The sequence below is a fragment of the Monodelphis domestica genome, chromosome 1, assembly GCF_027887165.1.
Source record: "Monodelphis domestica isolate mMonDom1 chromosome 1, mMonDom1.pri, whole genome shotgun sequence".
Classification (NCBI taxonomy): Eukaryota; Metazoa; Chordata; class Mammalia; order Didelphimorphia; family Didelphidae; genus Monodelphis; species Monodelphis domestica.
In genome coordinates, this window is record NC_077227.1 from 574,374,899 (window position 1) to 574,890,300 (window position 515,402).

The window sequence follows — 515,402 nt, forward strand, 5'->3', positions numbered from 1 at the left end:
ACACGGGAAGGGAAAGGAAAGAAAATTCCTATAAAAGGAGAGGAAGAGAGTTTTTACTTAAACCTTACTCTCAGGGAAATCAACTCTGAGAGGGAAGAACATCCAGATCCATTGGGATCTTGAATTCTATCTTACCCAACAAGGGAAGGGAGAAGGGAAAACTGAGGGGGTATTGGGGGGAGGGAACACTAAAAAGGGAGGGAAGAAGGGGGGGGGGAACAAAAAGGGAGGGACTAGAAAGGGAAAGATATCAAGGGAGGGGACAAGGGGGACTGATTTAAAGTAAATCACTGGACTAAAAGGTAGAGCTGAAGAGGAAAGGTTAGAATTAGGAAAGGATATCAAAATGCCAGGGAGTCCACAAGTGACAGTCATAACTTTGAACATGAATGGTATGAACTCACCCATAAAACTTAGATGAATAGTAGAATGGATTAGAATCCAAAACCTTACCATATGTTGTCTTCAAGAAACACACACAAGGCGGGTAGACACCCACAAAGTCAGAATTAAAGGATGGAGTAAGACCTTCTGGGCCTCAATTGACAGAAAGATGGCAGGAGTGGTAATCATGATATCTGATAAAGCCAAAGCAAAAATAGACCTGATCAAAAGGGATAGGGAAGGTAATTATATTTTGTTAAAAGGGACTTTAGATAATGATGAAATATCACTAATCAACATGTATGCACCAAATAGTATAGCACCCAAATTTCTAATGGAGAAACTAGGAGAATTGAAGGAAGAAATAGACAGTAAAACCATATTAGTGGGAGACTTAAACCAACCATTATCAAATTTAGATAAATCAAATAAAAAAATAAATAAAAAAGAGGTAAAAGAAGTGAATGAAATCTTAGAAAAATTAGAATTAATAGACATATGAAGAAAAATAAGTAGGGATAAAAAGGAATACACCTTCCCCATGGCACATTCACAATGATTGACCATACATTAGGTCACAGAAACATGGCACACAAATGCAGAAAAGCAGAAATAATAAATGCAACCTTTTTAGATCATAAGGCAATAAAAATAATGATCAGTAATGAAACATGGAAAACCAAATCAAAAACTAATTGTAAATTAAAGAATATGATATTCCAAAATCGTTTAGTTAGAGAATAAATCATAGAAACAATCAATAATTTCATCGAGGAAAATGACAATGGCGAGACATCCTTTCAAACCTTTTGGGATGCAGCCAAAGTGGTAATCAGAGGTAAATTCATATCCCTGAGTGCATATATTAACAAACTAGGGAGAGCAGAGATCAATCAATTGGAAATGCAAATAAAAAAAAAACTCAAAAGCGATCAAATTAAAAAACCACAGCAGAAAACCAAACTAGAAATCCTAAAAATTAAGGGAGAAATTAATAAAATTGAAAGTGATAGAACTATTGATTTAATAAATAAGACAAGAAGCTGGTACTTTGAAAAAACAAACAAAATAGACAAAGTACTGGTCAATCTAATTAAAAAAAGGAAGGAAGAAAAGCAAATTAACAGCATCAAAGATGAAAAGGGGGACATCACCTCAGATGAAGAGGAAATTAAGGCAATCATTAAAATTTACTTTGCCCAATTATATGGCAATAAATACACCAATTTAGGTAATCTGGATGAATATATACAAAAATACAAACTGCCTAGACTAACAGAAGAAGAAATAGAATTCTTAAATAATCCCATATCAGAAAATGAAATCCAACAAGCCATCAAAGAACTTCCTAAGAAAAAATCCCCAGGGCCTGATGGATTCACAAGTGAATTCTATCAAAATTCAGAGAACAGTTAATCCCAATACTATAGAAACTATTTGACATAATAAGCAAAGAGGGAGTTCTCCCAAATTCCTTTGATGACACAAACATGGTACTGATTCCAAAACCAGGCAGGTCAAAAACAGAGAAAGAAAACTAGAGACCAATCTCCCTAATGAATATAGATGCAAAAATCTTAAATAGGATACTAGCAAAAAGACTCCAGCAAGTGATCAGAAGGGTCATCCACCATGATCAAGTAGGATTTATACCAGGGATGCAGGGCTGGTTCAATATTAGGAAAACCATCCACATAATTGACCACATCAACAAGCAAACCAACAAGAACCACATGATTATCTCAATAGATGCAGAAAAAGCCTTTGATAAAATACAACACCCATTCCTATTAAAAACACTAGAAAGCATAGGAATAGAAGGGTCGTTCCTAAAAATAATAAAGAATATATATCTAAAACCATCAGCTAATATCATCTGCAATGTGGATAAACTAGATGCATTCCCAATAAGATCAGGAGTGAAACAAGGATGCCCATTATCACCTCTACTATTTGACATTGTACTAGAAACACTAGCAGTAGCAATTAGAGAAGAAAAAGAAATTGAAGGCATCAAAATAGGCAAGGAGGAGACCAAGTTATCACTCTTTGCAGATGGCATGATAGTCTATTTAAAGAATCCTAGAGAATCAACCAAAAAGCTAATTGAAATAATCAACAACTTTAGCAAAGTTGCAGGATACAAAATAAACCCACATAAGTCAGCAGCATTTCTATATATTTCCAACACAGCTCAGGAGCAAGAAGTAGAAAGAGAAATCCCATTCAAAATTACCTTAGACAAAATAAAATACCTAGGAATCTATCTCCCGAGTCAAACACAGGAACTATATGAACACAACTACAAAACACTCTCCACACAACTAAAACTAGACTTGAGCAATTGGGAAAACATTAACTCCTCATGGATAGGATGAGCCAATATAATAAAAATGACCATCCTCCCCAAACTTATTTATCTATTTAGTGTCATACCCATTGAACTCCCAAAAAATTTCTTTACTGATTTAGAAAAAACCATAACAAAGTTCATTTGGAATAACAAAAGATCAAGGATATCCAGGGAAATAATGAAAAAAAAAACACAAATGATGGGGGCCTTGCAGTCCCAGACCTTAAACTATATTACAAAGCAGCAGTCACTGGCTAAGAGACAGAAAGGAGGCTCAGTGGAATAGACTGGGAGCAAGCAACCTCAGCAAGACAGTATACGATAAACCCAAAGATCCCAGCTTTTGGGACAAAAATCCACTATTCGATAAGAACTGCTGGGAAAATTGGAAGACAGTGTGGGAGAGATTAGGAATAGATCAACACCTCGCACCCTACACCAAGATAAATTCAAAATGGGTAAATGACTTAAACATAAAGAAGGAAACCATAAGTAAATTGGGTAAACACAGAATAGTATACATGTCAGACCTTTGGGGGGAGAAAGACTTTAAAACCAAGGAAGACATAGAAAGAATCACAAAATGTAAAATAAATAATTTCAACTACATCAAATTAAAAAGCTTTTGTACAAACAAAATCAATGTAACCAAAATCAGAAGGGAAACAAAAATTGGGAAAAAATCTTCATAGAAACCTCTGACAAAGGTTTAATTACTCAAATTTATAAAGAGCTAAATCAATTGTACAAAAAATCAAGCCATTCTCCAATTGATAAATGGGCAAGGGACATGGATAGGCAGTTCTCAGATAAAGAAATCAAAACTATTAAGAAGCACATGAAGAAGTGTTCTAAATCTCTTATAATCAGAGAGATACAAATCAAAACAACTCTGAGGTATCACCTCACACCTAGCAGATTGGCTAACATGATAGCAAAGGAAAGTAATGAATGCTGGAGGGGATGTGGCAAAGTAGGGACATTAATTCATTGCTGGTGGAGTTGTGAACTGATCCAACCATTCTGGAGGGCAATTTGGAACTATGCCCAAAGGGTGACAAAAGAATGTCTACCCTCTGATCCAGCCATAGCACTACTGGGTCTGTACCCCAAAGAGATAATGGAGAAAAAGACTTGTACAAGAATATTCATAGCTGCGCTCTTTGTGGTGGCCAAAAATTGGAAACGAGGGGATGCCCATCAATTGGGGAATGGCTGAATAAATTGTGGTATATGTTGGTGATGGAATACTATTGTGCTTAAAGGAATAATAAAGTGAAGGAATTCCATGGAGACTGGAACAACCTCCAGGAAGTGATGCAGAGCGAGAGGAGCAGAACCAGGAGAACATTGTACACAGAGACTAATACACTGTGGTATAATCGAATGTAATGGACTTCTCCATTAGTGGCAGTGTAATGTCCCTGAACAATCTGCAGGGATCTAGGAGAAAAAACACTATCCTCAAGCAGAGGATAAACTGTGGGAGTAGAAACACGAAGGAAAAGCAACTGCCTGACTACAGCGGTTGAGGGAACATGACAGAGGAAAGACTCTAAACAAACACTCTAATGCAAATATCAACAACATGGCAATGGGTTCAAATCAAGAACACATGTGATACCCAGTGGAATAACGCATCGGCTATGGGGAATGGGGGGGCGGAAAAGAAAATGATCTTTGTCTTTAATGAATAATGCTTGGAAATTATCAAATAAAATATTATAAAATTAAAAAAAATAAGAACACAGATAAGGGTTAAGATATTTTTTATTTGGGGAGGGGAATAGACGGGATAGCAAATAGACAGATATATCAAATATTAGAGATAATAGACATAAGATAAGTAATATATTCAAAGCAATGCAAATTGTCAAGTTGACAAATTTGCGAAAACCCAAAAGGGGAATTGTAACAGAGGAAAGCAGATTTATCACGCTGAAAGACCAACTCAAGCGGGGAAAGGGCAGGAAGGACAGAGAATTCCAGAGAAGGAACAAAGGAAGTGAGAAGATTCAAGAAGTTAACTCACTTCTTTTTGGGGAGCCCTCCAGAGAGGTTGTCTGAGAGAACTTCTGAGTCTTGATCATCCTTCTGTGAATCCAGACCCCCTGAATCAAGTGGAAGACAACAAGAGTGGATAGGACTTTGCTATAAAGCTATCCATCCCAGGAAGATTTCCTCTCTATCCCTCTAAAGTAATTCTTGAACTTCATATCATAACTAGGACAGTATAAGTCAGGACAGCTCTCGTAATTAACCCCAGAGGGTGAGGCAGGCAAAGCCTGACCCTACAGGATTTGGGGAGAAGGGGTTCAATTGTTAATCTTAGGGACTTCCTATTTCCCACTTTCCCATTACCTTATCCCACAGTCTCACTTACCCTACCTTTTGTTTGTTCCTCAAGCATAAATAGCTATTTCTATAGATCAAGTGCCTACTTATAATATTTAGGGAGAGGGACCTGAAGCTTTGGGGAGAAGAACTATACTTCCTCCCCAAGGAAGAAGAAGCACTTCAGTTATGGATTTTATTTCAACCCAGTCTCTGAAGAAATTATAGTCCATGAATCTGAAGTCAGCCTGTTTGGGTTTTACTAGGGAAAGAGAGGAGAGAAACAATCTATCTCCTCTCTGCACCTTTTAGCTCCATTTCATCTCTACCATACTCTATTCCTGAATTAAGTGGTGGGGGATTCCATTTCTCCCCCTCCATTCCAATACATACACACACACACATATCAATAAATTGTGGCAATATCAATGATGTATAAAAATTGTATTCCATTTTTATTAGGTTACTACCTTTTTTATAACTCTTCCCTCTGTCTTAGAATAGATATTACATATCTGTTTTTAGCCCTTATCACTCTTCTGCCTTGGAACCAACATGAAATGGAAAGAAAGAAAGAAAGAAAGAAAGAAAGAAAGAAAGAAAGAAAGAAAGAAAGAAAGAAAGAAAGAAAGAAAGAAAGAAAGAAAGAAAGAAAGAAAGAAAGAAAGAAAGAAAGAAAGAAAGAAAGAAAGAAAGAAAGAAAGAAAGAAAGAAAGAAAGAAAGAAAGAAAGAAAGAAAGAAAGAAAGAAAGAAAGAAAGAAAGAAAGAAAGAAAGAAAGAAAGAAAGAAAGAAAGAAAGAAAGAAAGAAAGAAAGAAAGAAAGAAAGGGAAGGAACAAAGGAAGGAAAGAACAAAGGAAGGAGGAGCAATGTAGAGTCAGAGATTCTTTCTTTGAATGCTAATTTTGCCACTTATTATATGAACTTGAAAAAGTTATTACCTACTAAACTCAATTACTCTCTGAAATAATATATTTTATTACTCATATTCACACATTCTGTCTTTTGTAAGGGAGAATTATAATAATTGTAATACATTGTAAGAGAGAAAACATGGCATAATGGGAAAAAAAAAAACATTAGCTCTCATATCTCAGCTATCTCATGACCTGAGGTTGGTAAGTCATTTTTCATCTTTGGTTCTTAATTTCTTCCCCTATAAAATGAAGGGACTGGAGTAAATAATCTCTAAGTTCTCTTCCAACTCTAGAGCTACATACAATCTTATGTGCCATCAATAAGCCACAACCCTATTTCCTTCTTGGAATGTTCTCAATCCTAAAATTGAATATTAGACTCCAGATCCCAATCCCCTGCCTTCCAATTTTGGAACCACAAATCATAATCAACTTGTTTCTGTCATTGTTCCTAAACAATGTGTGTCTATCAACCACACCATAATCCTATTCATTATCCCATAACTTTCCTGACAAAAATGCTTCTCCCAGGCCATCGCCACATTGTGTTGCTTTCCCTATAAAATGAAAGGTCCTTGAGGGAAGGAACTCCTTCTGTTTTTGTTTTTGTAGCCCCAACATTAGGGCTGTAGCTCAGCCCTAAGCACACTGCTTAGCATATAGTTAATGCTTAATAATTTTTTTTTTACTCCTTCACTCATCCATCCATCCATCCATTTATTCACACTTGGGTTTCTTCTAGCTCTAAATTTGTTACCATGATTGACTGATGTGTACACAGATAGCAAGTGGCAGAGCTAATATTTAAGATCTAAATCTTGAATTCATTCCAATGCAGCACAGTTTTTTATTTGTTTGTGTGTTTTTTGTTTTTGCCCTATCTCTTGACATTGGGGATCATGTTTTATGCTAATGGGTATCCCACCACCTTATATCTTTTCTGGCATAATACTAGGCACATAAAAGGCAAAGAGTAAATATTGACCAATTATTAAATGAATGAATGAATTTCTCTAAAGCAGTTTTGAAGTCATTTGTATAGTTTCATAACCTATATAAAATTCTCTTCATTTTTACAAAATTAGACTCCTTTAGGTTTCAAAAATGTGCTATCTACTTTAATATTTGGAAAGTAAGGGTACTTCACTATGTCCACAGTTATATGAAATATTAATACAGAGAGAGCTTTTTAGAAATTTTAAGGCACCAAACAACATCAGCTGCTATTATTGTTATCCATCATTTATTAACTTTTACATGTTCCCTCTCTTTTTTTTACTTGAAAAATCTAGGACCACCCCCAAAGTCCAGGTCCTGTGAATTCAATTACCACTTTCATAGTTCTGCTGAGTGTGAGGTGACGGGTTAATGAGCCCACAATCATAACCAAGGCTGATTCCCATAGGATAATGTGAGCTATGGTGGTCATGAAGAGGTCAGTTTGAGAAATGAGGGTAGAAAAGAAAAAAAGAGAAAAAAATGAAGTGAAGCTTCAGAACCAAAAGAATTAAGGCAAATCAAAGCCAGGTACAAACTGAATCAATTGGATTTGCAGTGAAAGGCTTGGCATTGAATCAAGGCTCAGCCATTTGCTCTCTGTGTGACTTTGGGCTAGTCCCTTAAACGTTTTGTACATTCTATAAAATAAGAGACATGGACTATGTGATCCCTGAAGTCTCTTCTTGAGTTCTAAATCCAATCCTATTCTGTTTTCTACCTGCACTACTTTGGGCAAGACTTAAATCTTTTTAAGTTTTCTTGGCTATAACACGGGATTAATGATATTAACCTTGCCATCTTGAGGCTCAAATGAGATGCTATAAGTAAAGATGTAAATCTCAAATTGTAGAAGAGTAGGTAGTTCATTTGAATCCTCAGATCAGCAAAGATTCCGATTATAAGATCCCCATAAAACCCAAAGACCTACAGCAATTGCTGATGTAGTCTCTTCGGTTTACTCATTTTGTATGTTGCTACCTTAATAGTAGTTTCACAGAGTTGATTTGAAAATAATAATAATATTTTTGCCACTGGTCCTTCACCATCAAGCAATCCTTTCAAAACAAAATTTACAAAATGGTGTTGCTTTGACTTTCAATGCTGCATTTACAAAAGGATTGCCCCTTCAGAATAAGAAAAGTAAACTATATCTAGCAAGAAGCAGATGACACTGAGTGAGATAGAATTGAGTGTTCTATTTCCTGAATGAGCATTCAGCTTATACCCCACCTTACTCTCAAGGCAAAAACATTCAGTTAACACCTCCAATTGAGAATGGGATATGAAAGGCTAGTTTGTTACCTTTTGTTGACTGGAGACTCCAGGACAAGCTTGAGGAGACTGATAAATGACAGAAAGGGCAATAAACTCATCTGCTCCCCTTACCTCACCTGAACCTTGTTAAAACACATATTTTAGATTGTTAATCAAGGCTCAGTTGGGGGGGGGTGCAGGACAGCTGACAGTGATGGGGATATAGGAGGAGCCTTGCATTAGGAACTTGCATATATTATCTGTTTGCTGCCTAGTCAGTAGACACTTTTTAGCCCATCATCAAAGTACCCCTTTCATAAAAGAAATAAACAATTGCTTTTTTACTGATATCTTCTGACTCCAAGTTTTGTTTATTTAAGTGAGTGAGACACTTGTGCTCATTTTATATCACACAACATGGAGATCATATTGCTATTCTGTCACCTGTTACCATTAATGCTAAAGGCGCCAAATCAGTGCTGATTAAAACTACTGGAAAAGAGAAAACAAGAATGACTGTGATGCTTGCAATCACAGATGACAGGTGAAAATGAACTCCTTACATAATTTTAAGACATAAAACATTACCTAAGGAAAAGTTGCCATCAGGAATGATCTTTCTTGTGCAGGAAAAGGGATGGATGAATGAAGAACTTGTGTTAGTAGATTGGTTGAATGTGGTCTGGGGTAGGTGTCTTGGTGTGCTCATACTCACCTGTTCAAAGGTCTCCTGACTGAAAATGTGAAGAAGAGAATTTATGAAATATGTACAAACCTAAATAATTGTTATTCCTGGAGGAATCACATCACAATTACAAGTGTTAGATGTAATAATTAATAAGCCATTAAAAGATCATTTGAGGAAAGAATATAATGAGTAGATGTTGGCTGGAAACCATGAATTTACTCCATTGGGAAAAATAAAGAAACTCTACATCACTGTATTAGGGAACTGGATCAAAACCATTTAGGACAAAATTTCCACTGAGTCCATTGTGCTTGGATTTAAAAACCAGTATGGCTGGTAGTGAAGAGGTTGTTTTGTGGGAAGAAGAGAGTGATGGTGATGATTCAAATGTTGTTTCCACTTTGGGAGATGAGGAAATAGAAGAGGAAGGAGAACATGATTAAATATTGGAAGGTAGTTTCCAGATAAGTCCTATAGATTACTTGAGATGTATAATGGGAAGAAACTCCTTCTCATTGAATTAATCTTTGACTCCAACCTTCTTGGTTGTTGTTATGGTTGTTGTGGTGGTGGTGGTTGTTGTTGTTTGGCACAGCAGGGGTGGGGAGTCAACATAAACTGAAGTCCTGAGTTAAACTTTAAATAAATCTGGTCTCTAAGCAACAAGTCTGGTTTCTCAGTCATGCAGAGCTAGGTTCAACAATGCAATAAAGTTTTCCCACATAGGGGCTATTATTATCTCCATTTACTGATGAGAAAACTGAGGTTGAGAAAGGTTAAATAATTTCCCCAGTGTCACACAACTAGTAAGTGTCTGAGACAGAATTCAAATTCAAGTCTTCCTGACTCCCAAACATAATCCAGTATTCTTCTTTGTGACTAGATTGGTGGGTCAGGAACAATAAGAAGACTCATAGAATTACATCCTCCAAAGCAGTATTTTGACTAACTTGTCTCATCTTAGCTGTAGCATCTATTTGTGCTGGGATACAGAAAAGAAGGGAAGGGAGATAGTAGAAGATGGCCATGTTTCCTCTCCTTTCCCTGCATGTTAAATAAACACAGTTGTGTTTGAACTGGCTCCCGCATCTCTGAGTTAGGGATTTGGGATTTGTCTGGCCTTGGCTTTATACTTCATCATTTTTTTCCCTTCTTGCCCCAGCAGGAGCAGAAACATACCTCCTGAAAAGAGAGCATTAGTGTCAATAGGTAAGAGCTTATAAACTTAGAACTGATGGAGGCAAAATCAGGGTTTTAATAAGAAAACAACATGAATGGAATAGAAGCCCAGAATGTAGCTCTCCCTGCTCTAATAATATACTCCAACCTGAGACACTGTCAATATCAACTGAATAATAAATAGACATTTTTTCTAACTACTCTTCTTTGTAGGATCCCATTTCCAAAAGCATGGTGAATGGATCATTAACTGACCAGCCATCATAAATTTGATATATTGATTTCCTGCCTTGCCTAAAGTTGTAGGAAATAGAAGAGATAAAGTAATTGCTCTTTATCCTGGGTTCCCACCCACTTCCTTGCCCACCTCCCTTCCCTCTGTTTCAAATAATATTTATTCACTTGTTATACTAATGAATTGATGAAAAGTTGAAAGATTTGGGAAAAATCTAAGGATGGGGAGCAACTGGAGACAAGTTTAGGCACACCTGACCAACAATACAAAGCGTGGGGACCTCCTAACACAAAACAGAGAAGTAGGTCATAAACAGAATTCAGAAAGTTCAGTCTGAGGTACCCTTCCTAAAGGTTACACACATAGGCAAAATGTTTTAGAATAGTTTTTTTTTAATACTGGAACCATATTCACACCCCAATCAAGGATGAAAAATTCTGATAGATTTCTAGATCATTCATCATTCTATATAATTTTCATATTATTCCAAATCATCCCCAGTGATACAAGTATGTGATCTATTGGCCCTTTTCCAGATTCTAATAGAGTAATGTGGAAACATGAGCCCTCAAAGAGTTATTAAAACATCCAGGTTCTTGCTAATATCAGAAAACCTTGGCCAAGCAAGCTACCAAGTACATGGATTAGTCTTTTAGTGGGATTTAAACAGCAATGGGATTGGGTATTAGGGGACTAGAACGAGGGAAGATAATTTACCAATCAGTACATAAAGAATGGTCCAATGTGATTAACTCATAAAAATTGGGTCTTTCGATACTGGGGAAAAGCAACATCCAGTAGGTGATATACTGCTGCTTTCAGAGATTGGATAGAACAATTTAGTCCCCTTTTTCCTGGAGGATTGATTTGGAAAATTCCTCATCATCACTGGATGGTTTTTTGTTTGGTTTTATTTTTTGATGTTCTGTATCAGACCTCATATTCTTTGGGAATATTTTCAGTATTTATATGTTATCTTCCCAAAATGGGAATTGGAAAGGAATTGAGATGATCTGTTTGTTGCTGCTCCCAGAATGTCAGAGTTGAGAGGAAGAGACCGCAGTCCTTAATTGAAAGCATGAAGGAATATTTCTAGCCAGTCTTATGCTGGTATATGTTTAATAACCACCCTGATCTATAGCCCAATTCATCAATGTAAATTCTCAAGTTGATATTTTCACTCCCTCAAGATCTTATTACCAGCTCTTAATTTCTAAATCTAATGACCTTTTCTCAATTTTGATTCTTCCTGACCTCATTTCAGCATTTGGAATTGTTGGCTACTTTATCCTACTTGATACTCTCTCTTCACTACATAAGTATATATAAAATATATAAATACAAAATAATTTTGGTCCAGGATAGGGGTTAGGGAGGTATTAACCATTAAGGGATCAAGAAAACATCACAGTAATGATGGACTTAAATTCTGTAGTATTTCTCTCTCTTGGTCCTATTCCTACCTGTCTCATCACTCCTCAATCTCCTTTTCTGGCTCTTCATGGAAGCTTCATGTCTGTTAACTACTGAGAGTTCCAAGAGTCTATCCAAATTCTCTTCTCTTTTCTCTCTACTCTTTCACTTGGACCAATTATCCTGTGAGTTCCATTGTCATGCAGATTATTCCCAGATCCAAAACCCTAGCTTCTCAGTCTTATATCAGCAAACGCCTATTAGTCATTTCAAATTAAATGTATTATAGGTTATTGTTGTTGTTGTTATTCAGTTGGTTTTTTTTCAGTAATGCCCAATTCTTTGTGATTCCATTTAGGGTTTTCTTGGCAAAGATACTGGTTTGTTTTGCCATTTTCTTCTATAGTTCATTTTACAGATGAAAGAACTAAGGCAAATAAAGTTAAGTGTCTTGCCCAGGGTCAAATATTTGTTAAGTCTCTGAAGTCATATTTAAACATAGGTCTTTCTGACTCCAGCCTGGTACTCTATCTACTGTGACTGGTTCTTCAAACTTAAGAAAGCCAAAGTAAAAATAATCTTCCCCCTCCAAAATCCACTACTTTTATGGACTTCCCTATTACTATTAAAAGCACCACTATTTTTCCAGTCTACCAAATTTGTAACATTCATATTACTCTTAATTCCTCATTCTCTTTCCATATATCTAATCAAATACCAAACTTAATAACTTCTTTTTATACATCTCACATATCTCATTTTCTTCACTCACAAAGTCACTACTCTGTTTCTCACCTGGACTATTATAATAGCCTTCTAACTTGTCTCCTAATTAAAGTGTCTCCTCCTCCAATCCTTTCTCCATGTAGCTGCCAAAATTATTTTCCTGAAATTTAGGTTTGACATCCTCCTTACTCATTAAACCACATTGTTACCCTAGTCATTCTAGAATCAAATATAAATTCCTTTGTTTACCATATAAAGTCATAATCTGAGTCTTTCCTATATTTTCAGTGTTCTTGCCATATTCGTTCTCACTCTGAATTCTATGGTCTAGACAGCCATACTGACCTACTATTTTCGAAAACATTGTTCTGTCCACCATCTCTGTGACATTCCCTATGTCCTAGATATTCTCCTTTAATATCTTCACCTCTTAGAATACCTGGTTTACTTCAAGATTTCAAGACAGTTGCTACCTACTACAAAAGGTATTTCCTGGTTGACCTAGCAGCTAGTTCTTCCATATCTGAAAATAATTTCCATCTTCTCTGAATGTATGTTGTATGTAACTATTTGTTTATAGGCATATACATGTACTGGTAGCATGTAAGTTCTTTGAGGCCAGAGATCATTTATTCCTTTTTGTTGTATCCCCTCCACTTAGATAGCATGTAGTGATCACTTAATAAATGACTGTTCATTGAATGATTGTGACTTCCTCCTCTATCAAAAAGTCTGAAACTATATAAAAAAAAGTTACAAAATTGTGTATACCTCTTGATCCAGTGATACCAATCTTGGGTTTATTTCCTAAGGTAATCAGGGAAAGAGGAAAATAATATATTTGTTCAAAAATATACGTAACACCTCTTTGTGGTGGCAAATAACTGGAAACAGAAGGAATTGGAGAATGGCTAAACACGTTTTGGCATATAATTGTGATGGAATACTACTGCCCATAAGAAATGATGAGCAGGTTAAGTGATACTGCAGTGCTAAAAACATTAACAATTGATATTAGAGAGAATATTCCAAAATGAGTCTCATTTAATATAAATTAGTTCTTGCAATAGGGATATTTGCTGAAAAGATAAATCAAGAACAGAAGCACAAATTCATCCTCTTGAACCAGACATGCTCTCATTTTAGTCCCTGAGGAAATTGGGCTTAAACTAAAGCAGTCACTACAATGCATTCAATTCACCGTCACTTCCAAATATGATGGATGAAACTTATAACCCATATTTAATCATCAAAACCATGGGCCACTGGTAGTATTAAAGTTATTAATACACCAACTATTAAGAGCTCACATTTGAATCACATATAATTCCTACTCAAGACCTTAACCCAGGTCAACTTTGACTACTAGAAGTGGATAATCAGATAGTTCTGCCAATAGAACTCATAATCTATATATTAATCTCAGCAGAAGATGTCCTATATTCATGAACATTCCTTCATTAGGCATAAAAGCAGACACAATTCCAAGCCAACTATACCAAGTCACCTTGACATCAATTTGACCAGGCATGTTTTACAAGACAATGCTCAGAAATCTGCAGATATAACCATAGCTTCATATTTATCGTACTAGAAATAACTACACAGAAATGCTTTAAAAAACGGTCTTCTACAATGCAGTCACTTTTGAGTCAGTTAACATAATACTTTAAAGTATGAATGAGAAATCCTAACTCCTCAAAAACAAAATGCCACAACTAGATACTTCCATATGATTCTTAAGCATTATATTAATAAATATCTCCCTATTCTGTACTTACTGACTTAAAATAATAAATCAAAACACAATTTCAATTGTTCTCAAAAAGAACACATAAAACCCCTAAAAACAACACTACCTTAAGAAAAAAATGAACAAAAATGTATTTGCCCCATTCATCACACCTACAATTATAGGTATTACAGCTTCTCCATTATCATTTTACTTCTGTATCTCATCCTAACATCCCCTAAAGATGACTGCCAAACCAAATTCAAATACTACAAATGTGACTAAAGAGCTTAATTACTAAACAGATTGTGGCAATACACAACAAACAAGGTCAAACCTGAGCTATAAAATGAATATCTCTGGTTCTCTTCATCATCTCTACTAAGATATTCCTCCCATATTACTTCACACCAACTACCCAACTAACTATAAACATTGGAACAGCTATCCTACTATGAGCAGCAACAATCATTATAGGATTCTGAAATAAACCAAAATTATCTTTAGCACACTTCCTACCTCAAGGCACTCCCACCCCTCTAATCCCAATACTTACTATTTTTTAAACAATTAGCCTATTCATCCAACCTCTAGCAGTCACAGTATAACTTATAGCCAATATCACCACAGAACACCTACTTCTTCAACTAATCAGCTCTGCAACTCCAACTCTTTCTCCAATCAGTCTAATCATTTCCACCATTACATTAGCTATCTTATTCCTCCAGAAAATTCTTGAACTAGTCATAGCCATAACTCAAGCTTGTTTTTACACTAAGCCTCTTCTTACATGATAACTCTTAATGATCCACTAAACCCATGCCTGTCGTGTAGTCAACTCCAGCCCATGACCACTAACAGGAGCACTTTCAGCACTACTTTTAAACTCTGGTCTTATTAGATGATTCTATTTTAAATCCTCACTTATCCTAACTACTAGATTCATCTCAATACTCCTGACAATGTACCAGTGAGGATGACTTCACACGAGAAGGGACATTCTAAGGACACTACACTCCAGTAGACCAAAAAGATCTACCATATGGAATAATCCTGTTTATTCCTTCAGAAGCATTCTTCTTTTTCGGCTTCTTCTGAGCATTTTATCACTGTAGCCTAGCACCTACACCCGCATTAGGAGGATGTTGATAACAAAAAGACAAAGTCATTCCCATCCTTGTAAGATCTAAAATCATGACTTTGTGGTCACTTCATTGCTGGTTTGTACCTTGGTAGCTCCTCAGTGTTGTGATGCCAGATAAGTCTTGGCTGTCCACAAAGTCTGAAATGGATTCCAGTTCTCTGACCACCAGTAACTTTCCTGATCTTTTGAAATCAAAATATCACAGGCTAATCTATTCAAATGAAGCAAGATAGGAAATAAAAATAAGGGACTCTTTTTGGCTATTTAATGCCTTTTGGATGAACTACAACTACTTCCAGATCACCAGTCATTCAAAACCATTTCTTTACCCCTTAGTGAATCAACATGCTCTCCAATGTTCTCAGGCACTTCCAGAACTAGACTGAGGCTGCAATAGCCAATACCTACTACATAAACCTCAGAAGGACATGTGGTTGTCAAAAGGAGAAAAAGACAACAAATTAAGGTGTTCTTTAATCTATCTTAAAAGAAAAGGAGAATCAAAGAAGCATGGGGCCTTTGCTTGGGGTAGACAGAATAATGATCACTAACAAGAGACAGAGGATAGTAAAGCTTCTGTTTTCTCTGTAAAAAAAGAATGGTCATCTTATACTGCATTGGAAATGGCAGAATAAAAATTACCAACCAGGAATTGATACCCAAAATAAACAAGGAACTAGTAAGAGAGAACCTGGATATATTCCATATGGTAGACTTTTTTGAACTACTGGAATGTGGTGTCCTTAGAATGTTCTTTCTTGTATGATATCTTGTCCTCATTGGTATATTATCAGACACATTGAGATGAATCCAATAGTTAGGAGAAGCAAAGAATTAAAATAGAATCATATAATAAAACTTGAGGTCTCTGGACTAGATGAATTACATTCATCAGACTATCTTAAGGGTGTTTTGGGAGAGCCTAGAAGTGGTGAACCCTCAACAATCAGGACCCCAGAGCCTCAGGATGTGTGAGCTGGAGTGTCAGGCCAAATGCAGAGTGAAGAAACAGAATTTATCATGAAGTAAGCCAGAGTATCATCATGGAAAATAGGAAGGGTACCATAAGTAAGACTGGAGAAGGGCAAAAATCTCAGTTTAAAAAAAAAAGAGGATAGGAGGATCAAACAACATACAAATTATAAACTAATGATCTTAACCCTGATACCTAGGAAATCTAAAGAAGGTCAGAAAAAAATGGAAAATATCTAGAAAGGGAAATGGTAGTAATGTGGAATTAGTATGGCATCATCAAAAAAAGATAATGCTATACTAATTTCATTTTATGGACAGGATTCCTAAACTAGTAGGATTCCTAAACTAGTAGATGAAGGGGATATAGGTGATATACAAATTTTATCTGAATTTTAAAAATAAAGTTTTGATATAGTATCTCCTGTTTCTGTGGAAAAGATAGGTTAGATGAGAATCTAGTTGGATGACCTAACTTGAGAAGTTGTTGTCAGTATGTCAGTAGCCCTTCTGTGGAGTAGCCCAGAGATACTTAATTGGCACTGGGCTACTTAATTTTTTTTCAGTAACTTGGATAAAGAGACAGATGATATGCTCCTCAAATTATTGATGACCCAAAGCTGGGAGGGACAACTGCTACATTGGGTGGAAGAACAAGATTCAAAAGATGGAGATGGCATGGGCATGCAGTGGTCATTTTGAAAAAATTCTGAGACTTTTTCTGGACTCAGTATGAGCCAGCAATGTAATGTGGTAGGTTTTTTTAAAAAGCTAATGTGATCTTAGCCTGTAGTTAAAAGATGTAGAGCACCCAGGAATATGGAGGTGATAGTCCCTCTATATTCTAAACAACTCAAATTTAAATCTGGAGACCTATGTAATACAGATTTAAAAAGACATTGAGACCCTATTGAGATTGTCCAGAGGATAACTAGAATGTAGAGGACCTTGGGTCTATGTCATATGAAGATTATTTGAAGAATTTGGGATTATTTAGTGACAGAAAAAATATTTTAAATAGGGGGAAATAATATATATGTCCAAGTATGAGAAGGATTATGAGAAAGAAAGATTAGGCTTGTTCTGTTTATCCTCAGAAAGCAGAAATAGGTTTAATGGGTAGAAGTTACCAAAAGGAAAATTTATGCTTTATATTAGGGGAAAAGTTCTTTTAATTAGAGCTATCCAAAAGTAAAAAAAAAAAAGCTAACCTCAGATATTTGCAAATAGAAGCTGCCTGTCCACTTTATTGAGTATGTTATAGGGCAATGATGGCAAATCTTTTAGAGGGGCGGGTGATGTAATAAATGTCCTCAGGCTCATGTGGAGAGTGGGAGGGGAGCAGCTCAGTCTCCAGTCCTTCTGGATTTCTAGTAATGAACTCTGAAGACCTCTATGTTGGGGCAATGGCACTCATGCCCACAGAGAGGACTCTAAGTGCCCCCTCTGGCATGTGTGCCATAGGGTCAGCACCATGATTGTATTGAATATTCTTTTTTTATGGGTTGAATAAGATGACTGTTGAGGTTCCTTCATACTTTCAAATTCTATGATTCTTTAAAAGTGGCAATGATAAGGTCTTATGCTTTATTAATTGAGAGAATAATATAAAATACCAGGAACAAGAGAGAGAGAGAGAGAGAGAGAGAGAGAGAGAGAGAGAGAGAGAGAGAGAGAGAGAGAGAGAGAGAGAGAGAAATTACTTATTTCTTGACATGGAATCAAAACCAATGTTCAGTGGCATTGCTCTGGTGTTTTAAATACATCATCTAATTTTCATCCTCACAATATCTGGTATAGTAATTAGTAAAAGTACTACTTTCCATTTTAATTGATGAGAACCTTTGGGCTCTGAGAGGTGAAGTGATTGACCTAAGGTCACATAGCCATTATTAAGTGGAGGAACATAGATAGGAACCTGGATCTTCTTACTGTTCATCTCTTATTCTTTTCAAGAAAAGGGTCAACAGATAGTATGTTCATCATGGAATGAAAATGTTACAAAAATAATCATTTTATCCCCTAAGAAGAAAGACAAGTCAAATGAGAATAGACCAACCCTTAAAGTGTGACAAAATGAAGTAAAAACAAAAAAAAATAGAAAGTCCTAAAGGAATTCAAGAGTCACCTTGCAAAGGATTCTAAAGTCAATAAGAGATTTTACAAATCCATCTAAAGTAAGGCACCAAAAGGAAAACTTGGCAATGGGAAGGACATAGTTCACAAAGTGAAATCAAGAATTAAAATGAGAGAGCAGAGAGCCTAAATTGATACTTTGCCTTGGTCTTTCCCAAGAGAAATGTTAAGGAAACTCCCATTTCCAAGGTGTTATTAAAAGGAACAGCTTAGAGTGTCTTGGTCCAATACTAGTAAAAGAAAGGATATTTTAGGCTTGATTAATAAATGTTAAGAAAAACTATGTAGATAATAGGGCCACTATGGTTATTAAATAACTTGATCAGATATTTGAACAAAACTTGTAATTACATATAAGTTCTCTCTGGTTTCTTCTCCTTTCTCTCTGTTCCTTCTCTTTATCCTTCACCAGTACTTCATCTTCCAATACCCTTCATAAGATTATTTCCCAGGGAATCATCCCCATCCCTCTTCTTTCTACAGATGTTCTCTCTTGCCAATTATCATTCACTCCCAAGGGCTTCAGCTAGCTATTAATTCTTTGTATATGGTTCTCAAATCTAGATCTCTAGTTCTGACATTTTTTGAGCTCTGCAACCATGTCCTAGTTGTCTATCTGGATGCTCCACCAGTACCTCTAACTTCACATTTTAAAAGTAAGATCATTATCCCTCCCCTCTCAACTAATATTTCTTATAAGTAGACTATTATTTGTCTGTGGTACCACCAGTTATATCATGTTCCTAAACTAGTATTGCTTGTCACTGTTATAACCCTTCACAATCTGATTCCATCCTACCTTCCAAGGCATATTGCATATTATTCTCCTTCTACAGTCTATATCCAGCCAAATTAAAACTCTTACTGTTCTTGTACACAACTTTCCATCTCCTTAGCCTGTGCCTTTTCATAGGCTGTCTCCTTGCTTCTACAGTCTCTCCCTTTGGTTTAATGATTCCTCCAAGAACCTACAATTAAGGAGAATGCCTGTAGAACTCAGCCATATCTTCATTTTTCATCAGACTGTACTCCTGACTTCTCTATCAAAACATTTTGCAGGGTACCCCTTCCCCCACATTTCAATTTCTTAGTCTGTGTTGTCCTCCCCCAATGTAAGCTCCTTAAGGGCAGAGACTTTCCTTTTTGCTTATATTTGTATTTCCAGCATGTAATAGAGTGTTTACTCTATATAAGTGCTTAATAAATGCTTGTGGACTTACTGACTGCCTAACTGACTGGAACATACTGCCTTTTCATCTCTACCTCACAGAATTCTTGGCTTCCTTCAAGGATCAGTTCTTCCTATCTGGACTCCTCTGATGGACAAAGACTACCTTCTCAGAAATTACTCAACAAATAAGATCTTTTAGGCTAGGGACACTTTCAATTTTGTTTTTGTATCTCTAGGTTTAGCTTGGTTCCTGGCACATGGCAGATGCTTGTTGAGATGAATTGAATTTATCGGGTTGTGTCACTTTTACAGATAGCTGTGGTTTGATGGAAAGTACACTGGATATGGAATCAGAGGACTTCCAGTTCTGCCATCAATTAGCTTTGAAAACTTGGATAAATCATTTAAGTTTCTTGAGTCTCCATTTCCTTTCTTATACAACAAGAATTTGACTCTATGATCTCTAAGATCCCTCTCAGCATTAAATCCTATTCTACTATCATATTCCTTGGAATGGCAATGGAATGAGTGAAGGCATGCTGATGAAAGAGATACATTTGCCATTCAAATCCTTTGCCAGCTGGCACTCCACATGAAATGAGCCTTTATGAGCAAGTCACCATTCAATAGATTTATTGAGAAAGAAGTAAAGGCCTCATTGCCAGCTTGCATTAAAAGGGAATAAAAATCATATTGCAAATAAATGTCTTGCTGACTACTAAAGTACCCAGTGTAGCAAAAGTATTACATCATTGGGGACAAGCAGTGGAAAGGAACTGACACACTGATCAAGATGAAGGTGGCTACATATTGTTTGGAGGTCCAGATATTTTCTGGATGCACAAATGAATGAACTGCTCAGGAACATATCAATGATATGATGATGATAATGACAATGTTGAAAAACAGCTGTGGAAAATGATGTCCAATGCATTGTCTTATTGATTCCCATACAACTTTGTGAAATAAATAGCATGAGTATTATCTCCATTTTACAGCTGAGAAAACTGATTAATAGAAAACTTGAATAACTTGACAAAGGTCACACAGCTAGTCAGAACCATAGTTAGGAATGTTGCACTTGTGGCAAAAATGGTTCAAGAGTTGAGTTGAAACCACACTGAGGATGATACAATGTAGGGATGGGGATGGGAGCAGAGCAAAAATCCAGAGATGGTCTGACCACAGATATAGTCATGTTGGAAGGCCCACCCATTCACCCCCATAGACTTTGAAAGTAGAGATTGGAGAAAAATACTTGAGCACCAGGATTTGAGGGGTAGAAGCTGGAGGTATCTTGTACCCCACAGCATGAAGGGTTGGCAGGGGATCATAAAGTGAGACATGGGGATCAAAGGTGTCATGGGAAACAGTGCCCTTCAAAATACTGACATCCCTAGAGAAAGGTCTATTTGTCAATGCTTAGTTATGATTCTGTAGCTAATAAGAAGCAAAGACAGTTCTGCCCTCTCATCAAGCACCGTTTTCCATAATATACTATCTATTGTTGTGAAACCTAATGATTCTGAGAAAGCTTCTTAGGAACCCTACATTTCTTTTATTGAAGGACTTCAGGACCCTATGATATGGATTTTGAGATTCAAACCACATAGCCTGAACTGGAATGTTTAAGCCAAAGGCATATTTTAAAAAAAAAAATAGAAATGAGGACATTTCTGCCATCTTTGTAAAAATCTAAACTGTAACACCAAGAATGAAAGTTCTCAGAAATGCTTTTAGAGGTGTAAGATGGAGCACTAAAGGAAGAAAATCTCATAATTCTGATCATTGTATACTGGTTGTCAAGACCCTTATGAAATTTTAACAAAAAAAAAAGACCCTTGTAAAGATTCTTCATGAAGACTTCCCTGACTACTATGGCTCAACAGTAATATCTTCTTTGACTCCCTGAAGTATTTACTGTCTTGTTGTACCTATTTGTCCTTAACAATCAGAGAAATATAGAATCTCACAGTTGGGAAATCCAGCTCCTAATCTAAGAAGAAATTTTCTCTAAAGTTGGTCAAACAACTGACCACCTCCCAATGATAGGGAAACTTTTAGATGTCTGTAATTATTACAACACTTTTCTTTTTTCTTAAGAAACAGGAATAGGAAACAAACTAGATTTATAATTTTATTAATATAAGGAACTCATGGATAAGGAAATTACTTTTACCAATGCAGGTGAGCACCTTCTCCATAACTTGGTCAAAGACATTTGCCTAGAGCACTGATTGGTTAAGTGATTTGGTCACTTGACCAGTAATTATCAGAAAAGTAGGACTCAAATGTAATCCTTCCTGGGACCAAGGACAGCTCTTTATTCCTATTTCACATAACTTCAAGGACAATTTACTAAATTTCTCTGGGTCTGACTTCTGTCCTCATTGTTTCTAATTCACTTTTTGACATAAAGCAGAATATATCTAATCATTCTTTCATTCTACAAACATTTCACAATTTGAGGTTGTTGCTACTATTGTTGAGTTGTGTACAATTCTTCATGATCTCATTTTGTTTTTTCTTGGCATGGATACTGGAATGGTTGCCATTTGCTTTTCCAAGCCACTTTACTGTTGATTAACTGAGACAAACAGGGTTAAGTGACGACTAGTGTCTTGCAGTTAGGAAGTGTCTGAGGCCAGATTTGAACTCACGAAAATGAGCTCTATCCCCTGTGCCACATAGCTGCCTGATAGTAAGAGGACCAGGGTTCGAATCCCAGATATCTATTATCTTTGTTGTGATAGGTAAGTTAATAACCTCCTTGAGGACCATGTCTCTGAGGTCACACTCAGCTCTCTTTCTATAGTTTTATGAGTAGATGGTCCTTGTGCTCCCTTACAACTTTATGCAATTTCATTCCTTATCCCTTTTAATCAGATCTATTTCTACTTTAGCTTTGTTATAATGCTTGCTACTCCTGCTTTTTTTTACTTTAGATGATGCAAATAAATTCTGCTCCGGCCTTTTAATGTGAATCTGCATCTCATTCTGCCTCAAATGTGTTTCTTGGAAACAACATATAGTAGGATTCTGGTTTTTAATCCAATCTGCTATCAGCTCCTGTTTTATGGGTGTGTTTATCCCATTCACATTCAGAGTTATGAATGCTAACTGTGTATTGCCCTCCTTCATATTATCCCTTTTAGGTCCTGCTCTATCCCTTTTCTCTCTGTTCCTCCTCACCAGTGTTTTTCTTTTTTTCACCCCCCCACACTCAGTACTTCCCCCTACAATTACCTCCCTCTTCCCTTGTCTTATTCTCCTACTTCTTTGAAGGGTAAAATAGACTTCTATAACCTACTGAATATATGTGTTTTCCCTCTCTGAGACAGTTGCAATGAGAGTAAAATTTAAGCATTGCTCATCACTACCCTTATCCTCCCCTCTCTATAATGATTTTTCATGCCCCTTTGTATTATATAATTTAACTCATTCTATCTCTCCCTTCCCTTTTACCTCAGTGCAACCCTCTCTTTCAACTCTTGATTGATTTTTTAACATTTCATTCATATAAATACAAATCATTAGTTTCCTTGATATTCTTAATCTTTTGTTCTTCCAAAAGAACTTTGTTATTGTTTTTTCTAATTCTATAAAAAAAAAGTTTCTTAGTAGTTTGATAGGTATGGCACAGAATAAGCAAATTAATTTGGGTAGGATTGTCATTTTTATTATATTAGCTTGTCCTACCCATGAGCAACTAATTAGAAATGCTGATGATTTATGTGGGTATATTTTGTATTCTGCAACTAAAGTTGTTTCCACTAGCTTTTTAGTTGATTTTCTAGGATTTCCTAAGTAGACTATCATATCATCTGCAAAGAGTGATAGTTTAGTCTCCTCATTGTCTACTTTAATCCCTTCAATTTCTTTTTCTTTTCTAATTGCTACTACTAGCATTTCTAGTACAATGTTAAATAGTAAAGGTGATAATGGGCACCTTTGTGCCACTCCTGATCTTATTGGGAAGGCTTCTAGTTTATCCCAATTGCAGATGATGCTCACTGATGGTTTATTCATTATTTTTAGGAAAGGCCCATCTATTCCCATACTTTCTAGTGTTTTCAATAGGAATGAGTGTTGTATTTTGTCAAAAGTTTTTCTGCATCCATTGAGATAATCATGTGATTTCTGTTGGTTTGGTTATTGATATGGTCAATTATGTGGATGGTTTTCCCAATATTGAACCATCCTTGTATTCCTGGTATCGATTCCACCTAGTTATAGTGAATAATCCTTGTGATATCTTGCTGGAGTCCTTTTGCTAGTATTCTATTTAAGATTTTTGCTTCTATATTCACTTAGGAGATTGGTCTGTAGTTTTCTTTTTCTGTTTTTGGTATGCCTGGCTTTGGAATCAATACCATATTTGTGTCATAAAAAGAATTTGGAAAGACTCCTTCTTTGCTTATTTTGTGAAATAGTTTGTATAGTATTTGGAGTTAGTTGTTCTTTAAATGGTTGATAGAATCCATTTGTGAATCTATCTGGCCCTGGGGATTTTTTCTTAGGGAGTTCTTTGATGGTTTGTTAAAATTCTTTTTCTAATATTGGATTAAGTATTCTACTTCCTCTTTTGTTAATCTAGGTAGTTTATATTTTTGTAAATATTCACCCATTTCACTTAGATTGTCATATTTATTGCCATGCAGTTGAGCAAAATAATTCTTAATAATTGCCTTGATTTCCTCTTTATTAGAAGTGAGGTTGCCCTTTTAATCTTTGATACTGTTAATTTGATTTTCTTCTCTTTTATTAGATTAACCAGTACTTTTTTATTTTTTTTTAAGTACCAGCTGCTAGTCTTATTTATTAGTTCAATAGTTCTTCTACTTTCAATTTTATTAATTTCTCCTTTGATTTTTAGGATTTCTAATTTGATTTTTATCTGGTGTGGAAAGGAAACAAATACAAGTTCTGGACTTTCTGCCACTGTGTTGGAACAAGCAACAGCGGGATTATTAGAGAGAGTAGAAATTGTCAAGTCTGACAGTTGGTGTGGGAAGGGGAAACTGGGAGTGGCAGTGGGTCTTGTGACTAGAGCACTTCCTTCCTGGCATGGGAAGTAGGAGGGGCTTTGGCTGGTTTTTCTTCCCAGTCTGGATAGAGGTGCCTCTACTTTCTTCAGCCCAAAGAGACGGGCCCAACCAGTTCTGAAAGTCAGAAAGTTCTTGTTGTTTGCTGTCTACTGCTATGATTTTGAAATTAAGAAAACTAGCACAGAGACAGTGTAGACAGGAATAAGAGAAACCTTCCATCAGCCTGTGAGGCCTGGCCTCAGGTCCAAAGCTGAGAAAGAGTGCAAGCTTATTTAGGGATATCCCTCTTCCCTTTTCCCTGATACCTCTCCAATCTGAACTGGTTATTAAAATTTATCTTATTTGAATATCTCAGTCAGAGAAGTGGACTATCTTTTCTCGGGCATAGAGGGAGCTGAACCTCAGTTCAGTCATCCAATTACAAATATTCCTTATCAGACCCCTGCTGGGTGACCAAATTCTGGGGAAAGGCTTGTCCCTCAGGAGGGTCCATGTTTACCTGCTCTGGGGCAACTTCGGCAGCAATCCAGCGAGAAGACATCCCCGCAGGCTATTATAAGTGGCTCATTTCTTGGACACCCCATTTTGTTCAAAATATAACCTCTCAATAGGGGGCATCTCTCTCCTTTGCCTCACCGGCAGCCATATTCCCTCTCACCCTTAAACTCCTCTATTCCTTGCTACAAACCTTTCTTTATCCCCTGTTTTTTCAATCCCCCCATCTTCCTTATAAATATTACATTGGGGATTTTAAATTTGTTCTTTCTGGTTTTTTAAGTTGCATGCCCTATTCAATAATTTCTTCCCTCTCTGATTTGTTGATATATGCACTTAGGGATATAAATTTCCCCCTAAGTACTGCTTTCACTGCATCCCATAGATTTTTATATGTTCTTTCTTCATTGTCATACTCTTCAATGAAATCAGTAATTGTTTCTTTGATTTCTTCTTTGACCCACCAGTTTTGAAGAATTAGATTATTTAATTTCCAATTAATTTTAAATTTGCCTTTCCATAAACCCTTATTGATTATGATTTTTATTGCATTGTGGTCTGGAAAATTACATTTATTATTTCTGTTTTCCAACATTTGTTTACAATGTTTTTATGCCCTAGTACTTGGTCAATCTTTGTATATATACCATGTGCTGCCAAAAAAGAAACTATATTCCTTTTTATCCTTATTCATTTTTCTCCAAATATCTATTAGCTCTAATTTTTCTAAACATTTCATTCACTTCCCTTACTTCTTTCTTATTTATCTTTTTGTTTTATTTATCTAGTTCTGATAGGGGAAGATTGAGGTCCACCACTACTATGGTTTTACTATTTTTTTTCCTCTTTAAGCTCATTTAATTTCTCCTCTAGAAATCTGAATACTATCCCATTTGGTACATATATATTAAGTACTGATATTTCTTCATTATTTTTGCTGTCTTTCATCAAGATGTAATTACCTTCCTTATCTCTTTTAATGAGATCTATTTTTGCATTAGCTTTGTCTGAGATCATAATTGCTACTTCTGTCTTCTTTGTCTCAGTTAAAGCTCAGTAAATTCTACTCCACCCTCTTACCTTTATCCTGTATATGTCTACCTTCCTCAAGTGTGTTTCTTGTAGACAACATATGGTAGGGTTCTTGTTTTTAATCCATTCTACTATCCACTTCCTTTTTATGTGTGAGTTCATCCCATTTACATTCACAGTTATGATTATTGTCTGTTTATTACCCTCCATTTTTACTTCTTCCTTTGATTCTACCTTTTCTCTAATCCCTCTTACCCTCCCCTACTACTTTTTGCTATTAGTCAATCTCCCCGTTTCCCCTCCCCAACTCCTCCCTTCTTATTTTTCCCCTCTTACTACAGTGCCTTTTAAATGACCTCCCAACCTCTCCCTCACTTTTATTGCTCTCCTACCCACCAGCATGTGTATAAACCTTCTACTTCTGTGTAGGGCATGATACAATTCTCTGCCCCAGTGGATCTGACTGTTCTTCACTCTCTGAGCCAATTCCAATAAGCATAAGATTTAAGTATTACCTGTCACCAACCTCTTCCTCCATTCAATTGTATTGATCTTCTCCCCCCTCCCACTGTGCTCTTCTTTATGAAATATATATTTACCCTGTTTTATATCTTTTCCCATTTCTCTTAGTATTATCCTCTTTTTTACTCCTAATTTTTTATATTTTTTTATATATCCTATACGATTTATCACTGTAACCTCTAGGTATACTTCTTCTAGCTACCTTGATGCTAATAACAATTTTTAAGAGTTACCAATATCATCTTTTCATATAGAAATACAAATAATTTGAACTTATTGGGTCACTTATTTTTTTTCTTTTCTTAATTACCTTTTGGTGGTAACTCTCTTGAATTCTGCATTTGGGCATCAAATTTTCTATTTAAGTCCAGTCTTTTCTTTAGGAATGCTTGGAAATCTTCTATTTTATTAAATGACCATACTTGCCCCTGTAGGAATATAGTTAATTTTGCTGGGTAGTTAATTCTTGGTTTTATACCCATTTCCCCTGCTTTCTAGAATATTATATTCCATGCCTTTTAGTCCTTCAGTGTAGATGCAGCTAGGTCCTGTGTGATCCTTACTGTGACTCCATGATATATTGTTTCTTTTTAGCAACTTTTAATATATTTTTCTTGATTTGGAAGTTCTTGAACTTAACTATAACATTCCTGGGCATTGTCAGTTGGGGATCAAATGCAGGAGGTGATCTGTGGATTCTTTTGATTTCTACTTTACCCTCTTGTTCAAGAATATCAGGGAAGTTTTCTTGGATAATTTCCTATAGAGCGATGTCCAGGCTTTTCCTTTGGTCACGAATTTCTGGTAGACCAATAATTCTTAAATTGTCTCTCCTAGATCTATTTTCCAGGTCCATCGTTTTATCTATGAGGTGTTTTGTATTTTCCTCAATTTTTTCATTCTTTCGATTTTGTTTTATAGATTATTGCTGCCTTGTGATGTTATTTATTTCTAATTGTTCAATTCTAATTTTTAAAGACTGAATTTCATTTTTTGAACCTTCTGTTCTTTTGTATCTATTTTTCTTTATAGTCATTGTTTTTATATTTTACTTTTTTGCCTCATTTTTAAAATGGTCAGTTTTAGCTTTTAGATGTTTTTTCCTGTTACTAGATGACCCATTTTGCTTTTTAAGTTCTTTCCCCAATTTTCTTCAACCTCTCTTAATTGTTTTTTTAAATGTGTTTTGAGTTCCTCCAAAGCCTGGGTCCCATTCACTGAAGTTCCTGAGTTTTTGTTGGTGTTCCCTGGTCCTTCTCTGTTCCATTTGTTTTTTGTTCATTGCCTGGATAAAAGCTGTTGCTTATAATTTCTTTTTTCTTTTTCTGTTGTTTACTCATATTTTTTTCTTCCCACCCCCTCTTACCGACACCCTACCATTGGCTGCATTCTTGTTCCTCTGTTTATTTGTTGGATATTTGTATTTGGGCTATTCTGTCCTGAAGGGGCTTCTTCTCTGCTCCACTGATTAACTGGATTAGACTTATGGAGCTGACCTATTGTATTTATGTTCCCTGAGGCCAGATCTTCTGCAATTGCCAGCAGAAGCTGAAGGTAAGGTGAAGGTAAATGTGTGGAAGCTGAAGGTAGTTACCCGTGTCCTCCTCTCTATTCCTTTCTGCCAGCCCACCTCCCTGCCAGCTGCCAGATCAGAGCCCCGAACTTCCCGTGGTGGTATCAATGTATTTTGTTGTGGTTGCATCCTTCACCCTGGGATGCCAGTCAGCCAGATTCTTATCTCAGCTCAGTAGGTGGGATAGGGGGTGTTGGATCATTCCCTTATACCTAAGAATTCCACTTTATCTGCATAACTTTCAGTTTGTATCAAGTAGGAGAGACCAGTGGCTCTATCCCACTGCCAAGCCTGGTTCTCTGTCCACTTTGTACTTTTTCTCCTCTGGTTTTCTGTCAGTTCTGTGAGACTGGGCTCCTCTTCCCTATGGAGGCTTCTTCCCTGTACTATTGATAACCTGGATTAAGCTAGCTGAGCTGATCTGCAGAGCTGAATATGCCCAGAGGCAGAGGCCCAAGAAAGAGGTATGGTGGCTAAAGGCTGTCACCAGCCTGCCCTCTTCTCCACTTGTTTACTCCAGCTGCCTCCTTGCCAACTGTGGTCAGAGCCCTGAGTTTGTGTAGTTGTGGTAGCAAAGCATTCCATCCCAGCTGGAGCCCTAGCCCTGAGATCCCACCAACCATCCAAGTCTCAGGCAGTAGGTGGGGAAGCACCCTTGGACCTTTCTTCTTTCTTTTCCTTAAATCTGAGAAGTCACCCTTCTCTGAATATTTTTAAGCTGAATAGAGTAGGAAGATCCCTCAAGTTTGTCTTCTTGTTGGATTTGGTTTTCTGTCCCCCTTAAAGCTCTTTTTTTTTTGGTGTGGAATGGTTTTCACAGAGGAATCAACATTTGCTGCTTCTAAGTCACCACCTTGACTCCACCCCCTCAAAACTATGCATACATACCAAATCATACATACATATCATTCCATATCATCACATTTGTATATATATATCAAATCCTCATATATATCATATTATCTTAATCAGCTTATTTATCTATCTTCTTTCTGAGTAAATCCTTTCTATCTTTATTGCTAAGAGTAATTTTTGAGAATTAACAGAAATTCTCTTTCCATATAAATATTTTGACCATAATAAGCCCCTTAAATGTTCTCTTTCTTATTTACCTTTTTGGGCTTCCCTTATGTCTCATGTTTGGACTTCAAATTTTTTGTTTAGGTCTGACTTATTTCTCAAGAATGCTTGGAAATTTTATATCTTATTGAATGTCCATTTTTCCCCTGAAAGAATACACTTAGTTTTGCTGGATAGGTTACTCTGGGTTGTAAATGCAAATATTTTGCCTTCTTGAATATAATATTCCATGCCTTTTGATCTTTTAATATAGAAGCCAATAGGTCCTGTGTGATCCTGATTGTAGCTCCATGGTATTTGGATGGTTTCTTTCTGGCTGTTTGAAATATTTTTTACTTGGCTTGGTGGACCTTGAGTTTAGCTATTACATTCCTGAAAGTTGTTGTTTGAAGATTTCTTGCTGGAGGTGATCTGTGAATTCTTTCCATTTCAATTTTATTTACTTGTTTGAGGAGCTCTGAGCAGCTATCATGGATAGTTTCTGGTAATGTGATAACCAAGGTTTTTCTCTTGATCATGGCTTTCAGACAGTCCTATAATTCTCAAATTGTCTCTCCTAGATCTATTTTCTAATTCAGTTGGTTTTTCAATAAGATATTTCACATTTTCCACTGTTTTTTCATTCCTTTTATTCTGCTTTATTGTTTCTTGATTTCTCTCTTGATTTTTAAGGCCTAATTTTCCTCTGTCAATTTTTGGTTCTTTTTTGATTGGTCCTTTTCTTCTTGCATCACTTTCATTTTTCCTTGCATCACTTTGCTTTCTTTGCATCACTTTCATTTCTCTTCCCCACTTTTCCTTTGCCTCTCTTAACTAGCTTTATAAGTCTTTTTTTAGCTCTTCCAGATCCATATTTTTCTTTGGACTTTGCATGTGTTTCCTTTGCTTTCACTGTCCCCTTCCATGTCTGTACCTTGCTCTTTGTCTCCATAAAAATTCTTTAGAGTAGGTGCTTTTTTGTTGTTGGCTCATTTTCCTATATAATTATAGATAGGCTCTGTTTCCTGGGAAGTTGGAGTACCCTCTTAAATTTCAGTCCTTCCTTGATACTATTTTTAGCTTATTTTGGGGGATCTTACCAATTTCATTTCTTAGAGGTTGATGCGATGGTTTGAAGGATGAGAACTCTGAGAGCCCCTCCTCATGCTCATTCAATTGACACTTGAGATGTTGATGGTTTAAGGACTTGCCTCAGGCTTGGGTATAATTTTTTTTGGTCTCACTGTGTACTTGATCCAATCAGACACACCCTAGATTGCCCTGTCCTGGAGCTCTGCCCTTAGTTTTGGGCAACAAGATGGGGATCACCCCTGTGAACTGTGTCCTCACCCCAAAGTGTAAACTATGTCCTCATCTGAAGCCCAGACTGGGATTCCTGGATTTGCTTTGCGCCCACAAGGATCATCCCACTTCAGTCCAGACTGTTTTGGGCTGTGACTCTGGACTTCTCCACAGCTTTGAAATTTCAAAGGATGTGGGTTGACTTGTTTTCCCAGGCAGGATCTCAAGATCTAAATATTGGCTTGGGTTTAGGTCCTGAACCTATGATAGCAGATGTGGGGTTGGTGTGTGTGGCTTGCTCTTGGCTTGCTCTTTCCTCCCTGTTACAGCCTCTTGCTGGCTCTGCTCTCTTCTCACCACAGTACCCTAGATATTCTCTGCCTACCTTTTGGGTTTTTAATTTCTTGAAAGTTGTTTCACTCTGTCTCCTTGTTGGTTCTTTCACACCTATATTCATTTTGTGGCAGTATTTTAATCTTAGTCAGAGAGGATTCTTGTGGTGACTTGGAGCAGCTCTGATTCACTCCACCATTTTCCCATTACAACTTTAGATCTATGATCATGTAGGTCCAAGGCTTACTATCTCAAGTTCATTCAACTAGTCATTCTATAAAAATATTTCAAATTCTCTCAAAATCATGGCTGATTCGAGGTTCCTTCCAGTTTATTAATATCATGCCTAAATAAGGCACTCAGAAATATTTACAATATTACAGATGTCACTGACCAGGCAGAGAGCAATGGGACTGACTAAAGGAAGAAATGCCTTGAACTTTTTAAGTATATATATCATCTTATAAAGTTGTCTTTAGTTTCCATTCCAATAAAAATCCAGATCATTTAGTAATTAGTAGTTGATGCATTATCTCTTCTAATAAGTCTTTAGAAAACAATCATTTCCCCTCCTCATCTGAAGGGTTTCATTCCACAAAGAATAGGTAGTCAAGATTTAGGTAGTTATTAATTATAATAATAGCAAGCATTCATGTAGTACTTTACAAGTATTTTATTTTATACTCACAATGATCTTAGGAGATTGGTGATAATCTAATTCATTTAAGAGATAAGGAAACTGAGACATGCAGGTTAAATTATTTTCCCAGGATCCTTCAGCAACTAAATGTCTGAGGCAATTTCGAATTCATATCTTTCTTTTTCAAGGTCCAGTGCTCTATGCACTACCTGACTAGTGCATACATTTCTGTGTCCTTCTTATGAGTATGGATATCTGCAGAAGTTTGTATCTTATCAACAAAGCTAGTAAGTACTAAAAGTGAGGGGTTGAATTTCTGTTCCTTGAACTTCTAACTAGTCCAAATACACCTTTATCTCATTAGATTGTAAGCTGCTTTAGATCTAAGCCTGTTTAATATTTGTCTTTGTATTCCTATAACATAGTATAGTGGTACGCACTAAAGAGTAGGCATTAAATAAATATTTGCTGATTTGTTGTTGGAGAAAAAAACATAAAACTTGTCTTCCTGTTTTTAAAATATAGGTCGCCCTTGGGGAAATATCATAAGCAGTTTTTTAAGATATTAGGGTGGTTGAGTCCTCTTTTAGGGACCTAGACAACATGAAAAGCCTTTGTCACCCTACTAGAAGCCATAAATGGCCTTCTCATTCAGAAGAGAATCAACTTCTCTATGTCCTTTCCCTTTGTTTTATTAATAACATACAGCACCAGAAGGAAGGGAGAGGGAGAGAAAAAAACATATGGTTTAATCATCATCTAATCTCTGAGAAAAGCAGAAGTAGGATTGGTCCTTAATGAATTGAAACAATGTCAAGTAATGAGATCAATGTCCAACTGCAGGAAAGACACAAAGACAAAAGAAGAAATAATATTCAACTGGGGAGAACTATTGCTAGCTTGGTACACCATAGGCAACTCAGGCTCTTCCTTGGAGAGACAACCCCATAAGCCCAATTGAAATAATTTATGAATAACAGTGAGAATGAACAGACTTCCCTATATGTAATAATAGTAATAGTTCTAGCTGACATATCTCTAAGACTTTTTTGAGGCTTATAAAGCATTTTATATCCATTTCACTTTATTCACCCAGGAAGGCAAATATTATAGATAGACATAATCCTAAACAGGAAAGGATCACATGGATAAGCAGGTAAGGTGATTAACAATATGACCATCTGAAGATAACTCTCCCTCCAAAAGCTCCCCCACTTGTTAGTTATTGGACCTTCATGTTACCAAATATCCTGTTTTCAAATACATGTGCTATAAAGAATCAAGTATTAGCTGCAGTATCGTGGCATTTCAGAGTGTGACATATACTACTATAAGCAAAGTTCACTTCATTTGCTGACTATAATTGTTATCTGATTAGAAAATATTCAATTTGGAGTCAAAAGGCCAATCTGATTCTACCCTTTCCCAGGGAGTATATTAAAGGGACTATAGCATTTAGAACTTAAAGATTATCTAAGTCAATTCTTTCATTTTATAGATGAGGGAATTGAGGACCAGAGAAAGTAAGGTCCCTGATTCAAGATTCACAGTGAATTAATGGAAGAACTAGAACTAGAGTCAGTCCTTCTGGTTCTTAGTCTGGTACTAAGCTATTCAAGGCATCATTATATGATTGCATAGCACTAGCAGAGCTTTAGAAAGAAAAAGTCATGCCAGATTAACCACATTTCCCTTTTTTGACAGGATTAGTAAACTAGTAGAAGAATGGAAAGAATTTACTTGAATTTGAATAAAAAAACTCTCTCATACTATTATAATAAGTAGGAATGAATATTCTAAAAAAGTTTCATGGAACCATTGATATTTTTTTACTTCCACTTCTCAAAAGAAAAAAGGAGTGTATTCCTTCTCCTCCCACTGGGAAATTCAGGAAACATAATTATTTCTCTATCTATCTATCTATCTATCTATCTATCTATCTATCTATATCTCTCTGTCTGTCTGTCTGTCTAAATCTCTCCCTCTCTTTAAAATTCTAGTTTAAAAAAATCACCCTAGGATTCTCTCACACTTTCCAACAATTTTCAGACAACATTGCATATATTCTGGCAATTCTTCCTTTCTCATATCTCCCTCACAAGAAAATGTATTTTGCCTTTGAGGACTTTAGGTCTCTGATAGGTAATCATGAGCCTTATCTTGCCCAGAGTCAGATCTTTATATCACTTTCTGGCTATTTCCAGAATATATATTCTGCCTAGAATATATATTCTACCTAAATTTCTAGCTCTCCTTTATCAATTGTCTTTTCCCCTTTACAAGATAAACCTTTTGAAAAACATTAACTGTCTTATTTGCTTGTGTGTGTGTATTATCACACACATATGTGTTTATATGTACACACACATATATATATATGTATCTAGCAAGTACCTAGAACATAGTAAGGGCCTAATAATTGCTTTATCTTTCATTATCATTTATTTAGTCAACCTTACAGTTCTGAAGGCTTCATCTAGGTGCCCTATTATTCTGGACAGAAATTCAGATATTTGACCTGGCTGAATTCTATTTTATTTCCAGCTAGTCACTGGCATTCTCCACTTTCCATTATTCAACTAAAGATTAAGATATTGATATTTAATACAAAAAGTTGTAACCAATCAGAAATTTGATATTAAAAATCAGGAAATAAGAAAGACCTAAAGGAATACTAAAAATTAATATATAACTATCTGATAGCAATAAGATCCAGACAAAGATATTGGGAAGAAGAAGAAGAGTTAAAACTTCTAACATCTTTTTTTCAGTTCTTAGAATCAGCTACAACTAGCAGGCCTAGGATCCCCAAACTGGAATTTAGTCACCAAAAAGAACTCACATCCTTTATCCCTAGTCCCAGAACTGATGCTACAATTTGCATGTAGGGACCCAGTGATCATTGTGCCACCACTACTGTTCTGGCTCTAATACACTCTCATATAAGATCTATCTCTCTTGCTCTCACCCAGCCCCAAAGACCCTACTTTGGCTCACAGGGAGAAGAGAATACTCTAGCCTCTCTGGGTTTTCAGAAAACTACCCCCAAAATTTCTCCTTGGTCCTGAACTCTTGAACATTTTCATTAATCATTTATATTAAGACACAGATAAAGATGTGTTATTATGGGATTGTATAAGGGAAAGATGAGCCTATCAGTCATTTTGCAAGATCATTTTACAACAAGAAGTCTTTGCTTACTACAGATGACAAAAAGCATGGACAAATAGCTAGCACAGTGAATGAGAGCAGAGATTCAAAAAGGTTCTTGACAAACCAAAGCATTGGACTGAATCTAAGTTGTAATTAATTAGGGATAAAGCTAAAGTATTGACACTGGATTCCAACAAAGCCCAGTGTTACAAATCCAATGTGATGAAGTTTGGGGTAGATAGCAGGCTGAAAAAGTTCTGAGAGTTAAAGCAGATTGCAAGCTCAATAATAGTTAGAAATCTGCTGTGACAGTCAAAATGACAATATAATCTTGGCCTATGCTAAGAGGGTACAGCTTCCTGAAATATGAAAGTGATCATCTAGTCCTACTCAACAATGCTCTTCAGAATTTGTTCCAGATATTTGCTCAAATATGGGCATGACCATTTCAGGACATTAATCAATTAGAAATTGACAAAAAGAGAGTAACAAGAATAGTGAAGGTCTGAGTCCATGCAATATGAGTACTGGTTCGAAAAACAGGATGTATTTTGCCTGGAAAAGAGAAGTTTAGGGAATAATAGCTAACATTTTGTAGAGTACACTGTGTCCCAGGTACTGTGCATTATAATTAAAATCTCATTTAGTCCTCATAATAATGCTGGCTTATAGGTGCTATTATAACCCACATTTTACAAATAAAGAGACTAAACAGAAGTTGTGATTTGTCCAAGGCATGCAGTTAATATGTGTCTGAGGCTGGATTTGAACCCATCTTCCCAAATCCAGGTCCCACATTCTTTCCACTGCACCACCTAGCATAGGAACTGCCATAAAGTATTTTAATGTATGTCATATGGAGGAGAGGGAGTTAGATTCAGCTTGTTCTGTTTGGCCCCATAATGTAGCTATATTCAGAAGCAATGAGTGACAGTTATAAAGATGGAAATTTCAATTTGATGTCAGGGAAAGCTTTTTAATAATTAGTGCTATTCAATAGTTCAAAGGTCTTCCTAAAGTGCTAGTGGATTTTCTTTCAAGGGAGACTTTTTCAAACAGAGTATGGGTAACTATCTGTCAAGTATGTTATAGGAGATATACCTTTTTTCAATGGTTTGGATGAAATTGTCACTAAGATCTCTTCCAACCCATGAATGATGTGATTCTATAATCCTTCTATACTGTAACATGTTGTCTATAGCATCTTTGGTGAACTTGTTTAGTAGATAACTATATTTCAGTGGGTTTAGCTCTAAGAAATGCATTCCTTGCAAGGCTGGTAAACTCTTGGGAAAACTGTCAGTATAAATAGCCATATCAATAACAAAACTAACAGAAATCACATAATTATCTCAATAAATTCAGAAAAAGCCTGACGTAATACAATACCCATTTCTATTAAAAATACTAGAAATCATAGGAATAAATGGGCCTTTTCTTAAAATGATAAGTAGTATCTATCTAAGGTTATCAACAAGTATCATCTGCAATGGAGATGTGATAAACCCTATTATGACCACTATTGTTTAATATTGTACTAGACATGCTAGCTTTAGAAGTAAGAGAAAAAAAAGAAATTGAAGGAGCTAAAGGAGGCATGCTGGTATACTTGAAGAATCAACTAAAAAACTAACTGAAATAATAACTTTAGTAAAGTTGCAGGATACAAAAATAAATTTTGCATAAATCATCAGCATTTCTATATTAACCAGCAAAGTCCAGCAGTAAAAGATAGAAAGAGAAATTCTCCATAAAATAACTTTAAACAGGGGCAGCTGGGTAGCTCAGTGGATTGAGAGTCAGGCCTAGAGATGGGAGGTCCTAGTTTCAAATCTGGCCTAAGACACTTCCCAGCTGTGTGACCCTGGGCAAGTCACTTGACCCCCATTGCCTAGCCCTTACCACTCTTCTGCCTTGAAGCCAATACACAGTATTGACTCCAAGAAGGAAGGTAAGGGTTTAAAAAAAAAAACTTTAAACAATATAAAATACTTGAGAATCTACTTGCCAAGATAAACACAGGGATTATATGCACATGGTTACAAAGTACTTTTCACATAAATTACGTGAGTCAATTAGAAAAACATTAATTGTTCATGGGTAGGCTGAGCTAATATGGTAAAAATGATAATTCTACCTAAATTAATTTAGTGTCATACCAATAAAACTACCAAACATTATTTTATATAACTAGGAGAAATAATAAAATTCATTTCATAGAACAAATGATAGAGAATAGAGAATATCAAGAGAATTAATGGGGAAAAAAGGAATGATGGTGGCCAAACAGTACCAGATCCCAGAAAGTACTATAAAGCAGTCATTGTCAAAACATTCTGGTAATAGGCTAAAAAATAAATTGATGGATCAAGGAAATGGATTAGTAGTAAAAGACCTTAGCAATCTATTGTTTGATAAACCTAAAGATCCTAGCTTTTAGGATAAGAATTCACTATTTAACAAAAACTACTGGGAAAACTAAAAAACAGTATGGCAGAAACTAGGTATAGATCAATATCTCATACCCTATATGAAGACAGGGTCAAAATGGGTATATGATTTAGACATTAAGTGTGATACCATAAGTAAATTAGGGAACATAAAATAGTTTACCTGCAAATGTATGGAGGAGGGAAGAATTGATGACCAAACAAGAGATAGAAGACATTATAAGTTGTAAAATGAATAATTTTAATGACATTAAACTAAAAAGGTTTTGTTCAAACAAAACTAAAGTAACCAGGATTAAAAGGGAAACATCAAACTGGAAAAAAATGTATAACTAATTTCTCTAAAAAAGGTCTTATTTCTCAACTATATAAAGAACTAGGTCAAATTTATCAGAATATAAACCATTCGAAAATTGAAACGCTAATACTTTGCTGGTGGAGTTGTTAATTGATCCAAGAATTCTGGAAGGCAATTTGGAATTGTGCACAAAGGGCTTTAAAAGACTGCATGCCCTTTGATTCAGCTGTACCACTGCTGACTTTGTACCCCAAATAGATAATAAAGAAAAATGTTTGTACAAAAATATTTAGTCCCACTTTCTATAGTGGCAAAAAATTGGAAAATGAGGAGTGTCCTTTAATTGAGGAATAATTGAACAAATTGTGGTATCTGATGGTGATAGAATACTATTGTGCTGAAAGGAATAATGAACTGGAGGAATTCCATGTGAACTGGAAAGACCTCCAGGAATTGGCATAGAGTGAAATGAGAAGAGCCAGGAGAAACTATACACAGAAACTGATACATTGTGGCCCAATGTAAATGTAAAGGACTTCTCTACTAGCAGCAATGCAATGATCCCAGGACAACCCAGAGGAATCTAGGAGAAAGAACACTATCCATATTCAGAGGAAGAACTATGAGAATAGAATTGCAGAAGATAAGCATATGACTCATCACATGATATGATGGGAATATGATTGGTGTTTGGCTTTAAAAGGTCACTCTATTGCAAATATGAATAATATGGTTTTGAACAATGATACCCATGTAACCCAGTGGAATTGTTTTTCACCCTGGGATGGGGGGAGGGAAAAGGGATGGGAAAAACATGGATCATGTAACCATGAAAAAATATTATAAATATGTTTTTTAAAAATACAAGCCATTCCCCAACTGACAAATGATCAAACGTTATGAACAAGCAGTTTTCAGATGAAGAAATCAAAGCTATTAATAATCGTATGGAAAAATGTCCAAAATCACTCTTCATTAGAGAAATATAAATTAAAACAATTCTGAGGTACCACCTCACACCTATCAGATTGACCAATATGACAGTAAAGTGATAAATGTTAAAGGAGATGTGGCAAAATTGGGACACTAATGTATTGTTGGTAGAATTGTAAAATTATCCAACCATTCTGGAGGGTAATTTGTAACTATACCCAAAGGACATATAAAATTATATAAACTAGAAAATTGTGCATACCTTGTGATCCAGTAATACCACTACTAGATCTCTATTCCAAAGAAATAAAGGGGGAGAGGACCTACTTGTACAAAAATATTTATAGCAATCCTTTCTGTGGTAGCAAAGAATTGGAAATTAAGGAGATATTTATCAATTGGGGAATGGCTAAACAAACTGTAGTGGATGATGATGGTGGAATTCTATTATGCTGTAAGAAATGATGAACAAGATGATTTCAGAAAAACCTGGAAATACCTAAATGAACTGATGCAGAGTGAGATAAACAGCACCAGGAGAACATTGTACACAGTGATAGCAATACTGCTGAATGATTATCTATGAAAAACATAGCTACTTTCAGCAATATAATGATCCAGGACAATTCTGAAGGACTTGTGGTGAAGAATACTCCAGAGAAAGAAGAGTTGGAGTCAGAATAAAGATCAAAACATTATTTTTCATTTTAGTTTATGTTTTTATTTTAGGATTTTTATTTTATATGATTATACTCTTACAAAAATGAACAACATGGAAAGCAATAGTACATATATAACCCAGATCAAATTGCTTACCATCTCTGAGAAGGGGGAGAGAAGGAAGGGAAGGAGACAATTTGGATTATATAGCTTCAGAAAACTTATTTGGAAAATTGTCATTACACAGAATTGGTAAAATAAAATATCTTTATAAATAAAAGAACTGCATTCCTAATGAAAGCATATGATTTTTCACTTGTCTATTTGGGTGTATGTTTTGGAGTTTGGGTTTTATAAGATTATTCACTTACAAAAGTGAATAATATGAAAATATGTTTTGCCTAATAATACATGTACAACCTAGATTGAATTGTTGCCATCTCTTGTAGGGGAGGGGAAAAGAGGGGGAGAGACAATGTGGATCATATAACTTTGGAAAATAAAGTTTTTAAAAAAGTTTGCATTCCTGAGATCATTAATTCCTCTTGCTTTTCTTACTTCTCTGAAAAATCCACTACGCTCTTGAAATCCAGCAAGATCTGCTTCACGAGTATCTGTGGTTACAAAGCAAGTGAGGTTGTGTGGCAACCATGGTAGAATAATACTTATTCTGGTGGTATTATCATCCCTGGCCCTCAATGCTTTTTTAGAATTTGTTTTTGATTATTAGGCCTGGGGGGGGAGGTCTTCCTTTTCAATGTTCCATGGATGTTTTAAACTTGCATTTTCTTCTTTTTTTTAATGTTTCCTGGGATTTTGATTATAAAATTCCAGATCGATGTATATTTACTCTCATACATTTCTGTTAGTCAATTCAACATACAATTATTACCTCACATATTTACTTAATTAATCAAATTAAATAAATTAATATTATATTAATAGATTAAATAATTAATAAATCACACAATTCTATTTGTCCTTCTTACATGCAAAAACCTATACTCAATTATTTCTTTCCTGACACAATCATTACCAATATTATAAAGGCAGAGTAATTATCTGTGATGTAGGAGAGTCTAACAAGGGCATTAGCCAACCTTCCAAGGGGCTGCTTAAAGACATCAGTGAAAGAAAGGGAGAAACTAGATCTGCAGGTCTGGTGAGTTTTAGAGAGACAGCATAGTTGAAGTGGAAAGATCCCTGGGTTTAGAGTTGGTTGAATTATGAGTTTGAGTTCTGGCTCGAATTGCTTAACCTCTTTGAGTCTTAGTTTTCTCTTCACTAAAATGAGAATAATACTTATACTACCTATGTTGTAGGGTTTTGTGAAGAAAGCACTTTAAAATTCCTAATATGTTATATCATGTTATTTCTTGAAAACACTGAAGAATCACATTATAAGAAATATTAAGGATGGAAATTTAACAAAAGGGGGAGAGAGAACAGAGATTATTTTTACCCCAAGAAAGTGCTGCTGAGGTTATCAATAGCGATGACCCCATGTTGTATACTTTCTCATCTTTACAGAATGATTTATACATGTATCAAGAGTATTATTAATAAAACAGGAGATAAGAGTAGGCAGACTCAAATAAATATTTTCTATGGCAGACTGAATCATTACAATCAGACAATTGGCTGAAAGGGGAAGAAAATATAAGATTCCACTGTGTTATTGTTTGTTGACAAAACAAGAAGCTTTTATACACTAGAAGAAAATGCAATCTTAAAAAGTTCCCTCAAATCTTCTTTTGATTATATTTGTAAAGATCACATCATTAGACTCTTAAAAATGCAACCACAGAGGCAAAGCTGCTCTAACCATCCTCGGATTATTATCAACCAATGAAGTGCAAAAACTAGAGCTGTGTGTATGTTAAATATAATAACTGCCATTTTCAATAATGTCCTGTATGAAATCCCCAGAGAGATATGATTTCATATAAATGGTGAAGTTTCCTTCTTGTTTCCATGAATAGATGATTTGATACTAATTTTATCCTGACCCCAAACATTATAGGACATGTTAAATGAGATCTATGATCATGCAAAAGAAAATAATCTAACTAATACAAGGGTAGAGAAGTGAAATGGAAGAAAAATACTTTTTTGTCCAGAATGACAAATACATGAAGTCAATCCATTGAATTTGTATATCAATACAGATATCTAGGACAGACACTATAATTATACTTAGACCTACACATAACTGAATTGGAGGAAGAGATTGAACTAGATACCCTTCTGGAAAATACATAATATTTTTAATCATTTCAAGTTGCTCTGTGACAAAAAAATATACTATGTTCTCTCATTAATGCAGTGTTCAGTTGTTTGGGGATTTGGGGGGAAGAGTTGGGGGTTCTGCATCTTGGAACATCATGATCTCTGAAGAATCAAAGTTGATGGATAGCCAAATGTATAAATTCATGGTGAATCTAAGGAGATTGCTGTGCATTTCCAACTCTGACATCTACACAAGAAGGGGTGTAAGGAATCTACTCCAGAAAATGTGTGATTAGGAAAGGAGGTAATTGAACATTCAGTGAAAGTAAAGAATAATATGTATTAACCAAAATATAAAAAAGATCTAGGGGCCAGTCCTCTGACACATTGTGCTGACTCTTTGTAGAATATTTATTAGAGAGTAATAATAGCAAGCATTTATACAGAGCTTTAAGGTTTGTAGTGTGCCTTATGCATATTAGTTCATCTTATCCTCCCAAGCTCTATGGGATGAAGGTGTGTTGTCATCCCAGAAGTGAAGCCCACAGTAACCCAGCGATTGAGAGTCTGGAGTTGAATTTGAATTTAGGTCTTCCTGACTCCAGGTCCATACTTTTACCCACTGCACTTCTTAACTGAAAAGAGAAAGAAAGAATATCAGAAAGAATTGGAGAAAAATGAAGGCTGCATAGGTTGTGACTTGTATCTGTAGAAGGAACTTACATGTTGGTAAGATCACAGATTCATTGAAGTATTCAATTTGATAAACATTTACTAAATTCCTTCTATGTCCAAAGCACTCACTGTTCTTAGTATTAGGGATACAAAAACAAAACAAATTAATCCAAACCAATCCTTGTCCTCCAGGAGCTTCTCTATTCTACTTGGAGATGCAAAATGTAATGAGTCTATGAAAGTAAATATGAAATAATTTTAAGAGGGAGAGATAGGATTAAAAACTAGAAGGAGCAAGAAGGCTTGTCTGAGCCTCCTAGTGCCCTTCTAGAGAGTATCCAAGTCTCACACAATAGATTGTGCTGATCCACTTGACATCCAACGTCTAGGCACTGATAGCTAACTCTTAGTCACCAGGTCAGTGGCAGCTACATTTCTGACACTATCTGAGCCTTCGTTTCTCTCTAGTCTTGAGTGGATGTATATTGAGTCTGATTCTCTCCCTCTTCAGGCCATTCAGCTCACCCTTTTAAAGTTTGTCCTAATTTCTATTCTCTATCCATTGTAGGCAGGTTCAGCTGAGGGCTCTTGAGTTAATGTCAGTCACTTGTTAAGTAATTGAATTGGCTAGCTGCTGAAGCCAAAGACCTCAGTTCAAACTCTATTAGAGACCTTTCCCTTACAATCTCATTGATCTCTCTCAGATTTAATACTCTAAGTCCTTTTGTTTGCCCGTGGCCATATTCTTTTCCCTGGCCTATTATTATTTGGACACTAAAGAAAGCATTCAGAAAATGTACAATTCTGGTTGGTGCTAGAGATGAAATCCAATTTTCAGCTTTTCTTTTAAAAAATATTTTTTCAATTAAACGTTTTTTTCTCATTCCCACACCTACCCCAAGCGGAAAAAAAGAACCCTTTTGAAAATAAAACTTTCATAACAAACATGCAGTCAAGGGACTAAGTTGCCTAGTGGGTAGAGCATTGGACCTGGAGACTAGAAGATTTGAGTTCACATTAAGCTTCAAACACTTGTTTGCTGTTGTAAGCTACTTAACCTCTGTTTGCCTCAGCTTCTTCATCTATAAAATGGAGGAATATTATAGCACCTACCTCCCAGTGTTATTGTAAGGATAAAATGAGTTAATGTTTGTACAGTGTTTTACAAATCTTATAGCATTATATAAATTCTGTTTTATTAGTAGTACTTTATTGATTATGTCAAATAGACAGATAATCTCATTCTTCACATTTTTCACTTATATCTGTCAGGAGTTGGGTAATATTGTTCATCATTGATCCTCTAGAATCATGGTAGACCATTGAATTAATCAGAGTTCTTAAAAAATGTTTGTTTTTTATAATATTATTATAATGTGAATTGTTCTCCTGGTTCAGTTTGTTCAATTCTGCATTAGTTCATCTAAGTCTTTCCAGGTTTCTCTGAAATTATCCCTTTTACAATTTCTTGTAGCACAATGATATTCCACTATAGTTATATGACATAATTTGTTCAACCATTCCTGAATCTATGGGCACACCCTTTGTTTCCAGGGAAGTTACTGCTGGTATATATTATATCCTATATTGGGGGCACATGAAGAATGTGAAGAAGGCTCAGACTCAATCCTGTGTCAGGATTCATTGCCCTATTGGGATATCTCTAGCTCTTTACTTAACCTAGAATTCAATCTCCTTGCTCCTGTTTCAGTCATTGAAATTCCTCTTCCAATGACCTCTCTGTTGGTGTTTTCCTTTTCTGATAAGTCTCTTCAACTTCCACATTGACTCACTTCTGAATCATTCTGAATCTCTCCAAATCAGATTCACACTTTTCCTACATATCTGGGGGTTAATGTTGCACCATCACAATGTTTACTAACATCAGTACTTGGAGAAAACTCTCAAAACTATTTTTAAAGATTATATACAAATGGTAGTTATGAACCTAAAATAGTTATCCCCTCAGGGATCCAACCTGGATATTACCTCAAGAGTGCTATGTAGATACTAACAGAACTTTAGAGCTGGAAGAGATCAAAGTTATCTCAATTTTAGCACATTTTATTTTACCACTGAGAAGGATGTTATAGTTTATCTTATTCAAACCTCTTAATTGACAGAGGAGGAAACTGAAACTCAGGGAGGGCAAATGGACTGCTCAAAGTCATATACATGACTAGTAATTGGTATCCAGTCTTTCTGATGTCCAAACTGATTTTCTTTCTGCCATTCCCTGTAGTCATCAACTCATCACCTGGTGACCAACTCTCCATTAGGAACTATTCTTTCCTAACCTAGGTTGGTCCTTGGACAATAGATAGGACCATACCAAAAGTCTTAGTAATGTTAAAATAAAATAAAATTATATTAAAATATCATATTGAAATATTTTATTTTCGGTAAATGTTACAATTTTATTTCAAAAAGGAAAAAGGTTCGGTGTTCTACTGATACCTTTTGCTTTTGAATCTGTTGAACTATATTTTAAGACTAAAAAGTTACCAGAAATAACTAATGGAAAAAAGGAAATAAAACTATTCTAATCACTTTGTGTCACTATTTTTCTCTATTCTTGGCTTTTTTTCAGGTGATATATCTTCTCTTATGCTCAACCCACATACTCTAAGTAGTTAGTCAACCATGGTCTTTGCAGTATTGTAGAGTTAGGTTGGCCAGGGGAGGGATCTATCACTCTGGTAGCCCAAGTCTATAAAAGGGAAAACTCACCTAGGTGAGAGAAACAGCTGTTTATTTTTAGCTAGTCACAAATTGTCCAGAAATACCTAGTTTTCCTTTTGGCTAATTTGTTGCTGGTCATACATAGCCATAGTAGACCCTTTTAGTCACTTTAGCAGATGCCTCTCCAATAATAAAAAAAAAATTCAGTTTACTGATGTTCATCCCTACACTGAAGATCATCTCTCCATCATGTGATAGATACCCTTTTATTGGCAAGCTTTGGTGGCTCTCCCAATTCTCTCTTATTTGTATTGTTCATTCCCATTGTTCTAGAATAGCTCAAATATGAGGCAGCTTAATGATACACAGAAAATGGGGGATGAGGCCATCATTTTGAAGCCAGCCCTTGGCTGGCTTATCAAGTCATAACAGTGAAAGTGTAATTATTCAAGCATGGAGATGATGATTGTAAGTCCTTGAAAGTTGTCAGATAACAAATTCCCAGTCCCAGGCTAACTAAGCCTATAAGATGAAAATGGGATATTTATGCATTTGCAAGGAGATTGGGGGGAAGGGAAAGTTTAATGTGGCTGTATTCAAAAGGACCATAGGTATGGATAGAATCAAACAGCAAAGCTAGGATTTGAACTCAAGCCTTTTAACTAGAAAATTGGTATTTAGTCCACCACTCCAAACTATATGCCCCTAATTTTATAGGTAAGGAAAATGATATCATAATTGATGTTCCTTTGTTGTAGACACTATTTATATGACATTACTCTATGAAATATCCTGTTGTTTAAATGTCCACTTAGGATCATAAGATTTATAGTTGTAAGAGACTTTAGCTTATATTTCTCATTTGAAAATAAGAAACCTATGACTAAGAAAAGTTAGGTGACTAGCCCAAGGTCTTTCCTATAGGTGGTGGTGATAGTGGTAGTAGTGGTAGTGGTAATAGTAGTAGTGGTAGTAGTGGTAGTGGTAGTAGTAGTAGTAGTAGTAGTAGTAGTAGTAGTAGTAGTAGTAAGTAAGTAAGTAAGTAAGTAAGTAAGTAAGTAGGAGAAGAAATAGGAGTAGGGGTAGTAGTAATAGAACTAGGACTTGAAATTTTGGTATGCTATTTCATTATCATTCTTTCACATAATTATTGTTTCTATGATTTGGTCTTTGACATTCATTATTTAGGATTTCATTTTTAAGCCTGATTTAGGCAAGTGTTTTTTGTTTGTGATCCCTGACCCAAAACCCATTTTAATTAAATTATAACCTAAAGAGAATGTAACTATTTCTGCATTTGGACATTCATTATCAATATCTATGTACCATAATGATGCTCAATATTTGTACAAGTCCAATATGGTGCTGAAAAATATGTATATCCTTTGCAGTCCCATTTAGAAGATGCTACAATTTTTTTAGTTCTAGTTTCTCCAGGAATCAGTTCAATTCTATATTTTCCATTTTATTTTATCTTTCTGCTAGACTTATCCAAAACTAAGAGAAGAACACTGAAGTCTTCTGTCACTATTGAGTTACTATCTATGTCTACTTGTTGCTCAGTTAACTTTTCCTTTATAAATTTGGAGGCTAAGGCATTTGGAACATATAGATTTAATACTGATATTAATTATGTACAGATCCTTTCAGCATAATGCAGTTTCCTAGAATATACCACACGTTTACCTTGTTTTATGTTTGTTTTTGCCCTGTCAGATATTATGATTACAATTCTTGTTTGTATAATTGCTTCCTTGATGCAGTTTTTTAAAAATTTCCATCCCATTTTATTGTGTATAAATTTATTTTTTAAACATTTTTCATAAGCAACAGATTATATGCCTTTGTTTCTTATTTAATATCTTTCTTTTCATTTTATTGGATTATTTAATCAAACTGAAAAAGTATTTGAACATAATTATAAAAAACTTTTTATACAAATAAAGTCAGATTTAAATAATTGGAGAAATATTAATCGTTCATGGGTGGGCAGAATGAATATAATTAAAATGAGAGTCCTACACAAACTAATCTATTTATTCAATGTCATCCCAATTAAAATTTCAATTTAATATATTATACATATAATATATAATTAATAAAATTTCAATAAAAGAATTTTATTGAACTAGAAAAAAATAATTTTAAAAATTCATTTGGGAAAACAAAAGGTCAAGAATATAAAAGAAATTAATGGAAAGAATATAAAGAATGGAGCTTTAGTAAACCATTTAAATTTAAAGTTATAAGTCAGGATAATATTTTGCTCCATTTGTCTCTAATTACTGGGCTTTTCCAAATTATTATTTTTCCATCTTATGCTGTAAATAAGATAATCTATTTTTTCATTTTAGTTAATCTTTTTTAAGATGGCCCTATTTCCCTCATTCCTAATTTCCCCTTCCTATTGTTATTCTTTTTTCTTTTGGCTTTTGTTTATCAACTTCTTGTCTTTACAGCTTATATGTAGTATTTTTTTTAATTCTATTCCTTTTTTCCCTGTCAAGTAGATTTCCCCCTTCTTCTCTTCCCTTTCAATTTGTCCTATTCATTGGTTTTTTATTTCATTTCTAGTTATATTTCCAGAAAGCATTTCTTTCCATCACTCTTCAAAATATTCCCTTTCTTTCTACTCTAGACCTTCATTCTATGGCTTATGCATTCTCTGCATCCCTGATGGAATCAAGTCCCTGATGCTATCCAATCTGGGTTTTCCATTCTAAGCACTGCCTTTCTGTCACTGCCTTAAACAACTTGCTCCTTAGTATTCCCTTTTCCATTATGCTTTAGACTCAGAATATGACAGTTACAGCAGGCATTTGAGAATATATTGTCCCGTGACAGGATGGCCCCAATTATGTAACCCACTGCTGATCTATCACCTCCCCCTAGACACCTTCCTTCTCCATTTGCCTCAAAATCTCCTCACGAAATTTATCCCCTTCCTTCCCAGGCCCTCGTTGCCTGCAAGAACTCCAATTCCCCGCAACCTAGACAGAACAAGTAGTTTCTTTAAGTACCAAATGTCTGCAGAAAACATCTAGCACAAAGACCCCATTCCTTCACAGAACATCTTTCTTCATCCACAGGAGGATTCATCAATGGAATCCCATTCCACCATCAAAACAAGGTTTCCTCCTTTCCCAGCCTTTCTAATTACTCACTCACCTCCTTGACCATTACTGTGAAAGTTTTCTTCTTATTGAAAGACCACAAGTCACTTTCCCCTCATTGCTAGCCCTCAAACTTTCCAGAGCACATTACAGCACATTACATTCCCCTATCTTCTCATCTTCCCCTCTTTTTCCCTGTACCCTCCCATCTTATATTTTAGACCCAGAAAAAATTATTCATTTCCCTATAAGCAGGGTTCTGTCCATAATACCCCAGATTCACTTCTTCATCATTATCTCCATCTGATTTCTGCCTTGACCTGTATGTGCTTGAGTACATTTAGAAAAAAAGTATTTTATTTGTTGTCACTGTTAAATTTATGGTTGGACCAAATAGATATAATTGGTCAACAGGGATTTAATTTCTAAATTCCAAAAATGAATTATTAAAGTAAAATGGAATTTATGGTAGTTTATTTTTATAATAGAGGGAAGATATTAAGGAAGAGAGAAAAGGAAAGAGAGGGAGGGAGGGAGAGAGAGGGGGGGAAGAGAAAGAGGGAGAGAGAGAAAGAGAGAGAGAGAGAGAGAGAGAGAGAGAGAGAGAGAGAGAGAGAGAGAGAGAGAGAGAGAGAGAGAGAGAGAGAGGGAAGACCAGGGGAAAGCAGTCTCAAGACAATGGGCCTTTTCCAGAGGCTTACACCTCCAGAAAGGGCAAGGAAGGAAGGCAGCCTTTACACTCACCATGATGTCAGTTCAATCAGCAGATTATTTTATCAGCCTCATTACCAACAGGCTCCACTCCAAGTGTGTCTCTTTCAAACTCCAAGTTTCCCTTCACTCCAAGTCTGAGTGTCTGTCCTATGTGTGTCTCTGTTTCCACTTTTAAAAACCTTTTTCTCTTGTGTCACTTCCCCTAAATTTTACATCTACCAATCACAGCTGACGCTCCACTCCAGGACTGCCCACTCTTTCACACATGGGTCACAGACCTCCCACTCAATGTATGAAATGGGTGTTCACACCTTTTTGTGGTTAAAATCCAAAATGGGTAGATCTCCATACTCAACTTTAAGTACTGTGTTTACACTTTGGGGACTGAAATCTAAAAATAGACAAGGGATTACAACTTAATCTTCACAATCAAGGAAGAGCTAAGTACCTTCATTGTTACAATCAGGAGAGAACCAAATCCATTTTTCACAATCCCCCCTGATGATCATTAGGAGACTAGTCTCCCCATTGATCATTTAACATAATCATCTTGTACCCCTAAAAACTTCTAACTCCAGATGTATACAATATTTCACTTTCTAAGAGAAAATTCAAATAGTTAGAGATAAGAGGGAAATAGAAAAGAGAGAAAACAAAACCAATGTTTTGCTAGGCACATTGACAAAAAGCCAAATTAGGGGGTAGTCCCCTTTGGCATAAAAGTGTACATTTACAATAAATGTTCAATCCCCTTCTGTTCAATTGATTGTACCCAAAAGTTCATTCTGGATCTTCTTGATGCAGTGTATGTTTCTGCAAGCATCTTTCTTCAAAGAGTCCATTCTCTGGATTCAAGGAGTTAGCAAAGTTCTTTTTCTGAAATTCTTCTTAAACAAAATTTTAAATATTGGGTTTTTTTAATAAAAATACAATACAATCCCCCCTGAAGAGGATGTTCACCAACACCCAGATCAACTCAAAGTGGTTGATTTATGGGTGTATGAGTCAATTATCAAAAGAAAAATCCAAATAGATCAAAGAAAAATAAAAAGAAGAAAAAATTAAGCTTTTGAGAGAAATAAAATCATAATCAAAATAAAAATATCCAAAACTATGTATATAAAATTTCTGAATTAAAAAAGAATAAATTCATAATGGATCCTTATATTAGGGTCCAATTAAAGTAAATTTCTGTCCTACAAATCTGTAGGGGAAAATGCAGTAATGATTTATTTACCCATAATAAGCTAAGGTTATAGGAAGTTGCCATACTATAAGAGAGAGAAAAAACAAGATTAGATTTTTGTGTAAAAAGGGAAGTGTCATTCCCTGGTCTGATCATTTCATCATTTCTCAGGAATAGGGGAGCCATAATAGCCAATTGTTAGATACTTTCATAGAAAGTATTTTACAAGGAATGTGGTTCAAAGAGTCCTGTGTCTTAACATATGCCAACTGCCTCAACCTTGAGTCTCACACTAGGTTCAAGTCCTTTCATATTGGCGTAGAATTTCATCAGTCCCATATGGATTAGTTTCCTTTTGATGTGTGCTCTTTTGGTATTTTTCAGGTTAAATCTACTTTTATGGCACCTTGTAGATAAAGTCTGTGCTCCTTTTTTCCCCCATTTCCTAGAATCAGACACAATCATTAATCACAATTCCATAACATTTATCAATAAATGTCAGGTTTCCAGTCTAAAGCTTTTAGGGTATGCATTTTTATGCAAAGCAAATGGATATCTTAGCTTGTGGCAAAAATAAAAAATAGTTAAAAGAAAATCTTTTCAATACAATCACATGAGCTTCAAATGCAAAAAAAATGAGAGAAAGAAAAAGAGGACAAATAAAAAACAAAATAAAATACTGTATGGTACAAATAAAGTTCAATAAAATAGTACAGTTCCATCAATGGGGAAGTCTTATCATAATAGATAGTTAAATACTATCAATATAGTCAATTATTCATTATCAAAAGAGGGTATTCATTTTACATGACTACAATGAATCCATGAGTCCCTCTCCCCAATTTTAATAGCTGTCAGTGTAGTTAATAGGACTTGGAATGGTCCATCATAAGCAGGTTCAATCTACCCAATATGTTTTAAATTTTTTATATACACACTATCACCAGGGTTTAAATTATGAAGTGAGACTATGGGGCCTGCTTGAAGAGCAGCTCCAGAGTCATGGAGTTCTCACAGTTTTGTTTGTAATTATCTAATGTATGTAGCAATGGTTGTATCCCCTCCTAACAATGAGGTATAGGCAGGGGTATATGGTTGTGCCTGAATAGGTGGATGTTCAAATAGCATCTCTCTCTCTCTCTCTCTCTCTCTCTCTCTCTCTCTCTCTCTCTCTCTCTCTCTCTCTCTCTCTCTCTCTCTCTCTCTCTCTCTCTCTCCCCTTCCCTTAATTCCTTCATTTATATTAATTAAAATCTCCATAAATCCCCAAGTGACTTGGGTATTTTCATATTTGGAATTTCCCATGGTGACCACTTATTTAGATTTTAAGTCAAAACACTAAAAATTATCCTTACAGTTTTGGCATTTACAGTTTATAACCTTGGATTACCACTCGAGTTCCATTACCTTTTGGAATATAATTGTTCTGATCCTTCCTGCCTTTCTGGATGGATATAGAATAGTCTTATGTTTTTCAAACTGCTTTTCCTTTATATACGTCTTTCTCTTGTTTGCCTGCAAAACTTTTTGCTCAATGGATTTGTTAAATTTAATCACTATACTTTTTGGAACTTTTAGCTCTTTTTTTTGAGGCAGGGAGCCTATCTACAAAATATTTCAATTGGAATTTTGTTTTGTATATTTAGAAATATGAGTCAATTTTCTTGTATTATTTCTTGAATTATGGTGCTCAGGTTTGTATATATATATATATATTTATAATAAAGGGTTCTTAATTTACAATTTACATTTACAATAAAGGGTTCTTAATTTTTTTAATAATATATATATATATATATATTGTCCTGCCCCATTCCCTCTTTCCCTCAGTGTCTGGTCTGGCAGTAAAAATATCAGCCATATTGATTGTAGCCTCAGCAAATTTCTGCCATTTAGAGTTTGTATCTCTGAGGTGACAGAAAAGGTGAAAGTTAGAAAACAGAATTTTGTTCTAATTAAAGGCTCAGACATATGTCCTATCCTATTTCTTCTCTTCTAGCACAGAAATCTACCAAAGCACTGGCTATTGTAGCCTCAGCAAATTTCTGTAATTTGTAATTTGGTTGGTCATGGCACTGGAAAGAGGGAGGTCAAGTTGAGGGTGTGGGGTTGTGGTTTATTGTAAATTCATAAGTCAGACTGCCTAGTGAAAGACTGCCTTGCTACAGGAATGTGATGAGCAATTGGTGGAAGGGATCATGAGTTAATATTAGTTAGAAATTAATCATATAATTTTGGCCTTCTTTTGGGTTCTTGGTATCCTAAACCATGAAGACAAATAAAACTGCTTTATCTTTGGTGCATAATTTCTCTTTTGGAGAAGTTTGAGAATTTCTAAGGATGAGAGAAAATGTCTAATTATCCCTCTTGTTGATCACGTCTTTTACAGCTATCTTATGACTTCTGGTTGCATTTACAATAAAGGGTTCTTAATTTTTTTAATAAGTTCCTTTGACAGTCTGATGAGGCCTAGACATCCTTCCTCAGAATGATGTTTTTAAATACATAAAATAAATCACAAATATTATCAAAGAAACCTGTTATATTGAAATCTACTTATCAAAATATTTTTAAAATCCATAAGTAATTTAAAAGTATAGGTTAGCCTTTCAATTGGGGAATGGCTGAACAAATTGTGGTATATGTTGGTGATGGAATACTATTGTGCTCAAAGAAATAATAAACTGGAAGAATTCCATGTGAACTGGAATCACCTCTAGGAACTGATTCAGAGTGAGAGGAGCAGAACCAAGAGAACTTTATACACAGAAACTGATGCACTGTGCTACAATCGAATGTAATGGACTTCTCCATTAGGGGCAATGCAGTTATCCTGAACAACCCGGAGGGATATATAAGAAAGAACACTATCCACATGCAGAGGAAAATCTTTGGGAGTAGAAACACCGAAGAAAGACAACTGCTTGATCACATGGGTTGAGGGGGAAATGACTGGGGATGTAGACTCCAAATGTACATCCTAGTGCAAACATCAACAACATGGAAATATGTTCTGATCAAGGTCACATGTAATACACAGTGGAATTGCATGTCAGCTATGGGAAGGGTGGGGGAGGGAAGGGGGGAAAGAATATGACTCTTGAAAGCAAGGAATAATGTTCTAAATTGACTAAATGAAATTTTTTAAAAGTACAGGTTATTATAAAAAGAAGTGATTTTTTTCTGTATTCAGATTCATTGTTTAAATTTTTTAGTTGCAAAGCAAATCCTTTGAACTGGTGTTTAATATTAACTTTTTAAGTCATTCAAAAAAATGTGAGGCATGCCTTGAAACACTTTTCTGGCATATAAGTATCTAAATAAACCCAAGTTAAAATAAGCTGCATTTTTGTGCCACTGAAATCCACAACCTATATGTTGAAACTACATTCAATATTCACTTCGATGTTTTTATATTATTAATCAGATAAAATACAGAACTTCTTCCAGGGAACAATGCTAAGATAATAAGACTATCCCTGAGCAACTACAAGGACAAAGGATACTATTCTGGCAATGGATCATGTTCACAGCAAGTATTTTCTTATGCCTTTTACCAAAACATTGAGACCTCTAAGCTTCAGTTAAAACCTGTGGGGGGTTTTATATCCCCCAGATTAAGAACCCCTGATTTATGATGTGAATATATATTGATGTATTTCAGTTCCTTCAATGTTGACTTGTTGGCCTTTGGATGCATCGCTTATGCTTAAAGTATTTACAGTTAAGTTCATGTTCACACACAGTCTAAAAATTGTTTCTTGGCATCCATGTGCCTTTTCTACTCTTTGGTAGACTCTCAGTAAATGAGGAGAAGGTCACAGAACACTGAAGGCTATTTTACAATTTTCTTTGCTTCATGGGTTGCCATGGCCAAAGAATTTATTACTTAGTGCTCATCCTCCTGACTATTCATATTTGGCGAGGCTGTTACTTCTAAAGTTACAAATAATTTGTTGCCCTTTCACACTCCAAGTCTTTTTTTAGAGTGATAGAAGCTGATAGAGCTCATATTCTCCTGGCAAAGACCTTCAGGAATATAGGGCGAATGTAACAAGAGAATAAAGGTTACAAGTAGAATTTTGTGAGTTTTGGAGTAAAGTACTTCATAAAGCCTTGACTACTCAAGTGGGAATCCTAAAAATAATAGTAACGATTCGCCAAATCCTGTTCTACTGAGAGAATCCTTGCTCCATGTAGCCAGTTCGCTTTTTTTTTTAACCCTTACCTTCTGTCTTAGAACTAATACAAATATTGATTTCAAGACATGGGCTAAGCAATTAGGGTTTAGTGACTTGCCTAGGTCACACAGGTAGGTGATGTCTGAGGCCACATTTGAACCCAGGACCTCCAATCTCCAGGCTTATCTCTTTCAACCAAGCCAGCTAGTTACCTCTCACTGGTTTGCTTTTTAAAATTTCATTTCATTTTATTGTTATGCAAAACACACTTCCATATTGGTCATTGTTACAAGAACAAACTCATACATAATCAAAACTCCAAAATAAAACCATAAGTACACTGATGTGAAAGACGACCCTGGCAGTTCTTTCTCTGGAGGCTGGTTTGCTTTTAACAAATGATTTTTCTCTTTTTCTAGAGATTATGCATACCAGTAGCTTTCCACTGATTCAGGCTAAGAAGAATGATTATTTCTTGTGTGATCTTCCATGATAGCTATTTCTCTGAATGAACTGAGGCTCATTCACTCAGTTTATTTATGCTATAAAAGTATGATGAGAAGCTCCTGGTCTGCAATATTCTTCTCCTTTTTTTAGGCAGCTGGGGCAAGGTGACCAAAGGAGCTCAAAAAATAGCTCTATTCATATTGATAGATGGAATTCTGTGCTGGTTACACTGACACCAGGCAGATAGAATTCTGGAACACACATACAAAGACCTTTTAGGAAAACCTTCTGAAGGGCTTAGAAATTTTGGTTTTGTTTTTTGGTGATTTGGGGGATTTTTTGCATGCTATAAAGCTCATTCACCATCACGTAACTCACCTGGAGGGAGGAAAGGCCCAAGACAGACATTCCCCAGAATTGAATAGAAATAGTTTCCTTTCAGTCAGTGCCAATGTTTCAAAAAGAAAAAATCTGTTTTCCCAGCTTCCCTTTCAGGATCATTTTCAATCAGTTTGTTGATCATGCTTTGCTCTTTCTGTAGTTATAATTGTGAAATAGAAATAGAAAAGGCATCTGGCAACAGGATACAAGGCTGGCTCTTCCTTCAAGAAGGAAGTATGGGGGCTGCTATGTGGCTCAGTATAGAGAGCCAGTCCTAGAGACCCAGTTCCTGGTTTTTCCTTCAGACACTTCCTACATGTGTGACCCTGGACAAGTCACTTAACCCCCATTGCCCATCCCTTACCATTCTTCTGCCATAGAACCAATACATATTATTGATTTTAAGATGGAAGGTAAGGGTTTTTTTTTAAAGAATGGTTTATCTGTTCTTGAGGATTTCAATAGTAATAATATTTATGTATAGCTCTAAGATTTGCAAAACACTTTATATTTTATTGTCTTATTTGAACCTTACAACCCGTATAGGAGGACAGGGCTATATTTATCAATATTTTATAGATGAGGAAACTGAGGAAGACAGAGGTTAAATATGTAAATTATCTTCATAATTTATCTTGATTTGCTCAAATTGCCCTACTATGTGGATGATGAAGATGTATATGATTGACTCTATTTACTTGGGACTCAGAACAGTGTGATAATTAAAATGTTTTGGGAGCAAGGGAAATATATAACAATTATGACCGCTGAAATATGTTTTCTACTGTGTCTTGGTTTTATATAAGTATAAGATGGTCGCCAGGGAATATATTCCCAATTTATGAATATGCCCAAGCCAACTGGGTTTTATAGAGAAATTTAATTTATAATACACTGATTAATCAATAGAAAAAGAGAGAAAGTAAGAAAGGAATAAGAATGAATAAATCAGTCAGTTGGTTTTATCACTCACCCAAGATCTCTCTAGGTAAGGCTTCTCATGCCAACCTCAGGCTCCACCTTCAAGAGAGCCTCCTTTCAAGAAATGTTTCCAGAGAATTCTCCTCCTTCAGAGCCCGCCTTCTCTCCTGGTCCTCCCACAGAGCAACCTCCTCAGTCCTCCTTCAGAGCCACCTCGCTCAGAGCAAAACCTCCTCCTTCTCCCCCAGTCCTCAGACCCTGCTATCTTTAAGGAAACCATCTAAGTTCCCTCCCCTCAGTTCTCACATCTACCAATCACTGTCCATGTCTTCCCTGTGCCAATGGTGGCTCTAGCTTAACCCAGGACCGACCAGAGGTCTGCCCCTTTGCACATGTCTGTTGAAGGTCATATTCTCAAATAATTAAATCTTGATCCTTGCTGCAGCTCTTCGTAAATCCTTTTACTCTGAGTAGGGTGGAGATTGTAGTTTCAAGACCTGGTTCTGTCATTCCAAGTATCTCTATTGTATCAATTCTAAAATCAATCATGACTCAAAGAACTTCCTGTTCTATGCTTAAGCATAGGTCAAAGCCCTTTCCATTGTTTAGCAAAAGGTTTCTGTCCTAAAGTAGTCTTAGGTAGGGAGGAGAAGAATCCTCCCATGCCAAGGGGGTTCACATTCCAATAGAGTTCTTACTATCAGTAGGAAATTTTTTCCAGTATGAGATTTCCCAATGTTGAAATTTCCAACATTCATAAGTCTAAGAAATTTTAAGGTTTACAACAGTTTGGAGAAACTGGCTATCTTTAGCACCCAGAGTAATTTAAAGAACTGTCTTTAAAAGTGACAGCCTGGCTGAGGTAATCATGGAAACCAGATTTCAGTTCTAGGACAGTAGATTGGCACAGGTTCCCAGCAGCCTCTGGCTTCTTCCAGACTAGTTCTCATGGGTTCTCTTGGATGGGATAACCAAACTCCTTGTGCTTTGCATAAATTTGTCTCATCCCAGACTTGGTATCTCTGATCCCAGACCCTTTATCTCTAAAAGAGTTTTTTTTTTTAAACTGCTTAACTATTATCACTTGGCCTCAACTATGGGGCACCTGGCCCTAAGAATGAGTCATTATATTGTTGAAACCTTCATACTCTTATTTTTCTGTCTTATGTCAATTAAAAATGCCTAATAGTCGTCCACCTTGCACCCAGGAGTTCATCATACACACACACACACACACACACACACACACACACACACACACACACACACACACACCTCACACCTCCCTCAATTGGCACCTTCTAGCCGCTTTACCCACCTCCCTTCTTTAGAAGATTAATTTATTCCTTGCAGTATTTGAGCTGAGGTTCTCTAATAATAGGCAGGGAACTCAACATGAACATACATATATATCCTTGCTTAATAAAGATTATGTTGATTTTAAAGGCAGTATATTTCAGTTATCTTCCTGTTCTGTGAAAGTGGGATGAATGTCTTCATAGAGTTAATGCTTCAGTTTACTCTAGTAAGTGTCCAAGACGGGATTTAAACTTAGGTCTTCCTGGCCCTACATGCAGTACACTATCCACTATGCCAGTAAGATGCCACATGGGAGCTTCTTACTTGACATAGGCTATGCCACCCTTCTATAATAGACATTAAATATTACTACTTTCCTATAATATACAATCCAACCAACCTGATCTTCTTTTGATTTCTCATTTATGTAACTCTCCTATTTGTGCCTTTTCAATGGCTTTTTCCTGAGCCCACAATTAATTTCTTCCTACTTTATGCCTTGTAGCATCTCTTCTTTTCTAGAGCAGCCTAGATTTTATATTCTTCATAAAGTTTTTCTTAATCCCTCCCATAACTAGTAATGCCTTCCTCTCAAACTACCTTGCATTTAACTATTTTGTCTACATTTATATTTATTAACTTCATAGTTGTGCTTTAAATTTTTTATATTTTCATTTTTAATTATATTTTTAATCAGTCAAAAATCTTCCTTCTCTCCCAAAACCCTCCCCAATACAGAATGAGTAAAAAAGTAAAAAAGCAAAATTCTTCTTACAATTAGAGTAAAGCAAAAGAGATTTCCAAATCGTCCTTCTCTAAATGTGTGTGTGTGTGTGTGTGTGTGTGTGTGTGTCTCATTTTGTGCTCTAAGTCCTTCAACTTTCTATCAGGAGGTAGGTTCATGCTTCATCATTAGTCTTCTAGAATCATAATTGGTCGCTATATTTATCAGTTACTAATTCTTTCAAAGTTGTTTGTCTTCACTATACTATTGTCTGTATAAATTGTTCTCCTAATCCTGTTCACTTCACTCTGCATCAGTTTGTGTCTTCCTAAGTTTTTCTTATAATATTTCCTTTCATTTCTTCTAACACAATAATATTTCAGCATATCCTATAGCCATTCCACAATTTATGAGCATTCTTTCGTATTCTCCTACTTTACTAGCAGAAGAACAGCTATAAACATTTTTGTAAATCCTTAATGTTTGTTTTACTTGGGGAGAAGTAATGGAATCACAGGTCTCCTCATCAGTTCAGCATAGACCTTGGTAGTATGTATTCATATCTGTCCCCAACACAGTACCCTGGCATGGGTTTTGGGGTTCCTAGATAAAGATCCTGGGACCCCTTTTTGTTTCATTTTACATCCACCCCCTAGATACAAGTATTCTTTGAGTGAGATGCTCTGCACTAACAAGCATTCTCAGTGTCTGCAGATCTCTCTTGTCTCTCTATGCTAACCAGGGCTATGAAAAGAATACATAGACTTTTTCTTGGATTTTTCTGACCAGGTTTTGGTCTCTTGGGTTTTATAGATTTCATAGATCTCTTTAATGGAATTTTTTGTTTGGTTTTGGCAGAGGGTAGGTAGGTAGGTGGGAGGGAGGATTCCTTCTAAATGGTTTCCTGCTATTCCTCTCTTTATCTCTCTCTCCATATATACATATGTATATATATATATATACATATATATATATATATAATCCTCCTCTCTGTTTTTATGTGTAGTTATTGTCTCCCTCATTACAATTTAAATTCATTGCGAGTAAAAGTTGGGTTTTTTCCTCCCAAATTTATGTCCTCAGATCCTAGTATTGTGCCTGCATATAGCAGAGGCTTAATAAATAACCATTGGTTGATTCATTGTTTAATTTGCTTTGGTCAAAAGGAATTTATCCCTTGGCAACTGAACCTTTGTTAATAAGCATCTCCACACTTGGGTTGTCCAGCTGTCAGAGGAGAGACATTCTGTTGTCCTTGACTGAAAATCAAAGTCATTTTAACTGAGTGGGACCTGCCAGAGCTTGTGCTCTACTATCACAGCTTCTGAACACCCAGGATCACTTCTGTGTGATGAGGCATCAGCAACAAACTTTAGTGAAGAGCAAAGCCGCTCTAATGAAGTGTGAAGAAAGGGAGATCGTTTCTGACTGGGTGAATTAGGGGAAGGCTTCCTTAGAAAAGTGCTCAGCCTAGAAGAATAGGTTGAATGATAAGTAAGAAAGCCTTTCAATTGTAGAGAATAGAATTTTTAAGTCTGGGAGGTGGGAAAGGTCTGCATATGTACAGGGAAGAAGAGCAGTTAGGGGCTAGAAAATGGTGGTTAAGTGTGTTGGCTAGAACACAGCTTAACTGGAGGAGAACAGTATGAAATAATGTTAAGCTGTATTAAAACTTGAAATTATTAGCAATGAAGTTTGCTAATAATAATAATAACTCTTATTTATGGAGGCAGTGAGACATAATGAATAGAGACCTAGCTTTGGCAGCAGGAAGACCTGAGTTCAAGTCCTTTCTCTGATAGGTACCCCCAGCTTTGTATCTTAGCAAATTATTTAACCTTTCTTATCCTCTGCTTTTCAACTAGAGAATGAAGGGGTTGTACTAGATGGTACTCCCAATTCTAGATCCATGACTCCTTACCCTGAGTTCAAATCCCACCTCTGATACACACCTGGGATGTATGACCCTAGGCAAATCACCTAACCTCTTAAGGTCCTGAGTAACTCTCTAAAACTATAAGCTGCACAGCCAATTATATTACAGCTACCTGTATTTTCAAAGTTTTCTTCCTGGGGTTTTCCTACTCCTTGAGAACACAGATAGGCCCTTTCCTTCCAAAACTTTTTTGAATTACATAAGACTTTTTAAAAACTCTTACCTTCTGTTTTTGAATCAATAATAAGTCCTGGCTCTACGGAAGAAGAAAAGTAAGGGCTAGGCAATGGTGGCTAAGTGACTTGCACAGATGGGAAGTGTCTGAGGTCAGATTTGAACCCAGAATCTTCCATCTCTAGGTGTGGGTCTCTAACCACTAGACCTGGATACTATTGGGCAGCTAGGTGGTGGCTAGGTGACTAGGTAGTATAACAAATAGAGTATTGGACCTTGAGTGAGGAATCTGAGCTCAAATCTGGCTTCAGACAGTTATTAGCTTTGTGACCCTGGGCTTGTCACTTAACCCTATTTGTCTCAGTTCCTCTTCTATAAAATGAGCTGGAGAAAGAATTTTATTGAAAGGTTTTATTGAGTAGGGGGTATGAGATAGTCATACTAATGCTTGAGGAAAATTAATTTGCCACTTGGGTGGAAAATGGATTAGAAGGGGGAGTGGACTTGGGTAAGAAACCCAAATAAGAGGCTAAAACAACCATCCAAGCAAGAGGTCATAAGAGCATGAACTAGGGTGGTGGTTATGTGACTAAAGAAAATGAGACATATGCAAAAAATATTGATAGAAACAAGATTTGTAGTCACTCAATAAACAGTGTATTGAATTTAATGGGAATATTGCAGTCTCTCCTATATAAAACTACTGCTCCATCCGGCTGTCATACTGCCTGAAATTTCACCCTAAGAGATTAATTATATTAGTGTGATAAATGTTCTCTTTTAGAATGCAAACATAGCTGGGAGAGCTAATGCATTCAACTTTGATCAGTCAAAATATATGTTTTCTAAATTAAATTAACTTTTTTAAGATCCGTATTCCTCTGTGACCATGAGAACAGGGAACCGAGACACAGGCCGTTTAGAAGGAAGAAAGGAACAATAATTTTAGAGCATGGTGCTTTGTACTAGATGGCTTGCCAAGGGTAGAATGCATTTGAGAGCATGAAAATAATAGGCATCTAGAGGGAAGGAGATCTGGACAGCAGGAGCGAGGTAAAAGGTGCCAAGAAAGGAAGTAGTCAGCAATCAAAAACAAACTTTTCTGAATTCAACATTTACCCAGCAGCATTTTTAGCTCACTTGGGCTATAAATGAACCATCCTTTAGTTTAGGCAATTGCCTACATATCCCAGCTCTGCCACTTAGCTATGGAACATTGGGCAAATCATTTAGGTTCTCCACAACTCAGTTTCCTTCTTTGTAAAAGGAGATGTTGGGCAGTTTGCTCAATGTCTAACATTGCCATGTGAGGTCTTACTTCCCCTTTGTTTGTGTTTACTTTTTAGGGAAAAGGGGAAAAAAATGACTCAACAAGGTTACTTCATATATATGGGAGTTATCTGAGCCTGCAAGAGGTCTCTTTCTCATCATCGAAATTTCCCCAGTGAAAATTTGGTTGTTGAACCCTAGTTAAAGCCAGGAATAAAGTCTCTGAAAAGACTAGAGAACTCTCAAGAGTCCACTCTCCCAAAGATACCCAAAACATTACTGGCCTGGTGCAAGTATGATTAAGTCTTTATTTCTCCATCTCTATAATGCTAATAACAATCATATGCTATTTTTACTAATATTTTATTAGAAACAAAATCTCTAGAGACCACAGAAATTCACATAAGTGCTACTAAGATATAGAAATATCCAACACCAAAGACATCTCATAGTTATTGGAACACAGCACCTGAATAATGCATGTCATATTCTGTCTCTATAGAATCTCAATTCCAAGTCTAAACCCTCTACAATCCTTACAGTCAATCAGCAAACGTTCATTAAGGCCCTGATATGGATTCAGCATTGTGAAAAGTACTGGAAATACAAAGAAAGGCAAGAGAGAGCATCTGCCCTTAAGGAGCTCACAATCTAATGGGATTATATACATGAAAATTAAAATACATAAAAATAAAATGATGACGATGGAATACTATTATGCTATAAGGAATGTTGAACAGGGTGATTTCAGAAAGAGCTGGAATAACCTACATGAACTGATGCAGAGCAAAATAAGCAGAACCAGGAGAACATTATACTTAGTAACAGCAATATGGTGGGACAATCAGCTGTGAAAGATTTAGCTACTCTCAGCAATAAAATGATTCAGAACAATTTTGAAGGACTCATGACAAAAAATGCTATCCACCTCCAGAGAAAGAACTATTAGAGTCAGAATGAATATCAAAGCATACTACTTTTCACTTTAGTTTGTTTGTGTTTTTATTTGGGGGCTTTGGTTTTATATGAGTATTCTCTCACAACAATGAAAAATATAGAAATATGAAATACATGATAATACATGTATATCCCAGATCAAATTACTTGCCATCTCCAGAAGAGGGAGGGAAGAGAGAGAAGCAGAGAATGTGGATCTTATAACTTCAGAAAACATAAGAGGAAAATTGTTCTTACATGCAATTGGAAAAAAATTAAATATCTTTAAAATTAAAAGACTTATTCTATTTGGTCCCAAAGGGTAGAACTAGGAGCAATGGGATGAAGTTGCAAAAAGGAAAATTTTGACTCAATGTCAGGCAAAACTTGCTAAGCATAAGAGCTATTAAAAATAAGATAGGCTACCTCAGGAACTGTAGGTTCCACTTTTTTGGCAGTCTCCAAGCAGAGGACCTCTTGTGGGGACTTTCTTTCATACATAGATTAAATTAAATCATAACTGAGGTCCCTTCCAAATTACTATGGGTAAATTATTTAAACTCAATCTTTCTTTCTGTAAGATAAGGATACTTGTACTAATCTATTTCATAGGGCTATAAAGAAAGTGTTTGATCAACTTTTAAGTGGTATAGGGGAGGCAGCTCAGTGGATTGAGGGCCCAGAGATGGGAAGCCTTAGGTTCAAATCTGGCCTTAGACATTTCCTAGCTGAGTGACCCTGGGCAAGTCACTTAACACCCATTGTCTAGCCCTTATCACTCTTCTGCCTTGGAACCAATACTTAATATTGATTCTAAGACAGAGGGGTAAGGGTTTAAAAAAAGTTATATAGGAATTCAACCTGCTGTCATTTTGGTAAACAAAAACACATACAAAAAAACCAACTAGGCAGCAATGATAACTCTAAGTTTCTATACTTTGAACATCATTAATTTATAGTATAATCATGGTTTCAATGATTTTCTCCAAAAAATGTTTAATAGTCTAAAAATAAACAATATAGACCCTGGATGTTTTCTAGGATTAGAGATTAACATGAAAGAAACAGATGAAGTTCGAGAGGAGAGAGATGCTAGAGGCCAAGAGAATTTTAGATCAAAATGGATGGAGAGGGAAAAAAAGAAGAAAATGGGAAACCAGAATGGAATAGAGAAAATGAAGAGAATAAGCAATTATTAAGCATCTATTATGTTCCAGACACCATGAATTGCTTTACAAATATTATCCTATTTGATTCTCACAAAACCCCAGTACTAGCTCCTTTTTTTCCATATGAAGAAACTCAGGCAAAGAGAATTAGACTGACTTTTCCAGGGTTAAACAACTAATAAGTGTTTGGGACCAGATTTGAGCTTAGGTTTTTGTGATTCCATTTCCAGTGTTCTATTTACTGTACCACCCACCTGTCTCTATAAGGAGTCATAATGAGTGTGAAGAGCAGGTTAGTTGATGTGAAAAAGCGGGAAAAGTGATAGGTTAGGAAGTTGTGGTCAACAGGATGTAGCTCCAAGTTCAAGAGAGTAGATCTGAAACAGTTCCAAGAGATATTAAACAACTCAATTACCAGAGTATTTATCATGACAGTGAAATGAACTGCTAATTTCCAAATGTATTCCATTTGTACCACCTTAGGAATATATTCCCTTTTCTGTTTTCTTATTAAGTACGTGCTTTCTTTGTGATAGAAATTTTGGGTGGATTTTATTAGAATTCATGTTCCCTGAGTAAGTAAATCATCTGGATGTTTGTTACTTGTTTTTTTGAGCAACAGTTTTCCCCAAAAAAGCAAAGTACATTTAACTCATAAATTGGATAAATGTGTTCCTGTTTTCAAGGCCACATTGTGTATATGCATAAAATATTTATTGATATCATCTCCTGAGGAGCACTAGTGCATTTGTCTTTTGGAAATGTGGGGAAGAGATTTAATTAAGTACTTAACAATATCCTTTACAACGTGTAATATGCTAGGTGCTATGTGTAATATGCTAAGGCTATGGGAATAAAACTCTGAGTCCTTGCCTTCAAGAAGCTTACATTCCATTGAAAATGCCAACATGTATGTATATGAGTAAACACAAAATGAGTGCAAATTTAGGGGAAAAGGCATTAGTAGTTGTGAGGATTAGAAGAGTCCCTGTGGAGAAAGTAGCACTTGTACTGTGTTAAATAAAATCAAGGATTTTAAAAAGACAAAGATAAATAGGAAAAGGAATTCCTGGTAGGGGAGGCAATCTTGCAAAGCTATGGTACTAGGATTGATGATTCTCTCAACCAAAGAAATTGGAAGAGAAGTCTGGTAACAACAATGACGTCATCCTAAGTGTGTAGCCATTGATGCTGACTGGTAAAAATGGAATTAGGATCAAAGTTTTGGAAGATGAAGTTGCAGCATGACAAGGATTATGATAGATTAGTGATTACAATAGATGTTGAAGTTATCAAGAACATGGGGTAGAAAAGAACATGTAAATCATAAAATAGTCTCTAGAGGTCAAAGAAAACTCATAGGTTCAATCCCACCAAAAACATGAATACTTCCATATTCCAAAAAACTCTGCAAAGGATAAAGGTTTTAGAGCTTCACACTGAGCTTCCATGCCTGATGGAAATACAATGTGAAGATTAAATTTAACTCTCCCTGATTTTGAAAATGAAATTAACTTTCACCTGATTGTGAAAGTGAAATTAACTCCCCTGCCCATTTTTAGATTTAATCACCAAAAGTGTAAATACCCTACTTAAAAGTCGAGTGGGGAGATCTGCCCATTTTTAGATTTAATCACCAAAGGTGTAAACACTCCATTCACACTTGAGTGGTAGAGGTCTGTGACCTATATGTGCAATAGTGAGTGATGAATCAGAACTAAACTGAGTGGCACTGGGCAGTCCTGAAGCAAAGCTTCAACTGTGATTGGTAGATGAAAAATTAGGGAAAGGCACAGGAAGTGATGCAAAAGAAACTGTCTTTAAAAGGGAGTTACAACTTCCTGAGTGAGTTTTTACTTGGAGTTCTGAGTTTGAGTTGAGAATGAAGAAGAATCTGTTCACTGGACGTGAGATCCTGTTCCTAGTGAGACTATTCTTAAATCTCTTCCTTTTGGACTGACACATGATGAATGAAAAGGTTGACTCCTTTCCTGGATATTTTCTGAAGAAACTAGCCTCAGGAGAGACCTACCTCTTGAGAGAGTTTTCCCCAGGTCCTTGGCTTTGCCACAGCAGACTGAAACTGACTCTCCCTGTCCAGGTTGACCCAGTGGCTGGGAGTAAATTACTTAAAGCTTAGGCTAGATATCTTACCCTATCCTCTCTTTTTATTTTCTTACTTTACTCTTTCTATATTTTGTAAATAAACTGAAATAAATCTCTTTGAAATTAATATAAATTCCTGGCAACACTATTCTTAAATAATCCAGCCCAACCTTTTTATATATTTAACCCTTTTTCCCCTTACAACAACCACCTCCAAATCCTAAGTAGGTTTGTGATTATCCACTTTCAGAAGGGCTTTGTAAAGATGAATTTAGAGTTGTGACTTTAAATCTAGATTTAAATGATCTCCAAATAAAATTCCCAAGTCAGTCTGGAAATTTATGATAATTTAATTAATATACAGGGAAGGAATTTAAGGAGAAGAGAGTGGGAGACAAAAAGAGTTAATTTAAACTGCTCTGGCTCAGGCTGAGCCAGGAAGGAGTTAAAGGCCTTGGCCAAAGAGGCCTCCCTGAGCCTAAGGGAAAAGGAAGTCAGTCTTATCACTCACCACGAGACTGTCTCAAGAAAGCTGTCTGATTGAGCTCCTCCAGGCTGAGTTCCAGGATCAAACTGGTGCCCTGGCTGCTCACAGAAAGCGATCAGTCAGATACAACTTTCCGGGGAAAGAGATTTTGAGAGACGAAAAAATCCCCAATATATAGACCTTTCACCCTTGTGTCTCCACCTCTAAATTTTCACATCTACCAATCACATCAAAGGCTTTCTCTAGGGCTGCCCATACTTTTATTTCTCACCTTCTTTGATTAGTTTATATCTTTTGATCTACTTCACACTTCTTTGTTAAGTTCACCTTTTGTTAGTTACTTGACCTTTTTGTGATTAATTTAACCTTTATAGTTACTTAACAGCTTTTTTGTATTAAGGTCTAAAAATAGACTTAGCTTAAAGTTCTAGCTTCACTATAAGGTGAGAACTAAGTACCTTCATTGTTCAATTAGGAGATTACAACTTTATCTTCCCCTAAAGTATATCTAAGTAGGGTGGAGTTATGTAAAGTACTACAAGACATTCCTGATTCTGTTAAAGAGAGTGTCTTCAATGTTAAAATCAGGAGGTAGCTAAATCAAATCTTCTAAAATACAGTCTGAGTAGGGTGGAGTAGTTTTAAAATTCACAGCTTTCATTGTGGTACAATTGAACATAATGGACTTCTCTATTAGTGTCAATACAATGTCCCTGAACATTCTGCAGGGTCCTAGAAGAAAAAACACTAGCCACAAGCAGAGGACAAATTAAGGGAGTAAAAACACTGAAGAAAAGCAATTGCTTGACTACAGGGATTGAGGGGGCATGACTGAGGAGAGACACCCTAATGCAAATACCAACAACATGAAAATGGGTTTGAATCAAGGACACATATGATACCCAGTGGAATTGTGCGTCAGCTATGGGAGGGGTGGGGCTAGGGGGGGAGGAAAAAAATTATCTTTGTTTCCAATGAATAATGTGTAAAAATGACCAAATAAAATAATGTTTTTAAAAAAATTCACAGCTTTGAGGAAGAAAGGTATCCCTTTGTGCCAGAGATTATCTACAAGTCTATTCCTTTGTATCATTCCTCTGTACCTGAGATACTGGCTTTATTTATTTTTTCATGATTTTTTATTTTCATTTTTAAATATTTTCCATGTTTACCTGATTCATTTTATTTCCCTTCCCCCTCCCAGAACAAATAAGCAATTCCACTGGGTTATATAAATGTTATCACTTGATACCTATTTCCATATTATTCATTTTTGCTATAGAGCGATATTTAAAAGCCTAAACACCAAATCACATACATATATAGAGAGTATGTATATATATATATATATGTGATAAGTGACATCATATGTTTTCGTTTTGCATTTCTACTCCCATAGTTCTTTCTCTCAATGTGGGTAACATTATTTCCTATAAGTCCTTCAGGAGTATCCTGGCTTGTAACACTGCTGCTAGTAGCAAAGTCTATTACATTGAATTGTTCCACAATGTTTTACTTTCTGTGTAGAATTTTCTTCTGGTTCTACTCATTTCACTCTGTACCCATTCATTGAGGTTCTCCAAGTTCATGTAGAAATCTTCCAGAGCATCATTCCTTACAGCACAATAGTTAGTATTCCATCACCATCAGATACCACAATTTGTTCAGTCATTCTCCAATCAAGGGACACCCCTTCATTTTCCAATTTTTGCCACCACAAAAAGAGTACAGGTATGAATATTTATGTATAAGTATTTTTCTTACTATCTCTTTGGAGTACAAAGCTAGTAGTAGTTTTTCCGGATCAAAGAGTATGCATTCTTGTAAAGCCCTTTGCACATAATTTCAAATTGCCTTCCAGAACAGCTGGATTAATGCACAACTCCACCAGCAATGCATTAGTGTCTTGATTTTGCCACAACCCCTCCAACATTTATTATTTTCCTTTACTTTTGAATTGGCCAATATGCTAGGTATGAGGTGGTACCTCAGCATTGTTTTGATTTGCATTTTTCTAATTGTAGGAGATTTAGAACACTTTTTCATGTGTTTATTGATAGTTTTAATTTCTTTATCTGAAAATTTCCTATTTATATTCTTTGACCATTTTTCAATTGAGGAATGGCTTGATTTTTTGTACAATTGACTTAATTCCTTATAAATTTGAGAAATTAGACCTTTGTCAAAGGTCTTTGTTATAAAAATGTTTTCCCAATTTGCTGTTCCCCTTCTAATTTTGGTTGCATTGATTTTGTTTGTACAGAAACTTTTTGATTTAATATAATAAAAATTATTCATTTTACATTTTGTAGTGTTCTCTGTCTCTGGCTTTAAATGAGGTAATACAAAGAATGTGGAGTCTTGTCTAAAACATAAAGATTCAAAAGGTATCATAAAGTATAAGTATTTGGAGCTTCTGTGTTCAGCTCCTTTTTTAATCCCCAGTATTACATAAGCCTGCTTTTCTTCTTATTTTAGAGAAACCCAACCCCAGCTTTCACTTCCAACTCCATTGTTTTCAGAGGGAAATAGAGATAGGCTCCAACTTTAATGGGCCAGAAAAACATGAGGATGATATCCACCATAATAGAATGATTGTAAGATCATCAATCTTGTAAATCTTGAAATTTCTCAGACTTGTGAATGTTAAAAAATTCCCCATTGGGACTATTCCCCATTTTAAACAGTGAAGCTACTTAGATCTAAAATGTAAGAACTCTACTTAGATCAGAAATGTGAAGACTTCTACTCCACCTGTACTTAAGCCTGCTTTAGGGGAGAAAACTCCTTGCTAAACAATGAAAAATACTTAAACCCATACTTAAGCCATGCCTGTTTTTAGAACTAATACAAAGGGGTGCTAAGTATCTATAAAGGTCAGGCAACTTGTGAACTTACAAGGAACAAAGAGGTGAGAACTTACTCAGAGATTTTAGTCTACTCAGGTGTGGATTACTCAAAAGTTTAGTCTACTCAGGTGTGAATTCAGAATGAGCTGTCCTTTGGAAAATGTCTACTGTGATTGGTAGATGGAAGAACTTAGGGGAGGTTACATAGGAGAAAATGCCCTTTAAAAGGAAACAAAAAACTCTCTCTAGAAACAGTCAGCTGGGAAAGACTGCCTTGAAGGATCTCTCTTGAGACTCTCTCGGGGACATTCTGAAACATTCAGATTGAGGATTGAGCTGGTGAAGTCAGCTGAGATGGAGCTGGCCTGGTGTCACTAGAATTCTTGCTTGGACAGATCTTGTGGTGAGTGATTAAGGACTGACTAATCTTTTCTCTTAGGGCTTAGGCCTGGGTTGGCCAGGACTGGCCAGGGCCGGCTTATCCCTTTCTCATTATTCCCTCTTTTTCTCTCTTTCTTTAATTCCTCATTGTATTATTAATTAAATTCTCTATAAAATCCAGTTGACTTGGGTATATTCATAATTGGGAATATTTCCCTGGCAACCACCTTATATATTGATTTAAAAATAAGACACTGTAGTGAAAACATATTTCCTCGGTCACAACTTACTCATCCACTCTTATATCTACTACAATTTAAGTCTTCCACTATTTTAATCAATCACTACAGTTTATGACCTCAACTCTTTTAAATATTACAGTTTATGGCTCCCACTCTTTTAATTATTACAATCTAGAGACAAAAGGGAGATTAAAGGACATCTAATATTATCCCCTTGCTTTAGAGATGTGGAAAACAAGGCCCAGTGAAGCAAAATGACTTACAAAGCATCACAACATAACATCAAGAAATAAGTAAATATCAGAGATGGTATAAAATGCTAAAGACCAAGACAATATTGGAGGGATGCAGGGATGAAGAATAGGTCAGCTCAGAGGCCACTGCAATAAAAGATGAACCTTGGATGAAATAATTGATCAGACCATGGTAAAATTGAGAGCAACCTAGGAAACCTACAATACAGTCTGGAGGAGCACAAAGCATGCTAGAGTAGAGTATGCTGGATAATGGATTCCTAGTGTCCTGCTATGTATCTCAGTTTTCCTGTTGCTACTGCTCTCTCTGAGTTGTATCCTGTCAGCTCAAGGGAATCAAATCATGGAATCTCAAAAAGGGGGATTTAGAGGCAAGAAAATCATGATATCAGGGTTGAAGTAGATTCCAGATGACAGTGAGTCTAAACTAAACAGGATAGTAATGGTCAAGAGACAGAAAGGAGGATCAGTGGAATAGACTTGGGGTAAGTGACCTCAGCAAAATAGTCTATGATAAGCCCAAAGATCCCAGCTTTGGGGACAAAAATTCACTATATGATAAAAAAAAACTGCTAGGAAAATTGGAAGATAGTATGGGAGAGTTTGCCTTTGTACCAACATCTCACACCCTACACCATGATAAAATCAGCATGGTTGCATGATTTGAATATAAAGAAGGAAACTATAAGTAAATTAGGTGAACCCTTTATTGTAAAGATTAAATTGTAATCCCCTGATAGTAACAATAAAGGAAGAGGTAAGTATCTTCATTGTTACAATCAGGAGATAGCTAAATCCAGCCTTCACAATACTATTCTGTGTTCACCTAATTTACTTATAGTTTCCTTCTTTATATTCAAGTCATTCACCCATTCTGAGTTTGTTGGTATAAGGTGTGAGATGTTGATACAAACCAAAACTCTCCCATACTACCTTCCAATTTTCCCAGCAGTTTTTATTTAATCTTCACAATAAAGGAAGAGCTAAGTATCGTCATTGTTACAATCAGGAGATAGCTAAATCCAATCTTCACAATATACATGTCAGATCTTTGGGAAAAGAAATATTTTAAGACCAAGAAAGAGTTAGAAAAAAATCACAAAATGTAAAATCAATAATTTTGATTAAATTAAAAAGGTTTTATGCAACAAAACCAATGCAACCAAAATTAGAAGGGAAGCAACATATGGGGGGGGGGGGATCTTCATAACAAAAACCTCTGACAGAGATCTAATTACTCAAATTTATAAAGAACTAAATCAATTGTACAAAAAATCAAGCCATTCTCTAATTGATAAATGGGCAAGGGACATGAATAGGCAATTTTCAGATAAAGAAATCAAAACTACTAATAAGCACAAGAAAAAGTGTTCTAAATCTCTGATAATCAGAGAGATGCAAATCAAAACAACTCTGAGGTATCACCTCACACCTAACAGATTGGCTAACATGACAGCAAAGGAAAGTAATGAATGTTGGAGGGGATGTGGCAAATTTGGGACATTAATGCATTGCTAGTGGAGTTGTGAATTGATCCAACCATTCTGGAGGGCAATTTGGAACTATGCCCAAAGGGCATTAAATTACTATCTGCCTTTTGATCCAACCATAGCACTGCTGGGTCTGGGCCCCAAAGAGATAATAAGGGGGAAGATGTACAAGAATATTCATAGCTACACTCTTTGTGGTGGCAAAAAATTGGAAAATGAGGGGATGCCCTCCAACTGGGGAGACTGAATAAATTATGGTAAATGTTGGTGATAGAATACTATTGTGCTCAAAGGAATAATGAACTGAAGGAATTCCATGTAAAGTGGAATGACCTTCAGGAATTGATACAGAGTGAGAGGAGCAGAACCAGGAGAACATTATACACAGAGACTGATACATTGTGGTACAATTGAATGTAATGGATTTCTCCATTAGTGGTAATGCAGTGATCCTGAACAACTCAGAGGGACATTCAACTCAGAATTCAGAGGAAAAACTGTGGGAGCAGAAACACAGAAGGAAAAACAACTGCTTGATTATATGGATTGAGGGGGATATGATGGAGATGTAGACTCCAAATGATCATCCTAGTGCGAACATCAACAACATGAAAATAGGTTTTGACCAAGGACACACGTAAAACCCAGTTTTCAAAAAAAAAATAGCAACCACTACTACAAAAAAATAAATAAATAAACTAAACAGGAACCACCTCTACAACCTCCATGACTAGCAATCAATCATCCAGCTAATTCTTGAAGCCATCTAGTGGAATTGGAATAGCGGCTCCAATGTCATTCCACTTTGAGACAACTTCAGAAGTTGTCTCTTCTGTAACTTCCTCCAATTTTTTCTCATTATGACTTCTTGAGTTAGCCAAATAAGTGAAAGGAGTAATCAATTTAGAGTTAGAAGCTATGAATTTAAATCCTGGTTCTGCCTTTTACATGACAGTGGTACAGACTAGGATTATCTTGGCGGATATCTCAAATGATAATGGTATACAAAAATTAATCACAGTCCTATAATATTTTATCAATAAATGGCAGGTTCCCATAGTTTAAACCTTTTAGGTATATATTGATATTATAGCAAGAATATATATATTCACTTATATTACTGCAGGAAAAAAATATTAATATTAATTATGTGTACCTTCAGTACAAAAATGAGAAAAAATAAAATATTCTAATCAAAATAAAGAAAAGAAATAATAAAAATAAGGAAAAAATCAGTAATTCAATGTGTTCTCAAAAAAAAAAAAACCAGCATCCACTTGTCTAAGGATTATTATCTCCAATGCATGCGATAGGTTTTAGTCAATCAGTCTCAGCAGAAGATGCTTTCTTCACATGTGAGCAGTGAATCCAAGAGTCCTTTTTTCCAATCTTTATGGATGTTGGAGTAGTTAACAATATTTGGAATGGTCCTTCCCACGGAGGCTGAGTTGCTCCAGTACGCTTGAAATTCTTAATATAAACTTTATCTCCTGGATTCAGGTCATGCAGAAAAAAGTCTAGTGGTCCATCTTGTACTGCAGCTCCGGATTCATGAAGTTCACGTAGTTTGTGCTGTAACTCCTGTATATAGGAAGCAATAGTAATATCTCCCCCTAATAGTGAGGTATATGCCGGGGAGAAAGGCTTAGCCTGTATAGGTGGATGTCCAAAAGCATCTCAAATGGTGAAATATGTAAGTCTCCTCTAGGCCTGCTTCTAAGATAAAATAGGGCCAAAGAGAGATTTTCAGGCCATTTTAAATGGGTCTCAGTGCATAATTTGCCAATCATAGTTTTAAGTTCTTTGTTCATCCTCTCCACTTGGCCTGAGTTCTGGGGGTGATATGGAACATGGAATTTTGGAGTTATCCCCAAGCAAGAATATATTTGGTTTAAGACAGAATCAGTAAAATGACTCCCCCTATCGGAATCAATACATGCCGGCAGGCCAAAACGAGGAATAATTTCCTTTAAAAGTATCTTTGCAACAAAATCCGCCGTGGCTTGGGTCGCAGGAAATGCTTCTGGCCATCTGGTTAGTTGATCTACAATTACTAGATAAAATTTATAATGTCCAGCCTTTGGCATCGTTATGAAATCTATCTGTAGATGTTCAAAAGGTGTGTAAGCCAGAGGACATCCCCCAAAGGCTTTTCCATGAAATGCATGTTGGTTATATGCCTGGCAGGTAGAGCAGGCTGAACACACTTAAGAGGCTATGGTAGTTCTACCAGGGGCTATCCATACTCTCTTAACAGAGTCCATGATGCCCTGGGTGCCAAAATGACCATTTTTATGAATAGATTGGCAAATTTGGTTATAGAAACTTCTAGGGAGCAGGGGTTTTCCTTCAGATGACACTCACACTCCATTAATCTGTTTTGCTTTGAATTTTTGTTTCCATTTTTCCACTTCCTTTTCATTATAGGAAAGTGGTAAATTTAAATCATTAGTAGTTGTTAATGTTAAAATTAATTCAGGCCCTTCTATGGCTGCTAGCTTTGCAGCGGCATCTGCTCGATCATTTCCTCTAGAGACAGAGTCAGTGCCACCTGTATGGGCAGAACAATGAACTACAGCTAGGGCTTCAGGAAGCTGGAGAGCAGGAAGAACTTCATTAATAATTTCTGCATTAGCTATAGATTTTCCAGCTGAGGTTAAGAATCCTCTCTGGAGCCATAACATTCCGACTGAGTGACAAATGCCAAAAGCATATCTAGAATCCGTATGAATTGTTGCCTTTTTATCCTTGGCAATTATACAAGCTTGCTTCAGAGCTATGAGTTCTGCTCCTTGAGCGCTAATGTTAGAAGGTAGTGAAGCTGACCATTCAGTGGCAAATTCTGAGACTACGGCAGCTCCAATGTAATGTATGCCATCCCTCATAAAAGAGGAACCATCGGTAAATAAAATCAGATTTGTATTGTCTAAGGGAGTGTCCAAGAGATTATCTTGAGGCTTTTCTGCCATGGACACTAATGTTTCACAATTGTGTAATGGTTCTCCTGAAGTTGGTAAATCTGGAAGCAAGGTGGCAGGGTTAAGAGTAGTACAACATTTTAAAGTAATGTTTTCACTATTTAATAAGGTTATTTCATATCTTGTAATTCTCTGATCTGAGAATGCCTGTGTTCTATGTTTTATCAATAATGCTTCTATCTCATGTGGGCACATTATTGTTAATGGACATCCCAATCCTAAATCAACAGTTTTTGTTACTAGTAAGGCTGTAGCAGCTACTCCTCGAAGACATGGTGGTACTCCTGCTGCTTCTGGGTCCAATTTAGCAGAATAATAAGCAATTGGGCGCTGAGAAGGTCCCAAAGTCTGAGTTAACATGTCAGAAGCTATACCTCTTCACTCATGCACATACAAAGTAAATGGCTTGTTATAATCTGGGATGCCTAGAGCAGGGGCAGACATGATAGCCTTTTTTATATCTGATAGAGCTGACAAGTGTTCAGGCTCTAATTTGAGGGGTTCAGGAACCGAATCCTTTGTTAATGCTATAAGGGGTTTAGTAATTTCCCCATAGCAAGGAATCCATTGTCTGCAAAACCCTGTTGCTCCTAAAATTGCTCTCAACTGTTTCTTAGTAGTAGAAGCACTTAAATTTTGAATATTCTCAATTTGTTTTGGAGAAATATAATGAGCACCCGCAGACAGGATGAATCCCAAATATTCTACTTTAGGGAGACACCACTGAACTTTATCCTTCAAGATTTTATGTTCTCTTTTGTACAATTTCAAAAGAAGGTGTTTGCTATCTTCTTGACATGTTTTTGCGTCTGTTGAATCCAAGAGTAGATCATCTACATATTTGATTAATTTACTATTTTTAAATATTATATTGTCTGTGTCTTGGCTCAAAATTTGCTCAAATAAACTCGGAATTTCCACATAACCCTGTGGCAGCCAACTCCATGAATATTGTGAGCCCTTCCAGGTAAAAGCAAAAATATGCCTGGAGTTCTCATATATAGGTATGGAAAAGAAAGCTGAACACAAGTCTACTACTGTAAAGTATGTAGCTGTGCTAGGAATAGAGGAAATAATAGTATTTATGTTAGAAACTACAGAGTGTCTCCTTATAACGTGATTATTCACTGCCCTCAGATCCTGTACGAATCTATAGAGGTGCTTGCCATTGGGCCCTCTTTTTGGTTTTTTAACTGGCAGGATGGGCGTGTTGTATTCAGATTTGCAAGGGGATTATTATTCCCTGTTCTATTAATGAGTTAATAATTGGTGTAATACCCTCAATTGCCTCATTTGAGAGGAGATACTGAGGGATGGAAGGAGGTGGGCTAGATTTAATTTTTATCTGCACAGGAACAGCAGATTTAAGTAAGCCTACATCGGAAGAAGATGTGGCCCAAAGAGATTCCGGTATATTCTTAGGTATTTCAAAAGTGGAAGGCTCTTTTGCCTCCTGGTTTTCCGAGAGAAGTACAGGGAGTAAATTTAAAGATTCCTCTGGTACTTCCAATGATAAAGATCCATCTGGTGAACAAGTTATTGTGACTCTGAGTTTGCATAGAAGGTCTCTCCCCAGCAAATTTAAGGGGGAGTCAGGCATTAAAAGAAAGGAATGTTGTACCTCTAGGGGTCCTACAGACACCATTCTAGGGGCAAGTTTTTCAACTCTTTTGGGTATTCCTGATACCCCCACTACACTTTGTGAATCAACGGAATAACAATTTAAATCTGGTACATTCTTCAATACAGACCTGGTAGCTCCAGTGTCTAATAGACAATCATAATAAGTGTTACCCACCTTTAAGGTAACATGGGGTTCATTAGTATGGGGAGGGCAGTGGATAGGGACAACGGGTAGTAGGACATCAGGGTCTGGAAAATAAAAGGTTGTTTCCTCTGATTCCTGTGCCCCAGCCCCCCCCCAGATGCCATCATTGTGTTTGGGATATTCCTTGGGCACCCCCCTGAAGGGCACCTCGACTATTTTTTGGACGAGATCCATTTCTTATATTTTGTTGTTGGGTATTATCATTTTCTTCATTTGGAGCATTGTCATTATTTTCCCAATTCCTATTTCTATAATTTTGGTTTCTAAAGTTCTTATTTCTATGTTCATTATAGTTATTTCCATAATCATCATTATAATTTCTAGAATTTCTAAAATTCTGGTTTCTATCACCATTATCATCATTATAGTTGCTCTGGTTTCTATGATCATTATCATTATTTCTATAGTTATTTCTAAAGCTATTATTAAACTGCGTATTCCTTCCAAACATCTTAAGAAAGGTTCTACATTCAATCATTTTGTGGCCCTTCTTCTCACAGAAGTGGCAAGTTATTGATTTATTTGTGAATTCCCACAAAGGGGCTATAGTCTCTCCCTTATTTTTTAATTGTCTCTTTAACATTTCAATTTCTTTCTTTAAATCTTCCACTGATGTATCATCTTCCTCAGGTCTTTTTACATGACCTTTATAAACATAGGTTGCTACTCTCCTTAGTTCATCGAGGTCCATAGAGTCCCAATTAGGACAGCTAGTTCTAAAGTAGTCTTTTACCACTGAACAACAATTCTTAACAAATTGCCTACGTATTTGTCTAATGTCTCTTTCTCTGGATAAATCAAGGTCCATATATGTATTCCCTACATCAATAAGTCTGTCCATAAACTGGGAGGGTGTTTCATCAATATGTTGTCGGGATTTTTCAAATTTTGACCATTTTTCAGGTCTATCAGAGCAAGCTCTCATGGCTGTCAATAATGCTTCTCTGGCCTGGTTTAGTTTTGTGTAATCTAGTTCAACATTGGGGTTCCAATGTGGATCTTCAGTTGGCCAATAATGTCCTCTTCTACCTCATTTTTTATTAGCCAGAGAGACAATTTTATTTTTCTCTCTCTTTGTTAATAATTCTTCTAATATATTCTCAACATCCAACCAAGTGGGGTCAAAAGTTCTGAATATGTTCTCTAATTTTTTTATAATTAATATTGGTTCGTCCTCAAATGATGGCATATCTTCCTTCAATTTTTTTAAATCCTCAGGGGTAAAAGGTGTATGATGTCTTACAGATACCAAGTTTCCATTTTTATTAAAAGCGGGTACTTCCCTTAAAGGAAATAAGCTATCTAAGTTATTTGGTACTCCTGTTTCTAGGCTTCTTGCTCCATTTTCAATTGGGTAAGTCTGAGAAATAGAAGAGTTGGGCACATTAAAAGGAAGGGTTTGTTGTCCCATAGTGCCAAAAAATCAGGGGTACGGTGTGAATTTAGGTTGGAATGTGAACTTAAAGTAGATTGTGTAGGATGAGAAGGAGGAGCCAAGGAAGACGTGTGAAAGGATACAGAGGTGTTTAGATTGGAGGAATCAGTAAAGTGATTAAGATCAGAAGTATGGGTGGGGTGTGAACTTAGAGTTGATTGTGTTGGGTCGGGAGTGTGAGTGGGGTGTGTACTCAGAGTGGGTTGATTAGAATTAGAGTTTTCTGAGGCCAAGGGGGCAGGGGGAGAGGTAGGTTGGTTAGAAGCAGGGGGTTCTAAGGTTGAGTTGGCAGGAGCTGTGTCCAGAGTTCTGATAATGTTCTTAATTCTCTTTTAATGCTTCTCATAAAAGCTACAATCTCTCCCTGACCTTCCTCTATAAGCTCAAGCCGAGTATTTAATTCTGCATATTGTTGAGTAGTAGAAGGAACACTCGGTTGGTTTGACTGGGAAGTGGGTTTTGTAAAGAAATACCATATTATAGCTATAACAATCAAAATCCCAAGGGGGAGTACTGTGTTGATTATATTTTGCCATAAATCCCATGGTATGAGAAATTTTAGAGAGAAAAAGAATGCAAATTTTACAAGGTTGGTCATGGAGCTGAATAGCCAGTTGTTAAGTATGTTGTGAACTGGCTGTAACCACATATTTCTAAAGTAAACACGTGGGGAGAAGGACAAGGCCAGAACTTTCCCCAGGTTTGTCTTAATCTTAATTTAGGCAGTTGTTCCCTAAAGGAAAGGATTTAGAAAAAGTTCTCCTAGCCAGGACTTTAGGGCCCTGTTGCTAAGATCTAAAACAGCTTAAATTTAAGGAGAATCAAAAAGGTATTTTACTCACCCGTTCTTGCAGCTGTAATTTTGAAGCCAAGTTAAAACAGAAAACAAAACTGACTGATAGGCCAGTAATAAAGCAAAGAAATAAAGGAAAGAAATTTCACAGAAGTCTTTTGAGGGTTTTATCACCAACTTCATGTTGCCATAAACTGTGAGATTTAAAATAGTGAAGCCCATAAACTGTAGTGAGTTAAAATGGTGGAAGATATAAATTGTGATAGATATAAGAGAGGGTGAGTAAATTTGACCACAGAAAATATGTTTCACTATAGTATCTTGGTTTTAAATCAAATATAAGGTGGTCGCCAGGGAAATATTCCCAATTATTCAAATACCCAAGTCAACTGGGTTTTATAGAGATTTTTAATTAATAATATGAGGAATTAGAAAAAGAGAGAAAGAGTAGGAAAGGAATAATTATGAAGGGCCTCAAGCCAATATGGCCTAGACCTGAGTCTTAAGAGAGAGAATTGGTCAGTCAGTCTTTTAACACTCACCACAAGGTCTGCCTAAACAAGGATTCTAGTGACACCAGGCCAGCTCCATCTCAGCTGACTTCACCAGAGAGCCTTCCAGCCAGAGACTGTTCCAAAAGGCCTCTCTCCAGAGCCTCCAGAGGGACAGAGTCCCCTTAGAGGAGCTCCAGCAAGACCGCCTTAGAGATTGTCCTCCAAGAGCTTCCCTTCTCCAGAGCCTCTCTCAAGAGATTCTTCCCAAGCGATCCTCATCAGAGATCCTCCAAAGGGATATATTCTCAAGAGATTCTGCTTTTTCTTATATAGGGGTTTTTCTCCCATGTCACCTCCCCTAAGTCCCTACATCTACCAATCACTGTAGATGCTTTCCAAAGGACTGCCCATCTAAATTCCTGCTAAATCGACCAATCTCCTCAGTAAGTCTGAATCAGAAAAAATGCTGCTGTGTCAACCAATCTCCTCAGTAAATCTGAACCAGACAAAACACAGCTAAGTCAATTAATCTCATCAAGAGAAAACTTGCCCGACCCTTTTAGGTACCTAGCATCCCATTGTATCAATTCTAAAACAGGCCTGGCTCAAAGAACTCCTTGCTTTATTATAAGCATGGGTCCAAGTACTTTCATTGTTTAGCAAGGAGTTTTCTCTCCTAAAGCAGTCTTAAGTATGGGTAGAGTAGGGGTCCTCCCATAGCAAGGAGTTTTCTCCCCTAAAGCAGTCTTAAGTACGAGTGGAGTAGAGGTCCTCCCATTTCTGATCCTGGCGAGTTCTCACATCAAAATGGGGAATGTTTCTCAGTAGAGAATTTGTTCCAATTAAGAATTCCCCGATGGGGAAATTTTTAACATTCACAAGTCTGAGAGATTTCAAGATTTACACAACCCAAACTGGCTCTTGACCTCTTTGTCTTAAGTCAATAAGAAGATAGGGTATTATTTTACAATAAATCAACCAGAAAGGGAGAATAATATATAAATTGGTTATCTTGTGGCACAAAACAAAAGAATTACCCCAGTGGTCTCATTAATATCCAGAAGATCTCTTCTAGGCTGCACATGAAAACATTCTATTCTGATCAAGTGACTCCAATGGCTGAACAGAAAAGCAATCCTCACAAATCAGATTCTTAATGCTTGGCTAGGAATTTACTCAAAAATGTTATTCAGAATAAAAAAATGGGAATATTTATTATTGGAGGCTAAACCCTCTATTCTTTCAACTAAACGTGTTCTAGCTCAATCTCAACCCTATATACTTGTATTACCAAGAAATCAATTTTCTAAAGCCACATTGTTTATTTAACATATCAAAGGTGTACTGGAAAAGTTTCATTGTGCTACATTGTCACTCCACTCCACCCTGTCCCTGAACCTCCTTCTTCATCCAAAGGTCATAGAAAGAGAATGGCAGAGGTAGTACAGCTTTCAGAGCTCAAGCTCAGAGTTCTCATTAATTCAGTGAAAGCAAGAGAGAAATTGGGAAAATCCAAGAGGTTAATTTGATCCATGGTCTCATAACTAGTCACTGAGGGCTTTAGAAACCACCAATCAATCTCCTAATTCAGACTCCTCTTTGTGCTCCCTAATCTCCTTCTAGCTAGTCTCCAGGCCAGGGAAGCCCTGCACTGCCATGCTCTGACTCCTAGGTAAGCTTATGCTCAGGGTCTGTCTTGCCTCCTTGATGAATGTATTTTGCTTCTTCCCTTCCCCCAAAATGCTCACCTCTAGGGTCTATTTATTCCATCACACCTTTGGCTCCAGACAATAACAACAACCACTGCCAGCATGGTCCCTACCTACCTATATTATTAATTTGAAGAGAAAATGGCAAAAATCTTTAGTGTTTCTCTCTACTCCTTGCCCAAAGATGATTGGCATAAAGTAACTCCCACTGACAACAACAACAGCAACAACAACAGGAAGATGGAAAAATAATTGGGTCCGCCATTGTCCAAATCTCATTTCAAGCCTCCTATTGTCAATTTTCTCACTCCAATATAAGAATACTTTTAGATAAAAGAGGGACAGGTAGTGATAAAAATACAAAATCTTTGTCATCAGGGACTCTCAGTCCTGACATTTACAGTCAGTCAGTATGTCTGTTTCTCTCTCTCTCTCTCTCTCTCTCTCTCTCTCTCTCTCTCTCTCTCTCTCTCTTTCTGTCTGTCTCTCTCTCCCTCTTTCTCCTTTCTCTTTACCTTCAAATTATTATCACCCAGGGTTCTGACATAAAATAATACAGATTAGTAAATATGTAAAGCATGGCATGGATACAAATTATGCTTACTAGCATCATAGGGAGTCACTTAACTCTAAAATTCTATTTCATAACTTATAAAATGAGGAAGTTGGACTATATTATTGGGACCATTGTTCTATCTCATTAATATATTTTGAGATCTTAAATGTATCATCCCAGCTTTGTATCATCTGCTAATTTGATAAGAATGCCATCTGTACCTCCTTCCAAACTGTGGATAAAAAAAATTTAATTTGAACCAGACCAAGAACAGATCTCATCCTGACCAGACCTGTATCAGTTAGCATAGCTCTAAAACTTCCATTTCTCTAAGAGTCTGGGGGCATTCCTATCCTCAGGGGAATGCATTAAGTAGTTCTATTTAGATCATATTAAGAACTCATGAACTGAAGATTCTAAGATAGTCCATAAGGTCACTCAGCTACATTTTCATTTTCTCTCATCATCCTTCTCTTTCAATCAATCAATAAGCATTTACTAAGTAAATGGGGTGTTCAGAGGCAACTAAAACTTATTATAAAGACTTGATGAGACCCTTTTCATGGCTGCCCATCCACCTTTAATGACTACTTTTACCTTTACTAGTCAAATATCTCACCTGTGGTGCCAAAAATCTGTAGCATGTGTAGTGATCATACTCCAGAAAAACTTCTCAGCAGGTGGATTAAACCAGGTTCAAGGTAAAACTTGGGTCATAAACCCATCAATGAGTTAGGGGTGTCTACCCCAAGCAGGAAGGCTTCCCTTGGTGGAATGAGCAGATGGGAACAATTTGCTACCATTCCATTTTTATTTCACATTGTTTCCTTTTACCTACATATATCTATTTTTCATACATATCCTTCTTGCATCCAAAGTGGACTACTTCCCTCATGACCATCTATTCCTTGCCTCTGAATATTTTCACATGCTATCCCCATGCCTTTACCCCTCTCTGCTTTCTTTTTCAGAATCCTTATTTTCTTTTTAAACTCAGGTCAGGTTTGACTTGCTCCATGAAGTCTTGCCAGATTCCCTTCCACAACCACCTCTCTAGTTAGTAGTGCCTTTTCCCATTTATACTTGCCTTGTAATTACTTATCTTTTGTGCATTTTATGTCCCCCTAGGAGACCATAAACTCGTTGAGTGCAAAGATGAGTTTTCTTCCTATTGTTGCTGTTGTCATATCCCTGTGGTCTGGTATAGTGCCACTGAAATAGTAGCTTTCTTCTCTAAGGGACAGAAAACACCAAGAAACTATCTCCCAAAGCAGCCCATTCTACTTTGGGATAGCTTTAATTGTGGGAAGGTTTTAAATTTTATTTATCCGAATTACATATTTATGCAATTTCAATTGAATATTGTCCAGGAATGGATGCTAATTGAATATTCATGCTAAATAAGAATGTATTAATTTGTCATTTAGTTAAGAAAGACTTTAGGAAATAGGTGGGAATGAGTTCTGAGCTGGGTCACATAGTGTGGGACAAATTGAGATGAATGTGAACATTTTCCATCCCCATGAAACTGCAGAGGTACTAGGGGTACTTTGAGGCCAATATTCCCAAGAGTCTACAAGACTTAAAGCTCATGATGGGAATGTCAATAACTCTATGGTAAAAACTAAAAGGTCACCTACTTCATCAACTCTCATTACAAAGTTATTATCTAGGCAGTAGCTTATCTGTAAATAATGACAACCACCCAAGTCACACAAATGCCTCCAAGGAAGAATGATATTTTCATTAAGTTATTCCATACAGTCTATTTTTCTTCTTCTTCTTGGGGGGGGAGTTTTCTTTCCAAGACTGTGTTATGAGAGGGTGAGGGAAGTTGCTTATGTTCAGAATGACTAGTAATGGGAAAATAACTCATTCTTCTATAGCCTTTTTAACATAACACCTAAAATATCTAAATGAAGGACTAATTTTTATATCATTATAGCCATTTTTTCCTATTGACAAACCTCACATTATTACAAAAATGAGGTCCTGACCCCTTAGTGAATGGCAGATTAATAAAGATTTAGCAAGGAACGCTGAGTAAAACATTACTCATTTTGATCTAATTAAAGAGATTAAATTATGAATTAAGTGATTATAATTTAAAATTTAGAAAACATTTATTAAGGATCCACTACATATTAAGTACTATGCTTGCTGCCACCACTTAGCATACTGACTCTCATAGGAGGGCCTTAATAAATGCCTATTGACTAACTGGTAGGATAAAGACAAAAACAAAATAGTCCTTGCCCTTAAGGAACTTTTACTCCATCAAAGGAAAACAAGATGCACACAATAAATTTAAACAAAACAAGAGTCATAACTCCCTTACGTGTTTCTTCTGCGACTAAATATTCCCATTTCTTTCAACCAATATTTATATAAATTGATCTTGACTCTAGCTTTTCAATGACTCTCCTAAAATATGTTGCCCAGAACCAAACACAGTACTTCAGATGTGATTAAACAAGAGAAAATTGCAGTGGGTCTATCATCTGCTATTAATTCAGCATAATTAGGTATTTTTGCCTATCCTATCTAATCAAGAGTTAATGAAATCCTAAAGTTAGGTAATGACCATGTAAATGGAATGGATGATATGGATAAAAGAGATATTGGACAGAAAGCATCTGCCCAAACAAGATAGAATCTGCCCAAACAAGACTTGTCAATCCATTGGACATGGAGGGTGAAGATGTTAAAGATAAGGATGATTCTGTAATTGTAAGCAAAGGTGACTGGAAGTATTATCAAGTTCTTAATAGGAATAAGGAAGTTTAAAGGAGAAGTAAAATTTGGAGAAGGGACAGAAATAAAGACTGAGTTCTGCTTTGAACATATTGAGTTTAAAATGACAGTGAAGAGGGACTGCTGAGTCATATGACCAATAAATTGGAAGAGTAGGCATCTTCTTGGATCCTCCCAAACTCTCAGACTTCTCCAAAATAAGAATTATTCACCAGATAAAGCAATTTCAGCTGTCTCTGTAGTCTAGGACACCAAGAACCCAAATAAGGTAAAAACTTGACAAACTAACACAATAATATCTAACATCTAAATCCCTTCCTCAGCACCTCATCTCCCATAAATAAATATCAGGGTTGCAAAAGCTGACACACTCCACCTGTAGGAGAATTCAACTCCACATCCATTCTTCCATCCTCCCATTAGTAGTCAGACAATACTCTATACCACACATAACTCAGCAGAGAAAAGAAGGAATTCGGGATGGGCATGTGTGTGTGATTATGTAACATTCCACTAAACCTGAAACAGTCCAGCACAGAATTCACATGAGGGGGAGAGACCACAAGATTGCTTACCATCTCTTGGAGGTTAGGAGGGAAGGGAATAAGGGAGATAACTTGGATCTTATAAATTCAGAAAGTGTATGTTGAAAATTATTATTACCTTTAATCAGGAAAATAAAATATATAAACAAAAGAGTGTCTTCAAAAATGCACTGTGCTAAAACTAAAGATAGACCAGCTAGGTGGCACAGTGAATAAATCATCAGGCCTAGATTCAGGAAAATCTGAGTTCAAATCTGGCCTCAAACACTAACTAGTGTGACCCTGAGCAAGTCCCTTAATCCTATTTACCTCAGTTCCCTCATCTGTAAAATGAGCTGGAGAACAAAATGACAGACTATTCCAATATTTTTGTCAAGAAAACCTCAAATGGGTTCATGAATAGTTGAATAAAACTTAAAAACAACTTTTAAAAAAAGAATAGTCTATATATTAGAAAAATACCTTTGAACTTTTCTCTGAATTTCAGATGATAGGACTAAACTGTATTATATATTAATAAAAGATTGAAAAGGCAAACAAGGGGGTTCTTTAGCCTGGAATTCAAGGTTTTCTTACTACTTCTCTATACATACTTTATAGTATAGCCAAACTGACATAGATTTCTCTTGAACATAGCCCATGAATTCCCACAGCTATGTATTATCTCATGCCATTCCCTCTTCTTAAAGAACCCTTCCATACCATCACTTTCTGTTAAAATCCTATCCATACTCCCATGTATTGCCTTCTTCTTCAAGATTTCCCTGATTCTTGATTTGCATTTCTCTAATCTGGAAGGATTAAGAACACTTTTTTGTTCTTATTGATAGCTTTGATTTTTTTCTGAAAATTGCCTATTCATGTCCCTTGCCCATTTATCAATTGGGGAATGGCTTGATATTTTGTATAATTGACTTAGCTCCTTATAAATTTGAGAAATTAGACCTTTGTTTTTATTTTTGTCATAAAGACTTTTATAACAAATGTTGGAGAGGTTGTGGCAAAATTGAAACACTAATACATTGCTGTTGAAGTTGCAAATTGATCCAACCATTCTGGAAGGCAATTTGGAACTAGGCACAAAGGGTTTTAAGACTGTCTTCCCTTTGATCCAGCCATACCACTGCTGAGTTTGCTCTCCAAAGACATAATAAGGAAAAAACTGGAAAATGAGGGGGTGTCCATCAGTTGAACAAATTGTGGTATCTGATGGTGATGGGATATTTTTGTGCTAAAAGGAATAATGAACTGAAGGAATTCCACGTGAACTGGAAAGGCGTCCAGGAATTGATGCAGAGCAAAAGGAGCAGATCCAGGAGAACATTATACACAGAGACTGATACACTGTGGCACAATTGAATGTAATGGACTTCTTAGAAAGGCAGAAGAAAAACATATGATTGATCACATAGTTCGATGTGTATGTGATTGGGGATGTTGACTTTGAATGATCACTCTACTATGAATACTAATGATATGGAAATAAATTTTGAACAATGATACATGTAAAACCCAGTGGAATTGCTTGTCAGCTCCAAGAGGGAGAGGGAGGAGGAGAGGGAAAGAACATGAATCATGTAGCCATGGAAAAATATTCTGAATTAATTGATCAATTAAAAAATTTTAAATTAAAAAATATTTCCCTTATTCTTCATGTATGGAAGTAGACTTGTTAGGTCCCTCGGCATTTTCTCATATGTTTATTTTTCATATGTTTAGTATGTTTTGCCTCTTACTATTTTTATTTGTATGCTTGATTTGTCTCTCCTAACAGCCTGCAAATTCAGACAGAAAAAGGACTATGCTATCTTTCTAATACCTACCACAGGGTCTATCATAACCCATTGATAAAAGCACAAACCTCAAAAAAAATTCACTGACAACTATACAATTATCTCTAGATGTTGAAAAAGCCTTTGATAAAATATATCATTAGAGAACATAGGAATTAATGAAGCTTTCCTTAAAATGAAAAGTAGTATATATCTAAAACTATCAACAAGCATTGTCTGTAACAGAGATAAGCTAAATGCCTTCCAATAAAATCAGGGTGAAGAAAGGATGCCTATTATTACCACTATTATTCAATATTGTGCTAGAAATGATAGCTAAAACAAAAAGAGAAGAAAAAGGAATTGAAGGAATTAAGGCAATGAAGAAACAAAACTATCACTCTTTGCAGAAGATATGATAATATACTAAGAGAATTCTAAAAATTCACCTAAAAACTAGTTGAAAAAATTAACAACTTAGCAAAGTTGCATATCATAAAATAAATCCTCATAAATCATCAGTATTTCTTTATATTGCCAACAAAGTGCAGCAACAAGAGATAGAAAAAAAATTCTATTTAAAGTACTCTATAAATAACATAAAATACTTGGGTATTGTGGAGGAGAGAAATTATAAGGCATGCAAAAGGACAAGAAGCAAGACAAGTAGCTGGAGATTGATCAGCTGTCAAGCAAAGGAAGATTCCATTTGAAATGTGACTGGGAAACAGTAGAAGGCAAGAGCCAACTGCTGACTGGATTTCTAGGCTTCTTGGCTGATGGTGGTGACTTTGAAGGAAGAAGCTAGGTTTATCTCTGGGACTTGGGAAGTTGGAGGTGGCCTGGCTGATTTGAAGGCAGAAGAAGGACAATAGTTCATCTCTCTGACTTGCTCTGTTTCATGGTAGCGATTGAATTGCCATTTCTCTCAATGTTCTCCAACCTAAGACTCACTGTAGATAATAGGGAAACCTCCAACCCTCTTACCTTCATCCTCCATCTTTTCCTGTTTTCCCCAATAAACCCTTACTTGAGATAAAGAAGATAAAGAGTATTTCCTCTGAAAACATCATGGCTCACTCTGAGAGATTTAGAAGGAGGCTGAAGAAGGGGGAAGGGGAAACTGAAGGGAAGAAGAGGGGAGGAAGGGAGATTAGAAGAGGGAGGAAGGGAGGTTTAGAGGAAGGAGGGTGAGACAAAAGAAATGAGCTGCCTGATCTATTAGTTGTCAAGTATCCATCAAATATACCCCCTCCAATATTACCTATTACAGTATCTATGTGCCAAGACAAACCCAGGAATTATATGAACACAATTACAAAATATTTCTCACAAAAATAAAGTCATATCTAAAAAATTGGAAAAATATTGATTGTTCATGGATGGATCAAGCCAAAATAATAAAAATGACAATCCTACCTAATCTACTGATTCAGTGCCATACCAATCAAATTGCCCAAAAATTGGAACTAAAAAAATAATAACAAAATTCATCTGGTAAAACAAAAAGTCAAGAATATCAAGGGAATCATGTGAAAGATGGTGGCCTAAGAGCACAAGATACATGGAAGAAATTTACTTTTCCCCATTTCTGGGTTCACACAGCCACCTGCATACCTGGTGTGAACCTGAACATGACCAGAGGCAAGGATTGTGTGAAGGAAATCATAGAGTGAATTGGGTTGTGAAGATAGAATAGCAGCCTGAAAAAGGCAGCAATAGAGTCAAGAGATCATGAAACAGGGGGTAGGGCAATGTCCCCTGCACTTCCCCATCGACTGCCCCCCTGGGTGGCCCAGGCAAAATAAAAAGACACAGTTGGCTCTCAGGATATGATGCGTGAAAGTTAGTGGGCAGAAAAAAAGTTTGACAAACTGAGGCAAGAGTGGATTTCTCCCTCTTTTCTCCTATGTGTGTTGCTGCCTGGACTTCCCTGTGAGCATGGCTAGGGGACCCTAAGGGCAGCCATAGAATGGCAAGCTAAATAGAGCAATAAGGAAAGTAACCTTTCATAACTTTCCCTCTTGCAAAGTTCACAAACTTTATTACAAAACTGTAATCATTAAAACATTCTGGTACTGGTTAAGAAATAGAGTGATAGATCAGTGGAGTAGATTAACTACACAATATATGGTAGCAAATGATATTAGTTATTTAGTGTATGATAAACCTAAATATCCAAGCTTTGGGGACAAGAAATCAGTATTTAACAAAAACTGGGAAACAATGTGACAGAGATTGCCCATAGACCAACATTTCACACTCTATACCAAGGTAAGATCAAAATGGATAAATGATTAAGACATAAAGGGTAAAACCATTAACAAATTGGAGGAGCATAGAATAGTCTACCTGTCAAATCAAAGAATAAGAGCATTTATGACAAAAAAGGATATAGAAAGCTTTATAGGATATAAAATGGAAAACACTGATATTAAACTTAAAAAAAATTTACACAGACAAAACCAATGCAACCAAGATTATAGAAGATAGAAGACACCTGGGGATAATTTTACAGCAAATATCTCTAATAAATACCTTATTTCTCAAATATGTAGAGAACTGAACCAAATTTACAAGAACACAAATCATTCCCCAGTTGATAAATGGTCAAAGGATATGAATAGGCAGTTTTCAGATGGTTATATATATAACCACATTAAAAAATTCTATTTGATTAGAGAAATACAAATTGAAACATCTCTGAGGTACCATCTCACACCTATCAGATTGGCTAATATGATAGAAAAATAAATAATAAATGCTGGAGAGGTTGTGGAAAAATTGGGACACTAATGCACTGCTGCTGGAGTTGTGAACTGATCCAATCATTCTGAAGAGAAATTTGGAACTACATCTAAAGACTTTAAACCTATGCATATCTTTTGATACAATAATAGATCTGATACTAGGTCTGAAACCCAAAAGTATTTTAAAAGAGAAAAGGACCTATTTGTACAAATATATAGCAGTTCTTTTTGAGTTGGAAAAGAATTGGAAAGTGAGAGGATATAGAAATGGCTAAACAAGTAGTATTATAATTATAATAAAATATTATAATGATATAAAAAATGATGTGAAGAATGATTTAAGAAAAACCTGGAAAGACCTACATGAACTGATACAAAGTGAAATGAGCAGAGCCAAGAGAACATTGTATACAGTAACTGTAATATTATATGGTTAACATTTATGAATACCTTATCTCTTCTTAGCAATACAGTGATCCAAGGACTCATGATGAAAAACGCCATCCACCTTCAAAGAAAGAACTGATGGAGACAGACTGCACACCAAGACATATTGTATTTCACTTCATTTCTTGTTTTCTTTTGCCTTAGTTCTCTTTCACAAAATGACTAATATGGAAAGATGTTTTTTACTATTACACATATAAAATCTTTATCATAGTGTTTGCTGTCTCATGAAGAGGGGAGAGAAGGAAGGTGAGAATTTGACTCAAACTTTTTTTTAAAAGGTTAAAAATTGTTTTTTTTGTAGTTAAGAAAAAATAAAAGAATAAACACTTATTATAAACTTTAAAAATTCATTGTTGAATGTAGAAGTATTGTCACTGAGCAAGAAATCAACTTTGTGAGTGAAATGAAACTTTAAAAGAGAAACTACATCTAGTTGGTAGCATAATCATGTATATTGAATTTATTTTATGAGAGCCTTTACTACAATTGAATACATATCCCTTCTTCCCAAACCTCCTTAATTATAAGCAGACAGCTAAGTGCAAACTGTGTTAGATAAAATATGACTCAGATAGTTTCATATTTATGCTGCTCTTAATCTAATGAAGAGGCCTTCATTGATCAAGGACTCTGGGTCTAGCCATCAGTAATTACCGGCTAAGTTCTCCCAGAGGCCCTATAAAAGACCATTCTTAGACTGAAGTACATTTGTGATAAACTAGGACCTGAATGACTTTGGGTAATGAAAGTAGATGTTATTTTCTTTCTAGGTAATGTATTTTAATTTGATTCTTTCAAAATGAGAAAGACATTGAGAGGTCATAAATTTTTTAGTGATGGTGATAATGTGGGCACATCAAGTGGAAGAACATGAAAATATCAGAGGTCCAAGAATAAGTTCCCCACATAGTTAGCAAGTCTGCTGGACTTGGGACCATATTCTCAAAACCATGATCATTTCTTCTCTGGAAAAAACGAAGGGATCAGTCATGTACTAGATTTCTATTGTTCTGAAAGTCATTCTTAGAGAAGGTAGTTTAACATCCAACTCAGATGAATTAGATCCCAGGAGCCAAAGGACTTTGTGGATGTGATTTCTAAGCTACTTCCTGTGATTTTAGAGAAGTCATAGAGGATGGTAGAAATTCCATTTGAACTGGAGCCCTGAAAAATTGTCCAAATAAAAGAAAAATTCCCTGTAGTTTGTATTACCAGAAAGAGAGAGTTGGTGGATCACTTGAACTTGGAATTTCTGTGCTACAGTAGACTGAGCTAATCTCATGTCAGCAAAAAAAAATGGTCATTAATATGGTGAGCTCTTGGGAGTAGTTGGGAGTAGGGGAGCACCCAGGTTGCCTAATGTAAAAAATAGATTTGAACCCCAGACTTCAATCCCCAGAAGTCCTTGCTAGCTCCCAGAATTCTCTCTAATCTCCCTGAGTGCGAGATCACAAATTATTTAAAGGAGCTCTCTGCCTACTGGGCTCTCTTCCTACTCCCACTTCCAAGCAGATGCATCTCTCATGATGTAAATGAAATTGAATGGACCTCTCGGCCCACCTAGGCACATGCTTTCTTACTTGTACTTTCTTAAATTCTTAATCTTAATAAACCTCATAAAATATAATACTTCTAGCAGAAAAACTAATTTTTTCCTGCACACTAAGAAGGGGAGAATCAGGACAGGTTAGGGAAAAAAAGTAGTCCAAAATGCTAATCAAGGTGAGACTGGGTCTATGAGTAGCTTCCCCTTGTACTTACTGGACTGGCAATCAGGACGACTCATCTTCTGTATTATCTGTATGACCCTGGATAAGTCTTAACTCTGTTTGCCTTAGTTTCTTCATCTATAAAATGAACTGGAAAAGGAAATAGCAAACCACTCAAGTATCTCCCCCAAAATATCTCACAAATAGTTGGACATAACTGAAACAACTAAACAACAGATGTTTTTAAAATGGTGAAAATGGTGAATTCTTCAAACTATAGATTGGTAAATTTTATGTGAAACCCCAGGAAAATTTTAATTTGCACTGTTAAGGTGATGCTAGTGAATGTAGAAAGATTATGTATTAATATACCTAACAAGCAAAATATATGTTATATTAGTTTATTATTCATGTAATTGGAGGCAACATGATACAGTGGAAAGAATCCTATCTTTGAGGCCAGTAGACCATATCTGATAATGTCAACTTCTATGACTTTCTGTAGAGTCAACTTGAGTAACTTTGTTGTGCCTCGGTCTTCTCATCAGAAGAAAATGATGGGGTTGTACTAAATAAATGACTTCTGAGGTTCCTTACAATTTGAGAACTATGTTACTAATCATGAGTTTGATTTTCTATTTTAATAAAAAAAATCTGTGAATATGCAAAAAATAGCACTATATACATTATCTTATTTGATTCGCACAATTATATTGTGAGGGAAATACTATTATAATCACCCCTCCCAATTTCACAGGGTCTTTCACTAGATGAAAATGTGGGGAGCAGGTTGCTTTGGTTAATGATCAAAATAGATTCAGAACTAGAAGGAACATTATAAGTTATTTAGTCTCTTTCATTTTATAGATAAGGAAATTGAGTCCCAAAGAGCTTAAATGGTTTGGTCAAATTCATACAAATAATATTTTTCTATGTAATTCTATTTTATGATACTAGTACATTTATAAATGTTTATATTGTAAGCCTATATTGTGTTATGCATTTGGAGATGTTATTCTGAAGCATTCAGAGGCTTAACCAGACTGCCAAAGGAATCCATGCCACAGAAAAAAGATTTTAAAATTCCAGGTCTTTCTTTCCTGTGTACCATGCTTCTGCTGGGGGAAATGAGAAAGTCCTAGAGAAAATGAAGTTAGAATTGATTGACATTTTCATTTGTAGTAGAAATTAATAAGTAAAGGTTTAGCCAGATGACAGTGGGATTGAATGCCAATAAGAGCATTATTGATATCTTAATCATCAGGTGGTGAATCAGGCAAGATTCAAAAACCAAGTGTCAGTAAGGACCAGTATGTTTGGCACATTTGACTCTTTGACTCAAAGAAGACCAGCCTGGCTGCTAACCAGGTGTCAAGGGAACAAAGAGACTACTGCTCCATAAATAGAACTTCAAGTCTGGGGCAAGAACTTCAGTTGCACCTGGTAATGAGGATAGGCAAATTAATGTTAGCAAAGAGAAAGGGATTTTATCTGTAAGGGTCTGAAGAGCCTTTAAAAAATAAAAACATAGACTAATGGTCTACATTAAGGTCTGACACATTTTCTCCAGTAGTTATTTGGCAAATGTTGTTCTTGCTACCCTGGGTATCTCATGATTTATAGTAGCAAAAATTACACTGTCCGAGATGAATGGACTACTCTCAGAAACAGAGATGTTTAAACATGTTTCTTCTGCATCATTGATACCCCAAAACATCATTTGCCATATGGTTACATAAACTACCATTTACCTGAACCTCATTAAAGCAAAATAACCAGAAGCAAGAATGCAGAAATCTAGGTTCATTGTCTTTCTTTACAGCCTTACTTAGCTATACAATGGTTTTCCCCAAACCAGACAAAGGAAGTTGTGCTTCAGAGAAAAAAATTTTAAGTATTTAGGAATATAGTGATGGAGAAGGATAATTCAGGGATAAGAAGTAGCATGAATAGAAGCATTCATTAATTTATATTTAATAGTTTCAGTCATGTTCAACTCTTTGTGACTTCATTTGAGATTTTCTTGACAAACATAATGGGATAGTTTACCCTTTCCTTCTCCAGCTCATTTTACAAATGAAGAACCTGGGGCAAACAAGGTTAAATGACTGTCCCAGTGTCACACAACTAGTAAAAGTCTGAGGTCAGATTTGAACTCAAGCCTTCATGACTTTAGGCTTGATGACAATATTACCTAAATTAATGAATGGAATTAATGAATCCAGGACCCTTTCATTCATCCACATGACAAACTCATTTGTCTAGCATACAGTGGACATTTAATATTGTCAATACAAAAAAAATTAGAATATATTTCTGGTATTCAAGGAGATTATTTTATTTATGATTTTATTTAATAAACCCCCTCAGGGAATGGAATGGGTAAGACAGAAGTATAGGCAAAGAAGTATACTACAAGATCAGAGTGATGGGGCCAAAGACAAAATCCAGAGTTCTCTAGGAAAATTAGAAGAATAAGAGAGAATTTTCACTGGGAAAGACCAAGGAATGTTACATGGAGAACATGGCCCCTGATCTAAGTCTTAAAGGAAGAGAAGGATGGAAATGGGGAGGAAATGCACTTCAAATTTGGTGGGGGGCCTGCATTAACTTCTCTAGAAGGGAATAGCACACACAATTACTTGAAAGAAGAAAATGGTATATCAAGTTCATAGAAAATCTAGCAATCTAGTCTAGCTGAAGCATAGTATTAATGTACAATTAGGCTGAATAAATATGTTGGAGGCAGGTTATGATGGGTCCTATGTGTCAGGATAAGTGGTTTGTATTTTATTCTAGAGACAATAGAGAGCATCTAACAATTTTTGAGCAAGAGAGAGATATGAGTGGCATCATATATAGAGATAAAGCCTGGACTTTAGAGTCATGAAAATATGGGTCTGAATTAGTCCTTTAGTTTTAATTAGCTGTGACACTATGGACAAGTAACTTCATCTAAGGCCTTTAGTTTATTCCTCTACAACAAACTAAAGACAATATTATTTGTGGCATCTAACAGTGCTATTGTGAGGATCAAATGAAATAATGTATTTAAGTCATTTGGGTATCTCAAAGAATAATATAGATATCAATTGTTATTTTACTATTGTTATTATGGCCAGACTTAGAGCTTAGAAAATTTATTTTAATAATTGAGCAAGTATAATTAAACAGGGAAGTAGTAATGGGAAGAACAGCAAAGAAATAGTATAATGGTCCTGGGAAGAGGTAATTACAGTATTGAATTAGGGTGATAGTAACATGAATAAAAGGGGATGTCCATATGAAAGAGCCTATGGCAGTAGAATCAACAAGACTTGGAATATGATTTAAATCAATCAATAAGCATTTGTTAAGTATTAAGTAAAGGAAAAGGAAGAGTAAAGGATGATGTCAATGCTTCACATTGAGATGACTAGGAAAGTGGTGATACCATTAATAAGGATAAGAAACATGACAAGAGGGAAATATTTGGGGTTGAGAGAAAAGAATGATGAGTTCAGTTTGAGAATGGTTGAATTTGAGGAACTAGAGAGGCAATATGAGAAAAGAATTCAAGGGAGATGTAATGCTATATGTATATATATATATATGACAAATATATATAGCTATAGATAGATAGATTTGTATTTTTGCATATGATTAAACCCAAGAACCTAGAAAAAATTATCCAAAGAGAATGAGAAAATAAAGAGGATCTCAGCTGAGAGTTTAAAGGAAATAGTGTGGAACAAGTGCTTGTCCTGATGTCAGATGGCCTGTGTTAAAATCCCAGCTAGATTTTTTACTAACTGTGACCTTCAAAATATCACTTAACCTTACTGGAAACATGTCTGACAGCAGCATCTTAGAGTAGAAAGAACACTGGATTTGTAGTCAGAAGACCTGGGTTCAAATTCTAATTCTGCTACTTATTTCCTTCCCATTAGGAGGCAAGTAAATTAACATCTCTGGTCTTCGTTGTTCTTATCTGTAAAATTACAGAGTGTTGGTTTACATGACTTCCAAGCCTTTCAAGCTCTAAATTTATGATATTTCCTAAATCAAAGGATATTATCAAGAGAAATCTGCCCATCTCAATATCCTGCACACTTTCTAGAGAAATGTGTTCTTTCTAGCACTGAAAGACTTTTGCTTTGGGATGGCGAAATAAACCTCTTGGCTATCCCTTCTGCTTTGTTTCTTCCCTCAAGTGCTGATAACCAAAAAGTCATTCTAAAAGAGATATTTCTAGGCTTGGCAGCAAACCCATGAGTTTGAGAAATTAGTAGCTACTGTATCGAGGTGCTGGCTTTGAAATGACTTCTCAGAGATGACTACAACCAACAGGATGAGTGTTAGTTATGCCATGGCTTACAAAAATTTTTGGACTTTGACTAAGTTCTTTCTTTAGCCATTTAGTCATTTATTTATTTGTTTGTTCATTCATTTGTTTTAAAACTGGATGTCCCCATCTCACCCAGACAAGAAGTACAGTAGCCACTCTTGGGCCCAATATAGGTTTTGAACATCTTTTTAACTTGTACCAGTTTATCCCTCCTTAGGCTGATGTCCCCTCAGAGTCTCACCATATTAGTGGCAGCCTTGGTACAGATACCCAATTAGTTTGAATTCTACCTTGTCTCAGAACTCCAAAATTCAAGCAACCCACCAAAGTGCAGCTAGAGGATTCAATGGATAGTGTATCAACCTAAAGTCAGGAAGACTCATCTTCCTGAGTTCAAATCTTACCTCAGACACTTACTGGCTGTGTGACCCTGGACAATTAATTTAATCCTTTTTGCTTCAGTTTCCTCATCTATAAAGTGAGCTAGAGAAGGAAATGGGAAACCACTCCAGTATCTTTGCCATGAAAATCCCAAATATAATCACTAAGAGTCAGGAAGAACTGAAAAACAACTAAACAACAGCACTAATCTCAGCCTCCCTTAGTAGAAGAGATCATTAATGTATGTTGCCATACTTGATCAATCTGAAACTTTAAGAGATTTTCACAGGACTTCAAGATGGAAGACATAATCAACTGGAGTGTGAGAACTTGATTATTTTCGTCAGAGGTCAGGATGTCTTGTGATTTAAACCAATCTGCATGAGTCATGGAGCTTAGGCTCCTTTGTTGTAAAGGGCACATCAACCCCTTGGACCTTAAAACTTTTACTAAGATTGAGGGTACGTGAGAGAGAAAATTAATTCTAGAACAAGATCCTAGAAGAAGTAAGAAGGGAGAGGATCAAAATAGAATAGTTATTATCAAGGAATAAGGATGCTTACACCTTTGAGGGAGGAGAGAATAGGAGGCAGACTATACTCTAGAATAGTGATTAATGAATCATTTAAGTGGTAGACTATATGTTGAGAATGGATTTGAAGGCAGGAGATATTCTAGGGGAAGAGAATGAGGTCAAGTGATTGGAGATTGAGATCAAGAACAGATATAATAAAAGCTGACATTTATACAACATAAGTATTTTACAATGTGTGTATAAAATCTCATTCTTCATACCTAATCTCCTAAACTGGCCACTATCAGTATTATTATTCCCATTTTATAGATAAAGAAACAAAAGCTCAGAAAGCTAAAAATTAATTTAGAGAGTCACAAGGCTAGTAAATGCTGATAGTGGTATTCAACTTAGGTTGGTCTTACTAAAAGTCCTTCACTTTTTTAAAGGATGGTGAGAACTTTATTTGTTATAATAATTTTTTTCAAGATTACATGTCAATTTGATTTCTTAACATTTGTTTTCTGATATTTTTCAATCCATGCTCTCTCTCGCTCTCTCTCTCTCTCTCTCTCTCTCTCTCTCTCTCTCTCTCTCTCTCTCTCTCTCTCTCTCTCTTTCTCTCTCCCTCCCTCACACTCCTCCCCACTCACCCCAAAAAGACAGGTAATATGACAGAAAGTGTGCATATATTATCATATAATACATATTTCCATGTTCATCATATTGTAAAAGAATACACATATTGCTTACACTGGAGAAAATTTCATGGAGAAAATTAAGTAAAGGATGAAATGCTTCAATTTGCGTTTGAATTCCATCTATTCCTTTTATGTTGTTGGATATCCTTTTTTAGTCATGAGTATCTTTGAGTTGACCTGAATCCTTGCTTTGTTGATAATAGTTGTCATTCACAGTTGATTTGTTATTGTATGCAATGTTTTACTTGTTCAGCTCATTTCACTTTGTATCAGTTCATATAAGTCTTTACAGGGTTTTTATGATCATCTTGTTTATCATTTCTTATGGTGCAACAGTATTCCATTGAAAGCACATACCACAACTTATTCAGCCATTTCCCAGTTTATGGACATCCTTTCAGTTTCTAATTCTTTACCAGCATAAAAAGAGCTGCAATCGATATTTTTGCATAGATATGTTCTTTTCCCCTACCTTTAATCTCTTTAGGATATAGATATAGTAGTGGTATTGCTGATTAGAGTATGAACAACTTTATGTACCTTTGGTCATGGCTCCAGATTACTCTCCAGAATTATTATATCAGTTCACAAAAGTCCACCAAAGTCATTTGCTTTTACTGAGTAAGAGAATAGTAGAAATGGAAAAATAAAAGCCAATGTTTGCAAAGCATAATTTTGAAATTTGTGACTTGAGGCAAAATAATTTCAAGATATCTAAGGTCCAAGGTGAAAAAATTTCAATACATAGTTTTAGTGGAATGAAGTGATTAAGGAGCTATGAAGTCAGGGTTACAAGGACCTGAATTCCTGAGTATGCTAGCAGGGGATGGAGTGGAAGTCAGATTTTAAAGGCATTGAAAATGAACTTGAGGCAAATATGAGTAACAAGGAAGAGAAGAAATGTGTCAAAATGAGGTTTTATGAACTTGGAGGGCAGAAAGATGTCATATTGCAGTTCCAACTTACACCTGGCTTATCTTGGAATGGATTATTCCTGCACACACCCCCAACACAAACATAGTCATTGCTCAGTACCTTCTGGACAGCTGCCACTTATCCAATTGGTTCTCAATATAGAACAGCTGCTATTTCCCTTGCCCCTAAGATGCCCCTTTCCCATCTGAGAAGCTCTAGCTCCACTTTGTTTAGTCCTGTTCTGATGGAAGTTATCTGCCCTCTATAATCCTGATTCATTTACTGCAACCTTTTCATAAAACCAATTCAGAAGGGTAGGCAAGAAATGCCTTTACAAAAAAAAAAAAGAAGTGGAGAAATATGCTCGTTTGTTCATAAAGGAAAGTACTCACCTGAGAGGCTTGTACAGCTAAATGAAAGCTTTCTTTGTTAAATAAAAACAAGAGAGGTAGTAATGAGCTTCCATTTATGGAACATCTAGCTCTAAGGAATTCATAGGGCTTTACAAACACCAGCTGCAAAATTGACATCATCTATTGACACCTTCCCATCTCTCCTGGCAAGCAAGAAAAGATTTGCTATCATTGAACTGAACATCACTGAAAAGGTACACCCTATTGTGTGGCAGCACCAGCATTGGCCTGAATATAGGGACAGCTGGAACTGACTAAATCTTATTGTTTCCTTGTTTGATTATCATTACTAACATCTCTGTCTTGTCTCCACCTCCACAAACTCTCAATGAATGTCATTTAACCTCCAGCTGTACTTCTCATTTATAAAATATTAAATGACTGGTCCCTAAGGACCACTCCCAAAGACAAAGAGAAAATGCTAACCCTTGGAGCTACTGCCAGAAGAAGCCAATCAAAATTTAAGGCATGATTGTTTTTATTGTTATTATAATTATCCATAGGTATTGCCATGGAGACCAGAACATAGGTTGTTACCATAACAACCTATTTCACCACCATCAGGACCAATGAATCAAGCTTAAATGACTCTAAGAAGGAAAAGTTGCTAGTGAAAATTAGAGTTTAAAAACTGATCTAGCCCAGCCTTCTTCCAAGTCCTAACCAAGTGTCCTCCAAATTTTTAAGAATGCACAAGCCCAAATCAGATTTCAGGCATAATACATTAAGCTTGGAGAATGAAATTTTGAAACTCAGGATCTTGGAGGTGGTGCAGTTTCAAGAGTTTCAGGTCTGAGGCACAAAAATGGCAATATGTATCTGTAGTAGAATAAAATACTTGAGAAAGCCAAGTTCTCGAGGTTATACCTGACACAGTTACAAGTTGTGAGGTAGGAACATTTGAGACACCTAGTTGGAAACTAATACTTTATGATTTGTCCTGAATAAATTCTTGGTTCTTTGTGGAAAAAAACCCCAAGATCCTAAAATGGGTTCATTCTCTCACTCTTTCCCAAACACCCAGAGAAATCCCATGGAGCCCCTAATGTTCATGGAAATGGAGAGTATAACCAGTGGTCACTTGTTTCTAATTTCATCTCCTACTCCTCTCTACCAGAAACTCCTCTCCCAAAGAAAGGCACTCTCCCACATACCATGCTCAAGACCCAAATCCTCCATGTAACTTTCTTCAGCCATTCAAGCTTAGAATTATGTTTTTCTCTAAGCTCTTGGTAGTACTTTTCTAGTTACCACCTAGTAAAACTCTCATATCTCTATCTTCATACTAGTTGGAAAAAGCATCACCCACTGAATTCCCAAACCTACCTTTTTTCTTGGGTAAAATCTTACAGATTAGGCTCCAACTCTCACATGCACAGTGATCTGATTCTCAAAACAAAGTCACCAGATTCTCAAAGAATTATAGGATTCTGAGTTCAATTGGATTTCAGAGGTCAACTAGATTACACTAGGTCAACTAGATTAAAATAGGGATATATTTTACAACAGAATGGTGAAAATACTCCCCAAGAGATTAAAATGTAATTGGGAAATATTTAACAAAATAAATAAAAATACAATAGAATCTAAATTACCTTAATAATGTGATTTTCTAAGCCAATATTTAGTCTGCAGGGATTCTTGTATATGGTTTAGAAGCATCTACTTGTACTTGAGTTTGACACTATAGTTTTACAATATTCCCAACAAGTGGTCATTCAGCTATTCAACATCCTCATCTCAAAGCAGCTCATTCCATTTTGAGACAACAGAAAGTATTGTCAAATTTTGTTATACATAAACTAAATTTTGTCTCTCTGATCTTTCATAGGATACTAGAATTAGAAGCTAAAATGGCTTCTATTTAGAAGATGGTGTTGAAGGGCATCTACTCCAATCTTCATATTTTACAGATGACAAAAATGGAGCCCAGAGAGGTTGAGACTTTCTCATTATCACATCAATAATAGAAACCAAGATTCACATGCAGGTCCTGGGATTCCATGTTTCATATTCTTTCCAATATACCAATTACACTCTGGGGCTAAGCAGACAAGTCTAATTCCCCTTGCATGTAAGTATCTTTTAGATGCTCAAGGATCATTTTTCTATACTCCCTTAATTAGTTTTTCTCTTCTTTTCTCCAGATAAAACAAACCCATTTCCTTCAACTGTTCTCTCTCTGAATTTTCTGAGATCCAAGAGAAGCAATATCTTAAGCTAACTTTACACCAGCCACTGAAGAATTGTTAGAATTAAGGTGAATTTTTTACTTAGGGGAAAAATTGGTCTGACAAAGGTTCAAACAAAAATGGAGAGTGTTGGTATGCAATAGTAACACTAGGCTATGTCATCTACATCTGTGTCCATGATATAGATAGAAAGATAGATAGATAGACAGATAGACAGACAGACCGATAGATAGATAGATAGATAGATAGATAGATAGATAGATAGATAGATAGATAGATAGATAGATAGATAGACAGACAGATAGACAGATAGATAGAGCTGGAGCTAAAAGAAACTTAAAGAGAATTGTTACAGATGAGGAATATAAAGATAAAAAGAGAAGTCATATCTTTAATGTCATAGATACTTTAGACAATCAGCATAGAATTAGAAGAATTAGGCAGCATGAAATGTGCTCACAAACATGGATAAAAATGTATTAGTGGTCAAGAGAGGATGAGATTTGATTAATAAGTTGAAATCAATGTAGAAAAAGCAAAGGTAAGATGTGGAGCCCGGACTTAAGGTGGCACTGGGAGAACTACCATTTTTTAGTATAGCTTAATGATATATTCAGATATAACCACTTTGGGGTACATAATTAATTGATTTAATCAATCAAACACTTGTTAAGCTCCTAATATGTGCCAGTATACCAAAATGGGAAAAATACAGCCCTTGTCCCTGAGGAATTTACAATCTAATGTGGGGAGACAACTTGCAAACAAATATTTCCTAAGCAAGCTATATATATACAGGATAAATAGAAGATAAATAACAGGGAAAAGCATCCAAATTAAAAGGAGTTGGGGAAGGTTTCCTGTATAAGGTGGGATTTTAGTTGGGACTTAAAAGAAGTCAGGGATGTCAGTAGTCAAAATAGAGGAAGGAGAATATTCAAAGCAAAGGGGACTGCCAGAGAAAATACCAGGAGCTGAGAGATGGAGTGTCCTGTTTGTGAAACAGTCTTTAAGAAAACAATGTCATTGAATCAAAGTGTATATATCAGGGAATAAGGTATAAGATTGGAAAGGTAGGAGAAAGCTGAGTTATGAAGGACCTTGAATGCTAAACAACATTTTGCATTTGCTGCTGGAGGCAATAAGAATTCACTGGAGTTCATTGAGGAGGGGAGTGATATGATTGGACCTGCATTTTAGGAAAATCACTTTTGTGGCTAAATGGAGGGAGGGTGGGATTAGAGAAAGACTCAGGGAGATAGCTCCATGAACAGACTATTGCAATAATCAAGGCATGGGGTGATGAGGACCTACACTAGAGTGGTGGCACTGTAAGAGAAAAGGAGGCTTATTTGAGAGATGACTTAAATTTCTTCCTATTTTCTAGTTATTTTATTAATTGCATGATAGCATGCTGTAGTGGTGAAAGGGGACAATTTATTTAAAGTATAAATGTAGAACAAAATCAAGAAATCACATTAACAATATAACCCATGATCTAATGTCCAAAGCTATGAGTTTACAAAAACAAAGTTCAGTCTTGTAGACATTCACCAGTCATAAATTTTTTGTTTATTTTTACTCCAAGCCAATTTCCTTGTGTTCAGGATTCCACAAACATAGGTAAAAGATTTCTAACACCTATGAAAATATTCAAGATAATGCATATCAAGGGCAACAGAGATATTATTTCACTCCATGGAAAAAATAGAAAACATAATAGACTTACAGTAGTCCATAAATAATTAATGCTATTATCATTCCCTCTCCATTGAATCCCATCATTCCCATAGGCTCTTATTTAGTCTTTTAAATTGATAGCATCTTCATATGGTTTAGACGCTCCTCAGGAGGGAAAAAACCTGGAAGAATATTCATATCTGTATAATTCTTGGTAAAAAGAAAGAAAAAGTTCAATTTTTTTTTTGCTCTTCCATGTAATAGCTCAGTTCCTTGCTACTTCTCTAGCCATGGAATTATACAGGTGATTCTTTTCTCCCCAGAATACTGGCACTCACTATCCTGATATTCCCTTTCCTTTCAAGAAGGCTGGGCCCGAGAACTCTCAAACCTAAGGTTAGTAGAGAACCAACTTCAATCAAGATTGGTGTAACATTGGAACTCCCCTTTCTTTCCTGAGAAAAATGTGGTCCAAGAAGTCTCAGTACTCTACCGCTGACCCTGGCTGTTGTCATCTCCAGGATCAAAATGTTGTTATCTCTATAGTTGAGGGGTAGAGAGTGAAGAGATGAAATAGATACCAAGGTAAAGGAACCTCCCAGAGAGCAAAGAAGTTGTTAGGTCTCTGAAATGTGCTCAATTTTCTCTGGTTGTCTTCAAAAAGGTCTCAATTCTGCAGCTGACCTGCCCCATCTTTTTTCTATAGTATCAACAGAGAAGGTTGGCTTTGACTTGAAGCATTTGAACCAATTTCATCTCCAACTAACCCATCATAACCCAAGCCAATCATTGTATTCCCAATTGATAGGATATAAAAAGATATCCTCATCCCAATGAAACATGGTTATAGTTTCACTTTTTGCTGTTGCAAAGAACTGTAAACAAAGTCAGTGTCCTTCAGTTATGGAAAAGCTGAACAAATTATGAAATAGAATCAATAGAGTGTATTGGTTCCAAGGCAGAAGGGTGATAAGGGCTGGACAATGGGGGCTGAGTGACTTGCCCAGGTTCACACAGCTAGAAAGTGTTTGAGGCCACATTTGAATCCAGAACCTCTCATCTATGGGCCTGGCTCTCAGTTCACTGAGCTACATAGCTGCCCCCAAAATTATGCAATATGAATTGAATGAAGTAGTATTACCCTGTAAGATGCTGTAAATATAGTTTAGAGAAAACTGATAAACTTATACAAACTGATGCAGATTGAAATGAGCTAACCCTGAATGATTTACAAAATAAAAAACAAGGAAACAAACATTTATTAAGCGTCTACTAGATGCCAAGCACTCTAAAAAACATTATCTCATTTGACATTCACACAATCTTATGAAGTAGGTACTATTTTTATCTGCATTTTGTGGTTGAGGAAACTAAACAAGACAGATTTTTCAGTGATTTGCTCAGTGTCACAGAGCTATTAATTTTCTGAGGCTGAATTTGAATTCAAGTCTCCCTGACTCCAGGTCCAGCACTATGTCCACTGAACCCCATAGAAAACTCTTGTGCAACACAGTGACAAATCACAGCTTCAGAAGATGGATAAAATATACTTCCTATCTTGTAAGTGAAAGGTGATGAACTAGAGACCAACTTATTGCTTCATTTCATTTGACTATTCTTATTAATAATAAAGACGAACTTGCTCCCATGTGGAGGTAGAACATAGAGGATGAGTTAATGAGTAGTGAAAGAAATTAATAAACGAACATTAGTAAAAACATCTTTTAAAGCACACAAAAGAAAATAAAAACTTTCAGAAGACAAAAACAAGGCAATTTTACCACTGTGTTGAATTTAATATGGACTTGTTTAAAGCAAACTACATATATATACACAAAAGACATTTCTTACTAATTATTAATATTTTCTTTCATACTGTATTAGATATATTTCTCCATGCCTGTATTGTATACCAGTAGAATATAAAATCCATTGAGGACTACAACTTTGTTTTTTGTCCTGTATCTCTGGAATCTAGCAAAGTACCTTGAACAGAGTACAGATATAAAATTTTGATTTTAGTGAATTAAGTGACTTGCTCATAGAGCTGTAAATATCAAAGATAGGAATCAAATAGTATTCAGTGAACCTTTGTGCACTGTTCCCCTCACTGATCCATCCCTTCTCCACCATCACCACAAAGACAAGATTGGGACTTGTCCGTGGTGCTGACCACCACTACCATTTGAGGAATAGATAACAGAGCTGAGAAAGAACCAAAAGCAGGAAGAAGTGTGAGGAAGGGGAAAACAAGATTAAAATCAGTATTCATAAGAAGTGAGTACTTGTGAGAGACAAAGGCCAAAATTTCAAGCTGCAATATTTCTGAACCCCTTAGGCTGTGTGTGTATTTATTTATTCCCAGTTGTATACATGTGTATTTATGCCCAGCTGTGTAATTGGTTTATCCTTTTTTGAAACGCAATCCATTTGAAATTTATTAATTCATATTTTTGGCCTTGTGGGGTAATAATTTAGCCATTTGCAAAGTTAATTCACACATATTTTTAAACTGATTAGTAATTTGATAGCCTAGACTGGATCTTGTAAGAACAAGGTTGCTTAAAGTTTAGCATTGCTTGATCAGATTGTACAAGGGCCCAACTTTGAAAGTACTTTCTATCCTTTGTACTTCTAGAATGAGAGAGAAATTCTTTGCAATATGTTCAATTTTATTTCAATATCATTTCCCCTTGGTTCTTCTGTCTTATAGCTATAAATTTATATACTCCTTTTGCCACAGAGTATCCTTGGGCAGCTAGGTGGCAGAGTGGATAGAGTGCTGTGTCTGGAGTCAGGAGGACCTGCATTCAAATCCATTATCAGACACTTAGCTAGCTGTGTGACCCTGGGCAAGTCACTTTAGCCTGTTTGCCTCAATTTCCTCATATACAAAATGAGCTGGAAAAGGAAATGACAAAACATTCAGTATCTTTGCCAAGCAAGCCTCATATAGGGTAATGAAGAGTTGGTCATGACTGAACTGAACAACAATGTCTTGAACAATGGTATATTATGTCAGAAATCAGTCAACACCTCCATTATACATGATCAAAGCCCCTTCAGGCAGATGGTTCATGAAGTCACATTTATCTTTCCCTGCATCTGTCTTCAGTGTTGCTACATAGCAACTATTAAGTTCATGCCTCCTGGGGTCTTTTCCTCTGTGACCCATCTTACCTTGTTACTATTTTAGTGGAAACAAATGAATGAGTAGACCTGTATGTTGACTCATCTAATTAGCATTCATTATAGGATTGCAAACAATGAATCATAAGCTTTGGAGGCAAGTAGAGCTCAGGTCCAAGGTTTCCTTTTAAAGGATAGATTTCCACTAGAGCTTTCTCTCCTGAGTCATTTTCTCCACTCACACTTCATGATTGCAAAAGTTTACTACTACCAGGCTTCCCACATCTTCACCTCTGCTCCCTTCAGGTCCTCAACTTGTCTCCTCAGACCAAGATCTCTCTAGTTTTAAGAAGATAATTTGTTAATTTAATTTTTTAAAAATCTTATTAAAGTGCTAATGGGAAAAGGCTGTAGGATATTTTCAGGGCTCTCTCCAGATCCTATTCCCTGAATGTGTCTTAAAAAAACACCTTCCAGAAATAATAAATTATTTGGTACATGAAATTTTAAAAATGTGTGTTCTGTTTCAACATATTAAACTACTGAAGCACCAAATTATAAATCAGTAAAGAAGGAGATTTTATATAAAAAGCTTAGGAATCAAGTGAACAGTACTATCTACTATGCCATTTAACTATCTATACTTAATTGGGGGTGGATGAGCTGTGGGGTGTTTCACTCTTCAAGAATCTGTGATTTCATTGATGTGGGTACTTCTACCAATTCAGCACAATCAATCAATGACCACCTATTAAGTACCTTCTATGTGCCAGTGTGGCACATGTGGACATTGATTGATTGTGCTGAATTGGTAGTAATGTGAATACAATGGCAAAAAAAGTATGTGGTCACTCCCCTCAAGAGCTTATATTCCATCAGGGAACTTCTTCACATCTTAGTAGATAGTATTTCTGTGTGATTCTGAGCAAATCACTTTACTGTCTGCTTCAGTTTCCTCATTTGTAAAATGAGGATAATAATGACACCTACCTCACCAGACTGTTGTAAGGATTGAATGGCATCATGTATAAAGCATTTTGTAAATCTTAAAGTGCTATAGAAATGCTAGCTATTGCATTACAATAATGAGTTCCATGGCTTATAGAAAAAAATCATCACATGGATGCCAATCTTTTGATGAACTTTTTTTATAAAGAGGGGCAATATGATCCAGTAGAAAAAGCATTGGCTATAGATTCAGAGGTTCTAGGTTCATATCACGGCTTCTACTTCCTAACTACTTGACAACTGGCAAATCTTTAAACCTCCCTGGGCATCTGTTTACTCATCTGCAAAAAGGAATTGGACTTGATGACCTTTCCAGCTTTCAAACTCTAAATCTGTGGTCCTACTGCCCAGGTTGTGATGAAGAACTGGAAGATGTCAGTGAGGAAATCCACATTTCAAAATGATAAATATATATAGGCAATTCACATGTATCATATGAATGGTAATGAAGATGGCACACAAGATAAAAGTTTCTATGTCTCACACAACCTACTCTCATGTCACCCAAAAAAAAGCAGAATTATGCTAAGATCAACAAAAATATTAGTGCTGTTTTTAGATAGGATAGAGAAATTGATATACAAAAAATATTGGTTTGGTTAATAATAAGCCTTACCATGAAATAACAATCTGAAAAATCACCTTGGAGAACCAAACTATTCCATGAGAATCACTAGTTTACTAAATGAAATACTTGCTCTCAGAACTATAACTAGGGTAGGACATCTAGAGATTTATCCCATTTGCCAAAATCTTGAGGGGACCTCAAAGAAGTACTGTTTTATCTACACTGTATTCCAGAAACTGCTACCTTGTCTTTCTCAATCCACAAGTCTTTGGCTCCTCCCTTACCCTTCCCATCATGGAAAGTGGGGTAGAAGATGGGACCTGAAGAAGTTTAGGAAGTAGTGTCACTGGCAATAGAATAAGAGGGAAGAAAAAAGTGGTAACATATTGTGTCCTCTGTGTGGCAGCATCAGCCCCAGCCTCTGATGGGGTTCAGTGGAGAGATGTATAATTAAGAAAGAAAAGGCTTCTGGAAGTGATAAACTCCACTGAAGATACCTCAGGACCTTAAGACCAGAGAGTACTGGGAATAGTAGTATCCTATACACCACTGACTCAACTTCAAACCTATCCCCTGCAGCTATCATCTAGGAAAACAAACCCTTCAGAGAAGAGACATGACAATTTCCTCTACAAATGCTTCAGCTAGTAAAGGTCTAGAAAAGAAAGTTTTCAATACCAAAGTCGTTGATGCTATAATATGGTTCAACATTAGAAACAAATATGGTGTCATCAGTGGAGATGACAATTCAAAAAATGTATTATCTGTTTTGTCTATGTACCCCAACCTTTTCATCTGACAGACCACAAATTTCCTGTGTGAATTCCCTTATTAGATATTAATCTTCTTGAGAAAAGGCATTTCTCCTCTTTTCTAATTGTTAGTATTTTACAAACAGTAAGCATTTAAATGTTCTTTCATTCATTGATATGCATATATGTATACCTGTTTACACATACATAAAAAAGGAAGAGGAGGAGTCTGCAGCCTGGTTTAAATTGAGTGAGAAAAAGATGATTGACCAGATTTTATTTAGAAAATTGTATGGTGCTTTCAATGATCTTGAATTACTCTCTAAAATAAAATCCCAGCTATTTAACAAAATATTATTTGAAAAATGCTCTCTGGCTACAAATTTAAATATATCCCAAGAATTGAAATTTCAGGTGACTCAAAGGTCAATGGAGAATCCTTTCTAGGTGAGTGTAAATAGAGTGCAACATATTACCAATGGTGAATGATGACTCCTTGAGTTTAAGAGTCACTTGTAGGAAATGGCATAAAGATACTATGAATGGGATTGTATGATTAAAAAAAGAGGTTGTCTGATCAGATAGCTAGAGACTTAACAGATGGACAGCCTGTGTATTGCTATATCACCATGGAATATCAAAAAGCATAAAGCAAGGTCTCAAAAAGGTTGGAGAGCTCTTCTCTGATGGATTTATGGAGGACACAGACAAGAACTATATGGGATGATAAAATATGTGTATATTATCATCTGTAACCATAGATGAGCTCAGTCACCATGATAATGATTAAATGGATCACAATTGGAACTAGAAAGAACTTCAAAAGTCATTTACTCCAAGTTTTCATCTTCTGTCTGGAATTTCTGGTGTAGGGAACTCCTAGTAAGGAAACTCCTTCCACCAATCAGATCAACAACTGTCCTATAGTTTTAAGTTTTTAAAGCTTTGCCTGGGATTAAGTGGCTTGTCTAAAGCACATTACCAAGATGTGTCAGATGTGTTAGAGGGTTGGTTTGGGTATTATGGAGAAAGAGTTTATGATATATGATCAGAAAGTAGAAGGAGAGTGAGGTGGATTCCCCCCTCCCCTTTCAGTCTTCTTCAAATATGTCTCCTCACTAATCCTGCCTTTACTTCCCTCTAATAACTGATCTTAGAGATGAAACTCTTCCCTTGGGGAAAGAGAGAGAAATCAGCTCTCTCTCTTCCACTGTAACTATTTCCTTTACTCACAAAGAAATCAGTTCAGGATAAATGACAAAACTTTATTCTAACAATAATGGTCAGGGGTAAAACAGACATATGTCTAAAGGGTTAAGGTCTAGAGGAAAGTGGATAAAGGAAGTCCCTGTCTGTCTACAATCTCCCTTTCCCTCCCTCCAAAGTTGAAAGACTCAGGCTTGATAGCCTGGCCTCTGAGGAGTTCAGGTTTGTGACCCCTGGTCTTTGTCACAGCAGAACCAATGTCCAGACCCAGGGTGTCACAGGAGTTGTGTAAAATCTTGTTAGGCTGTTTCTTATTCTTCTCAAGTTTCAGACACACTTCTTGGTATCTTTGGGGGGAAATGGTGATTAATTTCAATGAGGGAATTTGTATAGCTCAGAATGTAGTCTCTGATCAGACCTTCACCTTTGCTGTCTCAAGATAGAGAGAGACCAACTGCCTTCTCCCTGGAATCTCTCTTCCCTCCAGATTCCAAGCCTTCTCAATCATCCCCTGCTGTAGATGGAAACCTTTGCATTTCTTCCAGGCTCAGTCATTCAAAGTCTCTGGATTATTCCTCTATCATCACACAGAGGCAGTACATGTACCTAGGTTTTTCTCAGTCTGAGGCAGGCTCTCTACCCACTATATAATACTGCCTCTCAATAATCTTCCATAACAACAACAAAAAAACTCTCAAGGAGCCAAGTGAAGGGAATCCAAAAATTCCTGGTCTGCTTTATCCTTGACTTAGACAAAAAGTTTCCAAGATTGATCATGATTTGAAAACTTTATGAGTTGGCTTAATTTCTATGAATGAAATCACAGTCAAACTACATTGAATTCAGATCTCTCTTTAGTGCAAAGAAACTTAGTGAATCCTTGTCTCAGCCTTCATTATGAAAGCATTCAGAGATGTCCACCACAAAAGTGTTGAGTTGAGGGGTAAATCTATTTAATCTAAGTAGGTGAATAGAATGTGTCTAGACCTAAATAATACATTACATGTAGATAAATCACTGGGACCATAATGGAATCTTAATAAGCCTATTGAAGCTCTTCAACAGGAATTCAAAAGTCAGAATATGAAAATGTTAACCAAAAGGTGTGACTTTCCGTTACATGTAGTTATACCTAAGAACCAAATGCCAGTTCTTCAATGAACTCATGTAGGTAATAGTAAACACACCTATTTATTCAAACCAAAAGCAAATAGAAACCAGAGAAAATAGACATATGAAAATAAACACCATACAATACACAGAGTGAGTGAGCTCTCCTATTCTCCTTCTGGGAGTGAGATTATCTCACCTCAAACAGGACAGACAACTCTAGATTTCATCCAAGGGAAATTCCTCAGAGTCTCTAGTTTGTAAGTTGAGATAGGGACAAGCTCAAGGCATCAGCTCCTCTACATGCCAGCTTCTTCCCAATTCTCTCTCCCTTAATGAAACTGAAGAGAGTTCATAACAGCAGGGAATACTTTCTGAGACATTTACCTCAAAAACTTCAGCACTGGACCCTCTGGTGACAATGTTTTTTGACATGTGATGTTTGGAAGCTAAGTGTGTGGGATAATGGAGAAAGTGTAGGACTAGATAGCACTTGCTATATGTATGATCTTGGGAAAATCTCTTATTCTCTCTCATCTTCTGCAGCTATGGAATGAAGATTAAAAACACCATCTAGCCTAGAGACAAGAGGTCCTAGATTCAAATCTGGCCTCAGACACTTCCCAGCTGTGTGACCCTGGGCAAGTCACTTGACCCCCATTGCCTAGTCCTTACCACTCTTCTGCCTTAGAAGCAATACACAGTACTGACTCCAAGATGGAAGGTAAGGGTTTAAAAAATAAATAAATAACACTATCTACCTCATAGGATTGTTGTGAGAACCAAATGAAATAATATATTTAAGGCACTTTGAAAACTTTAATGTGCTATATAAATGCAAGAGCAAAAGATATGGGTGTTGTTTGGCCTAAGCATGTTATATGTGTCTGCATAGGTTGTTCTAAATATGGCTCACAGGGAAGAAAGAATAGCTTTTGCTAACATCTCCTTCTACAAGGGAGACTTTGATTCCTGGAAGGAGGGGAAGAAGGAGGCTGAAGTCAGAGACTGGCCACTGTACTCTCCTCAGAGAGAGGGTATCAGGCTGGAATTATATCTATCTGCCCTTTTAAATACTGTTAATCTAGAGGAAACAAATTTTAGGTGCAAAATTAACTTCTGGTCACTATTACTTAATAGGGAAGGAGTAACCAAGGCTTGATTCACTTCCCTCCAAATGCCAGCTACACCATAACATATATAGCAAATAGTAAATAAACCTATTTTTTCCAAGCTGATAGAAAACAGAGGTCAGAGAAAGTATACTTATGAGAATATATACCAGACAATCCACAGAGTGAATGAACTCTCCCATCAGGAGAAAGCTTATCATACCTCATCCAAGAGAGAGTCTCGGGCCCCTTCAAAGAGAAAATTCTCAGAAATCTTTAGTGTATCTAGCTGAGAATAGAGACATGATCAAGGTATCAACTCCTCTATATATAAGCTTCTTCCCAAAGTCTTTCTCTCCTTTCATGAATTTGAAAAGAGTCTAGAACTATGTGCTTTCTCTCTTGAAGCCAGCATCAGATTAGGATCTTTCTTCTCTCAGACTCTTGCCAATCCATCCCCTCCCACAGGTGCAGAGCACTCAGTAATCCAACTCCACCAATAAGGAGAATCCTCAGCAGATGGGCTTTGAGCCATCATGTTGTGGTAGTTATTATTGTTTTAAACTGTGTTTTGCTGAAATTCTCAATGAGCTCACTAACATGTGAGTATGAATGCTAACCCAGGTGTCTCCAGCATCACTGCTATTGCAGGTGGTGTGTGTTCTTACTATCTGCATAGTAGTATTGACAAAACTGCTCATCTGCACATGGCATATTCCCTTACTTTCTGCAAGCTGCCAAATGAGCTAAGCTGGAGGATGTACTATAGATTTTGTCCATCAGTTTGTGCTATCAATGGGACAAATTCCAAGGTTATTCAGGGAGAATCAATGAGATTTTCCCAGTAGTTACAGTTTCCCCCAACACTCACTAATGGTCCTCAGACTACAGGAATAAAGCCTCATCCTTCCCACAGCCTTCAGCTCTCCCAAGTTCCTTGACACCAAGGCAAACTTTATATAGATCTGGAGGTATGAAGTGGGACTAATTAGATTGCTGTAGCAGCAAAATGACAGTAAATAAAAAGGCCAGCAAGTGGCTACGTGCCTCACCAGCAACATCAAAAGAATCAAATGGAATGGTACACTGAGATTTTTTTTCAAGGAAAGCCTACAAACTGATCAGAAGGCAGGGTCAAGGGCAAGCACCTGCCTCCAAATCTTGCTACCAGATTTCCTAGCTTCCTTCTTGATTTCATTCCCATCTTGAACTCAAATCCTGCTACTTTACCCTACCTTTATATTGCCAGACCCATGGCACTCTGGCCCTGGTGTGCTATGGGGGGGTGGCATTTTCTTCCCTGCCTCCATCATGCCTGAGGACATTTTTCACCTGCCCTGTCCCTCTTCCTGGCAGTCCAATGTGAGCACTTCTTCCCTTCCTTGTCTGGGGTAATGCAGGGGGCTCACAGGTGGCTTTAGGGTGCAGTTTTGGCTTGTGATCTCTAAAAGGTTCTCCATCACTGCCCTAAGGAATGTAGTACCTGGAGTCTCATAGCTACAAGAGAATAGGCTGGACAATTGGGGAATTTAAGAGAATATCTCAGAGGGAATCCAGACAAAAGACAGGTTACTTACTGTTATCATATAGATGGGAATTAATTTATAAACTCAAACCAATCTTTAAACATACTTTTAGAAAGTGAATCATGGAAACATGGAAAAATATTTAATTATTTTTAAAAATATACTTTCATAAACATAATATTATTTATTTATTTGCCAGTTGGTTATATTAAGATTACCAGGTATCTCCCTCCCTTTCTTCCCCACACAAGAAAAGACAGATTTAATATTTCAAAAAATCCAAACTTTGTTAGTTTAGTCACTAAATCCTGCCCCAACAAAGCAACTCCAATCCCTTTAAACCTCAGAACATAGTTTCATGAGTTGCAATGGCCAAAAATACTTATCATCTGATGATTTACACCTTCTGGATATAAGCCTGTCCATACTTAACTGAGCTGGTCTTTGGACCTTGGATGGTGTCCCAAGGCCTATTGCCAGGCTTGCATTCAAGACCTTTCCAGCTTGGCTAGACAAACAAGAGCTTGCTTTCCACTGACTCAGGCTTAGAGGACTCAGCATCAATTCCTTATCAGAATGAAGCCTCAGAAGAATTTCAGTAGAGGATCTTTCAACATGAGAACCAGTAAATGTGTAATGCTAAAACTGCTAAGTAAATGGGCTCATCAGGGAAGAATATAGAGAACTTGTTTCAACATGAGAGAACTCAATAAGTAGAATGCCACCAAAAAAAACCAACAACCTAATTATAACTTCTTTGTTCCAGTTTCCATTAGAACTCTTTGTCTATCATTCTTTATATCTCTGTTAGTTGTAAAACTCTCTATTTAAACTTTCTATTTAAAGGAGGAAGAAGTGATAAAATCAATGTGGCAGATATCAGTGGACAAACACTGGTCCTGGAGTCAGGAAGAGCTAAATTCAAATCCATCCTTGTACATTTACTGCCTGTGTGAACCTAGGCAAGTAACTTAATCTCTGCCTCAGTTTCTTCAATTTAAAAATAGGTCTAATAATAGCACCTGGTTCTCAGGGTAGTTATGACAATAAAGCTGAGATAACATTTATAAAGCATTTAGCACAAGGCCTGACACTTAGTCATCTCTATATAAATATTAGATATTATAATGATTAAATAGCTGTTGCAAGTGTTTGGAATGGATAATGCATAGCACAACTGACACAAAGTAAGAGCTTAATATATATTTGCTCATTTATTATAATTTTATATGTAAAATATTTAACTAGGCAAACTAAAAAGGGCCTAAATCTTTGACAATTAGAATGTAAGCTCCTTGTGAATAGAAATGGTTTCATTCTTTGTTTTTGTACCCTAAGTGCCTAGCACAGTTCCTGGAATATGTATTAAGTGTTTACAAAATGTTTGTTGATTCATTGATTTAAATAATAGTTTTAAGTTTATTGGGAATCCTTTATCTTCATTACATTAAATATATTTCTTTTTCTATTCCAATTAACCTTTAGAGAAGTGTTTCTTTACTAATTTTCAATCCTGCCCTTTATACAGCCCATTTTTAATATCCTTCCTTCAACAGCCTCTCCCAGTCTCTATTCCTGAACTCCCTAAAATGGAGTTGAATTCTAAAGTGATTTATCTTAAAATATGTAGGTCAGGGGTTTTTGTCTGGGGGCCCTCAGACCCTCCCCCCATAAGGAGCCCATGGATAGATTTCAGGGAGTCCATGAACTTGTGTTGGAAGAAAAATACGTCTTTATTTTCACTAACCTCTAATTAAAACCTAGTGTTTCTTTACATTGTTTTAAAAGATTATTCTGAGAAAGGGTCTATATCCTTCATCAACCTGCCAAAAGAGTCCAGGACATAACAACAGTTAAGAATTTCACTTAGATTCTCTTCATTCTAACTATTCAGGCATTTTGCATAAACCAAATCAATCTATCAACTAGCTTTTATCATGCACCTACTCTTTAAATGCTTATTCCTTCCCGTATTATATGCTAGATACTCTGCTAGGTATTATAAAATCTAAACAACTTCAATAAATATCTGCCATGATATGAATTTATCACATATCCCCTTCCTTTATCTCCAAGCTGAGATCTTTCATTTCACAGCAGCAAAGACCAGGATGTGTCTGCTCCTATTCACTGCCAGTTAGATTTTCTGTCTTGTAATTCCTGGGGCAGTTTTTTTTTTTAATATTGCTCTGACATTTATCATGATAGTCTTTCTTCCTTGGAATACATTCAACATGTATTCTGTAGTCTTTTAACTTTCAAGACTGCCTTTAATATTTACTTTTGGCATTTTGTGAAATCCTATGCTTGAGTCATCTTTAGGATTTTCTCAGGGCAGCAAAAGCCTCTTTCACTGGTGATGGAGAGATCTCAGGTTGCCATTCATTTATTCATAAAGATAAAGACTTTGTATCTTACCACAAATGCCCTCAATTTTGCAGTGCCATCTGTTTGAATATTTCAAGGGATCCGTGACCCGGTTAATATCAATGTGGGCAATCTCTCCACCAGAACCAATTGTCTTCTCATTCTGTTCAGTTTTTGTCTAGGTTTTCCCATTAATCTTCCATGATCTAGCCAAGCTGCCTGAGACCTTCCAGTCTCCTTCCTTACACAGCTATGCTAATTAACCAATACAATGACAGTGAAAGCATAGACTTGTAGCCCTCTGGGACTTACAGCTATGTAAGGAAGGAAGGAGTATTAGGGAACAGGGAGAAAGAGTACTTTCTGCTTAAATTAGAGCTTTGTTGTTTATATTACATTCTATTCTAATTTCCTTTTGTCTTAGAATCACATGATCATATTCTTTCTGGTCATCAGGAGTTGCAAAAGAAATGGGAGCTTGGGGACAATGGTTTTGATTAGATAATTCTTTTAATATTTGCCTGATATTAGTATGACAATCCAGTCATTTATCCACTTCCCTTGCCCTCACTAAATGACTAGCCCATCTCTTCTTCTAGTCTTACATTTCTTAGATGTCTCTCTTGCAGTCCCTTACATATGGCAGACATTAATAAAGGTTTGTTTCATTTGTTGCTCAATGTCATGTAAGGGGTCTCTCCAGAGGACCTCCATACCACCACAAAGCTGTGCAGCCAAGAGTGCCTCACTTATTAGAAGAGACCTTTAGACTTGCTATTCCAATATGTTCATAGAATTCTAGATGGGGAGCTAGAAGGAAGCCAATAAGCCATCAAGTTCAACCCCCATAAGAGAACTGAAGCTGAGAGATGAAATGATTTGCCCAGGATCACACAGATTATAAGTAAGTGAGATAGATTTTGAACGTGTCTTCTCAGTACCCCTATCCACTACTCCATGATGGTTGCTTGACTTTATACAGTCATGGATTTTCATTAGTCAAGATTTGAAAAGGAAAGTTGTCCAAAAAATGAGCATAAACTAATAAGACATGACAAAATCCAACAAGAGGAGATGAAAGAAAGACCCAAGGAGAGAAACTAAAGGAGAGAAAAAGAAAACAAAGCTGAAACTATCTCACAACTACTTTTAACTCCTTTGTTGTTATTCATGTTTCAATTGTGCCTGACTTTTCATGACTCCACTTGGGATATCTTGGCAAAGATACTGAAATGGTTTGCCATTCCCTTCTCCAGCTCATCTTACAGTTGAGGAAACTGAGGAAAACAGGGTTAAAATTAATTATCCAGGGTCTTATATCTACTAAGTGTCTGAGATCAGACTTGATCTCTAGAAGATGAATCTTCCTGACTCCAGGCCTGGCACTCTATCCATTGCACCACTTATCAGCTCTACTTTTTACTCCTGCTATGACTAAAAGGAGGTTAGTTCCTTAGCATCCAGCATGCTAGTATAAAACTTTCAGTCATCAATATGGTGGCAATTTGCAGATCCTGAAACTTCTCCAGTTTAGTACTGAGAGTCTAAAACCTCCTCTAAGGAGTCAGACTTCAGTTTCTGGCCCCTAGGCAAGTTATTACACCAGTTTTGTCCCCTTCCTTACACAGCTGTGGTAATAAACCAATATAATGACAGTGGAGGCACATAGACTTGTACCACTATGGGACTACAGACATGTAGAGAAGGAAGTAGTTTTAGACAATGGAAGAAGAGAGTACTTTCTGCTTCAATTAGAGCTTTGTTGTTTACATTACATTCTATTTTAATTAAACTTCCTTTTGCCTTTGACTCTGGTGATTAAATTCTCTCTGGTCATCAGGAGGCTTAAAGGAAATGGGAGCTCATGACCTATAGTTTTGATTAGATAATAAACCCAAAAGGATACTAAGAATATAAAGGGGGATAAATAATTAGCACACTGTCAAGCAAATAGTAGGTGCTTAATAAATGCTTGTTTACTAAGTGATAATAATTAAGTTTCTCTATATTTTTACCATATTTACATTTGAATATACATATTATTCCTTATATATATTGAATAAACTACAAAAATTTCATTCTCTTCTAGATTTCCTTCCCAGAATTTCCTAATTAATTTCAAGATTCCTTTTACCCCACTTCTATAAATGAAATAGTAAAGTGGTGACAAGCCAATGAATTCTCATATTTATCAACTGTTCAAGCTGGAAAGGACCTCCAAGGTCATTTAATCTGAATGAAAACAGTAATTCCTTCTTACAATATTCCCTGAAAGAAGTAAGTAAATGAGCATTTATATAGGAAGCAAGTTTGTTTATTAATTTTTTAGTAAATAAGTCTACTCTGTGTCAGGCATGGAGCTAAATGTTTTACAAATATTATCTCATTTTATCCTCATAGCAACCCTGGGAAGTGGGAGCTATTATTATCCCATTTTACAGTGGAGGAAACTAAGGCAACATACAGACTCACACAGCTAGTGTCTGACATTTTAAACTCTGGTCTTCCTGACTCCGTGCCCAGTACTCTATCTAGCTGTTGAAGTCATCCAACTTCCATTTTTTAATGTAGTATTTTAAGTCTGCCAAGTGTTTCATATCAAGAGAGAATAGTTCCTTCCAATGGCCATGAAAGCAGCTGAAGCAAGTGCTATGGAACTGTTAGAGCTTCATCAGACATAGAAAATGACTGGAATTTAATGACACTAGAAGAGAGAGTAAGGTTGACAACTTTGTCCAACTCTGCCTCACTTAAATCCAATTCACAAGCAAGTCAAGACATCACTTTCCTGATGTCCCTGGTCCTCTTTGAAAATGAAGGACAAACGACAACATGGGTAGTGTAAGGGGTAAAAATTATGGTTGGACTGAATATTTGAGAGTATGGTCACCAGGAATTTAATTTCTAAATTCCAATGAATTACTCAAGTTTGAATGGCTTTTATGGTAGTTTTATTTCCAGAGAGAAAGAAAGGTAAAGAGAGAGAAAGATTGAGAGAGAGAGAGAGAGAGAGAGAGAGAGAGAGAGAGAGAGAGAGAGAGAAAGAGAGAGAGAGAGAGAGAGAGAGAGAGAGAGAGAGAGAGAGAGAGAGATGCTCTGGACTGGTCTAAACCAGGCAGGGATTCAGAGGCACCAGAAAGGGGAGGACCAAAAGTATTAATTTAACAAGGCTTCCAGCCATGAGGCCTCTTCCAAGACGAGGGGCCACTCCAGAGGCTAGTGCCTTCAGAAAGGCCAAGGAAAGGGAGTCAGCCCTTTTCAATCACCATGTGTCAGTCCAAAGGGAACCATCTGAGGTCTCATGCCCAGCTCCTCCAAGGTCAAGTTCAAAGGCAAAGACCCTTCAGAGGAAGTGATCACCAAATTTAAAGGTAGTTTTTTGCATCACTTCCTATGCCTGTGGTCCTCCTTTACATCTATCAATGGCGGCTTAAACTTGGCTTCGGACTGCCCAGGGGGCAGTTGGTTGTTTCTGATTTGTCACTCACTAGCACACATGGGTCATAGACCTTCCCCACACACAATTAATCCTTAAGTGGGGGTGTATACATTCCTGGTGGCTAAAAATCTAAAGAATAAGTAGGGTAGAGTTAATCCCATCTTCATAGTAGATATGAATATATAGATGAAATTCTATTTGAACCTAACAATTCTGTGAGGTAAATACCATATGTTTTATTATTTATTTTTTGTAAATAATCAAACTGATATTTAGAATGGCTAAATGACTTACAAATGATTGCAGCTAGCAAGAAGAAGGGCCAGGTTTTGCATTTAGATCTTCCTGACTATAAGTCCAATGCTCAATATATACTGCATTTACTGACTCTTCATAGAAAAAAAACACCACCTTAAGTCCAAAGGACCAGGATGAAATATGCTACCCATTACAGAGATGGTGGGTGCAGAATACACATATCTTTTGTATATGATTATCAAGGGAATTTGTTTTTCTTAACTAAGAATATTTGTCACAAGAAATTTATTTTGTATTTTTTTTCTCCCATAGGGTTGGGGAATGGAAGAGAGAAAAAATAAGTTCCTGTTATCCTGTTATTTTTTTAATAGGGAGATGGGAAGAGCTATATGCAATATGTGAATGTTACATGCTGTTGAAGATGACATCTTCTGTATGATGAAGCTACCATATTTATTGTTTTATTTTACTTTCTCTCAAGAGACATCTCAAATGGTGGCCATAATCTGTAAATATTTATAATCTAAAGACAAAAATATGTCAACAAAACTTTGAAGTTTAAAAAGAAAAGACTTCTAGTCGAGATATTTAGTACCACTGCTCCTGACATCCCTTATGACCATATCCCCAACCAGGCAACCTAGACCAATTTTAGATAACTTCAGTAATTTGGAAATGCTACCTTATATTCACCTGAAATCTGACAATATAAAATCCTGATTTGCAAAAACATCTGTGTTCTTCCCTCTGGAACTAAATAAGTGTAACTCCTTTTCTACTTGGCATCCCCATTTGAAGGTAGTGATCATGACTACTCCTTATTCTTCCTTCCCCTTCAACCTGCCCACCATCTTCTCTTCTATCCAGTCTAAGCATTCTTAGCTTCTTTAACAAATTTTCAATTGTCTAACTATCTTGGGTGCCCACCAGATTGTCAAAATATATCCTGAAATGGGGCGCCCAGAAATGAACACAACATTATAGAAATGATCTGACCAGGACAGAGTAATTTTAAATTTGCACTCATGCAGCTAAGGATGGGTTAGAGTGGTGACAGTTTTATGCCTTTTTTCTCCTTATCCTGTGGTTTCTGCAAGCTTTTCTATCAATGTATATTCTCTATAAATGAGAGAAGATACCACCCCAATCATCAGTTTATTTCCACATATTTTAACTATGCTTTTTCATATTGATAAATCTTTCCACTAACTAGACTTGCCCATAATTGTGGAACATGACTAAGCCACAGCAGCAGCCTATGATGACAAGATATCGGCACTCATTTCAGTATCAATATGGTGAGATCTCATTAGTAGGGGAGCCACCATGTTGTCTATAGAGGAATATGCAGGCCCAGATCAGAATGGAGCAGGTCAAAGCTTCCACAACCTCTCTTGCTAAACTTTTCTTTTTTGCATTTTTTACATTTTGTGCATTTCATGTTCAAGTCCAACTCAACTATAACTTAACAGATCATCTTCTGTTTCTAAACACTCACACAAGATGTCATCCATACCTGGAATGTACTCTTCTCTCACAGAAGGATGAAATCTGTTTCATTCTTCAAGTCTAAACATCTTTTCCCTTTAAAAAGACCCACTTCTTATTAATAATACTAATAATGAGGCTAACCTGTGCCAAAGTGTAGAGTCAAGAAAACTTGAGTTCAAAGCCTCCCTCATACACTTTTTACCTGTGTGACCCTGGGCAAAATCACTTATGCCTCAGTGTCCTCATATATAAAATGAGAATAATAATAGACCCAAGGTTGCTATGAGGAACAAATGAGATTTATGAGGCACTTTGCAAACTTTAAAGCACTACATAAATATTAGCTATTATTATTACTCTATTAAAATTTTCACATTTATATAATACTTTCAGGTCTATAGAACTCTTTCCTCACAAGAAACATTTTTTAAAACTTTTACCTTCTGTCTTAGAATCAATATTATGTTTTGGCAGAAGGGTACTAAGGAGTACACAATTGGGGTTGAGTAACTTGCGCAGTATCACAAAGCTAAACATTACCTGAGTACAGATTTGAACCCAGGATGTCCTGACTTTAGACCTGGCTTTCAGTCCACTGAGCCACCTAGCTGCCCCTACAATATATTCATTAATTAAATTATGTTATTATTTTACAAATGAGGAAAATAATATTAAAAGAGGTAAATATTTTCCCCAAGTTCACACAGCTAGCAAGTATTTGATCTTAATCTTAAATTTTCTGTTGCTCAAATCAGCTTCACCTCTCTCTCTGCTACACTACAATGACAGAACCTGGAAATGATTTACAGAATCTCTCTCAACTACTAGTATTTCTCTCCTCTCAGTGGTCTGTAGATAGGTCACGTTTGCTATGGGAGCTAATGATCCCCCATTATTTTGAAGCCTCAATCTCTACTTTCATCTTTTCCATCCTCTCCATAAGGGGTAAAATTACTGAGGCAGAACTTTGGATAGTCACTGCCACCATAACAATCCTGCTGTCAAAATAGAGTTGATGGGTCTTCATAGGAGTGAGTCGGTCAAGTCTAGCTGGACTTTCAGGAGGCTGATTCTCACAGCTGAGTTATCATTGGTGATTCTAAAGCAAGTAAACATTTGTCTTTGACTAGAAAGTAAAGCAACTCTGGTCCCCGGGAGCTGGACCAAGTGATAGTTTTCAACAAGGGCAGTTAAAATGCTGGTCATCAGCAACCTAAAAAGATGGTCAGTTTGAGATGGGTTATTAAACCCATTAATAAATAAACCCATTCTTGACATTCCAAAAAACCTTCCAAAGTTTAAAAAAACTCAGAAGTTTAATGAAGAGTAGAAAACTCTCTCACTTAAAATAAACATACTGAACAACACACACCCTATCATGTAGATCAGAAGACATGACATCTAAGGCTTAAATGGACATAAGAAGCCATTTGGTCCAACTTTCTTATTTAACAAATGAGGAAACTGAGGCCCAGAAAAGGTAAGTAATTTGAATAATGTTACACAAGTGAAACATGGTAGAAAAGAGATTTAAATTCATATTCTCCAATTCTGAGTTCAGCAAGTTCACCATATTGCAGATAATGCAATATGGTAACAGTGAACCATATCATACTCTCCTCATTTTTCTTATCTATAAAAGGGCAGGTCTGGTTTTTAAAGTCCTTCTTGCTTTAAAAGCTTGTGAACTACATAGGACTACATGATTTAGAGCTGGAAATTATTTGAAGGTGATCTAGTCCAACCCTTTGAGGAAACTAAGGATCCCCAAAATAGTGACTTGCTTAAGATTAAAGGAATAGTTGGTTCCTAGGAGTTCTGGGATTCCAACCCTGGCCTTCTGGCTATATATATAAATGATGCCCTTGCTACCCCCATCAGTCAGCCCCTTCATGTTCCTTAATCTGACAAAATACAATGCACATCTCCCTAAAGTTAAACAATTTTATAAATGGGGTTTCTTTTTCTTATTGCTGTCTGCATGCTTTGGAGCCAATCTTTATCACAAGACCCACAACTGGCGTAAGGAGCATTTGACTAGGCTTTCTGTTATGACTGATGGAAATCACTATGATCAAACTGATTGGTAGCCTGAATTGGGGCTGCCAGCTAAGAATATCTATCATTGGGGCTTTATACAAGATAAAATGACTCATATTTTTACCAAGCCAAAAGATTTACTTTCCTCAAAATTAGCCTGGGGGTAAGCAGTACAAGTATTAATTTATCCATTGTACAGATGAATAACTGAGGCTCAGAAAGGTTGTGATTTTCAAATGTTTGAACCAGTACCAAAACCCTTATACCACCCTTCTTTCCAATATGCCACATTCCCGTTTACTGAAAAGTCAAGAAAGTATTGCTATGAGAAGGAAAAGCAGGTATTGATTCAAAAAAGCATGGTTCATTTGGTATTTTTCATTCGCTCAACAAAAGATTGCTTTTCCTTGCCTATTAAAAGGCTATGTTTATTTTTAATTAATTACAAAGAAAATCAATGGTGTGGACAAGTTTACTCAATACTTAGCACATAATATGTACTTTAAAATGCTTTTTTCATTCTTTCATTAATTGGAAATGGATTGTTTAGCTGACAAGGGAAAATGTTGTGGTAGGGAATTTTAGACTTCTCCATTAACATTCTTCTACCATGGATAAATACATTATTAGTCTCAATGACTGTCCGTCTTTAAACTAAATGCTAAAATTGATGTTCTCTAAAAGGATTCTATTTCACTCAAGGCTTTCATGGGTTCAAACAACTCTTCCCTCTCTCCCCTAATTAGTCTAAATGAGTGAGATTTTGCTTAATGGAATGAGCTTTCATTTTGCAGATGAAGGATATCCTTATCACCATTTAGGAAGAAGAATTCTCATCAATTAATCATAGGCTCATCTGATGTGGAGCTAAAAGGTCCCTTTTTAAGTCTAGTTCAGCATTCAGAAACCTTAAGTGACCTGTATGAGGTCCAAATTGTAAATAGCAGAGCTAGTGTTCAAACCCAAATGTTCAACTCTAGTTTTCCATCACAGTATATCCAAGACTCTTCCCCACATAGGACAAATTATTTCTTCAGGATTATACATATTCCTCTACATCACTCAGCCCCTCTATTTTCAGTCTGTGGACTCTTTTTGCCACAAATATGGAATCGTAACTACAAGTGCAGAACTGAGATAACTCACATTTATATAGCATTTTAAGCTATCCAAAGAGATGTCCTCCAGGTAGTCCAAGTATTATTATCCTCATTTTACAGATGAAGAAATTAAGGCTAAAAGTGAAAATGACTTAAAAAGGTCATATAGCTGTGAGAAAGTCAGAATCTCCTGTCCCCATCTAGTGCTTTTTTTTTTTTCTATTTTAACACATCTCTTCCTTCGTTTCCCTTTGAGAGAGGCAAGCCAATTCAGAAATGCTATTTACTGTCTCTACATGAATCTAAATAGTCCACATATGATACACCAGGAAAGAAGCTGAATTTGGAGTCTTCCATTAATTGACTGGCTAGGAGAACTGAGATAAGTTACAACGTCACTGGGTCTGAAAGTTCTCATCTGCAAAATGCGAAGTGTGGGTTTGACCTCCTCCAGCCCCAAACTCCTCTGATTGAAGGGATGCTCTGAATAGAAACCAGTATGGGTTTACCACCATCTTGTGGGCACAGAAGATTCTGCATACCTCTTCTAGAAATAGGGAAATTATTTCAAGAAGTCAGTATTTTTAAGACTCATTGATGAGGGAAAGGATTTAAATTTTTTTAAATAACTTGTACAGAACATAATGGAATAGAATTATTCAATAAGAAATGAAAAATTTGAGGAATTTGGAGAAAACATGGGAGGTATGAACCCAAGCAGGAGCATACAATATCTCCAGCAATATTAATGAAAAGAACCCTAAAAGGAAATCCAGCTGTGAGTGACTATAATGACCAGGCTTGGTCCAGGAAAATGTATACTTCTTCCTCTCTACAAAGAGGTAGATGACTACAAGGGCAAAAAGGCATATATCCTATCAGACAGTCATTGTGTTAACTATTTTTTCCATTAATTAATTAATTAATAAAAAATTAATCCATACCTTTGATCTTAAAATCAACACTGTATATTGGTTCTAAGGCAGAAGAGTGGTAAGGGCTAGACAATGGGAGTTAAGTGACTTGCCCAGGGTCACACAGGTAGGAAATATCCAAGACCAAATTTGAACCTAGGACCTCCCATCTTTAGGCCTGGCTCTCAATCTATGAGCCACCCAGTAAGCCCTTTTTAAATCCTTAAAGCAAAACTTTGCTTATATTTTAATATGAAAACCAGCTCATTAGCCATATTGTTAACCAACTCTAAATTATTTTCCTTTTATTTGGAATTGTCTTTCTCCAGGATTAAAAAAAACAAAACAACTTTTTTTTTCACAAAAGGTAGTAAAATTGTTATGTATAAGAGTAGGTTTTCATAATATGACTCTTACACTTAAAATGAGCAAATTATTGTTAAGAGTGTTATATGTGCATAACCATTATCAATAACCAACATTAAATACCTGTGTGTCCCAGGGGTAGATCAAGGTTCATCTACTGAGGCCCAAAGTCCTTCACAAACCACCTAAATGTCTAAAGAACACTAAGAATTAAGATCCTTGGACTGAGGAATCTATTTAAGTAAAAAAAAAAAGAACAAATAATTGCAGAAGTATGCATGGCATCATATATGGGTGAACAGCAATTCAGATGGGACATTGGTAGAGTGGAAACTCAACCTGACTAGCTATGGGTTTTGCATCAAAAAAAGCTCATTTTATCTTGGGCCAAATTAACAGAAGAAAAGATGTCTAGAACAAGAACGGTGATAGTCCCTCTGCCTTCTATACTTCTACATCTAGAAGATAGTGCTCAGTTCTGATAACTGAGCACAACCAGAGGAACATAATCAGCCATGCCCAGAATGAGTGCTAGAATTGGATAGGAAGCTGGAGGCTGGCTCACTAGATTGCAGAGTATGGGGCAGGGGTTATAAGATACAAGGATACTGGAAAGGAGAGTAGGAGATGGAGGCAAGTTATAAAGGCCAAATAGAGGATTTTATATTTGATCCTGGAGGTCATAGGAAGCCCCCAGAGTTGTTTGAGTACTGGCTGAGGTGGTTGTATTTTAGGAAAATCACTTTGGTGGCTGAATAGAGAATGGACTGCAGTGAGGAGAGACGGGTCAGGGAGACAAAGCAATTTTTGTTGAATTCTTCAATTCTTTTGCTGATGGTGGCTTGATTGGACCTGAAACATCAAGAAGAATACAAGTTCAACTCTGGGAAGAATTGCCTTTCTCTCTTCCTCCAGAGCTCTGCTCCATCTGTTCTTCTGGCTATTCCCAGCTACAGACACTATTTTTCAATAGATGACAAATGGGAGGGAACCTTTGATATTTGAGGGGTCAGCACCATATCTGCCATTAACTACCTACATGACTTCAAGCAAGGCATGACCTACAGTAAAAATGAATACTTTTCTCACAGATAACCAAGTCATATAAACTGGTTTCCTTCCTCTTCCCAATTATTTTTTACTATGAAATACTAGACAACTTCTTTACTGCTATTCTGCACCAAGAACTCCACCACTAACAAGGTGTCATCCCTTCTCTTGTCCCAAGGCATCCCAGAATATAAACCGGGGTACCAGGAGGAAGAAATACTTGCTACCAGTAGAAATGCCCTCCCCTTTTGCCTTCCTCTCTTGTCCTGGCTGCTTGGATGATGTGAGATTACTTTCAGAGTGAGTCTGAGGGCCACCAGGTTAACCCTCCCTACTTCTATACCCTCCAGTCTCCTAGCACTGTAATCTTACTTAGTATTATAACCTAAGGAACCCTGGGCTTTGCTATGCACTCCACCGCTGCACCTAGAGTACTTCTAGGCCTTTTTATCTGTCTTGCAATTGAACTTTCCTTTATGCATTGTCTTCCCATATTAAAATATTATTATAAATATTGTCAGCTTGCTCATATTTGTATTGTCCATATATACTGTCTGACACATAAGTATTTAAGTGTTTTTGTTTATTCAAAAATTTATTAAACTGCATGTCTAGTTTAACAGTTTTATCTAATTTATATCCTCTACATTGCCACACATACATAAGCACATACATGCGTGTGTGCACATGCACACACACACACACACACACACACACACACACACACACTTTCTCTCTCTCTCTCCATTTTCAGTTTAAAAGCCCTTTGATCAAACCAACAAGCCAAGGAGAAAAATATACTTTCTCTAGTTCTTGCTAGTTGCAATCCAACCAGACTAGCTGCCTATCACCCCATGATATTAAGCCATGATTCAGAAAACTAATTGTCATTCTTTGTCACCATCTACTTGGCCAGCTATTTATTTACATATTTCTCCTTTTCTTCAGAAATCCAAACCTCCCAATGAAAGAATGATAGAACTACCATCTAGGTCAATAAGTCCTTCAGTTTTCTCCCTAAATTGTCATAGCTCTTCTTTCCAAGATTCTTCTGGAAGCATCAGCAGAAATACTATAACTTAAAATAACACCTAGATATGGGAACAGGTGCTAGCTATGTTCTTTTTGATAACCTTGTTCAATAAAACAAAAAGTCATAAGATCATAGATTTTTCAAGCTAGATAGAAAGAACTGTTTTACAGATGAGGAAATAAATGGTGCTCAGAGAAATTAAGTAAATTCTCCAAGACCACACAAGGAGTAAATAGCAGTGCTCGGATTTGAACACAAGGTACTCTAACTCTATATCCATTACTCCATCCATTTGTCCTATGGCTCATCAGATAAATGCTGCTTCCTAGCAGGTCTAGATCCATCAGGCATGGGAAGTACCTCACACAACGCGTAACTTCTCTCTAGGAACTGATCATCACTTTCTCCCCTCCTTTCCTTCAGATAATTCTGAAAATATTATCAGGTATTTAAATAATCCCACCCAGGTACCCCAGAATGAAGCTTTGGAATTTGAGGAATAATCTAAGAGAAATTAGGATGCTTTTCCAGTTCCTGATGCAGAAAGGAGTGTTCATTTGTGCAAGGAACATCTCTGGTATAGGCACAGGAGAGAAAAGATATTAGGATTTGTTCAGTTCCAATGTCTTTTCTCTTGACTATAGTCAGTAGACATAATAATTTGTAAAAACAGTGTTATCTGAACCTGGAATTGGTAACTGGCACTCCCTTGGAAACATAAAATGATTTCCTCACTAGGCTGGACAAGAATAGTAATACTGGGAAGTATATAATCTTATGGAGAGGAGATCCATTGTATGATGCATCACCAGAATTTTAATGGAGGAATATCTGTGCCTCCCACCAAGCAAAAAGTAGTCTGATGTTTTCCTGCCTGGAACTGTTGTTAAGGAAGCTTCAGTGGGGTGCCAATGCCTGACACTGACTGCTATAAACTGTACAAAATTGTAGGAAGCACAACAGATTGCAGAGTTGATCTCAGGAATTACAGAAGGCAATACCTTTTGGGCACTGCGTGGTTGTCAGACTTTCTTATAGATCTATAGAAAGGAGATGCTCATTGAAGGATATTATTTTCTTTTTCCTTTCTTTTAGCCCATACCTTCTGTCTTAACACAAATTCTGAGACAGACGAGCAGCAAATGCTAGGCAAACAGGGTTAATTAACTTTCCCAGGTTTTTACAGGTAAGACAAGTCTGGGACCAGATTTCAACCCAAGTTCTCCCAACCCAGACCTGGTGCTTTATCCACTGTGCTACCTAGTTGCCCCAAAGGATGTTACTTTCCAAGTGCTCCCTTGAATTTTTTTTCTACCTTAGAATTAATCTTTCATTTGTTAATTTTGTGACATTTGCATTAGAAGAAAATTAGCATTGACACTGTGGATGATGTCAGTTTGTAATTTTCAATTATTTTCTCAGTTGAGATTTCAAGTCCCCAAAGTGAACAAGCCCTTTCAACTCTGAGAGCCTCTATCAAACTAGGGTATCTCAAGCAGTTCCATTTCACTATTGACTGAGCATAAAGTGCAGAAAGATTTAAGTATTCTTTATCTTTTTTGTTGATTCTGGCTACTATTTACAGTAGTCTGCTGCTACTGATTGCTCAGAACTGAGCAAGTTAGCACCAGACAAGTCCCAAAAATTGAAATGTGTCAGAGCAAAATAGCTGCAAAAACTGTGTGCCGAGAGACATTGGGACATGGGAGGTCAGGAACAGCTTGGGTTTGGCAGTCAGCACAAGGAAATTTCTGGGGAGACACAAATTGGTCTCTGGCTCTGGGTCTTTTTCAGCGCTAAAGTTTTACTCCTGGGACCATGTTTTCACTTAGGAAACATAGACCCAACTCCTTACATGGAAACCAAAAGAAGCTGTTCTACTCTTAATATGGAACAGGGAAATTCACCTAGGAATTTCAGAACCCACTAGAGCTCTACCACAAAGTTGCATTACTTTCGTTCTTCCTTCCATGAGGAATATAGAGGACACCAATGAGAGTATAAGAAAAAAAGACTTGTACAAAAATATTTCTAGTCGAGCTCTTTGTGGTGGCAAAAAAAAATGGAAAATGAGGGGGTGTCCATCGATTGGGGAATGACTGACAAATTGTGGTATTTGATGATGATGAAATACTATTGTGCTGAAAGGAATGATGAACTGAAGGATTTCTATGTGAACTGGAAAGACCTCCAGAAATTAATGCAGAGCAAAAGGAGCAGCACCAGGAGAACATTGTATACAGAGACTGATACACTGTGGCACAATCGAATGTAATAGACTCTCTACTAGCAGCAATGCAATGACCTAGAACAATCCAGAGTTTATGAAAAAGAATGCTATCCATATGCAGAGAAAGAACTATGGGAACAGAAACACGGAAGAAAAACATATGATCAATCATGTGGTTCAATGGAGATATGATTCGGGTTTTGATGTTAAAAGATTACTCTATTACAAACATGGATAATGTGAAAATGGGTTTTGAACAATGATATATGTAAAACCCAGTGGAACTGTTTGTCAGCTCCAGGACAGGGGAGTAAGGGGTCAGATCATGAATCATGTAACTATAGAAAAATATTCTAAATTTTAAAAAAAGAACATGGGGGGACAATTTAGGAATATTGGCTCAAATGTGAAACTATACCCAAAGGGCCATAAAACTACATATACTTTGGCCCAGCAATACTGCTACTAGATCTGTATCCCAAAGAAGATAAAAGAAAAGGGGAAAGGAGCAATTTATGTCAAAATATTTATAATAGATATTTTGTAGTGATAAAGGACTGGGAGTTGAAGGGATGCCCATTATTGGAAATAGTTGAATAAGTGGTAGTAGATTATTATGATGAAATACTATTATGTATCAGAAATGATGAGCAATATGCTTTGAAAAGAACCTAGGAAGACCTCTATGAATTAGTACAAAGTGAAGTGATCAGAAACAGAACATTGCACAGCTACAATATTATAATGATGATCAGCCATGAAAGACTTAACTACTCTGACCAATACAATGATCCAAGATAGTTCCAAAGGGCTCTAGATCAAAAATGCTATCCACTTCCAGAGAGAGAACTGATGAACTCTGAGTGCAAAACTAGGCATAGCCTTTTGATTTTCTTTATTTGCTTGAATTTGTGTGTATATATGTGTGTGTTCTGCAACATGACTAATATGGAAATATATTTGCATGTCATATGTATAAATGATAGCATATTTCTTTCCTTCTTATTGGGTAGAGGAGGAGCAGGAGGGCAGGAGAGAATTTGGAACTCAAAAATTTTTAATGAATGTTTAAATGTAATTGAGAAATATTTAACTAAATAAATAAAAATATAACCCCCAAAGTAAGACCTACACATTATGTTGACAACATTATTGAACATTTCTTTACATCTTACACATTTTCAGAGGTGGGTCTTCTACCCAGTATCTATGCTATTTAAATCTATTGTTACAGATTTAAAGCTGAAAAGACCTTAAATGGCTATTGAGTCACTTTATAGGAGGGAAACAGGTCCAAAGAAGTTAATGACTTACCTTTGGTCCCACAACTAGCAAATTGCCTGAGGCAGTATGTGCACTCAGATCCTCTTTTTTATAAGGCCAGAACTCTATCCTCTGTTCTACCTAGTGACCTCTAGATGGAAATTCAAGAGTTGGGGACTCACATTTGGGACAACCAATATAAAACTAAACCTAAGATTTTTGGAGTGCCCCTCTCCCCCCCAGAATAAAACTCTGGCATGAAACACGAGCCCTATATGGGGAACAAATTAAGCAGAACCAAGAGAACAATGTACACAATGGCCACAGTACTGTAAATGAAAAGAACAATACAAAGAAGTCAAGTTCCAATTAACTGTAACAAGCAATCCTGGTTCCTGAGAACACATAAATTCCTCCATCTCTATAAAAAGGTGAATGACCCTGGGAGAAAAACATTGTATAGACCCTGTTAGATTAGAGACATTCTGACACAGATTCAGAAGTGTCTTGACTCCAAATTTATTTCCGTTTCACGGTATCACAGCTGCCTTCTCTGGGCTTGCTTAAAGTGAAGGGAACACAAAATAAGAAAAGGAAGAAACAGGAAGAAACTGACAAAGGGCCTAGAATGCCAGAAGATGAGTTCTGAAGCCAATACCAAGAAAATTATCAGTTTTAGCTAATGCACATGATAAAATGCCTCCATATTTTTTTTAAAGTTGGATGCCACAAGTAAACAAAATTCTACTGAAAATAACTTTCCCATTTGCATCAAAAGGACAAGTTTCTATAATTAATAATTTTACACCAATAGTAATTCAGGATAAATATAATTTTATAATTGTGCAAATAACAAGAAACCAGTAAGTGCATTACAAGATTTATTTGTAAAGGCTAGAACCAACATGAATATTAAGACCTTTGAAAAGTTTAAATTAACTAATACAATGTAAGGGAAAGCTGCACAGGAGATACTATTTACAAAGACAAATAAAACTACAGAAAGTAAAGTTTCATTCCAAAATAGGAATAATGAAATATACAAGGTTACCATTTACTAATAAAATAATTTTGTAAACATCAACCCAAATCTGTCATACCCACAGGCTTTTTTTCCTTAAGGGGAAAAAGAAAAATCAACACACCATCTTTGACACCATCTTTGAAAGCTATTTCTCTTTGGTTCCCTTACTTCTCATTCAATGTCTTCAAGGCTAGGCCAGGTGAAAGTGACTACTGCCCATCAGTCTGCCTCAATGTTATCAAAAAGGGGGTGTTTGAAAAAAGACCTTTGGCTCAGATGCTTCAAGTAACAATCCCTCTGGAATCTGGTTATTCTGTGTACTCTTTTGCGTCCACTCATTCTGTACTTGGGCTTCTAGAAGTCTTTCACTTACACAAATACTTCAGCTGATACACTTTACCTGCCAGCAAAGTCAAGGTTCAATGAAGATTTTGAAAATAAACTTTTAGTAAGTAAATGGTCATGGGTCTTGTCCTTATCTATCATTTCTGAGTTTTTTGAGTGGACTAAACAATTTCATTCTCACTCCTCTGCAAATCAATTCTCATTTTTATAGGACCCTTAGAGAGCCACTATATAATTATTTCCTCCCTAGAACACATTTATTTAACAGTACTTAAGGCCATGTTCTTTCATTTTCACTATTACCAAGAGATAGTTCTCTAAGGTGTTCTTATACAGAAAATCTAATGTCACCCAGAGTAAAGAGCTTTGTTAGGACATTAAACCATACGACAAATAGTAAAACTCATTTCTCTCCACTTAGCAGTGAGGCAAGAAACTACAGAGGCAAAATGGTATCATTTACTATCTGACTTTGTCAATTGGTTTTGCTTAATTATTTTAGTTAAAAAGGAAGAACTCAGTGTGGTAGGGAGGCATAATAGGAAATGGTTGACATGAAAAAGAAAAAGCCATTAATAAAACATTTTTAAAAGAAATTAAATCATGTGCTTGAATATACTCAAAAAGTAGCTGGCTGATTTGGCACTTTGTTCTGATTTCTAAATCACAAAAAACTTCAGACAATCCAAGGACATTCACATTCCTTGGCCTTAGACAAAAAGTCATATCCTCTTTCCTCCTCTTTCTCCCTCTTCCCCAATACTAATGACTTCCCTCTGAAATTACTATATATATATATATAAAATATCTACATAGCTGTTTGTATGTTGTCTCACTTTAGAATTTAAGCTCCATTTGAGCAAACACCACGTTCTTATCTTTCTATCTTCAGTGCTTAGCACAATTCCTCACACACAGAAAGTCTTTAATAAATGCTTGCTGATCAATCAGTTGATTGATCTAAGTAGGAGTAAGTTCCTTTCAATACCAGGATTCTAGGATTGTGTAATTCTTATTCTAATGATTCTGTTTTCAGATGTACTCCATATTTTTGGAATTTGTGGTTTTCAGTAGTTTCTATATATGGTCCATGTGTTAACATGGGCAGAGAAACACCTCAGAACTGGTCCTTCTACATATGAAAAAATGTTTCCACTTCAAGAACAAGTATCTAAAAATATACAATGTCAACCAAAAGTGTAAACAAATTTCTATCATGGAAGCATATAGATAATATGGTAAACTGTCAAAACTTTGTTCTTAAAGAAATTATTCTAAAACATCCCAGTAAACTCAGCAGTATGTTGTGAGAAAAGCATAGGGGAATGTGAGTCCAGAGACCTGGATCATATATATTCTTCCCTAGACTTTATTATCTGGGGCTCTGTTTCCCTCTCTGTAAAAATGAGCTATATGGGCTGGATCTCAAAGATCGCCCCTGGCTCTGAAGCTCTCCCTTTGGTTCTATGGGTATATTGTTGACTGTAAGCTTGCCTTTGCAGAAGCTTCCCTGTGAAATAGGCATTCTAAAGGCCTGGGTTTCCTGCTCAGCTACCAAGTCACAAGTGACCAAAGACAAATCACTGAAGTCATTTAGATTGTTAGCCCTACCACCTATAAAATGAGTGGAACAGACCAATGAGCTCTATAATCTTTTTATAGCTCTGATGTGCTATGGCTTCTTTCAGTCATATTGGCAGGAGGGTTCTCTGAAGTATCTGCTCTTCCAGAAAAAATTGGACTGTTGTTTCTTTCAAATGTGTCGCCCAGTCAGGAAGAAAAGTGGCCTGTCTTCTTTGGCATTGGCTGTCTGGAATTCATCCCGAAGCCTGAACTGCCACTCATCTTCCAACTCTAGGCGAACAACTGTCTGACGGAGTGAGTTGCGATCCTGACAGATGACACATAAGGTGGCACCTACAAAAATGAGAAAATTATAATAACAAAAAATAAATAAAAATGATCTCACATTTGTACACTGTTTCAGTTTTGAATGGACCCCCCACCCCCAAACTCCAGGTATTACAGAGCAAAAGATTGGAATTTGGACCACCATTTGTATAAACCTTCTTCAAGGACTAGGGGGAAATTCCAAAAAAAGATGTACTCTTTCCCCAACTCTTCCTTCCCCTACCATACTCTACCCTACCCATCTATCAAACCTACTATAAAATAATCTGCTGCTTCATTACCCAAAAGTTTCAGGCAACCTAAACTTACTTCAACCACAAAGAGATCAAAGGCTAATTAAAGATAGAAAACCATACTTCTGCCTAAATGTTGGAAAATGGAAGCTCAGAGCAATTATAGTTTTACAACTAACTTTTTTGTCTAAAAGAATCTCACCAAAGCAATAGAAGAGGAAATAAGTCTATTGTATTATTGCATCAGGAAGTTACATATGATTTATTGAAAAATGTTTCCTTAAAACTCCATGTAGGACAAGTATTGCTGACATCCTTTTATAAATGAGGAAACAATCTCAGAAAATATAAGTTATTTGCTCAAGGTCACACAGCTATAAGGCTCAGAACCAGGATTTGAAAATAGCAGGTCTCCTGACTCCAAGTCTAATGTTTTGTTTGGTGTTTTTTTTCCCTTATATTTCACTACAGAAACAAGTATGTGTGAAAATGACAACTGTGACCTGACCTAACTGTAAAGTCTCAAAGGACTCAATGATTACCCCACTTCCACTTAAAATAAATTACTTTTTGTTAGGTAAAAACATTTTATGACTAGGTTAATCAGGATTATTTTTGAACAAGGCCTCTATACTTTTCATATCATTAAAAGGCATAGGATGAGGAATGAGTATGTTTTCAAGCACTGGAAATGATTCATTTGGACAAGCTGAAAAGGGACAAAAGCATATATAATGAGTGAAGTTCTAATGATCTGTTGCATGGAGACAGAAAAAAGCAGGTAGAAAGGGAACCAGGAAGAGACAAAAAAGGGAAGAACATGAACAACTCCACACAATTTTCCAGCCACCCAGTCCTCCTGACCCATAGGACAGATGGACCTGAGAGTTCATTGGTATAAGTAATTCCCATGAGAGAATACCATTGGCAGCTGGGCACCTTCTCTACAATGTATAATCTTCCAGCATTACCTACAAATCTAAGAGAATAAGTAGTTTGCCCAGGGTCATTGTAGTCCAACTTTCAAAGGCAGGACTTGAACACAATTATTTCTGGGTTTGTCTGTTTGTCTGTCTGTCTGTGTATATATCTCTCTCTCTCTCTGTATGCAGAGTTCTTCCACCTACTGTCATTTAGCCTTCATTCCCTGTACTAATCTTTAGTGCTTGGTATCTGCTGGTTTATATCATTAATTAACTCCTTTAAATTTTTTATTAAAACTTTTAAAATAAGGCAAATAACCAAGTAAACATACAGAATAAAATATTCTATAAAACCTTAGAGTTAGGTAATCATCTTGTTATAGACATATCCTATCTCCCCAACTAGACTATGTAACCTTTGAAATCAGGGATTATCATGTTCATCTTTGTGGCTAATCTAATGTCTAACAAAGGGTGCTCTTTCCTCTTTACCTCAGTGTATCTGCTTCGGCCGCAGCATGTATCAACCTGCTTTCCCTTCTCTTCCTTCCTGTCTCTGAAGTAGGGCTCACTTCTTCACATATGCTCTGAATTTTATCTTCCCCGGGGTATTGCTCCTTCACCTATCTCTGCTCCTAAGTGCCTCTGTACACTTTTAACACTTGCCACTGACTCCTTCACATAATGAGCTCTAAATTCCTTCCACTTCTCAATCTAGTTCTTAAAAAACAGAGGCAGTATAATGGATGAAGATCTGGCCTCAAGCTTAGGTCAAATCTTTCATCAAATAAATATGTAATGATATATCATATATAGTATCATATATAATTAATATATAATATAATATATAACCACAGGCAAGCTACTTTATCTCTCAGTATTCGAGGTAATTCACCAAGGAATCTCTTTATCAGTGAAATCATAGCTCTGAACCTAGTACTTAATGGTAAAAAATCCTTTCCTTGATCCTGTTATTAACTCAGCTCCTTTTTCCTATAGAACCCTGTTTGTTTGTTTCTTTCTTTCTACCTTTGTTCCTTCCTGTCAACTAAACTTATTTCCCACTACACTGCTTTTACAACCATCCTATCCAATTCTGGCACTCATTCTGGGCATGACTGCCCTTACACATAATTGAGAATAGGTGATACCCTGCATAGTATTATGATATGATTTCAGAGAGGATAGGCCCATTTTTCTCCTCCATCCTTCTTCAAAAAGAAAAAACTTCACTCCCTCCCTTGCCTATTCACTGTTGCAGGACATTTCAACAAGATATACAGATTTTGTAAATAACTATAGCAATTATTGTCCCTCCACAGAACTTCTAAAACAAGTAACCTGCACTCAAGTGTTTCTACTGCCTTACAAACTACTTTTCAATCTGGCTTCTGTCCTCACCACTCTACAGAAACTCCCATTGACATCCCTATTGCCTCATTCTTCAGCTGCCTTCTTTCATCCCTAGGGTCCCTTCTCCCCATTGGTGAGTTCTTCCTAGAACCTCCATTATGAGGAGTGGCCCATACCAGTTATCCTTCACTTTTCAGGCTCTGCCCCATCCACAATCTTAATTTTTTTCTCCTTTTATGTGCTATCTTCCACAATTAAAGTAAAAGTTCCTTGAGGATAGGAACTCTATTTCTTTTTGTTATCTTTTTATCCCCACTATTTAGCATAGTGCCTGGTACACAGTAAACATTCATTAAATTTATTATCATGACTTGTTGACTTAATTTGTCTTCTCTGGGGCATACAACATTGTTGATTACTATCTTCCTTGATATTCCTTCTCTTTAGCTTTTGTTTCTCTTCCACTTCCCTAACTATTCTTTTTCTCTTCAAAGCCCTACTCAATTACTACCTCTTCTAGGGAATCTTCCCTAAATCTCCCAAGTAAATGACGTTTTCTTCCTCAAGCTTCACAAAGTACTATGGATTTGTACTGTGCCCTTGCCATCCTGGACTCTATTTTACAATGACTACATATAGAAAAAGGAAATAAATATACACTCAGCATAATTGGTGAGTAATGATCTCTGAAAGCTCATTCATCAATTATCTTGGATACAGCCCCATTTACTGGGAACTAAGAGGAGTTTCTAGAATTCCTCTCATGCAGGGGCTAGGGCATATAACTCACTAAATTGAGAAGCATTCCTTTCAACCAAAGTCCAAACTGCATAACGTAGATATATACGTAACTGTACCTAATATACAGTAGGAGGCTAAAATTGATCAGTAACTCCATCAATGTCCCCTGCTACCTATAGTTAATACTTTATTATATCCCTATCATTTGTGAAGATTGGACTTAGCCATCTTCTGATTGTAACAATGAAGATACTTAGCTTCTTCTTTATTGGGAAGATTGAATTGTAATCCACAATCTATTTTTAGATTTTAATCCCCAAAAGGTGATAACTCAGTATTTTAAATAGATCTACCCATTTTAACTACAAAAAGCTGTTAAGTAACTACAAAAGATGAACTAACCAAAAAAAGGTGTTAAGTAACCCAAAAGGGTATAATCTAACCAAAGAAGGTGTGAACTAAAGAATGGGCAGTCTAGGAGAAAAGTGTCTGCTGTGATTGGTAGACATGAAATTTGGGGAGGTGACACAAGAGAAAAAGATCTTTTAAAAAAGGACCAGAGGCGAGAAGGAGATATTCGATTCGAGAAGATCAAAGAACTCTATGACTTGGAGGAGAGACTGTGGAACTGGACCTCTGGAGGAGCTCATGCAAGAAACCTCAGACTGCTTTCCATTTTAGATGGCCACCATTGGTGAGTGAAAGACTGACTTAGTGACCCTGCCTTTCTCGGAGTATAAACCTTCAAGAAAGGCCCATTATCTTGAGACTCTTTTCCCTGAGTGGGACCTTAGTATTTCTACCTGGCTCAGAGGAAGCTGGAGTTTCCTCTCTTTCTCTCTTCCTTAATATCTTCCCTCTATTGTAAATAAACTACCATAAAGTCCATTTACTTTAGTAATTCATTTTGGGATTTAGAAATTAAATCCCTGAAGACCACCAATTTAAATACTCAGAGTCCAACCACAAATAATTTTAATACATTTTTATCTTTACAGAACCCCACTTGCAGACTTTTAGAGCCTTTCAAGAAGAGGCAAAGGTTGATTTGTATATGGCACTTCACCAGCACCTAGCAAAGCAGACATTTAATAGAGTTGAACGAATTAATCTCTTAAATCCCTTTTGCAGATTGTGTGACCATTCCAGTAAACATTATAACTTACCTTTCAGAAAATGAAACTTTTTCAAAAAGCTAGCAACCACAAAGGAGTCACAGAGATATAACAGGAGCCCACTAAACAGCAAATCTGAGCAGCTGATATTTAAAGAATGAGGCCTGGAGCTCACATAACAAACAGCAACCTGAAAAAGGAAGAAGCAGAGAGGAGCAAAAAAAAAAATCATTTCCTTAGGACATTCAACAATGTATCACACATACACACACACACACACATACACATGTGATCAAAATAACAATATCTCACACATGTATAACATTTAAAATGTTTAAAAGTTGGAATGACATGTTAACCAACATCCCTCTGAAGCAGATAGCTGAAGTATATTTATCCCCATTTTACAGATGAGGAAACTGAGTCTCTGAGAAGTTAAATGACTTGTTGGAGATTAAACAGAAAAAGAGCTAGAATTTCAACTTCTAAGCTCCTTAAGGATATTTATAACCCTACTGCCTAACACATTTCCTTAAACATTTTGTTGTTGTTGTTCAGTAATTTTTAGGCATGTCCTACTCTGTGACCCCATGTGGGGTATTCCTGGCAAAGACAGTATCTATCCACTTCACCAAATGTTCCATCTATTTATCTATCTGTCCTCACTCAGCTGGAAAGTTGAAGTGCCCCTTCCAAACTTCCATCCTATAAAATTATTCAAAGAGATTTATTCATCTCCTGTTGACCATCCTATGAGAAATATACTCAGAACTTGTTAAAAAATTACCTGAGGTCCCAGATTAAGATAACAATCAACAGACAGCACAGGGTGGCCATAATTCTTCAATGACAGAGGGAAGAAACGATGGCTGTGGTACTGGAGGAATTTTTCAAGTAGAAGCTGGGCAGGAGCCGCAAGGAAAGTGTGCTTGCTATCGGGGGCACAGATGTATTGAGAAGGTGCAATAGACACTAGGTTATCAGACACCTACATAAAAACAAAATAGCAGTCAAAGAAACAATTGTTTTTGCATACCTATTAGGCTAAAGGCTCATAGGATTTAGAGTTGATAACATAGTTTAGATATCATCTAATCCAATCCTCTCATTTTTTACATGATGAAACCCAGAGGCAGAGATGTTATCATTTATTGTAGAAAACATAATACTGGATGCCAAGGAGAAAGAGATTAATAAATTACAGTCCTTGATTTTAAACTTAGAATCTTGCAGTGGGAGGGTTGGGAGAGACAAAGTTAATAACACAAGAGAATGTTTCAAGTTAAACAAGAAAGATGGATGGCAAAGAAGGAAATATTTTGATGTTCAAGGGGCAGCGTGAAAACAAGCACTCCTATCACTGCAAGTAGTAATATAAATTGATTATGTTATGGAAATGAATTTTGAATCATGTAATAAAAGTTAAAATTTCTAATACTCTTTGGCCCAGCAATCTCACTACTGGGTTTGCATCCCCAAGGAGTTTATTGGCTACAAGAAAAGAGCCATCTGTACAGAAATATTCACAGCAGCATCATTTGTAATAACAAGAGTTAGAAAGAAACTATATGCCAAATAAAAAGAAAATGGTTAGGCAAATTATAAAATATGAATATAGAAAAATATTATTGTACCATAAGGAGTAATATGAAGTCAAAGAAAAATGCAGAAACTTATACAAAGTGAGGAAGAAAGCAGAGGCAAAAGAATAAGATGTTAACTCTTTCAGTGAAGACAGCAACAAAAAGCAACAAAACTTAGGTGGGATACAACAGAAGTAGGCAATAAAATTAGTAGGCATAAATAAAGTAGGCATATTAATAATCAATAATCAATAAAAAGTAAGCATATTAAAGTTAAAACTATGTGCGCTTTTATTTTTGCAAATAGCCAACTATGTGATTGTAAGGAGGCATATATTATCAACCAAAATCATTCTTTCATCTATTTGGCTTAACTTTTCAGGAAATGTACATTGTTGACTTTACTTTCATTTGATTGCTATGTGAAAACAAAATTTTTCCATCAAATGCTTTCTTTATTTCATGGGTTGTCATGGTCATGAAACAAAGACCAAAATACAAAATAGCCCTTGGGCATTTATTATCCCCTTTGCCTTATCAGTGGAAAAGAGAACTGGAAAAGAATATTTTTTTCTTTAGACAATATACAAACTTTGACTTTACTAGTATTTTAAATTTAAAATTTGTCCAATAAACTTACTAATAAGGAACTGAATCTCACATTTTTAGCTTCTTCCCACAAATGAAACCAGAAGCAATCAATAAGCATTTATTAAGTACTTTCTGTATGCCACACATTTATGCTAAACACTAGAGATTAAAAGAAAATAAGAAAACACTTTTAACCTTAGATGAGCTTACATTTAAGAAGACAGAGTACATAGTATAGGACTTGGAGTCAAGAAATCCTGAGTTTGAATTTAGGACCAAACTTAATAGCTGTGAGACTCTAGGCAAGTCATTTAACTTCTCTCAGCCTCAGTTTTCTTATATGTAAAATGTGGATGATATAAAGTTCTATATGTTCACTACTGTTGTTATATATGTTATATATGATACATAAAAAATAAATACAAGGTAATTATAAGGGGAAGGTACTAGCCACTGAGGGACCAGGGATAGGTTTTGCATAAAAGGCAGCAGTTGAGCTGAGCTTTGAAGGAACCTAGATTGTAGAGTGGATGGAGCATAGGTCTTCGAATCAGGAAGATTCGTCTTCATGAGTTCAAATCCAGCCTCCAAAACTTGCTACCTGTGAGACCCTAAGCAAGTCACTTAACACTGTTCCTCAGTTCCTCATCTATAAAATGAGATGAAGAATAAAATGGCAAACCACTTCAGTATCTTTGCCAAGAAAACCCCTAATGGGGTCATTAAGAAGAGGATAAGACTGAAGAATGAACAAAAAGTGACTCTAAGAGGCAGAAGTGAAAATGGATGTCCCAGGATACTGAATAAACTAGATAAAAAGAACAAAAGGGAATTAGGAATCTGAACTGGAGTGGTTGGGCATGTGAATGGAAAACAGGAGACAAATATGAGAGATGTTTTAAAGTTATAAATGGCAATATTTGGTTTATATATGAGGGAAACGGAGAATGTAGAGTGGGAAAAGACACTGAGTTTACAAAACTTAGCAATTAAAAGGATGGTGGTGACCTTGACAGAACTATGATAACTTTAGAAGAAGAGCAGGCTTGGGGGACTTTATTTAAGTCATGAACTCATCCTGAGTTCAATTTTGGACAAACTGTTTTTGGAATATTTAATACTCCAAAATATCCTGTAGGATGTTAATTACATAGGACTAAAACTCAGGACAAGAGCTAGGGATGGAAGTAAAAATCTGGGAGTCATCAGCATAGAAAAAATAATTAAATCTATGTCATCTGATAAAGTGATCAAATAAGAGAGAGTAGAGAAAGATGACCCAGAGCAAAGTTTTAGGTTATACTTGGAGTGCAAGAGAATGTTATGGATGATCCTGAAAAAAAAAAAAGAATGAAGACTGGTCAGATAAACTGGAAGAGAACCAGGAGAGATTAGTATTATGAAAACCCCATAACTAGAAGGTATCTAGGAATAAAAGTTGTCAAAAGTGTCAAATATACATAGAGTTGTCAAGAAAGATCAAGATTGAGAAAAGGATACCAGTCTGGCAAATAAGGGATCCTGTAATTTTGGAGAGGACAGTTTCAATTGAGAGATGAGGTCAGAAGCTATACTGAGGGGAAAATGAGAAAAGAGTGAAAGGAGAGAACAAGGAGAGCAGACAACTTTTTCAGGAGTTTGCTTGGGTAAAAGGAATGAAAACTATAGAATAGCTTGATTGGCAAATAGTCAACTGAGGGTTTGTGAAGAATTGGCAATGGGCATGTATGTTGACAACAGGGAAAGAAAGTATAGAGCGGGAGGAACTGAAAACTGAAGGACATAAAAAGAGGTTGAGTATCAGGGAAATCTGCCAAAGAAGATGGGAGAGAATGGAACTAAAATACTGTATAAAGGGGATTGTATCAGAGGCCAGAAGGATCACTTCCTGATCAGAGACAATGGAAATGAGGAGAAAATGGGGGATATTGTCAAGAGGTTTTGAGATGTAGAGTAAGGGAAAATAGTTAGACTAGATCTGATTTTTCTCTATTTTCTCAGTAGATCCCAAGACATGAGAGTATGATAGCTAGCAAAAAATCCTAAAAAATAATTGAGGAGGCAGCTGGGTGGCTGAGAGCCAAGCCCAGAGATGGGAGGTCCTGAGTTCAAATCTGGCCTCAGACACTTCCTAGCTGCGTTGGTGGGCAAGTCCCTTAACTTCCATTGCCTAGCCATTACCACTCTTCTGTCTTAGAACCAATACACAATATTGATTCTTAGATGGAAGGTAAGGGTTTAAAAAAGAGAGAGAGAGATGATTGAGAGCACTTACAAAGTAAATCAATGATCATAATGAATTGGGAAAAATAAGCCATGAATAAAATAAAATAGAAATTATGTCAAATAATCCTCATTTTCATTTTTGACCATATAGATTAGGGAATAAAAAATAAAGTAAGGACTATAGACTGCTCTGATAGATATGGGGAAAGTCTAATGTATAATATGCCTTTGGTGGAATCAAGGCAGGCATCTTGGTGAGAAACCATAACCAAAGCATGCTTCTCTCATTTCTATCGAGTATAATCTTGAGATATATTTATATTATTCTCAAAATTTTTACAAAAATGAAAAAATACATATATTCCTTTTTCTTCAGTGTTTAGTAATTATGCCTCTATTTTGGTATGGTGTTGTTTTTGACTATTACATCTCTACTTGCCAAGGATATAAAATATTGGCTAGTGAAAATGGTTTCTGAGTATCTTTATATATTATTTATTTTGTTGTATACATTATTCATATATAGAAATATTATATACATTCTAAGTTAACTGTGATATATAAATTATATATTAGGCATCATATATAATTATATCAATAAGTATATATAAATATTATATCAATATATTATTTATCTATAGAAAACATTTTTAAGATTTGAAACAAAGAAAGCATATTTATCCATTGTAAAATTGCAATATAAAGCACATATTTACTGTGAAAGGTTTTATTTTATCATTTATACTATTACTGCTCTCTATCTTCAACACATTTGTTATTGTTTCCTTTGCCCCAACATTCCCATTATAAATCATCACTGCACATTTGAAAGGCAGGAAATGTGGACCACACTCAAGTCTTATGCCAGCCAGCTTTGGGTCTAGGAGTTATAGCCTACATTTAGAATCATGTTATATTAGCAGCTTGTATTCCTTCCTCTCTTCCCTATAAAAGAACAACAGCTTTAATATTTAACCCAATGTCTTTTGACTAGACACAATGCTGGTCATCTTGCTGTCAGGGAAGAAAGGTCTGAACTGCCTAGATTCCAGTGATTCCAAGGTGTACCTTTCAGAGAAAATCCATTTAACTTCTGCCACTAAGAAGGTAATAACAAAACCTTGGAAAGATCATGCTCAGGAGCTTTTTGAATTAATTACAACTGTACTGTCTGTTAACTGTCCCTCCCTATAGTTCTGAGTTCCTTGATCATTGTGAGCAATATGATGAAATGAGAACTCAAAACTAAGAAGTGCAATACAAAATTCCATTTAAACTACTAGGATATAATCTTCATAATACCAGACTTAGCCAAGGCTCAAACAATACTTTGAAAATAGAGTTTGCATGAGGAATACAACTTAGTTGGAAATGACTATCTCCATGTGAAGCAGTAATTGATTTAATTAATTGAAAATTGGTATTGATATGGGGCATGATTGAACTAACTTTGGCATATGGTTGTAATGGCAAAATATTGCATCATAAGAAAGTATGTGCAGGGTGAGTTCAGAAAAACCTGGATTTATATGAACTGATGCAAAATAAAGTGAGCAGATCCAGGAGAACAGTATATAGTAGCAGAAATATTGTACAATGATCAACTATGAAAACCTATAAACTATTAGCAGCAAAACTAGGTTCAAAGGAGCAATTTTTAGAATATGATTACAAATCAAAATACATAATTTTTTTACATTATTTTCTTCATGAATTTTTTACTGTATATTGTGAATGAGTAAATTGAAGAAAACCTGCAAACAGAGGCAATGGATGAAGGTTTGCAGAGCTGTCAATCAAGGAGCATTCTGGAGAAGAATGTGACCAGGAGGAGACTGTTAAAAAGAGACACCCAAACTGTTGGAAAACTCTCTTTCTCCTAACACATGAAGGAGGAAGGCCTGAGAAGAACCTTTCCTTACTGATTTTCTCTCTATTGTATCAAGAAATGACTCAAAAATCCTCAAACCTGTTAGCCACATCCCTCATTCAAGACTCTACAACGTTATTCTCAATTTAGGATTATTTAAGATCAGGGAAACCCTAACCCCTCTCTCCTATCCAATTTCCTTTTCCTTTCTCTTCCTTAAATAAACCCCTTGTTCCAACCATTTAAAGAGTGAGTTACTTACTCAGAACTGAATTGCAGTTTGTCACTAATTGGAGAGATTAACTGAAGTGGGAGGGAGAATGGAGGAGGGAGGTAGATCTGATTCCTCATTACCATAATCCTTAAAGGAACAACCACCTAATACAATAAAAAACTTTACATTGTTTTTGCATTGCTTCTTTTATTACTGACTCTGGACAAACTAATCTACTCACTGTTTCCGTTTCATCCTACCCTCTCTTGCCTCTTCTCCATTCCTGTGCTCAACTCATTCCCCATACTCAAAACAATACTCCCTTCATATTTCTGCCAGTTGACATTTTTCCTCTTCCTCTAAGACACCACGGTCTACCTTCTCAATGAAGCCTCTCCCGATTTGCCCTAGTCGATGGTACCTTCCTTTCAAAACTACCTTGTATTTGTTTTGTGTTTATCCTATAGCTATTAATATATGTAATTCTATTCTGACATACATATATTCTGTAAATGCTTATCTCTATTGCTCCTCTGGAAAGAATTTAATTCCTTCAGAGTGGGTACAGTTTCACTTTTGTCTTTGAATTACAGTACCTAGCACTCTGCCAGCATATATAGTGGGTATTTCATAAATGCTTAGATTGAGATTTTTCCTTGATTTCCCCCATCTATAGCTAGAAGTCCTGAATCTTTCAATGTTCTTAGCTTTTTTGATGTCTCCTTTGTTCACACCACACTCTCATTAGGCATATCCTCACTACAATTCTGTAAGCTCACTGAAGGCAGTGACTTGTTTTTCTTCCCTGTATGCCCAATACCCACCACAGTCTCTTGATTAATTCAACATTTGTTGAATTGAACTGATATCTCCTCACACACTATCAACTCTGTCACAAGACTCCTTCTTCAGACTGACAAATATGCCATCTGATAATAGATGCTCAGCTATAATTATATGTTTTGTATGATAGTACCAGTATAAGGAATAGCAAATTGCTTATTATTTCATGGAGGGGTGAATGAGGAAGGGAGAGAATGGGAAACTAAAAAAGATAGAAAACAAATGCCAAAAAAAATTTTAAGTGTTAAGTGGGGGGAAAAAACATTATTAAAGGGAAAAAAAGGGAAAATAAAGACATTTGAAAACCTATAGACCAAGCATCTTTCTCTAGAAGCCAAGAGAAACTCTAAACTCACAAGGCTTAGAACAATTGTATACAGCAGAATACTATTTATCTGACACCAAAACCAAGCCAGTTACATGTAAATAATAGACTATTCCTCTTTCCATCTGACAAGGAGTGAAAAACCAATGCTATCAACTGCCTCTGAGTACATGATGATGATGATCATCATCATCATCATCATCATAAAAGATCAATTACTTTATTGGTAAGGACTCCTTCCATTGCTGCAGACCAAAGACCTTTTATGTCATAGTTACACTTGATGAATGGCATCATGATAAATTAGCATATAATCTCAGTAAACTGATGTGGCTAAAACAATTCATCATTTAGTGGCCAGTCTTCTAGTAATAGTTCTCTCTGAACTTAGTGAGGCTGCCCACAGACAGAAGACTAAATAATTTTAAAGTTCACCATCTTAGAAATCCTTAAGGCAATATATTGTAACGCTTCTTCCTTGCCAGAATAGTGTTCCACAATCCAAAGCTACCTGCAATTCAACGGTGAGGTACCTAAGACAATACCTGTGACTTTAGTGGAATGTTGTTATTATTGTTTCTATATAATAAAATATAATATATCTCTCCATAAATAATTTATATTTCTAAGGCAACTTATTATTGCTCCACATCCATCATATGTATCATCCATATGGTTCTAACAGCCCTGTGAGAAAGGCAAGGTGGATGTTAGAATCACTATTTTACAAATGAAGGCACTGAGGCTCCAAGAATTTAAGTGGCAACATACTTGGTAAAGCTAGACTTCATGTGCAGGACTCCTCCCAATGCACCACAGTCAACTCAGAGTTTGAAATAATGACATGGCAGCCATTCCCTCACTCACCTTGGATTTAATGTGGAAGGACCTATGGCCCCCAACAGCAATTTGCTTCTTCATAACACTGAAGCGATTAAATCGGCACAAAAGGAGGCCAGCACTGTGGACTCGCAGGTTGAAGTCAACGTCATCACAGGTGAATCTAACCAGAGAAGGAAGAAAATTCAGTTAAACAGTACTCAATCAAGGAAGTACATATACACATATGTTACACATACATATATATGTATATAGATCTATTTATTTATGGGGAAGCTAATATCTGATCAGCACTATGACAGGGATAGAGAGAGAAAGAGAGAAGGGGATAAAAATAAATCATTTATGTACCATTTAAAAATCTATATAGTTAGCTTTTCTCACTATAACTCCAAGGGGAAGGTAGTATAAATATTATTAACACTATTAGATGATAAAGCCAATGTTGAAAGGCTAAATAGCTCTGTCATACATGCTGGGGATAAAAGACAAGTATAAATAAAATACTCAGAATGTTCTCTGAGACTACAGTGAAAATCATTGTCATAGTGTGTCTTGTTTTTAAGACCTATATCGTTCACATAAGAGCTGTGGGACCATAAGTAAGTTACTTAACATCTCAGTGCTCTAAGAATCTCTCTTAGCAGGAGAGAGTTTCCACACTAAGTTCTCCACACCATTAAAATCATATTTCAAGATTAAAAAAAAATAAGACCATATCCTTTGGTGCACAATGATGATGTGATAATGAGATCACAGATAAAAGAAATCAGTTAAAACTGAAGTCACCATGACAAGATATACATAGGATATCCTCATAAAACTACTATGGAAATACAAATAGAAAAGACAGGTCTTACTTTCAGGGGCTTATATTTTAGTGGCAGATGGTCCCATTGAGAATGAATGGCAGAACTCTCACCTCCCAGGCACCAGTCCTGTTTCCCACCCAGTCATCATAGCTTTCACCCAGGGTGGCAACTTATTTAGAGAAGCGGCATCAATTGCCAGAGGCAGAGCCTGTCTGAAGTGGCAAGATACCTTAAGGAGAGAGACAGGGTTGCATGTGACAGGTCAAACTACAACAACCACATGGTCCATCATCTTCTTCCAGACCTTGATGTAGACAGCCTAGGATGCCAAATCCAAGAGCCCTGAGAATAGCAGTATCTCATAGACCTATGTTGGCAAAGGTGTGGCACACATGCTCCAACAGCACAGAGGGGACTGCTCCATTCCCCCTCTCCATAGCACCCAAGGAGATTTTTCATATGCTCCACCCTTCTATCTAGTTTCCCAATATGAACACTTCATCCCTCCACTCTCTGGGGTAATGCAGGGGGACTCACAGGCAGCTTCAACTTGAAGTTTGGGCATGTGATCTCAAAAAGATCCACCAACACTGCCATAGACTGTCAGACCTGCTTCCATCCCAAAGCCCACAGCCATCATTGAAGGGAGAGATCTCTATGAGAAGAGATATATGGGAAGGAATCCAGGAGAAGACAGCACTTGGGGTGGCCCTTAATGTCACAGGATGATATGATTCCAGGATAGAAGATACCTTGGAGAACACCAGCTCAACCATTTTAATTTACAAATGAGTAAACTAGAGCTTAAAGAGAGAAATGACATACAGAGCTGGTAAATATCAAAATCAAGGTTTAAACCCAGATGTTCTTTCTCAAAGTGGAGCACTCTTTCAACTAAAACAGCGCCTCAAAAGGCAGGAATGGGAAATGTGGCCGAATTCTGTGAATAAGAAATAGTGTCAAAAATTGGGCAGGGATGGGAGACAGCTAGGTAACTCAGTGGATTGAGATCCTAGTCTAGAGGCAGGAGATCCTGGGTTCAAATTTGATTTCATACCATTCCTAGCTGTCTGACCCTGGAAAAACCGCTTAACCCCCATTGCCTGACCCTTACCACACTTCTGCCTTGCAATCAATACACAGTATCATACATGGGAGGTAACAGTTTACAAAAAAAAAACAAAAAACAAAAACGAAAAAAATGTGCAGGGATGAGAAAACCTGACATATTCCAAGGACAGTTCTGAGCCTACTTTCCCTTTAGCATATGGCTGAAAGTAATGGAGAAAGACTAGATACGCAGAAAGATAACAGAATGTTGTAAGGGATGAAATGAAGGAGTTTGGGCTTTATATGATAAGGAGTAGGAAGCCATTGAAATGATCAAAGAACTGGAGAGACCTCAGCAGGTCCTCAAAGCCTAGCAAATTACCTTTTACACAATGGGTACTTAGTAGATGCCTATTTTTTCAGTTTTTAATCTGGTAACATATGCTATTGCTAAAGTTAAATTGGTTCTGGAGATTGAAAGAAAAAAAAGGAGATAAAGACTATCTTAGCATGGTTAGAAAAGAGCAATGTATTCAGTAGTAGAGTAGCCTGGTTTATGAGTCAAAGTCCAGAGCTATCACATTACCCTGTACCTTTTGACCTTAGTCCCTTCATCTCTAAAACAAGAGAACTGTCTCAGGTCATCTCTAAAATACCTTCCCATTCATAATCTTATGGATTCCTCTGTCCCCGAGGCCAAGGGCACACCTACTTCAAGTTATTGGCACCATTATCAGTGAGTGAGTCAACAAATGGATACCAATCAGAGAAAAAAAAGAGATTGTCAGGATGACTACTGAGGACAGGTTGGCTTTCTCTTCAGTCTGTAACTCACCGATTCTGGTTATACTGTACATTCTGTGTCAGATCCACATTGAGGATAATAAAGTCATGGATATGACAGCGGGAGAAAGGTTCCTGAACCTCCCCACTCCGAGTTTTACTCGACCATTTCCGCATCCCGATTAGGGCATAATGAGTGACATTTGGAGCTGCCTCAATGTGCTGTAGGATGTGTTTCAAAGAAACATTCCTTTCAGACCAGGTATAATCACTGCAAGGTAAAAAAGAGAAGAGATAAAAAAAAAACTTTCTCTTGACCAACATGCAAATAAAAGCATGATCCTTTTTATAGTATTGTCTACAGCAGTGGACCAAAATAGCCCAGGAAGTAAAGTCTCTCATTTCAAATAAACACAGGTTAAATTCTATTATGACAGATTCCACTAGACTCTTTTTTTTTTAAGTAATGAAACTTTACTAAAATGTATTCATTGTTGAGCTTGCAAATCAAATCAAACCAACATTTATTAAGCACCTACTGCATACAAAAGCATTTTGCTACAGGAGACACAAAGTTTTAATGAAACTTGATCCCGCTTCTCAATTGATAATTGTTTATTAAGCACCTACTTTATGCCAGGCACTAGGCTAGGTAAAAGAGGTCCAAATAAAAAATGAAACAGTCCCTCCCCTCAAGGAGCCTACAATCATATGTAAAACTCACAATCTAGTAAGGGGATAAGATATAAACATAATAATACAATATTGCTTGATGAGTGTCCTAAAGAAGCAGAAAGAAAAGAGTTAGATAATATTGAAAGGGCAAAGTCATTATTGACTACAAGGTCAAGAAAGGTTCCATGGAGGAGGTGGCCTTTGAGAAAGGCTTCAAAGGATAATAATAATAATAATAGCTAGCATTAACAGACCATCTACTCCATGCCAGGCACTATGTTAAGTGCTTTACAAATAGGATCTCATTTCATCGTCACAACAACCTTTTGAGGTCAGTGCTATTGTTATCCACATTTTACTATTAAGGAAACTGAGGCAGACACAAGTTAAGTGATTTACCCAAGGTCACAAAACACAGCTAGCAAGTGTCTGAAATTGAATTTAATTGCAGATCTTCCTGACATAAGGCCCAGAACTTTATCCACTGAGCTACATAGCTGATAATAAAGACTTTTCAACTTAGGAAGATGCATATGGGGAGCAGAAAATTGTTTTGTTTGACTGTGTTGAGAATTTGAGTGATACAAATGTTTGAGGTGATATTCAGGAGAGAAAAATCTGAGTGGAGGTATCCTGATCGGATGATAATTGCTTATACTTATATGATTGTTTAGGGTTTACCAATGGCTTTCCTTCCAGATCCTTTGCACCTCTGAGCAAACTGAGAATCAGGGAGGTAGAGACTTGCTCAAAGTTATAAGACTCATACACATAGAGCCGAATGTCACACTTTCAATTCACATTTCAAGACCCCATGCCAAACTACCTCCATGATGGATAAAACAACTGGATTGGAAGTTGGAGACCTAGTTTCTAGTCTAAGTTCTGCCATTAATCATCTCTGTGACCTTGAGTAAATTATGTCCAGTCACTGGGTCTGTTTCCCTAATCAAACAAATGAGAAGTTTTGGACTTTGATCTTTACATTCTCTTCTAGGTCTGAAATACAAATAGACTCTAGACTGTGATTTCATAGGAATAGGGAATTCTTAGATGAGAAATTCTCTCTACCAATTCAGTCTGGCACTTTCTCTGCAACTCTTAGGAAAACACAGAGGGTTGTGGCTTGCTCGGAGTCCTATAGCCCAGAGTCTTGTAGTCACTATGTGTCAAAGGTAGGGCTCCTTGCTCCAACACTAGGCTTTGTATTAATTAGATCGTTCTGTCTCTTGAGATGTGAAATTCCATTATTCATATTGATATTTGAAAGCTGGAAAAAAGTTTGGCTGTCTTCTTCCTAACTGTACATAAACAGTAAACCATCAAGTCAAGTTGAAGTAGAAAGAAAACTGAACTTGGAACTAGAAAAACATAGGTCTGAATCTTTGCTTTGACACTTACTAGCTATGTGACCTTGGTCAACCATTTAAGTTCTTTGAGCAGAAAGTTTCTTCATTTGTAAAATAGGAATAATAATCATAATTCTATATCTCATTTTTTTTAATTCTTCGTGAATCTTAAAGTTGATGAAATGTGATTTATTATTTGGAAGAATGACACAGTGTCAATGCTAATTGAAACTGAGTTTTAAAAGCATGATTTTGGAAGAGATGAGTTCAATGGGAACATGGAAAAAACTTTGTTAGAACCATTCTTTTTTATGGTATTCACTATTAAAGGAGCTTAACTATATAAATAAAAAATATATAAAGAGGTTCATTTATATAATGCAAATATAAGCAGAAATTAATATACAGGTCCCACTTTGGGGTGCTAACTTGTTAATATTATAGAAGGAAATTTTTCAAAAACAGAATAGCATGTACCTTCTTCAAAGTTTAGATAAGAATTTTTCCAGAAAATAATTAAAAATTAATTTAACTAAATTTTATGTGTAAAACAAGATTCATATATAAGAGCAAGTATAAACAATGTTGACTGTTTTTACCTCCGCCTTTCTCCCCCACTATCAATGTCCACCATGTTCCACATAACACATGAGTCGTCTGAAATGACAATGAAGGGCCATATATCTTGAGGTTTGATGCCCAACTCCTCTTGCCTGTTCCGTTCTAGTTCCAGGTTATGGTAAGATAGCTCCTTTATTAGGAAATGGGCCGCACCTGAAATCAAAATCCATAGGATTTATAAAACTCATGTCCTTTACATATCCTCATTTATATATTTTATCTATAGCATCTCTATAGATGCTAATTACCAACCAGTGGTTCCTCTGATCTGAAGCCCCTTCCCACAAAAACAAAAATCTACTCTAAATTCTCCTATACCATGCCAGTCTCTCACATGTACAGCTACTTCTTAATTGATCTATCTGTTATTTCCCTGGGAGAGACTAATACAATAAAAAAATTATTAAGAGAGCAACCTCAAAATGGGCTGCTTTAGAGTGATTTCCTTTTCACTAGAAGTCCTTAAAAAAAGACACAGGGATTTTTGCTTGTATATGGGTTGGACTAGATAACTTTTCATGTCTTTCACAACACTAGTTTGCCAATGGGCAAATTTCAGTTTGATGTCAAGAAAAATTTCTTAGAGCTATGAAAAATATAATGGGCTACTTCAATGGAAGTGTATAAGCACAGTCTGGATGACTACTTTTGGATGGCGATTCCTTTCAAGTATAGGACTAGAGAGCTGCTGATATTCCTTTCAAAGTTCTGTGACTGATTCTGGAATACTATAAAATAATCAGTAGGAAAAGTTTATGATTCTGTTCTGAATTCTTTCTGCCCCAGTAACAAATAATAATCTTGAAGTATCACTTATTAACTGAGTGAACTTAAGGAAGTCAAACTCTTTTACCTTCATTTTTCTCATTTACAAAATAGGAATGATACTTGTACTATCTCTCTTACAGAGCTGTTGTGAAAAAAGCACTCTGTAATCCTTAAAGAATGTTAGGTCTTTATATGTATGGATGGATAGATACACAGATATAGATAGATGATGGATAGATAGATCTTTAAATATTCATTTATTTTAAGTATAAATTATTAATTAGTATTACTATTATTATTATTATTACCATCAGTTAAACTATCTACAAAGCTTGGAATACCCATAAGGAAACAAAAAGCTAGAGGATGGAGAAAGAGTTCCAAAAGCCAAGAGTAAATGGCTTGGGATAAAACATCCAACTAGTCTCTCCTTACCCTATTCTTTTAAGTCTCCCTCTTCTTTCTGTGGAATTTTAATGTATATAAAACATTACTCTCTTTCTACTTACCAACTCCAGCACTGTTGAAAATACTCGGGAGAACCAGCATAATATGATTGGGCCAATACTTCTTATATATTGCCATTTCATATTCTTTGACAACTAACACATGCAAATGACTAGCACCATCCATTGCATGATATAAGTTAAAGAGTCCATGTTCATGACGACCCGTAGTTGGAGTGAAAGTAGGACTTTTTATAAATTCTTGGTTCTGTAAAATACAAGAGTGATTTAAATAGAAACTTAAAATGTCCTAAGCTCTAACTGACCCCACTCAAATTGTACTTTCTCTAGATGTCAGCCATAACAACTTCCTTACTCTCTTTAATAGCTATTAAAGCTATATAAACATATTCACTTGTTATGTGTCCAAAACAATATTGTATGATGAAAGAACATTGAACTAGAAGTCGAGAATTATGGATTCTAGTCCCATCAGTGCTTCTAATTAAATGTGAGACCTTGAACAAGTTATAAATCTCTGGATTTCAATTCCCTCAGCTAAATGGATGAGATGAATGCTAAGTTTTCTTCCCACTATAAGTTAGTATTTTCTTCATGTATATAACTAAGCATGTATTCTTTCCTACTTGCATGTATATCTTATATCTCCAAATAGACTGTAAGCTCCTTAAGTTCAGGGATTTACCTGCTATTTCTTTCATATTCCTCATAGCATCTGCTGTAATGCTGTGTATATGTTATTGATAAAACACATTTTTATTAAATGCATGCTCATTTCTTTTATAAATACCACAAGTGCTTTGAATTCTCAGACTACATCTTGAATGCCATGCTACAAGATCTATTTATAATCAGGTGCTTTTTTTTTTTGTTTATTCACTTCAGTAAATCACTTTACTTGGTTGATAATTAGTCAAAATATCTAGAAGACTAGCACCCCACCAAAGGACACCAACCAGGTTTCCTAAAAATTCCACCTCAAAACCTGGTAAGATCCAATTAGTCTATGTTCCATTCTGGGGGGAAGTGATCAAGAAGTAGCTGATATATTCTATTGAATGGTCAGGCTCACACTCTCTTTATAAGGAATGAAAATGAAGATAAAGGGATTTGTGTCAGTTAAGGTATACGTTACAGAAACCTTAATTTGAAACAACTAAAAAGCAACTAACTAGACCCAGGTGATATGGAATCAAAGGATTTAGAATTGGAAAGAAGTTTAATGTTCATTTAATTCAACTCTCTCATTTTACAGATGAGAAAACTGAGTTTCAAAGAAGTTAAGTATTTTTAATATTATATCAGTATCATAATTGAGATTCTTTTGAAACCAGAAATTAGCTTTAAATTTGGCAAGTCACTAAGAATTTACTAAACATTTATCATGTGCAAGGCATCATGCTAAACTTTAAATACAATGATTTTTCTACTACACCTTACTTGCTTACTACATCTCAACTTTTATCCTAGCAGTTAACCCAGTGTTTGGACCACAGTGCTTCCTAAAAAATGCTTCACATTCCAAATGAGAACAAAAACTATACCTACTTCATAATCAGTAAACCAAATCCCTGCCACAAAATAATGTGGATGATTCTAAGGATGCTTCTCTTGTGACTTCCCACATGGAATGTTACAAACTATTTTCTAAAGAAACGAAAGAAGAGCTGATTGACTGGTAAAAGGTTAGGAGATTGGACCTACTTCCTCTTTCCAATACCCAAACCTCGGACTATCCAAAAGAATATCACTGAATTCATTAAAGATCTGAACTTTATTCTTCATGGGCGAGTTTCTAACAGAAAAAGAAATCAGCCACTGGTAACTACCCTTCATATGAACTAACGACGCTGATCCTTAAGTGACATACTCATAGACAAATCTTTTACCAGCTTGGTAGCATCTACTTTGCTGATGGGATTTTTAAGAGAATCCCATATCACCTCTCCTGTCATGACAAAGCTTCCAAAAAAAGATTATTTAAGGACAATGAAAAAGAAAAAAAATAATAAAAATATCCCATCAATCAATATGCATTTATGAAGGCTTTTCTCCATGCCAGGCATCAGGCATAAAGAATGGCATAACAAACAAAAAAGGGGCCAATAAGGTTCTTTCTTCTGAAATGTATTATGATATTACTCTAATACTTCAAGGATACAAGATTTCATCAATAAAAGATATCATTCTTTCTGACCTGGTTAAGATCCCAAACATTCTGCACCTGACTAGATGTTTTAATGAGTGACTCTAGACAAAAATGCTTCCCCTGATAGCCAGGTGATGAGATTCTATGAGAGGGCTAGGTTGATCTTTGGATTGCAGGCCCACAACCAGAATCTGAATAGACATTTAAAGCTGACACTTAAAAAGAATTTTTAAAGTTTGCAAGCAATTTACATGTGCTGTTTCTTTGGATCCTTACAACAACTCTGAGGGGTGGGTGCTGTTTTTATCCCTATTTTACCAAAGAGGAAACTGAGACAGTTCAAGTTACTTTACCCAGGATCACACAGCTAGATAGTTGTCTGAGACCTGACTTAAATTTAAGTCTTTCAGATTCTAGAACCAGTAATGCCCCCACCTAGCTGCCCCATTCTAAGATTCTCCAGCTTTGTAGGATCTTGTACTCTACCAACATAGTTTTCAAGCACTGTGTTAAATTGGTGCTATGGAGGAACATCAGAGGAAATCACCAATTATTACAAAAACTATGATTGCAAAATGTTATAGTCTTTTCTTGGTATATTTGTTGCTCTTTTGCTTCTTTCACTAGGCTTATTTATACCTTATTTAATCTTCAGATCACTCACATTGCCTTGTATATAGTAAATGTTCAATGTTGATTCAGTTAAACTGAATATGAGAAACCAATTATCTCCACTTCATTATTTCCACCTTAAACCTCTCTGCTCTAAAAGTATACATTGGTCCATGTGCCCTTGACTGAAGAAAGTCTTTTCTTATTAGACAATAAAATCCATTCTGCCACAAGTCCAGAGAGCAGAGTTGCTCTAATACATATCAGAACATCCACTTACCTTATCAGTAACAAGTGGTAATCTCATGCTTTCCAGTTGGCCTCCTGGTTGGCTGAAGACAAAATGGTGCTCCTTTGATTTGGGAATGATAAAGTGAAGCTGGATTTCCTCTCCTAGCATGGAGTAAGAGAAGGCAAAGGCGTGCAGGGTGGACTCATAAAGCTGGGATTTGAGGGGGGGAAAGGACAGATTTTATCATCAGAACCCAATCTTACTTCTAAACAGAACACAGAACCACATGTGGACTTCACTATCCTGTGATTAATATGATTTTCACATGAAGGCATCCTATGAATAGCAGATCAAAATTATGGTTTTAATCAGTCCCCCACTTTCCCCCAGCACCCTTCTTATTCCCCTCCTACTTCTCTATAGGATCTTTTAATCATCACCCCCAACTTCTCTGTCATATATTACTCCCCTCCCCACGACTCCCTTTCTTATTTCCCTTAAACAGGACAAATTTTGGGATGATCAGCACATCTTTTAGTTACCCTAAAAGGATCAACTTATCCCATTACATATAACCAGCACCAGACAACATTCATTTTAATAATATATTTTCTCTGTTGACATAAAGAAAACTCCCATCCCTTCAAGATAATGGTCACCACTATCTTCCATCTATATTGGCTGCTTTAGTAGTAAAGTATTTATTTCATCAACTTCATATTGGAGAATACATTTTTATTTTTTAAGTGACTCACAATCCAAAAATGATACTATTTCCTGAATAATATGTGAAAGCATAAAAGGACCCCAATCAATCAATATTTATTAAAGCTCTGCCATGAACATGATGCTGGGGATGGGGATCCTAATGATCTATATGACATAGACACTGATCTCAAGGACATGAAGCTCCACTCCTAAACCAACCAACTACACTTAAATGGTCAATCTAGCTTGTGATTTAGTCTAAGTATTTAACTCACCTTTCTTCAGTGCTTCAAAGAATGATGGTTTCACAGATGTGCATATCCCCTTCACTATCACAAATTATATCTCTGCAACTTAGTACATTTTCCTATCACTTGGTCTGATCTCCAATTTTATCACCTTGCAGATAACCAAGTGAGGAACCTCAGAGTTCATCTGGCTTGCTCCTCAGATGACAAGCACACCATCTGTTACCTAGTTTCTATTCTTGAATCATTTCTAGCTCTATAGGACTTTCTAGAGCTTATGTTCCCATTGGATTAACTTTCAAGAAATTAGTCTCATTTCCAAATCATGAGGAAGCATTAAAAAAGGACTTTATAAGAGGGTTAATTGCCTTTATAAGAAAGAAATACTTCCTTATGTGCAATTGAATATAACCAGCATAAAGAGCAAAAGAGACAATGTTCCCACTCCAAATTGCCCTGGCCAGAGTGCATATGTAGATTATTCTTTTCATTTCTAGGCACTTGAATTCAAGTGTAAAGGGATGATAAGGATGGATGAAGACACTGGGAATCATGTCATAAAAGAATCCATTGAAATTTGGAAAGTATAAACTGAGAAATAGATGTGGTAGGGGAAGTTTTCTTCAAAAATTGGAAACACTGCCACATGAAAGAAAGAATAGTTTTATTCTATGTGGCTCAAGATGACATAACCAAGATACTATGCCTAGTATATAAACATATGTGTGACACACACATGCATGCACACATGTGATATAAACTCTGACAATCTAATGAAAAATGTGGGCAAATTGCTTTGCCTTTCCTTGCCTCTGTTGTAAGGCAGGGGAACTACATCATCTCTAATGTCCTTTCTCTGGTCTCCGTAATAACATGATTCATAGTAGTATATCATTTCTGGTTTACTAAAAGGATTCACAGTAGCATAGATTCATCGCAATATTATGGTGCAAGTGGAAATCATGATGTAGTGGAAAGAACACTAGTTTTGGAATCAGGGGGCCTAAATTTAAATCTCTCCTAAATTACCTTGAACAAGTCACTTCACTTCTTATGGTACAAATTTCCTCAGCAAGAAGTGGGGAGGAGATTTGATTAGATGATCCTTTATGTTTCTTCTAGCTCTAAGTCCTAACTCTTCAATTATCCATAAGATATTTTTAAAAATTGCTAATGATATAACTTCTCATCAATGGCTTTAAAATAACACTATATAAGGAGGTGTAATGGAGGAAAAGAGAAATAGAAAGTACACTAACTAGATCTGGATTCAAAGGATCTGAGCTTGAGCACTTATTTAGTATATATATATAAGTATATATATACACACAACCTTATTCAAATTATTTAACCTTAACCTTGATTTCATCATATAAAATCAAGAGTGAAGAACACAGCATGATATAGTGGAAAGAATACTAGCTCTGGAGTCAGAGAACCTGTATTCCAATTTCTCCTCCAACATTAATGCACATGTTACCTTGTTCAAGTAACTTAACCTCTATGGGTCTTCATTTCCTTGTCTGTAAAATGAAGAGGTTGGACTAGATTACCTTAAGTCCCTTTTGATTCTAAATCTCTGATACTATGAAACTATGATTCAGGAATCTCTAAGGACTCTTTCAGCTCTAGAGTCTATGATAACAAACTAGATTTCATTGTCTAGACGCAAGTCCCATGAATACACATCTAATACAAAAAGGATCTGTGATTTCAGAATTCTGGGAATTCTAAACATGGGAACTCCTTCCACCAACCACTTTTCTGTGACTGTAATAATTAAAGGGATAGTAGGGATTACATGACTTAGTAGATAGGGGTGGATTTGGGATTGACAAAGGATAACTGACTTGAGAAGCAACTCTTAAGTATCAGAGGCTGAATGTGAACCTAGACACCTAAGTCTGAAATGCCTGCATTTACTACCTATGTGAACACAACCACTCCACACCACAGTTGTGAAGGAGATGGACTAAAGGAGCTCTATTAATACTGTTCTAGCACTGACTTTCTAATCCTATATTCTATCATTCCTAATTCCAAGACCAGGTCTCTATCAACTAGTGTAGGCTGCCTCTTACAAACTATAAAGTTGGTTTTGAAAACTATGAGGATGCCTATCAATTGGAGAATGGTTGAATAATACGGGGACAAGATTGTGATAGAATTTTATGGTATTATAAGTAATGAGAGCTGGATTGTTTAAAAAAAATCCTAGGAAGTCTTATATGAATTGAAGCAAAGTAAAGAGAGTAGAACCAGGAGAACATTGTAAACAGTATACAGTAATATTATACTCTGATCAGCTGTTAACGATTCAGCTACTGTGATCAGGACAGTGACCCAAGAGGCCCTATGATGAAAAATGTTTTTTTACATCGAAAGAGAGAACTGATTAACTTAAAATGAAGACTGAAACTCCCTTTTTCACTTTCTTAATTTTTCTTGTTTTGTGTGTGAATGTGTTTTCTTTTACAACATGGCCAATATAAAAAACATGTTTTACATGATTTCATATATATAATTTACAATATATTGCTTGCCTTCTCAAGAATTGGTGGAAGAGCAAAGGAGGAAAAGTATTTGGAACTCAAAATTATAAAAAAAAAAGAAAGGCTTAAAATTTAATGTAAATGGGAAATATTTAACAAAATGAGAAAATATATATTTTTAAAAATAAATCCTATGAACAATTAGCTCCTCAGTGACTGTTCTCTATTTTTCACCAATTCTTTGGAGGCAAATTATACCTTTCTAGAACACTTAGTTCTGTTCTTTGTGCCAAGATTAATCTTTCTCATTTCCCCATACACAGCTAAGCATATGGTAGGTAGTTAATAAATACATATTGATTGACATAAATTGCCTGATTATAATTTCACCCTTTCTTCCCCTTGCACTTGAGGCATTAATAAGCAGAATTAGTATAAACAAAGAGAATATGCAGGAGGGAAAAAGAGAAAAAGGCCCAAACTGGATAATTTGAAAACATATAACTAGTTTCAAAATGAGACTATAAGTGCATGAGGCTGCTAGATGGCACAATGGATAGAACACTGAACCTAGGGAAGAATTGAGTTTAACTTTGGCCTTAGATACTTAGCTGTGTGGCCCTGGGCAAGTCACTTAACTTCTTTGTTTCCATTTCCTCACCTATAAATTAAGGGAATAATAGTACTTATTCCCCAAGATAATTTTTAGGATCAAATGAGATAATAATTGTAAAGCATTCAGCACAGTGCCTGATGTTATTTTTTGCTATTCATTCAATTCAGTCATGTCTGACTCTTCATAACCCTATTTGGGGTGTTCTTGACAAAGATATTGAAGTGATTTGCCATTTCCTTCTCCAGCTCATTTTGTAAATTGGGAACTGAAGCAAACAGTACTAAGTGACTTGCCCAGGGTCACACAGCTAGTAAGTTGTCTGAGGCCAGATTTGAATTCATAAAGATGTGTCTTCCTGATTCCAAGTGATTCCTCTATCCACTGAACCACCTACCTGCCCCTACTGTGTCACCTAGCTGCTACATAGTAAGCATTATATAAATGTTAACTGCTATTATTATTAGTAGTAGTAGTAAAGTGTATTACAAATCCAAAAGCACTGTATAAGTGCTAGCTACTATTAGCATTAATGAATACTAAGGAGCAGGTAGGTGGCTCAATGGATAGAGAATCCGGCTTAATGTTTGGAGGGCCCGGGTTCAAATTAGACTCAGACACTTCCTAGTTGTGTGAACCTTGGAAAATTGCTGAGAGAAAATAAAGGTTAAAAAAGAAAGAAAGCAATGCAGACTAACTAGCCTCTTTATATATACAGAGAAGTAAAACAGAAAGATGAAATACTAACATAACAGAAGCAAGTAACCTGCATCTGGGAATCTTTCCTCTCCAATTAGAGAAATATTCATCAGTGTCTTTAATTAATTCAACTAGGTTCAGATCAATATGCTAGTCAGTGGGGGGAAAAAAGAGTCTCTGACATCAAGGAGCTTACAACTGAACAGGAGAGACAGGGCATGTGCACAGAAAACTGTAATACTAAATAGATTCTCCAGGGCTCCTAAGAGGAGCATCTATCAAGCACCAGGAGCTCACATAAGATGTCAGTCATGCTTCCAGCTGGGAGAAATAGGAAAGGCTAGCTCCTGAAGAAGAGGGAGCATTTGCCCAGGCCCTTGGGAGCTGGTTACCTCTTTCAAGCTTCATTTTCCTCATCTGTGAAATGAAGGGTTGGACTAAATCATCTCTTAGGTCCCTGCTAGCTCTAATATCCATTGAAGCTCTAATGGAATAGAGGATATGTTTCACTGAGAAGGGGAAAGATCTATAATTATTATATTTTAGATTTATATTATATTTATTTCTATAGCAATGAACTACAACATGGTGCTTTATTACTATATATCATGTTCTTCGAACCCTTTGAATAATTGATATCCTTTAAGCAGGAAATTTAAAAAAAACATGCATTATATATATTTTTTTCTTATTGCATCAAAACAGAAATCCCATCACCAACTGGGGCATCTAAATGCATTGTTTCCATGCCAGGGACAAAGAATTAAGTTGTAAGTGCAGTTAACTAGTTGACGTTAACTAAAATGAAAGCAAGGAAGATCTATCCCTGAGCAAATGCTTTTTGGACCCTCTCCATTCATCTCCATTTGTCTCTTTCTTATCTTTTCTGCATTGGAGTTTAATTAAAAGGAAAGGATAACCTAGATTCTAACTGTCTACCAAGTGTGGTACACCAAAAAGTACTCTGGATTTGGAATAAGAGGATACAAATTGATAGCTACTATCTGTGTGTGATCTTGGGCTTTAGTTTCCTCTCTAAAAATTCAGTTTCCCCTCTAAAAACTCAGGGGGAGAGAAGAGGAAAGGAATTTGTTCCTTCTAGCTCTAAATCTTAGAAACCTATGAATTATTTGTAAATTCTCTATTTTTCCATCTCACAGATTAAGAAGCAGAGCTTAAAACAATCCTTCCAATGTAAAAAACAAGGAACTACTTGAAGAAAGAATTAAAAATTAAGAAGCCTAGTTGTTAGAACTTTGGAGATTCCACTGAGCTTTGGAGAATGATGATTTTGAGTTAGTCACTATTCCTTATTAGGGCAGCTAAGTGGAACAGTGGATTGAACACCAGGCCCAGAGTCAGGAAGACCTAAGTACAAATATGAACTTAGACACTTAGTAGCAAATCACTCAGCCCTTTTTGCCTCAGTTTCCTCATCTGTAAAAGGAACTAGAGGAGGAAATAGCAATCCACTCTAGTATCTTTTCCAAGAAAATCCCAAATGGGGTCACTAAGAGTCAGGATACAACTGAAACAATTGAACAATATTACTCCTTGTATTGTTACGTAGTATTGACACATGGTGTCAAAGCAAAACTTTACTGGCAAAGGTGACCACAGACCAGGAGTCAGACACATGTACAATTTTAACAAAGTACAAGTTATATTATAGTGGCAAAGGCATAGTGGCATTTGGAGTCAAAGGACCTGTATCCAAATTCCAGGCTCTGGTATCTATGATTCCTTTGTGACCTTGGGCAAATCACTTCTCCTTGCCAAATGTACTCCTTGATAGTAAAATGAAGGGGTTGGACCAGAAGCTTGTAAAATCCTTTTTGAGCTCTAAAACTATGATCTCACTATTTTTTTTTGGAATAAAAATATCAGTGGCAAAAGAGAGCAGCTATACATGTAAACCCAGCATGTTATGAAACATACTGCTAGCTTTCTGAATTTAAGACTTAAAGGCAACCTACCTGGTAGCGCGGATTAAAGCCCAGGTATTGATGGCACTGTTCACAGTGGTGGTAGGTGTTATAGGCTGCATATTTGGACAGTCTCATTCGGGTTGTCTGGCGTCGCACGTACAAATCCTCATGTTTCCTTATTGCTGGTTTGTCTACACAAAATCCCTTAATGTTATTAGGCTGCAGGAGGACATAGAATACACACATTCTTTCCCCAAGTGCTTATCTCCCCTGAATGTTACTGGTTAGCTGATTGAAGAAGGCTTTTTGTCGTTTTCTACATCAGTCAATTAGGGTAGCCAGGTGTCCCAGTAGATAGAGTCCTGAGCCTAGAGTCAAAAAGATCTGAGTTCAAATCTGGTATTGGTTTCTTACTAACTCTGTGACCTTAGGCAAGTCACTTGACTCTGTTTGCCTCAGTTTCTTCATCTATAAAATGGACTAGGGAAGGAAATGATAAATCACTCTGGTGAGTGATTTATCAAGGAAATCTCCAAAAGGGGTCACAAAAAATCAGACATGTTTAAAAACAACTAAACAATGATTAGTCAATTAAAAGTCTGTTTAGTCAAGAAATTACTTTAAGTGATATGGGGAGGCAGTCAATAAGTGGAAGCTATTTATACATTAAAATCAAATCTATCCTTCCTCCTATGATTTTAAACTGACCTCTTCTGAAATATTGTCTTCTGAATGGTTCATTATAAAGATGCCTTACTTGTGCTCCTGGGCCAATAAAAAAAATCACCAATTTAAGCTTTCATTTTTGCTAACTTGGTGTAGTTATATATTTTTGGGTTACTTATGTAGCTACTTAACACCTTTTTTGGTTAGTTCACCTTTTGTAATTACTGAACACCTTTTTTTTTACTTAACACCTTTTTGTAGTTAAAATGGGTAGATCTACTTAAATACTGAGTTATCACCTTTTTGTAGATTAAAATCTAGAAATAGATTGCAGATTACAATTCAATCTAAATGCCTTCATTGTTATGATCAGAAGTTATCTTCATAGTAAAGGAAGAGCTAAGTATCTTCATTGTTATAATCAGGGGAGAGCTAAATCCAGGCTTCACATTGGGTGTTGTTTGGGTTTTTTCTTTCTTTTTTTACATTTGCCTAGATAAAAATTCACATTATACCTCAATTAAAGATCTGGTGGCTTTTAACTGGTTACACAATGATATTGGAATAGTGTGATAAGGAGATAATAAGAATACCTTGAAGAACATTACTCTGAGCAGAGATGTCATGCAAGAGAGTTTTTAAAAGCACTTTGTTATTTTGTGAGACCGCCTTCATGCTTGCCTACTAGGCCTGGCCTGTTACTACAAATTTTTTCACAAATCCTGCCTATCACAGGATTCAGTGAAATACTGAATTCTGGCTTGACCTTGCATGAGCACAAATTACTTCGCTACTGCAAGCCTCAGTTTTCTCATCTATAAAATGGACTAACAATACTACTGTTGTCTATCTCACAGAGTTGCTGTGAATATGTACCTTATAGCAATGTGAAACATGTGAGCTATATTCTTTTTAATTAATAACCTTTTAACTAATGTCAATCAAAACCAAGAGGTTTTTTATTTTTCTTTAGACCTTGATGAGCAGCCCTAATCATTGGCCTTCATTGGCTTCATCCCTACATGAGGTAAAGATCCAACAACGTTCAAGAAAAATTCTTTCTGACAGTGATAAAGAGAGAATTGTTGGTGAGAAATACTGATCGTAGATTTAGGGCTAGAAAGAATCTTAGTAGTTATCTAGTACAGTCCCCTTTTTTTTTTTACACATGAGTATTCTGAGGCCCAGGAAGGTTGGGCAATTTTCCTAGAGCCACACTGGTAACATGCAGCTGAGAAAGGCGCTAAATCCAATCCCGTGGTCCTAAAGCCAACAGTCTATTCATTGAATTGGGGTAGGTTGGTTCATATTATAGGGAATGCCATTATTTATTGTAAGATCCTGAAAGCTCTATTAAATGGTCTCTTCTATACACATTCAACACAACAGAGGCTTAGGAGAATGACTCTAAGGCATTGTGAAAATCTAAATCCTTCAAAAATTGGTATTTTGTTTTCCTAATTCTTAAGTAAAAGAAATAAAAGAAATTTTTCAAACTCTTCCTCATTAACAGGAGTTCTTGATTAACCAAAATGCTGGACTAATCCAAATACACTAGTTCCTCACCATTTTGGATAGCCAAGAATTTCACTACCATTATTCAACAATTGCTGAGTTTCTGCTCAGTTCATGGTGCAGTGGAAATAACATTGGGTTTAGAATCAAAGGATTGGGGGTCAGATCCCAGCTTTGCCACTTTTGGGGCAAGTCACTTCTTCTCTCAGAGCATTCATTTCCCCTTCTGTAAAATGAAAGGGTGGTCGCCTCCAACTGAAAAACTGTGATCCAATGCGTACTTTCAAAATAAATTGCTATGTTTCATTCTCTTCCCCTGCTATAGTAAACAGGAGAAAATGGAACTAGCCAGCAGATACTAGAAAAGCTGAAGAAATTTTTTTTTCCCCTTAGTTCCTCAAAGCATCCGGCGCTACTGGCTAATTAAATTCCATTCCACAATTAAAGAGTAGTGGGGACAAAACAGTTCAGGAAGCAACTCCCTATTCACAATACATTGGAAGAAGACATGGTTTTAAAAGTCTTACCATCACTTTTTATTTTCTGGTTCCGTGAACAAATCATACTGGCATCATCATACTTGGGATCATGAATGATGTAGTCAAAAGGCATTTTCTTAAAGATCTCTAAGTCAGGCCAGACATCATTGTGCTGAGGATAATGTCCCCCTGATTCTTCTCTTAAGTCTAAAATGGACAGAAACCCATATATGAAAGAAAAGTAAGGAAATTATGACTTTTTTATTACAAATGCACCAATGTTTTAAAGAATTACACATAGTACTATATATATTCCTCTGCTCTTCCTCTCAGGCTACTGAGCTATAGCCTGTGTTGAAGACTATTCTAATGAGGCAAGAGGAGAAATACTTATCCATGGAGGCAATCATTTCCACTGAGAACAGTGAATGATGCCCGAGTGGGGGCTTGCAAATCACAGAACTAGAGAACTGGAAGGTATCTCAGCAGCTATCTTGTTTAATCCATATACAAGAGGAATCCCCCATTATGAAATACTCAATAAGTGGTCAACCAGTCTCTGATAGACCTCTCCAGTCACTCACCACCCCCCAAAAAAAAATACAGCTTTTTGATAGCTCTAATTATTAAGAAGATTTTTCTGACATCAAACTGAAATTTACATCTTTGTAACATTCCAGACTCCGTGACCACTAAAGTCCTTGCCAAACCTGGAGTCTATAATCTTATGACCTACCATCCTATGAAATACAAGGTCAAATTAGGAGAGAGAAAACTAGCATTTGGGGGATATGAGGGCAGAGAGGAAGGCGGTCAGGAAAGGCTTCATGAGGTATGGCTTCTTGAAAGAAACAAAAGCTTCTGAGAGTCAGAGTTAAGTAGGGAGTATATTTTAAGAATGGGGGAGGGGAGGCCGCCAGGACAAAGATAAAGATATGGAAGATAACCTATGGTCCACATGGAAGAAGCAAGAAAGTCAGTTTGGATGGATCACAGAAGAGGAGGGGAGGAGTAGGATGGGTAGTGAAGGGCTTCACTTGACTAACTGAGAAAATTCTACTTTATCTTAGCAGTAATAATGAGCCACTGGAATTTACTGAATAGAATAATGAGTAATGGCATCGATCTTCCCTTGAGGAAGATCACATTGCATCTTTGTGAAGGATGGATAGAAGAGATATATATAAGCAGGGAGCAAAATTAAGATGCTACTATAGTAGTCAAAGCATGAGGAGATGAAGGCCTGAATGAGGGCAGTAGCCATATGAGCAAAGGAAAGTGGTCAGAGAGACACTGGAGGTGAAAATGACACAATCTGGCAAATGAATGGCCCTCAGGGCTGTGGAAGAGTAAGGAGTCAAGTATAAAGGTAGGAACTTGGAAAAAAGAAAGGATGTTGCACCTAACAAAAATAGATAAGTTCAAAATCAGGGTAGGGGTGAGAAGGCAAAAATAATGAACTTTGTTTTGGACATACTGAGTTTGAAATGTTAGGTGGGGGAGGGCAGCTAGGTGGTTCAGTGGACAGAGTGTTCAGAGATGGAAGGTCCTGGGTTCAAATTTGGCCATCATATATTTCATAGCTGTGTGACCCCAGGCAAGTCACTACACACACACACACACACACACACACTGCTTAGCTCTTACTACTTTTCTGGCTTAAAACCAATACAGAGGGTAGTTGGGTAGCTCAGTGGATTCAGAATCAGGCCTAGAGATCAGAGGTCCTAGGTTTAGATCTAGCCTCAGACACTTCCCAGCTGTATAACCCTGGGCAAGTCACTTAACCCCCATTGCCTATCCCTTACCACTCTTCTGCTTTGGAACCAATATACAGTATTGATTTCAAGATGGAAAGTAAGCGTTTCTTTCTAATACACAGTATTGATTCTAAGATGGAAGGTAAGAAGAAAGAAAGAAAGAAAGAAAGAAAGAAAGAAAGAAAGAAAGAAAGAAAGAAAGAAAGAAAGAAAGAAAGAAAGAAAGAAAGAAAGAAAGAAAGAAAGAAAGAAAGAAAGAAAGAAAGAAAGAAAGAAAGAAAGAAAGAAAGAAAGAAAGAAAGAAGAAAGGAAGGAAGGAAGGAAGGAAGGAAGGAAGGAAGGAAGGAAGGAAGGAAGGAAGGAAGGAAGGAAGGAAGGAAGGAAGGAAGGAAGGAAGGAAGGAAGGAAGGAAGGAAGGAAGGAAGGAAGGAAGGAAGGAAGAAAGGAAGAAACAAACAAACAAACAAACAAACAAACAAAGGAACAAAGAAAGAGAAAGAATTGTTCATGGGACATCCAATTTAATAGCTGGTATTTATATATTAATTATATATAATTTTGTTTAAAATTTTTACACCAGAAATATTATTTGGAAAATGATTTATGTATGTCCACCTTCAAAGGAAAAACTGATAAACAGAAATAAGCAAGACATAGTTTTATGTATGCACATATCTTTTTATCAAATGATGTTTTTTTTTTTCCTAATGGAGGGAGGAACAGAAAGGAGGGAGTTAACTGAGTCTTTAATGTACCTCTCCAAAAAATAATTTTAATTTTTTAAAAATGTTCAATAGGTAGTTGTTGATGTGGAACTGTATCCCCAAAGATAGGTTAGACAGATGGGGGGGAAGGAGGAGAATGAGGGAGGAGGTGTGTGGGTGTGGGTGTCAGTGTGGGTGTGGGTGTGTGTATATACATTTTTTTTAATTGGTATCCCACAAGCATTTCAAACTCAATATAAGACAAAATTCATTATCTCAATCACATACACATAACTGCAAAAAGGAATTCTTTATTCCTTTTTTAATTTAACAGAGGACCTGGAGGTCCTCTTGCCATAGAGATGCGTAGGGATTAACCAGCTCACAGTGACCGGAAGTTGAAACCATAGAGAGAGGAAGGAGGAAACATAGAGACAGGAAATGAGGTAGGAAACGTTATAAAAGGATTCAATTGCTGACAGTTGGAAGTCAGTTGCTGAGAGTTTAGGGCTGGCAGTTTCAGGGAAGTTGACTACTAGGCATGAGTTAAGTCATTGGGAGTTGGTTGCTGGTGGTGTGGTTTGGTGATTAGATGGTGTTTGGGAGATAGATAAATATATATATATATATATTGATTCTGCCTGATTAGCTAAGCTGAAAGGTGATCAGCTGGACTTTCTTTAAAGGCAGATATAGGCAGTTTTAGGTAATAATTATAGGTAGTTATAGCATAATTAGTACAGACATTAGGAAATTTTCTTTCTCTACCTCTTCCCTATATTTCTCTCCTTTACTATATTCATTTTACCATATATTCTTTTACTATCTCTATTTTCATTCATTGTTAAAAGCTGCTAGAAGTTTTCTCTGACTTAAAGGGATAATATTAATTTACAACTCTGCTATAGTCTCATTTAAAATTTAATTATTAAAAGCTGCTCTCTTATTTTGTCAAAACTCCTAATTTAACCTTTACATATACATACATATAACTCAAATACAAACATATACTCATATGCTCACATATACATATTTTATAAAAATAAATGTATATACATGTTAACTGTATATACATGTGTACCCCTATATATACACATATACATGTGTACGTGGTGTCTATATTGTATTTGTGAGTAAATGGTGAATTTTTGTGTAGTGCATGTTAATATAGTATATCCACCTGTGTGTACAAATATATATGTGAATGCATACAAATGTACACATGTATACTTGATTAGTCATTTTTTAGTCATACTCTTCATGATTATGATTTGGGAGTTTTCTTGGCAAAAATACTGGAATAGTTTACCATTTCCTTCTCAAGCTCATTTTATAGATGAGAAAACTGAGGCAAATAGGGTTAATTTTTTGTTATTTTGTTTTGTTTTGTTTTTTTGTTATATTTGTTAATTTTTCCAGAGTCACACGATTACTAAGAGTCTGAAACCTGATTTAATCTCAGGAAAAAGAGTCTTCCTGAGTCCAGGTTCAGCACTCCATCCACTGCACCACCTAGCTGTCCATTCATATGTGAATTCATATATTTACTCATATATAAATATGTGTATATGTACATGTACACATATACTAGAAGTCACCTATATATAGATGATAATTGAACCCCTGGGAGCTATTGAGGTCTCCAAATATGAGAGTATAGAAAGAGAAAGGAAAGACCCCAGGACAGAGCTCTGGGAACACACAAGTTTTGGGAGCTGAAATGGATGTCCCCAAAGTAAGAAATCTTTAACCATCACTATAGCACAGTGATGACGAGCCTTTAGCCTTTTAGAGAGTGAGGGTCCAAACTGCAACTCTCACACCACATGCAAGACCCCAACCTTACCCCAGACAGGGGAGGGAAGAAGCAGTCCATTGGGCTACTGGGCAGAGGGGCAGGTGATGAGAGGAATATCCTCAGGAACATGGATAAGGGGAAGGGCACACATGCCACAGGTTCCCCAACACGGTCATAGGTCTTGCCCACTTGGACCATATAGCACAGCCAGCATTGCCTTGGGGAAAAGAACTAATATGCAATGATAACTTTATAGAATAAGAGAAGGATGACTGAATTTTAATTTAGCACAGCCATGGCCCTTCATAAGTGGGCAATAAAGCCCTTTTCCAAACTGGCCCCATCCTATTTTTCCAGTTACATTACATATTCCTTTCTTTGACACTCTGACCCTTTTGTGGCCTTGTCTTTCCTCACTCACCTAGAACATTATATTTCCTTTCTCTCTGCCCTTTAACAACATTCACTATTGCTCTTGCCTGGAATGTATGCACTCACTACTCATATCCCTATCTCTTGGAATCCCCAGCTTCCTTCAGAACTCAGCTCAAGTACTATCTCATGCTCATCGTCTCTCCTGGTTCCTCATGCCTTCTTCTCCTTAACCCCCATCCTCCAGAGGTTATCTCCTATATGTTCTGTATATACCTACAAATGTGTATAACATCTCCTTTGTTAACATGTAAGCTCCTTGAGGTCAGGGACTGTTTCTCTTTTGCCCTTGTATCCCAAGCATCTCACCTACTACCTGGCACACAGTAGAGGTTTAATAAATGGTAGTTGACTGATTGATTAATTGCCTTCAAGTGTGGGGAACCAAGGAGTTAAATCCCCCTGAACTCTCCCTTCTCTATCCTGTAAATTCACAAAGAGGGCACAGGTACAAAGAAGAGAGCAAAGTAACCTTGAAAAATATATAGAAGGCAGAGGGAAAACTCCCTCCCTGGCTCCAGAGGCCAGGCTCTAGTCAAAATTATTTTTGTTGACCATTTGCTTCCTTTAATGAGCTACCTTGGTAGAGAATAGATAAACATGCATATTGCTTCTGGCTGAGAGGCTGGAACAGCAGAAGCCTGAGAGAGCAAGTAGAAGCCTTAAGCTTGTTGAAGGAGAGTATGAGGGAATCAAGGCTGTGAGAAGCCTGATGGTGACAGGTGTCATTTCCTTTTAAGACTTTTGTGTTACACTGCCTTCATCCTTGAATAGGACCCCAGACAAGCCAGCTATATTCAAGGAGGTTCTAGTCTGGCAAAGTAGACTGGAAATATAAGAACTATAATATAAGCCAGAATGTAATCAATAGAATGAGAGGTACAAAAAGTATCATGGGAATATATTTACTAACATTGTTGACTAACATTTGCCAGCAAAGTAACTTACTGAAAAATAATTCTTAAATGTCTACCATGCATAACATCTTTTGCCCAACAGAAGAATAGGGTACATTCCTTGAATTTCAGAAATTTATAATCCCTCACATTCAAAAGGACATAACAAAACTCCAACTGATGATGGAATAAACAAAATTCCTGATTATAAATATGGTCCTATGATGACTTACTGATGTTGATCTCTTCTTCATCATAGACATCAACTTCTGTAAGACGGATGAGCATCCTAGACAAGATGCTGAGGAACTGAAGATAGGCACCTGTCTTTCCTATCTGAAAATATACAATAAAAGAGGGTGAGAGGAGGCCACAAACCCAGAGGCTTTACAAAACAACAACAATAACACTTGGTCCTAAAGTGCTCAGATTAACCAAAAGAAACCCCTAAGACAAGAAAAAAAATCATTTTGCTAGATTACAAATGATTTACAAAAGGTTTTTTCTCTACTTTACACCACACAATTTTAATTAGTACCTTTAAATAACTTTAAAGGTTGGTAAAGTGCTTTTCTATCAATAAATATGTGAGTTGGAGAGCAGAGGCATTTTTTTATTCCAGATTTTAAAATTAACTACCTGAGGCTCAGAAGTAGCCTAAATGATCTCCCAGGGTCATACAGCACTATCACATTCAGGATTCAAGACTATTTTTTTTATCATTAATGCCCTTTCTAACCATATCATACTCGTTTTGGATTAGCTTGCTATACTGAACTGTCATACTAATAATTGAGCAAGTTTTTTTATTGATTTAGTTGTTAGTTGTTTTAGTTTTGAAGGTTAGCCATTTTGTTATTTTATTCTATTTTTATTTTCTTAAGTTTGGTTATTTAATTTTTAACTGATTTAGCAAGATAAAATCAATACTCTCTCAGCCACTAGCCTGAGATATGAGAATTCTTTAAAATGGCAAAATGTTATCCATGCTAATAGTTATATCTCCGAAATTTTGGATGGACTAAAAAATAAAATTACAATTCTATCCTCTCTTTCCATAAGAGACAAAAACCTCATAAGGGCCTAAAAGCACCTTAAAGGACATTTCTCCTCAAATTAAAAATGTTGAGATATATCCAGTGAATACCTTATATTCAATAATCATGTTCTAAATGCCTGATATTTGTAAGGTACTATTCTAGACTTTAGGAATATAAAGGCACAAAGAAAATAAACTTTGCCCTCAAGGAACTCATATTTTGCCAGAGGGCTCAGTGAATAGAACTCAGCACCTGGAGTCAGGAAGACCTTAGTACAATCTGGCCTTAGACACTGTGAACTTTAAAATTACTCCACCCTACTTAGACCATACTTTAGGAGATTTTATTTAGCTACCTCCTGATTATAACAATGGAGATACTTGGTCTAACAGAATCAGGAATGTCTTGTGAACTCTACATTGCTCCACCCTACTTAGTCTAACAAGGTCAGGAATGTCTGCACCCATACTTAAGGATTAAGTATCTGGGAGGATGGCCTTTGATAGACATGTGTAAAAGCATCTGACAGACCCCTGGGCTGTCCTAAGCCAAGCTAAGCTACCATTGGTTCAGATAAGACGCAGGAAAGTGATGTAAAACCATCTATATAGGGCACATCACTTCCTCTCTTCACTCTCTTTCCCTGGAAAGGTGAATCTGGCTGGTAACTTCCTCTGAGGTCTGGGCGCCAGTTCAATCCTGGAATTCAGCCTGGAGGAGCTCCCTCAGACAGCTTCCTTGAGACAGTCTCGTGGTGAGTGATAAGACTGACTTTCCTTTCCCTTGTCTCTCAGGGGAGGCCCCCTTGGCCAAGGCCTTTAACTCCTGCCTGGCTCAGCCTAAGCCGGAGCAGTTTTAATTAACTCTTTCCTCTCTCTCTCTCTCTCTCCTCCTTAATTTGTTCTCTCTATATTAATTAAAATCACCATAATTTCCATCTGACTTGGGTATTTTATTATTTGGGATATCCCATGGAGACCAATAATTAAATATAGTTTAGGTCACAATACTAAAATTATCCTTTACAACGCTTACTAGTTGTGACCATGGACAAGTCATTTAACCTCAGTTTCCTAAAAGCAGGGTTGTTGTGGGAATAAAATGAAATATTTATAAAGATATTTGCAAATCTTAAATCACTATAAAAATACTTTTATTATTATGTACACACATAAGTATAATAAAAGAAAAACTGAGGAGAGACTAGCAAGAAGAGGTAAGGGAGGAAAGAGAGAAAAGAATTAATTAAACAATAAGCATTTATTAAGTGTCAACTCTGTGCCAAGCACTTTGACTAATGCTAAGATTCAAAGACAAAAATAAAAATTCCTGCTCTCAACAAACTTGCATTCTATGTAGTTGCTGTTCATTCATTTTTTGTGTCAAACTCCTTGTGACTCCAATTAAGGTTTTCTTGGCAAAGATAATGGAATAGTTTACCATTTCCTGCCCCAGTTCATTTTACATATGAGGAAACTGAGGCAAACAGGGTTAAGTAACATAAAGGCCAGACTTGATCTTAGGAAGATAACATCAGGTCTAGTATTTTATCCACTGTGCTACCTAACTGTCCTCACATTCTATAGGAAGAGATAATACATGCTCTATATATAAATATACATATATGAATACTTTTTAAATAAGTATTTTATTGTAAAAATATATGTGAAATGAATGGGATAAGAAAGGTTTCATATAGGAAGTGGCATTTCAGCTGTGCTTTGAAGGAAGCTAAGGATTCTAGCAGATAGTAAGGAGGGAGGAGTAAATTCTAAGTATAGGGGACAACCTGGATAGGGAAACTGGATCTCAAAAAAAAGTCTAATTCTTCTTTCACACAACAATTAGTATGAAATATAAACCACACAGAAAAGTTGTAAAGTGGGCAAAGGTTTTCTTTAATATTCTCTTCAACCTATTTCCCTACCACCAGAGATTTCTCATTGTCCCTCAAGTGTCTATAAGCCTTACACAAACACTAACAAATATAATACCAAAGATTTAGCCTATTTTTAAGTTTTCATATCCTAAAATAACTTATCCCTTCTTTCTTGCCCAGCAATCGAGACTGGTATTACCTCATGTTATAGTTGGTTCATAAGGTGAGAATGGCCAGTAGACCTCAACTTCTCTAGAATATAATAGTCATATTCAGAGATTTTCCTAGCCCAAGTGAATCTCTGATTAACAGGAATTGCAGGGATAGGGATGTGTTTGCAGAGGGACATCTTTATTTCCCTACTCCATACTATATGCCCCCCCCAAAACAAACAGGAACCAGTTACTTGGTGCCATACTTTAAAAAGGTATTTTAAGACCCCCTCTTTGCTGCTTTCTCTTCCTTAGCTCTTAGACCTACATAAATATTCAATAAAATAATTCATGCCAAAGGGCCTATAAATAAGGAAAACAGAGAGACTATGACAAATATCTTACACATTTGGGGAAAAAAATTATATGAGTCCATGACAGAGAAGAACAATTATTTCATTCATTCACTATTTCCTTTTCTATGACTAAAGGTAGTTCCTTTATTATCGATCAAATACATTTTCAAATCGATCTTCAACAAACCAATTTGTGCTAATCGGTAAATAATAATTTATTTTGCTTTAAAGAAATTTCAACCATTGTACAATTCATAATAGACCCCCATCTTACATTGCCATGGTGTTCAAGTATCCACAATGTATTGATTTAGAATCTTGAACCCTAGAGACTACATTTCCCACAATCCCCTTTTCCTTTTCCTGTTTCTGTGTCTCCTTACTTGGGAGGAATTTAGAGTTTCTGTTTTCCTCCCACATGGGCTCTCTGGTTCCATGGTGGAGGAGGGAGGAGCAGCTCTTGGTTTTTGCTAGCCTTACTTCCTTATACTTCAAGATAAATATTTAATAAATATTAAATATGATACTTGGAGTACTGGATATTAATTTTAATCTTAACAACAATCAAAATATATTATCTTATGTAGCTGAAAAAAGTATTTATCAGTTTCTTGTCCAAAACTTCACAATCTTTAGCAATGTTATTCTTTCTGGAAGCATTATCTGTGTCCATATGAATCAGAGAGAAAGAATGGTGAAACGGAAAAAAAATTTTTTAATTTGGAATACTAGGGTTTGCCATTTAGTGGCTCTGTGACCTTGAATAAGTTCTCTGAGCTTTACTTTCTTTATCTGATGTTATCCTAAATAATTTCAAAGTTCCCTTCTATTTCAAAATCTATAGTTCTATAAAACAGCTAGTAGTAATTAGGCTAAACAACTCTCAAAACCTTTTCCACCCTAACCCAGCTACATTCCCCAAGAAGACATTGTATATCTCTACTGTTAGTGGCAGAAGAAAAAGAGTTATTTATGTACTCTTTAGCAGAAAATAACTAACCATTATTTTTCTCTTCTTCTGGTATTAACTCGATGGAGATAGAGCCTTTAATAGTGGGGGGACCTTGAAGTCACAAAGTCCTGGGTTCAAAGAGCCCATATTTACTAGCTAGGAATCTTGAAACACCACTCCAATGTACTGGCCATGCTTAAAAGAACTCACACATGTCGAGCTCTCACACAGAGATCAGAAGGGACTCTGAAGAACTTTTAGTATCAATTGTGATATTGGCGCAGGACCATCCTGTGTAGCATGCCCACATCAAATAAGACAGTATGCTTTATTACCAAAATAGAATGGCAGCATTTCAAAAGAAACATGAGATGTGCATATTTAGAGATATCTGAATCCCAAATGTCCATATGAGTTATTTGTGCACAACATATGGTAGAGCCTTCCAAGTTCATATTAGTCTGATCAGCCACAATTGGACATATCATACCTGGCATAGTGGTATCATTTTGGATTAGGGGTAGTGATTGATATACAATAAGCATTTGGGGGCTCTTCAAGTATGAAGGACAACAAACAACCAACCAACTAGCTATGTGACCATGGGCCATTGACCTTTTGGAACCTAGTTTCTTCATTAATAAACTGAAAATATTATTTTTAGTCCTTAAAGGGTTCTTGTGAGACTCAAATGAAATTACAGACATCTTTATAAACATCTCCATGACATATCACATGCTCTCCATTGTCCATCTCCAACAAGTCCTCAGGCTTCTATGTCTGGGACCTTGAGTACTGATTGATGAGAACTCCCTTTGCCTGGATTCACACCCACCACCCACTTCTCAAACATACTCTCCCTTGCACTCCTCATGTCTTACCTCCTGTCCCCTGAAATTTTCCAAATCTAGCTCTGAGAACAATTAAATCAACATTGTCATTCCTGGAAAAATCATTTGTCCTATACCTCCAATCATCATTTCCTCAGACTTCCCTGTCCAAATCATTTCTCCCTTTTAGAAGCTGAGCTCTTTGAGATTAAGGACTGTCTTGTTTGCTTGTACCTATATTTCTAGCAATTAGTACAAGGCTTGAAATATGGTAATTGATTAATGAATATTTTTATTCATATGTAAACATATTATATATAACTGCAAAACTTAAAGTACTATACAAAGAGCATCTAAATTACAATTATCTCTTGCCTGGTGGTACATTTCTATCATGCTACAGGAAGAGCCTCATGGCTGTTACTTAACTCTGAGTTTAGTACACATTACTCCCTTCAAATATACCATAGACTCATCAAACTGGCTTTTTTGCTATTACTAACATAAGGGTTTTTATCTCCTAACTCTGTGACTAAATAGGGTATCCCAATGCCTGAAAAAAAAAATGCTTTCTCCTCACCTCCATTTCTTAAAATACCTACTTTCCTTTGAAGCTTGGCTAAAATACTTCCACTCACATGAAACCTTTCTTGAACCACCTGGATGCTAGTATCTCTTCTCCTCCCAAAATTATCTTGTCTTTATTTTGTATATGCTTTTTTTGCACACATGTTATTTTCCCCAATTGAATCTAAGCTCCCTGAGAGCCAAGACTGTTTTATTTTTACTTTGACATGTCTAGCACCTAATATAATGACTGACATACAGTAAGAATTTTTTTTGTTGTTTTGAACGACTAATTCAATGAATAATCTATGGTTCACCTATCTTGATGCCACATTCCTTTAACCTCCAACCTCATAACATAGGTCAGGATTGCCTTTTCGCATGAGATTAAGTTACTGTATGCCAAGTAGAGAAGGCTAAAGGCTATAGAAATAGATTCTATGAAAAAAATTATTCCCTTTCAAGCAGAGATTTACATTCTAATCATAGTGATAAGTATATATCATTTCAGAATAAAGATACAACACAGAACAAATACAAATATATTTTTCTTTATTTTACACTGTAAAGTTCCTCTCATTTTTAAAGGAACAGTTCATTTTCCCTGCTAACCTGAAAAATTGAGAGATATTCTTCAAGTCTCATTACATTCTTTTTTTTTAAACCCTTACCTTCCATCTTGGAGTCAATACTGTGTATTGCTTCTAAGGCAGAAGACTGGTAAGGGCTAGGCAATGGGGGTTAAGTGACTTTCCCAGGGTCACACAGCTGGAAAGTGTCTGAGGCTAGATTTGAACCTAGGACCTCCCATCTCTAGGGCTGGCTCTCAAACCACTGAGATACCCAGCTGCCCCCCCCCATTACATTGTGTTCTAAGGGAGAAATGAGTCTGCATTTCTAAATAGAGGTGGCTGCTGTTTTGCCATAGCAGGAAAACAAACATCACATATTCTATGCAAATCTTGGTAGAGTTCTTCTTGTTCTCCATATTTGGTAGATGCAAGACATCTTTAGTGCTTTGTCTTTCATTCTAATAGATCTAGTGGCTAGCTCCCCTGAAGAACTAAATCTAGCACTTTAAGGCTCTCCACAAGAGGACTTTAATATACTTTGTAGTCTTAGTACACATTATTTTGCTTTACTTTTTATATTTTAGCCCCAAGCTACTGGTAGCCTACAGAAATCTTTCCCTACCACTCTCTTCCCATAGCTGAAATATTTCTTTTATTTATTTATTTTAAAAACCCTTCCTTCTGTTTTAGAAGTATTGATTCTAAGTAGAAGAACAGTAAAGGGTTAGGCAATGGAAATTAAATGATATTTATGTAAAATGGGAAATGTAAGCAAAGAAGGTCCAAGCTTCTCTCAGATTGATCTTCTGAAGTTCAAATCTGACCTCAGACGCTTATCAGTAAATGAGGATAATAGCACCTCTCTCACAACACTGTTGTGAGCATTATATTTTTTACATATGTAAATATATATACATATATACACAAACATAAATATGTACACATGTACCTGGGTATATATTTATGCATGTATGTTTTGCTATTTAGCCATTAGCAGTCATGTCTGACTCTTTATGACCCAATTTGGGGTTTTCTTGGCAAAAATACAGGAGTTTTTTGCCATTTCTTTCTCCAGCTCATTTTATAGACATGCAAACTAAGGCAAATAAGGTTTAAGTGACTTGTCCAGAATAATACAGCTAGTAAGTGCCCAAGGTCAGATTTGAACTTCAGAAGATGAATCTTCCTAACTCAAGGCCCAGGGTTCTATCTCCTGGGTGTGTGTGTGTGTGTGTGTGTGTGTGTGTGTGTGTGTGTGTGTGTGTGTGTGTGTGTGTGTCTGTGAGAGAGAGAGAGAGAGAGAGAGAGAGAGATGGCATGTGTTTACATATAAACACACGAACTTTGCACATATTAAAAGTGCTAGGTAGCACTTTAGCTATTGTTTTCTGATTTGTGTTCATGTTGTGACTCCCCAGTAGAACATAAATAAGCTCCTTGAGACCAGAAACTATTTCATTTTGTCTTTATATTCCCAGTGCCTAGAAGAGTGTCCTACACATAGCAGATCCTTAAAAATATTTGCTGTATTGTTAATTTAGAAATAATTATAAAGCTATAAGAATTTATATTTGATTTCTTCAAACCAAATAAACATAAGAGTTAATGTCTTGAATGCTAGAACTTTTCTATATAAATCATATGTTTTCTTGCTTTCCATGGTGCTATTTACACAGAATGATACTCTTATAGTTTGTGGTCACTGTTCTAATGAGAAGAATTATACATACATTTGAAACAAAAAGAATTTCATACAATCAGAGACTATGTTATTACTTGGAAAAGCCCTTAGAATTAATCAAATTCAACTCCCCTTATTTTCCAGAAGGGAAAAAAGGTCACAAAAAGGGAAATGATTTGCCCAAGGTAATTATAACTAGTTAGTAGCAGAGCTGGGAATAGCAGTGAGATACAGCTACTTGTTCAGGATTCTTTCCCCTATACAATGAACTCCTTGGAAATACTATGAAATTTCCATCATTGGGAACTAAAGGAAAGAAAAAACAAGCCTGAGCTATATTGTATTTTGATCAATTACACTTATAGAATATATTTAACAATAAAATGTTGAACAATTAGTAAAGATCAGAATTTTCAGTAATAAAAGTAGTATGAAAGCCTTTAGCAAAATGACCAGTCAATATGATAAAATGGAGCATGCCTGTATTCGCATTTATATACAAATTCTTGCTGAATAAGAAAGAGAAAAACAGAAGAAAGGTGCTAACCCTGGTTCTATCTACTATTAACTGTGTAAAGCATCTTGGGAAGTCATGAGTCATGGCTTTGGTATTTAAAAGATTTGCCTTCTGTTTGTCACTACTCAGGTTCTCTATGAAACTCATCAAGTCACCTCACCTCTCTAAGATTCTAGGTACCCCATCTGCCAGTTGTGAGGCATGTACTAAATCAGAGGATCTCAAACAGTGTTAGGAACCTTACCAAGAGTGCCTAGTCACAAAAATTTGCCTTTTCTATGACGTAAGATTTGAAAAATTAAGACTTGAAAAAGAGAAGCAATTTACCCAAATTCATATAGTTAATAAGTAAGCAAAGACTACTTCCCCCATTTTGCAGACAAGAAGGCTGATTATTAAGAGACCACAAGTGATTTGTACCAAATCTTATGGTTCACATATAGTGAAGAAAGAGTAGTACCTTAGATTCCATTGTCACTGAATTTCAGAACTTGAAGAAAAGTTAGAGATCATCTAGTGTTGCATTTGTAGAGGTAAGTGAAGCAATCAGGGGAAATTCTACAGTTGCTAAGGGACAAAGTCAAGAAAATATAGATTCTGGTCTTCTGACTAAGTCCACTACATCCATCCACTCACTACATTCTGGAAAATGTTCTAATCTTACCTTTTTCAAGAAGCCTTTTTTTTATCACACCACATAAGCACACATTCTAGTGCCTTCCCTTGGAGATTACCTTTCATTTATTCTGTATAAATCTTGAATGAACAATTTTTTCCATGTTTTCTTACCCCAGGAGAATATGAACTCCTAGAGGTCAGGGATCATGTTTTTGCTTTTCATTATAGTCCCAGAAAAGGTCACACTGGCTGACACAAGGAAAAGCATAAGAAAGGCTTGCTAACTGATGAATTAAATGATCAAACTGGATCAAATAGGCTGTTGGGTTTTTTTATTCCTGAATAAAGAACTATTTTTCTGCCCTAAGAATCTATGGTTAGATAGGAATAGAAAAGAGCCAAGATAAACAGTGCTAAATATGCCCTAAGCTTGTGATTACATACCTGAGGGGGACCACTCAATAGCAGTCTCCTGGGGTGGAAGTTGTCCATTCTGCCCTCATTTCTATTATTGTAGTCCATATGGCTGGGTTTGGGGACAGTCCACTGGCGGTAATAGAGAGACTGTTCTGTGCAGGTCATCATCTTACTCAAGAGAGGGCGAAAAGAACTGGCCCACATGACTGAATGGTAGGGCAGGAGGGAAGATGCCTTAGGAAGGCCACTGCTGTCTGTGGAAGTAACCATGTCATAGACCAGCTTAGGCAGGAAAACTACGGGTGGTTGCTTCAATCCTTTGGTCATGGGGCACTGGGAGCTCTGTAAGATGAAAGCATTTGAAGTCGGTGCAGAAGAAGAGGAAGAGGAAGAATATGGTGAAGATGAAGAGGTGACTGAAACCTGGACACTTCTAAGGTTGGGTTTTGGATTCAGGCACATGTCTTGCTCTCCTGGCCCAGGGCAGTGCCTGCTGATGGTAGTCTGAGTACCTTCACTTACTCTCTGTCTCTGCTTCTCACAGCTAGCGGCACCTTCTTCCATCACACTATTGAGAGGAGGATGCGGGGATCTGGCCCTCTCACCCAATGACACTAGTGGTGGAGATGATTCATTGCAAAAGGCCAGACCTGAAAAGAAAAGCTATGTTTCAGAATATCACTTGCACTAACTGTCCCGAGGACAATAGACATTAACAACATGCAGCGTTTCTTGTTCCTAGGCAGAAAACTTAAAAGGATAAATCAGCCAATCAACAAGCATATACCAAAAGTGAAGAGCTGGTTATGCAAAAGTAAGAATCTTTCTCTTTAAGGATTTATATCTGCACATACATTTGCACACACATATCCAATTATATTTACACATATAGGCATATACAAAATCTATATAACATAATTGGTGGGAGAGGTGCTAGCAGTTGGGAGAATAAGAAAAGGCTTTATGTAGATGGTGATCCTTGGGCTGAGTTTTGAAAGAAATTTCAAAGGTGATGATAAGAGATAGAGATGAGGGGGATATTATTTCAAAACATTGTTTTTATGAGAAATTTCATACTTTAGATTAATTTTAAAACAACTATAGTTGAAAACCTAAGGAAGGATCATACAAAGCTAGAAGAACCAACTAACTATTGTGTATGATTTGGGGGCAATGGAATTATGAATTTAATGAGGATAACATTCTAGTCCTACACTAGAACTTGGGTTCAAATAATCAAATACCCTGTTCTACATAATTTTGAAGAATATGTGGATAAACATCCAATAGCCATGCGTTTTAAGGAAAGATCTGAGAGCTTTAATGGACTATATGTTTGATGTAACTCAACAAAAGGGCATGGTAGTCAAAAAAACTGAAATTATCCTAACCTTTATGAATAGAAGCATAGTGTTTATAACAAGGTAGGAAGCAGATAAGACAAGGAAAAGAACTATTGAAAAAGGAGAATTACTCAAGGTAACCCTTAGATATTTGTGGTAGTGAGAGGTTTAATTGACAAAGTCTAACTACATAAGTACAAAGTAGAGAGGGAGATATATAGTTTGAATGGCAGGCAACTAGATAGCACAGTGGATGATCTCAAGCCTGTAGTCGGGGAGATCTAAGTTCAAATCTAGCTTCAAACACTATATGACCCAAAGCAAATCACTTAACCTCTGTTTGCCTAAGTTTTCTCATTTGTAAATTGGAAATAATAGTAATACTTGCCTCCCAGGGTTGTTGTGAGGTTCTAATGAGACAATAATTATAAAGAACTTAGCACAGTTGCTGGCATGTAATAGTAAGCACTGAACAAATGTTAGCTATCATTATTATTATTTCTTTTGAAGTGATAGTAATGCCATTCTCCATGAAAATGATGTCAATCAAAATTCAAAATAGGGATCACTTGTGATCATAGATTTAGAACGACATGAGCCTTAAAAGTCTTTTCCAACCCCTTCTTTTTTTACTAATGAGGAGACTTGGGCCCAGAGGTTAATAAGTAAAAGAGTTAGGATTTGAATTTGTATCTTTTGCCTCTAAAGTCATTGCTCTTCTCACCATACTTTACTGCCTCTTGACTTCCTCATTAAAACTTCATAATAAAAAAACCTATTCCTACCGTCTTGCCCATTTGAAAATTCTTACTTGAAGTTTTTGAGGAAAGAGATGACGATGCAGAATCATGAGAGCATGATCTTTCCCTTTTGACAGGACTTCTTTTCTCAGACACAGAACCTATGTCAAAAAACACACACAGAGAAAATTCAAATGTAACTTGTCTTTCTACACAGGGAATTATTTTTTTCTAGACTGACTGCTAAAGCATAGTCAACCTACTTTATGCTATGTTGATTTACATTTTTTGTTTTGTTTTTTAAATATAAGGTAGGTAGGATTTTTCTAGAATTGGTCTGTTTTTCTAAATATCCAAAACAAAGCAAGTATAAATATTATTCCTACTTAATAAACCAGTATAGCTTATACTAGTTAGTATTCTCCATAGCATTTCAATTCTCCAAACAGTTCCCAAATATTTGCTTTGTGCAAGCATTGTTCTTAATAACAGAGCAGCTCTCAAATTTAGACAAGACACAATCCAGTTCCCTGTTGTACAACTTAATGGGGACATGCTACAAAAATAAACACATGATATTACAAGATAAATACATTTGAGGGGCATAAATAACTCAGTTACTGCTGAAAGTAGGAGGGAAAAGGTGACCTTTGGCTGGGGTTATTGGATATCCAGAGAAGAAAGAAACAGAAGAAGCTCCAAGTAGAGGGAAGTTTGAACACAGACAAAAAGAATAAAAAGCATGAAGAAAATCTGGAGTGTGGTCAGCAATGTAATTTGACTGCAACACGGAGTAGCTAGCATAGAACAATACAAAATAAACCAGAAATGTAAGGCAAAGCCAGATTGTAGAGCAAGGTTAAAACAAATTAGAATTTGAATCCTATACACTATACAATAGTATATAATGAATTATATAAAAACTATCTTCAGGACTCCATTTTACAATGCCTACAATACTACCTTGCAAGGTTTACCACTTTTATTAAGGAGTTTGGTTGGGAGAAAGTGAACCTGCAGATTGAAGCGCCTGCCAATCAGTCACTCCATCTATGCCCACACACCTTCAGTCACAATCTCTTCATCTTCATTATCTGTACTGCTCAGCTTCTCCGGGTCACTTTCCAAGACCTCGCCTACAGTCACTTTCTCCATGGGGACTTCAGAACTCACAAAATAGGCTGCCAAGCCAAGCTCTTGCTCTAAGGTTGTTCTCATCAAACAGGATGAGTTTATTAAACGCAGGTCACAGTACCTTAAAGACCTAAAAATGAATAAGAGAATGATATATGTGGTAATGGTTGTTCCCTAACCATTACCCACCATCACCGAAAAGGGCTGATTATTGTAAGGATAAAAATAGATCACTGGTGCAAAAATTAATAGCTGGAGGGGCCATTAGAAGTCATTGACCAAATGCTCATTTTACAGATGAAGAAACAGGAACAGAGACATTTAAGTTTCTCGAACGAAGTTGCACAGAGATGAATTTCCTTGTTCAGGGTCTTTGCATTAATGGTGCCTTGCTTTCAGATGCAAGTCATTTACCATCTTCTGCACGAAATCTTGCTTGATTTCCTACCCCTTACACTGTGAGTTTCCTCTCTTTCAAACTGCTTTTATGTTTGACTGTTTTGTATGTATTTGAATTTATTTATTTCCTATGTAAATGTCTGAAGCAAGATTTGGACTCATATTTTCCTGACTCCAAGTAGTCCAATACCTTATCCACACTACGACGCTGCATCTCCAAAACAGATACTATAAATAAAAGCAATTTTCAAGTATTAAAAAAACCAAATAAATATAAGATATCATGGTTGCATAAAAAAGGAGGAAATATAGGCTGTGCTCACCTTGGCAAGGATTCTCCATGAGGATCCATTCCACTAAATATTAGTATACAAGGCAGCCCCTCTAACTCAAGATAAGTCTGAGGCCTCCACTCTGCATCTTCAATTTTCTGCCACACCTGTCACATAAGAAAAAATCATTTGTCAGTGCCTTGAACTGTTGTAACAACTTATACTTCTCCACTGATTTTCACAGTTCTAAGCACAAATCCCACAAAAAAAAAAACCCTGTGAGGAAGGTAAAATAAATATTATTCTTCCCAGTTTATAAATGAGAAAAATGAGGTCCAAAATGGTTAAGTGACTTGCCCAAGATTATACAAAAAATAAATTGCATAGCCAAGATTTGAATACAGATCCATTAACTCTAAATATAACTTTTTTTCCACTAATAAGTATTTACTAAAATGAATGAAGCCAAGCTACCTACTGGTTGATCTCTAATTTCAAATGTCTAGATTGAATATGTTATCTATTTTTCATTCAATGTCTTTTATATAAAGATCTAAGAGATAAAGATCTGCTTGTATCTTGATTCTTGGGCAGGGTCTCTAAATAAATTTGTCTTTTTAATTATAATAATATGAAAACTATATAAGGGAAGGGCAACGAGGTGGCTCAGCACATTGAGAGTCAGGCTTAGAGAAAGAAGGACCTGGGTTCAAATCCGGCCTCAGACATTTCCTAGCTATGTTAACTCCAGGCAAATCACAACCTCCCACTGCCTAGCCCTTACCATTTTTCTGCTTTGAAATCAATCTGCAGTATTGATTCTAAGACAGAAGGTAAGGGCTTAAAAAAAAACAACTACTACTACTACTACTACATGATCCAATATATTTTGTCTTAGCTGCTAGAAAGCTATTTCTCAAGTGTTAGAATCTCCTTATTATCAAAAAAGCATCTATGACTCTCACTTCCTTCAGAAAAATCTCTTTTCTGTCATATCTTTAGATATCCTTTCTCAGCAGGTTTTAATCTATATGAAATCTCAAGTTCATTCCGAAGTAAGCACAATGCATTTCTTAAATATTTTTAAATGACTAAAGAATTGAAAGTATCTTCTTCTGATGTAATAAGATAGTTCTTGCTACATACATTAAAAGAATACTTCATTGTTTATTTTTTACTACCCAAGTTTGAAGTTAATATTTTTCTCTGTAAAAAAAATAGATATGTGCATCCATTTATCCATGGATAATAAATTTGTTCAAATAGCAGCCACCCACAACTCCAAAACCTAAGTGAAATTGGATTGAACCTAAGAAATCATGCTGGGGCCAAGTAAAATATTTTAAGGAATCCTAGCATGCAATCCTAGCAAATATACATCATTCCCTGGATGTGTTGTGATTTTATTGCCTTGGGGTTTCGAAGTAGGAGGGAAAGATAGAGAAAGAGGAACATGGAAACCAAAATTTCACTGGATTTGCCAAGGAATTGCCAAGATGGAAATGTCTTAGACATTAAATACCAATACACCATAATATGCCAATATCTAAGACACATGTTCTCAGAGAATCACAGGGCTCTGAGATGCTAAATGGCTTGCTTATGGGAACATAGTTAATATGTGTGAGAGACAGGAAGGAATTCAACACAGTCCCTCTGGATTCTTAGGGCACTGGGTAGAGGGGGAACAGAACAGCTCCCTGAGAGCCAGCTGGGCATGCATGCCAATACTTCTCCAATGCTAATTTAGGGTATGGGTAGTCATTAATGGTCCCAAAGTCATGCCAATATGGAAAGTCTCAAGCGAAGATCTTCAGGGATCTGTGCTTGAACTGAGTTCTTTAACATTTTCTAAAATGTGTTATCTATACAAATACATATATATAGTTGTGTGAGTATAAATATATATATATATGCATACATAATATGTATATATCTCTAGAAAGACTGATAGATGAATCAACTTCTTCTGAAAACCTCTATGATGCCTCATCATAGCACAGAAATTACCTGGAGTAAGCTCGGCAAGGTCCTATCAATAAGGTTTCGAACATAGACCTAGTCACTGATCTTGTTTCTATCATCCAAGTACTAGTCTAGCAACATTTTTTTAAAAACCATCAGCAGAAGGTTGATCACACCAAGTGATTAATTTTTTTAACCACAGCAACATATGAAATCATCTGATATAGTTTATATGTGTGACTCAAAGCAATTTACTTAAATGCCCCTAGCCTCAGTAACCTCATCTTTAAAAAAAATAAACAATAGCACCTACTGCAGGGTATTATAAGGCACAAACAAGAGAACATCTATAAGAAGCATTATATAAATGTTAAATCAATTATTATTATTTATATAGTATTGTTAAAAAAAACAACAATAAAGCATATAAGGTATTGGGAACTGGTATTGGAAAGGAGAGACATGTGGGAGGGGGAACATTAAAATACCTAATTTGCTTAGAGAGAGTCTTCATGGAGAAAATCAAAGATACTTGAATTACTGAAAAAGGCAGCAAATTAGGAAGTTGAATCTTTACTTTAATACTTCAACAATGCTTTTGATCATCAACTCCAATATTATTTTGTTACATTTTTATTTTTGGCACAGTTTTCACAGATTAATAGAACTTTGCTTATTACCCTACTGCTAATTAGCTGATGAGGCTACTACTTTGGAACCAATCTAAAGAATTCTAGTTATGGGTAACTTTAGCTTTTTAGAACAATATACATTCCCATATATAAGAAACAGAATTCTACTATATGATTTAGCAATATATATATGGAACATTCCATGTCAACATCATAAACATTCACCCTTTCCTAGGTTTTGTGTTGAATGTCAGAGGGGACCTCTTCCCTATACTAAAGATACATCTGAGTGCTTGTCCCCCAAACTCCACTTCAAGTTTTGTCCAAATATGCACCAATGAAAGTATGTTCATGGACTCTTCCCTACTTCCCAGTTTCATCTGCAAAATGAGAGGGATTGACTATGAATATCTGGAAATAGGGGATCATTCATTCATTCATTCATTCGATAAGCATTTATTAGCACCTGCTAGGTACAGTGGTGCTTGGTTCTACAAATACAGAAACAAAAGCAGAAATGGTCCTTGCCTTTAAGAAGCTTACATTTTATTAGAGGAAGCAAGATCTACACAGAAAAATAAATGCAAAATATATTCAAAGTGAATATATTCTTTTTTTTAAACCTTTACCTTCCATCTTAGAATCAATAGTGTGTATTGGTTTTAAGGCAGAAGAGTGGTAAGGGCTAGGCAATGGGGATCAAGTGACTTGCCGAGGGTCACACAATCAGGAAGTGTCTGAGTCCACATTTGAACCCAGGACCTCCCATCCATAGGTCTAGCTCTCAATCCACTGAGCCACCCAGATGTCCCACAAAGTTAATAGATTCTTGGTCAAGGAATCCTTATAATAGATGGACCCTGAGGTCTCTTCCAATTGTGAGATGGAAGGCATAATCTTTCTCTGAGCATCTGCCCTCCCCTTTAAGGAAGCTCTGGATCATAGGAACATAATAATGTATCTCAGGATATAGTATAGCTAAGGACCTTAAATATAATATAGTCCAACACATTCATTGTATAGAGAAGAAAACTAAGAGTCAGAGAGATGAAGTCAATTAGGTTGCTCAAGGATACTTATACAGTAAACATCAGGGCCTCTGTGTGATCCCAGGTTTTCTGGGGAGAACTATCTTCCTAAGTTTAACACTAAGAAATGTCTTAGTGTTCTTCTGTCCTACATTGGTCATTTTAAAGATGGCTCAAGACAGAAAGAGATCTCATCAAATTCACAGAAGTCCATAAGCACATGAAGAGACTAACCATATTTCATCAACATACATCTCCTTGTGGGAAGAAGGTGGGAAAGGAGCCCAACATTAACTTACCTTTAATTGTTCCACAAAGTGTTTCCCAATGGTGATGGTAGAATTTGGGTTCCCCAAAATGATCTCAAAGTGATCTTCTAGGGCTAGTCTTTCCCTTACATGATAGAGCCGCTCATATGCGACAGCAGCCAAGGGGATGCAAGGAATACGAAGCACAACCATGAGCCCATGCCCACAGGCACACTGCTTAGAAGAGTTGATTAGATTCTGGGTGATCTCCAGAGTCTCCACAGATGTGTAGTTCTTCATCTGCGACAGGCCACTAACAGCCATCATTGCTGCAGAATAATGTTGAACAAGGACAAAGGTTCTTATCACCGCACTATGCAATCTGGGAAACCTGAAGAGATGAGAGAATATGGTGACTTAGGGAACTGAGAGGCTGAGGACACTACACCCTACCCTTCTCCTCACATATGCCTTTACTAGCCAGCAATTCATTGAATGCAGTTGTGAAAAAGGGACTGTTCATACAATCAGAAAGAAAAGATAATTAGAGCTGTGGAGTAAAAAGGCAAAAATAGCTGCCCCAAGTTATAACAAAGGTGTATGCTTCTCTCCCACTCTGATGCTGTCTATAGCTAAAGCAGAGAGAGTCTGAATCTTTGGGCTACTAAGACTCATTCATTATGCTGTTGTGGCTGAGGTGCGTGTTTTGGGAGAGAGAAGAAAGCCTTTCTTGTGGCAGAACCTTGAAGGTCTAATAAGTTAATTTACTTGCATTTATTTTCCTATGTGCCTACATCTGTTCACCTCTGTTCTACACCATGGACCACAGTGTAATCTATTAAAAAGACTTACACTGATGACTGTGTCCTTCTGAGCCCTTGCCTGGCCATTCAGCATGTCTACATTAGTGTCACAGTTCCCAAACATTGCACACAGAAGAAAAAAGTAATTTTGATAAACCTACATGGGGCTTCTCTAAAGAAATACCTGTATACTACTCTACACAAAAGTATGTAGATTATAAAAATATCCTTATCCACACTGTACAAATTCTAATAAAATATCTCCTAACTGTTGTCCACCAATGGTTTCCCCCCTTCTCTGCATCTCCTCCCAACACATCCTTTACAAAGGGTTGTCCATTAGATGCAGATTGGATGCAACAGTCTGAGATACCTTCTGATTCCAGGAATATGGGTTAACCATAATGTCAGAGCAGATTATAACTAAAATGCCATTGCATACTTGGACCCAGTTTTCTCTTATAGAATTAGATCTATGATTTATAATCCAATGGTTCTGAACCCAAGTTACACTTTGATATCTATTTCTGACACACCAATAAACCTAGTGATCTAGTAGGCTGTGATCAATGGCTTTACTAGGGAAACTGGGACCATGTTACATTCTACTTTTATTTCCTTCTCTTTTTCAAAACATAATTGCTAATACAAACAGAGTTTCCTAAGCCAAAACCTCCTGAAAAGGCAATAAGATGTCATGACAGGAAAATGTGACTGGAAAATGCAGGTCCTAGTCCTAGCTCTGCCACTTTGCCTGAATCTCTCTCTCCATCTCCTTCTCCCTAATATCTCACATATTTATGGACATTCCAAATAACTTATATATAGCATCAGACTTTATGCAGAACAAATGCATAACAAATTTTTTTGATTGGAATGTTTATTGAATAATTTTATCAAGTTGCTGTGACCTTGGTCAAGATACTTTGTTCACCCTCCCAGGTATGTTTCTTCTTATATAAAATGAAAAGATAAAAGGGTTGGGCCAGGTGATCTCATCTTATTCTAAGGCTTTAAACTGGCTAAACAATAAACTCCATGAAGTCAGGGACTGTGTCTTTGTACTCTCCATCAGCAGCTGTGGTGCTATAACCAGCTACTGCTTAATAAACATTTGTTGAACAATTCTTTATAAATGATTCTTCCCTTCCACGTTTTCTTCTAATTGTGAAATATACAAACTATAGTCATGGGGAAGGAAGGAGGAAAAAACCTCCTTTTCCCACTTCCATGTTTATTGAAGGAAGGGCCAAAGCAATATGAAGACAGTATCCCAACACAATCACAAACTTACAGATATTCAGACACATTATGTTTGTGATAGCCCTGACTATCTTACAGGCTTGTGGAAGGAATCAAAGGAGACAACAAGTACCAAGTGCTATGTTAATGACAGACGTTACAAGGATTTTTTGTGATTCCAAGTCTAACATAGTATGAGAAATGTCAAGAACTATCAACATAGTGAGTAATTCTGACAAATGAATTATAGGTGCATTTTTATAACCAGGAAAGAACATTAGAGAAATAGCCCATCTTAGCTATGTCTTCCATCCTTCCATTCCCACAGTGAACATAATAAATGCTTGTTGAATTGATATTACTGTATGTAGGGACCCTAATATTAACAAACAAAATTCTTTTAATGGTTATTCCAAAGAACTAACAGCTCATAACTAGCTTAAATGTCAAAATCTAACTGTATAGCCTTATCTTCTTTGTCAATGACAAAAGCTAAACTTTTCTTTGAGAGAAGGCTATATTCCAGGCTCTCTCTAGTAAAGAAAGCTAATAAGGTATGGTGAGAAGAGAATAGGCTCTGTAGTCAGAGGAGCCATGTTTAAATCTTGCCTTTAACATTTACTATTTACATGACCTATAGCAAGTCACTTAAGCTCCTTAAGTCTCACGTTTTCTTAGTTGTAAAATGAAGAGGTTTGACTATATGGCTTTTGAGATCCATTCCGACTCAAGAGCTAGGACCTTATCAGTAGGAATCTACTAAGACAAAATTTTGAAGTAGGCTAGAAAGTCAGGACCTTTTGAGTTCATAATAATAATGATAATAAACATAACTTTTGTTGTTTTTGTTAAGTAATATCAATCATGTCCAACTCTTTGCAACCCCATGTGGGGTTTTCTTTTTTTTTTTAAATCCTTACCTTCCGTCTTGGAGTCAATACTGTGTATTGCTTCTAAGGCAGAAGAGTGGTAAGGACTAGGCAATGGGGGTCAAGTGACTTGCTCATGGTCACACAGATGGGAAGTGTCTGAGGCCAGATTTGAATCTAGGACCTCCCATCTCTAAGCCTGGCTCTCAATCCACTGAGCCACTCCTCTACCCCCTGGGGTTTTCTTAACAAAGATAATGGAGTAGTTTGTAATTTCTTTCCCTAGCTTCTTTTACAGTTGGGGAAACTGAGGCAGAGTTAAGTGACTTGCCCAGGGTCACATAGCTGGTAAGTGCCTGAGGCTACATTTGAACTCAGGTCTTCTTGCCTCTAAGCCCAATGAACTACTGCTTGATCTAGCTGCCCTCATCATAACTACTAACATTTATATAGCACTTACTCTGTTATGTGCTAGATATTGTACTAAGTTTTTAACAATTATTAGTATCTCATTTGATCTTCACAACCCTAGGAGACAGGTGCTATTATTATCTCCTTTTATATATAGATGGGGAAACTGACGCAAATGGGTTGAGTAACTTTCCCAAGGACACACACAGCTAGTAATTATCTTAGATCAGATTTAAACTAAGGTCTTCCTGACTATGCCACCTAGCTGCCCCATTAAAGAGACCCTCATGAATTCACTTTTTTTCTTTCTCTCTGACTTTCTATTTCCATCTCAACAGGAGAGAGAGAGAGAGAGAGAGAGAGAGAGAGAGAGAGAGAGAGAGAGAGAGAGAGAGAGAGAGAGAGAGAGGGAGAGAGAGAGAGAGAGAGAGAGAGAGAGAGAGAGAGAGAGAGAAAGAGAGAGAGAGGGAGAGAGAGAGAGAGAGAGAGAGAGAGAGAGAGAGAGAGAGAGAGAGAGAGAGAGAGAGAGAGAGAGAGAGAGAGAGAGAGAGAGAGAGAGAGAGAGAGAGAGAACTCAGGAGCAGCCAAAAACTACATTCAAGCACTTGAAGGGTCATTAGGTAGAAAAGTAATTAGATTTTTTCCTACTTGGTCCTAGTAGAGCAGGAGCAATAGGTAGAAACTACGAATAAGCAAATTTAGATTTGATGTCAAGAAAACTTCTTAGAGATTAAATCCTAAAGTAAATAGGTTGCCCTGAAAGGTGAGAATTATGCTTTATTGGGAGCATTCAAGCAGAGGCTAGAAGGCTATTGGTTGGACATATTATAGTGAGAATTCCTTTATTATATGGGTTGGACTTAATTGACACTGAAGTTCCTTCAAATTATAACACTAGAGGCAACTTTTCCATATTTTATAATTCTAGCAAGGACAGTCATGGTTGAGGATAGGGAGAAAGGAAGGAGGTAGGGAAGGAGATGGCACTAAATTTTCAAAAAGGGAACTAGTTCAGTTCCTTCCCCCTCTCTTCTTTCCCACAGATTCCACCCCAAGTTCTAGCTAAATAGTCACCAATAAATGGGCATTCAATAGATTTCTTCCCACTGTCCATAATCTACCTAGAAAGCAGAAAGTAGAATGGCAACCATAATCCTCCTGGATGCCATTCACTTCCTCTACAGTAATAGATTATTATCCAGTGTCTCATTCTACAAGTACCGAGATCCCTTATAGCCCTCTTTATATTCTTATTTTTAATAACTTTCATTTCTATATTATGTTAAGGTTTACAAAGTGCTTTCCTCACAGCTCTGTAAAAAGACAATTCTTAACCTTGGGTCTATTATCTCAGGAAATCTCTGAATCTGAATGAGAAAATAATTTACACCTTTATTTTCAGTAGCTCTTGCTTTTTATATATAAAAACAGACTTCTGGAGTTAGACAGGCTAAGATAAAAAGAATGGAAAGGCCTTTTAAAAACATTTATTTAACACTCTTTGAGTAATACAGATTTGATCAAATTATCTTCTGGCTCAAAAAAATCTTCTATGACTCCTTATATTGCCTTCAGAATCTAGTATTTAAAGCCTTCAACAATCAGGCTCCCATTTAACTTTCTTATATTATTTCATATTACTTCTCTTCAAATACTGTTCATTCTCGTCAATCTCTCCAGCTAATTTTTCCCTACATGCCATCCCATATTTCACTACCATGCCTCTGTATAAGTAGACATTGACATCCAGAAGGTATCACTTCCTATTCATCTCTATGTTCTCAAATTCTTAGCTTCCTCTGAAGCACAGCTTAGGCGCCAACTCACACATGCCACCTCCTCGATTCCTTCCATCTCCCATTTATTAGAACTCTCACTCCTTAGAAACTTTTTTATGATTTTGTGGGGCAGGATTTATTTAATTACTTGTATGTTTTTTGAAGAGTAACTTGTATATGTAACCTTCCAGAGAAAGAACTTATAAAGAGAAACAAGCAAGATATTGGTTTTTAATATAACTATATATGATATATAAAGATATACATATATGCTTTATATGAAGATATACATATATCCATTTTTATGTATACATATAAAAATATACATTTATCTTTTTGTCACATGCCTTCTTTAGCTTAGGGAGGAGAAGGAAAGAGCTACATGAGAACTTTAATGTAACAATCAAACAAATTAATGAATGGGGAAAAAGTATTTGTGTATTGTGTATTGTGAAAGGCAGTTTTGCCTAGTGAATAGAGGGCCAGCCTTGGAGTCAGAAAGTGCTAGACACAATACTGACACATACTAGCTATGTGAACATGAGTAAATCACTCAGCCTCAGTGCTCAAGCTGCTCTCTAAGACTGTTAGTTCCTTATGAGTTGCTATGTTACATCAATGAAGGGGATTTCCATGCTAGGAGTTCCAGATACCAATAAATATCACAGCATCAAAATACACCTTGTTTACCTAATGTATTAAGTATAATATAAATTCCTTGTACACAGTAACAAGTATATGTTTCATAACTTGTAAATTATACAATGCCTAATACAATTGCCATACACATAGTAGGCACTTGTGAATACCTGAGTCACTGTTATAAAAATGAAGCCCAGAGGTTAAGTAACTCTGCCACGGTTAAACAATTAGTATAGAAGAAAGAGCAGATTAGAAATCAAGTCTTCTAAAGTCAAAATCCAGTGTTCTTTCCATTATTGCATACTATCTTCAATTCTTTAGTAGTTCTCTAATCAAAATTTCTTCCTAAAGAATGAAAACTCTTCATAATATTTTTATGTTTACCTAACTTTACCTTGTACACTTCTGCTGATGCACACCCCATTCTACTGAACAGAAAACTGTACTTGTTGGGCATAGCTCTTAATATCATTTATAATAACTTTTATCATCTTCCAAATTTTTTTACAGTACCTTTTTCCTAATGCCATGACCATTGCTTCAAAAGAGCTATCATATCGGAGCAAAGGGAGGCTATGTCCAGAAAGAGTAGATTCAATAAATTCTGAGAGTCCAAAGTATTTTTTGTTTTCCTGATATAAGTCCATTCCCTGAAACAAACAAGATCATTAGCAATTCAGAAACATCATTCATGGAGAGGATGAATCTTGACCAGACTATCATTTGTCATGAAATTGTTCATGGGTTTGGATGGTTGCCCCAAAAATATCAGGTACAGATTTCCAAATAAGTGATTTCATCAAGTCTCTTTTCTGCAATAAACAAAAAATGTAAGGAAAATTTCACATGGTATACAGGGTCAGAGTATTATGGTACAATCATATTATTATCTTTATAGAATGGCTTTGGTATGGAGAGTCAGGGCAGATGAAGGACAGAAAATGCATATCATGAGAATGAGGACAAGGGGCAAGTAGGGGGATTTTGTAGCAACTCTGTGGCAGAAGCAAGTAAAAGATAAGTCAGCAGTATGGGAATTATTAATATCAGTATTGGATAAAAAGGAAAATACAAGATTTTGTGATAATCAAAGTCCATTAGCAAAAAGCCCTTCTATACCTGAAGTTATAGGGCAATGTTCTCATATTATTTTCTGGGGACTACCCACAGAATAAAGGCTTTTATTTTTCTTTTATACCCAGCAGGATCACTAAAATTCTCCATAAAAAGCATATCTTTATTGCTGATCAAGTGATTTGTTTTAAGAAAGATCTTTCTTTCCACAGCCATTCATTTTACTCAGACAACTTTAAGCTGGTTTTAGAAATGTATCAGTCAACTATATTTCTTTAAGCTACTATTGAAATCTAAGTTCATTACCATCCCTATCATCATCCCTATCATCTGATGATGCAGAGATATGATGGATTCCAGATACATATATATATATTTTTATACATGTTCAGTATCAGACTTTGTTACAAAGAATTTTTCTTTTTTTCCCCAGTGGGCTGGAAAGAATGAAGGAGGAAAAATAAAAACATTAACTTTTAAAAATTCATTTTAAAAAGAAATCTGAGTTTATGATCAAGAAATTTTTTGTAGAATTGCTAACAAATGTTCTAAACAATTCTACTTGTTTTAACATCAGTCTCAAAAATAGTCCTACTTTATCAAAATATATACCATTGCAGTAAAAACCTTATTTCCAGAATTCAATCAGTGCTCTTAAGTAATCAGAAATATTTTTATATTCTTTTTTAATGACAAGGATACAGATAATGACAAGTAAACAGACTGATATTGAGGCTTTAAATTTTTTTCTAAGACCAACAACTAAATCATTCAGAATATAGCAGAGATAATCCTGGCTTTGGATTCAAAAAACTTGAGTTTGAATCTCACACTCAAACATGTACTAGGAATGAATCATAAGCAAATAATTTAACATTAATGTCCTCACCTATAAAATTTTAGGGGTAATAGTATCATCTAACAGAGCTATTGTGATTCTCAAATGAGATAATGGATGTAAAGCACTTTGCAAACTCTAAAGTGACATATGTTTGAATATCACATTATTATTGTTTTTGTGATCTATAATTACTATCTACATTCCTCTACACTGAAGTCTAAAGTTTATAAATATGCTCCTAAGACCATGGCAAAACACTAAATCATCAGATACTCAATTAGTCAATTCTAATAGATTAAACTTACTACTACTATGAGAAAGAAATATTTTAGGAAAGCTTCCAAAAAATTGAAAAGACATAATGGAAGGTAAATTCTCTTAGACTATAAGCTCTCTGAGGCCAGAAGCCATGTATACTCCTCTGTGCCTAATATCTTGCTTTGCATAAAGCAAGAACAATGATTTGTTCATATTCTTACCTTCTATCTTAGAATCACTATTATAGATTGGTTCCAAGGCACAAGAGGAGAAAGAGCTAGGCAATAAAGGTTAAGTACCCTGTCCATGATCACATACCTAGGAAGTGTCTGAGGCCATATTTGAACCCAGGATCTCCTATATCTAGCCAGCTCTCTATATCCACTAAGCCACCTAGCTGTCTCCAAGATCAGTGATTTTCAGACTTGGAAGGGATCCTAGATTCTTAGGTAGCACAGTGGACAGAGCTCTAGGCCTGGAGTCAGAATGACCTTGGTTCAAATCTGACCCTAGACACTTTCTAGCTGTATGATCCTGGGTAAATCACTTAACCCCAATTGTCTAACCCCTGCCACACTCTGTCTTACAGTCAATACTTAGTATCAATTCTAAGAGAGAATTAGGTAGGGGTTTTTTTTTTAATTTAAATAAAGAAAATTAAGCCCCAAAAGGTTAAAAGATGTCCTTAGTATCTCAGCGGTAGTAAGTAGCAGAATAGAGATGTGAACTCACCAAGGTTCTGGATAATATGGAATATCTCCACCTAATAAACACTGGTTGAATGAATTAACAAATGAATATACCATGCATTTTAGGAATTAATTAGTCATCACTATCATCACTATGCCACTCTTCAAATGTTCTGGTTATTTGATGTTCCACTACTTATAATTTTTCCAAGCTCTAGTATAAACACTTCTAAGAATCGTAGAATTCCCCCAGAAATATATCTCTTACATTACTGTAGGAAGCAGGCCAGTGGATCTCATTGTAAGGGCTAATCAGGGTGTGCTGAGTCTGTAAAGCATATGGGAAGGAGGTTACATGGAGGGTAACAATGTTGGGTGCCTCCTTCACTTCTCTACAGTTGAGTAGTCGATCAACAAGTCCTACTGCTGGCTCAGTTTGAGGATAGAGATTATGAACGGCACTGTTGGTATTAGAAGACAGGAGAAAAAGGGAAAAGGAAGAAACAAACAAGGACATTTTTAATATCATCAAACAAACATGGCAAGGAACTTAGTCAATCAAAAAATGAAGCAAGACTTTCCCCATTAGTCTCAAATCTCACTCCCTTACTTTCTCAAAATCTTTTCCAAAAAGTCCCCCCAAAAGCTAGAAAGAGCAAACCCAATGACAAACTAAAACTACTTACCTTAAATTGAGGCAAAATTAAAACCTTGTTTCCTACCCAACCATCTAAGAGCTTCTCTTTGCCTCAAAATTGTGCCCTCATTGTCGAATAAGTCAAAATCTACCTATACATACAAAGATCATTTTGTGAATGAGTTAAGCTATCCAGGGAAACAATCTGTCAATCAATCAAGCTTCTATAAAACTGGGAGGGTCATATTGATTTCTTGCCCAAGAACACATTGAGCAGGAAATTAACAATGTGTATTATTCCATATATTTCTGATAACAGGAAACTATGAGTCCCTTCTCTTCATTCAAAGGTGGATTTATAAAGGGCAACTAGGTAGCACAGTAGATACAGAGCCAGGTCCTGAATTGAGAGAACCTAGGTTCAAATCTGGCCTCACACACTTCCTAGATGTGTGACCCTGGGCAAGTCACTTAACCCTGATTGCCTAGCCCTTGCCACTTGTTAGGATTAAAATTCTCTGGAGACTATATATTAATTTATAGTTATTTAATAGATAATAAAAGTTGGAGTTAGAAAGAAAGGCACCTACTCATATGGCTGTGCCCAGCTAATCTGAGTTTGATGCACTCCCCCCTTGTCTCTGTTGCTAGCCAAGAAAGGCCATGCCAGTGTGACAACTGATGGTGCTCCTAGCATGGTGGGATCTAAGAAAGGAATACTTACATTAACCAAGAGATGGACAAACAACCATTCTCATCCAATAGCCATACAATGACTCATTCACCAACAAGTATTGCTATTCAGTAAATCACTTAAGTGGGACTCTATTATGAAAATTGTAGTATCTTGTGTTAAGTTCATTAGAGCTAATGCACTAAACCATAAACAATTTCAGGGATTTCTGTCTGAGCTAAATGATGCCTATGAATATGTTCTGTACCACACAGAAGTTGGCTGGCTGAGTTGAGGGAGAGTTTTGAGACACTTCTATGACTTACTTCCACAGATTACAGTTTTTATGCTTTCAAAAAAACAAAGAAGTACCAGAGCTCAATGATGCAGAATGGAAATGGCACCTCGCCTTTCTGACATGTAACAGAGCTACTTAACAATTTCAATGTGCAACTTGAAGGAAAAGGAAAGCTCATCTGTGATATGCAATCACATGTGAAAGCATCTGAAGTAAAATTAGGACTATCAAACAAGTGAAGGAGGAAAATTTCTGCCATCTCGCCTTAACTCAAAATCTGTTAGCAGAAAAACCCTTGATTGCATTCCCAAAAGAAACATGTGTGGATTCACTGGAAAAGTTGCAAAAGGAGTTCCAATTCAGATTTAAAGAGCTTCATCTCCATGAACAGAACATACAGCTTTTCCGTAACCCATTTTCTATTGACATTGAAAAGGTGAATACAATTTACCAAATGGAACTGGCTGAACTGCAGAATTGTGACTCTCTGAAAGACTCATTCAAGTCAAGCAGCTTGCCTAATTTCTATGCATCCCTCCCTTCTTAGACATATCCTAATCTCAGGAACCATGCATTCAAAATGGCAACCATCTTTGGCAGCACTTATGTTTGTGAACAGGCTTTATCCAGAAGGAAATATCTGAAATCTCCAGCCAGATCCAGACTAACTGATGCACACTTACATCACTTGTTACAGCTAGCAGTGACCAATATGGAACCAGACATTGACCATCTCATTATCAAAAAGCAGACCCATAATTCCCATTGAAATACTGGTCAGTTTTTTATTTAAATTTACTTTTTCTTTATTTTAAACATTGTATTTGTTCCCATTTGGTTTTTTTACCTTAAAATAAAATATGTGCAGTGTGCATTTGCTCATAGTGGATTTGTTCGTAGTTTGTTTGTTTGTTTTTTATAGTCCGGCCCTCCAATGGTCTGAGGGATAGTGAACTGACCTCCTATGTAAAAACTTTGGGGACCCCTGATTTGGACTATATATTCCCCTCATCAGACTGGCATTTTGTCATTATAGATGAGGAGGCCTTTTTTATTTTTCAAAATAAATATCTACAGAAGATTATTTTTAAAAAGTATCTTAGAGAGCAAGAAAATCCTTCACATATCTTGGGTTTTTTTTCAAAATACATTTCGATAAATATAAGCAAAATGATTAGGTAACAGATTATCAAACCAAAATCATAGCTTTTAAATTAAACCCTTTGAAGAGTCTCAGTTTCAAAAATAAACTGAGGTCATACATTTTATTTATTTTTGTTAATTCTTACCTTCTTATCTTAGAATCAATACTAAATGTGAGTCCCAAGGCACAAAAGCAGTTAGGGCTATGCACCTAGGATTGAGTGACTTGCCCAGGGTCATACAACTAGAAAGTATCTGAGGCCACATTTGAACCCAGGTCCTCCCAACTCCAGGCCTTAAAATCTATGAAGGAAGCTGTCCCAACCAACCACTTTAAATGAATTGCCTGGGGTCACAACCCACATCAATTGTTTTTGTTTTTTTTATACCCTTATCTTCAGTCTTAGAATCAATACTTGGTATTGATTCCAAGGCAGAAGAACTGTAAGGGCTAGGTTACAAGGGTTAGGTGACTTGCCCAGGCACACACCTAGGAAGTGTCTGAGATCAAATTTGAACTCAGAACCTCCAATCTCTAGGACTACCTCCCAAACCACTGACTTACACAGCTGCCCACATACACACATTTTAAAAGAGATTCATAAATCACAGTCACATGCTCTCTCTTCTTTGTTCAAACTCCAAGTACTGTAGACATGTATCATATGAAAGGTCAATCTAACAAAGGCAAAGGGAAATCCAAAATAGTGTCTTCAACATGACCTTATATTATAAAAAACAGATCCTCCATCAAAGCGCTCCTCTGACATCTTGAGGCAGCACAGAAGCAAACACTAGATTCCAGTGTTATAGACACTGGGTGATGTGTATGCTTTGTTAGGTCTTAAGAAAGCAAAAATGTTCCAAGAATGGGCCTAAAGACTTGACTTTCATCCATCAAAGAAAAGGGTCTATCTGAATACAGAAAGGCTTATTACCAGTTACCTATTAGATATTTCAGCTTGCTTCTAAGAGACAGAACAAATGGGTGGAGAGTGGCATGGCTGATAGACAGCTGGGCACAAAGCCAGGAAGATCTAGATTAAAGTCATTTCTTTGGCAAATAGGATTAATGGTCCTAGATAAGTCAAGACAAGTTAAAGAGAAGACAGTCTGTATTGGTAGAGGGAGTTGCTGGACCTGGAAGTTCCTCATAAAAAGAAATCACAGGTCCAATCCCTTTTCCTGTCCTACAACTATGAAGTGGATGGAATACTTAATACAAATAAGAACCTAGTTTGTTTTTTTTTGAGGAGGGAAGATTGGTGTGGCCATTGTCTTTTAAATTGCTACAGTGCCCTCTAGTGGAGAATTGTAAGCCCTAGCTTTGCCATTTATCATTCCTGGAACCATGTGTTAAGCACTTAAACCCCTAGGTTTCTGTTTGTCTTCCAAAAAAATCTGTTAATTACTATATACATAGGCATTATTGGGAGTTGGACACCTAAAAAATAGCAAATCAGAAATAATAATACCTATTGGTATAATAATATAATATAATAATATAATAGTACTTAACCAACTCATTTTTTTAAAATTTAAGTTAACCAATTCATTTCAACATTTCAAACCAATGATCTAAGCATTCCTCCTAAACAAAAATGTCTTTCCTTTGTCTGTTTTGTTACAGCTATTATGAGAGATAGTCATTGTCCAGGCATTTCAGTCTTGTTCAACTCTTTGTGAAACCCATTTGGAATTGTCTTGGCAAAAATATTGGAGCAGTTTGTCATTTCCTGCTCTAAAATTATGACAGATAGCTGAGGGCAAAGTGTTCTGTGAATCTTTAGATGTTAATGTAAATGAATTATTACTATGGCACAGGCGCATTAACCCCGGTTTTTTCCAATGAAACACACCTATCATTTGTGAAGCACATTATCATTTTCACTATGTTTTGATATCCATTCCCTCACTTTAGCCTCACAAAAAATTTTAAGAGATAAGCAAGCTATGCACTATGTGATGATAACCACTTCTACAGTTTTGGCAAAGCCAGCCAGGTTTTCCAGCTTATTTTGCCAAAAATTTGGGAAGAAGAAGACAATTGGAGGTGTCAAGGACATTGAAAACTTGCTGCACACTTTTTTAACTGAACATGAGAAAAATGAAATAATTGCTCATGTCAACAAAACCCAGGGGCGTAATGCAGCACATCTCAGGATGCCAAATGGGATTATAACAACCCTGAGGATTATCTACAACTATACCATTGTAGAGAGGCCATCCTTACAGCTATGAGGGAATGTGCAGACAGTACAGATAAGTGGATGGAACTTGAAAAAGTTGAGCAAAATGAGGAAGAAACACCCTCCAGATTTATGGATAGAATATTTGAGTTTGGGGGTAGATACCTGAATTTTGACCTATCTAAAGAAAATAGCTTAAGAAAAGTTAGAAGGATCTTTGTCAATAACTCTTGCAAAGTGATTAAGGATTATTTTAGAACACATTGTCCAAGATGGCCAGAGATGGACCTTGAAGAATTGTGAAAAACAGCTATATATGTTTTAAAGGGAAACAAAGAAAAGGAAGAAGAAAATAATGATGTCATAGAGGAAATGAAGAAATAATTGAGATGTTTAAAAGATAAGATAGCTAAAATAGAAAGTGGGCATGATAATGAACCAATGACACTTGTCCATCTCCAGAAATCTAATTATCGATCCAGTACCTACCACTTCTGTGAGAAGAAGGGCCACAGAATGGTAGAGTGTAGAGCTTTTCTCAAGATTATCGGAAGGAATATGCAGTTTAATAACAATTACAAAAGTGATAATTATAGAAATAACTATAATTATGACAATGGAAACCACAACTTTAGGAATGATGACTATAGGAATAGATATTGGGAAAATGATAACTCAAACCAAATGACTCCACAACAATATAACTTAAGTGGTGCTCGTCCAAAAAATACTCGAGGTTCTAATGCCCCTCAAGGGGGTGCCGTTCAGGGGGGTGCCCAAGGAACTTCCCAAACACAATGAAGGTGTCGGGGGGGGGCACAGGAATCAGAGGATACAACCTTTGATTTTCCAGACCCTGATGTCCTACTACCAGTTGTACCTATCCACTACTCCCCCCATACTAATGAACCCCATGTTACTTTAAAGGTGAGTAACACCTATTATGATTGTCTTTTAGACACTGGAGCTTCCTGGTCTGTATTAAAGAGAACACCTGATTTACATTGTTATTCTGTTGGCTCAGAGAATGTAATGGGAGTGTCAGGAATACCCCAAAGGGTTAAAAGGCTTTCCCCTATAATGGTGTCTGTAGGGCCCCTAGAGGTTACAACACTCCTTCCTTTTGATGCCTGACTCCCCTTTAAATTTGCTGGGGAGGGACCTTCTATGCAAACTCAGAGCCACAATAACTTGCTCCCTAGATGGTTCCTTATCATTGGAAGTACTGGAGGAATCTTTAAATTTACTCCCTGTAATTCTCTCAGAGAGTCAGGAGGGAAAAGAGCATTCCACCTTTGTAATACCTGAAGATATACCGGAGTCTCTTTGGGCCACATCTTCTTCCGATGTAGGCTTACTCAAGACGGCTGTTCCTGTGCAGATAAAAACTAAATCTAGCCCACCTCCTTCCATTCCTCAGTATCCCCTCTCAAAAGAGTCAATAGAGGGTATTACCCCAGTAATAAACTCATCAATTGCACAGGGAATAATAAGCCCACTCTCTTAGATTGTTTTGTTTTGCAGTTTCTGGTTCAGAGAATAGACAGTCATTGGAATTTTGGTAGTGATCTGTTCTAAACCCATCCCCAGAACTGGTGTCTTTGAGTGTTATATGACCTTTGATATGATCTTGTGGGTAAAAAAAAGTCTTTGGCTTTGGGGTTTAAGTTAGTTCTCCCCTAATTTTCTTTCTTTCCCCTCTTAGATGTATAAACATATCAGCTTCAAAGTCTCTTGCAACAATGTCTTGTTTGGCTATCTTGTCAGAATGGTCTGGATACTTAAGTTGCTGTTTTAAAGATTTGCTAGCCCTGTTTGATTTTCCACTCCCTAGACCCATTCTACAAGCTAAAAATTTTCCAAAAAAGTTTTCATCTGTTCCTTGCTTTTCTCCATGCAGTTTTGTGTGCCCATGTGTTGTGAATCATAAATGTCATGTTTCATGTCTACTATTATGTGTGTAATTTCTCTCTCCATCTCAATTATAGATTTGTTTTGTACATAAGTTGCCTCCATTGGCATCTTGCCCAACTATCTGTTTCTCCACCATTAAAATTTTAAAGTTTTCTTTTTCCTTTCTACCATCTCCCTTTTTTGCCCTTAATGCTTATGCTCTCATGTTTCCTCCCTGGGGAACCTACCCCATTGGTCTCTTTTTTACTAGATAATGCTAGAGAGGTATAATGATTATTCCTTACTACAAATTCTGAATAATGGGATTTTGCTCCAAAAGTTATTGCTGCTTCCATAGATTTCAGGTCTGGGGTCTCCTGTTCTCTAAGTCTGCAGTGAAAGCAACACTGCTGGCTATTAGAGTCCTGTCTCCCATGGGTATTGTTATTATATATATTTTCCCTGATAATTGGCATTTTGACCTTTCCCATCTCTCTTATTTTGGCCCTGTTCATAGCGATGTTTCATTGGGCAGTTTCTTACTATCTTCCCCTGACAAGAACATAAAAAGAAAGTTCTGGTGTGTCTTTGCCACCCTCTGTTGACTTTGGGGTGTCTGTCAATACTGTGTGGTTTGTCTGTTAAATGTCTTACTTGTAGCCAGGTTCTTAACCTCCTCTAATTCTTTCTGCCTTAATATTTCAGAGGTCTCTTAGAGCTTTCTCTTTAGATCATCTTTTTCTCTTTCCTAATCTACTTTGTTATCATGGATATAGGTGGCAGTGTCCCTAAGTTCATTAAGTAAGATGGTGTCAAATTTAGGGCAATAATTCCTGAAGAAATATCTCAAGTGTTTATGACAGCACTTGAGAAATTGTTTCCTCACATGTGCCTCTGGTTCTTTTGAATCAAGGTTAAAGCCCAACAATCCCTCAGTTTTTCAATAAGGTGATTGATAAATGAGCTTGGATGTTCATTTTTTTCTTGGGATAATCTGTCAAATTTTCCCCATGCATTGGGTCTTTCTGACAATTGCTTCATTCCCTGTACTAGATCCTCATGGAATTTTCTTAGATAAGTCATTGATCTTGGATTAGAAAAATTCTGATCCTCAAAAGCTTCTGGTCAGCTTGTTAGTGAGGAATCTTTTCTAGTTTGCTCAGTAAAGTTATGTTCCTAAGGCATAAAAAGTTCAGATAAAAGAATTTCTACATCCTAAAAATCTGGTTCATAGAGGCAAAATGCTCTCTTTAGTTCTTTGAGAGATGAGGCTCTAATAAAAATTTAGGAATGTGTTTACATAAAGACTCTAAGTCATGGATGGTGAATTACTTATGAACTTTTGCATGTAAGATGCCAGAGTTATCAGTGACCTTAGCAACATCACACAAAGGCATAATCTTTTAAGCTTTTGATGCATTTGCAAGATTGTTAGCAGATGCATTAATTGGTGCCTTGTTTTTTTGGGCCTGTATGTTATTGGCAAGGTCATTTCCCCCATTGCCCCTAATGGTGTCCCAGTATTAGTATTAGTAACTACATCATCCTTATTAGTCTGTCTGGTCACATCCTCAGTCTCCACATCAGTTCCCTTCCCAATGCCTTGTTTTATCTGCATGTAATCCTTGCATATCTCAGTTATAATAGAGATCTGACCAAACAATGCCTCTAATCTATTATTGATCAATAGACCATGTACAGTTTTCTTTTGGAAGATCAGGTTGACACCAGCTTTGATATTCTTTAAGATGTTAGTCACTGCCACAAACACCACATAAATTTGGGGTATGATTTGCCATAGGTAATTCACATCTAGATAATTCATTGGTAACTGTGTCCATCCCATAGTCATATTGGTTAATGTCCCCAGAACATTGTCTATCATCCCTGTCACTGTATTATAAATACTACAGTAGCCCCAATAAATTGCAATTATTCCTAACACAGCAGACCACAGTATTAGTTGTAACATATTTCCCATTAGATCTTTTCTAGGCTCTAACTACCAGGAGTTAACAATTAGAAAATGGTTGTTATCCCCACTCTGCTTCTAGCTAGATAGGATACAAGATGGCTATATCCTATCACTGACAGCCCTAGTATGCCTTCCTTTAACAATAGCCTCTCTTCCTCAGTTTTCCAACTGAGCAGAGTAGAAGTTGGTAACTGACTTGTACTCCCCCCCACCAAGAATCAAAATGTTTTTGATCCTGTGTGCAAACTCCTAGGCAAAGCCAGTGAAAATGGCTGCTAGCTTCAGGAGTTATAATTGACAACAACCTCACAATTGACAGTTGATGACAGTTGGTGACAGTCACTAAAGCTTTCTTTTTATATATAAATGGGGTTCTTTTAAATATAGGGTTCCATTTGTATTATGAGGGTTGTTTATTTATATTTGAGGGGTTAAGACTTTCAGTATAGAGAGGGGGAAAGAGTGAGACCCCCCTCTCAACGCGGGGTTCAGGGGAGACAGCTGATGTTTAAGGTTGGCTCAGAGAGAGGAGAGGAGATTTGAAGATTTTTCCCCTTTTGCCTTTCCTCCTTAGCTAAGGCTGATCTCCCAGATTCGCTCTTGTCCTTCTTGTGCCCCCTCCGCTCCTCAAGACCTAAGGGTCTCCCCTTGATCTGTTCACTCACACACAGCTTGGGGGAAAGATAACTATTTTAATGTCAACTTAACTCAATCAGGATAATACAAAGGGAAACCTGGCAGGGAAAGAATGGGAAAGGAAAGTGGGGAGAGGGGGTCCCTGTCTCTATCTAAAACCCTTTTCCCTCCCTCCTTGAGTCTGGGGGAAACTCAAGCTTTGACAGCCTGAGCCCCTGAGAGAAAGTCAGGTTGACTCACCCTGGGTTTGGCCCATTGGCCACAGTTCAGACTCAGGGCAACAGGAGGTGAGGTAAAGTCAGACAGAGATTTAAAATGTCTTTCTCAGGTTTCCTCTTCAATAATCTTTTCAATTGGGAAATGTTAGAGGAAAGATTTCCAGTCACCAGCAGGAAAGGTGGGTAACCCTCAGGAGAAAGTCTTTCTCCGCCTTCTATCTTCAGCTTCGTAAGCTCGAGAGACCAATTCCTCTACCATTCAGAGTCTTCCCCTCCTCCAGATTCCAATCCCTTGGGGCCCCTCCCCCATCGAGGTAATCAGTTTCACACACTCTTCAGTCCGGTACTTTTTCTTTAGTGCCAGCCTCTGTCAGAGGAGTGAAGTTTGTCCCTCAGGAGGGTCCATGATTACCTGCCCTAGGATATCTTCAACATCAATCAATAGAGAAGACATCCTCTCAGGCTATCATAGTTGGCCCATTTCTCAGGAACCCCATTTTTCAAAGACAGCCTCTCAGCAAGGGGTGTCTCTCTCCTTTTACCTCACCAGCAGCCATATTCCCTCTATCCCTTCAACTCCTCCACTCCCTGTTACAAAACCTTCCTTATCCCCTGTACCTCTTCAATCCTCAACAATTCCTTTAACTATTACATCTCACAAAATATTTTAAGAGGTAGGCAAGCTATACACTATGTGATGATAACCACTTTTTGCAGATGAAGTAATTGAGGCGTAGAGATATTAAGTTATTTGCACAAATCACACATCTAAAAAATAGCAGTCAGATTTTCTGCTGCCTAAGCTCATATTGATGTGACCATACCTTACTGTTTCTCTCATTCGTGAATTTTCTTGCAACTATAAATACGGCATAATAAAGAATGTAGGGACAGCTAAATGGCTCAGTGGATTGAGAGCCAGGTCTGGAGATGGGAGTTGCTGGATTCAAATCTGACCTCAGATACTTCCTAGCTGTGTGACCCTATGGAAGTCACTTAACTCCAATTGCTCACCCCCCCCCCACCTTATTGCTCTTCTGCCTTAGAACTAATATGTAGTATTGATTCTAAGATAGGAGGTAAAGATTTTTTTTAAAAGCTATAAAAGCAACTGGGCTCAAATTCAAGATTTCATCTTTGGAGAGTCACATCTATGAGCCTCCCCTTTATAAATGGGAATGATCATATCTACACTACTACTCCATCAGGTTATAGTAAGAAAAGTGACCATACAAATTGCAAGGTGCTATATAAATTAATAATCATCATCACCATGATCATTTTTTTAGCAACTATACCCATTGTCTCAAGTATGAGAGCAACCATATTGTTTCAGAAAAAAAAAAAAATTTCAATCCTACTATAAAACCAATCCATCTTACCTCACAAGATCCCAATGTGCATGGTCGTGGATTAGAACAAACAGTGTATGAGGGTTTTGAAGAGAGTTTTGCAGAAAAACCTTAAATTTGGTTTGGGCCTCTGCATCCAGCTTCACTACATACTGTTCTACTCTCTGCTTAGTCACATGTTCCTTTTCCAGGCCAAGTTCTAGCAAAACTCCTAGGAGAAAATAAAAGTGCATTAGGGAGTCCAAAAGTAATTTGTAGATATGTTTTGAATCCTGGCTTTGCTGCTTAAGACTATCTATATGACTTTGGTTAAATCTAATCACCATTCTAGCCCTTAGGTTGTTCACCAGCAAAATGTGGGGATTGGACTAGATCAGTGTTTCTCAAGGGGGAGTGGAGAAACCCTTTGGGGGTCCCTGACACCCTTTTAGGGATCCAGAGGTTGAATCTATTTTCAAGTTCATACTAAGATGGTAACTCTTTACAGATCTAACCCAACATAAATAAATGTTATTTTTTTTATTAAAATAAAAACCCTTACCTTCTGTCTTAGAATCAATACTGTCTATTGGTTCCAAGGTAGAAGAATGTTAAGGGCTAGTCAATATGGGTTAAGTGACTTGCCCAAGGTCACACAACTAATATATGTCTAAAGCCAGATTTGAATCCAGGACTTCTCATCTCTAGGCCTGGCTCTCAATCCACTGAGCCAACTAGCTGCCCCTAATAAATGTTATTTTTAGAGTATAAAAGGGTCCTGAAACCAAATACTCTGAGAAATGCTGGACAAATAATCTCTAATATTTCCTCTAAATCTAAACCTGACGATCATATATTTACCTGCCAAATAGCCAATAGAAATTGTGAGCTGCAAAGCATTTTCTAATGGCTGAATGAATTTTTTAAAAGCATTTCTACTTCCATAAAAGACAAAATTACATGGAGTATAGTGGGAAATTAGTTTAGCTGACAGGAAGGAAGGAAGGAAGGAAGGAAGGAAGGAAGGAAGGAAGGAAGGAAGGAAGGAAGGAAGGAAGGAAGGAAGGAAGGAAGGAAGGAAGGAAGGACCAAGCTTGAAGGCCCCATACACCCAAATGCCAACCCTGAAGGCCCCATATACCTGAATGCCAAAGATGAAACAAGGTCTGTTGATAAGTCACTTCTGAGGGTGGTACACAGATCAGAAAATCCACTTTTTCAAAGGAGCCTAAATCCAAATTCTGAGTGCTGGAGTCAGCAATTGAACAGACATGAGAGAGGAGCTTCTGGGCCACAGCTAATTGCAAGGGACGAATCTGATGCCGTTCAAGACCATAGCCTGTGAATCAAGGCAATCTGTTTAAGTCAATCCAAGTAAGTTCAATGTGACAAACATTTATTAAATGTCAATTGCTATATGTGGCACATTGAACACAATGATAGATACAAACAATATCCTGCCCTCAAAGAGCTTACAAACCAGTTGGGGAAATGAGACAGTGACTGGGATAACTAACAGAAGTTAGATGAGAAGTGTACATGGGAGAGGTTAAGCAGAAAAGGAGGATAAAATCAAGACAGAAGAGATCATTCTAGCAGGGAAGATTCATGGAAGAGGAAGCACCTGAGCTGGATCTGGAAGGTAGAAAAGCCTTCATCAGAAGAGATAAGAAGGAAATGAAGAATGGACTGCATAAATGAAAAAGTAAGATGAGGAAGAACAATATTAGGGAACTATTAATTGTTCAGTTTGACTAGAACGTAAGAGAATTAATGAGAATATGGATGAGAAATAACCTGGCCTCCTCAATATCAAACTGCTGAGGGTCTCAAATGGCAAGCTAAAAAGTTTGTATTTAATTCAGTTTACATTAGGGAGCCAACTGACTGTTTTTAAGTGAGGACATCTATAACATGAGCAGAATTCCTCTGAAGAGATTGCGCAGGCAAAAGATGTTTGGACAGATTAAAGAGGGCAAAGACTGAAGACAGGAAAGACAGTGAGAAGGTTCTGACAATATTCAGGTCAAAATATTAAGAGCATGAACTTGAATGAGACATATAGAACAAATGGGAGAGTTTTTCAGAGGCACATCTGTGTTTCCTGGCAAGCCTGGGGCCTGAACTACCCCATATTATATCAAAGAAACTTTTGAGCTAGAATGCTGAAAGGAGTACCATTCCCTACTGAGATGAAATGGGATATAATGCAACGAGTTGCAGATTTAGAATCAGGAGAGCATTGTTCCAACCCCAGTCCAGCTGCTTCATAACCTGATCCTGTTTTTTAAACTTGTAACCTCATCAAGTTATTGAGAGAATTAGAATTTATAAAAAACCTGATTTTATTTCATATAAGGAAGAATTTCCTAACAGTTAAAACTGTCTTGAGAGTTTTTCCCAACAAAGACAATAAGTGATCATTTGTCAGAAATGTTAAAAAGGAATTTCTGCTCAGTCCAAATTGAAGTTGATGTCCTCAACCCTGGACAGTTCTGAGGTTCTATTCATGTGCTAATGTACAATAAAGCCACACACAAATATGAAACAGACAAACGAAGACAGACAACAAATAAAAGAAACTATATTTTCATCTTTTCCAGTATTCCTTCCACTAGTACCAACAGAAGCCCCTCTATGGATCAGTATAAGGTCTTTGAGAGTTGATGGTGCAGGAAAATACATAACTCTAAGGTCAACTTGGTGATGGGGTCTCAAACTACAGACAGAATCTTCTACAAGGCTAATCTGCAAAGCCTTCCCCACTTGGTGAGGTCTATCAGAGTTTATACTCCAGTGACTTAGCCTTTGCAAACAAACTCAGGATCATTGCCAACCCATGATGGAGCATCAGAGTAGAATTTCTGTAGAAGATTTAAACATCAAGCATTATTTTTAAATCAAGAGGCAGCTAAGTAGCTCAGTGCATTGAGAGCCAGACCTAGAGAACAGAGATTCTGGGTTCAAATCTGGCCTTCCTAAATTCCAAATTCTGACACTTCCTAGCTGTGACCTTGGACAGTCACTTGACCCCAGTTGCCTAGCCCTTACCACCCTTCTGTCTTGGAACTATATACAGTATTGATTCTAAGACAGAAGATAAGGATTTTTTTAAAAATCTGCCTTAAGTGTACAGCTTGCAGAGTAGATGTCAGTCTTCACTAATAAAAGGAATTTCAGCTACCTACACTAATGAAACGGCAGGTCTGATCCAAAAATTAAAAAAAAAATAATTTTGTCTAAGGTTCTTAACCTGAGGTCTGTGGACTTTTTCTGTTAATATTTTGATAACTGTGCTGTGATAGAATTTGTTTCCTTTGTAAATCTATGTATTTTATTGTATTCATTTAAAGCATTATTTTGAGAAAGGGTCCATAAACTTTACCAGACTGACAAAGGAGTTCATGACACAGAAAAGGTAAAGAGACCCTGACTTAGATGAAGAAACTTTAAAAGTATTCCACCAATATCATTCCACTGACTTAGAACAAGGCCTCTTTAAGTTTTCATGAATTGTATAAACTCAGGACTAGAGGGGATTTTGGTGGTTATTCTAATCCAGTGCATACCTAAGCAGAAATCCCTGCTATGATATCCCTAACAAACCATGGTAACAGGTCATATTTATTTAACTCTCTAAGGTTTGTTTACAAAGTCCTTTCCTTACAATAATCCTGTGAGACAGGTGGTATCATCATTCCCATTTTGCAGATGAAGAAATTGACACAATTTGTCCAATAACATGATTAAACGACAGAACTAAGTCAGGGTCCAAGACCCTGGATCTTTCCTCTAAAACAAATTATTATATAGGCTCTTTGAACAGGTGAAATTGTAGGTCAGAACGTGGTGCAAAGTGTCTGAAATACTGATAAAAATAATTCTACTCATTAAAACATGTGAAACAGGAGCTTTACTTCTGACACAATCATTCCTTCAGACCTGACTCTCTTCCTTATTATTCTGTGGAATGGTTCCAATGGAAAACTCAGAATGATTCCTTTAATGGTATAACGTTTAGGACCACAGCTGAGAAAAAATGAGGCATGGAAAACCCTCTCTCCAATAGAGGCACCGGATGAGAGAACCTTTAACCAATGCATTGTGCTATTTTCTCCAATAGTGTAACTAATGTCCTGCCAATACTCTTCTATCTGCTCCTTCCTCTCAAGCTTGACCACTTCTGGCCTCACTTTCATGACTCCTGCTGAGTCCTTTGGATTTACTGACACCAATGAACTCTTCAGCTTGGCCACCAACTGACTGCTATTCTACTGGTTTATTGAATCAAGATTTAAATGATGCCCTTCCTGCACCCTCTCCCCAGGTCTTCTCTCTCCTTTACAAAGCCCCAGTCTAGTCAGACACATATTGCCAGATAGCCCTTCCACCAGATTTTATTTATATGTGTGTACATACATATACATAATCTCTAAATAAGTATTATGGATATACACACGCAGATATTTTATAGATACACGATTGTATATTTATGTATATATCAATTTATACACTGATACAGGAAATATATATAAAGACATATATGTGTGCATATATGTTTTATGCATATATATTATATATATATATCTATAATTAATTATATATATTTAATTCCAGAAAATGCTGAAATACAAATCATTGGACTTTTACTTTTACTTTACTACCCACAACTCTTGCTGTTGGTACTCTCTTAGCAACCTCAGAGAGGTACCAGATGAGAACGTGCTCCACTCCCAATCAGACTGTCCATGTCTCAGGCTTCTTACAGTCCCACACTGCCTAAATAACTTAGATTAGTATCCTTCTGTTCAGCTCCTGCCACAGGGATGAGCCAAGGACTTGCCTCCTCCAGCCTCTAGTCTCAGAATCGTTAAGGTGGAAAGTTCCCCTGCTCAAACGGCCCACCAAACAGCAAGAAATTCTGCTTCACAGCCTTCCCAACAAATGGACTACCCAGTCTCTAGCTGAACACCTTCAGTGACAAGAAACAATGCCCCATAAGGTAACCCATACCATTGTTCAAGTGCTCTAATTGTTGGGGAAGTTCTTTATAAGTCAAAATCTGCTTCCCTATCACATCTTCCTATTAATCATGCTTCTGGCACTTAGAAACAAATAGAATTTGATTCATGGACACTTTGAAAGTCTGAAGGAGAGTTTCTGAACAAGAGGACCAAAGATGAAATATGACTGCACCCCCCAACATCTGGACAGAAAGGCAATGATCTAGAGGAGAGAAATGAGTCATACATGCTTCGATATGGCCTGTGTGTGGATTTGTTTTGTTTAACTGCACTTACTGACTACAAGAGAAGGGTGGAATTATTTTTATGGAGGAAGGGCAGCTGGTGTGGCTCAGTGGATTGAAAGCCAGGTCTGGAGGTGGGAGGTCCTAAGTTCAAATGTGACCCCAGATACTTCCTAGCTGTGTGACCTGGGTAAGTCCCTTAACCCCCATTGCCTAGCATTTATTGTTCTTCTGCCTTAGAACCAATACACAGTGTAGATTTTAAGACAGAAGGTAAGGGTTTAAAAAAAAAGAGGCAATGCGGGTCACAGTAATTATGGTGATATAAAAATTAAGAGTAGCAATGAAACATTTTTAAGAAAATTTATAAGAAAGAAGGAAGGAATTTATTAAATATGTGCTGACACTGTGTTAAATACTTTGCAAAATATTACCTCATTTGATTCACAACCTAAGAAGTAAGTACTATTATTATCCTCATTTTAAAGCTGAGAAATTTGAAGCAAACAGAGATTAAGTGACTTGCCCAGGGTCACACAGCTACTAAGTGTCTGAGGTCATATTTGAATGCAGGTCTTTCTCATGCCATTCCCAGTGATTTATACACTGTATCATCTAGCTGAATAGCTATTGTATTTTGAATTGTATTTTCTGGCATTTGTCACATTCAGAATAATAAAAGTTTAAAATGTATTTAGAACAAAAACAAGCAAATAAAAAGAAATTATTTGATTGAACAAATATTCTCTCTTCTAGATAATAGTCTTTCAGGTGTTTGAACAAAGATATAACACTTTCCCCACCAACACCCAAACTTTTCTTCTCCCAACTAAATATCCCTACTTCTTACAAAAAAAAAAAAAACCTTCATAGGGAAGAATTGCAATCAAATCATATAGAGCAAGCTCCCTTCTTTAGACTGAGACAACTAACACTATCAGTAGCTAATAAAAAAGCCCATATTCAAAACCTGGTTTTCTGCCAAAACCAATGCTGCTTACCCTACACAATTGCTGCCTCCCATTCTGGTTGCCCTCCTCTGTGTGTACTCAAACAAAACTCAAGGGTGCTTCCCCATTTGAGAATTTAAGTTAGCTAAAGACAGTCACAGGGAGGGAAAAAAGAGGATGAAAAGCCAAGACCACCCAAAGGTATTAATGTTTTCTCCTTGCCTTTCTCTAAACAGAACCCCAGGACCCAGAGACCAAATAGGCAGTATTCAAGGAGTTTCTGCTAGAAGCCAAAGATTAGCAAGAAAAACCTTGGCCACAGAGATAAATAGATCTCTTTGTTATTCCTTATTCAGGAGGTCAGAACGCAGGGACTCCAGTTAGTGAAAATAAATGAGAAGCCTTAATGGTTGAAGCCTGAACAGACAGCAGACAACTGAGGCTGCAAACTCCAAATCATCCCCGCTGCCTCTCCTCTTATTACTTACTTGTGCACAATGGTGTCCCACTGGCATCCAGGGCTGCTGGTTTATTTACTGATGTATTCAGTGAGGAAGAAATGTGATTTTGGTTTTCTTGATAAAACTTGTCCAACAAAATATCAATATCACCCTCTACCAGATACAGAGAAAAGAAATAAAAGCATGTTTTCTTTTAAGAATAGACACAATAAAGTTCCAAGGGTTCTATATTCAGAATGAAAACAGGCTGCCCCTCAGAACTACTTTTATCATGCAAAGAAAGGAACATAGGTCAATACGTAACGAAATGTCTGGGGCATTTCACAATCTCTTGCCAAAGCTTCATACAGTAGACACATTTCTACTCAATAATATCTTTCTCTATGAGATATCTAGGAAGAGTCAACTATATATTTCTGGCTTTTCTTTTTTGTTTATTTCTATCACATTGATTTGGAAAGTTGATAATTTATTGGATCTCTTACCTGGACAAAGAGTGCTAAAAAAGGCCCCCAAAGATTCTACTTTCCCAGTCATAAGTTCATAATTTACTTCTTTCTGGTACTCTGCAGGGCTGAGGAGGCTTTCAGAGAGAATCCGGGCCTGATATTTTCCTAGAAAAAAAGAGCAACTCTGTATATTTCCACAGTGCCCATTATAATAAGATCTATATAAATGTTAGTTAGCATTATTAGAAGTGTTTGGAATGCAATGTGCATAAACCTAAAATCAATATGCCCATGGTGGCAAATTTCAGATGATCCTAGATAAGTTTTTTCCAGCACTCTGCTGAAGAACCCTGAATTACGGATCTGTTTTATTTTGTTTTTTAAACAGTTTGGACTAGGCAACCTAGTGGTCCTTAATGGGGTGTGCAGGAACTTACTTTTTTATTATTAATGCCAAAAACTATGTTTCAATATCATTTCCCTTATAGTCCTACATATTTAATTTTATGTATTTAAAAACTCTATTCTTGAGAAATGGTTCAAAGACTTCACTAGAGTGCCAAAGGGGGTCCATAATACAGAAAAAAGGTTAAATAGACCTGTCAGAAGGTTGGTAGCTTAGAAGATTGAGAGCTAGGCCCAGAGACATTAGGTCCTGGGTTCAAATTTGGCCTCAGACACTTCCTAGCTATATGATTGTGAACAAGTCATTCAACACCCATTTCCTGTCCCTTTCTGTTCTTCTGCCTTAAACCAAAACACAGTATTGATTCTAAGATGGAAGGATTTTTTTAAAAAGAGAAAGAAAAAGCCCTGTCAGTTCTGACAATTTTGTGTTCTAATGTTGTTACTCACTTAGATGTTTTCTTTTTAGAGTTTTATTCCAAATCTAACATTTCATAGTTCTATATACTTCCCCAGACCCTTGGACACATATCTAACTCTCCTTCCCTTATATTCCCTCCATTCTCAAAATGTTTTATTTAACTACATCAACCCAGTCAAATCCAGTAAAGAATTTTTCAAAAGAAACCAACATTTAGTGTTTTACTTTGAAAACACATGGTGTCAAAACAATTATTAGAAAATACCTACCCCAGACCCAACACAAAATGCCTTGAAGAAGATGTTTATCAATTCTCCTATTTTTTTTACTGGGGAAAATGGGGTCAAGGCTTGTGAGTTCATATGTATAGGGAGCTCTTGATATGGAGACTCTTGTTCCTAACTTCTCTAATTCTATTGAGGATGCCGCTGTATCCCAAACTCAGAGTCATTCTCAACTTCTCACTTTTCCTCACCCTATTCAATCAGTTATCAAATCTTGCTGAGTCTATCCCTATAACATCAGTCACATCCATCCTCTCCTATCCATTCATACCCAGAGCCCTGGCGGAGACCTTCATCTTTCCTTACCTAGATTGCTATAATAGACTTCTACATGGTTTCCCTGCCTCCATTCTCTCCTTTCTCCACACAGCTGCCAAATTGGCACAGGTTTAATTAAGACCTCCTCTTATTCTGAAAGTTTCAATTCTGGGTAACCCCACAAGTCTTGGTCTTCAGTTTTGAGCTTTAAACTTTGATGACTTAAAACTTCACTAAGACTTTTGGGATGCCCCAGTATATAAAACCCTTTTGTTTAGCATTTCAAGCCTTTCACTATATTGCTCTGCACTATTTTTCTTGACCGATTTGTTACTTTCTTTCATTCACTCTGGATTCTAACAAATTGTCCAACTTGCTCTTCCCATACCTGACTTCTCATCTCCCATTTTCACACCTTTACAGAGGATTTTTTTATTTTCTCAGGTTTTCTCAAGCACAATACATATATACATGTGTGTGCATATATATAGATAAATGTACAAGCATACAAATAAATATATATGAAATATGATGGATTTAATCTCCTATTGCAGTGATCTGTTTCTATGAGCTTTCCATATCAGTTGATTGATAATAATCCTTGTTTGCTATACTACACAAAACTATAAAGTATTTTTAAATTTTTAAAATGCTGAACAATTGACCATTTTATTAATTTTATGTTGGTGACAGATAATATTTTATTGTGAAAAAGACCCAGATTTGGAATTTAAAGGCATCTTGCTTTTGTTCTTTACTATTTATGTGTTTAGGCAAGTAACTTAACTCCTTATTACCGACTAATGGAGACCAGGTAGCATTTCAGTTGGTCATTAAAGTATAGGCAGAGATTCAATTGGTAAACAAGAGGGAAATCATTTTACTTGAACTACATGAGTACCATTATATCATTTTATTGTCAATAAAATAAAATTTCAGTTCCCTTCCCAACTCTAAAACTACAATTTATTTTTATCCCCATGAACCTGTCAACTCAAAAAAATTCTAGATGCTTTTTACAAATATAATCTCTCTTCATCTTACATATATTTTATCATTTAAAAGTTATTGGAAGGGAGGGAGAGAATTTGGACCACAAAATGTCTAGAAGATGAATGTTAAAAATTATTTCTATATGCAATCAGGAATGAATGCAATAATTTTTTTAATCTGAAAAAAAAGAGATTAGGGAACTCTGCATTCCTACAAATCTGGCATGATCAACTCCTACACATACACCAGAGGCAGAAATGCAAAAGAAAATTCAATTATTTTTCAGGCATGTCCAACTCTTTGTGACACATTTGGCATTTTCTTGGAAAAGACACTGGAGTAGTTTGTAATTTCCTTCTCAAGTTCATTTTACAGGTGAGGAAACTGAGGTAAAATGGGTTAAGTGTCTTGCCCGGGATCACACAGTTAGTAAGTGTCTGAGTACAGATTTGAACTCAAGAAGATGTCTTCCTAACTCCAGGTCCAGCATTGTATCCACTGTGCCACCTAGCTACCTCGCAAAAGAAAATAAGTATAGGCAAAAATAGAACATTATTCACATGGATGGCTAACAGCAACAACACTGATCTATAGCTAAATTAAAAGCTTATGAAGTGGAGGCATCTGGGTGATTTAAAGGACTGAGAGCCAGGCCCAGAGATACAAATCTGGCCTCAGATACCTCTCTCTCAGCTGTGTGATCCTGAGCAAGTCACTTAACTTCTATTGCCTAGTCCTTAATGCTCTTCTGTCTTGGAACAAATATATAGTATTGATTCTAAGGTGGAAGGTAAAGAGGAGGAGCAAAAGCATTCTAGGGAATAGCCTGCAGAAGAAGGAAAAAAAGAAAGGGAAATAAATGACTCACCTGTAACTGCAATGCAAGAATCAATTGGCGTATTCCTACATGCACAGATGATGACAACATAGTTAGTTTTTACAAGTTTCCCTTCAATGAGTAGCTTGAACATCTCTGAAAGTCCCTCAGCCAAAGAGTAACTACATTCAATAATATGAACACTGTCATTGCAAGAACTGGCAGCCAAGCCAGCCAGCCACGGAAGCTGGGCAGATGTGACAGGAGCAATGTGACTAGGAACTTGAGGGAAAGGCTGTGGTGCAGCTTGCTGATACTGGCGGATCTCTGTCAGATGGGACTCCCTCCAGGAACGCATAAGAATCTGTTCCAGATCTTCAATCAGAGGAACCTGGTCTGAAGCTAACAAAGATAAAGTTTGGATTTTTTTAGGTTTGACTTTGACTTTAAAGTTATATTTCTTTTGAAGAAAAACAAAACAAACATCTGCCTTCCTGCTATGACTGATTCTCTGAAGACTAAAACTACCAAAATAAAAGTGTGTGCCTTGTTTTAAACAACCAGATTTGTTTTGAGAGATGCTTACAAAGCAATTTTTTAATAGAAGAGATAGATTTATAAATTATCCAACAGTTCACATTTAAAGTTTATAAAAGCATCTTAAAGTTTACAAAGGCACAGATATTTCCTTCAAAACCTCATTTAGCAAAGCAAGCACTAAATCTCCAACTTACCTGTTTTAGCATCAGAGGATCATATAGCAGAAAAGGATCTAAAAAAAATCAAACCCAACCTCCTCATTTTATATATGAGGAAACTGAGTCTCAAAGAGGTTAACTGACTTGGTAACCACTTGTTGTTAGTAATCACCTTGGAAATTAGCATCAGAAACAGTTGTCTAACCAGGCCATCTGAATCTAAAACCAGCTCTCTTTCTACATTACCTTACTGTTTTATAAATAAAGGTTTTTGAGGGAGAAAATTTAGAAACAAAAAAAAATTTTTTTAGAATGTCATAAAATGTTTTTACATGTAATTGGGGAAAAATAAAATTTTATTTTTAAAAAAGGAAATAAAGTGGAAAATGCTATACTTCAGAAATCGGTAAATAAAAGGTTTTTCTAGAAAGATCAGTTGGGTGGCACAGTGGGTAAAATTCTGTACCTGGAATCAGGAAGACACAAATTCAAATCCTTCCTCAGAAAATTACTAGCTTTTTGACTCTGGATGTCACTTAACCTCTGTCTCCGTTTCCTTATTTGTAAAATTAGGAATAAGAATGCCATCAACCTCCCAGGCTTTTTGTGAGCATAAAATGAGATATTTGCAAAGCCTTTTGCAAACTGTAAAGTATTATATAAGTATGAGGTATTATTACTATTAAAACAGGTTGGCTTAAAGCAGGCTACAATTATATAAGGAGTCTAAATACGAGCTTAGCAAATATGTGTGTCACACATGAAATAAGGAGAAAAAAATCACAATTGGGATCTAGGTGGGATCCACCCACACAACTGAGGGGGACAGGCTATAAGAGTAAAGATGATATCTCCACCTTGCAAGTGTCCAGCAAGAAATGGATAGAGAATTGAAATTGGAGATACAGATTAAATGAGTACATCTAAACCACCCATTGAGTAATTGATTAGATTTTCATCCAAATGATTTCTAAATTTTTTTCCGACAGAGCATAATCTGCTTAGATATCCTGTATCCTTGCAGGCTAGCAGAGATGGGTCTCTTTTTTCCTCCATCACTTTGAAATTAGTTCTTTTAAATTCCTCATTATAATTGTGTGTGTTATTCATTTCATTAAATATCCAAGGTAAGTCTCTGGAGTTACATGGACAGAAAGCATGGAAGGAGGCTGTGTACTATGACTTAGATGTATCTGTGGCTTAATAGTTAAGAGCACTGAACCTGGAATCAGAAGACTTGGGTTCAAAGTCAGTCTCAGGTACTTCTCAACTGGGGTGATCCCAGACAAATTTCTTAACCTCTGATTGTCTGATAAAAGGATCCACTAGAGAAGGAAATGGCAAACCACTCCAATATCCTTGTCAAAAAAAAAAAAAACCCATGGCCTATAGCTATAATCCATGGGGTCTCAAAAGAGTAAGATACAACTGATCAAAAACAAATTAAAACTCTGTTAAGCATGTGCTTTCAATGCATAGTACAAACATCTAGAAGAATCCATAATCAGTTTAAAAATAAATTCAAACTACTTCATCTTTAAGTGAAGAAAAAATGAATATTCAAATACTTGAAATAAGTGCAAAATAAACTGTTTTACTCAATTCTGTATCATCTGATTTTATTCATTGATACAAATCTTTTTTCCATATTCTAAAACAAAAGGGTGATAGGTGTAATGACTTTATTATGTCAAAAGAGCTTTAATATAAACACTAAAAACAAAAATAAAAAATACATATATATAATATAAAACATTTTTTAAAAATAGAAAACACTTTAAAAATATATGTTTCTGGGGCAACTAGGTGGTTCAGTGGATAAAAAGCTAGGCCTAAAGTCAGGAAAACCTGGGTTCAAATTTGGCTTTAGATATATCCTAGCTGTGTGACCCTGGGCAAGTCACTTATCCCCATATTGCCTAGCCCTTACTGCTCTTCTGCCTTGGAACCGATACTTAGTATGAATACTAAGACAAAAGGTAAGGGTTTATAAATATATACATATATATATTTGCATACATTTGTGTATGCCCACAAATATATTTCTTACATCAAACTACCATTAATTTGCAGCCATTTTTTATATCACAATATTTGACACATTCCATGATCCCTTCCCAGCTCCCCAAAAAGGATACCCACCAAGCTGAACGAGATAATAGACTGTCAGTAAAAGCTGCATTTCCTCTGATATGGGTTGTATTGTGGAAGCACCATATTGTTCATAAGCTCGAGATATAGACTGAGAATTCTGGTAGCAAGTATACAAAAGGGAGCTTACTATGACATCGCTAAGGTTGCCACAGAGGTAAGGGAAGTTCCCATGACCTAAAAAAGAAGCAAGATCATTTACCATACATTGTACAAAGTCTGGTTTCACATACAACCTTGTGCAAACTATCCCTGACTTCCAAGAGTTATGAGTCTAGAGAGCAGTTGAACTTAGACTGTGTCAAATTCCATTTCTTTCATGAAGTCACAACAGTCCACAGTGAACTAATTCTCCCTTCTACAGACTTCAACAGGACTTGAAGTAATAGGATATTCCAAATAGAAGTGGTCTTAGTTTCCTTCAAAGGCCACCTAAAATCCCATCCTCTATAAGTTTTTCCTGATCCCCCTTAAAGCTTAGTACCAGCACTTAGCCTGGCATATAGAAGGTACTTAATAAATGTTCATTGATTAACTAGTAACTTCCCTCCATTGGTCATTTCCAATTTGCTGGGTACCTATTTTGCTTGTACATAATCATTTGCATGTTATCTTCCCATTAGACTATCAGCATCTCAACAGCAAAGACTAACTTTTGCCTGCTTTGTACCCCTGGCACATGGTAGGCACTTAATAAATGGCGTCTATTATAGTTTGATCCTACAGATTACATTGTCCAACTCCAACCTGTCCCCATCTTACAAGAAAGAGACTGAGAGTGGGGAAAGAACTTACCTAAGGTCACACAACAATTGTCTGGATCAGTCATTTTTGTGATCATAATAATCAGATAGTGTCCTACAACACCTAATACATTTAGTGTTTGACTTTTAGTATGTATGAGTCTTATTACTGGAAGCTAGATTAATAATTCCCAACATTTATTTAGCACCGACTGCATTCAGTAGTGTGATGTAAAACTGAGATAAAGCATGTCCCATTCATGTTTGCATCCTGAAAGACAACTAAAAAGCAACTTGCACGTAGTAGGTGCTTAACTATAATAATATTTGCTGAGTTAATAAAAAAGGAGACTCTATTCAGATGGAAAGCTGAAAGAGCACCAGAATTCTGTGTTCTAAACTGGCTGCCTAACTTTTCCAGAACAGAAATTATTTGGTCAGGGTCTCCTCAGCTCTTAAATTAGATCCCTTCCCAAATTCCTCTTCATCAGACCAAACAGAAATTAATTAACTGCCCTGGGTTTCTGGTTCTTTACCTCTGACCAACTGGGCATACTTGACCCAGACTTAGAGGACTCTATCCTGGACCAAGTCCTTGAGATCTGGAGATGAAGCAGGGACTGCCAAATAAAGAAGCTGAAAGCCCAGAGATTACTAACACCTCGATTGGATCAGCTGACACTCATATTCTTGAATGCCACTTCATTCTTCTACTTTGATGAATCCTATCCTAGTTTTTTATCCCAGGCTATACTAATTGACCTTTCATCTCTTAGGGAAAAGGTCTGGTAGATTATCAGAGAAAAGAGAAGCTGCCTTGAGACCAGAATAGGATCGTTTTTCCATTTAAATTACTTCCTTTCTTTTTCTTAGAATGAGTATAATCTTATAGCTAGGAGGGATCTTAGAATCCTGGTAGGGAAGATCAGAAGACTCCATAGGTTAAAGCTAAGCATTTTCTACTAACACCTCTCATATTTAGGGGGGAAAAGAGAGTTGTTTCCCTAGGAAGGAATTCTCCTGCTAACAGACCAAAATCAGTAATAGTATTCTTACAAAAATTATCTGCCCAAAGTGGACAAGCTTCTCTAGAGACTGCTTAGTAGAAGAATAACTCAAGATACTCAAAATAATTCTGTCTACTAAGAGCTTAGCACTAATGGTACTCCATGCAAGAAAGACATTCTGGAGAGAAATTCTATTCTTTGAAGATGGGAATAACTGCTAGCAAAGAGGTAAGACTTACCTTAAGAGTCTTAATCAATTAACAAGCATTTACTAAATACCTAATATGTGTTAAATACTATGCTTAGAATCTAGTAGCAGAGATATGTCTCTGCCTCCCCAAATTCTCCCCTCTTCCCTGGAAATTCATCTATCATAACTATTGACATAATGGAAGGGACAATTGGAGATAATACACTGGACACCCAGCCTCCTAATAACCCATGTCACTTGTGCTCTGACTAGTACAAGGTAGAGTGGAGCTACTTTCTCCACTATTTGGGGCTTTATTACTTCCATTATTGCTATTAGTGCATCCTGAGATCCTGTAGTCTTTGTTCATAGCCACATCATACACCTCATCAATACTGTTGATTCAGACCTAGCTTGTAGTCAACTATGTGCTAAAGTTCCTTCCGGCTCTGACATTCTATTGTTCTTTAACTGTGGAACGCATTCATTTCCCTTCAAAGCAGCTCCCAAGTGGGTCTGCTGTCCTATTTACCTTTAAATATAACAGGTTTGGCCTTGCATATTTTCAGTAAATTATCAGGAACAGAAACTGGTTCTCCAGCTGCTACCACAGGAGACGAGATTGTAGCAGGTCCCACCAAACCTGCCTGAGGCAGACAGGATACTCCTGCACTATCTGACAATGCATTCATCAAAATAAAAGAAAGGGTCAAACACATTCAAAAGGGCATTTGCAAGAGATAAAGAACACCAACCCACATATCAAACCCCTTTTGCCATCTGAAATAGACCTCTGATTCATTCAGTGAGGCAGATGTAGATAGTATAATCTAGACACTAATAAAAAAAAATGTCAATTTTTGTTTATCTTCTTGGCTTGAGGACTTATAAGAATCACATTCTTTGGCATTTTTTTAAAGGGCTTCAACAGAATCCTGGGAAGTTAAAAGGACAATCTTTCCAGATGGCAGAATCATAAATATAATTTTTTTTTTTTAATCAAAGCTGAGATGGTTAAAGAGATTTTCCCAAGACTATACAGAGTTACAGTCAGAACTGAAACTTTGGTCTTCAAACTCGAAGACTGCTGTTCTGCTGTAACTATCATCACTTGAGGAAGGGAGGGGTCAAAACCTGAGATTTCATCAATATAGAGAAGTCAAGTATAAATGTAAATTTCCTCCATTTGTGCAGGATGAAAGCTTGTGTAACTGACAGTGTAACTTATAAGCACTCATAGTTACACACTTACAATCAGTGTGTAACTTACAATCACTTGTAGTTACAACATAACTTAAAATCACTCATAATTATAATGTAACTTTCAATCTATTAGCTACAGTATAACTTAACATTCTTAGAGAGTTGCCAGGGGCACCAATGGGTGACTTGCCTAATGGGTCATAATGAATACTTGACAGAGATAGCTCTTGAACCCAGGTCTTTCTAACTTCAAGGCCAATTCTACTATGCCACTATTACTGCACCGGTGTCTCACTCTCTCACATATATTAGCATGTGGTTAATATAATAATCAATATGGTAGCTATATTAATATGTGACTCATGTAATGAGTATATAACAATGTGTGGTTAACATAATTGATATGACAATTACATATTAGTATATAATTGCTATACTAATTATGTATTGATATAACCTATATGATAATTATATATATACATATGATTAACCTAATATATAATGCTACTAATAATAATCATATAATATATGTGGTAAATATAATATAAAATTTATTAGTATATGGAATTACACAATAATCATATTATATAATGATTATACTAATATAATAATAAATGAATCAATATAGAATTCTATAACACATAACTAATCCTGTAGTTATTTTTTTCCTATAGAAAGCCCAAATTGTATACAAATTATTATTATTAATATTAAATGGTTTATTTTCCATGAGTAAACTTGTGAAGAATCTGAGCTCTAGTGAGTATTCCATTTACGAAATGCACATGCCGTCAACATTTACTGATTACATAGTAAAATACCATATAAAGTCCTCCTTCTTCCCTCCCCTCATCATAATGAAAGCCATGGTTGTAGAAAAACTGTCCACTTACCAGTTTTCATTCTATGTGCACTTGTCTGTGTGTAGCAGGGGTCTAGAGCTGATGGAGACTCTGGAGACCACCCTTTGTGGCGTTTTTTGGGAGGGCCTGAGTTGGTTAAAGTGCCTAAATGACATTTAGAGTTAACATCAGTACCTAAAATGGGCTTCAACCAAATTTTCTCAGCATTTCCAAGATGTTTGTTTTCCTGTCTTGCTGCTAGCAGGCCTCACACAAGCAAGTGAACATTTGGAACTACATGCACTACAAGATTGCTCTAATAGAAGACTCACAAGTCATTTGCTTTCACACAAACAACTTTGAATTGGGTTTTGAGCATCTGGTATATTCCTGAATTATAATTAGTGCCATGCTTTCTTTATTTTTTTCACCTCCCCATATTTAAAAAAAAAAACTACTCCATCCACTTTATATATCCGTGTTTAGAGATTTCAGTGCTTCAATGGGTTCCTAAAGGTAGAACTTACTTGTGTTTACATTCAACTACTTTTCACCAAAGGGTGGCAGTAGGTCTCCATGTGTGTTTCCCAACAAACAACATTTCAAAGAGAAAATCCATGAGGAGCAGCAATAGTCAGATATTCTTGTGACTGAGTCATATACAGGTAATGAACAATGTTCATTTCTCAAGTTGTGTATTGCCACAGCCAAAGAAAGAATTTATCATAAAGCAGTCATCCTACTGGTGATCATTTGTTCCATAATTAACTAGATTGATCCTCAAAAGAAAAAAAGAAGCAGTAGCCAGATTGTACTAATTTTGTATGATCTGCCAGAGTTTGTACTCCACTAGCACAGCCTTCACCAGCCCAGGATCACCTCCATGCCTCACTGAGAAATTTGTAGAACATTTGTAAAGGAAGGGAACTAGGGAATTTTTCAAAGTATCAGGAAAAGCAGGGGAGCCAGTATGTACTTATAAAAATAATAGTCCATATTTATATAGTATATTATGGTTTATAAAGAATTTTGAATATTATCTCAGTTTGATCCTTATAAATAACCCTGTGACACAGATGCTGGCATTATCCCCATTTTACAATTAAGGTAAATGAGGATAAGACAGGTTTCATGACTTGCTCAAAGTCCTACAAATAGGAGGTAGCTGCAGCTGGTTTTGAACTTAATTTTTCCTGATTCTAAATTTAGTCCTCTATTCATTGTGCTATCTAGTTGCATGTGACCATAGAGCTTCTATCTTCTACTGAAGTCCTATTTTGAACACATTTCTGGTGAGAAATGGAATTATGGCTTGGATGGCATCAAGTCCACAGACATTTACTGAGTGTGATAGGCTAGGTGTGGTACTCAGAGCACTAGAGTGGGGATCAAAGATCTTGAGTTGGACAGGTTCTCAGATGAAGGTAGTTAGATGGAACAACAGAAAGAATGCTAGACTTAAAATCAAAAAGACCTGAGTTCGACCCTTTCCTTTCTACCCTAGGCACCACTACTGGTCCCCTCATTCATATCTTGTTCACACTGAACACCCCTTTGCTGCTGCCTGAATAAGATGCTCAGCCAACTCCTCTTCATAGCTAACTTATCCTTCATAGCTAAGCTTCAGTCCCACCTCTTCCAGTTCACATCTTGCTAGCCCTCCTGCTAACTCCTTATACCACCTAAAGCCTGTGTGGTTCATCCTATTTAATATATGTTTCTGTAGACTTCCGGTCAAGATGGCAGCTAGGAGAAAGCTAAAGTTCAGATCTCCGGAAACCCTTCCCTACCAAATTCAAACTATATGCTCCTAAGGCACCGAAATTCAAAACGAACAACAGCATAGACCCCGGGAATCCTCCTCCTGGACCTGGACCTGGATCAAAAGATACGGCCCCCCCCAAAAGCCAGAACCCGAGATCACTCGGACCTAACGGGTAGGCAGAAGGAAGGTCCCAGGACCCATCCCCCCCAACCCAGAGCACTGAGTCCGAGGCAGCAGAGGGAACCTCAGAGCCTCAGGGCCACCTATCCTGAAGGCCAATTCCTGAAAACCACCTGAGCCAGTAGCGGGGGCACCCATACAGCAGGGAAACAAAGGGAGCATGTAGCCCCCTGACCAAATCCTTCCATCTGAGTCTCACCGAAGGTCCCTGCCTCAGGGCATACTCAGTCTGAGGTTAATCCTATCACCAGCCCTCAGAGCTCTGGGAAGCCCTGGCCCCTCCCCCCTCAGAGAGCAGGGTCCTCTGAAACAACAATAACGCTCAGGGATGGCAAAAGGGCCACGGGAGCCTGCTAATCTGAAGGCCACATCCTGAAAACAACCTGACCCAGTCACGGGACCACCCAGACAGCAGGGAAACAGAGAGAGATGGGGGGAGCCTGCAGCCCCCTGGCTGGATCCTTCCATCCGAGTCTCAGGTCCCTGCCTCAAATCATACTCAATTGAACCCAGAGAAAGTTAATCTTATCAGAAGTCCTCAGAGCTCTGGGAAACTGCGGCCCCTCCTCCCTCAGAGTGCTGGCTCTTCTGGCCGACCAAGGCACAGAAACAAACACCCCGTGGAAAGGGCCAAGTCAGGCTCAGAGCGTGGAAGTAAAGCAATGGAGAAGCATCGGGAGGGAACTGAGGAGGGCAGTAACACGAAAACACCAGCAATTCCTGGCTTCCCCGAGAAGACAGAACAACAACTGCATAGAACAGACAATCTGCCTACGGCTAAAACCTCTGAACACCAAACAGAGATAAGAAAAGCTAGTCCTCCCCACTCAGAGATGGCAAACTCCACAGAAGCACAAAAGCCCCAAAATTCCAAGAAAAGCAAGAAGAAGGGGGCAACTTTGGACACATTTTATGGAGCAAAAATACAAAATACAGAGGAGATAGAAGAGGAAACACAAGCAAATGCTCTGAAACCTTCCAAAGGAAATGGAAACTCTCCACAAACCCATGAAGAATTTGAATTGGAAAGGATCAAAAAGATGGAAGCCTTCTGGGAGGAAAAGTAGGAAATAATGCAAAAGAAATTCATGCATCTACAAAACCAGTTTGACCAAACTGTAAAAGAAAACCAGGCTTTAAAGCAAGAACTAATAAAGCAAAGCCAAAAGACCAAGAAATTAGAAGAGAACATAAAATATCTCACTGACAAAGTGACAGATATGGAAAATAGAGGGAGAAGAGATAATTTAAGAATAATTGGACTTCCAGAAAAGCCAGAAAAAACACCAAACTCGACATCTTAATACAAGAGATAATCAAAGAAAATTGCCCAGAGATTCTAGAACAAGGGAGCAATACAGCCACTGACAGAGCTCTCTACACTAAATCCCCAAAAGACAACTCCCAGGAATGTAATTGCCAAATTCCAAAGCTTTCAAACAAAAGAAAAAATCCTACAAGAAGCCAGAAAAAAGACAATTTAGATATAAAGGAATGCCAATCAGGGTCACACAAGACCTTGCAAGTTCCACTCTGAATGATCGTAAGGCATGGAACATGATCTTCAGAAAGGCAAGAGAGCTGGGTCTTCAACCAAGAATCAGCTATCCAGCAACACTGACTATATACTTCCAAGGGAAAGTATGGGCATTCAACAAAATAGAAGATTTCCAAGTTTTTGCAAAGAAAAGACCAGAGCTCTCTGGAAAGTTCGATATCAAAAAACAAAGAGCATGGAATACCTGAAAAGGTAAATATGAAGGAAAGGGAAAAGGAGAAAAATGTTATCTTTTTCTTTTACTCAAACTCTCTTCTATAAGGACTACATTTATATCAATCTATGTATACTAACATGTGGGGAAAATGTAATGTGTAAATAGGGGGAAAAGAAAGACCAAATAGAATAATCTTTCTCACACAAAGATTCACACAGGAAGGGGAGGGGAAGAAAACTCCTATAAGAAGGAGAGGAGGAGAGTTTTTACTTAAACCTTACTCTCAGGGAAATCAACTCTGAGAGGGAAGAACATCCAGATCCATTGGGATCTTGAATTCTATCTTACCCAACAAGGGAAGGGAGAAGGGAAAAATGAGGGGGTATGGGGGGGAGGGAACACAAAAAAGGGAGGGAAGAAGAGGGGGAAGGGGGAGGGAACAAAAAGGGAGGGACTAGAAAGGGAAACATATCAAGGGAGGGGATAAGGGGGACTGATTATAGTAAATCACTGGACTAAAAGGTAGAGCTGAAGAAGAAAGGTTAGAATTAGGGAAGGATATAAAAATGCCAGGGAGTCCACAAGTGACAGTCATAACTTTGAATGTGAATGGGATGAACTCACCCAAAAAACGTAGATGAATAGCAGAATGGATTAGAATCCAAAACCCTACCATATGTTGTCTTCAAGAAACACACATGAGGCGGGTAGACACCTACAAGGTCAGAATTAAAGGATGGAGTAAGACCTTCTGGGCCTCAACTGACAGAAAGAAGGCAGGAGTGGCAATCATGATATCTGATAAAGCCAAAGCAAAAATAGACCTGATCAAAAGGGATAGGGAAGGTAATTATATTTTGTTAAAAGGGACTTTAGATAATGAGGAAATATCACTAATCAACATGTATGCACCAAATAATATAGCACCCAAATTTCTAATGGAGAAACTAGGAGAATTGAAGGAAGAAATACACAGTAAAACCATACTAGTGGGAGACTTGAACCAACCATTATCAAATTTAGATAAATCAAATCAAAAAATAAATAAGAAAGAGGTAAAAGAAGTGAATGAAATCTTAGAAAAATTAGAATTAATAGACATATGGAGAAAAATAAATAGGTATGAAAAGGAATACACCTTCTTCTCAGCACCACATGGCACATTCACAAAGATTGACCATACATTAGGTCACAGAAACATAGCACACAAATGCAGAAAAGCAGAAATAATAAATGCAGCCTTTTCAGATTACAAGGCAATAAAAATAATGATCAGTAATGGTACATGGAAAACCAAATCAAAAACTAATTGGAAATTAAACAATATGATGCTCCAAAATCGTTTAGTTAGAGAAGAAATCATAGAAACAATTAATAATTTCACTTGGAAAATGACAATGGCGAGACATCCTTTCAAACCTTTTGGGATGCAGCCAAAGCGGTAATCAGAGGTAAATTCATATCCCTCAGTGCATATATTAACAAACTAGGGAGAGCAGAGATCAATCAATTGGAAATGCAAATAAAAAAAACTCAAAAGCAATCAAATTAAAAACCCCCAGCGGAAAACCAAATTAGAAATCCTAAAAATTAAGGGAGAAATTAATAAAATCGAAAGTGATAGAACTATTGATTTAATAAATAAGACAAGAAGCTGGTACTTTGAAAAAACAAACAAAATAGACAAAGTACTGGTCAATATAATTTAAAAAAGGAAAGAAGAAAAGCAAATTAACAGCATCAAAGATAAAAAGGGGGACATCACCTCCAATGAAGAGGAAATTAAGGCAATTGTTAAAAATTACTTTGCCCAATTATATGGCAATAAATACACCAATTTAGGTGATATGGATGAATATATACAAAAATACAAACTGCCTAGACTAACAGAAGAAGAAATAGAATTCTTAAATAATCCCATATCAGAAAATGAAATCCATCAAGCCATCAAAGAACTTCCAAAGAAAAAATCCCCAGGGCCTGATGGATTCACCAGTGAATTCTATCAAACATTCAGAGAACAGTTAACTCCAATACTATACAAACTATTTGACATAATAAGCAAAGAGGGAGTTCTATCAAGCTCCTTTTATGACACAAACATGGTACTGATTCCAAAACCAGGCAGGTCAAAAACAGAGAAAGAAAACTATAAACCAATCTCCCTAATGAATATAGATGCAAAAATCTTAAATAGGATACTAGCAAAAAGACTCCAGCAAGTCATCATAAGGGTCATCCACCATGATCAAGTAGGATTTATACCAGGGATGCAGGGCTGGTTCAATATCAGGAAAACCATGCACATAATTGACCACATCAACAAGCAAACCAACAAGAATCACATGATTATCTCAATAGACGCAGAAAAAGCCTTTGATAAAATACAACACCCATTCCTATTAAAAACACTAGAAAGCATAGGAATAGAAGGGTCATTCCTAAAAATAATAAAGAGTATATATCTAAAACCATCAGCTAATATCATCTGCAATGGGGATAAACTAGATGCATTCCCAATAAGATCTGGAGTGAAACAAGGATGCCCATTATCACCTCTACTATTTGATATTTTACTAGAAACACTAGCAGTAGCAATTAGAGAAGAAAAAGAAATTGAAGGCATCAAAATAGGCAAGGAGGAGACCAAGTTATCACACTTTGCAGATGACATGATGGTCTACTTAAAGAATCCTAGAGATTCAACCAAAAAGCTAATTGAAATAATCAACAACTTTAGCAAAGTTGCAGGATACAAAATAAACCCAAAGAAGTCATCAGCATTTCTATATATCTCCAACACAGCTCAGCAGCAAAAACTAGAAAGAGAAATCCCTTTCAAAATCACCTTAGACAAAATAAAATACCTAGGAATCTATCTCCCGAGACAAACACAGGAATTATATGAACACAACTACAAAACACTCGCCACACAGCTAAAACTAGACTTGAGCAATTGGAAAAACATTAACTGCTCATGGATAGGACGAGCCAATATAATAAAAATGACCATCCTACTCAAACTTATTTATCTATTTAGTGCCATACCCATTGAACTCCCAAAAAATTTCTTTACTAATTTAGAAAAAACCATAACAAAGTTCATTTGGAATAACAAAAGATCAAGGATATCTAGGGAAATAATGAAAAAAAAAACACAAATGATGGGGGCCTTGCAGTCCCAGACCTTAAACTATATTACAAAGCAGCAGTCATCAAAACAATTTGGTACTGGCTAAGAGACAGAAAGGAGGATCAGTGGAATAGACTGGAGGCAAGCGACCTCAGCAAGACAGTATACGATAAACCCAAAGATCCCAGCTTTTGGGACAAAAATCCACTATTCAATAAAAACTACTGGGAAAATTGGAAGACAGTGTGGGAGAGATTAGGAATTGATCAACACCTCACACCCTACACCAAGATAAATTCAAAATGGGTGAATGACTTAAACATAAAGAAGGAAACCATAAGTAAATTGGGTAAACACAGAATAGTATACATGTCAGACCTTTGGGAAGGGAAAGACTTTAAAACCAAGCAAGACATAGAAAGAGTCACAAAATGTAACATAAATACTTTTGACTACATCAAATTCAAAAGCTTTCGTACAAACAACACCAACGTAAGTAAAATCAGAAGGGAAGCAACAGACTGGGAAACAATCTTCATAAAAACCTCTGACAAAGGTTTAATTACTCAAATTTATAAAGAGCTAAGTCAATTGTCCAAAAAATCAAGCCATTCTCCAATTGATAAATGGGCAAGGGACACGAACAGGCAGTTCTCAGCCACAGAAATTAAAACTATTAATAAGCACATGAAAAAATGTTCTACATCTCTTATAATCAGAGAGATGCAAATCAAAATAACTCTGAGGTATCACCTCACACCTAGCAGTTTGGCTAACATGACAGCAAAGGAAAATAATGAATGCTGGAGGGGATGTGGCAAAGTAGGGACATTAATTCATTACTGGTGGAATTGTGAACTGATCCAACTATTCTGGAGGGCAATTTGGAACTATGCCCAAAGGGCGACAAAAGAATGTCTACCCTCTGATCCAGCCATAGCACTGCTGGGTCTGTACCCCAAAGAGATAATGGAGAAAAAGACTTGTACAAGAATATTCATAGCTGCGCTCTTTGTGGTGGCCAAAAATTTGAAAACGAGGGGATGCCCTTCAATTGGGGAATGGCTGAACAAATTGTGGTATATGTTGATGATGGAATACTATTGTGCAAAAAGGAATAATAAAGTGGAGGAATTCCATGGAGACTGGAACGACCTCCAGGAAGTGATGCAGAGTAAGAGGAGCAGAAGCAGGAGAACATTGTACACAGAGACTAATACACTGTGGTATAATCGAACGTAATGGACTTCTCCATTAGTGGCGGTGTAATGTCCCTGAACAATCTGCAGGGATCTAGGAGAAAAAACACTATTCATAAGCAGAGGACAAACTGTGGGAGTGGAAACACCGAGGAAAAGCAACTGCCTGACTACAGCGGTTGAGGGGACATGACAGAGGAGAGACTCGAGATGAACACTCTAATGCAAATACTAACAACATGACAATGGGTTCGAATCAAGAACACATGTGATACCCAGTGGAATCACTCGTCGGCTATGGGGGGTGGGGGGGAGGAAAAGAAAATTATCTTTGTCTTTAATGAATAATGCTTGGAAATGATCAAATAAGATATTATTAAATATATATATATATATATATATGTTTCTGTCATCATTTACAATCTCTTTTACTATAAAGTGGTTTTGTTGATATATGTCTCTTTCCAATGAGCCAAAGTTCTTCTTAGATAGTAGCTGTATCTTATGACAAATACAATGAAGATAAAATCATTTTCTCATTTAATCTTCATCATAATACTAAATGAGGCAGATTCACACACACACACAAACACATGTGTGATTTCTTCTTCACTGGGAAAGCTCCTTCCCCAGAGGGAGACTAGAAACCCAACTCAACTGTAACCTATAGTCTTCAAGAGTTGTCTGCATCAGTGAAAGGTTAAATAACTTGGCCCTTCCATGTGTTAGAGGCAGGACTCCATCCCAGGTCTTCCTGACCCCAAAAGAGGTCCTCTAACCAATATATCATGTTGCATCTGAGGAAAATGAGTCACAGAGAGAAGTGGCTTCACCAAATTTTCCAGTGAAATGGCTAGTGAAAAGTACACTGCTCTAGAGTCAGAGGTCCCTGGTACAAATCTCACCTCTGATACTACAGGAATGGCCTGGGGCAAGGCACTCTGTTTCTTCATCTGTAAAATGAGGTGTTTGAGCTGGATGAACACTGAGAACTTGTCCAACTCAAGAGCTATGATCCTATACACCCCACTCTAATGCTCCAACCACCACACCATACTGCCTTTGCCTAATAGCCTATCACACTCAGTAAATACCTCTGGGCTTGTTACCATCCAAACCATAACATCCTTTATCAAAGGAACATTTATCAGTCCCACCACTATCGGTTTCTAAGGTTGGGTACTGCTCCAAATAAAAAGAAAGCAATAAATACATCTAACCCCATAGGCTGGGATCTAAATAAAATCTGTAGTGGGTGGACACAGAAATGTGAAGCTACCTAGTACGGAGGGTCTTGTTGGAACTGACAAATTGTTTTTCACTAACTGTTGATGTTTCGGTGAATCTTTCCCATTGAAAACAGCTGGGCTCATTGCTGACATCTGAAGAGGATAATCAGATGTGGTGCCTGAAAACAAAGAAAAGTTATTCTTGGATCTAAAATCATCTTCCTCATTTTACTGTACAATATGTTCATCAAATAAACCCACCCTGAGGTCAGGGTACACAAATTGTTATTTTGTCTCCTCAGAGAGGATGTGTACAAATTCTTGCATGTGCTTCAAGGAATACAAATTGGGTCAATCTTCATGTCTGAAGGTCATGCAAAGCTCCGCTGTGGGAATCCCCAGAGTTTGTGCCTCACAACTCCAGGTTGGCCCCCTAGAACTGCCCATTGAGAACACAGATTGGAACTAGGAGAGGACTCTGCAAGGGACTGCTGATGGTTGCAGCTATCTGATTTACTCTAGCCCTAACCTAGCCACATTATCTGAGGATACCCCAACATAGAGAGAGGATCAAGGAGCTACCAGTAGGGTTTGAGTTTATTCAGATTTACTGAATGATCCCAGAGTCTAGACATTTCCAAAACTCTTCAGAGCTTAAATTGAGAATAGGTAGTTACCTCTGGGTAACTCCATGTCACCCTATGGTCAAAGGAGTAGTTTGGACTCAGATCTAAGGCCATATGCTACCAAATGATGTTTATACTAAAATGCAGGAGCTCACAGAATATCCCAAGATGCATTCAGAGGAGACAAACTATAACCCTGAAAGCTATCATGTCAAAGATATTACTTAAAATCACTCCAGCCTTGGATTCAATCACAGGATTGAAATCACAAATACCTTCTACACAATGGGCAGCTAGGTGGCATAGTAGAAAAGAGCACTTAGGTCTGGAGTCAGAAAGATCTGAGTTCAAAGTGACCCTGGGTAAGCTACTTCATCCTACTGGCCTCAGTTTCCTTTTCTGTAAAATGATCTAGAGAAAGAAATAGCAAATGACTCCAGTATCTTCTGCCAAGAAAACCCCAAATGGGATCACAAGGAGTAGGACACAACTAAAAAAATGTCTGAACAACAAATGATTCTCTAAAACTACTCACCTGTCAATTGATTTCCCATCAGAACATTTGGATTTGCTACTAGAACTTGCTCACTTGTGAAGGCAGCTGGGGGGACTGAACTCTCTGGAGCTTGGAACAGTGAACTGGAACAAGTGCTTGAGGAGGTCTGCCTGCTTCGAAGCTCTACTGAAAGAAAGTAAAATGGCAATGACTACATTATCTTCTGGTGAAGGTGAAAGTTGGTCTGGTCTGGTCTCATCCACATGAGACCAAGCAATCAATCAATGTCATTTGCTAGAGAAAATGCTAGTGTGATGGTATTGGTTCCAATAGCCAAGTTGTCAATTGCCCAGAGTAAGGGGAGAAAAGCAGGAAATGGAGAAAAAAGAGTGCCTACCTTCTCACCTTCATGTCTCTGCTCACTTAATTCATTATGCATACAATGTCTTCCCTCCCAGGCTCTTCATTTATTGACTTTCTACCCATTCTTTACAGACTAACTTCATTCCCACCTCTTGCACATAGCCATGTCAGATATCTCCCAACCAATAACAATAACAAACTTCACCCTTTGACCTTCTCTAAAGAAAGTAAAGAGCACACTCTCACTGTGAAGGATGGCAAATGATAAGGGAACTAGGTATTTGGGAGAAAGGGTTAAGGGATCATGGGAAACTACCCTTCATTACCCTTCAATTCTGCCCTTAAGCCAGCCAAGAAGCATCTAAGTGCTTACCACATGCCAACTACTGTTTTAAGCACTGGAAATGTATTTTTTTTTTAAGATAAACAAGTTTCTAGCCCTCAAAAAGCCCAGGAAAATGAAATTATATGTGATTATTTTCACAAGAACTAAGAATAGTAATTTCTCTCATTTCGCCTGACTGACTCTCTTCGATCAAGCCCATGACCACTACATTCTGTAGGACTCTTTGGCATCAATTTTTTTTAAAAGGTGGGTAATATACATGGGGGCATAGCAATAGCAGATCTCAAATTATACTACAAAGCTATAATCATCAGAAACAACTTGATAGGGACAGCCAGGGAGCACAGTGGATAGAGTGCCAGGTTTGGAATCAGGAAGATCTTGGTTCAAATCTAGCTTTAAATATTTACTGTTTGACCTTTTTAGCTGTGTGACCCTGCACAAGTCACTTAACTTCAACTGTGTAGCCCTTGACACTCTTCTGTTTTAGAACTGATACTAAGACAAAAGATAAGAGGTTAAAGAAGTTCTTGGTACTGGGTAAAGAGAGGTTAACCATTGGAACTGATTAGGTAAAATAATTTACAGAAGCAAATGAGCACAGTAATTTAGGGTTTGATAAACTCAGAATCCCAGACATTGGTGCAAGAATTTACTATTCAACAAGAATTAGTGGGAAAACTAGAAAGTAGTCTGGCAGAAACTAGGTATAAACCAACATCTCACAATGTATACAAAGATAAGCTTGAAATTGCTACATGATTAGGATGTGTAGGGTGACATCCTGAGCAAATTAGCGAGCATAGAAATTATCTGTCAGATATAGATAGAGGAAGATGTCATGACCAAACAAGAGAAAGAAAGTTTATGAGAAGTAAAATGGATAATTATGATAACATAAAATTGAAAGATTTTACATAAACAAAACCAGAAAATCTACAGGACTGTTTGTTCAAAAAAAGTGAATCATAAAAAAGGCAATCAACCCATAGTCCTTAAACTTCTTTTTCAGCTAATATCTCAGTACTTTGTCAACTAGAAGTTGATTTTGAATGAAATGAATGAGGATAAGAAAATAGTTTGGTTCTAGTCAGTCCAATGAAATACTTCATACCAGAGTTTCCATAATTAGGTCTACCTTCTAGTTCAAACTCTTGGGTGAATGGACTCTTGTGGAAGAAGTCAAACCTTTATAATGACCTATAAGAGGAAGCTGACAATGTTTTCCCCTTTTCCTTTCCCCTTGATTCTGGGAAAACTTAAGTGTGTGGCAGATGGTGGGAGTTACAATTCCCCTCACTTCTAGGAGTCATTTCCAAAGTAGACTTTGGAAAGGCAAAAGCAAACATAGAAAAGCCTACAATAGTCTGAGAAGAGACTTCCTAGGTAATTTGAGTTCCTGAACCCCATCTTAAAAGAAAATTCTTGAGAAGTGCCTTTCTTGCAGTGCCAATGTTTGTGAATGTTATCCGCTAATTTTCTAGCCAGAAAATGAGGGTTTCATAGGAAGGATAATTTCAGACTATAGTTTCCCAAACAAAGAAGAGGAGGCTACCTTTGGAAGTATCACTACAGGACACATTATGTTTGTGGGGTCATTATTTGATCTTTGTCCTAGCTTAATCCATGTAATAAGGAAACATCTTAGAATGAAACAATCACATTATCAGAGGATACTTACAGAAAATTTTATTATTTCTCTTTGCCATTTTTGCTCTCATCTTGTTCTCACCCTCAAATTCTTAAAAATGGACACATTCATGAACTTTTATAACTACTCAAATAAATGAAAGGGACTATTTCACGTTCCAAATGCTATTTTAGAATTTCAAGAAATTTTTAAAAAGAGGATCTCACTCACATCTTCCTGGAGAGACAAATAACAAAATATATTAAAATGAAATCTGTTGATAGACAGACCCATGAGGCAGCTAGATGTTACAGCATATACAGTGCTGGATGTGAGGTCAGGAAGACAAGTTTAAATCCAGCCTCATACATTTGTTTGTTATGCGGCCCGGGCCAAGTCACTTAATGTCCATCTGTCTCAGTTTCCTCAACTGTAAAACAATAGTACCCACTTCGTTGAGTTGTTTAGAAGATCAAATGAGGTAATTTTTGCAAACCATTTAGCACAGTGCCTAGTGCACATAGGCATTTGACAAATGCTTGTTTGCCTCCCAAAGTGAAAAAGAGCTCTTAATTTGGAATTAGACCTGAGTTATAATCCTGGTCCTTTGACTCCTGTGTGATTTTTAAGAAAGTCCCATAATCTCTGAGGTTCCTCATCTACAAAATGAAGAAGTTGGACTAGATGATCTCTAACATCACTTCAATTATAATTTTAAACCTGATTAGATTCACCTATTGCAAAGTAGTAATCTTGAAGAAGAAGCAATTATCATCAAATTGACCTAGTATCTAAAAATGTAAACCACCTATAAATGCCATTCTCAGGACCTGGGGTTTCTTTGTTTACTTAAGTAGACTCTTTCACCATTAACTCAGACCCCCCTCAAAGTTAGTGAAAGGCAAAATCCTGCCAAGCCAACTGGGCTAACTAACCTGAGCCCCTCCAGCAGATTAAAGGGCCTTTCATGAGAGTTCCATGTGCATTCCGAACCAGATAATACTTTAAGTGTTTCTGTTTCTTCGGCTGGGTGGTCAATTTAAGATTTATGTGATTGGAAAATTCAGTGAAGTAACAGAATCCTTTCTTTCCACAGCCAACACAATTCCCGGAGAAACCTGGGAAGGGAAATACAACATGAAGAGCCATGAATTTGGTTATCCAACTGCAAACCTATATTCAAGATGATTTTTTCCCCCTCAAAGTACCTTTCATATACTAAATAATTCATTATTTAGTATTCCAAACTCCATTAGGCTACCATTAGACATTCCCAAACTCCATTAGTCTACCATACTGTTGATTAGAAGTGATGGAAATTCACTGTGGACTTCCATTTTATGAAAAAATTTTTCAGATTTATGATTCATCCAAGTATTTTTTTTAAATATCTACTCTACTTTACCTGATTTGATCCCATTGATTCTCACAATAACCCTGAGATCAGGGTAAGAAAGCATTACTCCATCCTCATGCCTTTTTAAGTTACCTGTATATACATCAAAGTTGTCAATGGTAGTGGAAAGAACACTAGTTTTTAAGTCAAAAGGAAATAACAACAACAAAAAAGAAAACTTCAAAAAGAAAGCAAAGATAAGCAGAACCAGGGTAACATTGTACACAGTAATGTCAATATTGCACAATGATCAACTATGAATAACTTTAACTATTTATCAGCAGTGCAAAGATCTAAGAAAACCTCAAGAGATTCCTTATGAAAAAGCGTATCTACTGCCATAGAAAGAATTGGTGGGAGTCAGAATGCAGATCAAAGGATACCACTTTTCATTTTATTTCCTTTATGAGTTTTTTCCTTGAATGTATATTATGTGTCTTCTTTCACATGAGGGATATGGGAAATGTATTAAATAATACCATGTGTAAAACATATCATATTACTTACCAACTCCAGGAGGGAGAAAATTGGGATTGCAAAATGTCAGAAAACAAATATTAAAAAATTTTTCTTTATGTGATTGGAAAGAATATATAATAAAACACCCAAAAAAAGAAAGCAAAGAAAGAAGGATCTATATGTACAAAAAAAAATTGATATTATCATGTTTTGTAGTGACAAAGAACTAGAAACTAATGGGATTCCTGTCAGTTGCAGAATGGCTGAACAAATTATGACATATGAATCTCATTAAGTGATCCCATGTATTCAAATTCTACTATAAGTTACAATTATGTAAAATATGATCATTTTGTCAGGCCTAGTGGAAATATGCAGAGCAAATTTAAATAATATAACCAATTCCCAGGATTAATTATTCATGACAATCAGGATCAAGCTGAAAATTAAATATTATCACACCATAAGAATAAACAAAAGGTATGTTTTCAGAGAAACATGTGAAGAGTTGAATGAATTGATACAGTTAAGTAATCAGAACCAGAACAATTTCTACAATAACTACAGCATGATGACAAAACTGAAAGATTTTACAACTCTGATCAATGCAATGACCAACTATGATGCCAGAAGATGATGAAACATGCTAGTCTCTTCTTCAGAGGAAGACTCAAGATACATGGTCAAATTGGGAGTCTGTTTTGCTTAACTAGGGAAATTTTTTAGAAAGCTTTTCCATTACTTTTTTCTTTCTCAGTGGGGTTGGAGATCTAAAGGAGAGAAAAATGCTGGATAATTTTTTTAAAAATTCAAAAAGCAAGTGAGATAATAAAAGCAATATGAATATGACAATACAAAAAATAAAAAATAGACCCAGGTTTGAATCCTAAATTCACTACTTACAACCTAGTTTACATTGGGCAATTCATTTCACTTGAGGATCACCTCACCTTCAGTTTACTCATCTATAAAACAGAAGGATTAAACAAGATGACTCTCTAAGGTCCTGTCTCTAAATGCCATTAACCAATATTGATAATGGAACTGGAAACAAGCACATCTTCTGTAGGAGAAAATAAGTTTGATTTTAGAAAAGGGCTCAGAGATAAAGCAAACTTGGCAAAATAAAAATAGAATTTTTACACTCATCTTCAAAAATGTAAGTTAGTTTGAGTTAAGGAAGAAAGAAGGAATCCAGCTTAGGAGCCTGAATTTATAACATGCAACTAACTACACTATTTAAAATAATGAAATAATCTGCCATGGTCACATTTCCATTTCTAGTTTGTGTTGGAGAGACACAATTTCCAAATTCAAATGAACCTTATAGAATTTCAGGGATTAAAAAACAAAATGATATAGGACAGCACAAAAAAGGGAGGGAATCTCTTTATATCTGATAAACACAGTCAGGCAGAAAAAATAAAATTAAATATGGCATAATCCACTAAAAATGATCTAGGTCAGGGATTCTTAATCTGGGATCAGTAAACCCATGTTTTTAATTTTTTTTCTTAACTATATTTCAATGAATCGGTGTCTAATATAATGCTATCGATTTTATTTTATGCATTGAAAAAATTTTTTCGGAGAAGAATGGCATAGGTTTTTTTAATTTCCAATGGGATCCATGACATGAACAAAGTTAAGAACTCCTAGACTAGATAATGTCCAAGATCCCAGCCCAGGACCTATGTTCTCAGTTCAATACCAGTTCCAGCATTCCATGGTCTAAATTCTATCCTGGCCTTAATAGCCTTTGATCTATTCACAAAAACATTCCAAATCCAATTTTATCATTTAGCTCTTTGGTCTGCTCTGTCTCCTTGTTTAAATTCCCTGGACCTAAACAAGACCTTCCTCAAAACCTTGCCTCATCCTGTGGTCTGTCTAGTTTTTATGGGCACAATATCCTTTGTGCCGAAGGGACACTGCAACGAAACAACACAGAAAGTAAACTGTTTTATTGCATTCTTTGCAAGAAAAGTTTGTAAAGGTCATTATGACTTGGGAGAGAAGGACAACATAGCTTTCTACATAAGCTCTACTTTTAATCTGGGTATCTCAGAGGCCAGTCTATCTGCTATTTATAAAAATAACCATTTGTACACAAAGAAGAAATCTTCATTTCATTTATATACAAAAAAGATGAAGAAACAAAAAAGTCACCATTACTAAAAACCTAAGGAAAGCTTAAATGAATTTTCCCTTAAGTAATTCTTAAATTCTCCTGATGCTCTCTCTTTAAAATTGTTCAAAGGTCCCAGTTCATAAGTTTAAAATATTTACATATTCATGAAACAATGATATACAGGATGAGTGGAACTTCCAAGACCCTACTTTCTGGGCACTAATATTCAGTTATCAGGAAAAAAAAGAATAAAGTCAGATCTATTTGCAGGAAATCTCATTGGAATGCAAAGTAAAGAATTTCATTTTTATTCCAACTATTGTATTATTGCAAGAATTCAAATAATATCTACCAAAGCATATGACCTGGAATCTGGAAGACACAAGTTCAAATCCTGCTTCAGCCACACACTAACTGGACAACCCTGGGCAAGTCATTTAACCCTTCTCAGTCTCAGTTTCCTCATCTGTAAAATGGGACTCATAAAGGGGAAATAGTATCACCGAGTTATTGTGAAGATCATAGCAAATAAGACAACATATGGGTCACTTTGCAAATCTCAAAGAATTATATGAATATGGCATTATTATACAAAGAAATTTGATATTATTTTCAATAGCAATAACAGAAGTTCAACATTTATATAATACTTTAATGTTCATAAAATAGTTACCCTGAAAATCACCCTAGGAAGAAAGCAGTACCAGAATTATGATAGCAACTCTTTTAGAGTTATAAAACATTTGTGAGACAAGACATATAAGTATAAAAATCTACATTTTAGAAATGAAGCTGTATCTTAGGGAAAGGAAGTAACTTGCCCAGCAAGCACTCAGTCTAGGATGAAAATCAGGTCTTTGGATTCAAAGTCTAATATGTTTTCTACCACACTATGCTGAAGAGTAAATATACCTATTTATTCAATACTCTCCTAAATGAATATTCACAATAATACAGTGTAATCCATGATAACATCTGAGAAGCCTCCTCCAGAGCTGGTTGAATTTGAATGTGAACTTAAGTGTTCAAAAGATCCAAGAATATGGCACAGAACAGCAAGGCCAAGGGTGCTACCAATCATCTGCATGGACTACAGCTGAAAATCACATCTGCCAACAGCAAATTCACCACCCAGCCCTGCCCTTAGAGAAGATGGGGCTGTCAAGAGTAAAATTCTGTTTTAAAAGAGTTCACCATCCAACATAGAGCCATAAAACAACAATGGGGGAGGGGAAATGCCGACCATTAAGGAACTCTCTTTGTAGATCAGAAGTTGATAGTGGAAACCCACCACAGGAGGGAAACTACTTGTCTCCTCTGCACTGTAAATATTTAGGGAGGGATTAGGAAAAGGCCATTGAACAATCAATCTTCTCCAATAAGGGCTTTTGGGCCAGGAAAAGCTGTCCTTCTGGAGAAAGCAACACTAAAGAGATTGCAAACAGGAGGTAAAACTGCTAACACCACCAGTTTGTTTATAAATCTGCCACAGGAGTTGATGAAAAATCTGCCAAGTGGTTATAAGCATCCAAGTCTTAAAAACCTAATTTAAAAATGAATTCACTCTAACTTCTCAAATAAATTATTTTATTTGTTAACAGAATTCCTGGTGTTTATAATTAGTAAGCATAACCTTAGTCCTCAAGGCATTTCCACAGAGATAAGAGAGCACTGGCTCTGAAAGTCCGAGGACTGGGGTTTAAATCCTACCTCTGACACTACCTGCATGATCCTGAGTAAATCAACCTCCTTGTGTCTTATTTTCCTCATCTGTAAAATAAAGGAATTAGATGGCCTCCAAGATCCCTTCACATTCTAATTCTACAAATGACCTGAAAACATTACATTTAATTCAACTTTACAAACACATATTAGATACTTACTATGTCCAAAGTACTGTTTTGGAAATTGGAGAAAAGTTTAACTAAGGCAAAATCCCTGAATCATGAAGCTAATGATGATGATGACATTTATATAATGCTTTAGGGTTTGCCTTACATCTTAAAGCTTTTCATGTATTATTTAAGTCTCACAATAATAATAAGAGTAGGTAGTATAGGAATTATTCCATTTAAGAGAAGAAAATTGAGTATACTGCTAACTGGTATCAAGGGATGATTTGGGGCTGCAGATCTTCCTCATTTCAAGGCCAGGACTGTATTCATTCTCACACACTGCCTCTCATATGTATCCAGAGGGCTAACTTTTTCTTTAAACCTTGCCTTCTACCTTAGAATCAATGTTGTATATTGGTTGCAAGGCAAAAGTGGTAAGGGCTAGGCAATGGGAGCTAAGTAACTTGCTAAGTCACACACCCAGGAAGCATCGGGAGCCACATTTGAATCCAAGACCTCCTATCTCTCTAAGCCTGGTTCTCAATCCATGGATCCACGTAGCTGCCCCCTAAATATTTTTTAAATATTTATTTGTTACATTAAAATTCCCAGGTATCTCCTCCCTTCCTTCCCCTCACGTCATTAAAGAGAGCATCATATCACAAAAAAAAAAGATATATATATGTCTTGCTTCTATCTATTTATTGGTTCTTTTTTTGGAGGCAGACATATACAAGTCATTCACCAAATAATATTTTCATTGCTGTATATAATGTTAACTTGGTTCTGCTCATTTCACTTCATAATTTCATGTAAGCCTTTCCATGTTTTTTTTAATTAACCTGCTCATCATTTCTGACAGTATACTAGTCTTCCATCACAATTATGTGCCACAGCTTATTGAGCCATTCTCCATTTGATGGATATCCCCTAAGTTTCCAATTCTTTGCCACACAAAGAGAACTACTATAAATATTTTGGAACATATAGATTATTTTATTTTTTCCCTGATTACCTTAGGAAATAAACTTAAGAGTGGCATTGCTGGGTCAAAAGGCATACACAGTTTTGAAACTCTTTCGTCATAATTACAGATTGCTCTACAAAACAGTTGATTAGAGTGCTAACTTTTCAGTTAGGACAGTAACTTAGGGACTGAAAGATAGAGATAGTAGAGGTGACTTATTCTGATCTCTCCAGAAGAAAATCACAGCTCAAAATTATTGAGTATTTATTATCACCACCACTGTTATTTTTAAGACACTTTTCTCTACCTTTCCTATCTCATCCTAAAATCTTGGAAAGTACAAATCCTTCAGTAGGAACACTATCCCATGAGGCTCTTGGGTGCCTGTTCCAAATGATGCCAGCAATACAAGAACAGCATGAATATTTCTTCAAAAGAGAATCCTGTTAAGATTCTCTTCCACTAGTAGAAACACAAAAGGAAAAACTATGACTAATCGCATGGTTTAGTGGGGATATGATTGGGGATGTTGCCTTTAAATGATTACTATTTTAAATAGTAATAATATAGAAATGGGTTTTGAACCATGATACATGTAAAACCCAGTGGAATTGCTCATTGGCTCAGGGAGGGGGGAGAATGGGGAAGGGTGGGAAGGGAAAGAACATGAATCATGTAACCATGGAAAAATATTCTAAATTAACTAAATAAGTTTTTTTTTAAAGATTCATAGATTTAAAAAAAGATTCTCTTCCATTAAAGAAAATCTCTTCTATACCACAACATCTGCCTGGCTTGTATCTAGTAATTGTCCTATATTTTAGTAATTTTTACAAGGAGAATTTACTACTTTATATTTTATTTAATTCTTGCTTGAGTTTTGGTTTGAAAGTAGCATTGGTCTATTTCTGTATTGCCTATTTTTCATTCTCTTCAGCATTAGCATGGCAGAGTGGAAAATATTCTTGTCTGGAATTCCAGGTCTGGTTCTGACTCTTGGCTGCTCAACCTTCAACAAGTCACTTAATCTCTCTTAGATACACTTGCCTCGCCTGTAAAATGAAAAGGTTGTACTTGATGGTATGTCAGATCCCCTTCAGCTCTGGTATTCTGTGTCTTAAAGTCTCTTTCAGCTCCATAATCGTATTTTAAATGGCTGCCTTCTGAAGTAGTTTCTTTGTCACTTCCTGGGTGGTCTATATGCTTCTACTGCTGTGGAAATGGCTGTTTGTAGCTGTCTGGCTGCCCTCCTTGTTTGGAAAGAATAGCCTCAGTTTATTACTGGCTCTTTCGTGTGAATAGGAAGTCAGGTTTCTCCCAACCTTGAATCTCAGGGAAGTATAAAAAATATAAGGCACTTCTCTCAATTCAGTAGCTGGCACTTTTGGCTTTCTTCCTTCTTTCACTCCATTTAGCTAATATTTGACTGAGAGCTCTCTATACAAGTGACCATAAACCAGCCTATTGGCATTGCTCTCTTGTCCCCTGTGCATCACTCTATGGCAGACTGAATGGCTGGCTAAGAATAGTATGGTTGCTCCATCTTTTTGTCCTATTATCAAATAAGTAGATACTCTGATTTGCTGTTCAAGGAGAATGGATCAGTTGTCTTGTGCCATCCCCATTCTCTCCAAATGCAATAAGTAATTTGTTAGTGAGAGGAATGGCTACCATTACTCTTGGAACCATCCAAAAGTATTTTATTTCTCTATGGAAATTAACTTGCAACTTGGTATAATAGAAAGAAAAAAAAGCTTGTGTCAAAGGACCTAGATTCAATCCTGATTATATTTATTTAATAAGTGTGTCACCTTATGAGAATCACTTCACTCCTTTAGATCTTAGCTTCCTTCTCTGAAAAATATGATATTGGGATAAATAATATCAGAGAGTTTTCTAACAATTCTAAGTGTACGAATCTTTGAGGGCCAAATGAAGATGAAAACTGTGGCCTTAACCCTGTGAGCATTTTTTAAAAAGGTCAGTTTTCATTATTCTAAGTTTCATGAAGGCAAGAATCATAAATTCTTGCCATAGATTCAGATGAAGATGAAAGTCAAGTTGCTGGGGGCAGCTAGGTAGCTCAGTGAATTGAGAACCAGGGCTAAAGATGGGAGGTCCTGGGTTCAAGTATGACCTCAGACACTTCCTAGCTGTGTGAACCTGGGCAAGTCACTCAACCCCCACTGACTAGCCCTTATCATTTTTCTGCCTTGGAACAAATACACAGTTATCAATTCCAACATGGAAGGTAAGAATTAAAAAAAAAAGAAAGAAATTCAAATTGCTAATTTTTGTGATCAATAAGTCTAAATGGTAATTATAAGAATTATATCAAATAAATATATAAATTAACAGATACTACCACTACTTTAAATCCTGTTCAAAAGTCTCATTATGGTGTAAAGGTGACAACAGGTGCCAAAAAGCTACAGCTTTTACCACCCTGGAAAGTCTTTAAGTATGGCCTCAGCAATAGACTGTCTTCTTTCAACTTGTTTTGCTAAATATGAGTTGTTCATTGAATTGTAATCTCATTGTCAGCAGGGTTTGTTCATCCTTGCATTTCTATCCCCTAGTGGCACATAGTAGGTACTTAATAAATATTTGGAAACTGAATGATTACATAAAATTATCATGTGCTGACTGATCATTTTAACTACTGAAACTCATGAAATAAAGAAAAACACAAAATGATTCTCACTTGTATAGAGCCCCCTTCTACTTCTGCAGTGATGGTGACACAATTTTAAAAAAAAATGTTAGAAGGGGAGTGACAGTATGAAGAATCATATAGCTTTTAAACAATATAAAAACTAGGTTAGCTGTTGGAACCCTAAGTGTGAAATCATCGGCTAATGACCAACAAAAAGAAATACCCTTCAAATAAATGAATTATATCTTTTTTTTTCTTTACTTCTCACTTTTTGGTCTAGTAAGCACTCTAAGACAAAAAGGGCAAGGACTTAAATGGATTTAAGTAACTTGTCCAGGATCACATAGTTAAGAAATTACTGAGACCAGATTTGAACCAGGTCCTCCTGACTCCAGGCCTGGTGTTCTATCTGCTATGCCACCTAGCTGCCCTGAATTGTTTCAATTTTGACAATTTCAGGATAACCAAAACAAGAAAATGGAAGGAAATTGCAGCTAAATTGATGGATGGCTCACAGATTCTCTTTAGAGAGGGAACTGGTAGAGAAGGAAATATAATGCATCCCAAAGCAACAAGAAACATAATTTCTTGATTTATCAGTTCATTTCATACTGTAATACTCATGACAAATATCTGCAAAAAGGCCACCATGAAAATAATTGCAAGGACTATGACCACATCCATTGCACCAGGTGAAGAAGTTGAGAAATTAATACAAAGAAATTAAGTAAACATATACTTTGGCACTCTTTTTGTTTTCAATGCATGGGTATGATGACACAGGCAAAACTATGTAGGAAAAAGTGAATTATCAGGAAGAAATAAGTAAAGTCTCATAGACTACACTGAAGCTCTACATCTATACAATAAGATACTTCCTCTTTAATAAAAACAACCAGGAAGCTCCAGATATGATGAACAAATGAAAAACATCCCAACAAATGTCATTAATTAGATTTTAAGAGAAAGAAAAAGACCCATTATTGATGTGGGAGTCATTTGCAGGCATCAGTTGCCTTTGCACAGTCAAATCACTAACATGACAGAATAAAGATCAAAACTAGTACAAAATTAAAATAAAATTGAGAAAAATAATGGCATCCAATTACAACAAATTTAACCTGACCTATTTTTAAAAAATAAAATAGACACATAGGAAATGGGAAATATATGGAATAAGGAATGTCAACATTCTTGATAACAATTTAATATAGTAATTAAACTGATATGAATCAACTATCATAATGAAATTTTTAAAAGCCTAAAAACCATGTTAGTACATACTCCATTGACTTACACAGTGGAGAAATATGGAAACCAAAGTCAATTGTGCTTGGGAACATAAGCATATCCATAAAATCTCACAGAGAAAGACAGTGGAAGATTATGAGCAATATCCTAATACTGCTTCATAAAACAGCAAGAAATGGAGGGGAAAATCAATGTAAACAAAGACTATCAAGAGACTCAACTAGGCAAAGTCATCTAAAGGACATTAAAGAGTAAAACAAGAAGAAAACAACAGAAGAGATATGGAAAATGTCTGCTAAGATTTTTTTAATAAATTGCTTTTTTCATCCTCTTACCAAGTTAAATGGAGCTGCTACATTTGAACTTGTATTACAGTACCCAATTTACCAGAGAAAGTTTTAAAAAGCAGTGAAAAAAGCTAAAATGAAATATACATATACATATACACATACATACACATACATACTCATATATGAGGTCAAATGTAAATGGAGGAGATTTTGTCCCAGAAATGACACAAATGTAAGGATGTCAGAGACTCATTCTTGAGGCACTAGAAGAAGGCATGGGGAAAATTGCAACTTAATTATTTTTAAAGCAATAGAAACATAGCTACCAAACTATATACCTACTTTCCCATCTCTATAAGCATAATATACACAAAAACAAGCATACATGTAGCATCCTTGATGGAAAGTATGAAAAGGGGAAAAGGCAGAGTTTTTTTTACAAACAAATCACATCCTTACCACTGCACAACTGACTTGCTGCTTCATCCCTCCTTAGGCAATCAAGTCTCCCACTTCCAAGGGTCCAATGCCTAATTTAGTGTTGCCACTAGCTCTCACTATCATCACATTCCTGGTAGTATTAATTATAGATATTTGCTACCCAGTGCTAGGTGACATTATGCTGATGAAATAAAGCCCTAGAATATTTTAGAACCTAAATGAGATGCATAATGTGTCTAAAGAGTTGGACTGATCTTTTTTGTTCAGTCACTTCAGTTGTGTCCAATTCTTTATGACTCCATTTGGGGTTTTCTTAGCAAAGATACTGGAGGGTTTTTCCATTTCCTTTTCCAACTAATTTTACTGATGAAGAACTGAAACAAATAGTGTTAGGTGACCTGACAAAGATCACACAGCTAGTAAGTGCCTGAGTCTGGATTTGAAATAATGAAGATGAATCTTCCTGATTCCAATCCCTGAGCTGTATCTCACCTAGCTACTCCTGGACAATCTTACCATACTGAAAAAAATAAAATAGGTAAGAAAGGCCTACTATCCAGATTAGGATAAGGAATTGGTTAGGGAAAAAACCACAGAGTTCATTCATTAATATGAACACTTCAAGTGAACAATGAATTGGACCCAGAATTACCATCCTGAAAAAATAAAATGGATAAGGAATGCCTATCATGCAGAGTAAGATAAGCAGTTGGTTTGGGGGGAGAGAGAATATAGAGTTTATTCATTAATATCAACATTGTAAATGAACAACAAATTGAATGCAGAATTGAAGCTGAACAAGTTAAATTGCCTTTAGGAAATGGCAAAGTTATTTAATAAGCCCCAAGCTTTTCTCCCTGAAATAAAGGTTCATCTGCTTCAAAATAACATTCTTCTTGTATTGCTAAATGCCTGAGTTATCAAATAATTACATTCTCTGAAGAACTAAAGCTGAGACTCACCAAAAAGGCTGTGGAAAGGTATATGGAGGGTGTGAGAAGAGTGAAATGCATTATAGACAGGGAACTGCCAAGGGAAAGCTATGTAAAAGATGCTATCAAAGAATGTACACAAAAACTTGAAGATAGGTGGATAATAGTGCATGACTGAAATCCTTGCACCTGGAGTGACTGAAGCTGATACATTGCTTGATGCTCAGGAGTTCAGAGCTGTGATAGGGCCAAAGACAAATGTGGATCTATGCTAAGTCCAGAACCAATTCAGTGAACCCCAAGAAGTAGGGCCTGGGGCAAGAGGGAGGAATCCCAGAATGCATAAAGAAGGGAAAATAAGAGTGTGGGCAGTGAGGTAGCACAGTGGATGGAGAACCAGGCCTGTAGTCAGGAAGACCTGGGTTCACATCATTTTTCAGGCACTTCCTAGCTGTGTGACCTTCAGCAAGTCACTTAACCCCCACTGCCTAGCCCTTACTGTTCTTCTGCCTTGGAATTGATCCTAGGTATCAATTCTAAAGCAAAAGGATAGGGTTTTGTTTTGTTTTTTAAAAGAAGGGCAAAGTGCAGCCTAGATATACTCTCCTGAACCAATTGGCAATTCTCACCACAAGTGGTGAGAATACTTTCAACCTGGGAAATGTGAGAAGAAGAAAGGAGGAAGTAGAGAAGGAAAGAAGGGAAAATTAAGGAGGAAGAGGAAGACAAGGAGGAAGAAGGAGGAAGGTTAGTCATATGTTAAGTGCAAGTGAGAATCCACATAGAACTGATTTCCTTGAAAGATCAAAAGAAACCAAAGAAGGTTCCCAAGATATTGAATGTATCCCCTGCAGTAGCCTTCTGGAAAAACATGGATGACAGTGTCACAGGGTGTATAAGCATAGGTGGGCTATAATCTGCATCACTAGAGGAAATATTAATGTCAATGAGACCATAGATCTATTTGTGTAGTTGAGACAAGAGAAGTCCACTAAAGTATCCCTCTGATGCCATTTGTGGCATGGAGGTAATATGAGGGACCTTTAGAAACAACATCAATGGGGTACAAGAGTTGATAGGCTCTGGTAAACAAGAAAGGCTTTGGGTCCAAGCCTAATGACTGCCTATATGTCAATTGCCCAAGATTATTCCTATCTAGATGGATACAGAGTGATAAATTTTTCAGTTGCAGAAATTCCTGAAGGTTGAACACAAAATCATGGAAGAATTGCAATCTGTCTAAATGGAAAAAGAACTCATACCAAAGAGATCCTTGAAAAATTGACATTAAGACAGTAACAAGCCTTTTATATAGGTGCTTTGGTGGATATGATTTCCTCAAGGAAAAAGGTTCCAAATGAGGAAGTGTCCACCATCAATGTAAATCTAGTGACAATATGTAAACTTATAGAGTAGCCTGAAGTATAGAAAGGGAATATACTTGCTTAGAATCACAGAACTAATATATGCAGAGGCAAGACTCACAACCAAGCCTCTCTGGTTCTTGAGACTGGCAATAGCTCTCAAATACAAATTTTATTATCTTCATTTAAGAGATGAGAGAATATGTTTTAAGCTGCCCATGCACACAGAGCAAGTAAGCTCCAGAGGCAAGATTCTACTCCATAATTCAAATGCCAAATCCAGAGTGGCTGCGAACAAAGCAGCCAATGAAATAACTCTATATTTGGACGTGTATATTGCCTAAAATTTGTGTGCAGAAAACTAAACTGTGTATGTACGGAGATCAGGTGAACAAATTGTCAAGTAGAAACTGCCAGACATATAAAAAGACTTATTTCAGAGTACAAAAACAAATGAGTTGTTGTTGTTGTTGTTATTGTTGTTTGTTTTGTTGTTGTTGTTGTGGTTGGTTGGTTGGTTGGTTTTAAATACATTAAGCTAAAGAAAGTGGGACAGGGTTAAAAACCAAGGAAACTATGGGCTGCTAGGTGGCACTATGGATAAAGTACCAGGTCTGGAGTCAGGAAGAACTGGGTTCAAATATAACCTCAGAAGTTTCCTAGCTATTTGGGCAAGTTACTTAACCCCCTTTTCCTAGCTATTGCCCTACTGTATTAAGAATCACTACAAAGTCAGAAAGGAAAGGTTTAAAAAAAAACACTGGGAAACAAATGTTAAATTACAAAGATAACAGGCTGAGCTATAGAGGCAATATGGCACAGGGAAAGACCACTGGAACAAGCTTTAAGAGACTCATATTCAAGACCACCTATTTTAATTTCTCTGGACATTAATTTCCTCAACTGCAAAATATGGGCATTAGACTACATGTTTTCTATGATCCTTTTCCAGCTCTAACCTTATGATATTACATCTGTAAGAATGGAAAGATGGAAGTAAACAATGATTTAATGAATTCATACTATGCTCCAGACTTGGAATTAGAAGACTCATGTTTAAGAGTTCAAATCTGGTCTCAAACACTAGCTGTGTGATGCTGGGCAAGTCACTTAAGTCTATTGGCTTCAATTTCCTCATCTATACAATGAGCTGGAGAAGGAAATGTCAAACCCTCTAGTATCTTTGCCAAGAAAACTTCAAATGGGTCACAAAGAGTGGGACACAATTGAAACAACTGATCAACAACAAAAAAATGTGCCAGGCACAGTACTCAGTACTTTACAAATAATTCATTTAATTTTCAAAACTAGATATTAATAGATACTAGATATCATGATAATCCCGATTTTATAGTAATTGTTTCATTTTTTAGCTCTATACCCCTAGCACCAAGAGCCTTTCATGCAAACAGTGAATGTTCAATTGAACTGAATTTTAAAAGACTTGGTAAAAGATTTTGGGCTTTTTATTGGACAGATGAAACAGTAAGACTACCACCATATCACAGTACAAAATAGTTCCAGTGTTATACTTACCATGGTAGGTACATGCATTGGAAATGTATTTATATTGGAGATTATATTTATTGGAAGAAAGAATTGTTGTTTCAGGTAGATTAGTCTGAGCAAGAGTATCAAACTTAAGTAGAAACCATTCCCTGTAGATTGCATATTGATTTACAAAACCACAAATTAACATTATCTATATCATATTGCATTTTTACTTATTTTGTTATGTATTTCCCAATTACATTTTAATCTGGTTTCTTCCCCACCAGAGTCTTTGTTGGGCATGAGTTTAACACCTCTGATCTAGAAGATATTGGGGATTATATTAGTGGTCATAAAACAATTGGGTGACACATAATTACACACTACAAAATAGTGGTATTATTGGAAGATGGGGACCTTCTTCCAAGAACATCAGCAGAGAGTTCTAATGACAATGGGATTAAAATACAAAATGAGAGCAGTCAGATTGGTACCCTATCTAAATTGTTAAAAAAAAATCTTTTAAAAGGCAATATAAGAAACATGAGGGATTCTAGGCTAAAATAATAATCCTCATGATGACCTAAGAAGCCCAAAAGATGATTAGCAAGCTAAAATCAATCAACCAACAAGCATTTTTAATGTGCCTACTATGTTCCAGACCCTGAGAATACAAATACAAAGAATAAGACAATCCCTATTTTCCAAGAGTTTCTGGAACATTAAATCATTGCTCCCAGTCTGGTTAAAAAAATTCCCTTCAAGTGAACTCTCATCATATCAAGAATAGATCCCCAAAGGTTATTTGTCAGATAACCAGAGGACTTCAAAACCTGTATCTTTTTTCCCTTCAGAGTAAAAATCACTGCTTTCCCACCAGTGCCACCAAAGATGATGAATGGAGACTCTTTTCTCTAATCTAAAAATTCTCAGTTAATGGGATTTAGAGCTAGAAGTGATCTTAAAGGTCATCTAGTCCCAACCTCTTATTTTACAGATGAAGGAACTCAGGCCGAAAAAGGTAAAAAGGACCACTCACATCTTTAGATGACAGATTCAAATAAGAATTTTTTTTAACAAGATTTTCATTTTTCCCACTTTGCCTTGCTTTCAGATATGTAGCAGAACAAAGCTTGAGCACACACCTGGCTTTTATTTCTTCAATATTTTCTCTTAAAAAACTGTTCAAGCAGACTCTTTGTCAAGTCACTGCAACAAAACTCAGTTCGTAATGAGAAGTAAAAACTCACTGCTTCCCTAAGATATATCCCAGCCTTGGTTTTATAGGCCACTAAAAGGCACTCAGCTTTGGTCACTGGTATGTTGTAGGGAGATAATCTTCCCCCTGAGGAGTCACAGGGGTTAATGGCAGGAAGCCTAAACAGTTGTCAAGTGGGAAAGCCTGGGACATAAAGCATTATTCTAAAAGAAAAAAGCATAGGTTATTACCAACTGTCCCTTATTACTCATTGCAGGAGCCTGTTTAGCAGGCAATTAAGAAAGATACTACTTCCTCTGTGCAACTGCCAAAGGAGTTTAAGTTGTTAACAAGGCTGGGTACTGAATGAATTGAAAGATTCCTGTCTCTAAGGCAACAATCCTTGCTTGATTTAACACCAGCTCAAGTCCTTTATAGTCATGCTCAATGGTATTATGACCCATCCATTGCCACAAGATCAAATATTGAACAAACTACCATACCCAGCTCCCCCAAAACACATCAGCTGCCAGTCACTAGTATCCTGCTCAAGTTCTTTTCAAAATCCTTATTCTTCTCATCTTTGTACAGTGAAAAGGGAAATGTCTAGGATCTGTATGTCTTTACCAAGTTGCTCATAAAAAAAGAATTTTTACTTCAAGGTTAACTAAAAACTTTTCTTTGCTCTCATTTTCTTCCTTGGTTTTAGAGTCCACAGATTGCCTCAAGCCAGCAGGAGACTTAAATTTTTGTGCACAAAGAATTCATGGGAAAGCAGATAAGTGACCTTGAACAAGTCACTTCTCAGGGCTGGATCTCAGTTCAACAATCAAAAGGAGGGGTTAGACCAGGATTGATGGCTAAGGTCAATTCCACTTCTGAGATCCTCCAGTTCTGCGAGAAATGCTTCCCTTCCCTTGCCCCCAATATGCTATGTCAATCTGCTAAGAAAACCAAATTTAAAGATATTTTATGCATAATCTAGCAAATTATGCTCAATTATTATAAGAATGTGAACTAAAAAAATTAGTCCAATCTCTCCATTTTATAGATGAAAAAATTAAGGATAGATGTCACTTTCTGAAAGTCAAAGCTAATTCATGACAGATTAGAACCCTGGCTGCCTGGATCCCAGGGCTCTCAAGCTAGAATAACAGGTCTCTTCTCACTTTGGTACAAATGAACCCATCACCCAATTTTGTTTTTTCGTTTTGGTCCTTCTCCAAAAGTTTAGTAATATTGAATATCCTGAAAAACAAAGATAAATAATGCTAACAGTTGAAAAACGCCCCCTTTTGAAGTGAGAATCAGCAAGAGAAACCTACTGGTGAAGAAAGAGCTGGTAAAGGTAAGGATCACAAAATCATCAAAAAAGCTAAAGGCTGGAAGGAAAAGCTAAGTGCCTAGCTAGTCTGACCTGGAACTGAATAAGAAATCCTCTGTAACATCCCAAAAATTGGTCTCTGAAGGTCTTTTTCCTTGAATAACTTCAAAGAAAGGGACCTCACTACCTGCCAAAGCATTCTTTTGTACTTTGAAATAACTTATTTCTTTTTGGGGGGTTGGGAGTGTTTTGTTTTTTAACTTTTATTTTTTGAGACTGACTCTCCTTGTCTCACCCAGACTACTAGAAGTCCAGTGGCCACTCTCTGCCCTGCTTCCAGTATTGATCTTTTTTGCTCTCCGTAAAAATCTTTGATCTGCTCCATCTCTGACCCAGGTCCCTCCTTAGGCATCCTGGAGACCCTTATCTCCTGGGAAACTAGAAGCATTATTGTTGTTTGGTAATTTCAGTCATGTCCAACTCTTCCTGACCCCATTTGAGGTTTTCTTGGCAAAGCTATGCATTGGTTTGCCATTTCCTTCTTTAGCTCATTTTACAGATAGAGAAACTAAGCTAATAGAATTAAGTGACTTGCACAGGGTCTAGTAAGTGTCTGAGGCCAGATTTGGACTCGCAAAAATGAGATTTCCTGACTCCAATCCTGGCACTGTGTCCACTGCATCAACTAGCTGTCAAATTTAATGTGGACATCCAATTAGCCAAGTCCTACATCAACTCAGAACTTCCAAGCTCAAGATGTACACCAGCCTCAGTTTCCCCAGTAGCAAGGATCACAGACATTTACCATCACACCCAACAATATCTCTAATTCTTTAAAAAGTTTTTCCTTATAGTGAGCCAAAACCTGGCTCTTGGTAATATCCACCCACTAGTAACAGTGGTAGTCTGAGACCAGACAGAACAAGCAATTAATTTCTCCTCTATGTGACAATCCTTTAGAAACATGAAGAAAGTTGCCACGTGCCTTCTAAATTTTCTATTCTACAAGTTTTATTATCCCTATTCTTCAACTAATCTTTCAATAGCATATTTTCCAACCCTCTTCTGTGGCTCTCAGTTTTGTCCAGTATCAAAAATATAAAGTCCTTTTTGGTTTTGAAAACACTTCATAGTCTGCCCCTCTTCTTCCTTTCCAGTCTTCTAACACCTTGCTCTTGTCCACACACTCTTTGATCCAGTAACACTTCCTCAAACAAGACCCTCCATCTTGTAAGTCCCATTTTCACTGGATATGGAGAGAATTCCATGCCTGACATTCTCTCCTACTTCATCTTTATCTCCTGGCTTTCCTAGTGTCCCAACTAAAACTCACCTTCTACAGAAAATCTTTCCCTATGCCCCCTAATTCTAGTAAGGCAAGATTCAAACCCAGGCCCCTCCCGACTCAGGGCCTGCTACTCTATCCACTGTTCTACTAAGTTGCCCCTACATGGTTATTTTCATATTGTCTTCCCCATTAGACTGTGAGTTCCTTTAGGGCAGGGACTTTCACCATACCTGGCACATAGCAGGCCCTTAACAAATGTTTATTGACTGACTTGACTTCTGCCTTTCTCTGAATCTTTACATAGTAGGTGTTTTTTTTTTTTAAATGCTTGCTGACTTGACTCTAATCATCATGGTCACTTTCTTCTGGAAATGCACTACCTAGATCTTTCATAAAATGTGCCCAGCGCTGAATGTAGTATCCCAGGGAGATTCTGCCCAGCTGGGGCAGAAGGCAAGAGAACTCTCTCCTTCCTTATTCTGGGGTTTTGCTTTTTATTGACTCATCTCAAGCTGACTCCACAAAAGTCAAGATTTTTTTCTCATAGAAACTATTTTCTAACCAGTTCTTCCCCACTTGGTATTCATGAAATTGATTTTTTTAATCCATAAGTACTCTATATTATATTTATTAAACCCTGTCTCATTCAATTTGGCTCATTATTCTTGCTGGTAACCGTTTTGCAACTCAATAATGTATTTGTAAGCATCTCCTGAAAGAAGCCCATTCTACTCCATATAGCTTCAGAACTTCAATACTCAAGGGTAAGGGACTTTGTTAGTGCAGGGGCCCACTCCTTTAACAAGGTCACCCCTATTTTATGACAATGACAGCAATGTAGCTAGCATTTATACAACACTTTAAAGTTTGCAAAGTCCTTACTTTATCCTTACAACTCAGTGAAGTAATGCTATTATTAGTCCCATTTTACAGATTAGGATATTAAGCTGAAAAAGGTTAAGTGACTTTCCCAGAGTCACATAATTAATATCTGAGGCAGGATTAGAACTTAGATCTTCCTGACTCCAAGTCCAATACTCTTATCTACTATGCCACCTGGATGCTTCTTAATAGATTTACTAGAAACTCCAAGAGTCACCTTGGCTGCAAAGTTACCCTGACTTGCAGCTAATCTGATGATAAGCCCTTTTAAACTTAGATTGGTCATTTAATCAATCACTAGGACCTTATTCAAAGCCTTTGCACCTGGGCAAGACTTGCCAGAGTTTTTCCATTGGCACAACCTTCGAAGACCCAAGTTTACCTTTATGCCATTAAGGAGGTAGGTATCAGAGTGCAATTTTATTCAAAGTGTAATTTTTTTAAGTCACTATATAACCTCAGACCCTTTACCCACCTGGGTCTCATTTCCTCATCTGTAAAATAAAGGGGTTAGACATAAACTAAGTTCCCTTTTAGCTTTCAATCCTACGGGTCTATAAAAATCACTAATTTGAATAAGACTTTCAGCTTTAGAAAGTACATACTCATATCAAAGTTCATGAGGTAAATATGTATTTATCCCAATTGTACAGGAAAGGAAACAGGTTCAGAGTTGGTGAAATGATTGGCCAATAGATACACAGCTAGTAGCAAAAGCAGTACTTAAACCTGTCCCCTAATTTCAGTGGCCTTTCTATCACAATCACAGTATCTAAGTCCTAGTTATCTTTTGCAAAGAAAATAAACATTTAAATGAGATCTAAGTGACTTACTATTGAATCACCAAAGGGTCCATGTAGTTTTAAGGTGATCTATTCACTTAGATGAGAAAAAATACATCTTTATTTTTTCTTATCTCTATCTGAAATTTAGCACTTCCTTCTAGTATTTTTCCCAATTACATGTAATAGCATTTTTAACATGTTTTCCAAATTGTGAGGTTCAATTTCTTTCTCTCCCTCCCTTCTCTCCCTACCCCCTGAACTAGAAAGCAATCTTATCTAGATTATATATATATATATATACATATATATATATATATGTGATCATGCAAAATATATTTCCATATTGGTCATGTTGCAGAAGACGCATATTGGACAGAAACAAAAATAACACAGGAAAAAATAAAGCGAAAAATAGTATCTTTCAATCTGCATTCAGATTCCATCAGTTCCTTCTCTGATGGTAGATATCATTTTTCACGAGTCTTTTGGAATTGTCTTGGATTGTTATATTGCTGAGAATAGCTGCATCACTCACAATTGATCATTTGACAATATTTTTATTACTGTATACTATTTTTCCAGGTTTTTCTGAAATCCTCCTGCTCTTCATTTCTCATAACATAATAGTATTCCATCACAATCTACCACAACTTATTCAGCCATTCCCCAACTGATTGGCATCTCCTCAATTTCCAATTCTTTATCATCATAAAAAAAGAGCTGCTCTAAATATTTTTGTACAAATGGGTCATTTTCCTTGGTTTTTTTTTTTTTACATCTCTTTTGGATTGTGAATTTTAAAAAGTCTCCATCTTGGTCTAGCACCCAAAAATTGTGCACACCCACACTACACAGGCATGTGCTAGTCAATGACAAATCAGAAATAACTAACTGCCCACCTGGGCTGTCCTAAGCCAAGCTAGAGCCAACCATTGGCATTTGTGAGACACAGGAAGTGAGGTAGGGAACAGCCTCTGGAATTCGCTCACTTCCTGTGGAGAGAGCGAGACGCCAGTTGGTGTTAGGAGCTTGGACAGGGAGGACGCCCGCAGACAGCTTTCCTTCAGATCACTCATGTGAGTTAAGGACTGATTCTTTCCACCTTGGCCCTTTGGGCCTAAAACTCCCTCTGCCTTGGTCAGAGGTTGAGTAGCCCCTTTCCCTTTTCTCTTCTCTCCTTCTCTCCCTCTCCTTTCCCTACTCCCATTGTGATTAAACCTCCATAAACTTCATTCTGACTTGAGTGTTTCATTTTAGGAATTTCATAAGTAAATTCCTTGGCGGCCATTGTTCAATATTACATAAATCCTGTAGCCACATTTTTAACCATTACAGTGCTCATAACCTCTCCCAGAAGCCTAAAATTTCTACCATTACAGGATACAGACCTAGTAGTGTTATTGCTGGATCAAAGGGTATGCACAATTTTATAGCCCTTTGAGCATAGTTCCAAATTGCTCTCCAGAATGACTGGATCAGTTCACAACTCCACCAACAACGCATTAATGTCTCAGTTTTCCCACATCCCCTCCAACATTTATCATTTTCAATTTCTGGCATATTAGCCAACCTGATAGGTGAGAGGTGGTACCTCAGAGTTGTTTTAATTCACATTCTCTAATCAATAGTGATTTAGAACATTTTTATATGACTAAATATAGCTTTGATTTCTTCATCTGAAAACTGCCTGTTGATATCCTTTGACCTTTTATCACATGGGAAATAATCTTTCAATTATTTTTAAAATTTATTCTAAGAAATGCTCCATAGGAATCATCAGACAGTCAAAGAGATCCAAGACAAAAAAAAAAAGGTTAAGAGCCCTTGGTATAGGATAATAACCACAAGAAATAATCTTCTGGAAAAAATAAGTTTTATTTTGTGCCTCTTTTATGCCACTACCCATCATCTGCGCAAAATGGCAACTCTAAATATGCCTTTGCAAACATTTTACTTACCCAGCAGGGCATTGTGCCCATTATCATCTGGTAAGAATCTTTTATCAACAGCACAAACAAGAAGGTGGTCTGGAAGATTGGGAGACTTTGCCCCAACAAGGAGGAAGCCTGAAGGTACTTCAATTGGCTCATTAGAAATGGATACTAGTCGCAAGTCTTTTCCCGCTTGGCAAAAGCCTAAAAGAAAAAAAAGGAATGTGATTAATATACATTTCTGAGTGACTTTCATAAACCAAGCATTCACACAGATATAATGTTAAACTTATTTTTTGAGTAAGCAAAAGCCCATCTTACAATCTTCAAACAATGTCATTTTGACAAAACTAATATTTATATAGAGCATCCATGATTTCATTGCTATGGATGTGTGTTCCACTGTTGCAGATCAGAGCCCCTCTAGACCTCAGCAAGGAGAATTATGTGTTTCTAGAATACATACAATTCATCACCTGAGAGCCACACTTCTGGCAATTGAGCTCTTCACATTTACCTAGAGTGCTCTTCAGAAGATACATAGAATTTGGCATAAAGGCCGGTTTTGGAGAGACTTCTGTCTGGCTAAAATGACTAGTGCTTTTGTTCATTCCACTAGCAAAAATTTTGAGACTAAGATAACAACAATAGTAATAACAGCTAGCATTTATACTGTACCTACTATGCACTAAGCACTGTGCTAAGTCCTTTACAAATATCTCTTTTGATCCTCAAAATAACCTTGGGAGCTGAGTATTAAGCAATTAATCAATCAATAAACATCTGTTAAGTGACTACTCTTTGCCAGTCACTATACTAAGCACTGAGGATACAAAAAGGCAAAAGATAGTCCTTGCCCTAAAGAAACTTACAATCAAATGGAGGAGACAACCTGTTAACAAATACATACAAAGCAAATTATATACTGGATAAACAGGAAATGAGTAACAGAAGGTAGGCATTAGACTTAAGAGTTGAGGAAGGCTTCTTATATATAGCATGATTTTAGCTGGGACTTAAAGAAAGCCAAGGGGGTCAATAATCAGAGAAGGAGAAAGAGTGTTTCAGGCTGAGGAGACAGCCAGAGAAAATTCCCAGAGTTAAGAGATGGTAGTGTCTTATTTGAGGAATATCCAGGAGGTTAATGTCAGTGAATTGAAAGGTAAATGCTGGGAAGAAAGGTATAAGAAAATTGAAAAGGTAAGAGGGAACTAGATCATGAATGGCTTTGAATGCCAAAAAGAGCATTTTGTATTTGTTCCTGGAGCCCCATCATCCCATCCTACCCCCACCCACTGCTGGACTATGACATGATTAGACCTTTGTCTTAGCAACTGGCTGAATGGAAAATGGAGAAGGAAAAGACTTGAAGCAGGCAGCCTCACCAGCAGATTATTGCAATAATCATAATATAAGGTGATGAAGACCTGAACTAGTTGAGAAAACTGAGGTAAATAGATTGTCCAGGGTCACACAGCTAGTATGTACCTAAGGCTAGATTTGAACTTGGGTCTTCCTGACTTCAGGCCTAGATCACTATTCACTGAACCATCTAGTTGCTTCTACACCATCTCCATATCACCCCAATGGAGCATCAGAGAACTTTAGCAGAACTATTTCATAAGATGTAAAGGATTTGTAGCTAGAAGATATCTTTGAAATCATCCATTTATATTTTCCTTTCTTATATAATTGAGGGAGGAGTCTTAAAGACATGAAATCAGAGATTCCTGAGACTAGGTCAAGAATGCTTAGGTTCAGATCCCAACACTGACACCTAACCTGGGAATCCACATTTAAGAGACTTCGCCCCTCAGTTCCCATTCCTGAATCTGTAGTTACTGTTGCTCATTTCAGAGGTAGAAAGAGAAGCAAGATTTGAGCTGAAATTGTCTTAACTCCAAATCTATACTCTTTGCTATAATGTCTCTTAATATAATAGGCATTTAAATAAGATGACATTCAAAAGAAATAAAAAACGAATTATAGAAAAAGTACTTATCCATAAAACCCTAAAACCAAAATTACTAATTTCTAATACTATAATTTACACTTTTAAAAAAATTACAAGTCCACAAGCTATGATATCTGGTACTTATTTTGAAATTTTCCTTTCTGGGATGATCTTGGGCTTTATATCACTCAATATACTGTTTCACTATTTTCATCATTATAATAAGATGAGACATATCTATTGTTTTGAAGTTGTAAAGCACTTGAAACACATTGTTTCATCTAATTCTCACAGCAATCAATGGATATTAAGTACTGCAAATGTTATTATCTCCATTTAACAGATGAGGAACAAACTTAAAGAGTTGATATGTCTTGCCTATAGTAACACCCAATATGTCAAATGACACTCTCAGCAAATGACTCCCAGATCTATATATCCATCTCTCTGGTCTTTTTCTTTCTTTTCTTTTTTTCATCCTTACCTTCTGTCTTAGAATTAATACTGTGTATTAGTTCCAAGGCAGGAGAGCAAAAAGGGCTAAGCAATGGAGCTTAAGTGACTTGCCCAGGGGCACACAACTAGGAAGTGTCTAAGGACAGATTTGAACCCAGGATCTCCTGTCTCTAGGTCTGGCTCTCTATCCACTGAGCTACCCAACTGTCCCTAACTCTCTGTTCTTTTTCTTGAACTCTAGTCTCATACCACAAGCTACCTATTGGACATAATTGAATTGGATGTCACAAAACTCATTATCTTTCCTCCAAAATTCATCATTACTCTGAACTTCTCTATTACTAATAAAACATACCACCATTCTTCCAGACACCTAGCTTCAAAATCTTGTTGTTTTCCTTAACTCCTTATTCTCAATGACCTGACATATGCAATCAATAGTCAAATCAGTCTTTATGATATCTCTAAACTTTGTGATGGCAACTCATTTAACCTCAGGGAGTTTCAGTTTCCTCATCTAAAAATCATGAACTCCTTCACAGGTTTCTCAAAAGGATAATAACAGTTATTGTATGCCAGGTGTTCTGTAATCATAAGCAAACATAAAGTTTCATATAAATATGTCTTATTTTTACTCCTTTATTATTGTTATATTTACTAAGATACTCAACTAGTCTAATTACCAGGACAAGAGCAGAATGTATTCTATTGGAGAATGGAAATGTCTGTTTGTGTGTATATATACATATGACAAAAATATATACACATATACACATTTGATATTGTGTTATTATCTTATGATGAAAAGTTTAAGTTCTTTTAAAAATAATTTTAGGGTAATAAATTTGCTGCCTCCAAGAATCCAGAAAGTGAACTCCTTACAGAAGATACCATAAAGATGCCTGCAGAGACCACACACTGCTCCAAGAGATCCTGAGCAAACTTTTTGATATGCTGAATTGAACTTTGGGGAGGTTACATGCATTTATTTTATTAACTGTATTTGTTTTGTTGAATGCATTTATTTTGTATATTTTGCCAAAGGGCCTCCTAATTAATTGGTTTTGTTCTTTTTCTCTTTTGTTTCCTATTCTCCCCAAGTTGTTATATATTCCCCTTTAAAAACTGTATGTATCTTTGGTTATGTTTGCAGGATCCACTGGGGAGACTGATCTTCCAAAGGATGGGGGAGAGGGGGGAAGGGCAGGAGAAGGGTATGTGGGTTTTGAGAAAAATAATGTATGCTGAAACTACATCCCCCAGCATGCCTTGCACTCCCCAGGGTCCCTCCCCCCTACTTCCTGATATGGGATTGGCCTATACCTAACTACCTAACAATTCAGTAATAGGGCTTAAAAACAATAAACTAGGAAGCTAACCTAATACAGATAATTCATGACCTATAAAATGGCCAATGTGTGCATGTTGATTATATATAGATACCTACCCAGCTGGGGAATTTGTCTACTTTCACCTCTGTCTCTCTTGACATCAGAAATTTCCATTTCTTAATTTTCTTTTTCCCTCCTTTCTTTACTGCCAGTTAAAGTCACAAAAATAGTCTCTCCTCTTACTGTTTTGGCCTATTGGGAGTGATGGTAGTAAGAGTCTCTGCTCCCATTCCTCAAAGATACATTAGGTTTCTGACCTCCTGAGTGTGAACTCATTCTGAGTTTTCCCTAAGAGAAATAAAGTTTAAAATGTGAGCTACCCACCATATCTAGAAAGCCTAAAGGCTTAAAAACTACTTTCTTTATAACTCAGTAGCGGAGACAGTACATAGAAGAGGCCAAGCAGTTCCTGGGACATGGTGAGGCCAGTGCAGAAGAGCAGCTTCTCCTACAGAACTAGACAAGGGGAGAAAGCACTGACTGATAACTTTTATTTTAAGACATGATTGTTTAGGCTCTAAGCTCAGGTGCTTCTGCTTAGAAGAAACATAAATACTGCTTTGTTGTTGTTTGGTTGTTTCAATTGTGTCTGACTCTTTGTGATCTCATTTGGAGTTTTCTTGGCAAAGATACCAGAGTGGTTTGCCATTTCCTTCTCCAGCTCATTTTACAGATGGGGCTACTCCAGGTTAGGTGACTTGCCCAGAGTCACACAGCTAGTAAGTTCTGAGGTCAGATTTGAATAGGAAAATGAGTCTTCTATCCACTATGCAATCTAGCTGCCCCTCACTTAGCTTCCTATAGTATTAAAAGCACTGGATCCTTTGTCGGAGTTTCTGGGCTCCAACAAGCTATGTACTTCCCTGTATGATCCTGGCAGATCACTTAACCTCTCATCCTCAATTTCCTCATCTATCAAATGAAGACATCAGACTACTTGACCTCTAAGGTCCTTTCCAAGTTCAAAACTGTGACCTAATCTGTGATTCTTTTACCAGGTAGATCAAGAAACCATCTCCTGTTATGTTGGAATCACAGGAATGTCTTCCTTATGGGAGCTGAAGAATATAAAGGACATCAAAGAACACAAAAGAGGAATAAAATCATAGTAATCTCTCAAATTTATTTATCACTTATTGGTTAAAAAGCAATTTCACGTAAATGATATTTAATCTTCAGAAAAAGCTTACGAGGCAGGCAGGGCAGAAATTACTCATTGCATTCCCATTACACAGATAAAAAAACTAAGGTTCATAAAGGTAAGAATTAAGCTAAAGTCACAAAGCCAGCAAATGGCATATGCAGGACTCAATCTCTGGTCTTCTGATTTTTGCAGTAGAATATTCTTTCCATGATGCTACTCTGTCTGTTGTGTTACTGTCATGTGTCACATCTTTGTTACAGAGTATTTTTCCAAAGGTCCTACATGCCCATGGCACTGCTGTCAGAATCTTATGATAGCCCAGGACAAAAGGGTTCAGCTACCTTCTCTTCATATTGTGGTACAGAGAATGAAAATCACACCCTTGATTAAGAGTCAAAGGACATGGATATGTATGTCACTGCCATTTACTAACTGTATAACCCTAGGCAAGTCTCTATGAGTCACTGTAAAGTGAGGGGAAATATCACCTGGAAGACCTATACCTCATAGGGGGTTTTTGAACTCAAATTAGCTCAGGTTCATTAGATTCTTCTACCAAGTTCTACAAACTCTAAAGTACTACATAAATGTCTCCTAATATTTTTATTATTATTAAAATGTGGGGATTTAGACCCAGTGTTCTCTAAAGATCTCTAAAAATCACTTCCAGCTCTATGGTCTATTAACTTAAGGGCAAAAATAGTCCTTTCCCTGGTCATCTAGCAAAATCCTTACCATCTGTGGTACAGCATCCTTCAGGAGGAGGGTGCATCTGATAAGGGTTAAGGGGGCTACTTGACTCCAGTCCTTCCTCTTCCTCTTCCTCTTCTTCCTCATTGTCCCCCCTGCTGCCTGCTAAAAGGAAAGAAAGAAGCATGGCAGTAGATAGTCAACATTCTGCAATGTTATAAAAATAAGCTTTTCTTCTTGGCCTTTGTTTTCAACAGACCCAGTAGAACCAGAGCAACACTTGAAAATTAACTTGAAATACACCAGAAAATTAAATTTAAATAATTTAAGTTTTATTAAAAATTTAATTTAAATAATTTGAAAACATTTAAACTCACCTCAAGAAGCTACATTCTGATGGGGGAGAACATTTATACATAAAGAGGTAAACATAAAGTACATTCAGAATAGATATCTGACAACCTTAGAAGAGGAAGAGACTCCCATAGGGAGAGGAGAAAAGGAGAATCATGAAAGTAGTCATGCAGAAAGTAGCATCTGAGCTCAGGCTAGAAAGAAACCACTGGTCCTAAAAGGCTGGCATAAGGAGGGAGAACACCCCCAGCATGGAGGATAGCAAGTACAAAAAACCTGGCACAGGAGATGGAGCACCATATATGTGGAATAATAGCACTGAACAGTAGAAAGGATAACAAAGTAAAGGATTAGAAAGACAAGATGCGGCCTCTTTGTGAATAGCTTTAAATGCAGAAAGGGTTTATATTCAAATGTGGTCACTGTGTCTACTGGTTTTATTTAAATATTTTTCTTTGTTACAAGAGACAGTTCAGTGGTAGAAGGTAAAGAAGAATGTCTATGAACCAAAATTATTGGTACAAAAACAAATACAATAATAATTTTTTTTAATCCCTTAACATCTGTTCTAGAATAGACACTAAGTAGCAATTCCAAGACAGAAGAGCAGTAAGGGCTAGAGAAATGGGGCTAAGTGACTTGCCTAGGGTCACACAGGTAAGAAATATCTGAGGTCATATTTTAACCTAGATCCTCTCGAATCCAAGTCTGGCTCTCTATCTACTAAGCCACTTAGCTACCCAACCACACTAATTCTTTTAAAATTTTCAATCAACAAAAATCTACTTTCTCTTGGTCCCTCCTCCCCTAACCTCCACATTGAGAGGGGGGAAAAATCTATTACAAATGTATATAATCTAGTAAAACATTCTCTTATTGACTATGGGGGGAGAGGGGTGTGTACGTGTATGTGTGTGTGTATGTGTGTGTGTGTGTGTGTGTGTGTGTGTGTGTGTGTGTAAAAATCCACACTATGAGTCTATCATCTCAATTAGGAGGTAGGTAGCATGTTTCATTGTAAGTCTTCTTGAATCATGAGTGATCAAAGTTGTAAGTGTTTCAAAAGTTTGTCTTTATAATGTTACTGCTATTGTATACATTTTTCTGGTTCTGCTCATCTCACTTTGCATTAATTTATACAGATCTTCCTAAGTTTTTCTGAAACTATCACCTTCATCATTTCTAATAGTACAATAACACTCTATTACATCCATAAACCATAATTTGTGTAGCCATTCTTGAGTTGATGAACAACCCCTCAGTTTCCAATTCTTTGCCCAAAGGGCCAAGGTGGAAAGAATCAGTCCTTAACTCATTTGACTGATCTAAAGGAAAGATGTCTGCGGGCGTCCTCCCTATCCAAGCTTCTAACACCAACTGGCGTCTCGCTCTCTCCACAGGAAGTGAGCGAATTCCAGAGACTGTTCCCTATCTCACTTCCTGTGCCTCACAAGTGCCAATGGTTGGCTCTAGCTTGGCTTAGGACAGCCCAGGTGGGCAGTTAGTTATTTCTGACTTGTCATTGACTAGTACATGCCTGTGTAGTGTGGGTGTGCACAATTTTTGGGTGCTATACCAAGATGGAGACTTTTGAAATTCACACATATACACATTGATAGTTGTATTACCAAATGATCTGTACCCCAACAATAGATTATTATAACATACTTGGCCAACAGAATCCATTTTAGACTCTATAAAATTCAGGAGTTCAAGGAAAATATCTTATCCAAACTTTTTATATTTCCCCTTGATATCCAACCTCTCTAAATAATAAAGAATTTCAGAACTGGGAAAGTCATCGGAATCTACCTAATCATATTCATACCTGACCAAGAATTCCCTGGAACCAATTTGAACTAGCTCTCTTTGGTTGTTAAGTTTTCAATGTGAGCATTTACACCTTGGAAATCAGCAATTGCTACAAATCAGCACTTGATTTATTGTTGTCTTGACTGTCTAGACTTAAGATAGTCATGGGGAAAAATGTTAATGATTCTGATTAAATTTAAAAGTGTCAAGTATTCTTTTTTCTTTTAAGAGAATTGATTATTAAAACCTTTATCAGAACACCTCTATCTATACAAAACACCCAAAAGGTAATTTTGTAAGCCTTTAGTTGAATGCATCTATTAATATGGAACCCCCTACTTCCAGAAGCAAAGTTAAGTCTTATATTATGGAGAAATTTACCTCGTTACAATTTTCATTCTTTAGGGACAAGCAGAACACATCAAATGCCTTTTCTATGTGACAGTACTTCAAATAGTCAACACCAGTAAGCACTAAATTCTGAAAATACAGAGATAGGTACTATCATTTCAGAGTCTGGGATCCTCTCACTGTCATATACCTAAGGATGGCTAGTAGGTCTTCAAGATAGGTACTTAAATATTTATCTGATAGGAAAAAATACTATTATGACATGCTTTCCACTAAATTATAAAAACATATTAAGATAATTGTAGTAATTTGGGTCAGATTCTGTTTCTACCCCTTATTTGCCACATTACCTCACCTTCATCTTCCTGAGTCTATTTCCCTTTCTCTAAAATGAAGATATCAATACTTATGGTACCAAGCTTATAGGTTTGTGGCAAAGCCTTTAATAAACATTAAATAATGTATGTTATTATCTGTTACCCTAAAGTACTACATTTCTTGGGAGCCCACCGATTTTCTGTCATTACATACTTCCTATAGACAGGGGATATTAGGTGGGGACATGTAGGGTCCCACCTCTTTACTTCCTGTCCTGAGCTTGGTGGTGGTAAGATGGGCATTTGAATTGGCTGATCAGCCATGGGCATGTGGTCTTTATTTTGTATCCTCTTTATTCCTTGATTTCTAATGATCATTAATAAATCCCTTAAATCCCTATTTATTGAGACTAATTTTAATTTTTACATATCATCATCATTATAGGGCAGCTAGGTAGATAGAATGCTGAACTTAGAGTCAGGAAGACTCATCCTCCTGAGCTCAAATCTGGTCTTAGAAACTTACTAGCTATGTAACCTAGGCAAGTCACTTAACTCTCTTTGCCTCAGTCTCCTCATCTGTAAATTGAACTGGAGAAGGAAATGACAAAGAGCTGCAGTATCTTTATCAAGAAAATCCCAAATGGGGTCACAAAGACTTGAATACAATTGAAAAAGGACTGAACAATTTTCTCATTATCTGCCCATATGCATAAAAGTGTGTCCAATCTTATACCTAAAAATTATCCCTCCAGTGGGGTATTAGCAAAAGAGGAGATGCAGAACTTTTAAATATAAACCAAAGAATGAATTTAAGAACAGGCACTTCAAGCTGTACTAGAATACAAGCATTATATCTGACAATCAGCACCTGGCTATTTTATTAAATGATTAAAATTGTGGAATTATATTTATATAACTATTTCTACTTGATTAGAAAAGCTAGAGCCAAGTGTAAGTTGAACAATATCAAGAAAAAACAATTATGTTTAGCATCTGGGTCTACATAAGGTACTCATCATTTATCTGGCACCATCAGGGAATGAATGCAGTGTGACATCAGGGAGTTTTACAACTAAATAAAGCTCATTCCCTTAAGAGCCAATTTTTTTTAATATCAACTATTTTATTTTTAATCTCAAGATTTTGCTCATTTGATGAAATTTTTGCATCATCATATATTCATGGTTGGAGTGCCTTTATAGAAGGATTTATAATTATTTAATGTTATCTAACAAGTAATATTTAGATTTTAAAAAATAATATGGTCAGGAAACTAAAAAAATTATAAAAAATTCTGCACAACAGATTAGTACAAGCAATATGTTTTGGCTTTTGTAGTTTATAGACTTCAACTCTGTCTTCTTTCCTCAGTATGTTAGACTTAAGGAATTTATTCAATATTTTTATAGGCATATTATTTTATTTTTGCTGTAAAGGTTAAGTATTTTATACCTAAATATTATACATATATGCTATATACATAATACATAATTGCATGTGTGTATGTATGTACTTATGTAGCTATATATGTATATACATCTATTCATATACTTATATATATTTATATATACACAGATACAAATATATACTGAAAGATCAACACTATTTTAGATGGAAATCTTTCTGAAATTTGTTATGGGTCCCATTGGATATACTTCAAATATCATATCAGTATGTGTACTCCCTTATGTATGTACATAGGAAAGGCTTTCTATGTCTTTTTTTTTAGCCCTTACCTTCTGTCTTGGAATCCATACTAAGTATTGAAGAGCTGTAAGGGCTTCGCAATGTGGTTAAGTGACTTGCCCAGTGTCACATTGCTAAGAAATGTCTGAGGCTTAATTTGAATCAAGATCCTCCAGCTCCAAGCCTATCACTCTAACTACTAAGCCACTTAGCTGCCCCCCTTTTCAGGCCTTTTCATCCTATGTGATTCTTGAGTGGGTTCCCAGAGAGTCCCAATGGAAGAATCGTTCAATGTAAGGAGGCTCAACTCTCCATCATAGCTTTTGGTGGGTACAATAACACTTGAATTGTTTATCTGCTATTATCATTCATTCTTATATATGAACTGGCATGAAGTAATGTATATAATTTTTCAAATCTTAAAGCCATCTTAAAATGCTGCAATGATGATATTTCCTAGGTAATAATATCCTTTATACTCCTTATTAAAATGTAAGTTCCTTAAGAGTAAGGAATTGTTTCCAGTCTTTATATTTGTATCTGTTGAACCTAGCAGAGCCTCTGGCATACATTAAGTGATTAATAAATGCTCATTGATTGACTGATTCTTATACAGATCACCTTTAGTCATTTGATAAGAGTCTGCTTATGTTTGCCATGTGACTCTCCATTGTCCTTTGCATAGCCTACAATTTTGATTCTTTGAACCATAAAACATATTATTTGATATTGACCATAATTTAAATCATTTAACTTTTTCTCAAAAACTTCAGTAACTTTACCCCAATATTTCAGATGTTGTCTGTTATAAGCAACCTTCATTATATTGCAAGGTAATATAATTCTACAACTATACCATGGTTTTTCTGTCTTCCCTTTGGTGCCAAGTGCCTACCTCCAATTCCACACAACCCCATTTCCCTTTCTAGTTTTCTGTCAGATAAATAAACTTATTCATAAATGTCAGATAAAAATGAATCAGAGATTTTTTTTAGAGCTGAGGATTGCTTTAGAGATCATCTAGTCCAATCTTGTCACTTAAATCTGAGGAAACTAAGGCACAGAAGTTAATGACTTGAAAATCACAAAGTGAATTAGAGGCTCATCTCCTGAATTTTGTGCCAGTATTCTTTCTACTACACCGTACTTCAAAAAGGAGCAAATAAAGTGTCAAAGGAGTCTATAAGAAATAATATTCACCGCTTTAGCGCAGTGGCTTTTTTTTTTTACAATTATAGGGAAGTTTCTTCCTTAATAATCAGATTGTGATCCTAATTGCTAGAATAATTCAGATAAATCAATAAGCACTTATTAGGTAGGTACAATTTGTTAGGCATCATCTAGACTCTAGAGAGTTCATATCTAAAGATACAAAGACAGAAGCAAAACAGTCCCTGCCCTCAAGGAACTTACATTCTATCAGGGCAAACAACATGTAAACATATATATCTGTACAAGATAAATACATTGTAATTTTGGAGGTGAAAGCACTGGCAGCTAAGGCGAGAGAAGGGCAGGAGGCTTTTTGTAGAAGCTGACATGAGTTGTTTTAATGGATTCAAAGGATTCAAAAAGAAGTAAGAAAACAGTACATTCTTGGTTTGGAAGAAAGCTATACACAAGCACAGATACAGTAGTATGGCATGGAGATCTCCAGAAAGCGTGGTGGGTCTCCAGTTAGTAATGGAGAACTCTCCCTACTTTCCACATTATTGAGAATAGTAATCAGATCTACACAATCATTCCTGGAAAGGGCATAGAAACTAATTAATTGCCCTCTGGCTCCATTCACCATTATTCACTATCTCCAGGACTGCCCAGCTCAAAAAGTCTCCCTTGGCCACCCTCCCCATCAAGTGTTGACTTCTTCTACTTGAATACAAATTCCCTGAGGACAAGGACTAGCTCTCTTTTGTATTTGTATGCAGATCAATTAGCAAAGTGACTACCTTGCAAGCATTTAATATTTTTCTTTATGCACATCTATACAAATATTTAAGAATACATACACATTCTCTCTCTATTTACCTGGCATTAGACTAGTGTCAGAAGAACCTTCCCTTTCAATAAAATTAAGACCTTTTTTTGAGTTAGCACTATAAAGACAATACAGGGACTCTAACCCAGAGAAGGAAGGCAGCACAAGAGTGAGAAATCCTCAGAAAATGAAACTGCACACAGCCTTACATAGTTATAGTCTGTTGTAGCACCCAATGGAAATGCATTGTCCTGCAAAGCTGAAAATAACAGGAATTCAGGCTCACAAGTAAATGAAAGACTGACTTTACTTAAGCCCCCTAAAGACACAGAAAGAACTTGAAAGCCCATCAGTGAGAAAGCAAGATTAAAGGTCAAAGGTCCACATAAGACATTCCAGGACCTTTGGTAGAATCAGTTAAGAGAGCAAAAAGTGGCTTGGTTTCTTTTTTCCCCTGCCTTTTCTTTCAAAAATCAGGAGCCAACTAAGAGCAGAGTTACTTACTAAAGCTCCCTTGGCTTGGATAGAGTTTTAAAACAATTAATGATGTAAACCAGATTACCTTTAGCTTGTTCCCCTCAAATCACAAGCCCAGGATTCTGCAGGATTTATGGCAGCATATTTACTGCTACCTGTAAATGTAGGCAATAACAATAACTTACATTTATATGTGAAGCAGGCTGCTGAAATGGATAGAGAGCTGGCCTTACAGCCAAGAAGACTGGCTCAAGTCCTGTCTGACATATTGACTATGGAACCCTGAGTGAGAAGTTACTTTAAACTGCTCTGAAGTTTCCCTGTACTAAGTGGTAGAAAGAGATCCTTCTTTTCCCTCTAGCAGTTTAATTCTAGGTTCAGTTCCCTTCTCTTTACCTGCATTTATACACCATCCTGAAGTCTATAAAACACTTGCTTATACCAACTCTCTAGCACTCATTAACCATGTAACCTTAAATAAAATCATCTCATTTTCCTGAATCTCAGTGTCCTACACTATAAAGAAGGAAGGCATGCATTTCTTTTCATCCTTATCTTCTTCTATTAATAGAATGTATCTACAATCTCAGCCCCTTACTACCTTCCCCACATTATAGAAGCATCATCCAGCAGTTCCGAATAGGTAGTTGCAAAGATTAATCCCATCAAATTACAAATGAGGAAACCAAGTCTCAGAAGCAAAATGACTCACTGATATTTACACCCATGTGTCAGAAGTAGGATTCAAAACTAGATTTTTTTGCTTGTAAATCTAGCATCCTTCCCACTAATGATATACCACACTGTCCCTCCATTTACATTTTGATTTGATTCCACCATTTAAATGTAATTTGGCAAATACTGATTAATCATTTGCTTTATACAGAAATACAAACTGAACCAGTTCATGTCATAATGATCCCATTTCGTTATCAAATGACATTTTTTCATCTTTGCCTATAAAATACATACTTCAAAATTATGATTGTGTGAGTTAGAGGGGTTATTTAGAAATAAATAAATAAAATGTGCACAATATAGGGGTTTGTTTGTTTTCCTGACCAGAGAAATGGCAATGGGACATGAAGGGTGTATTGGAGGGAGGTAGGGGGGGATAAAGGAGGAGAAGAAGAAGGAAGAGGAAGAGAAGGACAAGAAGAACAAGGAGAACAAGAAGAGAAAGACAAAGAAAGAGAGAGCAAGAGAGAGAGAGAGAGAGAAAGAGAGAGAGAGAGAAAGAGAGAGAGAGAGAGAGAGAGAGAGAGAGAGAGAGAGAGAGAGAGAGAGAGAGAGAGAGAGAGAGAGACAAAGAGAAAGAGAAGAGAGAATGAGAATGTTCTTAACTGGATAATAGTACCAGATTGAAATTATCCTAAAAAGTAAAGATAGTGTTAATGGGGCAAAGGAGTATTTAGAATACAAGCATCCTCAGCAATAAAAATAATCTTTAAGGAGGGAGAGTGGAGAGATAAGAGGCACAGCCAGAGACAGACAAAACAAGATGTAGCTTAAACAAACCAGTCTCCACAAGGTTTTATGATGTGCAAACAGTGGCTTGGAGCTGAGAGCTTTGGCTTACTGTGACATTTAACAAAACATAAGAACTGCCTCTACTAATTCTTTTTTTCTTTCTTTCTCCACCCCAAACCTTAAAGACACTGGGAAAAGAAAGGAGTCAGTTTGATGCAATGGACAAATGGGAAGATGAGACATAAAAGAAAGCCTGCCTCTGGTTTTAATACCAAAGCGAACTACTGAACAATCTCCTGACATCTGGAAGCAAACTGTTGACATTCAACCCAGAGGAATGTAAATTGTAAGCCTCAAAAGCTGACCTTGAAAAGCTACTCACTCCCAAAGTACTCTAACCAGATATGGGCATCCCAGTGGGGTTAGAATTGTCAAAAATGCAGACACCCTCATAGTGAAGGGGGAAAGTTAGTCTACTCCCGTGTAAAAATAACACACAGATCAGAAATCCTAAAAGAGCTCTCCTTCTTATCCTGCCCCCACCCACTGGGAGTTGTGATTGTAATAAAATCTTCTTCTCAGATAATAAGCTGTTCCCATTACTTCTCAGTGCTCAGAAAATAATTATTCAATGTGATATAAAAAACAAGAACTGGGCTTGGATTCTGAAGACTTTGGTTTAAGTCTGAGTCTCCCTTTTACTGGTCACACAACCAAAGTTAATTTGTTTTATGTTCTCAGTGCCTCTATTTTTATCACCAGTAAATAGGAATCATTTGCATGGCCTACACCACAAAGTTGTTAGTTTATAAGAATTCTGTAGAAAATACTATGTAAATGTGCTACTCTAATTAAAAATAATTTCTTCCATTTATATCTTCCTTTATATACACTCTAATGAGGTCAAAGACAGATGGAAAGGACCAATGTAAACAAAAATAAATTTATAGAGGCACATTTTGTAGTGACAAAGAATTGGAAGAAAAAGTGGGTGCCTATTAATTGGAGAATGGCCAAATAAACTGTGGCATGTAAATTGATGAAATATTATAAATACAAAGGGAGAAAGAATGAAGGATTCAGAGACTCTTGAGAAGGCTTATAAGCTGACACAGAACAAAATAAGCAGAACCAGGAGAAAAGGCCACAGCAGCATAAAGGGGAAATAACTGAAAGATCTGAGAACTTAGATCAATGTAGAACCAACTAAAACTTCAGTAAACTGAGGATGAGTATATCTCCTGCTTCTCAATAGACAAGTGGTAAGATATAGGTATGGAATAAAACATACAGTGTCAGATATGACATATTTATCAACCTGTACTAGTTTGTTAAAAGGGTCGAGGAAGAGAAGAGGAGAATCATTGAGAATGGTACAGGTGAAGATACAGGGGAAGTGTATCAATGAAACATGTTTTAAATAGTAAAAGCAAAAATTAAAAATAAAGTCCTTCTTTAATGCCTCATCATGGTAAGATGGGGGTTCTGGTTTCCTAAAGGAACAAATGATGAAGATCATACCAAGATGAAAAAATTTCAAGCATGGCCTTGGTGATAGAATGTTTGTTCAAAGAGGCTCATCAATAGTCTGGCCCCAGGTTGATTAACTGTTCAGTTATAGCAACTTCCAAAGACTGACTACCAATCTATAGACAGATTATAATAGCATTGGGAGAAAAAGCACTAACAGAAATCACAGATCACTGAATGGTGGGTCCTCTGTCACCAAATCCAGAGTATTTTCCATGTAATCCAAACCCCTCTTTTTGTAGATAAAAAGCCCAGAAAGGCATGCCCAAAGTCTCTTAGCTGGCCTGTAGACAAGTCAAGACTTAAATATAGATCTTTTGACTCTTTGGATAATAGTCTTTCCTGGGGACAACTAGGTGGTTCAGTAGATTGAGAGCAAACCTAGCCTCAGACACTTCCTAGCTGTGTGACCCTGGGCAAGTCACAATCCAAATAGCCTAACCCTTACTGCCCTTCTGCCTGGAAAGCAATACACAATTTCAAAATGGAAGGTAAAGCTATAAAAAATTTTAATAGTCTTTCCCCAATGCCACTTGTGTCAGTAAATATTAGCAAAATCATTTATTCACAGGAGCACAAAATAAATGTTTTCAAGTCCAGTTTCCTTTCAAGGTCTGTGAATTTCCTAATTTGCATGGGTAATTTAATTAGGGACATTCTCCATTATTACCCAAAATTTCTTTGGTTAGTATAAGAAAAAAACTAAAAGGTGAAATTCAAGGTCCCAAAAAGTTCATTGCTGGTATAAATGGGGGGGAGTGGGGGACAGAAGAGGAGGTCCACACTGTTACATTGTGCAAACCCAACTGCAAGCTACTCACTTAGCTCCTCAAACTCTAATGGATCTCATATTTCACTTATTATCCTAACAAGATTATTCTAAGTAGCCTTAAATTGTGAAAGAAGTCATTTTGTCAAAGTACACTGTTAAAACATTCATTTGGACAATTTGGTACTGGCTAAGAGACAGAGAGGAGGACCAGTGGAATAGACTTGGGGTAAGTGACCTCAGCAAGACAGTCTATGATAAGCCCAAAGATCTGAGCTTTGGGGAACAAAACCAACTATTTGATAAAAACTGCTGGGGAAACCTGGAAGACAGTATAGGAGAGATTAGGTTTGGATCAACATCTCACACCCTACACCAAGATAAACTCAGAATGGGTGAATAACCTGAATATAAAGAAGGAAACTATAAGCAAATTAGGTGAATACAGAATAGTATACATGTCAGATTTATGGGAAAGGAAAGACTTTAAAACCAATCAAGAGCTAGAAAAAAAATCACAAAATATAAAATCAATAATTTTGAATACATCAAATTAAAAAGGGTTTGTACAAACAAAACCAAATGCAACCAAAATTAGGAGGGAAGCAACCAATTGGGAAACAATCTTCATAACAAAAACCTCTGAAAAAGATCTAATTACTCAAATTTATAAAGAGCTAAACCAATTGTACAAAAAAAAATCAAGCCATTCTCCAATTAATAAATGGGCAAGGGAAATGAATAGGCAATTTTCAGTTAAAGAAATCAAAACAATTAAAGTGTTCTAAATCTCATAATCAGAGAGATGCAAATCAAAACAATTCTGAGGTATCACCTCACACCTAGCAGATTGTCTAACATGACAGCAAAGGAAAGTAATGAATGTTGGAGGGGATATGGCAAAGTTGGGACATTAAAGCATTGCTGGTGGAATTGTGAATTGATCCAACCATTCTGGAGGGCAATTTGGAACTATGCCCAAAGGGTGCTAAAAGACTGCCTACCCTTTGATCCAGCCATAGCACTGCTGGGTTTGTACCCCCAAAGAGATAATAAGGAAAAAGACATGTACAAGAATATTCATGGCTGCGCTCTTCGTGATGGCAAAAAAATTGGAAAATGAGGGGATGCCTGAACAAATTGTGGTATATGTTGGTGATGGAAAATATTATGCTCAAAGGAATAATAAAGTGGAGGAATTCCATGGGAACTGGAACAAACTCCAGGAATTGATGCAGAGTGAAAGGAGCAGAACCAGGAGAACACTGTACACAGAAACCAATAAACTGTGGTACAATCGAATGTAATGGACTTCTCCATTAGTGGCAATGCAGTGAGCTGAACAACTTGGAACGATCTAGGAGAAAAAACACTATCCACATTCAGAGGAAACACTGTGGGAGTAAAAACACCTAAGAAAACAACTGCTTGAATACATTGGTCGAGGGGATATGGTTGGGGATGTAGACTCTAAATGAACATCCTAGTGCAAACACCAACAGCATTGGAAATAGGTTCTGATCAAGGACACAAGTAATACCCAATGAAATTGTGTGTTGGCTGCGGGAAAGGGTGGGGGAGGGGAGGGGAGGGAAATAATATAACTCTTGTAACCAAGGAATAATGTCCTAAATTGACTAAATAAATTCACTTAAATTTTTAAAAAAGAAACATTAATTTGGGGTTCTATTCCATTGGATCCACATGTTTTAGTGGCAACATATGTCTACAAAATCTGCATATCAGGGGAGCATCCTCAGGCCACACCAATCAAAAGCACAAACCAAAAGGAAAGCCTAGATTAAATATTAACTCTCTCATTCATTGGAGGTCTGTGAGATTCTGTTTGACATCAAAATCCAAACTTATAAATTCTAGGTATACTTAAAAGACAAGAATAAGAATAAGACCAGAATTTTTTCAAGCAATTAAGCTTAATTCCTTCAAGTAATTAAGTAAATCCTACAGCTTTCCACAGGCATTAGGAGCAATTTAATTTCAATTTGGATGGCTTTTCAGTAGCTAAGGGCTTCTTGTTTTTTCTAGGCAATTTCTAGATGACCTCAGCACTGCTTATCACAAACAGAAACCACCTCAGGTATTTGACTGAGTTTTGCCATCAATCACTGGGAAAAAATAAACAAAAGTCACTTGGAGACAAAAGAAGTGTTAACATTTCTGACACATCCAGATGAAAATATTCAATTCCCCCACCCCTTAAAAAGAGCTCTAAAACACAGCTTAAAAACAGTATGACACATTCTACCTACCCAAACTAAACTGGTCAAAAAGATACATATTTGCTCTTTAAATTTTATGGTAATCATCTCTTCTTGCAATTTTGTGGATCCGAGAAGAATGGTATAATAATGCTAGTATCACTTTTCCTTCTAATATTTCAATAATCTCAAAAACATGCCTCATATAGGCATGCGAGTCTTGATCTTTTTTGGACATGTTCCATGTAAAATTGAAAAGAAGAAATTTTAAGAATTTCTCACTAGTGCCCTACTATTTTTTAAATTAATTATTCAAATTTAAAATACATGCATGTACACAAAGAATATGTATCATATTTTCCTACCTTCTAGGGATGAAAGCTGTTGCTCAGCTTCTAAGTATAACTGGGAAAAAATTGGCCTGGGAACCAAGTTGTTGGACCGCAGTGAGGCCTCAATGGAATTATGTAAAACTTCTTCAAAACGGGTGGTCTTCAGCTGGCCAGCATAAGAATTTCCCATCTTCTGAAAAGAGGATGAATTAAAGAAAATTCACATTCAGTTTCAGTTTCCAGAAGGGATGATGCCTATAGAGCTAAAAAACAAACAAGGTGACCCTGCTCCTGAAGAAGAAGAGCAACATTGTCTCCAATGGTAAGAAAAAGAAAAACTGACAGTCTTCAACCCAGCAGACTGCCCCCCACCCCCAACCCCCAACCAGTAAATTACAGGAAGTTATATAAGTAACAGCTCTCCATTATTCAGTGGAGGCAAGGAGGAGTCTGACACTTTTTAAAATATTTTACTAGAAACTAGGTTCTTGTCATTCCCGAGTTTAACTTGCTTTGGGACATTTCCCAAAGGTGCCTTGCTGTACAGAAGGAAGAACATCACTACCCAAGAACTTTTTTTTTAATTGCCATAACCTTAAACAAGACACTCTTTAAGCATTCAGATGGAAAGATACTATTTGTATGGGACTAGCAGGCAATTAGCAATTCAGAGACCCATCCGCTCTTCTGGACTGCTTTAAAAGGCATTTTCGACTCAAAAGGCTGGGTAATAGATAAAATATCAACATATCTTCTCCAAAAAATAAAACACCCCCCCCCCCAGCTTCTAATATTGTATAGTTAGAAAAAGATGTTGAACATGTAAGGAAAGGGACTGTGCCTGTGAATTCATTGCTCTAAGGAACTCTCGGATAAGAAAACTCCTACCAAGGTAAGTCAGTACCTTCCAAGAGCTGCCTATAGAACTGAGAATCCTTAAGCTACTATAAAATATGATGAGCTGGATGATTTCAGAAAAAGCTGGAAAGACCTGCAGGAACTGATGCAAAGAGGAAAAAAATGGAACTAGGGGCACATTGTACACAGTGACAACAATATTGGACGATGATTTTCTGTGAAAATTTAGCTTATCTCAGCAATGCAATAATCTGGGATAACCCTGAAAGACATGACGGGAATGCTATCTACTTCCAGAGAAAGAACAGTGGTAGTAGTCTTTCACATCAGTGTATCTTTTGTTTTATTTGGAGGTTTTAGTTATATATGACTTTCCTCTTACTACAATAACCAATAGGGAAGTGCATTTTGAATGACAACTTAAAAAATGAGAAGGAAAAAAAAAGAATCTTAAGCAACTTGGCCAGTGTCACACAGTATAAGTGGGAGATGGAATAGTGTATATTCGAATCCAGGCCTTCCTATCTTTAAGACCATCTCTTTTCCTACTACTAATACCACACCATATATATATATATATATATATATATATATATATATATATTGCCTCTCATCTGAAGAACTAAATGTATAAATGGCAGTATTTAATTGTGGGTGGAATATCATGATAATATGAGAAATGATTAAAGATGTTTTCAGAAAATTCTGATAGGCATGAACTACTAAAGTGAAGTGAGCAGAACCAGGAGAATATTGTAAAGAAAAACATCTTCGAAAGGCTTAAAATCAAGGAAATACCTAAACATATTTCTAGACAACTGGGATGAACAAAAGATGCAGAGATGTACATTTTTGATCAAGGCCATTACATTGATCATCCTTTAACACAAATAGTCTTATTTGTTACAAGATTTTTGTTTATTTGTTTCTCTTTGTTTTTAATGGGCAGGGGAGTAAGGGAGGCAAGCTGAAGGGGGCAATTATGTTGCCAAGCAATCAAAGTCTTTGAAACAATTTTTTTTTTAATTCATAGAAAAGAACAGAAAAAAGTTCAGAAGAAAGCACATTTACAAGCAAGACAAGCAAAATTTATTATATACTTTTTTTTAAAAGACAACAAATAGTACAGGAGCTGATAGGTAACAGTGGATAGAGCTCCAGACCTGAAATCTAGAGAACCTAGGTTCAAATATGGACTGAGACTTTTCCTAGCTGTCTGCCTCCAGGCAAGTCATTTAATCCCGATTGCCTAGTCCTAACCACTTTTCTATCTTAGAATTGATACTAAGATAAAAGGCAAGGGTTTAAAAAACCCAAATCCAAAATGGAGGTTAATAATCCTAAATGCTTTTTTAAAAAGAAATTATAGATTGAATAAACTGTATTCTGTTTGAATCAGAATTTTTTTTTTAGAATTTAGAATTAGAACATTTTTGAATTAGAAAAGATTTTCAAATTCTGAAAAATTGCTGTTTTAATTAGACATGGCATATCTAATGGGCAATGGCAATATAATATGATAGGATCTGTACTCTAAAGCTCAGGGTTCAAGTCCTACTTCCTGGCTAGGAGGCACTTGGAGTTGCTTGATCTTGAATGAGAAAGATCCAAGTTCTGATTTGACTTCAGATACTTACTAGCCATGTGACCCTAAACTAACCACTTAACCATCAATTGCCTCAGTTTCCTCAACTATAAAATGGGACTATTATAGGGACAATAATAGAATCTACTTCTCAGGGTTGTTGAAAAGATCAAATGAGGTAATATTTGTAAAGTTCTTACTTAGCACAACATCTAGAAAACAGTGGGTACTTAATAAATTGCTTTTTACCTTCTTGTCCCCTTTGGGACCCAGGCAAGCCATTTAACTTCATCATGTCTTATATTCCTCATTTGTAAAATGGGAACACTAATACTTCTCAATATGTGCCTCCTGAGTAGTCACAAGAGCTCCTTAATGATAAATAGTTGTTACATACAATGCCATAGAGAGCTAAGATAGAGTTGTTGTTTTTTTTCACTTGTGGAATCAGTTTAATAAACATATAGTCTATGTCATTGGGGTTTTGATTCTAGGGAAGGAGGATGAGTATTTACATACTTTCAAGGTGGTGTTGATGCATAGCTGAGTAACATCCTAATATGGTGTTGCCCTTAAAGAAGATGATCATGGTCAGGCCCCATTTAGATCTGGTTTCTCTTAGGTGGTAAAATGAACTGGTGTAAAATCACATTAACTTTCTCCTAGCCTCATAAAGAAGGTTTTGCCCTTTCCTCTTCTAACTAAAAGTAAATGGACCCCATTAAACACTTCCTGCTTGCTGTAATAACTCTTGACTACAGGGCCTCCTTTTTTCAACCCCTAGTTACAGCCTGGGGAAATGAGTTGTCTGGGAAGGTCTCCTTCAGGAATTAGTCTCAAACAAAAGGAGAGTTCTCTTGAATGAATGAGGTCAGCTTAAGAAAGCAACCTATTTAGTTGTAGAATCTAGAATCCACTTCTGAGGCTTTTTTTTCATTTGTTGCATATTTTAATATCTACTGAGATTGATCTACCTTTGGAGCCACTGTCTCCACTTTTTAGGCAGGGTGGTCTGTAAAACTGCCTTTAATTAATTAGCAATACTTGTCCTTGACTAAAGTAGTAGTGTCAAATACAAATAATTCTATTGACTTTAAAAACCATTAAATAACATTATCTTTGTTATATTTTTATTTAGCCAAACATTTCCTAATTTTATATTAAGATCCTTACCTTCCATCTTAGAATTAATTCTAGGTATTGAATCAAGTTCCAAAGCAGAAGAGTGGTAAGGGCTAGGCAATGGGGGTCAAGAGACTTGCTCAGGTCACACAGGAAGTATCTGAGGCTACATTTGAACCCAGGACCTCCAATTTCTGGAGAATTGGCCTGGCTCTCTCTCCACTAAACCACCTACTTGTCCCCTTACTAATTATATTTTAATCTGGTTCTGCCAAAGTTGATATTAGTGAACTGAGTTTGATACCTCTGGTTCTAGAGCACCTTTTTATGCCTTAGAATTTCATGAATTGTTCAGAAGACTTCTAGGGGAAAACCTGTTAGTTCATGCCAACTTATGGGAAGAAAGCAGGTAGGGTATTTACAGTTCACCTGGCAATGGGGGGGGGGGGGGGAGAGGAAAGGTATCATTTTAAAATAATGTCAATACAAGGAAACAGGCTGCATGGTTTTTGTCTGGTTGTTTGGTGGTTTGGTTGTTTTTATGCCCAACACAATTCATTCTCTGGAAGAGCTCATGATAATTAGGAGATAAAGGAAGAAAGACATTGTTAAAGAAAATAGACATATTCAAGCAGATCTATCATTTCATGCAACTGGATTTCCCCTCCAATGTAGCTGATTGTGTTACAACCTTGACTGCCTGTCCTAGGAATCTCTCTTCTATTTCCTCCCAGAAGTCTCCCACACAATGTGGTGGAGGCCTTCCTTGTTATACCCTGGCATTAAAAGGGCACCGGTAGAGTAATAAAAATCAGGCTGTCAACCTCATTTCTCCATCCTCACCACGTGAATAACCCATCTTTTCTCTCTATCATATATTTCCCCAATTATACCCTCTATTCTTGCTCTTCACTGAAGTTTCTCATTGGTTAAATATTGTCTCCTGCTCACATCCATGACGCCTGAACTTTCCATTGCCCTCTGTATAATACCACTCAATTCTTTGAAGATTATTGTGCCCTATGTCTCATAGTCAAACACCACCGCCAATAGAATATTGGTATTAAAAATATGAATCTTTCTTTCTCTGAGAGAAGCTTGGGTTTATTACAGGAGCCTTGTCCTACAGAGAGTCCAATCCACTTTCCTATTTAATTCTGGGCCCAATTTGTTAATCATTTTCACTGTCCCTGAAAAACATACTGATGAATAAATTTTATAGGTTGTTCATCTAACTGCATACCATAATCTAGGTAATAGGCATTCTTATTCTACATGGGTTTTCTTATGTGGATGGTAAGGTTAAACTCTTGGAGGCCCTACAGTGCTCTAGGGCTTGATGCAACAAGTTCCATCATCTTCCAATAGGAGCATTTGGAGGACTTCACTTTCCATAAGGAATCCCTCTTCCACTAAGACTCTGAACTGGATTTCCTCCATCACAGTGGCAAACATCTTTAGCATACATATATCTTCCCATTTTATGCCTGGCTTGATGTTTGTGATGAAGAGTTGTTTAAAGGGATTATTGCTATTATTATATCTTTCAAGGATATAACATTATTTTGACATCTGGATGGGGGCTAACTTGTTGGAAAAAAATATTTAAGATGGACTTTAATACTATAGAATCAAATGCTCATTCCATAATCAAAAGATAAGGAACACAATGGAATCTTGTTTTCTCTATATCTTTCAGTCAGATGTGTGATGGTAAAGATGAAGCCAATTTTAGAAAAGAAAAACCTGCCTGTCTTCACTCATACCCTCACTGAAGATGTCAAAATATGGACAAATGAGTCAGAAGGTTTCTGTGGTAAGGGAAGTACACATTTAGGTGTGGTAGTTCTACTTTTCTTCATGGTAAATAGTTTATTATTTTTTTAATATTTCCAGATATTGTCAATTTTCTTCTATTTGTCTTACTTAAACTTAAAATATGGGGTAAAGAAGACAAGAATTTCATAAAAATGCCTAAAAATTAAGTCTACTTTAAAAAAATTTTTCACAAAATCATAGTGAATTTTGGAAAGAAATATATTAACTGTAAAGAATCATCATTCTTGTAAAATAGTATTTGTATAGTTGGGGGGGGGGGGGGGACATTAATTTCACAGAAAGACTTGGAATTCTAGCTCTAACATACACTTAGCTAAGTGGCCTTGAGTCACTTTACAACAATTAACAGTAGTTTCTTCAACTGTATCTGTCTTGTATAGTTGGTTGTTTTAGGGAAATTACTTTGCAAACCTCAAAATCATATATAAATTAAAATTATCATCATCAGCTTTGTCAACAGATGCTAACAGTTACTCAGTACCTGCTATGTATAGTGTTCTGTGATAGAGATAATATGTCAGAAACAATTCCTTTACTTCAATAAGCTAAGTAATTAATAGAATTTAGGGATGGAAGGGACCATCAAGTCTATCTAGCACAATCCTCCTCTTTTTTCCAGCTAGAGAAACTGAGGACCAGAGAAGTGGTCATTTGCACAAGCTCACACAATGATTCATATAGCAGAACCAGAATTCAAATTGGGCCCTCTCATCTATATCATGCTACCTCAATCTAGTTGGTCAGATTTGCATAAAAGATAAACAACAATATAAGTCAGCATATGAGGGATGAGAGATTAAAATATGCCAGTACCACAAGTTCAAAGACAATAGAGATCACTATGGTCTTTAGTAAGCCAGAAGACTTCTTGATGAAGATAAAACCAAAATAAGGCCAAGACATGAAATGTAAACACCAAAAAATCTACTGCAAAAATTGTTCTAGTATGAAAGAGGTATTTGGCAAATTAGGTTTAGGACTAAATGGTACATGATGTAACCGTGGAAAAGGCATGTCACTAAGAATCAGGAAATCTGAGTTTTCTCCTTGTGACTTTGCTACTTGTAATTTTAAGGAAAAATCACTCTAAGCAACAATTTCTCCCCTGCAAAATGATGGCCGCACAAGATTATCTCTAAGGTCATTTAAAGACCTGATGTTACAGGCTTCTGATGTTCTGGTCCATCTCAAAAATTTAAGAAGTTGAATATGTACAGGCAAACTGTAAAGATTCTATCACTTTCTTTAGCATTTCTCTCCCTCTGCTACTCTCAGGCTCCTAACTTTTCCTCTTCTAAACACAAGGTCATCATTGCTCTCTTCTACTAGTCTTTACCTCTGCCTCAGCTCCTGTTTCTTCCAGGCTTATCTTTTTTTCTTTGCTTATTTAATGTCTCCCTCGACTTTTCTCTTCTGCCATTTGACAGTCCTCATGGCTCTCCTTGCACTATGACCACTGACTCTCCTTACTTCAGCACAATCCCCTCCTTTTTTTTTAATCTTTACCTTACTTATAAGAGCTAGGCAATGGGGATTAAGTGACTTGCCCAGGGTCACACAGCTAGGAAGTGTCTGAGGCCAGATTTGAACTTGGACCTCCTATCTCTAGATCTGGCTCTCAATAACTGAACCACCCAACTGCCCCCAGCACAATCCCTTCTAAAGGACTGTGCTAGACAGGAAGAAAACAAACAAAGAGTTAAATCAGTCACTTATTGTCTGGAGCTCTTGGCCTCCTTTGTCCATGATCTAGCCAACCATCATTACAACTGACCATGATTCCTGCTAATGGGATCCACTAGAAAGTCAAGTTGTCCCATAGAAACTGTATGTTTCCTATTTGTAGCAATCATACTATTCTCCCCTAATTGAATCTGTGCTAATTATATTAGATTGTGAGCTCCATGAGGACACTCTTTTGCCTCTTTTTTTTTTTAGCTCCACAAGACTAGTAGACCAATAAAATGTATTGAATGACTGATTGAATCTATAGCATTTCTGGATATGGCCAATGAATTTGTTTTGCTTGACCATACATAATCTGTTATGAGAATTTTGGTTTTCCTTTTTTTTTACTAGGAAGACAGAGAAAAGAATGTAAAAGGCAGAGAAAATAGATTTTTGTTCATTTAAAAATTAAATTAAATTTAAAAGTTTTTTTTAAATGAAAATAATACAATGAGTTAAGCAATATAGAGAGTACTCTCCCATCGTACTGTGAATCAGAGAGTTTAAAGTAATCTGCCAATACCATAGTAAATGTCAAAGGAAGGAGTTCAGTACAGGTGGTGTCTCCTGATTCAAGGTCCAGCAGTCTTGCCAAATCCCAATATTTGTTTCCATTTTCTCACCACCTACTCACTTGTCCACTAAACTCTACTTATCTGCATGTTACCCCATTTCCATCTCCCCTGCAAGTTTGTCCCCTTGATCTCCTCTCATTCTCTATTTATCTTTATAGACTCCTTTCCTACTACTTAAAATGTGCTTCACGATCAAGCCCTTCCTTAATTCTTATTTGACTCTACCATCTCTTCAGACTATTGTCCTATATCATTCCATTTTTTCACTGATAACTAATAGTAACAGGAAGAGTAATCATAGTGTATAATATTACATAGTATATATGCAAGTATGTAGTATATTTAACATGACAATGTTTTATAAATAATAAAATAATTGCTTAATAAGCATAGCTTATAAAAACAAAACAGGGAATAATACCACAAGATAGCTATCAAAAAGTTAACACTTCACCAAAAAGAAAGACATTCTTGGAATACATGTGAAGTCATTTTTATTTTAGCCTACAAAAAATCTTTTAGAAATAAACAGACAACTTCTAAACTTCTTTCTGTTCCTGTTAGTGCATTGGGAGAAAAAGAAAAACTTTTCAATGCCCCTCTGTTTGTTTGGTTTGTTTTTGCATGACTAATAGCAACCCTCTCCACCAACCTCCTCTCCATTAACCGAAAGGCAAAAAAATTTTTAATAATAATAATAACACAGCTCTTGTAATAGATGAACATAGACAAGCAAAACAAATACACATAGAGGTCATATCAAAAAATGTATGGTTGTGATCTTTATTTCAATCATCTCTCTGCTGGGAAATGGTTGATATTGCTTTGGTCAGAGTTTTTAAGTCTTTCAAAGCTGCTTTTCTTTAGTCAATAGTTGATAAACAATTATTAAATACCAAGTATGTAACAGGTACTGTGCTAAATACTAAGGATACAAATTTTAAAAAAAGAAAAGACAGGCTTTGTCCTCAAGGAGTTTACAATCAGTGAAGGAAGATAAAGCAAAAGGAAGTTGAAAAGGAGTTAATTAAAGGAGATACTTAATGAGAGATATTGGGGGAAGAGAGGTACCAAGAGAAGTCCAAAGAAATGAGAAAATAAAGAAATAGTAAAGTAGATCAGTGGAACAGAATAGACATACCACAAAGAGTTGTAAAAGATTATAGTAACCTTGTGTGTGACAAAACAAAAGATCCAAGCTTTGATGATGATAATTCACTACTTGGTAAAAATTATTGGGAAAACTGGAAAGCAATCTGGCAAAAATTAGATATCTACCAATATCATACCATTTACCAAAATAAAATCAAAATGGAAACATGAACTAGACATAAAGAGAAATATTATAATCAAATCAGAAGAACAGGGAACATATTACCTATCAGATTTATGGATAGGAGAAGAATTCTTAAATAAATAAGAGATAGAAAGCATTGTGAAATGTAAAATGTATAACATTGAACACATTAAATATTTTTTAGTACAAATAAAACTACTGTAGAAAAGATTAGAAGGAAAGCAATAAATTGGGGTGAGGGGGATTTTAGAGTTTCTTAGAAAAGACTCATATCTAAACAACATAGAGAACTTAATTAAATTTATAAGAAGATAAACAGTCAAAAGATATGAACAGATAGTTTTTGGAGGAAGAAATTAAAGCTATTTTTAACTATATGAAAAAATGCTCTAAACCAAGATTGATAAGAGAAATGCAAATCAAAATAACAGATATCGTCTCATACCTATCAGACTGGTTAAGATGATAAAAGGGAAAAATGACAAATGTTGGAGGGGATGTTGGAAAATGAGGACACTAACACACCATTGGTGGAGCTGTGAAATGATCTAACCATTTTGGAGAGCAATTTGGAATTATATCTAAAAAGTTACAAAGTTTTGTATACATTTTTACCACTCAGGTTTATTTCCTAAAGTGATCAGGGAAAAAGGAAAAGTATATTTTTTTCTAAAGGATTTTTAGCCATTCTCTTTGTGGTGGCAAAGAACTGGAAATTGAGAGGATGACCATCATTTGGAGATTGGTTAAACATGTTCTAGCATAAGATTATGATAGAATATTACTAAAGCATAAGAAATTATGAACAGGTCAATTTAAAAAACATAGAAAGACCTATATGAAATTATGAAAAGTGAAACAAGCAGAAGCAGGAGAATATTATATACAGCAATAGAAATATTGTTTGAAGAATGACTTGTTTATATCCACCTCCATAGAAAGAACTGATAAAAACAAGCAAGACATAGCTTTATACATAAATAACTCTTTTTTGTCAAATTATGTCTTTCACTAGTGTGGGAAGGAGATGGTGGGAATTTTAATGTAACAAAGAAATAGATTTTAAATTAGAAAAAAAAAGTCAGAGAAGTCAAGTCCCAAAGTAGTATATTCAGGAAGGGAAATGAGATGTCTGTCCGGAGTCTCCTCATTAATTAGAGGTTTCTAATTATATAAAAGGGAACCTAAGGTATACCCTTAGAATGTAGTGGGGTTTTTTTCTATTTCATCCCCCCTTTAAATCTCTTCTTCAAAATAAGAAAATTTATTTTACTTGTGACTATTCCCTCCCCAGTATAATCCTTCCTCATAATACACCAGCTCCCCAAGTTTTTCCTTCCTGAATTTGTAAATCAAACTTCATCACCAATAATTACATGAAGGTTATCCTTAAGGAGCTAAGGCGTAATGATCATTGTATTTTATACAAGGAAACAATAGAAACTGCAATATACATCAATGCAAAATTAAAATATAGCACCTATTTTATATCTAGCAAGACATGACCAAAATTATTAATCAGAAGCTTGCTACTTTTCATGTGTTGCTAACAACAAATCTTTATTCTACAAATACGAGACCTCAAAATATCCTATGTATTTCAATTAATGAATATTATTCACAGGCCAACATTCATAGACCAAATGTCTGACTGCAATTGCCTAGTCAAAAAAATTGATCAATTAAAACTAAAGAACAACATTCCAAAAGATGTCAACATGCCAGGTACTCAGTCTCTAAGCTACACAGAAATGAAAAGATTCCAATATATAGAAACTTAGCAAAGGGCTCCAAAACCATGTGGGGAAAGAATGATTTACTGATCTTTTGATTTGAACCTACAGAAAATAAGTTTATATCCTATAATGTTATTCAATTACATAATGCATTTATATACTCCCTTTCTGCAAAAACTCACAAAACATTAAATATAAAAGAATAATATAGTAACCAGATACTTACTTGTCCCAGGACCATTTCAATCTAAATACCATTTTTTAAAATGAGAAGATATAGACAATAATATTAGCAAGATCAAGATCATTAACAATTAAAATGATAGCTAAGGAGGCATTTGGGTGGCTCAGTGGATTGAGAGCCAGGCCTAGAGATGGAAGGTCTTAGGTTCAAATTTGACCTCAAACAATTCCTAGCTGGGTGACCCTGGACAGCTCACTTAATCCTCATTTTCTAGCCCTTACCACTCTTCTGCCTTGAAACCAATACACAGTATTGATTCTAAGATGGAAGGTAAGGGTTTAAAAAGAAAATAATAGCTAACAATATCTGCATCTCCTTTAAGGTTTGGGCTTTTATTTTTAAGTTTTCATCATTATAGCAAGTCTATCCAACAAGAAATAAAGGTATTATTATTCCTGTTTTACAGACAAGGAAATGAAGGCTTGGTACTGCCCATACTATATAAATGTCAAAGGAAGTATTCTAACACAGGTCTCTCTTGACTCCCAGATTCAATACTCTTGTCAATTCCCTGCCCTTACTGCCTCACCACCCACTTCTCTATCCATGCTTTCTGGTTTCTGATCCTTTGATTGCTCTACAAAACTATGTTCTCAAAAGGTCTCTTAATTTTCAAATGTTCTTTACCCAGGTCTCAATATTAACCTCACTTGATAATCATTGTCTTCACATTTCTCCTCTCACTCTCTTCTAAAACCTTACCATTTTAGTTTCTGACATCACACAAATTTAAATGCCCATTTCAATATTCTTCTACCACCTCCATGCATTATCCTGTGCCCTCTTCTCTATATGTGTTTCTCTCATTTGATGATCCTATCTTCTCCTATGGGTGTCTTCTCTTTGTAGTAAACTTCTAGATCTATATATCCTGTCCTAATGTCTCCCTTAAATCTAGTCCTGAATTGCCAGCTGTCTAAACGCTGTATATCCCACATGCACCTCAAATTCAGCATGTCCAGAAATGAAACTAGTCTTGTCCTTAAATTAACCTTTCCTCCAAATTTCCATGTTTACTGAAAAAACCCTGCCACCAGCCCATATCCTCAGTTATTCCAGTTTAGAACCTAAATCAATCCAGAGTCTTTCCTTCTCCCTCATTCACTCCATACAATCATTTGCAAAGTCAGTAACTGATGAATTGAATAATGTACTCAGAAATTAAGATGTTTCAATAGACTAGAACAATGGGCCATATCTAATGAAAAATGACATCTAATAATTAATCATTTGACATTTTAACTTAATAATAAATTATTTACAAACATCTAATAACACAAAGTCTTATACTTGTGTTCAAATAATCAGCAACACATATATAGGATGGGCAAAGTGTGGCTAAACAAGAAGTGACATAAAGAATATTTGGAAGGTTTGGGAAATGACACAGCATGTTCAGTATGAAAAAGAATATGACATAGCAGCCAAAAAGTTGAATATGATATTAGTTTGCATTGAGAAGCATCATGTCCTGAACAAGAGCAATAATCTTCCCACTGTACTCTGAGTGAGATATATTTCACAGCTGGAACACTATGATCAGTTCCAGACATCCCATTATGGGAAGAACATTGATAAGATGAATAATGTAGTGAGGAAGGTAACCAGAATGGTAGACTCCAAACTGTGCTATACAAGTATCAGTTGAAGGAAGTAGGAACCTGAAGAAGGCTCAGAAGAGGAGGAAAGAATGGATCATGATAAATGTTATCTGCACTATTTAGCCTCAAAGGGAAAAACTACAAGTACCACCGCTGAGAGGACGAATTCATACTAATAAAAAGAAAAACTTCTTAACAGTTATAGCTATTCAAATATCAAATAGATCTGCCTCATAAAGTGAATTCCTATAACTGATTTTGTTTCCTTTATTCAGCCTTGTCCAACTGTCTGTGACCCCATTTGGAATTTTCTTGGCAAAGATACTAGAGTAGTTTGCCATTTCCTTCTCCAGCTCATTTTTCAGATGAGAAAACTGAGGCAAACAGGGTGAAGCAAATTGCATAGGGCCACATAGATAGTAAATGTCTAAGGCCAGATTTGAACTCAAGAAGCTGAATTTTCCTGATTCCAAGCACAGTGCTCTATCTACTGTGCCACTAAGCTGACCACCTTGAAAGCAGGGCTTGTTTTTTCTTGTTTTGTTTTGTTTTTGTCTTTCTTCATATCTCCAACACTTAAATATAGTGTGTGTTACATAGGAAGCACTTAAAAATGCTGATTCACTGCTTAAAGGCATTGCAGAGTCTGTATTCCTGTTTAGGAAAGTGCTAGACTAGAGCCAACCAAGAGATTCTGTGATTTTATAAGGAAATAACAGTAGCTCATACCAGTAGAATGAATAATAAATCAGCATTAGAGACTGTCAGAAGGTCCCTTCAGACTTTTATTGATATAAGCTACATAGATGCCTTTCTTTGCAATATGTAAATAAGAACAACCAAAATGAAGATGGAACAAAGCAGAGGCATCATTGCTCAGTAAATGTGCCAAGACTTCAAAGGAAAGAATTATCTCAAGTTTGCAGCCTATCAGTCTAGAATTAAAGCTTCAATAAAAAATTTAGAGCTGGTTGGCATGGGCTATGTAACCATTAAGGCTAACTATACCACCCATACAGTGATAAAATTACAAAGAGACAGTTTGAAGTTACAGTTACGTTGAATTCTAGTGTTCATTTCAACTACCGGAGTCTAGAACCATGGAATATTTCTTAACTATCTATGTTTATGTGCTCTGTTGTTCAATTGATCCTCCTAGAAAGGCAACTAAGAGAACAAGTAGTACTTGTGTCTCCCCAAGTGTCCCATTAACCTGTGGTTGAAATTGTTCCCTACTTCAGTCTTGATATATTCATGTTATGCTAGCAACATATCTGATGCTTCTCTGGGCCACGAACAATGGCTATTGCCTACTTAAATAGTACAAGACAATTCTCTTTAACTCTTTTTTTTAAAAACCCTTACTATCTGTAAGCAATACTAGGTACCAGTTCCAAGACATTAGAGTAGTAAGGGTTAGGCAACTGGGATCAAATGACCTGCCTAGGAAGTGACTAAGTCCAGGTTTTAACCCAAGATCTTCTGTCTCCAAGCCTGGTGTTCTATCCACTGAGACACCTTGCTACCCATATTTCCTTGACTCTTAAATAGAATCATGCCAATAGATACAAGCCCCAGAATTTGCACCTATAACTTAAGGACATCCTTAATTGTAGATGACCCAAGGTTTAGCCAAAATATCCATAATATTCATAATAACTAGGCTTCACATCTCCAAAGTAACACTACAGGATAACTAGCTATGTAAATCTGAAAAAGTTATTTCCACTCTCTAGGCTTCAGTGTCTTCATCTCTAAATAAGGTAGAAGGGAATTGTGGAGAAGGATATGGGGTTTGATTGATTTATTTCAAAGATCCCCTTCAGTTCTAATATTCTGTATTAGTGAAAAAAAATGGGTTAGGAAAAAGAAGATGGAGACTACAAGCTAGACAATAAGCAACTTATATTTACAAAGTAAGTAACACTTGGTACTAAGTATTCATTTCTTTCATAATTGATTTCATTCCATATTAGTCTAGAAGACTTAAAATCTATAGATCAATGGATTAAGAATATTTATATAGGAAGAGGCTTTAGAGATCACCCAGTCTAACTCCCTTAACTTTATAGAGGATTTGAGGGGGAGAGTTATTAAAAAACAGATTGACGAATAGATATAGATAAGCATAATGAATAAGTGTTTAAAAAGTTAAAACTTATATAGTACTTCCTGAGTACAAAGAGTTTCAAAGTATAATCATATCAGATGATAAATTTGGAACTGGTGAGTGACTCTACTCAAAAAGTTACTAGTAGTTGATGTCTGGAAAGAAGTGTCTAGAGAAGAGTCTTTACTGTTTAACATTTTTCTTATCCACTAAAAGGATGAGGGCATAGTAGAACACTTCACAAATTTGCAAATTATTTTAATCAAGTAGAATAACAAACTAGGTGACAAACCTAGATCCAGTAAGTCATTGAAATTTCCTCATCTAAAAAATGAGAATATCTTTATTTCTCTTCAACTCTGTGGGCCTCAGTTTCCTTATCTATAAGTTTAACAAACAAGTTTGAAAGGTTTAAAAATTCTGACCAATTCAATGACTGACCATAATTCCAAAGGATTCATGATGAAACATGCTATCTACCTCCAGATAGAGAGCTTTCTCCACCTTTATCACAAGGGATGAAGACTGAAGCATATTTTCTTCTCTTTCTCTCTCTCTCTCTTTTTTAATGGAACAGAGTTAATATGAGAATTTATCTTGTATGATTATATCTATTTGTAATTTTTTCCCTTCCTTCTCAGTAAGTCTACAAGAAAAGGAGAGGAACAGAATTTGAACTAAAAATTAAATTAAATTGAATTATTTTAAAATGAGAATGTTGGCCTCTAAGATTCCTTCTAGCTCTAAATCTATAATTCTATGATCACAGGACATATTTTTTCTGGAGACCTAGTACCTAACAAAGTATCTTGCATGTAGTATTTTAACTGAACTGAAAAGGAATGTGTATAAAATCTGTAATCTTTAAAATACTATATAAATGTCAGCTACTATCCTTATTACTTTAAAGCTCTCAAATTTGTAAAGGGGCAGCCATAAGTAACTTGCTCAATGGTGCTAAAAATAAGGCACATTTGGGGGCTCAATGGATTAAGAGTCAGGCCTAGAAATGAGAAGTCCTCAGTTCAAATCTAACCTCAGACATTTCCTACCTGTGTGATGCTGGGCAAGTCACTTAGTCCCCATTGCCTACCCCCCACCACTCTTTTGCCTTGGAGCAAATATACAGGATTGAGTCTAAGATGGACACTAAGTGTTAAAAAAAAAAAAGAAGCCACATCTTCTATTCCTTCATAAAAGTGAAAGGTCTGCAAATTTGTACATTGCACATATTTTCAGACTTTTTCAATGTATCGATCTGTTGTGCTGACTTTTTTTTTTTGGTCTTTAAAAATATTGTCATATAGGATCGCTCTCTAGAGAAAAGGAAGGAAAAAGATAGAAGGGAAAATTGTGGTAATGTAAAAAAAACAAAGGCCATCAATAAAAACTTATTTAAAAGAGAAAAGAAAGTGTCTTAAACAAGGAGAAATAAAAATAAAATTTTAAAACTACATTGATTTTATTACTAACCATTTGAACATTTCTAAATATCCAAGAATAATGATAGCATTCTATGAAAATAACTTGCTATTTATTCTAGAGGCAGAACAACTCCTTCCAAAGCATCTGAAATCAACAGAACATTTGCTGGTGAATAAGTCAGGCAAAACAATCAAACTGAAAGTCAGTCATTTCCAGCTTGGTCATCTTGGACAATGCTATTCTCCTCCAGTGGAATAACGATACAATTCCCTTCAGGATAAATCAGAAGAAAAACTGCACCTTAGCTGGCCAAAGAGAATCCTACTGGTTCCCTGACTTCAACCTCTTCTTAAATTACCCTTAAAAAAAGAAGAAAGAAAAAAAGTCTGAAGATGGATTCAAAGGGTATAAAACACACTTAATTTTACAAGGCTCACAGACACTTTGCCAGAAGCTTAAGGACCATCTTTCCTGAAGCAGCTAGGTTGTACAGTGGATAGAGCACCAAATCAGGAGTCAGGATAGACCTAAGTTCAAATCCAGCCTCAGAAACTTATTAGCTGTGTGACCCTGGACAAGTCATTTAACCCTGTTTGCCTTTTTAAAAAATTAAAGGAAAAAAAACAGGCTGTCTTTCCCATCCAAATTTATAGTATATCATCATTTGTTGCATTCTTTTTTGACTTCCTTTCATTTTGTCTCTTATCACTCTTGCAACTGGGCACAGCAAAGCAAAGACAGGAGGAGATCTATCAGGCAACAGCCTTTATTAAATTCCTAGAGTGTTCTGGAACTGAAAGAGAACCATAACAATGGGGCAAAATACAACAGGATATGAACCCTGAGAAGTTGGTTAAGGATTTTGCTTTTCTAACAAACTACTTTTGTCAAGGTAAAACTCATCTTTCTTTTTGCATATATTCTCAGACCTAGGCATAGTGCCAGGTACTTAGTAAGACAGAGTTTAATAAATGCTCTATCTAAGTATGCCTTATTGATCCTTTACTCAGACACATTATATAATAAATCTTACCACTTTTTATTGCCATCCCACCCAATAGTTTAAGACAGTTATCTGTCTTTTGCAAAATTGCAGTGCATTTCTTTTTTTTTTGTGTAAACTTGATTTAAATGAAATACAGTTCTGGCCCAATGAACCCATTTATTGATGCCTGTTATTCACAACTCTCTGTGAAGATATTTAAAAGATTAGGACAAACTATGAAAATGGTCCCAATGTTCTTTCTGGCCTATGACTCTATGATTACAAAGATTGTAATAAGAGAGATGTCAGAGTCTAATCAAAATAATTATTCCCATCAATCTGTATTTCTTACAAAGCACTTATAAGCAAGGCCATAGTTGAACTTATAGTTCTCTTGTATTCTACACACAACTACAGTCTTCTCTCAATATCTGATCTATTATTTTGAAAGCAAATTAAACCAAACTTGCTGGTTGATTGGGGAGGGGAGGGGGTTGGTACAGTTAAGGACAAACTTCTCTGGTACTTTTCAAAGGAAGCATCTTATACCCTCTTATCTTTATTATGAGAGGCAACATTAACACTACCCCTGAAGCCTTGAACTTCAAGTTCAGATGTCAACTCTGACACATGTATTGGCTGTGGGAAATTAGGCAAGTGACTAACTCTTAGTGATCTAGGGAAATCTCTAAAACTAGAAGTTGCAGAGAGTTGAAAACTTCCATTGGTGGGGTCAGTCTTACCTGGGAGTCCCCTAAATCATTGAAACCATAACTACAATTCTTATCTCTATCTTTAGATTATGAAGAAGCCTTGACAGCCTGCTATGTTTCCTATTAATCCCTGTATCTATCCCTAAACTAAAGCAAAGAGCTTTGCACTTGCAAAACTGCTCTGAAATGTTTGAAGAATAAATTAATTTTATGGACTGCTCCCCCATACCTCCTCCCAATATTGCTGAACATTGAAATTTCACACAAACAAGAAATAAAGCCTTTTATTCCACAACTAAAAATCAGATTTAAAATGCAAATCTCCACTGTCTGAGTTCAAATTTACACTAATAGATAAATGACTAATATCAGACCCTAGAAATACTTAAAATATACTGAAAGACTTTACAGAGTGCCAGGCAAAGAGGCTAATGGGAGAAGGCTAAACAAAGGAAAGGAGAGGTTAGGAACGCTCTAATTTACAAAAGTTTCTGAATGGTCAGCCCCAGTCTCAAACATTCCTCAGTTCTCAACTCCATATCAAAAGAACTACAAAGGACTAAGAGTTCTTGTGAACCTATGACCCAGAATATAAAGATATCATGTGAACCCAGATAACTCTTTATACGATCTTCAAGAACTATTAATTATTCCACAAGCACTGAAGAAAAATATTTGGTGATGGAGAGAAGAGGAAGATATAATTTTATAATTCTCTTATTATAAAGTTATCCTTTGAAGAGTGGTTATATGATAGAGATGAGAACTGGATTATCAACTAGAAGACAGGGATTCTATAGTACACCCGCTGGTTGATCATGAACAACTATTATAGCTCTATGAGACTTAGTTTCCTCACCTCCAAAATTGGGACATTGTGAGAAAAGAACCAAATGTTTGCTTAAATATCTGACCAGCTTAGGTTGGAGGGTAATTGTGGGAATCGAATAATTAATACTATAGTATATGATAACAAATAATAATAAATATATTTAATATGAAAGGGTAAGTGTAAGCAAATAGTGGATAAACGATTATTCAAGAATTTGGTTAGCCTAGGGTTCCTTCCCTAACCACCATCCAAAGAGATTTCATGTACCAGTACCACAATAGTACCTAGTAATGAATCATATATTCAGGCAGAACCTCGGAACCACAGATCTTAGCACCTAGAAAGTTTAAAAAGTAAATAACTATTCCTCCCCAAGAGTTTCAAATTCACACTAAGGGATATGGCTGATAAAATCTCAAATATCATCTATTCCAACTCCAACTCCTATCTTATATATAAGCTCTCTTCATAATGTCCCTGTCTATGATCATAAGCTTGAAGAAAAATAGTGACAAAGAACTCACTACCTAACAAAGAAGCTTATTCTACTGCAACAAAACTCTTACCATTAAAAAATTTTGCCATTATTGAGCCATAATCTGCCTCCTGGAAATTTCTATCAGTTTATCTTAGTTTTGCCTCTGGAACCTAGTAGATCAGAATCTAATCCCTCTTTGATATGCCAGCTCTCCAAACACTTAAAGATACTTAAAGATAAAGAGAGATAACTATCATATACACTTCCCCTCAATTTTTTTTTCTCTCTGGATAAACACAGAGGATCAACGTTGGAATCTCTCCATTTCTATGTATTTCTCACAATATTCCAAAGTCAAATAGCCTAGCAAGTATCTTGCACCTAGAAAGTACTTAATAAATGTTTCTTGAATTGAACTGAAAATAAAAACTACTGGGCTTTCTATTCTGTTTTTTCATAGTCACTCACTGATATGGAAAAATCAAGAACTGTTAATATTCAGAATAGATACCTCTGTTTTTTGCATAAAGGATGCCAAAGCAATATGTGGTTGATCTAAGTCCTCCATATACATTTCATTTCTCCATGGATTTCTCTATCACTGCCTTTCCATCCTTTCTCTTTTCTCCCTTATCCTTTTCATCTTTAGCCTCCTGCCTGTGTTCTTTCTCCCAACTTAATTAGCACAGAGCCTTTCTTGTGTAACATGGAAGCTCAAGAAATATTTGTTAAATGAATGATTCTTTCTTCTCTCTATTGCTCTATTTTCATACCAAAGCTTTCACAACTTCTCTAAATTGGGAACCCATTCCCCCATCCCCAATTTTCTGGGTTTATTTTATCTGGTTTATCTTTTATTCTTGACATAATGGAATCTATGCCCTTCCCATTCCTTATGCTAGAACAAATGATAAACGTTTGAGAGCCAGTCCCTCCCATGTATCCCTGGGGCCTAGGCCTGTCAGGATATTTTATAGGGGAAAAAAACAACTCAACATCTATTCTAAAACAGAATTTTTTTAAGAACACACACACACACACACACACACACACACACATACCTTGTCTTATAAAACCTGCCTCATTTTCCACACTGAGTCTCTTTTAGCCTTAGTAAACATAGAGTTACAAAAGTGGCCCTAGTACCTTTTGTTTTCTTCACTCTCCAAGCAAAAGTCAGATCCAGAAAATAGAACAAAAAAGGAATAAAATCCCAAATCAGTGCTCCTGAATAATTAGCATTGATTAACACTAAAATAAGAAAACCCTGTCCTCTCTTGTTATCAAGATCTATATCTTAACGTTTCCCATTTTAAGTTTCCTTGAACCACAATGAGGACCATACCTAGAGAAGATATGGCAAGGAATCAATTTAGTAAGGTAATAAATAATGCCCTAAACAAATATATGATGTGGCCATAAATGCATTAAGCCCCTCTAACTGCATCCTGTAAATTCTTTTGACAGCATCCTCTTCTGGAAACCACACATTCTAATGTAGATTTTTGGGATTTTCCTCCAGGATCTCATAAACTTCACAAATAGTAATCAATGAAGAAAGAAAAAAAAAAAGACCCTCTTCGATAGGATATAGTGAAATTGAACATGTGTCTAAGCTACTTTTCCATAGGCAGTCAATTCATTCTAAGCACTAAAGCCTGCAGCTGACCATTGTTGAACACTAAATATTGTTCAGACATTTGGTTCAGAATATGCAAAAAAAAAAAATATTGTAGGGAATGAATATTTTAGACACTCTCAAAACTAGACAAAGATCACTCCCTTTTCAACAAAAACTTAGTATATGACTATCACTACTGTTGTTGCTCTTTGCTGTCAGTCTGCACACTCACTCTATATTTTAACTTTACCTACACCATCACCAAAGGCTTTTTTGAGTTGAACAGCTGAATGACAAAAGAACAACTGAATGGTAAAGTTGGTGGAGAAAGTTATGGCTTGGGGGAGGGAGGTGGAAATGTGATTTAGCAACTCCACAAACTAAATTCAATGAAATAGGAGACTTTGTAACTTTTTAGAATAGGCTAAAGATTATTCACCAACAGTAGTATAATCAAGTCATTTGTTTTATTAAAACAAATAAAAGCAAGAGAAATTAATTCATTTCTGTAGACTTCACTCTGGCCATTTGTTCACTTGAGCTATGCTAAAATGTTTATAACATGCACTAAGACTGTATAACACACAGCAAAATACAGACCTTATAAGTAAAGGCTGAGAGCTTGGGAAACATGAGAGGAACATGCTCAACCCCCATATAGTTTATATATTGCAGGATGACAGTATCTGCTTAAAGTAAAATGCATCATACCTTAAAGACAGCTGAGCCCTTCAAGAAAATTCAGAGATCATCTGAGAGACCAGGTTAAGGCAGAGAATGTCCTCAAAGGTTTCAAATTTGGCACTGGAGAAACCAGTGTTAAGCGGTAGGGATTGTCTCTCTGTGGGCTTCCCCTTTGATCTGATTTAGTGGAGTCTTGTTTCGAGGATAGGAAGAAGCACTTAATGCCCCTCACTCAGCCCAACACAAAACTCAGCACCAGGTCGGCGTGACACAAGCCTTCTGTCATAGGAGGAAAAAAGGAAGGTTTCAAAGCTATCTATTCTGGAACTACAACAAAAACAAAATAGTAATAATAATAATAATAATAATTTCACAATATAGCCTAGCAAGCTGTTCTTTCAGTCTTGGGTCCCCGCTGTGTGAAATGATAAATGGTCCAGTTTTATGTCTTATTAACACTGAAGTGTTTTTCTGGGTCAGGTTGCTCTTAATCAGGTACATACTAATCTGTCAGTCTAAACCACCATCAACTTCAAGTTGGTTTTTTTTTTAAAGGAACATGAAAGTTTTGTAGGATTTTTTTCTTCAAGTAGACAGAAATACAACTCTAGAGAATTCAGTGTTAGAAAAAAAGAAGTAGATGTAAATCATGAAGAAAAGTGAGCTGAACAAAGTGGTTCCTTTCCTCAGGACAAGGAACTGACAAAGAGATGAAATTAAAACACTGAACCCCTCTTTCTCATCCCTGTCTTCTAGTTCATTTATTTCCACAAAAGGTAAAATGATTCTCAAAAAAAAAAAAGCTTTTTGCACATTATCAAAAATGCTCTCCATCAAAAAATCAGTTAACACAAAATTCATATATATTAACTGATTCCCACTATGTTACTTTAAAATTATTTATGCTAATAATGAAGCTTACCTGGACTCCATTTTTTGTTTTTAGTATTGTATTTGTTTCCCAAATACCTGTGTTCAAATTTAACCTGAAAAAATATTTACTTGAGGAATACTCATCAAAGCATAGGGTCAGTCATATGAGTGAGAAGAGTCAGAATATACCGTTTATGTTTGAAGCTAAGAACAGGAATATAGAATACATTTAACATCAATGTAATTTTTAGCTACTTCCTTATTATTGTCAGAGTTCCATGAATTCCAGCACATGGATGCCAAAGAAAAATAAAGCAAGCTAAGGAGGATTATTGGATTTAAGGCTATAAGGAACCTCAGAGATCATCTAAGTCCAACTGTCTTATTCTACAGATCAGGAAACTGAAGCCCTGAGAGGTGCTGTGTCCTACCTAAAACTGCACAGGTGGTAAACAGTTACCAGTGATTAGATTCCAATCCACACCCTTTAATCCTATACCCCAAACTCCTTCTATTATATTATACCATGGGTCCATTGTGATTGCATCTTTGATTGTCCTTGTGGCATAGTCATCATTGCCAAATCCTTCCTCAGATGTACTTTGTGTCTAAGACCTCAGGCTATCTGTACAATAAACCAATGCACAAGATTTACCCCTAAGAAGCACAGACACAAAAAGAAAAACCCAGTCCTGGCCAGCCCTATTCAGATTCATCAAAACTATTTTGTGTATTGTGTTTCTTTGCTCAATTTCCTTCCAAAAACACACAATTCAACTACAAGAAGAAAAAGTTTGTTAACTAATACCAACCCAAGAGGCTGCCTTTTATCTATTACTGGGCAGTCTCAGAGTAAAAAGAGGCTATAGCCCTTCCTAGGAGTCCTGGGAACAGCTCTTGCCTTTCTGACTCCACAGACCAACTACTGTGCCTTCTTGACTGTAGTTAACATATTTAAGTGTTCAAAGAATAGTTTGTTTAAATTAAATAATAATTCAGAACTACCACTAAGGATAGCTTTTACAATTCTGGGCATAAAGGCATAGCTTCATTAGAAATGCAAAATACATTTAGGATATTATAGCTGCAATTGCCAGCATAGTGTCAATTTACAGACACATCTAAAAGTTTCCATAGATCCAGCTAATAAGAATGGTCTTCAGAATCGGCTTAATCCTCTTCTCTTTACCAGCTAAATCAAGCCTCTATGGCAATGTCTGGAATGACAACCTAGTAACCTCACTGATCTTGCTCTTCTCACTCTGTGGAACCTGCCAAGAAACTCTTCAACTGCTTCTACCACTGAAAATAAAGAGTGGAAAGACTAAGGCTTATTAATTTGCAATGGCTGCAGGCAATCTCACAGAAAACAACTATGGTTTGGGGCACAGTCCTAGAATAAAATGAGACTTTTAACCTCCATATTCAAGAGTATTGACATAAACTAACAGGGATCATTTGATTTGTTCATTCTCAGATTCCTAAGGTAGATGGGCAATCTAGTAACTTGGCTAGCTTCACTTTTGGCACACAAAATAGACTAAATCGAATCCCCTGTGGTCCAGGGGCTTGGACCAATTCGGCTAAGATATAGAACTTGACTCTTAGAATGAGAGCATAAGATTGGGGAGGGGGTCAAGAAACCTGGGGTCAGAACCAAGATTTTTACCATCTGAGTAATTTTTGATGACTTCTTCTACTCTCTGGACCTCAATTCCTTCCTCTATAAAATGAAGTTGAGCCAGACAGATCTCCAAAACCTCTACCCATTCTAACATTCTATGTTCTGAGGTGTTTTCAAACTATTACAGTCCATATCTTATGTTCTAACATCCCTTCCAGCTCTAACCTTCTACAATTCAAAAATAATCAAAATCTATAGGATTTAAATACATTTCTACGAGAATATTGTATTTGCAGCCAAGGGACTTGATATTACCTTTACCCTGCTACCTGAGAAGTTAGGAGTCCTATTCATTCAAAACTAAATCATGGCCATTTTAACTTGACTCCACAGATGTTTCTGTATGGATCCCCTGCCTCTTAAACTGATTTATCCACCTCTGGTCCAATGCCAATCTAGCCATTTAGATGTTACACTTGCCAAAAGTCACTCTCCAATCTGTCTCAAGGTTACACTTGCCATGAATCACTATTCCAATCCATCTCATAAGGCAATTCTACTCAAAGGAGAATGACTGTGAACAAATTCAAATTTAACTGTATTCAAAATTCCATATTTCTGCATCTAACCTACTAAAATTGTCTTTTTATAAAATGGGACTGTAAGTCAAGGCTCTCTGGTAACAGAATAGTTTGTATTCCTTTGACCCAGAGATCTGACCACAGATAATATATCCTCCAAAAGTGAAAGATACATGAACCAAAAGTAGTATTTTTCATACTTGTTCAATCATCATTTTCTTTTTTTTTTTTTAACCCTAACCTTCAGTCTTAGAATCAATACTTAAATTGGTTCCAAGGCATAAGAGCAGAAAGGGCTAGGCAATGGAGGTTAAGTGACTTGCCCAGGGTCACTCAGCTAGGAAGTATCTGAGGCCATATTTGAACCTAGGGCTTCCTGTCTCTAGGCCTGGCTCTCAATACACTGCCCCCTCAACCTTCTTTTTCAAAGAGGATCAATGATATCACAAAAATGATATTTTGAGGAGAGTAAATTGGACTTAAGTAAGGTAGACTTGTGCAAAAAGTTGAAAATAAAGTAGATATTCATTAACTGGAGCATGAATGAACTAATTTAATAGAAAATTAGTGAATTCTGAGAAAGATTGAATATATGTTTTCTTGAGAGAGAAGGAAGATAGGAAGGAGAGAAGGCAGATTTTCATTTGAAAATAAAAAATTTAGTTTAAAAAATTTTTTAACAAAATAATGACTATAAGGGATTTAGGGAAATATGGTCAAACTTATAGGAACCAGTGAAGAATGAAAATCAGGGGGGAAATTAGACAATGCTATTACAATGTAAATAGGCAAAAAAAAAAAAGCCCTCCAATTTCTGTATAATTATACTGACCTAGCTTACCCCCAAATAAGAGATAAGAAAAATATCTCCCTTTCTTTCATGCAGAAGAGAGACATGGCAAGGCAGAGTACTATGGAGACTGGGAATATGTCATATACAGATTATGTGCTGTTTAGAGCTGAACAGGTTTTTCTATTTTTTAACATTTATTGCAAGGAATTACAGTTAGTGGATTGGAAAAGGTATATTCTTTTTTTTTTTTAGAAATTACTTATTTTATATATACACACACACACACATACACTATTTAAAATCACATTCCATTACCCTCTCTCCTAACTCTTACCATTTGCTCTCTAGAAGACATACTACATGTCAAGTTCTAGCCTACCATCCATATTTTATAGCTGAATTATGTCATTCAAAAATAGGATTTACAATGGAAATGCCATGTACACAGATAGAGAAGGATATCATCTAAAAAAGGTTATATAAAGGCAAAAATATACCAACAATTTTAAAATGGAAATTGACTATGTAACTGACCCCAGAAAGAAAATGGGGGGGAAAATCTTTTCTTCCTTTCATTGAAGAGAGAAGAAAATATGAGAATAGAATGCAGTCCACATTATGAGATGTAGTTCATTTGATGGTTGTTTTTGCTTAACTTATTTTCTTTGTTAAAAGGACCGGGTGAGGAGTATATTCAGAAATCACAGAATTATAGAATTGTAAGAGCCTTTAGAGAACTCTTGTCCAACTCATATTTGAAAAAGAAACCCCAAAAGAAATAACACTCAACCAAACAGGCAGTGCCTGCTTGAAGAGGTCTGAAGAGGAGGGAACCCACAATCTCCTGAAGCAGGCCATTCTGCTTTGGGATTGTTCTAATTTCTAGCAAGTTTTTCCTGACATCCAACCTTAATTAACTTCTTTACAAGTTTCTCTCAATGCTCAATATTCTGCCCTTTAGGGACAAAGAAAACAAAATCTAATCTTTTTTTCACATGATGCCTTTTGAAATCTCTTCAAATATCTGAGGAGAGTTTGCATATTCCACTCCTCCCTCTCTTCTCCTATCCAGATTAAATATTCCTAGTCTGTCCACTGATTCTCATCAGACATAGAATGAAGGCCTCCTTGCCACTCTGTTTTTCTCCTCTAATTGTTCTCAAATATAGCCAAACTCAGGAACACTTGAATTTAAATGCAGCCTCCAACACTTACTTAGCTGTATGACTCTGGAAAAGTCACTTCATCTCTGCCTGCCTCACTTTCCTCACTTGTAAAATTGGGATCATAACAGTGACATAGTACATATAGCAGCAGGTGTGGAGTAAGAAAGACCTGAGTTCAAATATGGTCTCAGATATTTACTAGCTATGTGACCCCAGACAAGTCAGTTAACTGTTTGTCTCAGTTTCCTCAACTGTAAAATGAGCTGGAGAAGGATATGACAATACACTCCAGAATCTTTGAAAAGAAACCCCCAAATAGGATCACAAAGAGTCAGACACAACTGAAAAAAATGACTAAACAACAACTAAAATAGCACCTAATTCACAGGATTCTTCTAAGGATCAAATGAGATTATATATGTAAAGCATTCAGCACAGAGCCTGGTATATAGTCAACTTATTAATTACTTGTTCCCTCTTCTCTTCTACCTATAAAATAGTACCTAGAAATAAATACAACAGTATAGACAGATATCATCTGACTAAGGTTACATGGAATGAGGGTGCTTCACTGGAGACCTCTACCAACTATATATGAACCATCTCCTGCCTCTACTACTTAATAAACTTGGTCAAGTCACATAACTCCCCTGGATCTCAGTTTCCTCATTCAAAAAATAAAGAGATTGAACTAGATGGTCACCAGTATCCCCTATAACTATTACCCTATGAAAGATTCCTGGAGTCAGACTATTCAGCCAGTTCTAAATCCATCTAATTTTATTATCATTTACTCCATATGTAACAATATTTCCTATTAGAACAGAATGAGATCCTTTATCTCTATATTTCAATTACTATTCTTAGTTCCCTGTAGTTATGTTCTAAACCAAGGGGTTCTTAATCTTTCTAGTGTCATAGGCCCTTCAATGTGACAGTCCAGTGAAGCCTAGGGGCTCCTTTCTTAGAATCATCATTTTTAAGTGCATAAAGAGGCAGCTAGGTGGCTCAGTGGATAGAGTACTCAGCCTAGAAATATGGGTGGTCTTCAAATCTGACCTCAGTGGCTCCCTAGCTATGTGACCCTGGGCAAGTCATTTAATCCCAATTGCCTAACCCTTACTACTCTTCTGCCTTGGAACCCAATACTCAGTATCAATTCTAAGACAGAAAGTAAAGTTTTAAATAAATATATATTTGAGGAGTTTAAGTCACTCAGTGAGTCAGGTTGACAGGATAGCAATAAAACAGATGAAATTCTGGTAGGACTTCTAAAACATGCCTAAGAAAGAATAAAGGGCCATTGCATGTGTTCTAGAGAGATGAAATGACTTTTCATCAATATTTCTTATTGTGCATCACTGCTGTTATTATTATTATTATTAATTTTTAGAAAACATTAGGAGTTTGATTTATTCAGTCTCATTGCTAGAAACATGATATTTTCTAGGCCTGTAGGGGTCAAATAATCCCAAGAAAGCAAAAACAATTCCATTCAGTTAATTAACTTTCCATGCCACTGAAACAGGCAGAGGCAGTATAGAGAAGTGGAAAGATTACTGGGCTTAGAATCACAAACATCCACATTAAAATCCTGTGTTTTAGTTTATTCTCTTCTTCTTACCTATTAAATCATTGTGATCCATACTGATGGAAATCCAGGTCCATTGGAAACAAGATAAAAGCAGAGGGATAGAGAAAGCTACCTCTAAGAAAAGTAGACTCATTCCAAAAAGGGGGGGAAAGCAGAAGAAAAACATATGGTTTATCATTTGTTTATAAGGGTACCTGATTTGAAGTTTTGGTTTTAAAAGATTATTACAAAAATGAATAATATGGAAATGAGTTTTGAGTGATAATACATGTAAAACCCAATGGAATTGCTTGTTGGCTCCAGGAGGGGAGAGGTAAAAGGGACAGAGAGAACCCAAATCATGTAACCATGGAAAAAAATTTTTTAATTTATTAATTAAGTAATTAATAAAAGGGGGGAGAAGTCATAGACTTAGAAGGAGTACTAAGGGATCTTGGAAGTCATCTCATCCACTATGTCCAATTTTACCAATGAGAAATCCGAGGCTCAGAGAAGCTAAGAGACTTGCCCAAGGTCACATAATTAATAGATGGGAAAACCAGGATTTGAAAGCACATCTTCTGAAAATCAAGTATTCTTTCCACTTAAAAGTCTTCTCCATCTCATTCTCCAATAATTCAGGCTCTTACTATATATATATATTTTTGTCTATAAAACTTAAATGTTTCAAACGACTGTGGAGTTTTGGGAACTTGAAAGGACAGGATTCATGCTCTAAGGAAGTGCTGTCCATGTGATTTGAGAAGCAGAGAAAACTCAACTACCAAAAGTCTAATCCACAACCACAACTCACAAGAATAACCAAAAGTAGAATCCTTTTTACTCTCCATCAAGCTTGAAATTGTATGATGAGACATTCATTCTTTTACGTCAACTCTGAGTCCCCATGAGAAAGGAAGGAGACTTTATTGATTTAAATGAACCTTTTCATGAATCAGGTTTTGACAGTGGGAAAATGGAGAGGAATGCATTTTTTAGACCCTAGAGAGGTAAGGGACATAGCACTACATGGAAAATAGAAGTCACTGAAGATAATTTTTCCCTGCTTAACAGTTGTATGCAGGGCAACCCTGAAAAGAGGTGCAAAGGTTAAAATCTTTCTGGAATGCAATTCAGTATGCCTTGGCAAACAACAGAAAGTGTGGCAGAACTCTACAAAAGTGTTTTTAAAACCTGAAGTGGGACCAAACTACTTGAAAATCAGGATAAGGAGGAATGATATTAAAGAGGAAGTCTGAAATACCAAAGGAACAAAGTGTGCTTAGTGGCTTGCTCTGATCGATGTGGCATTTCAAAATGGGAGGCTTGATAATTCAAGTACATATCAGTTACCCCTTCTAGTAAATATCTTTCCTAAACAACTTGAAATTTTTTAAATAAGGATTGAAATGATCCTTCATATCAGTTAATGCCCTGTACAGCAAGGTGATTTAATTAACTAAAAACAGGTCATAGATTGTTAGAACTGTAAGGGACCTTATTGAGCACCCTGCACGAGTCATTAACCTTTTCTTATGTCATTGACTCCTCAGTCTAGTGAAGTCCAAAGATTCCTTTTCGAAAGAATTTTGTTTTTAAATACATAAAATAAAGTACATAGGATTGTGAAGGAAACCAAATGTTAGTGATAAAATGAAGATTTTTTTCCACCCAAAATCTATCCAAAAGATCCCATCACAGACCCCCAAAAATCTATCGATCTATAAATCTATCTATCCATGGTAATCTTCATCCATTTGATCTCCATGTTAAGAATCCCTGATCTTGTTCAACCCTCTCATTTTATAATGGTAAAACAAAGGTCTAAAAGTTGTAACTTTTTCCAAAAACACTTAGTAAGTGGCAGAGTTGAGCCTGGAATTCCAGTTTGCTAATTGCTAATCCAAAGTTCTTGCCCTCTACCATATTGCTTTAACCTCAAACTTAAACACATGCATATATACAAACACACACACACACACACACACACACACACACACATACACACCTACTTATAATAATTTATCTTCCATTGCTTTAGAACACAGCCTGCTAGCGCACTTTTCCAGATTTGATGAGAACGACTAGTTCTCTCACTATCCTCTAATTCATATTCTCCAGACAGGCATCTCCAGAGAACACCATAAACAACTTTAGCCTTGGCCTTCCTTCATTCACCAGATGGCCCATATGCCAAGACAAAGCTTGGAAGGCAACAAATGAATCCCACCCCTGCTCCCTACATGTGCCTTTGACAAGCAAGCTCCTGATCCATTACAGTTTCTTCTTTTTTTAATTTATTATTATTATGAAGTTAAACACCAAATAAAATTGGTATTTCCATATATAGAGACAGAGAATGAGGATTGTACAGGAGACTCCAGATCTTTATTGTGTACAGCTTGACTTTCTTTTTAAGTGTATAGTAAGTACAGACAATATCTTTCAAAGTTATCCTGTTTCTCTGTGTTTTTTTTCTGGCCTTCCATCAATTCCCTTCTCTGTATTTTTTTAAAATGTGCCTCAGTGACTCTCTTTTTTCTTTCTTTTACTACTCCTCCTTTTTATTTCTCCTCCAAACCTTCTCCTGACCCCAGATGGAAAAAGCAAAAAAAGAATAACAATACCTTTGTGGCAAATATTAGTAATCAAACAAAACTAATTTCCATTCTGGCTATGTCCAAAAAAGTATTATCTTATTTTGCATCTTGAATCTATAACTTCTTTGTCAAGAGGGGAGAAGCATGAAGTTCATCATTTTTACAATAAGACAGTCAAACTTTACATGATTTCAAAGGTCCATTCTAGCTCTAAATCAATCATGTTTACGATTTTTTTTTGTTTTCTCTGTATTGGATCCTGGAACATCCTATTCTTCTCCTTCAATAGTCCCATCATCTAATCTCTTCTGATCCTATTCAGATAAGGTCTGCTTGGCCCTAGTCACCCCAATGACTCCAGAGATTTTTAACCCAAACTAAATCCTACCTCTTACCCCTAGTTACTTGAAATTTGCAATGTACATTAGCATTTCCAAATAAAAGAAGATTCCAATTAATGAATGAGTTGTGTTCAGAAAGTCTTCCCTTGAAACAAATTTCCTCACAGCAGCATGATAAATTATGCTTAGGAACAGCACTGTGCCTAATTGTGTGACATGAGAATATAAAATTGTGCCCCCACTCATCCAAACAGCAAAGTATGTTAAGTAAATTTATATTATACATTCTTTTTTGCCTTCCTCAGTTTTGTCCTCAAGAAAAGTGCCTCCCTATGACTATAGTTAGATCTCCTGCCATGCCCAAAACACCTATATAAAAAATGATTTGGCCAAAATGGTAGTAATAATAGTCCTAATAGTCATGAAGCCCTCTGAGTCCCAAGATTCTCTGCATAAGGGATGTGTGTGTGTTGTTAGGGAAAGTGGGGGGGGGGGGCGGGAGAGAAAGATAGCAGAAATCCCAAAGTATCTGTTATAGGCTAAGTCCTTTTATAGGCACCAAATATAAAAAGGCAAAAATCGAACTGTCTTGGCTTTCATGGAGTTTGTATTCTATTGGATGAAACAACAAACCTACCACCTGTATAGTGAGAAGCATGTTGGATTCAAAGCCAAGGGACCTAGAGCTAGAAGCCTATTTTTCAAAGTTGATTGTACATTTCTCCCTTAAAACTCTCTACAAAGCAAGCCAAACTGGCCTACTTTCTATTCCTTGATCATGACATTTCTTACCTTTGAATTTGTTCCCAATGTCTCAAATGCTCTAATTCCTCACTTCTGCCAGTAAGCCATTGAACATTTATTAATTACCTACTATGTGCCAGGCACCATGATAAGCACTGCAGATATAAAAAATAATAAAACACAGGCCTGACTCTCAAGGATCTCACAGACTAATGGAGAAGAGAATACGTGAACAACAATATTCAAGAAAACTATATTCAGGGGAAAAGGGACATAATCAACAGGAGGAAGGAACTAGCTTTAAAGGGGCTTGAAGATTTCTACCCTCTGTCCTTTGCAATGCCTAAACTTCCCTTCAAGGATCAGGTATAGTTCCATTTTTTTCAAGAGTCCTTTCTTGATTTTCCTAGTTCTGGCAGCTCTTCCTCCACCAAAAAAAAAAAAAAAATCATTGTGCTTACTTTGTATATGCCCTGCATCGATTTACTAGTATTTACTAGTATTGCATTCCCCCCAGTAGAATATAAACTCCTTGAAATTGTAGTTTTTTCTTTATACTCCCAACACCCAGCTCAGTGACTGACACATAATATGTCTTAAATGTCTCTTCATTGCTTTATTTAGAGGAGAACTACAAGAATAGTGAGAGAATTCAAAACCATGCCAGCCTAGAATTTGCTGAAGAGACTAGTGATGTTTGCTGCTAGGGTAGAGAACACTTGGGAGAAGGTGGAAATGTGGTTGCTCTCTTCAAGTATCTGAAAGGCTACCACAGAGAAGAGAAAGTAAATGTGGTCATCTTGGCCCTATGGTATAAGGAGATTACAGAGAGACAGATTTTGTCAATTGAAAGGGTAAACCTTCTAAGGGCTACAACAGTTCAAAACTAGATTCACCTCAGAAAAGCAATGGGTTTTGCCCTTCACAGAACGTCTTTAAGACATGTTTAGATAATTCCAGCTTAAACTAGTACCTGTCATGTAAGTAGGTGCTTCATAATTGCACGTTGATGGGCATGTCAGAGTTATTATAAAGAAGATTCTCATTCAGGTATAGAACAGATTTGATGGCCTCTGAGGTTACTTTCAGATGTGAGACTATTTAATTCTATGAAAAGTCCTTCATAGTCAGTTTTAACACTGTCATAGAAATGTGTAAGCTTTTAAATATGTATCCTTTAATTCCTAGGTTAGCGATACAGTGATTCAGCTCAGTGATATAATGATTCAGCTACAAGAACAGTAACGGTGATGTTACTTTAATATCCTGATGTCCATCCAGAAAAAGGCCAGATACTGCAGTTAAATCACTATTTCTCTTGCTACTGGGGAGAACAAACAAAACAAAACAAAACACCTGCCTTTTAGGTCTTTTGTATATTTTACTTCCTCCCAAGTAAAATAAAAAGGTGAATAAGTTTTTGTCAACTGACATGTCAGAGAAGTTATAAAAGAATATTAAAAACAAAGCCCAGAGCCATCAGGAAAAAAAGATAATACACAAACTTTGGTAAACTATATTTCTCACCTAATTATTGCAAAGGCTTTCTACATCTTTCGCTACTCCAACTCACCTCCTCTCAGCTACCAAAGTGATTTTCCTCAAGCACAGATCTAATCATGTCACTCTTCTAGTCAATCAATTCTAGTTGCTATTTATTGCCTTTTGGGTCAAATGTAAACTCCTCTCCTTCCAGCTTCACTGTACATTACTGCACCTCCTACACTTGGGAATCCAGCCAAATTGGTCTTCTCTGTATGCCTCACACCTGGATGGATGCTCCATCTTCCCACTCAGTTCCTTTGCTGAAGAGATCCCTCCTGCCTGGAATGCACACCCTCCTCTCAAAGTACTTTGTATTTAACTCCTTCCTATTTTATTTATTCCCTTTATAGTTATACTTCATAAATTTATATGATCACTTCTCTCTCCTTTTTGAAGGTAAAACTTCATTCATTGCATTTGTATCCCTCGTGCAGGACACAAAAGGCAATAAATAAATACACATTGATATGTTTTGCATGACTGCACATGTATAACCTATATCAAATTGCTTACCATCTCAGGGAATGGGGAGAAGAAGGAAGAAAGGAGGAAATTTGGAACTTAAAATTTCAAAAAATAAATGTTAAAAACATTTTTGCAAGTAATGGGGAAAAAATAAATTAATTAAAATTAATAAATATTCATTGATTATGTTTCCTGCAAGCAAAGCAATTCTCCTCTTTGGTCTGATTGAAAGCAATAAGCCACCTATCTTTTGCTAAGCATCTCCTCCACTTTTTTTTATGTTAACCAGCATTGGGAATGGGGGGAAAGTGCAATAAACCAGGTCATCCTGACCTAGGACTAGCCAAAAGACATAATTATTGTAGCAGAGACAATGATGAATCATACCCAAGCAAACCTCCCATTCCTTTCCAGTAGTGTGCATTATTAATTAGGCTCATTGTTTTAAAGCAAAATATATACATATTTTGCTTAAGTGTGTTAAATTCTACAAGGGGAAGAAACTCACAATTTTTTACTTATTCTTGTGCTTCACCAGTATGGGAAATAATCTACATATTCATAATATTCATAATTCATAATAAGTCTCAGAATTGAGTTAGAGTGGTGCTGGTGAAGCATAAAAGTAAGGAAAATAATTATCTAATCAACCGAAAAGTTGACCACAACTGTGGAGTTCCCTACTCAAGGCCTTTTTTTAAACCTTCTTGTAAACAATTGTATAACCATAGAACATTAGAAAGAGAACATTTTTCCAGATCATTTACCATAGTATGGTATAGTGTAGGATTTTAAATCAATAAACCCAAGTTCAATTCCCAGCCCTGCTATTTACTACCTATGTCACTTTGGGCAAATCAACCTCTTTGGAAGTCTCTTGTAAAATGACAATGAGAGTGGATTACCTCTAAAGCCTCTTTCAGCTTTAAAAGTCTGTAAATAACCTTCAGCAGAAACTAAGGCCCATAGGGTATGACCTAAGGTCATACAGCTGGTAAATGTGTGTCAAAACTAGAATCCAGAGAAGCAAAGCTGCTTTTTAGGAAGAATAGTTCATGTCTTGACCTTCTCTCTACCTTGGAATCTAGAATTTGGGGGTTCATTACCATGCAACTCCATGATGGAAAAACTTCAGCAATATAGCACCCCAGCATGAAATGCTCAAGAGCACTCAAGAGCACCAAAAAAGGGGGGCAGCTAAGTACCTCAGTGGATTGAGAACCAAGCCTAGAGATGGGAGGTCCTAGATTCAAATCTGGCCTCAGACGCTTCCCAGCTGTGTGACCCTGGGCAAGTCACTTGACCCCCATTGCCTAGCCCTTACCACTCTTCTGCTATTGGCTCCAAGATGGAAGGTAAGGGTTTAAAAAAAAAAAAGAGCACCAAAAAAAGCAGGTGCTCATCTCAAGCTTTAGTCAATCATCTGAATAACTACCTCTTCAAATAGTTCGGTGATGCAGTGGATAGAGTGCTAGATCTGGAGTCAAGAAAACCTGAGTTCAAATCTAGCCTCAACTTAGAAGCTGTGTGACCCTGGGAAAGTTGCTAAAGCTCTGCTTGCCTCAGTTTCCTCAACTATAAAATGAGGGTAATAATAGCACCTATCTCCACAGATTGTTAGGAGGATCAAATTAGATTATATTTATAAAGGGGTTAGCATAGTGCTTGGAACATAGCAAGAGCTATATACATGTTAGCTATAATTTTAATATGTATAATGTTCTTAGTACAGCACCTGGCATATAAGAGGCACTTAATAAATGTTTGTTTCCTTTCTACAGAGTGCAAATTCACCTCTCTTCCCTCTTATCTATACCTCTTAGGGAAACCTAGACGAGGTTTTCATTCTGCCATCAAACTGATAAACTGTTATAGAAGATGTTGCTTGTAAATCTGGGGTTCTGTAAGAATCACCTGGTCACTTTTGCCTATTAATCCAATTCCTGGACTAGTTCAAAGGATAAAAACATTGCCAAGAAGGGTGGCATGGACTTTCCCAGTTAACTAGAGACTACAACATTCTTGGTCCAGTGGTACTAATGTTCCTTGGTAAATGTTTCTACCTTTCTTAACATCATATGTGAGTCAAAAACTTTAAAAAAAATGTTTTTAATAGTTGTCTCTGCCCAAAGCTTTAGCATATGTTTTCAAATGAAAGTATGATAAGCTACAATTAGTCCCCACTAAATTTCTTTCTCTTCCAATGAAATAATTTCCCTTTCTTTTTCCTCATTTTTTCTTGAGATAAAAACAAATTCTATTGCTTTTTTTTTTTTACCAACTGTGGCATCTTATATTGACTCTGTCATAGTAATAAGGTTAATGGTAATTCTTAAATGGGATTTTTCAAACCCTTGTTAAGAATGTTGACTTTATCCCTCAGGTTTTAGCCACCAGGTCCAAAATGGTGCCAGATATTTAGAAGGGCCCTGACAGAGCACAAGGAACTTACTGTGTAATTAGGTGAAATGCCCCCATCTTTCAGATGATAATACTAGGTTCTGAGATATTAAACAACCTATTAAAGAGCATGTATGGTAAATGTCTGAGTCAGGAATAGAACCCAAGTCTCCTGACTCCAAGTGCAACTCTATTTACTATGTCCTACTGAACAACAAGGAGACCTATTGCCTAATACAAAATAAATGGTATAAAGGTGAAGTAGGCTAAATCATGAAAGGCTTCTTAGAGAAGGTAGGACTTGACCTAGTCCCTGGGAAGAAAGGGGTTATCATGAAAAAGGGGCCAGAAACAGGAATGCAAAACAAAGTAGAATAGACTTAATCGAGTTAGAATAGTAGGATCCTGTTGGGAAGAAGTGAAAGCTAAAGTTGGAGAGGTAGGCCAAGGTTAGATTGTGGAAGGCTTCAAGCTATATCATTCACTTGATATGACCTTATCACCCACCATGTGCCAAGCACTCATTTATTAGACACATGAAAAGCAGCTGATGAATTTGGACTTTATCCTTCTAGGCTCATAGCTCTAGAGCTGAGACGTATCTTGGAGGTCATCTAGTCCAACTCCCTCATTTTAGGAACCTGACACTTAAGAAAAGTAACATGATCAACTGAAGGTAACAAAAGGTAGCAAATAGCAATGTTGAAGTTTGAATCCAGAACCAGGGTTTTGGTTTTGGTTGTTGTTATTTGTTTGTTTTTACCACTGAACAATGCATCCACTAGAAAGTCACTGAAGGACTTTGAACATAAATGTCATGCATATAAAATAAATTTCAAATTAAATGGAAAGAGCCCTGGATTTAGAGTAGGAATTTGGTTCAAATCTCAGATGTGCTTTTTGTATTCTTGGTGTGTCCTTGGTAAATGTTTCTACTTTTCTTAACATCATATGTGAGTCAAAAACTGAAAAAATATTTTTTAATACTTTTCTCTGACCAAAGCTTTAGTATGTATTTGTAAATGAAAGTATGATAAGCTACAATTAGTCCCCACTAAAGCCTTTCTCTTCCAAATGATTTTTTAAATTTTTTTTATTTTTGTAGCTGCTATTTTTTGTTGTATTCTTATTCTCCTTTTTCTCTTCATCTTTTCATACATTTCCCTTATTTTCTTCATATTTCTGATATTTATCATTTTTAAATAATAATACAATTCATTATATTCAAATATGACAATCTAGTCAGCCATTTCCCCATATTTTAAAGAAAAAAACTGTGTACTGAGGTGGTTGAAATTGAAAATCTTGAAGGTCCCTTCTAAATCCTATGAGTCTAAAAGTTTTATGCTCTGGCAAACATTTCCTAGACCAGTTTCATCAAACACACTTCCCACTGAATCTACTTGCATCATTCCTTGCATCACTCCAGAGTGTCTGATTAATATGTAATTGAGAAATATTTTTTTAAAATACTGTAAACATAGATAATGTTAAGATATGGCTGCATTTAACATCACTGTTCTAGCCCATCATAGCCTTGAACTCTGGTTTTTATTTGTCCCAAGGTTCCCATGGCCAGGACACCTTTAGGTCAACAATAGACACTCTCACAAATACAGCCCACTTTTATCTTCCATCTTGTCATATACTCTCAAAACCAGAGGTGCATTTTATGTTGTTAAATTACAAGAAGAAAGAGTACATTCAAAATTAACATATATAAATGTTTTTCATCAAAAGTGTCTGAATTAAATCTGCTTATACTTGTATTCCCAGCCTGGTATATAATAAATGTTTGTTGACTCAATTTAATCTAGTAGCTGACAAATTTTTCAAATCTGTCTAATTTTAATTTATCAGTTCTCTTCTGATCTAAATACTCCAATTCATGAGATGAAACCATTCACTAAAGTCAAGAAAAGTCAAAATCTTAGTTTCTCTTCCTCCAATATTCCATTTGAACAGACTCTTCCTTCCCTGGTTCCTCCTGCCTTGAGTTTTACTTTGCTAGGGTTATCAGAATCTCACCAAGATTTATGTCACTTGTCTTTCTTCCCCTCCTCTTGAAAGAGGGAGAAAGAGATATCAACACCAAGATGATACAGTTTTCCCCTATAACTTCTAAATACCCCAATGTTTGTAATGACACCTAATTCACCACCCACATATGACTCCTTTTTATATCAGTTATAAGTTCATACCAACACACTCTAGTTATATATCTCAATGGCAAACATAAGTTTAAAAAATTACTGCATATAATATTCCATTTTGATTTTACTTTGATACTTTGAGAAATGTGCTTTCCTGGGGATGGACACTCCCTCCAATAGCACAGCTGGCAATCTCACCATATGAATAGTCTCTATGAGTGACTATAACTTAAAAAGTTCATTCACCAGTGGCCAACCTTCTAATGAAATTATTCAACTGGGTACAATCTGTGAAGCCTGGATTTAGCTCTCCCCTGATTATAACAATGAAGGTACTTAGCTCTTCCTTTATTGTGAAGATTAAATTGTAATCCCCCATATATTTTTAGATTTTAATCCCTAAAGTGTAAATCCAGTACTTAAAGTAGATCTACCCATTTTAACCACAAAAAGGTATAAACATCCATTTCATACATTGAGTGGGAGGTCTGTGACCCACATGTGAAAGAATGGGCAGTCCTGGAAAGGAGCATCTGCTGTGATTGGTAGACATAAAATTTAGGGGAGGTGACACAAGAGAAAAAGGTCTTTAAATAGTGAAAACAGAGACACACACAGATCACAATTCAGTCACTCGGACTTGGACTGGAATCAGCAGTTACTTGGAGTTGGAGTGAAGACAGACACTTGAGGAGAGACTGGAAGACACTCAGACTTGGAGTGAAGAAACTTGGCTGTGGAACTGGATCTCTGGAGGAGCTCGTGCGGGAGACCTCAGACTGCTTTCCTTTTAGATGGTCACCCTGGTGAATGTAAAGACTGACTTAGTTGCTTGCCCTTTCTGGAGGTGTGAACCTCCAAGAAAGCCCATCATCTTGAGACTCTTTTCCCCTGACTAGTACCTTAGAATTTCTAACTGGTTCGGAGGAAGCCAGAGCCTTCTCTCTCTCTCTCTCTTTCTCTCTTCCTTAAATCTTAAATCTTCCCTCTATTGTAAAAATAAACTACCATAATTCCATTTACTTGAGTAATTCATTTTGGGATTTAGAAATTAAATCCCCGGCAACCACAAATAATATATTAAGTCCAACCATAAATTTAACAAATCCCATCTGAACTACCAAGACACTTCAAGACAATTGAGGCCTAATTTCATATCACTTTGCATTTAGTATGCTTAGATGCTGCAAAAATATACAATGACTGAAACAAAGTCTGGTCATTCTGATATAAGGTGAGCCAAGTGAAATTACATTAATAAGAACAGTGTTCAAATCATACCTTCCTATCTTATAGAGTTAAAACAATTCTATAACCATCTCACTGGGACAAAAAAAAATTTTTAGAAGCAGGCTGATTCTTTTTTTTTAATCCCTTACCTTTTGTCTTAGAATCAATACTGTGTATTGTGACTTGCCTAGGGTCACACAAGTAGGAAGTGTCTGAGTTCAAATTTGAACCCAGAACCTCCCATTTCTGTGCCTGACTCTCAATCCACTGAGCCACCCAGCTGCTCCCTAAAAGCAGGCTGATTCTGAAGTTCAAAATACTTGAGCTCAGTACCTGAGAAGTTTACAATAGGGCTTTCTTTTCCATAAAAATGTATTTATTAAGTGCCTGGTACAAGGCACTCTGCTAAGTACATACATAAATAAATAAAACCTGTCTCCATAGAGCACATATTTTAGTAGAGAGGGGAAGGCAACAATACATATGCACAAATAACTATAATGTAAAATGGAATTTATAAGTGAAAAATGAAATATGGACAAATTTCTTTTCAAGGTCTAAAAAGCTGAAGATTAATGAGGATCCATATTAATGAAAGATATTTTCAACCAGAAGATATTGGGTTGGGTCTAAGAATAAGCAGGTTTTCAAAAGAGAGAAAAACTAGAGAGAAAAGAAGTATAGCATAGCCAAAAGAACACTGGATTTGGTGTCAACATGAAAAAGTAATATGCTGATAAGGTGATAAATTGATTGGGAAGGACATAGATGGATTGTGATGGGAAAACCCTAACTAGGAATCTCCCCAGGGCCAGTAAAGCACAACCCCTTGAGATTATAGAAAACCAAGTTTATTGAGGTTAGGGAAATGGTAGGTGTTTAACAGGGTCTCTATCTCTAAAACTCAATGTCTACCTGATCTTCTATGCTCCCCTCACAGGGAATGTTCTTCTGGTCTTCTCAATCCCTCCTTACCAGCTTCCTGATCTATCTAGGCCCCAAAACTATCTGACTGTCTTACTAACCTAAATATCTCAGGTTGTCTCTAAAAGGCTATGGTTACATGACCCACAGATGGAATGAGTCCTTCCCCAAAGCCTGGGGTTGGTTTGCTAGGTAAAGCCCAAACTCCCAGATGTAAAAGTTTTGGGTTTATCTTAACCAAGTTGTCTCAGCCAGATTGTTCTCTGCACTTCAGGGAACACAGATCTCCTCAGAGGTATTACTTCAAATCCAGGAACCTATTAATTTTTCCACAAGACAAGACAGTTCCCAGGAGATGGTAGAGGCCCTTCCAGCTCAGAGAGAAGCAAATCAGGAGTTGTACTTCATCTCAGCTAACTCCCAAGATGCTCCTTTGCAATGCCTTTTCCTTCCAGAATCTTCTCTCAGGGTTTGTGGCCAAATTTTCTTCCCTTTCTCTTAGAGACAATCTTTACATTTTTTCGTATCCCTTATCCCTTATCCTTACAAAAGGATATAGATTTTTATTACCCACACAACTTGGAGCAAGTCTATGAGCCTCAGTTTCCCCATCTTTAATAAATTTTATGCAGAGAAGGAAATGTCAAATTACTCCAGTATCTTTGCCAAGAAAACACCAAAAGAGGTCAGAGTATCAGACATGACTGAAAACAACAAAACAAAAACAAAATGGTCCAGGTATGAGGAATTAAAGAAATATTAGGACAGAGACAAGAAAAGTATAGAATGTGTACATGAAACAATGAATAGACTAGATGATTGAAGCATACAGTGCAAGGGAGAAGAGCCTAAACCAAGACAAAAAAAGGGAAGTTGACATCAAATTTCAAGGACTTGGACTTCATTTATGAGGTAGTAACCAATATAAAAATTAATCGTGGTTGAGACTGAAATATATTAATTAGGTGGTCACCACGGATTTAATTTCTAAATCCCAAAACAAATTACTAAAGTAAATAGAATTTATGGTAGTTCATTTACAATAGAGCAAATATATTAAGGAAGAGAGAAAATGGAAGGGAGAGAGAGAGAGAGAAAGAGAGAGAGAGAGAGAGAGAGAGAGAGAGAGAGAGAGAGAGAGAGAGAGAGAGAGAGAGAGAGAGAGAGAGAGATCTTCTTCTGATAAGTTAGAATTTCTAAATCCCAGCCAAGGGAAAAAAAAGACTCAAGATGATGGGTCTTTCTCAGAGATGTAAAGGCAGGGTCACTAAGTCAGCCTTTCACTCACCAACAGTGACCGTTTAAAAGGAAAAGCAGTCTGAGGTCTCCTGCACGAATTCCTCCAGGAGTCCAGTTCCTCCAGTTTAATTCTGAGTCAGAAATCTTCCATCTAATCTAAGTTCAAGAGGATGATCCTCCAGTTCCACTCCAAATCAGAGATCCTCCATCCAATTCGAATCTTGATTCAAATATCTTCTTCTGGCCTCTGATCGTCTTTTTAAAGATCTTTTTCTCTTGTGTCATCTCCCCAAAATTTCACGTCTACCAATCACAGCAGACACTTTTCTCCAGGACTGCCCATTCTTTAGTTCACACGTTCTTTGGTTAGATTATACCTTTTGGGTTACTTAACACCTTTTTTAGTTAGTTCATCTTTTATAGTTACTTAATACCTTTTTGTAGTTGAAATGGGTATATCTACTTAAAATACTGTTATCACCTTTTGAGTATTAAAATCTAAAAATAGAATGTGGATTACAATTCAATCTTCCCAATAAAGGAAGAGCTAAGCATCTTTATTGTTATAATTATATATATAATAAACTAATCTCCCCATTGATCATTTAACCTAATTATTTTGTAGTCCTAAAACCTTCTAACTGCAGATGTATACAATATTTCAATTTCTAAGAGGAAATTACAATAGTTAGAGAGAAATAAAAAAGAGAGAAAGCAAAACCAACGTTTTGCTAGGCACATTGACAAAAAGCCAAATTAGGGGACAGTCCCCTTCAGCATAAAAGTGTACATTTACAATAAATGTTCAATCCCCTTTTGTTCAATTGATTGTACCCAAAAGTTCATTCTCGATCTTCTTGATGCAGTGTAGATGTCGGCAAGCATCTTCTTCAAAGAATTCATTCTCTGGGCTCAAAGAGTTAGCAAACTTCTTTTCCTGAAATTCTTCTCAAATAAAATTTTAAATCTTGGATTTTTTAAAATAAAAATACAATACAATCCCCCCCTGAAAAGGGTGTTTATCAACACCTGGATCAACTCAAAATGGTTGAGTTATGAGTGTATGAATCAATTATCAAAAGAAACCAAAAACATGAAAGAAAAATAAATAAAGGAAAAATTAAGCTTTTGAGAGAAATAAAAAGTCAAAATCAGAAAATATCAAAAATTATGCATATAAAATTTCTGAATTAAAAGAATAAATTCATAATAGGCCCTTGTATTAGGGTCCAGTTAAAGTAATTTTTATCCCACAAGTCTATAGGGGGAAAAATTGCATTAATGTTGTATTTACCCATTATAAATCAGGACTATAGAAAGTTGCCATAATATAAGAGAGAAAAAACAACTAGATTTTTGGGTAAAAAGGGAAGTGTCATTTCCTGGTCTGATATTTCATCATTTCTCAGGGATAGGGGAGCCAGACTAGCCAATTGTTAGGTACTTTCAAAGAAAGTATTTTACAATTTTTACAAGGAGTGTGGTTCTGCATCTTAACAACCTTGAGTCTCACACTAAGTTCAAGTCCTTTCATATTGGGGTAGAAGTTCATCAATCCGTGGGATTGGTTTTCTTTTGACCTGTGTTTACTCTTTTGGGACTTTTCAGATTAAATCTGTGCTTCTATGGCACAACATAGATAAAGTCTGTGCTCCTTTTTTGATACCATTTCCTAGAATCATACACAATCATTAATCATAGTCCCATAATATTTATCAATAAATGGCAGGTTTCCATAGTCTAAAGCTTTGGGGTATGCATTTATATGCTTAAGCAAATGGATGCCTTAGCTTATTGCAAAAATCAAAATATAATCAGGGGAGAGCTAAATCCAATCTTCACACCAATTATCCATAAAGCTTTTAATACAGTGCCTGACACACAGCAGATGCTTAATACTGTTTACTAATTGACTGATTCTGGTCTCCCTGCTTTCCTCTCTCTAATGCATCCTCCATATTTGCCAAATTTATATAGGAAATTGATTAAATTTTTAAAATGACACCCAGAGTCATTCTAAATTTGATAAGAGGAAAAGGAACAAACATTTATTACTAGTGCCTATTATGGGATAGGCACTGGGATAAGTACTTCAAAAATAAGAATCTCATTTGATCCTCCCATCAACCTTGGGATGTGGATGATATGATTATCCCCATTTTATAGGTAAGGAAACTTCAGCCAGAAGAGATTAGGTGACACACCTCTCCCCCACTCAGGCTCACAACTAGGAAATGTCTGAAACCAGATTAAAACTCAAGTCTTCCTGACTCCAGGGCTAATGTTCTATCCAAACTCTGTGCTACCTACTTACAGTGGTCAACATATATGAAGAATATGGAAGAAAATTCAAATTATAAATTATACTACAAATATATAGCTACATTTATAGAGCACAAAAATATGTCCAAATTTGCATAACATGAATTTGCATAAAGCAAGAACTGTCTTGTTTATGTGCATATGTGTATATGTATGCATCCTACTATACCTATATAAAATCTATCCATTCTCAAAATAATAAATAGGAATGGTGTACACAAAAGATCACTTACTTTGATTTGGTGTCAGAAGCCTTGAGTTTGAATTACAGCTCCAACAATTTCAAATCCAGCCTCAGACACTTACTTAGCTACATGACTGGTTAAAGAAGGTTGTAAAACTGGTCTTCCAATTCCAAATCCAGATCTTTCCACTACACAATATGATTTCTCTTTCCATTTAATTCTGTACTTTATTTCCTCCCCTAAATACAGAGATCATATAATCACAAGACTAAAAGGCCTTAAAAAGCCCACTTACTCCAGCTCCTTCCCCACAAGCAGTATCTCATTCAAACATTTCCAAAGGATGCCACTACAGTCTCTTTTGGTAAATGTCCATGTTTAACAACTCAAGCAGCCAAAAAAAATTCTTTCTAACTCCTCTTCAGTTAAAACTGCTTCATTCTTGGTCAATCATCACTTGGAATAAAAAACAGCTGCTCTCTGTCCCTCATATAATATCCCTTGGTGTTCCAAAAAAAAAAAAATCGGTCATCTTGACATATTATTAAAAAATACACAAAGCATTTTTAACATCCTATTTAAAAATTAAACAGAACATTAAAGATGCTTTTCTTTGGCCATTTTTGAGACATCCAGTAATTACCATAGCCTGTATAGTCTATTTCCCTAATTAAGAATTTACAGTGAGAGGCAGCAGCTACATAACACAGTAAATACAATGCCAGGCCTGGAGTTGGGAGGACCTGGGTTCAAATCTGGATTCAGATATTTCCTAGCTGTGTGACACTGGATAGGCCACTAAACCTCAACTGCCTAACCCTTACCACTCTTCTGCCTTAGAATTGATAAGACATAAGATAAGGATGCATAAAAATCAAAATAAATGAAGGTAAAGAATTTCCTTAGTGGCTTTTTTTTTCTTTCACAAAACCCCAAGAGGACACATGGATTTATTCTGTGTAATGTGTCAGTAAAATACTAAAAATGAGTAAAGGGTGTTAGATGATTTGGCTCCAGGTTTCAAAAGGTTTTGCTCTCATCTTCTATTCCTTATAGCCAGAAAATATCTGTCCTAACCTTTCTTGGGCAAGAGAATGCTAAGAAGTCACAAGGATGAAGAGACACAGAAATATGAGCATCTCAAAGCTGTCAGATCAAAACCTTAGACTCTTAATGCCCTTCTGCTGAGATAAGACCCTAATTTCTCAAAGGAAAATCAAGCCAGATCATGCTAGGGAAAGTCTCAAAGGGCAATAATAAAATAATAACATTATCCAAGAGAAGGTCCTGTCTTGCCTGTTCTCCTTGGAGAATACCAGGGATGGGGATTCCATAACTTCCCAGATCCAAGATTCGATCCCCTCAATCTTCAAGGTTGTCCTTTGCCTGACTGATATCTATCCTGCTTTATTTAACTCTAGATAATTTCTTCTTGTTCAGTTCTCCAAAATACACCCCTTCTCTCTAACAAGTATAACACAATACCAGCAGCTGGAAAATTATTTCTGAGGATAGGAATTTTACCATTTCAAATTTAGGTGTTTCTTATCTCCTAATGTCTTCTATTATTAAGGATGTATCATAGTATGATTGAAAAGGAAAAAATAAATAAACATTTATTAAGTACTTACTGTGTTCCAGGCACTGTACTAAACACTAAAAAAATTATGGTTTGATCCTATGAAATAGATGTTATTATCTCCATTTTACAGATGAGGAAAGTGACGCAAACAGAGGATTGAGTGACTTGTTTAGACTCACACAGCTGGTGTCTGAGACTACATTTGAACTTGTCTTCTTGTTTGTCTTCTTGTAAGTCTTCTTGACTCACAAACACAAGAAAAGTGTGCTGAAGTGGAATATGGTTAGGAGAAAATAGGATATACATTCCCCATAATGTGAAACTCCCATTTCTATAGCACAGTCAATACCCTTCAATAACGCCAATTCCCAGGCAGAGGTAGAAATAGGGAGGAGGGACCAGATAGGAAGGCTGCACAATGGGTAGCAATTATCCATCAGTCCTGGAATCAAGTGAGAATATACCAGGAGTGGGTGGAGCTTGTCAAACTGGAGCTAAAAAACAGGAGCAGCTGAAAACCAAAAGACCCTGGGGATGACAAGCTGGTAGAAGGATCACTCAGAGAAAAAGCACACTGCCAAGATGTCAGTGACCCTTATGAACAATCAGGTGTTTTCAGCTACTGCAGGGCTTCAAATGCTGTCAGTAATCTCTATGTTTTAGCATCCTGGAACAAAGCCCTGATTACTCCCCTAGTTACATCTCAGACAATAAGCACAAAAAAAATGGAAAGTGCCTGGGTTTGGAGTCAAAAGACCCAAGTTTGAGTCTTGGTTCTATCACATGTTATGTGACACTAAGTAAATCCACTAGGATAGAGCAGTGACTCTAGAGTGAAGAAACACTGAGTTCAAAGCTAGCCTCAGAAACTTACTAACTAGGTGACCTTGGAAAAGGTCCCTCTTTGCCTCAGTTTCCTCATCTGTAAAATGGGGATCATGATAGCACTTCCCTCCCAGGGTTGTTGTAAGGATCAATGAGACAATAATTGTAAAGTACTTAGCATAGTGCTCAGCAGATAGTAAGTGCTATATAACAGTTAGCTATTATTGTTAATTTCATCTCTTTCAAACTCAATTTCCTCATCTATAAAATAAGAATAATAGCACCTGTACCACCTCCCCACCACCACAAAGTTGTTTTGAAGATCAAATAAGAATGCATGTAAAACACTTCAAATCTTTAGATGTCAGCTATTTTGAATATTATTTCTCTCTATCCAAAACTATCTATGGAGATTTAAATCATGATGTTAGAACTAGAAGGTACCTTAAAAGTGTTCATCTAACGCTCTTTGTGGTGGCCAAAAGGCGCTCTTTGTGGTGGCCAAAAACTGGAAAATGAGGTGATGCCCATCAATTGGGGAATGGCTGAGCAAATTGTGGTATATGTTGGTGATGGAATACTATTGTGCTCAAAGGAATAATAAAGTGGAGGAGTTCCATGGAGACTGGAACAACCTCCAGGAAGTGATGCAGAGCGAGAGGAGCAGAACCAGGAGAACATTGTACACAGAGACTAATACACTGTGGTATAATCGAACGTAATGGACTTCTCCATTAATGGCGGTGTAATGTCCCTGAACAATTTTCAGGGATCTAGGAGAAAAAAACACTATTCATAAGCAAAGGATAAACTATGGGAGTGGAAACACCAAGGAAAAGCAACTGCCTGAATACAGAGGTTGAGGGGACATGACAGAGGATAGACTCTAAATGAACACTCTAATGCAAATATTATCAACATAGCAATGGGTTCAAATCAAGAAAACATGTAATGCCCAGTGGATTTACGCGTCGGCTATGGGGGGTGGGGGGGAGGAAAATAAAATGATCTATGTCTTTAATGAATAATGCTTGGAAATGACCAAATAAAATATAATAATAATAAAAAAAAAGAAAGTGTTCATCTAGCCACCACCACCTCCACCATCACCACTACCAAGAAGATTTCTACTCCTCTAATAGAAAATTATTAAGGACTTTTTCCCATTATCTACAGGATAAGCTCCTGATCCTAGCCTCCACAATCTGGCCCCAATATGCCATTCTCATATTCTCTCCTACTACCCTGCCCTTGTTCTAATCTAATCAGGTACAAAGTTATGTCAGTTCTTTCTCTATAATATTTCTCCTACCTCATTTTCTCCCCCATATCAAAATCTTCATTACCTCCCGCTTAAACAATTGTAATTGCCTCCTAATTAACCTCCCTTCTTCTAGTCTTACCATCTTACCATTCCTGCTTTTGCTCTACCCCTTCTCATAGTTTTCCCTTTTTGAAATCCTACCCATCCATCCAGATGCAGCTCAGATGCGATATCCTTTGTGAAGTTTTCCCATTCCCACCAAATATGACCTGTCACTCATCAGACCTCACACAGCACTTTGTACCTATTTTAGGCATTTATATCTTACTTTGTATTAGAGTTATTAGACTATAAAGTCCCTAAGGAAAGGCGCTGCCTTTTTTTAATTTCCCCCAGGGACTTTAAATGATGACCTAACCAGATGCCAATCAAGTTGGATCTGTGATTTCCTCCCTCCACCCACAGATTTCAAATGGTCTATGACTTATAAAAAAATAAAAAGTCCCAGAGGGTTGCCTAAGGCAACAGAATTCACTGTTTTTTCTCCAAAAACCCAACCCTCTTCAGAACTTGCTAATATCCATCCAGTCCCCCAGACTCACAACTTCAGAGTCTACTTTGACTCCAAACTCTCCCTCATCCCAGAGAGCCAGCAGTTGTTCAGTCTTGTCAATTCTACCTCCACACATCTGCCATCTCAGTTTCCTTCTTCCTACTCACACAGCTACCACCACAGTTCAGGTCCTCATCACCTTTCTCCTGAGCCATTACAATAACCTCCTAACAAGTTCCTCCTCTCTCAAATGCTTCCTCCACACAACTGCCAAAATGACTTTCCTAAAACATAGGCCTAACTATATTACTCCCTTCTTTGCTCAATAAACTGTGCAATGACTCCCTATTATCTCTAGAATCAAATATAAGTTCTTCTGGCATTTAAAGTCCTTCACTCTGTTATCCATCCTCACTGATCTTTCTGCTCTTCACCTATGATGGCATTGCATCTCCCTTCTTTTATGCGTAGTGTACCCCTATCCTGGAATTCATTACCCACTCAGGTACTCATGTCTGACTCTTAAAAACCCTAGTTCCCTTCATAGTTCAGCTCAGGGACTACCTTTTACATAAAGTATTTCCAGATCTCTCCCTCACCTCAACCAAATAAATGCTGGTACTTTTTACACACATGAGCACATGCGCACACACTTTTTTAAAAATATATTTCTTTATGTACATGACATCTCTCCCAGTCTGCAACTGAATCCTCCATCATCTCTTAAAAGTGCCTGACACACAGTAAAGGCTCAGTAGATATTTTATGATTGGCTGACTCTTCTCATTTCTACATCTTATGGCCTCATAATAATTCCTATTTATTTACATTGTTATGATGTCTAAACATTCTCCTCACAACTATATAAGGCAGATCATGTATGTATTTATTGCCCTATTTGAAAAACAGGGACTGGAAGCAGCTAAGTGCCTCAATGGATAGAGTTAGGCCTAGAGAAAGGAGGTCCTGGGTTCAAATGTGACTTTAGACATTTCCTAGATGTGTGACTCTGAGCAAGTTACTTAATTTCCATTGTCCAGCCTTTACAATTCTTCTGCTTTTTAACCAATACCAATATTGATTGAAAGACAGAAGATAAGGTAAGGGGGAGTGGAGGGAGAAGAGAGAAAGAGAGAAGGAAAGAGGGACAGAGGGACAGAGTAGCAAAAGGAGTGAGGGAAGGAGGGGGGGGGGGGAGAGATGCCAAGGATCACACAGCTAGTTAAGTGGCTAAATCAGGCTGCAAATTCTAATCATTTACATCTAAAACCAGTGCTCATTCCACTACATCCTAGGCTCCTACTATGTGCTCAGCAACATACCATAAATAAACACTCTTCCAGCTGAAGTTGAAAATTGTTAGTTTTCCTCTTCATCCTCATGAATTTCTAGTGGCTTCATTCACAATCCTTCCCATCCTTCAAATCTTTCAAAAAAACCAAAGGGAATTAAAACTCCTCAAAATCTAAAAGCCCTCCTTCTCCCAGTCAATAAATTAAAGACTTGCAACTTTGTTTTTCACTAGACCCATCAGCAGATAAAACTATCATAGATCCTTTCACTCAACATTTTAAAATATTTCTTTTGAAAAGAAAACAAAGAAGATCAAATTATCCCCAGAGCTCTCCAGAAGCCAATTCCAGAAAGCTTTTACTCAGACTAATTTGTGAATAACAAACAGAACAATCAGGAGCAAATCTGTCGGTTGTTTATAAACATTTCCCTTTAGCTCTAGAGAGGCAAGGCTGTGTATCTTTGGCAGCCTCTTCCTTCGTTCTCTTTTGGAACCTGACAAAATGATTCACAACTATCTTTTATTAAACCCCTTTGTTGCCTACAGCATCTGAAGGACGGTCATTTTGACCTGATTATCTCTGCCTACAGATTTTAAATCAAAGTAACTTAGTAGAACATAAAAACAACTTTGCTGGAAAACTTCCCAAAATCTGAGAGGTTCTTCCCTCCTTTATTCCTCCACACCAAGAGCATTTCCTGAATATCCTTAAGACTTGACTTATAATCTCTCCCCAAAACCCAAGAAAATCTACCCTTGGACCACAAAAAAACCTGCCACATATTTGTTGTTCATTTCTTAAAAGAGTAAGGCCACACAGAAAGGAGTGAAACAATCCTTCCTACTGGCAAAGAGAAAAATTTAGTTGGCCAGTATAGACACCATACAACAATGCAAAACACTATACTTTCAAGCAAAATCAACTTTCATCCTCATTTTAAAGGAAGAAAAATTTCATTCCTGTAAATTCATTTGGCCATATTCCCAAAGGGCAATGGGTAATCACTATGGAATTCAGAAATTCCCAATTAACATTTAAGTAGGAGAATGTTTTCCTGCTAATGTACACATTAAGGAAAATGTGCCTTTTAAAGCTTATTCTTTTGTAAACCTAACCTAGTGGCATCAGACATTTGGGGGGGGGGGGGAGAGAAGAGAGAGAGTGAGACAGAGAGAGAGAAAGAGATGGAGGGGCAACTAGGTGACTCAGTGGATCAAGAACCAGGCCTTGATAAGGGAGGTCCTGGGTTCAAAATCTGACCTCAGATACCTCTTAGCTATTTGACCCTAGACAAATCTCTTAACTTCAATTCCCAGACCTTACCAATTTTCTCCCTTAGTATTGCTTCTAAGACAGAAAATAAGGGTCTTTAAAAAAATAAAAGTGATGAAATGTATGTAAGGAGTAACAAGGTCAATTTGGTGGGACTATAGAGGGCAAGAAGGGAAATAATTATGCACAATAGGTATTTAATCTGTGATAAAAACTTAAATATCTATAGTGCTTAGAATGCTGATATGAGACAGAAAGTCCAAGAAATATCCCCATTCTACATATGAAGAAACTAAGGTTCAGACCGGGTAAGTAACTTGCCCAAAGTTACATAGCTATTGAATGCTGAAGCCAATGTTTCTTCCTAACACCAAATCCATAGTCTTTTTGAAGCAATTTCTTTCAAATATTTGGATAAATAAAAATGTTTCTTTGGCTTCCCTATTAATCTCCAAGTAGAGAAGAGGAAAAAAAGAAGGAAAGGTAATAGGGAAAAGCATTTATACAGTCACTACTATGTACCAGGCACTATGGTAGGCCCTTTTTTACAAATATGATATCATTTGATCTTCACAATAACCAAGAAGATAGATGGCATTTTAATTTTATTGTTGAGGAAACTGAAGAAAATGAAGGTTAAATGACTTGCTCAGGGTCACACTGCTGATAAGTATCTAAGACCAGATTTGAACTCGTCTTTCTGATTCCAGACCCAGAATTTAATCAACTCAGGCATCTAACTGCCTCCAGCACTCCAGATTCAACCAAGGGGAAAAAAAAAGAAAGAAAAAAAGCAGTAAATGGCCATCTTCTAGATGCAGTTGAGAGTATTATTTAAAACAGGGCATTCAGCAGATGAAAGTACATGATTTTTCAATCACCTATTAGGATTTGGATTTGGGGGTTTGGGTTTTTAAAGATCACTCACAAAAAAATGAAAACTATGGAAATATTTTACATGATAATATACATATAACTCAGATTGAATCGCCTGCCAGTGGGAGGGAGATAAGTTTGATCATATAATTTAGGAAAGCTTTTGTGCAAATTTGTTATAATATGTAATTGGTAATAAATAATAAACATTTTTTTAAAACAGGGCATTCAGAAAGTATGGGAAAGTAATAATGAAAAGGGTTAGAGCACTTCTGCTAACTTGAAGGAGGCTGTTCTTAGGATCTTAACTCTAGAGATAGAAGGAACCTTGAAAGCCATCTAACCTAATGCCTTCATTTGACATCCCATCTGTTTGCAATCATGGTAACAGACTCGATTTCTGCTTCCAAAAATCTTTTAGACTGATAGCCAAGTTCCTCGATACCATTTGTCCACTTTGTCATTTTTACTTCACTGAAGAGAAAACAGAACAAAGAGAAAACAAAATGCTTCAGATTTCTCATTGAAAAGCCTGCCTCCCTAGGGGCATCCCCAAATCTTAGAGCCTTTTCTCTTTCTATATTTACTCCTTTGCTGATCTCAAACACTCTGACAGCTTCAATTATTACCTATCAAGATAATGGCCAAATATGTACTTCCAGACATGACTATCCCCCATTATATCCTCAAGAGTCCATTAGTTGTCATCTCCATAGGAATGTTCAAATTCAATGTGCCAAAAAATGAAGTCAGCTATTCCCCAAAATATACTCTTACCTCCCAATTCAATTTCAGTGTGCCTCTTGAGAGCAATATTACATTCTCAATAACAAAAGATGAAAATTTCAGTCATTGGTGACTCTTTCCTCTCCTCAATCAGCTCCCAAGTCCTATTGGTTCTGCCTTGGCAAGCTCTTGCTCATTAGGTTACTAGCTAATCTTATTAATACTACCTTACTTCCATGCTCTTCCCTGCCTATTCAGTGTGCCCCAAAATTCTTAGTGCAATTTAAAGGTACTAAAGTTTAAAACTGCACTATGAGTTTTGAGATATCATATGCTTATAATGGTTTCCTAAGTGGTCTGCATTCTCTCCCCTTTCCAATTCATTATTCACATTTGACTGGGAAATCTTTCTATGTACTACTTTGAAGCAAATGCCCCTCTCTTCAAGAATTTTAATGGCTCCCCATGTCTACAAAATAAAACATAAAACTCCTGATTCTAGTAATTCAAATCCTGTCCAAAGCATGGCTCCCGCATGCCTTCCCAGTTTTATCTCATATTATTCCTTTCTACTCTTGCTGGCCTAGACAAATTGCACTATTCCCTATCACCTGTTCTCATCCTGCCTTCTTTCTCTATATATGTACTTTTATTCACACTGTCTTCCATTCCTAGAATGATCTCCCAGCAATTTCCATCTATTAATGCCACTTCCTGTCCTTGAAGGTCCAACTCAAATGACCATTCCCCTCTTCCTCATCTTTGAAAGTGATCTTTTTTTTCCTAAAATTTCTCAAAGCATTTGACCTACACATTTCCTTCAAACTTTTCACTCTCCCTTACATCAAAACTATATACATCTCATTCTCCATCTTTTCTCTCCCCACACTTCCACAATATTAGTCAACAAGAATTTATAATAATGTGCACTGTGCTAAATGTTGGAGTTAAAAAATTGGCATAAGCCAATCTCTGTCCTTAATGAGTATACAACCTAATGAGATAGACAACACAAAAATAATTTGATACATCCAAAATATAGAGAAGACTGATGGATGCTAATATCAAAATGGAAGCATTAGTAGCTAGGGGAGATTGGGAACGAATTCCTACAGAAGATAGGAGGAAATGGGGATCAAAGGTGGAGGAAGTCATTGAGGAATTGACTTTGGCAAGCTCAAGGGTCACTTCATCATCAGAGATGAAATGAAGAAGGCAGTGGAGGACAACATCAGAGGGATATGAGATAAAAAAAGAGGGGCAAAAAGAGAGCTCTCACCAAATAACCTCATTCTTCTTCAGTGAAGCATGGGATTCTGTCCTCTTAAGAGAAGATGGAAGGAAGGTTGGTATGGGAGGATTTAGAAGAAAAGAAGAGGTTTGCAAGAGCTGCTGTTGTTTGAAGAGAAACACTTAGGAAGATGTATTAGGAGTGCTTTCCTTATAATAAGGGTCAAGTTGAGATTTCCCAGTATAAATTGATAAAAGACCAGATTATCAGAGCTTCAGGATTTCCTGTACTTCAATTCAACAGGATTAGAGTAGAAGCAAAGGAGATAGATAGTGGGGGTAATCCAGGGTTGGGAGTTCCAAAAGTACTATCTGTATTAGGTCAAGGAAGCAAGGGATTCAAGAATTGATAACAGTGTGGAAGTGACCTCATTCACAAAGGAATAAAGGTTCTTAAACAAGGAAAGAAGCCAGTACAGGAATGAGGGCCAATGATTTTAAGACAGATAGAGACACTGGAGGTCCCAGGGTGGACCATCTAGGAGTCCTAGGTTTAAGAATCATGAAGCATAGGGATAAATGGAAAGATAAAAATTATGATTAGAAAAAGAGAATTCAGAGTTCTTGAGCATTGAAGCAGAATGTTGTGAATGACAATAAGGTCAAAATTATGATCATGTCCATGTCCAGCTGAGGTGAAATTAAGGAACAGGGCATAATAGCTAAATCAGTAAGGAAAATGGTAAAATTTGAATATGTGAGGGAGCCATAAAAATGTATGTTGAAGAACTCATATTGAAAAATGCTAATTACCTCCACAGATAAAACTGATGAACTCTGAATTCAAATTGAAGTACAATTCTTTCACTTTATTTCTCTCACTTTTTTGCAATATGGCTACTATGTAAATATATTTTACATGATTTCATATATAGAATCGATATACTTTGCCTTCTCAATAGCTGGGAGAAGGTCTGGAGAGAGGGAGAGAATTTGGAATTCAAACTTTTAAAAAAGAATATTAAAATAAATAATATTTTGTAAAAAGGGAAAAGAAAAATGAATATAAGTTTAATAGAAAAAAAAGAAAGAAAATTTTAATGTATGTTGAAGTTCCCTAAAATAAGGGAAGGAGTGGGAGTGGAGAGGAAAACTGTGAGCTAGAAACTAAACTCAGTGTGAAAGAAGGAAAAAACGTCCCTGGGCATCAGTAGATAACATGTCCTTATAAGAGTGCATGTTATCTCCTCAGATAGAATGTTTTTGTGGTTGTTGCTTATCCTTCATTTTCAAAGAGTACCAAAGATATCATGGGGTGATGTCTAGACTTGTAAATGAATTAGACTTGAGTGAGGTAAAGTTTGCATAGTTATCAGACTCACTCTCTCTTCCAGAGTCATCATAGTCCTTTTCATCATTGCACACTTCTATGCTTTAATTCTTCATTAGATTGATATGGCTAGTTGCCAGTTATGATCAGGATTCTACTGAGGAGGCACAAAAGGTCAAAATTTATTTGATTGAAGATTAGATTACTCTTTCTCAAATCTGATTTGGATATTGCACACAACCTCAAATGTCTATTTTTGGAGGATTACCTGACTTTTAACTAGTTCCAAATCTTACATTAAGTAGAAAGCCCAAAGGGTTTCACACTCCCAGATTCACCTCTTGAATAGATTCCCAAACCCCAAGGTTTTTAATATTGTATTTAAAATATAGAATGAAACCAAATTTCATGGATAAAAAAGTAATGATGTCAAGTTTTCTTAAGACTTCCTTGCATTTGATCTGTTTTTGAACTTTTAACCTTTCTTACTGTCAATCTTTATTTTGAGAGTAGAAGAACATTTGATTAGAAAAGAAAGGTTCATTGAATTCACCTTTAAAATTTTTTCTAAGTGGTATAGTAGTGTTGTAGCAGTGTTAAACTCAGACTGAGTTTATGAATTCATGTATTGTTTCTCAATGTGTTTGCCTAAATGAATAATTTTTCTTTCATGTCTGTTTCCTCATTTGTAAAATGAGGATAATATGACTTCTCACAGACGTTGGAAGAAATAATAAATGTTTTTTTTAATTTCTAAAAATACAAAAGTAGGGGGCAACTGGGTGGCTCAGAGAGGTCCTGAGTTATACTTCCGAGCTATGTGACCCTGGGCAAGTCACTTAACTCCCATTGCCTACTGCCTTCTTCTTACCACTCTTCACAGTATTAATTCTAAGATGGAAGGTAAAAGTTTAAAAAAAAAATAAAAGATGAAAGTAAGGATGATCAGCAATGATCCGGGATTCATTGGATGAACTTGATGTCTTCAGTGTCTGATTAAGTTGCAATTACTCCACAGTGAGGGCTTCAGTCACTTTCCTGACCCTAGTAACAAATTGTTCTAATTTACTCATTCCACCTGGGGAAGTCTTCCTATGCTTAGGGTAGACATCCCCCAAAATCATCAACAGGATTGAGGTCTATTGGCTACCCTCCAACTTGTTCAGTGCACCTGCTGAGATGGTTTAACCAGAGTATGGCTGCTGTTCATGCAAAACTTATTGGAGCCACGGGTAAGAATTGGGTGAAAGACAGAAAAAGGTGGAAGAGCAACCTTGAAAAGGGTTCAACAAGCCCTCACATCAGAAATGTTTGTCCTTTTAAAACACCCCAACAGAACATAAGCTCCTTTAAGACAAGGAATATTTTATTTTTGCCTTGATATTCCTAGAACATAGCACAGTGCCTAACATATTCAGTATAGATACTTGCTGATTGATTGAACCAAACAAGATTGCCAAAGAAGAAAGTGGAGAGAAAAAAGACATGGAAGAACCTTTTAGGAACTGACCTTCAGGAGGATAAAGAAGGCATGAATTATGGCATAAAATCAATTTTATTGACATATACTACAGATAGTAAAAGATAAATGAAGACTAAAAATTAACCACTAAATTTGGTAATAAGGAGACCAAAGCCAGGGGTCCCCAAACTTTCTACACAGGGGGCCAATTCACTGTCCCTCAGACCACTGGAGGGCTGGACTATTAAAAAAAACAAACTATGAACAAATCTGTATACCACTGTCTGGGAGAGCAGAGGCTGCAGCACTGCCTGTGACACCTTGCACAGGTCCATCACTGCCACCACTATACTGGGCAGCAATATACACCATGCGGAATCCCCTCCCCCAGATCACAGTTTACCATGCTGAAGTCTTCCATTGTGCAGCCACATAATCCTTTGCACAGTGCCCCGTTCTCATTCAGTTACTCTCAGAACAAGGCACCACTTGTAAAAGATTATGTCACTAGAAGTAATACTGTACATGAGTGATGCCACACTTTGTGGCACCACCACATACAGTGCTCTTCTCACTAACCACCAATGAAAGAGGTGCCCCTTCCAGAAGTGCAGTGGAGGCCGGCTAAATGGCCTCAGGGGGCCACATGTGGCCCTTGGGCCATAGTTTGGGGACCCCTGCCAAAGACAATTAGTAGAAAAGTCAGATGGTCGCTTCTCAGATCTACTATAGAAAAGATTTTTATTCAAGTAAGAATTGAACTAAATGACCTCTGACATCTTTTCCAAGTCCAAAATTCTGAATTGGAAAAGTGAAAATCTTAGAACTATATGCTAATGTTTCTTTCTTTCTCCTTACACACACTTTACATACACACAAGCTTATGTCAATTCAATTATAAATTAAACAAAGGGGGGGGGAAATACTGGCCCACATATTCACAGCCTTAAAAAAAAATGATCATCTGAATAGAACCTATGAGAATCAAGCAAGGAACTGAAAGAGAATATAGATTATCCTTTTTCTTTCCTATACAGATGTCCTTTCCCCCTTCCACTCCAGTCACCAATTAGCAACTATCTTCTCCATCCCCCACCCAACTCTGGGAAAAGGGAGACAGCTTTTCAACAGAAATAGCCAGAGTAACTGCTGCTACCATAATATAAGGGCATGGTACAATAAATTAAGCTCTTCTTCGTTCTTATCTGGCTAACGATTAATCTATTCATAAAGTCTGTCTAGAAATCTTGTGTATTCTCCTGTCCAAAGGAAGTGGAGGAAGTGAGAGAGATGAGGAATTCAGGAACCATCTGCAGTCTTCACAGAGCTGGCCAGTTGTTCCTTGGAGCTAACATAACCCAAGACAAGAGCCTCATACAATGTCTGGCACACAGTTATTCAGTTGTTTAATTATGTTCAACTCTTTATGCAGTATGGTTCATGGAGTTTTTCTTAATGAAGCTACTGGAATGGTTTACCATTTCCTTTTCCAGTAGATTGGGGGATGGGGGGGAATTAAGTGATTTGCCCAGGGTCTACAAGCTAATAACTGTCTGAGTCTAAATTTGAACTCAAGTCTGATGGATACCAGGCCCAGCACTTTACCAACTGAGGCACCTAGCTGCCTCTTGGCCCACAGAGGTAAGTGACTTGCCCAAGTCACAAAGCTAGTAAATATGGAGGTCAAATTTGAATTCTGGTCTTTCTGACTCTAGGTCCAATACTCCATCCACTGAACCAGCTAACTAGTCCTATTGACTAGTCCTATTGACTAACGAGTCCTATTGACCCGCAGAACTGTTAATCAAGGAAAGCATTATAAATGGAATGGAGACCAGGAAGGACTGTTGAAGAAGTAACAGCCAAGCTGAGGTACTTGGTCTCTTGCCCTTGAAATAGAAAGGAGTAAGGACTGAAAGATCCTGCTCTCGGTAGTTTCTCCCTATAAGACTCAGGTGACTAAAATCTTCAAGCCTGCTAGTCATTTTCCCAATTTTAGACTCTATTCCACCATCCTTCAACATGAGTTGACACATAGTAGGGAGACATTTAATAAATAATAATATGATAAATAATAAATTGTTGATTGAAGAGGCTGGGACCAATATGGCTATAATACAGATATCAAAGTATATACAGTATATTCTTGAAGTAACTACAAGAATAACAACTAATATCTTTATATTTACAAAGTAATTTTTCTTTTTTATTTGTTGGGGATTGGGGGAGTTGGTTTAAACCTGGAATTTAATTGGTATAGAGAGCTCCCTGCTGAGACAACCTTCTACCACTGCAAATTAGCATTGTTTCATTGCAGATAAATTGGAGTTAGTTAAGTTCCTTGAGCCCTGTGTCTCCTTCAATTGAATAGATAATCAAATTATTATACATAAATGCATTATATATATATGCATATAAAAATGCCCATTTACTCTTTTTTTTATCATTCCCCAAATGCTATAAAATGTTATCTTTCTCTATTTGAATAAACCTGGTACTTTTTTTTTCATTTGGCTTAAGTTTTCACAGAAATCATTGACCACAACTAGGATTTTGCTTTTGTAGCATACAGAATTATCTATTTATCTGTGCTATGAGGGCCAGGAAAAAAAAAAACAGAACCGAACAAATGTATCTGCTAAATTCTCCCTTTTGTGTCAAAAAGTATGTAGCTTTCCACATTTGAAAATATTGATTCTCCCCGCTTCCTCCCCATCATCTAAAATTAAATGAAGGCAAGGTCAGCCATCACGATTAGATGTGCTTCTCTCAGAAGATATCTACATTTCAGAGTAAAGTGTGAACCTCTTGAAAAGGTCAAGGTGGCAGTTTGGAATGAATACCAGACTTGAGAGGCAATATGTGATTAGCCTTAGAGTCAAGAGGACATAGGTTCAAGTTCAGTCTCTGGTCACATACTGGTTGTGGAACTCTGGGAAAGTCATTAAACCTCTCAGTGACCCCAGGAAATTCTCTAAGACTAACTTGTGGAACAGTTGTTGTCCTGAATTAGTAGAGGAAGTCTTTTTACCAATAATATTGCAGACCCAAACCAACAACAACAAAAGCAATTTGTAAACCACATAGTTTGCTCCTTTTTAAAAAATGAGATTAAAAATTTCAAAATAAATATACAATTGTTTCAGACTTCATTCCATGTAAGTAGCAAGTGCTTTATTCTCCGTAGTTGTATCCCTAGCACCTAGAACAGTACCTGGCCTAATACATGTTTACAAAATGCTCATTGAACTGAATTAACCAAATGCTTTGTAAAATGAAAATGGTTTCCATGAGAAAATCTTGGTATTTGTGATATAAAACATTCCCCAGAACTCATTTTGATCTCCATCAGTTTGTAGAAAGTTTTTCATCACAAGAAATGTTCAAGTAATGACTAGAATCACTTGTTGAAGGGGTTGGATATTATAGAAAAGATTCATGCATCAAAGGTTGGGGTTATATTGAGTGACCACTCTGATTCATATCTAAGATTCCATTACTCAAGTCACAAATATAAGTTTGTAACCTAAATAGGTTACACCAAAACCAGGTAGTGTAATGGAAAGAGTGCAGGACCTAGAACCAGGCTTACTTGAGTTCAAATCTAGTTTCAGGAATATATAAACTGTGTGATCTTCAGTAAATCACTTAACTCTGCTTGCCTCAATTTCCTCATTTATAAAATTAGCTAGAGAAGGAAATAGTAAACCACTCCAATATCTTTGTCCAAAAAGTCTATTGGGACTAATCAACTAAACCACCACAACAACCTATATATAAATATGTACACATACATAATAATTAGCAGAACCAGGATTAGAACCTAAGACCTCTGACTGCTAATCCAGTACCCTTTGAGCTATATACCCTATTAACTCTTACTGAAAACATTTCTGAGCCTCAGTTTTTTCATCTATAAAAATGAAGGTAGAAATATCAGCACCACCTACTTAGAGGCTCTTGATGAGAAATTACTATCTTCTATGTAAAATTATATATGTGTGTGTGTGTGTGTGTGTGTGTGTGTGTGTGTGTGTGTACACAGTTACAACTAGATCTCAATTTATACAAATAATGAATCCTTTAAGCAGTTCTATAATTCATATTCGGACTGCACATTTCTCTAGGGCTGGCACCAATTATCTTAACCTATATGATGATATCATTCAAACAGTGCAAACCTGAATCCTTGAACCCCCTTCAGTGGATTCATTATTTGCGCTAATTGGGACCTAGCCATAGAGCCCCAAATGAAACATATATGCAAATATATGCCTCTCCTTCCTACTTGACCTTTGCATTTTGAAATGAATTTAACCTATGAACTGACCCCATGGATGTATACATCCATCTTCTTAATTATGCATTTACTTGACAGGCTGGAGAACATGTCTGTGGTCTAAGATCAGGCTTCCCTAACTCAAAAGGAAATACAGGCTTTCAATACCTGACTGGAGCAAAGCTCCACCTACAGCTCTATTCATTCAATCTAATGGAAGGAAACAATGTATTTCCTCTTTTTAATTGCACTGCAGGTTCCTTTTGGTAGGGAACACTAGAAAGATAGGAAGAAATGGAGGGGGCAATGGAGCATTATGTGACTTGGAAACTGCAGATTATAGGATTTTGAGCTAAGAAGAACCTCATGGTTAATCTATTTCAGCTTCCTCGTTTTACAGAGGAGTGAGTGGAGCTGAGGTCTAGATGAAGAAACTGATTTCATGGAAACCAGGTTGGATTTTAAGTCACACACACACACACACAAAAATCTCAATCCTGATATTTAGCAAAGCAACTTAACTCTAGATAACCATCTAGTTAAATAAACCAATCTAATTCATTTCCCTGGATGAATCAGCAATGGGCATTTAGCTGAATGTGTGCCATTCAAGGCAACAAATGTTTCCTGAGCACCTACTATGTACAAAGCATTGATTAGCACTGGGTGGTAGGGTTCCAAATATTAAGAGATAGTCCTTTCCTTCTAGCATAGAATCTGACTGGAGAGAAGACTCATCCAAATGAAACAACTGAGGGGAAAACAATTATAAACCAGTTAGTAAAGGTAAATTGTGCTATATGGGCTATTACAAATAAACTTCTCATACAGTGGAAGACTATTATTATTCCATTAACAATGTATTGCTACCAAGGATCTTTGCAATCATTTAATTCTATATCCTCATTTTACAAATATGGATTTGGATCAGAACATCTGGTTTTGGGGGCAGCTGAGTAGCTCAGTGGATTGAGAGCCAGGCCTAGAGATGGGAGGTCCTAGGTTCAAATCTGGCTTCAGACACTTCCCAGCTGTGTGACCCTGGGCAAGTCACTTGATCCCCATTGCCTAACCCTTACCACTCTTCTGCCTTGGAGCCAATACACAGTATTGACTAAAGATGGAAGGTAAGGGTTTAAAAAAAAAATCTGGTTTTGCTTTATTGAATTTCACCACAAATGCCCTTCTGTGACTCAAAGGTAAATCATGTAACCTCTTATCAATTATTATGATTATCTACAAAATTGGGGTTTGATATGATGACTCCCTGTCTCCCTTCTAGCTCTATAGTAAACTACAATTCTAGATTATAACTTAAAAAGGAAATTCATTGGGACAGCTAGGTAGCTCAGTAGACTGAAAGCTAGGCTTGGAGACAGGCAGTTCTAGATTCAAATCTGGCCTGAGGTACTTCCTGGCTATGTGACCCTGGGCAAGTCACTTAACCCCAATTGCATAATCCTTACTGTTCTTCTTAGTAATGATTCTAAAACAGAAGTTGAGGGTTAAAAAAAAAAAGAACATTTACTCTCTGATCAACTGAACTTCATAATTCATAAGGACAAACCAAAGCCCAGTAATTTGGATACCTGGCAAAGAACAAATAGATTACACATAGGGGTCCATGAGTTTCACCAAACTGCAAAAGTGTTAAAAATAACCCTTACTGCTCTTCTGCCTTGGAACCAATATACAGTATTGATTCTAAGATGGAAGGTAAGGTTTAAAAAAAAGATTTAAAATCTTTGATCTAGTCCAACAATATATCAAATTTAAGTCATGCCATCAAATTTTGTCAATATTCAAACTCCCTAAAAAGTTTTTCCTGAATAATCACAGAAAATAAATAAGTAGCCCAAGAGGTTCATTGAAAATGTAGACCTCAGGAATTCCTGGTATGGAAACTTTCTCTTCTAATAGAGTATGGCAATTTCTCTGTAATCCACTAAAAGATAAGTTATTTGTCTGTGGTCACACATTTGTATGATCAAATGAAATTGTAAAGTGCTCTGTAAATCCTGACTCACTATATAAGTGATTTGCAGTATATAAAGTATATATATATATAGTATATTTCAGGCAGCTACATTTCCCTCTGGATTTTGCCACCCTGCTTCAGCTGCTGTTCTCCCTCTAGCTGCAGAGGTCCTTCACCCACTGCTGATTTCCTCTTGAGAAAGAGCCCAGAGCAGTTTTAGTTCATTCTCTGGACTTTGCCACTATAATACCCCAAGCCCAACCACATAACCATATCCCACCCTTTTTTAACTCCCTATTATGTGTGATCTTCTCTCATTAGAATGTAAGCTTCCTAAGAGCAGGGACTCTTTTTTTTTTTAATTATTTGTAGCCTCAATACTTATAACAGTACCTAGCACACAATGAACATTTAACAAAACTTTATTTGATCTGGCAAAGAACATCCAAAAAAAAGCATGCAACTGAGGCATAGGGAGGCCTTCATGGATTTGGAGTCAGAGGTTTCAATCCTTAGTTTCAATCCTTAACACCACTATTGTACAACATTCCTAGGCAAAGCACTTAATCTCTCTGAGACTCAATTTCCTCATCTGTAAAATGAGATGATAGGACATACAAGGGTCCTTCCAGCTCTCAATCTATACCTTTATAATCCTATTATAAACATACATTTCTAAAATTAAGCATTATACAAAGTGGAATAGAAAAGGCTTCCTATTCCTTGTACTGTGTGTCATATTTTCCAGTCTACATATATTTTAACCTACTTGTAAAAAATAAACAATTAAGAGTCACAGTGGACAGAGCACCAGACTGGAGTCAAGAAGACTTGCCTTCAAATCTGACCTCAGATATCTACTAGCAACATGACCTTGGGCAAGTCATTTAATCTTGTTTGCCTCAGTTTCCTCATCTGTAAAAGGAGCTAGAAAAAGAAATGGCAAACCGCTCCAGTATCTCTGCCAAGAAAACCTCAAATGGGGTCACAAAAAGTTGGGTACAATTGAAACAAAAATGAACAAGAACACTAAATTATCTGAGTCAAGAACATAAGTGTTCTGGCAAAAATAGTTACTTATAAACTCACTTACATTAGCTTATGATTAAGTTCCAAACACAATTACTAGAACTGAGGGGGACCTTAACAGAACAAACCAACTTCATACAAAGGATAATGACAGTATTATATCATTTGCCAACTGTGAACTCAATTCTAATATGAGTCCCATCATAAATCTAGCGGCATAGTGCACATATTTATGTATACCCAATTTCTGCAGTAGAGTCGGAGTACTTTCAAAATATAAAACTAGGAGACAATCTGTGCTTCTTTCATAATATTAGTATTTGTTGCTTAGTCACTTCAGTTGTGTCTGACTCTTTGTGACCCCATCTGGGGTTTTCTTGGCAGAAATACTAGAATGGTTTGCCACTTCCTTCTCTGGTTCATTTTATAGATGAGAAAACTGAGGTAAGCAGGGTTAAGTGCCTTGCCCAAGGTTACACAGCTAGGAAGTGTCTGAGGCTGGATTTGCACTCAGGAAAACATCTTCCCGACACCAGGTCTGATAGCTGCCCTAAAATATTATGCAATAATACTGGTACATTGTTTCAAACGGGCTAGTTTTTCACATACACCCACATATCCTTTGTGTTAACTTAAAAAAAAAACCAAAGTTTCATAATTTCACAAAAATATCTTCATGTTCTTAGTAACCAAAGCAACCTTAGAACCCCTCCCCCCAAAAAAAAAGATCACAGAGGAAGCGTTCTGAATCCTTTTTGATACACACTATACAAATGTTTTTCTCTCTAGTGGCTCCCTACTCTACTATGGTAGCAGATGTTGCAAAGAGCCTTCTCCTGTTATTTCCATTAATATAAAACTCTGAATTACCACTCACTTTCTTGTGCCCAATGCCTTGAGTGTGGACCTCTGTTTCACTTGATCAAGAAATGGAAGCAGTTCTCATTTAACAAAATAGTCATCTCTTCAAAAATGGCTCTAGCTGAATAGCTGCTAAATGCCTAATAGGTAAATTGATTCTTCAGTAGCTCAAGATATCAGCAATTTCTCTTATATGGGTTCTCCTTCCATCAGTAGAGCAGCTCAGCCATATCTTTGAAGAAGGCAGTGGGTAAACTTACCATTTTTAATTTTCTATCCTGGTAAATAAAATTCCTCCAACAACAGCAGAGGCCTATTTAAGCACCGAATGCAAATGTCATTGATCAGCTCTTGCCCAGAATTAATAGTGCTATTGCAATTCCTCCCTGAGCTCTCCTAGTATTTCCCTACAGAAAGGCCCATTACCCAGCAGGGAGCAAAGGAGAGAACTAGATAGCACTGTTTAGACGTTACTTTGATGTCCACAGCCATCATCCTAGACAAGGGGCTGCTAGAAACAAAAGACCACTCTTGGGCTAGGGGGAACTGGCAGCTATTATTCTTTGCATCTTTTTATATCCCAAGGTCTCTCTGCCCTGACCTCTGCACCACACAAACAAAGATCTCATTTGAAGGATGGTCAGTGGTGTCAAAAATTCTCTCCAAATGTAGCCAGTAAGCAAGGGAGTTCTTTCTTTCTCTAGGCTGGCTTTGTGTCTTATGTACCAACTGGAGTGAGAATGAGATTGTTGTGAAAGAGTGAGATTTTTTTTAAAGGCTGGCTTTCAATGGATGGTCTTCCAAAAAAGGGACAAAAAAACATATTTCCAAAAGCACAGCTTAATTACATTTGCAGTGAACAATCCCTGAAAAGAAAAGGAAAAAAAAAACCTCAGAGCTCATTCTATTTAAGCCCCCTCCTTTTGCAAATTTGAAAACTGAGGCCCAGAGCTATTAGATGATTTGTCCAAGGTCACACAAGGAGCAGAGGTGGGATTTAAATCCAGGTTCTCTGACTCTTCTGTCACAATGCCTTAATACAGGTCAACACAGTTTTGAGCCCAAACTTAATTATGCTGTTCCTCATACATTAAATACTCAATCTAATAGGAGCCTATATTCAAAGACTTTCCAACATGGTAAAACCAGCAAGAGTTTACCCTCCCTCCATTGGCACCTACCCTTGGAGACCTGAGGGTCACCTCTATGGAATGAGGAAACAGAAAAGTATGGCATAAGATAGTATATTTGTTCCCAGTATAAACACAATAATACTTCTCCTCACATGGTGTTTCCTTCTAGCTTTACCTTTTATTGCAGTTCAGTTGTGTCCCACTCTGATCCTGTCAACCATAGCAAACCAATAGTAGGCACTGGTTGTCTTTTGTTTGTATTTTTGGCAAAGAAACTAGAATGGTTTGCCATTTCCTTCTCAGGTAGATTAAAGTTCAACTCTGGCCTCAGACATTAGTTGTGCAATCCTGGGCAAGTCACTTAACCTTGTTTGCTTCAGTTTCCTCATCTGTAAAGCAAGCTGGAGAAGAAATGGCAAACCAATCCAGTATCTTTGCCAAAAAAAAACAACAAAAACTCAAATAGGGTCATGCAACCCCATGGGTTCCCTCTACTAGCTCAATCAACAAGTTTTTATTAAGTACAGGTGTCCCATTTTGATTTTCCCCATTCATAGTTTTGCTATATTACAGGTCAACATAAAAATTTAAATGGGAATTTTGGGGGAGTTTTTTGGAAGCCACAAATGGCATGCAAAAGTCAGTAGATGACAGTAGGAACTCAGAAATGAAAAAACAAAACAAAACATGAAGTATTATACAATATATTTTATCTCTTAATACCATAAATATACACAATTTCTTTTTGTAAAGTTAAAATAGTAAAATGTTAAAAGTTTGCAAAAAGAACTCAAAAGCCAAATAGTTTAAATGAATTGTCCAGACAGAGGGGGCACCTCACCCTCAGACCCCATGATGTGGAAGGGATACCTGTAGGCACTGTGCTAATTAAGTAGTTTCTGTGTTAGATATTGTGCTAAGCATTAAGGATTTAAAAAAAAAAAGACAAAAGACAGTCCCTATTTTTATGAGAAAGAATGCTATCCACATCTGGAGAAAGAACTGTGGGAGTAGAAATCCAGAAGAAAACATATGATTTATCACTTGTTTGTATGGGTAAATGATTTGAGGTTTTAATTTTTAAAAATTACTCTATAAAAAAATTAATAAATGGAAATAGGTTTTGAATGATAATACACGTATAACTCAATGGAATTGCTTCTCAGTTCCAGGAGGGGTGAGGGAAGAGAGGATGGAGACAACATAAATCATGTAACCATGAAAAAACATTTTTATAAAACAATCACAATTCTCGAGAAACTAGCATTCTCATGTCTCAGAAGCTCCACAATCATTCCCGCCTTCCTCAGATTCTTTTCTCTCAACATTTTGATATTAAATCAGATTGTTTTATGACTTCCTTAAACTATTTTTTAGACCCTTACTTCTGTCTTAGAATTGATGCAAGTATCAGTTCCAAGGGGGAGGAGCAGTAAGGGCTAGGCAATTGGAGTTAAGGTAACTTGCCTAGAGTCACGAAGGTAGCAAGTAGAAAGGTATGAGTTCAGGATCTATGGATTCTAGGCTGGCTTTCTATCCACTGAGCCAGCAAGCTACTCCTTGCCTTCAATGCAGCCAGTTGGCACTGTAGATAGAGGCACTGGGCCTGGAGTCAGGAAGACATACTCAAAGCCATCTCAAACACTTATTAGTTCTGTGACCCTAGCCAAGTCCCTTAATCCCTTTGTCTCAGTTCCCTCATTTGTAAATTGGAAACAGTAATAGCTCCTACCTCCCAGGGTTGTTATGAAAATAAAGTCAGATAATATTTGTTAAGCACTTTGCAAACCAGAAAATGCTATATAAATGATAATTGTTATTATATTTCTCAATATTTACCTGTGAAATTTCAGACACATAAATCTACCAATATATTTAGCAGTCTTTAATTTTTAAAAAAATATTCACCAGCTCTTAAAAAATCTTCTTTTAAAAGCAACCTTACATGAGTCAGACCTAGAGACGGGAGGTCCTAGGTTCAAATCTGGCCTCAGATACTTCCCAGCTGTGTGACCCTGGGCAAGTCACTTAACCCCCATTGCTTAGCCCTTACCATGCTTCTGCCTTGGAGTCAATACATAGTATTGACTCCAAGATAGAAGGTAAGGGTTTAAAAAAAAAAAAGCAACCTTACAAAATAAAGAATTCCCTTATTGGTGACATTTTACCAAACTCCATCCTGGACAGTGAAAAATCCATTAGTAGAGAGCAGTTATTCCCAACTTTTTTGAGCACAACGGCCCTTTGAACTTAAAAAATAACAATCCCCCCCCCAAAAAAAAAACTTTATTGGACTACTATAATGAAGTAACTGTATTGCTCATTTCAACACTGATAGAGAAAATATCTCGGAAACAAAATGCTACTCTGAGATGAGTATTGTTTTTAAATGAGCATGCATTTATTAATCAAAAGAGCATCTAAATGCATTTGAAACTTTTGGTGATAAGTGTTTGTGGAATAATAATAATACACATATGTGCAAGACAATTATGCAATCTACAGAAAGCATATCTGTTTAAAGACTATTCAATAAGATAGATCTTTTGTAATTCCATAGCCTGAAGATTGAGAACCACTGGTATAGATCAACTTGTTTATTTCAATAGTCATCTATAACTTTGGTATTTTTTTTAAATAACCCTATTTGCAGGACAAATTAGAAGCCATTACTTGTTACGTGACCCAAAAAGATGCCATAGAGATAGTGTCTTTCTCAGAAAAGTCAAACCAGTCATTGTCTGTTATAGAAAGTATAGACAATGGGTTTATGCATTAATGGGGATTACCAATGGCCACACTGAGACTGAACACCCACCAATACTCTATAGGGCACATAAATGACTTCTGATAAATGTCAACAGGACTAAAACTTAAGATGAGAATTTTTTTTCACATTGATAAAGTGTAGTCAAGGAAAATGAATTAACCAGGAACCCAGTCAAAATTTGAAGGCATCTGCATATTTATGTAAGTTTGTATGGGGGGTGGAACTCTATTAATTCTAGTGGTGCCTCCTCATCAGCAGAGCAGAAGGTAAGAGGTTGAGAGGTTATGGGAGAGATAAAGAAGAGGTTGACAGGGTCTATTGGGTCATGGTGTCATAGAGATTAAGAGCTGGTCCCTGAGAGCAAGCCTGGGAGTGACTCTACCATTGTTTGGATAAAGAAAGGACAAATCTCTCTCTCTTTTTTTAATGTATATTTCAACAGCGAAACTAAAATAGATGATCATATAATTCAGAATTAAGGAAAAAGCATCTCAGACATTCCAACTGGAGCCTGTCCAGAAGTCATATTGACTTAAATGACTGAAAATGAGCCTTCTTCCAAGTAACTTTGCACTTAAAAGAGATATGAAGTTGCTTTATGGGTTATTTAAAAAAAGAACCTTTTCAAAGATAAATTAGCTTTAAAGCCACCATAGTAGCAGGCTCTCTTTTAGCCCTTGAAGAATTCTGTGACATACCAACATCTTTAAATGAATAAAGGGATTAGTATTAATAAATTAGCTTGGTTGATTAGAGAATAGTACTAATGAGGACGAGGTCATAGTTCTAACCCTGATGCAGGCCAATTAGCCTCCCACAGCGAGGGAAAAAAAGATCCTAGGCTGTACCCATCACCCCAACCAGTCAGTCAGTGATCACCAAGGGGACCAGACAAGAAGGTGTGACAGTTTGGTACAAAACTATCAAAATCATCCTCAAAATAATCTAAAGTGATTATTCTAAGTATTCTATAACAGTACTATCATCTTCATTTATGGTCAACACATTATAACATATTAAAATCCCTTGGAAACACACACAGGTCAATTCAACCACCCAAAGGCAAGCTATTTTCTTAAAATTATTCAGTTCTCTATACAACTAACATTAATTCATGTTTATATTTCATGTTAGCTGTTTGTCCATTTTCCATATATTTATGAAGCTGCCTAACTCTAACTAAAGGAAAAAGTACTAAACTGTCAGAAGAGACTTCTCTTAGCATCCCACCTTTGACTGGATTAATCACCTCTCAAGCTTTCAGTCAGATAATACCTATATAACTTACTCCATGGATTTTTTGTGAGGAAAGAAATTTATAAATCTTAAAACACACAGAAATGCTTTAGTTATTCATTCTATCTCCATTAGATCACAAAATTCTTAAAAGATGGTACCATTTGTATAGATTCTCTGGCTTCTTGAAGTTCCCACTAAAACCTTACCTTCTCAGGAAACCTTTGCCAATTCCTCTTCATTATAATGCCTTTCTTCTTTTAATTGTTTCCTCTTTTTCTTATAAATAGCTTGTTTGCATATTGTAGGTCTTATTAGATTGTAAACTACTTAAGGGAAAGATTTCTTATACTTCTTTTTGTAGCCCCAGTACTTACTTAGCATAGTTTCTGGCACATAGTACACACTTAATAATTATTTCTTTTTTCCTATAATTTCCTCTGTATCTCCCCATAACATCTTGACATTGGCATAGATAGTAGGTAATCACAATATGTTGCCCAAGAAGAAAGTCGGTTCATTCAATCAAAAATGGAACTTGTCCTAAAGAACCTGTTGAAGATAGTCCACTCATAATAAGTGAAATAACCAAAAGAAATAAAATTTCTAGAAATAAGAAAGCACAAAATTCATCAGAATGGCAATGAGCATCCTGAAGTAAATCTCTGATTTTTTTAAAGTGTTTTACTGGAAACAAAAGAAAATAACTGGAAGAAATATGCAATTAAATATGTGGCTACTGGGTGATACAGTAAGTAGAATGCTGGACCAATTGGAAAGTTTAGATTTTGAATCACTGAATAGCTCTATGTGTCTGGGCAAATTACTTAATTAGTCTCATCATCTTTCCTCAGTAGATAAATGAGATAATATCTAACTTACAGGATAGTGAGAGTCAAATGAAATAGCCTAAGTAAAACTTTACAAATTTTAAAGCTCTCTATGTTGTTACTGTTGATGTTCAGGCATACCAATTCTATATGATTCCATATACTTTTAACCATAGTATTTTCTTGGCAAAGATCCTGGAGTGGTTGCCATTTCCATCACCAGTATGCCCCCATTTTACAGGTGAATAACTGAGGCAATAAGATTTAAGTGAATTTACTAGGGTCATATAGTTATTAAGTATCAGACTGGATTTTTTCTTTTTCTCAGATTTTTTTCTCTCCAAAACTGGTGCTCTATCTACTTTATCACCCAACTATCCTAAATCTCTCTATAAATGCTAGCTATTCTCATGCAGTGGAGTAGCATTGGCACCATTAGCTTATTTAGATAGTAAACACTTTCAAGAAACAAAAGGAAAATCCTAACTCAGTTTTAAAAAACTCAGGAATAATTAAAGTAAGTTCTAAATACAGCTAGGAAACAAAAAGTGAGAGAGGAGTGATTAAATTGAAAAATGGCAGACAGGGTAAAACTATATACAACTATAAAATGAAAAAGTAATGAATTTAGAATCAGAGATGCTAAGTTCAAATCCTGTTCTCTACTTAGCACCTGTGTGATCATGCACAAGTCACTTAACTTCTCTGGTCTTCCGTGTCTTTATGTAATATAAAGAGGTGGTCTATGTCATTGTCCATAGTTTCAACAGAAAGGATCAAAATCCTCACCCTTATAATTAGATAACTTCCAAAGTCCCTTTTTGCTCTATTTATAAGTCTGTGATCACTAGAAGCTACAACAGAAAAAATGCAAGGGAGTAAATTACCGAACACCATGTGGATTCATCTGTTTCAGTAGTTTACAAAAAGGGCAGAAACGTCAATTTTCCTGCTAAAGAGAAAACTCAAAGGCAAGGCCTGAGGTACAACTAAGCATCATAAAGTACAAAAGTAGCAGTAACCAGACCTGTAACCCCTGCAGTTAGGGAGGCTGAGGCTAACAGATCTCTTGAGAGTTCTGAGCTGTGAAAGGCTAGGATGACTGGGTTCCTAAACTAATCTCAGCATTAAACTGGTGAGTCCCAAGGAGTGTGCATCACCAGACTGCCTAAGAAGGAGTGAACTCTCCTAGTTCAGAAATGTAATGTTTGAGTAGACTAGAGTGTGATCTGGCCATGAGTAACATGCATATACCCAACTGAGATCCAGTTTTGTTTTGTTTTATAAAGAGCATTATCATCCCACAATAAAAAAAAAAATGCTTCCTATCAAAGCTTTTTCTCTAGCTTGTTACTCAAATAATTGCCCTGTTCTTTGCAGTATGAATGCTAGATACCTTGCTGCTGCTGCTCCTGCTACAGCTTTTTTAAATCCCTATCTTCTGTTTTAGGGCTAGACAACTAGAATGCTTGTCCAAGGTCACACTACTAGGAAGCTCTGAGATCAAGTTTGAACCCAGGTCCTTCTAACTCTGGGCCTGTACTTTATCCACTGTAATACTTAGCTGCTTCTAGATACCTCACTTCTTGCTAAACACTTCCCAAACCTTATCAATCTTAATTTCTGTTTCAGAAATGTTTCTCATCTTCTCAACAGCATGCAATCCATCTGTCTAGTTCTTGATTTTAGCTTATTTTCAGTCACCATCATTCTGGTTATACCCTTTGTAAAATCTTCTCAGAAGAACTTCCCTTCCCTTTTCCCCCATTGGGAAGGATTTAATCAACAGAGGACTCCCTTTCTGTTGAAGCAGATAACACTAAGGAATACAAAAAAGAGTATAAGACAATCCTTCCCCTCAAGGAGCTCACAATCTAATAAGGTAGACAATATACAAGGAACTATATACCAAAAGGATAAATAGAAAGGAAAGGCACTGTAATTAAGAGATATTGGGAATGGCTTCCTATAAAAGATGGGATTTTTATTTTTAAATTTTATTAAATAAAATTAAAGTTTTACAGTTTTATTAAAAATAGACTTTCATCGATTGAATAATGACTAAACACACTGTAGAACATGAAATATAACAGGCTATTACTTTGATAAAAGGATAAATGTGATTAATACAGTTAAGCATGAGAAGACTTCTAGGAACTGATGAAAAATGGAAGGAAGCTCCACCAAGAAAGCAATATACGCACTGACTACAATAGTAGATGACATGAGAATTTTTCAGTATTGGTTTTATGACTCATTTCCTTAAGGTAGCAAGTGACTAGTTGGAGCTTGCAGCTCAGGTAATTAGATGGTTAGTAATGGAAATATTTCTGGATCAGTTTTATTGCTCCTATTTATTTAAGTTGAGACATCAACCATAGTCCTGGCAAAAACTGGTTAATTTCTGCTCATTGGTTGCATTAACTTTTTCACTTTAGCATGATTATTCCTCTCCTTTAAGGCTCTTCTAAAAAAAGTACAGCAGGGAGCAACTAGGTAGCTCAGTATTGATTCAGTCAGAAGTAAATGAATATTCATCATGTTGGAATATTATTTTGTGTTATCATCAGGTTTTCGTTAGAATTAGATTCTGGGCAGGATCTCATTCTCCTGGGGGGCGGGGGTGAAGTTATCATAAAACACCATCAAGTTCTGTTTAAAGCAATTTTAGGGAAAGATATTGCCAATAACCTGGACCAGGAAAGCAGATCTCCTGGAGAAGATGCTGTAAGGACCATCATGATTCCAAATAGACTAAAAAGATGATGGGATATCCCCAGAAATCAAACACAACATCATGAGATTCAAAATGAGCCTTTGAATATATAATGAGCTGAACTGAGGCAAAGTTGGGCCCTCCATCTACTTTTGTTCTTCCCATACACCATTACTTTATCCTGATTGTAAAATCCTTGTGCCTCATGTTAAACCCAGTGGCCAGATATGGGAGGGGGATGGAGGGAGGAGAGGGAAGGAACATAAGTCCTGTAACCAGGGAAAAATATTCTAAATAATCTATTTTTTATTTAAAAATTTTTTTAAATTTAAATTTTTAAATTCTTAAAAAAATTTTTTTAATTAAAAAATTTTAAATTAAAAAAATTTTTTTTAAATTTTAAATCCTTGTGCCAAAAAGGAGAATGACCCCTAATGGCTCCTTGTCAATGCACCTATCAATCATTCATTAATATGTTAAGAAACACACAAATTGTAGTTAGAACCTTCAAGAAATATATAATATCTTTGTGCCATTGTGCACCCTGGTGAGACAATCCTGAAATGTATAGATAGTATATATTAGATGATTCACTAGGGATACTGGCATGTTAATTTAATGAAGAATCAAAGGGGGAATTGTAAGATTTTAATTATTCTTTTGAACTATTTCTGGTCAGTATCAACCCCACCTTTTGACTACCATGGTGCTGGCATCCTGGTATATGGAAGGGGACTAGCAGAAGTCCCCACTTAATGGGTAGCATGGCAAAAAGATAGGACTCAGACAGGGACAGAAGTTAAGTCTGTCCAACCAGATAGTTCCAGGAGAAGAGGTAAAAACTGACTTTATAAGAGAAGGGACAGAGGAAGTTCTCTCTCTTTCACTGACACTAGTCACTCTCTTTCTCCTTTCTCTAGAGTGTTTAATGCTAGGCAGCTATCACTTCCTCATGAGAAGCTGATGCAGCACACATGGAAAGTGGCTAAGAATTAAGGATATCAGGAGATTATGTGATTCTGAGCTTTCTCTCACCTTTACTAATAAATAATTATAAGTTAACATACACTTTCCAGAGAATTTTAATCACTGCAGAACGTAAGGGGAAGGAAGGGAGGCTCAATGGCAAAGGCAAAGGATAGACAAAAGGAAGGCTTAAAAGTTTTCTATGGGATATCTGTTAACCTGACCATTTATATTTATATAATATATGTGTACACTAGTTATGCAGATATGAGTGAAGAATCAAGTACTTATAAATTAGACAAACCATAAGAAAACAGAAAAATGACCAATAACAATGAAAATAATAATAATAACAGTAATAGCAAACAGTAATATTTATATAGCCCCTACTATGTGGCAAGCACTGCACTAAACACTTTAGAAATATTACTTCATTTGATCCTAAGCAGTAGGTACTATTTTACAGTTGAGAAAACTAAGGTTTTGCTATTGGTTCAGTTGTTTCAGTCTTGTCTGATTCTTTGTGACCTCATTTTGGGGTTTCTTGGCAAAGATATTGGAGTGGTTTGCCATTTCCCTCATTTGACAGATGAGGAAACTGAAGCAAATAGAGTTAAATGCCTTGCCCAGAGCCACAGAGCTAATAAGTGTCTGGGGCCAGATTTGAATTCAAGAAGATGAATCTTTCTAACTCCAGGTCTGGCATTCTATCTACTGTACTACCTAACTGAACCAGCAACTAATGTAAAGGCTAAGCAATCTTCCTAAAGATACACAGCTCCTTAATGTCTGAGGCCAGATTCAAGGGGGGAAAGTTTTACTTTCCTTTTTGTCTTCTAATCTTCACCCCTCTTCCCTCCAAAAAGGAAAGTAATATTTATCTTTAACCCACAGTAACACCAATTACAAATGGAGATTCTCTGAGTGGTACCTAAATCTCTATTAACTAATTTGTTAAGATTTTAAAATTTTAGACCCAGAATGTTAGAAATGGAAGGAGATCATGATGATTATCTAATCCCACGACATACGACATTTTTGGAAGAGCAAACTGTCATCTGTACAATGTGACTTTAAGGTGACCCAGCGTGGCCTGAGGTCTAAAGACCTACATCTTCTATCTCAAGACTCTCTTCTATAAAATCATGTCTAAGATCCATCTAGAAAAGCTTTAACAAGTAGTTGGCATTGGAACGAGGTCTTGAAAGACGGACAAGAATTAATCTTAAATTACATGGTTATAAATCTCATAGGCTACACTTCAAGTTTTCTCTGCCATAACCCCAGAAATTTCTTCCTCCTGAAAGCTCCTGGAATTCACACATTGGAGCTGTTCTTGAAACAATGGCCAGGACTTCCATTTAAGAAGGATGCCCAGACCAGCCATATCTTCCATTACTCCCTAGACTGCACTCTGGATTTTCTCTATCTGATTGTCAATCAAGATACCATCACCCCTTCCCCAACCCCTTTTAGTTTTCTTTTATGTGGTCTTCCTCCATTTTAATGTAAGCCCATTGAGAGCATGGAATGTCTATCTGCTTTTACTTGTATCTCTGTTCCTTACTGTGCCTTGAACATAAGTTCTTAAGTGATTGCTGACATGATGAAATCAATCACCTGCTACAACCACCACCAATTCTAAATGCCTAATTTTCCCCTGGAAGTCCCTAATTTTATTTTACTTTATTTTTTATTAATAGAATTTATTCCCAGGTATCCCAACTCCTCCCTACCTCCCCGCAGCATAGATGTTATTACCTGATAAAAAGATATAGATATAGATGTAGATATAAATTATGTGTTTTGTGCTTCTTTTATTAGTTCATTCTCTCTCTGGAAGTGGACATTCACAAGTTACTTTTCAAATATTAATTCTGTGGTGGATATTATGTTCTCTTGGATCTACTCATTTCACTCTTCTTAATAGCATGTAGGTCTTTCCAAGTTTTTTAAAAATTAACTTGCCTAACAATCAAATGTAATGGATTTCTCTACTAGCAGCAATGCAATGATCCAGGACAATTCAGAGGGACTTATGAGAAAGAACACTATCCACATTCAGAGGAAGAACTATGGGAGTAGAAATGCAGAAGAAAAACAACTTCTTGATCACATGGTTTGATGGGGATATGATTAGGGATGTTGACTCTAAATGATCATCCTAGTGCAAATATTAATAATATGGAAATAGGTCTTGATCAATGACACTTGTAAAACCCAGTGGAATTGCTCACTGGCTATGGGAGGGGGATGGGAAGAGGGGAGGAAAAGAACATGAATCATGTAACCATGGAAAAATATTCTAAATTAATTAATTAAATAAATACACAAAAAAATTAACTTGCATTTCTTATGGAAGGCAGTATTTCTACAGTATGGTCAGCCATTCCCCAATTGATGGATATTCCCTCAATTTCCAGTTCTTTGCCACCACAGGGATGCTATAAATAGTTTGGAATATATAGGTTCTTTTCTTTTTTCCCTGATCTCCCTGGGAAACAGACTGAGCAATAGTATTGCTGGGTCTAAGGGTATTTATACATAGCCAACCCTAATTTTAGAAAAATGTTCATGAAGAGTGATCTCTAAGGTACCTTTCACCTCTGGTGTTTTTTGCTTCTCCGATTTATTATTCTTTGATATTATACAGAACTGTATCATACCCTTAGAGCAGAAAGACAAGGGAATGCTGAATAAGCTGCTGACTTCATTTCTCTCTTCTTAATTCAAGTCTGGTGTTATGCATCTGGAAGCAGATGTTCTTAAAAACTATCTCTGAAAGAAATCATAGGTTCTCATTTATAAATGGAACTTATGAATATAGCCTAAGGAGTCTCAAAAATGAGATGTGGACAATATGATACTTTTTGGGGGTTGGGACAGATATCGGAAAGATGAGAAAGGCAAATAAGCTTTATCTCCCTTTGTGTGGTATATAGTACCTTAAGAAAGAGAATTATTGTTTCTACCAGATTATTAAAGATGCTGCTTATGATATATGCAAACTAAAATAAGTCTCTTCTCCATTTCTGAGCAATTATAAAATGAAATTATAAAAACTGATGATCTCTAAGAGTCCTTTCTACTTCCAATAGTCTATAATCTCAAGTTCTTATTATCCAGCAACCCCATCACTGAATTCATTATGCCTATGTTTAATTTCATTTTAAAGCAACCATTTAATTAATTTTCCAAGTGAAATAAAAAATGTCTTAAATTGGGGGGGGGGTGGAATATACAATAATACATCACAAATGAACTCATTCTGAAGTAATACCGAGAAAGCAACATAGTTATTAAATTATTTCCTTCTACATTTTTCCTTTAGATATCAATTAACATCATGGTTTTGGGGGACATTAAGGGGATACTTTTTGTCTATTTGTACATTTTAGACAAAATACTTGAGAAATAACAATTTCCATTTTTCACTTCCCCTGTCCTATCAATGTCAATCCTACTATATCCATATTAATTTAAGCAATTTGGTTAATACAAATATCAAGTGTCTTTAAAATGCTGAGTTCTGATAAACCAAAACACTTCTAAAAATTTTAAGTACTATTCGATTCAGTGTGGCACAGTGGAAAGAGTCAGAAGATTAGGGTTCATATGCCACCTCTATTTATAACTTGATGTATGGCATTGAATAAATCACTTATGTTCTGTTGTCCTCAATTTCCTTATCTGTAAAATGAGGTAGAGGTGATGAATTAGCCTACCTCTGGAATCCCTGGAACTATGATCTGATAAGGTTTTTCAGCCACGATGACAGAAAAACAAAATATTAGTGGTATCTTTCCAAACCTCCTACTTAGTATGTCACTGTTATTTTGAACATACTGACATTAGCATTACCTTCTTCAATTTGGTTTGCCTCAGTGTTAGTGCATGCTTCTCCTCTAAGTCTCTCCCAGAAAAATAAAGCTACCCATAGAAGAGGAGATAAGACAGGCAAAACAAAAAGAAGACTTAAAAGTATTCTATGGGATATATGTTAATCTGACTGTTTCCAATGGCATAACATAAGACATGTGGACACTAGTTGTGCAAATAAAAGTGAAGTACCAAGTACTTATAAATTGGACAAACCATAAGTTTAGACAAAATGACCAGTTGAAAGTGAAAAGAAAAAAGAACAATAAAAATAATAGCTAGTATTTATGTAGCACTTACTATGTGCCAGGCACTGTACTAAGCACTTCACAAGTATTATCTCTTTGATCCTTACAATAACCCTGGGAGGTAGATACCATTATCTTAATTTTACAGCTGATAAAACTAAAGCTTTGCTAATGTTCAGTCATTTCAGTCATATCTGACTCTTTGGTACCCTACTTGGCATTTTTTAATTTTTTGGCAAAAATAATCTTCCTCTTCCTTCATTATAAAGATTAGAATAAAGGGATGCCAGGAGTGGTTGTTGCAAAAGCTAATGCAACAAGGTGACCATACCTCTGTCCTCTGTAAGGACCACAGCCCATCTGTATTTGTGTTCAGTTCTAGACCCCACAAAATGTTCACATTCTTGGAAGAGTATTGAAAGGCTTAAGCACAATAAGCAGAGGATAGCAATGAAGCTCTCAAAAACCAATCATATGGAATATGGCCAAAGGATCCCAGAGTATTTAGCATGAAAAAGAAAAGACATAATGGGAAACTTATGAGATGGTTTTCAATATTTGAAGGATTGTAATATCTGTGTGGCTCCAGACAGCAAACAATAAGTGGAAGTTAGAGATATCAGATTTGAGCTAGATACAAGGAAGATCTTTCTAGTATTTAGAAGTATTTAGAAATGAAATTATGTGAGATTTGTTGCCTCCAAACACATCCAAGTAAAGACTGGATGTCTTATTAGCTCTGAACACACTAGTAAAGACTGTACTCTGAAGCTCATTTTCCTCATCATAAAATGAGGCAGTTTGACTTAATGGCCTCCTCTTAGGAGAAGAGAAAGGGACCTATGAGATAGAGCTAGTATAGTTCAACCCTCTAATTTTATAGCAGGGGAAACTTAGGTCCAGAAAGCAGAGTGATTTGCCCAAGGTCCTGATCTAAATTTATCAACCCATGCTAATCTGAGAATTTACATTGCTTGAATACACATGTAATAAGGGTTTTATTTTTATTTTTCATGGGAGTAAGGGAGAGAAAATAGATTTTTGTCATTCAAAAAAAGTATATTAAGTTAAAAAGGTCTATGAAATGAATGAATAGAAAGATGGCAGGATAAACTGACATCAGTCCTTTGCCCTCATATAAACTAAATACCTAGTTTTCATCTCTAAGAATTCAATTTGCTCACTCAATTAGCAGGGTTTGAAAACAATTTGTCAATATTTTTTTATTTTAAAATAATTTATTTTAAATATTCTTTTTTTTTTACTCTTTGTTAAGTAGTTAATGATTTTTCTGAATGATTTTCTGATGCCTTAGGTCAAGGGGTTATTTCAGGGAGGTTTGTGAAACTGGATAGGGAAAAATATGTATTTATTAAAATATAATAGGCTTCCTTTTTAGTACTATGTATTTTACTTTGTGCATTTAAATACATTCTTCTGAGAAAAGGTCTAATAGACTTGGCAGACTGCCAAAGGATTCCATAACACATAAAAAATTAAGAAGCCCTATATAATCAGTAAATAGTAAAACCAAAGTCTTTAGATTACAAATACTAAATTATTTCCACTAAAGAACTTCCCACTAAGTTCCATAAAGTAAAGGATATAGGCTTAACTGAATATTTTAACCTTAGCATATCAGCTCATGAGTTCATTTGTACAGTTTCATGCTTCAGGAATCTCTTCAAGAATTTATGGAAAAATAATGCCTTTATGCTTCCAAGAAGGCTAAAAACACAATGAAAGAAACCAGACAATCCAAAATATTTGGAGCAGAATTTTTTATGGTACAAAAAAATGAAACAAAATGGGGGGGGAGGGGTCATTGATTGGTGAATGGCTAAATAAAAATTGTGTTATAAGCATGTAATAGAATACTGTGAGAATCTGCAAATAAATTCAGAGAAATATAGGAAGGTTTTTATAAGTATGAACTTAGGAAGAGAAACGAAGAGTTCTTTTTTTTCCCTTTTGAAGGTAGCCAGTTCTTTGTGGATCTTCTTTTATTTTCTCATGGTTGAGTTTCCCCTCAATGGAGAAGTCTTAAAAAAAAAAAGTTCATTGGGAAATCACTTTAGGGAATGGAGGTTTCCAGTTCATTCTTTTTCCACTGGACACTTGCTTTACCAAGTGCAGTTCCTTGTCCTTGAACTCACTCCACAGTGTCAATGTTAACAAGAATCTTTTGTCTGTCAAACCAGCCACTTTACACACTACACTATGGAGTGTTCCCTTTATATAAACTTCTGATGAGGTGGACACATTAGTTGGCCACTGAAATTTCTTCCTCATCAAATTTTTAACCAGCCATGTCATGAACATCTGGAATTAGTTTGACCAGAATTTAACTGCTGTAACTCTTAGTTGTGGAGTTTTTTCCATTCAGAATTTTCCAATGATAATGACCATGAATTAGTCAGAAATCTAGAATATTTATTACTTGAAAAATGTAAAGAAAATGTACTTTTAATGGATCATTATTCAGCATCTTTAAAAATATCAAGCATTATAAGAACCAGCCTCAGATTGACTGTCTTTACAAATATAAAATATACAATTTAAGTTCTAGAAATCCATGCTCCTACCACTGAATGATATTTGTGACAACAATGGTCAGAATTAGATTTGAAAATGCTGCAATTCATTTGTCAGTCTCTCTTTGGGCTTTGAGTCCCTCAGCTGAAGAAAATGATGGAGTACAACTAGATCTTTAAGTACTTCAAATGCTAAATTTTATGAAACAAATTACTGACTAAAGAGGCAATCAGTCCTTATATATTATATTATTATTATATAGCCATGTCTTCAATTCAATAAACATTTAAGTAACTACTGTGTTCAGAGTCTATTCTGAATAAAGTACAAATCTATAAAGTACAGTGAGTTACTAAGTACAGAACTGAAAGCTTATGAGTGAGATATGGAAACAAAGTATGTTCAAACATAAAAAATTTAGAGAATATTTTATAATATGCTGATATAATTTCACAACAGTGAACTCCAAAGGATTTAATTCATGAAACACCACTCATTATAAATGGATCTTCTTCTCCAGCTTACAAACTGTTAATCATTCAGACTTTTTACTCAATTGTTATTATTTGTAATAGGACAGTATCTATACAATTGGCCCTTTATTTCTAGCTAACATAGAAAAAAAATACAAGAAATTGGCATGGAAATGTCTTCTTCCAGTGTCCATTTCAAAATGCTATGCCCTTCTTCCTTGCCAGCCCTAAAGTTATGCTCCTTTCCCTTCCTCAGCTCAAAATTTACCCCCTCGGTGTATAAACACTTGCCCAAATGGAATGCTAATTTATACTAAGGAACAAATGACAGACAGTCTCCTCCAAAGGGATCTGCATTTGAACAAGGATTAAAGCCTTAAAATAAAGGGGAAAAGCTCCTACAATTATTATTTCAGTCTCTAAAGAACTAGAAGAGGTGACTTTTAGGGGTCAGAAATGTTCCTTTGTGCCTTTAATAATGTAAACTGTCATTCTCTTACTGCTAGAAATGTCAGCCCCTTCAACACAGGAACAGGGCACTCACTGCAGCAAAACCTTCCCCTTTTTTCAGGGTGCTTAAGCCAGCTCCATGAAATCTCCTCTCTCACATAGAGCTCATCTATCTTTCCTGACACCTTTCACTGAGGGGGGGAAAATGCATGTTCGTGTTTAGTTGCCTTTTGTATTGGGGCAATTCTTTCTTGTAAAGACAAAGTGTCACCTACAGATTTACACAGGGATGTGTTTATATATCCCTTTTTTCCATGGACACAGTGAATTGGTACCTTGTGCTTGAATTACAAAGATTTAAGAGCTGTATCACTTCAGATCTGAGTTTCCACACACTAATGAAATGAGATATCTATCGATACCTTTACCCATATTGAGAGAGGAACTGAGGGACATAGAAGAGAGAAGACAGGAAGAAGGGAAAAGGAAGAAAGAGCAGAGAGGAAAGGAGAGAAAGGGAGAGAGGGAAGAGAGGACAGAGGGGAGAGCCAAGAAAGGGGAGAAAAGAAAAAATGGGAAACAAGATGGAAGATAAAAGAGGGGAGGGTAGAAACAAGAAGTCACACCAAAATCAGATTTTGAATGAGGATTTAGGGGATTATTAAAGGATGTCAAGACCTCTCTGTCCTTACATAAGGACATTATATTAAAATGATCTTTAACATCCCTTCCAGTTTTAAAGATTTATTAGTGTAGGATTCTCTATAACCCATATCCCTTCTCCAAAGTAGGCGACTTTCATCTTACCATGGAGATATTTTGCCCATTTGATAGGCATTTTGTGTCCGATTCTTAAGGGCTTCCATAAAGAAAACTATACAACTTTAGTCTCTCTGGGGAAAATGAACCCACATCAAAAAAAAAAAAAAGACCCAAACCTTCCTAGTATTCAATTTATGCTCTTTCCAACTATATAGCCAACTTATAGCCACTTAGTTCTTTTTGTTTCACAATTGTCCTGATTCAATAACCTTCAAATGATCAGATAAATTGTGACATCTAACAATGACTTTAAAAAGCCAATGATCCAAACACTGTAATTTTACAGATGAGGAAACTGAAATTCAAAAACATCAAATATAGTGAGTAGAACAACATTATGCTGGAAGTGAAGTGACCCAGACACAGGCTCTAATATCTTATTTATGACCTTGAATAAGTTTACTTCTCTATGAGAATGTTCCACCTCTGTATACTGAGAGTTAGACTAAAGAGTTTCTAAAATCCACTGTGCTCAAATTTTCTAATTTTATGAAATAACTTAGTGTCACTGAAGTCTCTCTTTAAACTCAGGGAACCCAAACTGGTATTCTAGAAAGTCTGATCAATTCAAGAAAAAAGTAAAAAGGTTACAATGAAGGCTCCTCCTTCTGCCACACTATGAAAAATTAAAATCTTGCCTCAAAGTGCTGTGCATATAATAAGCTCTCACAAAGTGTGCATTTAGTGAATCCTCCATTCAAAATTGTGCAGAAAGCAGTATTTCAATGTTAAGAAAAAACAGCTACTTCAAAAGTAGGTATAACTTATCTGTCATTTAAAAGTAGCTTGTATAAAAGAACATTCCACTGCAGTCTTTAAGAACTACTTTTATTAAGGTACACTGATAAAATTTTTAAAAATTGTAATGTAAATCATAAATGCCTTTTCCTCAGATAAGGCTCTGAAAGGTAAGAAGGAATGAGTTCTGAATCTTTGACTAATCAGGTTTTTTTTTTTAATTTTTAAAAACTTCCTCTCTAAGTGAACTCAAATTAATTGCAAGGACTAAATCCTGATACCAGTAAACAGATAATGAAACACTTAGGGCCTTTGGGTACTGAATGTTGAACATGTAGTCAGAAGACACCTTGTGGGGTTTGCTTACATGTTTTTCTTTGTTATAAGGGAAAGTTGTATGGAAAAATGGGAGGTGTATGTCAGAAGTGTAATAAACAAATCATCAATAAAACTTTAAATAATTAAAATATACTTTAAAAGAATTCATCTTATTGTTTATGAGCTTATGAAATTGACCATCATCAATTTAGAATTCTGTTCTCAGAAGACTTCTCTGCAGATTTCAATGCAATCATATTCTGATTTGAGAGGTCAATTATATGAACATTATATATTGCTTAACTTTCATTACTTCAGAAATTATTTTCAGAAATTAACTTTCTCTCACTCTTCCCTCCTCCCCATCCCCCCTTGCTAAACATAAACAATCTTTAAAATTTGTAAATTTAACAGGGACTAAACATATCTGAGACTGAATTTTTTTTTTGCAATTTATTAAAGAAACAACAGCTGTGAAAGTCTCCTGATTATTTTTCTAGATAGGGTCATCATTAACATGTTAATTTATAAAATAATAAGCAAAACCTCAGAACTGCCCTGACATCAATTTCTAAAACATACTTATAGAATCAGAAAATTAAAGTTTTGAGAATAAAAGAAAGTTTTGGGGGGAGGAGTTCTCAAGTTAAATTCACACATTTATTGTTTTAAAGGGTCAATAAAAACCTTCCAGCTCTGAAATTACAATTACCTGCACAATAAAAAATGATTAAAGAAAGGCTTCATTGTACAAATTAAGTAGTTCCTCTTTGCTTAGGGTCCGGTTAACCCAATAAAAGGGTTTGACAGCAAAATGGCCCAACATCCTTCCACAGCTCAGGGAAAGAATGGTTCTCCCAGCCTAAACTCACTAACCTGCACAATTGCACCGCCCCCCACTCAGTCCAATCTCACCCCCAGGGCTTTGCAAGGTTTCCTCTAAAACTTTTAATGGGAAGCTTCTCTCATGGAACTTTTGTCCTTCAGTTAGCTCCCTGGTCACTTTCCACTACTGAAAATACCACCCTGCAACTCACTCCTGAAGCCACAAACCATAAAAATCAAGTCAAGATTCAATTAATTTTAGGCAGCCCATTTTCCCCGGTGTCCTAATTCCCAACTCTGGGGGACCATAAGCCTTCTTCCTGCCTGCTCTACTAAGCATTCGTTTTGAAAAGAAAAGGCAAGACAAGGCCAATGGGGGCGGCAGTATCTTAAATCAACAATATGTATGCACATGGAATTTAACATGGAAATGTAAAGGATTCTCCCTAATTCCTCCTCCCCCTCGTAAGAAAAAAAATCACTTGCCACCTCTCCATTTCAAAGCTGGGGTGGAGAGAAGAGAAAATTATTCCCCCAAAGGCCAGTTTATTTCCGGACTGAAGTCTTGGGATTCCAGAGCTGCAGAGAGACTACTCGGAAGAACATTTTAGACAGCCGGGAGTCCTAGAATAAACTTGATGGGAGACTATAGTATCATCGTTACTGCTCTGTAGCACGCCTTCACTTAGGTCCTGGTCCAGATCCATCCGTTCCCAGGCTCTCTAGCATCTTCAACCACCCAAGCTCTCCTATCCCCTTTTATGCCCACTTTGAAGCTGGGGCTCTGTTCTCATTCAGTCCTTACTTTTCAAGCATAAATGTGCTCCACTCTTTGGTTGCTTCCCTCCCAGCTCCCCAGCCTTCTAAGTAGCCCTAGCTGCATCCCCACACAGTCTGGGAGATGCTGACATAAGGATCCCCATTTACTGACAACACTGCTCTTAGTCTTGAAGAAGGACCTCATGCTGTAGACAAGTTGGCTAGAAGGGGGAAAAAATCTTACCTCAAAGACCCTCTTTGTCCTCTCCCTGGGGTTACCACCTCTCAGGGCTTGACCTGCAGTCGGGTTTTCAAGAATAATCTCCCGGCTGTGGGTTAAACCAATAATTCTTCGGGTTAGAGCTTGAGTTGAAGGGGGTGGGGGGGTGGGGAATCCTCGAAAGCCCGGAGTTCCTAAAGGCAAGTTGGAGGAGTGGTACCCCTTACATCCTCCCGCCCTGCAAGAGTCCACTTCTCCGGGTCTTAATCATTGCTGAGCAGGGAGGAAGGAGGTCCCTGAGAGATGGGCAAATCATCAGGTTCAAACCGGGGCTTGACCGTGAAAAGGGGTTTGGGGAGTGCAAGGGAGGAGGTAGGTGATGAAGGAAAAAAAGGTGGGGAGACGACAGAAAAGTAAGGTACGCATCGAAATGTTTTAGCCCACATCTCCAAACTTGGTCCATTGGGGATGAAGTAGGCCAAGCCCAGGTACCGAATGGGTAGATATTGTGGTGGGGCTAACATCTTGGGGGCACCTTTTGTAGAAGACATACTGGAACTAGTTAGGGTGAAGGAAGAATGAAGAACCCCAGAAATCTGGTTCGGTGTGCTTAGAATCAGGGATGAAGGATATGCAAGGCAGTACCTCCCAAAGTATGAGGGTTTGGGGAATCAAAGGAGGTGGGATGGTGAACGGAAAGAGGACTGGATTTGAAATCAGATGAAGTAGGTTCAAATCCCAGCTAACTGCCTGTGTGATCTTGAGCAAGTCACTTAACTATTCTGATACTGTTTTGTTTGTTTGTTTGTTTGTTGTTTGTTTTTTGTAAAATGAGAGGGTTTGTGGCTGGATCAAATGGTCTCTAAATCCAATGATTTGACAAAAGACCACTCATTTCTGGCCTTTTTTTCCCCCTCCTGCCCATGCAACAGTTAATGGGAAATGCATATGACTAACACTGTTGGTTCCTAGGAAATTTTTGTAACACTCTCCTTCAAAGAGATGGGAAGAGGAAACTAGTTTGGGGATCTGTAAAACTAGGATCCACATACACAGCTGGAGCTGTCTGCCCACTTCTTGCCCAGGATGGTTATTTGAGCCTCCCAATGAAACCCTATTACCACATTTTTTCAACTTCACAATAAAAGTCTGTCTATTTGTCAAGTTGGGTATGATCTGGTGGTGATGATATTTCTCCTTTCCACCTTCCTCTGTCCTCTACTACCAAGCAGACCCCACCTGCTTACCTTCCATCCTTAGATTCAGGCCAACAACACCATACCTCGTTTTGGGGCTACCTTTCTCCAGCACCCTATCTCTTTCATCTCATTCTAGAAAAAAGAAATCATAAGTTTTTTAGTCTCTTGTAGAGTTCCACTTGAGGGCACAGAGGGAACATATAGTGTCAGAGCTATTAGAAGAGGTCTTAGAAATCATCTAGACCAGCCCTCCAGTTTCAGAAGGACAGGGGTACAGAGACAATAAATGACTTGTTCACACTCACACAAATTAGCGACAGAGCCAGGGCTAAAACCCAAGTCCCTTGTATTTCTGTTCAGAGTTCTCTCTATTCAACAGCCCCCAAGCTTCTCCCCACCCCACATTCCCCTAGGCCCTCGGGGAAAATGCCTTACTCTCTGAGGAGAGACTAGGGCCTGGGGAAGCCTTCCACAATTAGCAACAGGGTACCTGTTTTTTTAGCAGAGGTGCTTCTCTATCTTCTCCCCTCCCCTCTTCCTCCTTTTCAGCTAAACAGTATTAATCTGACTGTCCACCAACCCCAATCTCCAGCTCTGTTTCTCTATCTTGTTCTCCCCTTCTCAGCCTACAGAGCCCTTCTCTTTCCTTCTTCACCTTCTACCTCTCCTCCACATACACTTTTGTAAATCCTCTGTAGTTCCCTTCCTTCTCATTTTTCCCCCCTCTGCACCCCTACACATGATACTCTACAGTCAACTGACATCAGCCAGTCATGATTACAATTGAGTGATTTGTTCTCAGTGAGATATACCAGAATCAAAGCAAGAAATAGAATGCTTTTCAAGAGACATTACCTGCTAGCCTAATGGTAGGGAAGAGAAAAGTTTGAACAAGGGAGGGAACCAAAAAATGGCTCTCAAATAGACATTTCAAGGCAGCTAAAACACAAAGGGAGAATGAATATAGGTTCAGTTGAAGGAGAAGTGACAGGAAAATTCTACATTGCTATTTATCTGGAACTGCCACTTTCTCCAGATAAATAGCAATGTAGAAATCCAGTTTTAAAAAAGCAGAATTAACAATGGTAAAAAAATAAAGGTAAATAGTCAAACCAGAACAATCATCAAAGCAAAACTCAAAGAATAAAATAACTTTCTAGTGCTAAGGACTCAAGAGGTAGAATAGAAAGGACTCTAGAATCAAAAGAATTGGCTTCAGTTCTGACATTAAGTAGCTGTATGATCTTGGGCAAATTCTTTTTTCCTCCATGGAGCTAAATTTCTTACTCAATAAAATGAGAGAGTCTGACTAAATGATCTCTAAAGTTCTCTAACTCTAAGTGTCCAATCAATAAATAGATCTAATGAGTACCTAAATGTGACTACCAATATGAGGGCTATTGTACAATATAATCTCTTTTCCCAAGGAATTTCGAATCTAATTGAGACAGTATAATAATATGCATTAAATTATTACAAAACCAAACAACTATAACAGGAAAATACACTGAAATGATCAAATTCAACACATATACTCATTTACATTGTTTCCCTTGATGACATTGTCAGGAGCCCTGGATAAGACCTTATGGATAGGAACCATCTCACTGTTGTTCTTGTAGTCCCAACACTTGGTACCATGGGCAGAAGATTGTAGACATTTAAGAAACCTCCAATGATTAGGTGATAACTTAAACAGGAGTTCTTAACCTGGAGCCTACACAAGGGTTTGTAGATAAAATTTCAGGAGGTTCAGGTGAACTTGGGGGGAGGGAGGGAGATCACATCTTTATTCTCACAAACCTCTGAAATTTAACATTTCCTTCAATTATGATTTTTTTTTAAATTCTAAGGAACCCATAGTCTTCACCAGTATGAAGGGATTTATGACACAAAAAAGGTTAAGAATTCCTGCACTAAAATATCAAGAATGATAACCTGTTTTTGTAAAACAAAACTTTTATCCTTAACTGGGTAATAAAAGGGAATTAAAAGAAGTCACTTTGGTCTCATCTTGGAAAAAAAATACTTTAAAGTTAGCAAAATAATTCTTAATACTAAAAGTTAACATTCTCAAAAAAAAATAGGAATGTTCACATGGAAGTATCTTTGGATTTGTTTTATAAATTATACTTTTGCTGCCAGCCAAGTAAAACGTCAGTCCCCAAATCCAAAATATTGTTTGTATTTTCCCCTTCAGGAGCTGAACCTGAACTAGTTATTTTATGCCATTTTTGAACTTGAAAGTGGCAGCACTAAATAGTGATATAAAAATGAAGCTGTAAAAAAGCAGGAAAATCAGTGGGGGAAACAAAAACCCAAAGGTAAAAATCCAAACCAGGTCGAACATCAGAATTTTTTAGCACTAAGGAGATAGGTTATTCTGATCAAGTACAGCAAAGGCTAAGCAATAAGAGTTTCAGTGTCTTACCCGATCACACATCTAGGAAGTGTCAGAGGCCACATTTGAACCCAGGTCCTCCCAATTCTCTATCTGCTGTGCTTACCAGCTGCCCTTGCAACACTATTTCTTGAGGCATTTTCCAACTTGAACTGTATCAAACTGACTTGAACCATTTTTATGTGTACAAGAGTAGTGCTAAACTGGAAAAAAAAATTGGGGTAACAAACCTGATACCTAAAAATCCACTGGTTCGATCTTAAATGCAGGCAGTCAAAATGGCAACTTTCTATGGGGCTCATGAAGTCATAAAAACAAGGACTGTTGGGCCACCTTGTCCCAGTGACCAGCTTCAGTCTCATTAAATCATACATATTTTTTCTCTTCTCAAGAATTTACAAATACATATATTTCCCCACTCAGTATCTTTCCTATATATTTCTCTGACAGGTACACACATTTCTCTTCACTTAGAGAATCTCCTTTGACTCAAACATTTCTGCCCTTTCTTCATGCATACTTTTCTGCTCCTCACAAACAGATTTCTTCTCATACACACAATTCTCAGACCTCAGGACCACCTTCTCCTTAACAATCAATCCTCTGAGAGAAAAGTTTAACCAAGTGATTGAATGATTGAGAGCCCCATTGTCCAATTCTTAAGTCTAACAAAATGGTGCCTGGCCAAAAAATGGATTAAAATGATTTACAGTTACTTGTATGTCCATAGATGCTTCCAAGAGAGTTTGAGGATAGAAAAAGTTTGTCTCCATATTTTAAACATTCATGAATTCCTAATTATTATATTAATTTAAAATACTTGTGAAGAAAACTTTTGTTCATCATTGGTAAACTCCAATAGAATTTGTACAAATAAGTTTGAACTGATAGGATATTTGAGGTTTTATTCATATGGTTTTAGTTTTCTTGCAAACAGTTAAGACAGAAGAAGTAAAAAGCAAACTCAGGCATTCACTCAGTATGGAATCATTATTTGCCCTATAAACTCAGATTGATCTGATTTTACTCAAAACAGGCAGATAGTGAAAACTCAACTGTATTCAAACTACACAAAAGATAATTTTGAGTTGACCTTCTAATGCTTTGAATTGCTGCCACCTAGTGGATAATCAGGAGTTGAACCCATTTATAACCAAGTCTATTCCTTCAATGAAACATCATCACCCACCAAAGGATGAAGTCTCCTTCCATGCTTTTCCTAAGGTTTTTAAACTGAGTGATTTACAAGCTTGCTTGCAATGGGGCTGTTACAATTCTGTGTTGCTAATGTCACTGGGTGAAGTCTCTGACTTCCCTCAAGGAATGGTGGGTTCCCCCTTTTTGGGAATCCTCAAGAAAAGCTTGGTTGATCATTTGTTGGGTATGTCATAGCAAGAGATTCCTTCCTAAGAGAATTGATTATGTGATTACTGTGGTCCTTTCCAACTACCAACTTCTATGAGAAGAAAAAGAAGCCAAAATATAGGATAAAAGTTACTATCAGTTTTTATCAACTAGAAACACTTGAATAAACTGTCATAATAAGGCTATAGATAATAACCAGCACTTTATCAAGGATTCTTAGCTAGATTCTGTTATCTTGTTTTTTTCAAATATTTTTATAACTATTTCAACATAACTGATTTTCTTTGTAAGTTTATGCATTTAAAGGAATTATTCTGGGGATACTAGACTTAACAAGATTATCAAAGTCATCCACAATGTACAAAATTTTCATTTCTTTAAATTCTGCATTTACAGTGTGTAGAGACGCCTAGAATTCAGAGGACTTGGGTTCAAATCCATCTTCAGATGCTTCCTAGCTGTTGTGACCCTGGGCAAATCATTTAACCTCCCTTGACACTATACTGTCTTAGAAGTCATACTGAGACAAAAGACAAAGGTTTTAAAAATAACTTTTTAAAAATAAATTATACATTTAATCAGGAACAGAAATATGAATCTAAACCAAGCAAGCTGAGGCAACTTATTTTTAAAACAATGGAGGAGAGGTCCTCTTTAACTGGGTCAAAATAGAGATAGTCTACAACAGGGAGGAGTCATGGGAGAACTATCTTTAGAGAATTACAAAATGCCTAAGTTAGAAAATCAATCAATAGGCATGTATCTACTATAGGTCAGGCTCGGTCAGACGCACAAAAACAAATAATAAAATAATCCCTACTCACAAGGACTTTACATTCCAATGGGAAAGACAACAAATAAATAAGCACATATGGAATAAATTTTAAAAGAGCAGATAAAAATAAGTATAAAGCTAAATACAAGATTTATTGGAGCACTCCTAGTCAGGGATATTGGAAAATGATTTATGTAGAAGGGGGTTGTTTAAGCTGTACAGAAAGAAATATTCAACAGGAAAGAGGTGAGGAGAAAGTATACCTGTATTTTTTGTTGAAGTCAATACATCTCCAAATATCAATTTTGAAATGTCCAGTAATGGTAATCTGGGAATATGTGAGAATGAAGCTAAGGGGGTAACACTTATTGGAGATTTTGTATAGAAGGACAGATAGCACTTAACTCTGTTGGCCTCAGTTTCCTCATCTGTAAAATTAACTGGGGAAGGAAGTAATAAGGAGTCACTGGAGTTTATTGAATAGAGTAGTTCCACATAAAGTTGTGTCCGCATTTTAGAAAGTTCACCATGATAGGTAAGTGGAAGATGAATTGGCCTGGGGAAATATTTAAGGCAGGAAAAATAATCAGCAGCTTATTGCATTAATTCAGGTATAAGGTAATGAGGGCCTGCACCAAGTTGGTGACAGTGTCAAAAGAAAGACAGAGACATAATTGAGAGATGTAGCAAAGGTAGAATCCAAAGGGCTTGGCAACAGATTGATTGTCGGAAATCAGAGTGAGGAGTTTCAAGTCTGGGTGACTGAGGATGGTGGCCTCATCAATAACAGGAAAGTCCAAAAGGTAGAAGAAGTATTTGGAGGGGAAAGATAATGAGTTCTGATTTATCTGATTCCAGCCTACACTTTCTAGGCTTATTGCATATTATTCTCTTATGCGTACTTTATGTTACAGACAATCTATCCTACTTGTTTCTAGTATATACCTTCCATGTCCCATCTCTCTGGCTGTCTTCCATGTTTGAAACTTACTCCCTCTTCACCTCTACCTCACCTCATAGAATCTATAACTTCTTTCAAAACTCAGCTCAAATGCATCTCCTGCAGAGGGCCTATCCTGGTTTCCCTCTCTTAGATTACTCTACATGCATACTGTAATTCCTTTTCTGTGTACATTTTGTTCTTCTACCAATAGAATGTAAGTCTCTTGCAGATGGGGACTGCTATAATTTTGTGTCCAAATTGCCTGGCTGGGAATAGGTAGATAAGGAATACTTTATGAATGTTGTTAGTTGTTTGCTTTTTGTCTTTGAAGAGGATCAATGGCATCATGGGATGATATCTTAACTTATGCATGAATTAGATTTTTAAAATTATCTTTTCCAGATATACATCAATATAATTTTTAATCACTTTCTGACACTTTGCAATCTCTGTTCTCAACCTCCCTCCCCCTACTCCCTCCTTCTAAGACAACATGAAATATGATATAGATTGTATATGTGTGATCATGCAATAAATATTTCCATATTCATCATATTCTGAAACAAGACATATTGCTTACACTAGAGAGTAATTCATGGAAGAAATAAAAGTAAAGAATGGTATGCTTCAATCAGCATTTGGATTTTATCAGTTCCTTCTATGGTGGTGGATAGCCTTTTTCATCGTGAGTCCCTTGGATTTGTCCCAAATCCTTGCATTGTTGATAATAGTTGTTATTTACAGTTGATCATCATATAGCATTATTGTTACTGTGTATAATATTCTCCTGCTCACTTCACTTCACATCATTTCATATAAGTCTTTCCAGGATTTTTTGTGATGGTCTTATTTGTAATTTCTTATGGCACAACAGTATTCCATTACAATCATATACCATAACTTGTTCAGCCATTCCCCAACTGATGGACATCCATTCTTCTCTATGAATTGGATTTAAGGCAGAGTTACACAAAGTTATCAGCCTCATTCTCTCTTCCAGAGCCTTCCAAGTCCAATAGCAAGACAAAGGTAGGATGACTGGTGATGACCTGAAATGAAGTAGATGACCTTGACTTCTTCACTCCACAGCATCTGCTTTTAGACACCTTCATGGCATTGGAACAAATTGTTCTCATCTGCTCATTCCACCAGGGGAAGTCTTCACACGCTTGAGTTTCTGACAGGTTTGTGGTCCATCAGTTACTCTCAACTTGGTTTATCCCATCTGCCAAGATGATTTACTAGAATGCAACTGCTGATTATGCTACAGCTTCTTGGAGTCACAGGTAAGAGTTGAGTGCCAGGTGGACATCCTGAAAAGGACTTGGTAAACCCTCACTCCAAAGATGCTAGTTCTCCCTGAACATCCATACACCCCATTCAATTCTTGTTGAATGAATGAATGGAATAAGATTGGTTAATGTGGGGACAACCAGTTTTCTGATGTTACTGAAAACTGGGTAGAAGAATTTAGAGATTCTTTGGAATCAAAAAGAAGAAAGATGTCAGATGCCTCTCTTGATCTCCAATTGGTTGTCTAGATACTACGGTTCCTGAATAATCAGAATACCCCAGGGTAATCCTACCTTAGTGATGCTCATGTTTTTAATTATATATAAAAGTAGATTTTAGGGGGCAGCTAAGTGCCTCAGTGGATTGAGAGCCAGGCTTAGAGATGGGAGGTCCTAGATTTAAATCTGGTCTCAAACACTTTCTAGTTGTGTGATCCTGGGCAAGTCATCTAACTCCTCTTCCCTAGTCTTTACTGCTATATTGGCTTAGAATAAATGCACAGTATTGACTCAAAGATGGGAAGTAAGAGTTTAAAAAAATATATTTTAGTCAGTAGTGTTGCCTACATTTGGAAAGTGATATCACTAGTTCTATTCTTTTCCTTCCCTAAAAATGGGAAGGAAGTATGAAAGAAAACACTACCAGGGAATGGGGTTGAGGAATAGACTTGGAGCTGATGATGGTCCATTTTCCAGACTCTCTTAAGATTCAGTTAAGAAGTTAATTTGGTACACCTGCTTTGTGTTTAATCCCTATGTTCAAGCATACTAAGGAGGCAAGAAGAAAATCCAGTCTTTAACCTGAGGAGCTCCTAGTCCAGATGACAGACAAGAGCCACATATTTAAAATAAGAATGGTTCAGGATAGCTAGTTGATTTTTCTATTATTTCTTTCCTGTTAGCATAACATCCCACAAGTATGAGCTCACCGTAAATACTATTAATTAATGAAAGTGAAATCCACCTAGGATGTGACTAGTAGAAGTAGTGGAGAAGGGAAAAGAGAGTACAAGGGAGAAAGGAGGTAGAGAAAGAGAGAGAGAAAGAAAAGAAGAAAAGTGATAGAGTAGAAAGAAAAGAACACTGACCTGGATTCTAGTCTTATACCAATCCAACCTATGGCAGTAAGTTAAATCATTTAGGGTCAGAAGATTTAGAGTTAAAGAGACCTTAACAATCATACAGTTCAATCTCTTAATCTTACAAATGAGAAAACTGAGACCTAGAGTGGTGTCATGCGTCCAAAGTCATGCTATCACTAAATATCAGAAATAGGATTCAAACCTAAGATCTCTGATTACAAATCCATTAATTTTCCCACCCAAAGGACCTAGAAGAAAAATAGTTATGGCACCCTCTCTGCCTGGTTCCTTGATATCCTGCCATGCTTGATTAGAATGATTCACCTCACATTTTTTCTCTGTATCTCACTTTCTTCAACTGTAAAATGAGAAAAATGGACTCAGTCATCTCTGAAGTCCTTTCTACATCAAAAAATCCTATAAATTTTTGCTAGAGCTCTATCTTTTGTTTTTATACCCCCTTTGTTTCTAAGTTCCCTTACTCTTACTTTCCCAGAAGACCATGTCTGTAACAAAGAACAAAGAAAAATAGTTTTAAAGGCCTATAACAAATAATAAAAAAGAAAAAAATATAAAAATGTAGTTAGCAAATTAACCAAAGTTTCAACTGAGTCTTGTAGTATATGTAATATTCCATACTCATAGCTTCCCCATCTCCCTACACCTTTTCAAAGAAGGGAGGAAGTTTCTTTTTTAATCTATTTTAAACTTTTTTTTCTTACTTCTATCACAAATCCTAATGGCTGGGTTATTCCTTCTCTCCAGACAAAGCCTAAAACATGTCCAGAAATGATAAGCACAGTGTGTGTATCCATGCCACACTCTCTCTTCCATTCTTCTCTTCTCATTGAAATGCACTGAAGCTCACTTAAGGAGCTCATCTTTCCCACATCTCTCTTCCATAGTGTTTCATGGAAATTTACCCAAGTGGGTGTTTAGGGCAGCAGACATCCTTTTGTGTTTTCTTTTTCGATGATGCCAGGAGGGAAGACCAAGAAAAAGTGTGTGGGTGGCTGATGAACACTTCTGTGGGTCACAGGACCTTTTGAACATACTGGTAAGGTCCATCCCATCCATCATAAGCAAAGCTTACAGCACTAAAGGGAATAAGTTTCTTTCTTTTTTTTTTAAGTTGTGATGTACAATGTCACTGTGGTATTCTTTTTTTTTAAGTCTGTGATCAACCTTAGTATCATATTAACCTCAATCCTAGGCAAAATTGTGAATCAGTAAAGAGAGTTTTCTGAGCCCCTTTCTCCTTTCAACATCTCTCCGGTCCCCACAAGCATTATATTCTACCCAGGCTGTGCTCTGGATGTCCTGTTGTATTCTGTCATCTCACATTGTTCCCCATTGTACACTTTTCCCCTCCCTTTCTCTCTCTTCCATGTGACAAAAACATGCTAATAATAACAGTTAGCATTTTTAGAGTCTATTTTGTGCCAGGCATTGTGCTAAGTGTTTGGCAAATGTTTACATGGGCAAATGTCATCAAATCGGATCCTCATGATAACCCCCAAGAGGTACATGTTATTATTATTTTTATTTTATAGTTGAGGAAACTGAAGCAAACAGAGATTAAATGAATTACCCAAGATCACATAGTAAGTATCTGAGTATTGATTTGTACTGAAACTTATCCTACATTTCATTCCCATTAGCTCAATTACAAAATGGACATCACTATACCTATCTGAGGCAGTTAGGTGATATAGTAGATAAAAGCCAGGAGTCGGGAAAACCTGAGTTCAGATCTGACCTTAGTCACCAGCTGAGTAGCCCAGGGCAAGGCCCTTAAACTCAGTTTGCCACAGTTTCCTCAAATGTAAAATGGAGCTAATAATACCTGCCAAGGTTGTTAGGAAGACCAAGTGAGATAGTATTTGTAAAGCATTTAGCACAGTTTCTGGCATGTAGTTGGTGCTTAATAAATGTTAAATTCCTCTCCTACCCAACAGAACTTCTGTGAGGAAAGTACTTTGTTGATCTTATGATACTGAATTGATCCACAAGTATTTATTAAATATTTACTATGTACTAGATACAGTAGGCAATGAGGGAAAAAAAATAAAGGGACAACCCTGATTCATAAAGTACATATAAAATATGGGATATATGGGGGAGGATGAGTGGTTGGTGTCCAGGATTAATAAGAAAACGTGAAGCCTTATGCCACAAGATTCCAAGAACGAGTTACAGATGATGCTAAGGTCACTAAAAACAAGAACCACGATGAATGGGCTGCAGCTTATTAACAATGAAGAACAGCATTCCAGAAGTGGCATTGAAGATATCAAAGAGAAACATAAACAGAGAAGAAGGTAAGCTTGTCATTTGAGAGAAGGGATAATAGATGGATGTCCCATGTGCTCCACTGGTACCCACACAATGTCAGAACATCTAAAGGGAGACCCCAAGCAATATTGAGCAGACCCCCTATGGAGGATTCCTGGGAGGTCATAGATAAGATTCCCAGAGTATGAAAGAGTTATAATCAGCATCTTTGAAAAGAGTATTTGTATCAATGAGAGCCAATGGAGTATTAAAGAAACTGTCTTAAAGTGGGCAATGGCAAGCTTGTGGAAAATATATTTTAGGGGCAGAAAGGGCCTTTTAGTAGTCTTCAAATCATATAGATCAGTCATGTATTTTGCCTTGGTATAAGACCAACTCCAAACTTTCTCCAAGACTTCCTTTCCCTCTCCTTCTCTCTCATCACAATGCTCCACAATGTTCAGAATGAACACCTAAATGGTGTTTGCCATGAAGATAATTAATTGCAACATCTGTGCCAGTCACTGTTTCAGAAAATGAAGTATTGAAATTCTATTAAGAACTCAACAAGATCCTCTAAATTAAGTGAATATAAATCTTGAACCTTGTCGACGTCAATGCAAGGATGGGAAAGAAAATGAAAAGGGTTTCGGAAACATGGGTAAGAATCAGTATATAAAAGTAAAATGTTCTCTAGCAACAATAATAATAATAATTAACATTTACATAGTACTTACTATTGCCAGCCATGTGCTTTACAATTATTATATCATTTGATATTCACAACAATAATGGGGAGTAAGTGCAGTTATTTTCCACATTTTACAGACGAGGAAGTTGAGGCAGGCAGAAATGAAATGACTTGCCTACAGTCACCTGGCTGCCCCTAATAAGAGTATAATGTAAAAAGCAACAAAAGAATAGATGGAGCCAAGATAGGCAGAGATTAGATGGCAGAGTAGAGCCAAGACCCCCCAAATTACCATTCGAACAACTCTAAAATAATGCCACAAATAGAATTCTGGAGTGACAAAAAAAAAGGCTGGATGAAACAATTATGTTGCCCCAGACAATTTTAGACATTGATGGGAAAGCTCTGTCTCAGGTGGTGGTGGGCCCTGGGAGAGTAGCATTTTCTGTGCTTTGAGGGTGGCTGCATTTACTGCAGTAGAAACTTTGGGAGCTCTTAGCCCACAGATGGTAAGTGGGTTGGATGACTGGTCATAAAAAGATTTCAGGGGACCCTTTGCTGGTGCTGAGTTTAGGACCCTGATGCATTGCCCATTTGCAATTCCATGTCACAGTTCTAGGGCCAAAAATGCAGTAAAGGAGAGAAGAAGCCCTGGTTAGTTGCAGGAACAGGAGCCCTTGTCAGGGTTCTAGGGAGAAGAGAATTCATTGTGGTTGTTCACAGCAGAGAAGGGATCCTGGTTGCAATTCCAAGACAGAGGAGAGTACTAGCAGAGTCTGCAGGAGAGCAGGGAACCTAGTTATAGTTCCAGGGCCTAGAGAAGTGTTCATAGTAGTGGCTAAGGAGGAACAGAGGAAAATTGATTTTAATACAATATCATTTGATTAATTTGATTAATATTAGGATATTAATCTATAACACCACCTTTTGTTTCCAAACCTCCCCCAGTCTCTAGCCTAGCTCAGAAAGAACTTTCCCTGATAATTCTAGAAATGATTGCATTCCTTGACCTAAGCATATTCTAAATTGAGAATGGGTCCTTCCTGGATTGGGAATTTGAGTTTTGCTGTCTCATAAACAGAATTGACCTAAACCAGATACTTCTCTAGGCTTGTATCTTTGGACGCTCCTGTGGAAAGCTAATATTAATTTGTACCCTTTTTAAGTCCCCCAAACAACCTTTTGATTTTAAAGCTAAAATAGGTTTCATTTTCGAGCTGAAGCTTGAACTGTATCTCCCCAAAGGCTGAGGCCATGGTTGGAGCCCTTTACATCTTTTGTCTTTGATAACGATGGGCAGGATGGAGATGAGTTTTTTGTTTTACCTGTAAACAAGAATTCTTTTAGGTAATAAAGTCAGTCAGCTGGCCACCATGCTGGGAAACACCATAGCAAGTAGTGAAAAGCACAAGCATGCTGCACAGTCATTCTAGTCACATGCTTATTCCTAGCTGGTAGTTTTTTTTTAGTTTATTTGGGAGGAATGCTGGTGGTTTTAGGTTATATTGCTGCCATGGCTATGGAAGAATACCCTGAAACTTGAATGGGGAATAGTGTAGCTTTTAGTACCTCTTCTCCTGCCTCTTCTCTTTATTGAAGTTTGAGTCCTCCAATTAGAGAGGCCTCATAAATAAACATCACAAAGAGCAGAAATTGTCAGAGGTGTCAGGAAGTTGTCTCTTTTGCCTGGAACCAGGAACAAAAAAAGGTGCATGGTCCAGCTCTAGCCTGACATGCATCTTATGCTTCTCTCTCTCTCTCTCTCTCTCTCTCTCTCTCTCTCTCTCTCTCTCTCTCTCTCTCTCTCTCTCTCTCTCTCCAGCTTTTCTTTTTTTGCTATTTTTTTGCTAATTGATATAATTATAAAATTAAAATGCAATCTTCAGAGATTTTAATTGTAACCACCCCACTCCCATTAAAGTGTAAGGCAACATGACTTATGGAGGTGAAGCTTAATTAGAATGAGATGAATCTTTGTGTCTAGATCACCAAAGGCTATTAAAATCTCATAGCCAGGCTGTGATCCTCATATGACTCCCTCCACCACCATAAAGTAATATAGGAGGGACCAAGAATTATGAAACTCACCTTCTCATCAGGTATCTTTCTACCAATTAGAGCTATCTTATGTTGTTTAGAGGAGGTGTCAGAGCTGTCAGAATAATGAGCTCCCAGAAAGATAGCAACTATATTTAAGATAGACAAAGATGGCGTCTGATTACCAAAAGAATCTTTGACAATTAATTTATTGATTATTGCTAGTCTAGTAATATTGATTTTTGAAACTTGGAATTCCAACTCTGAGGATATCATTCTTCATAATAAGGTTACTTTCTGGGTAAAGACTAGAGCATAAGCCAGGAGACCATTGACAATATTTCTTCTTAGATCATAACACATCATAAACACTGAAAATCTACAGACCCTCCCCCAGAGCTAATTCTGAAAATAGAAGTAAGAAAAGCCTGAGGGAAGAATATTATTACAAAAAGGAGAGGAAGAAAGTGCTAACAGGTAATACTTAAACCGTACTCTCAGTGGAATCAATTCTGAAAGGGAAAGCATCTAGATCCATTTGGGGTATCAAATTCTATCTTACCCTACAGGGAAGTTGAGAGAGAAAAACCAAGAAGGAAAGTTGGATGGGAAGTACAAAAAGGGAGGGGAAGGGGGAGAGGGAATTAAATATACCCTAAAGGAAAATAAGAGGGTAATAAGAAGGGAAGGGTGGGAAGGGAAGTAAAATAAGGGTGGGGATTTGAGGAACTGATTAAAAGCAAACACTGGTGTAGAAGAATATAGTGAAAGAAGAAAATCCAGGAGTTGGAAAAGAAATCAAAGTGATGGGGAATACACAGGTGGTAATCACAACTCTGAATGTGAATGGGATGAACTTACCCATAAAATGGAAGTAAATAATAGAGTGGTTTAGAAACCAAAATCCTAATATATGTTGTCTGCAAGAAACACACATGTAGCAGGTAGAAACACTCAGGGTAAAGGTCAGAGACTAGAGCAAAATATATTAATCTATTAAGTATCAACTGAGAAAAAGAAGGCAAGAGTAGTAATCATGATATCTGACAAAGTCAAAGTAAAAATAGATCTGATTAAAAGAGATAGGGAAGGTAATTACATCCTGATAAAAGGCAGTATAGACAATGAGGAAATAGCAGTACTCAACATGTATGCACTAAATGGTATAGCACCAAAATTTTTAAAGGAGAAACTATTGGAGCTTAAGGAGGAAATAGATAGTAAAACTATACTAGTGGGAGACCTGAACCTTCCTTTTTCAGATTTAGATAAATCAAACCAAAAAATAATAAATAAGAAAGACTTAAGAGATGTGAAAGAAATCTTGGAAAAAATTAGAGTTAATAGACATATGGAGAAAAATAAATAGGGACAAAAAGGCATACACCTTCTTTTCAGCAGCACATGGTACATCCACAAAGATTGACCATGTACTAGGGCATAAAAACATGGCAAACAAATAGTAGAAGAATCCAATTTTAATATAAATTTAAAAGTCACAATGTAGACTGGAAAAATAAGTGACAACAAAAAAAATCTGATCATAGAAAATTATTACACTGAGAGGAAAGATCTAGACAGGAACTCAGAAGATAAAAAAGTCAAAACAACATTAAAAACCTTAAAGTAAACTGTAAATTTGTTTCAGGCCCAAAAAGAATTCCTAGGAGAGGTCAAAAAGGAAGACTTTTATCATTATTAGATCAGTTAGAAAGAGTATACATAGACAGAGAGCACAAGTATGAAATAACTATGAAAGGATGATTTAAAAAAAATTAAACAGGGATGAAAAAGAGGGATGAACAAGAAGGAAAGGTTAGGTAGAGGAAAAACAGAGAAAATTATTTCTCACAAAAGAGTCAAGAAAGGAAGAGCTTTTATAATGAAATGAAAGGTGGAGAAGGGGGAGAATGGTGGAAGGTAACACTTAAACCTTATTCTCATCAGGTTTAGCTCAAAGAAGAAATAATGTCCACATTCAGTTGGATATAGAAATCTATCTTTCCCTATATAAGTAGGAGGGGAAGGGAATAAGAGAAGAGGAAGGTAGATTAAGGGATATAATGATCAGAACCAAAACAGATTTTTGAGGAGGGTCATGGTAAAAAGAGATAAAGAACTATAAATGCAAAAAATGGAATAGAGGGAAATATACAGTTAATAATGATAATTGTGAATGTGAATAGAATAAACTAATTTACAAAATGGAAGCAGGTAGAAGAATGGATTAAAAATGGAATCTAAACAATATGTTATTTATAAGGAACACATTTGAAACAGAATAACAATAAGTGGTTGGAGCAGAATATATTATGATTTGGCTAAGGTTTAAAAAAAAGCCAAGATTAGCAATCATGATCTCAGGCAAAGCAAAAGTAAAAATAGATCTAAAAAAAGAGATACACAGGGAAATGACATTTTGCTAAAAGGTGCCATATACAATTAAATAATATCAATACTAAGCATATATGCACCAAATGGTATAGTATCCAAATTCCTAAAGGAAAAGTTAAATAAATTATAGGAAGAAATAGACAGTAAAACTATATTAGTGTGGGACCTCAATTTTCTAGTCTCAAAACCAGATAAATCTAAGCATAAAATAAATAGACATAAATTAAGGAGATTAATGGGATTTTATAAAAATTAAATAATGCTAGACCTTTGGAGAAATCTGAATGGTAATTATGAGGAGTATACTCTTTTTCCATGTACCTCAGAAGGTACATGGTACCTACTGAAAAACTGACTGTATTAGGGCATTAGAAACCTTACAATCAAATGCAGAAAACAGAAATATTAAATGTATCTTTTTCAGATCACAATACAATAAAATTATATTCAATAGTTTCCAATTAATTTTTAATCTGTCAACTAAATTATCTAATCCTAAAGAAGTAATGGATCAATGAAGAAAATGTTTTTTAAATTTTTTAGTCATTTAGAAAATAAAAACAATCAATAATTTCATTAAAGAAAATAACAGTGAGGCATCATAGCAAAATTTATGGGGTTAGGCCAAAGCAGTACTTAGAGGAAAATTCATATCTCTAAACACTTACATTTTATATCTCAAACACTTACATCAATAAAATAAAGAACAGATCAACTAATTGGGCATACAACTAAAGCAATATAAGAAAAAAGAACACATTTTAAATCCCCAGTTTACACCAAATTGGAAATCCTGAAAATCAAAGGAGCAATGAACAAAATGGAAATAAGGAAATCTTTAAACAAATAAAACCAGGAGTGGGTTTTATGAAAAAAATAAAATAAAATAAGCCACTGGTTAATTTGATTAAAAAAAAAGAAAGAAAAGAACACCAAATTATTTGTATCAAAAAGGAAAAGGGTGAATTCACTACTAATGAAAATGAAATTATAACAATTATTAGGAGCTATTTTGCTTAATTTTATGTCAATAAATATGACAATCAAAGTAAAATGGATGAATATTTACAAAAATACGAATTTCCAAGATTAGCTGAAGAAGAAAGTAATGCAAATAACACTATCTTAGAATAAAAAATTAAACAAGTCATAAATGAGCTCCCTAAGAAAAAATTCTCAGGACTAGATGGATTCACAAGTGAATTCTGCCACACATTTGAAGTATAATTAATTCCAATACTATATAAACTATTTGGAGAAATAGGCAAAGAAGGAATCCTATCAAATTCCTTTTACAACACAAATATGGTACTTCCTACATTAGGAGGAGGAAAAGCAGAGAAGCATACTAGAGACCAATTTCCCTAATTAGTATTGATGCAAACATTTAAAATAAAAATACTACTAAGGAGATTATAGAAATATATCATAAGGATCACATACCATGACCAGGTAAGATTTATATCTTACCAAGAATGCAAGGCTGGTTCAATATTAGAAAGCCTATTAGCATAACTGAAACATATCAATAACAAAACAAACATAAATCATATGATTTTCTCAATAGATACCCAAAAAAAGGTCTTGGCAAAATACTCATTCCTAGTAAAAACACTAGGAAGTGTGGGAATATATGGAGCTTTCCTTAAAATAAGTAGTATCTATCTAAAACCATCAACAAGCTTTATCTGTAATAGAGATATGCTAACAAGCCTTTCCAATAAATTCAGAGGTGAAGCTAGATGTCCATTATCACCACTAATTTTCAATATTGTTCTAAAAATGCTAGCAATAGAAATAAGTGAAGAAAAAGAAAATGAAGGAATTAGAATAGGCAATGAAGATACAAAGCTATCATTTTTGCAGATCGTATTATGGTATACTTAGAGAATCCTACAAAATCAACTAAGAAAGATGGTTGAAATGACTAACCAACAAAGTTACAGGATATAACATAAATTCATGCAAATCACAAACATTTCTATATATTTTACAACAAAGGCCAGCAACAAGAGATAGAGAAATTCCATTTAAAATAACTGCAGATAAAATACTTGTGAGTCTATCTGCCAAGACAAACCCAGGAACAATATGAACACAACTATGAAATACTTTTTACACAGATAAAGTCAGATCTAAACAACTGGAAAAATATTAACTTCTCATGAGTAGGTTGAGCTAATATAATAAAAATGACAATTCTAACTAAATTAATTTATTTAGTGCCACACCCATCAAATTGCAAAAAAAAAATTTATAGAGCTAGAAAAAATAACAAAATTTATCTTGAAGAACAAAACATCAAAAATATTAAGGGAATCAAGGAAAAAAATAATATGGGGGCAACAGTGGATAGGGTTAGAGATGACAAATGCCAGGTTCAAATCTGATCTCAGATACTTAGTAGCTGTGTGACCCTAGACAAGTCACTTAAGTCCAATGTTCTATTCTTTAGTATTCTCTGCCTTGGAACTGATACTTAGTATCAATTCTAAGATAGAAGGTAAAGGTTTAAAAATTTTTAAAGAAAGAAAGAAAATGTAAAGGAAGGTGGTTTAGTAGTACCAAATCTTAAACCATATTACAAAGAAGTAATCATCAAAACTATCTGGTACTGGCTAAGATATAGTGGTAGATCCATGGTATAGAATAGGTATCCAATACACAATAAAAAATGACCATAGTAACCTAATGTTTGACAAATCCCCAAATCCAACATTTTGGGACAAGAAATCATTGACAAAAATTGCTGGAAAAATTAGAAAACGTTTTGGCAGAAACTAGGTATAGACTAACATTCATATCCTATACTAAGATACAATCAAAATGGATACATGATTTAGACCAAAGGGATGATATAATAAGCAAATTAGGGGAGCATGGAATGTTTTACCTGTCCAGTTAGTGGATAAGGGAAGAATTTATGACTAAAGAAGAGATGGAGAGAATTATGGGATGTAAAATGGATAATTTCGATCATATCAAATTAGAATTTTCAAACAAAACAATGCAGCCAAGATTAGAAGGGAAGCAGGAATCTGGGTGTGTGGGTAGGAGGATTAATAGCAAGTTTCACTAATAAAGCCCTCATTTCTCAAATCTATAGAGAACTGAGTCAAATTTATAAGAATTGGTCATTAAGAGTCATTAAGAAATGGTCAAAAGACATTGTTTTCAGAAGAAATCAAAGCTATCTATAGTCATGAAAAAATGCTTTGTCATTATTGATTAGAGAAATGCAAATTTAAAAAACTCTGAGATATTACCTCACAGCTATCAGATTAGCTAACATGACAGAAAAGGAGAGTGACAAATATTGGAAAGGATATGGAAAAATAGGGACAGTAATGCATTGTTAATAGAGTTCCAGAATGTGCAGAGAGGACTAGTACCTCTGATGTGAAGGTTTGCTCAGCATTTTTTAGGGCTGTTCATCCACCTTTGGTGTCTACCTTTCACCCAATTCTCACCTGTAGCTCAAAAAGCTGTAGCATTCAAAGCAATCATATTCCAGTAAACCATCAGGGCTAATGGACTAAACTAGGTTGGAGATAATCAGTGGGCTACAAGCCCATCAATGAGTTAGAGGGATGTCTACCTTAAACAGGTAAAGACTTCCCACATGAATCACTTCATGATATTGCTGGTCCTCTTCCAAACAAACAATAATCAACAAATTTACTATCCTATTCAAATAGCAAGAATACAAAACCTCTCATTGAAGTAGTGTTCAAAAGGGCACCAAACAAGTACTCCCTATCTGCATGTACTGAACTATGCCTGATCAATTTACCTGCCAATCTCTGACTATTTTTTTTTTAGCCAAAAGAGCATTGTTTTTCTTTACATTATTATGATATTGTCTTTTTTTTTTTTGGCATCTGCTTATTTCATTAAACCATTTCATACAAGTCTTACTAAATTTCTCTGAATTCCTCATATTTGTCACTTCTTCCTCAGCAAAGTATTCCAATGTATTAATATATCACAATATTCTGGGAATATATGTTTGTAAAGATTAAAATTAATATCTGATACTCCAAGTATTATTTAATACTATTTATTAAAATCAACTTAGAACAAAGGGAAAGTAATGCCAGATAAAGCTGAGCCACCTCCCTTCTCCATGCTGATCTAAACCAGAGAGAGCTCACTTGGTTCCAACCGAAACTAAAATCTCAATCAACATCATGATGCACAAAGAGGAAAAGGAAAAGGAGATTGTGGGAAATGTAGTCTCTAGGGTTCAAGATTTTAAGTTAATAAATGTTCCCAATTTTTTTATTTTTTATGACCACAAATAATACTGTTATAAATATTTTTGTATGTGTAAGATGTTTCCTTCTGTCTTTGACTTCCTTTGGACAAGTGCCTTTTAATTAGTTCTCTGCGTCAAAGGGTATGAATGGCTTAGTTACGTTTCTATCATTATTATAAATTGCTTTTACAGCACATTTATACTCATTCATAATTCAACTAATGGGGTATTTTTGTTCTTGTCTTCTGCAAGTCCCACAAATATAGACTATTTCTGTATTTTATCATCCTAACCAGTTTACTCCAATGGTGTAACTTAATTTGCCTACCTTTTAATTCCTGTGAATGGGATGTGCTCTTGAAAGCCTAGGACTTAATCTTAGAAAAGAGACAAATAAGGAGGTGATACACTCCCAGATATAATTTCAAGTCAGTTTGTCTCTTTTGGAAGCCAAAACAAATTCTTTAAGTGGATTGGGAAAGAAGCAACAGGGGCAGTAATGTGACTCAGTGAATTGAGAGCCTGGGCCAGAGAGGGAGGTCATGGCTTCAAATCTAGCCACAGGCACAGCCTAGCTGTGTGACCCTGGGCAAGTCACTTAACCTCCATTACCTAACCCTTATCACTCTTTTGCTTTGGAACCAATACACAGTATTGATTCCAAGACAGAAGGTAAGGATTAAAAAAAAGAAGAAGAAACACCATTGGATGAAGAATGATAGATCACGTCCCTATGTCACCTTTAAGAAGTTCAGGTTGAATAAATTGAGTAAATTGAAAAAATGAGACTTCAAGAAGAACCCAACTCCCAAGAGACTGGGATCTGAAGAGGAAAAGTAGTCAGGGAGCTAGGGAAATGATGCTTGGGCTAAGACCAATACCACAAAGAAAGGAGCTGGAACTCTGAGAGCAGTTTGATTCTGTTGAGAAGTGTTGAGACAAATGGAGTTATCACCCTGTATTTCTTTTCTCGCCTTGGACTCCTCTGTGGAAGCCTGAAGTCTTTTCTTCTGAACACTGAATACTGAATGTCCATTTATCTTCCCTTTTAAAAAATATTTACTTTGTCTTTATGAACAATAATAAATACAGACCATTTGACTATTCTAAATATAATTACTAGAAATGCCATTAGAATAAGGCAAGGGAAGGAAGGAAAGGAAGGGGGAAGAATGAAAAAAAAGTACTCAGGTATAAAACCACATGCCAAATGCACAGAAGAAGCAAGACAACCACAAATTCAAACTCCTAGCTAACTGGGTAAGATAACACATGTAATAAGAATGCTACAAGAAAAGAAGGTGAGACAGCAGTACCAGTGATCTGGAGGGCATGGCAGGTAAAAAAAGACCTGGAGCAGTGGCATCAAACTCAAGTAGAAACTAGGGTCACTAATCCATGAGTATCCTAGAGGTCTATATATTGACTTAAGTTTTAAGTTGTAATATTGCTTGTGTCTTATTGAATTTTTATTTATTTTGATAAATATTTCCCATTACATTGACTTCTCATTTGGGTCACATTCAGAAGCATTGTGGGCCACCTGGTATGGGTAGCATGTCCGACACCTCTAGTACAGCCAAATGTTCTTCTATCTTATTGAGAAGAATGTAGTTCATGACTCCCAATTTACCCAAGCAGTGTAAACAACTACATGACCCTTCCTGGTCTGCTGTGGGTCAGGGATAAAAGGCAGCTTCAGAGTAGAGAGTCAAAGAAATCTAACATCATGCCATCTTGTCAAAGTACCGGTGTGAGGGGAAAAGTCTTAAATTTGAGACTTAAAAATGGAGGGAATTAAAGATCTTTTGATATAGTTTTGCAGAAGTGGGTAAGGCAGAAAAAGGAACAAGCATTTTAAAGGGCCTACTATGTACCAGGCACTACAGTTAAGTGATATAATCTCATTTCAGAGAAGGAGAAGCATTTTTACTGGGAAACCTAGCAAGGCAATGGATTAGCAGTAGAGTGAGGCAAGCAAGTATGAGCAACTGAACAATTCTCATCCCTAGCCCACCTTATCACTACTACAAGTGATTTTGAACATTTCCCATATTGCTCTTACTTATAGGTACCACTTTTGTGTTATTGATTTAACTGTTTTCTAACTCTCAGTCCCTGAGCATCTGCAGATCTTTTTTTGAACTCAGTCAGCTGTCAAGCTCCAGGTGACATTGAGAAGCAAAAAAGCCCAGCCAGCTCTTCCCACAATTGGAGGACTGTACTGTGCTCCTGCCAGCTGCACAGCCTGGCGGGCTTCAATCAGCTCTCTCAGCTGACTGGGTGAGAAGCAGCTGTACCTATCTAATGATTCCCCTCCCCTCTACTTCTTTCCCAGAGCAAGGCAGTCTCTGCCATCAGATTATCTATTTTGGCATTTGCTCTGTCTCCTCATTCTTCTGATCTCTGGTTTCTCATCTCTTCTTGCCCTTCCAGGATTTCCACTTCATACAAATCTTTCCATATTTCCTTTTTACTCCATATTTGTCATTTTTATAGTGCCATAATATTATATCATGGCACAGTAAATAAAGGGCTAGGGCTAGAATAGAGAACAGGGTTCGAATTCTGCTCCTGACACATACTAACTATATAACCATGAACCAGTCACCTCTTAGTGCATCAGGGAATTCTACAGGACTATATACTACTGGGGACAGTGAGGTGGTTCAATGAATTAAGAACCAGGCCTAGAGGCAGGAGGTCCTGGGTTCAAATCTGGACCAGACACTTCCTAGCTGTGTGATCCAGGGCAAACTGGTTAACCCCAGTTGCTTAACCCTAACCACTCTTCTGCCTTGGAGCCAAAACACAGTATTCCAAGATAGAAGGTAAGAGTTAAAAAAAACAAATTACATACTGCTCAATCAATAAACATTTATAAAGAACCTTTCTGTGCCAGGTGCTATGCTAATACTACCTTATTCAAGGGAAATACAGTATTGCTTCTCCAGCATTCTCTCCAGCCAGGCTGAACCTTGAGATTGATCGGGGTTTCAATATTAGATCATGCTTCATTCCTTTCTATGAAGTTCTCAAATGTTTTAGGTCAATTAATCAATCAATCAACATATATTAAGCACTTAGTATGTGCTAGATACTATGCTAAGCTGATAAGGCTACAAAAAGAGGCAAGGGTTGATCCCTGCCCTCGAGATGCTTATAATCTAATGGAAATGTTTTCCACTTACTTGGATTTACAGCTCTACCGGTGATTTCTCAAACTTTCTCATCTTTAAAATGCTGAGTTTTTTAGTGATTTCTATGTTAGCAGAGTGAAATTCAATTTGATTTTTTAAAAATGTTTTTCCATGAATCACGTTCCCTCCCTCCCCCCTTTTGGAGTTGACAAGCAATTCATGTATTATCATTCAAAAGCCATTTCCATATTATTCATTTTTGTAAGACAGTAATCTTTTAAAACCAAAAACTCAAATCAAATAGCCATATAAACAAGTCACAAATCATATGTTTTCTTCTGTATGAAATTCAATTTGTGTTTTTAAATTAAATTAAATTTTTATTTTGTTTAGTTTTTTATTTAATAAATTAATTAATTAAGAATATTTTTCTATGGTTATATGATTCATGTTCTTTCCCTTCCCTCCATCCACCTCCCTCCCCTAGCCAATGAGCAATTCCACTGGGTTTTACAAGTATCATTGATCAAGGTTTATTTCAATATTATTAATATTTATAATAGTGATCATTTAGAGGCTATATCCCTAATCATATCCCCATCAAACCATGTGATCAAGCAGTTGTTTTTCTTCAGTGTTTCTACTCCCACAGTTCTTTCTCTGGATGTGGATAGTGTTCTTTCTCCTAGATCCCCCAGAATTGTCCTGGATCATTGCATTGCTGCTAGTAAAGAAGTCCATTACATTCGATTGTGCCACAGGGTATCAGTCTCTGTTTACAACATTCTCCTGGTTCTGCTCCTTTTTCTCTACATCAATTCCTGAAGGTCGTTCTAGTTCACATGGAATTCCTCCACTTTATTATTCCTTTTAGCACAATAGTATTCCATCACCAACAGATACCACAATTTGTTCAGCCATTCCCCAATCGAAGGGCATCCCCTAATTTTCCAATTTTTTTGCCACCACAAAGAGTGCAGCTATGAAATTCTTGTACAGGTCTTTTTCCTTATGATCTCTTTGGGGCATAAACCCAGCAGTGGTATGGCTGGATCAAAGGGCAGGCAGTCATTTAAAGCCCTTTAGGCAAAATTCCAAATTGCCTTCCAGAATGATTGGATCAATTCACAATTCCAACAGCAATGCACTAGTGTCCAAATTTTGCCACATCCCCTCCAACATTTATTACTTTCCTTTGCTGTCATATTAGCCAATCTGCTAGGTGTGAGGTGGTACCTCAGATTTGCATTTGCATTTCTCTAATTATAAGAAATTTAGAACATTTTTTCAAGTGTATTGATAGTTTTGATTTCTTTATCTGAAAATCGCCTATTCATGTCCTTTGCCCGCTTATCAATTGGGAAATACCCTGTTTTGTTTTGTTTTTGGTACAATTGATTTAGCTCCTTAAAAATTTGAGAAATTAGACCTTTGTCTAAGGTTTTTGTTATAAAGATTTTTTTCCAATTTGTTGCTTCCCTTCTAATTTTGGTTGCATTTGTTTTGTTTGTACAAAACCTTTTTAATTTAATGTAATTGAAATTATCCATTTCACATTTTATAATATTCTCTATTTCTTGCTTGGTCTTAAATTCTTTCCTTTCCCGTAGATCTGACAGGTATACTATTTTATGTATACCTAATTTACTTATAGTTTCCTTCATTATATTTAAGTCATTTACTCATTCTGAATTTATCTTGGTATATAGGGTATTGTAAGGATAATTTTAGTGTTTTGACTTAAATTCTAATTAAGTGGTTGCCATGGGAAATTCCCAAATATGAAAAAATACCCAAGTCAGCTGGGGATTTATGGAGATTTTAATTAATAAAGAGAAGGAATTAAGGGAAGGAGGGAGAGAGAGGGAGAGAGAGAGAGAGAGAGAGAGAGAGAGAGAGAGAGAGAGAGAGAGAGAATTAATTTAAATAGCTCTGGCTCAGGCTGAGCCAAGCAGTAGTTAAAGACCTAGGCCAAAGTGGCCTCCCTGAGCCTAAGGGAGAGGGAGTCAGTCTTATCACTCACCACAGGACCATCTCCAAGCAAGCTCCAGTCCTCCACTGAATCTCCTGAACTGAGTTCAGAATCCAATTCCACTCCAAAACCCTTTGAACTGTTCCTTAGCCTCCTTTTAAAGAGAATTTTCTCTTATGTTACCTCCCCTAAATTTTCACATCTACCAATCACAGTAGACACTTTTTTCCAGGACTGCCCATTCTTAGTTCTCATCTTTGGTTCTCACCTTCTCTGGTTAGATTATACCTTCTGAGTATTTCACACCTCTTTGTTAAGTTTGCCTTTTGGAAGTTACTTGACCTTTTTGTGATTAATTTAATCTTTACAGGTACTTAATAACTTTTTGTATTAGATCTAAAAATAGACTTAGTTTAAAGTTCTAGCTTCACTATAAGGTATGAGTTAAGTATCTTCATTGTTCAATCAGGAGTTTACAACTTTTATCTTCCCCTAAAGTATGTCTAATTAGGGTGGAGTAATTTTAAAAGTTCCCAATACATTCCTGATTCTTGTTAGACCAAGTATCTCCATTGTTATAATAAGGGAATAGCTAAACCAGATCTTCTAAGGTACAGTCTGAGTAGTTTTTAAGATTCACAGTATGAGATGTTGATCTAGACCTAATCTCTCCCATACTGTTTTCCATTTTTTCCCAGCAGTTTTTGTCAAAAAGTAGGCTTTTGTTCCAAAAGCCTGGATCTTTGGGTTTATTGAATACCAGCTTGCTGAGGTCATTTACCTCAAGTCTATTCCATTGATCCTCCCTTCTGTCTTTTAGCCAGTACCACATTGTTTTGATGACCACTGCTTTATAGTACAGTTTAAGATCTGGTGCTACTAGGCCACCATCTCTCACAATTTTTTTTTCATTATTTACCTTTGTTGTAAAATAGAAACCCACAGACTCCATATAGATAATTTAAGCAAATAAAGTCAAAAAGCCAAATTTCTCCAAGTCAAGGTAGAAAGTTAGATTTTATTGAAAGAGGACCAAGTCCTCCAATAAAAGTGTTCTCTTGCATGTATTACATTGTTGGACCCCTGCAAGAGACCACTCCCAGAGGCTGAGACCTGGTTTTTATAACAATGAATACTTCCATACAAGATCACAAGACAGAACATCATATAGACCTTATTTTAGAAACAGTTACCCAATTACAAAGCTGATTGGTTAGTTCATTTCGGAAAGCCCATTTTAGTCCTTTGACTAATGACTTAGTCAAGAGACTGTTACCTCTCTCTCATATGATCTGGGGGGAAAAGATGACTATTTCCAAACAGGAAAGGGGGCATGATGTTTGTGCCATATTTGGACATGAGATCTGGATGGTCAGCATCTTGTGATAAAGGGAAGTGCCATCTTAGGGAGGGTTTAGATATCCCATTACAAGCAGTTTTTATGCTTTAATTAGAAATCTTTGTAAAATTATGAATTTTACTGATTGTATTAAGATTATAATGGAATTTATACTAATAACTTTAGAATCACAATACTGATTATCTTAAACCTAATCACTATCACTAAAATCCAATCAAGTATAAGGGGGTAGGGGTCTTTTTCCCCCACACCTTGATATTCTTGATATTTTTTTCTTCCAAATTAACTTTTTTATAATTTGTTTTAATTAGATAAAAAAAGTTTCTTGGTAGTTTAATGGGTATGGCACTAAATAAGTAAATTAATTTGAGTAGGATTGTCATTTTTATTATGTTAGCTCTTCCTACCCATGAGCAATCAATGTTTTTCTAATTGTTTATATCTAGTTTTAATTGTGAGGAGAGTGTTTTTTAGTTGTGTTCATACAGTTCCTGTGTTTGTTTCGGCAGATAGATTCCTAAGTATTTTATATTATCCAGGGTGATTTTAAATGGAATTTCTCTTTTGAACTCTTGCTGCTGAGTTGTGTTGGAAATATATAAAAATGCTGATGACTTATGTGAGTTTATTTTGTATCCTGCAACTTTATAAAGTTGTTAATTATTTCCACTAGCTTTTTAGTTGATTCTCTAGGATTCTTTAGGTAGACCATCATATAATCTGCAAAGAGTGATAGCGTGGTCTCCTCATCGCCTATCTTAATCCTTTGAATTTCTTTTTCTTCTCTGATTGCTACTGTTAGTGTTTCTAGTACAATGTTAAATAATAGAGGTGATAATGGGCATCCTTGATTCACTCCTGATCTTATTGGGAATGCTTCTGATTTATCCCCATTGCAGATGATACTGGCTGATGAATTTAGATATATATTGTTTATTATTTTAAGGAAAGGCATGAAATTCTATTTGAAATAGTATATGAGGCAGGTGGTATTTAATCTGATTCCAAAGCTAGAAAAGTTGTATAGTGCCCAATAGGCGACAACTGTGGTTATTTAAGAATGAAATAAAAATACTATTTTTTCTTTTTAATTTATTTAAGTAAAGGTTGTTAGGACATAAATATCTAATAATCAGGTAAATCCAAATAATTGTTAAATATTTCTTGTGCCCCAGAGGCACCATGAAAAAATCCTTGCAATAACCACCATTAATGTGAACAGAGAGCATGGGAACCCTTCAGCAAGATATGAAATCTGATCCACCATAGAGAAAATTTCCATGATGGGAAATTCCTACACAGATGAAACTACAGGACCTAACTTTTAAAACTCTATTATATTATTGAAGAGGAGAGAGAGCCCATTCTTAGCAGCTGTAATAGGCTTTGTGGTGTGACTGTGAAACACCTTACCTTCGCCCCATTATATTTACTATAAAGATCAGTAGATAGCTTACATATTCTGTCATCTTTTTCTCTTACTGTTCTGTTAAATTGGCTTTGTAAGACATCTGTGCTTTGTAAATTCTACAAAATGACCACCGAGCTGGGTGACTCAGTGGATTGAGAGTCAGGTCTAGAGACAGGAGGTCCTGGGTTCAAATTTGACCTTAGATATTTCCTAGCTGTGTGACCCTGGGCAAGTCACTTAAACCCCTATTGCCTAGCCCTTACCACTCTTCTTGGAACCAATACACAGTAGTAATTCTAAGATGGAAGGTAAGGTCTGTTTGTTTGTTTTAATTACCACCAAATTCTGTGCTTTAGAAGTACTCTGTAAGTTCTGCATAGAAGGCCTTCACAGCTTGTAGAATACACATGTTATATGGCACACCCAGGCCTTAATTGGTTCTACACTTCTGACTCCTCCACCCTGTACACTGATCCCCTGTATGTCAGCCAACTTTAAGCTAATGGAGTAAGAAGTATATATAAGACACTTGTATTGCTGACTACTTCTGACTGAGCTCAAGGGGTAAGAAGCATATATATATATGTATGTATGTGTGTGTGTGTGTGTGTGTGTGTGTGTGTGTGTGTGTGTGTGTGCCAAAGTGCCTTAGTGAGAGTACTCAGGCAAAATCCCTTGCATTTTTCATGCTACTTCTGTATCTCTAGCTCAAATTTGTGCTCTCTAAGGGGGCTGCTCTCAAGGTTTGAGTTCTTTGGAGACCACCCAGAGTCCTGCTTTATTGTGAGACTGACCCTCTCTCAACAAACCTGTTTCTTTTTGGCTTGGAGACTTTATTTTTTTGGTGTCTCAGTTAATAAATTTCTATCACAATGGGCTGCCACATCTGTCCTTAGTGATCATGCTTCTGGGCAGATGAGTAAGGCAGGGCATGCCCTCCTCCTTCCCCACATTCATGGGTATTTTGGGACTGTTTTATTTTTTTTAATTGTTTAAAGTTGTAAATTTGACTTACATATATACATATATAACCCAGTGGAAGTGCCATAACCATGAAAAAATATTCTAAATTAATCAATATTTTTTTAATATTAAAACTTTAAAAAATAAAATAAAAGTGGCTTTTGAGCCAGAATTGAGTGTGTATTCAAAAGGGCCTGAGGAGGCCACCTCTAGCTCTAGTTTTTTCCCATAGTAGGCACAAGCCTTAGAGGCCTTGACCCTTTATCTCCTTCTCCAGGTTGGATACATTGCCTCCAATACATTCTTTTCCCTCTCAATTTCTTTCTTGCCCTTAGGTAAATGATCATGACCTTGTGAGCTCCGAAAGGGAAAAAGAGAACTTCAAAAGCCGAAAGAAAGCACCTCTGGAAATTCAGGACTGGAATCCATGCCAGAGTTTAGAAGCAGCCAAGCCCTGTGGGCAACAGAGACTGGAAGAGAGATCTGATTGACCCAGATTGTTAGAGTATCAACCTGACTGCTGGGTTGGGGGGGCGGGAGGTTGGCTGCTGTCAAAGCCTCTCATTGGCTCGTTCCTATTTATGGATTCCACCTAGCTTTATGCAGACGTTTTCCAAGAATTGTGTCTACAGGTTGCTCCAGGACTACTTTCTAGTTAGTGGTTTCAGTGTTCTTGCAAATAGAGGAAATGCACATACACCGAAATATGAATAGCAGCACTGTTTGTGATAGCAAAGTAATGGAAATAAAGCCACGCCCATCAATTGCTGCACAGCCAAATAAATTGTCATTCGTGAATATAATGAATAGTTCTGTGGTATAAAAAACGATAAATATAATGAGTACAGAGAAAGGGGGAAGATGGGAACTAAGGAAAACCGAAACCAGGAAAACAATATGCAAATTGGATGCAGATTATATAAACAGTGATGTCAAGGGAAAGTGCACACAAAAAGAAACAAAACGAATGCTGCCTAAGTAATTACAATGCCCAAATTTGTTTTTTCCCCCTCCCCACAAAGAGATGGAAAAACACAACTCCCTCTATTTTAACGTCCCTAAAACACACTGTACTTTACAGATTTAATATTACATGGAAATGCTCACAAGGCAGAATTTAAATGCTTTTCTAGTAACTTAATAGAGGGAATATACATTTTATTGGCTGTTAAGTCACATATCTGTATGTATATTTTGTGGACTATATACATACATATATATGGAATATACACTTTCTTACATGGAAAGCTGACCTCCATCTTAGGTGACCTGGGCACATTAAAAAAAGTCCTGTTTTTCTTTCTTGGGGAAGTGACACTGAAAACCATCAAAACATGCAACATTTTGTAGAGCTGATAAATAGTCATCGCCTTTTCACTTAGGCATGGCACTGTCCAAACAAGTCCAAAAAAAGTCATGTCTTTCTAGCAAGTCTTTCCAGCTGGACTTGACCCAGGACCCCTAAACTCTTGAGGTAGGTGTTTCCCCTTCAAAAACAAACAAATCCATCACTATTTGGTCTCCTAATGTTCAGTGAACGTAGGAAGCAGTAAGAAGTGGCCAGAGGCCAGAGGCTTAGGATCTAGCAGCTATATGTGAACAGATACTATAAGTGCTGGGGTTGAAGAATGAAAGAAGAAATACCCTTTCCCTATACCATAAGATGTCTGAGGCAGACCTGTGGAAGTCCCAAGCCACATGTTCAGGAGAGAGTAAAGGCAGATTTCTCTCTCTTTCTCTCTTTAGGTTCCTTAACCTTAGGTCTATAAACTCTTTAGCTAACTTTATTTCAATATATAATTTCCCTTTATAATGCTATATATTTAAAGAAAACGATTCTAAGAGTGGGTCCATAAATTTTACCAGATTCCTACTCCTCCTACTTTTCCTAGCCCTCCCCCAACTCAACTTTCCAATTTTCTTACATTTTTTTTTTAATCCTTACCTTCTCTCTTAGAACATCAGTCCCAAGGCAGAAGATGGGGATGGTGCTGTCTTTTACATTACCCCTCTACCTCACCCACATATATTTTTGGTCTGTACCTGTGATTTTGGCAGTGTAGAGCAATGATCTACACACTGGGATATATATATATATATATATATATATATATATATGTATATATATATATATATATATATATATATATGTATATATATATATATATATATAAACATGGGAGGATCTACTGAGCTGGTGTGAGGGGACATATTGGAGCTTTTTTGTCTTTAGTTTTTATACCCAAAATAAGCTTTATCTATATTTTAACAGACAGTATGATAATGACATCTTTGCTTAGTTCTTTTGCCAGTTATAAATCATTTATGGAATGCCATTCCTAAAGGAAAAGTGCCATGTGGTACCAAAAATGAAACAAATTATAAAGTTGGCCTGACCCACTTATCTTCAGTGTACTATGATATATTACTGTTTATTTGTATCTAGAGATTATTTGCCCTAGATTTAACTCAGCTAATCTGTACAAAAATAGGCAAATGGTTTTTAAAAGATTCCTGCAAAGAAATGGACTGAAGATAATACTAATGATATGAGCATAAGGCAAAAGTATCATGGTGCCACTTAATTTATTAAACACATACCACCTCAATGCAGGCAAATAGCACAATGCAGACCACTGGGCCTGGAGTCAAGAAGACTAAGTTCAAATCTAGCTGCAGGCATTTACTAGTTGTGAGACCCTGGGCATGTCTCTTAACTTCTGTCTGACTCAGTTTCCTCAACAGTAAAATGGGGTTAATAACAGTACCTATGTGCCAGGGTTATTGTAAATATCAAATGAAATAATATAGCACTCATGAATATAGGAATGCAGAATTTGATTAACAGTCATTTGCTACTGGCAAACTTCAATAAAATACTGTAATTTTGCTCATTTAGAATGTATTTTGAACCTTTAAATCTTGTTTTAATAAATGTTGAATGTTTTAAACAACTATTAAACACTATCCTATAAATCAGTTTTGAATAAATATTTGCTACAAAAAAAAAGAGTTTAACACAGTACCTGGAATATAGTAGGTATTTAATAAGTGTTTATTCTCCGCCTTTGTGCTAGGCATTGGAAATACAAATACAAAAACCCAAATATCACCCTTGAAGAGCTTACCTTCCATAGAGGAGAAAACCTGTGCATATATAGGTAGATAAAAAATTATTGTTCACTCTACCTTTTCAAAGAGAACCAATGATATCACTTATTGAATTATATTTAAGAGAGGGAAAGTTGCGTAAAGTTAGCCTTTCTTTTCCAGAGTCATCCAAGTCAAGTGGCAAGGATGAAAGTCAAGATGACTGGTGTTGGCTCAGGTTGTAACAGATGACTTGACTTCTTGAATCAAACTCTTCAAGTATCACAGCACAAAACTGTTCTCATCTATCCATTCCACCAGGGGAAGTCTTCACATGCCTATGGTAGACATTCTCTTTACTCACCAATGGGTTTGAGCCTATAGGTTACCCTCATCCTGGTTTATCCCATCTGCCAGGATTGTTTACCAGGATGTGGCCACCATTCATGTTACAGCTTCTTGGATCCATAGGTGAGAGCTGGGTTGCAGATTGATGCCAAAGAAGGAAGGCAATCCTGAAAAGGGCTTGGCAACCCCTCATATCAGAGGTACTAGTCTTCTTTAAACACCCTGTACACCCCACATATACCAGTATATGTCTCATATATAATTCCATAAGAGTAGTGCTGGCATAATGGTATCACACAAGTTTCCCATTCCTGGAACTCGGATTCAATTCCTGACACTAGCAAGCTGGGGAAGAAGGAGGAAGAAACAAGAAAAGCCCCTGAGGGAGATGGTACTTAACTTGATTCTTAAACTAACCTAGGAATTCTGAGACTGGTATGGGATGGAGAGCATTCCAGGCATGGAGGCCAACCAGTACAAATTCCAGAAACTCCCAAGCTGAGAAACAGCAAATAGGCCAGTATGACTGACCATAGAGTAAATGGAGGGGAGTACTATGTAGAGCCTAGATGGGAAGGGGAGAATATTGAGTCAAGGAGTTAAATTAGGAGACTATTTTAATAGTTTAGGAAAAGGGTATTAAGAGGCTGAACTAGTGATGGCTGTGTGACAATTAGATGGAAAGGGGTGTATTCAAGACATAAAATGAAGAGATTTGGCCGCTAATTAGATATATGACATTGATAAAGAGAAAGGAGTTGAGGATGATACTGAAGTTGTGATTTGGGGTTATTTGGAAAATGTTCTTTGACCATCATCTATAACTAAGATTTTTCTTTTTGACTATAATTTCTATGATTTACCCTTCCAAAACCCATTCTACCCTCACTGCAACCTCCAAGGGCTCGACCTGCTTTCTTAGGTCATCACTTCAGGTCTCACCTAACTCCCTTCAAAATCTAGAACTTTTAATTAATAAATTCAATTTTATACTGCTTTCTGAGATAAAAACTGTAAAGTGTTTAGCACAGTGCCTAGCACATAATCAAGTTCTATATAAATGTTAGTTGCTATGTTGTTTATTATTACCCTGGAGTTTCCTGTTCTCTTATAGCTCATCCAATTTCTGGACCCTAAACCTAGATCACTCACACTAAATCTTTCTATGCTACTGTGCCTATGCTTCTAGAGAGTCATATACCATTGACTGAGTCCTCTACAAAAGTGCATTCTCCTGAAACACTGTTGGACAATGTTTAAAAAAAAAAAGGAGAAGAGGGAAGGAAATGTAGTCTAGAGTGGAGGCTTGGACCCCGAGGTATGGAGAGGGGGGAAGAGAGGAGAACCCCCTTTCTCCAAAAAATGGGGTTCAGGGGGAGAACAGTAGATGTAATGGGTTGGCTCAGAGAGAGGAGAGGGGGTTTGAAGATTTTCCCCCTTCTGCCTTCCCTCCTTAGTTAAAGCTGCTCTCCCCAATTCACTCTGGTCCCCCTTGTCCCCCCCCTCCACTACTTGAGACCAAAAGATCTCCCCTTGATCTGTTCACTCACACTCAGCTTGGGGAACAGATAACTTTTAATGATAACTCAATCAGATAATACAAAAGGAATAATGGGGTAGGGAAGAATGGGGAAAGGAAAGTGGGGAAAGGGGGTCCCTATCTCTATCTAAACCAGCGGTTGTCAACCTGTGGGTCTGGACCCTGCCGGGGTCCAACAACCAAAACACAGGGGTTGCCTAAAGCCATCGGAAAATACATATTTCCGATGGCTTTAGCCGCTGCGAAATCATGCTACTTTACAGTAAGATCTGGGAAAGAACAGAGACCCTGCTGCCCGCACATTGTACTAATATTAGTTACCTATCAGCAGCCCTCCTGCTATGAGGGGTAGATGGATTTACCCTGTTGCCTGGAGACTGGACTCAAACAGAGAGAGCAGAGACCCAGAGAGAGCACTGGGCGCTGGCTCTGGAGGGGTTAAGAATGAGTCCTGGAGCGGATAACTCCTGGAACGGATAATGGAGCTGAGTAACCCCAGCAAAGTGAAGCCTCAGCTCAAGCTAGAGGGAGAAGAAGGCATCATCTTCGGACCCCCTCCCCAGGCAGGACTGTAAACCTCAAAATTTCTTAGACTTATAAATGTTGGAAATTTCACCATTGGGAAATTTCATACTTGAAAAATTTCCTATTGATAGTGGGTCTTGACTATTGGAATGTGAACCCCATTGGCATGGGAGGTTCCTTCTCCTACCTTCTTAAGATTACTTTAGGACAGAAACCTTTTGCTGAACAACGGAAAGGACTTTGACCTATGCTTAAGCATAGAACAGGAATTTCTTTGAGTCATGATTGATTTTAGAATTGATACAATGGAGATACTTGGAATCAATCTCCACCCTATTCAGTCCTAATAGGATTGAGTAAGGGCTGCAGCCTAGATCAAAATTTAATTATTTGAAATCTCTACCCTACTCAGGTTAACAGGATTTAGAAAGGGCTGTAGCAAAGGATCAAAGATTTAATTATTTGAAAATATGACCTTCAACAGACATGTGCAAAGCCAGAGACCTCTGGGCGGTCCTGGGTTAAGCTAGAGCCTCCATTGGCACAGGGAAATTGATGGACAGGTGATTGGTAGATGTGAGGACTGAGGGGAGGGAACTTGGAGGGTTTCCTGAAGGATAGGGGGGTCTGAAGACTGAGGGTGGTTGAGGAGTTTGTCTGAGTGGTGGGAGTGTGCTCTGAGAAGCTTGCTCTGAAGGAAGCTGAAGGTGGGGGCCTCTGAGACTGTTTCTCCATTTTGGTCACGTGAGTAATAGGGACTGATCTCTTTTCTTTGCCCCAGCTATCTAAGGGCTTGGGCCTTTTGGCCCAGCCTAAACAGAAGGGGCATTTAAGCCCTATTCCCTTCTCTCCCTTTTCTCTCTCTCTATCTCTAATTCCTTTCTTCCTCCTGTTTGTAATTAAACTCCATAAAAGATTGACTGCTGACTTGAGTTTTCATTAAGGAATTACATAGCTGAATTCCTTGGCGACCTTAAATTAATATATATCAGTCTTTTAAAGTGATTTCCTTGTCACAGGACTTACCTCCTGCCCCAGCGCTCAAGCTGCCTCCTGCTGGATTAATATTTCTCAACATATAATTAAATATTATTTTTGTGATTAATCACTATGTTTAAATTATGTTTGATTTGTAGCAATGAGAATATATAATGCATATCAGGTATTTATATTCCAAATCATAACTGTAGCAAAATTACAGTTTTGAAGTAGCCACGAAAATAATTTTTTGGTTTGGAGTCACCGCAACATGAGGAACTGGGTTACAGCATTAGAAAGGTTGAGACCACTGATCTAAACCCTTTTCCTCCCTCCTCAAGTTTCAGGGGAGCCTGAGCCCCCTTGAGAGAAAGTCAGGTTGACTCACCCCTGGGCAACAGGAGCTGAGGTAAAGTCTGCTCAGATTTCTCTTCAGAAAGTCCCTTTAATTGGGAAGTGTTAGGGGGAAAGATTTCCAGTCACGAGCAGGAAAACTGGGTAACACTCAGGAGAAAGTCTTTATCTGCCTTCTCTCTTCAATGTCTCAAAACGGAGAGACCTTCACAGCTCTCCTAGCCAGTCTTTTCTCCTCAGGATTCCACTCCTGGGGCTCCTCCCCTTGTTGAGGAGATCAATTTCATATACTCTTCAGTCTGGCACTTTTTCTTTAGTGCCAGCCTCTATCACAGCAATCAAATGAAATAGACTTTGCTACTAATAGCAATCCAGAACAATTCTGAGAGACTTATGAGAAAAAATGCTATCCACAACTAGAGAAAGAACTATGGGAGTAGAAATGCAGAAGAAAACAAAGAATTTATCACTTGTTTATATGGGTATATGATTTGGGGGGTTGGTTTTAAAAGATTACTCTATTATTAAAATGAATAATATGGGAATAGGTTTTGAGTGATTTTATACATATATATGTATGTATATAAAACCTAGTGTAATTGCTTGTCAACTCTGGGAGGAGGGAGGGAAAAGAGAAGGGAGATAACATCTATTATGTAACCATGGAAACCCCCCCCCCCAACAAATATATGCTCTCCAATCTCAACTGGGCCCCTGGACCCTCACTGTTGCCAGCCAATCCTTTTACTCTTTTTTCTTTTCAGGCACTTACCCATCTGTTTTAGCATCAATTCTAAGAATTGTGGCAAGGCCTAGGCAAATGATTTGCCCAGGGTCACACAGCTAGGAAGTACCTAAGGCTAAATTTGAACCCAGTTCCTCCTAACTCCAGGGCTAATGCTCTACCCACTAATCCTTTTATTTTTTTGAGGACTGACTCTAGTCCTACTCCCCACAATTGCTGGTTCCAAATGCCTTTTTCTCAAACCATTTACACTTTCCTCTAACATCCAGCAGAGGGCAGCTCTTTACATTATAATGAAAAAACTGAGACAATCCATCAGTGAGTCCTCTCAGAGCCAATTCCCTATATTGGTTGTATCATATCAGTACGGTCTCCATCTATTTCCCCCTTTGCTAAAATCACAGAAGATAAGATAGGTTTTTTTTTCTCTCTGTCAATTCCAATCCTTCTACTTGTTACTTCAGTGCCATCTCCTCCAGAAGCTAGCCCTACTGGTGACATCCACATTCTCTTCCTTAGTTTCAACCACTTTTTATCTATTGACTCTTCCATGATCCAACAAAATATGCTCTTAAAAACCTTGATTTGACTTTGCCATCTCTCATTTCCACAATCTTGTACAGGCTATTATTCCCTGTACCTGAAGTTCACTCTTTTTTCACCTGTTTTAGCATCCCTAATTTCCTTCAAAGCTTATTTCTAACACCAACCCTTTCCTGATAAGGAAATAAGCCCTTTCCTGATGCACCTAGTTTCTAAACAACAACAAAAACTCATCTGCTTCAGGCTACCAAATTTAAATAAACAATATTTGCTTTTTAAGTATTTTCTAATAAATAAAGGTCATCACATTAATTTTTAGCTAGACATTTTCTCCCCACCTCCATTACCTTGTATTTATTTTAAATATATACTTAAATGTATATGAGAGATAGGAAAGGAAGCACAATGTAGTGGCTAGGGCTGACCTCAAAGCCAGGAACACCTGGGTTCCAGTCCTATTACATACTAGCTTTATTTTGTTGTTTTTTTGTTGTTGTTGTTTTCAGTTGCCTCTGACTCTTTCTGATTCCTTTTGGGGTTTTCTTGGCAAAGATATTGGAATGGTTTGCCATTTCTTCTTTGGAGCTCATATTACAGATGAGGAAACTAAGGCAAATGGAGTTGTGATTTGCCCAGAATTACACAACTTATTAAGTGTCTGAGGCCAGATATGAATTCAAGGAAGATGAGTCATTCTTGTTCTTGGCTCACGGCTCTATCTGCTGAGTTCCTTCCATGCCCTTACTAGTTTTATGATCCAGTCAGTTCACTGAATCTCTGTGCTCTAGAGTATAGCAGAAAAGGTGCTAAGTCAAATTAGTGGAGGGATTTTTTTTTGCCTTTATTTCTTTAGAATAATAAAATCACAGATTTTTTAAAGGAGTATTTGTTGTCCTTTCCTTTATTCTTATATCATTTACATTTAGCACAAGGCCTGGCAATTTAAGTAATTGGTAATTATGTTATCAATTTAATTACTGGTAATTAAGTAAGCAAATAAATATTTTATTGATCTTTGAGAAATCTGATTAAGGCCTTCATTTTCTTTCATTTTACCCCCCAAAATCCATCCCACTATCTGTAATAAGTTTTGCTACCCTAATAAGAGAGTAGGAAGTGAGTAGAATTCGAATCCAATCCTTGAGTTCCATCCATAGCCAATCATAGGATTTTACAGATGACCGGCTCTAACTTCACTTTACTAGGCTTCGTTTATCTGGTAAACAATGATCTCCAATTAGAACTCTTCCAGCTCTGAAATCCTAAAGTCGCCGGCATTTTATTTCCCGCCCATTTCTTTCCCTTCTCCCGCCCAGTCCCTTCCCCATTTTAGGCTCCCTTCTACGGAATACAAGACTCCAGGCTTTTGCATCAGCTCGCCAGCGTGCATGCGCAGACAGGGCCCAGCTCAATGCGCATGTCTCGGGCTCCAACATAGCTTCTGCTTTCCTTCTTCTGGTACCAGGGTGTCGACGGAAAGAACTGGGCAGGCGTCGCGGGAGAGGGCGGGGAGTGCCTCCGGCTTAAGCCGGGCAAGCCCGGGGCCGCCCCACATCCAAGCCTAGAGGAAAAGGACGACTAGTCGCTCGACTTAGCTAACGTGCCGGAAGGATGTCTGGAGCTCCGGAGGCTGGAGCTCCTAGGGCCGGTGACTCGGATGGCACCGCGGACGCCGAAGCCTGCCAGAGGAAGCTGGAGTCCATGGACCGAATCCCCCGTCTGCCGGTCCACATGGAGAATCTGTTGGTAAGTGTGGGGAGTGGGGAGCTGCCGCTTTGTTTGGGCGGCCTCGGCTCCGGCCCACGAGGTCTGGCGGCCGATCTCCCTCTTTTTCTCTCCCCCTGGGACGTGGGGACCTTGGAAAGGGAAGCTTAGCCCAGTCCTTCACTCTCCTCCAAACATACTGTAGGAGGGGGAATAGGAGGAGATTGCGGGGAGGGAGAGATGTTCTCCTTTCTAAGACCTTTAGACTTTGTGGTTTGTCCAGTCCTGCTCCTTCGTTTTATAGAGAATTTTCGTTTAACTGGGAAACTGAAATGGAAGGGGCGGGAAGCAGTTTGCTCCAGGCTCTCTAGTCACGATTCATCTCCACTGAAATTTTATTAATCCTCAAATTATTATCTGTGCGGTCAGTGTGATGTGCATCAATGTAACTAACCTTTACATAGAAGCTTTAAATTTTGCAAGTCGTTCCCTATATAGTCTCATTTGATCCTCACTGTAATCCTGGGAGGTAAGGTGCTATATTATCATTCCCATTTTACGGTTAAGGACCCAAACGCGGAGGATTGAACTAGTTTATCTGACTCCAAGTCCATTGATATGCCACCCAATTCGTTGCCTCTGCGTATTTGTTTACGGGCTGTACTACTCTTAGACCTTAAGCTCTTTTCATTTCAGTAGAATCCCTTTTCAAGCTCCGTCTTTCTTTGGTGATCTTTGCAACTGCTCGTTGCCCAACCTCCTAAACTGCCTTGCATTTAACTAGTATGTATTCGTGTTTGTCAACTTTGCATATATTTGTTTATAAACTTCATATTTTTGCCGTGTTTAAACTGTGTATGTGTGCTATTTATATTTTTATTTGTACTCCTCTTCCTCGTTAGAATGTAATGTAAGCTCATTAGGAATAGGTACTTGTATTAATCAGCAGCTCACTGTGCTCTGCACGGAGTAGGGGCGTGATAAATAGTTAATGGATTTTGGGCCTTTACTTTGTATCCTCAGGGTGTTGAATGCGACCTGGTACACACGCCCTTTTAAGTAATACCTCAAAGGGTTATTGTGAAGATAAAATGAGACATTTGTAGAGTGCTTTGTAAACCTTTAAAGAGCTATACAGTGTATATAAATGCTATTATTTTTTTTTGTAGTTTATTGATTTAATGGCTTAGTTGAAGGAATGGGACAACTGTTTGCTAGCCACAGTTTTAGATGCTCAAGATTCAAGTCCAAAAATTGAAACAGTTCCTTTTATCTAGGACTTTATATTTTGTGGGGAAAGATAATCATGTCCTCTCTTAAACTTTTCTTTCTCATCTCTAAAACATAGGTAATACTTATACTACTTTGAAATGTCAGGAAAGCAATATATAAATGTTTTTGTTTTCTAAGACTTTAAACAATAAGACATTTCCCAAATATGGTTCTGCATTAATTCTATTGGGTTTTGGTCCAATTTCATTGTTCATATGGTCAAATAGTCCTACTTCAACGCAGATGTCAGCTGAATGAACTGGTCACCTAATTTTGTTACAGTTGTGTTATATGTCAAAGTTGTCTTACAGTCTGTGCAGTAAGTACAATATTTCTCATATATTTAGAAATACTAAATTTTAAATAACAGGCCAATGACTTTTTCACTGTCCCATGCTACAATTTAATTAGGCCGTTTGGATTTTATGTCCTTTAATAAGTGTATGTTAAGAATGATACTGTGCATTAGGTACTTAAGATAGAAAAGAAATAGTTATTAATCCAGTATGTGGAGCCTTCTGTATGTCTTGAGTTTGTAGTGGCTTTGCTACTGAATAGTTATTTGACTGGGCTAGCTCGTTACTTAATCTCAACCTCAATTTCTTCATAGAAAGAATGGCCATACTTGAATACTTATTTAATAAGGTTATTGCGAGAAAGCTCTTTGTAAACATTAAAGGTATTATATAAATCTGAGGTGGTAGTAGTTATAATCAGCATCATAGGATTTGTCCCTGAAATGAACATTAGCTGTCATCTATTGCAATAGCTTCATTTTAAGAAGAAAAAAATTAAACTCCCTCAAAGATGAAGTTCTTTGCTAATAGGATAAAGGTCATAAAACTGTAAGGAGCAAAGTCAGTAATCTGTGGTACTAGTTTGCTGTGTCTCTTCCTTCTAAAAGGACTGATTGGTCAGTGTTTCAGAAAGCTGAAATTTTTACTCTAGTTTTTTATAATGGAATTTTTATTATGAAATTTAGTTTAAGTATTTTCAGGTACGAATTTGGGTGACTCATTTACCCTCTCAGTCAGTGCTTGAACACAACTGAGACTTAAGTTGGTTGTTGATTTCCAGTGGTAAAAGATGTTTCCTTACTGGGAATTACCCAGTGACATCATAGATCCTATTAAAATTATTTAGCACCTCCTTCAGCACCTAATATATTGTTGTATATAATGGTCATAATTTTTGACATTTTTATTCAATAAATATTTGACACAAAATATAAATAGGAATTTGTATCCAGCCAAGGACATATAGTATGTACACAGATACTTTTAAATAGAGAGAGCACTGACTCTGGGAAGATTTCCTTGACAGGCACCTGATCCAAGAGGCCAGGAAAGGATACATTGTAAGCATGATGTGATAGTACACAGAGGAGATGGCACATCCAGTTTCAGGAACTGGATTAGTATTTTTGTTTAGCTGCAACTTAGAGTTTGTGAGGGGGAGTAGTATGAAAATAGGGTTGGAAAGGTGGTATGTAGGACTCAAATTGTTGAGCTTTAAATGTCATGCTGATGAGTTTCTGTAGAGATCTGCCGAAAGGTTTTGATGAGAAGAATGAGTGATAGTTTAATTTCTTAGGGCAGCGGTATTAAATTCAAACAGAAATAGGGCCATTAGGGGGCAGCTGTGTAGCTCAGTGGATTGAGGGCCAGGCCTAGAGATGGACAGTTCTGGGTTCAAATGTGGTCTCAGACTCCTCTTAGCTGTGTGACTGAGCAAATCACTTAACCCCCATTGCCTAGCCCTTACTGTTACCAGTACACACTATTGACTAAGACAGAAGGTAAGGGTTTTAAAAAAGAAAAGAAAAAGGGCCATTAAACCATTCAGAACACCTCTGCCTTGGAGGGATAATCTTCTGTCTGCCTCTCCCCCCCCCCTCCCCCCAAGTTGGATAGACAGGGTGGCCTGGGAGCCCTGTAATGGTTTAAAGTAGTGTCTAAATTAAAATGGTGTCAGCCAAGGATAGATTATTAAGGGCATCTGTGAACTGTTGGAGTTTTTAAAAACCATTTCAATTTAATTGGTATCCTTCATAATCCTACTTATTTTATGCATTTTAAAACACTTATGAGAAGGAGTCCATAAGCTTTACCATACTCTATAAGTCATGGGAGTCTAGGACTCAATGAATTTAAGATCACCTAGTGTAAAGAAAAAAGGAATCAGATAGGTTCCAGGAGTGGATTTGATATAAGACTTGTCAGCTGATTGGATGTGATAAGGGAGGAAAGCAAGAGAGCTGCTCCACTATGAGACTGAAGGAATGGTTTAGCTTTTATCAATAAACTTATTTCAGACAGAACCAGGAAAAGAAAACTTGAGTAATAGTGAACAGAAATCTCTGCCTTTAATTAAAAAAGGGAGGAGGTGTAGAGGGAACGAATGAAATTTTATTGTTATTTTAGGGGGGAACCTAAAGTAGTTTGCTTATTGCTTGTATTTGCCTTCAAGCTAATTTTTTCTATAGACCAGTCACATCATGGTTAAAGCAGAAAAAAAAGTTGCTCAGGAGTCAGAGTACATCTTCAAGTTCAAATCCTGCCTGATACTTTGTACATGTATGATTTAAGCAAGTTGACCTAACCCCCTCAGCCTTCCTGGTAGGTTGCTACTAGCTGATCTCTAAGGTCTCTTATACTCAAATTTCTCTCAATCAGTAAACATTTATTAAGCACATCTACCATGTGCAAGGACTTCTATGCAAAGGCTACAAATAGGGAGGGGAAAAAAGATAATTGATCTCCAATTTGGGGAAAGCACCACACAAAAGAAAGTTGAAATGAGGATGAGGGGGAAGAGGTACTCAATCAAGCATTATTAGGGCATGGTGGAGAAGTCAGAAAAATCCAAAATAAGCACTGTTACTTGGAAAATAAGCAGATATAAGTCTCCTTTTCTTAAATGGAGAAGTTTATGGTTCCATTCTCCAATTAGAGGAGCTGAAGGTACTAATGAAGTGTGAGAAAAAAGATTGATGGAATTTGACTTGGTAGAGAAGCCAGAGTCCAAAATGAGTGCTACCAGAATCCAGGTGGGAAACGATGTTGGAAGGACTTCTAGTTCTTCATCTGGTTCTGTGATCTTTTTAAAAAAATGATTCTCATACTGTTTTGAGATGCTAAGCATTAAAATTTTGATAAATAAATTTTAGGGGGTTATCCAAAGACTTTGGGATTTTTTTGTTCACTATTGGTTAAAGTAATTGAACAGTTACTGATTAGGAAAAGAAGTTTTTTGTTGTAGTCATAGTTGGTGACAAGATATAACCCTTTATGAGAACTAGATATTAATTACTAGCTTTCTTATTTTCTGTTTCACTTCCTCTCTATTAACTCCTATTGAATATTTGCCCTCTGCTTTGTTTTGAAGCTTATTCTACATCTCATTCCCATGCTTCTTGCACTGCTCTTTGTGCCTCAGCATGCCCAGATGTGAGCATATTTTTTCTGAAGGCAACATGAAGTAGTTTACCTTTTAAGGTTGGTAACTGTGTGGGTGGGCTAGTGAGCTCCCTCTCAGTCTTAGCTGAATTATTACCTAAGGAAAAACCTCAAAATAAATAAATTATATTAAGTTTTCTTTTAAATAAATTGTTGGTTACAAGTAATTTAACAGTTATCTTTTTTCCCCTAGCCATCAAAAATAAAGATTAATTTAGAAGAGAATGTACAATACATGGCCATGAGAAGTAAGTTAAACATTGAGTAGTTTTGTTTAAATGTTATCATTTGAATTTCACAGATTTAAACTGCATATTGGGATTTTTAAAAGTGTGAATAAGACTGTTGCTAGGAAGTTAGATTAAATGATTTCTCAGTTCCCTTCAGCACGAAATGCTAAGGTTCGACAGAGTAATAGAACATCCTTTTTCCACACTTACAAAATGAAGTATTCGCAAGAATTCTTAAGGCATTGGGTGTTGTTTCCAAAAGGAGAATTTTAAAATTTTATTTTCCTGTGTTTTAGAGGCTTTCTAGGATTGTAGAATTAACTGGAGGGTTGTTGTTAAAGGATCATCTAATACAATCCCCTTATTTCACAGATGAAGATTTTTTCCTTAAGTGACATAAGAGATAACATTGATTGTATGAATGAGTCCTTGGGATTCAAATCTAACTTCCTTGATTAAATCATGGAACTCTTTCCACTAGGCAACATTGTCTATTGATATCAGTACTTAAATAATGTTTACAGAAATGCTTATATTTCTCCACCATAGAAAACTCCATACATTTACACTTTAAATTCTTCAAACTTTACATGATCTTAGTATGTTGTACATGCTTCAGCACTGCTGATTTCAACCTATCCATGTTTTCTCATCCTATTTGATTCTTATTCATTTCCTCCTATAAATCCTCTAGCCTTTGGAAGCTCTATGACCTAGAGACCTTCCTTTAGGCCTTTTTACTTTCCATGGATAACAGTGGAGCATCTGGGTTGTCCATCTTATCTTCAGCTTTCACAATATGATTGATCCACTTCCTTTGCTGATCATGTATTTATGAGATGCTATCTTTTATGAAATTTCTTGCTCAGAAGTGGTATTATGGTATGGCCTTCTTGAGGTCATTCATGAATTATATTTCTTTGGAAATTGTGTTCCATGATTTTAAGCTATATTGTATTTCTGAAAGTCAGGTTTTTGTATTAAAATCTTATGGTATTTACAAAATTAGATAACCTAGAAACTCCCAAGAGACAAAGTTGTCAGCATAGTTGCCCTCTCAGATAACAAGCAAGACAACCTCATGTCTTCCTACTTTCTTGGTTCATCCTCCTTTCTTACCCCATCCTCCTTTCTCACCCTCTGTTAGGTGTTGTCATGACTTCTACAGGAGACATAATGTCAGTTATAATTCTTTATCCTTCTTGAAATCTATAACAACACTAAGAAATAAAGATGAGAGTGATAATATTTTTCATCTGAGATAGAAAAGTAAATTACCTTGAGATTGGGGTGGGATAGCTTTGTGGTTTTTTTGGTTTTTTTTGTTTTGGTAAATTTTATGTAATTTGTGTTTAGACATTTAAATAATATAATTCCTAACTAGTATACATTTGTTTTTTATTTATTTAATTTTATTCATTCATTCATTCATTTTAAAAAACCTTACCTTCCATCTTAGAATCAATACTATGTATTGGTTCCAAGACAGAAGAGTGGTAAGGGCTAGGCAATGGGGGTTAAGTGACTTACCCAGGGTCACACAGCTAGGACGTGTCTGAGAACACATTTGAACCTAGGACCTCTTGTCTCTAGGCCTGACTCTCAATCCACTGAGCCATTCAGCTGCCTCCTACTAGTATATATTTAAATAAATACTTGTTACACTAGAAGAACTTCTACTTAGCATATTAAATTTGGGTTCTGTTATCTTACTGCCAGCTTAGAAGTAATGAGATTAAAAATCCACCAGTCACCTCTATAAATCAAATGTAGAACTAATGCCCATTAATTTAGAGACTATTTTACAAAGTACCATTTTATCTGCCTTTGGAATTAATCTGATTATATGAAGCATGGTACTTAGGACAGTAATGAATTAGAGAAGATAGCTGTTTTGAAGTGTTTACATTTGAAGTATGGTACTTGGGATAAAGGATACATGAAAAGGGAGAAAAGAAAATCATTTACCTCTGATCAGATTGATAGTTAAGTTATTTAAAAACACTTAGTCAATATATATTAAAGGCATTTCTCAAATGCATTATAACTGTATATTAAGTCTGCTGAGGTTCTATAATTTCATTTCACAGAATTTTAGAATTAAATGGGATTGCAGTGGCCATATAAATCAACATACCCAAAAACGAATTTTTTGTTGAATTTTTCAACTATAACAATTCATAAAGACCCTCCACTAAATTACAGAGGGTTTGCTACTTGCATTGGTGGAGGAAGTACCTCCACCATGGAAGTTATTGATCTTTGAGGTTTTATAAAGTGTTTATAGATATTTCTAGGGTGCCTAATTAGAGCTTTGAGTCAAGAGGGTTACAACTAGCATAGTAGAAACAACTAAATTTAGCACTTAGTTAGCAAAAGTAACTAGTTAAAATGGTAAGCTACCATTGACTTGATCAGCAATGACCTCGTGACTTGATGTCTATGCTCCACTGCTCCTTCCACCCCCAAGAACAACATTTGAAGTATTAGTTGGCTGTTTGTTGTTCTGCTTGCCCCAGGTTCAATAATTGGTAGTTAGAATTGAGTATCAATACAAAAAAAATGTGTATGAATGATAAAGAATGTGCATAAATATTTTATAAAGCTTATTACTAAAAAGCATGTTCTGTTTTTTGTTGTTGTTGTTGTTGTTGTTTTTCCAGAAGCACTAAGAGTGGCAAAACCTCGTTATGATGTATCTTTGGTTTATTTAACTCGTAAATTTATGGAACTCATCAAATCTGCTCCTGGTGGAGTTCTTGATTTAAATGAAGTTGCAACAACATTGGGAGTACGGAAACGAAGAGTATATGACATCACCAATGTATTAGATGGGATCGACCTCATTCAAAAAAGATCTAAGAACCATATTCAGTGGATGTGAGTTGAGTCGAGCTTTTTATCTTTTTCCTTTAAATCATCTAATCTTTTTCAAGAAAACTACCCATATATAATAGTTTTAAATTGTTGTACAAATAAGGAAGTTTTATACATTAGGAAGAGTTTTATTTACTTCTGACTTCTTTTAAACTAATCTAAAGTAGTTAAAAAGTTTAAGGATAGAGAACCTTAGGATCAGTTAGGAGCCATTACCCTTGAAAAATACCAGATATAATATTTTTAAGAGTCCTTTTGAGCTAGTTCAATAAATAGCCATTACATTTTTGATTTCTGATTAATAAAGAAGAATTAATTAAGACTTCAAAAGTAGATGGATACTTTGAAAAAAAATGATCCCTTAATGATTCTATTCAGTAACCTAAAGAAATGGGGAATAAATCCATAAGATAAACTGAGTTTAAATCCCAGAGAGAGAGCTTGTATAGAAAGAAGGCTCAGTGTAGTCTATACTTAAAGGTAATAGGTGACAATTATCTAGCAAAGGAAACTGAGAAGATTCCTCCAGACAGAATGAGTGGGTGATCAGTAATATAGCATGCTATATAGAGGTCAAAGTTGAGTACTCAGAAAAAGCTATTGAACTTGGCAAATAAGGGATCATTTGTAACCTTGGTTAGAACAGTTTCACTTGTGGGGTCAAAAAGGATTTGAGAGGTGATCAGGTAGTGAGGAGGTAGAGCCAATGAATATAGATGACTTTTTCCAGGAGTTTAGATATAAAAGAAAAATATAGGGCATAAATAAAGATAGTAGTGCCTTCTCCATACTTGCCCCCCCCCCCAAAAAAAAAAGTCAACAGTTTATTATCTGAATAACTTAACCAACACTTTGTTATTACAACAGAAATCCATCATGACCTTAAATTTCTTTTAGTCTTTAATTTATTATTTTTTGACATTGATTTTTTTAGAATTTGATTTCTAATTTTTCTCCCTTCCAATTCCTTCCCTACCCATTGAATAAAGTATCAGTTAGGGATGTGAAGTCACATCATGACCTTTTAAATTAATTCAAGTTTGCATCTTCAGTTATTTGGCATAGTAGTTGGAGAACCCAAATTCAGATCTGGTCTCAGAAACCAGATAATAGCTGTGTGCCCCAGCCACATTACTTAACCTCTGTCTGCTTCAGTTTCTTCAGTTAGAAAATAGAAATAGCACCTACCTTCCAAAGGTTTTGTGAGAATCAAATGAGGTAATATTTTGGTAAGTGTCTGGCACATAATAGATACTTAATAAATGCTCATTTCTTCCTTTCACTCAGAGTAAAACTTGTAAGGAGTAGGAAGTAGTCTTTTCCTCTACTCTACAAATTAGGTCCCTATTAAAGTTCCTTCTCTAGTCTTAGTCACTTTGGTTTAAAACTTCTCTTCAAAATTTCAATTGCTATTGTGTTGGGAAGTTTACCCATGAAAATGTCTTATTTTCAATTAGTGGGAAAAAATCCTTTTATTGTATAACCAAAATTTCTGAAATGCAAGTGAGCAATAGTTTACTTCATTTTATTAAATGATCACTCTAATATTATTCATTGTTAGCCTATTATTGCAGGTAAGTATAATGTACACTGGAGTTTATTAACATTTTGGACAAGCTATAAAGAAGTGTAAAAGTTAGTGAAATAGTATCCTAATTTGAAAATATTTTTTATTAACTTATGGTTTTTTTTTTCATGCTTTTTTTAAAGTGGATCTGATCTTGGTGGTATTGGATCAAAAGTACCCCAACAAAAGAAGATAAGGGATGAACTTACTGATTTAACAGCAATGGAAAAGGCTTTGGATGAGTTAATTAAGGACTGTGCTCAGCAGCTGTTCGAACTAACAGATGACAAAGAAAATGAAAGATATCCTTTATCATTAGCTATGTAAAGGGTAAAATTATGGCTGAGACTGAATGTATAATTAATTTAGGTCACCAAGGATTTTATTTGTAAAATCCTAATGAAAAAACCAAGTCAGCTGGAAATTTTATGTTGATTTTAATTGATAGTGGAGGAGATTAAGGAGGAGGAAGAAGGAAAGAAGTAGGTTTTCTCCTCCCCTGGCTAGTGCAAGGGGAGAGATCCTAATCTCTCCTAAGATAAGGGTTTGGAGTATGAAGGAGGAAGTAGTCAGACTTGAACTCGAAAAGGCTAAGCCAAGATGCCGGAACCTGAAATCAGCTCTAGGGAAAAACTCACCACCAACCCAGACAATAGTTGCTACCACGCCAAGATGTCAGGATGCTTAGCACACTGCCAGCCAGAGTCCTCTCTGCAGGGAAAGAGGAAGAGATAGGAAGTGACATGCCTTATATAGACGTTTTTACATCACTTTTCTGTATTTCATATGTACCAATGATAGCTTAGCTTGACTTAGGACAGACCGCGAGTCTGTTAGCTGTTTTCTGCACATGTCTGTTGTCTTTTTTTCCCAGATACTTTTGAGTATGGTGCAGGCATCCTGACCTTGTTAAACTGAGTAGGGTGGAGAAATGTGGACTTCCCAAGACTGATTCTGTTATTCCAAGTATCTATTGTTACTGATCAGGAAATAGCTAAATCAAATCTTCTAAAGAATGGTCTGATTAGGGTGAAATAGTTTTAAAATTTACAGCTATCAGAATTACTCTGGAACTATCTGATTTACTATTGTTAACTATAAGACTTAATTATGTGAATAAGATGGAAAATCAAGCATTTGGCCATTGAAGTACACACAGGAAAACTTGTAGACTTAACACAAACTACAATATTACTTTTATAGCTTTACCAAATGAAGTTAGTGAATACTCTGGAAGATATCTCTCATTGATAGCCAAAAGTGATCATTATTAGGATTATTTTATCATTCACTTTTAATGTGGCATGTTTTCATCCTTTATATTCATCTTCAAGTGTTATAAAGTTAACTACTTTTCTGTTTGGTTTGCTTTCCAGCTTACAAGTTATGTTCCCCATATTTTATAAGATAGTTATTTGGGGGGGCAGCTGGGTAGCTCAGTGGATTGAGAGCCAGGCCTAGAGATGGGAGGTCCTAGGTTCAAATCTGGCCTCAGACACTTCCCAGCTGTGTGACCCTGGGCAAGTCACTTGACCCCCATTGCCTAGCCCTTACCACCTTTCTGCCTTGGAGCCAATATACAGTATTGACTCCAAGACGGAAGGTAAGGGTTTTTAAAAAAAAAAAAAAAAGATAGTTATTTGGAACTAGGAATACATTTTCCTCTTAGAGCACTACAAATAATGATTAGATTTCCATATTGTTCAAATTATCAAACATTTATCAAGCCCCAGCTATATGAGACATTGTACTAAGTTTTAAAACTAGCTCACAGTTTAACCATAATATAGCTAAATAATACCTTACATTCTCCTTAACCTTTCTGCAGCCTTTGATACTACTGATCACTCCTTGATATTCTCTCTAGGTTTTTAGGATATCACTCTCCTGGTTTTCCTCCTACCTGTCTGACTTCTCCTCTGTCTCCTTTGCTAGATTCTCCTTTCAGATCATGCTTTTTATTTTATTTTATTTTTTAAACCCTTACCTTCCATCTTGGAATCAATACTGTGTATTGGTTCCAAGGCAGAAGAGTGGTAAGGGCTAGGCAATGGGGGGGTTAAGTGACTTGCCCAGGGTAACATAGCTGGACAGTGTCTGAGGCGAGATTTGAACCCAGGACCTCCTGTCTCTAGCCTGGCTCTCCATTCACTGAACTACCCAGCTGCCCCCTCGTGATTTTTAAATGAATGTACTTCACAGTTCTGTTCTAGGCCCCCTTTTCCCTTTTTACTGTTACACTTGGTAATTAAATCAGCAGTAGCTGATAGATTTAATTACCATTTTTATGCTGATGATGTTCAAATGTATTTTTCCTTCCCCAGAACCTTTGCTGATTTCCAATATCACATCTCTACCTGCCTTTCTGACATCTCAAACTAGATGTCCAGCAGCTATCTTAAACTCAGTATGTCCAAAATGGAACTCATATAACTTCCTTCTTTCTGCCTTCCCTATTACTTTTTTTTTTCAAACCTATATCTTCTGTTTTAGAATCAAAATATCAGTCCCAAGGCAGAAGAGAAGTGTGGGCTAAGCAAAGGGGTTTAGTGACTTGGCCAGCTTCACACAGCTAGGAAGTAATCCAAGGCCAAATTTGAACCCAGGACTACCTATTTCCAGGCCTGGCTTTATCCATTTACTCAGATCCTTGGGTTTACAACCTAGGAGTCATTCTAGATTTAGCCTGTTGGTGAATCTGCCTGCCTTAAGTCTCCCCTACTGCAATTTTTCCTCCATTGAGCACCAAAGTGATTTTCTTAAAGTTATAGGTCTGATGATGTCACTCTGACTACTCAATAATCTCCAGTGACTCCCTATTGTATTCGAGATCAAATACAAAAATACTTTATTTAGCATTCAAAAACCCTTCATAATTTATGCTTCCATTTTTCCAGTGTTTTTGTAACTTGCTCCCCTCAACACAATTCGGTGACACTGGCCAGCTAGCTGTTTCCACAAATAAGATACTCCATCTTTTGATTCTGGTCATTCCTTTTGGCTCTCCCCTATGCCAAAAATTCTCTCTTCTCTGCTCAGACTGCTGATTTTTCTGGCTTCTTTTAAGCTCTGACTAAAATCTCTCCTTTTGCAAAAAGTCTTTACCCACTCTTAATTCCAGTGCCTTCCCTGTGTTTAATTATTTCCTATTGATCATGCATATAGGTTACTTTGTGTCTGTTTATTTGCATAGTGTCTCCCCCATTAGATTATAAGCTTCTTGAGAACAGGGACTGTATTTTTGTCTCCTTTTGTATATCTAGTGCTTATGTGGTGGGTACTTAAATACTTGTTGATTGATTATTTAGCAGAAAGTTCTTTCTTGGTTATTAATGGATAGAAGTTTGTCTATGAAATTCTTTTTGGGGGTTTTAGTGATGATTTTCTGTACTATCCAGTACTTTTTTAGCTTTCCTTAGGCCTTCCACTGGGCCTACCTTGCCTTTTTAATATCATCTTCCCATTCAGAATTCCTGTTTACCAACCAAGATCATCTAAAGCTAAGCTTTAGAAGAAAAGCAGTGTAAACTAATCCATACTGTATCATTTATTTGTATTTTACCCAAAAGAATATTCAGTGATAAAATTTCAGGTAGTATAACAAAGTAAGATGAAAAATATAAATAGTAGAAAGACAGTATTTTAAGATAAAATAACAAATATTATTTCTACTTTTGCTTTAGTCTGACAGAAGTTCTTGACAATGCTACTTTTCTCTGTTCTCTTACACTGCATCCTCATTTATCTTCCCTAGAAGACTGCTGTTTTCCTCTTCTCTTCACCATCTTTACACCCTAATTCTCTCTTTATTACCTACAAATATTATTAACTCATCTTTACAGCCAAACTCCTTGAAAGGAGTTGTTTACATTTCCTTGCCTTCCATTTAATTCTCAGCCTTGCAATGTAGCTTCTGATGTTAGCTTTCAATTAAAACTACCCTCTTTAAAGTTACCAGTAATTTCTTAAGTGCTAACATCAGTGGCTTCTTTTTGGTAGATTCTCCCTGATCCCTCTGCATCTTTTGACAGTGTCAAAATACTTCTTTTGCCTAGATAGTCCTTTGGCTACATGACATTGCTCTTTTGAGTTTTAACATATCTGGCTCTTTGTTTTCTATATCCTTTGCAGGATCATCATTCCCTTCCCACCTACTAAGTGTAAACATTTCTCAACATGTTTTATTATGTCCTCTCTTTTCTCTTTCTCATTTTCTTTTCCTCTCTCCTTCCCCCCACTTCCTGTCTTTCATCCCCCCCTTTCCCCCCTGTATTAGCTCTGACAGGTTAAATAATAATCCAATTTCTGACATGACTACTGCCTATTTATACCTAAGTTTCCTAGAGTTCAAGTTCATTATGCTCAAAGCATAATTTTGCTTTTCTTAAATCTATCCTTTAAATAAATTTGTGAGGGCATCACTTTCTAGTTCTTCACATTTGGAACTTTCAGATAATTGTTGACTCCTTTTCTTTGTCCCTTCCCCTATCCTCTCTGTTGCCAAGTCTTGCTTGATTCTAGATCCACATTTTTGTGTAATTTCTACAGTACTGAGTATATGCACATTGAAAAGCAAGATAGCTTCTGTTCAGAAGGCCTTCGTTCTAATAGAAGATAGTACAGTTAGCATCCTTAGATGGTAATGCAGCTTTTTTAATGTTGTTTCCATTAGATAAAATGGTTCTTTTGAACAATTTGATAGTGCAAAAGAAACAGGTCCATAGAAGTTATAAGTGGCTTGTCTCAGGTCAAAACAGTAGGTGCCGGAACTAGGACCCCCTGCTTGAAATCTAGCACTCTTCTGTATTCTAATTCCTTCCCAAATTAGAAAATTTGGTAGCCTTGCTAAAATTCTGTTATTCCTTTATATCTGTTTTAATAATGTTTTGTCTAGTAATCTATATTACTAGAAAGAAACCTGGAGCTAAAATAAAGCAATTGTTGAAAAAACCGGCCTTGTAGCAGAATCTGTGAGCAGTTTATCACTTTGGCTCAAACCTCTAGTGTTTTGTTTTGTTTTGTTTTTTAACTAAGCTATTAATTTAGCTACATAAGTTAAGAACTGCCTAGATTTGTCTTATGAAGCATTTATTACTGTGACATCTTCATTGCTTTTCAGCTAGTAAGTATGCTTCTAAATTTAGAGATTCCTTGACTGATTTGTACATTAGCTTATGTGACCTATCAAGATATCCATAGTATTCAAGCGTTCCATGAACAGATTGTCATTGCTGTCAAGGCTCCAGAAGAAACGAAATTGGAAGTGCCAACTCCTAAAGAAGTAGGTAGTACTTTAAATTTATTTGTTCATAGGTTTTATTTTAAGAAAGTCTATTTTGTTAAAAAAAAAAATCTCACTATACTTTCAAAGTTTATCTAACATCATTACCTTCACTTTGAACTGGTTTACATTTTATTTTATAAGAAACAGTTGTATCTTTGAGTAGGATTTATTGGAGTCTCTTATAGATTATAGATGATAATTGCATTATATTAGATATGTTACCTTTCTTGCATGTCAAGAGGGATTTTAAGCTAAAATTGTAGTCTTTATATTATTAATGAGAAGCATCCAAAATACACAGTACTTTGAATCTCTGGTCTTATTGATGTAGGTTCTCCTTCTGCCAGTATAAATCATTCTCCATTCACACCTCATCCTATATGATCCTGGTCCATGTCTTCTCCTTAATCTTTCAAAGATGATAAATTCTACCCCTTCTCTAGAGTTTAGGGGTTTTTTGTTTGTTTTTTAAGATGTTTTGTGGGGATCCTTGCAGCTTTTGGACTTTTTAGCATTCTCAGGGCCTTTGCTAGAGTCACATAAAAGTTGTTTCAATTTCATAAGAATCTCAAAAACAAAGCATATCAGACCCCTCTTAGGCATATGGCACTGTGCTAGAGTCCAAATCAGTCACTCTGGATGAACTCTTAGGTCAAGAATGCCATTAAAATTAAGATGCAGACTGCTTATTCAGAACCTGAAATAGATGTGCCTTCTAATAATGGGAGAACTTAGAAATAGGACAGAAAATTAAGATGTGAGATCTTCTGCTATGCTGCATCTCACTGCAACTCACTTTGTGTTGTGAACACAGTGAAGGGCAGCGCGGGAGGGAGGAATGCCATCTGTGTTGTCTAGACCGGGCCTAACAGACATCCCCAGAGAACCAGGTAGGGGTTTCAATTCCAACTGTCAACATGTTGCTTTTCATGTATGTAACATTACCATTTTATTAACGTGCTAGGGCCATATTTCTCCTGGGGATGTTTTTAACATCCTCCAAAAATAAGAGTAGATGAATAAAATATGTATGGTGGGGGTGTGTGTGTGATCAACTTGCATGAAAAAAAAAAAGGAAACCACCCTTTTAATGAGAACTATGCTTGCTTGATTAGATATGGAGATTATATTCAGCTGTGTTGCTTTCTCAGTAATTGATATGATCATTCTTAGAGAGAAATGGTTAATATGTCAAGTATTATATGGAGAGTCAGCATTTCAAGTAACTCAGTAAATGCAATATGGTACAGAGGAAAGAGCATGGGCTTTGAACTGAGGGAATGAATTAAAAATTAGTTTTTCTGCTAGCCATCTGTGGGACCTTTAAAACATCACTTAACTTATCTAGGCCTCAGTTTCCTTTTTTGTAAAATTACCAGAGGAGAGTTGGATTAGATGTCCCATTAAAGTCTTTGACAGCTCTAAATTTAAAATCCATATAAATCATTATTTGATGACCTAGACATATTAAGTGCTAATATTTTCCCCAAAGTCATTAAATTATGTGTTGTTATAAGTCTATCCAAGTAGTTTGGACTTGGTAGATTTTTTTTCCCCTCTAAAGATTCTTGTTCAGGTTTGAGAGAGCTGGTCCCTATAGAATTGATCTCATAATCATCTAAAAACATCCAGCTTATAGTACAGTCTATGCTTTTTGGTCATTTAGCTTAGGCTAATCAGGAATCTTTGTTTTTCATTAGTGGATAAAATGTTTTGTTCTCAGGTACTGTTTGCCGTAATCATTAAGTTAAAGTAAAAGACTTGAGAAGAGAGAAACAGGGCCTTAAGTAATTGAATTTTTATACTTTTGCTCCAAACCATTACTATTTATCCCTTAGTATCATATGCTTGACCACTTTGCTAATCTAACTAGTTGACTATATCTAATTATTTTCGGTTTCCACTGTATTTTTCTCACAATTATTTCATGATAAAATAAGGTAAAAATAAAATTTACATTTTCAGGAAGGTTTGCAAGCCTTACTTATCCTAGTGAGTGAAACAAAACTAGTTAATGGATTTTCCTCATTCATGTTTATATCCTGTGTTTCTTTTCACAGGACTGTATAACAGTTCATATAAAGAGCACAAAAGGACCTATTGATGTTTATTTGTGTGAAGTGGAACAAGATAACATAAGTACCAAAACATTTGAAGAAATGAGCACTGCTTTATCTGAAAGTAAGCCTACAGTTCATCTTGATCAAGGTAAATATAAAGAGATTGTTGGGGAATTTGGAATTAATAATTTAAGAATTCAGCAAAGTGTATTTTAGCCCGTATATATTATAATCTTCTAAATAAGTGTTGTTTTTTAAGCATCAAGCCATAAAGAAGTGTTTTGCCTGACTGTGAAATTAAATTCTACATTCTTTTTTTTCTTTCCAGTGAAAGAATTACAAATATTCCATCATTTGGGAGAGATGTTTTGAAAAAAATAACTGGAAATTATAATATTGTTTTATATTTATATATATTTGTTCATTGGGTATTTATCCTATAATTGGAAATGTGTTGTTATGGAAAGACATTTTTTAAATGGAAGAAAAGATTAGTTATTTTCAATCTAGAGATTTTCCTATATCATTCTCTTCCTTTCCTACTTAATGGATAAAATATAGTACCCTTCCTTTGAAACCATTTAAAAATCTCAAGAACTGAAAAGGTCAAAAAATTCTGAGGCAGTTAAACAAATTACTTAAAACTCTCTGAAAGCTCCTTCCTTTTTCTTTTGATTAACTCCTTTGTAAGTTTGAATCTATTCTCAGGTATTTAGGGTGTGAAAAGGAGAGAGTAAACTCAGTTTGCAGGGAAGTTGTGTTTTGTTAGTAAACATATTTCTATAAATTATTTTTGTCTTCATATAAAGAAGACTGTTAGGCTTATTGAAACTTTACTTTCTTTTCAACAGGTAAAGTAAATCACTTTATTAAGTGAATAACTTAAAAATGCCATTTTCCTTTTAATCTTTGGGTTAGTTATATATTTCTGTTACCTCTTCTATCCATAATATTTGAAGCCTTAAAAATATAGACAAAAATCAAATTTATTCCACTGCCATAATCACTATTCCACTTCCTTTTCCAGATCAATGTGTGTGCTTAAACTACGTGGTTTGTTCCAAGCACTCACCTTCCAGTTTAATTATACTTAAGGGAAAATTAATTGGCAAAACCCTAAATCATTGTAATTGTTTTTAGAGTGATTTTAATTGTCAGTCAAACCTGGAATTGTAAATACCACTTCTAGATGTATTAGTGAGAGGGAAACCCAGAATGTGGCTACTTGTCAAGTCTGGTATTTTTTAAAGCATATACTATATATAGCTACTGTGCTTACTGGGGTTTCAAAAAAAGCTAAAAACTCTAGGCCTGGCTCTCAGTAGTAGTTTCAAAAATCATCTCATTTTGGGGTGTTTGGTTTATGTATTTTCTCTCAGAACTATTTTAGAAAGCCATTTCAAATGTTTTGAGGTTTGCCTCTTGTTGCATTAATATTTTAAGTGGTTTTAACTTTCTTCCCCCTTTAAAAACATATTTTTTTACCAGTGATTTCCAAACATGTTCATTTTTCAGGCATGAAACTTCTCATCTTTTTCCCCTTCCCTTTTCCTCAATTAAGAAAATATTCTAAATTGTGTTTCTTTGCAGAAGGAAATCTGCAGCACAGTGAATCAAGTGAAAAAACTACCTGAATTATCTTGAAATTAAAATTCTGGAATGATTTCAACAATTTTTGTCAAGTTGGCTTAATTTCTTCTTTGGTGAGATTTGTAATTTTGGACTTTAAAAAAAATCAGCCATGGAGGACTTCTGTGCCCAGTTTGACATCAACATTAAGGCCAATAGTCTTAGTCATTCTCTTGTTACATCAATGGCTCAGTTTATAAACAATTATGAAAGTGTAATTTGGTGTTTACTTAAGTAAAGCAAGGACTTTCTCTACTAAAAATATTTCATGAAAAAAATCTTCTAGAGCACAAATTTGTTACCATTAAAACATTTGGACTAATCTGAAATTGAAGAACACAATATGTCATTAACTTCTTTCTTTACAATGCAGAATATGTACTAAGTGAAATTATGCTTTACATCATGTGAGTACTGTTTGCATTGCTTGCAGTCAGCTGCTAAATAGTAAAGGTGTACACAATAAAATTAAATGTGAATACTCCTGTATATATCTGTATAATGTTTAGATAACTCATGAAAAATGTGAAGCATACATAAAATTTTCACTTTGTACAGGAAAAAATAAAATGTAAATATGAAAAATAATTTGCTTTTTGTGCTTTTCTGAAATATCCAACAGAACTTCAAAATCACCCTGTTATTTTTAGGTACAGAAATTTGTGAGGCTTGTACAACAATGCTTTCCTCAACCAGTTAAATGACCTCTTTTATGCATCTGTTTGAAGGCTTCTGTTGATAAGACTTTTCTCTCAAATGGATAATAATCTCTTTAATTCTGAAGATCCCTTCAGTGATTGTATCCACCCATGCTTGCAACTTTTATCATTATTTTCCCCAAAAGCTTTCCCCAGTAGGACTTTGTGAAGAATCCTTACAGAATTGTGTCAAATCTCACTTTTACTACATAAGCAGACCATTTTCCCATCTTAAAATTCCTTAATGTCATCCTTTTTCTTCAGAACCTTTTATTTGCTACATATTGTAGCCTGTTCATAGCCACTATTTCCTTCTATTTGATACTCCACTTTAATTCTTCAGAAGCAAAGATGTTTCGTGTTTTGCTGCTATATAGCAGCATCAGCAAACTTTTAGTATTGAGAAGATTGACTCCTGCTTTCATGGGAAGCTTGATAGTTGAAATAAAAATCACAGTCAAATAAAAGAACTTTGCAAATGCTATAATGCAATCCAGTTTGCTCTCCTTTTCAAATCTAGGCCCTGCACATTGTACTTTTCTGTTTTAGATCTGTACTTTTAGATTTTAGGGTGACCATACATGCTGAAATCTACAATAGATATTCTTCATCCACTGAGCTTTTCCAATCCACTGAGTGGATGACTGACCCAAATTTTGAAGTTTTTAGGTGCTATGCAATATCTTGGTTTTGCATATTGAGTATGTGACACCATCTGAAAGCAGGAGAATGTGGAGGACCTCATCATGTATAGGAAATCTCTCCTGGACTTGGATACTGCTGGATCTATATCTTAACCATGTCTAAAACCTTTGGCAAATATATCCTCCCTCCCCTCCCCTCCCCCCAATTTTATACTTCCATTGTTTGTTATGACAGAGTTGTTGTATAGTTCTTTCTGTTAATTCTGCCAGCAACTCCAGTTCTTAACTTTTTGCTTCCAGTTTTTTTTCTTTGGGGATAAACAGAATAAACATAATCTTTCTTTCACATAATAATCCTTCAACAACAGTTGTTCTCATGTTCCTCTAAGTCTTATTCAGTTTAACTCAGCCTTCTTGAGTTGATCCACTCAATGTTATGGTTTGCAATCCTTTTGCAATCCTGGTCTCAAGCATCTGGGCATTGTGAATCTTAAAACTACTCAGACAGTACCTTAGAAGATTTGGTCTAGCTATTCCCCTATTGTAACAATGGAGATACTTGATCAGGAATGCATTGTGAACTTGGAAATTACTCCACCCTACTCAGACAGTGCCTTAGGGGAAGATAAAGTTATAAACTCCTGATTGAACAATGGAAGTCCCCAACTCATACCTTATAGTAAAGCTAGAACCTTAAGCTAGTTCTAGTTTTAGATCTAATACAAAAAGGTGTTAAGTACCTGTAAAGGTTAAATTATTACCTAAAAAGGTCAAGTAACTTACAAAAGGCAAGCTTAACAAAGAGGTGTGAAGTACTCAGAAGGTGTAATCTAACCAGATAAGGTGAAAACCAAAGAAGGTGAAAACTAAGAATGGGCATCCTGGAAAAAAGCATCTACTATGATTGGTAGATGCGAAAATTTAGGGGAGGTGACATAAGAGAAAACTTCTTTAAAAGGAAGGGGTAAAAAGTCAGTTGGAGCAATTCAGCTTAGATTGGAGTTGAATTCACTTTGGAGAGTATTTCAGTTCAGAGTGGAAGAACCCAGCTTGGACACGGTCTCGTGAGTGATAAAGACTGACTCGCTCTCCCTTAGGCTCAAGGAGGCCACTTTGGCCTAGGCCTTTAACTACTTCTTGGCTCAGCCTGAGCAGAGCAGTTTAAATTAATTCTCTCTCTCCTTCCCTTAATTCCTTCTCTCTTTATTAATTTAAATCCCCAGCTGACTTGGGTATTTTCATATTTGGGAATTTCCTGTGGCAACCACTTACTTAGATTTTAAGTCAAAACACTAAAATTATCCTTACAGTTTTGGCATTTACAGCATGCTTATTTTGTTCATATCCTTTTGAAATGGTACAATCAGAACTGAATATTGCATCATGTGGATGGTCTAACCTGAACCTGAATATAGTGAAACTATTACCTCCTTCACTTCTAGATACAAAGGTTGATGTTGATCAATTAATTATTCTTTGGTCAATTCTTATAATTACTGTCATCTGACTAAAATTTCTTCTATCTTGCTCATAAGAAAATGAGAAATCCTGAAACATGACTTGCTGGAATTCCAGTATATTCTGTGACTTTCCATTGATACTGCCCATCTAATTGTTAAAAAAAAGAAATGTGATGAATTAGGTATGACCTGTTGATAAACTTTGCTATCTCTTCTCTCAGGTGGGCTTTTTAATGATACTACTAGTCCATGAAAGGCCTATTTTTCCTTTGAAGGATTATTCTTAGCTTTTCAGGGCAAGTTATAGTATCTTGAATTTTTGTTTTTGTTACTTTTTCTGAATCTAGGTCTCTGTCTCATTCAAGCTAGAAGTGTGGTGGCTACTTGATCCAATACTGAGTCCATTCAGGTTTGATTCCAATAATGAGTGAACTTTGACCATTGCTGTTTCCAATCTGAACAGGTTCACCCCCTGTTCAGGCAGCCAGGTGGTTCATGACCCCTTTCTCCTGTTTGTGTACCATATTGGTATTGAATTCATGTGGACATAAGATCATGATTAGCATTACTTTCAGTGCAGAATTCCAGATCTCAAATGATAAAGGCTCCCAGGAGCCTTAGTTATCCTAGTAGCAGAAATTATGGACATGGTTCTACTGCACCCAGTAGAATAAGTTATTCTTGTTTATATATCTTTGGAATATTGTATTTCAGGATCTTCTTTATTGTAGAAGCTCTTATGTGCTGCTAGGGATGTTTACCATTTTGTTAGTTTGGTTAAGCTAAGACTTCTAGCTTTTGAATATGAATGATGATCTTGGGCCTTTATTTTTGGGGCTTTCTTTCTGGACATGATCAGTGGTTTCTTACTATCTTTGCTTTACCTCTCTGGTTCCAATAGATATCTGTAATAATAATAATAGATATCTATGTAATAGGTATATAGAGAAATGTTTTCATTTTTGACTTCTTGAAATATAGTATTGTGAAGATGTATTGACTCTCCCCTTGCCTACTTTTAAACTAGCCAAAAGCAAAGACACCCCTACTTAACACTAAGTAAGTTCACAAACCACTTGTTAAAGTGAGATACACCTCCAGAAGTGACTGACTGCCCACTGGGCAGTGCTAAGCAAATTTAACAACTGCAATTGGTCCACGTAAAGAGGAAGGGACCTTTAAAAAAAGACTATAAAAGATGATAAGCTTCCTGTCGAAGAGGTCTTTGTCCTGAATCTTAAGCTTAAAGGACATGGGGCTAGTGACTTGAACTGCTTCTGGTAAGACTGCTCTTGGATCTTCCCCTTTGGACTGGGAGTGCAGCTTGGAGCTATGACTTGGGTGAGTGAAAAAAAGCTGACTTCTTTCTTGGCTTCTGGAGAGATTAGCACTGGAGAGGTCTCCTTGGAGGAGGTCTAGTGGGTGAAATTTGTTTAATTCGTCATTGGGAGATTAATGAGCCATGTCGGAGTGGGGCCAGGGGCCGGAGCAAATATTTAGTGTTAGGTTAGATATCTTCTCTACCCTCCTTTTACATTTTCTCTACTTTCCCTCTTTTTGTAAATAAAGCTGCTAAAAAGTCATTTTGACTTGAGCTATATTTTTAAAATCAGTGACCACATTCTCTTATATTTAGACTGACCATAAATTTAATCCCTACAGCATTTATTGATTTTAAAAAGTCATAGTTTTTAGGGAATCCTTTTTTTTTTTTAAATTAAGTGACGGAGGTTAGCCCAAAAAGTGTCTGAGGTCAAATTTGAACCTAGGAGCTCTCTTTTCTAGGCTTGGCTCTCAATCCATTGAGCTACCTAACTGACCCACCAATTATTCCTTTTTTTTTTTAACCTTTACCTTCCATTGTAGAATCGATACTGTGAATTGATTCCAAGGCAGAAGAGTAGTAAGGACTAGGCATTTGGGCTTAAGTGATTTGCCCAGGGTCACACAGCTAGAAAGTGTCTAAGGCCAGACTTGAATCTAGGACCTCCCATCTCTAGGTCTGGCTCTCAATCCACTGAACTACTCGGCTGCCCCCTCCGCCAATTATTCTTAAAGAATCTCTTGGCCTGCTTTACTGGTCATTTATTTTCAATATCAGATATGTGTTATATTTTTTAGTCTTCATTTTGTTAAGCTATTTCTCTGCTTACAGTTCTCTTGGCTTTACCCTTTCCTTTTCTAGGTTGGATTTTGGGCATCTCTTGATTTATAAAAATTGTATTGGTTAGGGGGCAGCTGGGTAGCTCAGTGTATTGAGAGTCAGGCCTAGAGATAGGAGGTCCTGGGTTCAAATGTGACTTCAGTCACTTCCTAGCTGTGTTGACCCTGGGCAAGTCACTTGAACCCCATTGCCTAGCCCTTACCACTCAATACACAGTATTGGCTCCAAGACAGAAGGTAAGGGTTTAAAAAAAAATTGTATTGGTTGGTGTCTATTTCAATTTACCGTTCTTCCTAGTTTTGGTTCCTAAACCCAGTGGTCTTTGTTCTAGTCTTCAGCCCCCACCCCCAGCCCCTTCTGTTTTTTGGGGGGGATGATATTCCCCTTCAGTCTTGGCTTAGTTCACAAGTATTCTCTTACAGATCTCTACTTCTCAGATTTAGGATCCCCAAGCTCCCTTGAATTTTTGATGTTCAGATCACTGGATCTCTAGAGTGTTATGGATGTCAGATCCTGTTCTGTGCATTACTACATCAGTTACAGGACCTAAAGTCTATGATGTTTCTTTCTGGCCACTCTGAAGCTTTTTGAGGGAAATGCCATTGTCCTTGATGCCTTGGTTCTAATCAAGAAAGGAGGCATCTGACTCATTTTGCCTATTCGGTGCTAACTTTGCTGTAGGTCCCCTTTCCTTTCTTGTCTCTGAGCAGTTCTAGGTAGATAACTTAGGATGGTTTCTCACTAGATTTTCTTTATCATTATTTGGTTTCTTGTTATTTTAAAATTTTTGTTGGAGGAGGTATGTGAAATCTGGGCCATCTCCCCACCATTCTGGCAGTCACTTTAGCTTGAAGTCCATTTTCCTCTTCTTCCATTATTTTTTTTACCAATAGCAGTCTAGTGATTAAATCCACCAGTTATTTCTGAACTATGGAATGCAAGCCTAGACACTTTTTGCTACATAGCTTGACTTCTCTACCTCAATTTGCCTATAACAAAATAGCTGTGTGACGACGCTTTTTTCACACATTATCAACATGTTGTATACGGTCAATTTTGCATATAAATGTAGCATTAGGTATGTAGAGAGTAAGTTATGTTAAGCAATAGCACACACAATGAAAACCTCCACCAGCATCTTTGCCTGACCTTGAAGGGTAAAGAACATTTTTGTATTTTAAAGCATATAAAACAAAAAACAAAAAATTATGTGGTTTTTTTGAGGCCTGAAGGGATTAATTGTATTTCCATTAATTTAAATGGGGAGATTTGATTTGACAGGAGCAAATTGAGTTATGAGTTTGGCCATGGAACGAATTAAACTTGTGTGTCAAGATACCACTTGCATCTTTCTTCCCTATTGCTGTCAGTTGGTACCGTTATTCTTCCAGGTACATAAATATTTTAAAAGACCAATAAAATCTACTGAAGCATGGATCATCCTGTATATACTTAAGTAGGCTTCTCATGAGTTGCTGTGGCTAGTTTTGAGGAGATGAAATTTCTTCAGTTAGGTTGGTTTTTGGATAACTGTCCTTTGATGAACTGTGTGGTGTAGTTAAAAAGAGCCCTGAACTTGGAGTCAGAAATAAATTGGCTTTGAAATACTCCTCCAATTTTTACTAGCTGAGTAACCATGAGTAATTCACATAAATTTCCTGAGTTTCAATCTATCTATGTGTAAATTAGGCAAATACTTTATTTTTCTAATTCACAGGCTCTTCATGAGCAAAATACTTTGCAAACATTAAATCACTATATAAATATACATTGGTATTAAAGATTTTTCAGCTTGGATAGGACATGCCCCAAGCCCATGTTGGCAAACCTATGGCAGGTGTGCTAAAGTCTACTAGAAGGGGCTGCTCACTTTCCCCTTCTCCACATGTGCTTGAGGATATTTCTCACATGACCCACCCCTCTGCCCAGCAGCCTAGTGGGAGTGCTTCCTCCCTCCTCTCTCTGGGGTAAGGGCAGGGGGCTCACATGCCAGGTGAGGTTTGTATTTGGGGCACTGGGTCTTTCTCACTGCCCTAAGCTAATGGTTTGCTGAGAACTTCCATGTTGTGATGAAGCAACAAAAGATAAAGAGCCCAGAAGTTTAAAACTTGATCCATTTTTTTTCTCCTTCCTTTCCCTTGTATCCTATATCCAAAACTTTGCAAATCCTGGAATCATAATTTTTTAGAATGAAGAGACTTTGAAGATCCTCTAGTTCACTTTATTTTTTGCAGATGATGAAGCCAATCAGAACTAGCACTTCTATCAGTTGAGTGCTTTTTCCTATACTTTTTTTACATTGTTATCCTCCTTCATGCTCCCATAACTGTTACTTCAAATTATATGCAATACTTTTAAAATTTTGGTCCCTTGCCTCCAGTTAGATTTGTTTTCTTGAGGCACCAGTTGCATCATGTACAAAACTTGAATGGCTTCTTGTGTCCTTTAGGATGAAGTTAAAATTTCTGACCTTAAAAGCCTTACCCCAACTTTATCTACAACTACTGATATTCCCAAATCCTCTAACTATAATTAAACTACTTTAATCACTCTTGGAACATATTCTCAGCCCCACCAAAGATATGCCTACCAACTCAACCCCTCCATGATTTAACTAATACTTTGTCAATTTTCAAGGTGTACTAGTCATAGAATCTTAAGAGTTGGAAGGGTCCAAAGAGGTCATCTAGCCCAATTTCTATCAGAAGACTTAATCTCCTCTAGGATATCCTAGAAAAATGGCTGTCCAGCCTCAGTTTGAGGACTACCAGTGATAGGATGGCCTACTGAGAAGTCACAACCTCTCTTTACTTCAGTTTGCTCATCTGTAAAATGGAACTGGTACTAGCACCTACCTCAGAGGATTGACAGGCGAATCCAAAAATGTAGTATTTGTAAAGTGCTTTGCAAGCCTTAAAGTATTCTATAAATGCTTACTGTTATTTGTGGCCTTAGGTTTGCCTAAAGACCAGTCAAGCCAAGGTTAGAGGCCCAGAATGTCTAAGAAATTTCCCTCCTTTCCTTCTCCCCATTGTAAAAGGTATAATTTGATATGGGGGAGTTTTGCTGTTGGTGAAGATGAAATCAAATCAATTATTAAGAGTTATTTTGCTCAATTATGTGCCAACAAATTTCCTCTTACTTAAAATATCTTGAGGGTCCCAATATTTCACCCAAAATTTTCACAATTCTCATGACCATCTATTATGATCCCATGACCCTTTTGACAAAGAAGTGAGCCATAGCTTTTTGCTTAAAGAATATAATTTGTATAAATTGGCTAGAGGAAGAATTGGTCCTTCTCCCTTGGAATTTAAAGTTTCCTTGGGAGATAAAATACACACAAAGAGCCATAATATATGTAAGCATGAGTTCACAAGCAAAATGTTAAGTGAATTCCAAAGAGGGATGTGTTTGTGTTGGAATAAATCATTTTTTGGAAAAAATAAGATTAAAATTAAACTTTAAAAAAAGCTAGGTAACTTACTCTGTGGATTGAGAGACTCAGAGATGGAAGGTCCTGGGTTTAAATGTGACCTCAGACACTTCCTACCTGGGTGACCCTGGGCATTTACCTAGCCTTTAGCACTCTTTTGATTTGCAACCAATATCCTGTGTTTATTCTAATGTGGAAAGTAAGGGTTAAAAAAAAGTACCAAAATTTAGAATGTGTTGGAGAGTATGGTTTGAGGGTGAAAGGTGTACCACACATAGCAGTCTTTACAAAGTATGGAGAAAGGAACAACTAGTAAGTTTGTTGCCAAATCTAGTCAAGTCTATCTACCTACACAATCATAAGCTTGGTTCAGGCCATCATCACTTCTCCCCAGGATAGGACAAGAGAGTTATGATTGACTGCCCTTTCAGTCCAGCTTTTTCCCTCTCCAATCCATACTCTGTCAAATTTTTATTCCTGAAGCACAAGTTCTACCAGGTCAAAGAACTGCTCTGGCAATTCCTTTGCTTCTAGGATAAAATGCAAACTTTTTCATTTAAAACTCTTTAAAACATGGCTATGATAAGGAGATCTTTCCATGTTTTTCTATCCTACATTACTCTCCTACATGCATTCTCTGTTCAAGCCAAATTGCCTGCCTGCTGCTCACTTTAACACCTTCCTCCTTCCCTTCCCCGTGGCTTCAAAGCCTAGCAGAAGTGCCAGCTCCTACAAGAAGACTATCCCCATTGCTTCTCAGTTGCTAGAGTTCCTCTCCAGAAACTACTTTGTATATATTTTACTGATACAACTCACAGTATACCTTTAATTATTTTGCGCTCCTAGGGTGATCACTCTGGAGCTTCAAAGGAACCTTAGAGGTGGAAGTTCTCATTTTGGTACAGATCTCTTTTTCCGGTCACACAGTTGTTGTCGGAGGTGTGATTAGAAGTGTCAGATCGAGGATTTGGAGCTTGAGAAAGAACCTTGGAGACAGTCTGGTCCAATCTCTTCATTGTACAGAAGAGGACTTTTAGGTCCAGGAGCTCATTCGCCTAGAGTCACACAGTTGACTTCTCCAGAGGCCAAATTCAATTCGAGTCTCCCTGACTTCAAGGCCAGAATCCTATCCACTAATGCCATGCTGTTAATCTACTGGAGGTCACAGCCTTTATCATGTTTATGACTTAATCTCAAGCTCCCAGCCCAGAGACTGACACGCAGTAGGTGCCAATGATTGAATCTTTGAGAAGGCAGAAAGGAAAGACAGACATGAACTGGAAGCCTTGGAGTGTAGGGGTGGAAGGATAACAGGAGGCTTGAGAGGAAGGAAAGGAGAGGTCAGAAGCTTGGGCCGCGGGAAGCCTGTGGAGCCTGAGGGAGGGTGGAAAGGAATGGCTGAGGAGGGGAGAAGCTTGAAAGCGAGTGGGAGAAGCGGAAGGTTTGTAAGAAAGGGAGGAAGAGAAGGGAAGCGTGCAAAAGGCAGAAGTGCGAGGCTTTCAAAAGAGGGCGGGAGGGGTGGGAGGCTTGGAAGAGGGAAAGGAAAGCTTGCAAGTGGGAGGGAAAGGGAAGTCGGAGGCGTGGAAGAGTGAGGGAGAGGCAGGAGGTGTGCAGGAGGAAGGGAGGGGAGAAGTGGGAAGCTCGGAAGGAGAGGGAGACATGCTAGAGGGAAGGAGGGAATGAGAAGCGGGTTTCTGCTAAGAGAAAGAGGCGGGAAGGGGGCTTGCAGGAGAGAGGAAGAGAGAAGTGGGAGGTGTGGGGAGGGAGAGAGTCGTACAAGAGGGGAGCAGGGGAGAGGCGGGGAGGAGGGAAGGAGCAGGGGGGAAGGAGCAGGGGGGAAGCGGGCAGGAAGGAGTGAGCAAGGGGAAGCGGGAGGGAACAGAGGAGAGGCGGGAGGCGTGCAGGAGGGAGAGAAGCGGGAGGGAGCAGGGGAGAGGCGGGAGGCGTGCAGGAGGGAGGGAAGGAGGCCTCGGCCAGCAGCCTGGGCGGCCAAGGGGCTTGTGGGTAGCGGGCGGCGGGCGCGGGAAAGCCCGGAGCGCCGCGTGGGGGGCGCGGGCTCCGGGCTGCAGCTGGCCGGCAGCTCGCTGCCTGGGGCGGGCAGGATGAGCGGGACGCGCGCGAGGCCGCGGGGCGGAGCCCCCGAGGCTGAGCCGAAGAACCGGGCAGAGGCTGCATGCCACAGGCCCCGCGGCTCCCCGCGGGTCCTGGACGAGGAGAGCGAGAGCGACCTGGTGAGTGAGGAGAGGGCGGGGGAGGGAGGAGGCGGGAGACGAAGCTTTGTCCTACCCATCCTCTAGGCCACCCCCTCGTTTTACAGATGAGGAAACTGAGGCCCAGGCAGGTGAAAGTGGGTTGCCCAGCTCGCCCAGGCAGTCACTGACAGGTTCAGTATTTGCACCCAGAGTCTTGGACTTCGAATCCCGAGAGCTGCCTGGGATTTCGGGGCAGAGGATAGGGTCAGGGAGAATTTCCCTCGATTTATGAATCATCCTTGGAAGCATCATCGGGAAATTGATTGACTAGTTAGGGGAAGCCAACCCGATCTGGAGTAGGAACAACTGGTTCGTTTCTTCTCCTGGAGCCTCAGTTTCCTCTTCTGTAAAAGTAGAAGGTTGTAATGGTTGGTCTCTAAGGTATTTAAAAAAAAAATACCCACAACCCCATCCCTACCCAGTCTGTAGGTTTTGCCTTCAATTGTTTAGCTGTGATTATTTATCCAGTGCTATGAGTCAATCAATAATCAAACATTCATTAATAGCTTAGCCTGCCGCAAGCGTAGTTAGTGCCTTCAGAGCCTTTAGAAGAAATTCAGGAGCTGTTTCAGGGCTCCCAGGGACCTTCCTCTCTTTGGCCTTTCTTGGTATCCCCCCAGCACTTAGCACTGTGCCTGGCACTGAGGCCTGACTGAAGCCCTTGATAAAATACTCAGTGACCTGGTTTTCTGTCACTCAGGTTTCCAGGGCTCATTTTTGCAGGCTTTGCCTCAGCTGGGGCTAACAGAACAGGGTTTAAGAAGTAGGTGGAATTGTTTGTGTATGGAAGGTCACATCTACTCATGCTGATTTCATTTACATCAGGCCAAGGGAGTGGGGACATGACTATCTCCCTATATCTTTAAAAAAAAATCAAATTAGAAGTGCATCTTCAATGACAAATTACTTTTTAAAAAGACTTAATAGGATTAATTCCTGTTAATCATTCATGCTTCAGTATGAATTATTTTAATAAACTAAAAGACTTTTTGTTTAGCCAAGATTCCCCTGTCCAGATCCCATGCCAGTCTTTGTAATTTAGCCCAGTCACTATCTCATTTAAAGGGAATCAGTATCATTCAAGGAACTGGAATTTTGGAAGCAGCTGTAATACTGAATTTGGAATCAAAGGAGTTGGGCTTAAATCTGATCTACTTCCCTGAGCTTCAGTTTTATCATTAAATGAGATAATATGTATAAAATTTTTTTTTGCAGACTTTAAAGCATTAAAAAGTGATGGCTAAATTATCATCATTATTATGTTTAAATAGGGACTAGATTATCTCTAAAGCTCCTTACAGCTCTAAGTTTTATGCTTAGATCAAGAGAAAAGAGTAATTTTTATCAAACAGTTCTTAGGGCAAGTAAGTGCTATGTAGTGCATAGAGCATGGGGCCTAGAGTCAGGAAGACCTGAGTTCAAATACAAGCTCAGACACTTACTAACTAGGTGACCCTGGGCAAGTCTCCTAACCCTGTTGGCCTCAGTTTCCTCATCTGTAAAATCATCTGGAGAAAGACACTACTCGCAAGTGGATTCCCAAAGAGTCAGACAAGTTTGAACAACAACAAACCTTTCTTTCATTCTTTTTTTTTTAAACCCTTAGCTTTCATCTTAGAATCAATACTGTATATCAGTTCCAAGGCAGAAGAGCAGTAATGACTACTAGGCAATGGGGGTCAAGTGACTTTTTTCAGGGTCATCCAGTGTTTGAGCCGAGGACCTCCTATCTCTAGGCCTGGCTCTCAGGCCAGTGAGCCACCCAGATGCCCCCTACAAGAAACATTCCTTAAATGTCTGGTATGTGCATAGTGCAGGGAATACAAAAATAAAAGACAGTTCCTGCTTTCTGAAGCTCACAGTCTAATGTATGAGACATGTAAACACCTATCAACTAACAAGCTATATCAGGCTAAATTGGTACCAATGAACCAAGGGAGGGCACTAGAATTAAGGGGGATTTGGAAAGACTTCCAGTAGAAGTTTAAACTTGGAAGGAAGGAAGCCAGGAGGTAGAAATGAGGGAGAGCATTCCAGGCTTGAAGGAACCATTCATTTATTCAGTAAAAATTCATTAATTGCTTGCTATGTTCCAGGCACTGAAAATGCCCAGAATTAAAAGTGTCTTGTTCTAGGAAGGCCAGTGCCACTGAATTAAAGAATATATGGGAAGGGGAAGGAGGGGCATAAGGTGTAAGAAGACCATAAAGGTATATGAGGGAGACTAGAGGGCATTATTAAGGGCTTTAAATATCAAACAGGATTTTATATTTAATCTTGGAGGTAACAGGGAGCCACTGGAGTTTACTGGGTTAGGGACTAGGTCTAGTCATATCTTTAGTTTAGGATCATCACTTGGATAGCTTAGTGGAAAATGGACTGGAGTGAGTAGAGACTTGCAGCAGGGAAGCCCACCAGCAAGCTATTGCAATAGCCCAAGTGAGGTGTAGGATTGAGTAGGGGGTCAGGAACTAAGTGGCTGTATGAAGGAACTTGTGGGGTGAGGGAGAGAAAGAAGATTGTGTAATTCATAGATATTTCTTTTGAGTTTTGCCCAGGATGCACCTATAATACATAATAATTAACAAAGTGTGAATTTGGAAGGCTATAAAAACCTCAACTCTTACAGTTCAGAACAGCCTCTCCAGTTCAATCTAATGTCATTTTAATTGGTTCTATGTTGTTTCTTCCCCTTAAACATCCCATAATAATAATGCCCTCCCCATCTTGGGGCAGGTATAAATGTTGGTGAGTTGTTTTCAGTCACGTCTCACTCTTTATGATCCCATTTTGAGGTTTTCTTGGCAAAGATACTGGAATGGTTTGCCATTTCCTTCCCCAGATCATTTGGCAGATGAGGAAACTGAGGCAAACAGGGTTAACTGACTTGGCCAGGGTCATACAATGTCTGAGGCCAGATTTGAACTCACAAAGAGGAATCTTCCTAACTCCAGACCTTGTACTCTATCCACTGCACCATCTAGCTACAGGCATAAATAGAAAAGAAGAAAATAAAAGGTAAGCTCTTTGAGGGCAAGAATTGTTTCATTTTTTTCTTTGTATCCATAGCACCTAGTTCAGTGCTTGGAACAGAGCAAGTTCGTTTTAAATGCTTACTGAATGAATGAATGATTGAATGTAATGATTCTGCTATGTAGATGAGAAGAAGAAGGGGAGACTGGAGCCAAAAATGACTAGCAATGTACTTCTTGGTAATCCAGGAAAGAAGTGATGAGTGGAGGTGGTAGGCTCCCTCTCATTGGAAGGCCTTCAGATAGATTAATGGACAACCATTGGCGGGGTATGTTATGGAGAAGATTCCTTTTGTATGTGGCTTAGATTAGATGGCTGCTGAGGACCTTTGCAACTCTCAAATTCTGTGATTCTGTGACTCTTAAAATGACAACTGGCAACTGTGATGGCTAAACTCCTATGAATAATCATTGAAAATTCGTGGAAAAGGAAGCAGTGCCATAGGACTTCAGAAGGGCAAATGTTTTAATTTTCAAAAACTAGAGGAGAGTGCAGTACCTGCCTACAGGCTGTTGAAACTGACCTTGATTCCTAGCAAAATTCTAGAATGAATCATCAAGTGATGGTTTATCAACTTCAAAAAAGGAAGCACTGAGCACCAAGAGGCAGCTTGTGTTCATCAAGAGCAGATGTCAGACTAACTTCATTTCTTTTCCAATAGGCTAGTTGATCAGGGGAAACTGTAAATAATTTACCTAGGTTTTAGCAAAGTAGCTGATTCATGTTATCCTTGTGGACAAGATGGATGGAGATATATAGGTAAGATGATAATATAGATAGATGGACTCAGAATTGGTTGAAGGAATGGACCCCAAAGTAGTTATTAATGTGTTAATGCCAACTTGGAGGGAAGTCTCTAATGGAGTGCCCTAGGAATCTATCTTTGGTCCTTGGCTGTTCAGCATGAAGCCAGAGAATCATGTTTGCCAAATTTGTGGGTGCTGTGAAATGAAGAGGGATAGCTAATACGATAAATGACAGGATCTAAATAGATCTCAGCAAACTGGAATAATGAGCTGAATCTAAAAAAGATGAAGCCTAAGGGGGCAGCTGGGTAGCTCAGTGAATTGAGAGCCAGGCCTAGAGATGGGAAATCTTGGGTTCAAATGTTGCCTCAGACACTTCCCAGCTGTGTGACCCTGGGCAAGTCACTTGACCCCCATTGCCTAGCCCTTATTATTTTTCTGCCTTGGAACCAATACACAGTATTGACTCCAAGGGAAGGGAAGGGTCTTAAAAAAAAAAAAAGATGAAGTCTAATAGGAATTAAGCTAAAGTTCTAAACTTAAGAGAAAAAAAAAGAAATTTCAAAAGTAAAGTCTGATAGTCATCTTTTTTAAATATTTGGGGATTTTAGGGGATGGCACCCTCAGTATAAATTGGTAATGTCATGGCAGTCAAAAAGGTGAATGCAAACCTATGCAGAACATGAAATCTTAAAAGGAAAGATTTATACTTCTGATACACTTGCCCTGAGGTACTGTGGTCAGTTCTGGGAGCCTAAGTAAAGCATTGATAAGCTGGTATGTGTTTAGTGGAGGAAGACCAGGATGATGAGAGCATTAGAGGTCACAGATTGATGGAAGGAAATGGAGATATTGATGCTGAAGAATGGGAGCCTTTGGAGGAACATGATAGCATGTGAACAGAAAAAAAAAACCAAAAACTATTCTCTTTGGCCCTAGAAAGCAGAATTAGATTTATTTAGAAAATTCCAGAGAATAAGGTGATTGATTACTCTAATAAAATTACAGATACTGAATAAATCTGTAGTTATATATAGTACTGTATAGCATATCATATATAAAAACACAAAGGGAAATTATATTAAGAGAAATTCCATTCAAAATAACTAAAAAAATATGTGGGAAGTAACCTACTACGACACATTCGGGTTGCATGTAAATAGGAATATTTCACATTCATTACAGAAATAAAAGAAGAGAAATAATTGGAGAGCTATTCAGTGCTCCTGGTTGAGCCTTGCCAATTTAATTAAAATAACCATGCTACCTAAATTCATGTGGTTTTAGTGCTATACTGACCAAGCTGTGATTTGTCAAACTACACAAAATAATGACAATTCATTTTTGAAGACAAAAGTTTAGGATTATGATGGAAAAGAGTGATAAAAAATTAGGAATTAAAGAAACCATATTAGGAGGTAATCATCATCAAAATTATTCAGTACTGGTTAAAAATAGGAAATTAAGTCAGTTGAACAGTATCAGTAGGCAAGAAGTAAGAACAATTTTAAAAAATAGTAGCTCAGTGTTTTTAAAAGCCAAGACCATAAATTACTTGGGAATGACAAAGACTATCTGATACAACTCAAAAGCAGTTTGGCAGAAATTAGGTGTAAGCTAGCACCTTTTACTCTATCCAAAAACAACAAACTCCAAATGGCTTCACATTTTGATTATAAAAGGTAATATCAACAATGAAAAGAATGCCAGATTTGGAATCAGAATACCTAAATTCAATTCCTGACAGCATTTAAAACTCATGTGACCATATGCATGTCATCCTGTTTTTCTAGGCCTCAGTTTTCTCATTTGTAAAATGAGGAAGTTATACTAAGGGTTTCTGATGTCTCTGCTTGCTCAAACCCTAGATCAAAATAAATAAATAAATAAATAAATGAACAAATAGAAGGGTGATACTTTTCATTACTATGGTTAGGAGTATAATTCTTTTTTTTTTTAGGAGTATAATCCTAAACACATTAATGGATAGAAGAGATGACAGAAGATAAGAGATAATTTTACTTAATAAATTAAAAGTTTTTAAAAGAATAAAAATGGCAAAAATAGAATAAGAAAAGATATCAATTTTGAAAATATTTGTATCAAATATCAAAGAAAAGGCTAGTATCCAAGATATATATATATATATATATATATATATATATATATATATATATATATATATATTGTTACAAGGGAATCACTTTAAAAGACTGATATATATTAATTTAAGGTCGCCAAGGAATCAGCTATGTAATTCCTAAATGAAAAACTCAAGTCAGCCGTCAGCCTTTTTTGGAGTTTAATTACAATAGGAGCAAGAAAGGAATTAGAGATATATATAGAGAGAGAAAGGGGAGAGAAGGGAATAGGGCTTAAATACCCCTTCTGTTTAGCCTGGGCCAAAAGGCCCAAGCCCTTAGATAGCTGGGGCAAAGAAAAAAGATCAGTCCCTATTACTCACGTGTCCAAAATGGAGAAACAGTCTCAGAGGCCCCCACCTTCAGCTTCCTTCAGAGCAAGCTTCCTCAGAGCCCAGGAACCACACCGACCAAAAAAACTCCACCCCCTCCAGACCCTCCTATCTTTAAGGACACCATCCAAGTTGCCTCCCCTCAGTCCTCACATCTACCAATCATTCTTCATCAATTTCCCTGTCAATGGAGGCTCTAGCTTAACCCAGGACCGCCCAGAGGTTTCTGGCTTTTGCACATGTCTGTTGAAGGTCATATTTTTCAAATGATTAAATCTTTACTCCTTTGTTACAGCCCTTTCTAAATCCTGTTAACTTGAGTATGGTAGAGATTGGAATAATTAAATTTTGATCTAGGCGGCAGCCCTTACTCAATCCTATTAGGACTGAATAGGGTGGAGATTTATTCCAAGTATCTCCATTGTATCAATTCTAAAATCAATCAAGACTCAAAGAAATTCCTGTTCTATGCTTAAGCATAGGTCAAAGTCCTTTCCATTGTTCAGCAAAGGGTTTCTGTCCTAAAGTAATCTTAAGAAGGGAAGAGAAGGAACCTCCCATGCCAATGGGGTTCCCATTCCAATAGACTATCAGTAAGAAATTTTCCAAGTATGAAATATCCCAATGGTGAAATTACCAGCATTTATAAGTCTAAGGAAATTTGAGGTTTACAATATATATATATGGGGAATTGATACAAATGTTTATGACTAAGAGTCCTTCCCTAATAGATTAGTCAACATGCTTTGAGCAGTTTAAGCAGTTGCAAATTATCAACATCTTATGAAAAAAATTCTCCAAGTCACTAATAAAATTTAAAATAAAAATTAGAATAATTTTAGGATCTCATTTCATGATGCAAAGATAACTAGCAATGATAGCAGTCAGCATGGGAGATATGGGAAAGCAGTTACACTAATATCCCATTAGTGGAATTATAAATTGGTTCCCTTATCCTGAAAAACATTTTGGAATTATTTGAGAAAAATGTCATTCCTCAAAAAAATAAAATAAAAGAAAGGGCCCCCACCTATGCCAAAATATTCATAGCATCATTCTTTGTGGTAACATAGAACCAAAGTGGCTGCCTACTGATTGGTGAAACAAACTGGACCATGACTATAATGGACTATTATTGTGCAGAGATAAATTGACAATTATAAAGAATTCAGAGAAAAATGGAAAGACATATGAATTGATACTGAAGGAAGTAAATAAAAAAAAGAGAAAAATATACAATACAGTTACAATAATATAAATGAAAATAACAATAAAAGGAAACCAAACTATGCATAATTTTAACAAGTCTGGACAGGGAAAATACAGAATGAAATATACCTCCTCTTGGAATATTAAATTATCTTACAGCTTTACACTATAACAATTTTTTTTTAATTTTTATTTTTAAATTAAGAAACATTTACTGCTTTTCTTTGCTACAAGAGAAGATTTGATGCTATATTTATGTGGGAATTCGTGTCTCTGATCCTGCCCAAGTATAACCACATGCTTTCAGAGGAGAATAGAAAGAATTGGATTTTATACTGATGACTTAAATTTGTTGATGTGACAGAACTTTACATGGTCCAGTTTGTCACCTTAGGAGGCAAAAATAATCATCTGTTAAAATACTTTTTACTGATGTTATCTTTTATAATTTGTCTATTAGTTGCAATCTGACATATTCCTTTTTTTTAAGCTACCAGAAATAAAAAATAATTTAGAAGAACACATTCCCAGGAAAAGTAAGTGAAATATTTCATACTATAATATTATATAATTTAAATATTATGTAGTTATATATATATACATTCAGGTTATTTTCCTGTGCATATTCAGTTTTTAAATGTATGAATAAATCTCTTAGAGGAAGCTAGATCTACAGTAAAGAATGCTATTTCTATAGCAACAGAGTTAAATATATTCCTGGCAAAGCTCCTAAGGCCACTGCAGTATTATAATAGGGTGAGTAATTTGCCCAGCATTCTTTTGAAAGTCAATTATATCAGTATAGAAAATTTCATGGTGTCTGGAGAAAGATATTATGCTTGAAGGTTGCCTTGCAAAAACTAAACGGCATGTTTTACTCCTTTTCTCTTTCAATCACTGTTATTAACCGGTTGCATTTACTGTCATACCTTGGTTGCGTACCAGTTACTTGTATTTCTCATATCTTCCACAGTACCATTGAGGGAAAAGGTTAAGAATACTAGGAATAAGAGATCTGTCATTTCATTCTTTCTGAGATAAAACAGTACCTATACTGGTGTCTTGCTTTAAATTTGTTTGGGGTCAGGATGTTTGAGTATTTATAATCCTTGGGGGGAAATATTCAATTTGCATTTTTATATTTTAAGATCTATGTAATATAACTCAGTTTGTGGAAAAAAGAAAAATACAGAATAATAGTATTTAAAACCATAACTACCTTTATGCACTCATCAATATATAATTTGCAAGGTGGGGGGATATAGGTTTGGAAAATTGCATACAATCATTTCATTTCATTGATGTGTTCATTAATTTTGCTTAACAGCTTTCTTAAACTCTTTTTATTCCTTGTTAAAAGGAGGGTCTCTCTGGAAATGAGAAGGGTGAGGATATATTTGGAAATGAAAGTTGTATAAAAATTTTAAAAGATCAATTAAAGTTAAAAGATAGTCTACCGAAGTGACAACTTAATTGTCGTTTAGTGACAGTGAATAAATTTTTTTTTGTTCAAAGAAACCTTTAAATTGTATATATTAGAAGAATTAATGAATCACAGTGTTTGTGAGTGAGGTATTAGATAATTAGGGTTCAGAAACATTTGAAGACATTTTTATCATCATGATATATAGAAAGAGAGAACATTATGAATGCACATCCGACAAATAAATAGTTAAAAAAAATTTTATTGTTGAGGAATGTAGTATAATGGAAAGAACAGACTTGGTATTCAAAAGACTTGTATCCAAATTCAGCCTCTAAACTTATAATTCAGTAATTATGGATAAGAAATGCAAGTTCCTATAGTCTTGGTTTCCTTAACTGTAAGTGAGCATATTAGTACCTACTCTAATAATCTTTGGCAAATCACTTAACCTTTATAGGTCTCAGTTTCATCATCTATAAAATAAGGGGATTGGACTAAATAATATTTAGTGTATTTCCTTCCTATGCTAAATCTATGATCCTATGACTGTAGAAGCTACCTGGTCCAAACCATACACCTAATAAACTCTACATCTTAACTCATCCATCTTTTCTTGAAGACCTCCAGTGAAGGGGAACTCCTTGTCTCTGTGGGCAGCACATTCTACTTTTGGATAACTCGAAGTGTTAAGAAGTTTTTCCTTACATTACATTATATTATATCACATGTATTAACTATTACATTATATCAAACTCAAATGTGCTTCTTTGTAATTACCATCTGTTACTCCTATGTTCTGAGACAAGTAAAAAATATAAATGATGATGATATTGATATTATGTTAATAGCTGTAGCCTGTTAGAATATTAAACTTTATGGCAAGTCTAATGTGAGAAATAATTGGAAATTTGATCAAGGTAATGTGTAGACTACTTCCCATTGTATTAGACTTAGTCCTTGAGTTAGAAGAGACCTTAAAGATGATCTACTCTAGGGGCAGCTGGGTGGCTCAGTAGATTGAAAGAGCCAGGCCTAGAGGTGGGAGGTCCTGAGTTCAAATTTGACCTCAAGACACTTCCAAGCTGTGTGACTATGGGCAAGTCAGTTAATCTTTATTGCCTTAGTCCTTGCCATTCTTCTGTCTTGGAGGTTCCAAGATGGAAGGTAAGGTTTAAAAAAAAAAAAGATCTACTGATTCTTCCCTCGAACATGAATTTCTGAAAAGTGGCCATCTAGCCATGACTTCAAGTAATAGAATATTCATTATTTCTCAAGGGGAAATTTCATTTGACAGCTGTTATAATAGTTAAAAAGTTCTTTATTTGAGCTGAAATCTGCTTTACTATAACTTCTCCCCATTGGTTCGTATTTTTCTTTTGGGGGACCAAGCAGAATAAATCTTAGTTCTTCTTTCATAGGTAGTTAGGTGGCTCAGTGGATAAAATGTTGGCCTTAGAATCAAGAACACGAGTTAAAACTCTCTATCAGACACCAATCAGCTATGTAACTGGGCAGATCTCTTACCCTCCTTCACACTGAATTTTCTTTAAAATAAAGTGGTTGAATTTCTAATGTCTTAGTGCTCTTGAGAGCCCCAAAATCTGTGATTCTGTAATCTGTTTGGAAACCAAAAGCATGCTCCCAAATCATCTCTTGTTCCCTTCAACTAGTACTATTAAATGATCCTGAGCCCTCTAATTATATCAGATGCCTTATCTGTATTCCCTGAAGTTTGCTAATATCCTTCCAAAAAATCTGATGTCTAGAACTTAACACAAAATTTTGGATGAATTCTGACTAGTTTAGAATTTAAAAGGTCTTCCTTCTTCTAGATATTGTACTTCTGTTAATTTAGCCTAGATCACAAGTCTTTAATGTGTCATTTCATACTGTTAACAGTTTCATAGTGTTTGTAGTCCAACTAAAATTTCAGGTATTTTTCATATGAACTATTGCTCACATAAATTTCTCCTATGCTGTAATTTTGCAGCTAATTTTTTCTCTTTATATGCAGGACTTTATAAAATTAATTTAATAAATTAGATTTTTATTTTATACAAATTAGAATCAGGAGAAAAGAATTAAATTTTATTGTTTTTTCCTATTGTTGGTCTCTTTAAAAATCCTTTTGGATATAATTTCTGTTAAAGAAAATGTTAACTGCCCTACCCAACTTTTCTTGTCCTTTAAAAATCTGACAAATATGTCAACTCTGCCTTCATTGAAGTCACTGATTAAAAAAAAAAAAGTTGGGCAGAACAGGGGCAAGAATAGAGCCTTAACGTATAGCTCTAGGGGCATGTCTATTTAATTGTAAAGAAGATATTTTGATATTTGGAAAAAATCTATGATTTCCCTGATATAGCTATCTTTTTCACTAATAATAACCACATCATCATTACCACCCGCACAGATTTAATAAGTTACTGTCACTGAAAATGTCCAACACCTGGTGGCCAAACTTTTTTTTTTTAAATAAAACCTTCTATCTTAGAATTCACATTAAAATACTAAGTATTGTTTCTAAGGCAGTAGAGTGGTAAGGGCTAGGCAATGGGGGTTAAGTGACTTGTCTAGGGTCACACAGCTAGGAAGTGTCTGAAGCTAGATTTGAGCCCAGGACCTCCTACCTACAGGCATGGCGCCCTATCCACTGAGCCACCTAGCTGCCCCTTCCACCTTCTATTGATAAACCCATTCCACAAAACCAACTGGACAAATAATTCATTTCCAGACCTAATATCCTTCCAGTTTGGAAAACTGTGCTGGTATAGCTTTTGAGAATCCCAGATTATTTCTATAGCACAGTGAAACCAGAATAGGACTCCAGTGAAAATAAAGAAGAGAAACTAGATCTCGACTTCTTTTTGTATTCTTATAATCTTGGATACATCATTTAATATCCACATTTGTAAGGTCTTTAGGTTAAGATTAGATGATTTCTAAGATCTCTTCCAGTCTTAATCTCATAGTCATATAAAAAAAATTGTAATGGTCAAATAATGTGCATGAACATTGTTTAAATTTTACTAACATAATGTTTTTACTGTTTCCCCAGAAGTATCAAAAACCCGTTATAATGCATCTCTGTGTTATTACACTCGAAAATTTATGGACCTTCTTAAATCTTCACCTGATGGTGTTCTTCATTTAAAAGAAGTTGCTGCAGTATTAGGAGTAGGGAAACGGAGAGTATATGACATCACCAATGTATTACATGGAATAGAACTCATTCAGAAAAAATCTAAGAACTGTATTCAGTGGATGTGAGTTGGCTTTACATTTATTGATTCTTAACTACTTTGGTATAATTTGTTCTGAAAAAATTGGAGATAAGTGATCTGAAAGTATAAAACTCAATTTAGGTATTAGTGTAAACTTCAGTATTCTGTTAAATAGTACTCTGTTAAGAGTAGGAAAACCCAAAGCAGAGGAGTCAGTGTCATTGAATAGTTATTGTTGTCAAACATGACATCTTACACATGGAAGACTTTCAATAAATATTTGTTAAATGAGTGTTAGATACATTAAATAAATATAAATGGAAATGTGATTTGATTTGCAGCAATCCATTTTCCATGAGCTTAAAATAAGGCAAATATGTATGGGTAGCTTTAATCCATTAAATACTTTAATGTTTACTGTGTTTAAGGTATCATATCTTCATGAAGGTCTTTACCTTCAAGGAGTTTGTAATCTATGGACAAAAGACATAAATGTGAAAAAAAAAACAATTTAAGAGAGGAAGTACAGTGCTTATAGAATATAAACTATGTCTAATAATTAATTGCTAAATGAATGGTTCAGAGAGTAAGTACAACAGGAATGCAAAAGAGAGATCATTATCTATTAGAGTGATCTGGGAAAACTTTGTGCAGGAGGAGGAATTTGATATTGAGATAGTTTCCCTGGATTACCTTTGAATTGGTTTGAAATGATGGGAAGGAATTAAGACTCTAAAATCATGTGATTCTGCTCAAGATCCTAGGAATGATGGTTGACTTTAGATGGCTGTTGGGTTCACTTACCACTCTAAAATTCTGTGATTTTAGTAAAGAAATCAGCAAGCTAAAGAGAGGAGGGCATCTTTGGAGAGCTTCAACAGTTGAGGGACCAAGAAAGCTCATTTTTCTTTACAAATACAGGATGAAATAGTACAGTGGGAAATATAATGATGACAAAATAAAGTTCTTATTAAAAACTTGCAGTAGCAAATGGTAGAATTTTTAAAAGCAGAAAATTATACAAGCAATAATTATAAGAGCAATAAGTTTTGAGCCTCAGGACCTGGGTTCAAATATGCTCCCTATGACTTATTGCTTCTGTGACCCCGAGTCAAACCTTTAAATTGTCAAGAGTTTCAATTTACTCAGTTGTAAAATGAAGGAAATGGACTAGATAAATTCTAAGGTTCCTAATAGCCACAAACTTGTGATCATATATTACTTGTTACTTTGGGCAAATCACTACTTCTTAAGGTCTCAGTCTTCTCAGTTATAATATGATCATAGAATCTAGGTAATCTTTAAATCCTCATTTATATCCAAGTCCCATGCTTTCATGAGTACAAAGATATGTGAGTATATTAAAGATTAATTTCATTAATCCTTTTAATCTATTAATTAATCTATGTAATCTATTAATTTCATTAATAGAACTTCTCTATACCTGCAGATCAAAACCTATACTAACTTAGAAGAGAAATCTTAGAGATTTAGAGAAACCTTAGGGAGAGTGACCTAAGACTTAGCGAGTTTAAGTAACTTGCTTATGATCATAGAGTGTCGATTAGGGATCAGAGGCAGGATGTGAACCCACATTTTCCTAACCCTAATTGTTAAAATCTTTACATAATACTTTTAAAAATACATTTTAAAAATCAAAGTTGAATATCAGTTTAGTTTAAATTCATTTAGTAATTGTAGGAAATATATGGGTTCAGCATGTACTGATTTACTGGTTGCCTTTTTGGTAATTTTTTTAGTTATTTAAAATCCCAACAACTTTGATTCTTGGTACTGTGAAAAATAGTGCTTGATTTCAGTCAGAGGGTAGTGACCTCACTTTCTTCATCTGTAAAATGAATAGGTTCAGCTAGATGACCTCTGATTTACTTTTGGCTATTCTCTGTGATTCTAAGATTCTAAATTAAAATTCAGCAAATTAATGTTATTTACTTTACTCTAGATTTGGCTTATGAAGACTGATGGAGACCAATTTTGAAAGGTTAAAAGTGAGAATGGAAATGTAGTCATCCAGGGACAAAAAAAGTAACCCCCCTCAAAAAAAAAGGTTTTTAGAAATACAGTAAGAGAAAAGTAGAATTCTTGGCTCTATTACTACTTGTGATCATAGATAAGTTGCCTCTTCTTTTAGAGTTTCTCATTTATAAAATAAGATGATTAATCTTCCTTCTGCAGATCTAATTGTCACTCACTAATTAAAAAACCTTCTATGGTTCCCTTTTGCAAACTCTTTAAGTTGGCATTAAATACTCTTAATAGTAAGTCTGCGAGTTTCCCAAGTATAATAACAACAATATTAGTATACATTTCTATGTTACTTTATGATTTTAAAAGCACTTTCCTCACAACTTTGTGGCATGTACTTCAAGAATTGTTCCACCTCTCTTAGAGATGAAGAATTGAGGCTCAGAGTTAAAATGAATTACAAAAAACTTGAACTCAGCAGATTAATCTTGAACTAAGATTACTAGGCCTTTCCACAGAGCAAAATGCCTGTCTTATTTCATTCTGCTCTTCTTCATGTATTCAGTACTCTCACAAAACTGTACTATATTTTTTTCCAAAAGCATGTCCCATACTTTCCCATTCAAAGATCCCTCTGCTTGGATCTTTTCCACCACAAATCTCTTCATGTTGAGGCTTCTATACATATTTCTACACAATGGTTCCAAACATGAGGTCTGTGAACTTATTTTAAAATATTTTGGTAGATTTATTTCCCTATAATTTTGTTGCTTTTATAGTCCTGTGTATTTTATTTTATGTTTTTAAAAACATTATTCTGAGAAAGAGTCCATAGTCTCTAGCAGACCAAGAGAGGGGTCTATGACACACAAAAAGGTTAAGAACCCTGTATTTGACCTATATCAAATGTTATATCTTTTGCAAAGTTTTTATTGAATCCTACCAATCAAAAATACTTCTCTCAGAGATGTATTGTGGGAAAATGGCAGAGTAGGGTGTGAAGCTTTTTTGCCCTTCTAAAACCCCTAAACAATCAAAAATAACTTGATAAAATCAACACTAAAAGCAGCAAAGTCAGAAAAACTGTGAACCTGAATAGCCAAGGACAACTAGGGAGAAAGGTTTCTTGCTTTCCTGGCCTCAGTCTCTCTACTGTAGGCCCTGCAGTCCAGAAGAGAGCAAACAGAATCCCCATGACAGTCCTGGTGGATTAACAACCTCACCTTGTTTGCTGAGCCTGGAGAGCCTTCATCCCTGAGGATACCACTAGAATCTGAATCTGAAGGTGGAGGGCCCAGGGAGCAGCTATGTCTGTTGTGGCCTCAGCTGAGCTGTGGCCACTCCCAGGAGAGTGGAGTCCCTGGTTCTTGCCACAGTGGGAATCAGACAGGTTGCTTGCAGTTATAATGGCAAAATGTAAGGCTCTGGTTGGAGCTCCTGACATCAATCATGGACTGGGGCTTGAGTAGGGGACTGGGAGTTATATTTGACTCTGGACTATAAAAAATGCAGTAATAAAATAGGACACAGAAAAAAACAAAAACACACACACAAATCCTGAAACCCAAGATAACACACATCAACACATTAGAAACCTTGGTATTCTGGAAAGATCCCCCAACAATTAAGTCTACTGGCCTGGCCACTAAAATAAGTAAATAAATAAGAGTAAGCAAAGGAAAAAGAGCTCAACTCTTGATAGCTATTTTGGGGTCAGAAGATCTTGGCTCAAACTCAGAGGACAGTGAAGTAAAATATCTACTTTGATACCTCAAAAATAGCAAGTGCAAGGGGGCAGTTGGGTGGCTCAATAGATTGAGATCCACTGTGTGACCCTGGGCAAGTCACTCAACCCCCATTGCTAGCCCTTACCACTCTTCTGCTTTGGAACCACTACACAGTATTGATTCTAAGATGGGTTAAAAAAAATAGCAAGTGCAGTGAATAGCCACAAACTCAAAAAGAGCTTTTGGAAGACCTTAAAAGAGAACTCAAAAACCAAATGACCATGGTGAAGGAAAAATTAGGAAAAAAATAAGAACAATGCAAGAAAATCAAGAAAATTATGAAAGAAAGGTCACCCAAATGGGAAAAGAGATCCAAAAACTTATGGAAGAAATAATGTATTAAGAACTAGAATTGGACAAGGGGAAGCTAATGATTTTCTAAGGTAACAAAAAATAATAAAGAAAAATCAAAAGAATGTAATAATAGGGGGCAGCTGGGTAGCACAGTGGATTGAGAGCCAGGCCTAGAGATGGGAAGTCCTAGATTCAAATCTGGCCTCAGACACTTCCCAGCTGTGTGACCCTGGGCAAGTCACTTGACCCCCATTGCCTAGCCCTTACCACTCTTCTGCCTTGGAGCCAATACACAGTATTGACTCCAAGACGGAAGGTAAGGGTTTAAAAAAAAAAAGAATGTAATAATAAAAGAGAGTATGAAACATCTAAATCACAGAAACAACTGACTTAGAAAATAGATTCAGGAGAGACAATTTAAGAATAGTTGTACTCTTGGAAAGTTATAATCAACAAAAGAGTTTATATATCATGCTCCAAGAAATCATCAAGGAAAACTGCCCAGAAATTCTAGAACCAGAAGGAAAAATAGAAATTGAAAGAATCTACTAATTTCAACCTTAAAGAGACCCCAAATATTAAAATCACAGGAACATCATTGTTAAGTTCTGTAGCCCCCAGGTTAAGGAGAAAATACTACAAGCAACAAGAAAAAAAGCAATTTAAATACTGTGGAGCCCCAGTCGGAATAACATAAGACTTAGCAGCTACAACATTAAAAGAACATAGGACATCGAACACAGTATTTCACAGAATAAAAGGACTGAATTTACAACCAAGAATAATATATATCAAGGAAAGATGAGCATAAAGGAAAAAAAGGATATTTAATGAACTAAGGAGTTTCCACTACTCCTGGAGAAAAACCCAAAACTCGGCAGTAAATTTGAAACATTCAAAAGTAATGAAAGACTAATCATAAGTAATTCGAAAGGTCAAATTGTTTGATTCTGATATGGGAAAATGTCATCTATGGCCTCTGGGAATGACATTATTGCCTGGGTATTTTGAAGGGGCAAATATGGATTGAAGATTCCATGTCAAGGAAATATAATGGAATGAACAGAAATGAAAGTGGAAGAGACCAGAATGAGGCAAGGTGGAATGACTATCTTATTTGGAGCATGAAGGAGTTGAGAAACTGCCACTGAGAAGCAAAGGAGGTTGGAGGGTTGAGAGAACTAAACCCAACCCTCATTAGACCTGTGATAGAGAACATCATACACAATTAGAAGGGTAAACGTTTTCTTAACATACAGAAATAAGAGAGAAGGGAGATGGGGTAATGGAGAGACTAGATGTCACCTTGGTGGACTGAACAAGTAAAAGAAGGAGGGGTGGGTTAAGAAAAAAGAGGACAAAGGGATTAGAAAGAGGAGAAGAAGAGAATACTTAGAGGGAAGTACATTTCAAGAGACAGAGGATAAGGTGAGGTTATAAGGAAATCAAGAAGTAGGAAAGCACAGTTGGGGGATAAGGAAGGGATTTGGGGAAAGGTGGATAGAATGAAAAATAAAGGGAACCCTGGACAAGGGAAAAGGCAGTGATCTTTGGAAAGGTGGGCTAATTTGGAACTAGGAGGGCAAGAGAGGGGTTAAGGGAAGATTTGAGGAAGGGTTTTGAATTGGGGTATTGGTCAAAGGAAAGTGGTATATAAAGAAGGATATGGCAGAAAGAAAGGAAGGAGACAAACAGTGAGGAACAGAAGATGGAAATGTGCAACTAGTAATTATGACATTGAGTATAAATGGTATAAATTCACCCATAGGAAGAAAATGAATAGCAGAAAGGGTCAAAAACCAGAACCCAGAACCTAGCAATGTGTTTACAAGAAACACACTGAAAATTAAAAACACACAGAGTGAAAGTGAGGGGCTAGAGCACAATATACTGTGCCTCAGTTGATCCAGAGAAGACAAGGGTAGTAATCATGATCTTTGACAAAGTTGGGGTTAAAATGGATATAATTGGAAAAGATGAACACAGTAGCTATATTATGTTGGGGAAGGAGTTAACTGTGGATAATGAAGTATTATCAGTATTGTATTTATATGCACCAAATGTTATAGAACCCAGATTTTTAAAGGGAAACCAAAGTAAAATACTGATAGAAACAGAGAACAAAATAATAATAGTGAGTGAACTTTAATTTTCCTTTCTCAGAACTAGATAAATCTAACAAAAAATTAAGGAAGTTAAGGAGATGAATATAACCCTAGATAAGATAGATATCTGGAGATTTCACACACACACACACCTTCATGGGGTTAGTAGTAGATTTAAGCTTGAGCATACCCATAATCTAAACATAGTTTCTGATGGGACAGCAATAGCTTAGAGAACAGAAATATTCTGCAAAATTCTTAATACACATCATACTATGGAGGTAATCCTGCATCCCTGAGGGGGTGTGGCACTGAAACAAAAGTTCTATTGGATATAAGCAAACTGGAAAGACTTGTTTTAGAAAGAGTCTTGTCCTGGTAACATAGTATCTGCCATCAAAGGACCAATCTAGTTAAATATCTGGCCCTGGTAATATATATTAACTGAGAACCAGATGACCCAAAGTGCCCAGATTAAATGCTGAAACATGGGGAAGCAAATCTAATTTTATATTACTAGAACAGCTTTGAATTTTTTTTTTAAGAAAACAAGATGGAAATATACATTAAGAGTGGTAAACCTGTTTGTGCTCATTGATTTAGGAATCTCATTACTAAGATTAAGCCCTAAGGGCATAATTGAGAAGGTGAAAAGCTATGTATGTATGAAAATATTCTTGGAAGTGTTGTTAGTTATGGCAAAATAACTAGAAATTACACAAATGCAATGAATGGGAGAAATGGCAGAACAGATTGTGATATTTGAATGTAATTGATTGTATTATGTTATTGAAGTAACAAATACTGAAAATATAAAAATAAGAGAAATATATGAAAAGAAGAAAATAATAAGAATAATAAATACCATGATTACATTAGGCAAAACAGCCACAAAATCAAGAGAAAAATGTACCAGCATAATTCCAAAGAGAACTCAAAAGCAGAGGCTAAATTATATGAGCAGAAATATATATTTTATACATTTTTAAACAAATTATAAGCAATGTAGAGTTTGTAGTTTTTGATATAATCTTTTTTATGCATTTAGTTAAATTTTTTTTGGTGTTGGTGTTTGTAGTTGATAGTAAGTATATTATAAATAAGTAAATAAAAATATTCTTCTCAGGGATAGGTAGGTTGCTTAGTGGATTGAGAGCCAGGAAGGGAGGTCCTGGATTCAAATTTGGCCTCAGATACTTTCTCCTTGTGTGAACTTGGGCAAGTCATTTAACTCCCATTGCCTGGCCATTACCACTCTCCTGCTTTGGAACCAATACATAATATTGATTCTAAGATAGAAGATGAGGGTTTTTGTTTTAACATTTTGTACCTCTGTTATGTACTTGTTAGATTTTTTTTTTTAAACCTATCTTAAGGCAGGGATTGTAATTGTGTTCTTGGTCTACCTAGTCCCTTTTTTATCTTGGTCTTTCTAACACTAAACATAGTGTAGATCTGATAAACAATTTAATTCACAGAGGACAAGGGATGTTAGAAGACCAAGAGTCTTCTCTAAGTATACCCAAACAAATGGCCATCCATCTTTGGGTAATGACTTCTAGTGAGGGGGAAACCTCTGAATGCTTGGGCTATAGGGGGGTAGGGGAATAGTAGAAGATAGATTCTTGGCACGTGGAACTCAGTTCAAATTATCCCATAGAAACAGTGGGAAGTTATAATATTATTAATTTGTTATATTATTTTATATATAATTTATTAATGATTAATTACTATAATTAATCCATAATAATTCCAGGTTAAACATGCTTTTCTGATTTGATTCAATTCACCAAACATTTATCTTTGTTATTTTCCTCAAATTCTAGCAGAGTGATATCCACTTAGCATGTTTGGATGATGGCCAGACAATTGATCTCTGAAACCTCTTCCATTTCTAAAAAATAAAATGCTAAGAATTATCACCAGCATTACGCACAGAACATGGTGGGAGTGGGGAGCCACTATACCCTAATGACCATTACAGTATGCCTTGTTTAAGTCCCTGCTAAATTTTAATTCCAAAAATTCAATCCTCTTATCATAAAATTTTAATATAGTTTATTGAGAAATGTTTTTCTGTAAAAACATGACTCATTTTATTTGTCAGTGGAAAAATTTACTGTGAACCAAATTTGTTTTAACAGATAAATTTTGTCTTATGAAACTTTAAAGTACTTAATTGCTTTGATATTTGCTGCTGTTTGCAATTTATGTATAGTATGCATGTATATATATGTATATATGTTGATTAGAAAGAAATGTACTGGTAAAAGTGTTTTGTATTATTGTAAATGTTGTGCTATAACCTATATTAAAAGTTTTATTCTTTCATATTCTATATATTACTGTTTTCTTTTTTTATATTCAATTTTTTTAAAGAGGATCTGATCTCAGCAGTATTGATGGAAAGATAGCACAGCAAAAGAAGCTAAGGGATGAACTTTCTAATTTATCAGCAATGGAAGACACTTTGGATGAATTAAATAAAATCTGTGCTCACCAATTATTTGAATTGGCAGATGACAAAGAAAATGCAAAATATCCTTTACTATTAACATTTTTACCTACTTCTAAAGTATTTTGGCTATTAAGGTCAGCATTTGGAGTTATTTTTATTAATTTAATAATAAATAGGATTAAGCATCTTAACATTTAAAGAAGTAAAACTTCAGATTAATCTTAAATCATGAGTCAAAGATTTTTGCTTCTTTGGATGAAATCAGGGAGAATACAAGGGCTGAGTGAGCTTCAGACTGAAATATTCTAACATGTTTAGAACTTTTCTCAATCTTACCATCTCACTGATATAGATTTTGTGTAACTTTTGAATGAAAAACTAATTCAGTGGGTAAGATTACAGGAAAACAGATTTTGATTCAAGTTTAAAGGGCGACTTAAAATTTTCTCAAAACGAAACTAGTTTTGAAATCCTTGTTAACTAGAGGTATTCAAGAAAAGATTGAATTCATTTTCTCAGGGATATTATAGAGGGAGCAGAGTAGGAAGTAAACATCGCTATTTTCAAAGGTCTCCTCCAATTCTAAAAATCTTTGATTTGATTTTAGATCTTACTTTATTCTAATGAATCAATTCAACTACCTCTGATATAGCCAAACCAAAAAATTCTGTCTAAAAAGGAAATGGATAATCAACTCTCAATGTAAACATGGTGGTTATCACCACCTCCCTTTCTAGATGTTCATTAAACATTTATTTAATGATCTGTTCTAGAATTTTCCCAGTCACCAGAGTCAAGTTCACTGGCCTTCAGTTGGCTGGCTCCATTCCCTTCCCTTTATTGAAAATCAGGACAATATTTGCCTTTCTCCAGTCTTGTGATTATCTCTTCTTTCCTATATCCTTTCAAATTTCACTGATAGTAGCTAACTGATCACATCTTTCAGTTCTTTCAGAACCAAATCAAAATCCTTTTTATTGTCCTTATCTTTTTAAAAATAGCCTCAGCTCACTTGGTCTAAGACTTTCCTGACACTATCTTTTCAATTCTATACCAAATTCATTTTTTCTATTACCTGGCTTTGCTTCTTTCTTCTATGAATTTCTTTTTAAAAATATGTTGATTGGTGTGCAAACCCCCTTTTTCTTCTCCTTGGAATTGTTTTTCTTTGTGTCTTCAGGTTTTCATTCTTAAACATCTTTTTTCTTTCATGTTGAAACTTTTTCTGATATTCTTTATTGCATGGGATCCTCTGAACCCTTTAGATTATACTTTTCCCAACTATAAAGTACATATCAATACTATGCCCAGATATTTTTTTGCTTCTTTAGGATCAAGTGGTCGTTTCTTCTTTAGTTTCTCATCATTTCCACCGCAGTAACCGGTTCCTCCTTGTTAGTGAGAATCTGGTCTAGAATAAAATCTCTCCTTCTTGCTTGGTTCTTCTACCTTTCGAATGAAATGACCATTAAATCGGGTAAGGAGATTTCCAACTGCTCTCCTTTTGGCTGAGAGAGCACTCTACCACATGTCTGGACAATCAAAGTTCTCCCATCCTTGCTATATCAAACTTCTCTGCCAGGCTTATGACCTGCCTCATATTAGTTTCCTCTTTATGCCCAGGTAGCCTGATGTGTACTCCAATGACAAAATCATTTTATTACTGTCCCATTTGACCTTAATCTAAGTACTCTCTAGTCACCTTTTACAGACTAGATAATTCTAAACCCCCACCTTAACCAGGAATCCTAGTTGTTCATAAATAACATCTCATTTGTGCCCTAAAACATGAGGACAGGGAGTAAACTCTTTAATTTTGAGTGGCTATAATTGTTTTTCCTTGTACTTCTAATGTGGTACAGATATAGAAATCCCTTTCCATAAATAATAATAATTTGATTCTAATTTTATTCTTGGGAATTATACAAGATAAACCTAATCCTATTCTTCCAAATATAGCTCTTGAAATATCTAGAAATTACTATCACATTGAGGCAGCCAAGTAGCACAATAGATAAAATCACCAGGCCTGGCATCAGGTGAACCTGGATTCAAAAGTGACTTCAGATACTTCCTAGTTGTGTGGCCCTGGGCAAGTCACTTAACCCTCTTTGCTTAATCCTTGTTTGCTCTTCTGCCTTAGAGTTATTAACTACAACAGAAGGTAAGGGTTTAAAATAATTACTATCATGTCTATAATCCCATTGGGCTTTTCTTTTCTAGTCTAAATATAACCAATTTAATTATTCTTTTCAAGACAAGGTTCAGAGTTCCCTCAGTATCTTTGGTGTACTCTTTGTTGCTCTAGTTTGTTAGAAAATTGTGCCTTTATTTAACTCCCTGTATGGGGTATTCTTCTGACCTGAACTTTCAGGTGGGGTCTCCAGAAGGCAAGCACTCCCTGAGGTTCTAGTAGTAATCCTGTGGATTATCTGCTCCAGACATTATACCTCACTAGTGTCTACCTGTGTGCCTCTCTTAATTAAAGCTCAGCCAGTAGACACAAATAATTTGCAGCAATGGCATTTGCTAAGATGGCAAAGAAGAGAATAGTACTATAAAATATTCCCCTTATAAATCTGGAGCGCATTCTCCCACAAATACACTGTCCCTGTGGAAGAGTGGATTCAAACTTAAAGTGTGAAATGATAATCAAGGCAAGTGAGAAAGTAATTATCAGCTACTCCGCTCTGATTTTGTAAGGTTTTTAAGTGGTAGTGAGACACATGTGTAGGATACATTTGTAGCAGAAAGAAGTCACAACTTTTGATACCGGGAACTGGAAGTCTTTGCTCTCTTTGAAGTCTTCTCATTCAGCTCCCTGTGGGTGCAGCCTTTTGGGGCAGGGATGGGGAGGGAGGGTAACTAAGTATTTTTTGAGTCTTGTATTTCCAATAGCCTAGCCCAGTTCTCTTTTCCAGGGGTCGTATTCCATGAAGTTGCTTTCCTTCCTTAAAGGTTTTCTCTCTAGATTTATGTCTCTCTATTCCAACTGGATGCAGTATTTGCTAGTGGTTGAGTAGCTCCCTTTCAAGGCTGCATGGTTAGTGGGAGTGAAGGGGAACAGATTTCCTCCACAGGTAGCTGTTGTCCTGAAATCTTTTCCATTATCAAACCATGAAAATCATGTAGAGCTTAAATAATTAAATCCCTCAGAAACATAGGTAATTATTTCCTCTTCTAATTACATTGTTCCCTTCTTGACTCAAGCAAAAAAGTATTAGATACTTCATAAAGGAATCTCAAATTTTCTTCTTTTAGAACTAAACATTTCATTAATACCTCATGATTACATTCTGAGCTTTCTTTGACTACATCAACTGAGGAATGTTTGTGTGTGGGATTCTTCAGGTGTGGTGTAACCAGGATAGAGTACTCCATCTGTATCACAGACCTCATCCAATGTTTGGATCATTATGCAGCCTTTAGTATTAATCATTTTCAACAGTCATATTTTATTAAAGTCAACCATCTAAATCTAATATTTTATACGAATGTAGGTAGGCCAGATTTCCCCAATATGGGGCATACTCATTATTTTTTAAACTTAAGTATAGTATTTTATGTTTATTCTTATTAAATTTGCTTCTGGTTGCTTCAGCTCTTTGAATTGCTCTTGATTTTATATCATCCACTCTATTCCCAACTTTGTGTTATCTACCCATTTGGGAAGAATGCCATCAGTGTTTTTTCCACCAAGTCAGTGATAAAAATGTTAAAAAGAGGTGGGTTCTGGCCACAGACACTTCCTAGTTATGTGACCTTTGCAAGTCTTCTTGCAATCTAGAGAGAAAGCAAGACCCTTGTTGTTCTTCTGTTTTAAAATTGATACTAAGATAGAAGATAGGTTGTTTGGGGGGTGTTGTTTGTTTTAAAGAAAAAAAAAACGGGTGACTGCAGCCATCAGAAACAACCCTCTCTGATAAGCATTTATTAATCTTTAAATAGTCATTCATCTATCATGAATTTATTTAATGTTATAATCACCTAATATTTGTTCATATTACCCAAAAGGATATTCATAATCTTTCTCAAATATGACATTTTCCTGATTAACCATTTCAGGAACCATTTTTTAAAAAATAGAAAGAAATGGAAGCTACTTTGGCCCAAATTATTAGTGAACTTTTCTAGTTTTTATAAGTGCTCATGCTCTAATTGACATGACTGGATGGATGTCAGTCAATAATACTCTCAGTAAACATTTAGTAAATTCCTGCTATGTGCTAGGCTTAGTGCTATCAGAGTCACCAGTGCATAAGTAGCAAAATATAACTTTTTCCATTAAAAATCTGAAGAGCATTTTCCCACTTGAAGATCATAGGTTTTAAGGCTGGAAGGGACCCAAGAGATGATCTGTTCCAATGACAGGAAATCGAGGCTAGTAAATAACTGTGTCATGGTACAAAGATCTCCTCTGTTCCATATTTTGTGCTGTTTTAATCAGGGTGGCACCTCTTATATTTTTTAAAGTGCCTCAAAATTTACTGAAAGTAGTATTCTTTTAGTTCCCTGAGATTAAATTTATTTAGGATTCGACCCTGAACTTTTATCAGTTTGTTTTTAATATCTAATATTTACAATATGTAAAACATAACCATCAAAAAAGACCACCTGATAAATGTACAGTTAAGGTCACAAATCATTCTGACATAAGCTGACCAGACAGTAATGGGAAAGTCACTCAACTTCTTAGCTCTTTAAGCAACTTTGAACTCTGTAAGACCACAGTTCTTCATAGCATCCACAAGTTTGGCAAGCATGACTTCATGGCTTCATCCAAGTACTGAACAGCCAAAAGCTGAAGATAGATCCCTGACACTTCATTAGAGATTTCCATTCAAGTTTGCATCAACACATTAATAACAACTTTTGAACTCCAACTTTGGGACAGCTAGGTGGTGCAGTGGATAGAGTGCCAGTCCTGGAGTCAAGTAACTCATCTTCATGAATTCAAATGTGGCCTCAGACACTTACTAGCTGTATGATCCTGAGCAAGTCATTTAACCCTGTTTGTCTCAGTTTCTTCATGTGTAAAATGAACTAGAGAAGGAAATAGCAAACAATTCTGGTATCTTTACCAAGAAAATCACAAATGGGATCACAGAGTGAGTAAGACTAAAAACAACTGAACCACAAAATTTAACCAGTTCCAAATATACCTAACAGCACTGTCCTCTAATCTACATATCTACATCTTGGTCATAAGGACACAGGAAACATTCTGAGATATTTTTCTAAAACCTAAGTAAACTATAGCATTCTTTTTATCTACTGTAATAATCTTGTGCATCTAGTGAATCCATTTCTTTGTCCTTTGATAACTTTTCATCCCAATCACCCCTGGCTGGATATTTCTCAGAATTTTGTTCTGGTTCTTATCTTCTTTCTATATACTCTTTCTCAGCAACCTCAACTTCCTTGGGTTTAATGATCTCTGTGGAAATGATTCCTAGAACTAGACAGCCAGCCCTAGTCTCTCTCTGTATTTCCAGTCCCAGTTTATAGAATGTCCCTTAATCATTTCAAACTGGGTTTTCCATAAACATCTAAAACTTAGTATGTATTTTCCCAGCCCTCTTCCTAACTTCCTTATATTTGATATAGGCACCATTAGCTTTCTAGTTGCCCAGGTCTACTACTTTGGACTTAATCTCAACTCTTCACTTTCCCTCACTCCACATCTCCATTTTGAATTTTGTAGTATAGATACTTCTGCATTCACGCATCTTAGCTTTGTATATTATATTCTAATTTCTTTGATAGTCCTTTTACGTTCTTGGGAAAGTGCTGTGATACACATTAATACACATTGGTTGAGATTTTCATCGATTGGCTACTTGAAATAGTTTTTTTGTCATAATGTTAGAATTTAACTATAATGGATCTGAGGGTTGGATTTTTGAATTTTCCTTTTTGTGATCCTGTTTCTATCCTATAGATTTATTTCTATTTGTATGTAAGCTTGTTTTTTTTTTCTGAATTCTAGAAAGTTTTTTTTTATAATTTCTTAAAATAATGTGTTTGAATTCTTTGGTTTTTCAAATAATTCTATGTCAGTAATCCTGAACTTACTGTGTCCTTAATGACACTTTTTTGTTGGCATTCATTTTTCTATGGTGGTTAATTTTTACTTACTTATATGTGTGTTGCCATTTTTTCTTCTCTTCAAAGGTTTTTTTTTTTTACTGGTTTTTGTTTGTCTCTGTGTGTGTGTGTGTGTGTGTATTGTGTTTTGAGGAGTCGGGAAGGCACCTGACTCCCTGTAAATCATTCATTCAATCACCTTTCATCTTGACTGGAAAGCCTTTATTCTTGTTTAGACTGACTCCAGTCCGCCAAACAACTTAAGTTTCTGTTTCCTTTTAATCATATTCAACTCTTTTGAGTCCGAAGATACATTCTCCTTGACAGAGAAAATAGAGATGAGTAGTTCTACTTTTTCTTGTCATCTCTATTAGTAAACATCTCACCCTTTGCCCCAAGCAGCACGAAATCACTTGTGGAGTTTAAAGTATATATAAAATATTTTACTAGCCTGATAGAGAATAGTACTATATTTTTCTTCAATCTCAATATTTAGTATGCACTATAAGCACTTAAATTTTTCTTTTCTTGTAACATTTTTAATTAACTAATAAAATTTAGATGAAATCAAACTAATGAAAATATTAGAATATTTGGAGCTGGAGTAAACAATTAAAAATGGACCTATTTGTAATGTCTTTAAAGAAGCCTGTTCCAGTTGAAAGAAATAATGGGTTAATTGAGTAATTTCCTAGTTTAGGCTTTTTATATAAATATAGTTCATATAAATTAAAAAGTGCTTTGTACCATGAAGCATATATCTTCTGAATTTAGAGAGTCCTTGACTAATAATGTATGCTAGCTTATGTGACTTATGAAGATATCCATAGCCTTCAGGCATTCCACGAACAGATTGTTATTGCAGTCAAAGCTCCAGAAGAAACCAAATTGAATGTTCCACCTCCCAAAGAAGTAGGTATTTATTTATATTTGTTTAAACTTAAATATTAAAAAAAAGTTCATGAAAGAAATCTCAGCACATTTACTAGTTTAAATGGGTTTCTGGCACTCTGTCATTTTTTACTTAAGGAGTAAGTTTATAAAAGAACTTAACTAATTGTCCATATATGCCAACCAACCAAGTAAATTAAACTTATTTTTATAAATATTATAACATTAAAATTTGAACTTAGGTGAAGTGAGTTGCTATTAGTTCATCTTTTCAGGACTTCTTTGAGTATTGATCATTATGTTCTTTTCTCATTTCCCCAGAAAGTAATTCCGTCCATAGGGTCAAAAATGACCCAGCCGAGTTGTAAATGGCCCTTTCCTCTTGTTTGTTTTAAAATGGTCATATTGAGTGAAAGAAAGGTATACTTCTCTGATCCTTTACTGTGTTGTGAAGGTGATTTTGGATTATCAAAAATTCTACAAAAGCTCTGGCAGGTCTTATCAAACTTTCAAATATAGGCTCTGGATGGACTATAATAATCTATCATATGAAAATCATCTTTGCTAACTGGAAGATATTGTTACAGCAGTTCATGGAGACTAAGGGAAGAGAAAGTATAGCAGTACACTAATGAAATCATGAGTCTGAAACAAGAGGTTGGTCGTTTGTCCAGAAGAATGGCCCAAAGGGCCTTAATCACTTCAAGATTTTACTGTATTTTATTTTTTACTGGACCTTTGATTTCATTTGTGTTAGGAATTTTTCCTGCCAGTGCCCTCTCAGCATCTTCTCACAATTTTGAGTTTGAGATGAAATAATTTCCCTTTGTTCAAACAGCCAGTTTGTGACAGAGTTGAGAAATGATTTTCCTGATCTTCCCAAGATTTGCTCCCTACTACCTCTCATAACAATATAGTATCTTAAAATTATATATCCCATTTCTTCAGTGCTTTTAACAAGCAATTTCCTCCTTAAGAAAGTATTTTATTCCCAATTACTTTATGAAGTAGGTGATAGCATACACATTTAATTTAATTTAATTTTACTTTATTTTTGAGACCGAGTTTCCCTGTCTCATCCACACTGGAAATATAGTGGCCTCTCAAGGGCTTATAGACTGCAGTGGAAACTTTGACTTGCTCCTTTCTTGCCTTTGGCTGCCTCTAGGGGCTCATCATATTGGTGCCAGGCTTAATTAAAACATCCAGTTAACTTTAGCTCTTTTGCAGCTCCGAATTTCCAAGTTCAAGCAATCCATTAACCTCAGGCTTCCTAACTATCAGGAATTATAAGTGTGTGCCTGGCCATACTCAGAATAATAATATCGTGGTAGGTTTTTAAATAGTGCCTTTTAGTTTTCAAAGTAGCAGTGTTATCAAATCATTTATCTTATGTAATAATTATGATAACACATTTATTTAGAATTTTAATGTTTAGAAAGCACTTTTCTTACAACCTGGGTAGATAAGCAGGGAAGGCTTTGTCATCTCCATTTAAATGGTAGTAGTCTCTCGGTAACTGAGGAATAATATCTTGTATTTGCATAGTGCTTTGCCATTTTCAAAGCAGAAACATTGTCATATTGATCATTTCATGTCATAATTATCAGTTTTATGATTATATAATACTTTATATACTTATATATACTTACAGAACTTTTCCTCTAGCCCCATAAGGCAGAAAAGACTTTTTTAAATCCCCATTTTAATAGAAACTTAAAATGATAAACTCTTATCAGTATGTTTATCAGTGTTAATGTTTATACATTTATTTTTGCCTATTTGTATGGTGTATTTATCAGTTCTATTGATCATCTGAAAGTTATTCAGGGCAGGTAAATTTTTTACACAGTCATACTGCCTCCGACTCCTTTACAACACAAATATCTACCATACTGTCTCATTTACACTGACTAATATACTAACCTAACTATATATTGTTTATAAAATAGCTGGATGTTTTTCATACTATTTACAGTTTTTCTCATAAAATTGAATATTTAATACAATGGAAAGAATTAAAATAAAAACACACTAGTGAAAATTTCCTACAAAAATCATTTACTAATGAATCAAATGAATATGGTTAATGGATCTCTCATCTGTGCTTGTTTTATGCATCTTTTGGCAGAACTCTCTAACAGTACATATAAAAAGCACAAAAGGACCCATTGATGTGTATTTGTGTGAAATGAAACAAGACAGCACAACTGACAGCTTGTATGAAGACACGGAACCTTAATTTTCTGAAAGAAATCAGTAAACATCGATAAAGGTAAATAGAAGGAGGCTTGGCATGATTAGGAAGAAATAAATAACTTTACACAGCAGTAGGTTCAAAATGTCAAAAGGTTGTTGACTTTATAACTTTTCAAATAAATAAGGAATAGTAATACACATATATATACATACATATATATGCATATATGTATACATATACATGATACCAGTTCAAGAGATAAAATGAATGCAACCAACATCACATTCTAAAAATATGGTATTGGGGGCAGCTGGGTGGCTCAGTGGATTGAGAACCAGGCCCAGGTCCTAGGTTCAAATATATGTATTTTTCTCCACAGCTCCGCTAGCATTAAGTTTTATGATTTTTAACTCTCTATTCCAATGTAATGGGTGCAAAGGGACCTCTCAAAATCTCTTTAATTTTCATTTCTAAAATAAGAGTTTGTACAGTTTTTCAATTGGTTATTGGTAATTTACATTATTCCATTTGAAAATTGCTTCATTCATATCTTTAAACATTAGGGAGTGAATCTTACTCATGTAAGTTTTTATTGTTTCTATGTAGCTTTTGGACATTAGAATTTTATCAGAAATAGTCAAGATGTTTTTGTCAAGATGTTTTCATTAATCTTTTTCTTTCCTTTTTACTCTGGATGCATATGTAGTGTGACAAGGAAATCACTTTTAAAAGACTGATATATATTAATTTAAGGTCGCCAAGGAATTCAGCTATGTAATTCCTAAATGAAAACTCAAGTCAGCCGTCAACCTTTTATAGAGTTTAATTACAGACAGGAGGAAGAAAGGAATTAGAGATAGAGAGAGAGAGGGAGAGAGAAAGGGGAGAGAAGGGAATAGGGCTTAAATACCCCCTCTGTTTAGGCTGGGCCAAAAGGCCCAAGCCCTTAGATAGGTGGGGCAAAGAAAGGAGATCAGTCCCTATTACTCACGTGACCAAAATGGAGAAACAGTCTCAGAGGCCCCCACCTTCAGCTTCCTTCAGAGCAAGCTTCTCAGAGCACCTCTCCAACCACTCAGAGCCAAAACTCTCCAACCCCCCTCTCTCCTCAGACCCCCTATCTTTAAGGAAACCATCCAAGTTCCCTCCCCTCAGTTCTCACATCTACCAATCACTGTCCATCATTTTCCCTGTGCCAATGGAGGCTCTAGCTTAACCCAGGACCGCCCAGAGGTTTCTGGCTTTGCACATGTCTGTTGGAGGTCATATTCTCAAATAATTAAATTTTGATCTATGCTGCAGCCCTTCCTAAATCCTGTTAGGACTGAGTGGGGTGGAAATTGTATTTTCCAAGACCTGGTTCTGTCATTCCAAGTATCTCTATTGTATCAATTCTAAAATCAATCATGACTCAAAGAAATTCCTGTTCTGTGCTTAAGCATAGGTCAAAGCCCTTTCCATTGTTCAGCAAAAGGTTTCTGTCCTAAAGTAATCTTAAGAAGGGAGGAGGAGGAACCTCCCATGCCAATGGGGTTCACATTCCAATACATTATCAGTAAGAAATTTTCCAAGTATGAAATTTCCCAATGGTGAAATTTCCAACATTTATAAGTCTAAGAAATTTTAAGGTTTACAGTAGTAACCTCTATGAGGTCTTTCCTGATCCTCCCGCTGGTAGTACTATCTCTGAAATTACCTTTTATTTACCTTGTATATACTTTGTATTTACTTTTGTGTGAGTGTGTGTTTTGTTTCCTCTGTAGAATGACTTGATTGAGTTATTGTCCCAAAGTTATCTATTTTTATCCAAGCAAATATATCTGTTTTGTGTCTTATGATTTTTTTCATTTGTTGAAAAAAAAAGATTTATTTTTAACTGCATAAATGTTTTTTAAAACCCTGATCTTCTGTCTTAGAATCAATACTATGTATTTGTTCTAAGGCAGGAGAGTGGTAAGGGCTAGCAAATGGGGTTAAGTGACTTGCCCAGGGTCACACAGCTGGGAAGTATCCGAGGCCAGATTTGAACCTAGGACCTCCTGTCTCTAGGCCTGGCTCTCAATCCACTGAGCTGTCCCCAACTGCTTAAGTTTTAAGAACTCTTTGGTATTACCATTTTTGCAGGGTAGTAAAATTTTCCACAGTCTGAAACACAGCTTTAACTCATTAATGAAAACTTTAAGTTAGAATTTGTGTCACATTCATTGTATGCATCAGTACAAGCAAGATATACTTTGATCCTAGTTTCAGAGATTTAAAAAATGTATATATTGGGGTTATAAACTGAATTTGGAATTCCTTTTATCTATTTTTTAGCCAAAGATCTGAAAATGTTCTGCCACAACTAATTTATAAAGCCAATATTAGTTTTTAAGGTTCATCATTTAGAGTATTTAGTTGTAAAATTTGAACAGCAGCACTAAAAGTTTCTTGTTATCTAACCATCAAAATTTAGCTTTTTAATAAAGGGCCTCTAAATGTTTTGCATTTTTAAAAAAATGATGCTGCTTACCCTCTTGCCCTTCTTGCCACCCTTGGCTTCTTCTTCATCATTTAGAAAAATAATCTATTTTGTGGTTCTTTGATTGTTGTATCATTGTTTTCCAGAAGGAAATCTGCTGCAGTTTGAGTCAAGTAGGAAATCACTTACACCAACTTGAACAGGTAAACTCCTGGAGCATTTGATTAGATTCACTTGACAAGTTTGTTTGAATACAAGAGATGGTTAAATTCACATTTCCAGTTTCAAACTAGGAGCAATAATTTGACAATGGTGGATTCCTTTGCCTAGCTGAAATCAACTATGGCCAAGTCATGTCTTAAGTGGGTCACTTGTATGCAATGTCATCAGCCTATTGACTTTTTCTTATGGAAAATAGCTCCATCTGTAAATATTTGTGAAAATTCAGTTTATCAGTGAAGCAGTTCAGCAATCTAGCAGCACCTTTCCTACCAAAATAAATAAAAATAATTTCTTTTCAGAAAACAAATTTGTAATGATGTCTAAAGCATAAGCATAAACCTGAAGTTCAAGAAATTGGTTTTTGTGAACTTCCTTTATTATGAAGATTATGTAAAACACCCTAGTTGAAATGGTGCCTTACACAATTGATTTGTTTGTATATAGTTGTTTAAATAATGAACGTATGTACAATAAAAGTGATAGCAGGTACCTGTTTGCATTTGTATAATGTTTAAATAACTCACAAAATATGAAGTATTCCTAGAGTTTTCACATTGTACAGCAAAAAATAAAATATAAATAAGAAAAATGATCTCTATGTTGCATTTAATTTCCTAAGCATTTCAAATTTCTTAATACCATATTCAACATCTTTTAATGTATGAATGAAAAAGCTTTATTAAACACTTAGAATGTGGTTAGCACTCAGCTTATAAGTACAAAAGTGAAGATAGTCTTTGCTCTTAATGAACTTATATTTCAATACAAGAACACATAGACAGGCAGCTAGGCAGCACAGGGGATAGAGTGATGGACTTGAAATCAGAAAGATGTCTTTGTGGGTTCAAATCTGGCTTCAGACACTTAAAAGCTGTGTGACCCTGGGCGAGTCACTTAACCCTGTTTGCCTCAGTTTATTCATCTGTAAAGTGAACTGGAGAAGGAAATGGCAAACCACTTCAGTCTCTTTGCCAAGAGAACCCAGAAAGGCTTAGAGGAGTCAGATATAACTGAAAATCTGAACAAATCCCCCAAAACAAGGGGAAGTAGTAGGCAGGGAGGAGTGATTAACTTTGAAGTTTTTATTATGGTGAATAAATCCATTGGGGTGTGGACTGACCCCCCTTTTACAGTAGCAATAGCAGTATTGATTATGGTTCTAGAACTATTAAGGGGGGAGGAGAGTGGGTGGTAGGGTAGCAGACAATATATGTGGCAGAGAGGCAAAGAAGATGATCAGGGAATAGAGATAAGCTTGGTCCTCTTAGACATCATTTAATAAAGAAGCCTTCTATGTGCCTGGAACTTTTCTAGGTCTGGGGATACAAATACTAAAAAGGGAAACAATTTCTGCTCTCAAGGATCTCTGGAATCCCAGAATGGGAGTTCTGTGGTGAAAGGGCTAAGTCCTTCAGGCCATACTTTCTGCCCCAGGTGAGGAGGTGAGTAAAGTGAAACACTTTTAGAGTCTTCTTAGATAAAGAGAGCTAAGTGAAGTCCTCACCAATCAAGACAGGCCTTCTTTCTCCAGGGCACAGTATAAAATGTTACTAATGAAATTTTCCCCTTTTTCTTTATCTCTCTTCAATTGTATGGTGCCCAACTTACAAGTGTGAAATTTTGTCCTCAACCCTTTTCTTTCTACCCTTTCTCAGTTGGCAACTTCACTCAATTCTCATATCTTTAGCTATCTATTCTATATGTAGATGACTCCCAGGGAAAGAGTATCTGGGAAATGTTATCTAATGAGAGGATACTGTAGCATGGATAATGCCTAATTGAAGTTACTTTTAAGGAGATGCTTGGTAAAAGGTAGCCAAGAGTAGCCAAAATGGTAGCCAAGTAAGCTGTTCACCCCAAGAGGCTTCTGGGAGATGTACTCCAGGAAAGCAAATAGAAGTCCTGAATATTCTGAATTGTGGGTGTAGGGCAAGTATGAAAAATGGTGATGTAAATGAGGACTTGTGGGGAAGCAGCCAAAATGAATTGTGGTGCTGAGAGTAAAGTCCAGGATAAAGTAGAGAGCTGGACTGTCAGGTGGAGCGATAGGCAGGTTCTGAGGAGCCGACGTATGAGGAATAAAGCTAAGCTGAAAATGAACTTTGCCCAATTAGTTTATACCATAAGTGAACTCCGCTTTTCTGTGACAGCTGTTGTTTCCTCAAACCCCAGGCTTTGATATGATGGATTGTCTGTGAAGACTATGGATGATGCAGTACTAATGATAATAGTAACATTTTTTTAGCTCTTATAGGTTTACTTCATTTTTTCTTAACAACTGCTTTGTATGCAGTAGCATTATTCCCATTTTATAGATGAGGAAAGTGAAGCTCTTAGAGACCAAATGACTTGCTATTGGTCACACAGATAATGTCAGGATTAGGATCTGAACTGAGGTCTCCTAATTCTAAATGTAAAGTTTGTCTGTCACATTGTGTCTAATTCTCTGTTATCCCAAAATATTAATTTGTATCCATCTTTTTAAACAGTTTTGTTGTATCTGTAACAGCTTATGTCTAAAATTCTGTTAGTGACATTTTTGATTTGTGTCTCTTATGAACTCTGATGTTATTGTTTAATGTTTTCCTTAAGTTTATGTACTCTGGTGTTATATGATGTTTTTCTTAAAATTTATGTACTCTAGTGTTATTATATGATGTTTTTCTTAAAGTTTATGTACTTTGGTGCTATTGTATGTTTTCTCAAAGTTTATAGTAAAAGTATTAAATTGAAATGTTACTAAGATTTGAAAAGAAAATTATTTCTATCAACTTATTTTTTCAAATATTAACTTTTGCAAAGGTTCAAGTGAAAAGAGAATGTGTATATATATGTATATATACACATATATATATTCAGTCAAAATTAGGTAAAACATAATCCTGATTTTATTCTTGGCTTTTAATTCTTTGAAGTTTAAATTAAAAGGAGATCAAATTGCAACTTAACATATATTATTAATCATGTACTGTGAATAGAGTGCTAGGAGGTGGGGAAAATACGCTGCCTTAGGACACAGAAGCTCACCTTTGATTAAACTTGATAGTATGGAAGTAGCTATAGGTTCTTGAAGGCCATACTAGTGTAACAGTTAAATTAGTTTCTAGTAATAAAAATATTATATTTTATGAGGTTTATTAAAGATTATTTGAAATCAAGGATACAAAATAATAAACTATGTGTCTAGGGCTGATTACCCCATTCACATCTTACTTACTATATCTTGCCATCTCCAAGTAGAGGAAGAGAGAGAGGCCGAAGTAGGCAGTACAGCCAGTTTAAATACAAATTGTGATGTTGCCCAGGTGGGGACTCAGGTGAGATTATAAGGAATTCTGGGAAATACCCAGGACTTATGGGGATTGAAGTCTAGGGTTCAAATCTCCATTTTACACTAGTGAAGTGCTAAATCTAGCAGGTTATGTCAGTTCAGTCCAACAAATGTTAAGTGTTAGGAACTGAATTGTATAACAAACAAAAATGAAATAATCCTGCTGTTGAAATATTTATGTTTTAATATGCACTGTGTAATATTGTATATGAATAAGAAAATGTAATATAATTTGAGGATGGAGAAAATACACACAACTGGGAGAGGTCAGGGAAAATTACTAGAGAGAGGTGTGATAGAAACTGACCTATGAAGAAAGATAAAGATTTCGAGGCAAAATGAAGAGGAAGTATGTTCCAAGTGTAGCCCCCTTTGGGAGTCTCCATTCTGAGGAGTCAAGTTGCCCAGATGGCTTGTGACTGGCTACATATCACTCCTCAGTTCTTTTGTCAAAATTCAAAACTCATCCAATAAGAGAATAAGTATACTCAGTTAAAAACTAAGAAAAAGGGATGTTAAACCCAAAACAAGAGTGAGGCTAAAAAAAAAAGGATTGGGCACTGAGAATTGATTACTCAAAGTTTTTAGGACACCAGGAAAACTGTTTTATGGATCTGCAAATTCTTAAGGATCTTCCCATAAGGCCAAACAGTCAGCCTAGGTTTGTTTAAAAGCAAATGAACATTTATCAGTGAGACTGTAATATTTTAAGGATTCAAAATACATACTTTTCATATCACTTACAATATCAATATATGTAAAGGATTAAGAATTTAACCATGCCAGTGCAATGTCCCACCTCAGCTTGAAGAAATTGCAGATTTCCCCAGATTTCTCCCCAGATTTCTAGATTTCTGGGTTTTTAATGGGGGGAGGAGGATTGCTGGAGATGAACAGTAATTAAAATGGGACCGGGGGCAGCTGGGTAGCTTAGTGGATTGGGAGCCAGGCCTAGGGATGGGAGGTCCTAGGTTCAAATTTGACCTCAGACACTTTCCAGCTGTGTGATCCTGGGCAAGCCACTTGACCCCCGTTGCCTAGCCTACCACTCTTCTGCCTTGGAGCCAATACACAGTATTAACTCCAAGATGGAAGGTAAGGGTTTAAAAAAAAAATAAAAATGGGACCTCCATGCTATGAAAATTGTATTTTTTACCAGTTAGCACTAGTTAGGCATAAATTGCAAAATCTATATTGCTAAGCGTTTTAACTTGTATATTATTAGTTATAATAGTCTTGCACTCTTCTGTTTTGTATTTGCATCAGTCTTTTAAAGTTGCTAATTACTAAGCCTGTACTGTTCCTTTCTATGTTTACATTGGTTAGACTGGTCTTATACTTACTGTACTCTCCCAGAATTTCACACAGGGATAAGGGTATTTCAGGGAGATAATGAAATGTCTACTCTCCTAGAGTTTCCTGCCTAGAACCCGCAGAAAACACAGGGGTAGACTATTCAATAAATAAATAAGGCTATTACATTGCCTTAAACCTCTTTTTCTTCAAATAAAGACTTTCATGCCTCTGGACAAGAACAGGGTTTTGAGCCTTCCATTCTTGGGGTAAGACTGCTACAAACTTGAGCATTTTTCCCACAACAGACTGATGCAAGATCCCCACCTCTTAACAAGAAGTAATAAACTGAGTTACAGAGTAAGACATACATACATTTTTGGATACAGACAATGTGGGAATGCATTTTGCTTGACTATGCATTTGTCAGATAGTTTTTTCTTTTACATTTGGGGGGGGGGTGAAGGTGGAAGGGATTGGAAAGAGAAGGGAGTAGGGATAGGTAGCCAAAAAGAAAGAAAGGTCATTAAAATATTTTTTTAAAAAAAGATAACCTGAGGGAACAGAAGGAAGGCCAGAAAGCATTTCAGATAGGCAGGACAGGTTTGAAAGTTACATATTGAATTTATCATACTTTGAAAAGCAAACTCTACATGAAAATGTTCTTAGTTTAATATACTATTTGCTTTTTTCTGTACTTATATGCATATGAAAATGCTCCCTTCAACTTTGGTGGAGTAGGGAGAGACACATCCAAGTGACCTAGGATAGAAAATGAAAGAGGACCAGACTCAAAGCTAAGAAGACCTTAGTTTATATCCTGCCTCTGACATAACTTTTTGGTGGAGGAGATATCTGATCAATTTTAATTTTGTCATTTTTTCCTTTTTTTTCTTTTAATTTTTATTATAATGGATGGCTGTCTGGGATGTGAGGGAATGGGAATGGGAAAATCTGTGAGGTAAAACCAAAAATTATCAGCTGAAAATATGTTTTAAAATAAAAGAATAAGGTCAGACATGAAGCTTCCTCAGCCTCCCTCCTCTATTCTTCAAGATTTTTTCTTTTTTTAGTTTGACTTTTTTTATTTAAAAAAATATTTTAAAAATATTTTTCCATGTTTCCATGATTCATTTTCTTTCGCTTCCCTCTTCTGTCCCTCCTCCTAGATTTGACAAGCAATTCCACTGGGTTATACAAATGTTTTCACTTGATACCTATTTCCAAATTATTCATATTTGCTATAGAGCAAAATCCCAATAAATATACCCATAAATGCAAGTGATAAGTCATATTTTTTTTGTGTGTGTGTGTTTCTATTCCCATAGAAAGAACTTTCTCTTTAGGCCTTCAGGAGGGTCCTGGATTATTGCATTGCTACTAGTAAAAGTCCCATTACATTGGATAGTTCCACAATGTTTTACTTTTTGTGTACAATGTTCTCTTGGTTCTGCTCATTTCACTCTGCATCAATTCACTGAGGTTCTTCCAGTTCATATACAAATCCTCCAGATCATGATTTCTTACAGCATAATAGTATTCTATCACCATCATATACCACAATTTGTTTATTCATTCCCCAATTGAGGGATACCCCCTCATTTTCCATTTTTTTTTTGCCACCACAAAAAGCATGGGTTTTTGTACAAATATTTTTCATCATTATCACTTTGGGGTATAAACCCAGTAGTAATATTGCTGGATCAAAGGGCGTGCTATCTTTTAAAGCCCTTTGGGCATAGTTCCAAATTGCCCTCCAGAATGGATCAATTTACAACTCCACCAGCAATGCATTAGTGTCCCAATTTTGCCACATCCCCTCCAACATTTATTATTTTCTTTGTCATATTGGCCAATCTGCTAGGTGTGAGTTGATACTCCAGTGTTGTTTCAATTTGCATTTCCCTAATCAGGAGGGTATTCATGATTTTTGAGCATAATCACTTTTTCTTCCTTCACACAAATAGGAGACTCACTAAGATGAATTCTGCTAGTAAGGAGTTCACTGCTCCTTACTTTCTCTATGACCTTGTTCCCAAAATCATTCTTCTTATACTTCTTCAATCTCTGTTTGACTATGTCTTTCAGTATCTTTTTTATGTCTCTGTCTCAGTATGGATTCTTTGGTATATCTCTAAAATCCTGTTCTGATTTCCTCAATCCTAAAGCTTTTCTTTGACCCTTCTGGTGGCTCCTAACTTCTCTTTTCTGCCAAATTTGTCAAGTGCTTTATTTATATTTATTTGTAAACATAAAGCTTCCAAATGTGACTGAGCCTTTTCTTTTCTTTTTAAGGGTGGTCATCTACACTGAATGTCTCATGTCTAATGCCTTGCTACCCCACTTTCTCTTAGACCCCTAGTAATCAAGCTTTCTCCCTGTCCATTTCCCTTGAAACTGCTTGGATTCGATACCCATAAAAGGAGGTGCCCATAGGATGAAATCGGGAACCTTTTGAAGACAGCTTAATCAGATGCTGCCCTCTGCTGACTACTGAGATAGAGTGAGAGACGAAACAGAAAAACCAAGAGGCATAGAAACAGAGAGAGAAACAAGTCTTTGAGAGAGTGCCAGACCTGAACTCAAGGAAGACCTGAGCTCAAATCTGGCTTCAGACACTTATTGTGCAACCCTTGGCAAATCACTTAACTTGTGTGCCTAAGTTTCTTCATCTGTAAAATGGGGGGTCATAATAGCACCTACCTCCTAGGGTTAAGAGAATCAGACAATCAATTGTAAAGGGCTTGGCATATAGTGCTATAAATGTTAGCTATTATTGAGAGGGACAGAGGCTGAAAAAGAAAGTGACAGAAACAGAAAGAAAAAGGCATGGAGAGAACAAGATAGCAACAGAGAAAGATTGGGTGGAGGCAGGCAGAAAAAGACGAGAGATTCCACGAACTTTTTTTTTTTAGCCTGGATAACCCACCACAGCACTCTTTTATCATTGTAAGGTGTTAAAAGAACTTTCGTCACAAATATCCGTCAGAAGGAAGTGGTGTAAATACAATTAGTCCCTTTTTACAGACCAAGAACCTGGGCCTGAGGTTCAGGGACTTGCCAATGGTCACACAGTGCAGAGATGGACTTAAAACCTGAAGTTTATGACTCCGAGTCCAGTGCTCTCCACATCCCCAACAGGGACGGCACATTTTCCATCAATCACGGGGCGTAAATGCCTACACTCTTTTTCAGGTGACACGGAGTGAAGTTAAGGAAGGGGCTAGATCATGTGCTGTGGAAAATGCAATACTGTAAGGCAATATTGTGATTTGGAACGCATGAGATCCCAGGATACTTAAATAACGTCCAGAGCTGTCTCTGGAACTTAGGCAAACACAAGTGGCTAGAGCCCGGAAACTGAGCACACACGTATTTCGCAAGTCCTCAGCAGAAGGCTCTCCCGAGAGTCGAGAGGTAGAACGTGTGTATCTCGGAAGTCCTCGACAGAGGGCGCTCCTGGAAGTAGGGAGGCCTCGTGTAGCTCTCGCGAGTCCCGAGACTTCCCCTCAAGGCACCGGAACAAGATTTATCGGTGCATGGCCGCCCCCAGATCTGTGTGTAGCTGCACGTTGAAGAACTGTACCATCCAGCAACATGCAGTCAGACGACGTAAGTCTTCCGGGCTTTCTCCGGGACCCAGGGGGAGTCCAGAAGAGATACGACAGGGCTGGTCCCGCCAGCTGTCCTCAAACTGAGACACGGGGTGAGGCCACTCTGACGCTCGTGCCTCCCTTAGAACGAGCGTGTCCACGCGCTCCGGCCCTGGGCCGGCCTCTGGCCCGACCCCCGATCCCTCACCTCTTACCTTCGCCTCACCTTTTACCTTCGCCTTGTTGTTTTGTGTAGAAGCAGCTTCACTAGTGTGTAGTAGGCTGTTGTAGACTTTATAAAAGAGAGATAGTCAGAGAAGAAACAACAGAATCAATTACAGCAACAGGAAAAGCAAATGGATTAGTGATCTCAGCATTTTATTTGTTCTTTCCAGCAATGCAGACCACAACCCAGCCTAGGTGTCTGCTCTGTTTATTCGATCAAGTGTGAAACTGTACAAGTTCATGAAGTATATACTGACTTAATTTATCCCTTGTACCCCCCTCCCCAACTCATAAGACAAGGGGGGAAAACCCTTAATATGTACAACTTAACACTTGGAATTAGTGTTTATTGTGGTGAGCCTTCAAGTGAACTTAACGGATGTTGATTTTCATTTTGTGTTTTATTTTGGTACTTGTATGGAGGACCCAAGGGGTGAATATCATTGGCTTTTGTTGTCATCATCCTAGGCTTGGACCCTCCTAAACTGGACATAGTTTAATATACTTAACATCAGAAGGAAATGGTCTGAGGCTCAGAGAAGATAATTGACTTGGCTAAGGTTGCACAGGTAGTATATTGGGATAGCTGGGATGCAAATTCAGATCATTAGATTATAATCAGCTCAGTAAGCACCTTGAGACAAGGAAGATTTCCTTTTTATTTTTGTATCCCTAGCTCAGAGCACAGTACCTGGTACATAACAGATGCTTAACAAATGCTTTCTTAACACTATCCTGTGCTGAGATTCCCATATTAATAGTTAGGATTTATATAGTGCTTTTAAGGTTTATAAAGCACTTTACAAAGATCTCATTTGATCCTCACCACAACCCTGAAAGGTAGGTGCTGTTATTATCTCCATTTTGTCAATGAGGAAATTGAGGCAGAGAGGTTAAATCACTTGACCAGGATCACATAGGCAGGATATATTTGAAGCTGGATTCAAATCCAGGTCTTCATGATTCCAAGTCCAACACTATCCACTGCGCTACCTAGATCTTATTTAAACTCTTTCCCTGATTCTAGTTCATATTTATTATGAATCTAGCAGTGCCACCTTTTTGCTAAAATTGTAATCCTTCCCCTTTGCCTAAAATGTGAAATTTGAACTCCAACTGTTTGCTAGGCAGCTACAGGTGGCAAAATGGATAGAGCACTGGGCTTCAAATCTGAACTTATACACTTACTAACAGTGTGACCCTTGGCCATACATTTAATCACTTTATCTCCTAGCTTTCTCATCTGTAAAATGAAGATAATAATAGAACCTACATGCAAGAGTTGTTGTATGGATAAAATGAGATATTCATAACGCATTTTGCAAACCTTAAAGTGCTATATATATACTAGCTCTTTTAGAATTTTGTGGGGTAGTAGGAAAATAGAAATCATAGATTTAAAACTGGAAGGGACTTTAAAGGTCATCTAGACCAACCCTCCAATTTTTCACTTGAGGATATTGAGAGTGAGTTGCCCAAGGTTACATGGTAGCAGCAAGTGGCAGAGCTGCCTGAGGTTTAAACTCAGGTCTTCTAACTTCAAATCCAGCATTCCTTGAATCCTCTCTTATGCCACATAACCCTTATCCTCATAAAATCTGCATTCTTATATACATAGAAGATATATACCAAGAAGATGGAAGGTAATTGAAAGGGGAAGGCATTGGCAACTGGAGGGTGTGGGTATCTTGGGAAAGGACTTTTGCAGAAGATGGGCTTTTTCTTGAAGGAAGCCAGGAAAACTACAAGCAGAAATAATGGACATCCAGTGCAAAAGCAAAGAGTTGGCAGATGAAGTAAAAGGAACTAGAGTATGGGGGTGCTGGGAACAGGGGAGCAAGGTATAAGAATACTGGAAAGGTAGAAAGGGACTTATTAAGCACTTTAATTGCCAAATAGAATTGTATTAGTTGTTGTCTGGTGTTCCTTCTCTAATATTCTATGATTTAAAATCCTACCCATCCTTTAAGGCTCAGTTTAAATGTTACCTCTTCCTCGAAGTCTTCATTAATTCTCTCTTCTTCCCTCCTATCATCAGGAAATAGCCTTTACCCTTTCCTCTCCCATTCTTAGAACCCTGAATAATATTTGATTTGTACTATATATATTTGAAGCATTATGGTATATGTTTTAGAGTGCTGGAGTTGGGAAGAGCCAGGTTCTGATGATGCTAACTATGCAGCCTTGGTCAGTTACCCTCTAGGTGCTTTGGGAGCAATGTCCTAGGATTTATCTTTGATGATGATGAGCCCTGGGTTCCTAGGTAGTTCTCTCATCTAAGCTATCTATGTAAAAATTGAAGATTTTCCCCATATTTACATATATACACACTTATACTATTATTATATGTATATTCTACCTTACTGTAAACACAAGGGCATGAACTATGTTTTATTTCATCTTGTGCTTAATCCAGCCCTATCATAGTACACTGTACTCAGTAGATACATACTAAATACCTACTAATGGTTAAGTCGTTGAATTTAAGAAATCTTCCTATATATATATACAAATTATGAAAAATAGGTCCCTTGAACCATGATTTGATGTATGCTAGTGATTTTGAATGGAGTCAGACTAGTAATTTTTCTCTGTTCTCAGAAAACAGGCCATTTTGCCATATTTCTCATCTTAGAACCATAGCAGCTAAAGCTGCAAGGATCCATAGAACTTGGCCTTCTCCTTTTACAGATTGATGTCTTAGGGATGGAAAGTAACCTGCCTGAGGTCATATAGCTAGTTTAATGGTACAAGTGTGATTTCAGTTCAGCTCTTCTTACTCGTGGATTAGTTCTTCCCACTTTATCATGCTATCTCATCTTCTCAGAAAAGCATGGTTCTTCAGGCCTACTTTCTAATGTAAGGCAGGATTTATGTGTTTTACGTCAAACTGTCAGAACTCCTAAAGGCTTTTTTCCTTTTGTCTTTGCAGGTTATCTGGGATGTGCTTGGGAACAAGCAGTTCTGTTCTTACAAAATGAAGTGAGAATCTAATTTCTAATTTTGGTGTGGGAGTTTCCTAATAGAATACTGGCAATTCATGTTACTGTCTCTGTGCCCTCCTGTCCCTCAGAACCAAGACCCAGAACTTCTGTCGAAATGAATACAACTTGACTGGATTATGCAACCGTTCTTCCTGTCCACTAGCAAATAGCCAGTATGCTACCATCAAAGAAGAGAAAGGTAATAACCCAGTTTTTTTTCTCTTTTAAGATTGCCTGATGAGCTTTTGTGAACCTCTTCTGGGTGTCAGTGTTCACAAAAATAACAGCACATTCTCTTTTCTTTCTCAGGTCAGTGCTACTTGTATATGAAGGTGATAGAACGAGCTGCTTTCCCTAGGCGCATGTGGGAGCGGGTAAGAGTTACAGGTGAAAAAGGGAGAAAAGACGCCGTGTGTGTTCTGCCCTCTGCCTACCCTAGTCATTTTAGTCATATGTCCTTTTTCAAGGCTTAACAGGTTACCATGAAATGCAACTCCTAAAGCATTCCTAATTGATAATTGTTTGAAAGATCTTTTGAGAACCTTCCTGATAAGAAACTGTAGTTGGTGATTAAGAAAAAATGAGACCCTTCCATTTTCCATTCCTATCTAAAGCTTATTTTTTCTTTTGACAGGTCCGACTCAGTAAGAATTATGAGAAAGCTCTGGAGCAAATAGATGAAAATCTTATTTACTGGCCTCGCTTTCTTAGGCACAAATGTAAACAAAGATTTACCAAGATCACCCAGTACCTGATTCGCATCCGTAAACTTACTTTGAAGCGACAGTAAGTGCTATGATCCAGCCTTTACATTTTTTTGATTCTTGATTCACTGTACTTCCAGTAAGCATCTTCAACCCTCTGAAACCTTTGAGCTCAATATTAAATAGTCTTTTCTTTTTTTTAAACATTGTTTTATTTGGTCATTTCCAAACATTATTCATTGGAAACAAGATCATTTTCTTTTCTTCCCCGCCCCCCAGCCTCTCCCATAGCTGATGTGCGATTTCACTGGGTACCACATGTGTTCTTGATTTGAACCCATTTCCATTTTGTTGGTATCTGCATTAGAGTGTTCATTTAGAGTCTCTCCTCAGTCATATCCCCTCCACCCCTGCAGTCAAGCAGTTGCTTTTCATCGGTGTTTTTACTCCCACAGTTTATCCTCTGCTTGTGGATAGTGTTTTTTAGATCCCTGCAGATTGTTCAGGGACACTGCATTGACACCAATGGAGAAGTCCATTACCTTCGATTGTACCACGGTGTGTCAATCTCTGTGTACAATGTTTTCCTGATTCTGCTACTTTCGCTCTGCATCACTTCCTGGAGGTTGTTCCAGTCTCCATGAAATTCCTCCATTTTATTATTCCTTTTAGCGCAATAGTATTCCATCACCAACATGTACCATAGTTTGTTCAGTCATTCCTCAATTGAGGGGCATCCCCTCATTTTCCAATTTTTGGCCACCACAAAGAACACAGCAGAATATTCTTGTACAAGTCTTTTTCTTTATTATCTCTTTGGGGTACAAACCCAGCAGTGCTATGGCTGAATCAAAGGGCTGGATCAAAGGGCAGACAGTCTTTTAGTGCCCTTTGGGCATAGTTCCAAATTGCCCTCCAGAATGGTTGGATCAATTCACAACTCCACCAGCAATGAAGTAGTGTCCCTACTTTGCCACATCCCCTCCAGCATTCATTACTTTCCATAACTGTCATGTTAGCCAATCTGCTAGGTGTGAGGTGATACCTCAGAGTTGTTTTGATTTGCATCTCTCTGATTATAAGAGATCTAGAACACTTTTTCATGTGCTTATTAATAGTTTTGATTTCTTTGGCTGAAAACTGCCTGTTCATGTCCTTTGCCCATTTATCAATTGGAGAATGGCTTGATTTTTTGTACAATTGATTAAATAGTCTTTTCTGATGAGTTATTGAGACGAGAAGAAAGGAAGTAACTTGAAGCTGAATGGTTTATTTGTTTTTAGACTTTTAAGATTGTCCCTTTTGCAGTGAAGCATTACATTTCAAAATTGCAGAAAAATTATTATGCTTTTTAAAAATGCTGATGAAGAACCTAATTTTTTTTCAAGAGGTCAGCTATTAAAAACTTTTAAACTACTTTTAGCCTTACCAGGATACTCTGCCTATATTTTAAGAATATCACTTTAGTGACTAACCAGTATTCTTCAAACTTTCAAATATGTTGATCTTTCACAGATATTTCCCTATTCTTAGTTCATGGAAGCATTAATCTCAGGAATATTAAGGATTTTATAGAGTTGAGAAAAACATATAGGTAATTACTAATGTTCTCCAGGTCACCTTTTTTTTTTCAGTAGTAATAAGCCCATAATTTTTTCCAAGTATTTGGTCAGGTATCTGGAAAATTATTCTCCTAGGGGGCAGCTAGGTGACTCAGTGACTGAGCCAGGTCCAGAGATAGGAGGTCCTGGGTTCAAATATAGCCTCAGATACTTCCTAGCTGTGTGACCCTGAGCAAGTCCCTTGACCCCCATTGCCTAGCCCTTACTGCTCTTCTGCCTTGGAACCAACACTCATTCTGAGATGGAAGGTAAGGGTCAAAAAAAAAAATTATTCTCCTAGTACCCTCAAAATTCTATATTATTTCCAGCATGAACCTAATCTTTGTGGGTCTAGACCCCATTCTCTTCCTTCCATCTTTGTTAATTTAATGCCATTTCTACTTTTAATTCATCAGAGTATGATTTTAGTTTCCAATTCTAGTGACTCCACTGTTTAATAGAGGGATATAATTTGTTATGGAATTATAACATAGAAATTTTAATAGGTATTTTCCATCTTTTTTTTTACCTTTAAGTTTCATTTTAAAGTATTTGAGATGGCTTAATTGGATTTCTTGCCAAGTTTTCTGTAAATCCGGGAGTTTTTTCCTAGTATCTTCCCAAGAAGATACTACTCATAATATTTTAGCATTCTCTTTTGTAAGCTTTTACAATTGAGTTTGTATTGTAAATCAGTATTGCCTTTAGACCTTTCTCATTGACATGAAGATTTGCTGTTTTGAATTGCTTTCTAGGCACTTTTTTACTTCTTGTAGATTGATTTATATTGGTTAAATGGATTTATATAGGATAAAGGCGATAGTCAAGCTTCCATTGTTTTATCTATTACCTTCCCTTTTTAAAAAAAATCAACAGAATGTAAATTATGAGGTTGGAATGGTTGTAACATTCATATCTTCTAATGTTTATTCTGATTTGATACTGATTTTTATTTTGATTATTAACAAGTCAGTTATCTGACTCTCCATGAACCTGAGGGAATACGTTTTATGTTCCCATATTAGAATGTAAACAGTTTATTCTTACTTAGTCCTTTATCATTGTTTGCCTTTTTACATTTCTCTTAATTCATGATTAAGCTGAAACTGAGATTCTGCTCTTCTCCAGGCATCTGAATCACAACCCTGCCATTAGTTTCTGAACCTACATTGTCTCTCCCTGCCTTCCTCCCTCCCACCCTCCTCTCCTCTCTCTCTCCCTCCTCTCTCCTCTACCTTCTCCCCCTCCTTCTCTCCCCTCCCTCCCTTCCTTGGCCCCCTGACCACCCCATGGGTGATGGGTGCCAAAGCTGCTCCCCTAGGCTCTAAAATGAGCCACTGTGCTCATTTCTAGTATCCATAAACTTCTTTGTCTTCCTGTGCCAACCTACACTAGAAAAAGGCTCACTGTGATTTCTTTCTTGACTTCTGAATCCTTCAGGATTCTATCTGGTGCGCTTTTTAGATTTTTTGAGAAGTTTTTATGGGGGTTAGGGTGGAATAGTTTTCTATACTGCTTCCTACTATCCTGCCATCTTAGCTCCCTTTTCCTCTCCCTTCTTTTTTTTCTTCTTAAAACTCTCAAAATAGAATCAGCCAGCCCCCCAGGTCTTCTGTCTTTCTAATTTAACTATCTCAGTACCATTTGAAGATATTTTAAGTTCTGAAAAGATACTTGTTTTAAAAACACCCCTCTAAGTGGCTCAGATATAGTTCTTGCTTTTTATATTTCTTTTGGCTTCTGTGTTTACATTTCAAAATTACTCCACAGCTCTAGTCTTTTCATCTGAAATACTTGAAAATCTTTTATTAAGGGTCTATTTTCCCCCCCATAGGATTATACTCAGTTTGGCAGGGTCAGTCATCCTCAATTAGAAGTCTGTATCTTTTTCCTTTTGGAAATTCTGATCTAAACTCTTGTTTGTAGTAGAATCTGCCACCTTTTGTGTGATCCTTACTTTTCAACTTTCTTCTTAGTATATTTGTGTTAAGTGGGCACAGTAAAACTTAAGGAGAGCCTACACATCTTTTTTCTTTCTTATTCCTGACCTTTTTTTTGAGTGTATTTTTTATTGTTTTCTCCTATGCTCAACTTTACATTAAGGTCTTGAAACATTAAAATGTATTTTCACATTCAAATCTATGATTTTGTATGATGGAAATCCTATTGTAGCCTATCTGTAATGTAGTAGATAAATCCTAGGTAGATGCCTCAGACACAAAATATAAATAGCTTGACCAGGTTCACTTACTTAGAACGTGGTAGTGATAGAATTTGAAACCAGATCTTTCTGAGACTCCAAGCCCACGACTCTATCCACTGTACCATGCTATCTCTACTCTCAGTGTTAAAATATATATTTATTTAATTTGGAGAGTGTTCTTAAGTCCTTTAAAGTTTTATCTTCTATATCAGGGGTTCATAATCTTTTTTGTATCATTGATCCCTTAGACAATGTGGTGAAGCCTATTGACCCTCTTCTCGGAATAATATTTCTAAATGCATAAAATAGAATACATAGGACTACAGAAGAAACCAATCACATTGGAAAACAGTTATAAGAATATTTTAGAAACTATTTTACAGACCCCAGATTAAGAACATGTTGTGTAAGGAAAAATACCTTCATTCCATCACAGCACCACAACAGTAGATGTAATGTCATATCTAATGGTCTGGCTGGCCTGGCGTCCTGTCCCCTGACATCAGCCTGAGTGTCAGAATGCAATGTTGCCGCAGAGGGAGGAGCTGGGGGATATATAAGGCCAGCAGGGGAAACACAAGCTCTCTTGACTTCTCTTGAATAGACAGGCTCCCTACACTATTGTGGGAAGAATATATAGACCTTAGGCCATACCCAGCTAAATGGCGAATTGATCATAATCAAGTTACTCTTTCCTTAAGAGAAATATATATCTCTTCTCTCTGTTACCTCATTTTATTAATAAATGCTTAAAACTGGACAGACCCTATTTTACTCCTAACAGCATTCTGTGGCATGTTGGAGAATAAGCTGCAGTTATTTTCATGATTTGTCTTTCCACAATGCTTATCATAATAATCAGTGCTTTATGAGATGATTGGTGTGGTTAATGAAAAGATATTTCATGTTGTCTTTTAGTCTATAGTACTATGAAACTCAAAACTCCTTTATTTTCTGTTTTAAGGAGCCTTTAATCTATCCATTCATTTAACTACAAATTTCTTTTGTCTTCAGATTTGATATATAAAAGATAAGATTGATTGAGATGATTTAGATTCTCTAGTCATGTCCACCTTTTGATCACTGTGACCACAAAAATGTGGGTTCAATGACTGAATTACCAAAACTGTAAAAATAATTTTAGCGTCTTGATTTTATATCAAAAATAAGTGGTCACCATTGGAAAAATTCCCAAATATGAAATATCCAAGTCAGCTGGGTTTTATGTAGATTTTAATTAATACAAATGAAGGAATTAAGGGAAGAAAAAGAGTAGAGAGATGAGTTTATAGTAGGAAGGGCCTAGGCCAATTGGCCTAGGCCTTAAGAGAGACTAGTCAGTCTTTTATCAACTCACCACAAGATTTGTCCCAAGCAAAACTCCAGTTCTTCACTGAAATCCTCAACTCCTGAACTGAGTTCAGAGACCCAGCTCCTAACTCCTCCACCTCCAGAGAGAACTTCCAACTACTTCAGAGAGCCTCCTCTGACTCCTGACCTCCAATTCAGCTTCCAAAGCTGAACTAAGTTTAGAGAGAATTTCTCTTGTGTCACCTCCCCTAAATTTTCACATCTACCAATCACAGTAGACGTTTTCCACAGGACTGACCATTCTTAGTTCACATCTGAGTAGACTAAAACTTCACACCTCTTTGCTAAGTTTGCCCTTTGTAAGTTGCTTGACCTTTTAGTGATTAATTTGACCTTCATAGGTACTTAACACCCTTTTGTATTAGATCTAAAAATAGACCTAGCTTAAGGTTCTAGTTTTACTATGAGTTGGGGACTTTTCATTGTTCCATCAGGAGTTTACAACTTTATCTTCCCCTAAAGTATGTCTAAGTATGGGTGGAGTAATGTTAGAGTTCCCAATACATTCCTGGCCAAGTACCTTCATTGTTTAAAATGGGGAATAACCTTAACCAAATGTTCCAAGGTAGAGTCTGAGAAATTTTAAGATTCACATCACTGAATGGATTTCTTGGTTTTACTGCAACTATCACTACACCAGCACCCCACTGCTGACAATTATATAGCCCTTCTGAAAACCTTAAGCCTTTCTTGGCACAGTGGAACCTGCCAGAGCTTGTGCTTGGTTTCACAGTTTTAAAACTCTAAGGCCACATCTTCAGCTACATTGAGGCACTTAAATAGAGCACACTATTAAAGTTGCAGTTTTGTCTATTGGTCCAGCTGTAAAAAGCCAGCCCTGAATGTTTTGTTTCCTTAAATAATTTGTACTTTTCTCTTATAGGAGGAAACTTGTTCCCTTGAGCAAAAAGGTGGAAAGACGTGAAAAAAGACGAGAGGTAATTTATTTTGGGGCATAATTAATGTGAGAATCTGAGCCATAAACTGAGAATGGTTTGATTAGCTATCTCTGATCTGCCCATAGTTAGATTTTGAGTGGAAAAGAGAACTATTGCTTCATCCCACAGTGTTGATAATTTTCCATATTGTCAAAATTATTGTCTCATGGCTTTCAGCCTGCACTAAAGTGTTGAATTGTTTGCTCCTTTAGAGATTACTTGGCATTTTTTAATAATAAAAAGTTGAAGTTTATTAGTGTGCCATATTCTGGACTGTTTGCTTTCACAGGCTTCAGTTTCACATTTCCAGCTTGGTGTCCTACCAGCATGTGAACCTTATGTTTGAAACTGATCTCATTCATTTATTTTACCCATTATGATTATTTCTTTTTTTTAACTTTCTTATTTCTGTTAGCCTGGAGGTACCTGGCTTGTATAGCAGTTAGAGCACTGGACCTGGTGTAAGGGAGACCCAAGGCTAAATTCCACCTCCAACACTTACTAGCTTTGTAATCCTGGACAAGTCTCTTTACCTCTGCCTCTACCAGATTTTTTAAATTTGTAAAATAGAGATAATAATAGCACCTCCCTCCAGGATTTTGTGGAGATCAAATGGGGTAATATCCATAAATAGGCTTTGCAAACTTTAAAGCACTATTTAGATGCCAGCTATTATTATTGCCATTGGCAAAATGTTTTGTTCCCTCTGAGATATCATTATTTCTTCCTTTTTTCCACAGTATCTCATCACAAGAAAAATCATGCTATCTAACATTTTCTCCCTATTCTTTGTACCACTACTCTAGTTTAAGTTCTATACCTTTAGCCAAGCCTATTATAGTAGACTTTTAATTGATTTCTAGTATATCTCTAACTAGTTAGTCCTATGTACTGTGAGGCTAAAATGAGTGAGTCAGATATTTTGTAGATTTTTTTTAAGTGCAATATAAATATTTCAGTATTATTAATATGGTTCCTTTACAATATGGTAGCTTTAATTTTCTGGCCTTATCTCCCTTTATTCTTCTATATGTCCATTATATCAGTATTCCTCAATTGTCCTGTGCTTTACCTTATTCTTCAAGTATCACTTGTTCCAGCCAAACTGAATTACTCTTCCTTTCTTAAACAATTCTCTTTGCCATTTCTCTTGCTGCTCCACCCATTGACTTTCTAGTCCCAGTTCCCCTCTCTTATCTATCCAAATTTTAATCTAAGTCCTTTCTTTGAATTCTAAAAGTACTAGTTAGCACTTTGTACTTATCATCTATTACTTAACACAGCCTACCTTTTAGGGTTTCTTTTTTATATATACTTGTCTTTTCTTCATTAGAATGGTACTTAATGATAGGAATCTTTTTTTATTGCTATTAGTATCCTTCTCAGTGCTTTGAATATAGTAGACATATCATAAAATTGAATTGAACTGAAACTTGATATCTTCTCTTAGGGTCACTAGCAATTGGTAAAGAGGGGCAGACAAAGTGAGGAAGAGTATATAAATTTAAGGAGAAAGCATTCAGCTCTGCCATAAGGCCCATAAAGTTTGTCTTTACTTCCTTTCTGGTGTGTCTTAAGTCACTACTCTAGAGATGTCTTTTGTTTATTCTATTAAAGCATGGTTCTGGTGTGCTATAAACTTCTTGCTGTTTAGTAATATGTTACAACTGTATTTTCTAAATAATTATTTAGGAAATGAAACTGGGGGGTTCACTGCTCTTTGAACAATGAATTGTATAAAAGCAAAGATTCTTTTATAAAGGCCTCTAATTCCTAGTACTCCTTAGCACCAATACATTTTAGAACCTGGTAATTAATGGCAATGGTAACTCCTCCTAGTCATCAAAAAGCTGGACTCCTCAATTCTAGGAGTTCTTATATGTGCAGAGCTTTTTGCCTGAAAAATGGCTTTGTCTGCATTTGTCTTAGAACGTTATAATAAAGATATTTATTTGGGATACCTAGATGACTCAATAGATAGAGAGCCAAGCTTGGAGGCCAGAGTTTCTGGGTTCAGATCTGGCCTTAGACACTTCTAGCTGTGTGATCCTGGACAAGTCATTTAATCCCATTTGCCTAGCCATTACTGCCCTTTTGCTTAGAAGCAATATTTAGTGTCAGTTCTAAAATGGAAGATAAGGGTTTAAAAAAAATTTTTAAACCTTATTGCTTAATGTTAATATTGATACAAAAACATGTTTACTTTTGCTGAAACCTTTGAATTTTTCACACTCACAGGTACTAATTTCTTTATATTGATGCACTATTTTTTTCCCTTTTAGGAAAAAGCTTTAATAGCTGCTCAGCTAGATAATGCAATAGAAAAGGAATTATTGGAGAGACTAAAACAAGATACGGTAAGACTTCTAGATAACAGGGGATGCATAATTGAGATCAACTGTTTTCTTTGTTAATGAAGATTAAGAATATATAATTTTAATTTTTTTGGAGAGGGTATTTTCAGGGGAAGAAAGGGGCCCAAGGATGGGAAGATAGAAGAGAATCCACTGATTCCTTTGTATTTTCCAGAGGGAATTTTATGAATGTAGTAGAAAGATTTGGAGTCAGAATTGAATTGAATTGAAATTTTGGCTCTTGATACTAGTTTTATGATTGTCAGCAAGTACCTTGAAGTCTTTGAACCTAAGTTCCCTCATTTGTAAAAACTTGGATAACAATTACATTACCTAAAGAAAATGAAAATGTTTATGCCATAAAATGCCACAAATGTGGGTTATTTTAAACTTTAATATTAATTACTACTGTATTTTAAAAACTATACTATCACACATATTTGTCATAAGCTTCCATTCTGTCTTCTTCCTTCCAAAGAAAACTTTAAGCTAGTTTTTTACATTCTGTATATTACACTCATTCTCAAAGATATAATCAACCACAAGCCAGCTTAACAGGTTGGGCCTTAAGTTCAGTTCATCCCAGCTTCTTTTCTTTCTTTCGCTTTAAAGTATTGAAAATAAGATAGGGGTATTTGAAAAGTCTGGCATTTGACCACTTGCTGGTTATTTGACTCGTAGTATCTACAACCATACACCCACAGGGCATTGGAAAGGAGAAGAAATAGTTAGGTAACATGCTTGCTAGAAAGTGGGATTCTGGGTATTGTTTTCTGTTGATTAAAACCAAATCTATATGTTGTGTTCTTCAGTATGGTGACATCTACAACTTCCCCATTCAAGCCTTTGACAAAGCTTTGGAACATCAGGAGGCTGAAACTGATGACTCAGAAACTGAAGAGAAAGATGATGATGAGGAGGAGGATGAGGAGGAGGAAGATGATGATGTAAACTTTCTTGACATTTTTTATACATTTATAAAATTCCTCTAGGACCAGTTTCTTGTAAACAACCAGAGTAACTCACTATTTGGTTCTGATTTCTTTTCTGGCACTGCTGAGAGTTAAGTTATTATTCACTTAACTTGCATGTAACCAAGCAGCTGTTGATAGATGAATCGATACATGTTTTTTCTCAGTTCTACCACTGAAACTATTAACCAAGGAACCAGTTGGATTTCCCAAGGGTACCCAAGTTTGTGGAAGGTACAGTTACCAAGAACAGACTTTAAGATTCCTATAGTCTTTATTACTTCTGTTCAAATCATTTTAATAGAAGAGCTGATCCAATAAGCAAATGTTTTGAACCACGTGTTCCAAAGTTTGTTATGAACAGTATTTGATTTAGGTTGATTACATTGTAATCAATTGTAAACCTTTTCTATTGGTCAGTTAACAGTGGGAGCTTTTCTACTATGTGAACTGGAAAGCATGTCAATAAGTAGCCAGGTTTGCATACATCCACCTAAGTTCTAAACTGTTTTTACTTTACTTCTTTTGTTCATTGGTAAATCCTTTTGATCCTGTGAAAACAAACACCAGAAGCTAGCCCGATTCTGCTTAACTGATAGGATTTTTGAATGAATTTTTTTTTAAATGAGAGATATTGGCCACTTATAGACAGCTCTGATTCCTCTGGCTATGTTTTTTTTTTTAACTAACAGGAATCATTTCTTTCAGGACTTGAATAAAAGGGAATTTGTGGAAGATGATGAGGTGGAAGAGAGTGACCTCAGTGATTTTGAGGTAAGTTGTATAGGTACAAAGGGATGCTAACAAGTTGGGAAAATGGAATATGAGGATATGCAAAGTAATAGGAACACATATAAATGTCCAGTTTAAGTTTTTAGAGTCTAAGCCATGATGGTATGAATCTTCCTGGAGATGATGGGAGATGAACATGACTTGGTAGTTATCAGCCCAGGGTGCAGTGTGATTATACATTTTTTTGTTGTTGTTTCTTTGATTCCTTATTAGGATATGGATAGATTAGAAGCTTCCAGTGAAGAAGACCAGGATGAGAAATCATCCAGTGAAGAAGAAGAAAAAGCTGCTACTGCCAAACACAAAGGCAAAGCTCCATTGAAAGGTCCTATGAAGAGAAAGCGAGCCTATGTGGAAATAGAGTACGAGCAGGAGACAGAAGCAGTGGCCAGATCTCGGACTCTTTGATTGTCTTTAGGCATTTTGTAAATGGAACTACATCCGAATGAATTTTCTGAACTGCTTACTTATAATTTTCTATTTTCTAAAAGATCCTGGCTCTCCAATTTTATGTTTAAAGGCTTTGTTTTTAAACACTATTTGTGATCCAAATGCTCATACTTCTGTGTGAAGGGATGAAGAAAACTAAATTCTGAACAGGATTTTCATGGAAGGGCCAGATTTTTTTTTTTTAAACAAACCCTTACCTTCTGTTTTAGAATCTGTACTAAGTATCAGTTCCAAGGCAGAAGAGCAGTAAGGGCTAGGCAGTTGGGTTAAGTGATTTGCCAAAGATCACACAGTTAGGAAGTGTCTGAGGCTACTCTTGCACCCAAGTCCTCCCAGCTCCAGGCCTGGCTTTCTGAGCCATCTGTCTGCCCCAAGGCAGATGTATTAAAATAACAGTTGTGCCAGAGAAGGCTCACAGTGTGGGGTCAGGCTGGGGGACAGAAACATTCCTTCAGTCTTACAAAGTCATATCATTTCCCACGTGATCTTACTGTCCTTAAGACTTTTTTACTCTTTTACTCTGTCCCTACTCCTGTGGAGTTAAGGGGAAGAAAGAAACAGACTACCTTACTTCCATTCCCTTTATACTGAGTGGAAAATATTTCACCACCTGAAGCTACCCTCATCCTTTAACCTTTAGGGAATACACAGGAATTGTTTTCTTCTCCAGGTTAATGATCGATGAGAGAAAGATAACATTTTATCTTCAAATTAAGTAAAAACATATTTATTATTTTTTTAATGGCAATGTGTTTAAGTTCCAGCTTGGGTTGTTCTTCCTGAAAGCTGCTGTACTTTTCTGATACATTGTAGTACCTTGTCATCTTCACAGCTCTGGACAGCTTTGGCTAGCAGACTCTGAAACAGAAGAATTAAAAAAAGAAAAAAAGTCATGCTTTGTTTTTATCCACCCTGGTTTCTTGGTTCTCTTCTTCCATAATATCTCATCTGTAGTAGGTAGAAACAACTAAATTAATGTTCTAGTCTCGGAATGGTAAGAACAGATTCTAGTTTGATGTAGAAGTATACCATGGGAATTTCCTTCTATCTCGTAGACAAAAGAAGCAATCATATAAAGCCCTTCGAGACTAGGCAGCTAAGATGCAAGAATTTGAATATGCAAATGATGACAAACACCACCACCAGCTTTCTAAAGTTTATGTAGGTTAATAAAGTTTAAGGCAAAAAAGTATATAGGTATTGAGTGAAACTTTGTTGAGAACTGTCCACTGGGTCTGTATTCCAGTGGAAACAGATTAGTAGAAAGTATATTAGACTTCACTAGTTTCAAACTATTTTGCCCACACTAACGATTGTAGAGACCCCCAGAAGAAGGAAAAATTGTCATGGCCAAGTATTGACTTTCACTGCTTATAATATTTGCCCTTGGTAGCAGGTTTTGGGAAAGAAAAATTACTATTGAAAAGGAAGGAAAAATGGTATTTAAATTTCATAAATTATTATTGTCCAAAATGTCTGTTATTTTCTGGCCCACAAAAAAATTGCTGTTGGTCTAATCCTACCTCCTTTTAAAGAAAGGATTCCCCAAATCCTATTGTACAATAACTTTCCCTACTAGCACCATATTTGTGAAGCCTTTCAAAGACACAGAATTTTGAGTGTATGTATAGCCCTGGTGGTGGTTAGTTTTTCTTTCTACTCCTACTTAAAAGTTTGCACGTTTCCATTTTCATTAATACCCTTTTTGTATAACCACATGGGTTTAAGATTCTATATAGTTCTCATGTATATTCCTTCAAGCCATAGTTCTGCTAATCCCTTGTCTTCTACCATGATTGAAAACAGTTTCATATTCAGGGCAAGGGCAGGAGGTGAAGCGGCTCAAATTAGGATAATCATCAGAGTAGTAGAAAGTGAAGGGCCAGAGCTGCATGATTAGCATCTTGCTGAGTCAGTCATATGCTTTATCACCAGAGATGAATTTTTGAACCCAACTGAGGTAGAATGAGGGGCTGTTTTTCACTTACTGTAACCTGCCCACAAGAGCAGTGGTCCAAGAGAACAAGACAGTCAATAGCCTTCTGTAGCAGGGCCATCTTCACAGGTTCAGGTGTTAAGCTCTGGTCCTTTACCACATCACAGACCATTTTTAGGAGGGTCTTCAGAAAAACTTCTAGTCTGTGAGGAATTCTGAATCCATGGATAGAAGAAAGCAGTTGTGACCAAATTTGTCAATCATGGATTATGGTTGGAATAATAATAATATATCTAATATTAAAGGGCTTACTATGGGCCAGGTACCTTGCTAAATTATTTATGATTATATTGCAAAGGCTGATGCTCTTATCCCCATTTTATAGATGAGGAAAGAGGCACATAAAGTTCTATGACTTGCCCAAGGTCATGTGGTCATTAAGCATCTCAGATTGGATTTGAACTCAGGTCTTCTTGACTCCAGGCCTAGTACTCTACCCACTGAGTCACCTAACTGCCTATTAACTTTTATATACCTCATTTTAAGGAGGAAATGGACATAGATGAAATTAAGTGATTTGTCCAAAGTCACCTAGCTAGTTTGAGGCAGAGCTAAGTTTCTTGATTGTTCAATGTTCTTTCTATTACCTCATCCCTGTATGTTCCCCAAACCTGGTTAAATACTTGGTTGCCCAAGAAATCAAACCAGTCCCTTCTTCCTGTTGACCTGGTTGTTGCTTGGCTTAGGAATGATGGGTAGCTCCCAATTCTCAGTACCAGTCGTTTATGAGCTCTAGAGCTGAAAGGTCTTAAAGATCATCTCTTCCAGGGGTTCTGAACCTTAATTTGTTATATTAATGTCTACCAGATCCTTTTGGCTTCACTAGCCTATAACTCCTCGATTTGAAAAAAATTCATAAAATGATAAATTTCAGTGAAAATAAAGATACTATTTTCCCCACCCAAATTCATGGACTCCCTGAAATCCATTGTTTTTATAAAGCAAAAAGCATGCCCAAAGAGGTTACATGATTTCCCTCAAAGTCACAAAAGTAGAACTGGATTCAAATTTGGGTCCTTTGATACCACTACTACTTCTATACCATATTACCAGTGTTCGAGTACACACGACACTGGGGTGAAGGAAAATGTTTGGATAGATTTTTAAAGTTAATATTTTATAGTAACATCAGCAAGAATCCATACTTTGGCTAATAACATGCATATCTGGCTCATAGGCTGGCTAATCTTTCTTAAATAGCATTATTAATTTTCCCAAGCTGTTATTTTTCTCAAAAACTTGAGAGGCTTGATGGGATAAAGAACTAAACTAGGACTACGTCCTAGGTTCAAATCCTGCCTCAATTGCTAATTCGTAGTATTAAGCCTAGGCATAGCATTTGACCTTGAATAAATAGGGAATAAAAGAACATTTTCCTTATGAGGTTATGAGGACCAAATGAGATAATGCATGTAAAGTGCTCTGTAGACTTTCAAAAGTATTATCTAGATTTCAGTTTAACTGAAACATATCCAAACTCAAATCCAGAATGAAAGATTCACCAACATTTCTTCCATTCCTCAAAGGGTCCCCTTTACTCCAGCCATATTGGCTTCACCACTTCCCACATCCCACCATGGTCATTCCTACCTCAGTGCTTCTGTGAACCTACTTCTCTGGAATCTCTCCCTTCCCTCTTTCCTCCCTAAATTCTTTCCATCCTTCCAAGTCCAGCTCAAGACTTGCCTCCCCTGGAACCTTCCTTGTCCAACCTGCCTCTACAACTATTCTCTCACTGAATCCCCTCAGCACTAATAAGGAAGCGAGGTAAAGATCACATTCTCCAGCTCTAGGTCAGTTTTCTAATTTGTGTCATTTTTTTTCCTTAAAGGGAATCAGAAGGCAAGAAGACCAATATAAACAACCTTGCAGGTTTGGCTTTAATGGGTTGGCTAGGTAGATCTATTTTAGCATCCTCTGTCCAACTGGGTCCAGCTTAGAAATATTGGAAATATGATATAGTGGTTAGAAAATTGAACTTAAGGTCAGGAAGACCTGGGTTCCAATGCCACTTTAAGAGAAGACTGGCTATGTGACATTTGACTTTGCTGTGTTGCAGTTTTCTAATTTATAAAATGAGGAAGTTGGAGTCAGTGACTTGTCAGGTTTCTGGCTCTAGATCTATGACCCTTACTCTTGGGAACTTTCAAAAGAAAGGGGTGTTTAGAGAGGGGCAGCCCTTGATACAGAAGGACGAGAAATAAAGGTAGCCAGAATCAGCCTGAAAATAGGTCCATTCATTCCACATGTAATTCAGACATCTCTTTGCAGCCTCTTAACATTACTTTTCCATTGAGTACTTCTTTTCAAACGCTTAGAATTCTGAACTCTTAAGTGATATATAGTAAAAATTTTTAAGTTGGAGACACTTCTGGGTATAATTCTAGGGAAATGAAGATTAGTTTTCCTAGAAAAGAGAATATGATTAAATAAAAGTCCCGCTTTCTGGCTCTTCTACCTTGGCCAACAATGCTGGATGGTAAGTTTAAGAGTTTCCAATATCCTTAGCCTGGCCTCCTCCTCAGGTCCATCATAGACTTCCAGGTATCCTATAATCACTGGCTCCAATCTTTTCAAGTGTCGCACTGTCAAGATCCCCAGCCTAAAATGAGAATCAATGTTGTAAATGACGATAGTAATTACTGACGTTTATCACAATTGATGCCAGTGACCCAGTGGCTCACCTCTCTACAAAAGCAGGCAGGTTCTTGGCATAGGTTCTTCGAAGGAGGATACGGTACTCTGGCTCCATATGGGTCAGAATCAATTGTAGCACATCATCACAGGGTCCCATAGGTCTGGGCTCAGGTGCCTTCCACTGTAGCGGCCTCTCTAGGACAGGAAACAGGTCCAGCAGACACTCTAACACTGCCTGGAATGAGAGAAGGAAAGATGGCAACAAGCCTGTATCCATTTCTTTCTTGACACTTTTGGGATATTCCATAGAATATAGGAAGGCTCTAGGAATGTTCTCATGTTATGGAAGTAGGAGAAAAAAATTTACAATAAAATCTTTTTTGGTAATTTTAGTTATATAAGACCTCTTGAAGGAGATGGTTCTGATTTGTAACAAACTACAGTAGAGCAACTGTTCTAGCAAATCCAGGACATGGCTAACCCTATCTACCTGCCTCATCTTCCTTCTTTTCCTTCCCTTCCCCTTGCATTTTTTCCCCACTGATTGGCATGGAAGTCTGGATCTGTTTCAGACTAAGCCAGTTGTGCCCTCTCACATGTACCCCCTTAGGTAAACTTGTGGCTCTAGCTCTGGGGTTTTACCCACTGTCTCTTGGCCCTCGAACTCAAAGAGATCTACCAGCCTCACTGCCCTGGTAGCAGAGATTAGATGGGTGATTCTCCCTTTCTGGTCTAAATAGTTGCAAAGATAGAAGTGAGGTCAGATGAACAAAGAAAATATTTCTTAATCTGTATCTGTTCAGGGATTTAAACAAAACAACTTTTGTTTCAATTACATGATCACACTCCTTCAACTGCCTCTAAGAAAGTGACAAAGCGGCTGCCCTGACAGGTGTTTGACCATGAACCTTTGAGGAGAATTCTGAAAGTGGCTGACTCCTTGCATTTATAGATTTTCACTAGTCAGCTGGCACCTGGATTTTCAAAATCAAAGTGGATCAACTACCTGAACTAGATATAAATAGAATCCAAATGGAATCATCTGCCATTTATTTCTACTTCTCCTTCATTACTACCTTTTGTCCACATTTGAAAAACCCAGATTTAGGCTTAGAAGGAACTACAGTTACCTGGATAAGGTCGGACTCTGGTGTGTACAGATGATTGAATAGGGCATGGTAGAGGACTTGAGCTCTGTTAAACTGGCGCAAATCAGCAGCTGGCTGCAAGGAGACAGAAAACCCAGTGAGAGGAGAGGGGGCTTCAAAAGGAACTATGTGCAATCTTTCAAGCACTTTTCCCATATTGCAGTGATTGTTATTTACTTGAGCCCTAATTATTCAATCTAAAACTATGGAGGCTACTTTTGATTCTATCTTGTAGAACCTTGTTTTATGGAAATTAAACGCACATTTTAAGTATATGCAATTGGCAATTGAAGAAAATAAAAAAGTAAACTAAAAAATTTAAATTATGCACTAAAATTTTAAAAAATGTACACTAAATCACAAAAATAATTGCACACAAAATAAAAACAAAACAATCCATTTCTCCAAGTGGCATAAAGTCTTGCAACAGTTTGTCCAATCATGCTCATTCTCGATCTGAGAAGCATTATGTTGTTTTGCACCAAATATTAGCTCCTACATCATTCTTTGTTCACAGTTTGTGCTCGTCACAATTGTGTCTTGGTCAGAGCAGTTTTCCTCTCTTTGTTCCATTAATGCTATTTAATTATTAATAATGGCCTCATGGTATGAGTAGTGATGCTGGTAGCTTATTAAAAGCTGATAAGCCTAACAAAAGTTACAAAATGGGTAGGTATATTCATATAAGAAATATTTGTTAAATAATGACTTTCTCCAAGGGTCTTGGAACATATTGGTTGCATAAAACAACATTCTACTGTATAGTGAATCTAAACCATAAAGTAAAGAGTTTTTAGAGGTCATCTACTCCACATCCTAATTTTACAGAAATGAGGAATCTGAGTTCCAAAGTAATACCTCACAAAATTAGTTTGTACCTAGCCAGAGTTTGAACCTAGATCTACTGACTTCCAGTCCATTTGGCAACACCACACTGCCACCATCAGTGATTATTGCTAATTCATCAGGTGGGCAGGGAAATAAAATTTACTTGTTTAAATTTCAATGCAGAACAAACAAATATTTAGAGCTATCAGGGGCCTAACTGGTCATCCAGTGCACATATTTTGTAGATGAGGAAGCTGAGGTCTAAAGAAATGGAATGACACTTTTGAGGTTCCCAAAGGTATTAAATGACAGATTTGAACCCAAGTCCTTTGATTCCAAATCCAGTACTTTTTTCATAGTAACATGCTGCTTTATAGATCTTAACAGCTCTATGAAATAGTTAGATATGAGACTGTAATTATTATAGAAAACAAAAAAGGTGATTTTTGTGATGTAATGAAAAGAACACTGGATTTGGAATCATAGGATTGTGGATTTAAAGTTGAACGGGAGGTTCATTAAGTTCCTCCCTTTCATTTTACAAATGAGGAAACTGAGGCATAAATAGGTTAACTGATTTGCCTGAGCTCGCACACTGTGAGTGCCTGTGGCTCAATTTAGACCCAGTGTTTCCTGAGTCCCAAGTTCAGCATCCCCTTTGCCAGGCCCTGCTGCTTAACAAGTCAGAAGCCTTTGGTTGGGTAAGTCAACTTCTCTGAACCTCATTGCCTTCAACTACAAAGTGAAGATGTAAAATCATGATTGAAGTCTAGGGCTCAAATCTCCATTTTACAACCTAGACCCACATAAGTTTTACTTTGTTTAAAAATATGTTTGCCAAGGTTGAAATATTGCTATGTCTATAAAAATTGTAACAAATGTCCATCAGTTCATAGATTCTTTTTTATCATACAGCAACTTATATAAAATATGATAGTGGTTTGTTTGCTATTATATTTAACTGGGCTATTGAGAATTTGGGGGATATTGATACCTACATATTTGTACTACTGTTCTTTATTAAAAAAACCAAAACAATTACTTTGTGAAATTCATTTGCTTGGACTCACAGTGGATCATGGCCAGGTATGAAGAGGAAATGGAACTCATTTTTGGTGAGAAAACTTGTATTCTATATTTCCTCAGCTGACAGTGTGTCAATGATTATAAGCTACATTTTTGAATTTTAAAACTCTTTTATTATTATATTTTTCTTGCATGTGCAATATACTGTTTCAGTCTTTTATTTTTCTCTCCTTTTTATATTTGTAGCACGTCACCAATATTAAGAAGATTTTTAACTTTTTTTGATTTTGCAGTAATATAAGTTTAAAATATATTTGCTATAATGTCAATGCATGCCCCAAAAGCTTGAGACTGTAAAAATGACCACTAATTGTTTAAAAAAAAAATTATGGGACTTTGCTTAATGATTCTGTCTGATTCCAGGACAAGATAATACAAAAAGAGCCATTGCACAGGGCCAAAGAAATACAAAGCTAAACCTGAATTGTGCCAAAAAAGCACACAGGTCAAAAAAAGAAGAAACCAATCCAGGTAGGATTGATGCACTTCTAAGCCAATACAAAAGACTTGAACCTAGTGTGAGAATTGAGGTTGCGATGCTTAACATACGTTAAGACATAGGCCTTCCTTGTATCCACACTCTTTGTGAAAATATTTACAGATGAGTATCCCTAACTTGGCTCCTACTTGGCTTCTATAATCTACTCCTTTTTCTCTCTTTCACAATGTGGCAACTTTCTGTAGTCCTGGCTAGTGACTGGGTAAATGCTTAATTGGTCCCTGATTCAAGGACCTGTTATAGATTTATTTTTCCTTTACTTGGAATTTTTACACATAAGACTTTGATAGTCTATATTTCATCCAGAAATTATTTTTTATTTGGATTTTTAAAAATGTTTTTTATTTCTCTTACCAATTGATTCAGATACCTCATAACTCAGCCATATATCCCTAAGTGATCCCTATGTTTTTCAATCACCCTCTTCAGGGGTGAAATGTAAAAATTATTATTATTATTTTAAAATTGCAAAGTTTAAATTCCTTGAGAGAGTAATTTTAGGTTAAGAAACATGCTACCTCTCCGAATCCAGAAACTGAACTGTTTGGAGAAGATCAAGAATGAACTTTGGGTATGGTTGATTGAACATTTGTTTGTATGTATACTTTCATGCCATAGGGGACTGCCCCCTAACTGGCTTTTTGTCAATGCACCTAGCAATCTTTGGTTTTGTTCTCTTTTCCTCTTATCCTCAAATTATTGTAATTTCAAAGTTGGTAAGTTTACAAGACCCATGGGAGAGACTAGTCTTCCTTGGGCCTCAGGGGGATAATGTAAAATGGAGATTTGAACCCTAGACTTCAATCCCCAGAAGTCCTTGGTATTTCCCAGAATTCCCTATAATCTCACCTGAGTCTCTACCTGGGTGAGATCACAATGAGTATTTAACTAGCTCTCTGCCTCACACAAGGCCTCACTATTCAGCCATTGCAAGATGTAATAAGTAAGCCGTGAATGGGCTAATCAGCCCTAGGCACATGGTTTTTTAATTTTGTATTTCTTTATTCCTTGATTTCTAATAATCTTTAATAAACCTCATAAAATATAATATTTCTATTGCTAGAGACTAAATTTAATTTTTACAAGGAGAATGAGCCAGAAGATCTCTAAGGTCTAAGTCTATGACTGTTAATGATTCAGGAGAAACAGCAGAAAAGACGCCATCATGGCTACTGGAACACTATTATGCTAAAAGAAATGACAAGCAGAATGGTTTCAGAGAACTTAAGAAGTCTTGTATGAACTGATGCAAAGGGAAGTGAGCAGAAGCAAAACAGAGCCTACGGGAACAGAGATATTGTAGAATGATCAACTGTGAAAGACGCCCCAGCTCTGATCATGGCAATTATCCATGATGATCCCAAGGACCTATGAGGAAACCTCCAGAGAGAGAACTGAGGAACCCTGAGTGTAGACTGGAGCTTACATCTTCCACTTTCTTTATGCTTCTTGTTTTGGGGTATATGTGTTTTCTTTGGCAACATGGCTAATATGGAAATATCTTTTATATGACTTCACATGTATAATCGATACCATATTGTCTGCTTTCTCACGGGGTTGGGGGAGAGGTGGAATGAAAAGAGAGAATTTGGAACTAAAAATTTAAAAATTATAATTGGGAAATATTGAACAAAATAAATAAAACTAATATATTTTTTAAAAGGTATTGATAAGGGCAGCTGGGTGGTTCAATGGATTGACAGCCAGGCTTTGAGATGGGAAGTCTTGGGTTCAGATCTGGCCTCAGAGACTTCCTAGCTGTGTGACCCTGGGCAAGTCACTTAACCCCCTTGCAAAGCCCTTTCTGCTTTGGAAACAAAGCACAGTGTTGATTTTAAGATAGAAGGTAATGATTAAAAAAAAAAAAGATATTGTCATGACTAGAGAAAGAAAGAAAAGAAGCATCACCCAAGATAGTAGTTGTCATCTCCTAGTGAAGGAAGGACCTATGCTGATGATAACCACACAGACCCATTAAAGAATCTTCCTGGACTACTATTAAGGAGGACTGAGAACTGTCTAAGAGTTGGCGTGTGACCCCTGAAAACAGCTTACCACATTGAGCACAATGTGATGGAGGCAGCGCACCCCCAAGATTTTGTTCTCCATTTGGTAGTCATCTGAGATGAGCAGGGAGGGAGGAAGGCTCCTTTCCAAGTAATGACTCAGCCAGGGTCTCGTGACATGATGCAGAGTCCATGAAAATACATGCTTGGTGGCAGGGTTGTTCTTCCAGGATTCCCTGGAGAGGCAGAAATCAATCTCATGGCAAGAAAAACCAAAGGGTTCTCTATAAAAAGCACTCTTTCTGTTGCTGAACAAAAGAAAGATACAGCAAACACCTTCCTCCTATCCCTAATACACTTTCTCTAACTGGATAACTTGGGCACTCTGAGCTGGTCCTGAATGAAATAGCATCTTTCTGCTTCTCAAAAGGGCTGGGGTGTGAAGACTAAGGGTTCCATGACATTTGTGTCTGCCACTGGATGCTACATACATGTCTGTACATAAATTATGTATGGTACTAAGCAAATCTCAATTCATTGTTCCCCAGTAGTAAAGTGAATAACTTTTATTTTTACATTTTTTCCTCCCTATACTAGCAAATGTTTTGTTATAAACATATTCCTTCAAATCAGTAAGAAGATGACAGTACCACAGATCATGAGCTGGAAGACAGCTTAGAGGTCATCTAGACCAACTCATTTTACCAATTTTACTAATAACAAAGTGACTTGTTTGAAGTGATAGATTAAGTACATAGCAGAACTAGGAGATAAACTGAAGTCTTATAACTCGGTTTTCAGCCTTCTTTCCACTGTATCACTCTGCTTCAATTTAGGAAAATAAAGAAAAGTAAAAAGTCTTTTTATGATTTTACCTTGAATAAATGAATTTACTTCACTTTTACCCTAGTTTTTCCCCCTTAAATATATGGTTGTTGGGACATACTGTAGCTCAAAATATTTTTTACATATAACAGAAATAGCTTTAATCATTAGTAATTCTAAAATCTAAATCAAACCCTGAAAAATTATTTTGAAAAAAATTTTTTATGATAGACTATACTTTATTTTTAAAAGGACTACAGAGCATATCTGCCCTATAAAGGCAAATTATGCAAGTACATATTGTAAACCTTAAAATTTCCCAGACCCTACTTTATAAGATTGGATTAAGATCATTCCCCATTTGGGCAGTGAACTCTACTTAAAGCAGGAATGTGAGAATTCTACTTTACCTACTTGGGTCTGCCCTAAAGGAAGATAAAGTTGTAAACTCTTTTCTGAACAATGAAAAGTACTTAAACCCATACTTTTCTTAAGCTAAGTACCTATAAAGGTCAAGCAACTTGTGAATTTACAAGGAACAAAGAACTGGAAAAGTTACTCAGAGCTTTCCTGGTGTGAATTACTCAAAAATCCACACCTTCTTAGGTGTGGACTAAGAATGGGCGGTCCTTTAGAACCATCTACAGTGATTGGTAGATGTAAGGACTTAGGGGAGGTGACAGGAGATTTTGCCCTTAAAAATAAGAGCTCAGAGAAGAGCTGGAGCGGATTCTGAGGGAGCTCATTTTGAGAAGACTCATTCTGAGGATCTCAATTTCTGACTCTCATTCTGAAGGAGAGCTCCTTGAGGAGCTCCTCTGAGGGGCTCTGTCCCTCTGGGGTAGGAGCTCTGGAGGCTCTTGAGAGAGGCCCTTTGAAACAATCTCTGGCTGGAAGACTCTTTGAGGAAGGACGCTGGCCTGGTGTCATTAGAATTCCTTACTTAGACAGATCTTATGGTGAGTTATAAAAAACTGACTGATTTCTCTTTTAAGACTCAGGTCTAGGCCATATTGGCTTGAGGCTCTTCATACTTATTCCTTTCTTACTCTCTCTCTCTTTCTTTGATTACTCATTGTATTGTTAATTAAAATCTCTATAAAAACCCAATTGACTTGGGTATTTGAATAATTGGGAATATTTCCCTGGCAAACACCTTATATTTGATTTTAAACCCAAGACACTGTAGTGAAACATATTTCTGCGGTCAAATTTACTCACCCTCTCTTATATCTATCACAATTTATATCTTTCCACTATTTTAATCACTATAGTTTAAGACCTCAACCATTTTAAATCTCACAATATAAAACATTAAATGGGCAAAAACAAGAGACATCTGGGTTGGATCATGATAGTGCAGGTCAAATGTCATTGTTGTTCAGTCTCTCAGTTGTGCCCAACTCTTTGTGATCCCACAGACCATTGCCATCCATGGGGTTTTCTTGGCAAGAATGCTAGAGTGGTTTGCCATTTCCTTCTCTAGTGGATCCAGTGGATTTTTTTTTTTATCAGGCAATCAGAAGTTAAGTGAATTGCCCAGGGTCACACAGCTAGGAAGTTTCTAAGACTGGATTTTTAAGTCAGATATTCCTGATCTCAGGCCCAGCACTCTAGTGTCACCCTAGGTACCAGACAGGGCAGGAAAAAGTACATAAAATAATTTTCCATCTCAATTATTTCAATTATTTTATCTTTTGACTTAAGTAGAAACATACAAAGGGCAGGTGCCTGTAATGAAAAATCAGTAGCCTAAAGTATTGTTTAATATAAACCACAATATTTCAGAGAAGTGTGAGTGTTGATGGTGTAAGTTATAATTACAATGTGCATATTATATCTGTGGAACAAAATTCAAAATACTTTTTGATCAAATGTCTGCTATATAAAGATGAATAAATAATTGCTCAAGAGTTAAATAGCAATACAAAATGTCTATGTCATAAGGGGACATAATTAGTGACATAAATAGCACATATTATGAGTTCAGAGTAGGAAAAATAGAGCTGACCAGTCTTCCAGACAGTACTTCACACCTCCAAGGCTGGAGAAGTTTACTAGCTCCTAAAACAATTCATTCCAATTTGGGAAAGAGAACTTGAATTGTTAGGAAGCTTGCCATATCTCATGAGGCAGTCATGGCACTGTGGAGAGACAGCCAAACTTGGAGCCAAGGAGACCAAGTGTCTTGGACACATACAAGCTGTGACTGGGCAAATTTCTTCGACTCTCAAGACAATTCTCTAAGACTAAGAAGATGTAGGCAGAAAATGGTGTCAATTTGCACATATAGAGGGAAGTTCCTCATCCAAGAGTCCCCTCTATCAAGCTTCTACCCACCACTCCCAGTTCTGCTCTCTGTAGACCTAAGAAGAATGTGACAAATAAATAAATTTATGTTAAAAAAAAAGGAATTTTTAGCCTTTCATGTGGCAACCTCAGAAAGGAATCAGGAGAACTGGGCTCTAGTCTTATTCCTGCCCTGCAACTAGCTGAGAAAAATCACTGAAAAAGAACAGTTATAATGTAACGTTTACCTGCATTTGGAGAAGAGACAGGGGACAATGGGTACATAAAGTTGTATACACTACTGTGGTCACTGTATCTCTGGGTTTTGTTTGGCTGTTTTTCTTTGTTACAAGGGAGATTTCAGTTGGGTGAAGTAGAAGAGATGAATAACGTTTTCATTAGTTACTATTAGCAACAGCTAGGCTGCGTAGTGGATAGAGAGAGGATCAGGCCTGGAGTTGGGGAAGACCTGGGTTCAAATTTGCCTTCCTACACTTCCTAGCTGTGTAACCCTGGGCAAATCACTTAACCCCATTTACCCAACCCTTGCCTTTTTGTCCTAGAGTTGTTACTAAGCCAGGAAGTAGGAGTTCTTTTTTTTTTTAAGTTATTATATAGAATCAAAAGGCACCTAATACAACATTTTTTAAATGAAAAGAAATCAGTTTCAATGAGCTTTGGTTTCTACATCTATAAAATAATAACAACCTACATTTCTAAATCTAGTGTGGACACTAACTGTGTGACACTGAGCAAATCACTTAACCATTGTTTGCCTCTGTTTCCTCATCTATAAAATGGGGGTTAATTTGAGAATCTACCTTCCAGAATTGTTGAGGATCAAATGAGATCTTTGTAAAGAACTTAGCACAGTACTAGGTACATAGGCACTATATTCCTTTTTCCTTCTCTCACATCTAATTCAGTTCCCTCCCTGAAACAATGAAGAATGCTGGAAGGAGCTCAGACCAGCAAGTGAATCTTGACTCTGTCCCACTCTAACTTTGTGATGTTGGGCACTTAAACTCTGTAAAATGAAGATAATGCTATTTGCCCAACCCTCTTTACAGGATTGTTGTGAGGAAAGCACTTCCTGACCTTTAACAAAACAAGCCCTGGGGGGCAGCTGGGTAGCCCAGTGGATTAAGAGCCAGTCCTAGAGACAGGAGGTCCTAGGTTCAAATCTGACCTCAGCCACTTCCTAGCTGTGTGACCCTGGGCAAGTCACTTGACCCCCATTGCCTAGCCCTTACCACTCTTCTGCCTTGGAGCCAATACACAGTATTGACTCCAAGACGGAAGGTAAGGGTTTAAAAAAAAAAAAACAAGCCCTGTAAAGTTTCCAAAGCATTTTACAAATATTATCTCATTTTATCCTCCTTTGCACAGATTATAAGAAGAGCTAATATTTAGATAACACTTACTATGCACATCAGGTACTCTACCAGCTGCTTATGACGATTGTTTCATTTGATCCTCACATCAACTCTGAGAGGTGGGTGCAATGATTATCCCCATTTTACAAGTGCAGAAACTGAAACAAACAAGTGTAAGTGACTTGCAAAGCACTTAAACTTAGGTCTTCCAGACTCTTGGCCCAGCACTCTCTCCACTGTGCCAATTAGCTGGCTGCCATCCAAGCTTCTACAATGATTCCAACCGGAGATAGCCACCGTACTCACTTGTTCAGTTCAGGTTTGAGAAGACCCATCACCGCCGTGAATCTTCCTGCCTGGTCCTCATTTTCTCCTCGAAGGAATTCTGCCACCGACACACAGTTCGTAACCCTTAGCAGCAAGGCCAGCACCTCTCGGGCCACTTTCTGGGACTCGGGGCTGGTCCACGGCTGCTCCTGGCTGTGGGTGACCGAGAAAAGGTAGATGTGTGGGGCAGCAAGGCGCAGCGCGGGCATCACAGTTGACGGATCCAGAGAGTCTTTGGCAGCCTCCACTCTCTCCAGCAACCGAAGGAACACAGTCCCGACGGAGGCTGCTCGCTCTGCCCCTCGGGTCTCAGGGGCGCCGCGGAAATCCTCTTCTTTGGGTGGGGCCGCTTTGCCAGACAAAATTCGGGCCACCTGCTCCAGCGCTTGGGGCATTGCAGGATCCCTCTGAAAGAGCTCGGGCCAATCCGCTGCTCCTATCAGGGCGTCCAGCTGCTGGACCACTGGATCCTGGGCCGCCCCGTCCGTACCAGGTGTGCCCTGACAAGTGAGTTGCAATAGGAGGCCAGAGAAGGTCTGCTCCGAGGAGGGTCTGCCAGGGCTCTCCGTTTCCATGCTGCAGGGTAGGCGGGGAGGAAAACAGGGAATATGTCCAGAGGGTGGGTGGGACAGAAGCGTCCAAGGTTTGAGGTGCAGGAAGAAGTCCCGCACCCACCCAGTCAGAAAACGAGGAAAAAGAAACCTCGGATGTAGGGTAAGGGCAGCAGTCACTGCCTGCCTGCCCCCATCTTCCCAGTTCCAGGACCGGGAAAGAACTCACCTTTCCTCTGGCCCCGGATTGCGACCGACCTCCTCCAGCACCTAAACTTGGAATAACTAATGCCGTAAAGCACCAAGCCGGCTTCTTCCAGTACCGTCGCAAAGCTCAGCCACGACTCCTTCCTGGGCTGGAGAAAAGCAAGGGAGGTGAGGGGCGGAGTCTCTAATAGAATACATTTGCATGTGTAATTATTCTTTATCTTCGCGTAGTCTTCCTTTTTAACCCTCATCATATTAAAATGAAAGATGTATGAAAGGTTTATCGCATAGATTTCATCTGGTTGAAGCTCTAGTACTGTCGAATTCTTAATAATTATTGCAGCTCTGAAGTCGTGCTCAGCTTAAAGTCTATGGCGGACTCTGAGGTGTGTTACCGATTAGGAGGTTGGCAGATCCTTCTGGTTCATACAAGTGATGACTGGGTTTTCACGCGTTTGTGTGAGATGTGCCGCCCTTACTTTTCTTGTTACGCATAGGTACATTACCCGTCTGATTCGAACCAGAATCTGCTTTTTTTTTTTTTTTAAATATAAGTCTAAATAATGTTAACGTTGTTCTAAGCACATTAGGAAACCGCAACAATGTAGCAGGAGATGTTGCAACTCTGTGGCGGGACACACAAAAAACCGAGAATTAGACCCAGTTTTAGCTTTTCTTTTTAATTCTAGAGTTATTCACTTAAGACAATTTTGTCTGTGTAGAATATGCTTTTTAAAACGTTAGTTTATTCAACCCATCGCAAATTGGTGTATTTCGTGAAGTGGTATTGTCTTGCATGTGTTTGGTTGCCGCAACAGGCTGGATTCTGAAAGGTTTTAACCTGTGTCAATGTTGTTTTGATTGAAGGAAATGAAAAGTCCAACTTCACAAGTTAATGTAGTTGGGAAAGGGAGAAAACCGTAGACAATGTCATGTTACGAAAATAGTTTCGACCTTCTGGCCCCCAGAGAAGTCTCTTGAGGCTCTCAGAGGTTCGAGGATCACAGTTTGGAAAATGCAGACTGGTACGTCTTCTTACGTTATAATACAAATGAAACAGATCCAGAAAGGAAAAGTTTACGGAACTCAGAAGGAACTGGGAAAGAAGGACGTGAAATTGCTTGCCCTCTCAGGGAAGAGAGAGGGTAAGGAGGGATAGAAAGAATGTGAGATCTCAACATGTTAGATAACGATCACCAAAAATTGTTTTTACATGTAAGTAAGCGAAAAAATCACATGTAAGTAGGTGGGGTAGAAAAGAAAAAGAAAGGAGGGCTTCGGGAAAACTGGAGAAGACCTAGACTAGTCGGACCAGCGTTTTGTAAAATAGTGTAAACACTATTTGCCCCCAGGCATTATACTAACATCTGGAAATACCAAGAAATGTAAACTATTAATCCTGCTCTTAAAGAACATAAATTCTAATGGCAATCCCAACTATGTACAGAGATGATTTATTCAGAATCCAGAGAAGGTAATATGTGAGAAGAAGGCATGCTTAGAAATTGAGGACACACCCCTGCAGAAGATGGGACTTAAACTGAGTTCTGAAGAAAGGGAGAACCTTAGTCTTCCCACACACCCTTTTTGTGTTTAAGTGGCTTTTGGGTCTGTACTTCCATTTGTAAAGCAAGTTTAAGAATTTCCCCGTTGGTAAAGGAGAGGGCTGGATCACATTAAGTCTGAAGTCCAATAGTCCATATGGTTCTTTGATCCTTAATGTCTCTCGCAACAACCACATTGTTTTCATTCACCTCCCACTCACTAGTTGTGGGAGGAAATTTACCAACTATGACCAACAGATGGCAGAAGAGACTCCAAGAAAAGCTAAGGCAAGCTAAGGCTGTTTCACAGCAAAGCAGAGCCAAGAGGTGTGTGAAAACAGGACAATCACAAGCATCTTACAGCCTTCAAATAGTGTTTTATCTGCTCATAGTTCATCACTTGAAAACCCTTGATAGTAGTGGTGAACAAATCAATAAAAAATCCACACAATATAGTATCGAGTCCCACTTCTGCCAGTACTCATCCCTGAACTTTTGTGGGACTTAGTTTAACATTACTCATCTTTTGACTTGTTTTGTCTTATTTTCTAAAAAAATCCCGCTGTGTATTTATTTACTGATGTCTACTGTTTGTTAGACACTTGATATGAGGTCTTTGAGCATGAGACTTAATAGTGAAAAGATGTGATTTCAGTCACTGTGTGACTCTGGGAAAGTTAGTTTTCCTCTCCTAGTCTCAGTTTCTTCCTCTGTAAAATAAAGGAGTAAGGGCAAGGTGGAGAAGGGGTTGGAAATAATCAATATACATTTAGTAAGTACCTACTATGTGCCAGGCTTTGTGTTCTGCACAAATATTGTCTCATTTGATCCTCACAACAATCCTGTTATTATCCCCATTTTATAGTTGAGGAAACTGAGGCAAACAGAGGTTAAGAGATTTGTCTAGGGTGACACAGGTAGTCAGGGACTGAGTCTAGATTTGAAATCTGCTTCCTGACTCCAGGCTCATTGCTCTATCTACTGTACCACCTGGTCAGGCTAGGCTGGGAGGAGAGACCTTGAATCATATGTTTCAGGCCTAAAGAGCTCAAAATGAGCAGACTCTTAATTGACTCCTGAATGGAAAGAGCTGATAATCTATTGAATGTACAAAAATTGTAATTGCTCTTCTGCCTCTTCCTTCCTGGCTTCTCTCTTGCTATCATATAACTCCAGTGGAGGATAAGGGAGAAGGAAGAATCCTCCTCTATCCTATGTGTATATGGCACCTTGCCAGTGATCTAAACTAGCCTGCTGTTATCTCCTTCAATGTTAGTTCTTTCCTGATCTTAAGTGATGGAGGCAACCTTGTATGTGTGAAAGGACTGGAAGACTCTGGGTTGAAGACAACTGGAAGCAGAGGATGTCAGAGAAGATAACCACTGATGTGGGGATTGGCTCAAGCTTACGTGCCTGTTTTAACAACAGATATATACTGGGAGTCATTTGGATAATGTCCAACTGATGCAAAATTTCAAATGTCTAATTAGTAGTTCTGAAAACTGCTTCATGTTCTGATTATATTTGCATTCTAACAATTATAATAGTAGTTGTAAGTTACTGAATTCTGTTTTCATAATTCACTTTAATGGGACTCTTTTATGCTTAGTATTCCTTTGTGTGGAGAAAGAAATTATCCCTCCCATATCCAGATGCATACTGTAGATTGAGTACCCTTTTTGCTTCCCTCCTTTTGCTGATGCCCTTCCCCCACCCCAATTTGTGAGCCATAATCTAGATTATTCAAATTAAAATTGTTTTGGGGATAATTGTGTTGGGAGATTTAACAAGCCAATGAGGACAAAAGAGATTCCCACCACCACTATCCCCACCCCCTCTTCTCACTAGAGGCAGACTCCATAAGATTAAATCTGGTCTAAATTGGACTGGATCCTGAGCACCAGGATGAATGTCCAGCTCCTTTAAACTGAACCCAGTGGTCCCTTTCAAGGTTAGAAATGGGAGAGAGAGGGAACTCTTCTGTTTTTGAGGGACTGATTCCAATCAATTCCCAAGTATTTAGTTCCCCTTTAGGGAAACCTTGAATGTATTCGGGAGGACAGTTCTTTATTTAGTTCTTTTTGAACTAAGCTTGCTTGTCCTATTTATTGTGTTATATGTGTTTGAAATTCTATTAGGCTTGGCAAAAACCCAGTAGGGAAATTTTAGGTGCCCTGTAGTGCAGAGACACGGAAGAAATTCTGGCTGGAGCCCCAGTGGGATCACTTTTGTGTGCAGAGAAACCTGAGAAATTTCTGCATGTCCTGTGTGAAAGGGACAATCACCTTATGACCAAAGGAGATCATGGAAGAATTTCCAGCTCTTGTGGGTTCACCTCCTTGAAAGCAGTTCCTCTCAAGACTTGATCAGTAACTTGTATAGTATTTGCTCCCTCCAACAGCCTGATTTTTGGTTGTCTAATCCCATTAGTGTGCAATATGGCAATATGTTGTTGGGTGGTAATTTGAGTATAGTTTGTTGTTTTAGGTGAATGAAGAGCAGTAGCAACCTCTTCTCTCTAGTATAGAATCATTCGCCCATATAGTCATCCAAAGATCTACTTCTCAACTTCTAATAGTAATGTGTGTGTTAGAGGGTTGGATGTGGTGAGGAGAGCCCCTACCCTTGTTTAGGCTTTGCTGCTCTTACCAAAGAGCCTCCCTTCCCTAAGATTTTCCAATACGTACACCTCTGGTGGAAGAGAGGGGAGAGGAAGGAAAGTTTTCTTTACCAATATCTTGAAGGAAGGCAATGGGAAGAGGGGGTTGCTGAGGTGACCAGCTCTGCAATACTAGTTCTTACTTTACAGCCTTTTTCTATCCAAAGACACTAGAATCTCTGCAGAGATCCACATTGTCCCAAGCTCTGGAGAATCTATCAAACTATGAATCAATAAAATCTTTTTTTGTTCAGCTCCTAGTCCATATTTTTCCAGTAAAGGTGCCAGCAGTAATAAAAATTTATCCCTTTCTCATCCTGTGTACATTTGCCTCTGCTTCAGTTGTCTTTGAGCAATGAAACATGCAAGAGTCTCCCCCACTCTCCTACATCTAGCCTTGAAAAGGACTGATGGGCTAGGTTTAAAGGAGTGGGGGTGGTTAGGCAGCTCAGTGGATTGAGAGCCAGGTCTAGAGAAGGAGGGTTCTGGGTTCAAATATGACCCCAGATACTTCCTAGCTGGATGACCCTGGGCAAGTCACTTAACCCCCATTGCCTAGCTCTTACCATTCTTCACCATTCTTCTGCCTTGAAACAAATACATAGCATTGATTCTGAGGTAGAAAATAAGGGCTTAAAAGAGAGGAAAAAAGAGTAAGACTAGATGCACAGTAATCGAAATTGGCTTTGAAGAAATAAAGAAAGACACTTTGAGGACAAATATATTCTATTACAGGGAGGGGAGAGAGAAAATGGAATCTCTGTTTTGGATGTACCCCTTTGGATATATACAAGAAAAACCAAGATCTGTTCAGACTTGCCTCTGTGTAACTTCCAGGAAGATGGGCTGATGAAGTGGGGGGGATGATAAGAGCCAGCAGGTAACATAGCAGACAGAGGATTAGCCTCAGAGCTAAGAAGGTTTGTCTTTCCTCATGTCCCTGGTATCTAGCACAATGCCCTGCACAGAGTAGGCTCTCAATAAAGGTTTGCTGGCTTAAGATGACAAGTGGTGGACAAGTCACTAAACCTGTTTAATGGGTCAAAGGCTCTCTTGCCTGGCTCCCAGGGAGAGCCCTTGGGGTTGTTGTTTGTTTATTTGTTTTATTTTTGTTTTCTTCCCTCCCTTGATGGTTTTGTTTCCTTGTTCAGATGTCCATATATTTATTTGTTAACCTTTATCATTTTTGTATTTCTGCTTTTATGGCTAATATTGTGGTGAGGCTCCTTGGCCTCTTTGGAATAATTTTCAAAACAAAAGAAACACATAGATGATCTCCAAGTTTCAACTTTTACTTTCACAGGAATCCCTTCTACAACATTCCCAACAACTGATTGTCCAGCCTCCACTCGAAGATTCTTGGTGATGAGGAACTCACTACCTATTAAAGGTTGCCGATTCTTCTTTGAGGCAGTTCTTTAGCTTGAGGTGATCTGCCTTCTGTAAAAATTAAACTTAGTCTCTAGTAATAGAAATATTATATTTTATGAGGTTTATTAAAGATTATTAGAAATCAAGGATAGTAGTAGTAGTCTCTCAGTAAACGAGGATAACGATTGTCTTTGTGTGTTTTTGTGCACAAAGACACTTGTGCATGAAGGAGATTTAAGTGGAAAAGCCGATGCTCAGAGACAGTCCCACTCTCTCAGCGTTGGAAGCCTGGGTCCAGTGGCACGAAAAGTCGTTACACCTGGAGACTTCCTCAGCTGCATTGGATGGCCCTGTTGTCCTTTGTGCTCCATCAAGCCCTAAGCACTCCACAGTGCTTTGCTGCGTCGCCATCTCAGCCGTTGAACCTTCTTGTCGGTTTCTTCCATCTGTTCGGCCAAAGCAGTCTTCACATGCTGGGTGAGCAAAGCCCTGGTTCACCAGGGGTCAGCGATGACCTGACGGCTACCCTCACAAGGTTTAGCCGGCCTGTCAAAGCCATTGCCTGGGGTGTGGCCGCTGCCACATGCTAGCAGCTACTGGGAGCCACAAGTGAGAGCTGGGTGTCAGGTGGGGGTCAGAGGCTGGAGAGCTGCCCTAGGAGGGCACGACAAGCCCTCCATACCAGAGGTGCTACCCCTCCAACACCCCATACACCCCGAAATCAAGGATACAAAATAATAAACCACATGCCTAAGGCTGATTAGCCCATTCACAACTTACTCATACCTTGCAAAGTCCCACTAGAGGAAGAGAGGTCAAAGTAGGCATTAGAAGCCAGTTTAAATACTAATTGTGATCTTGCCCAGGTGGAGACTCAGGTGAGATTATAGGGAGTTCTGGGAAATACCAAGGACTTCTGGGGATTGAAGTCTAGGGTTCAAATCTCCATTTACACTTCTAAATTCTATGAACCTTATTGTTAGAAGGTTTTTTTTCCTCCTTGTCTTCTTTCTTCTCCTTCTCCTTCTCCTCCTCCTCTTCCTTTTCCTTCCCTTCCCTTCCATCTTAGACTGAATAGTGTGTATTGGTTCCAAGGCAGAAGATCAGTAAGGGCTAGGCAATGGAGGTTAAGTGACTTACCCAGGGTCACACAGCAAGGAAGTGTCTGAGACCAGATTTGAACCCAATCTGGGCCTGGCTCTCAATCTAGTGAGCCACCTAGCTGCCCCTTCCCCCCTTTTTTCTTCTTATATCTGCTTTCCTGCAAATTTGACCCACTGGTCTATAGAAAAGATGTGATAGAATGAAAAGTGTTGGATTTGAGTCAAGTGGGCCTGGGGGTGAATCCTACCTCTGCCTCTCTTAAACTGTGTGGCCTTGGGAAAGTTACTTAACCTTTTTAGGGTCTCAGTTTCCTCATCTGTAAAATGAGATGATTGAATCAGATTACCCCTATGAATCCCATTTTGCTTTTAAAATTGTGATCCTAAATCTAACCTTTCTTTCACTTGATAAACCCCCAAAACTTGAAGATAGCTAGATATCTTATCTTTTGATTGTTGAGTCATTTCAGTCTTGTCCAACTCTTTGTGACCCCATTTGGGGTTTTCTTGGCAAACATACTGGAATTGTTTGCCATTTCTTTCTCCAACTCATTTTACAGATGAGGAAACTGAGTCAAACAGGGTTAAGTGACTTGCCCAAGATCATAAAACTAGGAAGTGTCTGAGGTCAGATTTAAACTCAGATCTTCCTGACTCCAGGCCTGGTGCTCTTCATTGTGCCTCATAGCTGGCCTTACCAGGCCTTCTTTTTTAATGGCTAAATAACCGTAATTACATTTTCTGGCCTTTTCTCAGGTCCCTTCTTTTCCTAGGCAGGCTCTCCCGATCCAAACAATATAAGTACCCTTAGTGAATAAACAAGAGACAATCATGCCCTTCCCACACACTCCTACAGCCATATACACTCACAAATGTCCATGCATTCCCATGTGTGGGCTCAGGATTTACTACATTTATCCTTTTTTGTCCTGCTCTGGTATGTGTGTGTGTGTGTGTGTATGTGAAGTCACACTATTCCATCATCTAAAAAAAGAATAAAATATCAAAATAATTCATGAAATATATGCACATATAATATAATTAAAATATATAAATATATATTTATATGTAGCATGTGTATAATAAAAATATATAAATATAATAATAAAATCTATAATTAAATACAAAAATGTAAAAAAAATTTAAATGAATAAATAAAAATAAAATCCTTTTTATCAGTTAGACCTAGAATAAGATGGTAAGATTTTAGAGGGAGCCTCAGAAATCATCTTTTTAATCTGAAACTAATGCTGACAGAAATTAAATAATCTGACTAAGGTCAGAAAGGCAGTAAGTAGCAGCCCTGGGTTTAGAAGCTGGGGCCCCTAACTCCAAAGGCAGGCCTCATTCTACCACAGTATGGTTGCTTCCTAGGGCTTTGGAGCAAACCACACTAAATACTCCATATTCGGTCTTTCTCAACTCTGTATCTTAATTTATTTCCTGTTCTTAGGATACCCTTTCCTATGTTAGTGTCTAAATCCTAGAGCTATAATTAGAATTTTTCACACTTGGAGTAAGTTTCATAAAGCTTGACTAAAGCTAGAAGCATCAATAATGCCCTCAAATAAACAACTTTTCAATACAAATTCTGTTGCAAAAGTTGGGAAAGGGAGTGCTGGTAGAGAAACCTTTGGAGGCCAGGTCTGAAGACACGTCTAGGCTTCTTGGCATGGGATTGGGCAAAGGGATGGTGGTGTAAATGATTCAAGAAGGAGGACCTATTTGGAAACTTCCTTTTTAAAATTATTCTTGCTAAATAGATACCAAACAAAGCTACAAAATTGGAAAACCACTCCTGACGGGAATTTGTGCTGTCAGCATCCTCTAAATGGCAGGACCCTTGGGCAGTGCTCTGCTTACCTGACCCTAGTTACTGGTCTTTATCAAATCTTATCCTTCTTTCACGACAGATCTCAAGTCTCAGCTCTTCCATGAAGCCCTACAGCCCTAGTTTTGTTTTGTTTTTTTTTTTCTCTGAACTCTTGCAAAAGACTCCTTGTTACTTAACCACAAAATGCCTTTGGCTGTCACTGAATTGTTTCTTCTATATGTGTATAATTCTAGTTTGTACCTCAGAAGAGAGCCAAAGAAGCTCGTTAAAGGTAGAGGTTCTGTGCCATATATAGCCCTTGTGAAACTTCACAGGACTGAGCCTATAGGAGGCATTCAATAAATACTGCCTTTCTTGAATTTAATAACTTCCTGGATACTGCCCTGGCTCTCCTCCCCTTTCCCATGACCTTTATGCAAGTGATTCTCCTCCCCACCTCCAGGCTGTCCAGCCAATTAAAGGGTCCACTCCATCCCCTACCTCAAAAGCTAATGTATGAATGACGCAAATGACTCCATAGGGTCACAGAATCTTAGATTTCAGGGGGAACCTAAGGGATTGTGCAGTCCAACACTTTTGCCACATAGATAGGGAAATAGAGTTAGGAAGAAGTGAAGGGAAATAAATGTCTAGGATCCCACAGAAATCAAATAATAAATGAGAGCCAGGACTAGAAGGTAGAGCTGCTAGGTTCCAGGCTAGGGTTCTCCCTACTACATCACACTGCTTCATTTATAGATTTCAGAAAAGGGTAAAGGCACCAAAGAGAAATTTAAAAGGATTCTTTGTTTTAATTATATTATAAATCTGCCTGACTTCCTTTTGAGTTGCCCCATTGGTTGACCATCCTAGACACATTTCTACAGATGTATAATAAGATCAGAGAACATCTGCAAACCTCTGGAATCTCTCTTCCCTGGTGTTTGATTCTAAGCTTTTTATTCGTATCAGCTCCCTCTACCTGGTTTAGTCCATCCATCCAGATGGAATGTGTCCAGTTTTGGCTGCTGCACATTCTGCAGCTTCTTTGAGTCACAGGTCAGAGTTGAATGCCAGGTAGACCCCAGAGGTGAATAAGCAGTTGCAAAAGGGACTTGGCAAGCCCCGGCACTGGATGTATTAGTTCTCCTTGAACACCCAAACACCACAAACCCATTGGTAAATTGGGGGTGTGTACCCCAAGCATATGAAGACTCCCCTGGTGGAAGTGGCAGATGAGAACACTTTATTCCAATAGCCATACAGGAGGATGAAGCAGGCTCTGTGGAACCCCCAGAGCTCGGTCAAACATCGACGGCACCACAGTCATTTATTGCATCCCAGGTCGTCATCAACCAACTTGACTTTGGTCTTGCCACTGGACTTCAGTAACTGTGGAGGAGAGAGTGAAGCTGATGACTTTGTACAAGTCTGCCTCACTTAAATCCAATTCAAACACAAATCATAACATTACCCCAAGGCATCATTGGACCTTTTTGAAATGAAGGATAAACAACGACAACAACTTATTCTTTTCATGAATTCCAATAACATTTATCCAGCCTAGCCTAGCATGGTGACTGGTATAATGTCATTCATTAGTTTCTGTTGTATCCCACTCTTTGTGACTTTATTTGAGGTTCTCTTGGCAGAGATACTTGAGTGGTTTACCATTTGCTTCTCCAGATCATTTTACAGATGAAGAAACAGAGGCAAACGGGGTTAAGTGACTTGCCCAGGGTCACACAACTAGTGAGTATCAGATGTCAGATTTGGACACAGAAAGATGCATCTTCCTGACTTCATGTCCAGCACTCTAGCTGCCCAAGCCTGGTGTACAGTAGACACAATAAATAAATGCCTATTGATTGCTGATTTGAATGATCTTCACAGAAAACCTGGGTTTGAGATCCAGATCTCTTACTTATATGACATATCTATATGACCATGGGCAAATTGCTTTGCTTGTCTCAAACAGTTTCCTCATCTGTAAAATTGGTATATAAATATTTGTTCTAGCTACTTCACAAGGGTGTTGTAAAGAAAGAGCTTTGTAAACCAGCTGTTTTTGGCCTTCTTTTGTGGCATGAACACCTCTGGCCATCTGGTGAATTCTATGGATGCTTTCTCAGAAAAAATGCCCAGGGTCACATAGCTAGGAAGTGTCGGGGGTCATTTTTGAACTCAGAGCCTCCCATCTTTAGGCCTGACCCTCTATCCATTGAGTCACTTAGCTGCCCCCTCTCTCCTTACACCTTACTTCCCACAAAGCACTCTGTGATCCAGTGGCAGTGGCTTCTTTACTTCATCTACAGACTAGACTTTTTGACTAGGAAACCCTCACCTAGAACTCCCACTCTTCTCACCTCTGCCTCATATTTCTTGGCTTCCCTCAGGTCTCAGTAAAAATCTCACCTTCTGTAAGAAACCTGTACCGATCCCCCTTAATGCAAGTGCCCTCCTATTATCTTCAAGTTACCTTGTTTGAATCTCTCTCTCTCTCTCTCTTTCCATCCATGTATCATCTATCTTTCTATCTATCCATCCATCCCTTCATCTGTTTGTCTTTCTACCATCTATCTCTATCATGCATCCATCCACCCATCCATCCATCCATCCATCCATCTATTTAATCTATCTATATATCTTTCTATCTGTCTCTTATTTGTACATAGTTATTCATACATTGTCTCCTCCACTAGACAGTGAATTTTTTGGAGGCAGGATCTGTCTTCTGCCTTTTTTAGTATCCTTAGTGCTTAGCATGCTATCTGGCACACAATAGGACCTTCATAAATGCTTATTGACTTGACCCAATGAATCGGGTGGCATTTCCTGCTTCAGTCAGATGTCCTCAGCATTGTTAGCACCTTTCCTTATCCTGTGGAGACTTAGAGACCACAAGGGCCC

General features: G+C 36.7%; 5 protein-coding genes, 1 long non-coding RNA gene and 1 other non-coding gene across 17 annotated transcripts; 5 read left to right on the forward strand and 2 right to left on the reverse strand.

Moving 5' to 3' along the window:
- Positions 1-130,702: 130,702 nt before the first annotated feature.
- GREB1 (growth regulating estrogen receptor binding 1) lies at positions 130,703-364,520 on the reverse strand. Of its 11 annotated transcripts, none has more exons than XM_016428803.2 (34): positions 364,425-364,470; positions 300,190-300,441; positions 278,763-278,922; positions 265,477-265,596; positions 259,824-260,000; positions 238,111-238,293; positions 234,876-235,022; positions 233,765-233,893; positions 224,545-224,658; positions 222,981-223,124; positions 220,500-220,685; positions 217,711-218,061; positions 214,518-214,646; positions 214,060-214,185; positions 208,515-208,712; positions 207,425-207,605; positions 196,649-196,841; positions 194,032-194,168; positions 187,825-188,164; positions 183,952-184,067; positions 183,160-183,359; positions 182,167-182,256; positions 180,040-180,662; positions 170,665-170,767; positions 164,890-165,048; positions 162,230-162,372; positions 155,542-155,703; positions 152,543-152,747; positions 151,244-151,418; positions 148,673-148,891; positions 146,003-146,138; positions 138,271-138,471; positions 137,535-137,673; positions 130,703-133,124 (listed from the first exon to the last, which is right to left on the reverse strand). In XM_016428803.2, exons 3-34 carry the CDS (start codon positions 278,917-278,919, stop codon positions 132,961-132,963), a joined length of 5,847 nt encoding a protein of 1,948 aa, XP_016284289.2. In that variant the 5' UTR covers positions 278,920-278,922; positions 300,190-300,441; positions 364,425-364,470; the 3' UTR covers positions 130,703-132,960. The 11 variants fall into 11 exon arrangements, with proteins under 11 accessions (XP_016284289.2, XP_056669469.1, XP_007476382.2 ...); XM_056813491.1 differs by lacking the exon at positions 364,425-364,470 and having other exon boundaries at positions 180,040-180,354; positions 180,535-180,662; positions 300,190-300,547; XM_007476320.3 differs by lacking the exon at positions 300,190-300,441 and having other exon boundaries at positions 364,425-364,520.
- Positions 364,521-364,734: 214 nt separating this feature from the next.
- Positions 364,735-396,059, forward strand: LOC130456531 (uncharacterized). Its single transcript, XR_008915541.1, has 3 exons — positions 364,735-364,818; positions 372,084-372,369; positions 394,293-396,059. It is a non-coding gene; the product is annotated as an uncharacterized LOC130456531 (long non-coding RNA).
- A 7,431-nt stretch (positions 396,060-403,490) lies between these two features.
- Positions 403,491-422,749, forward strand: E2F6 (E2F transcription factor 6). Its single transcript, XM_007476321.3, has 7 exons — positions 403,491-403,826; positions 408,708-408,762; positions 411,408-411,624; positions 413,332-413,490; positions 418,355-418,469; positions 420,533-420,680; positions 422,123-422,749. The coding sequence occupies exons 1-7, from the start codon at positions 403,692-403,694 to the stop codon at positions 422,164-422,166; spliced, it is 873 nt and encodes a 290-aa protein (XP_007476383.1). The 5' UTR covers positions 403,491-403,691; the 3' UTR covers positions 422,167-422,749.
- Positions 422,750-432,242: 9,493 nt separating this feature from the next.
- Positions 432,243-468,165, forward strand: LOC100032871 (transcription factor E2F1-like). The gene is made up of 5 exons (XM_056817594.1): positions 432,243-432,794; positions 440,767-440,812; positions 444,761-444,968; positions 462,666-462,809; positions 465,342-468,165. Exons 1-4 carry the CDS (start codon positions 432,243-432,245, stop codon positions 462,673-462,675), a joined length of 816 nt encoding a protein of 271 aa, XP_056673572.1. The 3' UTR covers positions 462,676-462,809; positions 465,342-468,165.
- A 5,362-nt stretch (positions 468,166-473,527) lies between these two features.
- On the forward strand, positions 473,528-489,120 carry MAK16 (MAK16 homolog). Its single transcript, XM_001381762.4, has 10 exons — positions 473,528-473,653; positions 476,792-476,841; positions 476,933-477,042; positions 477,153-477,217; positions 477,478-477,629; positions 483,606-483,660; positions 485,943-486,017; positions 486,827-486,961; positions 487,694-487,759; positions 487,991-489,120. The coding sequence occupies exons 1-10, from the start codon at positions 473,639-473,641 to the stop codon at positions 488,183-488,185; spliced, it is 918 nt and encodes a 305-aa protein (XP_001381799.2). The 5' UTR covers positions 473,528-473,638; the 3' UTR covers positions 488,186-489,120.
- TTI2 (TELO2 interacting protein 2) lies at positions 488,939-504,387 on the reverse strand. The gene is made up of 7 exons (XM_001381766.4): positions 503,224-504,387; positions 498,477-498,663; positions 493,991-494,083; positions 492,908-493,095; positions 492,682-492,825; positions 490,216-490,378; positions 488,939-489,085 (listed from the first exon to the last, which is right to left on the reverse strand). Exons 1-7 carry the CDS (start codon positions 503,817-503,819, stop codon positions 488,981-488,983), a joined length of 1,476 nt encoding a protein of 491 aa, XP_001381803.1. The 5' UTR covers positions 503,820-504,387; the 3' UTR covers positions 488,939-488,980.
- A 28-nt stretch (positions 504,388-504,415) lies between these two features.
- LOC130456791 (small nucleolar RNA U13) lies at positions 504,416-504,518 on the forward strand. The gene has a single exon (XR_008915824.1). It is a non-coding gene; the product is annotated as a small nucleolar RNA U13 (small nucleolar RNA).
- The last annotated feature ends 10,884 nt before the right edge of the window (positions 504,519-515,402 follow it).

Excerpts from the sequence above, each read along its gene's own strand:
- TTI2 (XM_001381766.4), bottom strand. The coding sequence starts at position 503,819 with ATGGAAACGGAGAGCCCTGGCAGACCCTCCTCGGAGCAGACCTTCTCT. Across the intron at positions 494,084-498,476 it reads ATCACATTGTGCTCAATGTG|CCAGCTGCTGATTTGCGCCA; the intron begins GTAAGCTGTTTT and ends GTCTCCTTGCAG. Across the intron at positions 492,826-492,907 it reads CTGCCTGCTTTTGTAGAGAG|GCTGGGGATCTTGACAGTGC; the intron begins GTGAGCCACTGG and ends TTCTCATTTTAG.
- LOC100032871 (XM_056817594.1), top strand. The coding sequence starts at position 432,243 with ATGAGAAGCGGGTTTCTGCTAAGAGAAAGAGGCGGGAAGGGGGCTTGC. Across the intron at positions 432,795-440,766 it reads AGGAGAGCGAGAGCGACCTG|CTACCAGAAATAAAAAATAA; the intron begins GTGAGTGAGGAG and ends CTTTTTTTTAAG. Across the intron at positions 440,813-444,760 it reads AGAACACATTCCCAGGAAAA|AAGTATCAAAAACCCGTTAT; the intron begins GTAAGTGAAATA and ends CTGTTTCCCCAG.
- MAK16 (XM_001381762.4), top strand. Across the intron at positions 483,661-485,942 it reads GACGTGAAAAAAGACGAGAG|GAAAAAGCTTTAATAGCTGC; the intron begins GTAATTTATTTT and ends TTTCCCTTTTAG. Across the intron at positions 486,962-487,693 it reads AGGAGGAGGAAGATGATGAT|GACTTGAATAAAAGGGAATT; the intron begins GTAAACTTTCTT and ends CATTTCTTTCAG.
- GREB1 (XM_007476320.3), bottom strand. The coding sequence starts at position 278,919 with ATGGGAAATTCTTATGCTGGCCAGCTGAAGACCACCCGTTTTGAAGAA. Across the intron at positions 208,713-214,059 it reads TGGGACACCATTGTGCACAA|GCTATGGTCTTGAACGGCAT; the intron begins GTAAGTAATAAG and ends CTTGATTCACAG. Across the intron at positions 183,360-183,951 it reads CATGGAGAATCCTTGCCAAG|GTCTTTAAGGTACTGTGACC; the intron begins GTGAGCACAGCC and ends ATTCATTTTTAG.
- E2F6 (XM_007476321.3), top strand. The coding sequence starts at position 403,692 with ATGTCTGGAGCTCCGGAGGCTGGAGCTCCTAGGGCCGGTGACTCGGAT. Across the intron at positions 413,491-418,354 it reads GATGACAAAGAAAATGAAAG|ATTAGCTTATGTGACCTATC; the intron begins ATATCCTTTATC and ends ACTGATTTGTAC. Across the intron at positions 420,681-422,122 it reads TACAGTTCATCTTGATCAAG|AAGGAAATCTGCAGCACAGT; the intron begins GTAAATATAAAG and ends GTTTCTTTGCAG.